At 43.3% G+C, this 576,716-nt stretch overlaps 1 protein-coding gene, 1 long non-coding RNA gene and 1 pseudogene across 6 annotated transcripts; all 3 read left to right on the forward strand.

Annotated features, from left to right (window-relative positions):
* Positions 1-3,813: 3,813 nt before the first annotated feature.
* GLI3 (GLI family zinc finger 3) lies at positions 3,814-342,182 on the forward strand. 5 transcript variants are annotated; one of them, XM_077269180.1, is made up of 15 exons: positions 3,814-4,063; positions 32,109-32,271; positions 117,790-118,032; positions 176,262-176,367; positions 239,069-239,274; positions 243,867-244,019; positions 258,072-258,273; positions 284,691-284,907; positions 287,517-287,633; positions 290,471-290,611; positions 324,028-324,177; positions 325,595-325,759; positions 330,050-330,340; positions 336,470-336,800; positions 338,386-342,182. In XM_077269180.1, the coding sequence occupies exons 2-15, from the start codon at positions 32,148-32,150 to the stop codon at positions 340,506-340,508; spliced, it is 4,569 nt and encodes a 1,522-aa protein (XP_077125295.1). In that variant the 5' UTR covers positions 3,814-4,063; positions 32,109-32,147; the 3' UTR covers positions 340,509-342,182. The 5 variants fall into 5 exon arrangements, with proteins under 5 accessions (XP_077125295.1, XP_077125296.1, XP_077125297.1 ...); XM_077269181.1 differs by having other exon boundaries at positions 336,473-336,800; XM_077269182.1 differs by having other exon boundaries at positions 287,520-287,633.
* Positions 342,183-344,316: 2,134 nt separating this feature from the next.
* On the forward strand, positions 344,317-481,971 carry LOC143783527 (uncharacterized). The gene is made up of 3 exons (XR_013217234.1): positions 344,317-344,408; positions 386,927-386,993; positions 481,705-481,971. It is a non-coding gene; the product is annotated as an uncharacterized LOC143783527 (long non-coding RNA).
* LOC143782078 (polymerase delta-interacting protein 3 pseudogene) lies at positions 407,270-407,942 on the forward strand (annotated as a pseudogene).
* Positions 481,972-576,716: the final 94,745 nt, after the last annotated feature.

The raw sequence follows: 576,716 nt of genomic DNA on the forward strand, positions 1-576,716 counted from the left end.
CTGTCAGGATTCAGCTCTGCAGGTTCCAACATTCATCACATGGCTGCATCACTCATGCGATTTTCATACTTACTTCACGTGACAACAAGCTTCTCTTCCTGCTCCTCCTGCTTCTCTATTTTTCACTGAACATTGAACTAGAAAGAGCTTCTCGTCAGGCACATTGCTCCGGGTACAAGAAAACCTAGATACACCTCTGCTGCGCCAGAATGCAGATGTCAGCTGTTGGCCTCTGATTGGCTGGTGGTTTGCATTGGTATTACTGTGCAGAGTCTCTGCGCGACAATACATTTCAATAGAATGTGCATCCAAGGGCACATATTCTACTGAAATAAAGTGTTGCTGGCATGAAAATGTCCTTCAAAGAATGCGGCCCCCCCAAATTCAAATTTTTTCTATATGTGGCACATATACCCAACTGAGTTTGAGACCCCTGCTCTACGGTGAGCACTTACATCAGGGTTTTCATCTAAATCCACAGATGACATGATTCAGATGAAACCGCCGAGGGATCCTTTCACTATAATGAGGCAGCAGAGTTATTCTGGACTCCGTCTGGCCTTTTTTTTTTTTTTTTAGCAAAGTTTGGAATTTTTTTTCACCACTTAGATAAAAAATAACCTAGTCATGTTAGGTGTCTATGAACTCGTACTGACCTGGAGAATCATAATGGCAGGTCAGTTTTAGCATTTAGTGAACCTAGCATAAAAGCCAAACAAAAAACAAGTGTGGGACTGCACTTTTTTTGCAATTTCACTGCACTTGGAATTTTTTTCCCATTTTCTAGTACATGACATGGTAAAACCAATGATGTCGTTCAAAAGTACAACTTGTCCCGCAAAAAATAAGCCCTCACATGGCCAAATTGACAGAAAAATAAAAAAGTTATGGCTCTGGGAAGGAGGGGAGCGAAAAACGAACACGGAAAAACGGAAAATCCCAAGGTCATGAAGGGGTTAAAGGGAACCTGTCACCCCCAAAATCGAAGATGAGCTAAGCCCACCAGCATCAGGGGCTTATCTACAGCATTCTGTAATGCTGTAGATAAGCCCCCGATGTATCCTGAAAGATGAGAAAAAGAGGTTAGATTATACTCACCCAAGGGTGGTCCCGCTGCGGTGCGATGGGTGTCGCGGTCCGGGGCCTCTTATCTTCTTACGATGACGTCCTCTTCTTGTCTTCACGTTGCGGCTCTGGTGCAGGCATACTTTGTCTGCCCTGTTAAGGGCAGAGCAAAGTACTGCAGTGCGCAGGCGCCGGGAAAGGTCAGAGAGGCCCAACACCTGCGCACTGCAGTACTTTGCTCTGCCCTCAACAGGGCAAAGTACGCCTGCGCCGGGGCCTCAGCGTGAAAACAAGAAGAGGATGTCATCCTATGAAGATGGGAGGCCCCAGACCAGACCGCGACGCCCATCGGATAGGACAGCCCACCCAGGTGAGTATAATCTAACCTCTTTTTCTCATCTTTCAGGATACATCAGGGGCTTTTCTACAGCATTACAGAATGCTGTAGATAAGCCCCTGATGCTAGATGGGCTTAGCTCATCTTCGATTTTGGGGGTGACAGGTTCCCTTTAACTTTTCTATTCCTCCACTGATGGGGCTCTATGATAGCACCTCCCCAGGAGCACTGTTCAAGGTGCTCACCACACATCTAGATAAGCTCCTTGCTGGGTCTGGTTTTCAAAACGGGGTAAATTGTGGGGTTTCCACAGTTTCGGCACATATGGGGCTCTCCAAATGCAACTAGGTATCCGCTAATGATTCCAGCAAATTTCTCATTCAAAAAGTCAAATGGCTCTCATTCCCTTCTGAGCTTTGCCATGCACACAAACAGTGATTGTCCCCCACATGTGGGGTATCGTCATGCACAAGATAAATTGTACAACAAAGTTTGGCATTTATTTTCTCATGTTACCCTTGACAAAATAAACAAATTGTGTCTAAATTAAAATTTTTGTGAAAAAAGTTAAATGTTCATATTTTTCCTTCCACATTGCTTCAGTTCCTGTGAAACACCTGAAGAGTTAATAAACTTCTTGAATGTGGTTTTGAGCACCTTGAGGAGTGAAGTTTTTAGAATTGTGTCACTTTTGAGTATTTTCTGTTATATAGACACCTCAAAGTCACTTCAAATGTGAGGTGATCCCTAAAAAATGGTTTTGTAAATTTTGTTGGAAAAATGAAGAATCACTGGTCAACTAATAACCCCTATAACTTCTTAACAAAAATGATTCAAAAATTGTGCTGATGTAAAATAGACATGTGGGAAATGTTATTTATTAACCATTTTGTGTGATATGACTCTCTCATTTAAGGGCATAAGAATTCAAAGTTTAAAAATTGCAACATTTTCTAAAAATTCTGAGGATCAAAGGAAATTTACCACTATCATGAAGTACAATATGTCATGAAAAAAACAAATCTAAGAATCAGTGGGATCCGTTAAAGCGTTCCAGAGTTATTACCCCATAAAGTGACAGTGTTCATTCAGAACTGTAAAATTTGGCCTGGTCATGAAGGTGCAAACAGGCTGGGAGTGAATGGGTTAAGCAATGTGATTCCAGGCATGTGCTGACTCTAGCACTTATGGGCCAATGATGGGTTGCCAGAGCAGTCAGGGGCTTGTTGAAGGCCCCATCACAGCCATCTTTCTGCTCCTGTGAAGCCTATCCCGTTGCTTGATAGGGGATAAATTCAATATCCACTTCAATACTTATCACAGGTAAAGTAAAAAAAATATTTAAAAAAGTACAGTTTAATAAAATATAAAAAATAGAAACATACAAATCTGAATTGCCCCCTTTCGCCTAGATCAACATAAAAAATGAAAGAACTAAAGATACTCATTGTCGCCATATCCGCAAAATCCAATCTATCAACATATAAAATTATGTAACCAATATTGTAAACAATGAAAAGCGAATAAAATCTAAATCCCAGGATTGGCATTTTTCGCTCGGCAAACCTTCATCTCCGACAAGAATCTGCATTAAAAGAAACAATTAAAAAACATCTTCAGTTCCACAAAATGACCCAGATTACCTGCGCAAAGTACAGCAAAAAACAACCCAATCAACAGGAAACTATAAAAAGTTACCGGTCTCCGAAAATGGCGACACAGTGTTATTCTCCTACAAATTTCAGAATTTTTTTTTAACCACTAAAAATAGTAAAATAAAAAATCCTTCCGAAGTTTGGTATCTGTGGAATCGTTCTGACCCGAGGAATCATTTTTATCGCACGTCGAACACTGTAACTTGTGGGGTTTTTCACTATTTCGCCGCACACACGTATTTCCCCCCATATTACATTATATTCTCATTGAAATCTACAATTCACCCTATAGCAATGGAAGAATGGGAAAAAAAAGTTGTGACTCTAAAAAAGTGCAAAAATGAAAATAGCCTGCAGCCAGAAAGGGTTAAAAATGGCAGCTGTTGGGCCCTCGCTGTTTTAACCCCCGTGTGCCCGGCTGGCAGAGCCGCAGCTCATGTGCCTCGTCCACATTGCACTGTGCTGTGGCCGCCTGTAACAGCTCGCTGCTTCTGTGCTTTCCCTCCTTCCCGCTTCATCCCTCCCCGCCTGGCTGCGGTGGGAGGGTCCGCTCCGAGGTTGAACACTGAGTGGGAGCTGGAATGCCCGGGAGGAGAGGGGTGGTACCACACGTGTGTGTGTGTGTCTCCCCCCTGCTCCGAGCCGTGCAGTCACTCTCTCCTCTCTGTCTTCTCCAACTTATGCCACTCCCTCCTGTATCTCCTCCGCTGGATTCATTATTAAGGAGATGGAGGGGGGAAAATAAACGAAGCGGGGGGGAAAATGTCCTAAATCCCACAAACTCCTTCCTAGTGCAAAGCCCTGCAAGGCTCCCCAGTGCATAGTGTGTGAGAGCAGCGCCGGGCTGCGGTGCAACTGCTGGACAAGTTGGGAGAGAAGCAACATCTGTAAAACTTGGCCACCGGCAGGAGGAGGGAAAGCAGAAGAGGAGGACGGGGAGGAAGAAGGAGGAAAATGCCAGTGTGAGAGGCGGCGAGCCCCGCACACTAACTTGGAGCCCCCGCATGTGAGTATGCCTGCATGTGCTGCCCAGCATGCACACGGTGAGACCAGGGAGAGAGGCAGGGAAGGATCACGTTACCAGAGCCCTCAGGCTGAGGAGAAGTGCTCGTGAGGGGCTGCCAGGGGGCACCTCTCCGCCTCACACTGGGGGCACCTCTCCGCCTCACACTGGGGGCACTTTTCTGCCTCACACTGGGGGCACCTTTCTGCCTCACACTGGGGGCACCTCTCCGCCTCACACTGGGGGCACCTCTCCGCCTCACACTGGGGGCACTTTTCTGCCTCACACTGGGGGCACCTTTCTGCCTCACACTGGGGGCACCTCTCCGCCTCACACTGGGGGCACTTTTCTGCCTCACACTGGGGGCACCTTTCTGCCTCACACTGGGGGCACCTATCTGCCTCACACGGGGGCTTGGGCAGCAGAGCTAGGGGGAGGAAAGCTCGGCTGGAAGGTGTGTTGTGTGACTGTGGGGAAGGGAAGGAGGGGAGATATATGGGATTCTTGGACTTGGTGAGGAGTTGTAGGAAGTTCCTAAACTTTGAGGAGTTTCTGGGAGCAGAGAGGAGTTGCCCCTGACAATTACACCATGTAGGTTGGTTTCTCCATACAGTACTAGCCATGGGGGCAGACACTATTTGGGACTTCCTGTCATCCCATTGATCAGTCCAATAGTCTGGTTCTAGAGCTTTAATAGGCTGAGCAATGGCTTGTCTGTCATGTAGATAACTATGTAATATTACATGTTTACCTTCATTGGTGGTAAAGTATTAAGTGCATTCCCATAAGGGTTTACGGGATACCACATTGTGAGCTAGGACTCAGGGCGCGAAGATATCATTTTGAAGAACATTGTATCGTTCCTCACCCCCTCCCCTTTTTCTTTGGACAGTGCTGAGCTTAACTTCCACACTGCATTTCTTGGCTGGGGTCCAAATTGTCCCGAGTCCTAAAGTTGAGCCTCATGCCAGCCTTCTTCTGCTGGCTGTAACTTTGTAACACAGCGCGCTCACATCTGGACGCAGAGGGAGGGAACGCACATGCACCGCTGCTCCGAGCCCAGGGCTTACAATTCTTCATATAATATTAGTCCAGATTCCAGCTGGATAGTTGACGTGATTGAAAATGAACACAAAGAACTTTGAAACTTGAGTTATAAGTTCTTACTTTAAAGATCAGGACTGCATTAAGTTGCTCAAGTGCTGCGGACATGGCAAAGAATTGAGTATATGTATATATATATATAATATGTATTTTTGTAAATTAGATAAGTACAAGAAGTTTCAACTTTTGAGCTACATTAAGATCTTGTTACGTTCGGTTTCCCAAAATGTGTAGAATTTTTTTTCCACTGAAGTATATGTATATTTTTTGCTGTTGTGGTTTTACGATTCTAAAAATTGCACGTCCCGTTCGGAATAGTTTAATTCTGTGGCTGGAGGGCCAGATTCTATGCAGAAGGGGCAAACAAGGACTCTGGTCAAAGTGAATCATGCCAGACACTCACTTTCTCCAGGATCGGAGAGAAAGGGAAGAGTAAGAGGTAAAGTAAATAGACAGAACACCACAAACCAGACTGGATTAACTGATCTACACCTTTTAAATAAATAGCTGTGAGAGACAGAAAAGGAGTCGAGCGGATGCTGAGGTTTTTGGTGGCGTATGTACTTACTTTGTTTACTAACATGCTCTTTTCAGACTTCAGAGGAGAACAAATGCAGTTCAACGTGGAAACTAAAAGTTCACACAAGAGGCATGAAGTTTAGCAGCCTTTGTCAGGGGAGGATCAGCATTATTGTGGGAGCGTAGGATTAGTGAATCCAGACCAGATAAACTTAATTGAGTCATATCTTTAAAAAAAAATAAAATAAAACATTTATCTTTTGCAATGTTACTACATACAGCTTTGTTTTCTAAACCTTAGGAATCTAAGTTATGCGTTAAACCCAAGTATGACACATCTTATGGGTATGTAACAATGGCCTATGAGGAAACATGTACTAAGATGGTAACAAAAACTTTTGGGATAAGATATCACTTAAACCTTTTCTTATTCATAATAAGCTTATTCCCGCCGTTGTGCCCTAAAAGGTTTAAAAAAGTGAAAAACATTAAAGAGGATGCAGTTTTCTAATGATTCCTTTCTATAGTCAGGCTTGAAATTGGAAAACTGCTTATTTGGACATTAATAATTGGGTATTAAAAAAAATTCAAAACAACATTCCACAGACACATAATTCTCATTTCCAGATTTCCTTAAGATACCGGTAATTGCTTTATAATTCAGAAAAGTGCCACGTTGATTGATTCTATAATTATTTCAGTTAGGTGCTTTATTAAAAATTAACAGTGGCCTTTCAAGTTTTAAATGAGAGTTGTCCAGGTTATTTTATTGGAGGCGATGGGTATTCTGAAAACCCTGAAAACATTTCCCCCAAAAATGCCCTTAAAAACATTTTTTTTTAATAATAAAAAACTGCGCTCTGTGTGGTACAGTTATATGTCAAACCTTGACTGGTATCTGCTAGAGACAACTATTGGATAATATTATCAGTGTTACATATTTATTTTAATTTTAAATAAGCAGTTTTATAATTAATTATCAGAGTATGTAATCTTTAAATCGTATATATTATGGAAAAGTAACAGCTGTAACTATAGGACAGTGCAAATATTACAGAAAATATTGGTCTTTTTATATGTATCTTTCTATTTTGTGTTTATTGTTTTCTTTCACACTGCACCATTTTAAAATGTTAACATAAGAGTAAAACAAATGGACCGAAGTCTCTTATTTCAGTCTTCATGATAGATTTCCATTACGCTCCAGTCACATGGGAAGCTATAAAGCTAATAACAGGCAGGGCACAATGTAATTTTTTATAAAGAAACATATGTTCTATGCGGTCGGTAACTTTCGTGGTCTGGCCTCTTTTTCTGATTTTATTGGCAGTTTCCAGGCATGTTGGTGAGGGGTCAAGCAGTAGTTAAGTAGTGAAAAATAAATATCCTTATGTTTTTCGGTTCGTGCTGCTGTGCATTTTTCGTGTAGTTTTACCATTGAACTCCATTAAACTTGTGAAATGTTTGGGAGAGATGTCTTGTAAAGAGAAATGGTGCTCTTTTAAATCCGGATTAAGTAGAGAACGCCAGTTGTACCCACTCTGTATTGACATATGGAGCTGATGATGTCCTGTTCAGCAGCAGAGGGGTTAAATGTGTCCATTCTTTGGACTGTCAACCTCTCCCTTATACTACAGTGTTATATACATGACAGGATGGCTAATCCCAGGCCATGTTTAAAGCAGATGAAGTAATGTGTTTGCGGGGGACCTGCAGTACAGTTGGGTTTGATCAGGTCGCATGTTGAAAGCAAAGAGAAACTTCAATGTTTTTGGAACCCCTGCAGCACTAAAGAGGTTAATCAGGCGGAGAGGTCCTTTGCTGACTCACCCCCCTGCTGTCAAGGCCCACAAGACATCACCCAAGAGCCTTAACACTTCCTCATGCCCTTTAAGGCTCTAAAATCTGAAAGAAAGCTACACAACAATCCCCTTTACCCTCCATGCATGAGAATGAGCTTGCTGTGCTTTACACCTATAGACAATAGGCAAGGGGGGAAAAGCATAAACCAACAGGGTGCCCAATATAAACTTTCCAACTACTTCCAACAGTCCTATCATCTCTCAACTTTCTCCAGGTATTTGAATGGGTCTAAGGAAGGAAAAAAGTGTTATGTAGCCAAGCAAGGACTTTCAATGAAATTTCACACTTTGATGATTCCTCCCCCTTTCTTCTTTTCCTGCTTCTAACTTTGATATATTGACAGCAAAAGGAGCTTGCAAAGCTTTTATATAGCCTGAGCGGCAATGCTAAGCAGCAGTCAAATGTCTCCATGCATTTGTGTTTAAGTGCAGAAGAAATAGCATGTCTGTGGGCAGCTGAGGTTCTTATCAACTCCCTAATCCCAAGTCCCTGAAAACCTTGAGGGCATGCCTTAGATCTCGGTGAAATCATTGTAGACTTGCACAGTTTGCAGATTAAATATGCTATGTGTTCCTGGCCCCAACAACAGTTTTATGAGCCCACTAAGCTTCCGACTTTAAGATCCCTTTCTGAAGCCGCTATAGGCAGTGATGTCTGCAATAAGTGGCCTCTGTTAATTTCAGACGCTTTGGATAGATCACTCCTGACAGAGAGGGACCTGACAAAGTAGAAGTTTTCAAATTGGATGTCTTATTATGCAAAGGCAAACATAAAACACAAAGCCTTGATGGATTTGATGCCTCTATTACAAGTTTGTAGAGGAATTTCGCCGCACCATGTGCTCTTGTTCACAGATGATTACTGTTACTATCAGTTTAAAAATTAAAGAACCCCCAAGAGGAGATATCACAACTTTATAGTATAGGACATTTCTATAGCCTGTGAAGAAAACTTCAGCCTCTGGAATCCCTTTGTTTTACCATATGTCTAGGGAATATAGCAGTCCTGGAGCTGATGACAATGAATCATATGAAGCTGTGACATTACATTTAAACTTTCGCATTACAATCTACTGGAGTTTAGTCACTGGCAGATACATTTCGGTTGTTAGGAAAGGCGAGAAAATGTCTCGCTGTAGAAAAGAATTTCCAATATTCTTTAAATATAAATAAACATTTACATTTATGACATTGAAATCCATTAGGCTCAGTTCACACTGGTGTCACAACTTCTGTTTAGTCTCAAGTTATGACAGCTATGCCAGATCTATTATCAAACAGGTCCAGACAAATCCAGATGCTAATAACAATAAGAGTAAAGCAGCAGAATACTCTGTGACTGTCAAAAATGACGGAAAACGTGACACAGAAGGTACGTGTGAACAGAGCCGCATGTGGATGTATGTTTATGTTAGTAATACAGCTAATATTAGGCACTCCGGTTTGATAAAAGAACAGGGTTGCCGGATTAAAATGAATGCATTTAGATAGAAAATCTACATGTTTGTTCATTCATTCAGCTATTTGCCCTCCGTTGCCTTTTCCTTGGAGTATCATTGGAAGGCATTGTATAGACGGATCAAAGTTAGTAAGTTAATCACATTCAGTATGACTGCTCCAGGTCAGTATATCAGAGGAGAACCAGATTTTTAGAATGTCATGCTAAATAAGCCTTCCTAGCATAGGAGGAAACATTTGCCTTCAGTGTGTTGAGTTTTACATGGCTGACAATATAATCTAGCATCATCATGTGAATTCTTTTTTGGGGGCATTATTGTTAATTGATCACATTGTATGTATTTTAGGAGATCTGAAATCTGCATACGTTTTTCTGTCATGTAAACGCTTTCGGCATGGTACTGCTATGAATGCCTAAAATACAACTATAGAAAATGCACTCTAAGCATCAATAATTCTAGTAAATGCGACTAAGTTGATTTACTCCTATCCCAGGAAAAAGAGCGGAAGCCTCTTAATCACCCTCAAGTAAATTATCTTAGTAAATCTACCCCCTTGTCTAATCACAGGATAATCATGCTGGTGCTTGACATGTCAGCCCCTCCTCTTATAAATGTGGTGTGAGTCCATTAATTAGAAGCGAGAAAAAAAGTCATATCCTATTTCTAAACAATAACATGTGTCAGCTCATTACCCACGAGACCCAGGCCAATATTGTGCTCAAAGGTTGTTTAATGAATGGAAATGTGAAAGTCCATTTGTCAAGGTAGTGCAAGGTTCCTGTTAGTTTTCAACCCCCAAATTCATTGTCTGCACGGCCTAGTCATTAGTCATCTCTGTATTAGTACTGCCCTCGGGCAGTCCAGCCCCGCTCTACTTCACACCAGCATGACTTTGAAAGCGTACTGTACCGACTTGTAGAATTACTGCTGTTATTTCCGCCTAACTGGGTCCTAGGTAAGTCCCATCCCCACATTATCACTCAACTTAATCCTTCTTTTCTATTTAGTTGCTCCCTATGACTTTAAGAGTCCTTTCATCCGTATCCCATGCACCAAGTCAGGCATTGTGGCAGTAATACTAAAACTCCTTAAAATAATGCGACACAAATGAATATTAGATTAAGTATGTAACACCACTTGACTAGTGTCTATTTCAAAATACGTCCTAGAATTGATGCCGAAGGAGTTAACCTAGAGTGGACAGCTATGGAATTGCTTTTCGTTTTCTCCTATGTAAAATGTGCCTGTGCATCTTACGTAACGTGTTCTGTAGTTCAAGAAACAGACAATTTGTTATCATGTGTATTACATCCTTGTTTGGCTCCTCTTGAAGTGCTACGAGGGGTGGAGGTAACTTAAAAAACATATGGCGAGAGACATTTGACAGTCTTCAACCACTAATGTTTATAAATGGCATTTTTTGGATAAGAGTGTACAGATGGGGGATATTTTATGTACTGAAAGTATGAATGGCCATTTACCTCTACTTCACGATCTGTACATGCTGGTGTCTTTTCCATTCACTGCTTTGGTAATAATGTCCAGCGTAGCTGAAAAGCCACCGGTAATATTTTGTACTTATGGTTTTAGTGTTTTAAAGGCAAATCTGTCTTATCGGACCAACATCACACCCAGCCATATTCAGTAGAATGCAATAGACGTTGGATAATAAGGCCTGTGTCTCTATTGTAGCTTAGTCGATATCAGGAAATTGGGGCATTGGTCACAAATATTATTATTTATTATTATTCATTTATATAGCACCATTAATTCCATGGTGCGGTACATGAGAAAGGGGTTACATGCAGAGTTATAGATATCGTTTACAGTAAACAAGTTTACAATGACAGACTGGTACAGAGGGGAGAGGACCCTGTCCTTGCGGACTTACAGTACATTCGAATATCTAGACTTAATGGCTACCTAACTACTGAGATCGACCCCAATGTGCTATAGGTGTATTTTATATGTTCCATTTTGGTTGGGGTTAGGCTTAATTAATTGGCTTGTCTTAAAAGTACTAGTAGCACAATAATAATTATGTGGCAAATCCGTCCATAGCCAATCTGTAGCAGAAACTCAAGGGTCATCTAGGGTTTTTGTGGCGAATTATTCTTGTATATCCGCAAGAGATATGTACACCTGAAAATCTGACATATGAGCCTTAAAGGGGTTTTCCCACAAAAAAATAATAATTTCCACAATTTAGTGTGTTTAAAAAAAGTGTTCCTGTGCTGAGATAATCTTATAAATGTGCCCCTGCTGTGTACTGTGTAATGGCTGTGTCTGTACTTGGTCTGATTGTACCACAGCTCCTGGGCACTGGAGGAAGCAAAAGAGAGTATACAAACAGGACAGCATGGGATCACAGCTGATTCTTTTTGTGAGGTAAAACATTTCCCTGCCTGTTTTTAAAAAATGTTTTATTTCAAAGAAGGAATTATTTGCGATCCCCAGCTGTAATGTCTGTGTACTCTTATGCGTCCTCCCCTGCCCAGGAGCTGTGGTATGATCAGACCATGTTCCTACATGGTCAGACACCACCATTACACAGTACACAGCCGGGGCACATTGTTGCGAGCCACATCCAGCTCCTGTCCCCCCTCACAATAGTGGCAACCAAAGTACCCATTATGGGTATAATGACAACCAAAGCTTTTCCACACAAATCACCCTGAAGCAGTATACCAAGATCCAGGGGATCCCACCAAACCCCTAATCAGCATTCTCCCATCACGCACTCCCAACATAGTCACATCCAGCTTCAAACACCTCCTCTGACCGGTAGTATCATCCTGTCTCCAGCGTACCATACTTAAATTATCACTAAACTCCCAAGGCCAGTAGATGTGTACCCAGATCTGCTCTTCTCTGCAAGTCTACTCACAAAGTTCACCATTTTGAGATGTGCTCTTCATACCAGTTTACTAAATCTGGAACTAATGCACCAAGCTGGCAGACAGCCGCGAGCCACAATTCATGGGACCGCGAGCTACATGTGGCTCCTGAGTTACAGGTTGGGTATCCCTGCTCTAACATCTGGACGCTGCGGTCTGGATGCAGCGGATGTACGCAGCGTTCATCCCGCAGTGTTTACTGACCATGGGAACATACCGTTAAAGGCTGTTAAGCACAATACATGGCTTTCAGGCCAAACCATCGTTTGGTGGGCAGCAATTCTGGCCAGATCTCCCACACACGAGTGTCATTTAGCTGAGCGCTCCTGTGCTCACTATGAGGCAGCAATCACTAGATTGTCTGATAATGGCTTATATCTGGGAGAACAAAGCAATGGGTAGTCCGGAATCGCAAATGCCCGATTGGCATCTTACCTGAGAATCAGTTCTCCATGGCCCCTGTACACATTACTATCAGCCAAACTCATGGATATCGGCGAGGTTGGACGACATTAGCCTAAGGGTACCGTCTCACAGTGGCACTTTGGTCGCTACGACGGCACGATCCGTGACGTTCCAGCGATATACATACGATCTCGCTGTGTCTGACACGCTACTGCGATCAGGGACCCCGCTGAGAATCGTACGTCGTAGCAGATCGTTTGTAACTTTATTTAGTCGCTGGATCACCCGCTGTCTTCGCTGGATCAGTGTGTGTGACACCGATCCAGCGATGTGTTCGCTTGTAACCAGGGTAAATATCGGGTTACCATTGTAAATGTAAAAAAACCAAAAACACTACATACTCACATTCCGGTGACTGTCACGTCCCTCGCCGTCAGCTTCCCGCACTGACTGAGCGCCGGCCGTAAAGTAAAAGCAGAGCACAGCGGTGACGTCACCGCTGTGCTGTGCTTTACGGCCGGCACTGACACAGTCAGTGCGGGAAGCTGACGGCGAGGGACGTAACAGACACCGGAATGTGAGTATGTACTGTTTTTTTTTTTTTTACATTTACAATGGTAACCAGGGTAAACATCAGGTTACTAAGCGCGGCCCTGCGCTTAGTAACCCGATGTTTACCCTGGTTACCCGGGGACTTCGGCATCGTTGGTCGCTGGAGAGCTGTCTGTGTGACAGCTCTCCAGCGACCACACAACGACTTACCAATGATCACAGCCAGGTCGTATCGCTGGTCGTGATCGTTGGTAAATCGTTTAGTGTAACGGTACCGTAACTTGTAAGGGGGCTTTAGAATAAGATTGTCCATAAACTGTAAACTAATCTTGGACAAACCTGATGATTCACCAGCTGACCATCGAGTTTCCACGTAAGTGTCCTGTCTTTTCCCCAACAATGATAGAGAAAGAAAAGACTGGGGCATGTTAAATCTCAACATGTCCATTTCTTTTTATTCTTATGGGAGATAAGCTGCCACCAGAGGTGTTTAGCCTCAGATCATTTCCTTCTTCTAGTCTTTTTGTCTCAAAAGTTAATAAAGTAAGTTGTGCAATATTTGCCAGTGTAACAGAGTTGTATGTTACAGAATACTGACAATAGCGACACAGCACCGACCTTTACAGACTTTAATTTTATATTAGGGGCACATGAAATGTTGACAGCAGTTTAGTTTAAAGATGTTACAAAAGTGATAAAAATGTTTCCTACCTACTTAAAAACTAAATCCCCTAATAGGGACTGTGTGTTATTTATTAAATGTTTTTCTCACACCCACTGTGCATTTCATTCCAAGGAGGCTTACTCACTGGCCTGAATCGTGAGCCAAATTCTGCGACTTCATAAGGACAAGCCCTTGGAAACAAAACTGTTTGAATTTGAATGTTTTGTTCCAAGACAAAGTCACATCATTGGTCGGAGCCGAGTTATGTAAAGATGGAGGATGATTTACTGATTGTGGAATGTGACGCTCATGTTATCATACATACAAGCATGCAGAACATATATTGTTGCTGTATATGTAGTGCTCTCCTCCACGGCTTACTTACATTGCATAGATCTCAGCTGTTGTGTCACAGATATATGATAGCTCCTTATTTGTACTATATTCCATAAACAGAGACAACATATTTTAATGTACATTATTGCTCAAATGCCTCAGTTTGCCAATAGAAGAATTAAATGATTCATTACTCATCTTCAGCGATCCCCTGCCGGTCCAGTTTAGACACTTACCAGATCTGTGCTTGTCTCTGCTTCTTGTCTCATTCTCAACATACCGGAAATGGCAGAGATGCCCACTCTGCCAATTATGAGGTCGTCATTTTTGTGAGTAATGATTGATTACATAGTTACATACTTATATAGGTTGAAAAAGACTTTGGTCCATCAAGTTCAGCCTTTCTCTGCCAGTTATACATTTTCTTTCACTAGATTATTTATATCCTACAATGCTACTTGTTGTGAGAAAATCATTCTGCCCCTTTTTTGAAAGCTGTTGTAGTGTCTGACATTACCTCTTTTGGCAGGGTATTCCACACTCTGACTGCTCTACCTGGTAAGAAACCTTTCCTATTTAGCTGCTGGAATCACATTTATTCCATACGTGATGAATGTCCCCTAGTCCTTAGTATGGCCTTTGGAAAAAATAAGTCATGTACCAGTCCTTTGTACTGACCACATGTGTATTTATACTTATCATTGAGAGCTATTAGACATCTTTTTTCTAAGCTAAAGAAGGTCAACATTTCTAACATCCCATAGGAGAAACCTTCCATCCCATGTAATAATCTAGTTGTCCACCTTTGAGCTGATTCTATCTTCCCAATATCCTTTTCAAAAGGTTGAACAGCCATTTATGTTGTGTTAAATACAGGATGAGGAACAGTAGGCCTCCAGGGGTAGGGTGAGCAGATATCAGACGATGGGCATTATTTCCTTTTTTTAAACAACATGCAACATTTAAAGCATCACTTCAGTGTTTGTTTTTTTTTCAGCGCCGGAGTGGCGCATTAAATGTAAGCCCCCAGCCCTTGTTCTTATACTAACATTCCAGTGTCTTCACCTTTTACTGACGCCTTTCCCCATGGCAACATCTTATGCCCATAACTTTTGACAGGTCGAAAGTCAGAAGTTACATCACAAGAGCTCAATGCAAGTTTATGAGAGCCAGGCTATCATAGATTTGTATTTGAAAGTGATTTCCAACACGCTCCAGCAGACACTTGAGCATGATGAGAGGTCACCAGAGACGGACCAGAGAAACCCTGGAAGAGAATGGAGGGGGCGATTGGTAAGTATTAGACAGGCAGGGGAAGGGGACTTACACTTAAAGCACCACTCCAGCGCTGCAAAAAAAACAAAACGCTGGAGTCTTTCTTTATGCAATAATTTATATTCCCTTTAAAGGCTTTGATGGCTGTATCCACCCATCAAGACACAGTAGATCAAGCTTTGGATGATTTGGTTGCATGCCAGCCTACTTTTGTCTTGTAGCTACTTTTCCCCAAAAATAGAGAGCAACTCCATGAAAGAAGTATACAGTGGCTTACAAAAGTATTCACCCTCCTTGGCTTTTCACCTATTTTTTAGCATTACAACCTGTGTTTAAATATATTTATAATCCGTTTTGTGTGAGGTGCATCAACACTAAATAGTTGAAGTTGGTGAAGTGAGGAAATACAGGCAAAAATTTAATATATGGGATAAAATAACTGAAAATTGGCATGTGCATATGTAAAAATCTCTGATGCAAGCAATTACCTTCATAAGTCACATGCTTATTGAAAGGAAGTCCACCTGTGTGCAATCTAAAGGCCCCGTCTCCCTTAGCGACGCTAAAGCGATCCCGACAACGATACGACCTGTCAGGGATCGTTGCTGCATCGCTATGTGGTCGCTGGTGAGATGTCAAACAGTGAGATCTTCCCAACGATCGCTGCTGCGATCTCACTGTTTGACATCTCACCAGCGACCTGTAGCGACCTGTACAATGATGTCACATGGGAGCTATTATGACGATTCAGTGTCTGAGTCGTCAACGAGGTCGTTGGTATGGTGTCAAACACAGCGATATGTGCTACCCAGCGGGACCTCAACGATCAAAAAAAGGTCCAGGCCATTCCGACACGACCAGCGATCTCACAGCAGGGGCCTGGTCGCTGCTACGTGTCACACATAGCGAGATCGCTACTGAGGTCGCTGTTGCGTCACAAAACTTGTGACTCAGCAGCGATCTCGCTAGCGATCTCGCTTAGTGAGACGGGGGCTTTAGTGTTACATTTTCTTTCAGTATATACACACCTTTTCTGAAAGGCCACAGTGGCTGCAACACCATTGAACAAGAGGCACCACTAACCAAACAACACCATGAAGACCAAGGAGATCTCCAAACAAGTCAGGGACAACGTTGTTGAGAAGAACAAGTCAGGGCTGGGTTATAAAAAAATATCCCAATCTCTGATGATCCCATAGAGCACCATCAAATCCATTATCATCAAATGGAAGGAACATGGTACCGCAACAAGCCTGCCCAGAGAAGGCCGCCCACCAAAACTCTCAGTCTGGCAGGGGCAGGGAGCGCATTAATCAGAGAGGCAGCACAGTGACCAAAGGAAACCCTGAAAGAGCTGCAGATATCCCAAGCAGAGACTGGAGTATCTATCTTTACAACAACAATAAGCTTTACACTCTATAGTGGCCTTTATGGAAGAGCAGGCAGAAAAAAAACTTTACTTACAAAAATTATAGGGCTTATTTTCAGTTTGTGAAAAGACGTGGGCTGAAGATGCTGTAGTCAGACAAGTCCACTATTGAACTTGACAAAATATGGAAAGCTCATAGAGACTTATGCAAAGTCACTTTGAGCTGTAATTGCTGCAAAAGGAGGCTCTACAAAATACTGACTTTAGGGGGTGAATAGTTATGCACACTGAAGTTTTGAGTTATTTTGTCTTATTTGTTATTTGCTTTACAATAAAAAGAAAACCAAATGTTCCCAGTTGTAGGTACCATATGTCATTTTCATGAACTGATGAACACCCTCAAAAAACCCAGTGAAGTTCTAGTTTGTGAGGTAGCAAAACACGAAAAATGCCAAGGGGGTGAATACTTTCTCAAGCCACTGCATAAGGATAACATCAGAGGAAGAGTCGGATTCATTTGGTTACTCTAATCTGTATTTTCTGATTACATTTCAGACATTTAAAATGGAATTGTGCAAGTAGATTTCTCAACGGTGTGAGGCTCAGAGCTAAAGATGGGTTTTTGTGAGGATTGCTAATATCTTGTAACCTCATTTCCTTCATCCGATGTAGTGATATTAGTATATAGTATTCTTTACCACTGGGATTCATAGAACATAATCCTACTCTGATTAACTGAAACTTTTCTCACATATGCTTAAAGACAATCTGTTGCCGCCAGATCCATTTTAATTAGGGTGTTAATTAGATGGATGCTGTAACAATGGTAAGCTAGCTGATGGAAAAAGTTAGTGAGGCGCCGCTCATCTATGTATGTGATCTCACACGGCAGCTAGGTGGCATTGTGTCCCATAAAGCAGGTGACCTGGACTGGAAATTTGGTGGGTCTTTTGTTGGTTTTATGTAATTTTTGGGATGAAGCTTCATAGTGGGTAATATATAAGGTCGGTCTTACAACCATATTTCCATGTGATCTGTTCATTGTATTCAGGACCGGTAATGAAGTGGCTACTGAGAAGAGCCTCTAATGACCGTGTACTAGTACTGCGAGCTGATCCGACTTTTTGTTTAATGAATACAAGTATATGTAAATCTGTTCCTCGGTGTGCGGAGGGATGATATTGATTACCGTGAATTGATGGATAGATGTATTTCTAAAAATTACCAGGAATAGTGATTGCCACTGAGGGACGCTTATTGAGCAAAGCTGAATATTAACAAAATTATTCATCATGACTAGTCAGATTCAATGGCACTTACAATGGTCTGGTTTATTATGCCATGTACATACGATATGTTGAGATAAGCACATCTGTACATACAAAATGAAAAAATCTCAATAAAGTGTATTTATTACTATGGGATTATATTTGGATATTGTAATTGAAAAAATGTAAAAATGATAATATTTTTGTCCCCTTCCCGACATGTGACGGTATAGTACGTCACATGTCGGGACCCCCGCTTTGATGTGCGCTCCGGCGGTGAGCGCACATCAAAGCCGGGACATGTCAGCTGTTTTGAACAGCTGACATGTGCCCGCAATAGGCGCGAGCAGAATCGCGATCTGCGCACGCCTATTAACTAGTTAAATGCCGCTGTCAAACGCAGACAGCGGCATTTAACTACCGCATCCGGCCGTGCGGCCGGATATGAGCGCATCGCCGACCCCCGTCACATGATCGGGGGTCGGCGATGCTCCTCCATTGTAACCATAGAGGTCCTTGAGACCTCTATGGTTACTGATTGCCGGTGGCTGTGAGCGCCCCCCTGTGGTCGGCGCTCACAGCACACCTGCAAATCTGCTGTGTAGCAGCGATCTTATGATCACTGCTGCATAGCAGAGCCGATCGCATACCTCCCAACCGTCCCGGATCCCGTGGGACTGTCCTGATTTTGACAGCCAGCCCCGGGATCCCGGGCGGGACACTAATGTCCCGTGCCTAGGGCAGGGACAATGCAGGGGGCGGCACCTGAGTAGCTTAGGTTTGTGGCTGTTTTTTTTCTTATACATGCTGGGTCTCCTCCCGACCGATCCCGCCCCCTGTGTGTGCGGCGCTGCCACGCTGAGGAAGAGAGCCAGCAGCGATCAAGATGAGAGGTCAGCGACTCACTTCCTCCTGTGTGTGCACGGAGCTCTGGCGTCTCCTGCTCTTAGCTGCTATCCTGGCAGAGAAGGAGAGACGGGGGAGGTGCCGGGACAGTGCAGAGCTGTGAGCAGCCGGAGAAACTGAAGAGCTGTAGTGCACATGGACAGATCAGCCGCCCCTGCACCACAGAGGAGATTGTGTGTGTGTGATATGTGTGTGAGATGTGTGATGCTGCATTTGTGTGTGTGTCATGTGTGTATGAGGTATCTGGTGTGTGTGATGGCTGGGTGTGTGTGTGTGATGGCTGGGTGTGTGTGTGTGATGGCTGGGTGTGTGTGTGTGTGTGTGATGGCTGGGTTTGTGTGTGTGATGGCTGTGTGGGTGTGTGTGATGGCTGCGTGTGTGTGTGTGTGATGGCTGCATGTGTGTGATGGCTGCATGTGTGTGATGGCTGCGTGTGTGTGTGTGTGTGATGGCTGCGTGTGTGTGTGTGATGGCTGCGTGTGTGTGTGATGGCTGCATGTGTGTGATGGCTGCGTGTGTGTGTGATGGCTGCATGTGTGTGATGGCTGCGTGTGTGTGTGTGATGGCTGCATGTGTGTGTGTGATGGCTGCATGTGTGTGTGTGATGGCTGCGTGTGTGTGATGGCTGCGTGTGTGTGTGTGTGATGGCTGCGTGTGTGTGTGATGGCTGCGTGTGTGTGATGACTGCGTGTGTGTGTGTGATGACTGCGTGTGTGTGTGATGACTGCGTGTGTGATGATTGCGTGTGTGTGTGATGGCTGCGTGTGTGTGTGATGACTGCGTGTGTGTGATGGCTGTGTGTGTGTGTGATGGCTGCATGTGTGATGCATTTGTGTCAAAGCTGCATGTGTTTGTGAGCTGCGTGTGTATGTGTGATACTGTGTGTGTGATGCTGCATGTGTGTGAGCTGCGTGCCTGTATGTCATTATACAGTATGGAGAACTGTGGCCATAATACAGTATGGAGCATCATGTGCAGTCATTATACAGTATGGAGCATCATGTGCGGTCATTATACAATATGGAGCATCATGTGCAGCCAGTATACAGTATGGAGCATCATGTGTGGTCATTATACAATATGGAGCATCATGTGCAGCCAGTATACAGTATGGAGCATCATGTGCGGTCATTATACAATATGGAGCATCATGTGCGGTCATTATACAGAATGGAGCATCATGTGTGGTCATTATACAGTATGGAGCATCATGTGCAGCCAGTATACAGTATGGAGCATCATGTGCGGTCATTATACAATATGGAGCATCATGTGCGGTCATTATACAGAATGGAGCATCATGTGCGGTCATTATACAGTATGGAGCATCATGTGCGGCCATTATACAGTATGGAGCATCATGTGCAGTCATTATACAGTATGGAGCATCATGTGCAGTCATTATACAGTATGGAGCATCATGTGCGGCCAGTATACAGTATGGAGCATCATGTGCGGTCATTATACAGTATGGAGCATCATGTGCGGTCATTATACAATATGGAGCATCATGTGTGGCCATTATACAGTATGGAGCATCATGTGTGTTCATTATACAGTATGGAGCATCATGTGTGGCCATTATACAGTATGGAGCATCATGTGCGGTCATTATACAATATGGAGCATCATGTGCGGCCATTATACAGTATGCATGCGGTCATTATACAGTATGGAGCATCATGTGTGTTCATTATACAGTATGGAGCGTCATGTGTGGCCATTATACAGTATGGGGCATCATGTGTGGTCATTATACAGTATGGAGCACTGTGTGGCCATATTTTTTTGTTTATAACTATTGTATATGAAACAGTGTGATCAGCAGTGCTAAATGGGTGTGCTTGGGACGTGGATATGGGTGTGACTAATTATGAATGGGTGTGGTCAGAGGCGTGGCCTAAAATTTGCCGCGGCGCGCTTCGCGCGCCGTAAACTTTGTCCCTCTTTCCCATCTTCAAAAGTTGGGAGGTATGCGATCGGGCTGTGCCTGCTTCTAGCCTCCCATGGAGGCTATAGAAGCAAAGCATGGCAAAAGTAAAAAAAAAAAGTTTTAAAAATGTGAAAAAAATAAAAAAAATATAAAAGTTTAAATCACCCCCCTTTCGCCCCAATCAAAATAAATCAATTGAAAAAAACCCCAACCTACACATATTTGGTATCGCCGCGTTCAGAATCGCCCGATCTATCAATAAAAAAAAGCATTAACCTGATCGCTAAATTGCGTAATGAGAAAAAAATTCGAAACGCCAGATTTACGTTTTTTTGGTCGCCACGACATTGCATTAAAATGCAATAACGGGCGATCAAAAGAACGTATCTGCACCAAAATGCTATCATTAAAAACGCCAGCTCGGCACGCAAAAAATAAGCCCTCACCTGACCCCAGATCACGAAAAATGGAGACGCTACGAGTATCGGAAAATGGCGCAATTTTGTTTTGTTTTGTTTTTTGCAAAGTTTGGAATTTTTTTTCACCACTTAGGTGAAAAATAACCTAGTCATGTTAGGTGTCTATGAACTCGTAGTGACCTGGAGAATCATAATGGCAGGTCAGTTTTAGCATTTAGTGAACCTAGCAAAATAGGCAAGCAAAAAACAAGTGTGGGATTGCACTTTTTTTGCAATTTCACTGCACTTGGAATTTTTTTCCCGTTTTCTAGTACACGACATGCTAAAACCAATGATGTCATTCAAAAGTACAACTCGTCCCGCAAAAAATAAGCCCTCACATGGCCAAATTGACGGAAAAATAAAAAAGTTATGGCTCTGGGAAGGAGGGGAGCGAAAAACGAAAACGGAAAAAGCTCCGGGGGTGAAGGGGTTAAGAGATCAATTTGATTAAACAATTCCATGGCTTTTATGAGATGCTTAAATAGCAAATGTTTCATAGGTATAGTTCTAACATTTTACTGAACTGTGATTATGTAAGCATTTACTATCTAGTAAAGTGACAATATATGATCACAGGTGATTTAGTGGGAATTTTACTGACTGGTCATCTGCTTCTTCTAAAACAATGCCCACCTGTCTGTCACTTCACAGCATGGGGGTGATTTTCTCAAGTGTAACATTTAACATGGTCTTCTATGTTTGTTTCTTTAAGCAGTTCACTCTTCATTATAAAATGGAAAATGTTACCTTGACTCACGCCTCTCTTATATTTACTTCTTTTTGTTTTTAGAAAGTAGTACAAATCCATTATAATAAAAGAAAGTGTTTTTTAGAGTGCAACCAACAAAAGTCTGTTGTGGAAAAAAAATGCTTTCTTAAAGAGAACCTGTCACCAGGTGAAAAATAACCAGTTTTGCACTTACGGTATTTTATTATTTCTCCTGAGTATTTTTTTATTTTCTTTTTTTTTTTAAATTTAAATATGCCATATGGTTCCAGAGATATGGGCCTTTTTTACTTTGTGCTAATTTCTATCGTTTTTGCCAAATGGGGCATTGCTTTAGGATGTTCTGCATAATTAGCCTATGAGCTATACCTTTTTGGTAAAGAGCATAAAAATTAGCACCAAATAAAAAGACCCAAGTTTCTGCAGGCATAGCCTTAATAAAATATCAGTGAAATTGAACACTTTTGACCTCGTGACTGGTCCTCTTTAAGGTACTTTTTATGGTTCACTGGGGCTAATGTTATATGGCACACATATTGGTTGTATGACATGCTATGTCTTGCTGAGGTTGGTTAAAGGGAACCTGTCACCCCCAAAATCGATGATGAGGTAAGCTCACCGTCATCAGGGGCTTATCTACAGCATTCTGTAATGCTGTAGATAAGCCCCCGATGTTACCTGAAAGAGGAGAAAAAGGTTATAATATACTCACCCGGGCGGTCCCGCTGCGGTCCGCGGTCAAATGGGTGTCTCAGGTCCGCTGCGGCGCCTCCTATCCATTCCATGACGTCCCCATGACGCCGGAAAGGTCAGAGAGGCCCGGCGCCTGCGCACTGAAGTACTTTGCTCTGCCCTCAACAGGGCAGACAAAGTATGCCTGCGCCGGAGCCGCGACGTGAAGACCAGAAGAGGACATCATGGAATGAAAATGGGAGGCGCTGTACCGGACCTGAGACACCCATCGGAGCGGTACCGCCCCTGGGTGAGTATAATCTAACGTCTTTTTCTCCTCTTTCAGGTAACATCGGCGGCTTATCTACAGCATTACAGAATGCTGTAGATAAGCCCTTGATGACGGTGAGCTTACCTCTCCATCGATTTTGGGGGTGACAGGTTCCCTCTAAATATCTAAATGCATGTATGGGCAGAGTATATATATATATATATATATATATATATATATATATATATATATATATATATACACATATATATATATATATATATATATTGTAAAGCTGTAGTAGCATCGTATGCAGTGAAGAAGCAGTGACCCACAAATTCAAACACAAAAGTCTCTTTTAGGCCGGTTTCACACGTCAGTGGCTCCGGTACGTGAGGTGACAGTTTCCTCACGTACCGGAGACACTGACACACGTAGACCCATTAAAATCAATGCATCTGTGCAGATGTCATTGATTTTTTGCGGACCGTGTCTCTGTGTGCCAAACACGGAGACATGTCAGTGTTCGTGGGAGCGCACGTATTACACGGACCCATTAAAGTCAATGGGTCCGTGTAAAACACGGACCACACACGGACCTTCTCCGTGTGCAGTCCGTGTGGCGTGCAGGAGACAGCGCTACAGTAAGCGCTGTCCCCCCCACATGGTGCTGAAGCCGCGATTCATATCTTCTGTGCAGCAGCGTTTGCTGCATAGAAGATATGAATAATAGTGTTTAAAAGAAAGATCTATCTGTCCGCCGCCCTCCCACCCCCTGTGCCCCCCCCCCGCTGTTCTGAAAATACTCACCCGCTTCCCTCGTTGGCTGTCGCTGCTTCCTGCTACTGTATGCGGTCACGTGGGGCCGCCGATTAGAGTCATGAATATGTGGCTCCACCTCCCATAGGGGTGGAGCCGCCTATTCATGACTGTAAATGAGCGGCCCCACGTGACCGCATACAGTAGAAGGAGCGGCCAGACCAGGAAGCAGCGACAGCCAACGAGGGAAGCGGGTATTTTCAGAACAGCGGGGGGGGGGGGGGCACAGGGGGTGGGAGGGCGGGGGACAGATAGATCTTTCTTTTAAACACTATTATTCATATCTTCTATGCAGCAAACACTGCTGCACAGAAGATATGAATCACAGATTCAGCACCAGATGCTGGTACGTGTGGTACCCAGCACGGTGCGTGTGGTACCCAGTGGGCACACGGGCAGCACACGTGTGCCGCAAGTGTGCCACACTGATGTACACCAGAAACGTAGGGGCACATGGACACGGATAATTCCGGTACCGATTGTTTCCGGTACCGGAATTATCTGGACGTGTGGGACAGCCCTTAATGTGTTTCTTCACAGCATTAAAGTCCAGTTCACATAAATGCATATAACTTCAGTGATCAGTTTACACCAGTTTAATGCAATACATTTCACATGGCTTTAGATTTGCGGTCCCTAAACAGGCCAGACTTCCCTTGTCCAGTTTCCCTGGGCGACCGCACGCCATCTCAGACTCTGTACGTCTCTATACACACAGCCTCATATGTTGCAGACACTACTCACGCCAGCCCTCCTCTGACTAGTTCCCGTGGGTGTCCTGCATCGCTGTATCACAGTCTCTGTACTCACTCAGCGCATTGCCCTCTTTATCCTCTGGAGTGCAGCCGGGTACAAATAAGACAAAGTCTCTTACAGACGCTTTACTCACACAGTCGTACACAGTTCAGGATATCCTCCGGATAGCAGCCGGGCACCATATCCACCTGTTTGCAATCATTGCACATGCTAGTCCTCTTTCGGGCACAGGACATCCACCTCCGGGCACAGAACATCCACCTCCGGGCACAGGTCTGTCCACATCCGACTCCTACGGGCACAGGACAACCACCTCCGGGCACAGGACTGTCAACCTCCGGGCACAGGACTGTCCTCATCCGAGACCAGTACCATGGACGACTTGCATCTCTGTGTACGCTGCGGGTGCCAGGCTATTCAGCTGCCCTGGGTGCTGGCTCTGCTGGCCTCCATGCACTCTGCAGACCAGCACACACCAGACTGACACTGACGTGCACCAGGCCTGCACGGCCTGACACACCCATACCCCTTACTGCAGGGCTTTTAAACACACACAAACCTGTGGCCTTCAGTCACCTGGAAAACCCGGACCGGAAATCCATGACTCTCATGCACACCTATGGACTTCATCCGTCTGCATGCACATTCTGGGGGAACAAACAGCGCCCCCTAGCTGTATCAGAGGCCACAGCCTCACAATATATATACACACAGTGTGGGCGGAAAGTATTCAGACCCCTTTACGTTTTTCACTCTTTGTTTAATTGCATACATTTGGTAAATTCAAAAAAGTTCATTTTTTTCTTATTAATGTACAGTTTTGCTATGGTGTTTATATCTATTGGTTATATAAGGTTTAAATATTACAAAGGAAACGCAATTACTTTTCTTTTTGTTTGGGGTTTATAACCTAATTGTCTGAATTTTATGGAGGCTCAGGAGTTAGCTTTCTGGTTTTGGGTTAAAATCCCACCAAGGACAAAATCTGCATGGAGTCTGTATGTTCTCTGCATGTTTGCCTGGGTTTTCTCCGGATTCTCCGGTTTCCTCCCAAACTCCAAAGGATGTTGATAGAAAATTTAGATTGTGAGCCCCAACATGGACAATGATGATAAAGTGCTGTGGAATATGTTGGTACTGTATATGAACAAGCATAATAATAATTTTACTAACAGGTTTACGTATAGCACCTCCTTAGTAGTCAGGTGAAATAAATGTACTTGATTGCTCCCAAGATGGCTGCATTGTTGAGAACTGCAATTAAAAGGCTGTGGGTGGAAAAAGAAGAGCCCTGGAGCATTAAGAGGACGGCTACTATGACTGATAGGAATGTTTTTCTCCTGCACTTTGAGTGTTATACCAATGGTTTTCTTGTAGTTGGGGGGGAGGAGGAGGTGTTCTTAAAAACAAAAGTTTAGTGTTCCTTTGCATTGGGATTGAGATACAGTTGATATAAGTGTGAGCAATTTGTTTTTGCTTCAGGGAAACTTGGAGTTTGTAGTATGAGACTTTGTGATGTATGGCTGTGTTTTTATCTTTTCTGAGTTTTTATTTTTTAAAGATCTATTTTCATTGAAATTGGTGTTTTAATTCTGCAGACAGTTTTAGAATTTAAAAGTTTGATTAAAATTGAGTATGGTAAAATTGTGTTACAGTACAAGTTCCCTTGTTCTTTGGTTCATTTTTAATTTTTTCCCCCTCAAAACTAGAGATGAGTAAGGCTATGTGCACACGTTGCGGATTTTGCTGCGGATCCGCAGCGGATCTGCAGCTGCGGGTCCGCAGCAGCTTTCCATGCGTTTACAGTACAATGTAAACCTATGGAAAACGCAATCCGCAGTGCCCATCTTGTGGAAAAAACCACGCGGAAGCGCTGCGGGTTACTTTCCGCAGCATGTCAATTCTTTGTGCAGATTCCGCAGCGGTTTACACCTGCTCCATAATAGGAATCCACAGGTGTAAAACCGCAGGTAGAATCCGCACAAAAAACGCATAAAATCCACCATAAATCTGCAGTAAATCCGCAGGTAAAACGCAGTGCCTTTTACCTGCAGATTTCTCAAATCCGCTGCGGAAAAATCCGCAGAGCTCAAAACTACGTGTGCACATACCTTAAAAAGATTTGCAGGACCCTGGTCCAGTGGCCATGTCAGTCAGAGCCGTGCTAAAATCCTCCAATCTGTCAGAAACCCCTGCACCTCTTTGGTTAATAAGTCCGGTGCTCCATCATTGTTGCAGTGTGGCGCAAACTATTAAGTTATGCCTACTAATCAGAAGAGGTGCTGGGATTGATGGCATGTAGGAGTAGGTTTGATGGGTTCTGGTTCATGGTAACACAATACCCATTAACAATATAATAAATACACAAGACACAAATGTACGGAGAACAATGGCCACGGTGTTTATTTAGGGTAACTGAAATAACCTTATATAACATTTGAATAAATAAATAACCATAAAACCAATAAATTGCACATATAAATACTCCAATTCACCCAGAAAAGACTGGGCATTTTTTCCCTCAAATAAACAGCATGGCATAAATCAAAGAATAAAAAAGGGGGAGGGAGAGGATCTTCGCTCTTTTGACATGATGTGAAGAATAACTGACAGCATGGCATTTATTTATACACTTTTTCTTCTCACTTTTTCTTGAAATTGTCCAATCAGGAATGTGGTAAAGAGCACCAAGAACAACCAGATCAAGTAGGTGCTGCTGGAGAAAATAGCACAAAGAGGGTCTTATCCAAAATACAATTGGCTTAAAACAATCAAATTGCACTCACCGGATTGAGCTATATATTAAAGGGAACCTGTCGCCCCCAAAATCGAAGGTGAGCTAAGCCCATCGGCATCAGGGGCTAATCTACACCTTTCTGGAATGCTGTAGATAAGCCCCCGATGTATCCTGAAAGATGAGAAAAAGAGGTTAGATTATACTCACCCAGGGGCAGTCCCGGTCCGGTTCTGGTCTGATGGGCGCCACGGTCCAGTCCGGGTCCTCCCATCTTACGATGACGTCCTCTTCTTTTCTTCACGCTGCGGCTCTGGCGCAGGTGTACTTTGCCCTGTTGAGGGCAGAGCAAAGCACTGCAGTGCGCAGGCGCCGGGAAATGTAAGAGAGGCCCTGCGCCTGCGCACTGCAGTACTTTGCTCTGCCCTCAACAGGGCAGACAAAGCACACCGGAGCCGGAGAGTGAAGGCAAGAAGAGGACGTCATCGTAAGAAGATGGGAGGCCCCGGACCGCGACACCCATCGGATCGGACCGCCCGCCCAGGTGAGTATAATCTAACCTCTTTTTCTCATCTTTCAGGTTACATTGGGGGCTTATCTACAGCATTCTAGAATGCTGTAGACAAGCCCCTGATGCTGGTGGGTTTAACTCACCTTCCATTTTGGGGGTGACAGGTTCCCTTTAACCCCTTTCTGACATCGGACGTACTATCCCGTCAAGGTGGGGTGGGCCCGTATGACCACCGACGGGATAGTACGTCCAGTGTGATCGGCCGCGCTCACGGGGGGAGCGCGGCTGATCGTGGCCAGGTGTCAGCTGACTATCTCAGCTGACATCCGGCACTATGTGCCAGGAGTGGTCACGGACCGCCCCCGGCACATTAACCCCCGGCACACTGCGATCAAACATGATCGCAGTGTTCCGGTGGTATAGGGAAGCATCGCGCAGGGAGGGGGTTCCCTGCGGGCTTCCCTGAGACCCCCGGAGCAACGCGATGTGATCGCGTTGCTCCGAGCGTCTCTTACCTCCTATCCCTGCAGGCCCCGGATCCAAAATGGCCGCGGGGCTGCATCCGGGTCCTGCAGGGACTACCGGGTCCAGAGCAAGCGCTGGTAAGCCTGCAGCGCTGTAAGTCAGATCACTGATCTGACAGAGTGCTGTGCAAACAGTCAGATCAGCGATCTGTGATGTCCCCCCCTGGGACAAAGTAAAAAAGTAAAAAAAAAAAAATGCACATGTGTAAAAAAAATAAAAACAAATTCCTAAATAAAGAAAAAAATATATTATTCCCATAAATACATTTCTTTATCTAAATAAAAAAACAAAACAATAAAGTACACATATTTAGTATCGCCGTGTCCGTAACGACCCAACCTATAAAACTGTCCCACTAGTTAACCCCTTCAGTGAACACCTTAAGAAAAAAAAAACGAGACAAAAAACAACGCTTTATTATCATACCGCCAAACAAAAAGTGGAATAACATGCGATCAAATAGACAGATATAAATAACCATGGTACCGCTGAAAACGTCATCTTGTCACGCAAACAACTAGCCGCAATACAGCATCATGAGCAAAAAATAAAAAAGTTATAGTCCTCAGAATAAAGCGATGCCAAAATAATTATTTTTTCTATAAAATAGCTTTTATCGCATAAAAGCGCCAAAACATAAAAAATGATATAAATGAGATATCACTGTAATCGTACTGACCCGAAGAATAAAACTGCTTTATCAATTTTACCAAACGTGGAACGGTATAAACGCCTCCCCCAAAAGAAATTCATGAATAGCTGTTTTTTGGTCATTCCTCACAAAAATCGGAATAAAAAGCGATCAAAAACTGTCACGTGTACGAAAATGTTACCAATAAAAACGTCAACTCGTCCCGCAAAAAACAAGACCTCACATGACTCTGTGGACCAAAATATGGAAAAATTATAGGTCTCAAAATGTGGAGACGCAAAAACTTTTTTGCTATAAAAAGCGTCTTTTAGTGTGTGACAGCTGCCAATCATAAAAATCCGCTATAAAAAACGCTATAAAAGTAAATCAAACCCCCCTTCATCACCCCCTTAGGGAAAAATAATAAAATTAAAAAAATGTATTTCCATTTTCCCATTAGGGCTAGGGTTAGGGCTAGGGTTAGGGCTAGGATTAGGGCTAGGGTTAGGGCTAGGGTTATGGCTAGGGTTAGGGTAAGGGCTAGGGTTAGGGCTAGGGTTAGGGTTGGAGCTAAAGTTAGGGTTGGGGCTAAAGTTAGGGTTTGGGTTGGGGCTAAAGTTAGGGTTAGGGTTGGGGCTAAAGTTAGGGGTAGGGTTTGGATTACATTTACGGTTGGGATTAGGGTTGGGATTAGAGTTAGGGGTGTGTCAGGGTTAGGGGTGTGGTTAGGGTTACCGTTGGGATTAGGGTTAGGGGTGTGTTTGCATTAGGGTTTCAGGTAGAATTGGGGAGTTTCCACTGTTCAGGCACATCAGGGGCTATCCAAACGCGACAAGGCGTCCGATCTCAATTCCAGCCAATTCTGCGTTGAAAAAGTAAAACAGTGCTCCTTCCCTTCCGAGCTCTCCCGTGCGCCCAAACAGGGGTTTACCCCAACATATGGGGTATCAGCGTACTCGGGACAAATTGGACAACAACTTTTGGGGTCTAAGTTCTCTTGTTATCATTGGGAAAATAAAAATTTGGGGGGCTAAAAATCATTTTTGTGGGAAAAAAAAGGATTTTTTATTTTCACGGCTCTGCGTTGTAAACTGTAGATAAGTAGATAAGTTACTTGGGAGGACTAGTTTCCAATATGGGGTCACTTGTGGGGGGTTTCTACTGTTTGGGTACATCAGGGGCTCTGCAAACGCAACGTGACGCCTACAGAACAATCCATCTAAGTCTGCATTCCAAATGGCGCTCCTTCCCTTCCAAGCTCTGCCATGCGCCCAAACAGTGGTTCCCCCCACATGTGGGGTATCAGCGTACTCAGGGCAAATTGGACAACAACTATGCGGGTGCAATTTATCCTGTTACCCTTGTGAAAATACAAAACTGGGGGCTAAAATATCATTTTTGTGAAAAAAAAAATGTATTTTCACGGCTCTGCGTTATAAACTGTAGTGAAACACTTGGGGGTTCAAAGCTCTCAAAACACATCTAGATAAGTTCCTTAGGGTGTCTACTTTCCAAAATGATGTCACTTGTGGGGGGTTTTAATGTTTAGGCACATCAGGGGCTCTCCAAACGCGACATGGACATCTCAATTCCAGTCAATTTTGCATAGAATTTTGCATTGAAAATTCAAACGGAGCTCCCTCCCTTCCGAGCTCTGCCATGCGCCCAAACAGTCGTTTACTCCCACATATGGGGTATCAGCGTACTCAGGACAAATTGCACAACGACTTTTGGGGTCCAATTTCTTCTCTTACCCTTGGGAAAATAAAAAATTGGGGGCGAAAAGATCATTTTTGTGAAAAAATATGATTTTTTATTTTTACGGCTCTGCATTATAAACTTCTGTGAAGCACTTGTTGGGTCAAAGTGCTCACCACACATCTAGACAAGTTCCTTAAGGGGTCTACTTTCCAAAATGGTGTCACTTGTGGGGGGTTTTAATGTTTAGGCACATCAGGGGCTCTCCAAACGCAACATGGCGTCCCATCTCAATTACAGTCAATTTTGCATTGAAAAGTAAGATGGCGCTGCTTTCCTTCCGAGCTCTGCCATGCACCCAAACAGTGGTTTACCCCCACATATGGGTTATCAGCGTACTCAGAACAAATTGTACAACAACTTTTGGGGTCCATTTTCTCCTGTTACCCTTGGTAAAATAAAACAAATTGGAGCTGAAATAAATTTTGTGTGAAAAAAAGTTAAATGTTCATTTTTATTTAAACATTCTAAAAATTCCTGTGAAACACCTGAAGGGTTAATAAACTTCTTAAATGTGGTTTTGAGCACCTCGAGGGGTGCAGTTTTTAGAATGGTGTCACACTTGGTTATTTTCTATCATATAGACCCCTCAAAATGACTTCAAATGAGATGTGGTCCCTAAAAAAAAATGGTGTTGTAAAAATGAGAAATTTCTGGTCAACTTTTAACCCTTATATCTCCCTAACAAAAAAAAATTTTGGTTCCAAAATTGTGCTCATGTAAAGTAGACATGTGGGAAATGTTACTTATAAAGTACTGTATTTTCTGGCGTATAAGACTACTTTTTAACCCCTGAAAATCTTCTTAAAAGTCGGGGGTCGTCTTATACGCCGGGTGCCGTCTTGTACGCCGAGTGCAGACACCAATGTATTTTGCGTGACATATCTCTGTGATTTAAGGGCATAAAAATTCAAAGTTGGAAAACTGTGAAATGTTCAAAATTTTCGCCAAATTTCCATTTTTTTCACAAATAAACGCAGGTAATATCAAAGAAATGTTACCACTATCATGAAGTACAATATGTCAGTGTCATAATCACCGGGATCCGTTGAAGCGTTCCAGAGTTATAACCTCATAAAGGGACAGTGGTCAGAATTGTAAAAATTGGCCTGGTCATTAACGTGCAAACCGCCCTTGGGGGTAAAGGGGTTAAGCTTATAGGAGATATTCGCTGCAGCAGATCCACAGGTCCAATAATGGCCACCAGATAAATAGAAATTGGGAAAAAAACATGGACTTATTCTGCGCTGCTGAATAACTGAAGATCTGAGTATATTAAATAAAATGTGGTTTATTGAACCCGTTTCAAAGTACTGAGACTTCTTCATCAGGAAATACCACAAATGTCATTTTACGTGTTGCTCCCTCTTGTCTGCCAAAGGGTTACGCTCTTCATGGGCAATGATCTCCTTATAAGAATTTTTTTTTACATGTAAATATGTCAAAGCTGTTTACTAGAGTGTCTCATACAAAGTCCAGGGTTGCTGCACAGAACTTTGCTCTATAGTAGTATGTAATATATTACATTGTGTCCCATAATACTGATGACACATGTTGCACTATACTGCAGTGACCAGTAGGTAATAGTTTCCACTTTGGTTTAACAACACACACAACGTTTTGTCATTTTCAGCGCTCTAAACTCGGATGTTGAAAGTTATGAGAAGACAACATGGAGACACAGTCTCACAACACTACAATGAGTGAAAAGAAAAAAGTAGAGAACTCCATATTGAAAGCTCACACTAGGACAGACGTGAGTGAGAAGGCAGTTGCTTCCAGTACAACCTCCAATGGTAAGTGGAACATGCAAAGTTTTGGCGCCTTTAACACTCTGAGCTGTTCAGATTAACGTGTGTATTGCTAGGAAGCAAATTCAGTTCTACAATTATAATTTTGAGGTTGTGACCATTTCTTGCTTTTGACTAACATTTTTTTAATACCTGCCCCCTTTTTAATGCATTTTCCCAAAGGAAAAAAATATGCATATTCCACTGAAATGGAGTATAACGGTCCATCTATAGTTATCTATTTATGTTTGTGTCAACTTTAGCTAAGAAGCTAGCAGTGGTATGAATCTAGGATCGTGTGGATAGATGATACCTTGACAGTTGGAAATCAACATTTCAGCTTGTGTCTGTTACAACTAAGGATGCCTTCCTACTTATTCTGCTGTGATTACGAATGTAAAATAATCTGCCATTGCTGAACATTTGGCAGGTGCCCACACGCATGAGATAGATGCTGACAGTGGGTTTTACTAACTTAGAGTTTCCCCAATATTCACACAACCAGCTTTTAAGAGAGTCCAGCCGGCTGCTCCATGGTGATTAATTTGTACAAGCCTCACCAGCATATGCAGTGAATATGAGGAATATATCCAGATCTCTACCATAGTATAGAGACCAGAATGTGTCACCTGTTGGCTGCAGCGTACATTGTGAACCAGCTGATAAATATTATACCTGTAAATGAGCTATATTGTTTATCCATATACAACCCCAATTCCCAAAAAAATTGCACACTGCATAAAATGTAATTAAAAACAAGAATGCAATGATTTAGAAATCACTTTTTATTCACAAGAGAACATAGGACACAGACCAGAAGATAAAAGTCAGACATTTTTCCATTCCATTTGAAGAAGGTAACTGATTTAGAAACAGATAGCAGCAACACACTTAAAAAAAAGATGAGACATTTTTGTTAACAAAAGGCTGGAAAAGTAAGTGGTGCTAATGAAAAACAGCTAGAGGGTCAATCTTCAATTAAGTCATATGACTATGTACAAAAAGAATGTTTTAGAGAGGCAGAGTCTCAGGAACAAATATGGTCAGAGGTTCACCAATCTGAACAACTGGGTTTAAAAATTGTGTAGCAGTTTATGAATGTAAAATGTTTAATGTTTAAATATTGGATTCTTGTGATAGGCGACCTCTTAGATGGTACTGCACTATAAACAGGCATGATTTGATGGTGCATATCGCAGCATAGGCTTAGGAATACTTCCAGAAATCATTGTGAACATAGCCCGCTGGGCAATTCAGAAATGCAAGTTAAAGCTCTATCTTTCTCTGGGCCAAAGCTCATGTACAATGGACTGAAGTAAAATGGAAAACTGTTCTGTAGTCAGATGAATCAAAATGTGAAATTCTTTATGCTGTGTTCTGTGGACTCAGGAGGACCATCCAGCTTGTTAGCAGCACACAGTTCAAAAACCTGCATCTTTTATGGAATTGTGTTACATTAGTACCTATGGCGTTGGTCATACATCAGAGAGAAGGCCTTGCATATTCAGCAAGACAATGCTAAACCACATACTGCATCCATCATAATAGTATGGCTTCTCAGAAGAAGAGTTCGGGTAATGGACTGGCCACCTGTAGTCCGTACCTTTCACCAATAGAAAACATTTGGAGCATTTTGAAATGAAAAATGCAACCAAGAAGATCCAGTACTGTTGAGCATCGATAATCCTACATCAGACAAGAATAGGACAAAATTCCTTTGCTAAAACTCCAGAAATTGGTCTTCTCACTTCCCAGGCGTTTTCATACTGTTGTGGGAAGAAGTGGGACTACTACAAAATGGTAGACATGGCCATGTCCCAACTTTTCTTCAGTGTGTTAGGCCGGTTTCACATTAGCGTTTGGAGGAGCTGCAGAGGGCTGCGGACTTCCTCCGTGAAGCCCCGCCCTTGGCCACACCTCTGCCTCTAGCTCCACCTACTTCTGCATGCGGCCGGCATGCGGCCTGCGTAACTATCTTTAACATTAGGTACGCAGGTCGTGCCGCTGTATGCGGATGCTTCCGCATGTATCGTTTTGACGATGCGGCGACCAGCGTAGGATGCAGCTTGTAGCAATTTCTTCCGCATACAGTGGCACGACCTGCGTACCTAATGTTAAATAATGTTAAAGATAGGTACGCAGGCCGCAGCTCCTCAAAACGCTAGTGTGAAACTAGGATTATTGCCATCAATATTTTAATTTGTTAATTTTTTCAAAAATGAAATGGAATATGTCTAAGTCTCAATTTCTGATCTGTGTTCTGTAATTAATAAAATATGGCTATAAGAGATTTCCAAATCATTGCATTCTTGTTTCCTTTACATTTTACTCAGCATTCAAACTTTTTCAGATATGGGTTTTACATTATTTGATTTGTTTTAAAATAAATCAGACATTTATGGTATAATTTAAATACTAGTATGATTGTCCTCATGCCCATTGGTTTTAAAGGGTTATTCTCATGGATGACGTTTTTTTTCGCTTCTGCGTGAATAATAGTTCTGCACTTTAAAAACACTTGCAAATTTTAAAGCACAATTTAATGGTGTCTTTAAACACACACTGGCCATGAGCTTTCATGAAATAACATCCACTTTGTTAGAAAGGTCAGGCTATGTTCCCATGATGAGTTTTTAGTGAGTTTTTGACGCAGATTTTCTGCATTTGTTATTTAAATGTGGTTAGTTTTGATTTTTCATTGTGGTTTTTTTAACATTGCTTTTACCACGTTTTTGACGCTGCATTTTATAGTCTCTTTTTGGTATGTTATGCTTTAAATAAAGCTGATTTGTATTTGATATGTCTTGTATTTGGCTTTGATAAAAGTTTTATTAATATATTTAGGTGTGGATTACATGCGCATGTGCAATTTTTACCTGTGGATCTTCCACATCTAATGCAAGTCTATGGGAAAATCCACACAGAAAGCTCTGCGTACCCGCAAGAGAAATTGACATATTGCGGATTTGAAACACACAGCAGGTCAGTTTACGCTGAGAAAAAAAAGCACAGTGGGCATGAGATCTCTATAAATCCCATCCACTTTGCTGGAACTGTAAGGCTACTTTCACAGTTCCGTCTTCCAGATCTGCACTGGATCCGTCAAAACGTTGAAATGACGGATCCTGTGCAGATTGTGGAAAACATGTGCACTGGGCCCGTCTTTCTGACAGACCCGTCGAGGCTATGTGCACCTGTTGTGTATGTGTTTTCGCAGCGGTTTTCCGCTGCGAAAACGCATACACCACACAAACCAGCTTAAAAAAGCAGAAAATCGCAGTATTCTCACCTACCGGCGTTCCCGTGCAGTGATGCTCACGGCAGCTAGCATTCCTATTACTACATTGCGAAATCTCGCGAGAAGTCGCGTTCTCGCGAGTCTGCAACTTCTCACGAGATTTCGCAATGTATTACTAGGAAGTAACGCTAGCTGCCGGGAGCATCGGTGACGCTGCGCGGGAACGCCAGTAGGTGAGAATATTGCGATTTTTAATTTTTAAAATTATTTTTAACATTATATCTTGTTACTATTGATGCTGCATAGGCACAACGGGTGCAGCGGATGCATTTTTCCAGCGCATCCGCTGCCCCATTGTGAGGTGCAGGGAAGTGCGGGGAGGTGGGGGCGGAGTTCCGGCCACGCATGCGCGGTCGGAAAAAACGGACTGTCGGGAGCAAAAAACGTTACATGTAACGTTTTTTGGTCCTGACGGTCCGCCACAGCACGGCGCAACCGTCACACGACGGTTGCGACGTGTGGCAATGCGTCGCAAATGCGTCGCTAATGTTAGTCAATGCTGAAAAAACGCATCCTGCAAGCACTTTTGCAGGATGTGTTTTTTCGGCAAAACGACGCATTTGCGACGTAATGCAGTTAACGCTAGTGTGAAAGTAGCCTTAGACGCCGTCTTTTTGACTCGGGAAAATATCCAGCATCAAAAATGGACCAAAAGCTCAGGCTGCGAACGTAGTGGATTTTCTGCATAAAATAACAATGTAGCGGAAAAAGACACGGCGTTTATGCTATGTGGGAACATGGCCCTACAATAATAAGATGAAATAAAGTGTGTTTTTTCTATAGAATATACAGTGATACTTTCAAGGATGTAAAGAATCTACTGAGTTTCTAATCAACACAGTTTATTGAAAGAAAAGCAGGAATAGATTTAATCCTTCCCTATAGCCTACAAAATTGAAGAAGGGAATTAGGATAACACCTTAGGGTAATATCCTAATGTATTCCAGGTCTTGTATAGAAATTGTGATATAAGTTTGACTTGCGGCATACCTGCGTATATTAAATATCACCTTGACCATTCAGCCGTGGAAAGAAAGAAAGTGGAGTTTTCAGGCATTTCATTTTCGGCCATTTCTTTGAGATCCAGGTGTGCCTCTTTGTCTGCCTTTCCACCTAACTTTGTGGAATTGTAACTCAATATTTCTCATATTTCATACATCACTGCCATTATAATGCATCCATTATAATGATTTGACTGCTGGAATCTGTCTGCATGAAGTCATGGCAGGCAACCTAATATCAGCACTGTCATTTTCTTGGTGGATTATGGTGTAGTTTTGTGGAACTTACGTTTGTTTTTTTGAAGAGTGGTTCATATTCTGTGCACAGGAACCTTTTCTTCCTCTTGTCACTGATTAACGGATTTCACCCCATCCACATTTCGGATAAGTGCACACATTAACTATTTGGTGCAAAACTTTCTGCATCTCTTGGCAGGAAATACGCAATGTTAAATTGGTGCATTTTTTACAAGCGTTTTTGTTGTAGCTTTTCCCCCATTCATTTGTATGGGTGAAATCTGCATCAAACACGCTCAAAGAATTTACATGTTGCATTTAAATCTGTAAGAAAAAAAATAAGCAAACGTTTGCATGAGAATTCAGGATTCTCGTTCACTTTGCTGGCATCAGGAAGCTTTACATTTTTTTGACAAATCTGCCTGAAAAAAATGCAACAAAAACGGGACAAATGTGCACAAGCCCTAATTAGGAAAAAGCTGTAAATCTGCATTAGGGGGAGTCCACAGCTCATGAATATGCCAGACTCCTAGCTTCCAGCATTCTGGAATTATTCATTGCTTCATTCTACAATGAATAAACTGTAAGTTTCGCAAAGCTATGACATATTTACATATAGAGGGCACACGTGATCGCCCGGTTGGCTACTGTGTCCGCTATTAAAGATCAATGAATATTCACTGCTCTCCACTACGATAGTCTCGGCATGGAGAGCAGTGAGTATTCCGGCAGATGTCCTCTGCTTGTAGGCAGCACATGACGTCACTGCCATGCTCTGCTTACTAGCATAAATCAGCATCTGGATTCAGAACAAGATGCTGCGAGGGAGCGCAGGGAAGGTAAGTATAATGGTTTATTTTTTTTAATGTTTTTCTGATGTGGGCCATGCATACCACGATAGGGATGAGGAGGTCATGTATACTAGGATAGGGATGAGGGTGTCATGCATACCAGGATAGGGATGAGGGGGCCATATATACTAGGATAGGGATGAGGGTGTCATGCATACCAGGATAGGGATGAGGGTGTCATGCATACCAAGATGGGGATGAGGAGACCATGCATACCAGGATAGGGGATGAGGGGGCCATGCATACCAGGATGGGAATGAGGGGGCCATGCATGCCAGGATGGGGATGAGGGGGCCATGCATGCCAGGATGGGGATGAGGGGACCATGCATGCCGGGATGGGGATGAGGGGACCATGCATACCAGGATGGGGATGGGCGCCATGCATACCAGGATAGGGATGGGTATGGGCACCATGCATATCAGGATAGGAATGGGGATGGGCGACATGCATACGAGGATAGGGATGAGGGAGCCATGTATACCAGGTAAGGGATGAGGGGGTCATGCATACCAGAATAGGTATGAGGGGACCATGTATACCTGAATTGAGGACATATATTTACCAGGATGGGGGATATTAGTGCAGAATTGACCATACTTTTTTTTCTATTTTCCTCCGCTAAAATCTAGGGACATGGGGACATGACTACAATGTGGGGACCAGGATGGGGACATTATCTACAATATGAGAACCTGAATAGTGACATAACTACACTATGGGGACCTGGATGGGGACATATCTACAATATGAGGACAAAAATGCAATATGAGGACTTGGATGGGGACATAACTACAATATAGGGACATAGCTACAATTTGGGGACCTGATATGGGGACATGACTACAATATGAGAACCTGGATGGGGACATACCTACAATATGGGGACCTGGATGGGGACATAACTACAATATGGGGACCTGGATAGGGACATAGCTACAATATGGGGACCTGGATTGGGGGACATAGCGACAATATGGGGACATAACTACAATATGAGAACCTGGATGGGGACATAACTACAATATGGGGACCTGGATAGGGGGACATAGCTACAATGTGGGAACATCTACTATATAATTGTCTAAGGGTCACTTCCGTCTGTCTGTCTGTAACGGATATTCATTGGTCGCGGCCTCTGTCAAGGAATCCAAGTCGCTGATTGGTCTCGCCAGCTGCCTGTCATGGCTGCCGCGACCAATCAGCGACGGCCACAGTCCGATTAGTCCCTCCCTACTCCCCTGCAGTCAGTGCCCTGCGCCCGCATACTCCCCTCCGGTCATACACACACACACACACCCCCTGCAGTGTGCGCTGGGCCTAGCACTGTATGCCCTGTGCGCCACGGTCTCCCCCCGCAGACCCCGGCAGTGCCAGTCTCCTGCCCGCACACAGCTCAGGTGGTGGGCTCCACACTCCCACCAGCCTGGCACACCGCCCTCAGCCTCCCAGGCCCTTCCCCTGCTTACCGTCACCCCCTACTTGAGAGCGATGCCCTGCAGGGTATCCCCGGGGCTGGCCAGGTGCTCTATGTACCTCTCGGCCCAGGGTGCCGTCACGCTGGCCGTGCTCCCGTACGAGCGTGTTTTGGTCCAGGCCAGGCTCAGAGACATCTCCACTTCAGATTCGCACTCCGAGCTCGGAAACATGGTGTATCCGAGCCGGCTCCCCGCATCCCGCCATCTTCTGCGGACGAATACACGCTCCGGTAACGGTAAGAGCACTACATGTACTGAACTGGAGCCTCCACTGCCAGCATCACCGCCAGCCTCCGGCAGGGGGCGCTCCTCTGATCCAGCACGGGGAAGCGCGGCCGTGTTATCCCAGGACCCCCGGTGTGGAGCACGTGTCCGGGAACGCTCCTCCCCTGGCGGCATCTCCAGGCTGCACAGTGTGCACGGCGGACATGCTGCGACCTCAGGACACATTAGTAACATTCGTCTTATTTACTCTATCAGTGCTGTTAGTATTACTCTTAAGTTATTTTGTGTTATACTTACTGCTATTATTTATTGTACTGTTATTAGTATGCGTTATATCTTCTATATATATAATTGTCTAAGGGGTACTTCCGTCTTACTGCGTGGCCACTGTTATATATAGCGTGGCCTGTCACTGGGCAATATACTACGTGACTGGGCAATATACTACGTGACTGGGCAATATACTACGTCACTGGGCAATATACTACATCACTGGGCAATATACTACGTGACTGGGCAATATACTACATGGCTGGGCAATATACTACGTGACTGGGCAATATACTACGTGACTGGGCAATATACTATGTGACTGGGCTATATACTACGTGACTGGGCAATATACTACGTGGCTCTGTGCTGTATACTATGTGACTGGGCAATATACTACGTGACTGGGCTATATGCTACGTGACTGGGCAATATACTACATGGCTCTGTGCTGTATACTACGTGGCTGGGCAATATACTACGTGACTGGGCAATATACTACGTGGCTGTGCAATATACTACGTGGGCTGTGCAATATACTACGTGGACATGCATATTCTAGAATACCAGATGCGTTAGAATTGGGCCACCATCTAGTAACTACAATATGAGTGCACATTTGTTATCACCACATTCATAACCACCCAAGCTCTAAAAAAAGAAAGAAAAAAAAAACACGGAAAAAATGTTCAAAAGGTGTACAGAAAAAATGGTATAACTTAAAATGAGATACTGATTTGGCTTTTATCCTAAGTCATATTGCATGACTCGTTAAAGGGTTGATTGTGACTTGTAGGATTGCTACTTCCAATAGGTGGCGCTATAGAGTTAAGTCCTCTCTTTTTCAGCAGAGGCAATTTGCATAACTTAAAATGTCACTTTATCCTTCAAAGAATGCACCCCCCCAATTCAGATTTTTTCTATATGCGGCCCACATACCCCGCCGAGTTTGAGACCCCTGCTCTACAGCATCATTGCGTCTGTAACTTCCTGGATCTGAGAAGCTATTCCTAGATTCTAGTCTTGCTCCAATATAACAAATATGGCTCAGTGGGAGGCTTTCTTTATTTTACTGCCTTTCTTGCAAGCAAACTTGTTTTGAGAAGACATAGTAATGCATTTCAGACTTCTCTCCAGTCATTGGCTGCAGGATGTCATCCTTTCATGGTATCCCCGGGTGTATTGTGGTATACATGCTTTATTATCTCCAATCAGTGTTGTGTACAGACATTTCCTGCAAAAGAAAATTCCTTCACACTGCAGCCTCCCCCAAGACACTACTACTAAAAGAGCAGCGAACAACTGAATTCCTATGTTCTGAAGATAAAATAATAGTCATAAATAATAATGCAAAATAAATCATCAGTAATGAGTTTCTAAAATGATAGACATTCTTAAAGAACCCCTTAGTTGTCTTAAATATCCGCAATACGAGGCCCATAGAAACCGATAGGCTTATACTGTGCCTGTGTGTGTGATTACATACTGTACAGAGGCATCCAAACATGTTGCGTTTTTGCAGCTTTTTTTAAAGCGTTTTTTCAGCTGCGTTTTATAGTACCAGCAAAGTCTGTGACATTTCAGAAATCTCATGCACGCAGCTTGTTTTTTTTTGGCCTCGGTATTTTGTGCAAAACTTTGGTTTTGCAGCGTGTCACTACTTTCAGCATTTTTTCAGCGTTTTTCACCCATTGAAAGCAATGGATGGTGCAAAAAAATGTTGCAAAAATGCTGAATCAGTTATCAGGTATCAGTTTTTGCTGCGTTTTTTGTGCCAAAACCTGATGAAGTAGAATCAGATTTTTTTCATGCACTAAACTTTATCAGCATGTGCAAGAGGCAAGTGTACTATGATAAAAAGGCAGCAAAAAAAAGCGCACCAAAAATGGAGCAAGAAAAGCAACAAAAACTAAGCAAAACCTGCTTTTTTGAGGCAAGTTTCCTACTTCCAAGAGAGCAGCAAAAATGCAACGTGTGCAGTGATGACAGAGCTATGCGGAGACTCCCCTATAGATACATAGATAAGGAGTGCACACACAATTGTTGTGTTCATGAGACCTAATGGTTTTAGATGGATAATGTTAGTGAATGGGAATGTGTCATTTCTCACCCTTACATTGACGTTTTTTAGACTATTTGCTTTTCCTTTTTTTAGACAACATATTTAGCATGAGCATGTTATGGCATTTTTTCAGAATGATGTAAGGGAAATTACATCATATACATATTAAGGTTTCTGTTTTGCTGTTGCATTATAGGAACAGAAGAATAGAATTCAATGGAATCAATCACAAAATGGACATCAAGGGTTTCCGTCACTGTGTCTGTCCTTTTACTAGAAAAAAAATAGATCTAATTTTTCTAGGCCATTTATGAAGGAATCTCTGACAAAGCCTCCAATGCACATTTTAGCCCACCCAATAAGAAACATTATTATTATTTATTATTATAGCGCTTTACATGTATTTTTTCGTGTTTTTATAATTTTTTTTTTTGCATGGTAACTTGTTGAAGAATCGTCATATTTTTACCCAGTGGCCTTATATTTACAGTCATGTACTGTACTGTGTGTAGTTTGTAAAGAGGCACTGCATCCTCATTTTAACTTCTACAAGTGAGGCTTTAAAGGAGAAACCTATAGCTAAGAGTCTCCTGCAATACCATCTTAGTGTTTAGTGTATGAAATTGGAGGTATTTGTGTATCAGCCTTTGTAAGTCTCTTGATTTAGTAGTATCTGAATTTTCTGTATTTCCTTGCTCTGAGCCTGCATCTTTTGAGACCCCAAACAGCTGCGACCTTTGAGGGGGATGCGACCTATGACGTACCTACATGCCATAGGTCGTACAGGTGTTAATTTTTTTGCATGAATTTAGCATATGCCAACGCTATTAACTAATTAAGGCTAAGTTCACATTAGCGTTTGAGACCGCAGCGTGGTGCTGCGAACATCTTTCCTTAAGCTCCGCCTACTTCCGCATGTGTCCTGTGTACCTATCTTTAACATTGGGTACACAGGGACATGCATTGTATGCGGATGCGTCCGCGTGCATTGTTTTGACGTGCCTTCCAAACGCAAGAAAATGCAACATGTTGCGTTCGCCGGGCACGTCAAAATGACGCAAGCGGACGTATCCGCATACAACACATGTCCCTGCATACCCAATGTTAAAGATAGGTACGCAGGACGCATGCAGAAGTAGGCGGAGCTTAAGGAAAGAAGTCCGCAGCACCACGCTGCGGACTCAAACGCTAGTGTGAACTTAGCCTTAGAACATTGCATTAAATATATGCAAATTGCTTCTTCAGAGAGTTCTTAAGAGAACTAGAACTCTAGTGCCACCTATTGGAAGTAGCAATCCTAAAAGTCAATATCGACCCTTTAACGAGCCTTGCGATTTGACTTAGGATAAAAGCCAAATCAGAATCTCAATTTTCAGACACGGTGTTTCGGGGTATTACCCTGGTCAGTACAAAGTATGAGATCTGATTTGGCTAGGTGAGAGGTTTAAGACTGTGATCTAAGGAGTAACATTTCTCCTTGTGGAGAGTAACAAGCCAGGCCTAGCATGTCAGAGTGAGGAGACTTATATGCCATGCATGCTCCTCTGTGAAATTAAATATGCAAATTACCTCTTCAGAGAGAAAGAGGGCTAGTACTCTACTGCCACCTATTAGAAGTAACAATCCTAAAAGTCAATATCGACCTTTTGCGAGCCTTGCCATTTGACTTAGGGCAAAAGCAAAACGAGAATCTCAATTTTCAGGCACAGTATTGCCCCTCGTCAGTGCAAAGTTAAGATCTGATTTGACTATTTAGATTCTTAAGGCTCGAATCAAAGGTGCCTGGCTTGTCACTCTCCACAAGGAGAAACGTTACCCGTTAGATCCCAGTATTAAGCCTCTCACCTAGCCAAATCAGATCTCATACTTTGCACTGACGATGGGCAATAACCCAAAACATCATGTCTGCAAATTGAGATTCTGGTTAGGCTTTTATTCCAAATCAACTGGGAAGGCTCGTTAAAGGGTTGATATTGACTTTTAGAATTTCTACTTCCAATAAGTGGCGCTAGAGTTCTAATCCTCTTCCTCTCTGAAGAGGCAGTTTGCATATGTTGCATAAGTCTCCTCACTCTGGCATGCCACTCTCCACAAGAAGAAACGTTACCACCTTACAGGTACAGCTATTTTTCCTCTACCTGAATATAATGTTGCTGTCTTTCTCTCTTTGTTGTATATAATGGGAGCGAAGAGTAGTGATAAAACATATTCTTAATAATTTTGCAGATGATGTGACATCATTTTTTGCAGTTTACTTTCTTGCTTACATGGTAAAGCTATGCCCATTGTCTCCCATATGCTCTGTATATATACATCTCCACCATCATAGTTTACCGGAAAATAATTACCTGTTAGATGACATGATGTATTGTTTGAGGAAAACTCTATGAAATGTCCTAGATTTATCATTTACGATTTTGTAATTAAAGACAGATTCCATAACGAGAGTAGATGGACAACTCATTTTGCACACGTTAATCACATTACTTTTAATGAGTTGCAGACCATTATGCACAGGAATGAAAATACATTCAGTTCCAGGGTAATTTTAGCAATAGCCTTGTAAATTATTGTGTACTGTATATAGCATTTAATTTAAGGATGAAATAAGGATCATTGCTTTTTTTATAGCTGCAAATCTTTGGATCATTGGTGCGAATAGTCCGTGCTTTGTTTTCCCCGCAAAGCTCTAAATGACAACTAAAACGGTCGCTCGCTAGTATGAGCTAAAAATAATCGGCACCTACATTTTTAATTTTAAGAATTTAAGCCGGTGTTGTGCTGCTGAGAATGTGTAGTCTGTGTGTGGACAAGCCATGGTAGTAACAATCGTTTGTCCCCATACAATTTGCACATACAGCTGATTGCCACATGTTAATGAAATTATAATGAGCGCCACTCTACCAGCTAGGTTATCGATCAGCACACGTTACATGATTATGTGCTTGTGTGATAGGGTCCTTACTTGTAGGCCCCCTTATACTGGCCAATTACCCAGACAAATTCCTTGTTTTTGGGCCACTATAATTGCCAGTGTGAGTGAAATTAAAAGATGCCTTAAAAATGAGTCTGTGCCTTGATCGCTACATGTAAATGCCACACATTTGCATTTATAATAGACAGTGATGCTGCTCAGACAGTATCTGCCTGATAATAATGACCTTCGGATCATCCCCATGGATTGTTGAAAAATAACTATTATTTCTAATTGCATGTTAAAAGCATTTAACTGAAAACTGTGGACTTCAAATAAATAGTCTAGATTTTAAGTTCATTATACAACATAAGGTTTTTGTCCTGAAGAAGGGGTCCTGTGTGACCCTGAGACGTGTTGACTGCTAAACCTGTTCAGAATAAATGATTTTAAAGAATTAAGCCGACATCCTGGATCTTTCAGCAGCGCAGGTTTGACACTTGTTGAATAAGTTCATTATATGAATCAGAAAAAGATTAATCACTAGCAGATTTAATATAAAAGAGGGTGTCCAAACTCTCTACCAATTTAAAATGTGGAGAGGGAGAAGCATAGGGCATATTTTGATTTCAACATGGCTGATCCTTCTCCCCTCAGCCAAACCACCAAACCAAGTGTATATATGTGGGGTAGGGGGAGCGGGAAGAGGAGGAGTTGTTAAAAAGTAATAAGTAATCATTGTTTGCTCATAATCTACTTTGTATGGTTTTAGCCCAATAGCTCCCAGTACATTTGCTCTTAAGAAATGTAAGATTCATGATACCTAGCAGCAGCTCGTCTCTCTCTTACTGTTGAAACTAACACAAGTTGGAGGAAGCCTTTTTTATTCATTAGTGCTTTCCAATTTGTAGAATAAAAATTCTTTTAACCACTTTCCAACATATTTACATCATATATCTGATCCCCTTCTTTATTGCAGGCTCAGTCACTGAGCTTGCTTCATTGCCGACAGATACTAACTGTATTATTCAGCCATTTTGTGTCTGACAACAGAGGTTGGAGCTGAGCTCCGCCAACTGCTTTAAACCCTTTAGCAATATTTAAAGGACTATTCTCATCTCCAAGATCCTATTCCAATATGTATAGATGTAGTAATAATAATAATAATAATAATAATAATAATATTATCAAATACATGATACATACAAAAAACATGAGGAAAGAGAGATCGCGAATAAAAACTACTATTCTACATTTCTAATTTGAGATATTTGCTAATATAATTATTATTCTACATATTGGGATAGGATCTTGGAGATGGGAATGCCCCTTTAATGTGCGCGGTCTGAGGTGTGCGGCATTCTACGCGACCATCAACTTTAACCATGATGCGATCGCTGGGTGCCACTGGATTACTTTGGCAGCCAGAGGTCTGCTGAAGACCACCACCATGCCTGCCATTATACAGTAGTATTACAGTATAATAGTATAAATTATCGAGGGATCGCAGATTCAAGTACCAAAAAAGAGAGAAGAGAAAAAGTTTTTTGCAAATATAACTAAAAAAAAATCAGACTCCTTTTTCCCCCTGTCAAAATAAAGACATAATAAAAATAATATAAAAAAAAATGCATTATTGCTGTTTTTGTAAATGTCTGATCTATCAAGAAATATAATTATTTTTCACGGACCTGTAACTGCCATGAAGAGAGAAAAAAAAATGACAGCATTTTTTTGGATCACTGTAACAAAATGCAATAAGAAGCGATCAAAATGTATCTAAGGCTAAGTTCACATTAGCGTATCTGTGCGCAGCATATCATCTGCATCTGCAAACGCATGCCAAAACGCATGCAGACACATGCTTACGCTGCGTCTTTACTCCGCATCATCTTACACATGACACAAAAAAACCCCGTGGTGTGTGCATGCGTTTAAATGCGTTTGCCATGCGTTTGTGTTGTTTATGCGTATGGTGGAGGTGGTGACATACTTTCCTGGACATGCGCAGTCTGAAGTAAACATGCATATTGAACGCATGTGTACACATGTCCTAGCCTTCCAATGCGTTCCCATAGACAGTAATGTGTTATTTTGCCCCACTCATCCGCATGCGCAAGCCTGCACATATTTGACGCCTCAAAAATGCAACATGTTGCGTTTGCCGCACACCATGAAACGACGCAGGCGAACGCAAACGCATGCGAACTGATGCAAACGCATGTCCCTGCGTACACAATGTTAAATATATTTACGCAAGATGCATACGGAACGGTACGCACGTATACGCTGCGCACACATACGCTAATGTGAGCCCGGCCTAACCCAAAACCGCAAAAACAAGCCGACTTACAGCTCCATTTACAGGAAAATCTCCCAGGAGATGGCGATGTAAGCAAAATTTTTTATGAATTTAGTTTTCACCAATTAAAAAATATACATGTTTGATATCGCTATAATTATACTGAACTGGAGAATTATGTTGCCAGGTCGTTTTTACTGCACAATGACTGCCTTGAAAACAAAAGCCAAAAAACAATTGCAGAATTGCATTTGTTTGTGCAATTTTACTGCATTTGTATTTTTTTTCCTGTTTTTCAGTACATTGAATGGTAAAATGAATGTTGTCATTCAAAATCCTTATATAGCTATGTAAATTGAAAAATACAAAGTTATAAAAGGACGAAAAAAATGAAAACACACAAATAGAAAATTGCCTTGTTGAGAAACGGTGGCTCAGTGGTTAGCAGGAGTTTAAATCCCACCAAGGAAAACATCTGCAGGGAGTTTTTATGTTCTCCCCGTGTTTGTTCACACACTCCAAAGACATACAGATAGGGAATCTAGATTGTGAACCCCAATGGGGTCAGTGCTGATAATGTCTGAAAAGTGCTGTGGAATTAATGGTGCTATATAAGTGAGTAAAATGAATAAACTGTCCGCCAAGTCTGCATGCATACTGTGGGATCAATATCCTATTGTCAAGCCGAATTCACGTAAGATGGTGAATATTTTATGTTCATAAATTCATCTATTGATACATTTGACAATTTCAGAAACATTTGTCTCAGTGGAGTTTATTATGCTTGTTTATATAGCCCCTTCATCAGTATCCTTATTGGAACTAACAATCTTAATTCCCTATCAATATGTCTTTGGAGTGTGGGATGAAACCCACACAAACACAAGGAGAGCATACAAACCCATTGCAGATGTTGTCCTTATTGGGATTTGAACCCAGGAGCCCAGTGTTGCAAGACATCGCCCTGACCATGTTTGTAGAGTTGCTCATATGTTCAAAATTCTCCTTTGAATTCGATGTTTCCATCTTTCCCACTGATATAATCATAAATGTGTTACCCTATATTTGTACAGCGTGTTCATGGAAGAACTTTGTATTGTGTGTAATTTTTTTTGTAGTTTCCTAATGAAACAATATATCTGATTGATAGCTGAAAATACCAACAGTCTAAACAACCCCCATACCCTTATCGTTACAATTACAAACACAGAGGCATAGCTGTAGGACTGAGATACAGAATAGAAGAAAAAAGCAGAAAGATAACACTTGTAATAGGTTGATGCAGAAGAACTTACGGTATGTCTAGCAAACAGTAACATGGAGAAGTTCATATATTAGGCTTACTATGTAGCTATTGATTAGTTATTATTGGTATCGTTTAGATCACCTATAGCATGCTAACCAGACCTAAATGTATCCATTGTACTTTATGTGGTGCTGGATATTGCCAAGACGTCTTCCAAAGGCCTGATACAATTTTCTTAAGACATGGAAAAGTTAAGTTCGAGTCCAATTATGAAATCTTTGGAGACCATTCCCACATGGTTGTGTAAATGGTAGCTTCATCCTGTGTTCTTTCATCTCTTTCCCTGCTCTCCTGGCTTGACAGTTGAAAAGCTCTGACTGTGCCACACAATGGTTTGATTGGTTTCTCTGGGGGAGGCTTTTCCCTGCCTCATCATTCGCCAGGCAGGTGGACCAGAAAGTCTCTTGATTCTTTTGTTGCTTCTCAAAGTCCGGGGGTCTTTGACTGAATAAATCCGCCGTCATGGGATAATTTGCTAAAAGGAGACTGAAAGATTTGAGAGAAAAGCCTCACTACTTGGGTGCTGAATTAATGAAATAACTTGGGCCCTGGAGTTTGCAATTGAAAAATCACTAGGAATGCAATGAGGGGTGGAGACCGACTTCAGAATGCAAGTCTTTTATTCCCCATAATAAGCTATACAGGCTTTCTGTGATGTAGCTAAGTAAGTTGGCTTGTCTGGCCTCTGGTTATTTGCATTTTAACACCGTAGGAAGGGAAGCCCTTTTGCGAGAATAAAAGCCGCTCGCATGCAGCGTCTACTTAGTCATTAGATTATTGCAAGTGGATAGAAAGAATCACACATGACAGAACTTAAGGCTGAGTTAACCCTGGATGAAAAGTAATTTACAGATAGTCTGTCCTTAGCCATATTTGTAGCCCCGATAAGGTTTCATTTCAGAATGGATAGGCGACATTTCCCCTACCGGACCCATTCTGCGACACCTGTGATAACAGCTCTCAGATCCTAATTGAAATTGGTTTCAAAATGGATTTTCACTTTCCTCTGTCTGAGAAAAATATTGAATGGGCTCCAAGCTGCCACAGAGAATCTTAGACCTTGGCGTTAGGAGCAGGAAGCCGGGATCATCTTTCAAAACAGTGTCGATGACATGTCAGTGCGGTTATAGGTCTTATTAATGAACTCATTGATCATAAGATGAGGGCGATAATACACAGGATCCTTCCGCTTTTTCAAAATTAGGTCTCCGCAAACAGTTTAAGTGGACTGCAAGAAAAAACGGACAGAACCTTGTAATGAGGGGAACAGCTCCTTATAAAACTGAAAAGTGATTTCAAGATAATGATGAAGGTAATGACTGTTATTATTATTATCATTATCATCGTCATATAATTAGCTCACAAACTCTTTCTTGTCCCTAAGTTCCGGAATGTGGCTTTTTTTTCAGGTAGGGATAGGTTTTCATAGGGTTTTCATAAGGGAAATGTTACGGGCTTCTCATATTTCACTTTGAATTGTCTCTTAGGTGTTTCGCCATTCTCTGTGCTAGCGTGGGTCAATTCATCCCCTATTCAGTGCTTGAAAGAAGATCTGTGATCAAAGGCTTTAGTGATGTCACTGATCTCTGGTGATTGATTGGGAACAGAAGTTTTGCAGCATTTCGCATGTCTCCTTTCTTATCACATCAAATCCATTAGCATCTCATTTTCGAGCTCTCCCAAATTTAAGTTACATGTTTCATTTTTTCGTCTTTTAATGTTAAAGTCAACTACAAATACAAGGGCTTAAGAGGATTTATCTCATTTATCTCATTCAGCTTTTCACAAAACATAATTTATTAGCTTTCACATTTGTTGATGACACACACATATATACAGTTGATGATATAAATGTATATTATATTTTTTATACACATATACTATATCTATTAATATCATTCAGTTTTATTGAAATCCTAGATATACTAGTGGTTACTATACCTGTATATCCCTTCCCATCATGCTTTATATATTTTTTGTATATTTCTGGTTAAGGCCTTTTATCTGTATTACATTTATTTTTTAGATTAGTACCTCTTATTGAATTTGCCATATATGAATAATATTTATCATATAATAGACAAATCCATAATGGCATTAAATGGTACTATAGTGAGACAACGCTAGTTGGGTACAGTACCCGCCCTGCTCCAGTTGATTGACAGGTCTCTCCCTGTGTTCACACATTGGAGAGACTGCAGTTTCTTTTTAATAAATTATAACCTCTATCTCGGTAGACATTCAGGTACACAATTCATTTGTTTTGCTTAGCTGAGGAGGGTTTTTGAATTTAGTGGTTATTACCCACCAAAAGTGATCAAATGTTGGACAGCCAGCAAGTTCAACTGGGAATTCTAGTCCTTCTGCTCCAACAGTACAGAACACAATGGGCTGACATTTTCATAGCAATCCACTACCAAGAGGACCATTAATGGGCATGTGAGCATCAGAACTGGAGCATGGAGCTATGTGGTATAAGGAGGCATGATTTCCGTCACTTTTTTATATGGGTTAGCCAAGTGAAAGAGAGATGGTACCAGAATTCACAATGAGAAGGAAGTAAACCATCAAAAGCAAAGTTATGATCTAGTCAATGTTCTGCTGGGAAACCTTGGGTCCTGGAATTTTTATGAATATTACTGTGACATATACCACCCACCTTTACATTGTTGCACACCAACTATACTCCTTCATGGCAACATTATTCTCTAATGGCAGTGGTCTCTTTCAGCAGGATAATACATCCTGCCATACTGCAATAAATATTCAGAAATGGTTTGAGGTACATGACATAAAGTTCAAGGTGTCTTTATAGTTAGTGACACTTCACTTTTTAGTACAAAATAACATTGACAGAATATCATATTCTTTTAGTAAATATCATTCAGTGGGAATCCTAGGCACTCAGATAGAGGTGAGAATAAGACATGGACTCCCCTGGGTGCCACCCTCAGCTAGTGGTTATTCTTCAGACTTTATATAATTTATAAGATCAAATGTAAGAGCTATTGAACTGAGTACGGTATATTAGATACTAAGTAATACAGTGAGATCACCATGAAGGATATAGTATGGACTGGTTCAAGCAAATTACGCAGTCCCCAGAAACGGTGCTCAGGATAGTATTCTGTTTACCGGTAGTGATATTATTAGTAATTGTTTTGATTTTTTTTAAAGGAGAAATATTGTTTAATTCCACAGCATGAGACATAAAATGTAACAAAAATATTATTCAGAGCGGCAAAAAGTGTCAATAAAGAAAAAGTTTCTTTATATTAATGACTCCAAGGTAGCAAAGCTTGAAAATGGCATTTGAGTTGATTTGATTGTTGCATAAATGGTGGGAAAGCAAGGTAAAAATGTATTGCCCTCAAGTTATTGGTAATAAATCTGTAATGAACATAAGAACAACTATTTGTTGCACTTTTATGATATTTATGTTGTTTGTTAATTTAAAGATACAATATGAGCCTACGTTAAAGGGAACCTATCACCCCGTTTTTTAAAGATTAGATAAAAATAGTGTGAAATAGGGGCAGAGCTGGGCTTTACATTAGTGCCTTTTTGGTGCCTTTACACCCCCGTTAGGCTGCCGAAATACCTTTGTGAAGTGGCCGTTTTGTCCTGTCACTCAAGTTGGTCAGGTCGGATGGGCGTGGTCACAGCGCTGTTTCTCCCCCAGATCCTGCTCATCATTACGTTGGTGGCGTAGTGGTGTGCGCATGTCCAAGGTCCCGAATCCTGCACAGGGGTGTGAAAATAGCAGCGATGTCCGTTATTTCATTGGTGGTCGGTGGGCGCGGCCTTCTTGCTTTGGCCGCGCGTGCGCAGAAGCGGCGCTCTGCTGGCCGCGGCTTCAGGAAAATGGCCGCGGGCATCCGCGCGTGCGCAGATGGCTATCGCGGCGGCCATTTTCGTGAAGCCGAGATGCGAACTCTGCTTCACGAAAATGGCCGCCGCGATAGCCATCTGCGCACGCGCGGATGCCCGCGGCCATTTTCCTGAAGCCGCGGCCAGCAGAGCGCCGCTTCTGCGCACGCGCGGCCAAAGCAAGAAGGCCGCGCCCACCGACCACCAATGAAATAACGGACATCGCTGCTATTTTCACACCCCTGTGCAGGATTCGGGACCTTGGACATGCGCACACCACTACGCCACCAACGTAATGATGAGCCTGATCTGGGGGAGAAACAGCGCTGTGACCACGCCCATCCGACCTGACCAACTTGAGTGACAGGACAAAACGGCCACTTCACAAAGGTATTTCGGCAGCCTAACGGGGGTGTAAAGGCACCAAAAAGGCAGTAATGTAAAGCCCAGCTCTGCCCCTATTTCACACTATTTTTATCTAATCTTTAAAAAACGGGGTGATAGGTTCCCTTTAAGCATTTGCCAAGCTAAATAATTTTTGGAGTGTGAAGTTAAATGGGAAACTAATGTTAAGTTTTTGTTAGAAAATATTTAACAAATAAATCATGTCTTCCATCATCACATATTCTTATATATATGTATGTATGTATACATATTTACAATAATTAGCCATTGGTAATCATATTTTATAAAGCAAGGCCAGAATGCAGATTTACAGAATCGCAATAACACAGTCAGGAGGCGGGAGCGATTTTTTATGCTCACCATGAATTCAGCATATAAATTGAATCAGATACACCTTAGAATAGTGTGGAGTGATTGCATCTTGAATGGAAAATGAGAACATCTGCAGAATTCCAGCTCGATGGAACAGGAGCTGTAGAAGGAAAAGTTTGATGCAAACCAGAGCAGAACTATTAATCATGAGCAGAGTTACTTCCTAAGGGCTGCCACTGACTGTCAAAGGAGATTGCCGCAGGCTTGTTTATTGCTGATTCCCTCTAGAGAAAACTTCAATTTGTGGGCTGGTCTCTGAATGGGATTGATAACTCTGTTTATGGACCGGGATGAGCATCTATAGATAACAGATAATGCAAATTAGTCTACAGCCTGCGATAAGCCTGTAAAGTAATTATTGTTGGAGATTTGATTGAATGATTTTGGAGTGATACTTTTTGGGTGCTGCTTTGGAGGACACATAGTCACAATTTAGAGGCTGCGGAAGTATGTACATTGAATAATCTCTTTTTACTTGCTCACTAATTTCTTTTTGGAGAATGCATTTATGCTGTATGCTTATGCCATTCTTTTCTTACTATGCATGTCTTTATAATTGGATTTACATAGAGCAGATATCGAATAAAGTATATATCAGAAACTCGTAGTGAAGTGTAAAGTATTGCCCTCATTTTGCAGCACATATTTGTTCACCTTGTGACCTCATAATGAATTATAATAATTAGATGATTTGACAAAAGAACTAAAAAGACATTGACAGCAAAAAGTGTTAATAGCGAAAATTGTGATAGGAGAGGAATTGGTTTTTATCAATGCTCATAGACCAAGGTTTTCATGTCCCTCATTTCTAATTCCACAAGTAATTTGTGTTCTTGTGTTTTTCTCTGAGAACAATCTAAATTAGTGCCCGATTCATCAGTGTCTTCATGCCTATTTTTTGTCTAGTTTTGCTGCTTTTTTGTTCATTATTCTGTTTGAGTCTTTTTTAAGGTCGCACTCACACATTCAGCATTTAGTCAGTATTTTACATCAGTATTTGTAAGTCAAAATCAGGAGTGGATAATAAATTTAGAAGTGGTGACGTGTTTCTATTATGCTTTTCCTCTGATTGTTCTACTCCTGTTCTTGGCTTACAAATACTGATGTTAAAATCTCACCAAATACTGACCGTGTGAACGTGGCCTAAGTCTACTTTACATGCTCCCGTCTGTTGTTATTTTTTTTTTGCATTATGGTCGGAGTTTAGGAATTCTACATGCCTTTGCCTCATTCATCAATTGCAACTTTTTAAAAGTCACATTATTTGGTGCAATGCCATTCCAGTCCCCCTAAGAGTGTTTTTGAATACACCAGTGTTTTGGCGCACATTTTTAAAAACGTGTAACTTTTGGTGCCAGTGAGTCGCAAATATAGTTCAAGAAAGAAAGACCATTTTTGACCAATTTGATCATTTGCGTTTTTTTAAAAGTTACTTATCTCTCTTGGGGAGTGAGTTGCCATTATTGGCTCCAAATTCTTCAAAATGGTGCACGATTCATGAATTTTGTTCAAAGTCAATCTGTCTTGTTAATCTTTCTTGAGTTTTTACAACTGCTGGGTGCCAAAAGTCACACGTTTCATAAAATGGTGAAAAATTTGCATCAAAATACACCAGTGGAGGACTGGAGCGGAGTTGCACCAAATTTCGTGAGTTTTTGAAAACTAAAATCTAGCCACAGAGCTGAAAACAAAACAAAACAAAAAAAAACAGGCGAGCACATATAAAATAGACTTAAAAAAAGTTGCCAGTAGAATAATGAATTGGGTGCAAATAAAAGAAAGGCGTTAAGCACACAAAGCTAGGCAAAAAAAGGTGAAAAAGCAAAAATGAGTCGGGGCATATGTTATCCGATATTTTAAGGGTTTCTAGTTATCTTCTTTCTTGAAAATTAAGTAGTGCACATGTGTTACTTAAGATGCAAGCCCACACTTTGAGACCAATGTAACAGAGAGACAGGAACTTCAAGCTTTACTTTTGAGGACAGTTTTTTGTAGCCTTTATGTTTTACTGTTTATTGCTGGTTAAAGAAAACGTTCACTGAAAATCTGTCAGTGAGCTCATTGTGACTATCTGATGGGGAGTTTATAACTCTTTTGCTGTGTTTTTCTGAGCTCAGCTTATTTATGACTACAAACCACATCAAAGTTAAATGCACAGCGAACCAAAAAAGATTGTAAAAGTCAAGTGGTACAAAATTCTTACCAAAACCCAATTGCAACAATGATTGCCCCTAATACAGTTGTGGCCAAAAGTATTGACACCCCTGCAATTCTGTCAGATAATACTCAGTTTCTTCCTGAAAATGATTGCAATCACAAATTCTTTGGTATTATTATCTTCATTTAAAGGGCCACTGTCACCCCCTCCAGCCGTTATAAACTAAAAGAGCCACCTTGTGCAGCAGTAATGCTGCATTCTAACAAGGTGGCTCTTTTAGTTTTAGGTGCATGTATTACCAAAATAAAGGGTTTTATATTTTCGCCAAAATACCTTTCTTTAGCCAGGGAGGCAGGTCCTCACCCCCCTGCTTGTAACGCCACATTGCCGTCACTCAAATGTTCAGGGGTGCCGGGTACCACCCCCTCAGCGCTGTTTACCCGTGAAATCCGGCGCCTGCGCTGTGTATCGCTCTTTGGTGCAGGCGCAGAGAGCTCTGGCCGTCTGACGTCACAGCCAGGCTTGCGGCCGCCCTGCTTGTGAATCCCAGCTCCGCACTCTGCATAATGCATAACACACTGCGAGGCCGGGATTACCAAGGTGGGTGGCCGCACTGCCCGCACAGGCGCAGTCTGCAAGCCTGGCTGGGACATCAGACGGCCAGAGCTCTCTGGGCCTGCACCAAACAGCGATACACAGCGCAGGCGCCGGATTTCATGAGTAAACAGCGCTGAGGGGGCGGTGCCCGGCACCCCTGAACATTTGAGTGATGGCAATGTGGCGTTACAAGCAGGGGGGTGAGGACCTGCCTCCCTGGCTAAAGAAAGGTTTTTTGGTGAAACTATAAAACCCTTTATTTTGGTAATACATGCACCTAAAACTAAAAGAGCCACCTTGTTAGAATGCAGCATTACTGCTGCACAAGGTGGCTCTTTTAGTTTATAACGGCTGGAGGGGGTGACAGTGGCCCTTTAATTTGTCTTAAATGAAAAAACACAAAAAGAATTGTCCTAAAGCCCAATTGGATATAATTCCACACCAAACATAAAAAAGGGGGTGGACAAAAGTATTGGCACTGTTCGAAAAATCATGTGATGCTTCTCTAATTTGTGTAATTAACAGCACCTGTAACTTACCTGTGGCACATAACAGGTGTTGGAAATAACTAAATCACACTTGCAGCCAGTTGACATGGATTAAAGTTGACTAAACCTCTGTCCGGTATCCTTGTGTGTACCACACTGAGCATGGAGAAAAGAAAGAAGACCAAAGAACTGTCTGAGGACTTGAGAAACCAAATTGTGAGGAAGCATGAGCAATCTCAAGGCTACAAGTCCATCTCTAAAGACCTGGATGTTCCTGTGTCTACCGTGCGCATTATCATCAAGAAGTTTAAAGCCCATGGCACTGTGGCTAACCTCCCTAGATATAAACGGAAAAGAAAAATTGACAAGAGATTTCAACGCAAGATTTTGCGGATGTTGCATAAAGAACCTCGACTAACATCCAAACAAGTTCAAGCTGCCCTGCAGTCCGAGGGTACAACAGTGTCAACCCGTACTATCTGTCGGCGTCTGAATAAAAAGGGACTGTATGGTAAGAGACCCAGGAAGACCCCACTTCTTACCCCGAGACATAAGAAAGCCAGGCTGGAGTTTGCCAAAACTTACCTGAAAAAGCCTAAAACGTTTTGGAAGAATGTTCTCTGGTCAGATGAGACAAAAGTAGAGCTTTTTGGGCAAAGGCATCAACATAGAGTTTACATGAGAAAAAAAGAGGCATTCAAAGAAAAGAACACGGTCCCTACAGTCAAACATGGCGGAGGTTCCCTGATGTTTTGGGGTTGCTTTGCTGCCTCTGGCACTGGACTGCTTGACCGTGTGCATGGCATTATGAAGTCTTAAGACTACCAACAAATTTTGCAGCATAATGTAGGGCCCAGTGTGAGAAAGCTGGGTCTCCCTCAGAGGTCATGGGTCTTCCAGCAGGACAATGACCCAAAACACACTTCAAAAAGCACTAGAAAATGGTTTGAGAGAAAGCACTGGACACTTCTAAGGTGGCCAGCAATGAGTCCAGACCTGAATCCCATAGAAGACCTGTGGAGAGATCTAAAAATGGCAGTTTGGAGAAGGCACCCTTCAAATATCAGGGACCTGGAGCAATTTGCCAAAGAAGAATGGTCTAAAGTTCCAGCAGAGCATTGTAAGAAACTCATTGATGGTTACCGGAAGCGGTTGATCGCAGTTATTTTGGCTAAAGGTTGTGCAACCAAGTATTAGGCTGAGGGTGCCAATACTTTTGTCTGGCCCATTTTTGGAGTTTTGTGTGAAATGATCAATGTTTTGCTTTTTGCTTCATTCTCTTTTGTGTTTTTTCATTTAAGACAAATTAAATGAAGATAATAATACCAAAGAATTTGTGATTGCAATCATTTTTAGGAAGAAACTGAGTATTATCAAACAGAATTGCAGGGGTGTCAATACTTTTGGCCACAATTGTACATGAATTTCAGTAAAGAAAATTTTTCGACAAAGGTGTCCCCTTTAATCAATATGATAGTTTATGAAAAATAAGAGTTCAGAATGTTGTAAAAATTATGAAAGGGTTGTTCCCTACTTTAAAAGTTGTTTGGCAGGCTTACTGGAACAGTGGCTATGAGGGGAAAGTGAAGTTATATTCTCCCAGCAGCCGCTCCTTCAGTCATTAAGACGATGCAGGCAGCAGATGCAGTCACCGGACCAGTGACTGCACTGTAATCACTTGTTGATTGACTGCCTGCTCCATAGGCAGTATGTTTGCGCAGAGCAGGCTGTCAGTCAACTTTTTCATGTCACTGTAGATTGCACACAGGTGGATTCCTTTCACTAAGCATGTGCCTTATGAAGTTAATAGCTTGCATCAGAAATTTTTAGGGCCTTCATAGCAAAAGGGGTGAATACATATGCACATGTCACGTTTTAGTTATTTGATCCCATAAATTTAATTCAAGCCTATATTTTTCTCTCTTAACTTCACCAACTTAAGGTACCGTCACACTCAGCGATACTGCAGCGATATAGACAACGACCCAATCGCTGCAGCGTCGCTGTTTAGGTCGCTGTAGAGACGTCAAACACAGCAGCTCCAGAACGATGCAGGAGCGATCCTGTGACGTAACGGCGACTCACTTCTCGTTCTCACAGGTCGTTAGCTCCATGTAAAACATTGCTGACATCGTTGCTTTTGCTGTCAAACACGACAATACATGCCGATCTGACGACCAAATAAAGTTCTGGACTTCTAGCTCCGACCAGCGATGGCACAGCGGGATCCAGATCGCTGCTGCGTGTCAAACTCAACGAGATCGCTAACCAGGATGCTGCAACGTCACGGATCGTTGTCGTTCTTGTTGTAAAGGTGCTGAGTGTGAAGGTACCTTTAGACTATTTAGCGCTGATGCATCACACACAAATCGGATTACAAAAATATTTAAACACAGGTAAAAATCCAAGGCGGTGAATGCTTTCACAATCCACTGTAAATACTGTTTCTGGAGGTGACATATTCCCTTTAAAGTGGTAATTTCAAGTTGTCTTTTGAGAAGCTGATAACTCTGCAGTCTCCATGCTTCCTGGTTTCTGGCATGACGGGTATTTCTCTATGAGTGACATCTCTGGTGAATACTATAACTGTAGCATTAGTAGAACACAATCAGCTATTAGTGGTTTGTTCTGAAGTGTACTCTGCTCTGCTGATCAAACATTGAAACAAGCACACTGCTTGGGACAGTGAGAGCTGTGATGCTAGATGTCAGAGATGGGATTGATAGTGATTACACAAGACTGAAAAGAGCAGCTGGTCAGGAACTGAGAGAGAAAAAACTACTGCACTTACATTGCCAGCCACTAGGTAGGTTCTGGTGGTTCGATCTCCTTGGAATCTAACTGTACACTCTCTCAGATAAAAGCTCTTACAGCAGGAGAATGAAAGCAAATAGAAAAAGTAAGTTAATTACCCGAGATTCGCATATGTGCACTGCATCCAACACACACTGCTCCGGCTGGGGGGAGGGGGCCCAGCTCTTGTAGGGAGTGGTGTGACAGTTGGAGGGAAAGTTGTGAGGAGTTGTCATGGAAACTAGAGGGAGGAGATATTCAGTCAGTGTTTAGTTTTGTGAGGAGTTGATGAGAGCAAATGTGAAGGAAGGAGCTCCTGAGAGAAGGGGTCCTAGGGTCCAGGGAAGTGAGGAATCCTCCCGTGGCACCCGAATCCACGCTGACCGTAGTCGGGTGGAAGGACCAGGTCACAGTGGGGGACCGGCCCCTGATTAGTGGAGGAACTGCAAGTCTCAGTTAGCAAACCAGAGGCTGTGGCATCTGTATGTGCCATAGCCAAATCCACACACATTCACTGAAAAGGCAGCCGTATAGAGTCGTGGGGACCAGGAGAATGTCGCCCGACAGGACCCGACGAGGCTCCTGGCTTGGGACACTGTGTGTGAGGCGCAGGGCAGGAGGGCGAAGCCAGCGCGGAGAGACGGCCAGGGAAGGTACACAAGAAAAGGGAGTCTCGGAAAAGTGCACCCAAATTATCTGAGAGCTGGCTGGACCACAGACTCCGGGGACACAGCACCTGGCTGGAGAATGTAACCATCGGATTGAGAGTAAAGTGTGAAAACTGCACCCTGTTGTGTCCTCAGAATTATTACTGTGTCACCTGCCCTGCACTACAACAGTTCATAATTGACTTTAACACTTTAACTGCCCTGGGGCTTAGCTCTACCCGTGGAGAGCTTTAACATCTCTGCTGCGTCACCAACTGCCCCAGTGGACCTGAACCGCAGCGCCGGCCATTTCCTTATTGCCGAACACCATTGGTGGCGTCTCGAACTAATCCCCTATAAACCTTATTCCCCTTCATTATAATTTCATTGGACGCCCAAGGCCACGGACCGGGTCACTGCTCCCGTGACAACCCCACAAGAACAGTCGGACCCGGCCCGAGTACCCAACAACCCTAGTCGGGCGCGCCATTTGTATGTAGTCTTTGTATTTTCTATGATTCCCTGTGCTATACAGAGCCAATGATTGTATTCAGCATGGCTTGTACATCAGTAACTACTGGACCACATTTGAATAATGTCACTGCAGTGAAGAACAATAACGTTTATCTTGACAATTCTTAAGTGAACTGTAACAATGACGCAGATTTTACTAAATGTTTTTCAGTCTCACAAGTGTAAATAGGGCATCTTTGTGTTATAGCTCAGCTAGACTATTCAAATTGACATTGAAATGCAAGGATTGTCCTAATTCTTGTGTTGTCATTTGGCAATTAATGTTTTAAAGTCATATACATATAAATAGGTGGGTGATCTCCTCTCCTTTAGCCTTTTTTCTTCCTATTTTGTATCTAACTAAGCCTTTGTGCCTGGCCAATCAATTAACTCTTCCTGCTGGTAAATCTTAGAATAACTTTCAACCCCCATCCTCCTATGTTGCTTTTTTCTTTTGTAAAATCCATTTGATTCTCCAGCTTTGGGCCAGTTTTCACAGTGAACTATACAATGATTATCTGGGCAAGTTGAACATTTTTTTTTCTTAATGGTAACAACAGCTTCATGTTTACATATAGGGCTCCTTATCTGCGCTAGTAAAACTATCTACAGGGTAGGTCATCAATAGCAGATCCATTTAGTTCCGACACCAGGTGCTCCAAATAATTGTCTGCTGTTTACTCTAGTGACCGCCATATGTACGGTAAACACTTTAAATGGAGCTCCTGGGCACAATTCCATTCAAAGTGTAGCAGCGACTGCTGGCCGTGGTCGGCTATATTCTATTACATTCTGGCCGTTGCCGGCTATATTCTGCTCTATTCTGACCGTTGCTGGCTATATTCTGCTATATTCTGGCCATTGCCAGCTATATTCTGTTACATTCTGGTTGTTGCCGGCTATGTTCTGCTATATTTTGGCCGTTGCCGTAAATATTCTGCTATATTCTGGCCGTTGTCGGCTATATTCTGCTATTTTCTGGCCATTGTCGGCTGTATTCTGCTAAATTCTGGCCGTTACTGGATATATTCTGCTATATTCTGGCCGTTGTCAGCTATATTCTGCTATATTCTGGCCGTTGCTTGGCTATAGTCTGCTATATTCTGGCCGTTGTCGGTTATATTCTGCTACATTCTGCTATATTGGGGCTGTTGTCGGCTATATTCTGCCCGTTGTCCGCTATATTCTGTTATATTCCGTCCGTTGTCGGCTATATTCTGCTGTATTTTGACCGTTGTCGGCTATATTCTGCTATATTCTGCTCTGTTCTGGCCATTGTTGGTTATATTCTGCTATATTCTGGCTGTTGAGGGCTGTATTCTGTTATATTCTTGCCATTGTCGGCTATATTCTGCTATGTTCTGGCCGTTGTCGGCTATATTCTGCTATATTCTGGCAATTGTCGGCTATATTCTGCTATATTCTGGCCGTTGTCGGCTATATTCTGCCATATTCTGCTCTATTCTGGCCGCTGTCGGCTATATTCTGCTATATTCTGGCCGTTGTCGGCTATATTCTGCCATATTCTGCTAAATTCTGGCCGTTGTCGGCTATATTCTGCTAAATTCTGGCCGTTGTTGCCTATGTCCTGCTATATTCTGCTCTATTCTGGCCGTTGTCGGCTATATTGTGCTCTATTCTGGCCGTTGTTGGCTATGTTCTGCTATATTCTGGTCCGTTGTCGGTTATATTCTGCTATATTCTGGCTGTTGTCGGCTATAATCTGCTATATTCTGGCCGTTGTTGGTTATATTCTGCTATATTCTGGCCGTTGTCGGCTGTATTCTGTTATATTCTGGCCGTTGTCGGCTATATTCTGCTATATTCTGGCTGTTGTCGGCTATATTCTGGCTGTTGTCGGCTATATTCTGCTATATTCTGGCCATTGTTGGTTATATTCTGCTATATTCTGGCCGTTGTCAGCTATATTCTGCTATATTCTGGCCGTTGTCGGCTATATTCTGCTATATTCTGGCTGTTGTTGGCTGTATTTTGTTATATTCTGGCCGTTGTCGGCTATATTCTGCTATATTCTGGCCGTTGTCGGCTGTATTCTGCTATATTCTGGCCGTTGTCGGCTATATTCTGCTATATTCTAGCCGTTGTCGGTTATATTCTGCTATATTCTGGCCGTTGTCGGCTGTATTCTGCTATATTCTGGCCGTTGTCGGCTATATTCTGTTCTATTCTGGCCATTGTCGGTTATATTCTGCTATATTCTGGCCGTTGTCAGCTATATTCTGCTAAATTCTGGCCGTTGTCGGCTATATTCTGCTATATTCTGGCCGTTGTTGGCTGTATTTTGTTATATTCTGGCCGTTGTCGGCTATATTCTGCTATATTCTGGCCGTTGCCGGCTGTATTCTGCTATATTCTGGCCGTTGTCGGCTATATTCTGCTATATTCTGGCCGTTGTCAGTTATATTCTGCTATATTCTGGCCGTTGTCGGCTATATTCTGCTAAATTCTGGCCGTTGTCGGCTATATTCTGCTATATTCTGGCCGTTGTCGGCTATATTCTGTTCTATTCTGGCCATTGTCGGCTATATTCTGCTATATTCTGGCTGTTGTCGGCTATAATCTGCTATATTCTGGCCGTTGTTGGTTATATTCTGTTATATTCTGGCCGTTGTCGGCTATATTCTGCTATATTCTGGCTGTTGTTGGCTATATTCTGTCTGTTGTCGGCTATATTCTGCTATATTCTGGCCATTGTCGGTTATATTCTGCTATATTCTGGCTGTTGTCAGCTATATTCTGCTATATTCTGGCCGTTGTCGGCTATATTCTGCTATATTCTGGCTGTTGTCGGCTGTATTTTGTTATATTCTGGCCGTTGTCGGCTATATTCTGCTATATTCTGTATATTCTGGCCGTTGTCGGCTATATTCTGCTATATTCTGGCCGTTGTCGGCTGTATTCTGCTATATTCTGGCCGTTGTCGGCTATATTCTGCTATATTCTGGCCGTTGTCGGTTATATTCTGCTATATTCTGGCCGTTGTCGGCTATATTCTGCTAAATTCTGGCCGTTGTCGGCTATATTCTGGCCGTTGTCGGCTATATTCTGTTCTATTCTGGCCATTGTCGGCTATATTCTGCTATATTCTGGCCGTTGTCGGCTATATTCTGCTATATTCTGGCTGTTGTCGGCTGTATTTTGTTATATTCTGGCCGTTGTCGGCTATATTCTGCTATATTCTGGCCGTTGTCGGCTGTATTCTGCTATATTCTGGCTGTTGTCGGCTATATTCTGCTATATTCTGGCCGTTGTCGGTTATATTCTGCTATATTCTGGCCATTGTCGGCTATATTCTGCTATATTCTGGCCGTTGTCAGCTATATTCTGTTCTATTCTGGCCATTGTCGGCTGTATTCTGCTATATTCTGGCCGTTGTCGGCTATATTCTGCTATATTCTGGCTGTTGTCGGCTGTATTTTGTTATATTCTGGCCGTTGTCGGCTATATTCTGCTATATTCTGGCCGTTGTCGGCTGTATTCTGCTATATTCTGGCCGTTGTCGGCTATATTCTGCTATATTCTGGCCGTTGTCGGTTATATTCTGCTATATTCTGGCCATTGTCAGCTATATTCTGTTCTATTCTGGCCATTGTCGGCTATATTCTGCTATATTCTGGCCGTTGTCGGCTATATTCTGTTCTATTCTGGCCATTGTCGGCTATATTCTGCTATATTCTGGCCGTTGTCAGCTATATTCTGTTCTATTCTGGCCATTGTCGGCTATATTCTGCTATATTCTGGCCGTTGTCGGCTATATTCTGCTATATTCTAGCCGTTGTCAGCTATATTCTGTTCTATTCTGGCCATTGTCGGCTATATTCTGCTATATTCTGGCCGTTGTCGGCTATATTCTGCTATATTCTGGCCGTTGTCGGCTATATTCTGCTATATTCTGGCTGTTGTCGGCTATATTCTGCTATATTCTGGCCGTTGTCGGCTATATTCTGCTATATTTTGGCCGTTGTCGGCTATATTCTGGCCGTTGTCGGCTATATTCTGCTATATTCTGGCCGTTGTCGGTTATATTCTGCTATATTCTGGCCGTTGTCGGCTATATTCTGCTAAATTCTGGCCGTTGTCGGCTATATTCTGCTATATTCTGGCCGTTGTCGGCTATATTCTGTTCTATTCTGGCCATTGTCGGCTATATTCTGCTATATTCTGGCCGTTGTCGGCTGTATTCTGTTATATTCTGGCCGTTGTCGGCTATATTCTGGCCGTTGTCGGCTATATTCTGCTATATTCTGGCCGTTGTCGGCTTTATTCTGTTCTATTCTGGCCGTTGTCGGCTATATATTGAATAGAAGCCGTACTGCGATATCTAGGAGCGGCTGCTACTCTTTGAACAGAACACTGCTCAGCAGCTCTGCTTAAAATGTTTACATATGGCCACCACCAGAGCAAAAAGCAGCTGATTGGTGGGGTCGCCCAGTGTCGGATCCTCACTTATCTGCCGTTGATGACCTATACAGTAGATAGGTTATCAAGTACTTATACCTTAATTCATGTTAAAGGGAACCTGTCACCCCCAAAATGGAAGTTGAGCTAAGCCCACCGGCATCAGGGGCTTGTCTACAGCATTCTGTAATGCTGTAGATAAGCCCCCGATGTAACCTGAAAGATGATAAAAAGAGGTTAGATTATACTCATTCAGGGGCGATCCCGCTGCAGTGGGCATCGCGGTCCGGTCCGGGGCCTCCCATCTTCTTACAATCATGTCCTCTTCTTGTCTTCACGCCGCAGCTCGGGAAAGGTCAGAGAGGCCCGGCGCATGCGCACTGCAGTACTTTGCTCTGCCCTCAACAGGGCCGACAAAGTACACCTGTGCCGGAGCCGCAGCGTGAAGACAAGAAGAGGACGTCATTGTAAGAATATGGGAGGCCCCGGACCGGACCGCAGCGGGAACGCCCCTGGGTGAGTATAATAGAACCTCTTTTTCTCATCTTTCAGGATATATTGGGGGCTTATCTACAGCATTACAGAATGCTGTAGATAAGCCCCTGATGCTGGTGGGCTTAGCTCAACTTCCATTTTGGGGGTGACAGGTTCCCTTTAATCTTTGTCCATCCTCAGTCTTTCATGTTTAACACAGCTGTACACCTCCCCCCTTTTCTTTAATTTGTCCTAGTATAATGTAATATAAAAAATATATATTTGCCTGCAGATCCCCCACCACTACTCCATAGAGTTGTTGGGTTTCACTGCCTATTTCCTTGAATTCTCTTCCAGTAGGGGCTGTACATAAATACAGTTGTCATGTGCCATCTCTGCTGGAATGCTAAAATAGGAGACTGGATGGCAGGGCCAGCTCCAGGTTTTTGTGGGCCCCGTGCGAAAGAGTCTCAGTGGGCCTCTTTAACACATGCCACGATTGATGTGCAGATACAGTAGAGAAATATAGGTATAGTACAATGCAAAAGATTTCACTTCTTACATTACATGAGAGACATCTATTGTAAATTCTACAATAGCTCAGAAACCGGCGAATCCCCGCAGCGCACAGTGCGTGCACTGGGGTCGTTCAAAAGTCTGCAGCCAGAGTGACTTCTGATTTTTCATTTTAGACGAGAGTATAGCCCTCCATACAGTATTATGGGCACCACATAGTCCTCCATACAGTATTATGGACACGTCATAGTCCTCCATGCAGTATTATGAACACCACATAGTCAGTATTATGGGCCCCACATAGTCATCCATACAGTATTATGGGCACCACAGAGTCCTCCATACAGTATAATGGACCCCATATATTGCCAGTGTGTGCCCTGGGGGAATTTAAAAGTCTGCAGAGTTTTCATTTTAGTCCTCCATACAGTTTTATGGGCACCACCGAGTCTTCCATACCGTATAGGGGATCCAATATATTGCTCCGTACAGTATAATGATCCCCATATATTGTGCCACACAGTATAATGAGCCCCATATATTTCTCCATACAGAAAAAAGGCGCCATATAGCACCAAAAGTGTCAATGTGCCAACACACGTCAGAGTCGTCTCATTAATATGTGTGCATGTAGAAGTCTTCAATATGTATTTGTATACAGCGTACAAACCTTTTGTGGGATTATTAAGGGGAATATTATCAAGTATAGGGATAAAAGTTACAAAAAAAAAGTGCATTATCTTTGCAGCCATAATAGCCATTTGCAGGAGTTAAACCTGCTGACAATATGCACTTTATTATTATTATTATAATTATTATTTATTTATATAGCACCATTGATTCCATGGTGCTGTACATGAGAAATGGGTTACATCAAAATACAATGACAGACTGGTACAGAGGGAAGAGGACCCTGCCCTCGCGGGCTTACATTCTACTTAACCTTAATCCTTCATCAACCTTTAATGTTTAACATTGTACCATTCTCAGCCTTTCATATGTAAAGCGCATCTGTCAATAGATTTGACACAGCAAACAATCGATCACTTAGAATTGATGATGCTGGTGTGTTCACGTTGAAATTTTATGCCAGAATGGTAAGGTAATCTTGAGAGTGAATTAAGCATTTAATGAGTCCAGATTCTCTGCTATCTTTATATAGTGAAACTTTCAAAGAAGATTATACAGCCATTCTGATGTACATTTTTTTTAAATGAGTACACCAGCCTCATAAGGTCTAAGACATTTGTTTAATAATTTATTCAGTTTGCACAGTCAAATCTGTTGACTGATCTACTTTAATCGTGATCAGTCATATGCATAACCTTCTGCCATCATCCTCTCTATATTTAACCTTGCACTATTTCAATTTTTTATGTTGAATCTTGCTCCCTCGAGGGGCAACACTTTATGCTTAACCTTCTAGAATCCATATTTCTTTACTTTTAACCTTGTGCGCTCCTCAACCTCTCATGTATAACCCCGTAACATCCTTTCATGTCTAAAAAGTCCCATCGTGAACCAGAGATGAAGGTGAGTATGCAAGTACCATGTAAATTCTGCTCCAACAATAGCAATATACTACCTCTTTAAAGTCGACATAAATCAAACCTTTCACCTATGCCTTTTCTAAAGTGAATGTGTGAGGATGCTTTTGTGCCGCACTTTATTGTGTCTTGCCATTTAAATGTAGATTCTTTTTTCCCCCCTTTTTCCCTGATATGCTGCGAATCTTCTGCAAAGAAATGTTAATCAGACTGTCTATTGTAGCGGCGTGCTTGTGAGATAAAATATTTATTGCTGTTGTAAGACATAGTTTGTGTTCTGGTAATAGGTTGGTAGATGCTGTACATAAAAGATTGTCTACGTATTATTTTCATGTAGCAGGGAAGTGGTGTGAAAAAAAATGTTGTTTTTCTTAAAGGTGTGGAGGGGAATGTGTGCTCTTTAAAAGTAATCTAACCAGGTGGGTTAAGCAAATCTTTCTATAAGAATTTTCAGATGTATGAATGTAAGGCAATGGAGTAACACCACAGCACACAATTTCTGGAAACAATTTATTGAAGTTGGCATTACCAAAATTTGATGAATGCAAGGCTCTGTGCAGAACACGTTTTATATTTCCATTTGGCACATACAGTAACATCTTCGATGTAAGCGCTGAATGTAAACCCCGCTAACATACAGAATACATTCATAATCAGAAAGGGCCTTAAAGCAGCACACCAGCGTTTTTTTTTTTATTTCACAGCTGTAGTGGTACCACTCATGTAAAGTCCCAGCAATATCAGCCCACAACTGTCTGTTTCACCTTTGCTGGTTAGTAAAAATTGAGGTACCCCACATCCTTTTTTGGGGGGGTTACCCTTTTTAGTGACCAGTAAAGGATACGCAGATGGCTGTGAGCTGGTATTAATACGCTGGGAACGTTAATGGCTATGGCCCCTTCCCACAATATTAACAACAGCCCCCAGCTGTGTGTTTTCCCTCAGCTAGTTAGGAAAGCCATTTTTTTTAAATTAATTAATTTATTAATTTATTTAATGCACGCAATCCAGAAATGGGAGATACTGACAAAAACTGTCATCAGCGTCGCCTGGTAAGCTACATATATATATTAACATTAATTGCGAATAGACTAACCTTAGAAAAGTACTAACAAGGTGTGAATGATGGGACCCTAACCATTTCTATCAGACATGCCTTGCCTGGGCCAAAACCTTTAAAATTTAAAGGGAAAGAGGGATAAAGTAATAATTAATAACAGCTTTAGGCTATGTGCACACAACACCTTTTTAAAGGAAATCTGTCAGCAGGATTGTGCACAGTCACCTACAGACAGTGTCAGGTCGGCTCCGTTATACTGATTACAATGATACCCGGGGTGATGAAATCTGTCTTGTGGTTGTTGTTTAATCTTTATTTTCAATTTTGAGTTAATGATATGCTCGTGCTCTGGGGCGGCCTGTGGGGAGTCTGCATGTAGTGCTCTGATTAGGTATTCATACTGAAGACTGCTGAAAGGTCTCTGATCCCTCATTGACCTGCCCCCTAGTTTACAAAATAAATATTAGATATACATACTAGAAAAAAAAACCTTTGCAGGCAGGTGCCAGCCGTGGTACCTGCACTGCATCATAATCGCATATGTAATGTGCTTATAATTATTATGGTTGAGGTTATTCTGATGTTTAAAAAAAAAATCCATTTCAAAATGGCGCCCGCGTGCCTGCGCAGTAGCAGCTATCGGTGTATATAGAGGTGATCCGATAGCTGCTACTGCGCATTCCAGGAGTTGAACTTACAAGAAGGGTATGTCTGATAGAAATGGTTAGGGTCCCATCAAAGAAAGGTCGCCTTTGTCAGGACTAGTGGACACATACGAATTGGCTAATTTTTCGGCAAGTACTTCAATTTTGATAATTATAGTCTACTTGTCATTTAGACCATTAAAATAATTAACATTTTCAATATTTGCAAATACCTTTGCGTAGTAGTGCTGCTGCACCGTATGTATCTAAAATTATATATAATTATATATAATATATATAACTACATATAATTATATATTTATATATATATATATACAGAATTATATCTAATTTTTATATATAGTTTCTTTATTGTATATTTTTCCCACTGTAAGGACTCATTCAGACGTCAGTTTTTGTTGTGGGAAAACCACGGATAGAACTCCTATCCATTATAGTCTACAGAGCTGTTCACATGTCGGTGCTTTTTTGCAAACTGAGTGGTCCGCACAGAATCATGGAGACATGTCCAATTTTCATCAAAGTCTCAAATCAAACTCGCCAACACAAGACTATTAGTCCGTGAAAAAAGCACTCGGAAACCATCTGTGTGCTGTCCACTTTTATGTACTGTTTGTTTTCAGAAATTTGAGCATTTTCCATCATTTTGTTTTCAGCCTACAGAAAGTGATGAAACTCTGATGATAAGAACTGACATACTGACCAAACTCTGATGAAACGTAAACAATACTTCTAAAATTGAGATTGTTTTTTTGTATAGAAAAATAACTAACATTTGAATAAGTCTTAACTGGGTCTCCCATGTCAGTGACAGAGCTGATCTAGGGGTGCTAAGACCCAGCAACTCTAATATACATGGCAGACACCTTGTGATCAAGTGATCACAAAGGTCCTACATAAGCATCGGCAGGGCGACGTTTGCTTCTTTCTGACTTGTTATTATGGTGATTATTATGGTGATTATTTTATTTTTAATTGACCTGTATGAATTCAAAAGAAGATTATCATTAATCTTCGTAGATCACAATTTTTATAATCTGTGGTATTTTGATAAATGTAAGTACAGCAGTTATATAAGAACAGGGAAGGTTGGACACCTATGAATCAAACTGTGATGGCCTACCTGATTAAAGGGGTTGTCTAGGATTTTCTTCGAAGCCTGGAATGTGATAATGTAAATAAAACTCACCTGGTAGTTTCCCTCCAAGGCCTTGTATTAAGATAGCAGCCCTGACATTGGCTGTTACAGCAGTGTATTGGCTCCCCGCAATTGCATTGCAGGGGGCTGATGATGTGACAGAGTGGCCCTCTCCCCCTGTCTAACCATTTTGATACCACTGTCTGCTGTGATATACAGTATAACTGATACCCGCTGTCGATGTGGCCGGCTCAGCTCCTGAGCCGACATCATCATAATGAAATCCAAATGCATTAGTTTGTGCAAACCCCTTGGTAACAGCATATCCGATTTACATTGTCAAAAGGTTACATTGATTTCCACAAGAAGGATACTTGGTAGCTTATATTAAGATGTAATTTATGAGTGGACGACCTCTTGGACCATAGTGATCTGCAGGATGAGCAATCACTTTGATGGGGTTGACATTGGCTGTAAGGCACAACCCCTTGTACGGATGTCTTGATGTTCCTGGCTAAACACTGATGAAAACATAAGCATAAATTTAATTAAAGAGGTGGTCCCATAAACGAAGTACACTTTAATCAATAGTGATCCTGTGCTGTCCTGTCAGTATACTCTCTTTTGCTTCCTCCCCTGCCCAGGAGCTGTGGTATGCTCAGACCATGTTCCTGCACGGTCAGACGCTGCCATTACACAGTACACAGCAGGGGCACATTTATAAGATTATCTCAGCACAGGAACATTTTATTTAACACATCCAGTTGTGGAACTTATTATTATTCAAAGATCTATTAATTGAAATGTAATTTATTTTAGTGGGGAAGCCCCTTTAGCTTTTATACTTGAGAATATATGGTAGTGAAAATCTTGTGTATACACTCATACATACTCATGTAAAATGGCTATTTATATGACTGAAATTTTTTCCGTTAAGTACTAATCTAAGCAAGCAAGTTAAAATGAGTAATCAATGGATAATGAAATTTGGTCAGGGGCATAGCGCGAAGGGGCGTACGGTATGCCATATAAGCATATACCATTATTACTGGGAGGTACGCATTTTATGCAGTATATAGTAACATTCTCAGATAATGAAGTTGTTTATATAGAGGCTGTTGAATGTTAGAGTGATGCACTAACTCATTCTCATAAAATAAATTGCAATCATGTATAAATCTAGCAGTTCTGATATAATTTAGCTCGGTGGTACGCACAGACTTGATAGATGTTACTGCCTTAAATTGTCTAATTGCTTTTTAGAGCATAATAAAAAAACAAAGCTCCTTAACTTGTCAAATTGGCAATCTCCATAACTGAGATATAACAGGTGTCGCAGCCTTCACCCACAATTGCTCTGGGCTCTTCCGGCAAAAATATGGGAAGAAAATCGTCTTCATGCTCAAAGATTTAATAAATAAGCAGCTTGCTGGCACATGCCAAGCATCTGTGCCAACACGCACATGTTACAGCTGTTCATACATAGGATGGTTGGTTACAGATGCAGGAAGGAGTGCTTGATTTAGGGCTCGTTACATGTATTACAGATTACGGTGCCTATGGTGTTTACACTCTGCCTATCTAAATCGGCATATATATAATACTTCCATTGTACTCAATCTGCTCGTAGCCTCCATTATACAGATGTAGGTACTTATAGCACATACATTAAGCATTTTCTAAGGTGTTTGGGCCAAGTTCTGAAGTTGTAATCTATCATTTGGATAAGGAATAACTTCCTGACTTATGGAGGTCTGGCCTCTGGGACCTCCACCTATCCCAAGAATGGGATCTATCTCCGTCAGTCCCATAGAAAGTAATAGGAGCAGTGGTGGCATGCTCAACTCTCGCTTCCTGCACGTTGAGATCTTGAATGTCAATATAAATTATAATGGATACATGTTCTATCCAGGATAAAAAAAGGATAGAACACGGATGTCTGAATGAGGGTAAGGTAGTGAAGTTTGGAATACATACTGGACATATTTAATTAGGTGTTGGGATTGCTGGGGGTCCGGGAATTAGACCCCCAGCGATCAATAAGTAATCCCTTATCCTTTCAATTGGGGATAACTTATTAACTTGGTGGAAACCCTCTCAATGTCCATTTACTTGGCCCAACCAACAGCATGATATGGCCCCTAATCGGTAGAGCAAGCGATGCATACTGAGTGATTTCTATGAGATCTCCCAGTGCGTATAGGCTGCCTTGATGCACTTCCAAGAGCAATGATCTTTTGTGCTGAACAAAAGATCATTTCACCCAATGATCAAACGATTTGCTCGTTCATCGGAAGATCAGCAGCCTGTTTACCTAGCAAGATAATTGTGAAACATGCGTTTTTAGCAATGCTCGTTCAAGATTATCTTTTTCAGTATAAATGCCCCTTAACTCTGCCATAAGAGCTTTTAAAGGGAATCTGTCATCAGGTTTTTTCTATTCCATCTGGAAGCAGCATGATGTAGGGGCAGAGACTCCGATCCCAGTGATGTGTCACTTACTGGGCTGGCTGCTTGCTGTCATTTTTATAAAAACACTGTATTTATCTGCAGTTCACTAAATGCTGAGCTCTGTATAACCCACACCATTGATTGGCAGCTTTTTGTCCAAGTATAGTGTACACAGAAAGTTGCCAATCAGTGGTGGGGGCTGGTTATACAGAGCTCATGAATATGCTTGACTACCTAACAGCAGGTTTACTGGTCCTCTAGTGATGATCTGCTGATAAAACAATGATGTTATCAAACTACACTAAGCAGCTTAGTAAGTGACACATCACTGGAATCATGATCTCTGCATTATTCTTTTCTCAGATTGGGTGGCAGAAACCTGATAACAGATTATCTTTAAAAGCCTACAATTGTTCCAAGGCATCAGACTACAGTCGGCACCTGTGACACCTAAATCAAATTATCGCAGCAGACCTAGAAAGTGGGGGCAGCACGGTGGCTCAGTGGATAGCACAGCAGCCTTGCAGCGCTAGAGTCCTGGGTTCAAACCCAACCAAGGACAACATCTGCAAAGAGTTTGTATGTTCTCTCACAGGTGCCGACTGTAGTCTGATGCCTTGGAACAATTGTAGGCTTTTAAAGATAATCTGTTATCAGGTTTTTGCAACCTAATCTGAGAAAAGAATAATGCAGATATCTTGATTCCAGTGATGTGTCACTTACTAAGCTGCTTAGTGTAGTTTGATAACATCATTGTTTTATCAGCAGATCATCACTAGAGGACCAGTAAACCTGCTGTTAGGTAGTCAAGCATATTCATGAGCTCTGTATAACCAGCCCCCACCACTGATTGGCAACTTTCTGTGTACACTATACTTGGACAAAAAGCTGCCAATCAGTGGTGTGGGTTATACAGAGCTCAGCATTTAGTGAACTGCAGATAAATACAGTGTTTTTATAAAAATGACAGCAAGCAGCCAGCCCAGTAAGTGACACATCACTGGGATCGGAGTCTCTGCCCCGACATCATGCTGTTTCCAGATGGAATAGAAAAAACCTGATGACAGATTCCCTTTAAAAGCTCTTATGGCAGAGTTAAGGGGCATTTATACTGAAAAAGATAATCTTGAATGAGCATTGCTAAAAACGCATGTTTCACAATTATTTTGCTAGGTAAACAGCCTGTTGACTGACTTCTGGCAGCATTTACACCAGACTGTGGCCTGACTGAGAAGTTTGCATTTTATGTTAAACCTACTAATAGCATCGCATGCAGCAGGCATGATGCTTCTAGATGTGGCTGCAGGCTACTCAGTGTTAGGCAACTTTGTCTATACAGCAGGGCTCTGGTTACAAAAAAAATTACCTGGACTCCATTGGCTTTCAAGTTTAAATATTTTAGAGCAAAAATAATGTACAGTAATTGGTTGCTTTGACTATTTTAATTGTTAACCTGGAGCCTCTTGGGGGGATATGTGTACTGTTATGAATAAGGAACATTTAAAGGGAACCTGTCACCCCGAAAATGGAAGGTGAGCTAAGCCCACCGGCATCAGGGGCTTATCTACAGCATTCTGTAATACTATAGATAAGCCCCCGATGTATCCTGAAAGATGAGAAAAAGAGGTTAGATCAGGGGTCCCCAAACTTTTTACACAGGGGGCCAGTTCACTGTCCCTCAGACCGTTGGAGGGCCGGAGTATAAAAAAAACTGTGAAAATCCATATGTACACTACACATATCTCATTTTAAAGTAAAAAAACATACAGGGAACAAATACAATATTCAAAATAAAGAACTAGTAAATTTAAATCAACAAACTCACCATTATTTCAATGGGAACTATGGGCCTGCTTTTGACTGATCCCATATAATCCTGCATAAAGGGTAATAATGGCCCCATAAGATGCTCCATAGAGATATTTGCCCTATATAGTGCTGCACAAGCGTTATGGCCCCATAAGATGCTCCGTACAGTTACTGCTCCTTATAATGCTGCACAAGTGTTATGGCCCCATAAGATGCTCCGCACAGCCACTTGCCTCTTATAGTGCTGCACAAGTGTTATGGCCCCATAAGATGCTCCGCACAGCCACTTGCCCCTTATAGTGCTGCACAGATGTTACGGCCCCATAAGATGCTCCGCACAGCCACTTGCCTCTTATAGTGCTGCACAAGTGTTATGGCCCCATAAGACGCTCCGCACAGCCACTTGCCCCTTATAGTGCTGCACAAGTGTTATGGCCCCATAAGATGCTCCGCACAGCCACTTGCCCCTTATAGTGCTGCACAAGTGTTATGGCCCCATAAGATGCTCCGCACAGCCACTTGCCCCTTATAGTGCTGCACAAGTGTTATGGCCCCATAAGATGCTCCGCACAGCCACTTGCCCCTTATAGTGCTGCACAAGTGTTATGGCCCCATAAGATGCTCCGCACAGCCACTTGCCCCTTATAGTGCTGCACAAGTGTTATGGCCCCATAAGATGCTCCGCACAGCCACTTGCCCCTTATAGTGCTGCACAAGTGTTACGGCCCCATAAGATGCTCCGCACAGCCACTTGCCTCTTATAGTGCTGTACAAGTGTTATGGCCCCATAAGATGCTCCGCACAGACACTTGCCCCATATAGTGCTGCACAAATGTTATGGCCCCATAAGATGCTCCGCACAGCCACTTGCCCCTTATAGTGCTGCACAAGTGTTATGGCCCCATAAGATGCTCCGCACAGCCACTTGCCCCTTATAGTGCTGCACAAGTGTTATGGCCCCATAAGATGCTCCGTATAGTACTATAGTCACTTGCCCCATATGCTTTTGCTGCCATAAAAAAAAAAAAATCACATACTCACCTCTCTTCGCTCAGGACCCCCGGCACTTTCAATATTTACCTGCTCCTCGTGCGGCTCCATCTTTGGCACTGACGTTCAGCAGAGGGCGCGCACGGACTACATCACCGTGCCCTCTGACCTGAACGTCACTGCCAGAGGACGCTGATGACAGAGCGGCACCAGAACGAGGAGAGGTGAATATTGCGCCGCGCTGCGCTCCCCCTTCCCGTATACTCACCTGCTCCTGGCTCTGCGTCCCTGCTTCTTCCACCGCTGCATCTTCTTCCTGTATTCTTCCGAACTTTCGCTTCTGCATAGCGCCGGGCGCTCAGAAGCGAGAGGAACATGTGAATTGCGGCGGGGGCCGGGTAAAAGGCCTCCAGGGGCCGGATGCGGCCCGCGGGCCGTAGTTTGGGGACCCCTGGGTTAGATTATACTCACCCAGGGGCGGCCCCGGTCCGGTTCTGGTCCGATGGGTGTCGCAGTCCGGTCCGGCGCCTCCTATCTTCATCAGATGACGTCCTCTTCTGGTCTTCACGCTGCGGCTCCGGCCCTGTTGAGGGCAGAGCAAAGTACTGCAGTGCGCAGGCGCCGGGCCTCTCTGACCTTTCCCGTCGCCTGCACACTGCAGTACTTTGCTCTGTCCTCAACAGGGCAGACAAAGTACGCCTGCGCCGGAGCCGCAGCGTGAAGACCAGAAGAGGACTTCATCTGATGAAGATAGGAGGCCCCTGACCGCGATGCCCATCGGACAAGAACCGGACCGAGACCGCCCCCTGGGTGAGTATAATCTAACCTCTTTTTCTCATCTTTTAGGATACATCGGGGGCTTATCTACAGCATTCCAGAATACTGTAGATAAGCCCCTGATGCCGGTGGGCTTAGCTCATCCTCCATTTTGGGGGTGACAGGTTCCCTTTAAGATACCTTCCTTTGTATCCAATGTTATTTTTCCAACAAATATGATCCTCCCCTAGTAATTACATATCTGACAGTTAAGCTTCTACATAGCTGTCTGTCATTGGAAGCCTGTGTAGGTCTGACATATGATATAGTGGCAAGGTTGCACTAAACAAAACTGAAGCGCGTCCAAAAGACCCAAGTACATTTTAGCAGCCTGCCCTACCCTACCCGCCAGAGATTTGTCTTCTCCCACCGGTACTGGATCCGCTCAACACCAGACTTGGCGCACACTTGCATTTATGGATTTGTGGCCACAGAATAGTGGCATGCAGTATGAGCCAGGTTATTGTATGATGTCCAAGTGTTATTAATTACCGAGGCACAGACAGATAATAGTATAATAGTAATTGTATTATGTAAGAGCAAATATAGTGAAGGAAAGTCTCCTGTGAGACAGACGTGCTCAGTCCTGTCCTTCCTGGATGAATAAGTTAAGCATTGGCATCATGGATCATGTTGCGTGTGTGAGCTAGAATTTCATTGTGAAGAGCTCTGCTTATCCCAAATTTTGCCCTGAAATATTTGTTAATACGTCATTCTTAGTTGGCTTCACTGCAGCTTTTGTACTCTCTTACATTATATAGTATACAGCGGGCTAGTAACTAAGGCTGGGCCACAGGCATATAAGCTGTCTTCTATCTATAAGCCCTTGTAGAATACACAATAGTTCTTTCTTCTACATATAACACCTTATGTGCTGTAGTCACAATTGGGCCTTTGAATACCTTATCCTTCGTAACAGAAGTGGAGAACATATTTATGCAAACAGGCCCTTAATGCCCAGTAGTCCCTGACAATTATCCTGGTGTGAATGCCAGCCATGCCAAGAATCATAGGTGGCAACAATGCATGACCAGAATTGTATACTCTGTGCATAGGACACAGAACTTCAAAACTGCTATCTATGATCTAAATCAGACGTGGTCTACTGGTCTGTATTACTAGGTTTCATCTTGAGTCATTTTAATGCACTCTATTATAAAGGCCATTCCTAAGTTGTAAGGAACATGGGTGTGATATACCAGGAGGACCTTTTTCTTCAAGCAGCCAATTGTAGCAGAGAGGTGCATGCTAGACATCTGCTGCTTTCATTGTCTATGTTACTGCCGAAGAAAGGCAAATAAGTAACTGTGGGTTTGAGCGCTGGGATCCCCAGTTATCCCAAGAACAAGACTCTGGAACCTGAGAACTGCCATAGAAACCACTGGACTCTTCTGTCTCCAATAGTCTCACTGACAATGTGAGGAACAGAGGTCGAGCATTTACACATTCATTCCATTCAAATCACTGTTTTGCAGATCACTGGGGAATCTCTGTTGGACCCAAGCGATTAACAACTTTCACCTATCCTAATGAATGGGGATAACTTACAATCTTGGGGATAACCCTTTAATTGTAAGACATTATAAAGTTACAGTGGGGAAAATAAGTATTTGATACTCTGCCCTTTTTTCAAATTTACCCACCTACAAAGAATGGTGAGGTCTGTAATTTTTATTGTAGGTACACTTCAACTGTGAGAGACAGAATCTAAAAACAAACAAAGCAGAAAATCACATTGTATGATTTTTACATCATTAATTTGCATGTAATAAGTATTTGATGCAAAAGAAAAACAACTTAATATTCGGTACAGAATCATTTGTTTGAAATTACAAAGGTCAGACGTTTCCTATATTTATTGACCAAGTTTTCACACACTGCTGCATGCATTTTGGCCCACTCTTCCATACAGGTGATCTCCAGATCTTTCAGGTTTCGGGGCTGTCACTGGGCAACATTGAGTTTCAACTCTCTCCAAAGTCGGGCTGCGGAGTCGGAGTCGGTGTCCATTTTTCAAGAGTCGGAGTTAGTATAAAATGGACCTACTCTGACTCCTAAAATATTTAATAAATTGTTATAGTAGTTCAATGCAGTGCTGTAAATGATTTCATAAGAATTTTTGAAAGTTATGAAATGTCCTATAAGTGTCTATTCTATTCCTGATCTAAGGATCTAAACTTTTAGTTGAGATGAATCTGTGCTGCACATTATGTACATGCGCTAGTGAGGCAGTGTTGTGGAGTCAGAAGTCAGGGAAATTAAGTAATCAGAGGTTTGGCTTACTGACTCCACAGCCCTGCTCCAAGATTTTCTATTGGGTTCAGGTCTGGAGACTGGCTAGGTTACTCCAGGTCCTTGAAATGCTTCTTATGGAGCCACTCCTTACTTGCCCTGGCTGTGTGTTTCGGGTCATTGTCATGATGGAAGACCCAGCCACAACCCATCTTCAATGCTTTTAATGAGGGAAGGAGGTTGTTGGCCAAAATTGTGCGATACATAATCCCATCCATGCTCCCTTCAATACATTACAGCCGTCCTGTCCCCTTTGCAGAAAAGTACCTCCAAGGTATGATGTTTCCACCATTATGCTTCACCGTTGGTACAGTGTTCTTGGGGTTCTACTCATCCTTCTTCCTCCAAACATGGTGAGTGGAGTTGATATCAAAAAGTTCTATGTTGATCTCTTCTGACCAAATGACCTTCTCCCATGCCTTTCCTGGAGCAGCCAGATGGTCATTGGCAAACTTCAAACGGGCCTGGACATGTGCTGGCTTGAGCAGAAGGACCTTGTGTGTCCTGCAGGATTTTAATCCATGCCGGCATAGTGTGTTGTCAGTGGTAATGTTTGAGACTGTTGTTCCACTCTCTTCAGGTCATTGACCAGGTCCTCCCATCTAGCTCTGGTCTGATTCCTGACCTTTGTCAGAATCCTCCTTACCCCACAAGGTGAGATCTTACATTGATCCCCAGACTGATTAAGATTGACAGTCATTTTGTGATTCTTCCATTTTCTAATAATTATGCCAACATGTACCATCTACCATGCTGCTTGCCTATTGTCCTGTAGCCCATCCCAGCCTTGTGCAGGTCTCCAATGTTGTCACAGTTGTCCTTAGGCTACTTTCACACTAGTGTTTTTTTGCATACGTCGCAATGCGTCGTTTTGGCGAAAAAACGCATCCTGCAAAGTCGTCTGCAGGATGCGTTTTTTTCCCCATAGACTAACATTAGTGACGCATTACGACGTATTGACACACGTCGCAACCGTCGTGGCGGACCGCCGGCAGCAAAAAACGTTACATGTAACTTTTTTTTGTGCCGACGATCCTCCATTTCCGACCGCGCATGCGCGGCCGGAACTCCACCCCCACCTCCCCGCACCTCACAATGGGGCAGCGGATGCGTGGAAAAACAGCATCCGCTGCCCCCGTTGTGCGGCGCTTGCACAGTATGTGTCGGTACATCAGGCCGACGCTAGTGTGAAAGTAGCCTTAGACAGCTCTTTGGTCTTGGCCATAGTGGAGGTGTTGGAGTGTAATTAATTGTGTGGACAGGTGTCTTTTATGCAGGTAACGAGTTCAAACAGGTGCAATTAATACAGGTAATGAGTGCAAAGACGGAGGGCTAAAGAAAAACTAACAATTCTGTGAGAGACAGAATTCTTGCTGGTTGGTAGGTGATCAAATACTTATTTTGTGCAATAAAATGCAATCTAATTATGTAAAAATCATACAATGTGATTTTGAGTTTTTTTATTTTCAGATTCTGTTTCTCAGTTTAAGTGTACCTATGATAAAAATTACAGATCTTTCCATTTTTTGTAGCTGTTAAAAACTTGCAAGATCGACAGTGTATCAAATACTAATGTTCCCCACTGTACATTCACACAATGTTTTACTCATGTGGAATTTCGAAATCCTTCAGCATGCCACTCTTATTTGTATTACATGAGAAATCCACTTTTCCATTTATACGGCTGCTGATATTTCTGCAAGTGAAAAACACTTCAGTAATAGATAGGACACTTATTAAAAGTAAAATAAACTGTGTGATCTTACTCCAAGTGATCTTTTTAAATGAAAATCTGATTCAGAGCAAATGGTATAGAGCACCAAGTGTAACAACAGTTGTCAAGTCATGGGAAGGTTACTTATCCATCTTTTGTGTTGTTAGTGATCATTTGAATAAAACAATTTGCATACAAAATATTCTATAATGCATCATTTTCCTCTTAAGATAAGGACTGAAAAAATTGAATATAATGACATATTTACAACTTTCCAGTGGTCAAGTCGCACATAATTTTTCCGAGATGAACCAATATTCTGTATTTAAAAGGGTTTTCACGCTTGACTGTTGTAGTTAAACTGCTTATTTCAGAGCTAATTATCGGGTTTAAGCAGCTTGAGCAGGTTTTAGTCCTAGGTAAAAAAAAAAAAAAAAAATTCAACAGCCTCCCTTGTGTTAACCCTTTTTGAGCCACAGTGGTTATTTCCTTACTTTCAGATAGTTAGACCCAGAAGGGCTTATACTTATCCATTTTCCCCATAGGTTTGAAATACCCTATGTGATGAGTCTTACTGTTACTCCGTGATAAGAACAACTGTATGGATAAGAATGCCATGTTGTAAACCCTGCGGGACATATTTCTTTCTTCTTATGTTATTTATTTATACTTTGGATATCTCCCTTTTGATGTGGTTAATTAACTGCTGGAAATAAATGGTGACTAGTAGTCTTAATGGAAGCTCTGTGAAATTCTTATACAAAGCTCCCATGTAAACTGATGAAAAAAGAGAAAAAAGGACACCTACAAGACACATCATACAGCTGTCCAGAAATGAAGACCTCCTGTTAGGTATCATCATATTCATGTAAATCTTCAGGATGTCAGATAAAGTGCTGCAGAACATGTGCAAGCTCACTTTTTATTTCTGTAAGACCTTAGTCAGAAATCTGTAATGTAAGCATATTTTAGCATCTGTGTTATGGCCAAAATTCCTGTCGTACCCATGTGTTTATGACCCATGTTAATTATATGGATCTATGATGATGCTTTTTGGGTCAATAGACTATCATTCAAGCTAAGGCTGCTTTCACACATCAGTTTTTTGCCTTCAGGCACAATCTGTCGAATGTTGAAAAAAATGGATCCATCGCAGATTGTGAAAAACTGATGTGACGAATCCGTTTTTTTTACGGATCCGACTAGCTGATCCAGCTAATTGGATCCTAAAAAAATCGGCACATGCTCAGTTTAAGAAAACGGAATCTGTCGCCGGATTCCGTCATTTGACAGATCCGGCGCCATAGGGTTCCATTCTAGCTAATGACGGATCCGGCCCTGTCCGTTTTTTCGACGGGCACAAAAAACGTTACTATGTCTGTTTTCTCCAGCCGCCGGAAAAATAATTTTCGACGGATCCGACGAAAAAAGGATGAAACATGAGGCCATCCGTTGCAATCCGTTGCTTATACAAGTCTATGAGAAAAAAAAGATCAGGCGGCAACTTTTGCCAGATCTGTTTTTTTCAAAATTCACCGGATTGTGCCTGAAGGCAAAAAACTGATGTGTGAAAGCAGCCTACGACTTGGGGCCATAATACAGATAACATGCTTTCACATTATTGTAGCTACTGAGTACCTTGATATATAAATTCTCCATGAGATGTAGTCCTAGCTATGTATTCCTTAGGTATATTTTGTATATTATGACTGGAACCTTCAATTTCTTTGGTTTGTTCCCATAGTTCACTTATAAATACACCTGTCAACACTGCAATTTCAAAACCAAGAAGGAAATATTGTAAAATTATGGAAACCACATGATGGATAAACAAGTTAGTGATATGCAAATGATGAAAAAATGGAAACAAAATTTTCAAATTGTATTCTTTTTATTCAGTCTCAAGTATGAGCACCACAGGACAAAAATCTCATAGAATCATAGAATGTTAGAGTTGGAAGAGACCTCCAGGGTCATTGTATAACTTTTTTTCTAATATTTAATCTGTATCTTCTCCCTTTCAGGTTCATGACATTGCTTCTTGTGTTTCATGTGCAAATGAGAATAAGAGTGATCCCTTTTTTTTTTTTTTTATTATTATTATTATTATTATTATACATTTTTATAGCACCATTTATTCCATGGTGCTTTACATGTGAACGGGGCAAATATAGACAAGTACAATAAACATGAGTAAAACAAGGCACACACAAGTACAGGAGAAGAGAGGACCCTGTCCACGAGGGCTCACAGTCTACAGGGGATGGGTGAGGATACACTAGGAGAGGGTAGAGCTGGTCATGCGGCGGTTCAGTAGACTGGGGATCACTGCAGGTTGTAGGCTTGTCGGAAGAGGTGGGTCTTCAGGTTCCTTTTGAAGGTTTCCGTGGTAGGCGAGAGCCTGATGTGTTGGGGTAGAGAGTTCCAGAGTATAGGGGAAGCACGGGAGAAGTCTTGGATGGAGTTGTGGGAGGAAGAGATGAGAGAGGAGTAGAGAAGGAGATCATGATACGATCGAAGTTTGCGTGTAGGTAGGTACCATGTCACAGAGGAGACCATGTCACAGATGTATGGAGGAGTCAGGTTGTGAATGGCTTTATATGTCACTGTTAGTGTTTTGAACTGGAGCCTCTGGACAATAGGAAGCCAGTGTAGGGCCTGGCAGAGAGGAGAGGCTGGGGAGTAACGGGGAGACAGGTGGATTAGTCGGGCAGCAGATGGATTGGAGTGGTGCCAGAGTGCTAGAGGGGAGGCCAGAGAGTAGGAGGTTGCAGTAGTCGAGGCGGGATATGATAAGGGCATGTACTAGTGCAGTGTTTCGCAACTCCAGTCCTCAAGAGCCCACAACAGGTTATGTTTTCAGGATTTCCTTAGTATTGCATAGGCGATGGAATTAATGCTTGAGCAGGTGATGAAATTATCACCTGTGCAATACTAAGGAAATCCTGAAAACATGACCTGTTGTGGGGTCTTGAGGACTGGAGTTGAGAAACACTGTACTAGTGTTTTTGTGGTTTCATGGTCAAGGAATGCATGGATCCGGGAAATGTTTTTGAGTTCGAATCGGCAAGAGGAGGCAAGGGCTTGGATATGTGGCTTGAAAGAGAGGGTAGAGTCAAGGATCACCCCGAGGCACCGAGCATGCGGGACCGGGGAAAGTGAGCAGCCATTGACATTGATGGATAGGTCGGGTGGAGGGGTAGAGTGAGGTGGGGAAAAGATGATGAATTCTGTTTTGTCCATGTTAAGTTTTAGAAAACGAGCAGAAAAGGATGAAATAGCAGACAGACATTGTGGGATTTTCGTCAGTAAGGAAGTGAGGTCGGGTCCAGATAGGTAGATCTGCGTGTCATCAGTGTAGAGATGATATTGTAAACCATGGGATTCTATGAGCTGTCCCAGGCTGAAGGTGTAGATGGAGAAGAGTAGGGGTCCTAGAACTGAGCCTTGGGGAACACCGACAGACAGGGGGCGAGATGAGGAGGTGGTGTGGGAGAGGGAGACACTGAATATCCGGTCTGTTAGATATGATGAGATCCAGGATAGGGCCAATCTGTGATGCCAAGAGATGAGAGAATCTGTAACAGGAGGGAGTGGTCCACAGTGTCGAAGGCAGAAGACAGGTCCAGGAGGAGGAGAACAGAGTAGTGTTGCTTGCTCTTGGCGGTTAGTAGGTCATTGGTGACTTTAGTTAGGGCAGTTTCAGTTGAGTGATGTGGTCGGAAGTCAGATTGTAACCGGTCAAAGAGAGAGCAGGAGGAGAGGCGGGAGGACAGTTCAAGATGGACATGCTGTTCCAGTAGTTTTGAGGCATAAGGGAGAAGGGATATCGAGCGATAGCTGGACACAGAGGATGGGTTGAGGGAGGGTTTTTTGAGGATAGGTGTGATTGATGCGTGTTTGAAGGATGAGGGGAAGACACTGTTTGGAAGTGAGAGGTTGGAGAGTTGTGTTAGGGTTGGGATGAAGACTTTTGCGAGGTTAGGGTTGAGGTGGGACAGGAGTGGGTCAAGGGTGTAAGTGGTGAGATGTGATACTGACAGAAAGATGGAGAGCTGATCGTCTGTCATGGTGGAGAAGCTGGCTTTGGAACAGGGCTGAGAAGTCAAGAGGAGGGGCATTGGGGGCTGCGGGCTAAAGCTTTGTCTATTGTTATCGATCTTCTGCTTAAAGAAAGAGGCAAATTCTTCAGTAGAAATGAGAGGTGAGGGAGGAGATGCTGGGGGACGGAGTAGAGAATTGAAAGTGTTGAAGAGCTGTTTAGGGTTGTGAGTCGGGGAGGATATGAGAGATGAGAAGTAAGTTTGTTTTGCGGCAGTGAGCATGGACTTGAAGCTGGCGAGGGACTGCTTGTATGCAGTGAAGTGCTCAGCAGAACGAGATCGCTTCCATCTCTGTTCAGCGACCCTGGAAGCCCATATCAGTTCTTTGGTCAGGCTGGTTAGCCAGGGCTGCCTGTTGATTCTACGAGTTTTGTTATGCATGAGCGGGGCTGCCGAATCGAGTGTTGCTGTTATTGTGGTGTTATAAAAAGTGGTAGCAGCATCTGTGTCATGGAAGGAAGCTATGTCTGTAAGAGGGAGAAGGGACTCAGAGAGTGAGTGTAGATTGAGGTGTTTGAGATTTCTGCAAGGGTGTGTGAGTGAGTTTTTGGAGTGGAGGTTGCACACTAGGAGGGGAGAGGGAAGAAAATGTCAGTAGGTTGTGGTCAGACAGGGGGAGGGGTGAGTTAGTGAGATTAGTAAGGGAACAGAGGCTGGTGAAGATGAGGTCCAATGTGTGGCCATCTTTATGGGTGGCTGGGGATGTCCATTGAGTGAGACCAAAGGAGGCAGTGAGTGATAAAAGTTTACAGGTGGCTGAGATGGAAGTGTCAATGGGGATATTGAAGTGTCATTCCTTCAGATATTTGTAGACAGCTATGATATCTCCTCTTTGCCTTTTTTAAAAGCTAAACATTGCCAGATTCTTTAATTGTTCCTCATAAGACATACTTTGCAGTCCGCTCACCATCCTGGTACCTCTTCTCTGAACCTGCTCCAGTTTTTCAATGTTTTTTTAAATATGGTGCCCAGAACTGAACACAGTAGTAGAGATGAGGCCTGACCAAGGAGAAGTAGAGGGGGATAATTGCTTCACGTGACCTAGACTATATGCTTCTCGATACATCCTAGAACTGTTTGCCTTTTTTTGCTGCGGCATCACACTGTTGACTCATGTGCAGTCTGTGATCTATTAGTATATCCAAGTCTTTTTCACACATGCTGTTGCTTAGTTCTATTCCTCCCATTCTGTAGATGTCATATTCATTTTTCTTGCCCAGAAGTAGAATCTTGCATTTCTCTCTGCTAAATACCATTTTATTAGTCGCTGCCCATTGTTCAAGCTTCTCAATCCTTTCACTGTCTTCTCTAATGTTTGCTATCCCTCCTAGCTTTGCATCTTCTGCAAATTTGATATACACACATCTTGACATACTTTCAATGAGGTTATTAATGGTTGTCTGCCATTCTGAATGCAAATCATCAAGTTTTGATACTAGAAGCTCACATCTCAGCTGCAGACCAATGACGTCTCAGATGTGCTCGATGGGAGACAAGTCCATAAACTCTGCAGGCCATGGTAGAACATTTAGGCCACACAGGATTCACAGGATTCAAATGGCTGTACCACTGGTTCCACCATTAAATCAATGTAACACTATGATATTAGTTTACCTGGAATGAAGCTTAACCCCTTCCCGACCTTTGACGCCACATAGGCGTCATGAAAACCTGTGCCAATCCGACCCATGACGCCTATGTGGCGTCATGGAATGATCGCGTCCCTGCAGAGCGGGTGAAAGGGTTAACTTCCATTTCACCCGATCTGCAGGGACAGGGGGAGTGGTACTTCAGCCCAGGGTGGGTGGCTTCACCCCCCCGTGGCTACGATCGCTCTGATTGGCTGTTGAAAGTGAAACTGCCAATCAGAGCGATTTGTAATATTTCACCTAAAAAACTGGCCGCAATATGCTGCTGCAATATCATCGGCCATGGCTGGAAACACTGAGGTGACCCCCCACCCCACCGATCGCCCCCCCCAAGCCACCGATCTGTGGTCCGCTCCCCTCCGTCTTGTGCTCCGCTCCCCCGTCCTCCTGTCCGCTCCCCCGTGCTCCTATGCCATCCCCCGTGCTCCGACGCCCCCCCCCGTGCCCCGATCTCCACCCCCTTATACTTACCGAGGCTCCCGGTGTCCATCCGTCTTCTCCATGGACGCCGCCATCTTCCAAAATGGCGGGCGCATTCGCAGTGCGCCCGCCGAATCTGCCGGCCGGCAGATTCGTTCCAGGTATATATTGATCACTGAGATATAACCTATCACAGTGATCAAAATAAAAAAAATAGTAAATGACCCCCCCCCCTTTATCACCCCCATAGGTAGGGACAATAATAAAAAAAAGAAAATATATTTTTTTCTTTTTCCACTAGGGTTAGGGTTAGAACTAGGGTTAGAACTAGGGGTAGGGTTAGGGTTAGGGGTAGGGTTAGGGTTAGGGGTAGGGTTAGGGGTAGGGTTAGGGTTAGGGCATGGGCACACAGTGCGGATTTGGCTGCGGATCCGCAGCGGATTGGCCGCGGATCCGCAGCGGATTGGCAACGGATCCGCAGCGGATTGGCCGCGGATCCGCAGCGAATTGGCCGTGGATCCGCAGCGGATTGGCCACTGCGAATTCGTAGCAGTTTTCCATCAGGTTTACAGTACCATGTACACCTATGGAAAACCAAATCCGCTGTGCCCATGGTGCGGAAAATTCCGTGCGGAAACTCTGCGTTGTATTTTCCGCAGCATGTCAATTCTTTGTGCGGATTCCGCAGCGTTTTACACCTGTTCCTCAATTGGAATACGCAGGTGAAATCCGCACAAAAAAACACTGGAAATCCACTGTAAATCTGCAGGTAAAACGCAGTGCCTTTTACCTGCAGATTTTTCAAAAATCGTGCGGAAAAATCTCACACGAATCCGCAACGTGGGCACATAGCCTTAGGGTTAGGGTTGGAAATAGAGTTAGGGTTGGAATTAGGGCTAGTGTTATGGTTCTCAATGGCAAGAGAACATAGCCCAGCATACATATGAACTAGCTCTTGGAAGGATGGAAACTTAAACTGACCATGAACTAAACCTGCCGCACAACTAACAGTAGCCGGGTAGCGTAGCCTGCGTTTTATCCCTAGACGCTCAGCGCCAGCCGGAGGACTAACTAATCCTGGCAGAGGAAAATACAGTCCTGGCTCACCTCTAGAGAAATTTCCCCGAAAGGCAGACAGAGGCCCCCACATATATTGGCGGTGATTTTAGATGAAAATGACAAACGTAGTATGAAAATAGGTTTAGCAAAATCGAGGTCCGCTTACTAGATAGCAGGAAGACAGAAAGGGCACTTTCATGGTCAGCTGAAAACCCTATCAAAATACCATCCTGAAATTACTTTAAGACTCTAGTATTAACTCATAACATCAGAGTGGCAATTTCAGATCACAAGAGCTTTCCAGACACAGAAACGAAACTGCAGCTGTGAACTGGAACAAAATGCAAAAAACAAACAAGGACAAAAGTCCGACTTAGCTGGGAGTTGTCTAGAAGCAGGAACATGCACAGAAAGGCTTCTGATTACAATGTTGACCGGCATGGAAGTGACAGAGGAGCAAGGTTAAATAGCGACTCCCACATCCTGATGGGAACAGGTGAACAGAGGGGATGATGCACACAAGTTCAATTCCACCAGTGGCCACCGGGGGAGCCCAAAATCCAATTTCACAACAGTACCCCCCCCTCAAGGAGGGGGCACCGAACCCTCACCAGAACCACCAGGGCGATCAGGATGAGCCCTATGAAAGGCACGGACCAGATCGGAGGCATGAACATCAGAGGCAGTCACCCAAGAATTATCCTCCTGACCGTATCCCTTCCATTTGACCAGATACTGGAGTTTCCGTCTGGAAACACGAGAGTCCAAGATTTTTTCCACAACGTACTCCAACTCGCCCTCAACCAACACCGGAGCAGGAGGCTCAACGGAAGGCACAACCGGTACCTCATACCTGCGCAATAATGACCGATGAAAAACATTATGAATAGAAAAAGATGCAGGGAGGTCCAAACGGAAGGACACAGGGTTAAGAATCTCCAATATCTTGTACGGGCCGATGAACCGAGGCTTAAACTTAGGAGAAGAAACCCTCATAGGGACAAAACGAGAAGACAACCACACCAAGTCCCCGACACAAAGCCGAGGACCAACCCGACGCCGGCGGTTGGCAAAAAGCTGAGTCTTCTCCTGGGACAACTTCAAATTGTCCACTACCTGCCCCCAAATCTGATGCAACCTCTCCACCACAGCATCCACTCCAGGACAATCCGAAGATTCCACCTGACCGGAGGAAAATCGAGGATGAAACCCCGAATTACAGAAAAAAGGAGACACCAAGGTGGCAGAACTGGCCCGATTATTGAGGGCAAACTCCGCTAAAGGCAAAAAAGCAACCCAATCATCCTGATCTGCAGACACAAAACACCTCAAATATGTCTCCAAAGTCTGATTCGTCCGCTCGGTCTGGCCATTAGTCTGAGGATGGAAAGCAGACGAGAAAGACAAATCTATGCCCATCCTAGCACAGAATGCCCGCCAAAATCTAGACACGAATTGGGTTCCTCTGTCAGAAACGATATTCTCCGGAATACCATGCAAACGAACCACATTTTGAAAAAACAGAGGAACCAACTCGGAAGAAGAAGGCAACTTAGGCAGGGGAACCAAATGGACCATCTTAGAGAAACGGTCACACACCACCCAGATGACAGACATCTTCTGAGAAACAGGAAGATCCGAAATAAAATCCATCGAGATGTGCATCCAAGGCCTCTTCGGGATAGGCAAGGGCAACAACAATCCACTAGCCCGAGAACAACAAGGCTTGGCCCGAGCACAAACGCCACAAGACTGCACAAAGCCTCGTACATCTCGTGACAGGGAAGGCCACCAGAAGGACCTTGCCACCAAATCCCTGGTACCAAAGATTCCAGGATGACCTGCCAACGCAGAAGAATGAACCTCAGAAATGACTTTACTGGTCCAATCATCAGGAACAAACAGTCTACCAGGTGGGCAACGATCAGGTGTATCCGCCTGAAACTCCTGCAAGGCCTGCCGCAGGTCTGGAGAAACGGCAGACAATATCACTCCATCCTTAAGGATACCTGTAGGTTCAGAATTACCAGGGGAGTCAGGCTCAAAACTCCTAGAAAGGGCATCCGCCTTAACATTCTTAGAACCCGGTAGGTATGACACCACAAAATTAAACCGAGAGAAAAACAACGACCAGCGCGCCTGTCTAGGATTCAGGCGTCTGGCGGACTCAAGATAAATTAAATTTTTGTGGTCGGTCAATACCACCACCTGATGTCTAGCCCCCTCAAGCCAATGACGCCACTCCTCAAAAGCCCACTTCATGGCCAAAAGCTCCCGATTCCCAATATCATAATTCCGCTCGGCGGGCGAAAATTTACGAGAAAAAAAAAGCACAAGGTTTCATCACGGAGCAGTCGGAACTTCTCTGCGACAAAACCGCCCCAGCTCCGATTTCAGAAGCGTCGACCTCAACCTGAAAAGGAAGAGCAACATCAGGCTGACGCAACACAGGGGCGGAAGAAAAGCGGCGCTTAAGCTCCCGAAAGGCCTCCACAGCAGCAGGGGACCAATCAGCAACATCAGCACCCTTCTTAGTCAAATCAGTCAATGGTTTAACAACATCAGAAAAACCAGCAATAAATCGACGATAAAAGTTAGCAAAGCCCAAAAATTTCTGAAGACTCTTAAGAGAAGAGGGTTGCGTCCAATCACAAATAGCCTGAACCTTGACAGGATCCATCTCGATGGAAGAGGGGGAAAAAATGTATCCCAAGAAGGAAATCTTTTGAACCCCAAAAACGCACTTAGAACCCTTCACACACAAGGAATTAGACCGCAAAACCTGAAAAACCCTCCTGACCTGCTGGACATGAGAGTCCCAGTCATCCGAAAAAATCAGAATATCATCCAGATACACAATCATAAATTTATCCAAATAATCACGGAAAATGTCATGCATAAAGGACTGAAAGACTGAAGGGGCATTTGAAAGGCCAAAAGGCATCACCAAATACTCAAAGTGGCCCTCGGGCGTATTAAATGCGGTTTTCCACTCATCCCCCTGCTTAATTCGCACCAAATTATACGCCCCACGGAGATCTATCTTAGAGAACCACTTGGCCCCCTTTATGCGAGCAAACAAATCAGTCAGCAGTGGCAACGGATATTGATATTTAACCGTGATTTTATTCAAAAGCCGATAATCAATACACGGCCTCAAAGAGCCATCTTTCTTAGACACAAAGAAAAAACCGGCTCCTAAGGGAGATGACGAAGGACGAATATGTCCCTTTTCCAAGGACTCCTTTATATATTCTCGCATGGCAGCATGTTCAGGCACAGACAGATTAAATAAACGACCCTTAGGGTATTTACTACCCGGAATCAAATCTATGGCACAATCGCACTCCCGGTGCGGAGGTAATGAACCAAGCTTAGGTTCTTCAAAAACGTCACGATAGTCAGACAAGAATTCAGGAATCTCAGAGGGAATAGATGATGAAATGGAAACCAAAGGTACATCCCCATGCATCCCCTTACATCCCCAGCTTAACACAGACATAGCTTTCCAGTCGAGGACTGGGTTATGAGATTGCAGCCATGGCAATCCAAGCACCAACACATCATGTAGATTAAACAGCACAAGAAAGCGAATAATCTCCTGATGATCCGGATTAATTCGCATAGTTACTTGTGTCCAGTATTGTGGTTTATTACTAGCCAATGGGGTGGAGTCAATCCCCTTCAGAGGTATAGGAGTTTCAAGAGGCTCTAAATCATACCCACAGCGTTTGGCAAAGGACCAATCCATAAGACTCAAAGCGGCGCCAGAGTCGACATAGGCGTCCGCGGTAATAGATGATAAAGAACAAATCAGGGTCACAGATAGAATAAACTTAGACTGAAAAGTGCCAATTGAAACTGACTTATCAAGCTTCTTAGTGCGCTTAGAGCATGCTGATATAACATGAGTAGTGTTGAGCGATACCGTCCGATACTTGAAAGTATCGGTATCGGAAAGTATCGGCCGATACCGGCAAAGTATCGGATCCAATCCGATACCGATACCCGATACCAATACAAGTCAATGGGACTCAGGTATCGGACGGTATTCCTGATGGTTCCCAGGGTCTGAAGGAGAGGAAACTCTCCTTCAGGCCCTGGGAACCATATAAATGTGTAAAAGAAAGAATTAAAATAAAAAATATCGCTATACTCACCTGTCCGACGCAGCCGGGACTTCAGCGAGGGAACCGGCAGCGTTGTTTGTTTAAAATTCGCGCTATTACTTGGTTACGTGAATTCCCGGCTTGTGATTGGTCAGGTCGGCCATGTTGCCGGGACGCGGACCAATCACAGCAAGCCGTGACGAAATTACGTCACGGCTTGCTGTGATTGGTCCGCGTCCCGGCAATATGGCCGCCCTGACCAATCACAAGCCGTGACGTCACGGGAGGCTGGACACGCGCTTATTTTAAAATGGGCGCGTGTCCAGCCTCCCGTGACGTCACGGCTTGTGATTGGTTGCGCCGCGGTCAACCAATCACAAGCCGGGAGGCTGGACGCGCTCATTTTAAAATGGGCGCGTGTCCAGCCTCCCGTGACGTCACGGCTTGTGATTGGTTGCGCCGCGGTCAACCAATCACAAGCCGGGAGGCTGGACGCGCTCATTTTAAAATGGGCGCGTGTCCAGCCTCCCGTGACGTCACGGCTTGTGATTGGTCAGGGCGGCCATATTGCCGGGACGCGGACCAATCACAGCAAGCCGTGACGTAATTTCGTCACGGCTTGCTGTGATTGGTCCGCGTCCCGGCAACATGGCCGACCTGACCAATCACAAGCCGGGAATTCACGTAACCAAGTAATAGCGCGAATTTTAAACAAACAACGCTGCCGGTTCCCTCGCTGAAGTCCCGGCTGCGTCGGACAGGTGAGTATAGCGATATTTTTTATTTTAATTCTCTCTTTTACACATTTTAACATTAATGTTGTTGCGATACCCGATATCCGATACCACAAGAGTATCGGAATCCCGGTATCGGAATTCCGATACAGCAAGTATCGGCCGATACCCGATACTTGCAGCATCGGAATGCTCAACACTAAACATGAGTTGAATCACCACAATAAAAGCACAACCCATTTTTTCGTCTAAAATTCTGCCGTTCGCTTCTGGACAGAATTCTATCACATTGCATATTCTCTGGCGTCTTCTCAGTAGACACCGCCAAATGGTGCACAGGTTTGCGCTCCCGCAGACGTCTATCGATCTGGATAGCCATTGTCATGGACTCATTCAGACCCGCAGGCACAGGGAACCCCACCATAACATCCTTAATGGCATCAGAGAGACCCTCTCTGAAATTCGCCGCCAGGGCGCACTCATTCCACTGAGTAAGCACAGACCATTTACGGAATTTTTGGCAGTATATTTCAACTTCATCTTGCCCCTGAGATAGGGACATCAAGGCTTTTTCCGCCTGAAGCTCTAAATGAGGTTCCTCATAAAGCAACCCCAAGGCCAGAAAAAACGCATCCACATTGAGCAACGCAGGATCCCCTGGAGCCAATGCAAAAGCCCAATCTTGAGGGTCGCCCCGGAGCAAGGAAATCACAATCCTGACCTGCTGTGCAGGATCTCCAGCAGAGCGAGATTTCAGGGACAAAAACAACTTGCAATTATTTTTGAAATTTTGAAAGCAAGATCTATTCCCCGAGAAAAATTCAGGCAAAGGAATTCTAGGTTCAGATATAGGAACATGAACAACAAAATCTTGTAAATTTTGAACCTTCGTGGTGAGATTATTCAAACCTGCAGCTAAACTCTGAATATCCATTTTAAACAGGTGAACACAGAGCCATTCCAGGATTAGAAGGAGAGAGAGAGAGGAAGGCTGCAATATAGGCAGACTTGCAAGTGATTCAATTGAAAGCACACTCAGAACTGAAGGAAAAAAAAAAAAAAAAATTTTCAGCAGACTTCTTTTTTCTCTCCTTTCTCTGCCAATTAATTTAACCCTTTGTAGGCCGGTCAAACTGTTATGGTTCTCAATGGCAAGAGAACATAGCCCAGCATACATATGAACTAGCTCTTGGAAGGATGGAAACTTAAACTGACCATGAACTAAACCTGCCGCACAACTAACAGTAGCCGGGTAGCGTAGCCTGCGTTTTATCCCTAGACGCTCAGCGCCAGCCGGAGGACTAACTAATCCTGGCAGAGGAAAATACAGTCCTGGCTCACCTCTAGAGAAATTTCCCCGAAAGGCAGACAGAGGCCCCCACATATATTGGCGGTGATTTTAGATGAAAATGACAAACGTAGTATGAAAATAGGTTTAGCAAAATCGAGGTCCGCTTACTAGATAGCAGGAAGACAGAAAGGGCACTTTCATGGTCAGCTGAAAACCCTATCAAAATACCATCCTGAAATTACTTTAAGACTCTAGTATTAACTCATAACATCAGAGTGGCAATTTCAGATCACAAGAGCTTTCCAGACACAGAAACGAAACTGCAGCTGTGAACTGGAACAAAATGCAAAAAACAAACAAGGACAAAAGTCCGACTTAGCTGGGAGTTGTCTAGAAGCAGGAACATGCACAGAAAGGCTTCTGATTACAATGTTGACCGGCATGGAAGTGACAGAGGAGCAAGGTTAAATAGCGACTCCCACATCCTGATGGGAACAGGTGAACAGAGGGGATGATGCACACAAGTTCAATTCCACCAGTGGCCACCGGGGGAGCCCAAAATCCAATTTCACAACAGGCTAGGGTTGGAAATAGGGTTAAGATTAGGCTTGTGGTTAGGGTTACGGATAGGGTTAGGAGTGTGTTGGGGTTACAGTTGTGGTTAGGGTTGGGATTAGTGTTAGGGTTGGGATTAGGGTTAGGATTAGGGTTAGGGTTGGGATTAGGGTTACGGGTGTGTTGGGGTTAGGGTTGTGGTTAGGGGTGTGTTGGGGTTAGGGTTGTGATTAGGGTTATGGCTACAGTTGGGATTAGGGTTAGGGGTGTGTTGGGGTTAGTTTTGAAGTTAGAATTGAGGGGTTTCCACTGTTTGGGCACATCAGGGGTCTCCAAACGCAACATGGCACCATCATTGATTCCAGCCAATCTTGCGTTCAAAAAGTCAAATGGTGCTCCCTCCCTTCCAAGCCCCGACGTGCGCCCAAACAGTGGTATACCCCCACATATGGGGTACCAGCATACTCAGGACCAACTGGGGAACAACTGTTGGGGTCCAATTTCCCCTGTTACCCTTGCAAAAATAAAAAAATGCTTGCTAAAACATAATTTTTGAGGAAAGAACAATTATTTTTTATTTTCACGGCTCTGCGTTATAAACTTCTGTGAAGCACTTGGGGGTTGAAAGTGCTCACCACACATCTAGATAAGTTCCTTGAGGGGTCTAGTTTCCAAAATGGGGTCACTTGTGGGGAGTTTCTACTGTTTAGGCACATCAGGGGCTCTGCAAATGCAACGTGACGCCCGCAGACCATTCCATCAAAGTCTGCATTTCAAATGTCACTACTTCCCTTCCGAGCCCTGACGTGCGCCCAAACAGTGGTTTACCCCCACATATGGGGTATCAGCGTACTCACAACAAACTGGACAACAACTTTTGGGGTCCAATTTCTCCTGTTACCCTTGTGAAAATAAAAAATTGCTTGCTAAAACATCTTTTTTTAGGAAAGAAAAATGATTTTTTTATTTTCACGGCTCTGCGTTGTAAACTTCTGTGAAGCACTTGGGGGTTTAACGTGCTCACCACACATCTAGATAAGTTCCTTGGGGGGTCTAGTTTCCAAAATGGGGGTCACTTGTGGGGGGTTTCTACTGTTTAGGCACATCAGGGGCTCTGCAAATGCAACGTGACGCCCGCAGACCATTCCATCAAAGTCTGCATTTCAAATGTCACTACTTCCCTTCCGAGCCCTGACGTGCGCCCAAACAGTGGTGTACCCCCACATATGGGGTATCAGCGTACTCACAACAAACTGTACAACAACTTTTGGGGTCCAATTTCTCCTGTTACCCTTGTGAAAATAAAAAATTGCTTGCTAAAACATCTTTTTTGAGGAAAGAAAAATGATTTTTTTATTTTCACGGCTCTGCGTTGTAAACTTCTGTGAAGCACTTGGGGGTTGAACGTGCTCACCACACATCTAGATAAGTTCCTTGGGGGGTCTAGTTTCCAAAATGGGGTCCCTTGTGGGGGGTTTCTACTGTTTAGGCACATCAGGGGCTCTGCAAACGTAACATGATGCCCGCAGACCATTCCATCAAAGTCTGCATTCCAAAACGTCACTACTTCCCTTCCGAGCCCCGGCATGTGCCCAAGCAGTGGTTTACCCCCACATATGGGGTATCAGCATACTCAGGACAAACTGGACAACAACATTTGGGGTCCAATTTCTCCTATTACCCTTGGGAAAATAAAAAATTCAGGGCCAAAAATAATTTTTGAGGAAAGAAAAATTATTTTTTTATTTTCACGGCTCTGCGTTATAAACTTCTGTGAAGCACCTGGGGGTTTTAAGTGCTCATTATGCATCTAGATAAGTTCCTTGGGGGGTCTAGTTTCCAAAATGGGGTCACTTGTAGGGGAGCTCCAATGTTTAGGCACACAGGGGCTCTCCAAACGCGACATGGTGTCCGCTAACGATTGGAGCTAATTTTCCATTCAAAAAGTCAAATGGCGCGCCTCCCCTTCCGAGCCTTGCAGTGCACCCAAACAGTGGTTTACCCCCACATATGAGGTATCGGCGTACTCAGGAGAAATTGCCCAACAAGTTTTAGGATCCATTTTATCCTGTTGCCCATGTGAAACTGAAAAAAATTGAGGCTAAAGGAAATTTTGTGTGAAAAAAAAGTACTTTTTCATTTTTACGGATCAATTTGTGAAGCACCTGAGAGTTTAAAGTGCTCACTATGCTTCTAGATAAGTTCCTTGGGGGGTTTAGTTTCCAAAATGGGGTCACTTGTGGGGGAGCTCCAATGTTTAGGCGCACAGGGGCTCTCCAAACGTGACATGGTGTCCGCTAGCGATGGAGATAATTTTTCATTCAAAAAGTCAAATGGCGCTCCTTCCCTTCCAAGCCTTACCATGTGCCCAAACAGTGGTTTACCCCCACATGTGAGGTATCGGTGTACTCAGGAGAAATTGTCCAACAAATTTTAGGATCCATTTTATCCTGTTGCCCATGTGAAAATGAAAAAATTGAGGCTAAAATAATTTTTTTGTGAAAAAAAAGTACTGTTTCATTTTTACGGATCAATTTGTGAAGCACCTGGGGGTTTAAAGTGCTCACTATGCTTCTAGATAAGATCCTTGGGGGGTCTAGTTTCCAAAATGGGGTCACTTGTGGGGGAGCTCCAATGTTTAGGCACACGGGGGCTCTCCAAACGCGACATGGTGACCGCTAAAGATTGGAGCCAATTTTTCATTCAAAAAGTCAAATGGCGCTCCTTCCCTTCCGAGCCCTGCCGTGCGCCCAAACAGTGGTTTACCCCCACATATGAGATATTAGCGTACTCAGGACAAATTGGACAACAATGGTCGTCGTCCAGTTTCTCCTTTTACCCTTGGGAAAATAAAAAAATTGTTGCTAAAAGATCATTTTTGTGACTAAAAAGTTAAATGTTCATTTTTTACTTCCATGTTGCTTCTGCTGCTGTGAAACACCTGAAGGGTTAATAAACTTCTTGAATGTGGTTTTGAGCACCTTGAGGGGTTCAGGTTTTAGAATGGTGTCACTTTTGGGTATTTTCAGCCATATAGAACCCTCAAAATGACTTCAAATGTGAGGTGGTCCCTAAAAAAAATGGTTTTGTAAATTTTGTTGTAAAAATGAGAAATCACTGGTCAAATTTTAACCCTTATAACTTCCTAGCAAAAAAAAAATTTGTTTCCAAAATTGTGCTGATGTAAAGTAGACATGTGGGTAATGTTATTTATTAACTGTTTTGTGTCACATAACTCTCTCGTTTAACAGAATAAAAATTAAAAATGTGAAAATTGCGAAAGTTTCAAAATTTTCGCCAAATTTCCATTTTTTTCACAAATAAACTCAGAAATTATCGACCTAAATTTACCTCTAACATGAAGCCCAATATGTCACGAAAAAACAGTCTCAGAATCGCTAGGATCCGTTGAAGCGTTCCTGAGTTATTACCTCATAAAGGTACACTGGTCAGAATTGCAAAAAACGGCCAGGTCATTAAGGCCAAAATAGGCTGGGTCATGAAAGGGTTAAAGAGTCTGGCTACCATACATTATGACACTACACACCATAATACCTTGGGTGGGGCTGATGTGATGTCCCTCGTGAAGGCATTTGATGACGTTGCCCATTTAATCTCTTCAGCAATGAGTGCTGATTTTGTCTTGGATGCAGTGATATCCAGAGATTGGTCATAATGTCACAATTTTTCTTTCCCGGTGTTGCAATTTCAACGTCAAGGAGTGTATATTATGGCCCTGATTCCTGAAGACTTCTTGTGTGCATGTTAGTCAAAGAGTGTGCTTGAATGAGATACGGCTAATTCTTTAAGAGACCACACCGCCTCCTGCAAAGCTCTGCCCACTTTGCATGTTGCAGATATTTTATCCAACTTCTACATTTCAGTTTTAATAGTTTGTTACATATAAAAACAAGGGTAGATTCACTTGTGGCAAATTGTGCTGCAAAAACTTCTTTGACTAAAAATCCATACATCTGAATTTGGTTGATTTGGTGAAAAGCACATTAATTTCTACAAGTTTCATTCAGATGAATGGAATAATGGCAAAATGCAACAGAATCTGGATAAAGGTAAACTTGGATTTCCAGTATGGGGGCTCATTCAAATGAGTGTATTATACAGTAGAAATTAGTCGGCACTCTGACCAACGTAATTTAATTTTGCTCTTCAGATGATAGTTATTTTTATACAGACATTCAGTCCTTGTGCGAAAAATCATGTAGTAGTCTCTTTCGTATCCCGTCTGACACCATACACGTTTATGAATGCGCAAAACAGTTGGATACCATACAGTTCATCTGTGTAGCGGTTTTTATGGATACATTGCCATTATTAACCGAGGAAACTATTTGATCATGTACATTTTAAAATGTTGATGTATAAATACAGATGTCACAAGGATATAAAATACAGACACATGGAACGCTTGTCTGACCCCAGCCTAATGGTGATGGCAAGTGAACATTGGAATACATGAAGAGTAGTAAACTTTTAATTTATGGAGTTGATTATTACAGGTACAAGATCGTTTTTATAATAGTAATGTATAAAGTTTCAGCTAACACTTTTATGCAATTATATTCTATTTAAAAAAAAATTGGATATGTTTTATACTTGTCTCAGATAGTGCACTGAATTAGATCCAAAATAGAATCACTTTAGTGTTATCAGTTGAAGAAATCATGACATGGAAAAACCTGAGATGTTTATGCCCAGAGCTTATGGAAGCCAGATGTTAGCGCAGGAAGAACTGCCACTTTCAGAAAGAACAGATGGGTGTGTTGATAAATGTAAAAATACAATAATGAAAACAAAACCTTATTCACTAAAGATTCTCTTTTAAAAATGTTGTTCTTACCTTTAACAGATGTCATATGGTAACGGGAAAATCTTTAGCCTTTAACCTTTTTAATGTGATTTTGCATCTGAAATGTTAGTCTTACATCATTTAAATCAATTTAACATGTAATATGGTATTTAAAGCCAGGTTCAAAGTGAATGTTTCTTTATAAGACATTGATACTTGTAGGTTTTAAGATGTCTCACGATTGCTTTTTTTTTTTTTTTCACAAACAAGAACACACTGAAGATACGCTAAAGATTAAAATTGCAAATAAAATATATACCATATCTCTTGGAGAAAGCGACTGACCCATTAACCCTAGAACGCATGACGTTAAAAATATACATATTAAGGTATTAGGCCCCCATGCACATAATGTAGAAAAGCACACTTAAATAACTTTCACAAGTTTATTTCAAAATTGCTCAATAAAATATGAATAGTGGACAAAATTTTAATTATAATTTTTCACAGAAAACAGCAAAAAATCTTTTTTTTCCCAAATTTCACACAAAGACAAGAAAACACACAAAAACGCATAGAAATCTATAGCAAACTAACTGCAGCTACATTTTTATTCTAACTTTCTTTTCTATTATATTAGTCTTCCAAACAATTCTGACATGTTATTTTTTCAGAAGTGTGTTCTTTGCAAACAGTTTCCTTACAAGTGGAACAATATCGCTCAGTTTTCCTCTCTATGTTTCTTGGACACATGAAACAACGCTTTCGTTTTCTTTCACCTGGCTCTGGAATAATCTGAAACTGTAGGCCACACCGTTTCATTGCTTCTTTAGTTTGCTTTGGCAAGCATTTCAAGTCGCTTCGCTCTATCATGTGAGGCATTACAAGTTCATGACAAAGGTCCTTCAAGAATATGCGTCTCCTGTCCTTCCTCTGTGCATGAAATTCATGATGAGTTTCTGTATAAATAATGAATGAATTTAGGGCTGCTACATCAAGCATATTTGAAAATAGTACTACAGGCCATCGTTTTGTTTGCCTCTTACACAAATATTCTCCCACCATCTCATCCATTTTATCTACACCTCCTTTTGTTGTATTGTAATGCAGGATGATTTCTGGTTTCAATTTTTTGTCATTGCTGTCAACACTGCAATCGTGATGCATGGTACTGACTAAAATTACAGATTTCTCCTTCGCCTTGTAAGATACCAAAGTCGCTTTGTTATTGAATCCAAAGACACTCTCATAAATTGCTCGCTGACGACTGTGTTGAGTGCTGCTGGAATTTCTCGTCTGTTTTGCTTTATAGTACCAACAAGTGTAATAGCTTTTGCAAGCAGAAAATTGCCTAGTTCAACATTGGTGAAATAATTGTCCATGGTAATGTTTCTACCTGAATTGAATATTGGAACAGCAAGAGTTTTGACTATTTCAGACCCCAGATCCCAGATCCCACTATTTCAGACCCCAGACAGCTCATTACTGTGTTCCGAAGGACCTGAGGTGATCATGGCCTTATCACTCCCTCCAAAAATCACATGACATCCTCACATGTTATCCACACCCTGGCCCCTTCACCAGCATTACTGAGTACAAATAAAGTCACTTGAGACACAAACACTACTGAGAACATGATAAACATCATCATCTGCCCTGTTGAGGGCAGAGCAAAGTACTGCAGGCGCCGGGAGAGGACTGGGTGACAGGTTCCCTTTAAATTGTATGTAAAGTAATGTGGTCCTTTTTAATGTGTTCTGCTCAGTAAAGCATTACAACTTTATCTTAATAATAGGATATGAGTAAAGTTGCAAAATGTAGTATTCTTGAACTTCACTTTGGGTTGCATGAGATTTTCCAATTAGTGAAAAAAAATATGTATACCGTATATGTCCCTTTTGGTCCTGCGCTTAACAAGAATGAGAGCTTCTTGTGTCCACCAGTCATCAATGCACTGTCTGAAGTGGGCTGGCTGAGTGCTCTTTTAATTAACTAGATTAATTAATAAACCAACTGTATCGGCCAGTGCATAGACAAAGAAAAGCTGACATAGCTATTGACATGAGACCGTCACCCAGCCCCCTTGACACACAGTACTAGTCACCTGTCCACACAGGAAATGCTCTTGTCTGTTGGGCACATGGCTGAGAGTGGAGCTGCCTAACCCAAGACAGGAGGGGAAGGGGATATGCAAACTGGGAACCTGTAATAAAGCACATTAGTAAGTTGTATACCTTCTGGTGCTGGTGTACCAGGAACTGCTATAGAGAAATATCTTAGTATGAAAGCACTTGTTGACATGTCCTTCAGTCTGTAGGAGTGGATAAGCTCCTGCTGTCAATCAGGATGAGAGGGGTGGTAAAAGATCATTGCTTAATGCATCGTCTCCCCAGTCCCTGGACATGGTAAAAATAATGAACAGCACTTGTTGCTGTCCACATTGATTCTTGATTTGAAAAATATATTGCTATAACATGTCTAGTAGACAAAATGTTTCTTTCAGTTGTATAAAACTTTGAGACAGAATAATTAGGTTGATATCCATCTATAACGATATTTCCAAGCACCTAAGCACACAATGCTTAGAGGTAGATATTTCTGCTCCCATTTGCAGTGTCATACCTGCGGTGGTTGCATTGGCAAGCATTGGCAAGCTGCTAGTTTTCTGGGATAGACTCATACACTGACTTCAGTGGTTGTGATTTAATGATGGAGACAAGTTTCCTTAGTAAACCAAATTTAGAGTACTGGAATGCTTATCTTATATCCAGACCCTGAACATAAAAGGCATTTTATACCAGCAATTGTTCATTTAATGAGCAATTGCAGAGTACAGGACGGCTAAGGGATTGAGCTACACGCACCATTATTGCAAGAAGTATTTCGAAATACCAGAAATAGGACGTAAGCTCTGATCAGGGAGAGTGTGAGCACAATTACCTTCTTTTCAAATCCTTCTGTGACACTGCGGGAGGAAAAAGGACTTTGAAACTTGAAAGGAAAGAGCTTGCTTTCAACCTCAAAAGCTAGGAGGAAAGGGCTCTGAAATTTGCTCAGTATTCCCAATTCACCATTAGCCTGTTTCTTCCTTTAGCCTCAAGGCATTCTCCGCTTTTTGAAAAGATGTTAAGAAATTCAGTCACAATAGAGAGCCTAGTTTTGAACATGTTTCACTCGGTCCATTGAGGTCTGGTCTTCAGCCTTTGTGTGGGGTGAATTGAGCTGAGCAGCTCTCTGGCTGGGGAGAGGTGAATGAGCAGTCTCTGTGCAGTCGCAAATTTGGCAAAGAATAGATTCCCCTACCTCTGTATGATAATATGCATTCCTATACAGACCCTCTACCGGCAGGGTATGCATGCAACGCGAGCTAAGGTAATGTCAAAATGTTGCTTCATTGCAACAATTGTCAAGTTTGCCTTGTAGTTGAAGTTGCTGTTGACCCTTCATCAAAATGTTGCTGTTGACCTCTTACAGAATAATGCAATAAAAAGGACACAAAGCCATTATTGAGTTAACATAAGCCAAAATAATAAACCTTGCTCTAGCCAAGCCATTAAAACTGAAGGGCACTAGTTTGATTTAACGATAGCCGACTGACCCAAAAAATAAGGTAGAATTGTTGAAGAGGGAGAGTTCACTAGCGGGAACTCCCCAAGAATACTAATGAGCTTGTTAAATTTAGCATGGTACCAATCTCTTAATTCATCTAATGGGGCAGAGGGAGAAAGAGGGGTAGAGCCTGAGAAAGCACTGCATATCTGCACAAGTAGGACATGTCTTTGAAAGAATTAACCCGTACAGAGAGCCACGCTGATTTTCCCTGTGATTGTGAGTATTCTCTAGGCTTTACAAGTTTCCAACTGTTGTAATAATAATATTAGGAGCCACAGGTATTGACATTAACCAGTAGAATGCCTATGTTATATACATTAATAATAATAATATTATTATTATTATGTGTTTATTACACCTTTACTATAACTGTAATGTTAGCTAATTGGTATTGCTTTGATGCTGCTTTAAGGAAATTTAAGGGTGTGCCAAGGATCAGTAAAGTTTTATGTATGAAGATTATTATTAGTAACTTTTGACTTAACTTTATGTGTAGTTTATTATGCTTGTTTTAGTTGTTTTTATGTTTTAAAAGTTTGCAAAACACTTGAAAAATTCAAAAATTCAGGTAAATTAAATTAAGAAAAGTGATAATTTCTTTCTGAAATTTGGTTTGAGAAAGAAGCGAGAAAACCTAATTCATCATATACTGTGCTTCTGAGAGTTTCACAATGTATTCATTCCAAAAAGCACGTGTGTGCAAATGTGAGTAGGAAAGTAGGAAATATGCTGAAGGAAAAAAAAGGAATGTCTTTCTTGAACTGTGAGGCATTCATCTGGGAAGAACATTTTAGCTGATCGGATGTTGCCTTTGCCTCTAAATCTGTCTGCTGAAAAACCTGGACAAGCAGTAACAGTTGTCTTGTGTTTGGCTGTCGAAATCTTTTGGCACTTACTGCTGGAGAAGTGGGCTGTTTGCTTACATTTTTGCAATAGACTCCCACTTGTTACCATGGCGGACAGTATGTTTCTGTCAATAATTTGGCTTGGCGCAGCCTGTCTACACATCCTCTTAAAAATCTTATTGAACAATTCAGTTCAGCAGAACAAGATTAGGCAGCTTTCGTCTTTGGCCAGCTGAAGTGCCTGCTATACTTACAGCCTGCAGAATTATTGCTGGGGAAGTTTCTTCTCACTGCTACCACAGAGAGAAAAAAAGGCTTGCAAATCCCTCAGCTATTTGTATTCTGGAGTGCGTGCACTGTCAAGTTTCTATCTTCCTCTTTCAAAGGCAACTGTGTGATGTGGGGCACGAGGTAAACTCTTAACATAATGTTTGCCTGATGGAATTCCATGTCAGCTTGAAGAAGTCTGCAAGAACAGGGAAGCTAAGCAAATCCTCCTCAACATTACTAGGTGGTTATCAAGACTGCATCATCTGGATATTATATGACTAGACAGTAAAAGACATTCCTTTGTCTTCTTTTTTTCCAGTTGGTTTGGGAAATTGTTGGAATTATTTTGTGTTTTTTTCTTTAAAGTTTGTGGAGTTTAGTGATGGCTCATGAAGTACCTGTGATTAATTGGTGAACATTTAACAAATTGCAGTAATTATGTTAAATATTACATTTTGCTAAAGCTTAGAATAAATTAATATATCTATTCATTTTTTTTATCTACCATTTATGTATTTTCTAGAGTGATGAACAATCTTGCCTGGCAAGTTATGTGCCAGAAAAATGGTGCACGTTATGGATTGCACATTTGCCCCAGACGATCCATGCTGTTAATATCGCAGTGGTTTTACAAGCAGGCTTTTCATTATATGTTATAATTATTAGATATCGTAATCTTTAAGTTATCTGCTTCTTTGCCATACCAATAAAGTCTCTTATATCCTGAGGATTCTGCATGCATGCAGCTCATTCTGGCTGTGTTACACAGCTGCAATGTACCTCCAACAGCAGTGAACTGAGCTAGCTCCAATTGCTGTTGTTTTGTCTCTGAGCTTTTTAATTGAACAGTTGCATGTACTCCTACTGACCCCCTTATGACACGATTGTGGGATGCCATTGGGTTACCAGTAGACCATGATTTACACTGTATAATACAATATTGTGATATTGCAGTATACAGTACAAGCAATCAAAGGATGGCAGGTTCAAGTTCCCAAAGGGGACTAAAGAAATAAAGTAAAATATATATATCTATATAAAAAAAAGTAAATAAATAAAAAGAAGTATACCAGTTTGAAGCACCTCACTCCCCCCATAAAAATTAAAGAAATAAAAAAATTACATAATTGGTTTTATTGCATTTGTGAAAGTCTGGTAAACGCTGTAAAGAGTGATAAAAATCAAGCATTGTATCTACTCCAAATTATTATTAAAGCTGTCAGCTCCCAATTCAAAACCTTTACACATCTCCCTCAGTGAAAAAATGAAATGTTAAAAAAAAGTCTTGCAATATGGAAACAAACAAAAAATATATATTTTATTATGAATTTCTTAACCACTTACAAAAATCCTTTGTAAGTTTGAAATCACCATAATCATACAGACTTGGATAAAAATATTTCCAGGTCATTTTTAATACACAATGAGTATAGTAAAATCATAATTCAGACAAAAACTTGGAAATTGCACACTTTGCACCAATTTTGTTCCCACTTTTCAGTGTTTTAAATGGTAAAATAAACGGTAACATTCAAAACTACATCTCATCGTCCAAAAAAACAAGCCTTCAAACAGCTATGTCGAAGGAAACGTTCTGGCTCTTGGAAGAATAGGAGGAAAAAATGAATGATCAAAGATTAAAAAAAAAATGCCCCGGAAGAAGGGGGTTAATCAGATTGCATGGTAATGAACAAATTGCAAAGTAATTGAAAACAATGGATTATACGTGCACAAAATTGGCCATTTTGGAACATGCCAAAGACTCTAAATATAATTAGATTGATTTCACCGTGTTGCCTAAAGTTGTTGGTCCCTGAAAGAAGGGACTGATGTCACAATTGAGCTCACATGGACCTGTAGTTCTGCAAACAGCTACATAGCCCTTTTCAGGGTTGTATTGTCTTGCAGAGTGGCTACAAGGAGCCATAGCGCTAAGTATTGATGGAGGCCAGTTGAACCCCTACCAATTAGGAAGTGATGGCAAATTCTAAAGCTACGCTCAACCTCTAATTCATTCAGAAAACCCAGACCATGTTTTTCTCACTTGACATCAGTGTGCAATCCATATACAATTATGCAATCTGTTTTTTTTTTACAGCAGCTATTAATAATTTATAAGACCATTTATAGTTTACAGAATTGCAATTTATCCGTCAAAATCAGATGCTATAAAGTTCTCCATATGGCATCCAATTTATTTTGCACACCCATAGACTTGGATTTGTTAGCCTCATCCAATTTTACGGAGGAAACTACAGTGGTTTGCAAAAGTATTCACCCCTCTTGACATTTTTTCCTGTTTTGCCACCTCAGTTTTTATTTAGGCTTTGCATCAGTTCATGTAAAGAACATGCCTACAACTGTGAACATTTTTTTGTGTGAAGCAAACAACAAATAAAACAAAATAACTGAAAATTTCAGTGTGCATAACTATTCACTTCCCATAAAAGTCAGTATCTTGTAGAGCCTCCTTTTGCAGCAATTACAGCTCAAAGTCGCTTTGGATTAGTCTCTATGAGCTTTCCACATTTTGGCACTGGGATTTTTCCAATTCCTCAAGGTAAAACTGCTCCAGCTCCTTCAAGTTAGATGGCTTCCTCTGATGAACAGCAATCTCCCAGTATGACCACAGATTCTCAATTGTATTAAGGTCTGGACTTTAACTATGCCAATCCAAAACATTTACACGAGTGCTTTAACAGTATGCTTTGGGTGAACCTCTGTCCTAGTCTCAAATCACTGACAGACTGAAACAGGTTTTTTTCAAGCATATCTCTGTATTTTGCACCATCCATCTTCCCCTCGACTCGGACCATTTTCGTTGTCCCTGCTGCCAAAAAACATCCCCACAGCATGATGCTGCCACCGCTATGTTTCACAGTGGGCAAGTTGTTTTCTTGGGGTGATGATCTGAGTTGGTTTGGTGCCAGACATAGTGTTTAGCTTGGTGGGCAAAAAAGTTTAATTTTTGTCTCATCTGACCACAACAACTTCTACTCTACATTTGGGGAGTCTCCCACATGTCTTTTGGCAAACTCCAAACTAGCCGTGCATAGTTTTGTGTAAGTAAAGACTTTGTTCTGCCTACTCTTCCATAAAAGGCTACCTCTATGGAGTGTACAGCTTATTGTGGTTGTATGGACAGATACTCCATCCTCTGCTTGGAAACTCCGTAGCTCCGTTAGGATTACCTTTGGTCTCTGTGCTGCCTCTTTGATTAATGCCCTCCTTGCCTGGGCAGAGAGTTTGGTGGGCATCCCACTTTTGGCAGGTTTGTTGTACCATGTTCTTTCCATTTGATGATAATGGATTTGTTGATGCTTCGAGGGATGATTAGATTGGGATATTTGTTATAACCCAACCCTGTCTGGTACATATCAACAACTTTGTCCTTGACTTTTGTTTGGAAAACTCTTTGCTCTGCATGGTGTTGTTTGATTAGTGGTGACTCTTGTTTAATAGTGTTGCAGCCTTTCTGGCCTTTCATAAAAGATGAATATATACTGACAGACCATGTGACACTTAGACTGCACACAGGTGGACCTCCTTTCACTTAGCATGAGACTTGTGAAGGTAATTGCTTGCTCCAGAAATTTTTGGCAGCTTCATCGCAAAGGGGGTAAATACATATGCACATGCAAATTTTTAGTGATTTGATCTCATAAATTTAATTTATGCCTATATTTTTCTCACTTAATTTCACAAACTTAGACTATTTAGTTCTGATGCATCACACACAAATGGGATTACAATAATATTTAAACACAAGTTATAAGGTAATAAAATATTTTAAAAGCCAAGGAGAGTGAATACTTTTACCAGCCATTGTGCTACATACTGCGAGCAGATTCTGTCAGGGAAAAATATTGCATATCTGCACTGCCCCATTGTACAGTGGGTACGGAAAGTATTCAGACCCCTTTAAATTTTTCACTCTGTTTTATTGCAGCCATTTGGTAAATTCAAAAAAGTTCATTTTTTTCTCATTAATGTACACTGCAGCCCATCTTGACTGAAAAAAAACAAAAATGTAGAAATTTTTGTTAATTTTAAAAAAAGGAAAAACTGAAATATCACATGGTCATAAGTATACAGACCCTTTGCTCAGTATTGAGTAGAAGCACCTTTAGAGCTAGTACAGCCATGAGTCTTCTTGGGAATGATGCAACAAGTTTTTCACACTAGGATTTGGGGATTCTCTGCCATTCTTCCTTGAAGATCCCCTCCAGTTCCGTCAGGTTGGATGGTGAACATTGGTGGACAGCCATTTTTAGGTCTCTCCAGAGATTTTTAATTGAGTTTAGGTCAGGGCTCTATCTGGGCCAGTTAAGAATGTCACAGAGTTGTTCTGAAGCCACTCCTTTGTTAATTTAGCTGTGTGCTTAGGGACATTGTCTTGTTGGAAGGTGAACCTTCGGCCAAGTCTCAGGTCCAGAGCACTCTGGAAGAGGTTTTGATCCATGATATCTTGGTACTTGGCCACATTCATGTTTCCTTCAATTGCAACCAGTCATCCTGTCCCTGCATCTGAAAAACACCCCCATAGCATGATGCTGCCACCACCATATTTCACTGTTGGGATTATATTGGGCAGGTGATGAGCAGTGCCTGGTTTTCTCCACACATACCGCTTAGAATTATCACCAAAAAGTTCTATCTTCGTCTCATCAGACCAGAGAATCTTATTTCTCATAGTCTGGGAGTGCTTCATGTGTTTTTTTTAGCAAACTATGTGGGCTTTCATATGTCTTGCACTGAGGAGAGGCTTCCGTCGGGCCACTCTTCCATAAAGGCCCGACTGGTGGAGGGCTGCATTGGTAGTTGACTTTGTGGTACTTTCTCCCATCTCCCTACTGCATCTGTGGAGCTCAGCCACAGTGATCTTGGGGTTCTTCTTTACCTCTCTCACTAAGGCTCTTCTCCCACGATTGCTCAGTTTGGCTGGATGGCTAGGTCTAGGAAGACTTCTGGCGGTCCCAAACTTCTTCCATTTAAGGATTATGGAGGCCACTGTTAACTTAGGAACTTTGAGTACTGCAGAAATTCTTTTATAACCTTGGCCAGATGTGTGCCTTGCCACCATTCTGTCTCTGAGCTCATTGGCCAGTTCCTTTGACCTCATGATTCTCATTTGATCTGACTTGCACTGTGAGCTGTGAGGTATTATATAGACAGGTGTGTGCCTTTACAAATCATGTCCTATCAGTTTAATTTAACACAGCTGCGCTCCATTGAATGAGTAGAACCATCTCAAGGAGGATCACAATGAAATGGACAGCATGTGACTTAATAGGAGTGTCTGAGCAAAGGGTCTGAATACATATGACCATGTGATAGTTCTGTTTTTCTGTTTAATAAATTTGCAAACATTTCTACATTTTTGTTTTTTTTCAGTCAAGATGGGGTGCAGAGTGTACATTAATGAGAAAAGAAATGAACTTTTTTCAATTTACCAAATGGCTGCACAAAGAGTGAAAAATTTAATGAGGTCTGAATACTTTCCATACCCACTGTAAAACATTGGTCTGAGTGCTGCCTGTGTGTTGTTCGTTTTTTCATGGACAGCACTCAGACCGAAAGTACGGTCATGTGAACCTGCTCTAACAGATTCACTCAAGATTTTTATTTAGCTGTTTTGGTTTTGTAGTTTTGAGACCATTTCTGGATAAAAGGTTTTGCCAAATATTTTATTCTATTGAAAGCAATCAGCTCTTAGCTTGAGGCTTCCTCCTAGTTACTGAGCCTTATTGGGCCCCATTCTTCAATACTGTGTAGCAGTAAAAGTGTTGCCACAGCAGCCAATCGATCCTTCACTTTCCTTTTTCCGTAACTGTTTTAAAAACAAAAGCTGAACTCAGATTGGTTGCTTTGGACAATAAAGACAGTTTTACTATTAATGAATGAACCACATGGAGTTCCATCTTGACAACAACTGATACAAGTGCCAGAGAACAGAGTAGTGCCATCATCAGGAAACATTTATCTTCTTCTCCTTTGCCTGGTACACTGACGTTTACCAAATCACTTATGATGCAGGTCACATAACAATTTTACATAAAATTTAAAAGCATTAAACTTTATGTATACAATTTATTGACGGTGCAATAGTGCTAGGTTACAGTATATCTGGTATCACAGAGGGTTCGCCAGTTGTGGACTTAAGGTACCGTCACACTCAGCAACGCTGCGGCGATATAGACAACGAGCCGACCTAAACTAGATCGCTGGAGCGTCGCTGTTTAGGTCGCTGTAGAGACGTCAAACACAGCAACTCCAGAACGATGCAGGAGCGATCCAGTGACGTAACGGCGACTCACTTCTCTTTCTCGCTGGTTGTTAGCTCCAAGTCAAACAGCCGGAGTGTACCGACTGGCTAGAAGGAGACGCTGCGACGCCCCCTATGCTCATTGCTGGCGTTGTTGCTTTTGATGTCAAACATGACGATACACGCCAATCTGGCGACGAAATAAAGTTCTGGACTTCTAGCTTCGACCAGCGATGGCACAGCGGGATCCAGATCGCTGCTGCGTGTCAAACACAACGAGATCGCTATCCTGGACGCTGCAACGTCACGGATTGTTGTCGTTTTCTTTGCAAAGTTGCTGAGTGTGACGGTACCTTTAGTGCAGTTTACAATTAAAAAACAAAATGTTTTACTGTTCCTGCAAATCTGAGACTTTTTTCCTTGCAGATTTGAAGCAGGTTCATATCTGCATTATGTCAATGTGGGATCCTATAATTCTCCACATTTATAGTCAAATTGTAGGGTTAGCCTGATCCAAGACTAATGTTTGATATAATTTGGCAAATCAATGATAGCAAATAAAAGGGAAGTTTTTGGAGTATGCATGGGATATCGCATTTCATAAAAACGACTATAAACTTTTTAAAGTGTTGTAATGCATAGACACAAAGTTTAAACTGCCATCAAAAAGGTTCAGTCTCCAAAAATCTGTCTATATTTCATCCTCATTAACTGTGAACTGTTGCTCACGTAATCTAATTTTTCATCATATACACATCTCCTTAAACATTACCAAGTTAATCCTGGCCATTTTGGGGGGATAATAAAATGATTTCACTATTTGAAAACATGTGTTAGCATTGTAAGTCTTATTTAAGAGAAGTTTAGCGCAGCCAAATACATCAAGATAATTGCTAAAATGAGTCCAAGTATAGCTGTTAATTTCAGAAGAAACCTGGATTTCATTTCCATGATTTCAGCCACAATTAAGGGATGTTATTTGTGATGTTATGATAAAACAGAACAGGACTTAATTACATCTTTCAATCAATGCGCTCAACATGAATTAATCACAGTTTATTGAATCATGGTTTTTAGCAAAAACAGCCTTGAAAGAGGTTAAGGCTGTAGGATATAAAAAGCAGAACCACCACAATCATCAAATAAAAACGTCTCCACTATATGTTAGGAAATGTGGAAAGCATTTTCACACAAGACCTAGAGCTTTTCTACTCCAGTGTCCCTATAATAACACTTCCTGCCCAGAACAGCAATGTCATACATGAACCATCTCTATCAATGCTCATAGGGTAACTAGCTTAAATAACAGTAAGTATTCAAGCTCCTCTTAAGGTAGGATAAATCTGCCAATATCGACAGGATTGGCTTAAATTGATTGTATGTATGTATATAACTGAAATGTTAGGGCAGAGGAGAATCCGGCATGATGAATTTCAAGCTGGTCTTTCTTCCTTGATGGAGAGAAGCCACTGCCAGAGGAGTATGGCGGCAGCTTTCTCATAAAGGACACAGGAGTGCTGCCTGGCCAAGAGTTCCTCTGTATGGTGCAGTCAAGAAAGAAACCTGTCGGCCGCATGATTGTTTGCTCAACACCTAACTAATGTGTATGACGGCCTTTAGAGTGTAGTTTGAACACAAAATCTATTGAGGCAGATAGAAATATGGAATCGTGTTTATGAAGGTTCTGTGCCTATACTACAGACACATGCAGGACTTCAGAGTTGCACCAAGAACGACTTATTTAGTCTTGATTCATTTGTAGCCAGAAGGAGTAAGAAAACACAGAAAATATCTCATGTCCATTGATAAATCTGCAGCATGCTGCATATTACAGTCCTTTTGTAACACTACAGTGTCACTGCACAGAACAGGAAGTTTGGGCACGGAGTAATCAAAAAGTTGCAGTCCATGACCGCGATTGTATTTGTAGCTTTTTATTACATGTGTGTATGACATTATATAGAAGTCATGGAGCTTAATTAAAACTGTTAGCAAGTTTTGACCCATGGAGAACTGAAGTAAGATATGACCCTTAAATAGTGATGAGCGAATATACTCGTTACTCGAGATTTCTCGAGCAAGCTCGGGGGTCCTCCGAGTATTTTTTAGTGCTCGGAGATTTAGTTTTCATCAAGGCAGCTGAATGATTTACATCTGTTAGCCAGCATAAGTACATGTGGGGGTTGCCTGGTTGCTAGGGAATCCCCACATGTAATCAAGCTGGCTAAGAGATGTAAATAATTCAGCTGAGGTGAGGAAAACTAAATCTCCGAGCACTAAAAAATACTCGGTGGACCCCCGAGCATGCTCAGGAAATCTCGAGTAACGAGTATATTCGCTCATCACTACTCTTAAATCACCAGTCTGGCATTTTTGCCAATTTCAGCACTGGAGTGGTGGCACTAATGTAAGTTCCCCAGTAATATACTTACCAGCCGCTGTCTTCTGCTCTTCCTGGTGCTGGGACGGTCACCATCTTGTGACCACAACTTCTGACTGACCGGAAGCAACAGGTAACAGTTACAAGCTCTCAGTGTGAGGGTTCGCTCACACTAGCGTATAAATTAGATGAGTGCAATGTGAGAAAAGAAGGCTCAACTAATGTTTTTCAATGAGGCAGTGCTGATCTGTGCCTTTTCCCTCAGTTGTTATTGGCATGAGAAAAAAAATTTCAGCGCGGTGTGATTTTGCTCCGTAATCTGATGTCATATGCACAATCGGTATGGCATCCGATTTGTACGGATATATTAGAATCTTGTAAGAAGGGAAACTGTATATGGTCTTGTAAATGATGAATAACTACTGAGTCAAGAAATAGATTGCCCACAGAGACAAGTGAGAAAAAAATAAGCCCACAAAAATAATTCCACTCTCCTGGATGAGAAAGGGACTGATTTTTTATATACGGTACGTTAGTGTGAGCGAACCCTAAGCCTATAAGAGCCTCATTCTAGTCAGGTTCTGGATCTCATAGACTTACATCGAGTAGGGACTTGCGGCTCGCCAAGCAAACACAAGATTGAAACAACCTGGAGATGACTGGAGAAGACCGACCAAAGCGGCACCAATAACAGAAGATGGTGGCTCTTAAGTATGATACTAGGTTCAGGGAACTTCATTTAGTGGCACAACTCTTGTGCTGAAATAAAGAAAAAATGGCAGTGTGGTGCTTTAATGAATTTGGCACATTTTTCAGCTGCCATGTACCAGTCACAGAAATTACTGGAATATTTTTCTGACTTTACTAATGCCACTTGTATGGCATGTAATATGACAAATTTGTTTGTCTGCATTCAGCCATGCCACCAGCCACTCCGCTACAGTAACTTTTTAAAATGTTGTCAGAGTCGGGGTAAAACTACATAAGTTGCACGGTTTCAAAGCTACGAGTTGCACAAAAATGTTGACACATCTGAAACTTTTTTTTGCGCAAACTGTTTGATGAATTGGCCCCAAAGTTCTTTTTCTTAGCTGCAATGCTGAGGTCTGGTCATTAAACTATAAGTGGGAAAAGGTTTACTGCAAGAGTCAGCGCTGAGACTTTCTGAAGATTGTCTGTCTTTACTCACTGCTCTTGTATCTGATATGTATACATCTAGTCTCCTTTATAGAACTGAAATGAGAAATAAGTCAGTACCTACGTGTAAAAGTTCCCTGTGATTTATCCTTTCCCTCGCATTCTGATGTCACAGCTGTTAATACTTACTGTTTACAGTGACATCTCCTGGGAATTCTCTGTTCTTTTTCTGCCAGAGGTATAAACTATTTACATAACGCTGAGCACCAAAGTACAGATTTATCCTTTCAGATGCTGTCTATGTGCTCTCCATACTCAATATTTCAGATGTTGCTCTAGACTGGTATGTATCCTGCAGTTTATTTTGTTTTGTGATAAAGGAAAAGTTAGTAGTCTATTGTATTGTGACAACGTTTCTGGGGAACGATGTAGTAGTTTGCTGCTTGTCTGATAGACTGATAGAGGCTTCTTTTATTTTGCCATGTACCGTATATACTCGAGTATAAGCCGACCCAAGTATAAGCCGACCCCCCTAATTTTGCAACAAAAAACTGGGAAAACTTATTGACTCGAGTATAAGCCTAGGGTGGAAAATGCAGCAGCTACCGGTATATGTCAAAAATAAAAATAGATACCGATAAAAGTAAAATTAATTGAGACATCAGTAGGTTAAGTGTCTTTGAATATCCATATTGAATCAGGAGCCGCATATAATGCTCCATGCAGTTCTTTATGTCCCCATAGATGCCCCATATAATGCTCCATGCAGTTCTGGCCCCATAGATGCCCCATATAATGCTTCATGCAGTTCTGGCTCCATAGATGCCCCATATAATGCTCCATGCAGTTCTTTATGGCCCCACAGACGCTCCATACAGCATTGTGCCACATGTAATGCTGCTGCTGCAATAAAAATAAAAAAATACATACTGACCTCTCGTCGCTGCCCGCTGCTCCTCAGCGTCCCGTCTCTCCGCACTGACTGTTCAGGCAGAGGGCGGCGCGCACACTCATACGTCACTGCGCCCTCTGACCTGCACAGTCACAGCAAGAGGACGGGAAGACGGAGCGGCGCCCGGCGGATGGAACGCGGACAGGTGACTATGAAATACTAAAAGCAAAAAAAAGGGGGAAGCCAGCACTGCTTATGGTCAGAATGCAATACATAAGGTGCACATGCACATACTAATTTCTAACTGTATTTCAAAATGAGACATTTAGCAAACAATTGATCAATTCTTTGAGCCACCCCGCCACTTCACGGCATTCTCATAATGGGGCAGTCCCAAATACTCACCTGGTTCCGGCGCTCCTGACGCTGTCCCTGCCTGTCCCATGGTACCGCAGCTTCTTCCTGTAATGAGCGGTCACCGGTACCGCTCATTACAGTAATGAATATGCGGCTCCGCCCCTATGGGAGTGGAGTCCATATTCATTACTTTAATGAGCGGTACCACGTGACTGCTGAATAGAGGAAGAGCTGCAGCGAGGGAGACCATGGGACAGGCTGGAACAGCGTTAGGAGCGCCAGGAGCAGGTGAGTATGCGACAGTCCTCTCACCCCCTCACCCGCCGACCTCGCCACTGAACATGACTAGAGTATAAAAAAAATAATAAAAAATTTGGGCTGAAAAAGCTCGGCTTATACTCGAGTATATACGGTATATTTCCAGCAAGGATAGCCTGACATGAACCAATACCAGCTGATGCTGGCCCAGGATGCACTCACTTCTGAATTTCAGCCATGAAAATGCAGAGACCCATTGTATGATTTTCTGATAATGCAACATCTGCATCATATTTATTGGGTAGTGGATTATATTACCGATTTTTTAAAGAGGACCTGTCACCACTTCTGTCAAGTACTTTTTGAAAGTATTTGTATTCCCTGTGAATAGGAATTCTGTAGCATCTTTTCTTATAACTCTGTGTCATGCTGTTCTTCTATCATTCTACCCCAAAAATGTTATGAATAAATTGACAACTGGGTGTTACCATTTTCCCCCAATGTTTACACAATCTGGCTCTATGAGCAATGATTGGACAATATCACAGCAAGCAGAGACACCCCCACAACCACTAACAGCCTGTGGTGAGTTTATAGTCATTTGACAAACAAAAGCTCCAACTTTGTGGTACCCATTCTGGCCATGTAGTACTTTGACTTTCATTTTAATGGTTAGCATGTAAGACTCCATTTTTACCACTGCAGGGGAGATGTATATCCAGTAGTGATGAGCGAACGTGCTCCGATAACGTCTTATCCAAGCATGCTCGGGTGTTATCAGAGTATCTCGGGTGTGCTCATATATTTGGGTCCCTGCAGCTGCATGATTTGCAGCTGTTAGCATCAACACATGTGGGGACTCCCTAACAAACAGGCAATCCCTCCATGTGTTGAGGCTGTTTAACAGCTAATAATATATAATAAATGAGCAGGCCCAAGATCCTCTGATAATACCGAGCATGTTTGGATAAAATTATGTCGGAGCATGTTCGCTCATCACTAATATCCAACTCAAAGTTGACCACACATATAAACTATTTACATGGGCAGGTTGGACCCAGAATGATCAGTTAAACTCCAGGATGGCTTCATTAAAAACATGATTGATGATACAACTCCCTTTAAAGCGGCACTTCAGCGTTTGTTTCACTTTACCGCTGGATTGGTATCACTAGACTAAGTTCACTACTCCTAGTAATATAGTTACCAGCTGCCGTCTTCATCCGTTATCAGTGCCGCATCGGTTAGTCTTCTGCTGGATGTGACCTTCCAGATCCCTCCAGTGTTTGCTACTATTCATTGAAAGTCTATGAAAGCCAGAACAAATAACAAAAATACAAAAATAATTCCACTCTCCTGGATGAGAAAGGGACTGATTTTTTGGGCTGCATTGGTCCCTGTCCAGTCTATCTGCCTGTTGCTCCACGGACTTCTCCTGTCTGGTAATATTCCATCTTAGCATTGTCTGGCAGCTATTTTATCTGTGCCGACTTTTTGGGCTCTGGGGCGTTATTTTGTAGCTGGTTTTTCCAGACTCATACCAGTGTTCCATGAGCCACATATGTGTTCAGGCAGGTGTTAGGTTCTCCAACCTTATATTGGATAGCTTTGTGTCTTTCTTGCTTACCTTATATGGTTTTCACTCAGGCTTGGGTGCAGGCAGACTTTAAATTATTGTTAATCATTACATGTACTTTAGGTCATATGTACCATTGTATTGTGTTTATATGATATCTACATGGATAGGGCCCTTTGCTTACAGTTTTTAAGTATGTTTTATTGTGGTGTGTTAATAAACTCCTGTGTTTTTCCATATACTATGTTCTCATTTTTTGCGTGGTGTGCATTTCTGGAGTGATACTTGTCTTTCTGCTGGCACTACTTGGTTATTTTATCACTCGCTTGCACCCCGTATTACATTTGTTTTTGATAGAGTCGCTTGTATTTTAGCGGTGCGCCTCGTTTTATAATTTGTCTCTGAAAGCCAGAACAAGACCAGAATGAGGCTCTCATAGACTTACATTGAAAGCTTGTGAACGCTAACTATGACTTCCGGTCAGAAGTTGCGGTCACAAGATGGTGGCGCAGGACCGAAGTAGCACCGTAAATAGTTGGACACAGTATAATACTAGGGTCAGGGAACTTAGTGACACCACTCCAGCGCTGAAGTAAAAAAAATGCTGGAGTGGAGCTTTAAGACATCTTTGAACAGTAGTTTTAATGCAACTTGTTTATACCCCGCTCGTCTACACAGATCATTTTATCACTACACTGATGCTGAGTCATTTTTTCTTTCATCCAAGTATGGAGATTACATATGAGCCATGCCAGATGTTGTATTCGTGTGGTGTATCGCCATTACCTTTACATATGCCCAATGTGTACCTCAGTTTGAGAAAACACCTAATAGTAAAAGCATTTGTTATGTTCGTCTTTTAATGGGAAGTGCTTGGTATAATCTGTTGTTGACTGTAACACTTTCTCTTCTATACAAAAGAGTTCTCCGTTTTCTAGCATTAGTTGGCCACTTTCGATTATCACACTACAGCAAAAAAAAAAATGCCAGGACATGTATTGGCAGTTTGTAATAACACAAGTGTGAAGTTTTACAGAGCGAGACTGGTTCATCTGGCAGTTAAGAGTGGCTGCTAAGCTAGAACAGTGCCCATCACTCGCTGTCTGTTTTAATGAAGCATTTTAGAGTGTATATGTTTTTTTAGCCTTTTGATTAAGTTGTTATTTACTTTAGTGCAGTTTCAATGATTAGCAATTTGGCTAATCTGGATGGATGGCGATATACAGTATAATGAAATAAGATGCGTAACATGATGGCACTGCTGTTTGGTAGGATACCCATAGCAAATCCACCCAGGTTTCCTATTTGCTATGGGAATATACAGTAGCAGACAAATATATGGTACTTATACACGGTCAAAGTCATAATTTGTGTTCCTTTTTTGTGATTCTTATGATGGTGTAGGTTGCACAGAGCATTTTACGTTACTGTGTATTTGCCATCATAAGGACTTGATGGGAATTTTTTACCTCTGTTTATTTGTGATAATTTTTTACACAGTTTAATGATTCATACTTTGCTTTACAGAGGATGAAAGCCCTGGACAGACATTTCACAGGGAACGTAGGAACGCCATTGCCATGCAGCCACAAGGAGGACAAAGCCTTGGTAAAATCAGTGAGGAGCCCTCTACATCGAGCGAGGAGAGGACCTCTTTAATAAAGAAAGAGATTCATGGATCTATTACACACCTGCCGGAACCCTCTGTTCCTTACCGGGGCACCGTATTTGCAATGGACCCCCGAAATGGTTACCTTGATCCACATTATCGTAAGTACTGCATAGATTCATGTAAAAGGGCAATGTATAAGTCATGTAAAAGGTTTGTAACATTTTGACATTGTTGCTGTCTGTGCAGCTTTCCAGTTGATCTGAAAAGGATCAGGGATCTTCATCTTATAAAGGGTTAATGGTAAAATGGAATTCATTCCATACCTCTGCAAATGCCATGGCTATATCACATACATTACTACTTACAGAGCAATCCATTAGTCACAGAGTCCAATTTATCGCATCTTGTCAGCTAAAACCCACATTCCATTTTGGAGTCTATTGTATAGTAATTTCTTAAAAGTAGGCCAGGTTCACATGAGCACATAAAAAATCTGTTTCATCCAAAAAACTAAAAAAAAAATGTCTTACTTGTCATCTTAATTCAAAATGTGTTTTTACTGCAGCAATTATGAATCATTTAGAAGACCATTTACAATTTCCTATTAAAGAATTGCAATGTATCTGTAAAAATAAATATTTCTGGAGAGACAACATATTAGGATGGGAGTTGTTCTTTGAGCAAAAGTAAGGAAAAATATACCGTAATACAATCTCTCCACCAAGAAATACAGGGCAACTCTTTATAATGACTCTTAGTGGTTTCTGTATCAGAGCAGGTGACCTCCATCTATGTCTTTCATTTTCCCTTATAAAACATGTGATTAACCCCTTTTAATGTTGTTAATTTATAGGCCCAATATAGAATTATCTTCATGTAAATGTGGCCAAATTAAGCTTGAATCTGCTCTTACTTAACAGCCCAATGCAATGAAGGGTAAGGCTATGTGCAGATTTTTTCGCACTGTTTTTGCAAAATCAGCAGGTAACCCGCACTGCGGATTACCCACAGATTTGCCACAGATTTACAGCAGTTATTGTGCATTTTTTGTGCGGATTCCACCTGCGGTTTTACACTTGTGGAATCCTATTGAGGAGTAGGTGTAAACCGCTGCGGAATCCGCACAAAGAATTGACATGCTGCGGAAAATACAACGCTGCGTTTCCGCGCGTTTTTTTCACAGCATCTGCACTGTGGATTTTGTTTTCCATATGTTTACATGGTACTGTACAACGCATGGAAAACTACTGCAGATCCGCAGCGTCAAATCCGCTGTGGATCCGCAGCAAAATCCACAACGTGTGCACATAGCCTTAGGATTAGAGTTGCCAACTGTCCAGAAATTCCTGGACAATCCGTAAGAATAAGGTACTTTTTTCCCTCTGTAAAAATACAATTTGTTGTGTCCTTGATTATTTTTGAAGCTCGAGAAACATGTTCTTAATACTGGATTTATCACCCTTTTACAGTTCACAGTGAATGTAGCCAATGCCTTTATATATGATTTACAGTCTGTAGACACGTTTCACTTATAATTTTAATGATTTATTACGGTCATCTAATATGTCTTAAAAAAGTGTCCATCATTTTTTGAGAAATTGTCCTTAAAAAATAAAATTAGCAAAGGATATGGTGTGTGCTGCCTTCTTCAGAGCCTTCAAGGGGTATTCCAAAAATGACAAATCATCACCTATCCATGACATAGCTGATAACTGCTAGACTGAACAAGAAATGGCCAGCCAGTAATCACAGAACAAGTGTTTATAGGATTGCTCATTTGCCAACAATTGACCCATTTAAAGCGGCCTGCAAAAACATCATTTGTTGGGTATAATAATTTTAATGCATGCAGAAAAATCATTGGTAGCAGCGGTACATTGTCCCATCTATTCAGAATAACATGATATAGTATAGGGAGGGGCCGAAGGGTCATATTAGTGATTGTTCTGTCCGCATCACTGTTTTGTCAGCTTGTAAACGACCACTTGTCTAAACTGTGTCTGATTGGTGGTCATTTAATGGCCTGGATCGACTTGCCTAAATGGGTGATTGGTATTGGCTCTCTCATAGAGATTGAATGCAGCGAGATTGCTACATATGATCACCTGGTTTTGGCAATCTGTGGGGTTCTCAGCGGTCAGACCCCTATTTCTCTTGGAATGGATAGCTGATGGTCACTGGTATTCCCTTTAAAGAATTCATCTTTTGTAGACACTCATGGCCTCAGAGGCACATTTTACTTGTAAATGTCCGGTATTGAATAGCTGTTGTATCTACAAGTGTGTAGAACCACAATTTAGATTCAGGAGCATGGCTCAGGGTTTTTTTTTTTTACATCCAATAAAAACATTTCCATAGAAAATAAAAGACACAATATGTTTTTTCAATACACGTTAATGTGGGAACCAGAATCAGATTAAAAACAAACAATTCTTTGGTAATAAAGTGCCTCTCGAGGTGTCGGAGCTTGCGCCTTCCTACTACAGATTTATCACCCAGGCAGGATATGACTTTGCTGTTTAACCTTTTGGTCTCCAAATCCAGATGACACTTGGCGACCTATGAAATGGGCCCCAGTCTGTTCCCTCAGCCTCAATAGTATTCACCAGAGTTTAAGGTTTATGTTAAAAGGTCATTGACCAGATGACTGATTAGCAGGGACAGCTGATTAGTGCACAGGTTCTGCTGGAAGAGAAGTGGCAAGGATAAAAGCTAGCCTTATCCCTTCATTAGTTGGTAAGCAGCATAAAACAAGAAATGCTCACTCATTGGGGAGCAGATCAAAGTGCTTCACAACTTTAATAATTTTCACCAGCAAGCCTTTATTTTTCAGCGGTTTACAATAATGAGACAACACATGTGTTTTTTACTTAGAACCCCCATCCTAAAAGTTATTTATGAGCGACAGGCAGCTTTAATGTTTTTTGAAGAATCCAGTCAATGTAATTTTTGTAAGATGTTGTACCCTGGTGTGAATTAGGAACCATTTAATATAAACGTAAGCATGGATTTATACTGTATAGCATTTTCCAGAAAATGACGTGCAAGAAGAAGCAAAAAAGTTATTAAAGTAATTAAAAGTGATGCACTTATAACCTCGAAAGTAGTCTCGAAAGCTTTCAATTTGTTACCATCTTTTCAGATAGCCATTAAAAGGTATCAACCACTGAGGACTCTCTATTCTAAATATTTTTCTATCTACTGGCTAACACGGTACCAAGATATATATCTTTCCTGCACTTATAACCTGCATTTATAGGAAAAAAAGGCCTTCAGTAATAGATCATGCAGGAATATAACTCTGGATACCCCAGACTGAGCATACTGCAATGCTCTGCAAGTGGCACAGCTCTGTACATTGGGTAGTGGGCATTATTGATACTGCAAGTGAACAGGAGAGCACTTGCAGTACTATTGCTAGCCACTACACCTTGGATGGAGTTGGTGTGTATTGAATTGCAGCTTCCATTCCATTGGTCACGGCAGTGGTCTTTGTTACTGGACGGGAGCTGGAGGCTCGCCTCTTACATTAAGGCATCCACAGCTCTTTGGTAGCCGATCTGATGTGATGTCACATGTGGGTTGATGTGGTAGTTGGAATTGTCAGTATTGCCAACTAGACCTATATGTAGGAGTGTTGCTGTTAGTATTTTGCAGTGTTCATACACAGAGTAATAAATATTTCATTGAACCAAAATTGAAAAACACACCAAAATCAACTGTAAAAGCTGCATGTTTTACATGTGAATTTTGATGCTGATATTTCTTACTTTTGTAATTGGTAAAATCTATATTAGGCTGTGTGCCCATTATGAGCTTTTGGTAAGTTTTTGATGTTGCTGATTTTCTGCATCTATTGGTTAAATCAAGTTATATGCATTTTTTTCATCACATCTTAGCTTTAGCTTTATTTTTACGTGTGTTTTATTGCTTTTTCAATGCTGCAGATTTACGGTAGTCTCTTTTTGATTTGTCAGGGTTTAAATTAATCTGCTTTGTTTTCGATACTATTTACTTTGTCAAAACTCTAGTGTGTTTTACATGTGTTTTTATTTTATTTTTGATGCTGCATTTTTTGTCTCCTTTTGGTTTTTGACATTTTAAATAAAGCTGCTTTGTTTTGATACTGGTTCTTGGCTTCGACTAAACTTTATTGATTCAGTTATTTGAGGATTGCATGTGTTTTTTTAGTGCATTTCTGCAGCAGAAATGCATTCAAAATGTATTTTCCACATCTAAATCAAGTCTATGGGGAAAATCTACATATAAAACTCAGCGGTGCCCCAAGAGAAATTGACATTTAGCAGCTTTAAAAAATGCACTGCAGGTCAGTTTATTGTGCGGAAAAATAAACACGGCTTTAAAAATACAAATGACACCAAAATGATATACCGGTACATAAACTTAGGCCGTGGACTGGAAAACATTTGTTACATTTGCAACTTTTTGAATGATTGCAAATGATAATACCTGGAAATCCTAAAATCCGCATTAAATGGTGAATATAAAAAACAGGCTAACACATATAAAATTGACTTTAAAAAAGGGCAAATGAGAATAAGACACAAATTAAAACCATGCTAAAAACACGGAAAGCTAGACCAAAGACAGGGGCTAATGCAATAATGAATCTGGCCCAGAACTGCAGTGTGTGAAGAACTGTTGTTTAAAGGAACCTTGTTCTTTGGCATGATCGTTATTGGATTCAAAAATAAATTCCTTAAAACCAAACAATTCTAATATTTCTAAAATTCCAGTGTTCCCCATGTATACCTACAACAGATGGCAGTGATATGTACCACTGTATAGTTATATAAAATAGTATATTGGCATCAGTGTTTCAAAAAATTGTGCAGTGCACTTATTTTTCAGGATGCCTCAAAATTAGAAAACACTCTGCACTTTCCCATTCAAAAATGTAAAAAAAATGTACACTGAGGAGTACCTGCCTGATGCAGATCAGAAGGACACAGTCTTAGGCTCTGTTGCAGTAATGAGCCTATAGCTAGGTGTTGGGACCTTTCCGCAGTGTGAACAGAGATTTGCATTTTAGAGGATCACAATCAGTGGAGTCTTATTTAGTAGAAAAAAAGACCCAGGTTGGTAAACTGTGTGAAAAACTCCAATCCACCACAAACCCAATGTGAAGTTGCCTAGCGTGAACTATCAACTTCTCCACTTTGCTTAACCACCACCACCAGTTTTACCTGTGAAAATGCAGGATTCAGTATAACCACCCTCTTGAGGTCCTAGAAAGTTCTACTTTTTTGGGAATTGCTATATAACACAGGATATTAATTTACATTTGTGGCTTTTGGGATGTTAGTTAAAGGTTTCACGAAGTCGAAATGAAGTGAAAAATTGGCCATATTTCAGAGTTTACTATTTGCCTTTATGCGTGAAAAAAACTGTGGAAAGTGATGAAGCTGAAGACTGTAGGTGTTAGTTGGGTTCATTTAAAGCTGATGAGATCACTTCGACTGCTTTTCATTAACCTATAAAATTCTAGACTGAGGCGCTTACATTCCACAGTATTTTCAGAGAGCCATGGGGGTTTATACAAGCAAATGATCTAATTTCAGAGCTCTGCAGCTGAATGTGCAAAGAAAACAAGGGTGATGACAAATGCCACTTTGACCCCCTCCACCTCAGCCCTAAATGTCACCTCTTAAATGTGTCACAGGTGCCAGTGATAGCATTTGGTATAATGCAGAGTCGGCAGAGAACTTTCTCAGTATCCCCAAAGGGTCAGGCTTCTGTGTCCACTGTAGTCATTGCTAAAAAACAACAAAAAGTAACCGCACCTGGACTGTGCAGCACCTGGCAGGGCTGATATAGTACATGCCATGCTTTCTGTCTGGGTTGGTGACATGCAGAGATTTACTCTGGCTCTAAGATAAAACCATGGAGTTAAAGTCACTACATCTTTGTTCTAAGTTTCTAACTTTTATTTGCTTTTGAAATAAATGTTCACGTTCTGTTTGTCAGTCTTTAGTGTAGTGTAGGAAAGTGGAACTTACCTTGGGATCATTGATTAGTGTGGTTTCTTATTGTTTTCCCATGACACATTTAATGTTCATCACAGCGAAATATGTTTTTTTTTTACATATTTTAGGTCAATAATTACAATCACAATACTCCATGAGTATCTGATGAGTCTTTGATGTGGAATTCACATTTAAAGTGGGAACACTCCACACTGCATCCAGATTGTGCTATGTTTTGGATAATTTGCCTGCTTGGTTGGTAATGGGTATTCCATGGCTGCATATTCACAATCCTGTTATTGATTGGTGTCAGAAAAATATTGTTGAGTGGAGCCCCAACTGTTTAAGAGATGTGTTAGTTCTGTACAAATTTGTTTTGCAAGTCTGGAGGTCTACCGGGGTACCTGAAAGACTTTGGAGACGTGTACTCAGAAAAAGAGGCAGAGATATTACCTCCCCATTGCCCATATGACTGCACTATTAATCTTATCCCTAATGCCAAATTACCTAAGGCTCACTTGTATAATTTACCAGGTCCTGTAAATACAGCCATGTAAACGAAGGTTTATGAAAGTTTCATATCGGTCCTTCTTCTCCTATATAGTAGCCGCTGGGTTTTTCTTTGTTAAACTGAAAGATGGGGGTCTCCATCCTTGCCTCGATATTCCTGAGTTAACCAAAATTACGGCTAAAAATACTCACTTTCATTCATCCCCGAGCTATATAATCAGCTTATGGGAATCAAATGGTTTGCTAAACTAAGTTTTAGGGGGGCTCTTATTTTGCTATGAATCCAGAAGGGTGGTGAGTGGAAAACAGCGTTTTTAACATTTAAGCGTCTATTTGAAAATCTTGTCATGCCTTTTGGGTTAACCAATGCATCAGCAGTTTTTCAAAACTTTATGAATTATGTCTTTTCTGATTGCAATGGATGGTTTAATGTCTTATACTGTACCTTGGTGACATTATAATGTTCTCCATTTGTCCATTTTGTTTTACAAAAGCTTAGGAAAATTTATTTCCATAATTGGAGAAATGTACTTTTTCTCTTCAAGAAAAGGGTTTAAGATGGATACTGGGAGAGTGCAGGTTATAATGGATTGGGTTCAGCTATGTGACCTTAAAGAATTGCAACGTTTTCTAGGATTCGCCAATTACTACAGAAAGTTTATTAGGAGTTTTTTGAAGATCGTTAAACCTTTTACTGATCTCACACGTAAGGGGGCTTGGTCTTAAAGTTTGGTCATCGGATGCTATTGGTGCCTTTAATAAATTGAAAGAGTGTTTCATGTCCTCTCCAGTTTTAATGCAACCAGATCTCCAGAAACTATTAGTTGTAGAGGTGGATGCTTCAGAGGTCAGGTTAGGGGGCTGTATTATCTCAAGGTTCCAAAACTCTAACCAACTTGTGGCCCTGTGCATTTTTCTTGGAAATTTTCATCCGCTGAAAGAAATTATGATGTTGGGAATAGCAAGCTTCTGTCTGTCAAATTAGCTTTTGAAGAATGGAGACTTTTTTTGGAGGAAGCTATTTATCTGGTCACTATGGTGATGGATCATATTGAATCGGCTAAACGGTTAATCCCGAAACAGGCCAGATGGTCCTTATTTTTTTCTAGATTCAGTTTTTCTATCACATTCAGGCCATCATAATGCCTTATCACGTAGCCTTAATTCAGTTTGTCCCCCAGAACGTCCATCCTCCCTTTTCCCTAAGGGTATTGTGGTTTCTATTGTATTTTTAGAGTTGGAAGACGAGATCTGTAGAGTTTAGTCTTGTCTCCTTCTGCTACTCCAGGGTCCAAATTATTTGTGCTTGTGTACTTAAGATTACGTTTGTTTCAGGGGTTTCATGATTCTGTCTTAAGTGGTCATCCTGAGATTACTGCTACACAGAAAGCTATTGCTAGACTGTTTTGGTGGCCATCCTTGCTTAATGATATTAAAGATTTTGTGTATATTTGTGAAGTTTGCACACAAACGCTAAAGTCTGTCATAAACGGCTGGCTGTGGAATTGGCTCCATTGCCAATTCCAGAAAGACCGTGGACTCTTTTTTAATTTTACTGGAACCTCAACTTTTTTTTGCAATTATGGTTTTCCTCCCCATTTTTGTAAATTTTCTAGGATGAATTCTGGATGTCCTGGAGTAGAGGTTGCCATACAGAAACTTGGGGATGTGTGGAGGGATATTCAGAAGAATATTGGGGTGGCTCAGCTTTGTCAAAAACGGAAGGCCAAAAATAAAACAACAGGTCCCATCTTCAATGTAGGTGATAAGGTTTCATTATCATCCAAAAACATTAAGATGAAAGTACCATCAGCGAAGTTGGGTCCTAAATTTATTGGCCCGTATGAGATTTTGGAGGTGGTTAATCCAGTGGCCATTAGATGAACACTTCCTTTGATGCCTCATATCTCAAATGTGTGCCACAAATCCTTGCTAAAGGAGTTTGTCCTTTCAATGTTGTCTTCCTCATCTCCGCCTCTTCTGGTTCCTGTTGATTGAGGTTTGGAGTATGAGATGCAGAAGATCATGGATGCTCAAAGGGTCCAGAATATTGTCCAATATCTCGATCAGTGGAGGGGATACGGATCTGATGAAAGATCTTCGGTTCCGGCTCATTTTGTGAAGGTTTATAGTCTGGTTAGGGCCTTCCTTTGTAGGTTTCCTGGAAAACCCAGGGGTCTGGTGGCACTCTAGAAGAAGTGGTACTGTCACAATTTCACATATCAGTATGTTTGGACACAATGCATGATAGTTCTGTTGTCCAATCTAGGACAGGGCCATGCTGAGATGTCAGGATGGTGATGGACAGCTCAGACATCATATCGGATGCTACGGTGGGCTGAGCTGTGAGTGTCTTGAGTGACAGTCTAACCATCCATTCAGGACTAGGGTGTGCTGGGGCTTCATCCATGTGTCTGCTGTTCGGAGTATTTACATGGCTATTTAACCAGCTCTCTGCTATAGATTACTCCCAAACTTACCTTTGCTCCAGAGGTGTGTGTGTGCTCTGTTTCTAGTCTTGTATTCTAATCTTTATTGTTCAATCTTGGATTTGCCTTTGACCTTCCGTTTGTCTACCTTTTTTTCAAGACCCACCACCTTCTTGGAATTCTGACCCAAGACTGTGACCTGACTACTCCTCTGTCTCACCCCTCTGTCTATGGTGTACCCTCCTGGCTTTTGACCTCTAATCTTATGACTATCCAGCCTCGTGGCTTGTCCGTGCCTTTTTTCTATGAATAGTGACTGGCGTCACGCACAGTAGGCGTAAGACTCCTATAAATACCATTCACTTTGCTGGAACTTAAGTACACTGTGTTTTTGACACAAAAATACACAGTGTCAAAAACTCACCAAAAATGTATTGTCGGAACTTAACCTCGGAGACTGCCTTGCCTACACCAATGGAATGCATAATAACTGAAGTTACACAGATCCCCTGTGTAAAGTAGTTGCAGATTATCAGGGGTGGCACACATCTGCAGTTTTTCTAGTTTACTTTTTGGTTCATTCAGTCCAGTTGTGGCCTTTTGTTGGCATCATGACTAGTTTGTGCTAAATTGCAAAACAAAAAGTGAGGTTTTCTTCAAGTGGTAAAAGTTATTATAGACTTACTAGAGTATCGGGTAAATGACTAATGGCTTACAAGAAAAGTACCCACTAAAAATTAACTTTTAATAATTTATTTAAAACTTATACAATTATGAAAAGAAAACCTCAATCTTGAGGTAATTAACCCAGTGTTTATTAAGATAAGTATTATACATTTTATCCCACATAAAACAGATAAATAATGTATGTCCCAAAGACAATAATATATAAATTATTTCTATATCTCCCTACATGTCCCTAAAGAAATAGCAAAAACTAAAAATGTGTGGACCCCTTACATAAAACTTTTAATAGGAAGTTTAAAACAAATGATTTTGTGGGTTCATGTTGAGCGGATACATGTCAATAATACAAAACATAGATAAAAGAAAGGGTCTACAGAAAAAGGGGCAATAAACCACAATGTGTGTAGGCTAATCTGCACTAAAATGCCTTAGTAAATACCCTGCCTGCCAGTGGAGGTTGGCACCCTACGTGTCTGCAGTATGACGTCCCCACTCGTCGGCGGCTATCCCTTGAAGACCCTAATAAACCCTGAACATAACACATAGAGCAAACAAAATCTCATAAGCTAATATGGTTATGTGTGGGAAATTGATACAGAGCAAGTGAGAGAAGAATCTGACAAAGGGGGCAAAATCTAATTAATAAGGTTACCACACCAGCTAAATATCCTATACCAATGTAGACCAATTATGGTACCAGCCCAAATAGCCATTGACGAGTGGGGGTGCTATACTGCAGAAATGTAGGGTGCCAACCTCCACTGGCAAGAAAGGTATTTACAATGGCATTGTAGATTTGATTAGTCACATTGTTTTTTTTACCCTTTTTCTGTGGATCCTTTACTTTATCTATGTTTTGTATAACTGACATATATCCGCTTAACATGAACCCGCGAGTTTATTTGTTTTAAACTTCCTATTAAAAGTTATATTTTAGGGATTCACACATTTTCCTTTTTTTTGTTCTTGTTTGGGGCCTCGTCCTCATAATTCTTTTTTGGTTTTCCCTAAAGAAATAACTCTACCTAGCCGCAAAACTGGCGATCTCGCTCACCGTAGGCTGACCCTAGTAGGTCCTAACATATAGTGGCTTTTTGCTCTGTTGCTGTTAGTTGATTTTTATTTTTTATGCCTTTTAGACCATGTTAAGCAGGTGTCATAGATGATTGTGTCTTTTGAATAGAATATCCTGCAGTGTTGTTTCTTTTGAGTTCCATTTGGCTATTTTTGTGGTATACAGCCGCTATATAATTATTATCTGGTATGATGCTTTTAAGCATGTCGGGCCTTGTTTGAGTTGCATTGAATTAGACCAGTAAATAATAGGACCTATTAGGTCAGCCGACTGTGAGCAGGGGCGCCATTTGCGTTTATTGTAGGGTGCCATCCTCTGTGGCTTGGTAGGCATACCGTATATACTCGAATATAAGCCGACCTGAGTATAAGCCGCGGCACCTACTTTTGCCATGGAAAACTGGGTAAGTTTATTGACTCGAGTATAAGCCGGGTATGCATTGTCCCCTCATCCCTGTCCTGTTATGCATGGCTCCCACTGTCCTGTTCTAGTATGCGGCTGCGGCTCCCCCCATCCTGTCCTGGTATGTGGCTCCCCCTGTCCTGGTATGTGGCTCCCCATGTCCTCTCTTGGTATGTGGGGCTCCCCCTGTTGTATGCATGGATCCCCCTGTCCTGCATTGCTCAGCTCCCCCGGTCCCGCATTGCTCAGCTTGCTCAGCTCCCCCAGTCCTGCATTGCTCAGCTCCCTCGGTCCCGCATTGCTCAGCTTTTCCGGACCCGCATTGCTCAGCTTGCTCAGCTTCCCCGGTCCCGCATTGCTCAGCTCCCCCATTGCTCAGCTCCCCCGCTCCCGCATTGCTCAGCTCGCCCATCCCGCATGGCTCGGCTCCCCCCGCCCCCCATGACTCGGCTCCCCCTTCCCCGGTTGTACGCATGCCTCACTTTTCCCCCCCTCCCCATCATACTCACACTCCTCGCGCCTGCATCTCCGTCCCTGCATCTCCATTGTCCCGGCTGCTCTCCTCTCCTCACCTCGGCAGTCACGTGGTACCGCTCATTAAGGTATTGAATATGCTCCTCTACGCCTATGGGAGTGAAGACGTGTCTATATTCATTACTTTAATGAGCGGTACCACGTGACGTCTCAGCACAGGAGAGCAGAACCGCTGGGACAGTGGAGATGCAGGGACGGAGGGTGAGTATAATGTCTTCTGTTAGCCAGTGGCTGCAGCTGTCACTGTGTTCCTGCCGCTGCTACGCCGCTCCCCCTAACCAGCGTTCTGGACAATTGACTCGTATATAAACCGAGGGGGGCATTTTCAGCACAAAAAATTGTGCTAAAAATCTCGGCTTATACACGAGTATAGACGGTATTTCTTTAGGTACATGTAGGGAGAGATAGAAATACACTATATGTTATTGTCCGTGGGGCATACATTATTTTTCGTATCTGTTTTCTGTGGTATAAATTGTATAATAATTATCTTAAAGTGAACCTGTCAGCAGGATTTTGCTAAGTAATCTACAGGAATTGTCAGTTTGTTGCTGTTATACTGTTATAAAATGATACTTGGGGTGAAGAAGTCCGTCTTGTGGTTCTTCTGTAATCAGTGTTAGAAGTTTTCAGCTAATGATATGCCCATTTAGTTCCTTTTTTCATGTGTTTTACACTTAAAAAGTAAAAAAATATATTGAACTTTATTGAAAACTAGCTGTACTACCCGGCTTCGCCCGGGTTAATGACTGCTGTTAGCAAAATAGAATGTGTTAACAAAAATTTATTCTGCACACAAAAACCACAAAACAAATAGATAGAAATGTAATTATTAAAAGGCAAAAACTAAGCTAATAGAAGAATTTCACAACATATATTAGCTTTGTTATACTGAGAATGTCTTTGTTGCCTATATTAACCAATCAGAGCTCAGGTTAATTAACTGTAGCAAAATAGAAGCTGAGCTGTGATTGGTTGCTATTGGCAGCCTGATAAATCCCCAGCCAACAGGAAGCCCTCCCCCCTGGCAGTATATATTAGCTCACACATACACATAATAGACAGGCCATGTGACTGACAGCTGCCGTATTTCCTATATGGTACATTTGTTGCTCTTGTAGTTTGTCTGCTTATTAATCAGATTTTTATTTTTGAAGGACAATACCAGACTTGTGTGTGTTTTAGGGTGAGTTTCATGTGTCAAGTTGTGTGTGTTGAGTTGCGTGTGGCGACATGCATGTAGCGACTTTTGTGAGATGAGTTTTGTGTGGTGACATGCGTGTAGCAACATTTTGTGTGTCGAGTTGCATGTGACAGGTTAGTGTAGCAAGTTGTGTGCAGCAAGATTTGTGCATGGCGAGTTTTGCGCGTGGCGAGTTTTATGTGTGGTGCGTTTTGAGTATGTGCAAGTTTTATGTGAGGCAACTTTTGCATGTGGTGCAACTTTTGTACATGTGGCAATTTTTCTGTGTGTGCAAGTTTTGCATGAGGTGAGTTTTCCATGAGGTGAGTTTTGCACGTGTGGCGAGTTTTGCGTGAGCCTAGTTTTGCATATGGCGAGTTTTGCATGTAGCGAGTTTTGCGCGTTGCGAGTTTTGAGTGGTGACTTTTGTGTTTCGACTTTTATGTGGCGAGGTTGGTGTGTGTGTGGTGAAATGTGTGCTGAGGGTGGTATATGTGTTCAAGCACGTGGTAGTGTGTGGCGCATTTTGTGTTTGTGTTCACATCCCAGTGTGTGGTGAGTATCCCATGTCGGGGCCCCACCTTAGCAACTGTACGGTATATACTCTTTGGCACCATCGCTCTCATTCTTTAAGTCCTCATTGTTCACATCTGGCAGCTGTCAATTTTCCTCCAACACTTTTCCCTTCACTTTTTCCCCATTATGTAGATAGGGGCAAAATTGTTTGGTGAATTGGAATGCGCGGGGTTAAAATTTCACCTCACAACATAGCCTATGACGCTCTCGGGGTCCAGACGTGTGACTGTGCAAAATTTTGTGGCTGTAGCTGCGACGGTGCAGATGCCAATCCCGGACATACACACATACATACATACACACATTCAGCTTTATATATTAGATATACCTGTATGTAATCTCCTGTATATAGTATATACCTGTGTGTCATCTCACCTATATATAGTATATATCTGTGTGTCATCTCCTTCTGTATATAGTATATACCTGTATGTCATCTCCTATACATAGCATATACCTGTATGTCATCTCCTCCTGTATATACTATATACCTGTAGGTAATCTGCTCCTGTATATAGTATATACCTGTGTGTCATCTCCTCCTGTATATAGTATATACCTGTATGTCATCTCCTCCTGTATGTAGTATGTACCTGTATGTCATCTCCTCCTCTATATAGTATATACCTGTGTGTCATCTCTCCTGTATATAGTATATATCTGTGTGTCATCTCCTCCTGTATATAGCATATACCTGTGTGTCATCTCCCCTGTAAATAGTATATACCTGTGTGTCATCTCCTCCTGTATATAGTATATAACTGTATGTCATCTCCTCCTGTATTAGCCCTCGTTCACACGTTATTTGGTCAGTATTTTTACCTCAGTATTTGTAAGCTAAAATGGCAGCCTGATAAATCCCCAGCCAACAGTAAGCCCTCCCCCTGGCAGTATATATTAGCTCACACATACACATAATAGACTGGTCATGTGACTGACAGCTGCCGGATTCCTATATGGTACATTTGTTGCTCTTGTAGTTTGTCTGCTTATTAATCAGATTTTTATTTTTGAAGGATAATACCAGACTTGTGTGTGTTTTAGGGCGAGTTTCGTGTGTCAAGTTGTGTGTGTTGAGTTGCGTGTGGCGACATGCATGTAGGGACTTTTGTGAGATGAGTTTTGTGTGGCGACATGTGTGTAGCAACTTTTTGTGTGTCGAGTTGCATGTGACAGGTTAGTGTAGCAAGTTGTGTGCAGCAAGTTTTGCGCATGGCGAGTTTTGCGCGTGGCGAGTTTTATGTGTGGTGCCTTTTGAGTATGTGCAAGTTTTGTGTGAGGCAACTTTTGCATGTGTTGCAACTTTTGTGTATGTGGCAATTTTTCTGCGTGTGGCAATTTTTCTGCGTGTGCAAGTTTTGCGTGTGGCGAGTTTTCCATGAGGTGAGTTTTGCACGTGTGGCGAATTTTGCATGTGGAGATTTTTGCGCGTGGCGAGTTTTGAGCGGCGACTTTTGTGTTTCTACTTTTATGTGGTGAGGTTGGTGTATGTGTGGTGAAATGTGCGCTGAGGGTGGTATATGTGTTCGAGCACGTGGTAGTGTGTGGCGCATTTTGTGTGTGTGTTCATATCCCCGTGGTGGTGTGGTGATTATCCCATGTCGGGGCCCCACCTTAGCAACTGTACAGTATATACTCTTTGGCGCCATCACTCTCATTCTTTAAGTCCCCCTTGTTCACATCTGGCAGCTGTTAATTTGCCTCCAACACTTTTCCTTTCATATTTTCCCCATTATGTAGATAGGGGCAAAAATGTTTGGTGAATTGGAAAGCGCGGGGTTAAAATTTCACCTCACAACATAGCCTATGACGCTCTCGGGGTCCAGACGTGTGACTGTGCAAATTTTTGTGCCTGTAGCTGCGACGCCTCCAACACTTTTCCTTTCACTTTTTCCCCATTATGTAGATAGGGGCAAAATTGTTTGGTGAATTGGAAAGCGCGGGGTTAAAATTTCACCTCACAACATAGCCTATGACGCTCTCGGGGTCCAGACGTGTGACTGTGCAAAATTTTGTGGCTGTAGCTGCGACGGTTCAGATGCCAATCCCGGACATACATACATACATACATACACACACACACACATTCAGCTTTATATATTAGATGTACTTTCTGCTTAAATCTATGTATGATACTACTTGTAAGAAGGATGTAAAGTACAGAAGATAAATGTTAAAAGTTTGCTTCTATGCTAAAATACATTCCATGGTTATTTGATTTTTGGGAATTGTGAAGAACAGAACCTCAGAACATTCGTTTGTGGTGGAAAATGTCTTAATTTGCACTACTTTCTGTAAAAAAGAGAGTTGGCAGAAAGTTAAATAGTCTAGGAATGGCTGTCATTGTTCAGCCAGGCAGGATGGACATGGGTCATAAAAAAGGAGCTACAAGCTTTGCAGAGCTGAGTCATATATAATGGACCCAAAGATGAATGTTTTTGATTTTGTAAAAGGAACCTGACAGGAGATTGATGTTGCCCAAACCATGCTGCCCTGTATGTTTTACTCTGAAACACTATGACATTTCAGAAAAAAATTACATTGAATATCCGGTCAGGAAGCAAATGTCAGATGATTAAACCAAGGCAGGTCTACAGTGGCTTCTCCACTCTTCTACCTTAGACTGACAGGTCTCTCACAGTACACACACATATTGTGATATCTGTCAATCATTTCAGAGTAAGAGATCATTCACTCATCTGTTTTTTGCGTAAGGGTCCTATCTTTGTTTTTCATACCTATAATAGTGAATGGGGTCATTCACATGTCCGTGATTTTTTGAGGACCGAGTAGTCCTAGCAAAATCAGAGACTTGTCACGTTTTGTTCCTAGTGTTGGATCAAAATCAGGACTGCAAGCAAAACTTGGCCTGAACTCCAACCAATCTCTGATAAAACTTGGATGAAACACTGGTGAAAGATAGTTTTCCTGATAAGTGAAAAAAACTGACATTTGAATGAGGCCCAAAGCATACACAGCTGCAATAATGCAACTAGCATCTGATTCATGCTGCCCATGCATCAGGCTGTATGAGTGTTCTGTTAGGTTCCTTTTAAATGATAGTCTAGGAGAAAGAAGGGATAATGCACATAGTTTTAGTGATATGATTTCTAGTTACAAAAGTACTTTGCTAACATTAAAACTAAATAAGAACCTTTTATACCTATACAAATACCGTATGTCATTTTAGGGCAACCAGTCAGATTAATTGTTTAGCAGCCCTGGAACAAGGTAACATGGATTCTATTTATGGAAAACAATGGCACCTTTGTCACTTTAATTTTCGTGAATTTGTATGAACCAATCAGAGTCCAGATGTGCTTGGCAGAAAAACTCCTTGAAAGATAAAAGATAGTAGGTATCATCTGTTGTTTGCTCTAGCAGCAGCTGGATGGAAATACTTTGCACAGAACTGTTGAGTTCAGCTCCAGTAAAAGTGTAGCGACCATTGCTGGCTACTTTAGTTCAGGTTTCATTCAAAAGAAAATGGAAGCCCCCCCCCTACTTTACGTAGGGAATATAGGGGGGGTCACATGGCCACACAGCCTCTGATATTTATTGGCTAATGCTGGTTGCTAGCCAAAGTGGTATTTTTGGTAATCATATTTTAAGTTTGGATTGGTTAAATCTGGCTCCAATCAGCCGTTTTGGTGGTTTTTTAACGGCTGGCTATTGGTGGTCAGTGCGTTGCGTTGTGGTCACTGGGTTATTTATGGCCAGGTATTGGCAGATTTCAACCAGTGTGAGGTACCGCATGAAGAAAGAAGACCCCACGTATAGATGGAGAACTTACTTCAGCAGGTCCTTGCGAGAGCAGCTGAAGAGGACGGCGCAGAATGGCTTAAGGGTTGCCTCACATCAAAGTCTTCTTCCTCGGTTCCGGTAGTCGTCTCTCACCTTCAGGATTCCGGCTCCGCATCGCAGCCCCTGCATCTGCCTCCGGCGTCTCCTCAGAACCTCCGCGGCAGCTCCAGGAAGAGGAAGCCCAGGACATCCTATTCCCCGTCGCCGGCATCTCCCTCTCGCAATCACCCTCCTACAGCGAGCAGCAGGAAGTCCCGCCTCCCTACAGTGCGAAGGTCCCGGAGTCCATCTCGCGATGCTCGCCGACGTCGTGAGGAGACGCCGCCCGCGTCATCAGGCGCCGCCGGAACATCAGGAAGCGGTCGCGGCCGGAAGATTCTGCCGGCGAGAGCGCCAAATTCAAATACCGGCTCTCCTCTCTCGGCGGCTGCAGGATTTACCTTTCCTTCGGTTTCCAGGATGATGCCAGCACACACCCACGATCCGGATTTACTGCCTACCCCATCCACGCAGGTGCGCTCGCCTAACATGGAGGGCTTGAGCGCAGGCTGCGCAACTGAGACACCAGCTGAAGACAGGAACTCTGGAAGGGGTGAGATTCTTGATCCTCTGTTGTCTTTCCTTAACTGTGATTTAAAGCGAGTTGTTCAAAATGCACTTTCTGAGGCCTTAAGCGGCGCTCTCCCCTCTGGTCCCCCTTCCACTCCTCCTATAGATCTAACTGCATCTGTCCCTAAGAATGTCTTTAAGGAGGCATTAACCTGTGAATTGTCTCCGTTAGGATTCCATTTGAGCTCCTCTACCAAGGAGCTGATTTGGAATAATCATTTTGTGGACTTGTTTTCTTTGCTTCCTCGTAGGGAACAGCCGAGTAAGTTAGACAAGAAGGATGACAAGCCAGATTCTGATGAGTCCAAACGTACATTTAAATCGTTTAACAATTGGTTGCAGGCTTTCTCTATTTACTCGGCTGTCCTCGGCGAGAAGTCACCACATCTTTGTAGCAAGTTGTTCCAACATATAGATATTATTCTTGAGGCTTATCGGAATTTCGGCGGAGTTGCTTGGCTTCACTATGATGAGGCTTTCCGCCAAAAGCTGGCGGTTCATCCCGAAGTCCACTGGGGTAGTAAGGATGTGGGTTTATGGTTGAATTTGATGCTTCCCCAGAGACATTTCTCTTCCAGATCATCTTCTGCTCCTGCTACTAAGAAAGGCTTCTGTTATGCCTTCAATGAATCTAATTGTAAATGGAGCTCCAATTGCCGTTTTCGCCATGAGTGTTCCTTTTGTGGGAACCCACACCCCGCTTTCAAGTGCTTTAAAAAGCAGTCAGCTCAATCCGCGTCAAAAGATTCTAACGGAAAGAGCTCGGACACCGGTGAAAGTGGAAAATATGGTGGCATGGCTAAATCGATACCCAGACCAAATGAGCAGTAGCTTGCTTTTTAAAGGCTTTTCGTTTGGCTTCTTCATTCCCCCCTATAAGGGGACTGGATGCCAAGTGGTTGAAAATTTGCATTCGGTTTCTTTATATCCTGAAGTAGTAGAAGAAAAAATTAGGAGTGAATTAGATCTTGGCAGGGTAGCTGGTCCTTTTTCTTCTCCGCCATTCATAAATTTTAGGATTTCCCCATTGGGTATCGTGCCGAAAAGGGACCCTGGTTCTTTTCGGCTCATTCATCATTTATCTTTTCCTGCGGGTTCCTCTTTAAATGATGAAGTTGACAGTTCATCCTGTTCTGTGTCCTACTCTTCTTTCGATAAAGCAATTGACATATTACAGCATTTTGGTCAGAACGCTTTATTGGCGAAAGCCGACATTAAATCCGCTTTCCGGCTTCTTCCTGTTCATCCTGATGGTTTTTCCTCCTTAGGCTTTCATTTCCAGGATTGTTTTTTCTTTGATAAATGTCTTCCGATGGGTTTTTCTTTGTCTTGTTTTTACTTTGAAAGTTTTTCTTCTTTTTTGCATTGGGTTTTAGATCAAAATTCTTCGGGAGCAGGAATTTTACATTATCTAGACGACTTCCTTTTTGTAGGTCCCGCTTCTTCCCCTGAGTGTCTCAATACGTTGAACTCTTTTGTTCAGCTTTGTGGTCATTTTGGTGTGCCTCTCGCTCATGAGAAGACCGTTTTGCCCTCTACAGCTATTGAATTTTTGGGCATAATCCTTGACTCCTCTAGGATGGAGTGTAGACTTCCTGATGATAAAATAGCCAAACTGCGTTCTGCTCTGTTCAAATTTATTTCCAAACCAAAATCTACCCTTAAAGATTTGCAATCCTTATTGGGCCTCCTGAATTTTGCCACTAGAATTATTCCAATTGGCAGAGCCTTTTCCCGCCGGCTTTATGATGCTACAAGAGGCTTTTCTACTCCTAATGCGCATATACGTATCGTATCTGCTTTGAAGGAAGACGCCAGGGTCTGGCTGTCATTCCTTTCTGATTATAATGGTAGGTCTTGCTGGCAGACGCCCTTCATTTCTGCAGACTCTTTGCCTTTTGTGTTCTCCGTACGGGCCCCATCGGGCTGTGGCCTTTTATTTTCATCACATTGGTTAGCTCACGATTGGCCACAGACGTGGATCTCTTCTGGTGTTACCAGTAACTTGATGGTCTTAGAACTCTTTGCTATTTTCTTAGGTATCTTCACTTGGGGTCAATTGTTCCAAAACTCAAGAATTGTCATTCTGTCTTTGGACCCTGGTGTCATTTTTTCTATCAATACTTTGTCATCTAGAAACAAATGGGCAGCTTCTATTTTGAGACATCTGGTTTTGGCTTGTCTCAAGCAGAACATTTGGCTTAAGGCGAGCTCAGGCAGAAGTAAATTTCATTCAGCAACTGATGCCTTATGTGCTCATGATTGGTCAACTTTTCGTTTGCAGGTTCCAGAGGCGGATGTGGAAGTGACTCCTTGCTCTCATTTAATCTGGGATGTGATCTCGGTGTGATCCCGCATTTTATTAAGGAATCATTATCCACTAGATCATGGGCCAGCTATTCGGCCGCATGGTTCGCTTGGGTAAAATTTTGTAATTTACATTCTTTTAATACTAAAGTGGCCGATGCCATGGCCAGCTTAAAATTTTCTGAATCGTTAGTGCTTCAAGGTCTATCTTTCTCTGCAGTATCTAAATATTTATCGGGGGTTTCCTTTTTTCTTAAGCTTTTCGGGGAACCGCCTTTAACCTCATTTTTTCCAGTTAAACAATTCTTAAAGGGTCTTAAGAAGAGTACTTTTCACCCTGACACAAGACGACCTATTTCTTTACCTCTACTCAAAGATTTATGCTCGGCTTTAAGCCAGGTTTGTTTGAACTTGGATGAAACATTATTGTTCCACACAGCCTTTTGTTTAGCATTTTTTGGGGCACTTAGAATAGGCGAGTTGGTCTCTGCTAATAAATCTCATCCGTCTGGTCTTATGTTGTCCGATGTAAGATTATTTGATGGTTTTGTTACACTTTTTATTAGGAAGTCTAAGACAGATCAGCTAGCTAGGGGGACTTCTATCAAAATTGTCTCTTTTCCTGATCCACTTATTTGCCCTGTTTTTCACATAGGGCGTTGGCTGCATGCCAGAGCAGTTGGTCATGGACCGTTGTTTATTCATAAAGACGGTTCACCTGCTACGATCTTCCAGTTTAACTTTATTTTGAAAAAATGCCTTAAGGCCATTGGTAAAGGTCATCTCAGAATCTCTTCTCACTCATTTCGGATTGGCGCTGCGACGGAAGCTTCTAGGGCTGGCCTCTGTGATTCACAAATTAAGCAAATTGGGAGATGGGAGTCTGGAAGTTTTAAGCTTTATGTCCGTCATAATTTATATGAATACTAATTTTTGATTCTTTTCAGGTCCTGTAATAGTTTGGATAATCGGTCATTCTTTTATTTTCTGGGCACAGAGACGAGCTTCCCAAAGGTGTTATACGGAGAATCTGTCCTTCGACCCGTCTTCGGTACAAATTTTTTGGCACGGTGTCCGCGGACTGAGTTGGTATAGTGTAAATTTTGAGTTTCAAAAATGCATTGCTTTGTTTCCGTTTCCTGATTTGGTAATATTTCACATAGGCGGTAATGATCTCGGAAAGTCCAGAACCCTGGATTTGCTCGCTAAAATACGAGCTGATATGGTTAATCTAAGGCTATCCTTTCCACTGCCTGGTTTCGTATTTTCCGAGATCATACCTAGGTTGTTATGGCATTCTCCTGAATTCAAATTTATGGATAGAATTCGCAAAAGGGTTAATAAAAACATGGAAAAATTTTTTCCTTTAATTAATGGTTTTTCTTACAGGCACCTTGATCTTGAAGGTTTTTTGTCGGGTCTTTTTAAACAAGATTCAGTTCATTTATCTGACGTTGGTGTTGACATCTTTAACCTTGATATGCAAAACATAGTGGAAAAGTGGCTGTGCGGTGTGGGGGGGGCCTCGTCTCTTTGAGCCGAGGCTCTTGGGAAAATCGCCCAGTCTCTGGGTGGATGGTTTGGTGGTTTATTGAATATTGGTCAATTACTTGATTATTTATTTGGGTTTGTTTGTTATGACATTTCTACGAGTTACCCAAAATAAACATCACGGCCTTATTTTTCCACTATGAAATCTTTGTCGTGTTTTTATTTAAGAATGAATGAGGCTTGTGTTGCCATGGAAGCCCCCCCCCTACTTTACGTAGGGAATATAGGGGGGGTCACATGGCCACACAGCCTCTGATATTTATTGGCTAATGCTGGTTGCTAGCCAAAGTGGTATTTTTGGTAATCATATTTTAAGTTTGGATTGGTTAAATCTGGCTCCAATCAGCCGTTTTGGCGGTTTTTTAACGGCTGGCTATTGGTGGTCAGTGCGTTGCGTTGTGGTCACTGGGTTATTTATGGCCAGGTATTGGCAGATTTCAACCAGTGTGAGGTACCGCATGAAGAAAGAAGACCCCACCCTCCCTCCCTTTAAAATGCCTTTTTGTCGTGATGTTTATGTTGTGGGAAAATCGCCCAGTCTCTGGGTGGATGGTTTGGTGGTTTATTGAATATTGGTCAATTACTTGATTATTTATTTGGGTTTGTTTGTTATGACATTTCTACGAGTTACCCAAAATAAACATCACGGCCTTATTTTTCCACTATGAAATCTTTGTCGTGTTTTTATTTAAGAATGAATGAGGCTTGTGTTGCCATGAGCTGTACTGCAGTAGCTGGCAGCGACCACTACACTTCAAATACAGCTATGCCTGGTTCATCAAAGCTTTTACTCTAGTATGCTAGCGTAAAATACTTTGAAAAGTTGCAATTTTGATGCAACTGAAGTTGCAATTTTGATGCAACTGGTGGCTGAGCTACAATTCTGTGACTTTTGGCATTATTGCTTCATTTTTGCACAGCTTTGATAAAGACAGCAGAGCTGGGGCAGGACGGGGCATGGTGACCGATGCTTGTCAAGTTCATGACGAGCGATGGCATTTGCTATGCCACAAATCTTACTCCAGCAAGAACTGGAGTATGATTTGTGGCAAGGGGCACACAGAGGTGTACAGCATTCATCCGGCTCTCGTAATTAATAAAGAGGTGTACACCTCTTCATGAATCAGGAGTATCTGACTCCAGCACATCCCCTCATCAAGACTGGCTTTACCATGCCCCGTCTTGACGTATGGGGCCCAAAGTGTTTACATACAGCTCCGGCAAAAATTAAGAGACCACTGCAAAATGTTCAGTTTGTCTGATTTTTCTCTTTATAGGTATATTTTTGAGTAAAATGTAAATTGTTATTTTATTCTATAAACTACTGACAACATGTCACCGAATTTCCAAGCAATAAATTTTGTATTTATATTCTGAAAATGAGAAATGGTCAAATAACAAAAAAAAAGCATTGCTCAAATAATGAAAAAAAAAAACAAGTTCATAATCATTTAGAAACAACAATACTAATGTTTAACTCAGGAAGAGTTCAGAAATCAATATTTTGTGGAATAAGCATGATTTTTAATCACAGCTTTCATGCTTGGCATGCTTTCCACCAGTCTTTCACACTGCTTTTGGGTGACCTTATGTTTTTCCAGACATGAACCCCATTGAAAACCTCTGGAATGTAATCAAGAGGAAGATGGATAGTCACAAGCCATCAAATAAAGAAGAGCTGCTTACATTTTTGTACCAGGATTGGCATAAGGTCACCCAAAAGCAGTGTGATAGACTGGTGGAAAGCATACCAAGACGCATGAAAGCTGTCATTAAAGGGAATCTGTCACCTCATTTTGCCGCTATAAGCTGAGCCACTGCCATTAGGGGCTTATCTACAGCATTCTGTAATGCTGTAGATAAGCCCCCGATGTAACCTGAAAGATAAGAAAAACAAGCTAGGTTATAGTCACCCAGGGGCGGTCGCGGTTCCGGTCCGATGGGCGTCGCAGGTCCGGTGCGTCCCATCTTCATGCGATGACGTCCTCTTCCTTGCTTCTGTCGCGGCTCCTGTGCAGGCGTACTGATTTGTCCTGTTGAGGGCAGCGTTAAGTACTGCATTGCTCAGGCGCCGGGCCTCTCTGAGCTTTCTCGGTGCCTGCGCACTGCAGTACTTTGCTCTGTCCTCAACAGGGCTGAGAATTACGCTTGCGCAGGAGCCGCGACAGAAGCAAGAAAGAGGATGTCATCGCATGAAGAGGGGAGGAGCCGGACCCGGACCTGCGACGCCCATCGGACTCGGACCGCCCCGTGGTGAGTATAATCGAACTTGTTTTTCTTATCTTTCAGGTTACATCAGGTGGGGAAGGGGGGCTTATCTACAGCATTGCAGTATGCCATAGATAAGCCCCTAATGGCGGTGGCCGCAGTTTATATCGGCAAAATGAGGTGACAGATTCCCTTTAAAAATCATGGTTATTCAACAAAATATTGATTTCTGAGCTCTTTCTGAGTTAAAACATTAGTATTGTTGTTTCTAAATGATTATGAACTTTTTTTAATGTATTTATTTTATTATTTTTATTATTAACATCAATATGTTAGGGCATGTTAGGCTATGGGTTGAACTAGATGGACTTAAAGTCTTCCTTCAACCTTAATAACTATGTTACTATGTTACTATTATTTGAGGTCTGCAAGCAATGTATTTTTTTTGTTATTTTGACCATTTCTCATTTTTAGAAAATAAATACAAAATTTATTGCTTGGAACTTCGGAGACATGTTGTCAGTAGTTTATAGAATAAAAGAACAATTTACATTTTACTCAAAAATAGACCTATAAAGAGAAAAATCAGACAAACTGAACATTTTGCAGTGCTCTCTCAATTTTTGCCAGAGCTGTATATCTGCCCCTGAACAAAAAAACAACTGAGGTGTTAGATCTCAACTGAGGTGTTAGATCTCTATAGATCTGGTAATGATGACCTATCCTATAGATAGATCATTAACAACCTATGCCCGGACGACCCCTTTGAAAGAGCAACCTGATTGTCTGTTTTGTTCAACTCCTTCACCTTTTTGCTCAGTTTTGTTAAAATCTTCCCAATTATGGTTTCATATTTATTTGTAATGTTGTTTCTATTGCTGCATTGTATCTTGTCTCCGCAGCCTTTCAACATCTTTATTTTTAATCCTAAAATTCCTCCTGACTGCTCGGTATTTGGAGGCTCACCCCCTCTTGTCCGGCTCAGGTCACTGTCTGCAAACATGAATTCTCATAGCGCTCAAATTGTGTAGTACGAGAAATGAGAGCTGGAGTAATGTATTCTTTAAGGTTAGCAGTTATGATTTATGAATGTTTTGTGTTCCATAGAAAAAGGGTCAGCTTCCTGAAGCACAAAAGAGAAGAAAATGATTTTTGAAAGGCATGTGTATGCTTCTCATTGTGAAAAATGCTGCCGTGGTGATGATTTTTTTTTTTTACTAAAAAGAGTGTGCCTGTGGAATGTCGTGTTCTCTTAGGGAGTTCCACTTATCAGGCAGAACTGAAAGACTTTCATTGCAGACGGATGGTAACTATTACTTCAAACATCTATAACATATGTGTGGAATAAAAACATGGCAGGGGGGATGTGCTCCCTTGCTGAGAGTAGCTCGGGGATGAGCTCGAGCCCGTCTGGATTTCTGAATAAACATAACTTAAACCCCATGACAACCCTACTAAATATTTGTGATAGTGGTTTAGTACCATCACAAAAATAAGTGAATATGAGCCAACATGTGCTGCCCATGAGTTGCCCAAAAGGATGTTTAAAGTGCCACTCCATAGTTTTTGCTATACTACTATCTGTTCACTACCATTAATATATGTTCAGTGTGTGCATTCACAGACTTACCGGTCGCTGTCTTCTGCTGTTTCCAGCACAGCTCTGGTCCCTTACTGCATCATGTGGCTGCAGCATTTGCTGCGTGACCGGAAGTCACTTTCTCCATGTAAGTCTATGAAAATCAGAACAAGGCTCTCGTAGACCAATGTATAAGAAAAGATCAGCTCACCCAGATACGAAGAATCAGAGCAGGGAAACTTGCTGTGCCGCAAGAGAATCGAGTCGAAAAGGAAAGGTATTCCACCATGAGAATCTTCAATAAAAACACTCTTTATTACAAAAATAGAACACTAAAGTCACAATTCCAAAGCCGTCTATGGCTGCAAACGCGTTTCAGACAGATGTCTTTAGTCACTGCATATAAAACTGTGAACAGGTAAACAATTTATGTCATATCCTATGGCGCACATGATCCCTCAAAACCAATCCCAGAGAATAAAGGTCACAATGGATAAACAATAAGAAATAAGTCAAAAAAGGCAAAATTCAAGAAACAGCCAACATAAAAATATAGGTATGTAATGAGCATGTGTAGAAGAACAAACCAGGAAAAATGACTTGATAGTGGTAAATGATAACTTGTTGAATAATCAAACCTGCAGGAAACCTGCAGAATATGACATAAGATGCTTATCTGTTCACACTTTTATGTGTAGCGTTTTTATCCAAAGCTCTCATAGACTTACATTAAAATACCTAGCAATTGTCCACGGTGAGATCCGGTAAGAAAGAGCTGTGGTCACAAGATGGAGGCGAGGGACAGGAATCTGTATGTATACCTGTTTAGATTGTTTTCAGCGCTATTTGAGCAAACTGTTAAATAGTGGCAGTTATGATATGGCTTGAGGCCTTAAAGGGGTAGTCCACCTTTTGGATAAGAACTACAAAAAAGTTCTACAATTGGATTACATTACGAATTTTCCACCGTTTGCATCTTATAACCTTTGTGTTGCACTGCCTTTTGTTGGCTATGGATTGAATAAACTGAGAATCTTGTCAGTGAGCTCATTCTGAGAGTCTGATGGGAGAGTTCGTAATCCTTTTATCTGTCTTATTTTGACCTGCTGGTCGCTTTATGGCCACAGACCATATCAAAGTTGAATAAACAGGGAAACAAAAGAGCCTGTAAAAACTAACTGGTGCAGAATGTTTAATCAAACCCAATTGCAAAAATGATGTTTAGCTACAAATTCATGCATTGAAATAAAAAAATTACTAAAAAGTGGACAACCTTTTTAAACATGGCTGCCTCTTATTGTTATGATTGTCATCCATTTTTAGTCCGTCAAATGGAATGTTCATAATAGATTTACTTTGCGTCATCTTAGTATATTTCTGAAATAATACATCTCATGAGTGTGCGCAAAGTTTTCCTATGAATCTCCCAGGTCAATGACATATCACGTCAGGCATTTAGATTGCCTGTGAGTGTCCATAGCAGTCTGTGTTCTGTCAACAGACTGCTCATAGAGACTGTTGGTGATGGGTGTTCTAATAACCCATGTCTGCAGCAGTTTGACAGAATGCAGACTGTTGTAAGTGAAGCTTGTTTTATGCTCTCAGTCCTTCATTAAGGGTATTGTCTGGGAATTTAAATTGCTTGCAATCCAGTTTGGTTATTATTGGATTAATTTCTCTCACACTGGGAAAAATTGGATAAAAAAATTGGGGAAAATACGGTGCAAGCCACTCCAGGAAATGTATTGGTGCACCATTCAGATGGTGATCTAGTATTAATGAATATCTTCTATTATTTTGGCTTGTTACATATTCACAAAGTGGATTCAGTCTTTAAAATAGGCATGTTCTGTGTTATTTGACAGAGAGCTGCTGACTTAATGTAATCTGAAAGTAGGATCAACCCTCCTAAGATGTCTATATGGACATGCAAGTCATAGGAAGGTGAATAACATGATACCTTGATATCTGTGATCCAATGTCTTATTCCAGAGAAATCCATTTTTTCTTAATATGCCAATGAGCTGTTAAGACCTATGTGCCAGATATAAATCTCCCGGAGAATCTGCCTCTAGATTTTAGTTTTAAATAAAAGTGGGCATTATCAGTGTGAGACATGTAATAACTTACAGTCTGCTCTTTACATGTCTCACACTGGTAAGGCTCCTTTTCGAAAAAATAAAATCTGGAGGCGGATTCTCAGGGAGATCTATGTCCGGCCATAGATCTTATCAGTTCATTTACATATTTATAAAAACATGGATATCTCTGGAATAAGACATTGAATCGTAGATCTCAAGGTATCATTTTATACAGCTTCCTATGACTTACATACTCATACTGTATAGACGGCCTTAGGAGAATTCAACCTACTGACAGATTCCCTTTAAGCTACATGGTAGAAGTATCTTGCCACAAGCCTTCTGCTTTGGTGGGATGTACAGAGACCCTCCCCTTAGGCATTCTAATTTAACACATTAGAGACATCATGTTGAAGCCCTTATTTTATGACAGGTGCACTTTAAGAGCAGAAGAGGAAAACCTAATTCTGTTCATCATAAATATTGGGAAAGGGGCTCCTGCTGTTATGGAAGGTAGCAAAATGCCTACCGCATGCAGTTTACAATCTACATTATCGCCACACTTCCACATGATTAAAGAAAGTTAGAAAGCCTGTAAGAAAAAGCAAACTCTGAAAACACACATTGAGATTTATGCTTTGAAAAAGGTTAAAAAGGACATTTCTCTAGTGGTTGAACCACAAAGCTGAGAATGAGAGTTGTGTAAAATCTGCTCTTATCTGTGTCAAAACATATGTAAGATTTAATTGAAAAGTCAGGGTAATGTTAATATTTATTATCTTGCCTTCCCTTTTTTTCTTTTTTCTCTTTTTTGAAATGTCACTCAGGTTTCAAGCAGGCCATACAGCCCCAAAGGCGGCTGCAGGCACATTATGTTCATGAATTATTAGCGCAGTAGAAAAGCATTGTTATCCATAGCCGGCTAAGAAAAAGGCAACTTATTGCTTCTAAGGAACAAAATAGCAAGTCTACAAGAGACTGTAAAAGATCTTTCTTTGAGTTATTATTCAAAGTGGGGGTTACCCTTCTTCCTTTACTTTATTTCCCAAAGTGCACTCCTACACACAGCACTGGTGATTAATTAACATTTTATGATCAAGAGGCTACACTCTAACACAAAGCATGGCTTTTATATCAGCAGCACTCCAATATTACACAGGGATGCTGCAGAAGCTCTGGGAACTTTCAGTGGTGTAGACTTCTATTAGTCCACATATGGGCATACTATGCTACCTATTATACAGATGTAGCACCTGCCTACTTGACATCTGTGGCGTTATGTCCAATTCTGGACAACCTGTTAATAATGGCCCTCCAGTGCTGGAAATATAAAAAAAGCCCACTTTCCCCCCAGAGTGGTGTCACTCCTCTCTTTGAGCCCTTTGAGTTCAGCAGTGCTCTTGTGACATAGAATCATAGAATGTTAGAGTTGGAAGGACCTCCAGGGTAATCGTGTCCAACCCCCTGCTCAATGCATGATCCACTAAACCATCTCAGACATGTCTGTCCAGCCTCTGTTTGAAGACTTCCATTGAAGGAGAACTCACCACCTCTCCTGGCAGCCTGTTCCACTCATTGATCACCCTCACTGTCAAAAAGTTTTTTTCTAATCTAATCTGTATCTTCTCCCTTTCAGTTTCATTCCATTGCTTCTTTTGTTTCCTTATGCAAATAAGCATAAGGATGACACCCCTTAAGATATTTAAGGACAGCTATTAGGTCTCCTCTTAAGCTTCTTTTTTGCAAGCTAAACCTTCCCAGATCTTATAACCGTTCCTTGTAGGACATAGTTTGCAGTCCGCTCAACATCCTGGTAGGTCTTCTCTGAAGTTGCTCCAGTTTTTCAACGTCTTTTTTAAAATGTGGTACCTAGAACTGGACACATTTTTCCAGATGAAGCCTGACCAAGGAGGAATAGAGGGGGATAATTACTTCATGTGATCTAGTCTCTATGCTTCATAAACAATCAGTAGCCACTAATATTTTGCAGTCTTCACAATTCCATATGAGAGAAAGAATAACCACTTTGTTAAAATAAATATGTCACATGATAATTTCAAAGCTGCGGCCCTAACTGATCTTTGGGGAAACTATATAGCAAGTGTTAAATTCTCCTGTAGCTCTATAATAAGTGAAATGTGAGAACTACTTGGTTCCTATTAAAATAAATGGGTTGTACATGTAAAGCACAAATGTGCCAAGGTCCTTCATTGGGAGAGAACATTGCTCTGGATAAGATGATGGCTCTAAAGAGGCATTCCGTTTTAATAACCCAAAACTCCTTAAAACAGCATTTGGGTCTTCTAAACCACACAAGCCATTTAAGATCATTATTGGCAACAGCTTTAAAATATTTTTTTGTAATTTTCACATGACAAGTTTAAAGTGTGGGCCTACTTCTGGTATCCTTAGCAAAACCTCTAGTTTTGCTGTGGAAACTGTGGCCAGCCAAGCCCTGTATGAAAAATGTAGTGTTACACAGAATCGGATGAATTCCCTCTAATAATTAATTTCTCAACATAGAAATTGTGAAACCAAGACAAAAAAGCTGTGTAATTATGGCAATCACAGGATGGATAGACATGTTAGTGATATGCAAATTATGGGAACATCGAAGTAAAATTTTAAAGACCTCCGACTTTTTTCAGTATTGAGTATGAGCACCATGTGCAGAAATATATGCACTTACATGCCTTGGCATGTTATAAATGAGACTATTAATGGTTGACCGACGAATGGTCTGCCACACAGAATGGTTTTGGTGACACAATTGATCAAGATCCGCTGTTGGCAGCTGCCTCTGACATCATCGACCAAAGATGTCCCAGATGTTCTTAATGGTAGACATGACCAGAGACGCTGCAAGCCGTGGTAGCACGTTTAGGCCATTCAGGCTGATTACAGAATCACAAGCAAACTATGGCCTAGCATTGTTGTGCTGAAAAAAATTAAACATCACATACCAAGTCTAAGGCATCAAGCATTATCTACACAAGCTATCAGCTGACGCTTACATGATATTGAGCTATAAGCCAGTCGTCCAGGTACAGATGCTCCATTCACCTTATTCCACCACTCTCAAAGGCTTTGGTGCAGCTCAAGATGGCAAGGGAGACTGGAATAGAGGCCTATTCTCTACAGCGATGAGTCCCGTTTTTGTCTTGGATGCAGTGGGAGCTGAAGATTGGTCTAGAGACCACCTAGCCATCGCCAGTGAGGAGACTTTTAAAAGGGACATCACACCGATCCTAATCCTGAAATTATGATGTGGAGTGGCATAATGTACAGTAGCCATACCCCTCTAGTTTTCATTACAGGTACATTAACAACTCAACGTAATTTTGGTTTAGTTGTGGATCCAGTGGTACGGACATTTCTTCAAAGCGTCCCAGGATCCATTTTCATTACAGGCCGTATGTTGCTGGTGCTATCGAGAGCAGCCAGCATGGCCTGAACTTGTTACGATGGCTTGCAGCATCATTGGACTTGTCTTCCAATCCAACACATCCTGGACATCGCTGTTCAGCAATTGCAAAGAGAGCTGCCAGCAGCGGATTTTGAAGATTTGCATGTCCAAGTGCATTCAGCGTGGCAGAACATTCCTTAGACTTCATTGAATTGATAGGAGTCAAGGTATGTAAGTGTATTTCTGTACATGGATCTTATGCTTGATATTGAATAAATCAAGATGTTTTTAAAATTTTGTTTCCATTTTTCATCATTTGCTTATCATAACACATTAAGCCTGTGATTTCCAAGACTTTTCCTTCCTGGTATTGTAACTTTAAGGTAGAGGAGTATATAAGAGTGACTAAAGCTTACAAGAACAGTAACATCTCATACTATCAGTTCTGCCTCATAGATGGAAGGTCCCGCGTGGGGGCACCATATTTATGAGCTTCATATGCAATATCGAGAATATGGACATGAGTTGTCTTCATGAGAGAGCCCCTTTAATATATGTTGCCCGCTATACATACTACTTATTCTTGTTACATCCATGGAATTCTGAGATCTTGTGTGAAAGCTTTGTGTCTCGTCATATATTCTTTTAGGCTAATAGACTTCTAGCTGTACAGAACACATATACTGTCCCATAAATGTGTACACAGATACATTGATATGTCATGCATTTTACTGCCAAATAGGCTATATGTACAAACCTTGTATTATTGAGACGTGTATCATTCCGCAAGGAACTGGCAGATGTTATTCAAGGTTACTGTTTTTAAAAGGAATAGCATTTTTCCCATGCGATTTTCCATGTTTTCCCCGTCTTGCTTTATACGTGTTTATTGTTGGGCTTTACACTGTTAAGCTATCTCTGATATGCAGCTTTCATATTCTGGCTTTCAGTTAATAGGACTCTGCTTGCAAAGCCTCTTCTCACAGCAGACATCTAGTACTAACTTGAAAATAAGAGGCTTGTCTCGTGAGGACAGCCACCATATTGTGGGGTGGAGTATAATCTAATCCTCGGCATTGTTTTTTTCCTGTCTCTTATTTCCAAATAGCTGGGGACAAAATGAGTCAAGAGGGAGAACATTCTTTGTTTCATGTACTGTGCATTGCAAGGGTAAAAATGTAACTGAGCCGAAAATGAAGAAAGACATAAAAGGATCCCAGCTCAAGGAGGTCAGATCCATCACAGGCTTAGCATTGCCTTCAAAGATGCCGGGACAGGTGGCAGTTCAAGACAATCAGAGGAGAAGCATCCGCTTGCTCTGAGATAAGGGATTCGTGCAGATTCCTGCTATCAGGTCCCAGTTTGCTTTGATGTATAGTATGCCAGGCAACACTACTGGGAGCAGGTTGTAGACTCCCTCAGTGATGAGCTTCTGATTTTTTACTTTTAAAGGTTTGATTGCAGCGGTCCTTAAGGATTAATTCTTGTTTGAGGTTTACACAGAGGTATTACCGTGCCAGAGACCTTGGCACCACCTATACTAATCTCTTTTGGACAAATATGGATTTGACACCATTTTATTTTCTCATTTTTTGTCTGTCTCACTGTGTAGCAAAGTGGTAAAAGGAATGTTTGTGGCATAACCAGTCTCACTGTGTTGGTTGGAGATACAATTGCAAAAAATATAGGAATGATGATGGGTTTACTTAGGGTTAGATTTAAAATGTAATACCTGTTTTGTATATAAGAAATGTTCACTGCTATATTTTGCGTACATGGGTAAGCCGTTCTCCAGGGATAACCTACTGATCAGTGGGGATCTGAGAGCTGGGACTTACACCGATCGGCAGAACATGAACTTTTAATCCTCGTTAGAGTGGAGTGGCAGGGTGCATATCTGACTGGCATTTCATTTATTCTCTATGGGGCTGATGGAAAAGCCAGACACAGCCCCTTAGGGAACTAATATTACATACTAATGGTGATAAAAGTGACCTGGACGGCCAGTCGGTGCAGGTCCCATAGGTTGGAATTGCACCAGTCAATAAGTTATCAGCTTTCATATAGATAGGTTATAATAACTTGTTTACAGTGGACAAGCACATTAAGGCTGTATGCACACGTTGCTGATTTTTCGCGTTTTTTTTCGCGATAAAACGCTATAAAGCCGCAAAAAAACAACATAAATATGCATCCCATCATTTAGAATGAATTCCGCAATTTTTGTGCACATGATGCATTTTTTCCGCAGAAAAAACGCATCGCGGTAAAAAACGCAGCATGTTCATTAATTTTGCAGTTTTTTTTGCGGATTTCCCACTATAAAATGCATTGGGAAATGTCCAGAAAAAAAACGCACCAAAAACGCGGTAAAAACGCACAAAAAACGCATGCAGATTTCTTGCAGAAAATTTCAGGTTTTTCTCAGGAATTTTCTGCAAGAAATTCTGAACGTGTGCACATAGCCTAAAGGGAGGGCAGTTGTTAATGGGTATTGTTAATATGCTAGGACTATGCCGCAATGTTATAGCAATTGTACAGGAGCTGGGGTGCAAAAAAAGCACAATAGGGTCATATCCAGTATAAAATTAGATTTATTTAAAAGGATATGCTAACCTGATGCGATTGTGTGAACACAACAGTTCAAGGAATAGGTATTCAGCTGCTGCAGATCCACAGGTCTCCAGACCAGATAGGAGTGATAGAGGAAAAAACGTGGACTTTTCCACGCTGCTGGTGAACTGATGATTTGGTCCAGGGTTCACAGAATTGTATTGAATGCGGTTTTATTATTGAGACGTTTCGAAGTTGACACGTCTTCTTCAGCATATTTCCACAACCACAGCTCAGTAGCATTTAGTGGATTGTGCCATGTACCAAGGCAAAGCTGCTAAGATCACTGATTGGCTGCAGCCACTGTTCACATAACGCCAATGCTGCAGACAATACCACACTGGGAGCAGCAGTGGAGACTCAGCACTGGAACTGGGGAAGATGGATAAGTTAAAGTTTATTTTTTTAACAAATTGCAACCAGGAGACGGAGGGAACCTAGACTTTGCCTCTTTTTTGGAGGTTTTACTATGATTTTCTTTATGTGTTAGGCTGTGTTCGCACCATGAGCTTTTGGTAAGTTTTTGATGTTGCACCATTTCTGCACCCATTAATTAAAATAGGTTACTTGCATTTGTTTAAAAAATATGATATGTGCATGTGTTAAGTATTTGGTGAGTTTGTTATCTCAGTATTTGTAAGCCAAAATCAGGAGTGGAACAAAGAGTTGTGGCTTGCAAATATTGAGGTAAAATAATGACCAAATACTCAATGTGTGAATGTGTCCTTAGACTACAACCAAATTACTGTCCTCTGGGCTCAGCTATCAGTGTGAACAGGAAGAGAGTCCAGTGTGTTCTTATTCCTTCATTTACCTTCAGAAAGATATTTTTTCATCATAAAGTTAATTGTCATCGTAAGTTTAAAGTTAATACCTATTGTACATCTAAAATTAATGTTCACACCGAAAAGTGCATTTACGATTACATAAATCATTTCACAATACTAATTTTCCTTCCCCAGTTAGACATTTTTACTCAGTTGTCCAAACCAGTTTCAGCACAAAGGGTATGCTGCTGTACAGCTTTTTCAGATTCAGCCAACTGGAGTTGCTGTATGGCTCTTCACATCTGGTGCCTCAGGCCACACCTTTAATGAAGAGGGTTAACGGTAAAGCTCCAGGGTTTAAAGGTTAATGGGTGTGATTTTAGCAGGAATTAGAAGATTATGACAGAGGGAGTCGGCGATAGGAGGAGGGGTTTGTCATAAGTAAACTGAGGGTCTCCAGACTGACACCTGGCACTGTGAGGATCTCATGTCTGGTTGATATTGGAATGCAGCATTATTTGAATATCCCTATTTACTATATAGAAGGCTGGACCTTACACCACAAGGACTTTTTTACCTTTTCTGTCCCCTTATTTCTTCATAGAGCTTGCGAGTGGGGCCCTCACTCTTTGTAATTGTTGAAATATGTGTTACTCTATAAAATCTGTTACTGTCTGTACATGTAACCTATGAATTGTAAAGTGCTGCTGAATATGTTGGTGATTTGTAAATAAAGATTATTATTATTATTATTATTATTATTGGCAGAAAGGATAAATAATGTGGCTATCCACACTGGTTATAGGAACAACGGTCAATTTATAGTGGCAAACATGATCAATCATAAAATTTCCCTTTTATATACTTCCTTTTGTATTTTAACATCTCTAAAATTTTTACTTGATTCACTTTTTTTATTCTGAGAATTTCCTCAAGAACTGAAAAGTATTTATTAATATTTGAAAATTTGCCGCTGAAACGTCTGTTACAAATATCTCTGACAGCTACACATTCAGCACATCAAACAAAACACAGAAACCTCCACTTCAAAGAAGCCATAAATCAATTTTTCAGAAAAAAAAAGTCTGTTTTCAGGGAAGAGCTGAGAGTAACGTATTTTAAATTTTTCCTAATTTTAAGCCATGGTGTTGATGTCTATAACTGTGGCTGCAGTCTAGTTACATAGCAGTTTCAAAGTCTTGTTCATTTCGCTTTTTTTCCTTATACGATTACTAGGGCATAAAAGGGTAGCATGTCCTTTTTTATCATAGAAAGAAAAGCTTACATCATTTCAAAGCTTTGTCACTTATGGAAACCAAATTTATATTTTGATTATGCATGATCTACAGTTCCATTTACAGCATTGTGTCACTTTTTTTGTGGTACAAGATGAAATCATATGTACTGGCTTATCCAACTTTCAAACATATTAAAGGAGTTGTCCAGTCTGTTGGTGAGAGTTTGCAGCCACTTTATGTGACTGCAGACTTCTGAATCCTCACAGTGTGTGCACTGCATGCTGTCAGGATTCTCCAGTACCAATGCCAAGACGGGCCAGTCACGTGACTGCAAGTATGCGATTTCCATTCATGCGGTCACGTGTCAACAGAAGTATACAAATCGCATATTTGCAATCATGTGACTGCCCGTCTCGGCCGCAACACCAGAGAATCCTGACAGCATACAGGGCAGGTGCTACGAGGATTCAGAAGTCTGCAGTCACATAGAATGACTGCAGACTTTCACCACAAAACTGGACAACTCTTTTGAGAAATAGTTACAACTGATGTAAGATAGCAAAATAGACAATAGTAGACTCTTCTGTTGCCCGCAGATCCAGCACTGATTCCATGGTGGTCCCCTGTTTCCTTGTTTACAATGCATCAGCATGTGGACGCTGTAATCAATCACATCTTTGTAATAGGCATGTGCCATGCAACCAGTATCATCATTCCTGTCCCATCACTAGGAGGCAGAGGTGTAGCTAGGGTTTTGGTTCAGGAGTGGCGAACCTTCTGAGTGGATCCCTAACCAGGTAACCCTGATTGCAACTATGGTGGCGCACCCTAATTGTGGATGTAGGAGGACCTCAGCAGATTGCCAAAATGTTACTAATAAAAAATCTCTATACAAAGACCAACACTGATATTACAGCCATATGGTGACCATATAGTGGTAGATATCAGTCCTGCAGAACATATAGGAGATTACAGCACAGTTATATATATTAACTTACAGATGACGTTCTTTCTGATGGAATCGCTCACTTTTCCCGTCTTTTTCATCTGGTCATAACCGACATGACTACTTCTCCAGTCGGGACTTGGCTCTGCATAGATTACAACAAAGACACATCTGGCTTCTCACATTTCCAAAACGACCCATCTATGCCCATCCTACACAACCTCCTAATCCTGCTGATAGCCCAATGCTGAGCGGCTGCTGCCCTATGTGTCCCTATTACTGAACCTGCTTAAGTTCACTAATGGGTAACAAACCGGTTTATTCTATAATAAGTAACATTTTATGTGGCTTATTTTTATCTAAAGCGGCATGTACAATTCTCCAATCTTCAAATCTCAAGTTTCCCATTATCCCCTGCACGTAAACAAAGTTACTAAAAACTAACCAATTGTAATATATAGTATATTAAATTTGGTGGAACTCTGAACTTGGGCAATATATTTGCAAACTTTCTCAACTTCGCTCCAAAATTGTGTTGGGGTGGTGGTGCCTTTTGAAAGACTTATTCATATAGTGAACCTGAAAATCTGGAGCTTTGAAATATCTGTTGCATTTGAATATAAGCTATACATTATTTTAGATCAGGGGTGCACAACCTGCAGCCCAGTGACCAAATGCGGACTATGCTGCCATTCTGTGCGGCCCCTGCCATCATTGATTCATCTGCATTGAACAACTCTCATAAACTGTGGGCATAGCTGCGTTCATTGAATGGTTATCTTGACATCTTTTTCAGGAATGCTAAAATGAGGAGCAGAGAACCCTTTTTGTCTATTATAGTAGAATGAAAGACTTATTACCGAATGCCAAGCTGGAAAGCTCAAGCATGGGACTGCTACTGAACAGAAAGAAGACATAGATATTGACTACTGCCAGGTACAACCGGGACACGTTTGAGATGGACAGCGACGAACTGGAAGTTGTAAAGGACTTCAACCAACTCTGATCGATGATCACTCAAGATGCAGCGAAGACCCCAGAAGTCAATAGGAAAATAGCTATGCACAAATCAATAATGAAGTCATCACACAAGGTCTTCAAATCGAGGAACATTTCACTTGCGGCAAAGACATGGCTCGTACATAGTTTGGTCTTTTCTGTGGTAACATACGGATGTGGAACCTGGACGATAAGGAAACAAGACAGAAGAAGAATCGACACCTTCGAAATGTGGTGCTGGAGAATGATGTTATCAATGCCATGGATGGCAAGAAGAACAAACAAATCAATTTTGGAACAAATCAAGCCAGACATGTTACTCAAAGCAAGGATCACCAATCTACGACTTGCCTACTTTGGACACTCATGCCAAGAAAGCAATCCCTGGAGAAGGCTATCATGGTTGGAAGAATAGAATAAACAAGATGAAGAGAAAAAACAGCAATTCGATTGCTTGATACAATTAAAATTACTTAGGAGAAAACCCTGGTGGACCTATCTAGGCTTGCACAAGATCGATCCTCGTACCGATCATTCATCCATCAAATTGACATGGCTTGGGGTTGAGCTGAAGGCCATTAAAAAAACAAAAAAATTGTGAAAACTTCAGAAATAAAACTCCCATTTATTAGATTCTGACATATATAGTACTGTCAATTTATACCTTCGATTAGATTTCCTTTAAATTTTATGATGACATTGGGAGTAGCACAATCACAAAATTAGGCACTCATAGCCAAAAAGGTTGTGCACCTCTGTTTTAGATGACATACTAATTCATGCTGTTCCCTGCCTTAAAATGTACTTCGTAGTTATGGTACACCCTTGCCTGATGGGAATCCTTTGCCATACGGTTGGAGACCTTAGTACTAGTGATGAGCAAGTGTACTCGTTGCTCGGGTTTTCCCGAGCACGCTCGGGTGACCTCCGAGTATTTGTTAGTGTTTGGATGATTTAGTTTTCATCGCGGCAGCTGAATGATTTACAGCTATTAGGCAGGCTGAGTACATGTGGGGGTTGCCTGGTTGCTAGGGAATCCCCACATGTAATCAAGCTGGCTAATAGCTGTAAATCATGCTACTGAGGCGATAAAAACTTAATCTCCGAGCAGTCATAAATACTCGTAGACCACCCGAGCGTGCTCGGGAAAACCCGAGCAACGAGTACACTCGCTCATCACTACTTAGTACCCCAAAGTAAGGCTTCTCATGATTGATATTTGTAATATGTTAGAGAAATGCATTATTTTTTGCTTCCTTTTTAAACTTATTTGTTATACGGTACAGTACATAATGAAGCACTTTGCTCTCAGCATCTATAGCCTAGAAATAGAATAACCCGTTTGGTGTTTGGTAGGAAATCATGATGTACCCCGCTGACATTTTGAAATATGCAAATTTATTGGGTTTGGTACAAGAATGTAAATACATTCAGATACATGATAGTTTTTGAAGGGGGTAAAGCTTATAAATCTTTGCGTAAACTTATCCCAGCTGGGAACTAGCTTCTGCATTCTAGAGTTGGAGCTTTGTTCTTATGTTTGACTGTCTGCAATAATTCAGGCACATATTAGATAGATTGCTGGTCCCAGAAGTCATAATGAAATAACCTTCATTCCCAGCCGTAGGGAAATAAGCGCACAATCAAGGGTTTGGGCAGATCTCTCGATTAAACAAAGGACTAACTGTGTGCAAATTGCTCCATAACAATTTGTAAAGAGCCCACTTTATATAGATGCAGATGTAATAGCTGATATTTTTAATCACAGCAGCAGGACTGTAAATGCCTTCAGCACACGGCCCTGGCTGTGTAATTAGCTGCTACAAACTATTTTGATTTGAAATTGCCTTGATAAGTGTTCCCTGGACTAATTGGCATGGGACGGTGTTAAAAATCAACTTGCGCGCATTACTTTTTTTTTTTTTTTTCACCAGACACAATGTATATGATGAAATTCTCCAGTGACAACGAATTCTGGAGAAAAAAATGTTTAAAAAAATAAATATGATTTTTTTAAACTTCAGGTGATACCTATAACACTCCTTAGGTGTTAGCTGCACTGGATGAAATATTCTTGGAGATATTTAGCAGCTTGATTGTTCAGGAAGGACACTTAAGGCAGGCAGAGTGCTCCATGTACTGATGAGCTAATGCATTGATGGGGTAAGGGACCCATTACTCTGTAAGGTGGAAGAAATGATAGTTGAGCTTTACATTTTCCAAAAATGTAGAAACCAGATCTGCCATGAAAGAATTACCATAAAGTACATAAAGAATATGCAGAACTGTGATTAACTTGTGAGCCTGTAGCACAGAGGTGTATGACTACCTGACCTTCAGACAAAAACTGTAAATCGTTCAGAGTTTCATCCAAAAAACTCGGGTCATTTTTTTCTCACTTGTTATCCGTGTGCAGTCCGCTTTAATACGGCCGTGTGAATGAGCCCTTAGGCTGTGTTCCCATAAGGAGTTTTTGACACTGCTAGACAAAAAATGCAGCTTCTTACAGTTCCATTGAAGGGGATGGGATTTATAGACTTCTTTGCCCACTGTGCGAAGTGTTTTTGAAATCTGCAGCATGTCAATTCTTCTTGCATTAATTATGAGTTTCATTTGATCATTTGCTGATTTTCTCCATTAGCTTAGTTAAGATGAGGAAAATCCGCAGAAATAAAGTGCATATGCTTTTTTAGTTCATTCCCGTTGTACGTAACACATGTAATCCACTCATCACTCTCATCAATGAAATGAAATAAATTTTATCAATCAAGACTAAGTAACAGCAATTTTAAAAAACTAAGTAGCAAAGTAGTTATATTTGTAAATTTCATATCAAAAAGAGAAAAAAAGCAGCAGAAAAAACTATTAAATGCACATGTAAAAAGACTCACTCAAAATACAACAAAGAAACATAAATAGCCATAGGCTACTTTCTCACAATGAGATTTTGGTGAGTTTTTAGGCTATGTGCACACATTTAGGATTTTTTGTGTTTTTTTTCACTATAAAAACACTAAAAAAAGCTTACATTAAGCATCCTATTTATTAAAATGCAATCCGCAATTTTTGTGCACATGCCGCGTTTTTTTCCGCGGCGGAATTGCATTCTGGAAAATAACGCAGAATGTTTATTCTTAGTGCGGAATCGCAGGGATTCCGCACACATAGGTATGCATTGATCGGCTTACTTCCCGCATGGGGCTATGCCCACCATGTGGGAAGTTGGTACCCAGGGTGGAGGGGAGGAGACTCTCCTCCAGGCCCTGGTAACCATATAATTGTTAAAAAAATAGAATTAAAATAAAAAAAAATCGTGATATTCTCACCTTCCGGCGGCCCCGGCAGCCTTCCCACTCCTCGTGATGCTCCCGTTCCCAGTAATGCCTTGCGAAAATGACCTGTGATGACTCGTGCGAGTTTCTCACATCACAGTCCCAAGTGTGACGCCAGCCTTAGGGGCATACTCTCAATCAGTATTTTGTGTCGTTCTTGACAAAAATTACAGCCAATTCCAATGTGTTTTCAATGGCTCTAACTTTCGTCAGTAAAACACACTGGAAAACCTTTGCACATGACTAAAATACAACTAGAATGCATCTGTGGCAGTTTTTGATGCAATTTTTTGAGCATAAGCTTGATGTGGATCCAGCTATAAGAAGCTATAAGTTTTTAATTTCCATTCCTTTTCAATCGACGTCTGGCTTTGGCAAAAACAACTGGGTGAAATACTGCCAAAAATGACGTGTGGCTCCCACCTTGCTGTTTTGTATGGGATTAGAATGAGGGGATGCTTTTTTAGGTAACCCTTTACCCTTGTCCTTGTGAATACGATTTGATTGCAGTATTAGACACATCCTAAAGACATAAATACTTGTAGGAGGCATCTTCACATATTGCAAAAATGAGGTCTTCTTCATGTTAATGGGGTCAGTACAGGTCTGCAAACATTATATTTAATGGACATCTCAAAATATCACCAACAGACAACTTTTATTTACAGACAAATTAAATGACCGTAATAAATCATAATGATTATAAGTGATACATGTCTACAGACCATAAATCCTTCATGAAGGCATTAGCTGCATTCAATGACAACTGTAAAGGGTGATAAATACAGTCATAAAAATCTGTACCAGACTCTACAGTTTCAAAAAAATCATGGACACATCAAATTTTCTTCTCCGGATGGGAAAAAAATACCTTATTTTATGGATTGACCAGGAATTTCTGGACGAATAATAACCCGAGGTCAGTGATAGACCTGACGTATAAAGAAGGAAACCATTATAAATTGTAAAAACGGCCATTTAGTCTCATTCAGCTGTAACTTGTTCTCCTGACAGGTGAGGGTGCAAGAGGAACTCCCAAGCCGGCATATATTTTTGCCACAGTTTGTGGTTTTGGGCCACTTTGAAAATGATATTTGATTTTGGCTTGCACAGTAAAGTTCCTAGTATTGTAGCAGGTCTTCATTTATAGGCTGCCGTCACACTAGCAGTATTTGGTCAGTATTTTACATCAGTATTTGTAAGCCAAAACCAGGAGTGGAACAAATAGAGGAAAAGTATAATAGAAACATATGCACCACTTCTGCATTTATCACCCACTCCTGGTTTTGGCTTACAGATACTGATGTAAAATACTGACCAAATACTGCTAGTGTGACGGCAGCCATAATGTCTCCATAATTGCGAGAATAAATTTAGGTATATGCAGAAACCCCATCATATTGGCGTGAAAGTTACAGTGAAACTTTGCTTAAAGGGAACCTGTCACCCCGTTTTTTGAAGATGAGCTAAAAATAGCGTTAAATAGGGGCAGAGCTGGGCGTTACATTAGTGTCTTTGTGTGCCTTTATTACCCACCTATGCTGCCGAAATACCTTTGTAAAGTCGCCGTTTTCTGCTGTCACTCACGCTGGTCTGGTCCTATGGGCGTGGTGACAGCGCTGTTTCTCCCCCAGAATCCTGCTCATCATTACGTTGGTGGCGTAGTGGTGTGCGCATGTCCAAAAGACGAATCCACTGCCCAGGTGATGAAAAACAGCGCGATCTGCGCTATTCAGCCATTTACCGGTGGGCGCGGCCATCTTTCTTGTGCCCGCACGTGCGCAGATGGAGCGCTCTGCTGCCCGGGACTTCAGGAAAATGGCCGCGGGATTCCGCGTGTGCGCAGATGGAGATCGCTGCGGCCATTTTCCTGAAGCCCCGGGCAGCAGAGAGCTCCATCTGCGCACGCACGGCCACAGGAAAGATGGCCGCGCCCACCGGTAAACGGCTGAACAGCGCAGATCGCGCTGTTTTTCATCACCTGGGCAGTGGATTCGCCTTTTGGACATGCGCACACCACTACGCCACCAACGTAATGATGAGCAGGATTCTGGGGGAGAAACAGCGCTGTCACCACGCCCATAGGACCAGACCAGCGTGAGTGACAGCAGAAAACGGCAACTTTACAAAGGTATTTCGGCAGCATAGGTGGGTAATAAAGGCACACAAAGACACTAATGTAACGCCCAGCTCTGCCCCTATTTAACGCTATTTTTAGCTCATCTTCAAAAAACGGGGTGACAGGTTCCCTTTAAGGGGAACCTGTCATGTCCTTTTTAGCCTGTAAACTGTCCCCAGTGCATTGTTAGTGATGTAATGTGCAACACTAGCACATTTTTTTCATTAAAAACGGCGCTGTAATCATGTGCAAAAAGCACTTTATATAGTTAGATTGTACCTCGTCATTTAGTCATAGGGGTGTGCTTCATCTTGTTCAGTTACAGTTGTCATCGCTCACGCAATTTGAATGATGCTTCCGGGGTTACGCCGACGTCTCTCGAATCTGCTTTGAAAAATCACGTGCCTGCTCAGTGTGTCATGGAGCCACGCTTGCGCAGTGTCGATATTGGATACGTGCTTGCGTCGTGACGAGCCGCTCTGGCCGCACACAGTGAAGCTGGGTACTACACACATTTTCAGTGGGCACGTGCAGGAGCCGCTTGTCAGGATGCATATGCGGCTCCCCGATCGACACTGTGAAAGCGCGGCTCTATGACACACAAGGGATTTTTCAAAGCGGATTTGAGTGACATCAGTAGCAACCGTGACTGAAGAAAATGAAACACACCCCTCTGACTAAATGAGCAGATGCGACACAACTATATAGAGTACTTTTTGCACATGATTAGACTGCTGTTTTTAATGAAAAAAACATGTTAGTGATGCACATTGCATCAGTAACAACGTACTGGGGACAGTTTACATGCCAAAAAGGGCTAAAAAGGATATGACAGGTTCCATTTAAAAGGCACAACATCAGGCATTCAGTATTTGTGTAAGGACTCATGCAGACGTCATTTAGTTTTTCGCATACGAGTTCTATCTGTGCTTTTCACTTATAGAAATCATACCCATTATAGCCTATGGGGCTCTTCACATGTACAGGTATTTTTGCAGACTGAGTTGTCCATCCAAAATCATGGATAGATATCCGATGTCTCGACTCAATCTCACCAATGAAAGTCTATGAATTTGTGAAAATGTCAGAGAGCACTCGGATGCCATCCATGTGCTGTCCTTTTTTATGGATTATTTGATATGAGAAGGTTGAGAAATCTTCATAATTTTGGTTCATCTGAGAAAAACTGATGAAACTCTGGAGAAAATGTGATTATAAAAACTGACACACTAATCAAACGCCTTATAAATCATCTAGTGACAGAGAATATATAATTGGGGGTGAAAAGCTGTACTGTACGTCTTCTTTACAGCCAATTTAATAATATAACTTTGATGAAATTTTGATAAAAAACACTGTTTAAACTTGGACCGATTTTTGGCATACGTTAAAAATCACTGACGTGTGAATGAGCCCTGACTGTGCACACTACATGAACTTGGGAGAAATGGAGGAATTAGCACTAATTATAAGATCCCCAGCATTGCGCTGCACATTGTACTACTCTTTGTCGGCACAGTGGAGGGTATGTATAAAACACTGACGGACAGATCTCTTTACGTCTGTCACTTTTGTATGTATCCTGCTCTCTATCAAGGACTGCACACACAACTGGATTCAGATTCTTCCAGCAATTACTCCCCCACTCAGCGGTATTACTGGAAATGGATTGGCCTGAGGGGCCAAGTTGTCAAATTATGCCCAGTATGGACAGCCTTATTTTAGGATTCAGCCGTCCAAATTATAGGATTATCCCGTGCAGATAAGGGGAGGATTAAGCTGCCTGATGAAAGTGTTTGCATTGCTCAATGCAGCATAGCAATACTCTTCAGACAATTAGTAGGGAGTCAATAAACAATTGTTCTCATATTATGGCATAGCTTGTAGCAAGCGAGTGTATTTTGGATGGATGGAGGAAACAGGAGCATACTCCAAATTAACATTGTTTATTCAGGTTTCTGCATATTTTAGCAAGGTTAGGAAAAGGCGTATGTGAGGTTCCAGTGTGTCCTACATGCTCAGGGCTTGATCTTAGGAAAAGACTTCTACCATCCCCTTCAGATGAACTTCAATGGTATAAATTGGACGTCTATTGTAAATGAACATGCATGAGCTGTGAGATCATAGGCTGCTAATGTAACCTGGCAGCTACGAGCCAGTAACATCATTTCTTCCATTCAGCAGCAGAACCAGACCCCGAGCAATATAAAACAAGTCAAAACCCTTATGCCATCCTTGTTTGTGTCTCCAGTTGCCCTGCGTGCAGTAACTATTACTTTTCCAGCTGAACTAATGGAGCAACCAGTGCTTGTATCAAAGGGACGGGCAGGGTAGCAGCCAGAGACTGGGTAACTGCGGAGACTGAATAGTCTGCATCAGTGTTCATTTCAGGCACTTGTCAGAGGGAAGCCTTCCTCTTTACACTGATACATTAAAGCTTCCATACTCTCTGCGTCTATGAAAATGCCAGCTGGAGGAATGGATCCAAAAGATTTTTGCATTGCCATTGATACAAGAAGCTGAGATAAAAGGGAACTTACGCATGAGCTCGGCTTCACGCAAAGACATAATATGTCTACTTTTTTTTAAATCTGAGGCAGTCTCATCCATGCCATGAATCTGCAGCCTTTGGATATTCTTCTGAAAAACCATGGTGGCTTTCATTTCATGTTTCATGTGATAAATTGCTGTGCGGTCTGTTTCTCTAATGTTTAATTTATTTCTTTTCAGTTTGTGTTTACCTGATATCGGAAACTTTTCCCTTCCAATAGATGTATGGCTGGCAAATCCTAATCCTAATCCAAAATATAATGCAGCCTGAGTTGGAGTCATGCATGGACTGACTCCTTCCAAAGTGGGCTTCGTATTCTCTGCTCTTTAGCTTGAGCAGATCCGAGTCACGTCAGACAATATGAGTGTCTAAGGCCTTTCCAAGAAGTTGTCAGGCCACACGTCCATAATGATCGTTCCCCTAAATTACTCAGATGTTCAGCTGTAGGCCATTTCTGTGTATTAGTAGAAAAAAAATCCACAGCGATACTCTTGACTTTCAGTTAAAGCAACTAAAGGCCCCCATGTACGTTAGATTAAAGTCTGTTGCTGGTTGAATGATAGTTTGAATGGAACCCGTCAGCTGATTCATATTACCTGAGCCATAGGCAGCATGAATGAGAGCCTGGCCTAACGATTGAGACGAGTCGAGTCCAGCACCACCCCGGACGACTTTTCCCAGTGCCACTCCAGATGATTGACCTGTCAATCACCTCTGTGAGCACTTTAAAGAGCCGGTTTGGGGCACCAACTGACTAGTTTCATTCCTGGCTATGGATTTTGGATGGTTCTGGTTCCTAAAAGTTCTTTGAACCACTGCCGTATTTCAAACAAAAGTATACCTGGCTTCAATGATGTAGTCAGACTCTAATTCATGCTGCCCGATAGAACAGGTTCACTTACATGAATAACTATAATTTTAGTCGCTCATCCTGGCCATACATGTTCAGTGAAACTGGACAAGGGACAAACAGTCATTCTTTAAATGAAAGATTGTCCATAATTGAAACAATCTTTCTTTGAATGAAAGCTCTTTCTTCCAACTTTCAGTAAAAAAAATCCTACGTGGCCGACTTTATTTTGAACAACTGAAATGACAGAAAAAAGACTCGCACATCCAAACTAGTGTGAATAGGTGCATACCAGGAGCAGCTACCTCCATACATAAATATACAAAACTATATGAACAACGTCATCAGTCAGCTGATACTATGGTTTGTGCTGAAGATTTTACCTGAAGAAAGATGGTTTTGGTAGAAATCATTCATTTTCCTCATCCTTCTAATGTGTATGAAGCGTTTAGGATAAGTTATGAGTGAAGCGCCTTATCAGGACCAAAGCAGCTTACTCTTTCTAACTGCATTAATGACCCTATAATAAAAGTTTTTTTTCTCTTCTCTTCAAGATCGCACCACTCCTCTGCCTCCATGGGAAGGACAACTTGCTCTTGGTGAGGCACAGTTCAGAGGTGGTCGGTAACTAGGCAACGAGCAGTAACCTATAGAATTAAAAACACCTCCTTACTAGAGAACGGAGAGGATTTTTCCTATGAAGTAAATTGCAAAGATACTTGTTTTTACAAACACTTTGCAATGTTACCCTTTGCAATGAGAAAGTTCTTTTAAATAACTTTTTATGGCCATAATTAACATTTTATATTTATCCTTGCTTATATAGTGCTATCATGTTGCACAGCCCTTTACAGACTGACTGTCCCCATTGGGACTCACAGCCTAAATTTCCTATCATTATGTGTTAGAGCAGAAGCTTCTGTTAAGCTGTGAACATGTTGAATATTTTAATATATTACAATTGATACCACTAATCAATATAGAAGCATTACAATTTTTGTTTTCAGGGGCACATACCAAAGTTTGACATATTCCAGATAATAATGTTAAAAGGACAATCTGTTTGATGTAATTCTTGGGCCTGACCTTAAAACAGGCATCTTACCTTTATCATATGTGACCCACACAAGCATTAGTAAGTGCCCGGACAGGCCCCCTCTAATCCTTAAGCTGTAAGAAAGGGATATAAATCTTTTCAATTGAATTGAAAGCCTAGATTTAACAATTGATCTATGTGCACAACACATGGATGTGCAATAAAAAAACACGTATTAGTCAGGATGGTACTACAAGCAGCAAGGCAAATATCAAAGAGCTAAAAGTGTAGAAATGTGATAAATCCTGCTTAGGAATGCAGATTGCAGGGGTTCTCACCTTCAACTCCATTTATATTTCAGATATATGGGAAAATACCACATACTTGCGTTGTGTATGCCCTTAACTCAGGCTAGGGATTTCTTATAAAATGTGCAGCTTCCTTACTCCCCACATTTGCTTCTGATATTTATAGCAGCAAAGATAGGCAGAATGGATTTCCATATGTATTACATTTATATAATTTGTAATAGAAAGACCTTCCTGTGTCTCCATATCCGCTGATGTACCGATCCTAAATACTTATACTATTGCCTTGGGTACTGCTTGTATCATTCATGACTCCAATTCTCACCATTTATGGTGCCACAGTTTCTCAAATGTATTACGAGTCTTAACAGGGTTGTCCTTTTTTAGAAAACATTCCTTCATATGCTGATAAAGTTCTAAAGAAAAACCAAACTACCGTAAGTATTATTTACCCTGTCTGGATCCAGCGCCGGTTTTTCACTTCTGCCACTATCTCTCTTTTCGTCCGAAGTGGTGGCGTCTTGTTGATAGTGCTGCAGCTAATCACTGAGCTCAGAGGGTTGTACCTCCTACACATGTAGAGCCACTAGCTCAGTGTTTGGCTGCAGGATTGTTCTCGTGATAACAACACTATAGCCATCGAAAAAAGTTTTCTAAAAGAGGATGACCCCTGTAAGGACACGTATAGTGAAAATGGCTGTTTAGTATAGAAATATGTAAAACTAATGTTAAAGGGGTTGTGCACTAATAGGACAACCCTTTCTTGATCCAAATGTTTGGCCCCAATAAAATAATAAAGCTTATACTCACCTTCCGTGTCGGAGCCGTTCCCGCGATGTCAGCAATTCGCAGTCTTGGGGCTCTGGTGCTGCTGTTGTGACACATGATGCCAGCACCCAATCAGCGCTCGCATCACTGTCCCCGCCTTCGGACAAATTGAACACGAGGAGGAAGTGCGGGCTGCAGCTGATCTCGGACTTCCTTTTCAGACTCCATTTGACAGGAGGCGGAGACACCAGATCTGATTGGGTGCCGGTGTCACGTGTCACAACAACCACAAGGGAGCCCCGGGAGATGGAGTACAGATAATGTGGGAACGGCGTCAGCACAGGAGGCGAGTATAAGCTTTATTATTTTATGGGGGCCAAATAAGGGGTATGAGAAGAAGTAGACAAATTAACTGAGTGGCATGTTTAATAAAGGTAAAGCTCCATGAGGTTCCATTGTTTGTCCTTAGATATCCCTTTTTTGTAAAATGTATTTTATTTGGTCATAAAATAAAGAACAGCTTCTCCCTTACAACAAAGGAACATATCATGGACATCCCTCTTAACATACTTTTGGAGACATTGTTGCTCTTTTGTGAAGACCCTACTGTTTTATTTTTTATCTGTGTCATGCCAATAAGTTTATGGATAGAGAAACCTCAATATATCATGGGTGAGGTATTAGTTCTCTAAGGCGAGGTATCTTAAATGCTGACTAGTTGAATAATGGAATTTAGACCTATTGAAATTAATAGGGCAAAATTGTTAGTTTCTACCTATGGATGGTAATTGTCAGTTCATTTGCACATAGTATTAAGCTATGTGCCATAACAAGAGACAATTTGACCTTTTGACAATAGTCCAACTTGGGATAATGTGGATCCACTGGACTAAGCTTAACATAGGATAAACTGGGGGATCTGGTTTTGCCAACGTCAAAATCGTTTCTGTTAGCAACAGCGTCTGTGACAACGGACTGGGGTCAGCAATTCACATTCCCAAGACTGCAATCGGAAAATGCAGTGAGACATGTCAGCAGAGTTCATTCTCAATGGTAGACAGTCAGATAGTCAAGACAGACACAAATTGGTATATTCACATAACGATACAGAACAGAGCTCTCAACAACTGGACCTTCCTGCTCATAGTTCCATATAAACAGCAAAGCATCGCAAAGCAGGAGGAGACCACAGGCCACATTAAAAAAAAAAGCTGTAGTGGTCTGTTGGATGTGTTCTAACTACTGGACTTGGTGACTTCTACGTTTACTTAAAGGGGTGGTCTGGTCAAAAAAGAAAATTCTGAATCCCCCCAGCAATTGCACTTTGCACTACAAGGATTCGCCGGTTTCTGAGCCGGGAACGGCGGTGATATAGGCAATATGCATACTCCCTGGCTGAAGCCATCTAGTGGCACCGGCCTCCCTCCATGCAAATGTGTAGAGCGAGGCTGCACCCACTAGATGGTCACGCTGGCTGGATTATGGGTAGCTGGCATATCATGGCAATACTCATAGTATGAATTGTATTTGAAGGTACTCTTGCACGATTTTAATGTACTGCATGTGTCATTGCTAATGTTGAACTTAACAAATCAAAATATTTTTGTGGGATCCTCACAATAATACATTTTTTGTCACCTTATTTATTAGTTGTCTTTTTTAGTTTCTGTGAGTTGATTCTTTCATTATGGTTGGTGGTGCCCACTTTTTCCTGCTACCTAGTGGCTAGGAGAAGAACTCAGACCAGCAGAAGAGAAGCTTTACACCTTTATTGTTAGTCTAGCTATAAGAACTACTGTAAATAATAGAAGAAAAAATGGGGTGGGTTTGTTACATCCTCAGTTTACAATAAATTGAAAGGTTGTATAGAGTCTTGAAGGCATCTAAAATGAAAGGTAACATATGGCAATGAAGACACACATTTTATACTGTCATAGAACACATATTAACATAGTATATAAAGATTATTTACACCACTTAGTGTTACAAACGTGATGATAAATGTTAGTAAAGGGATTGGACCAGGGAGAGAAATACTTGTCTACTACCACCTTAGCCCCTTTAACTTCAATATACCAGACACAACCCATTGTCAAGACCATACTGTTGGGAAGAAAGCAGCCATGTTTGTCTAAATCTAGACAGTCCACTAAATTAATCATTTTGGGGAACTAATAGAAATAAAAGCATGCAATTCCATCCCAGTTGTTGGATGGAAAATATTGCTGGATTTTTGGCCTTCAGTTTTGGATAATTTTTGGGCAACAGTGGATGATTTTCTGTTTTACATATGGAAGCTATTCCTTGTGTTGCAGAACCATTTTGAGTTCTCTCTTCCCTTTTAGCTATAAAGTAATCAAACTTAAAAGTCAATTATAAGAGGAAACCGGGTCTGATAACCTTAGCGGATTATCATTATGTCACATGTTGGGGCCAACTGGAGTGTAAGCAAACAGACCTTTGAAGAACGCTTTAACATGTTTGGTGTGGGGCGCTAAGGACTGAAGACTGTTTACACAGCACAAAAGGCTTCCCTGCCTGCCTCCCTCTTCTAAAGCGCTCGTATTCTGCTGCTTGCCGTTTGCCTTCCTAATGACACCAAGCTGTTTGTTTGAAATATGTCGCAGAGCATATATAAAGAGCGTATATAAAGAGCGTCCACTTTAAACATTGATCTCATTCAAATAAACCATGTGCCTGAGCGTGAGAAGTGGAGGAAAGCTTCTGGCCCAGCCTTACCTTCCGAGAGTGGATGCACAGGACCAAAACCAGAGCATGCCATATCAATTGCTTTATGTGTACCTTGCAATTACACCATTAGGCCTCTCTAGGTAAATCATAGGTAACATTTTTAGGTTAAGCCAATACTTTAGTCTTTCTTGCATTTAAAGGCGCACGTATTCACTGCACATACCTTTATTTTCACATCTTCGTATTGTTAGAAGAGTGAAAAATCCCTTATTTAAGTAGAACCCTGACAAGTATTTTACTCTGAAGAAGAAAAAAAAAGAAATGTATAAAGAATGCAGAGGCTGGGATCTGCTTAATGTCCTGTCAGATAGGGGATTAAGAATATGAAGGAAGGAATTTATCCTGAAAGAATAGAGGGAGTTTGAGGTGCAGCTGCCAAGAAGAAAGTTGTGTGAGAAAGATGGAAGAAAGTACAACAATTAACTATTTAATTGCCATAAGACACGGGAAAGAACATTTTTCAAGAGCGTCTTTACCCATAGAACTTGCAAGTACTGCTCCCGCTAAAGCGAAAAGTAACAGTTTTGAAAAGCATGGGCGGCACGCGACCAATCACAAGCCGTGACGTAATTTTCAAATCCTGAATGCCTAGAATTAGGCATTCAGGACCTGAAAATTATGTCACGGCTTGTTGTGATTGGTCGCGTCGCGGTCACATGGGCGGCACACGACCAATCACAAGCCGTGACGTCACGGAAGGCAGTAAACGCGCGCATTTTAAGCAAAGAAGGCTGCCGGTTCCCTCGGTAAGGTGCAGGCTGCGTCGGAGAGGTGCGTATATCCCTATTTTTTATTTTAATTCTTTCTTTTACACATTGATATTAATCCCGATACCGATTCCCGATATCACAAAAGTATCGGATCTCGGTATCGGAATTCCGATACCCGCAAGTATCAGCCGATACCCGATACTTGCGGTATCGGAATGCTCAACACTAATAGTCACATAAATACTACAAGATCAGGTGAAAGTACCCCAATCAATACCAAGTGATCCCTGGAAATGCACAGTTGGTGGAAGAAGGTTGAACTTGATGGACCTAGGGCTTTTTTCAACCTATGTAACTATGAATGTACCTATAACAATCAGCTAACTGCTAGGATAGCCAGTTCTTGGAAGGAGGTTACCCTGATGATATCACATCCTTAAATATAGCCCACTTTAAAAAAATACTTGTAATATCTGCCTGTGACCAACAATGGGTCCAGACTCAACACAGCTGTATACGGTCATCTTGACTTTAGATGAAAGACAGTAAAGTCACATGTAGACTATGCGTGTGGGGGAAAAACTTGTAATCCGTGAAATGGAGAACTACAGAAGCGCCAACTCTTAATGTTTGTTTAATTTCAATAACAACTCCAATTTCTCAGCATACCAACAAAACAGTCTACAGACAGATCATTTCACTGCCATTGGCTAGATACATGGCATACATTGTTAATCTCCCAACACAGTATCGCAAAATTGTTTTTTTCAGATCTGGATATCTCAAGGTATGTCGAAGAAAGGGAAAGGACACATCTTGTGTAGTTTTATAAGGTAGAGAAAATTCTACAAACCATTTATATTGCACTTTCTAAAAAAATAAATAAATAAATAAATACATTTGCAGGTCTACTTTTTAAGCACTGGTTTTCCATGTTTTTATGCTTTGGGCCATTTGACAGAGTAAATTAATATTTTCTCGTTGATTAATGTAACATGTATACATTTAGCTAGGGACTGTAAAAGATAAAGGAATCCCCAAAATAAGTAAATTACTAGTTAGCATTCAGCTTGTATCAGACCCTTACAAATTTAATACACGTCCCGGATATCCCATTTAACATCTTGGAAAAGTAAAGCAAAAACAAGATTAAGATTATTTACAGACCTATGTGTTCATATATTTGCAGCCAGGATACAGTTTATGTGATTTTTTTTCCCGAATGACCCTAAAACTCTTTGTATTTCCTACGCTGCTTCTGAGAATATTCTACCTGGCATGAGGGGGAAAGCTGTGCATTGGATTACCGGTGGCTGTCCGTGCGCCGGCTTCTTACCGTACATTATGCAGTGCTTAGCAGCTGTTTTTTGGAACATCAGTCAGGAAATTGTATGATAAATTGGAGGTAGCCGGGTCCGCAGGCACTTCACTCTGCTTCAGCAGTTTTAGCTTGACTTTAGAGAGGCTGTCGTGTGATATTCTGTCAAGGGGGTAACATCAGGAGATTGATCACATACACTAACATTTTTCACATGTATTTGAGATATGACGGGCAGCAGCTGTTCTATTCATGTGTAAATAATAAGCCATGAGCAGGATAATTGTATCAGATGCCCAATGTTTTATGCAGCAGTGAATTAGGCCTGCAGAGATAGCGGCTTCTGAATGATTAACACACTTTCTGCAAATACTAACACAACTAGTATTGTATATCTGTAGAAGCAGAACTTTTAGAGACTTGTAACCCTGCCCACTCAAGTGGAATCATTTCTTATCAATGACTCAATATTGATTAAATAAAGGAAAGCAGATATAAGGAGATAAATTACTCCAAGTCACTAGTGACGTAACTTGAAGTCTGTGGGCCCCAATGTAGAATTGCCCACAGGGCCCCCCAACTATCAGACGTCCATAAAGATAACATGACATTTACCCCTAGAAGGTTTTAGAAGCTCTTTATCCGCCTCCTATTGCCCTTTTTAATATCCTTAAATGCTAAATGAATATGTCTAAGCCCTTCACCCACGGGTTATTTTTTCATTTTGGCTTTTTCCTCCCCATCTTCCAAGAGCCATAACTTTTTTTCATATTTTTGTCAGCATAGCCGTATGAGGACTTGCTTTTTGCAAAACAATTCAATCACAATGGTTTGCCACAAATAACTCAACCCATGTCTCAAAGGGTTAATGTACCACACTAAACAATTAATCACATTAATGGAAACCACTGAGTGAAAAGAAGGGTCCCCAAAACTGGTACTTTATCGAATAAAAAATATATCTTTATTTATATAAACAATAAAAACATAACAAAGAGAACGCCTCCCGTAGAAGCAGAGCGAAACGCCGGGGCAGAGGGACGCCCAGGAACCTCCAACTACCCATCACCTGGTATGTAAGGCCATGTTCACACTTTGCGGGTTTTACCGCGGATCCGCGGCGATTTTGATGCTGCGGGTCCGCAGCAGTTTCCATTGCGTTTACATTTACATGGAAACCCTATGGAAACCGCAAACCGCTGTGCACATGCTGCGGGAAAAACCGCGCAGAAACGCCACAACCCACAGCATGTCACTTCTTTGTGCAGAATCGCTGCGATTCTGCACACATGGGAATGCATTGAACCGCTTACTTCCCGCATGAGGCTGTGCCCACGTTGCGGGAAGTAAGCGGATAATGTGCAGATGGTACCCGGGGTGGTGGATAGGAGACTCTCCTCCAGGCCCTGGGGACAATGTTTGTGTGTAAAAAAAAGAATTAAAATAAAAAATAATGATATACTCACCTCTCAGCGCTGCACGCGGCCGTCTGGTCTGGGTTGCTGTGCGAGCAGGGCCTGAGATGATGTCGCGGTCACATGACCGTGATGTCACGAAGGTCCTTCTCAGCACAGCATCTTTGGAACCGGACCGCCGCGTGCAGCGCCGAGGAGATCGGGACATCAGAGGGTGAGTATATAACCAATTTTTATTATTTTTACCATTACTATTGATGCTGCATATTGCTGCATATGCAGCATCAATAGTATAGGAGTAAACCCGCAGCGGAAACCGCAAAACAAACCGCGATAAATCTGCAGTTATAACCGCAGCGGTTTTGCCCTGCAGATTTATTAAATCCGCTGCAGGAGAACCCACAGAGGACGCCGCAAAGTGTGCACATAGCCTAAAACCCGCTCATCCACAGCAGCTATGAAACCACAGCAATTTCTAGCAGCCATGTGTGTAATAACCTACATTTGGGACATTTTCTTTGCATGTACTTATACATATGCCTAAGCTGGCAATTTTTATTTGGAGAGTTCATATTGTTCCATTGTTATGACATCCTATTTCTTGGTTGCTTAGTAATTTCTATTGCATATTGCTAATATAAGTATCTTAGTACACCGCGCAGTGGGTTAAAGCTTACTAATTAGGGTTATATTGCATCAGTAGGTTTGTTTGTAGGAGATCCTAGGGTATTGAAGTCCTGCTTCTTTTTTGGATCTAGCACCTTCTCTTTATTATGTTTTTATTGTTTATATAAATAAAGATATATTTTTTATTCGATAAAATACCAGTGTTGGGGACTCTTCTTTTTACTCAGTGGTTTCCATTAATGTGATTTCTTGCAAAACAAGTTGTACTTTTACCATACAGTGTACTGGAAAATAGGAAATAAATTCCAAGCGTGGTGAAAAAGTGCAATTCCAAAATAGTTTTTTTGGTTTCCTTTATTTACCATGTTCACTATTTGATAAAACTGACCTGGTAATATGATTCCCTGGTCTGTACGAGTTCTTAGATACCAAACTTGTATACCGAAGTTTATTTTTTATTTAATCAATGAAAAAAAATCCAAAATTTGAAAGAAAAAAAAGTTTTGCGTTTGTCGACATTTTCACAGACGCATAGCATTTCCATTTTTCGAGATTTGGGGCTGTGTGAGCCCACATCAAAGGCAGGGGCATGACATATGACATAAATATACGTCATATGTCGTGAAGGGGTTAAAAGGCAGGTGTAGACGAACATATGTTCACTCCGAGTGCGATCCAACAAATCATCATCGCACGCGGACCAATTGTTAGTCTATGACGCCATGCACATGTCAGAATTTTCCCTCAGGCAGTGCACTCCGACGAACAACTTGCTTGAGTTTGATCCGATATTCAGATTGCACTCAGCCATGCAAGTCAATGAGTCCGTGGAAACCATCGGACTGCAAGCGAATGACATCTGAGTGCCGTCCGATTTCCACAGACTCACAGAATGGAGAAGATGGAGACTTTTTTTCAATCTTCCCCCTCATCCGAGAGTATTGAACCACCCCATGATCATACTCTGATCAAACTATGATCAGAGTTTCATTTGCATAATTGGCCTTATTCTCACAGATGAGAGAATACACGCTTGTCTGCTCCTGCCGTATAGAGAACCAGTCAGCAAAATTTTGTAATGTAGAGAAAAGGCATGGCTGTAATGACACTGTGACACTGATTACTTTAGCTAAGAATTCCAGCTTTGTTGTTCTGTAATCAGCATTTGAAGTTTTCTACTGCTTAGGTCTTCTCCTCCCGGTCTGTGATTCCCGGTCCTTCTGCCTGCCTCCTGCCTTTGAAGGACCGGTCACAGCTGAGATTTCAAACAGGAGGTAGGTCACTCACAGACTGGAGGCTGATGGAGGGGCTGGAGAATCACAGAACGGAGAAAGGTGTAGGGGCCGGGGATTCACAGACTGGAGGCTGGCGGAGGGGCTAGGGAATCACAGACCAGACACAGGCGGAGGAGCCGAGGAATCACAGATTGGAGGCTGGCGGAGACGCTGGGGAATCACAGAACGGAGAAAGGTGTAGGGGCCGGGGAATCACAGACCGTTACGAAGGCGAAGGGGCTGGAGAATCACAGACCGGAGGCTGGCGAAGGGGCTGGGGAATCACAGACCGGACTCAGGCGGAGGAGCTGAGGAATCACAGACTGGAGGCAGGCGGAGGGGCCAGGGACTCACAGACTGGAGGCAGGTGGAGGGGCTGGGGAATCACAGACTGGAGGCAGGTGGAGGGGCCGGGGAATCACAGACTGGAGGCAGGCGGAGGGGCTGGGGAATTAAAGACTGGAGGCAGGCGGAGGGGCCGGGGAATCACAGACCAAAGGAAGGCAAAAGGGCTGAAGAATCACAGACTGGAGGCTCATGGAGGGCTGAGGAATCACAGACCGGAGGCAGGTGGAGGAGATGAGGAATCACAGACTGGAGGCTGGCGGAGGGGCTGGGAAATCACGGACAGGGAGCAGAAGACCCAGCTTACAGTCCGGCCCCTGGCATCGAAATCTAATTAGCAGAAAACTTATGGTAATTGAAGAAGAACCACATAGTGTATTTCTTTACCAAAGGTAACAATGTAATTAGTATTACAGCCTCATTGTCTTTACAAAGTCATACTGACAGGTTCTCTTTAAAAACAATGACTAATCATCCATGCCCTACCTGCCTGCGGGCAGCCGACTTGTCCAAGACCGCTATTGATCCATTTGGGGCATGCCCACAGCAGTGTGACTGACATCCCAGCACATGCAGCAAGAGCAGGGAGGAGGAGGAAAAGAGACCATCACACACATAAGCACACATACTGTAGCATTTAGGGATAATACAGACATAATGAAGGCCTCTTTCAGATGTTTGTCCAGTGTGTCAGGTTTTACCTTCAGTATTTCATCAGTGATTTTCACTTATAAAAAAATAAAGAAAAACAAAATGCAAAGCTTCTATTCATTGCAATTTTATTCATAGACAGCACCAGTGTGCTATCCGTACGATGTGTATGATTTTCACAGATCCATAGACTTCTTTGGTTGCTTTTAATTCGTGATGCCGATAGAAAATGAGCATGTCTCTGATTTTTGTTTGCTGACACATGGTCCACAAGAAAAGCACATATCTGTGTATATCACCATAGACTATAATAAGTACGTGTTCCGTCCATGAATACCCTGGATAGACCCTTTTGGTTGACAGAAATAAGTTTATATTGTACTTTGCAGCACATGGGCAACCAGTGCAATGAGTGGCACAAGGTAAAGTCATCAGTGTAGCTGCTGGACAGAAATATGAGCCTTTCTGTAGCATTCAGAATGGGGGGAGAGAATAGTCGGGGAAGACAATTTGGTACTGTATTATAGATTAACTGAGCACTTGCTTTTCACACAGTTTGCAACTGATGTGGGGGGTTCTAGTAGCTGCTGTAATGCCTGCAGGTGGCGCATGTGGTTCTTGGACCTCATGTGCCACAGGACCTGCCTAGTAAAGGGCTTATTTAAGCAGCAACCTGATGTTCGCTGGAGCTCATGATGGTGGAGACAGACTGGGCAGATGAAAAGATATCACACAAGGAATTAATTTTTTTTGCCCATTCAAGGTCTGTCATTATATTTGTCTTTAAATCATATTTTTATTTGATTTCAACATAGCTGATATTATGTTTTCTTCTTTATAGATCCTCCTCATCTGTTCCCTGCTTTTCACCCCCCTGTACCAATTGATGCAAGACATCATGAAGGACGTTATCACTATGAACCTTCTCCTATTCCCCCACTACACGTGTAAGTACATTCACAATGACATTACTATGTAACTATGCGTATTTTAACATGTATTCTTCAGGTGACAGGCAGTCTTCTGATGACCAACTTCTGTACCTGTGATCATTCCCATTCTGGTAAAGGCTGTAATACAAGCATTTGTGTTATTTACAAGCATCGGCAGATACAGTCTTACAATCTAACAGAGCACTAGGACCCAGTTGCTCTTGACTCTCATCAGTAATTTCAATTAAAATAGGACTTGCCTTTAAACCTAATGTACATTTACTTTGCAGCATCTCCCTTATTATTTATTATGCATTTCTTATATAGCGCTATCTTATTCTGCAGCCCTTCCAACATTATCATCACTGTCCCCGATGGGGCTCACAATCTAAATTCCCTATCAGGATGTCTTTGGAATGTGGGAGGAAACCGGAGAACCCGAAGGAAACCCACGTAAACACGGGAAGAACATACACACTTCTTGCAGATGCTGTCCTTGGTGGGATTTGAACCCAGGACCCCATCACTGTAAGGCTGCAATGCTAACCACTGAGCCACCGTGCTGCCTGTGCTCCCTTAAATGCCTTCAATCTTGAAGTCTAATCTGTACTTGGAGCAGCATGGTGGTTTAGTGGCTACTGCTGCTGTCTGGCATTGGGGTCCCATGTATGGAATCTTCATATTCTCCCCCATGTTGGTGTGGGTTTCCTCCCACACTTCAAATAAATATAGATAGAAAATACAGATTATGAGCCCCAATGGGGACCATGATGACAATGTGACGACTTTCAGTAAAAAACAGACTTGAAGAGGTTTAGATATATTACTTGCTATTATTTTGATAGCGCTTTACAGACATCATCACTGTCCCCATTGGGTCTCACATTCTGAACCCCCATCAGTATGTCTTTGGAGTGTGGAAGGAAACCAAACATCTCGCTGATGGTGTTCATGGTGGAAGTTAAACCCAGAACCTCAGTGCTGCAAGACTTCAGTGCTCACCACTGAGCCACCATGCTACCCAGCTGACCAACACATAAAAAATAACCAATTAAGTCAACTATTGATTACATCTAATGAACGAGAGCACATTTCTGCAGCCGATCTCCCCCTCTGCAGCAGCTCTTCCCCACGGTCCTTATGTTTTATATAAAATCATGGGAATGGGCTGCTCTGAAGACTGGCAAAGACTAGTGTTGAGCGATACCGTCCGATACTTGAAAGTATCGGTATCGGAAAGTATCGGCCGATACCGGCAAAGTATCGGATCCAATCCGATACCGATACCCGATACCAATACAAGTCAATGGGACTCAGGTATCGGACGGTATTCCTGATGGTTCCCAGGGTCTGAAGGAGAGGAAACTCTCCTTCAGGCCCTGGGAACCATATTAATGTGTAAAAGAAAGAATTAAAATAAAAAATATTGCTATACTCACCTGTCCGACGCAGCCGGGACCTCAGCGAGGGAACCGGCAGCGTTGTTTGTTTAAAATTCGCGCTTTTACTTGGTTACGTGAGGTCCCGGCTTGTGATTGGTCAGGGCGGCCATGTTGCCGGGACGCGGACCAATCACAGCAAGCCGTGACGAAATTACGTCACGGCTTGCTGTGATTGGTCCGCGTCCCGGCAACATGGCCGCCATTAACCAATCACAAGCCGTGACGTCACGGGAGGCTGGACATGCGCGTATTTTGAAAAGCGCGCGTGTCCAGCCTCCAGTGACGTCCCGGCTTATGATTGGTCACGGCGCCATGTTGCCGGGACGCGGACCAATCACAGCAAGCCGTGACGAAATTACGTCACGGCTTGCTGTGATTGGTCCGCGTCCCGGCAACATGGCCGCCATTAACCAATCACAAGCCGTGACGTCACGGGAGGCTGGACACGCGCGTATTTTAAAAAGCGCGCATGTCCAGCCTCCAGTGACGTCCCGGCTTGTGATTGGTTAATGGCGGCCATGTTGCCGGGACGTCACTGGAGGCTGGACACGCGCGCTTTTCAAAATACGCGCATGTCCAGCCTCCCGTGACGTCCCGGCTTGTGATTGGTTAATGGCGGCCATGTTGCCGGGACGTCACTGGAGGCTGGACACGCGCGCTTTTCAAAATACGCGCATGTCCAGCCTCCCGTGACGTCACGGCTTGTGATTGGTTAATGGCGGCCATGTTGCCGGGACTCGGACCAATCACAGCAAGCCGTGACGTAATTTCGTCACGGCTTGCTGTGATTGGTCCGCGTCCCGGCAACATGGCCGCCCTGACCAATCACAAGCCGGGACTTCACGTAACCAAGTAAAAGCGCGAAATTTAAACAAACAACGCTGCCGGTTCCCTCGCTGAGGTCCCGGCTGCGTCGGACAGGTGAGTATAGCGATATTTTTTATTTTAATTCTCTTTTTTACACATTATTACATTAATGTTGTTGCGATACCCGATACCCGATACCACAAAAGTATCGGATCTCGGTATCGGAAATTCCGATACAGCAAGTATCGGCCGATACCCGATACTTGCAGTATCGGAATGCTCAACACTAGCAAAGACCCAAGGACTACTTGTATCCTAATGGAGTTTATAGACAGAATTTGCTCAGTTATGAAATATTCTAAATGTAAATATTTATTGATTATTCTTCAGCTTATTTTACAAGGAGTTAGTAAAAGTTGTGCATCTATTGATATCAACAGTAATATCCCCCCAGTCATTTCTTACTTACACATGGCTAGCGGGCTCCGGGGATTTGTTCTTGTTGTTGTATTCCATCTTTGCAGCCTTTACTCACTCTGTAATTATGTCTGCGAAGAAGATGAATGAGGTTTTTTCTAAACAAGTTCTCCTCTGTGAGTAGAATTAATTGATATTAACACTCCTAACTACCGCTGAAGTACACATCTAATGATGTTTGCTCTAGTCTAGCCATCTCCAGGCTGCACTAGCGGAGCAAATTTGCCAGAAGGAAAGTAATAGATCTGTGTCATAATTTACTTTTTATTGTGTTCTCTACACAGTGTGTAAGGTATATCTCGAAAGGTATTATATATAGAAACAAGCGTAACTCGGTGACGATTTATATAAATTGTTCTGTAAACCTGTGAAAAATTTGATTGATATTTCATAACTGATACATGATGATTAGTGTTGAGAATAGAAAAAAAATATTTAAAATCTCACTAAATGCAGAGATTGATGTATTTAAACGGGTTGTCTTCTAGTAAGACAATCCCTTCTCGATCTGAATGTTTTGGTGCCAATAAAATAAAACTCCTATACTCACGTCAGCCCAATCAGCGCTGATGTCACTGTTCCTACATTTGGACATATTGAACATCAACAGCCAGGGCTGAGACTGCTCTGTGAATTCCTCTTAGGCCGGAGTCACACTAGACCGTAATACGGATGAGTGCTAAGCGATAAAAAATCGCCTAGCACTCGGACCAATGTTAATCTATGGGGCAGGTCACATGATCAGTTTTTTTCTCGGCTGTATTATACGTGCGAGAAAAATCGCAGCATTCTATGATTTGCACCATATATCGGCCGAGAATCACCAATGAAAGTCTATGGGTGCGAGAAAAACCCGCACACCACACGGACCATCAGTGTGACTAGCGAGAAATGCGCAGCGATGTCCTTTAGAAAAGGAAAGATTCAGTGCGGTGTACAGTTAAATCACACTGACAGGTTAGAATAGAATAGATATGTACACATAGTATACTGTAGGTATATACGTATATATCTTTATATTTCATAGAGATCTAGATAGCACAATAGCCGATAATTCAATTGTCGGGTTCTGTATAATCATTGCAGAACCCGACAGGATATGAGACATGGTCATACAGTAAACCATTGCATATCCATTAGATTTTTATATGTCCCTCACTAATAAAGTTAGTAGTGTGTGTGTGTAGAATTTAGGAGCTGTAGGCATTAAAGGGTTAATTCACAGAAAAAACTGGCGTGGGCTCCTGCGCAATTTTCTCCGCCAGAGTGGGAAAGCCAGTAAATGAGGGCAGATATTAAGAGCCTAGAGAGGGACCATGGTTATTGCCCCCCCCCGGCTAAAAACATCTGCCCCCAGCCACCCCAGAAAAGGCTATTCCATCACTTAAGGTACTGTCACACTCAGCAACTTTGCAACGAGAACGACAACAGTCCGTGACGTTGCAGCATCCTGGATAGCGATCTCGTTGTGTTTGACACGCAGCAGCGATCTGGATCCCGCTGTGACATCGCTGGTCAGAGCTAGAAGTCCAGAACTTTATTTCGTCGCCAGGTCGGCGTGTATCGTCGTGTTTGACATCAAAAGCAACGACGCCAGCAGTGTTTGACATGGAGCTAACAACCAGCGAGAACGAGAAGTGAGTCGCCGTTACGTCACTGGATCGCTCCTGCATCGTTCTGGAGTTGCTGTGTTTGACGTCTCTACAGCGACCTAACAGCGACGCTCCAGCGATCTAGTTTAGGTCGGCTCGTTGTCTATATCGCCGCAGCGTCGCTGAGTGTGACGGTACCTTTAGCGTCTCTCTTCCCATTGTCCTGGAGCATTGGCATATGGGGTAATAAGGGGTTAATGTCACCTTGCTATTGTAAGAAGACACTAAGCCTGGTTAATAATGGAGAGCTGTCAATAAGACACCTATCCATTATTAATTCAATAGTCTGAAAGGGTTAAAAATACACACGTTAAGAATAAAGTATTTTAATGAAAGAATGAAACACACAGGTTTAATATGTTTATTGCACGCTCAATCCAAGCGAAGCCCTCGTTCTTCTGTAGAAAAATAAAAAATAAAAAAGCAACAATATCCCAAAAGCGTGGGAAAATCAGCTGGCATTTTCCCAAGCTGAAGAGTTCGTTTGAGTTTATGCCGCCAGGGGGCGCAGCTTCGGTGACAGCACCGCTAGTCACTGAAGCTCCATTCCCTGCATTTCATTCATTCCAAAGTCTTTTACAGCCGGGAGCGGCCGCATTAGCAGCTATCCCGGTTGTAAACTAATTACCGTATATACTCGAGAGTAAGCCAAGATTTTCAGCCCACTTTTTTGGGCTGAAAGTGCCCCTCTCGGCTTATACTCGAGTCGTTGTCCCAGGAGTTGGTGGAGGAAGGGGAGCGGCGGCTGTCACATACTCACCTGCTCCTGGCGCGGTCCCTGCATGTCCGATGGTCTCCGGGCAGCTCTTCCTGTGTTCAGCGGTCACGTGGTACTGCTCATTAAAGTAATGAATATGGACGCATATTCATTACTTTAATGAGCGGTACATGACCGCTGAGCATAGGAAGATGCCGCCGGCTCCCGGAGACCATCTGACAGTGAGACACTGCCAGGGACCGTGTCGGGAGCAGGTGAGTATGACGGGGGAGGTGAGCATTGCGCGATATTCACCTCTCCCCGTCCCACCGCTGCGCGCCCTCTGTCTTCCGTCCTCTGGCTGTGACTGTTCAGGTCAGAGGGCGCGATGACGTAGTTAGCGGCGTGCAGCGTTGGAACGGGGAGAGGTGTATATCGCGAGCGCCGGGGGCCTGAGCGAAGAGAGGTGAGTATGTGATTTTTGTTATTTTAATCGCAACATCATATGGGGCATAATATGTGGAGCATCTTATGGGGCATAATGTATGGAGCATCTTTTGGGGCATAATGGGTGGAGCATCTTATGGGGCATAATGTATGGAGCATATTATGGGGCATAATGTGTGGAGCATCTTATGGGGCATAATGTGTGGAGCATTTTATGGGGCATAATCTATGGAGCATTTTATGGGGCATAATGTATGGAGGATTTTATGGGGCATAATCTATGGAGCATCTTATGGGGCATAATCTATGGAGCATCTTATGGGGCCATCAACCTTTATGCAGCATTGTTTGGGGCAAATATTTCTATGGAGCATCTTATGGGGCCATTATTAACCTTTGTGCAGCATTATATGGGGCATATTTTAATATGGAGCATCTTATGGGGCGTATTTTGTATGGAACATCTTATGGGGCCCATCATGAACTGTATGGAGCATTATATGGGGCTCCTGATTCAATATGGATATTAAAAAACTGGTATCTATTTTCATTTTTGAAATTTACCAGTAGCTGCTGCATTTCCCACCCTAGGCTTATACTCGAGTCATTATGTTTTCCCAGTATTTTGTGGCAAAATTAGGGGGGTCGGCTTATACTCGGGTCGGCTTATACTCGAGTATATACGGTAACCCCTTGAGATGGATTACTGTGTGGGACTTGACTGTACGGCAGACAAGTATAGGATATTGTTGCTTTTTTGTTTTTGAATTTTTTACAGAAGAACGAGGGCTTTGCTTGGATTGAGCATATCTAATATATAATTGCCTAGAATACTACTTCCTGCAATTTGTGCCAACTTCCGTGGCTTTGTCCGGAGCTAATGTTCGGAGATAATGTTCGGAGCTAATGTCCGGAGATTAATTGCCTAGAATACTACTTCCTGCAATTTGTGCCAACTTCCGTGGCTTTGTCCGGAGCTAATGTCCGGAGCTAATGTCCGGAGCTAATGTCCGGAGATAAGTGACGTCACCAGTGTCCTACACCCAGGCAGAGCACAGGGGCCCCAGGCAGCATATGGGGCCCCAGGCAGAGCACAGTGGCCCCAGGCAGAGCACAGGGGCCCCAGGCAGCATATGGGGCCCCAGGCAGAGCACAGTGGTCCCAGGTAGAGCACAGGGGCCCCAGGCAGCCTATGGGGCCCCAGGCAGAGCACAGGGGCCCCAGGCAGCATATGGGGCCCCAGGCAGAGCACAGGGGCCCCAGGCAGCATATGGGGCCCCAGGCAGAGCACTGTGGCCCCAGGCAGAGCACAGGGGCCCCAGGCAGCATATGGGGCCCCAGACAGAGCACAGTGGTCCCAGGCAGAGCACAGGGGCCCCAGGCAGCCTATGGGGCCCCAGGCAGAGCACAGTGGCCCCAGGCAGAACATGGGGCCCCAGGCAGAGCACAGGGGCCCCAGGCAGAGCACAGGGGCCCCAGGCAGCATATGGGGCCCCAGGCAGAGCACAGGGGCCCCAGGCGGCATATGGGGCCCCAGGCAGAGCACAGTGGCCCCAGGCAGAGCACAGGGGCCCCAGGCAGAACATGGGGCCCCAGGCAGAGCACAGGCAGAGCACAGGGGCCCCAGGCAGCATATGGGGCCCCAGGCAGAGCACAGGGGCCCCAGGCAGCATATGGGGCCCCAGGCAGAGCACAGTGGCCCCAGGCAGAGCACAGGAGCCCCAGGCAGAACATGGGGCCCCAGGCAGAGCACAGGGGCCCCAGGCAGAGCACAGGGGCCCCAGGCAGCATATGGGGCCCCAGGCAGAGCACAGGGGCCCCAGGCAGCATATGGGGCCCCAGGCAGAGCACAGTGGCCCCAGGCAGAGCACAGGGGCCCCAGGCAGCATATGGGGCCCCAGGCAGAGCACAGTGGTCCCAGGCAGAGCACAGGGGCCCCAGGCAGCCTATGGGGCCCCAGGCAGAGCACAGTGGCCCCAGGCAGAACATGGGGCCCCAGGCAGAGCACAGGGGCCCCAGGCAGAGCACAGGGGCCCCAGGCAGCATATGGGGCCCCAGGCAGAGCACAGGGGCCCCAGGCAGCATATGGGGCCCCAGGCAGAGCACAGTGGCCCCAGGCAGAGCACAGGGGCCCCAGGCAGAACATGGGGCCCCAGGCAGAGCACAGGGGCCCCAGGCAGAGCACAGGGGCCCCAGGCAGCATATGGGGCCCCAGGCTGAGCACAGGGGCCCCAGGCAGCATATGGGGCCCCAGGCAGAGCACAGTGGCCCCAGGCAGAGCACAGGGGCCCCAGGCAGCATATGGGGCCCCAGGCAGAGCACAGAGGCCCCAGGCAGCATATGGGGCCCCAGGCAGAGCACAGTGGCCCCAGGCAGAGCACAGGGGCCCCAGGCAGCATATGGGGCCCCAGGCAGAGCACAGTGGTCCCAGGCAGAGCACAGGGGCCCCAGGCAGCATATGGGGCCCCAGGCAGAGCACAGGGGCCCTAGGCAGCATATGGGGCCCCAGGCAGAGCACAGTGGCCCCAGGCAGAGCACAGGGGCCCCAGGCAGCATATGGGGCCCCAGGCAGAGCACAGGGGCCCCAGGCAGCATATGGGGCCCCAGGCAGAGCACAGTGGCCCCAGGCAGAGCACAGGGGCCCCAGGCAGCATATGGGGCCCCAGGCAGAGCACAGTGGTCCCAGGCAGAGCACAGGGTCCCCAGGCAGCCTATGGGGCCCCAGGCAGAGCACAGTGGCCCCAGGCAGAACATGGGGCCCCAGGCAGAGCACAGGGGCCCCAGGCAGAGCACAGGGGCCCCAGGCAGCCTATGGGGCCCCAGGCAGAGCACAGTGGCCCCAGGCAGAACATGGGGCCCCAGGCAGAGCACAGGGGCCCCAGGCAGAGCACAGGGGCCCCAGGCAGCATATGGGGCCCCAGGCAGAGCACAGGGGCCCCAGGCAGCATATGGGGCCCCAGGCAGAGCACAGTGGCCCCAGGCAGAGCACAGGGGCCCCAGGCAGAACATGGGGCCCCAGGCAGAGCACAGGGGCCCCAGGCAGCATATGGGGCCCCAGGCAGAGCACAGTGGCCCCAGGCAGAGCACAGGGGCCCCAGGCAGAACATGGGGCCCCAGGCAGAGCACAGGGGCCCCAGGCAGCATATGGGGCCCCAGGCAGCATATGGGGCCCCAGGCAGAGCACAGTGGCCCCAGGCAGAGCACAGGGGCCCCAGGCAGCATATGGGGCCCCAGGCAGAGCACAGGGGCCCCAGGCAGCATATGGGGCCCCAGGCAGAGCACAGGGGCCCCAGGCAGCATATGGGGCCCCAGGCAGAGCACAGTGGCCCCAGGCAGAGCACAGGGGCCCCAGGCAGAACATGGGGCCCCAGGCAGAGCACAGGGGCCCCAGGCAGCATATGGGGCCCCAGGCAGAGCACAGGGGCCCCAGGCAGCATATGGGGCCCCAGGCAGAGCACAGTGGCCCCAGGCAGAGCACAGGGGCCCCAGGCAGCATATGGGGCCCCAGGCAGAGCACAGTGGTCCCAGGCAGAGCACAGGGGCCCCAGGCAGCATATGGGGCCCCAGGCAGAGCACAGGGGCCCCAGGGAGGATATGGGGCCCCAGGCAGAGCACAGTGGCCCCAGGCAGAGCACAGGGGCCCCAGGCAGCATATGGGGCCCCAGGCAGAGCACAGGGGCCCCAGGCAGCATATGGGGCCCCAGGCAGAGCACAGGGGCCCCAGGCAGAGCACAGGGGCCCCAGGCAGCATATGGGGCCCCAGGCAGAGCACAGTGGTCCCAGGTAGAGCACAGGGGCCCCAGGCAGCCTATGGTGCCCCAGGCAGAGCACAGTGGCCCCAGGCAGAACATGGGGCCCCAGGCAGAGCACAGGGGCCCCAGGCAGCATATGGGGCCCCAGGCAGAGCACAGGGGCCCCAGGCAGCATATGGGGCCCCAGGCAGAGCACAGTGGCCCCAGGCAGAGCACAGGGGCCCCAGGCAGCATATGGGGCCCCAGGCAGAGCACAGTGGTCCCAGGTAGAGCACAGGGGCCCCAGGCAGCCTATGGTGCCCCAGGCAGAGCACAGTGGCCCCAGGCAGAACATGGGGCCCCAGGCAGAGCACAGGGGCCCCAGGCAGCATATGGGGCCCCAGGCAGAGCACAGTGGCCCCAGGCAGAGCACAGGGGCCCCAGGCAGCATATGGGGCCCCAGGCAGAGCACAGTGGTCCCAGGCAGAGCACAGGGGCCCCAGGCAGCATATGGGGCCCCAGGCAGAGCACAGGGGCCCCAGGCAGCATATGGGGCCCCAGGCAGAGCACAGTGGCCCCAGGCAGAGCACAGGGGCCCCAGGCAGCATATGGGGCCCCAGGCAGAGCACAGGGGCCCCAGGCAGCATATGGGGCCCCAGGCAGAGCACAGTGGCCCCAGGCAGAGCACAGGGGCCCCAGGCAGCATATGGGGCCCCAGGCAGAGCACAGTGGTCCCAGGTAGAGCACAGGGGCCCCAGGCAGCCTATGGTGCCCCAGGCAGAGCACAGTGGCCCCAGGCAGAACATGGGGCCCCAGGCAGAGCACAGGGGCCCCAGGCAGCATATGGGGCCCCAGGCAGAGCACAGTGGCCCCAGGCAGAGCACAGGGGCCCCAGGCAGAGCACAGGGGCCCCAGGCAGCATATGGGGCCCCAGGCAGAGCACAGGGGCCCCAGGCAGCATATGGGGCCCCAGGCAGAGCAGAGCGATATTTTGGACCACTGTGCGGTGTTTCAGACCCCCTGTGTGATGTCTGGGGCCCTGTTCTTAAGTATATTAAAGATTAAAGTAACGTATATTAAAGTATATTATAGATCAAATTTGACACGTTTATGAGCACCATTGAGTGATATACTCAAGAATGACATAATTTTTCAACATTTTATGGTTTCAAACTGTAAACACTCAGAGTTTTTTTTACTTCAACCAGAAAACCTTAACGGTTCATAAAAAACTTGACTGTTCAGGATATGATACTTCACTTGCGGCAGGTGCGGCACATGTGGTTTCTGCAGTTTTCGCCACAAAATCTCCACTTACCAGTGTTTTTGTTGTGGCTGCATTTAATGCAATTGTCGAAGCCGCGTTTGCCGCATTTACTGCAAGTTAACTCCAAGCTTCATCTACATTGCATGGCACTTGCTGAAAGTGTGTTGTAGGTCAGTTCTTTGGTGCCAAGTGTGGAAGTTGTATTGTTTTTAACATTACTTCTGCAAATATCAGAAACATGCAGATGTGAAAGAGGTTTGAGTATTAAGAAATAGGAATCAGTTAGTTAGGACCCATCAGTTCAAAGGCTACCGTGACGTGGTTGATGGGCATGCTTATATTAGCCCATCGGTGTACTATGAACGTTGATTTCTTAAATTTTACACTTCTGTAATAATAAACACAAAAAATTTGGATACACAAAAAGGCTTTTATTTCTGTTGTACTTATTAGAATTATTTAAAATGAAGGCTTAGCTAAGCCCAAGAGATGATTAAAAACGTTTCATACCAACCCATCAGATGTAAAATTACTGTGAAAATACCTGATGGGCACACAAGTATGCGACAGTATGGGTACTAAGAGCTTTTCCACATAATAATGAAATATTTTAAAATGTCATAGAACATACCAATATACATAGTTATTGATACATATTATTTATTATTTACATTATTGTTCTTAAGCAAAGAACCGTTGTTGTGGCATTTGCCACAACACGCAAAGTTGTTGTCTGATGTCTTTCATCACTCCCCTCATAAGCATGTTCATGGATCCTGTGTAACTGTACCTTAAATAACAAGAATTGTCAAGAGCTGGTGAGTGCAGCCATTTTTTGTTCTTTCTTACTATTATTTATTAATTGTATTATTCTTACATTTGAATAAATAAAGTATATATGGATTCTAGACTCCCGATTCTTTAGAATCGGGCTGCCATCTAGTATATTTATATATATATCTAATATATAAAGCTGAATGTGTGTGTGTATGGGTGTATGTGTGTATGTCCGGGATTGGCATCTGCACCGTCACAGCTACAGCCACAAAATTTTGCACAGTCACACGTCTGGACCCTGAGAGCATCATAGGCTATGTTGTGAGGCGAAATTTTAACCCCACGCGTTCCAATTCACCAAACAATTTTTCCCCAATCTACATAATGGGGAAAAAGTGAAAGGAAATGTGTTGGAGGCAAATTGACAGCTGCCAGATGTGAACAAAGGGGACTTAAAGAGTGAGAGCGATGGCGCCAAAGAGTATATACCATACAGTTGCTAAGGTGGGGCCCCGACATGGGATACTCACCACACACGGGGATATGAACACACACAAAATGCGCCACACACTACCACGTGCTTGAACACATATATCACCCTCAGCACACATTTCACCATACATGCACCAACCTCGCCACATAAAAGTCGAAACACAAAATGTTGTGAATTTGGATTCTGGGCTCCCCCGGTGGCCGCTTGTGGAATTGGACTTGTCATCCTCTTTCCTGTTTCACCTGGTTCCATCAGTAGTGGGTGTCGCTATTTAAGCTCATTTCTCTGGTGGTTTCTTGCCGGTCAACAATGTTATCTGATGCCTCTCAGTGCTTGTTCCTGCTTCTAGACAACTACTAGATAAGTTGGACTTTTGTCCATGTTCTGTTTTGCCTATTTGTTCCAGTTCACAGCTGAAGTTTTGTTACTGTGTCTGGAAAGCTCTCGTTGATCAGGGATTGCTACTCTGGCGTTATGAGTTAATGCCAGAGTTTAAGGTAATCTCTGGATGGTGTTTTGTTAGTGTTTTTCTGCTGACCATGAAAGTATACTATCTGTCTTCTGCTATCTAGTAAGCGGACCTCAAATTTGCTAAGACTATTTTCCTGCTGCGTTTGTTGTTTCATCTGAACTCACCGTCATTATATGTGGGGGGCTACTTTCTTCTTTGGAATATTTCTCTAGAGGTGAGCCAGGTCTTATATTTCCCTCTGCTAGCTATTTAGGTCTTAGGCCAGAGCTGGGCATCTAGCGATAAATAGGAAATGCTACCTGGCTATTTCTAGTTGCGCGGCAGGCTTAGTTCATGGTCAGTATAGTTCCATCTTCCGAGAGCTTGTCCCTCTATAGGCTTGCTATGATCTCTGCCTGCAGAGATCATGACAGTTTGACCGGCCAATAAAGTGTTAAAGACCCAGGTTGAGAAAGGAGAGTTATAAGAAGTCTGCTGGAATTTTTTTTTTTTTTTTTCCTCCAGTCTGCCTTGCTGCAGTCTTTTTTCTCTCTCTCCTCCTAATCTCTGTATGCTCTGTGTGCACCTGACAATAATGGATCTCCAGAGTGTAACTGCGGGTTTGAATAATCTCATCACGAAAGTACAAAATTTACAAGATTTTGTGGTACATGCTCCGGTATCTGAGCCGAGAATTCCTTTGCCGGAGTTCTTCACAGGGAATAGAGCTAGCTTCCAGAATTTCCGAAATAATTGTAAGCTTTATTTGTCCCTGAAGTCTCGTTCAGCTGGAGACCCTGCTCAGCAGGTTAGGATTGTGATTTCCTTGCTCAGGGGTGACCCTCAAGATTGGGCCTTCTCATTGCCAGCAGGGGATCCTGCGTTACGCGATGTGGATGCGTTTTTTCTGGCCTTGGGCTTGCTTTATGAGGAACCTCATTTGGAACTTCAGGCAGAAAAAACTTTGATGGCACTATCTCAGGGGCAAGACGAAGCTGAAGTTTTCTGCCAAAAATTCCGTAAATGGTCTGTGCTTACTCAGTGGAATGAGTGCGCCTTGGCGGCAACTTTCAGAGAAGGTCTCTCTGATGCCGTTAAGGATGTTATGGTGGGGTTCCCTTTGCCTGCAGGTCTGAATGAGTCCATGACAATGGCTATTCAGATTGATAGGCGTCTGCGGGAGCGCAAACCGGTGCACCATCTGGCGGTGTCTATGGAAAAGACGCCAGAAAGTATGCAGTGTGATAGAATTCTGTCCAGGAGCGAGCGACAGAATTTTAGACGGAAGAATGGATTGTGTTTCTATTGTGGGGATTCTACTCATGTTATATCAGCATGCTCTAGGCGTACAAAGAAGCTTGATAAGTCTGTTTCCATTGGCACCATTCAGTCTAAGTTTATTTTGTCTGTAACCCTGATTTGCTCTTTGTCATCCATTGCCACGGACGCCTATGTTGACTCTGGCGCCGCTCTGAGTCTTATGGATTGGTCCTTTGCCAATCGTTGTGGTTTTGATTTAGAGCCTTTGGAGACTCTTATTCCTCTGAAGGGGATTGACTCCACCCCATTGGCTAATAATAAACCACAATACTGGACACAAGTAACCATGCGTATCAATCCGGATCACCAGGAGATTATTCGTTTCCTGGTGCTGTATAATTTACATGACGATTTGGTACTGGGATTGCCATGGTTGCAGTCTCACAACCCAGTCTTGGACTGGAGAGCAATGTCTGTGTTGAGCTGGGGATGTAAGGGTATTCATGGGGACGTACCTTTGGTTTCTATTTCGTCGTCCATTCCCTCTGAAGTCCCTGAGTTCCTCTCTGATTATCAAGACGTCTTTGACGAACCCAAGCTTGGGTCGTTACCTCCGCACCGTGAGTGCGATTGTGCCATAGATTTGATACCGGGTTGTAAATATCCAAAGGGTCGTTTGTTTAATTTGTCTGTGCCGGAACATGCTGCTATGCGGGAATATATAAAGGAGTCTTTGGAAAAGGGACATATTCGTCCATCTTCTTCTCCCTTGGGAGCTGGGTTTTTCTTTGTCTCAAAAAAAGACGGCTCTTTGAGACCATGTATTGATTATCGGCTTCTGAATAAGATCACTGTTAAGTATCAATACCCATTGCCATTGCTTACTGATTTGTTTGCTCGTATAGAGGGTGCTAAGTGGTTCTCTAAAATTGATCTTCGTGGGGCGTATAATTTGGTGCGGATCAGGCAGGGGGATGAGTGGAAGACCGCATTTAATACGCCCGAGGGCCACTTTGAGTATTTGGTCATGCCTTTTGGTCTTTCTAATGCCCCTTCAGTTTTCCAGTCTTTTATGCATGATATTTTCCGCGATTTTCTGGATAAATTTATGATAATATATCTGGATGATATTCTGATTTTTTCTGATGACTGGGACTCTCATGTCCAGCAGGTCAGGAGAGTTTTTCAGGTTCTGCGGTCTAATTCTTTATGTGTGAAGGGGTCTAAGTGCGTTTTTGGGGTCCAGAAAATTTCCTTTTTGGGGTATATTTTTTCTCCCTCTTCCATTGAGATGGATCCCGTCAAGGTGCAAGCTATTTGTGACTGGACTCAGCCCTCCTCTCTTAAGGGTCTTCAGAGATTTTTGGGCTTTGCCAACTTTTACCGCCGATTTATTGCTGGTTTTTCGGATGTCGTTAAACCACTGACTGATTTGACCAGACAAGGCGCTGATGTTGCTAATTGGTCCCCTCATGCTGTAGAGGCCTTTCAGGAGCTTAAGCGCCGTTTTGCCTCTGCCCCTGTGTTGCGTCAGCCTGATGTGAATCTGCCTTTTCAGGTTGAGGTTGACGCTTCGGAGATCGGAGCTGGGGCAGTGTTGTCGCAGAAAGGTTCCGACTGCTCCGTCATTAGGCCTTGTGCCTTCTTTTCTCGCAAATTTTCGCCCGCAGAGCGGAATTATGATGTTGGTAATCGGGAGCTTTTGGCCATGAAGTGGGCGTTTGAGGAGTGGCGCCATTGGCTCGAGGGGGCTAGGCATCAGGTGGTGGTATTGACTGACCACAAAAATTTGATTTATCTTGAGACTGCCAGACGCCTGAATCCTAGACAGGCGCGCTGGTCTTTATTTTTTTCTCGTTTTAATTTTGTGGTGTCATACCTACCGGGTTCTAAGAATGTTAAGGCAGATGCCCTTTCTAGGAGTTTTGACCCGGACTCTCCTGGTAATTCTGAACCCACAGGTATCCTTAGGGAGGGAGTAATTTTGTCGGCCGTTTCTCCTGATCTGCGGCGGTCCTTGCAAGAGTTTCAGGCGGATAGACCGGATCGTTGTCCGCCTGATAGACTGTTTGTTCCGGATGATTGGACCAGCAGAGTCATCTCTGAGGTACATTCTTCTGCATTGGCAGGTCATCCCGGAATTTTTGGTACCAGGGATTTGGTGGCAAGATCCTTCTGGTGGCCTTCCCTGTCACGAGATGTGCGAGTCTTTGTGCAGTCATGTGACGTTTGTGCTCGGGCCAAGTCTTGTAGTTCTCGGGCTAGCGGACTGCTGTTGCCCTTGCCTATTCCTAAGAGGCCTTGGACACACATCTCGATGGATTTTATTTCAGATCTGCCTGTTTCCCAGAAGATGTCTGTCATCTGGGTGGTCTGTGACCGTTTCTCTAAAATGGTCCATTTGGTTCCTCTGCCCAAGTTGCCTTCTTCTTCTGAGTTGGTTCCTCTGTTTTTTCAGAATGTTGTCCGATTGCACGGTATTCCTGAGAATATTGTTTCTGACAGAGGTACCCAATTTGTGTCTAGATTTTGGCGGGCATTCTGTGCTAGGATGGGCATAGATTTGTCTTTTTCATCTGCTTTTCACCCTCAGACTAATGGCCAGACCGAGCGGACTAATCAGACCCTTGAGACATATCTGAGGTGTTTTGTCTCTGCTGACCAGGATGATTGGGTTGCTTTTTTGCCATTGGCAGAGTTCGCCCTCAATAATCGGGCCAGTTCTTCCACCTTGGTGTCCCCGTTTTTCTGTAATTCGGGGTTTCACCCTCGATTTTCCTCCGGTCAGGTGGAATCCTCGGATTGTCCTGGAGTGGATGCGGTGGTGGAGAGATTGCATCACATCTGGGGGCAGGTTATGGACAATTTGAAGTTGTCCCAGGAGAAGACTCAGCGTTTTGCCAACCGTCATCGTCGTGTTGGTTCTCGGCTTTGTGTTGGAGATTTAGTGTGGTTGTCTTCTCGTTTTGTCCCTATGAGGGTCTCTTCTCCTAAGTTTAAACCTCGGTTCATCGGCCCTTATAGAATATTGGAGATTCTTAATCCTGTTTCTTTCCGTTTGGACCTCCCTGCGTCCTTTTCCATTCATAACGTTTTTCATCGGTCGTTATTGCGCAGGTATGAGGTACCTGTTGTACCTTCAGTTGAGCCTCCTGCTCCGGTATTGGTTGAGGGTGAGTTGGAGTACGTTGTGGAGAAAATTTTGGACTCTCGTGTTTCCAGACGGAAACTCCAGTATCTGGTCAACTGGAAGGGTTACGGCCAGGAGGATAATTCTTGGGTCAATGCATCTGATGTTCATGCTTCTGATCTTGTTCGTGCCTTCCATAGGGCTCATCCTGGTCGCCCTGGTGGATCTGGTGAGGGTTCGGTGCCCCCTCCTTGAGGGGGGGGTACTGTTGTGAATTTGGATTCTGGGCTCCCCCGGTGGCCGCTTGTGGAATTGGACTTGTCATCCTCTTTCCTGTTTCACCTGGTTCCATCAGTAGTGGGTGTCGCTATTTAAGCTCATTTCTCTGGTGGTTTCTTGCCGGTCAACAATGTTATCTGATGCCTCTCAGTGCTTGTTCCTGCTTCTAGACAACTACTAGATAAGTTGGACTTTTGTCCATGTTCTGTTTTGCCTATTTGTTCCAGTTCACAGCTGAAGTTTTGTTACTGTGTCTGGAAAGCTCTCGTTGATCAGGGATTGCTACTCTGGCGTTATGAGTTAATGCCAGAGTTTAAGGTAATCTCTGGATGGTGTTTTGTTAGTGTTTTTCTGCTGACCATGAAAGTATACTATCTGTCTTCTGCTATCTAGTAAGCGGACCTCAAATTTGCTAAGACTATTTTCCTGCTGCGTTTGTTGTTTCATCTGAACTCACCGTCATTATATGTGGGGGGCTACTTTCTTCTTTGGAATATTTCTCTAGAGGTGAGCCAGGTCTTATATTTCCCTCTGCTAGCTATTTAGGTCTTAGGCCAGAGCTGGGCATCTAGCGATAAATAGGAAATGCTACCTGGCTATTTCTAGTTGCGCGGCAGGCTTAGTTCATGGTCAGTATAGTTCCATCTTCCGAGAGCTTGTCCCTCTATAGGCTTGCTATGATCTCTGCCTGCAGAGATCATGACAACAAAAGTCGCCGCTCAAAACTTGCCATGCGCAAAACTCGCCACATGCAAAACTAGGCTCACACAAAACTCGCCACACGTGCAAAACTCACTTCATGGAAAACTCGCCACACGCAAAACTTGCACACGCGGAAAAATTGCCACATGCACAAAAGTTGCAACACATGCAAAAGTTGCCTCACACAAAACTTGCACATACTCAAAACGCACCACACATAACTTGCCACGCGCAAAACTCGCCATGCGCAAAACTTGCTGCACACAACTTGATATACTAACCTGTCACATGCAACTCGACACAAAAAGTTGCTACACGCATGTCGCCACACAAAACTCAACACACACAACTTGACACATGAAACTCACCCTAAAACACACACAAGTCTGGTATTATCCTTCAAAAATAAAAATCTGATTAATAAGCAAACTACAAGAGCAACAAATGTACCATATAGGAAATACGGCAGCTGTCAGTCACATGACCTGTCTATTATGTGTATGTGTGAGCTAATATATACTGCCAGGGGGGAGGGCTTCCTGTTGTCTGGGGATTTATCAGGCTGCCAATTTAGCTTACAAATACTGAGGTAAAAATACTGAGCAAATAACGTGTGAATGAGGTCTAATACAGGAGGAGATGACATACAGATATATACTATATACAGGAGGAGATGACACACAGGTATATACTATATACAGGGGAGATGACACACACATACTATATACAGGGGAGATGACACACAGGTATATACTATATACAGGAGGAGATGACATACAGGTATATACTATATGTAGGAGGAGATGACACACACACACATATATACTATATACAGGGGAGATGACACACAGGTATGTACTATATACAGGAGGAGATGACACACTGGTATATACTATATACAGGGGAGATGACATACAGGCACACAGGTATATACTATATACAGGGGAGATGACACACAGGTATATACTATATACAGGGGAGATGACACACAGGTATATACTATATACAGGAGGAGATGACACAGGTATATACTATATACAGGAGGAGATGACATACAGGTACATACTATATACAGGAGGAGATGACATACAGGTACATACTATATACAGGGGAGATGACACACAGATATATACTATATACAGGAGGAGATGACACACAGGTATATACTATATACAGGAGGAGATGACACAGGTATATACTATGTACAGGGGAGATGACACATATACTATATACAGGAGGAGATGACACAGATATATACTATACACAGGAGCAGATGACACACAGGTATATACTATATACAGGAGGAGATGACGCACAGGTATATACTATATACAGGAGGAGATGACATACAGGTACATACTATATACAGGGGAGATGACACAGATATATACTATATACAGGAGCAGATGACACACAGGTATATACTATATACAAGAGGAGATGACACACAGGTATATACTATATACAGGAGGAGATGACATACAGGTACATACTATATACAGGAGGAGATGACACACAGGTATATACTATATACAGGAGGAGATGACTTACAGGTATATACTATATACAGGAGATGACACACATATATACTATATACAGGAGGAGATGACATACAGGTATATACTATATAAAAGAGGAGATGACACATAGGTATATAGAGGAGGAGATGACATACAGCAGGTACAGTTAAGTCCATATGTATTTGGACAGAGACAACATTTTTCAAATTTTGGTTGCAGACATTACCACAATGAATTTTAAACAAAACAATTCAGATGCAGTTGAAGCTCAGACTTTCAGCTTTCATTTGAGGGTATCCACATTAAAATTGGATGAAGGGTTTAGGAGTTTCAGCTCCTTAACATGTGCCACCCTCATTGTGGTAATGTCTATAACCAAAATTAGAAAAATGTTATCTCTGTCCAAATATATATGGACTTAACTGTATATACTATATACAGGGGAGATGACATACAGGTATATACTATATACAGGAGATGACATACAGGTATATACTATATATAGAAGAAGATGACATACAGGTATATAGTATATACAGAAGAGATGACATACAGGTATATACTATATACAGGAGGAGATGTGTTGTGAATTCTGCTCTTGGGCTCCCTCCGGTGGTTATAAGTGGTAGTGCTGCTGTCTCTGGATCGCAGCATTCATCAGGTGTGTCAAGTTTTTGCAATCCTAACTGGGCTATTTAGTCTTGCTTGACCCTTTAGTCAGTGCCAGTTGTCCATTTTTCTTGGAGGATTCACATCCCTGCCTGGTCTCTCCTGCTTTTCTGTTCATTTCAACAAAGATAAGTTCTGGCCTTGATTTTTGCAGTCCACATGCTGCGGGCCTTATTGTTCAGTTCTTTTCCATGTTTTGTCTTGTCCAGCTTGGTCTGTATAAGGATTTGTTTAGCCAAGCTGGTATCTCTGGAGATGCAGATATACCCTCCATATCTTTAGTTAGATGTGGAGATTTTGTATTTTCTGTGGTGGATATTTTCTAGTGTTTTAATACTGACCGCATAGTACTCTGTCCTATCCTTTCTATTTAGCTAGAAGTGGCCTCCTTTGCTAAATTCTGATTTCAGTCTGCGTATGTTATTTCCCTCTCCTCTCACAGTCAATATATGTGGGGGGCTGTCTATCCTTTGGGGATTTTCTCTGAGGCAAGATAGTTTTCCCTTTTCTATCTCTAGGGGTAATTAGTCCTCCAGCTCTGTCGAGATGTCCAGGGAGTGTTAGGTACATTCCATGGCTACTTCTAGTTGCGGTGTTAAGTTCAGGGTCTGCGGTCAGTACAGGTACCACCTTCTCCAGAGTACGTCCCATGCTGCTCCTAGGCCACCAGATCATAACAGAGATGACACATAGGTATATACAATATACAGAAGGAGATGACATACAGCAGGTATATACTATTTACAGGGGAAATGACATACAGGTATATACTATATACAGGAGATGACATACAGGTGTATACTATATATAAGGGAGATGACAAACCTGTATATTCTGAGGGGAAAATGAGAGGTGTGCGGTGAAAATGAGGGGAGTGAGGTGAAAATGAAAAGGTGTGAGTGCAAAATGAGAGGAGTGAGGGAAAATAGTGGAGTGATCGGAAAATGACAGATGTGAGGTCGAAATGACAAGTGTTAGGGGGGAGTGAGGGGGGAATGAGAGGAGTGAGGGGGAAAATAAGAGGAGTGAGGGGGAAAATGAGAGGTGTAAGGGAGAAAATTAGAGATGTGAGGGGGAAAATGAGAGGCGTGATGGGAAAATAAGAGAAGTGAGGTGCTATAACTAACCACAGATATTTACTATGCTCAGGCAACGCCGGGCTCTTCAGCTAGTATATACACTCACCGGCCACTTTATTAGGTACACCATGCTAGTAACGGGTTGGACACCCTTTTGCCTTCAGAACTGCCTCAATTCTTCGTGGCATAGATTCAACAAGGTGCTGGAAGCATTCCTCAGAGATTTTGGTCCATATTGACATGATGGCATCACACAGTTGCCGCAGATTTGTCGGCTGCACATCCCAAAGATGCTCCATACAAGGCAGGATGGATCCATGTTTTCATGTTGTTTACGCCAAATTCTGACCCTACCATCCGAATGTCGCAGCAGAAATCGAGACTCATCAGACCAAGCAACGTTTTTCCAATCTTCTACTGTCCAATTTCGATGAGCTTGTACAAATTGTAGCCTCAGTTTCCTGTTCTTAGCTGAAAGGAGTGGTACCCGGTGTGGTCTTCTGCTGCTGTAGCCCATCTGCCTCAAAGTTCGATGCACTGTGCGTTCAGAGATGCTCTTAGGCCTACCTTGGTTGTAACGGGTGGCGATTTGAGTCACTGTTGCCTTTCTATCAGCTCGAACCAGTCTGCCCATTCTCCTCTGACCTCTGGCATCAACAAGGCATTTCCGCCCACAGAACTGCCGCTCACTGGATTTTTTTTCTTTTTTGGACCATTCTCTGTAAACCCTAGAGATGGTTGTGCGTGAAAATCCCAGTAGATCAGCAGTTTCTGAAATACTCAGACCAGCCCTTCTGGCACCAACAACCATGCCACGTTCAAAGGCACTCAAATCACCTTTCTTCCCCATACTGATGCTCGGTTTGAACTGCAGGAGATTGTCTTGACCATGTCTACATGCCTAAATGCACTGAGTTGCCGCCATGTGATTGGCTGATTAGAAATTAAGTGTTAACAAGAAGTTGGACAGGTGTACCTAATAAAGTGGCCGGTGAGTGTGTATATATATATATATATATATATATATATATATATATATATATATATATATATATACACAGTATATATATATACACAGTATATATATATATATCAGACTGTGTATATGTTTTCAAGAATATTTGAGGTCATGGATCCATTATATGTCCATTTTGCAAGCCGGCGAGAAAATCTCAGCATACGGATGACATATGAATGACATACGGTTATTTTTTGAGAAAAAATTGCATCCTCGCACTGCACACGGATAACATACGGATCACTGTTGGGGAACATTTCTGCGATTCTCAACCGTGTAAAATGGACCGATTTGTTATACGTTGTGTGAGACTCCAGCCTTAAAGTGCGAAATGTTTGTAGGCTGGACAATGACACCAGCGTGATTGGGCACAGTGCTGACGTGTCATAGCAACATCACGAGAGCCTCGGGAACGTGAGTGCTGATGCTGCTGGAACAGCGCCGGCATAAAAGATGAGTATAGGGGTTTTATTTTATCACCGCCAAACATTTAGATCCAGAAGGTGTTGTTCTAGTAGTGAACAACCCTTTTAAACTCTTTTATACTTTGGTATACATTTAAATGGAACCTGTCTCATAATTCATGCTGCCAAAACCACGGGAAGCATAAATAACAGACCAGCTCCCTCATTAGGAATATTTATGTTCTACCCTGAAACTCTGAGGCGCTTCATAGAAAAACATAGTTGAAAACACGATGAGGAAACTATTCCCCTTAGTGACCAAGCAAAATTTTTGAAATCTGACCAGTATCACTTTATGTGGTAATGACTCTGGAACGGTTCAACATATCTCTTTGATTTTGAGATTGTTTTTTTTCGTGACACATTGTACTTCATGATAGTGGTAAATTTATGTTGATTTTTTTTTATTTATAAAAATATTAGAAATTTTACAAAAATTTCAAAAACTTAGCAATGTTCAAACTTTGAATGACTATTCGTTTAATCCAGATAGTCATACCACACAAAATATTAATAAATAACATTTCCCTCATGTCTGCTTTACATCATCACCATTTGTAAAATGTTTTTTATTTTGTTAGCATTTTAGAAGATTTAAAAATGTAGCAGTAATTTTTCACAAGAAAATTTACAAAATGTATTTTTTAGGGACCTATTAAATATTGAAGTGACTTTGGGGGTCCTATATATTGAAAACTGTCAAATGTGACACCATTTATAAATAGCACCCAATGTATTCAAAATTGCTTTGCTTTCACATACCCGTATTTTTCGGACTATAAGACGCACCGGACTATAAGGCGCACCCAGGTTTTAGAGGTGGAACATAGGGAAAAAAATATTTGAAGCAAAAAAATGTGGTAAAATATTTAATAACATACTATTATATGTGGTGTTATTATACATAATAGTATGTTATTATGTTGGAAGCTGCGGGACCAGTGTGGTGTCTGTGAAGTACTATATGAAGATGCTGGAGGGTGAGTATAAGAATGGGGGCACAGGGCTTATATTGAAAGCACCACTCCACTGCAAAATAACACTGGAGTGCTGCTTTAAAATCCCATGGGAGTTACAGTTCACTAAAGGAGTGGCAGAGTGCTTTATTGTGTTTTGGAAAGACTAACCTCTTAATTGTGGCAGCCAGCCACACTGTGGTGAGGTAAAAGCATCCCATGACTGCACACACAGAGCCCTCCCTCTTGTTGCCTTTCCACAGCACAGGTAATGGAAGCCAGCAGATTCTAGTGTTGGAGTCTGAAGGACCTGTGATGATGTCAAGAAAAGGGAGGGCTCTGTGCTGCCATGTGATGTTCCAGCCCGCCCACTTCTGACATCATGACAGGTCCTCCTTGTGCACACTGCACAGCACTCAGCTCCAGCCCAGGAAGGTACCAGCGATCTCCTCTCCCCCAGACCCTGCTGCTGCTGCCTCCTCCTCCCCCGGACACACGGATCTCCCCAGCTGCTGCAGGAATCAGCGCTGAGGAAACCATGTGTGTCCCTGCTTAAGTGCAGTATTCATTTGCTGCTCCCGGCTCACCGCTCAGCTGATAGGTGGGCGGGGAGTAGCTAATGAATATTCACTGCACTTAATCATCGGGACCACATGGTTTCCCCAGTGCTGATTCCCGGCAGTGGGGACATTTTTCTGCCTCCTGAAGTGGGATAACAGTGCGATTCCGCTGCTGCCCCCCTCCCCACATGCTACATCCCTACCATAAGACGCATCCACACTTTCCTCCCAAATTTGGAGGAAAAAAAGTGCGTCTTATGGTCAGAAAAATACGGTAATTCATTAACCCTGCAGGTGCTTTTTATGAATTATAGCAGTGGCATGACAGTAATGAAAACATTTATTTTTACCAGCGAAATGTTGATAAATTCTGAACAGGTCGCTGTAGCTGGCAGACTCTAAGGCCATTATTTGGCCATGAATTGTCATGGCAAACATCAGGACCACACAATCATGATCTCAGGGTGCCGATGGGGATAAAGAGGAAGCCCCCACACTCTGTTAACCATCTAGGTGCTGTAGTCATTATTGACAGCAGCATTTAAGGGGTTAAACGACTATAGTCGGTACCAACACTGATCATGGCTGATGCAGCAAGTTGTCAGCTATAGTGTTCAGCTGACAGCTTCAGGATTGTCACTCATGGAGGGATGCTAGTCTCTTATAACGCAGGTCAGTAAAAAGACGTGTTGATGGTCACTAAGGGGCTAGTTACAGAGGTAGGTCCCTACCGGCTTTTCCCGCCCACTCAGCTAGACTGACAGGTCTCTCTATATTTGTGTGTTTATGGTGGCTTGTCAATCTAACTGAATGGGTGGTGAAATGCTGTCGGTGGTGTTCCTTTGTGTTGTGACTAGATACCTTGAGCCTGACACCATTTTCAACTGTACTTTTCTCAAAAATGCCAATGACCCATTCATGTTTGTATTAAGGTAGCTGGTATATGATTCATGCTGCCTGTAATTCGAGCATCGGGAATCATGTGACAGGCTTCCTTTAAGATGGTTGTCTCAACCTCTTTGTAAAATGAAGCCAGCTACTGATCTGATATGATGGACACCTAAAACCCTTTAGCAGTTGTCATCGAGGGAAGTTATAAGTGGCAGTAAAAACTGTGTCCTCCATTTTTTCATAAGTAGGATGCTGCCATGTAGTCCTCCATATTTATGAGCTCTATGTAACGCCACCCTCACTCCTGATTGGCAATTTTCTGCCTATGCACAGTGTACACTGAAAGCTGGCAATCAGTGGTGTGGGCGGGGTTATACAGAGCTCGGCATTCAGAGAACTGGTAGATCTGGAACAAGCAAGAGCAAACAATGATTTGATTAAAACTGCAGCAAGTAACCTAGTAAGTGACACATCACTGGAATCGGGTCTCTGCGATTATATCGTGCTGATCTCAGATGGGTTAGCAAAAACCTGATGACAGTTTCCCTATAGTAGCAGCTATATAACTATTTATACACAGTATCATTTTTTAATACTTCCAGTAAGCAAAGATTTATTGGACAATGGTTGAAATATCAATGTTACTGCATACTGTATCTTGCACAGCTATGAACGGAGAACTTTCCTAGTCAAATCCAGATTGATTTGAGTATTGTGAAGAATGGCGATTTCTCATTTGTTTTTCGTTATTAAGTTCTTCCTGCATGATGCGGCTGCGCTCCAACTGCCGCTCTTACACTACCAAGCACGTATTAAGACTTCATCACAAAAGAGTAGATTAAATTAAAATCTCATAACATGAAATATGCTCCACATTAACTGGATGACAACTCATTTGCTTCTGAATGTGCAGGAAAGTCACAAATTAACCTGCCTTTGTTTTCCAGCCGTAGTAGTTGAATAGTCTGATCGTTTCAATTATACAGATGATAATAAGCACTAATCCATAGAAATGTAGAATGTGACATAGGAATAAAAGGGAAGCAAGATGATTTTTGTAGCGCAGTTTGCTCTGGAATGCCAATGACTCTATAGTTGGTGGATCTAGCCTGTAAGGTATCATGGCTTATGTGTTACTAGAGCACATTTATGCATTTTACTAGCAGTTACCTGACACTTGATGAGCATGGTGGTAAAATGCATGGAAATATGCTGGTGAATGATCATCTGCTGAACCTCCTGCATTTTCTACCATTTTGGCTGCTATATCTCTGGCACCTGTCTGAAATGTTTTGCGGCACTGACCAAAGGACAAACCGTCTTTCTAGGAATTCTCTTTTCAAGGTGTTCTACCTCTTATTGCAAATATTAGATTAAATCTCCCTATTTGTCATCAGATTTACTTTACCTTGATGTCTTGAGGTAAAATTCAAATGAAAAAAAGCCTAACCCTTACTTAAAGGAGATATCTGGGACTTTACAAGAAACAAAAAATGTACCTAAGCACTAGCAGGTGGGTAATTGCAAATTACCTGCCTCTTGTGTTCGGCGCCGCTCCTGCCAGGGATTCAGACGCCTCTTCTGATGTCACGTCTACAAAGCAGAGGCTTCTTCTCCGCTCTGGTCTGTCAACGCTGCGGGACTTCTGATATAATTCTGATTGACAGCCGGATCCCCACTGTCTAACTGGGGCAGTCAGCTGTCAGTCACAATCACTTCAGAAGTCCCGCCCCATTGCGTCAGCAGAGGCAGCCGAATCCCTGGCAGGAGCGGTCTGTGGCCACTCTGTACTGGGGAAGAATCGCGCCGTGCACAATAAGCAGGTGTGTTGCAATTACCTGCCTGTTAGTGCTTAGATACATTTTTTGTTTTTTGTAAAGTCCCGGACATACCTGTCATGTTCTCAATGGCAAGAGAACATAGCATCAGCATATATAGGAACTAGCTCTTGGAAGATGGGAACTGAGCTGACCATGAACTAAACCTAACGCACAACTAGCAGTGGCCGGGTAGCATGCCTACGTTGATTCTAGATGCCCAGCACCAGCCGGAGGACTAAATAATGCTAGCAGAGGAAAATATTAGTCCTAGCTCACCTCTAGAGAAATACCCCGAAAGGAGACAGAGGCCCCCCACATGTATTGGCGGTGAATTAAGATGAAATAACAAACGTAGTATGAAAATAGGTTTAGCAAATTTGAGGTCCACTTACTACATAGCAGAAGACAGAAAGGACACTTTCATGGTCAGCTGAAAACCCTATCAAAACACCATCCAGAAATTACTTTAAAACTCTGGCATTAACTCATAACACCAGAGTGGCAATTCCTGTTCACAAGAGCTTTCCAGACACAGTAACAAAACTACAGCTGTGAACTGGAACAAAAATGCAAAAACAAACATGGACAAGAGTCCAACTTATCTAGTAGTTGTCTAGGAGCAGGAACAAGCACAGAGAGGCTTCTGATAACATTGTTGACCGGCAAGCAACTAACAGAGCAGCAAGGTTATATAGCGACTCCCACATCTTGATGGGAACAGGTGAACAGAGAAGATGAAGACACCAGTTCAATTCCACCAGAAGCCACCGGGGGAGCCCAGAATCCAAATTCACAACAGTACCCCCCCCTCAAGGAGGGGGCACCGAACCCTCACCAGAACCACCAGGGCGATCAGGATGGGCCCTATGAAAGGCACGAACCAAATCAGAGGCATGAACATCAGATGCATTCACCCAAGAATTATCCTCCTGGCCGTATCCCTTCCACTTGACCAGATACTGGAGTCTCCGTCTGGAAACACGAGAGTCTAAGATTTTCTCCACAACGTACTCCAACTCACCCTCAACCAACACCGGAGCAGGAGGCTCAACGGAAGGCACAACCGGTACCTCATACCTGCGCAATAATGACCGATGAAAAACGTTATGAATAGAAAAGGATGCAGGGAGGTCCAAACGGAAGGAAACAGGGTTAAGAATCTCCAATATCTTATACGGGCCGATGAACCGAGGCTTAAACTTAGGAGAAGAGACCCTCATAGGGACAAAACGAGAAGACAACCACACCAAATCCCCAACACAAAGCCGAGGACCAACACGACGGTGGCGGTTGGCAAAAAGCTGAGTCTTCTCCTGGGACAACCTCAAATTGTCCACCACCTGCCCCCAGATCTGATGCAATCTCTCCACCACAGCATCCACTCCAGGACAATCCGAAGATTCCACCTGACCAGAGGAAAATCGAGGATGAAACCCCGAATTACAGAAAAACGGGGACACCAAAGTGGCAGAGCTGGCCCGATTATTGAGAGCGAACTCTGCCAATGGCAAAAAAGCAACCCAATCATCCTGGTCAGCAGACACAAAACACCTCAGATATGTCTCCAGGGTCTGATTAGTCCGCTCGGTCTGGCCATTCGTCTGAGGATGGAAAGCGGACGAAAAAGATAAATCTATGCCCATCCTAGCACAGAATGCCCGCCAAAATCTAGACACGAATTGGGTCCCTCTGTCAGAAATGATATTCTCAGGAATACCATGCAAACGAACAACATTTTGAAAAAACAGAGGAACCAACTCGGAAGAAGAAGGCAACTTGGGCAGAGGAACCAAATGGACCATCTTAGAGAAACGGTCACACACCACCCAGATGACAGACATCTTCTGAGAAACAGGCAGATCTGAAATAAAATCCATCGAGATGTGCGTCCAAGGCCTCTTAGGAATAGGCAAGGGCAACAATAATCCACTAGCCCGAGAACAACAAGGCTTGGCCCGAGCACAAACGTCACAAGACTGCACAAAGCCTCGCACATCTCGTGACAGGGAAGGCCACCAGAAGGACCTTGCCACCAAATCCCTGGTACCAAAAATGCCAGGATGACCTGCCAACGCAGAAGAATGAACCTCAGAGATGACTCTACTGGTCCAATCATCAGGAACAAACAGTTTATCAGGTGGGCAACGATCCGGTCTATCCGCCTGAAACTCCTGCAAGGCCCGCCGCAGGTCTGGAGAAACGGCTGACAATACCACTCCATCCTTAAGGATACCTGTGGGCTCAGAGTTACCAGGCGAGTCAGGCTCAAAACTCCTAGAAAGGGCATCCGCCTTAACATTCTTAGAACCCGGAAGGTATGACACCACAAAATTAAACCGAGAGAAAAATAATGACCAGCGCGCCTGTCTAGGATTCAGGCGCCTGGCGGTCTCAAGATAAATCAAATTTTTGTGGTCAGTCAATACCACCACCTGATGTCTGGCCCCCTCAAGCCAATGGCGCCACTCCTCAAAAGCCCACTTCATGGCCAAAAGCTCCCGATTCCCAACATCATAATTCCGCTCAGCGGGCGAAAATTTACGGGAAAAGAAGGCACAAGGCCTCATCACGGAGCAGTCAGAACTTTTCTGCGACAACACTGCCCCAGCTCCGATCTCAGAAGCGTCGACCTCAACCTGAAAAGGTAGAGCAACATCAGGCTGACGCAACACAGGGGCAGAGGAAAAACGGCGCTTAAGCTCCCGAAAGGCCTCCACAGCGTCAGGGGACCAATCAGCAACATCAGCACCCTTCTTAGTCAAATCGGTCAATGGCTTAGCAATATCCGAAAAACCAGCAATAAATCGACGATAAAAGTTAGCAAAGCCCAAAAATTTCTGAAGACTCTTAAGAGAAGAGGGCTGCGTCCAATCACAAATAGCTTGAACCTTGACAGGATCCATTTCAATGGAAGAGGGAGAAAAAATATATCCCAAAAAGGAAATCCTCTGTACCCCAAAAACACACTTAGAACCCTTCACACACAAAGAATTAGACCGCAAAACCTGGAAAACCCTCCTGACTTGCTGGACATGAGAGTCCCAGTCATCCGAAAAAATCAGAATATCATCCAGATACACAATCATAAATTTATCCAAATAATCGCGAAAAATATCATGCATAAAGGACTGGAAAACTGACGGAGCATTTGAAAGACCAAAAGGCATCACTAAATACTCAAAGTGGCCCTCGGGCGTATTAAATGCGGTTTTCCACTCATCCCCCTGCCTGATTCGCACCAAATTATACGCCCCACGAAGGTCAATCTTAGAGAACCACTTGGCCCCCTTTATGCGAGCAAACAAATCAGTCAGCAACGACAATGGGTATTGATATTTAACAGTGATTTTGTTCAAAAGCCGATAATCGATACATGGTCTCAAAGAGCCGTCTTTTTTTGACACAAAGAAAAAACCGGCTCCTAAGGGAGATGACGATGGACGAATATGTCCCTTTTCCAAGGACTCCTTTATATATTCTCGCATAGCAGCATGTTCAGGCACAGACAGATTAAACAAACGACCCTTTGGGTATTTACTACCCGGGATTAAATCTATGGCACAATCGCACTCTCGGTGCGGAGGTAACGAACCAAGCTTGGATTCTTCAAAGACGTCACGATAGTCAGACAGGAACTCAGGAATTTCAGAGGGAATAGATGATGAAATGGAAACCACAGGTACATCCCCATGAGCCCCCTTACATCCCCAGCTCAACACAGACATAGCTCTCCAGTCGAGGACTGGGTTGTGAGATTGCAGCCAAGGCAATCCTAGCACCAAATCATCATGTAGATTATACAGCACCAGAAAGTGAATAATCTCCTGGTGATCCGGATTAATACGCATAGTTACTTGTGTCCAGTATTGTGGTTTATTATTAGCCAATGGGGTGGAGTCAATCCCCTTCAGAGGAATAGGAGTCTCCAAAGGCTCTAAATCATACCCACAGCGTTTGGCAAAGGACCAATCCATAAGACTCAAAGCGGCGCCAGAGTCGACATAGGCGTCCGTGGTAATAGATGACAAAGAGCAAATCAGGGTCACAGATAGAATAAACTTAGACGGTAAGGTGCAAATGGAAACAGATTTATCAAGCTTTTTAGTGCGCTTAGAGCATGCTGATATAACATGAGTAGAATCACCACAATAGAAACACAACCCATTTTTCCGTCTAAAATTCTGCCGCTCGCTTCGGGACAGAATTCTATCACACTGCATACTCTCTGGCGACTTCTCAGTGGACACCGCCAGATGGTGCACTGGTTTGCGCTCCCGCAAACGCCTATCGATCTGAATAGCCATTGTCATGGACTCATTCAGACCCGCAGGCACAGGGAACCCCACCATAACATCCTTAATGGCATCAGAGAGACCCTCTCTGAAAGTCGCCGCCAGGGCGCACTCATTCCACTGAGTAAGCACAGACCATTTACGGAATCTTTGGCAGTAAATTTCCGCTTCATCTTGCCCCTGAGATAGGGACATCAAAGTTTTTTCTGCCTGAAGCTCCAAATGAGGTTCGTCATAAAGCAACCCCAAGGCCAGAAAAAACGCATCCACATTGAGCAACGCAGGATCCCCTGGTGTCAATGAAAAAGCCCAGTCTTGAGGGTCGCCCCGGAGCAAGGAAATCACAATCCTGACCTGCTGTGCAGGGTCTCCGGCAGAGCGAAATTTCAGGGACAAAAATAATTTGCAATTATTTCGAAAATTCTGAAACCCAGATCTATTCCCCGAGAAAAATTCCGGCAAAGGAATTCTCGGCTCAGATACAGGTGCATGACAAACAAAGTCTTGCAAATTTTGTACCTTCGTGGCGAGATTATTCAAACCTGCAGTTACACTCTGAAGATCCATTACAAACAGGTGGACACAGAGCCATTCAAAGATTAGAAGGAGAAAAAAAAAAAAAATCTCAGCAGACTTCTTATTTCTCTCCTTTCTCAGCCAAGGATTTTAACCCTTTAGGTGGCCGGTCAAACTGTCATGTTCTCAATGGCAAGAGAACATAGCATCAGCATATATAGGAACTAGCTCTTGGAAGATGGGAACTGAGCTGACCATGAACTAAACCTAACGCACAACTAGCAGTGGCCGGGTAGCATGCCTACGTTGATTCTAGATGCCCAGCACCAGCCGGAGGACTAAATAATGCTAGCAGAGGAAAATATTAGTCCTAGCTCACCTCTAGAGAAATACCCCGAAAGGAGACAGAGGCCCACCACATGTATTGGCGGTGAATTAAGATGAAATAACAAACGTAGTATGAAAATAGGTTTAGCAAATTTGAGGTCCACTTACTACATAGCAGAAGACAGAAAGGACACTTTCATGGTCAGCTGAAAACCCTATCAAAACACCATCCAGAAATTACTTTAAAACTCTGGCATTAACTCATAACACCAGAGTGGCAATTCCTGTTCACAAGAGCTTTCCAGACACAGTAACGAAACTACAGCTGTGAACTGGAACAAAAATGCAAAAACAAACATGGACAAGAGTCCAACTTATCTAGTAGTTGTCTAGGAGCAGGAACAAGCACAGAGAGGCTTCTGATAACATTGTTGACCGGCAAGCAACTAACAGAGCAGCAAGGTTATATAGCGACTCCCACATCTTGATGGGAACAGGTGAACAGAGAAGATGAAGACACCAGTTCAATTCCACCAGAAGCCACCGGGGGAGCCCAGAATCCAAATTCACAACACATACCCTTTACGAAGAGTCTGCCACCACACAATGACTGTTCATACCAAGCACAACACTGTGTAAGAGACGTAGCCCTATCAATAATCATTCCTATAGTGTCCTAACTCAGTCTTATTTGCCAGAAATTGTTCTTTCTTCAAATATGCTAATGAGACACTTGGTGAACCCTGGACTTGGCCAAGTAGTTCAGGGCACTTTCCCAACAATTTATTCATATATCTACATCGCGCTCTTTCATGCCTGACAGGTTTCAATATGATCACGGATCTTCAGTGTCAATATTGTCCCCCTGTTTCCAATCTCCTGGTTACCTTGTCTCCTTAGGACTCGGCAGCGCCTATAAACACAGCATTGACTTTCCAGACGCCAGATCAAAGCTTCACAGACCTCCTCTGCCATGCCAAGGATGCACTGATCACCTGATTAGCAGATTTGAGCAATGAACAATTTCTGTCAAACACAGTGGATTTGGACTCAAAAGGTTGCCATTCTTATTAGGGCTATATATCGTATACAAGACACTGTACTTGCTTTGAACAGTCAGTTTGGACTGACAAACTTCCTTTAAAAGGGCGACCTCATCAGAACATCCTTTTCTCAAAAGTAAGACAATACAGTAAAACAAGTGACCAACTGCTTACAGCTGCCATACATGCAGAAGTGTAATGCATGGCTTTGCCAAATCTGCCACTTTCTGCAGCAGCTTTAACCTTCTCTCTTTATATTTTGCTGGAGACAGATCCAGAGCTCACCCACCATGACTACTTGTACCCTAACAGCATATAGACAAAATTTGATAGGTTACAACATCCTATGAATGTGATAATTATTCATCAACATATTCATTTTATAATTTTAGAAATATTATGGTTTTACAAGGAATCAGTAAATAATATGCATTCATTGACATTGGCAAATTGTCTCTTCAGGAGGAGGAGAACTGTTGTGAATTCTGCTCTTGGGCTCCCTCCGGTGGTTGTTGGTGGTAGTGCAGTTGTCTTGGGGTTGTAATCCAGGGCAGGTATTTCTGCTGATTGCAGCTCTATTAGGTATTTAGGTGTGCAGGATCCATGATTCCTGGCCAGTTGTCCATTGTTCCTGGAGGGATTGCATCTCTCTCTCGCTCCTCATGCCCTGCTGCCAATTCAGCTAAGATAAGTGTCTGGTTTTTTGTCTCTGTGCACACATGCAGTGTGCTTTGCAATTCAGTGCAATTCATTGTGTTTTTTTCCAGCTTAGACTTTGTTTGGATTTTTCAGTCATGCTGGATTCTCAGGAGATGCAGATATACTTTCTATGTCTTTAGTTAGATGTAGTATATTGGTATTATCTGCTGTGGATCTTTTTAGGATTTTAATACTGACCGCTTAGAATTCTGTCCTATCCTTTTCTATTTAGCTAGAAGTGCCTCTTTTGCTAAATCCTTTTTTTCTGCCTGCGTGTGTTTTTCCTCTTATACTCACAGTTAATATTTGTGGGGGGCTGCCTATCCTTTGGGGTTCTGCTCTGAGGCAAGATAGAATTCCCATTTCCATCTATAGGGGTATTTAGTCCTCCGGCTGTGTCGAGGTGTCTAGGACGTGTTAGGTACATCTCACGGCTACTTCTAGTTGCGGTGTTAGTTTAGGGTTTGCGGTCAGTACAGGTACCACCTACTCCTGAGAGTCTCTCATGCGGCTCCAAGGTCACCGGATCATAACAGTACAGCTGGCCAACAATGAGTTAAATGCATCTCAGAAGAAGGGAAGAAAGAGCCATTTTTTTTTCTGTAGCCTGCTTTGTCTTTTCTTCCCTCTTTTCCTCTGGGTTACTGAGGAGTCTTGTGCTAGAATGGATGTTCAGGGATTAGTTTCTCGTATAAACCAGCTTGCTGCTAGGGTACAGGGTATTTCTGATTATATTGTTCAGACTCCGCTTTTAGAGCCTAGGATTCCTACTCCTGATTTGTTTTTTGGGGACAGGTCCAAATTTTTGAGTTTTAAAAACAATTGTAAACTGTTTTTTGCTCTGAAGCCTCGTTCCTCTGGTGATCCCATTCAGCAGGTTAAAATTGTCATCTCCCTGCTGCGTGGCGACCCTCAGGATTGGGCATTTTCCCTGGAATCTGGGAATCCGGCCTTGCTTAATGTAGAGGCCTTTTTTCAGGCTCTAGGATTATTATATGATGAACCAAATTCTGTGGATCAAGCAGAGAAGACCTTGTTGGCCCTGTCTCAGGGTCAAGAAATGGCAGAATTGTATTGTCAGAAATTTAGAAAATGGTCTGTGCTGACTAAATGGAATGAGGATGCTTTGGCGGCAATTTTCAGAAAGGGTCTTTCTGAATCTGTTAAAGATGTTATGGTGGGGTTTCCCACGCCTGTTGGTCTAAGTGATTCTATGTCTCTGGCCATTCAGATTGATCGGCGCTTGCGGGAGCGTAGAACTGTGCGCGCTGTGGCGTTGTCCTCAGAGCAGATGCCTGAGCCTATGCAGTGTGATAGGATTCTGTCTAGAACGGAACAACAAGGATTCAGACGTCAGAATAGGTTGTGTTTTTATTGTGGCGACGCTTCTCATGTCATTTCAGTCTGCCCAAAGCGTACAAAGAGAATCGCTAGTTCAGTTACCATCGGAACTGTACAACCTAAATTTCTGTTATCTGTGACCTTGATCTGCTCATTGTCGTCATTTTCTGTCATGGCGTTTGTGGATTCAGGCGCCTCTTTGAACTTAATGGACTTTGAATTTGCCAGGCGTTGTGGTTCCCCCTTGCAGTCTTTGCAGAACCTTATTCCTTTAAGGGGCATTGATGCTACACCTTTGGCTAAAAATAAACCCCAGTTTTGGACACAGGTGACCATGTGCATGGCGCCAGCCCATCAGGAAGATTGTCGTTTTCTGATGTTGCATAATTTGCATGATGCTATTGTGCTGGGTTTTCCATGGTTGCAGATACATAATCCTGTGTTGGATTGGAAGTCTATGTCTGTGACTAGTTGGGGTTGTCAGGGGGTTCATAATGACGTTCCTGTGATGTCAATCTCCTCTTCCTCCTCTTCTGAAGTTCCAGAGTTTTTGTCTGATTTTCAGGATGTATTCGATGAGCCCGAGTCCAGTTCCCTTCCACCGCATAGGGACTGTGATTGTGCTATTGACTTGATTCCAGGCTGTAAGTTTCCTAAGGGCCAACTTTTCAACCTGTCTGTGCCGGAACATAACCGCCATGCGGAGTTATGTTAAGGAGTCTTTGGAGAAAGGGCATATTCGGCCATCTTCTTCACCGTTGGGAGCGGGATTTTTTTTTGTTGCTAAGAAGGATGGCTCCTTGAGACCCTGTACTGATTATCGCCTCTTGAATAAGATCACGGTCAAGTTTCAATACCCTTTACCTTTGCTTTCGGATTTGTTTGCCAGGATTAAGGGGGCTAGTTGGTTTACTAAAATTGACCTTCGGGGGGGCATATAATCTTGTTCGTATTAAGCAGGGTGACGAATGGAAAACTGCGTTTAATACGCCCGAAGGCCATTTTGAATACCTTGTGATGCCATTCGGGCTCTCTAATGCTCCATCTGTTTTTCAGTCCTTCATGCATGTTATCTTCCGGAATTATCTTGATAAATTCATGATTGTATATTTGGATTACATCTTAATTTTTTCCGATGATTGGGAGTCTCATGTGAAACAGGTCAGGATGGTATTTCAGATCCTTCGTGATAATGCCTTGTTTGTGAAGGGGTCTAAGTGTCTCTTTGGAGTGCAGAAGGTTTCTTTTTTATGCTTCATTTTTTCTCCCTCATCTATAGAGATGGATCCGGTTAAGGTTCAGGCCATTCATGATTGGATTCAGCCCACATCTGTGAAGAGCCTTCAGAAATTTTTGGGCTTTGCTAATTTTTATCGCCGTTTCATTGCTAACTTCTCCAGTGTGGTTAAACCCCTGACCGATTTGACGAAGAAAGGCGTTGATGTAACGAATTGGTCCCCTGTGGCTGTCTCTGCCTTTCAGGAGCTTAAACGCCGATTTACTTCTGCCCCGGTGTTGCGTCAGCCAGATGTTTCTCTTCGTTTCAGGTTGAGGTTGACGCTTCTGAGATTGGGGCAGGGGCCGTTTTGTCTCAGAGGAATTCTGATGGTTCCTTGATGAAACCGTGTGCCTTCTTTTCCCGTAAGTTTTCGCCTGCTGAACGCAATTATGATGTCGGCAATCGGGAGTTGTTGGCTATGAAGTGGGCGTTTGAGGAATGGCGACATTGGCTTGAGGGAGCCAAGCACCGTATTGTGGTCTTGACCGATCATAAAAATCTGATTTACCTCGAATCTGCCAAACGGCTGAATCCTAGACAGGCTCGATGGTCCCTGTTTTTCTCCCGTTTTGATTTCGTGGTCTCGTATCTTCCAGGTTCTAAGAATGTTAAGGCTGATGCCCTCTCTAGGAGTTTTTTGCCTGATTCTCCTGAGGTATTTGAGCCGGTCGGTATTCTGAAGGAAGGGGTGGTCCTTTCTGCCATTTCCCCTGATTTGCGACGGGTTCTGCAGGAATTTCAGGCTGACAAACCTGACCGCTGTCCAGTGGGGAAACTGTTTGTTCCTGATAGATGGACTAGTAGAGTGATTTCTGAGGTTCATTGTTCTGTGTTGGCTGGCCATCCTGGTATTTTTGGTACCAGAGATTTGGTTGGTAGGTCCTTTTGGTGGCCTTCTTTGTCGCGTGATGTGCGTTCTTTTGTGCAGTCCTGTGGGACTTGTGCGCGGGCTAAGCCTTGTTGTTCCCGTGCTAGTGGGTTGCTTTTGCCTTTGCCGGTCCCTGAGAGGCCCTGGACGCATATTTCTATGGATTTTATTTCAGATCTTCCGGTTTCCCAGAGGATGTCGGTTATCTGGGTGGTTTGTGACCGGTTTTCTAAGATGGTTCATTTGGTGCCTTTGCCTAAATTGCCTTCCTCTTCTGATTTGGTTCCGTTGTTTTTTCAGCATGTGGTTCGTTTGCACGGTATTCCGGAGAATATTGTGTCCGACAGAGGTTCCCAGTTTTTTTCTAGGTTTTGGCGGGCCTTTTGTGCTAGGCTGGGCATTGATTTGTCTTTTTCTTCCGCATTTCATCCTCAGACAAATGGCCAGACCGAGAGAACTAATCAGACTTTGGAAACTTATTTGAGATGCTTTGTGTCTGCTGATCAGGATGATTGGGTGGCTTTCTTGCCATTTGACAAGTTTGCCCTTAATAATCGGGCTAGTTCGGCTACCTTGGTTTCGCCCTTCTTTTGTAATTTTGGTTTTCATCCTTGTTTTTCTTCGGGGCAAGTTTAACCTTCTGATTGTCCTGGTGTGGTTTCTGTGGTTGACAGGTTGCAGCAGATTTGGGCTCATGTGGTGGACAATTTGGTGTTGTCTCAGGAGGAGGCTCAGCGTTTTGCTAACCGTCGTCGGTGTGTTGGTTCCCGGCTTCGGGTTGGGGATTTGGTCTGGTTGTCTTCCCGTCATGTTCCTATGAAGGTTTCTTCCCCTAAGTTTAAGCCTCGGTTTATTGGTCCTTATAGGATTTCTGAGATTATCAATCCGGTGTCTTTTCGTTTGGCCCTTCCGGCCTCTTTTGCCATCCATAATGTTTTCCATAGATCTTTATTGCGGAAATATGTGGTGCCCGTTGTTCCCTCAGTTGATCCTCCTGCTCCTGTGTTGGTTGATGGGGAGTTGGAGTATGTGGTTGAGAAGATTTTGGATTCTCGCTTTTCGAGGTGGAGGCTTCAGTACCTTGTCAAATGGAAGGGTTATGGCCAGGAGGATAATTCTTGGGTTTTTGCCTCTGATGTCCATGCTGCTGATTTGGTCCATGCCTTTCATCTGGCTCGTCCTGATCGGCCTGGGGGCTCTGGTGAGGGTTCGGTGACCCCTCTTTAAGGGGGGGGGTACTGTTGTGAATTCTGCTCTTGGGCTCCCTCCGGTGGTTGTTGGTGGTAGTGCAGTTGTCTTGGGGTTGTAATCCAGGGCAGGTGTTTCTGGTGATTGCAGCTCTATTAGGTATTTAGGTGTGCAGGATCCATGATTCCTGGCCAGTTGTCCATTGTTCCTGGAGGGATTGCATCTCTCTCTGGCTCCTCATGCCCTGCTGCCAATTCAGCTAAGATAAGTGTCTGGTTTTTTGTATATGTGCACACATGCAGTGTGCTTTGCAATTCAGTGCAATTCATTGTGTTTTTTTCCAGCTTAGACTTTGTTTGGATTTTTCAGTCATGCTGGATTCTCAGGAGATGCAGATATACTTTCTATGTCTTTAGTTAGATGTAGTATATTGGTATTATCTGCTGTGGATCTTTTTAGGATTTTAATACTGACCGCTTAGAATTCTGTCCTATCCTTTTCTATTTAGCTAGAAGTGCCTCTTTTGCTAAATCCTGTTTTTCTGCCTGCGTGTGTTTTTCCTCTTATACTCACAGTCAATATTTGTGGGGGGTTGCCTATCCTTTGGGGTTCTGCTCTGAGGCAAGATAGAATTCCCATTTCCATTTATATGGGTATTTAGTCTTCCGGCTGTGTCGAGGTGTCTAGGACGTGTTAGGTACATCCCACGGCTACTTCTAGTTGCGGTGTTAGTTTAGGGTTTGCGGTCAGTACAGGTACCACCTACTCCTGAGAAAGTCTCTCATGCGGCTCCAAGGTCACCGGATCATAACAGAGAACTTGAACTCTAGTGCTACCTATTGGAAGTAGCAATCCCAAAAGTTACTATCAACCCAGAACAATTTGAAAACATAATTTCCCAGAGCTGAGGAGCATTGCAAGGCTTATGTCATGTCACTCTCCACAAGGAAATTATCTCTTCAGAGCGGAAGAGGACCAGAACTCTAGCACTACCAATTGTAGGAAGTAGCAATCCTAAAAGTCAATATCGGCTTTCTAACGAACCTTTTCACTTGACTTAGGATAAAAGCCAAAACCAAAATTTAAATTTTCAGACACTGTGTGTTTCAGGGTACTGCCCCTCATCAGTGCAAGGTGTGAGATCTGGTTTGGCTGGGTGAGAGGTGTCTGACTGGGATCCAAGAAGTACTGTTCCTCCTTGCGAAGAGCGACACGTCAAGCCTTACATGTCGAGATGAAGAGACTTTTAAGCCGCAATGCTCCTCTGGAAAATATGCAAATTGTCTCTTCAGAGAGGAAGCGGACTAGAACTGTAGTGCCACCTATAGGAAGTAGCAATCCTAGCAGTCAATAGTGATTCTCTAATGAGCCTTGTCATGTGGCTTAGGATAAAAGCCAAAACCAAAATCTAAATTTGCAGACACTGTGTTTCAGGGTACTTCCCCTCGTCAGTGCAAAGTGTGAGATCTGGCTTGGCTGGGTGAGAGGTGTCTGACCGGGATCCAAGGGGTAACGTTCCTCCTTGCAGGGAGCGACATGTCAAGCCTGACTTTTAAGCCACATTGTTCCTCTGTTTGACGTGTTGCTATCCTCAAGGAGGAACGTTACCACTTGAATCTCAACTAGCAGAAATGTTATACCCTAGATTGGCATTAGCATTAATTTCTTGGCAAAAGATTTTTTTCAACCAAAGATATTTCATGTAACTATTGGACAAAAAACTCTTAACTAAACTGACTTGATTCAGACAATGATAGTGTGCCATCAGTCAGCTAAAACGATCATAGGTTGCTCTATTTCACCCAAGAAATATTTATTTTCATAGATTCATCATTCAATGTTTATGGGCACCATAAGTTTTCCTAAAAATAGGTTATTAGCCTTAGACAATGACTTATTCTTAGATGGCTCACGAGCTTATAACTGGATGTTCTGTTATCTCGGGTCGTGGAAAAGTTGTAAAAAGTGGGGAAAAGCATCAGGACTACAATTTCCCTACCGCACCACCGTAGGGTACATAATGCATTACAGAGTCCTATAGCGATCACTGGGGAGTCTGTGTAATGCAAGAGACACTATTTGTGGCCGATCTGGCTGATACATGAGGGTTCTAGAATAGCGCCCTCTGCTACTAAATGACACAACCTCAAGAAATCATTTAGAATCTTCAATTGCAGTTGTTGAAGAAAACCTGGCTTTAAATCTACTGAATCTGATAAAACCACATGCCATAATGTATGTTTTAAGGATAATAATTCATTTGTGAAAAACTGCTGAAATTGTTCTGAGATGTCTAATTAATCATAATAAATGCAGAATGCCAGCTCTTGATATTAATGTACATTGGGGGTTTTGCTCCGAACGCCTGGTAAAAAAAAGTCTGTGTTCTTTGTGCAGCAGTCAGCAGTATTAGAAATGAACTCATGTATTCACAAGCAGTGAACCTGAAGCAGGCTGCTTCTATAGACGCCTGTCAAACCTGTTGCAATGGCCGATGATGCACTGAACTGTAACAAAGTTTTCCCCAACACAAAGATGCCTCTCATGAACAGTCCGCCTCTAACTGAAAAGCATTCATACTGTACTTTATATCATATTATAGCCTACTCTACCTCCTACCATGCTTTATATGTAGTCATACCATGTCATACTTCATACTAAATTCATTACATGTACAATTACTACATTGTGGTCATATTACATTCTACTACTGTAGATACAGATTGGGATAATTCAGGTAAATTTCTGCGCTGCTGAATCACTAGAATTCCAGAATTATTAGTACATGTGGCTTTATTATTCCATGCGTTTCAGAGTTCAAGACTCCTTCATCAGGAAACACCACAGGAACATGTCAATACAGTTTACACCATTCTTTAAATAGACAAACAGTTCAAATAATAGCGCTCTTTCCGTCAACAGTTTTCATAGGAATTCTACTACTGTGTAATCATTCAGTACTTAAAGGAAATCTGTCAGCAGGTTTTTGATATTTAATCTGAGTTTAACAAAATGTAGGGACAGATACCCTTATTCTGGTGATGTGTCATTTATTAGGCTGTGTGCTGTAGTTTCAATACCAACACACCTTATTCATTATGTGCTTTATTCTATATTTCATACTGTATTCATTCTATAGTCAAGCTTTATTAGACCTATTCCTGTATTTATACTTTTCGTCACACTGTATACACAGGGGCGTAACTACCGCGGTCGCAGCAGTCGCCATTGCGACCGGGCCCGGCGGGTCAGGGGCCCGGCAGGTCAGAGCAGTGGCGTATCCGGGGCATGTGCAGCGGGCCGCCTGATGATGCGGCGGTCCAAGGAGGGGGTTAGCAGGGCCAGGGAGCGGGGGGCTGTCTAATTATACTCACCTACTCCTGGCGCGGTCCCTGCAGGACCCTGGCTGCCCGGCGCCCCAGCTTCTTCCTGTACAGAGCGGTCACATGGTACCGCTCATTACAGTACTGAATATGCGGCTCCACCTCCCATAAGGGTGGAGCCGCATATTCATTAATGTAATGTGCGGTAACGGTGACCGCTAAGTACAGGAAGAAGCAGCAGCGCCGGGGAAGCAGGGACTGCACCGCGCCGGGAGCAGGTGAGTATAATGGGGAGGGGATGGGAGGGGAGCGCTGCGCGATATTCACCTCTCCTCGTTCCAGCCGCCACTCTGTCTTCTGCAGTGACGCTGAGGTCAGAGGGCGCGGTGACGTAGTTAGTGCGTGCCTCTGCCTGAGCGTCAGTGCGGAGGAGGCTGAAGATGGAGCGGCCAGCGGCAGCTGGAACGAGGAGCGGTGAATATTGAAAGTGCCGGGGGCCTGAGCGACGGAGAGGTGAGTATGTGTTTTTTTTTTTTTTTTTAATCGCAGCAACAGCATATGGGGCCATAACGTTTGTGCAGCATTATATGGGGGCCATAATGTTTGTGCAGCACTATATGGGGGCCATAATGTTTGTGCAGCACTATATGGGGGCCATAATGTTTGTGCAGCACTATATGGGGGCCATAATGTTTGAGCAGCACTATATGGGGCCATAACGTTTGTGCAGCACTATATGGGGGCCATAACATTTGTGCAGCACTATAATGGGGCAAGTGTCTGTATGGAGCATCTATGGGGCCATAACATTTGTGCAGCACTATATGGGGCAAGTGTCCGTATGGAGCATCTTATGGGGCCATAATCAACATTTGTGCAGCATTATATTGGGCAAATGTGTCTATGGAGCATCTTATGGGGCCATTATTAACCTTTATGCAGCATTATATGGGGCATATTTTAATATGGAGCATCTTATGGGCCCATCATGAACTGTATGGAGCATTATATGGGGCTCCTGATTCAATATGGATATTCAAAAACACTTAACCTACTGATGTCTCAATTAATTTTACTTTTATTGGTATCTATTTTAACATTATGGAGATTCAGGAATGTACCTTGGCTTGGTCATACAGTTTCAATAGAGTTAAGGCTCAAATGGGGGAGGTTTTTTTTTGGGGGGGGGCATTTGAAAGTTCGCACCGGAGCCCATAACTTTGTAGTTGCGCCACTGTACTTCATTCTACAGTCATACTTTACTAGACTTCATCCTATATTTATACTTTACGTCCTACTGTATTCCTACTGTGCTTTATTCTATATTCATACTTTATACTGTATTCATTCTGTACTTCATACTATGTTCATAATTTACTGTAATTCATACTCCATTCTGTACTTCATTCTGAAGTCACACTTTACTATACTTCATACTGTATTAATTATGTACTTTATATTATATTCGCACTTTACTGTACATTATACTGTAATTGTTCTTTACATCATCCTGTATTCATACTGTACTTCATTCTATATTCATACTTTACTACACTTCATAGTGTATTTATACTTTATGTCCTACTGTATTCATTCTGTACCTTTATTATATATTCACACTTTACTGTAATTCACACTCTTTTCATTCTGTACTTCATTCTCTATTGACACTTTACTATACTTCATACTGCATTCATTCAGTGCTTCATTCTACAGTCATATTTTACTAGACTTTATCTTGTAATTATACTTTACATCCTACTGTATTCGTACTGTCCTTTATTTTATATTCACACTTTACTTTATACTATATTCATACTGTACTTCATTCTACAGTCATACTTTACTATACTTCATACTGTATTTATACTTTACGTCCTACTGTATTCATACTGTACTTTTATTCTATATTCACACTTTACTGTAATTCATACTCTTCATTCTGTACTTCAATCTCTATTGACACTTTACTACACTTCATACTGTATTCATTCAGTACTTTTATTCTATATTCACACTTTGCTGTAATTATACTCTTTTCATTCTGTACTTCAATCTCTATTGACACTTTACTATACTTCATACTGTATTCATTCAGTACTTCATTCTATAGTCATATTTCACTAGACTTCATCCTGTATTTATACTTTTCGTCATACTGTATTCATACTGTACATAATTTTATATTCATATTTTAGAATACTTCATATTTATACTTTACATCATCTTTTATTCAAACTGTTATTCATTATGAATGCACACTTTTCTCCATACTGTATTTTTACTTTGCATCATACTGTATTCATACTGTACTTCATTCTATAGTCATACTTAACTAGCCCTCATCCTGTATTTATAGTTTATGTAATATTGTATTCATACTGTACATCATTCTATATTTATACTTTGCTATACTTCATACTGTTTTAATTTGATACTTCATTTTATAGACATACGTTACTAGATTTCATCTTGTATTTATATTTTTGTCTTACTGTATTCATACTGTAAATCATTTTATACTGATACTTTACTTCATATTGTGTTTGTACGGTACTTTATTTTAAATTCACACTTTACTTTATACTGTATTCATTCTGTACCTCATTCTGTATTCATATTTTACTATACTCAATACTGTATATATTCTTTACGTCATACTGTATTCATACTGTGCTTCATTTTATATTCACACTTTACTGTGCATCATACTGTATTTGTACTTGACATCATCCTGTATTCATACTGTACTTCATTCTTTAGTGATACTTTACTAGACCTCATCCTGTATTTATAGTTTACGTCATACTGTATTCATACTGTACATCATTTTATATTCATACTTTAGTATAATTCATACTGTATTCTTACTTTAGATCATACTGTATTCATACAGGACTTAATTTTCTATTAATACTGTACTATACTTACGTCATACTGCTTTTATACTTTATTTCATAATGCATTTAATATTTTCTTCATACTTAATCATGCTGCACTCTGATCAGGTTGTATAACTAGATGCACCCAATCACTGGATTACGTATCAGTAGCTTCCATTTTATGATATTATTTGAGGTCAGGAATAGCTTATATTATACAATATAATATGCCGTTCTAGCAATCTGTTGACTTAACGTTTTGGGTTATTTTCTACTGTGAAATATAACTGTTCCTATTGCTTACCTTAAAAAAATAGCAATAATTGCATATATTAATAATGTTCTAAAATGTTAATGACTGTGTGTCATAATGCATTATGGGCTATTCTGAAATATTTATAAATCAGGGCCAATACTTCGGTAGTCCAAGAAATGAGTGTAGGAGTAAGTTAGAGATAAAGAGGACAGGGTTGGACATTGCTGTCTTGAAGAAAATTTACTTCTGTGAAGGGTGTCCTTTGTTTAGGCTTTTGTGAACTGTGCTCACAGTAAAGTTCCAGTGCACTCAAGTGTTTGGAGGGCTATTGTTAAAGGGGTCTTTGTTTCCTTTGTAAAAATGTTTATTTTGTCTTTCTTCCCATAGGGATCCCTGGTCTCTTTCTTCTAACATCCCCCCTCCTTTCCATCTGATTTTCTGCTTGAATGACATTCCTTTAAGCGCCAACCCCAAAGTTCTTGTAAAGGGATTGATTTCTGAATCTTTTTAATAGTCCCCACTTACAGCTGCCCTGGACTAGTAAACTGTTTTTGAAGTACTCCCAGTGTATGGCTCATACTCTATTACTAACTTTTGTAGACCATCTGAATGAGTTCCGCAAGGTTACTATTATCTTTCGCATTGGGTACAAAAAAGTAAAGTTCGGTCAATGAAAATGATCATCGAACATGTGCAAGAAGCGTAAAGCATATGTGTAATTTAAAAATAGCAAATATGTTTGTTTATAAAGTCTTAGGGTTCATTTCCTCGAGCAGATAATCATTTAAATGATGAATGATGCGATTGTAACTCACAGCAAGTAAGTGATGTCACCCAAGCGTTTATACAGGATATATTGTAACATGTAACATCGTGAATGTGATCACACCGACAGATAACCTTAGGCTGCTTTCACAGATCAGTCTTTTGTTGGCAGGCACAATCCGGCGAATTTTGAAAAAACGGATCCATCGGAAATTGTGAAAAACTGATGCAACACATCCGGTCTGATGCAACGTTTTTTCGCCGGATCCTAGTTTGTGGATCTGTTGGCTATTTTGGATTCTGGGGAGGAGAGAGAGAGAGACACTCCATTTGACCTCACGTTTCACCCGTTTTTCGCCGGATCTATCTCTGTCCGTTTTTTCGGCGGACAAAAAAAAGTTCCTATGTCCGTTTTCTCTGGCCGCCGGAAAATGGATTTCCAATGGATCCGGCAAAAAACAGATGAAACGTGAGGCCATCCATCGCTAATACAAGTATATGAGAAAAAAACGGATCCGTTTTTTTCAAAATTCGCCAGATTGTGCCTGACGTCAAAAAACTGATGTGTGAAAGCAGCCTAAGTTAATATACTTGTGTTTACAGTTTAAACCCCATAAGTTATACTATTTATCTTGAATACATGAACTCATAACTTCATGCTCGAATATTTCCATTGATCCTGTACAAAGAAATTGTAATCAAATTAATTTCATGATTTTATATATGAACAGTAGCATTTTCATTTATTAACATGACACGAATATGTGTTCGCTGCAATGCTCCACCTGCTACTGAACATTTATCTCCGAACACCATCAACCAATCTCTGAGAGTAGTCCATATTTAGGACTTGAGTTTCCACTCTTACTATTTGCCTATCTAATTTTTGAACAAGTGAAGATAACTCTCTTCTCGACCCTCTACAATCCGATTTCCGCTCTTTACACTCTGCTGAAACTGCCCTTACTAAAGTCTCTAATGATCTACTAACATCTAAATCTAATGATCACTGCTCCCTTCTAATTCTCTTGGATCTCTCTGCAGCATTCAACACCGTAGATCATCAGCTCCTCCTCACCATGCTCCGCTCCATCGGCCTCAAGGACACCGTTCTTTCCTGGTTCTCCTCCTACCTCTCTGACCACTCCTTTACTGTATCTTTTGCTGGCTCCTCCTCTCATCTTCCCCTTATTGTTGTAGTTCCTCAAGGATTGGTTCTAGGCCCCCTCCTCTTCTCTTTGTATACTGCCCCTTTTGGACAAACAGCCAGTAGATTTGGTTTCCAGTACCATCTCTATGCTGATGACACCCAATTATACACCTCTACTCCTGATATCATGCCTGCCTTGTTAGAAATTACTAGTGATCGTCTTACTGCTGTCTCTAACATCATGTCCCCCCTCTATCTGAAACCGAACCTGTCAAAAACTGAACTCCTTGTGTTTCCTCCCTCTACTAATGTGCCTATGTCTGACATTGCCATTTCCATGTGTGGTTCCTCAATTACTCCTCAGCAACACGCCCGCTGTCTTGGGGTCATACTTGATTCCGAGCTTTCATTCACCCCCAACATCCAATCACTGGCTTGCTCTAGTTATCTGCAGCTCAAAAACATTTCTAGAATTCCACCCTTTCTTACTTTTGACTCTGCAAAAACTCTCACTGTTTCTCTTATTCATTCTCGTCTGGACTGTTTTAACTCTCTACTAATCGGCCTCCCTCTTACCAAACTCTCCCCTCTCCAATCTGTCTTGAATGCTGCAGCCAGGATCATATCCCTCACCAATCGTTACACCGATGCCTCTACCTTGTGCCAGTCATTACACTGGTTATCCATCCACTCCAGAATCCAGTACAAACTTATTACCCTCACCCACAAAGCACTCCATGGCTCAGCACCACCCTAGATCTCCTCCCTCGTCTCAATCTACCACCCTACCTGTGCCCTTCGTTCTGCTAATGAATTGAGGTTAGCATCCTCAATAATCAGAACCTCCCACTCCTGTCTCCAAGACTTTTCACATGTTGTGCCAATTCTTAGGAATGCACTACCCAGGTTAATACGATTAATCCCCAATCCACACAGTTTTAAGCGTGCCCTAAAAATACATTTGTTCAGACTGGCTTACCATCTCAACACATTAACCTAACTATCCCTGTGTTGTCTATTCAACATTTTTACCATAACCAGGTTCCTCGCATCATGTTCTCACAAGCTTTATGCATTTCATAGACCTCTGTGTCTGTACTGTTGCATACTTAGGCTGATAACCGGTTAACGCAGCATTACATGAAAATCCGATTCTTACACTATGGCTGGTCCGAACAACGAAAGCAATTATTGCCATCCTCCTTTCGTGTCTCCCTTTTCCTCATAGACTGTAAGCTTGCGAGCAGGGCCCTCATTCCTCTTAGTATCTGTTTTGATCTATGTGCTTATTGTTATGCTGTAATATCTACTGTATTGTATGTACAAGTTCCCTCTAAAATGTAAAGTGCTGCGGAATATGTCAACGCTATAGAAATAAAATTATTATTATTATTATTATTAACAGTCTCTGTTTACAATTTTTCAAGGATAATTGAGAATTTTTTCGCTGGCATAAACAATTTTGTGTTCGATCAGCGAGCATTTATAGGACACGTGCAGTCACTCAACCCAGTCACACTATATGATTGTTGTAAGCAATGGATCGTTAATGTTGGAATCTGAAGGATTTTTCTTATTAGCTTTAGTCTGGTCACTTACAGAAGAAGCTTTAACTAGGCCTCAAATGCCCTCTTACTGACAATAAAAAAAGATAAATATCTTTAAAAGTCTTTAATGTAAAAGACTTTACACGTGCTGCGCCGATTCTCTGGAATGCACTACCTAGGTTAATACGATTAATCCCCAATCCCCACAGTTTTAAGCGTGCCCTAAAAACTCTTTTGTTCAGATTGGCCTACCGCCTCAACGCATTAACCTAACGATCCCTGTGTGGCCTATCATAAAAAAAAACAAACCATAATCAGGTTCCTCGCATCATGTTCTCATACACTTTATGCAGTTAATAGCGCTCTGTGTCTGTACTGCTACATACTTAGGCAGTTAACTGGTTCATGCAGCTTTACATGAACACCCGAGCCTTACACTATGGCTGGTCCAAATAACTAAAGCAATTGTTACCATCCACCTCTCGTGTCTCCCCTTTTCCTCATAGTTTGTAAGCTTACGAGCAGGGCCCTCATTCCTCCTGGTATCTGTTTTGAACTGTGATTTCTGTTATGCTGTAATGTCTATTGTCTGTACAAGTCCCCTCTATAATTTGTAAAGCGCTGTGGAATATGTTGGCGCTATATAAATACAATTATTATTAAATTATTATTAAATGTAAAAAATTACAATTACATACATTAGTAATATCATAAATTGATTTTTTTTTAATTCTCTGTAAGGTATTAAACAATTGTTTCAACACTTTTCTTTTTCAGAGTGCACGTTACACCGCTAAAGCTGACTAGTTTTGCCAATATAAGTCAATCTTTTTTTTTAAAAAAATGGGTCTGGGATCAGCTAATAGGTAATGCATAAGCAAATAGAGTCATCCATCCTAAGATAGCCATTCCTGGCCACCTTCTTTATTTTTACTGATTATACTACCCACCACTGATAGATACTGCGGCCACTCTCCGACTGGTCCAGAATCATTAGGAGGTTATCGGACTGCGGAGCGACTGTCCAACTCTTCCTCAATGGAGAAAAATAATCAGAGGTTATGAGGTTAAGGATAGAGATGGAGAAGAAAAAGAAAAAAGTGCAGGTTACATGCAATGTTTGCCTGGCGTCTACAGCCATACTAAGCACATCCACTCTGTGGCTGAGACTTCATGATTAATGGTGTTTATTCTTGACAGAAGCCTCCTCTATTTATCTGCTATACAGTTTAGTGATTTTATCAGTCACCTGAATGAGAAATATTCAGTCATACCAATATTGCAGTGTAAATTGAGTAGAGTCACTTTTTATTATATCTCACAGCCTTATCATCCTCACAGTAATTTTCTCGCAGTGGTTTGATACGGAAAGGCTGGATTTAGCTGTACTTGACACAAAGCCTCTTCAATTCCACTGAAAGTTCAGACTGCTCTTAGAAATGCAAAAGAAAAAAAATACCTCACTCTTATCCAAGCAATTTCAGGATTTGAAAGAATACAGATAAAGAAGCTGAGACCTGGATGGGGAAAACGATGTAAATGTGGAATCGTCTAATAGCAGTAAAGTGACTTGTGAAAAGGTCCTTCAGTATTAGAACTTTGAGGCTCAGTTTAAAGCATTTTGCCTTGATATGTAGCTCTGTTTGTTCTAATCAGTGACGACCGGGCTTTGGTCCGAGGGAGACCCGATCTTCATCTAACTGATTACAGACTCTTGGAAATTTCCATGCAGTATTTAGAGCTTTATGAAATGAACCTCAAAGGAAAGTGCACATGTTTAATCATACAAGCTTTCCACTAATATCCTTGGGAATATTTGAAAAGCATAATGGCCTAACAAAAGATACTACCCTAAAGATACAATACCTGGCTCTTCAGCTGGATTTGTAAAGAAAGTTGTTTGTCAGCTTTTCATAGTACTCTAAGGCTGTGTTCACACGTTGCAGATTATTCGCGGTTTTTTCGCGGTTTTTCCCTATAAAAACGCTATAAAACCGCAAATAATCTGCTTATATTATGCATCCTATCATTTTTAATGAATTCTGCACTTTTTGTACACATGATGCGTTTTTTTCCGCGGTAAAAACGCATCGCGGTAAAAAACGCAGCATGTTCATTCATTTTGCGTTTTTTTTGCGGATTTCCCACTTAAAATGCATTGGGAAGTGTCCGGAAAAAACCGCGGCAAAAACGTGTCAAAACCGCGGCAAAAACGCGTCAAAACCGCGGCAAAATCGCGGCAAAAACCCATGCGGTTTTCTTGCGGATTTCTTGCAGAAAATGTCCTGAATTCTCCAGAATTTTCTGCAAGAAATCCTGAACGTGTGCACATAGCCTTAGGGTATGTGCACACATTGCGGATTTCTTGCAGAAATTTCCTGAAGAAAACCGGAAATTTTCTGCAAGAAATCCGCATTTTTTTTTTTGCGTTTTTTTTCCGTTTTTTTTGCGTTTTTTTAGCATTCTGCAAGCGTAATTAGCTTGCAGAATGCTAAAGTTTTCCAAGCGATCTGTATCATCGCTTGGAAAACTGACTGACAGGTTGGTCACACTTGTCAAACATAGCGTTTGACAAGTGTGACCAACTTGTTACTATAGATGCAGCTTATGCAGCATCTATAGTAAAAGATAGAACGTTTAAAAATAATAAAAAAAATAAAAAAAATGCTTATACTCACCCGCAGACATCAGATCTCCTCACCGGCGTCCGTTCCGTATAGCTGATGTGTGCGCGCAGGACCTTCCATGACGTCACGGTCACGTGAGCGGTCTCGGCCAATCACAGGACAGTGACGTCATTCGGCAAGGTCCTTCACCGCACACCAGCTACAGGAACCGAAGCCAGCGTGCAGCACAGAGGCGGGAACACTTCGGGGGCCATCAGAGGGTGAGTATAGGACTATTTTTTATTTTAATTCTTATTTTTTGACCACTTATATGGTGCCCAGTGCGTGGAGGAGAGTCTCCTCTCCTCCACCCTGGGTACCAACCGCACATAATCTGCTTACTTCCCGCATCGTGGGCACAGCCCCGTGCGGGAAGTAAGCAGATCAATGGACTCCTAGGTGTGCGGAATCCCCTGCAATTCCGCATTTTAATGAACATGTTGCTTTTTTTTCCGCGATGCGATTTTTTCGCGGAAAAAAAGGCTACATTTGCACAAAAAATGCGGAATACACTGAAAATAATGGGAGGCATATGTAAGCGTTTTTTTCGCGTTTTTATCACGTTTTTATAGCGAAAAAACGCGAAAAAAACGCGAAAAATACTGAACGTGTGCACATGGCCTTAAGGTTTTGGTTTTTTTTTCATTTTAAAATATTCTAATTAAGGTATAAGGATTATCTCACAATAAAAACCTTTTTTTTTTAATGATCTATAAAGATACTTGGGCATCATAAAAGGGGCATCACCTCAGGTGGCTGTTTATAAAATAGCAAGATGCATGAATGAAATGACAGATAGTCCTTGTTATAGTGGTTGTTTCCATCTTTTGAGCCACTAGGCTCAGTGACATATATAATATCAAACTTAGCTTTTCTTACCAGACCTGGGTCTAGCACTGCCTCACCGCCACTGCTTGATCTCCATTAATTGGCTTCATGCCAACAGCGCAGCAGCCAATCACTCGGGTCAGCAGGAGCCCCTGAGGTTTAAGTCAAAGCCTCAGTTGATCAGGAGCAACGGCGAGGAGGTAGCGTCTATTTCCGGGGTGGGAGAAGTAATTGATGGTCAGTTTGTTACCTTACACATGACTGATGCTGTGGGCTGAAAATATTTCAAACGCATTTATACGTCCTGTTTTCAATTATGTGTTTGTTCCATCTTTTTAGCGGAAAGAACATGTACACATTATAATCTATGGAGTTGTTAACACATCCATTTTTTTTTGATTGTGTGTGATTTTTCTTCCGAGTCAGGGATCAAAATTATTGATACTAGTATGTGGGTTTGTGAAAAACCAATGCCAGCTGACATTGACACCCGTGGGGTCAAAATCCATTTTTGGATCTGTGAAAGATTTGGCGTTTCATATTAAAACTTTTCTCCTTTCAAGCCATCGGGGGTTAATGTCTGTCCCTAGCCCCCGGTGGCTGCTGGTGTAATTACATTGCTGCCTAGACTGCTAATGTGGTTGGTGACCACTCCCACCATCCTTCAAAAGGTCACCTAATGCATCAGCTAACTGTTGGTTATACAGGTCCTTTTGGATACCAACCGTGCTGAAGACTGGAGGTTGCTGGTTCAGTGGTGCTTCAGTTGAATGCAGTAATTTGGTGCCTTACTCTTCTGTGCAGAGCTTTTCAGCAGTGAAAAGCTAAGTGTTTTGTGTTTCCTTTTCCCTGTGGTGTTTGTCTTACCTTACCTTGTGTTGCCTTAGTGCAGCAGTGGGACCAGTGTTCTCACTTGCCAATTCCCTACTTAGCGATAGGAGCAGGGCAAGTGAGGGATTAGGTATCCTGCTCGGCGGCAGGGTGGAAGAACACATATAGGGATGCTAGTAAGAGCAGGGCACATCTTCAGGTGAGTGCAGGAGGTGTCCACTCCCACTTCCCTACCGACAGGGCCCACCGTTGTTAAAGTGTCCCTGGTGTACCCTTTTGTGTTTCGCCATTTTGTGACTGTCCACTCGTTGGGTCGTGCCATGCTAGGACAGTCACTTCGTGACACATGTGCAATCCATGTGTTTTTCTGTGATTATCATTACAATGTACAGGAACTGACACACTGACCCAACAATGATGAAAACACTGCTGAAAAAAAAATTACTGATATCTGGAGGAGGCCTTAATTATAATTAATATTCTGCCCAATGAATAGTGATAATGAGAGCATAAAGTGTAGTCAAGCCTACAGTAAAGTGAAATAGTAAGTTAACTGTGTGTTTGGCATCGCTTTCATCATACTGAACTATGCAATCATGTTACCTGGTTATTTTTACTGCACAATTAACGAAACCCAAAAAACGAAACCCCAAAAATGATATCGGAATGGCATTTTTATTTCACCATTCCACCTCACTTGGAATTTTTTTTATATATGTTTTCAGTACATTTATATGGTAAAATGAATGCTTTCAATCAAAACTACGACTCATCTCACAAAAGACAAGCCTCTATATAGCATTTTGGAAAAGGGAAGGAGAAAACAAGAGTAAAAACAAAAATTGTCTGCATCTTTAAAGGAGTTATTTGGGGCTACTTTACTTTTTTTTCTCATGGGGTTGACGTGCAGATAGTTGCTAACTACCTGCTTGTTTTGCCAGTGCCATCTGTGTTATGATCCGGTGACCTTGGAGCCGCATGAGACTTTCTCAGGAGTAGGTGGAACCTGTACTGACCGCAAACCCTAAACTGCCACCGCAACTAGAAGTAGCCGTAGGGTGTGCCTAACACATCCTAGACACCTCGACACAGCCGGAGGACTAAATACCCCTATAGATGGAAATGGGAATTCTATCTTGCCTCAGAGCAGAACCCCAAAGGATAGGCAGCCCCCCACAAATATTGACTGTGAGTATTAGAGGAAAGACACACGCAAGCAGAAATCAGGATTTAGCAAAAGAGGTCACACTAGCTAAATAGAAAAGGATAGGACAGAATACTAAGCGGTCAGTATTAAAACCCTAAAAATATCCACAGCAGATAATACAAAAATTCCACCATCTAACTAAAGACATGGAATATATATCTGCATCTCCTGAGAATCCAACTTGACTGAAATATCCAAACACAGTCTAAAGGTACCTTCACACGAAGCGACGCTGCAGCGATAGCGACAACGATGCCGATCGCTGCAGCGTCGCTGTTTGGTCGCTGGAGAGCTGTCACACAGACCGCTCTCCAGCGACCAACGATGCCGAGGTCCCCGGGTAACCAGGGTAAATATCGGGTTGCTAAGCGCTGGGCCGCGCTTAGTAACCCGATGTTTACCCTGGTTACCAGCGTAAAATGTGAAAAAAACAAACAGTACATACTTACACGCGTCCCCCGGCGTCCGCTTCCTGCACTGTGTGAGCGCCGGCAGTAGCAGGGCACAGCGGTGACGTCACCGCTGTACTGTGCTTTCACTTTCACTTTGCGGCGCTCAGTCAGTGTGGGAAGCGGACGCCGGGGGACGCATGTAAGTATGTACTGTTTGTTTTTTTTACATTTTACGCTGGTAACCAGGGTAAACATCGGGTTACTAAGCGCGACCCTGCGCTTAGTAACCCGATGTTTACCCTGGTTACCAGTGTAAAATATCGCTGGTATCGTTGCTTTTGCTGTCAAACACAACGATACACGGCGATCGGACGACCAAATAAAGTTCTGAACTTTATTCAGCGACCAGCGACATCACAGCAGGATCCTGATCGCTGCTGCCTGTCAAACTAAACGATATCGCTAGCCAGGACGCCGCAACGTCACGGATCGCTAGCGATATCGTTACAAAGTCGTTTCGTGTGAAGGTACCTTAAGCTGGACAAGAAAAAACATTGAATAGTACTGAATTGTAAAGCTGTAGAAACAAAAGCAGACACTTATCTTTGCTGATTTGGCAGCAGGGCAGGAGGAACCAGACAGAGATGCAAAACCTCCAAGAACAATGGACAACTGGCAAGGGCTAATGAATCCTGCACACCTAAATATCCCAGTCAGAGCTGCAATCAGCAGGGACACCTGCCCAGGATTGCAACCCAGGGACAACTGCATTACTACCAACAACCACCGGAGGGAACCCAAGAGCAGAATTCACAACACATCTGAAAACAGTCACAAACTGCTGCTGCTTCAAGTCAACAGATCAGCTCTTCCGGGCGGCTTTGTCCATGGGGCGTGACTGCTGATGTCATGCTGATTGACAGCCTGTTCCCCACAGATTGTGCAGTGGAAGCCAGCTGTCAATCAGCATGACAACGGCAATGACGCCTCATCAACAGAAGAGAGTGGAAGACAAACAGTAGCTTTGTCGACGTTACAATACCGGAAGCAGCAGAATTTAACTCCCCAGATTACTAAGCGAAGGGGACACATAACTATATGAGGGGGACCCTCAACTACTGCAGTTTTTATTATCTATATTTATATTGATTGTATTAGGATGGGTGTTTCCCCTTTTAGAAAAAGGAGTCTTTTTGTGTGCCTGTTTTTTTTATTACTGTTACTTTCACCTACCAGAAGAGATGGCAGAAGCATTTCCCTCCCAACCTCCCCCTTTTTCTTTGTTTTACTGTGCAATTCTATATTTGATATTTTACTTACTGGTTACCCTGTTTAGGTTAACTTTATGTATTATTGCATCCTTTATCTGTGACCTTCCTACCTACATGTTATCATCTGCAGTGCCTTTCGAAAGTATTCGCCCTCCTGGAACTTTTCAACCTTTTCCCACATATCATGCTTCAAACATAAAGATGCAAAATGTAAATTTTTGGTGAAGAATCAACAACAAGAGGAACACAATTGTGAAGTTGAACAAAATGTATTGGTTATTTTAAATTTTTGTGGAAATTCAAAAACTGAAAATGGGCATGCAATATTATTTGGCCCCTTTAACTTAATACTTTGTTGCGCCACCTTTTGCTGTGATTACAGCTGATAGTCTCTTGGGGTATGTCTCTATCAGTTTTGTACATCGAGAGAATGAAATTCTTGCCCATTCTTCCTTGGCAAACAGCTCGAGCTAAGTGAAGTTTGATGGAGATCGTTTGTGAACAGCAGTTTTCAGCTCTTTCCACAGATTCTCGATTGGTTTGAGGTCTGGACTTGGCCATTCTAACACCTGGATACATTTATTTGTGAACCATTCCATTGTAGATTTTGCTTTATGTTTGGGATCATTGTCTTGTTGGAAGACAAATCTCCATCCCAGTCTCAGGTCTTTTGCAGACTCCAACAGGTTTTCTTCAAGAATGGTCCTGTATTTGGCTCCATCCATCTTCCCATCAATTTTAACCATCTTCCCTGTCCCTGCTGAAGAAAAGCAAGCCATGATGCTGCCACCACCTTGTTTGACAGTAGGGATGGTGTGTTCAGGGTGATGAGCTGTGTTGCCTTTACGCCAAACATATCGTTTGGCATTGTTGCCAAAAAGTTCGATTTTGGTCTCATCTGACCAGAGCACCTTCTTCCACATGTTTGGTGTGTCTCCCAGGTGGCTTGTTGCAAACTTTAAACAACACTTTTTATGGATATCTTTGAGAAATGGCTTTCTTCTTGCCACTCTTCCATAAAGGCCAGATTTGTGCAGTGTATGACTGATTGTTGTGCTATGGACAGACTGTCCCACCTCAGCTGTAGATCTCTGCAGTTCATCCAGAGTGATCATGGGCCTCTCGGCTGCATCTCTGATCAGTCTTCTCCTTGTTTGAAATGAAAGTTTAGAGGGACGGCCGGGTCTTGGTAGATTTGCAGTGGTATGATACTCCTTCCATTTCAATATGATCGCTTGCACAGTGCTCCTTGGGATGTTTAAAGTTTTGGAAATCATTTTGTATCCAAATCCGGCTTTAAACTTCTCCACAACAGTATCACACACCTGCTTGTTGTGTTCCTTGGTCTTCATGATGCTCTCTGTGCTTCAAACAGAACCCTGAGACTATCACAGAGCAGGTGCATTTAAACGGAGACTTGATTACACACAAGTAGATTATATTTATCATCATTAGGCATTTAGGACAATGCATCATTCAGAGAAAATGAACTTCTGGAATGAGTTTTCTGCACTGAAAGTAAAGGGGCTGAATAATATTGCATGCCCTACTTTTCAGTTTTGAATTTCCCCAAAAATTTAAAATAACCAATAAATTTCGTTCAACTTCACAATTGTGTTCCACTTGTTGATTCTTCACCAAAAATTTACATTTCATATCTTTATGTTTGTAGCATGATATGTGGGAAAAGGCTGAAAAGTTCCAGGGGGCAGAATACTTTCGCAAGGCACTGTAATTAAAAAAAGAAAACGTTTTGATTGACATTTTTGGCATTACCCTTCTAAGCTCAACGGTGGACAATCATTCATTTATAGTTCCCTAGAGGTTCCCTCCACAAGGTGAGGTTCCTGTCTTGAGCAAAGATGACTCTTCATGAATTGGGAGTTAAGTGTCTTTTTATAGATTTTGCCTTTTTTTAGCAGGCTGAGAAACTTGATTCCGCCACGAGCATTCTTGGATAACACCTTATCTGAGCATGTTTCTTCGTTGCTAGTAGAGATCGGTGCCTGGTACAGTAGTAAGGTAGTCAGCAACTATGGTACCTGCTTATAAGTTCTTAGGCCAATAAGAAAAAGGAAACTAGTCCTGGATAACCCATTTAGGGAGCTAAACAGAATTCCCTCCAACAATAACATACATGCAAATTCAATATTGGCTGCTTTGTTGTGTTATATCCCATGCTTTTTCTGCAATTGTTTGGTGGTAGTACAACCATATGCGTGCCAGTTATCTATTTGGATTTACTATTGATTTGGAGACACTGACTCTGTATCTAAGGCTGGGTTCACAGGACCGCTTTTCTATCATCTGAGAAAATTCTCTCCATTTATGCTAATTACACTCTGATCAAAGTTTGATCAAAGTGTGATCAGAGTGTGATCCGATTTTTTCAGAGGTAGATGGAAAAAAAAGTTTCTCCACCTTTGCTGTATTGTCAGTCTGTGAAAATCAGACCCGGCTTAAATGTCAGATGAATGTGGTCCGATATTTTCCATGGACCCATAAAGTTGAGTGGGCGAGTGCCATCAGATTTTCAGGACAAAACGTGCATGCTGCAATTTTTTCCTCCGGCCGGCTCGGTCTAAGAAAAAAATCGGATATGTGCATAGTACCACAGAATAACATGGGGACGAGTGCTATCCGTCAAAATGAACGATGATTTTTAAATAGATTTTTCACTTTCAGGAAGATGGACACCAAATGCTCTAAAATATCAAACATAGCTGGCACTTACCTTCCCCTGGTTCTGTGGGAACTCTCCGCCATTGCTCAGGTTTTGTGGCTTTGACAGTGTGCATCACTGCAGCTGCGCATACACAGCTGGGGGCGAGTGAGTACCTAATCTGTTGGTTATTTTAGGTATTTTACAATGTTTAGGGTCTACTTTAATAAATATGGAAAACCCCTTTAAGCAATCTTAAAAATTATTTCACTTAATTAACGAACATTTGCTCTTTCATCAGGTGATTCGCAGCCTGATTCCTCTGGCCAATTATCCTAAGAATGCTCATTTTCTGGTAATCAACTAGTATAAATGCACTGTTAGGACTCATTCATTAAGACATTAATTTTTCGTGCATGAGTGCTACCGTGTTTGTTCACGAATAGCACTTGTACCTATGATAGTGTATAGGGCTGTCCACATGGCCATCATTTTTTGTGGCCCATGCAAATTGTGGAGACGTGGCCGATATTGATCTGAATGTAGGATGAAACTCAGGAATGCAAGTCTTTAGGTCCACAAAAAAATCTCACCCATAAACTTGTATCCAAGTGGCATCCCAGTGCTGTCTGTTTTCCACGGATTGCTACTGTGGACAGTGCATGCGGTAGAACCTTTTTTTTTTTTCTCATCTGAGAAAAACTGCTGAAGCTTGGACCAAACTGATAAAAACACTGATGAAATTTGGTCCATTTTTCTTGTATGTGAAAAAAATGGATATCTCAGGGAGCACTTACCGTACTCATCTGTTTTTTGTATAAATATCTGGATAGTCCCAGTTTATCAGCGTAGATCATCTCCCTTGTGTTGTACACTGATCCTAAGCTAAGTTGCTCCATTTGGTCATTATGGAGCAGGAAGCACCGTTAAGTTTGCGGTAGTATGGATTTATAAGACTGCAGGTGTGAGATTCCCAACGGCTGTTTGACAAATTAATTGCTTCCTGAGCTGTGTGCTCTCACACGACATGCCCTCTTTTTTGAATAGCCCAGATTCTTCAGAGCATTGCAGTATCTGGTACTAATGTAGCTAGAGACACTGAAGTGCATTCTCCTAATAGCCTTACTATTTCATTATCACATTATTAGATAATTGAAAACAGACTGTTCATATACTATTTCTGTAAAGAAGCCCGATGTGTTATTTTTAAAATATATATTACCATATAATTAAATAATGTTAACTATAGTTTTATCTTATAAAAACTAAAAGATCAATGTCTGATCCTCATCTGATAGTCATGTTAAGATATAAAACTGCTCCAATAGTGTCTCCAAAGTTCCTCCCAAGTAACATGAGCATTGTATTTTTACACAGTTGTGCTACACTATTAGGGCTCATGTCATGATTGTGGATTACAGTCAATATCAGATTGCAACACACAACCTGACTGTCAGCCTCCGAAGCTTGACAGCCTCATAGAAATATATGAAGCTGTCACAATTGGGGCGGGAGAGCCTCTGCCCATCCGTGCTTTAGTGGTCCATGCTCGGACCGATTGCCACTGATGTCCAAATAATAATAACAATAATTTCTTTATTTATATAGCGCCAACATACTCCACAGCACTTTACAGACATTATCATCGCTGTCCCCGATGGGGCTCACAATCTAAATTCCCTATCAGTATGTCTTTGAAATGTGGGAGGAAACTGGAGAACCTGGAGGAAACCCACGCAAACACGGGGAGAACATGCAAACTCCTTACAGATGTTGTCCTTGGTGGGATTTGAACCCAGGACCCCAGTGCTGCAAGGCTGCAGTCCTAACCACTGAGCCACTGTGCTGCCAAATGAGCCCTTAGAAAGAATAGGTGGGCATATCTAACAACCAGCATATGTCGACACGAGCAGTCGACCATCTAATGTGTATCAGTACTCCTGATTCTCCCTGACAGATGAGTTTGCTCAAGAGAAATCGCAAGCAATTTATAATTACAGAAAGTGTGTCATCAGAAAATGACCTATTATTGAAATCAGGTTTTTGTGTTGTTATTTACTTTTTTATTCTGCAGTGTTTTTTTTCCCGATATCACAATTTTCAATTTAGAAATCTTACAATTTCCACACCCAATCTTTCTATTAAAGACCCTAATGAGCATGTGTAAAGGTGATTGTGAAGGAAAAGGAGGAGCAGAGTTAGTAGTGGCAGTTAGCCATGATGGTACAAATGTGTCCAATCTTACCGTTTAATCTAATTTGGTTCAGAACTTCATTTTCTCATTCAACAAATGTAATACACTATCACTAGGCTGCAATTCACAACCACGCATAGACACATGCATCAGAATCATCTCGTGACACAGTATTGGGAAATCATCTTATTTTTTCTAATTTTCAAAGTTGGTCATCTCTTGACACACATCCCAGAATATGATCAGTGATCAGCCACAAGCAAAGGTGAAAGAAGACCAGATCTGTAGGACTTTTTTCTTTTTTTAGGGGAAGTGGGCAAAATGACAACAACCACTGCGTTGGGCATCCACAGATCTGCTTTAAATGAAATAGCAATTGTGCACTTATAACAGGATGCAGTTACAAAAGGAAAAAAATCTGTTTTGAGGTAGAGATTTGGTTTGACCAAATTTTTATGTTAGTATGACCCACTCCAGTAGACAGAACGGAGGAGCTTGCTAATTTACTTTACACCATGTGGTTTCCTTTTCAATTCTGAGAGACCATATTTTATCCAAGTAGGTTTGAAACAGAGGATAAGTGGGAAGAGACGAAGGTCTAAGGATGAACAGTACTGTCTGCCCATCTGTGTTAGATGCATATTACCGTACCTCTTTTACTAACAGACAAATCCTCTTTTTATACTGTTATAACTGGTTCACAAATAAAAGAAGGACCAGAGATCACACTCTAACATTTTTTAATGATTAAGTAAATATTTTCACAGCATTTTTATTTGTATAGCTAAGAGGTCTTTGATGCTTCTGCCCACCTCTTTCTCTGCCGTTGATCTTTCTTGTTTGACTATTTGCCATCAACTGTTGCCCTTTAAGAAAATCTTGTGAGATGGCATTAATTTCTAAGAGCAAAGAAATATGAAGGCGAATAGTTTCTATTATAGTGTCTTATAATATACATGACACAGTAGCATCATTTGCACGCAACACATCACTAACCAAACAGTAAGCTGGTCTTCCAGTCTAGAGTGTTATTCTGTAGGCTAATGTGAAGGAACTTAGTCATGGCTGTCTTCATCAAGTCTGATGGACTTTTCAGGACATTGCGTAATGCGTCATCAATCTCATGACAAAATGCATATGCCAATGGTGCAGAATGATTGGCACTCACCTCGCAGCTTTTTATTACTGGACCTCATGACGTAAACAATTTTGGAAATAATGGTGCTCTGCAAAGTATTCTGTATTACGGAGCCTCAGTGACCTCATGTGCTGCTCTACTGAAGGTTGTAGGTAGGAGATATTTTTTTCCTAAGATGAAATACATTTGCTGGGCTGTAGGGTAGTAATAAAAGTATGCCGGATGAACCATACCCCAAAAAAAATTCTGTCGGATACCACTAAAGGCTTGTAAGCCTTCAAGCAAAAATATTGGCCCAAAAAGGAAGGACAATTTTCATATATTTGCCTTTTTTTTTTAAGGGGGGGGGGGGGAGGTTGCTGGTTTTTTTTTACCAGTGCTGAATAGAAAGTGCTGAATTTTTTCTTAAGTCTGCATATTTTAGTTTGCAGCGATTTTAATTTCTGCTGAGGATAGGACAAAGTTTTCCAAGTTCCAGATGCTGAAGATAATAGAGGAATGAGGGAGAAGAGACAAGTATCACATCCACCATAGTTTGTTTCATTGGCTCTGGAGCTCTCCCGGGAATTGCTTTGATCTGTGATTAAGATATCTTTCTGTCTAGCCTGGAAGACATGGCAGAACTGCCTCTAACATTAGATTACAGTCTGCTTTGGTGACATCTGCCAATAGCAGCTCTCGCCATTATCACAACACATCTTCTTCTGTATTCAGGAGCCCTCTGTCTTCGCTACATGTTACTTAATTAGACTCTCTGTCTTTCGTCTTCTTCAAGAGTTTTTCTCTGTTTTGGTTAGGTGATAAAAAAGTATTAATAATGTACATAAAAGATACCACCTTTAACAAAGTACAGCATATTTTCATAATTTTTCGCATTTGTAGGTGGCCCTCACAAAACATTTTAGATAGATCGATAAAATGTCAGTAAATGGAATTGGAGTGAAAATGAGGTACAGTATGGTTTTCTCTCCTGCAAACAGTGCCACTCTTGTTTGTGGGCAGTGTTTGGTATTGCAGCTCAGCATCTTACCCTTGAATGAACAAGAACAGCACTGTTTGTAGAAGAAAAAAAAACAGACTTTGCTTTCTAATCATGTATAACCTTGGTTAAGGCTTGGAATTACTGTAAAGTCAAGTGGCAATGTGTGTTTGATGTGAGGCTATATATTGATATAGAAATTGCTGAAATGTCTGCTGCTTTTCTTGAACACTGACAACGTGGACCGCGTTTCCCAGATCCCCTGCTTATGCCAAGTTAGTGAAGCACTGGGTAATACCGTTCTAAAGAAGAAAGCAAAATGTATGGACAGGGTCATGGTTGTTGTCAGATGATTCACAGCCTTAGCTACTATACATTCCAGCAATGTCTGGACTAGAAATGTAGACCTTGCTTTAATATCAAAGTTGAGTCCCTTGGTTCACAAATTAAGTTTTCAAACTACCCATTGTTTTTCTTTTCCAGGCCTTCTGCATTAGCAAGCAGCCCAACATATCCAGATCTTCCATTCATACGGATATCACCACACAGGAACCCTGCAACCGCTTCGGACTCCCCTTTTAGCCCTCCTCATCCGTACATCAATCCCTACATGGACTATATCAGATCTTTGCACAGTAGCCCCTCACTTTCCATGATCTCGGCAGCTCGGGGGCTCAGCCCCACTGATGGTGAGTATGTATGGCGATTAGTTGGAAAGGTACTCGCAGGTAGTGTTATAATGTGTGTGGTCATTGCTGCAGCTTTGTCCCCCCTACTTTACCAGATGGCTTTGAGTAATAAAATAAAATTATCCCTATCACTTTCCTTTTGCTAACTTTCATACAGTAAAATGATATGTAATTTACTCCTCACAAGTCTTCAGAAAAAGACCAAACCTGAACTAGAGAACCTTGGATTTTAGCTGTTGCTAACTTAATCATAGTCACTGTCAGTTTGATCAGATTGTAATCCTAGCTGAATGTTAAGATTTCACATTGGAACCGCTTGGATTTTAGATGACTATCAAATACATAGACTCAGTCTCAGTGCCAGGTATGATAGGTATGATCAACATTGTGTAAAATGAGGCACTATTAAACGCAAATCCATTCCTGTTCAGCATGTGAAAGGCATCCTCAGCCATTTCTGCGCTGACTGCAGGACAGCAAAGGACATGTCTTATCTATTAGACACCTTAATAAATTATAGAAGATAAGGCGGGATGGTAGGAAATTGCTAACATTTCCTCTTTCACTAAACATCTTGCTTTCTGTCCTCTCGCACCAAATACTGCTGTTGACGAGAGCCTGAAGTGCAAGCAAGAAATGTTCTTTTCTGCCTAAATGTGTGAATAGGATCAGTAATTCAGAAATATAACTATATAAACGTTTTTTCATCATCTTTGACAGCTGCAGTAGCATGAAAGAGGGCCTGTCTACAGTCAAAAAGTGGACAGTTTTTTTTATCTTAATTTATTTCCACTGCTTTACTGAATATTTGTTTTTTGTTTTCTGAAATTCAAAATATAATTCTAGAAATATGGGCTTTTTTTTATTTTATGCAGTTTCTTATAGTCTTTACAAAGGGATGTTGCTCATAGGGTAATAATACAGAGGAGCCTATACTTCCGCCCCCAAGGAATCTTGTGCCACACCCTGTTGGTAATGACCATACAAATTAGTACTAAATAAAAAGATCTATATCTCTTTATAGCAGAGTTAAAAAAGAAAAAAAAGCGGAATACTTAAGTGAGCAGTGGGAATAAAAAAAAGAGCAAAATCTGGTCACTTGTGACCTGATGACAGGTCCTCTTTAAAGAAAGATCAAGTGATTGACAGCAGGATATATATACTTCTAACAAAGATGACAGATTTTCAGCCAGGAAAATAAGATCGTCATAAGATCTGGCATCTATTTATTCCCCAATGGATAAATATTATATGGTATAGATCATACAAATTTGTACAAAATTTACTTTGAAGACTAGAGAAGCTTCAGAAACAGGACTGCACAGATTAGATCTGCCTCTCAGCTGCAAGAAGTGTAACACTAGGTCTGTGGAATTTTCAGCATCTAAATGTGACAAATCTAGATGTAATCCTTCCCATTCACTGACAGCAAGTAGAGATATTTAAAAAGTCAGGAATTAAAAGCTCAAGCATGTGAGAAAATAGCATTTTTATTCTACTGAAATTAAGTGGTGAGGATGATGCCATGAAGACAAATATGCTTTGCAAATTAGCTTTCCTTCAACAATAGGAAAATATTTCTCCATAGATAGCTGTAAGTCAATGACCAACCCATTATAAAGTTATTATTATTAGAAGTATCAGCCAAACTAGAATGGGACCCTTATGTAGACCACTGATGTAGTTTTTGGACGATATTGATTCCTCTAGTGGCAATGTAGCCTGGCTTAGGGAGACTTATAGGCAATGCTTCTTGGGGTAAATTGCAAATTAGTTTTCCTCTGTTAATAAGAAAATGATTTCTCTATTGCCACCAAGTAGTTGCCATTTAAATCAATGAAATTTAAAAGGAATCTGTCACCCCCAAATATCGTATATATGAGCTAAGGCCATCGGCATCAGGGGCTTATCTGCAGCATTCTGTAATTCTGTAGATAAGCCCCCGATTTAACCTGAAAGGTAAGAGAAACAGGTTGTATTATACTCACCCAGGGGCGGCCCCGATGTGGTTCGGGTCCGATGGGCTTCGTGGTCCGGGTCCAGCGCCTCCCATCTTCATACGATTCCGTCCTTTTCTTGTCTTCTGCTGCTGCTCCGGTGCAGGCGTACTTTGTCTGCCCTGTTGAGGGCAGAGCAAAGTACTGCAGTGCGCAGATGCCAGGAAAGGTCAGAGAGGCCCGGCGCCTGCGCACTGCAGTACTTTATGCTGCCCTCAACAGGGCAAATCAGTACGCCTGTGCAGAAGCCGCGACACGAAGCATGGAGGATGACATCATCGCATGAAGATGGGAGGCGCCAGACCTGGACCCATCGGAGCGGACCTCACTGGTCCGCCCCTGGGTGAGTATAATCTAACTTGTTTTTCTTACCTTTCAGGTTACATTGGGGGCTTATCTACAGAATTACAGAATGCTGTAGATAAGCCCCTGATGCCGGTGGCCTTAGCTCATATACGATTTTTGGGGTGACAGATTTCCTTTAAACCTAAATATATCAGTCAAGCCAGAGTGACACCATTCTGCAGACCTCTGTTTCAGAGTTTTTGCTCTTCATCAGTATAGATTAGGATACTTGTTGGCTGAGTAAGATGTCTTTGCAGAAATCAAGTCTCATTTAATGAGTCTTAAAGGTTCTGCTTATATAGAAAAAGTATGCAAGTTAACACTATTCCAGAAGGAAGAAAACTGTGTCTCTAGTGCCATCTGCAAATTCTCTTTAAAAAAGCTAAGTGAACACTTACATTACACATTGGATCTTGATGAACAGAAAATTTATCTATCTAGATTGTGTAATTAGTTGAGAACAAAATGATGCCTCTATCAACCATTTGAAAATCAAAAGTAAAAACATGACATCAAAGTTGGATACAATGTGTGTGAATTTCATCATGGAAACTCATAATGCAAGTAGTGTGTATGGCCCCAACATGCCTCTATGTCCTCCCAACAGTATTTGAGAAGGAAAAAACTGGAAGGAGACAAAGCGCAAAATAGGGTCTTATCTGTGCAACAATATTAACAGAAATGCACAAATTGTGCTCACCTGGTTGTGTTGTGTGCACACAACCACTGATAGTTCTTTAGGTTGATGCAGACCCACAAGGAAATAAATACATGAAAAGTGAGAGCAAATGGGATGTTTTGTGCTGCCGTGAAATAATGGAAGATGCCAATCCAGTAGTATCGTGGTTGTCCTGATAAAGAAACGCGTTGACAAATAAACCACATACTACTGGATTGGCATCTTGCATTCTTTCACTTCAGTGCAGAACAACCCATTTGCTCTCTCTTTTTATGTATTTAACCCAACAATATTTGGGCATACTCCCAATGAAATGGCAGATGGTGTCCTGGAAATCTCCTTCCAGACCTGGATCAGACCTGGAGCTCCTAAACAATCTGTTTCACTAGTTGACAGCATAGCATGCATTAATACATAATGTCTTAGAGATTTTCAGTTAGATTCAGCTCTGAAGAATGTGAGAACCAGCCATAGCAACAGTGCCTGCTTCGTCTAGTAACTGCCTACACACTCTGGCCATATGAGGCTTGGCACCTTCTGCATTAGGAGGAATGCAGGGCCCATTGCACCAGCATAAGGTCTGAGAATGGCTCTGAGAATTTCACCTTGTACAACAGCAGTCATGTTATTGTTGTCTGTGCGACCCTCGAAAAATATGCTTCCCTAGACCGTCACTGACTCACAACCCAAACAGTCATGCTGGATAATATTGTAGATAACATAATGTTCACCATGGTATCTTCTTTCATACCTGTCACATGTGCTCAGTGTATACCTGCATCTGTGAAGAAAATAGGGAACAATAGTGGACTCGTCAATTTTGGTGTTGTTTGGCGGATGTCAATCCATCTGCATGCAGCTGGACTGCGAAGAGCCTGATACCATGGACATCGGGCCCAGTGTCCATTTGGCCCTTAGACAGAATATTGTTGCTCTCATGCCTCCTCAAAGAGCCTGGTCAGAAACTTACAACACAAGTAACCTACTGAAGGCCATTTTGTAGTGTTTTGGCAGTGCTCCTTCTATTCCTCCTCAAACAAAGGAGTAGATACTGAGCCTGTCCAGCTCACTTCATGTAACAGCCTGGCTACTGGTTACTTGTCCATGTTTTTGATACTGCACTGGGAGATACAGGAAACCTTCTTGAGATAGAACATATTGATGTGCCATGGTATAGGATCTAGGCTACCTGTTCAGCCTGAATGGGCTGCAGGTTCCACTTCATGCTACTATTTCTAAACTAACAAAAGGCAAAACTTTGGAAGAATCAGTCAGGAAGGTTAGGGAGAGAGTGGTAGTCCACCACCAAAACCAGCAAAGCTATTAATTGTTTAGGCGTTTTCATACTGTTGCCTCTCCACTGCATCTGATGTCGCTTTCATTAGCACGATTTCTGGTAATTCCTAACCAGATAGATTGGTATCCCTGAAGTTTAATTGTCTTGGTGTTATATTATGATGTGCTAGTGTTCCTCTATTTTTTTTCATCTGTCTAGGTATCATGCTTAAAAAACATCTTGACGCTTGCGACGTAAAACTTGTGGTCATGCACCTGTCTATTGTATTTTGCAGTTCCACATGCCAGTGTGAGCCCTGCTGAATATTACCAACATATGGCCCTGCTTACAGGACAGCGTAGTCCGTATGCTGATATCATCACTTCCCCAGCAACTCCAGGTGTTGGAGCTGCAGCCCTTCATATGGAGTATCTTCATGCTATGGAAAGTAAGTAATGCAGTAGTTCCATCCTTGAATTTTGTTTTTCGGATGCATAATATTTCACACCATAATGTAATGTAAAATATGTAGTTTAATGCCCAGTGTATTGTGTGCACTATTGTGCTTCTGGGGAAGAATATGGTTGGAAAAATGACATTCAGTGTAGCATGCTGTAGATACAGCCATATGAAAATATGGTATTATGTGATCTCTAAAAAGGCCAAACTCAGAATCTGACATGGATCCCATGACATGACTTTTAGTAGGATATTTTTAATTTAACTCCAATGTTTTTTTTCTCTTGTGTGGTATTAAAATAGAGATATAAAGTCATCGCAAACTTTTACTATAAATGTGCCGAGATATTTTCTGGGATTATGTCCAAAGGCAAACAAGTTCTTGAGTGGACCTTGTAAGAACATCAAAGACCGACTGGAAATTTTCAAAAACGCTTTCTTGTGCTCCTCTTTGTAGACATTTCCAGCTAAGAAATTTATCTTGTAGCACTGGCAAGCACAGGAAAATGTTGTGTTCAATCTTAAATTCTTTTGGCTCGAACAAATATCAGTCTGGCACAGATACCGTTACCGTATGTACTGCACTAGGAAATATGTGTAATTTTTATACTTCCATTGGTCTACGGAGGAGCAAACATATATAAATTAGATACATAACAAATCCTCAACGTTTTAGTTTATAGACTGGTTTAGAACACAAAAGAATACAGGTAACATAATGTGTCCAGAGAACAAAAGAGCAGAGAGTGAAAAATAATTGAGGAAAAACATGAAAGAAACTATTATGTATTATGCTATTCACATTTATAATAACAATCTTAAATTAATCAAATTTTAATTCATGTTTTATATTATTGACCTACAAATAAAATGCATGATTTACTAAAAGATTTTGTTATATTCTGTATAAGCAGCCAGTAGAGTTTTAGATATATATAAAGACATGTTGTACATGTACCATACGGATTGTTTCATTTCTTTTACTCCAAATTAGTGCAACTTTCCCTATAAACAGTAGAGTTCATGTATGGCCACTATTTCCCTCTAATGCTTACAGTTAATGGGTCAACTTTCGAGGAAGCTCATTAAAGAAGGGATTATTGAATAAATGTTAGACTAAACTACTCAACAAAGCAGACAAAGATTGCCAGACTGGAGCAGACAGGAATCAAATGTCCAGCCAAAAAAGCATTTTTTTCTCTTTCCCTCCCGCTTGTTGAACTAATATTGTATTATATGATGACAAAATGTGGGTTTTACCAAATGTACATGCTTATTTCTGAAGAGAGTTTAGCAATACTGGAATCCCTAGTTATGACTGTAATGAGATACTTGCAATCCATAAATAGTGGTATAGAGGAACCACCCTAACATAGTAAACTTTTGATTTCCATGACTTACACGTAATACCAATTTAATTTTTTTTTCTTCTCAATCTAATCCAGCATTTTCAGATTTTTAATTATGTACAATCCACAAATAATAGCAAAAATGGAGTAAGGTCTAGAGATGAGCGAACCCGAACTTAAAAGTTCAGTTAGTGTCCAGAACTAAATGCTGAACATGGGCTTTTCCCATAAGTCCGTTGTGGTATTCGGAGTTCCGGGGAAAGTCTGTTGCAGAGAGAGAGATTGATTTTTTTCTTAGATACAAAGTTCAGCTTGTCATTGTTTTCAATGGGGTTTGGCTCCTGGTTCAAGTTTGGGTACAGTTCTTTGGACTAAATTTCGGGTTGGGTACCAATACCCGAACTTCCATGGGTTCACTCATCCCTAATATGATCATATAATGGGCAGCACTGTAGCCTTGCAGTGTTGAAATCCCAACAAGGACATCTTTAAGGAATTAATATGTTCTCCATGTTTGCATGGGTTTCCACATTTCAAAAGCATACTGATTAGTGATGAGGGAATAGCATTGTTGCTCGGGTCTTCCCGAGCATGCTCGGGTGATCTCCTAGTATTTCTTAGTGCTCGGAGATTTAGTTTTCCTTGCCTCAGCTGCATGACTTACGGCTGCTGGACAGCCTGAATACATGTGGGAATTCCCTAACAAACAGGCATTCCTCACATTTATTCAGCCTGTCGAGCAGCCGTAAATCATGCAGCTGAGGGATGAAAATTAAATCTCCGAGCACTAACAAATACTCGGAGATCACCCGAGCGTGCTCCGGGAGACCCGAGCAACAATGCTATTCGCTCATCACTAATACTAATAGGAAATTTGAATTGTGAGTCCCAATGAGGGCAGATGCTGTTGTCTGTAAAGAGCTGAGGAATATGATAGCGCTACACAAGTAAGCACAAAAAATAATATAATAGTACAATTGTACAACAATGTTCCTGTAGAGCTGAAACTCAATATACTGCCATACTGTCTGCTATGAAAATGTTTTCCCCAAAAACATTGCTTCTAGGGTAGAATAACTTACATTATCTAATAAATCATTTTCTCTCTGTGCAGTATTTGTCAGAGAATACATTTCAAGCTGATATAAAGGTGACTATATACGTTACATGGACATTGGCCAAACTGGCCAATTTTCGACAGTACCCGTTGACCATATAAACCAACAGTCCAGTGTTTTCTTGGTGCAGTGCTGGAGTGGTGCTACTGATGTAAGGCCCCTGCACTTAGTCTTATACTTACCATCATAATAATAATAATCTTTATAATAATAATCTTTATTTTTATATAGCGCTAACATATTCTGCAGCGCTTTACAGGTTGCACACATTATCATCGCCGTCCCCGTTGGGTCTCACAATCTAAATTCCCTATCAGTATGTCTTTGGAATGTGGGAGGAAACCGGAGAACCCGGAGGAAACTCACGCAAACACGGAGATAACATACAAACTCTTTGCAGATGTTGTCCTTGGTGGGGTTTGAACCCAGGACTCCAGCGCTGCAAGGCTGCTGTGCTAACCACTGCGCCACCGTGCTGCCCATCTTCACCTTTTATTCGTGCCGCTTTGGGGTGGTCTCCTGCAGTTTGGGATCATTGCAATGTTTGCTAGGGCAAGCCCTGTAATTACTCTCATAGACTTGCATTGTGACCGTTATCTCTGACAGAAGTTACGGTCCAAAGATGGTGGCGCAGGACCTAATGGGCGCCAGCAAGAGCTGAAGACAACGGGTGGGGAGTATAGCATTAGGTGCAGGGAACTTACTTTAGTAGCACCAATCCAGCACTGAAATAAGAACAACTGCTGGAGTGGTGCTTTTTTTTGTGTAGCAGTATACTGACTTTCTGTCCATGGCCCATAAGGAGGGGAGAGGAGAATGGGTTAAGTTGCAGTTGTGAATCTTTATTCTCATGAGAGATAAGCAGTCACTAGAGGAATCTACCGGCAACCTATGCCACAATTCTTAGTGAAAGTACCGCATCCTATTATAATAATACTTGACACAGCTGACCATACTTTTGTATGCACTTAGAAAACGGGCCATTTTTATATTAAGGCTTCTTTTACACTAGCGTCGGGCTCGGTCCGTCGCGGTGAGTCGGGCCGAGGTTCCCGACGCTAGCGTTGTCTCCGCCGGACAACGGGGGCAGCGGATGCATTTTTCCAGCGCATCCGCTGCCCCATTGTGAGGTGCGGGGAAGTGCGGGGAGGTGGGGGCGGAGTTCCGGCCGCGCATGCGCGGTCGGAAAAAGCGGACCGTCGGGAGCAAAAAACGTTACATGTAGCGCTTTTTGCTCCCGACGGTCCGCCACTGCACGACGCATCCGTCGCACGATGGGTGCGACGTGTGGCAATCTGTCACAATGCGTCGCTTAATGTTAATCAATGGTGAAAAAACGCATCCTGCAAACACTTTTGCAGGATGCGTTTTTTCGGCAAAACGACGCATTGTGATGGAATGCAGTTAACGCTAGTGTGATAGTAGCCTTATTTAGAGGGATTATTTAAGTAAATGCAAAAAGGTTGAAAAATTTAAATGAGTTAGAAAATTAAACCTATACAAACTTGTTTCATATAACATTTTCACTGCTTGAATTTCACAAAGTGTTGAATTTGTAGAAAAAAGTAGTATGGATGAATGTGCCCTGTACACTACTGTACTAAAAAGTCATTAATTACATTTAGTGCTTTCCATTTTAACGATGCTGCTTAGTAACTCTCTTTTGTGACTTATTAATATTTATTTTTTTAATTTGTTATCTTTTTTCCTGGTTTGTATTGTGTAACTGTACCGCACTCAATCTCCACTAATGCTAATTACTTGCCGGAACTGTGCTAATGACTAGAAAGACAAATTAAGTTGAAACGCTAAGAAAAACAAAGGCGGTTGACACAGTCCCCTTTTCTTTACATGACGGGTATGTGTGTAGTCAGGTAATGGATGATGGGTGTTTTTATTTAGACAAAGGCTAGTGGGAAAACCAATTAAAATAATTTCCCTGGTCTGTAAATTAATTGTCATTAAGGTGGGCTTTGAATGTCCTATCATTTATCACTTGAGGAAATGAAACCTTTTCCAGTCAGACTTAAAGATCACAGTTGACCTCAATAATACAGGCGATTACAAATAACTTATTTGTGTACCTAGCGTTCATGGACAGATAGTACAGGAAAGCACTGGTCATTTTAAAAACAGACCTAGACAACTGGAATGACAAGGGCACATAACAAAGGAGTTCTGTATATTCAATATCTGCAGAATATATTATTACACTAGCAATACAAATTTGAATAGCACTGCATGATGTCAGTAAATATGATATGCTGTATTTTTCGGACTATAGGATGCACCCCAGGATTAGACTGCAGAAGTTAAGGAAAACATTTCCTACTAATTAAAACTTCCCTGGTTCTATTGGGCACAAAGGTATAACATCAAATTAACAGTTCTTTCGGCTGACACATATATGTCAGTGTGGGCTCCCTGAACACATTACAGTCCTCTCCCTGTCATTTTCTGGCTGAGACTGCCAACACCAGAGGTCATATCTTCCTCTCAGACACAATAAGGTAACATATACAGTCCGTTCTCCTAGAGCAAACTTTACACAAAGAAGAGGTATGATCCTACTAGTGTCGGTATCACCTTCAGCCTGAGCTCCAGCAGTTTCCAGCCCCAAACATAAGTATTCAACTCCATGCTCAGCTAACATTAAACAGGCTGCAGCTTCCATACTACTCTGCAGCTCCAACACACAGACTGTTCAGCTTTCCTGGCTGACCCATGCAGTCTCCATTCTGAGAGACTATAAACATAAGGATGAATGACCTCGGGGAGATCAAAACATCCAACACTGTGGAGACACCATCACGTGTTTCTCAACGCAGTGATCCAGAACACTGCCCCCATCCCTTAAGGGAAATATGCAAATGCATGTAGAAAAGCCGCGGAGACACTATCACGTGTTTCTCAACGCAAGCAATGAATAGCCAGGTCCTTCACCGGGAAGGAACAACCACGGGAAGGGCAGCATCCAATAAAGAAAAACCACCTATGCCAAAACATGGTATCCATCCACAGACAGATGGGGGCAGTGTTCTGGATCACTGCGTTGAGAAACACGTGATGGTGTCTCCGCGGTGTTGGATGTTTTGATCTCCCCAAGGTCATTCATCCTTATGTTTATAGTCTTTTCACTAGGCACTGCTCCTAATAGCCAGTTTCCTACTCCACACTGATGATGGGCAAATACCCCAAAACAGCTGTCTGTGGATGGATACCATGTTTTGGCATAGGTGGTTTTCCTTTATTGGATGCTGCCCTTCCCGTGGTTGTTCCTTCCCGGTTAAAGACCTGGCTATTCATTGCTTGCGTTGAGAAACATGTGATGGTGTCACCGCGGCTTTTCTACATGCATTTCCATTCTGAGAGAGACTCTGGCTTATCTCTCTCCCAGCTACCACTGACATTTTGGCTGGTCACTCGCCAGCTTCAACACACTTTACTCTTCTCAACATCCCTAGCAGACTGAGAGCTTCCAGGTGATCACATGCCCTGGTTCGTAGTCAAAGCTAGCCATGTGCATCAAATTAAGAATCTGCAGTGCTGGGATTTAAGCGTAGCCTACCTGTCTCTGATTCTTCAATTATTCATAAGTACTTTAACTCAGCTACACACACAGTTCTGCTATATGCACACAAGCAACTCTGCTATGTATGTACACACAACGACCTTGCTACGTTAATTCACACACACACAAAAACACACATACTTCTGTTGCACATTGTAAAAAAGAGGACCAGTCACAAAATTTTTCATGTTGAACTGGACACACGATATAACAGTGGCTGCAGAGCATTATACAGCATTTTTTTATTTTTGTTTTTTATTTTGTTTTTGTCATGATCCGTTCCAGGGTTTATTCCTGTCTGCCCTTTCTCTGGGTGGATCATGTTAAGGGTTAACTTTGCTCTGCCTCATTCTGGGTTCAGGTTTGCTATTTAGCTCCCATGAATGTTGCTGGCAGTGTCAGCTATAGTTCTGCCTTCGGCGTGTGAACCTGACTCTGGTAACTCTTGATTTATCTTGCTGTGATCCCTGATTTGCCCCGTGTCTGATGTCTTCCTCTGTCTGCCCTTTTCCCAGCGTCTCTCTGTTTCTTGGTTATATTTTCTGGTTTCTGACTCGGCCTGTATTCGGACTTGTTTCTGCTTTCTGTCTTTGCCTTATCCGCTTTCGATCATTGCTAAACCCTCTGGCTTGCTCCTGACCACGTATACTTCTTACTCCTTTTTGTACTTTGCATCTGAACGGTTTCTGACTTGGCTTGTTTGACCACTCTCTCGCCATCTGATGGCGCCTGTGCGGCTGCTCTGTGGAGTTCTCTGTGTACGCAGTTTCACCTCCCTCTCAAGCTCCCTCTAGTGGAGGTTGCATAACACTGCACTGCAGCAGCGTGACAGTCAGTTACTGAGATATTAGCAATCAAAGTATTTAGCACCTAATGAGTTAACCTTGTTTTTAAGTCCAAGTGGGCGTTATCATATAGCAACTCATATGGGGAGAAGAAGTGCGCACCCCTAAAGTTAACTGTTTAGGTGCCAAATATTTTCATAGCTAATATGTAATGGAGAGACGACATAAGCAAACAAAAGAACAAAATGTTTTATTCTGCTCTGCAGCCACTATTATATCCTGCTTCCTGTTCAACGTGAAAAATGTGGTAAAAGATCCTCTTTAAAGTTCATTTCAGGTATTTCACTGATCATTTGGCCTGAAAGGTCCTTCAGCTAGCTAGTCAGAATCTGCAGGTAGATTTCTATTCTGCCCAGCTCTGATCGGACTCATCAGTGTCATGCTGGAGGAGAGAGGACGGTGCCGCTACATAATTCTCTGAGGGATCAGAAAGTCTCAGCATTCTCCTCCATCATAGGAAGTTGCCTCTGGGCTATAAGGTTACATGCCCACGATCAGGAATACCAGCGTTTTGGATGCAGGTCACCTGCGCTGTGTACAAAACACTGCGTTCTACATTACAAGCACAGTGGATGGGATTTATTTCTATTTACTGCTGCGTAACTCACACGTGGTGTGGGTTACGAGCCACAGTATGTCAATTATCTGCCGCGGAGACTCTTGCCTCCTCTGTGTAGTCTCACCCATAGTCATTCACTAGATGTGGTAAATCTGCATGGTTGACTGAACACATGCGGATATACAGTAACTGCGTGATTAGAATTCAGCGTTTCGGACGTAGTGAAAATACTTTCCATCCAAAACACTGCTATTTTCTCACCGTAGGCACATAGCCTAAGATGTACACTTTTAATTTAGTTTTAACATACATAAGTCATGCTTCCTATTATTGCTACTTTTAGGCTCTTTGCACACAAAGTTTTTTCTTGGAGACGATCAAAAACTACAAGTTTTCTAGTAAAAATCACTTAAGGAAATGTTTTTTCTTTGGGGAGTTTTTGGAGGAGTTCTTCATTTCCTGAAGAGGTTTTGAAGAGTTTTTGAAGTATTTTTGATTTTTTTTCTCCTGAAGTGATGTTTGCAGTCTTTTGATTGAACAGTATTTAATTTGCAGCAGATTCTATCAAGTGATGCTTGAAAGATGTGACATGCATTTTTTTTTACCCACCAGGCAGAAGCGTAGCTAGGGTTTTGGTTCAGGGGGGGTGAAGCTTCTGAGTGGACCCCGAACCAGGTAACCTTGATTACAATTCGGTGACACGCCCTAATAGTGGAGGAGTGGAGGAGAACCTAACATAGATATTACCACCATACGGTCAGTGGTAAATACAGTCCTACAGAACATATAAGAGATCACAGCACAGTTACAGATAATGTCTTACTGCTTATGTTTTCTGATGGAGTTGTTCACTTTTCCCGTCTTTTCCATCTGGCCCAGACCGACATGACAACTTCTTCCAGCCAGGACTCGTCTGCAGAGAAAACAACAAAGACACATTTCACTTCTCACATTCCATCCCCATCATCATCTATTCCCAACCTGCACAAACTCCTCATCCTGCTGATACCCCAATACTGAGCCACTGCTGCCGTATGTGTCCCTATTACTACACCTGTTGTTCCAATACTGAGCCGTTGCTGCCGTATGTGTCTCTATTACTGCACCTGATACCCCGATACTGAGCCGCTGCTGCCGTATGTGTCCCTATTACTGCACCTGATATCCCAATACTGAGCCTTTTCTGCTGTATGTGTCCCTATTACTGCACCTGATACCCGAATACTGAGCCGCTGCTGCCGTATGTGTCCCTATTACTGCACCTGCTGTGTAAATTCTAAAACACCCCCTCTATAATATAGTAATGTCAGGTGCAAGTGCCCTAGAAAACACTGCCCATATTTTGCTCCCTAGAAAGTAATATTGCCCTGTGTGGCCCTTTGATAGTCACAGTAACCCAAGTTCCCCTATAACAATACGTGCCCACTTTAAATTTAATAATGTCCCGAGTCCCCCCCTGTACAGCTCCCCTATACACAGCATGATGCTCTCTTATACACAGTATAATGCTCCCTCACTGTATATTACCACCCACACAGTATACCGACCCCTTAGTAGACTTCAAACTGTTTGATGGCTCCAACACTGTATGATGGCCCCATAGATAACCTCCATATAGTATAATATGCCAGATAGTCCTCAATATAGTACAAGACAGTACCCCTATAGGCAGACCCTGTAGTATAAGGCAGTACCCCTATAGGCAGACCCTGTGGTATAAGGCAGCACCCCCATAGTCAGATCCTGTAGTGTATAAGGCAGCCCCCCATAGACAGATCATATAGTGTATAAGGCAGCAGCCCCCCCCCATAGGCAGATCCTGTAGTGTATAAGGCAGCCCCCCATAGGCAGATTCTGTAGTGTATAAGGCAGCAGTCCCCCCATAGGCAGATCCTGTAGTGTATAAGGCAGCCCCCCCATAGGCAGATCCTGTAGTGTATAAGGCAGCAGTCCCCGCCATAGGCAGATCCTGTAGTGTATAAGGCAGCAGCCCCCCCATAGTCAGATCCTGTAGTGCATTAGGCAACAGCCCCCCCATAGGCAGATCCTGTAGTATGAGGCAGCAGCCCCCCCATAGTCAGATCCTGTAATGCATTAGGCAGCAGCCCCCCCATAGTCAGATCCTGTAGTGCACTCGGCAGCAGCCCCCCACAGTCAGATCCTGTAGTGCATTAGGCAGCCCCCCCATAGGCAGATCCTATAGTGCATTAGGCAGCAGCCACCCCATAGGCAGATCCTGTAGCATAAGGCAGCACCCCCCATTTTCAGATCCTGTAGTGTATTAGGCAGCAGCCCCCCCATAGTCAGATCCTGTAGTATATTAGGCAGCGGCAGCCCCCCCATAGTCAGATCCTGTAGTGTATAAGGCAGCCCCTATAACAAAAAAAACACAATGCTCACCTATCTTCCTCCTTGTTCCAGCGCTGCTCGCTGCTCCCTGCTCTCGCTCTTGTCCTGACAGCGGTCGCAGGGCGGTGATGTCCCCGCGCCCACTGTCAGTGTCGGCGTCTGCGAGTGACGTCAGATGCTGACAGGGGGATGATGGGGGAAGGAGCGCAGCGCTCCTGCCCTCATCAGTGCGGTGAGCTGTAATGGCTAGATGCCGATACAGCTCACCATGCGATGACGGCGGGGGGCCCACTGCTGGTACCGGGCCCCCCCGCCTGCTCAGGGGCCCATAGCGGCAGAGCAGGGAGATTAATTCTCCCTGCTCTGCCACAGAATGTAACTGCATCGGCGCGCCGCGCGCCGATGCAGTTACAGTAGCGTAGCTCCGGGTGGGCCCCCTCAGAGCGCGGGGCCTGGGGCGATGGCCCCCTCTGCCCCCCGGTAGCTATGCTACTGCCACCAGGTATTTTTCAAAACCCAAAATGGAAAAAATAAATATCGAAAGACTAAGCCTATGACCAACAAAGTGGCTTTAAAATACAATTGAATTTTTTAGAGTCTTTTAATAATTATTAAGGTATTTTTTTCAGGCATGTTTTAAATCAGACTTTCTCCAAGAAATTCTTTAAAAAGTTCTGTGGGCACGTATCCTGATGCGTTACATGAGCCTGTCATATGGGCCCAATGAAGTGGTGTGGATCCTTTCCATCTGGCAGGATATTGCACTTACATTCCTACCTGTATGAGCCTAGCATGAAATATTCATTTAGGCAGTACCACAGTTTTTCCATACTGCAATTCCACAATTGTTTTTTTTTTTTTTTTTACAATATCCACCATATGGTAAAACTGACCTGACAATAAGATTCACCAGGTCAGTATGACTACGCAGATACCAAACATGTATAGGTTATTTTTTATTAATGTGGTGAAAAAAGTTCAGAAATTTGTAAGAAACTGTTTTTGCATATGTCGCCATTTTCCGAGACCCTTAACGTTTTTATTTTTTTTGAGATGTGAGGGCTTATTTTTTTAACCCTGAGTTTATATTTTTATTAATACCATTTTGGGGTAGATAAAATGCTTTGATCACCTCATTGCATTTTATTGCAGTGTAGTGGCCTGCAAAAAAACGTAATTCTGGCATTTTGATTTTTTTCTTTTTATGCCATTTACTGATCAAATTAATTTATTTTATAGTTTGACAGATTGAACTTTTATTAATGCAGCAATACCAAATATGTGTATTTATAATTTTCATTTAATTGTTTTATTTTTAATAGGGCAAAAGGAGGGTTGTCTAAATATACGAAGCAGTGCTTCAGCTGTGTGACTGCACTTCTGACCGGCCAAATCGCACAGTGGTTGCTGTGTGAAGTAGAGGTCATTTTTTTTAAATCTTCTCAATGCAAGCCTGTGGAAATTCAGAATGATGCTCTGCAGCCCGGTTCTGAGTCCCATTGACTTGTATTCAGAAAAGTGACTTCTGAAACACACAGTGATCCAGCGGCGTACCAAAGTCGGATCCAGTACACATCAACAGTACGGCATCTGATTTTTATGGATAAATTGTAATTCTTAAAATAGGAAACTATATTTGGTGTTGTATATTTTTCTTTTACTGCTGAGGTATAAAAATAATACAGATTTAAAAACTGACATATGGATGATATACCGATCAAATACCATTGTTTTTTTAATGAACTTGGCCTAAAGGTAAAAATGTCTCGATTTTGTATTCACTTCTGTTTCTGTGTCTCAAAAAAATGACATCAACAGCTGAATCTACGATTCCAACCTGGAAGGGCAATGCTATTCTGTAGCAAAAAAGTTAATAATTCAATGGTAGAATTGCTGAAAACGCAGCAGAAGAGGCACGCGATCTGATTCCTCTTACCTACTGCAGTGGGTCTAACTGGAAAAACATTTAGAGTGGATAATTATCTCTGGGCATAAAATAAATCCTCCCGTGTTTGTGTTTATAATGAGAGCCAAAGGCTTTATTTAAACAGCAGATAAATTGTATTCACGGTGGATAACTTATGTTAATCTCCTCCGTAGCAGGAAGATGTTAATAGGGTTACATGCCATGAGTCGATGGAAACTGATGCTGCCCTGTCATGTCATCCTCTCTTTAACAAGACATAGTTACAGCTTGGACACTTGGTTTTGCAAAAACTGAATTAAGTTATGTAGACATGTAGTGTTATTTAGAACTCATGGTATCGAACATATCCAAGGTCCCTAACACCTACAATTTTGGAGTCTTTGAGTCAGTAAAAAGAAAAGAAAATTATTGGCTACTAGTATGGTCTAATTGTAGTCTAAGCTTTAAAAAGGGAAGCCGTCTCCAGACCATCACCTTTAATGCCTCATTTACAACAGTCTAGCAAGCTGTATATAAATGCACAACCCCTCTTCAGATTCCATAAAATATCCCCCCATACGGTCCTATCCGGTCTGATGGGCATTGCTGATCTTGCTTCTTCGCCTCCTCTCTCCCCCCAATTGCTGTCCTCCTGCTTGCTTCATGTGAATGACACATCCAACATCATCCACGCAGTGGCCAGCAATCCCGCTCCTGCACAGATGCACTTCACTCTGTGGGCAGAGCAATGTACTGTAAAGTGCATGTACTAGGAGAGGCCAAAGAGTGCCGATGACCCAGAGGTAAAGCCGGCGCATGCGCAATACAGTACTTTGCTATATACAGCTTACTAGACTTCTGTAAAAAATGCATTAAGTGTGAAGGCCATAGTTCATATTGAGAAAACCAGGTGACATATTCCCTTCAAAACAAATCTGTCAGCAGGTTCTTGCTATTTAGTCTGAGAGCAGCTGCCCCTGATGTAGAGGCAGATGCCCTGATTCAAGCGATGTGTCACTTAAAGGTGTTGTCCCACCAACAAAGTACATTTTCACTAATAGATCTTGGTGTAAAAATAAGTTTCACAACTGGATGTTTGAAAAAAATGTTCCCGTGCTGAGATAATCTTAGAAATGTGCAGGGGAGGAAGCAAAAGGGAGTATACAGACAGGAAGCATGGCATCACAGCTGATTCTTTCTGTGAGGTAAAACATTACCCTGCCTGTTTAAAAACCATGTTTTGTCTTAGAGAAAAAAAGGTTTACCTCACAGAAAATATTATCTTAGCACAGGAACATTTTTTAATCCATTTGTGGAACTTACCATTATTACAATATCTCTTGATTAAAATGTTCTTTATTTGTGAGACAACACCTTTTATTGGCTGAGTTTTTCTGTTTCAGTAAAATAAGTGTTTTACCTGGAGGAGATTGTAGACTGTGTGTTGACAGAAAGCTGCTAATCAGTGTTGTGGGCGGGTTACAGAGAGCTCAATATTCGAGCTCTGCTACATCTGCAATAGAGAAAACTGTGATTATATCACAACTGCTGCACCCAGTAAACTAAGTCATACATCACTGGAATCAGGGTCTCTGATGCTGACAAATTCCCTTCAAAATCTATAATATTTTGTCCATTGTTGAGCTTATAGTGCAGTGCATATACTTTTTATCAAACTACTATACTATTTTTAACATATTAATTTTTACTACAATCCTATGTGTTTGCATCATATTGATAAGTAATATACCTCAATGGGATCCTCGCTTTATATTCAGCACTTATAAAAAAAAGGTGCGTGTTGTTAGCAGCTCAGACCCAAGCAGCAGCGGCAGCATCTCATCGCTTGTGGAGAATTAATGAATGGAATGTCGTCGCAGCCGTCAGATTCATAAATCACCAGAAATGAGAGGGCTAATACAGAGAAGTCTTATCCTTTTGTTTAGCAATTTATCATGCGCTTGCACATTAATAAACAACGCTCCCTTGAGGGAAGCTTTGGGAAGATACATTTTTCTTCCTAATTTTCCTCAATTGTAGCCAGTAGATCACAGGTGGAAAGTGAAGGCGCTTGTCAAAACTACTCGCTGTTTCGACCCACAAAAGGGTCTGCACCGTAATAATGCTATCATGTATTTACACATCACCCCTTACATCTGGGCTTGAAGGGGAAATAGATCCGCACGACACAGTTTTTTTTTACTGTAACACATTTGGTTCAATGCTTGAGACAAAAATGTACAAAATTACTTTGACTATCCGTTACATGCTGAATGCATCAGACTGAAATAATGCTCAGCCATACTAAGGCATAGTCAGTTGTAACTTCTTCTCTTCCTTTCAGGTTCGAGGTTTCCCAGCCCCAGGCTTGCTGCCCGACCGAGCAGGAAACGGACATTGCCAATATCCCCACTCTCCGATCACAGCTTTGACCTTCAGACTATGATCAGAACATCTCCAAACTCTCTAGTTACCATTCTCAACAACTCACGGAGCAGCTCTTCAGCCAGTGGCTCTTACGGACATTTATCAGCAAGTGCACTAAGGTAACTTTTCTCTTTTCAGAACTTCCTTTTATTAAAGTTATTATAAATCCCATATGAACCATATTTTATGTAAATGATTTTAGGTGGAGAGCCTTTTAACTGCGACTGTAAAGCTCAAGCTTAAAAATAGTGCTACTTATAAAAATAATTTTAGGTATACCATATATACTCGAGCATAAGCTGACCCAAGTATAAGCTGACCCCCCTAATTTTGCCACAAAAAAACTAGGAAAACTTAATGACTCGAGTATAAGCCTGGGGTAGGAAATGCAGCAGATACCTGTAAATGTCAAAATTAAAAATAGATACCAATAAAAGTAAAATTAATTGAGACATCAGTAGGTTAAGTGTTTTTGAATATACATATTGAATCAGGAGCCCCATATAATGCTCCATAAAGTTTATGATGGCTCCATAAGATGCTCCATATTAAAATGTGCCCCATATAATCCAGCACAAAGGTTAATAATGGCCCCATAAGATGCTCCATAGACACATTTTCCCAATATAATGCTGCACAAATGTTGATTATGGCCCCATAAGATGCTTCATAAAGATATTTGCCCCATACAATGCTGCACAAACGTTATGGAACCATAAGATACTCCATGCAGACATTTGCCCTATATAATGCTGCACAAACGTTAATTATGGCCCCATAAGATGCTCCATAAAGATATTTGCCCCATATAGTGCTGCACAAACGTTGATTATGGCCCCATACGATGCTCCATACAGACACTTGCCCCATATAGTGCTGCACAAACGTTGATTATGGCCCCATACAGACACTTGCCCCATATAGTGCTGTACAAACATTATGGCCCCATAAGATGCTCCATAAAGGTATTTGCGCCATATAGTGCTGAACAAAGGTTATGGCCCCCATAATATGCTCCATACAGACACTTGCCCCATATAGTACTGCACAAACGTTGATTATGGCCCCATAAGATGCTCCATACAGACACTTGACCCATATAGTACTGCACAAACGTTGATTATGGCCCCATAAGATGGTCCATACAGACATTTGCCTCATATAATGCTGCACAAACGTTGATTATGGCCCCATAAGATGCTCCATACAGACACTTGCCCCATATAGTGCTGCACAAACGTTATGGCCCCATAAGATGCTCCATAAAGGTATTTGCGCCATATAGTGCTGAACAAATGTTATGGCCCCATAAGATGCTCCATACAGACACTTGCCCCATTTGCTGTTGCTGCAATAAAAAAAATCACATACTCACCTCTCCGTCGCTCAGGCCCCCGGCACTTTCAGTATTCACCTGCTCCACGTTCCAGGGCCGCTCCGTCTTCAGCGTCTTCTGCACTGACTTTCAGGCAGAGGGCGCGCACTAACCACGTCATCGCACCCTCTGACCTGAGCGTCACTGCAGAAGATGCTGAAGACGAAGCGGCGGCTGGAACGAGGAGCAGGTGAATATCGCGCAGCGCAGTGCTCCACCTCCCCGTTATACTCACCTGCTCCTGGCGCGGGGCAGTCCCTGCTTCCCGGCGCTGCTGCTTCTTCCTGTACTGAGCGGTCACCCTTACCGCTCATTACAGTAATGAATATGCGGCTCTACCCCTATGGTAGGTGGAGCAGCATATTCATTACTGTAATGAGCGGTACCATGTGACCGCTCAGTACAGGAAGAAGCAGCAGCGCCATGGTGCCAGGGACGTGCAGGGACTGCGCCAAGAGCAGGTGAGTATAATTAGACAGCCCCGCTCCCCCTCCCCTGCCGACCCCTGGGTATGACTCGAGTATAAGCCGAGAGGGGGACTTTCAGCCCCAAAAAATGGGCTGAAAATCTCGGCTTATACTCGAGTATATACGGTAATTCAGTTTTTAAAGATGTGCACATACTGTATATAAAAATGGCATGGCTTAATAGAAGTTGGCATTTTAGCAATGGTTTTGTTAGGTTACCAATTGATCGTGCATGTATTGCATTACTGTAAAACTATATAACAGTTTAACAGAGGTGTTAAAAAGTGTCTATTTTTACATGTTTTTGCATCTAATTCTTTCTCTTTATGAAACTATATATTTACCTGACTATGCACAAATATATAGGGGTCATGCTAGTTTTCAGGTCTATAAAAGTCAGAAATCTTTGCACAGCCTTTAGTTGGGCAAAAATGTCACGATTTTTTATTTTTAGCCATCCTCAAACCTTTTTTATTGTTAAAAGTGAGTTGGGCTTTACTCGTGGAGGCATGGCCAACCATGGTCTAATTGACTAACTATAGTTTGCACAAGAAATTGGTATAAAGTTTAGCGGAAACTTATTCCAACTCAAAGCTAGTGTAGATATTTGTGTGTGGTGCAACGCAAAGCCAAAGATGCACCAAATTTATTAATAAATTCAGGGCGTCTTACTCCAGTGGGATTTGATCAAATGTACCAGTCATGATGAATTTTCCCAAAAATCTTTAAATGGTCATTTAATCTAAAGAAAAAAACACATTTGAAAAAAATGCATGTACCGTAAGTGTCTTAGAAAACCCTGCGTTTCCCAAGTAATTTGCCAAACTTTAGCTACATTTATGTAGGAATCTACTGAACTAGAGTACAGGTGATGGCAGTGAAATGGGCCACTCAGTACCTGTGTGCCACTAACTCTGGGGATAAGCTACTGCAGGAGACCATTCAGATAAGCACAACACTTAGGGTTCCTTTCCACTTGCGAGAGAAAAAACGGTCCGTAATCTGGACCGAAAAAACGGATGTAACGTATGCGATTGTCATGCGAGTGTCATGCGAGTGCAATGCGATTTTTAATCGCATCATCCGTATGACATCTGTATTACTGTCCAATTTGTACGCACCGGTGTCCTTTGAAAAGCCGGCAAATCAGTGCTGCGTACAGTAAAATCACACTGACAGGTTAGAATAGAGTAGATATATACACATAGAGTAGGTATATATACATATATATATGTCAGTGAGACACCTATATATGTATATTTATATTTAATGCAGCGCTAGATAGCATAAAAGCCGCTAATTCAATTGCCGGCTTTTGCTCTCTCCTTCCCAAACCCGACAGGATATGAGACATGGTTTACTGTTGTGAATTTGGTTTTTGGGCTCCCCCGGTGGTCGCTGGTGGTACTGGACTTGTGTGCTTCACTTTCTCTGTTCACCTGTTTCCATCAGGATGTGGGAGTATCCTATTTAGCCTTGCTGCTCAGTTATTCTAGTGCCGGCCATCAATGTAACCAGAGCCTTTCTGTTGCATGTTCCTGCTTCTAGACTACTATCAGCTAAGTTGGACTCTTAGTCCTAAGTTTGTTTGCATTTTTGTTCCAGTTCACAGTTATGTTATGTTTCTGTAGCTGGAAGCTCTTGTGGGCCGAAATTACCACTCCGGTGTCATGAGTTGACACATGAGTCTTAAAGTAATTTCTGGATGGTATTTTAATAGGGTTTTCAGCTGACCGTGAAGTTCCCTATTGTATCTTCTTACTATCTAGTAAGCGGACCTCGCTTTGCTGAACCTACCTTCATACTGCGTATGTCTTTTCCTCTGAACTCACCGTCAATATATGTGGGGGGCTTCTGTCTCCTTTTTGGGGGAATTTCCCTAGAGGTAAGCCAGGTCTGTTTTTTCCTCTATTAGGGTTAGTTAGTTCTCCGGCTGGCGCTGGGCGTCTAGGGATAAAACGTAGGTACGTCACCCGGCAACTGTTAGTTGTGTGGTAGGTTTAGCTCACGGTCAGCTCGAGATTCCATCACCCAAGAGCTAGTCTGTTATTTAAGTTCTCTCACGTTCCCTTGCCATTGGGAACCAAGACAGTATGGCCGGCCAAGGGTTAAAACCGTTGGCAGAAGAAAGGAGAGAAAAAGAAGTCTGCAGATTTTTTTTTTTTTTTTTTTTTCTTCTGAGCTTGCTCTATAGTTTACTCAGTTGCATTTCTGCTCTAATTGCAGCCTTTGCCTCTCTCTCTCCTTCTAATCCTTGAATGGCTCTGATCTCACCTGATTAAAATGGATCCTCAGAGTTTGGCTACAGGTTTGAATAATCTTGCTACGAAGGTTCAAAATTTACAGGATTTTGTTATTCATGCTCCTATATCTGAACCTAGAATTCCTATACCAGAATTTTTCTCCGGGGATAGATCTCGTTTCCTGAATTTCAAATATAATTGTAAATTATTTCTTTCCCTGAGATCTCGCTCCGCTGGAGATCCCGCACAGCAGGTTAGGATAGTAATTTCCTTGCTGCGGGGTGACCCTCAAGACTGGGCATTTGCATTGGCACCCGGGGATCCTGCGTTGCTCAATGTGGATGCGTTTTTTCTGGCTTTGGGGTTGCTTTATGAGGAACCTAATTTAGAGATTCAGGCTGAAAAAACCTTGATGGCCCTATCTCAAGGGCAAGATGAAGCTGAAATATACTGCCAAAAATTTCGTAAATGGTCTGTGCTTACTCAGTGGAATGAGTGCGCCCTGGCGGCGAATTTCAGAGAGGGTCTCTCTGATGCCATTAAAGATGTTATGGTGGGGTTCCCTGCACCTACAGGTCTGAATGAGTCCATGACAATGGCTATTCAGATTGATCGGCGTTTGCGGGAGCGCAAACCTGTGCACCATTTGGCGGTGTCTTCTGAGAAGGCTCCAGAAAATATGCAATGTGATAGAATTCTGTCCAGAAGCGAACGGCAGAATTTTAGGCGAAAAAATGGGTTGTGCTTCTATTGTGGTGATTCAACTCATGTTATATCAGCATGCTCTAAACGTACAAAAAAGGTTGATAAGTCTATTTCAATTGGCACTTTACAGTCTAAGTTTATTTTGTCTGTGACCTTGATTTGTTCATTATCGTCAATTACCGCGGATGCCTATGTCGACTCTGGCGCCGCTTTGAGTCTCATGGATTGGTCCTTTGCCAGGCGCTGTGGGTTTGATCTAGAGCCTCTGGAAGTTCCTATACCTCTGAAGGGTATTGACTCTACACCATTGGCTAGTAATAAACCACAATACTGGACACAAGTGACTATGCGTATGAATCCAGACCATCAGGACACGATTCGCTTCCTTGTGTTGTACAATCTACATGATGTTTTGGTGCTCGGATTGCCATGGTTACAATCTCATAACCCAGTTCTTGACTGGAAAGCAATGTCTGTGTTAAGCTGGGGATGTCAGGGGGCTCATGAGGACGTACCTTTGGTTTCCATTTCGTCATCTATTCCCTCTGAGATTCCGGAATTTTTATCTGATTATCGTGATGTTTTTGAGGAGCCTAAGCTTGGTTCACTACCTCCTCACAGAGATTGCGATTGTACCATAGATCTGATTCCGGGCAGTAAATTTCCAAAGGGTCGTTTATTTAATCTATCTGTACCTGAACATGCTGCTATGCGAGAATATATTAAGGAGTCCCTGGAAAAGGGACATATTCGTCCTTCTTCATCTCCCTTAGGAGCCGGTTTTTTCTTTGTATTTAAAAAAGATGGCTCTTTGAGGCCGTGTATTGATTATCGACTCTTGAATAAAATTACAGTCAGATATCAGTATCCTCTGCCACTGCTGACTGATTTGTTTGCTCGAATAAAAGGGGCTAAGTGGTTCTCTAAGATTGATCTCCGTGGGGCGTATAATTTGGTGCGAATTAAGCAGGGGGATGAGTGGAAAACCGCATTTAATACGCCCGAGGGCCATTTTGAGTATTTAGTGTATTATGCCTTTTGGTCTTTCAAATGCCCCTTCAGTCTTTCAGTCCTTTATGCATGACATTTTCCGGGAATATTTGGATAAATTCATGATCGTGTATCTGGATGATATTTTGATTTTTTCGGATGACTGGGATTCTCATGTCCAACATGTCAGGAGGGTTTTTCAGGTTTTGCGGGCTAGTTCCTTGTGTGTGAAGGGTTCTAAGTGTATTTTTGGGGTTCAAAAGATTTCTTTTTTGGGGTACATTTTTTCCCCCTCTTCCATTGAGATGGATCCTGTCAAGGTTCGGGCTATTTGTGATTGGACGCAACCTTCTTCGCTTAAGAGCCTTCAGAAATTTTTGGGCTTTGCTAATTTTTATCGGCGATTTATAACTGGTTTTTCTGATGTTGCTAAACCTTTGACTGATTTGACCAAAAAGGGTGCTGATGTTGCTGATTGGTCCCCTGCTGCTGTGGAGGCCTTTCGGGAGCTTAAGCGCCGCTTTTCTTCCGCCCCTGTGTTGCGTCAGCCTGATGTTACTCTTCCTTTTCAGGTTGAGGTCGATGCTTCCGAGATCGGAGCTGGGGCGGTCTTGTCGCAGAAAAGTTCCGATTGCTCCGTGATGAGACCTTGTGCGTTCTTTTCTCGAAAATTTTCGCCCGCCGAGCGAAATTATGATTTTGGTAATCGGGAGCTTTTGGCTATGAAGTGGGCTTTTGAGGAGTGGCGTCATTGGCTTGAGGGGGCTAGACATCAGGTGGTGGTATTGACCGATCACAAGAATTTGATTTATCTTGAGTCTGGCCAGGCGCCTGAATCCTAGACAGGCGCGCTGGTCGTTGTTTTTCTCTCGGTTTAATTTTGTGGTCTCATACTTACCAGGTTCTAAAAATGTGAAGGCGGATGCCCTTTCTAGGAGTTTTGAGCCTGATTTCCCTGGTGATTCTGAACCTACAGGTATCCTTAAGGATGGGGTGATATTATCTGCTGTTTCCCCAGACCTGCGACGGGCTTTGCAGGAGTTTCAGGCGGATAGACCTGATCGTTGCCCGCCTGGTAGACTGTTTGTTCCTGATGATTGGACCAGTAGAGTCATCTCGGAGGTTCATTCTTCTGCGTTGGCAGGTCATCCCGGGATCTTTGGTACCAGGGATTTGGTGGCTAGGTCCTTCTGGTGGCCTTCTCTGTCTCGAGATGTACGAGTTTTTGTGCAGTCTTGTGATGTTTGTGCTCGGGCCAAACCTTGTTGTTCTCGGGCTAGCGGATTGTTGTTATCTTTGCCTATTCCAAAGAGGCCTTGGACTCACATCTCTATGGATTTTATTTCTGATCTCCCTGTTTCTCAGAAAATGTCTGTCATCTGGGTGGTGTGTGACCGTTTTTCAAAGATGGTTCATTTGGTGCCCTTGCCTAAGTTGCCGTCCTCTTCCGAGTTGGTTCCTCTGTTTTTTCAAAATGTGGTTCGCTTGCATGGTATTCCGGCGAATATCGTTTCTGACAGGGGGACCCAGTTCGTGTCTAGATTTTGGCGGGCGTTCTGTGCTAGGATGGGCATTGATTTGTCTTTTTCGTCTGCGTTCCATCCTCAGACTAATGGCCAGACTGAGCGAACTAATCAGACCTTGGAGACTTATTTGAGGTGTTTTGTGTCTGCGGATCAGGATGACTGGGTTGCCTTTTTGCCGTTGGCGGAGTTTGCCCTCAATAATCGGGCTAGTTCTGCCACTTTGGTTTCTCCTTTTTTTTGCAATTCGGGGTTTCATCCTCGCTTTTCTTCTGGTCAGGTGGAGTCTTCGGATTGTCCTGGAGTGGATACTGTGGTGGATAGGTTGCATCGGATTTGGGGACAGGTGGTGGACAATTTGGAGTTGTCCCAGGAGAAGACTCGGCATTTTGCTAACCGCCGTCGTCGTGTTGGTCCTCGTCTTCATGTTGGGGACTTGGTGTGGTTGTCTTCTCGTTTTGTCCCTATGAGGGTTTCTTCTCCTAAGTTTAAGCCTCAGTTCATCGGCCCGTATAAGATTTTGGAGATTCTTAACCCTGTGTCCTTTCGATTGGACCTCCCGGCATCTTTTTCTATCCATAATGTCTTCCATCGGTCATTATTGCGCAGGTATGAGGTACCGGTTGTGCCTTCCGTTGAGCCTCCCGCTCCGGTGTTGGTTGAGGGTGAATTGGAGTACGTTGTGGAGAAGATCTTGGACTGCCGTGTTTCCAGACGGAAACTTCAGTATCTGGTCAAGTGGAAGGGCTACGGTCAGGAGGATAATTCTTGGGTGACAGCCTCTGATGTCCATGCCTCTGATTTGGTCCGTGCCTTTCATAGGTCTCATCCTGATCGCCCTGGTGGTTCTTGTGAGGGTTCGGTGCCCCCTCCTTGAGGGGGGGGGTACTGTTGTGAATTTGGTTTTTGGGCTCCCCCGGTGGTCGCTGGTGGTACTGGACTTGTGTGCTTCATTTTCTCTGTTCACCTGTTTCCATCAGGATGTGGGAGTATCCTATTTAGCCTTGCTGCTCAGTTATTCTAGTGCCGGCCATCAATGTAACCAGAGCCTTTCTGTTGCATGTTCCTGCTTCTAGACTACTATCAGCTAAGTTGGACTCTTAGTCCTAAGTTTGTTTGCATTTTTGTTCCAGTTCACAGTTATGTTATGTTTCTGTAGCTGGAAGCTCTTGTGGGCCGAAATTACCACTCCGGTGTCATGAGTTGACACATGAGTCTTAAAGTAATTTCTGGATGGTATTTTAATAGGGTTTTCAGCTGACCGTGAAGTTCCCTATTGTATCTTCTTACTATCTAGTAAGCGGACCTCGCTTTGCTGAACCTACCTTCATACTGTGTATGTCTTTTCCTCTGAACTCACCGTCAATATATGTGGGGGGCTTCTGTCTCCTTTTTGGGGGAATTTCCCTAGAGGTAAGCCAGGTCTGTTTTTTCCTCTATTAGGGTTAGTTAGTTCTCCGGCTGGCGCTGGGCGTCTAGGGATAAAACGTAGGTACGTCACCCGGCCACTGTTAGTTGTGTGGTAGGTTTAGCTCACGGTCAGCTCGAGATTCCATTACCCAAGAGCTAGTCTGTTATTTAAGTTCTCTCACGTTCCCTTGCCATTGGGAACCATGACAGTTTACATACAGTAAACCATCTCATATCCCTTTTTTTTTTGCATACTCCACACTACTAATGTTAGTAGTGTGTATGTGCAAAATTTGGGCGCTGTAGCTGCTAAAATAAAGGGTTAAATGGCGGAAAAAATTGGCGTGGGCTCCCGCGCAATTTTCTCCGCCAGAGTGGTAAAGCCAGTGACTGAGTGCAGATATTAATAGGCTAGAGAGGGTCCATGGTTATTGGCCCCCCCCTGGCTAAAAACATCTGCCCCCAGCCACCCCAGAAAAGGCACATCTGGAAGATGCGCCTATTCTGGCACTTGGCCACTCTCTTCCCACTCCCGTGTAGCGGTGGGATATGGGGTAATGAAGGGTTAATGTCACCTTTCTATTGTAAGGTGACATTAAGCCAGGTTAATAATGGAGAGGCGTCAATTATGACACCTATCCATTATTAATCCAATTGTATGAAATGTTTAAAAAAAAACACACACAATATTGCAAAGTATTTTAATGAAATAAACACACAGGTTGTTGTAATATTTTATTGCTCTCTCAATCCACCTGAAGACCATCGTTCTGTAACAAATTAAAAATAATAAACCAACAATATACATACCTTTCGTAGATCTGTAACGTCCCACGATGTAAATCCATCTGAAGGGGTTAAAATATTTTACAGGCAGGAGCTCTGCTATAATGCAGCTGTGCTCCTGCCTGTAAACCCCGGCGAATGAAGGTAATGTAGGTCAATGACCTGTAGTTACCTTCATTCGCGGTGATGCGCCCTCTGCTGGATGTCCTCATGAACTAGAGCCTGGGAAAAGTTCCCACGCTCGAGTTCATATGAGGACATCCAGCAGAGGGCGCCTCACCGCAACTCAAGGTAACTACAGGTCACCCTGCATTTCATTCATTCGCCGGGGTTTTTACACACAGGAGCACAATTGCATTAGCACAGCTCCTGGGTGTAAAATGATTTAACCCCTTCAGATGGATTTACTTCGTGGGACTGACTGAACGACGGAAGGTATGGGATATCGTTTATTTTTACTTTGTTACAGAACGAGGGTCTTCAGCTGGATTAAGAGAATAATAAAATATTACAACAACCTGTGTCTTTATTTCATTAAAGGACTTTGTAATAATGTGTGTGTGTTTTCTTAACCATTTCGTACTATTGGATTAATAATGGATAGGTGACATAATTGACGCCTCTCCATTATTAAGCTGGCTTAATGTCACCTTACAATAGCAAGGTGACATTAACCCTTCATTACCCCATATCCCACCGCTACACAGGAGTGGGAAGAGAGAGGCCAAGTGCCAGAATAGGCGCATCTTCCAGATGTGCCTTTTCTGGGGTGGCTGGGGGCAGATGTTTTTAGCCAGGGGGTGCCAATAACCATGGACCCTCTCTAGGTTATTAATATCTGCCCTCAGTCACTGGCTTTACCACTCTAGCGGAGAAAATTGCGCGGGAGCCCACGCCAATTTTTTCCGCCATTTAACCCTTTATTTTACAAGCTACAGCTCCTAAATTTTGCACATACACACTACTAACATTAGTAGTGTGGAATATGCAAAAAAATAAGGGATATGAGATGGTTTACTGTATGTAAACCATGTCTCATATCATGTCGGGTTTGGGAAGGAGAGAGCAAAAGCCGGCAATTGAATTAGCGGCTTTTATGCTATCTAGCGCTGCATTAAATATACATATATAGGTGGGAATAGAGAAGAACGCGGCCACACTCACCGGACCTGTGATACAGACTTTTCCTTTTATTGAAGCGATTGTGAACACATCTTCACGGCACGGGGAGACAAGGAGCAAAGAGGTGAGCGGGGAGCGGGAAGAGGCAGGCTTTGACCATTTAACTGCCATCATCTGTACTCCAAGTGAGTAAGCTCTGATACCAATGCAGCTGATAGAGTGGGGAAAAGCAGGGGTTTGGAAGCCTCTAACATGCTATCTTTATACACGGATGAAGGCAAATCTCATAATAAAAGTGCCTTACAAAGTTTCATAACTTTTCATGCTAGATAGCCTTATTTAAAAAAAGTTTAGTTACTCTTTAATCTTGAGTTTAGGATTAAAAAAATAAAGCTTGTTCTAAGGTAAAGGTTTAAGGTGGACATGTCACCATAATTTGCTGCCTTATTTAAGGTCAGCGTATAGGTACAGGTCAATTTTCTTTAGCCCAATACTGCACAAAAATACTGTGTAGCAGACACAGAATACAGTGGACTCATTGTTTTTGGTGTTTATACTAAGGGCACATTTCCATGAGAAACAAATATTTGGACTCCTGAATTTCTTCATCATTTTAGTGTGTTGACATAAAAACACAAGTTGCATGAGCCCCAAAATTCACTAACGAAATCCTGAGAATGATGGTAAGTTTGGCCCCAGCTGTTTCTGGGTAAATTCCTCAGCTGTGACCGGTATCACAATTGCCACAAGGTTTGGTTTTCATTACGAGGTCTGTAATGTTTTGTTTTATTATTTTTCTAAGTTAGTTAAGCTAGCTATTCGAGACTCCACATCCTAATAAAATTACAATGCAGTTCATTGACCCACATGAAAAAAATCTTTCCAGAAGTGCATATCAGAGTCTCGAATGTTTCACGCACAAAAGACTTGTGTCTTTGTCTTGTTCCCTGCATGCAGCGATATTCTTTTCTGTTGCATATTTCTCATGTACATACAACTAATCCTCTTCCCCCGGACCTAATAAGGAATAGAGCTATGACTCATTTTATATCACACCGGCAATAAAACTCTATACAAGGCAAATAGCAGATTGACAGCGCTTGAGACTTCCAGGCGGCCTGGTCTGCCAAATATAGGAAGAAACTACTGTCTTTGTTGAAATGTACACCAAGAAAAAAATGTATTACCTAACTCTGAGACTGAGGCTGCGGAAGTAATATTATGGCATCTCTATAATACATAAAAGGTGTTTTGTATGTAAGAAAGCTTCAGCATGTATATGAGAAGATATAGCATTCAGAATGGGCATCATAGTTTTCATAATACTGTGTGAGACTTAAATATAACGCTCCAGAATGCTATCACATAATGCACCTAAAACAAAACACATGTGCCTGTGAAATCTATAGATCTTAGATACTTCTTATACCTATCGCAACCATGCTGTCATCAAAAGTAAAATGAAAAGTTGTCTAAGAACAATATTGATAAATAACAAGCAGACTAGTGACCTTTAAAGATTGGAAGTTATAACTTCACAATTGATGGGAGTTAGACCGCTGGGACCGCTACCGATGCTAAAAACCAGGCCTCTGAAGAGCACAGTATGAAAAAAGCAATGGTCGACCATGCGCTCTGCCACTACTGTCTGGCTGATCTTCGTCATTCTTTTTAGATTGAATGGAGCGGCAGTGTTCCCTATTGACCACTGCTTCACTTACACAGGACTATTCAGAGCCGCGATTCTTGGGATCATTGGAGGCTCCAGCAGTCTAATCTGGATTAATCTGGAAGGTATCCCCTATTCCATGGTTGTAGACACTGCCTCATGCTACTCTACCTCTAGGGGTGAGAATATTTACACTTCTGAGCATCAGTTTCTTGTCTTGAGGCGTTTCCACTGAAGTTGGATCAGTCTGTAATTTGATTTTCCACGTTGATTTTGAGTATTATTCCAAATCAAGACCTCCGTGTGATATTAATTTTTATTTACATTGATCATTTTTATGTTTACTTGTTCTCAACACATTCCATTATGTAATGGATACAGATTTGCAACTGGAATATTTCATTCTGTGATATCTAGAATGTGGGATTTTAGTGTTCCCTTTATTTTTTTGAGCAGTTTATATGAACCGTACATGGACAATAATTACTAGAATAGGAACAATTTTCCTATCTTTGCAGATATCTTTTAGCGACTGTATTCCATAGTATAAAACCCCCCCATACAGAAAAGATAGCTGTTGGATGAATGACAATTTTTTGGCCGACTGCTGTCTCTCTGTACTCCCCTATACATAGGATCGCTCAGTTCAGCTGAGCGCTCCTGTGCTGTCTGTCAGAGAACCGCTGGCAGTGACATAGTTCAGGGAGAACAAAAGGATCAGAATTCCAATAATGGACATGCTGGATCCTTCTCTCACAGACCGATGATCATCTGCTGGGGAAGTATCATGATAACCCTCATAATTATTAGAATGTTGATCGATCTCAACAAGAGCTCCGATTCTCACAAAATCTCCTTATCAACTCCCGTCTTATCGTCTCTTCCCACAATCGCATGCAAGACATTTCCCTTACACCCCCCACTTGGGAACTCTCTACCCCAACATATCAGATTCTCACCTACCATGGAAACCTTCAAAAGGACCCTGAAGACCTACCTCTTCCGCTACATGACCAGCTCTACTCTCACCTACCGTATCCTCACCCATTCCTTGTAGATTGTGAGCCCTTATGGTCAGGGTCCTCTCTCCTCCTGTTTTGTTCAAGATTATTGTACTTGTTTTTTGTTATGTTCACACCTTTTCACATGTAAAGCGCCATGGAATAAATGGCGCCATAATAATACATAGTAATAATATGGAGAGACCTATCAGTCTATGGGATTAGTCACCTTAGACATATTCTTTCTGACCAGCTTTTCAGAGCATGTTTTCTCTGATACACTAAAATACTAAAACATACGGCTCCAATAACGCGCCCGTTGTTTTTTTTGAAGGACACTGATTCCAATGTTTATTGTATCAGTTTATCATATCACTCCATTATATCTCTTGTTCTGTGAAATGGCAGAACATTTTACGACAGCTAATATACAGTTAGGTCCATATATATTTGGACAGAGACAACATTTTTCTTATTTTGGTTATAGACATTACCACAATGAATTTTAAACAAAACAATTCAGATGCAGTTGAAGTTCAGACTTTCAGCTTTCATTTGAGGGTATCCACATTAAAATTGGATGAAGGGTTTAGGAGTTTCAGCTCCTTAACATGTGCCACCCTGTTTTTAAAGGGACCAAAAGTATTTGGACAATTGACTCCAAGGCTATTTCATGGACAGGTGTGGGTAATCCCTTCGTTATGTCATTCTCAATTAAGCAGATAAAAGGTCTGGAGTTGATTTGAAGTGTGGTGCTTGCATTTGGAAGGTTTTGCTGTGAAGTAAACATGCGGTCAAAGAGGCTCTCCATGCAGGTGAAACAAGCCATCCTTAAGCTGCGAAAACAGAAAAAACCCATCCGAGAAATTGCTACAATATTAGGAGTGGCAAAATATACAGTTTGGTACATCTTGAGAAAGAAAGAAAGCACTGGTGAACTCATCAATGCAAAAAGACCTGGGCGCCCACGGAAGACAACAGTGGTGGATGATCGCAGAATAATCTCCATGGTGAAGAGAAACCCCTTCACAACAGCCAACCAAGTGAACAACACTCTCCAGGAGGTCGGCGTATCAATATCCAAATCTATCATAAAGAGAAGACTGCATGAAAGTAAATACAGAGGGTTCACTGCACGGTGCAAGCCACTCATAAGCATCAAGAATAAAAAGGCTGAAAAACATCTAAAAAAGCCAGCACAGTTCTGGAAGAACATTCTTTGGACAGATTAAACCAAGATCAACCTCTACCAGAATGATGGACAGAGAAAAGTATGGCGAAGGCGTGGTACAGCTCATGATCCAAAGCATACCACATCATCTGTAAAACACTACAGAGGCAATGTGATGGCTTGGGCATGCATGGCTGCCAGTGGCACTGGGTCACTAGTGTTTATTGATGATGTGACACAGGACAGAAGCAGCCGAATGAATTCTGAGGTATTCAGAGCCATACTGTGTGCTCAGATCCAGCCAAATGCAGCCAAACTGATTGGTCGTCGTTTCATACTACAGATGGACAATGACCCAAAACATAAAGCCAAAGAAACCCAGGAGTTTATTAAAGCAAAGAAGTGGAATATTCCTGAATGGCCAAGTCAGTCACCTGATCTCAACCCAATTGAGCATGCATTTCACTTGTTAAAGACTAAACTTCAGACAGAAAGGCCCACAAACAAACAGCAACTGAAAACCACTGCAGTGAAGGCCTGGCAGAGCATCAAAAAGGAGGAAACACAGAGTCTGGTGATGTCCATGAGTTCAAGACTTCAGGCAGTCATTGCCAACAAAGGGTTTTCAACCAAGCACTAAAAATAAACATTTTATTTAAAATTATTGAATCTGTCCAATTACTTTTGGTCCCTTTAAAAACAGGGTGGCACATGTTAAGAAGCTGAAACTTCTAAACCCTTCATCCAATTTTAATGTGGATACCCTTAAATGAAAGCTGAAAGTCTGATCTTCAACTGCATCTGAATTGTTTTGTTTAAAATTCATTGTGGTAATGTCTATAACCAAAATAAGAAAAATGTTGTCTCTGTCCAAATATATATGGACCTAACTGTATATGCAACTAACTTATATATTTAATACATAATGACTGTTTGTATAAGTTGCTTAATCAGAGTTGTGGTTGGTTCAGGGGTAAATTGGTTCTTATACCATTAGATTTAGATTATACGGGTAACAATGTCTTCACAATACTTCACACAGCTGCAAATACAAATCAGAATTTCAACATTATACAAAACAATGTCAGGTTTTTATGAACTTTAGTGGTGTTTTCCTTTCACATTAGTGGTATATATTAGTCTCTGTCCATTTATATTGTAACTTAGAATAGCAAAAATTTTATTTAAATGTGTAAAGAGGGTTAATAGCCGCAGAGTACGACATAGCAGAAGTGTAAATTGTGTCTTGTTATTACAGAGGGAAATTTTGTATAGAAGTAGATTGAGATGATATATTTTCCCCATCTGTAGGTGTCAGGAGGAGCGGAATGAGCTGCCGTGATTGTATCTGTACAGAAGCTTGGTTAGGCTTACCTCCTTCTCATGTTTCTTCTCTTTCTCCCGTATAAGTATGTACCTTTCCTTTATGGAACTAAAGACTAACAAAAGCAGCTATCCAATGTTCTTCTGCTAACATTTTCGGATAGGTTTAGAAATCCATATTTCAACCTGAAAACACGTCAACACTGCCAACATTGTTCTGTGAGGCATACTCTGAAAACTAGCATAGTCTTAATCATAGTCAAAATCATTTTTGGACAGTTACTGTAGTGATTCTGGGTACATTATCTGGCCAAAAGAGGGTATGCCTATTTGGGAATACCATACAGCAAAGTTTAGGTAGGTGGTATGTGTTAGGGGTCACTCACACGACCGTATAACATGGCTGAGTGCTATCCCATGTTTTATGGGATAGCACTCGGACCAATGTTATTCTATGGGGCACTGCATTCTATGTTATTCTATGGGGCAGTGGCGACCAGCGCTTTATTTCTCATAATTGTATTGCATGTTATCTGACTGTATTCCAATTACCACTGACAGAGACAATAGAGAAAATGGAGAAGTTCTCCTTCTCCACAAAAAAATCCTAAATAAATAATAAAATAAAATATTGTTCCAATAAATACATTCCATTATCTAAATTAAAAAAAAACAATAAAAGTACACATATTTAGTATCGCCGCGTCCGTAACGACCCGACCTATAAAACTGTCCCACTAGTTAACCCCTTCAGTGAACACCGTAAAAAAAATACGGTGAAAAAAATAAAAAAAAATTTAAAAATGTTTTTAAAAAAAATGAGGCAAAAAACAACCCTTTATTATCATACCACCGAACAAAAAGTGGAATAGCACGCGATCAAAAAGACAGATATAAATAACCATGGTACCGCTGAAAACGTCATCTTGTTCCACAAAAAACGACCCGCTATACAGCGTCATCAGTGAAAAAATAAAAAGTTATAGTCCTCAGAGTAAAGCGATGCAAAAATAATTCTCTATCCTATAAAATAGTTTTTATTGTATAAAAGAGCCAAAACATAACAAAATCTAAATGAGGTATCGTTGTAGTCGTACTGACCCGATGAATAAAACTGCTTTATCCATTTTACCAAACGCGGAACGATATAAACCCCCCCCCCCCAAAAAAAAAAAAAAAGAATTTCATGAATAGCTGGTTTTTGGTCATACTGCCTCACAAAAATCGGAATAAAAAGCGATCAAAAAATGTCACGTGCCCGAAAATGTTACCAATAAAAACGTAAACTCGTCCTGCAAAAAACAAGACCTCACATGACTTTGTGGACCAAAATATGGAAAAATTATAGCTCTCAAAATGTGGTAACGCAAAAATATATTTTTTGCAATAAAAAGCGTCTTTTAGTGTGTGACAGCTGCCAATCATAAAAATCCGCTAAAAAAAACCACTATAAAAGAAAATCAAATCCCCCTTCATCACCCCCTTAGTTAGGGAAAAATGAAAAAAATTTAAAAAATGTATTTATTTCCATTTTCCCATTAGGGTTAGGGCTAGGGTTAGGGTTAGGGTTATGGCTAGGGTTAGAGTTGGGGCTAGGGTTAGGGTTTGGATTACATTTAGGGTTGGGATTAGAGTTAGGGGTGTGTTGGAGTTAGGGGTGTGGTTAGGGTTGGGGTTAGGGGTGTGGTTGGGATTAGGGGTGTGTTTGGGTTAGGGTTTCAGTTAGAATTAGGGGTTTCCATTGTTTAGGCACATCAGGGGCTCTCCAAACGCGACATGGCGTCCGATTTCAATTCCAGCCAATTCTGTGTTGAAAAAGTAAAACACTGCTACTTCCCTTCCGAGCTCTCCCGTGCGCCCAAACAGGGGTTTACCCCAACATATGGGGTATCAGCGTACTCAGGACAAATTGGACAACAACTTCTGGGGTCCAATGTCTCTTGTTACCCTTGGGAAAATAAAAATTTGGGGGGCTAAAAAAACATTTTTGTGGGACAAAAATTATTTTTTATTTTCACGGCTCTGCGTTATAAACTGTAGTGAAATACTTGGGGGTTCAAAGTTCTCACAACACATCTAGATAAGTTCCTTGGGGGGGTCTAGGTTCCAATATGGGGTCACTTGTGGGGGGTTTCTACTGTTTAGGTACATCAGGGGCTCTGCAAATGCAACGTGACGCCTGCCGACCAATCCATCTAAGTCTGCATTCCAAATGGCGCTCCTTCCCTTTCAAGCTCTGCCATGCGTGCGCCCAAACGGTGGTTCCCCCCAACATATGGGGTATCAGCGTACTCAGGACAAATTGGACAACTTTTGGGGTCCAATTTCTCGTTACCTTTGGGAAAATAAAAATTTGGGGGCTAAAAAAACATTTTTGTAGTAAAAAATAATTTTTTATTTTCACGGCTCTGCATTATAAACTGTAGTGAAATACTTCGGGATTCAGAGCTCTCACAACACATCTAGATAAGTTCCTTGGGGTCTCTAGGTTCCAATATGGGGTCACTTGTGGGGGGTTTCTACTGTTTAGGTACATCAGGGGCTCTGCAAATGCAACATGACACCTGCCGACCAATCCATCTAAGTCTGCATTCCAAATGGCGCTCCTTCACTTCCGAGCTCTGCCATGCGCCCAAACGGTGGTTCCCCCCACATATGGGGTATCAGCGTACTCAGGACAAATTGGACAACAACTTTTGGTGACCAATTTCTCCTGCTACCCTTGGGAAAATACAAAACTGGGTGTTAAAGATAATTTTTGTGGAAAAAAATAATTTTTTATTTTCACGGCTCTGCGTTATTAACTGTAGTGAAACACTTGGGGGTTCCAAGTTCTCACAACACATCTAGATAAGTTCCTTGGGGGGTCTAGTTTCTAATATGGGGTCATTTGTGAGGGGTTTCTACTGTTTAGGTACATTAGGGGCTCTGCAAACGCAATGTGATGCCTGCAGACCATTCCATCTATGTCTGCATTCCAAATGGCGCTCCTTCCCTTCCGAGCTCTGCCATGCGCCCAAACGGTGGTTACCCCCCACATATGGGGTATCAGCGTACTCAGGACAAATTGCACAACAAATTTTGAGGTCCAATTTCTCCTGTTACCCTTGGGAAAATACAAAACTGGGGGCTAAAAAATAATTTTTGTGGAAAAATAAATTAATTTTTATTTTCACGGCTTTGCGTCATAAACTGTAGTGAAACACTTGGGGGTTCAAAGCTCTCACAACACATCTAGATAAGATCCTTAGGGGGTCTTCTTTCCAAAATGGTGTCACTTCAATGTTTAGGCACTTCAGGGGCTCTCCAAATGCAGTATGGCGTCCCATCTTAATTCCAGCCAATTTTGCATTGAAAAGTTAAACGGCGCTCCTTCCCTTCCGAGCTCTGCCATGCACCCAAACAGTGGTTTACCCCCACATATGGGGTATCAGCGTACTCAGGACAAATTGTACAACAACGTTTGGGGTACAAATTCTTCTGGTAACCTTGGGAAAATAAAAAATTCATTTTTGTGAAAAAAATATTTTTTATTTTTACGGCTCTACATTATAAACTTCTGTGAAGCACTTGTTGGGTCAAAGTGCTCACCACATGTCTAGATAAGTTCCTTAGGGGGTCTACTTTCCAAAATGGTGTCACTTGTGGGGGGTTTCAATGTTTAGGCACATTAGTGGCTCTCCAAAAGCAACCTGGCGTCCCATCTCAATTCCAGGCAATTTTGCATTGAAAAGTAAAATGGCGCTCTTTCCCTTCTGAGCTCTGCCATGCGCCCAAACAGTGGTTTACCCCCACATATGGAGTATCGGAAGACTCAGGACAAATTGTACAACAACTTTTGGGGTCCTTTTTCTCCTGTTACCCTTTGTAAAATAAAACAAATTGGAGCTGAAGTAAAAATTTTTGTGAAAAAAAATTAAATGTTCATTTTTTTTTTAAACATTCCAAAAATTCAAGTGAAGCACCAGGAGGGTTAATAAACTTCTTGAATGTGGTTTTGAGCACCCTGAGGGGTGCAGTTTTTAGAATGGTGTCACACTTGGTTATTTTCTATCATATAGACCCCTCAAAATGACTTCAAATGTGATGTGGTCCCTAAAAAAAAATGGTGTTGTAAAAATGAGAAATTGCTGGTCAAATTTTAACCCTTATAACTCCCTAACAAAAAAAAATTTGTTTCCAAAATTGTGCTGATGTAAAGTAGACATGTGGGAAGTGTTACTTATTAAGTATTTTGTGTGACATATCTCTGTGATTTAAGGGCATAAAAATTCAAAGTTGGAAAATTGCGAAATTTTCACCAAATTTCCAATTTTTTTCACATATAAACGCAGGTAATGTCAAAGAAATTTTACCGCTATCATTAAGTACAATATGTCTCGAGAAAACCATGTCAGAATCACCGGAATCCGTTGAAGCGTTCCAGAGTTATAACCTCATAAAGGGACAGTGGTCAGAATTGTAAAAATTAGCCCGGTCATTAACGTGCAAACCACCCTCGGGGCTTAAGGGGTTAATGATACCATTTTGGTGCAGATAGGTTCTTTTGATCGCCCATTATTACATTTTAATGCAATGTCATGGCGACCAAAAAAAATGTAATTCTGGTGTTTCAATTTTTTTTTCTCGCTACGCCGTTTGGCAATCATGTTAATCCTTTTTTTATTGATAGATCGGGCGATTGTGAACGCGGCGATACCAAATATGTGTAGGTTTGATTTTTTTATTGTTTTATTTTGAATGGTGCAAAAGGGGAGTGATTTAACTTTTATATTTTTTTTATATTTTAAAAGCATTTTTTTTTTTACTTTTGAAATGCTTCAATAGCCTCCATGGGAGGCTAGAAGCTGGCACAACTTGATCGGCTCTGCTACATAGGAGCGGTCCTCAAATCGCTCCTGTGTAGTAGATTTACTGCATTGCTATGAACGCCGACCACAGGGTGGCGCTCACAGCAATCCGGCATCAACAACCATAGATGCATCGCTGACCCGCGATCATATGACAGGGTCGGCGATGCGCTCATTTCCGGCCAGATGGCCGGAAGCAGTAGTTAAATGCCGCTGTCAGCATTTGACTGCAGTATTTAACTAGTTAATAACTGCGGGTGAATCGCGATTCCACCCACCGCTATTGCGGGCACATGTCAGCTGTTCAAAACAGCTGACATGTCCCGGCTTTGGTGCGGGCTCACCGCCGGAGCCTGCATTAAAGCAGGGGATCTGACCTCCGCAGTACTAGTACAGCGGAGGTTGGTAAGGGGTTAAAGATATGAAGGAAAATCCCTTAATAAATTGATTTGTAACATTTCATAACTTTCCATACTGGACACAATTTTTGATAAGTAATGAAACTTTATTTACTCTTGAAGTATTATAGTTTTATATAACTTTTACACCTACCCCAAGGCATTTTTATGCTGTTCCTCCTGGTCTCAGTGACTGGATAGAGAATGACTGCACATGAATTAATTATCTGCTCAGGACTGAATAACCACAGAATACAGAGCAGAAGGTTATTGGGGAAAAAAACTGTAATTGATAGCATTCAAGTCTACCCAAAATGGCAATGAATTGTTGAGTTAGCTGGATTATTTATGGTAAATTGGGAAAGTGAAATATTCTGGAAATAAATACTAAGCTGTACTGTTTCAGTGAAGGACTCAGTATTTTTCGGCGTACAGTCATTCTCTATCAATGCAGAATGATCTTCTAAATCCACACATGACATTGTTTTCCTGCGTTTTAATGAACAGAACAGGGTAGTTACACTTTGTAATATATGTTCACTGAAAGGAAGAGGGAGCATTAAATCATTGTGCCGTGTGATGAATGGTTTGCACTGTACATTGAAGAATAAATTGAACAAACTGGCAGAGAAGTCAGTGAACATGAAATCAGCTATTAGAAGGGAGCTTGTGAACAAATTCTGAAGCTGATATGCATCTTTTGATTAATGCCCTATCAATCATCCGTAGTGGTTACCTTAGCAAAGTCAGCCTGTAATCATTCATAGTTCCTTTCAGGAACACTGGCAGGGACTATGGGCTTGTAATAACTGAACATTATTACTGATTTCCTTCTGACTCTTGCAGAGAACAATTACCGTGTTCCCCATGTTTGGGCTTTGCATTATGAAGAAGAAAAAAAAGAGCGCAGAATAAAATGAAAAGAGTTCTCTCCGAATCCTGCCAACATTCTCTTAGGGTATTTCTAATGATATTCTGTCCTAAACGGCAAAAAGCTCCTGCAAGTCATAATAATAGCAATATAATTACTGGGAATAAGTCCTGTTTTGGGCTGTGCTTTATCAAGGAGGCATAATAATGAAAATCATTGGGATTATTTGCTTTAATGAGTTAATTTGCCTGTAATTATAAGATGTGTGTTTTTTAATCTAATGTGGCTGAATGTGAGATGTGTTCATTTATCATGAAAGTAGCAGCTAATCTGGAGGAGAAAAGCAAAGCATTTCAATGTCAGGGCGCTGTACTGTACCATTCACTATTTTGTATACCAGGCAGGAAAGAAGCAGGTCATATTTCACTGTCAATTTCCTAATGCCTTCTTAAAGTATGAATGTATCAGTTACGGTATATTTTATTGACTAAAAACAAATAATTGTACATATTCTTAATTCTTTTTAGTTTATATGATTATGAGGCTAGCCATCTTGCTGGAGTTTCTTTTATCAGCATTTAGGCATACACTTCACACCAGCCTTGTCTACTGTAGAATGTCATAGTCTTTGGAGTGGTGCCACTAACGTAAGGTCCCTGACTCAACCATTAGACTTATCAGTCACCGTCTTTAGCTGTTCCCGACTTTGCTCCGATCGCACACAGCCATCTTGTGACCACAGGTTCTTACTGACCAGAGGTCGGAGGTAACGGTCACAAACTCTCAATGCAAGTCTATGAGGTCCACGTTCTGGCCACATTCTTGCTATCATAGACTTATATTGACTTGTAACTTTAGGCTCGCCCAGCAAACACTGGAGCGATCTCGCAGGTCACAACCCGCTGGAGACTGACTGGAACAGCACCAAGAACAGATGAAGATGGGGCTGATAAATAAGAGACTAGATTCAGGGAACTTAGATTAGTAGCACCACTCCAGCATAAAAATAAAAAAAAAACTGCTAAAGTGGTGCCTTTATTGACTTCTATGGGAGAGTTTTCAAAGCATGTTCTGTTATCTGTGCAAAAGTAATTGTGAAGGGAGGGGCATGTAAACTGTGATCATTACCTACAAAGAATGGTGGATCCCATATTACCCATATACTGTATACAGTGATTGTATTTCTGACTGTAATGATAATGAAACGACTGCTGAAATTGTCGCCTACAAAACAGATGTGTCAAGCTAATATTCAAAGGGTTTTTAGTATTACCACATTGATGACATATGCTAGAAAGGTTAATGATATCAGATCAATTTTCTGATCTGCCGTTACCGGGAGTTGGCACTAAACACTCCATAGTTGTGGTATTGTGCATCAAACACTGTTTACATCTGCTCGCTGCCGAACGTGGTATCAGCTGTTTGGTAGGGGTTCTGGGTGTCGGACCCAATCCAACTGACGACCCTCGATCTTCTGAAAAAAAAGGAAAAATAAAAAACAACAATATCCCATACCTGTCCGGCGTACAGTCATGCCCCACGATGTAAATCCATCTGAAGGGGTTAAATAATTTTACAACCAGGAGCCTGCTAATGCAGCTGCCCCTGGCTGTAAAAACTGGGGAATGAATGGAATGCAGTTTCGTTGACTTGCGGTACTGCCCCCCCTGGTGGCATAAACTCATATGAACTCTATCGTGGGAATTTTTCGGAATATTTTCTCACGCTAGAGTTAATATGAGTTTATGCCACCAGGGGGAGCAGCACCGCAAGTCAACGAAGCTGCATTCCATTAATTCCCAAGTTTTTACAGCCAGGGGCAACTGCATTAGCAGGCTCCTGGTTGTAAAATTATTTAACCCCTTCAGATGGTTTTACATCGTGGGACATGACTGTACGGCGGACAGGTATGGGATATTGTTGTTTTTTATTTTTCCCTTTTTTTCAGAAGATCGAGGGTCGTCAGTTGGATTGAGCGTACAATAAAGATATTAAAACCCCATGTGTTTTATTTACTTCATTAAAATACTTTATGCATAACGGGTGTGTGTTTTTTTTAACCCTTTATTACTATTGGATTAATAATGGATAGGTGTGTTATTGACATCTCTCCATTATTAACCTGGCTTAATGTCATCTTACATTAGCAAGGTGACATTAACCCTTCATTACCCCATATCCCACCGCTACAGGGGAGTGGGAAGAGAGAGGCTAAGTGCCAGAACAGGCGCATCTTAAGCTACTTTCACACTAGCGTTAACTGCAATACGTCGCAAATGCGTCGTTTTGCCGAAAATACGCATCCAGCAAAAGTTCTTGCTGGATACGTTTTTTCGTCATAGACTAACATTAGCGACGCATTTGCGACGCATTGCAAAACGTCGCGTCCGTTTTGCGACGCTTGGGCGTGTGGTAGCGGACCGTCGGGAGAAAAAAACGTTACATGTAACGTTTTTTGCTCCCGATGGTCCGCTTTTTCCGACCGCGCATGCGCGGCCGGAACTCTGCCCCCACCTCCCCGCACTTCCCCGCACCTCACAATGGGGCAGCGGATGCGTGGGTAAAATGCATCCGCTGCCCCCGTTGTGCGGCGGAGACCACGCTAGCGTCGGGAACCTCGGCCCGACGCACAGCGACGGGTTGTTCCCGACGCTAGTGTGAAAGTAGCCTTACAGATGTACCTTTTCTGGGGTGGCTGGGGGCAGATGTTCTTAGCCGGGGAGGGGGGCAATAACCATGGTCCCTCTCTAGGCTATTGATACCTGCCCTCAGTCACTGGCTTTCCCACTCTGGCGGAGAAAATTGTGCGGGAGCCCACACCAGTTTTTTCCGTGATTTAACCCCTTATTTTAACACCTAGAGCTCCCAAATTTTACACACAGACACTTATAACATTATTAATGAGGAATATGAAATGGTTTACTGTATGTAAACCATGTCTCATATCCTGTCGGGTTTGATAAGGAGATAGCAAAAGCCGGCAATTGAATTACCGGCTTTTAAGCTATCCAGCTCTGTATTAAATATAAATATATATATATATGTGTGTCTCACTGATATATATATAGAGAGAGAGAGACTGTATATATGTTTTCATGAATATTTGAGCCCATGGATCCATCCTATGTCCATTTTGCAAGCCGGCGAGATAATCTCGCCGTACGGATGCCATACGGATGACACACGGATAATTTTTGGAGAAAAAATTGCATCCTCGCATTGAATACGGATCACTGTTCAGGAAATTTTCTGCGTATCTCGGCCGTAAAAAACAGACCGTATTTTCCTACGCTAGGTGTGACCCCGGCCTTATAGTAGGAGACAACTCTTTTAAGATCAACGGCCAATAGGAAAGCTGCAAGCTTTCAGGATTTTTTTTTTTACAAATGGAAAAACATTTTTCAAATTGAGAAAAACAAACAAAATATATATAAGTTCGAAAGTAGAACTTGATTTAAGAAATTGGTCATTTTGTAATGACACATGACTACCGTTCTTGTGGACCACAACTATGTAGTAGAGTGTAACACTGTGTTTTATTTCTCTATAGTAAATATGAATACTTTTTATACTTCACAAACTGTTTCTTACTTGATTGCAGCCTTAAATCACGTTCTTACCCAAAGACAATTAAAATAAATATCCTAGAAGAAAAATAAAAGGCTGAGCTTTGTGAAATTTTCCAACCCCCTATATGTAATTATTCACGCTTTCATGAAGACTCATTAATCAAGAAAACTTTCCAAAGTGACCATGTGAACAGTACAAAGAAATACAAAAAATTTCACATACAAATATGTGAAATCTTTTTTTAGGTAAAGAGGTCACTTATGGAAGGAGCAATACAAATCATCCAGATGCAGACATCCAGTAAGAAAGCTAAGTTGTATAAAAAAAAGAAAAAGCGAGAATTAAAAATAGCTTTCCCTTATCGTCCATTAACGATTGGAGTGTATCACTGGGAACAATTTACTTGAGGAGCATGCAATAAAGAGTGGTTTGGCAATGCCTTCTTGCAGAGTGAAGTCTTTATGCTGTAATATAATTTTCCTCCGAATTGAACCGTAGGCTCAGGAACACAGAGGAGTAATGAAGTGATGACAGGTATTAGCATGCATAATGGGCTTTAATAGACATTTAATGATGTTAAACTGAAAGAGAGAGACGGGATCTCCCATCGGAATATCCCCACACTGAAACGCATTGATCAGAAGTCTTACAGCAGATTTTAATGCGAGCTGCACTGACGGAAATTCTTTTTAGGTGACATTCTGGCTGAGCAGAACCTTCCATCGCTTTTTTCTGAATGACTGATATGACAAGCGCTGTGTGCAAGACACATTTACCAATTGATTTTCTTTCCTGATAATGTGATTTGAAGACTTATGTTGCAGTTTTCACCTTTTAAGATTTAAGATCTAAAGGATCTCTCATTACACAAGAAGCCTTAGAAAATCCTGTGACATATTTTTTCTGCTCCATACAACATTTTAATAGTTCACATTGTTTTCAATCTTTTCAAGTATTGCACGTAGTGATAATCATAGATGATAAGTACATATGTAAAATTGTTCATGAATAAGTTCCTGTTTTTTTGGTAAAATTCTTTTTGTTTTCTTTTGTTTGCAGCCCGGCCCTGAGCTTTACGTATCCACCAACTCCTGTATCTTTGCAGCAGATGCATCAGCATATAATAAATCGCCAGCATGGTATAGGCTCAGCATTTGGACACAGCCCCCCACTTATACACCCAGCACCCACATTTCCCAGCCAGAGAGCCATTCCAGGAATTCCCAGTGTCTTGAATCCCATCCAGGTCAGCGTGGGTCCATCAGAGATCACACAGGTGAGATGTTTTCCATAACGCATCCTTTTATGTTATGACATATGTGGTATATACTATAAATACAATATTCTACCTGTTTTTCTCTTCGGATAAGAATTTTTTTTAAGTACCGGTATACTTATACTTCCACAAATTCTTGTTAAAAATGGTAGATGGAGCCTTTCTCATACGTTAGGTAAATGCATACCCAAAGGCAATCATATTCCTTTCCACGTACAAAAATCCAAATAAAAATCACAGGTTTTTTTTCTTGTTCTTATGGAGACCAGTGTACCACATAAAAAAATCCTATGTATGAATATGCCATGAATTCAAATATGATCTGGGTTATACATATTTAATGGATAATAGAATACTTGTTCGGTTGGATTTGCAGATTTACCTTCTGGAAGATGTTTTAAAGCAAAGTTTCTGAAATATTTGTTATGGTTACACATCAATGGATTTTTTTTTTAATATGAAAATGTGTTTGCACTCATGTATCAAAGTCATTTTGCCTGTCCATTGTAGGCTATCACTTCAAAGCACTAGGATGGATTGTAGAGGAGTTATGTGGAGCATACATTATACTCCCATATATCATTCCTGTCTGGCCTATTGTTTTTCTTGTATATTTTCCCATGTCCTGTACGTCTTACATTATGCACATCATTATATTAACATGTGATTCAACTGGGCTCCTAATTAACTGTCAATGTAGCCTTCTGCGTCTTGTCTTCATTTGTAATGAACATCTGTAGGCACCAATGGCATCTCTGAGCATACTAGTCAGCGTGATGTATTTCCAGGGGAGGCACTTCTTCTTACAAATGTAGACATATATACACCTCTCATCCCACCCTGCAGCCCCCAGTTTCTAGGCACCATCAAAAATAATAAGGACATTATACCAAGTATAAACCCTGTAGACCAGCAACACACCGTAAAGAATTGCTTATCTAACTTTGAAGACAAAAAGCAAAAATAGAGGCAGCAATCATGGGGTCCAAGTGAAAAAAGTGTGAAGTTTTAATCACCCATCAATGGTGACTTTGAAGACAGTAGTATAGATAAGATTGTGGGCCACAATAGATATGGATACCTTGGTTGATATAGCATTTCCATTCTTTAATGTTCAAACCTGATTGGTTCAAAAATTAAAATGGCAACCCTGACATAGCCAACAATTGCAAAGTGGAAATTCTAGGAGTCGAATTACTGCGATGAACAATGTTTTCTTTGTTCCCCCTTGCAATTGGTGTTTGAGGTGTCCATGCATAAACATAGACCATACAGTACTTTTATATGGTCTTTAAAGGAATGCCCACTTTTGCAATTGATATTGCTCCAGTGCATCTGAAATAAAAATATGAGGCACCTTTCTAATACGACTCGATTAAACATCTACTTTTTATGTACACAGCTCCCCTGCAGACCTATGTGTATCCACTGATGCAGATGACAGGTAACCCCTGTGTAGTCTGATTATGCAGTCATTTGTCCTTCCATCCATGCTTTACATAAATTAAATGTACATCCAGTAGATTGACAAGAAGACCGGTGGAGTTTAGAAATGACAATTTCATTTTTCAGCAGGTCACAGTTTGCCTAGGGCAATATTTCGGGGTTGATTCTTCTCTAGGCCTTATAAAGTTGGTGTGTAAATGTATGCAAATTAGTTTTCACACTTTTATGTTTGTTCATGTTTTTTAAGCTAGTTTTAAATAGAAAAAAATGGTTTGTATAATGTGTCAATTTCATTCCTATAGGATACAAACTGATGCTAAAATGTAGAGATGGAGCAAATCTATTCCAGGACCTAGTCCACCGGCCACGTCACTATTATGTGGCTACTGGACAGGAGCCCTAAGGACTGCTTCTTACCTGACCACATCCCTGTTTCCTCTTTTGATAAGCCTACTTGTCAAGATGTCATCACTGTGGCGAGTTGCACATGTGACGTCATACCAGGCTGGCTAATCAAAAGAAGGGTTCTGGATGATGTCAAGAAAGAGACGGTTCCCAGGGCTTTTGGTCATTGGCCACAGGTTACAGACATGGCCGCTGGACCAGTTTCTATGAATCGGTTTGCCACATCTTCACAAAAAATGTATACCATAGGTTTGGATAATATAAAGATACCAATTTCATCATAACCCATAATATACCCTTCAGACTGAGTAACACTAAATCAATGACATCAGCTCCAGTTTATTTCAAGGTTGTACAAATCACAGGAGCCAATGCGCCTAGAATTTTTGGCCTCACTTTTAGCTTTCTGGGTTGTTCTCACATGGCTATAAAAAAAAAAAAAAAAATATGCCCTGAAGTTGTACACTTGGATCATTTCTGTTTCTCAAGGGCTCAGTTTTTTTTATTCAGTAGAAAGCAAAGCAAACTGGAATTTTGTCTTCAGTTGTCCTTAATTCTTAGATCTGTTATGGGCAGCACGGTGGCTCAGTGGTTAGCACTACAGCATCGCAGCAAAGGGATCCCACCAGGGACAACATCTGCAAGGAGTTTGTATGCTCTCCCCTTGTTTGCGTAGGGAATATAATAACCCTTTTAGGCAAAAAGTGTATATATGTTTTGCCTAAATTTTACAAACGTTTATTATCTTGTTTGCTCAGCAGAACAAGCCAACGAGTGAGTCTGCAGTGAGCAGCACAGGGGATCCAATGCACAATAAGCGGTCCAAAATCAAGCCGGAGGACGAGCTGCCAAGTCCTATTGCAGGGAGCATACAGGTAACATCTCTACTTTTCTTTATAATCTTCATGTTTCAAGATCCATAACTTTTCTGTCTTTCCTTTTTCTGTAACTAAGCTCCAAATATCCAGTGTATCCCCACATAGTCATGTGGCCCCTGTAGCCCCCAACCATCTAAACATGGTAATGATGGCATATGTGTGGCTGCTTATATATAGATTCTGTGCCAGTGAAGTGTAGGAACAGGGAGCAGCGCAACTCTGGGTCCCCGATTCATCAGGAGAATCAGACGTTTATCGCATACCCTATTAATATGATATAAATGACAGAGACCCCTTTTACCTTTATTGTGTTCTTAAAAACCAGTTCAATATGACAGTTTGGCCGTCAGACTAGAAACAGTTTTGCACCCCTGCCATAGTGGCATCTAATGGCAGCCAGAATCTCCGCATGAAGATAGCAAGAGTACTCTGTAGAAAAAAATAATAAAGTGATTGCTCTTCAGGAGTGCACCACTCCTCTGCTTTTTGGATGCCGGGGGCAGGGTGCTCTTGAAGACTGACAGTTCAGACCAGCAGCATGATCACGGTGCTGTAGTGAACTGAGCGCTCTCCAAGGCTGCTAGCCAAGGCATGGGAAAAGGCAAGGGAAATGAAGCTGGCCCCCTCCAGCGACCTGGTCACCTTCAGAGTGGCACGGGCTCCTTTCCTATGTAACCAGCTGCTCTGAGAGGGCAGTATGCTCAGTAGCCTTGGTTTAACATTAAAAAAACCCCCATACTTGAGAGAGGTAAATTACAAAGTTGCTTGTTTTAGCACTTTGCAATTTTAACTGTTTAAGAGCAACCTATTGGAAGTAGCAATCCTAACAGTCAATGTCGACCATTTAACGAGCATTGAGATTCTGGTTTGGCTATTATCCTAAGTCATGTGACAAGGCTCGTTAAAGGGTCGACATTGACTGTTAGGATTGCTACTTCCAATACGTGGCACTAGAGTTCTAGTCCTCTTCCTCTCTGAAGAGACAATTTGCATATTTCCCAGAGGAGCATTGCGGCTTTAAGTCTCCTCACCTCAACATGCTTAACATGTCACTCTCCACAAGGAGAAACGATACTTCTTGGACAACTGTTTAACCTCTTTCTGACCTCGGACGGGATAGTACGTCCGAGGTCAGATACCGCGCTTTGATGCAGGGCTCCGGCGGTGGGCCCGCATCAAAGCCGGGACATGTCAGCTGTTTTGAACAGCTGACATGTGCCCGCAATAACGGCGGGTGAAATCACGATTCACCCACCGCTATTAACTAGCTAAATGCCGCTGTCAAACGCAGACAGCGGCATTAGCTGGCACTTCCGGCCGGGCGGCCGGAAATGAGTGCATCCCTGCCCCCCGTCACATGATCGGGGGTCAGCGATGCTTCTGCAGTGTAACCATAGAGGTCCTTGAGAACTCTATGGTTACTGATCGCCGGCAGCTGTGAGCGCCACCCTGTGGTCGGCGCTCACAGCACACCTGCATTTCTGCTGCATAGCAACGATCTGATGATCGCTGCTATGTAGCAGAGCCGATCGCGTTGTGCCAGCTTCTAGCCTCCCATGGAGGCTATAGAAGCATGGCAAAAGTTAAAAAAAAAAGTAAAAAAAAATGTGAAAAAAAAAGAATATATAAAAGTTTAAATCACCCCCCTTTCGCCCCAATCAAAATAAATCAATAAAAAGAAAATCAAACCTGCACATATTTGGTATCGCCGCGTTCAGAATCGCCCGATCTATCAATAAAAAAAAAGCATTAACCTGATCGCTAAACGGCGTAGCGAGAAAAAAATTAGAAACGCCAGAATTACATGGTCTCCGCGACATTGCATTAAAATGCAATAACGGGCGATCAAAAGAACATATCTGCACCAAAATGGTATCATTAAAAACGCCAGCTCGGCACGCAAAAAATAAGCCCTCAACCGACCCCAGATCATGAAAAATGAAGACGCTACGAGTATCGGAAAATGGCACAATTTTATTTTTTTTTAGCAAAGTTTGGAATTTTTTTTCACCACTTAAAAAATGACCTAGTCATGTTAGGTGTCTATGAACTCGTACTGACCTGGAGAATCATTATGGCAGGTCAGTTTTAGCATTTAGTGAACCTAGCAAAAAAGCCAAAGTGTGGGACTGCACTTTTTTTGCAATTTCACCGCACTTGGAATTTTTTTCCCGTTTTCTAGTACACGACATAGTAAAACCAATGATGTCGTTCAAAAGTACAACTCGTCCCACAAAAAATAAGCCCTCACATGGCCAAATTGACGGAAAAATAAAAAAGTTATGGCTCTGGGAAGGAGGGGAGCGAAAAACGAACACGGAAAAATGGAAAATCCCAAGGTCATGAAGGGGTTAAGAGAAAACACTTTTAAGGTTAATGACCAGCTGAAGACTATTGTGGATGTCCTGTCCCATAGGCTAATAGGTTTGTCTATTGTTTTCTCCCTATTGTTACATTCATACTATCATTATTATTATTATAGCGCCATTTATTCCATGGCGCTTTACATCTGAGGAGGGGTATACATAATAAATACATGTACAGTAATCTTAAACAATACAAGTCACGACTGGTACAGGAGGAGAGAGGACCCTGCCCGCGAGGGCTCACAATCATAAATATATTGTACCAAAAAGGTCTACGTGTATGTTTCTTGTGATAAACTAGAGTTTCCTGCCAGTAATACCATGTCTATGAATATAAGTAAATGCTGTATCTAGATCTCTACTGGCTAGCTTAAGTCAGCGAGTATTTAGAGCAATTAGGCAGATCTCTGTCTTTCCATCTCACCCCCCTCGTAATTTAACATTCCCATCTTTTAACTCTGTGTCTAGGATCAGCCAGATGGAATGACTCTGGTGAAAGAAGAAGGGGACAAAGATGAAAGTAAGCAAGAGCCTGAAGTAGTCTACGAGACAAACTGCCATTGGGAAGCCTGCTCCAGAGAGTTTGACACACAAGAACAGCTAGTGCATGTAAGTTAATGGAATTCAGGAACTGGGGTTTGAAAGCTATGTGACCTTTCTCCACAGAGGTCAGGGTCTTTGACCCCGCGTTGAGTCAAGTTTCTTAGCCAGCAGCATTGCATGCCGGAGAGGACTTTATGAGTTTCAAAGAATAAAGGGAAGTCTTAGCTGTGGTGCTTGACCTGTTCAGTCAGCTAAAGCTTACTGCAAAATTCAATAAAGTCTTCAGCAGAGAGTGTAATGGCTCTGATCTTGTAAGCCAGCAAACATTATTTTTTTCTGTAGGAGACTTTGATATTTATTGAGTAATAGTAAGCTGAACATGAATTAATACTAACCTGAAGCCAGGACTCCTTCTATAAACCAAAGCGTCTTTTTTTCTTCACAAATGTAATACGTTATTAGTTTTGTTAAAAGAAGACTGTGCGCTTCAGGCTGAAAATGATTGTTGACCCTCACATCCTTTGGACCACCGCTCAGCTCAATGCCGGAGAGTCTTCTTCATCCTCCAGCACAGGGGAGGGAGATGTACCTCTAATATTCATTGGGAAATTATGCAAAGGAAGAACTGGAGGCGTTTAGTGCAGAAATGCAAACATATTACATAGAATATTTAGCTTAGTGCTGCATGTGATGATGAGAATAATATAATGGTAGTTATTACAACGTTTAAGTAAAGGGAATCTCACACCAGGATAGGATTTTACCACCTAATCTGACAGCAGTGTAATGTAGAGAGATGGAGACTCTGATTGCAGAGATTTGTCATTTGCTGGGCTACTTGCTGTAGTTTTGATAAAAATCCTATCTGTTAGCAAAATATTTAGAATTGAAAGTCCTCAGTGGTTGATATATATCTTATCTGTATCTATTAGCAAGAGATTATAAGTAAAAGACTAGTAAGCCTTCTTCCATGTAGTCCTCCATATTTATGAGCTCTATATAACCACAACCCCATTACTAATTCATAGATTTCTGCCTATACACAGTGTACACAGAAAGCTGCCAATCATCGATGGTATTATACGGAGCTCAGCATTCAGAGAACTGCTAGATCTGCAGCAGATAAAACAGTGATTTTTTCAAACTGCAACAAGCAGCCCAATAAGGCTACGTTCACATTAGCGTCTTTGGGCGCAGCGTCGTCGACGGATACCGACGCATGCGTCATGCGCCCCTATCTTTAACATGGGGGGCGCATGGACATGTGCCGGTATGCGTTGTCAAGCGTTTAAGGACGCATGCGTCATTTGGGCGCACCAGACAGGGCGCGGCCGACACTACATGTTGCATTTTTCCTGCGCCAAATTTCCGGTAAACAACGCATGCAACGCACTTGCATCGTAAATGCGCCAAAAAACCACATTACTGTCTATGTGCAACGCATAGGGCGCAGGTGCCTGGGTTGACCCGCATTGTTCGACGCATGCGCCATTTGAGTAAAAAACAAGTGATGAAGTGTCTAGACAGTGACAAGACCACCCCATAGATATAAAAAAAAGGGTGATTGCATTGTATTTGACTTGCCTGCACGTCTGGAAACAGAGAGTACACGAGACACAGCTCTGCCTTCAAGAGATGTAAGTATATAATTTCTCTGCCCATTTTTTTTTTATTCTTTGCAATGTTTGTTGTTTGTTTGTTTTTTTTATGTGTGTGACATTTTTTTTTTCTTGCAATTTATGGTGGTTTATTTAATTTTTATTGGATTGTTCTGCGTTGACCGCATGCGTCAAAAAACGCTGCGTTGTGTATTGCGTTTTGGGTTGCGTCGACGATGCTGCGCCCAAAGACGCTAATGTGAACGTAGCCTAAGTGATACATCGCTGGACTCAGGATTTCTGCCCAAATATCATGCTGCTTTAAGATGGGATAGTAAAATCTTTGTGACAAATTCCTTTTAAAAGGGTTGTTCAAACTTTTATTTTCAAAGAGCAAGAAAAGTAATTTAATAATAAAGCAAGACATACTCACCAGCTCTGACACAGGCGGCTCCATTATTCTTCAACAGGATATGAGGCGATGATGTCTCATTCCAAGGTTACCTCACAGACGAGGCCTGTGATTGACCCCAGCGGTCAGGTGACTGGAATAAGATATCATCAGATGTGCCTCAGAGTTTGATTTTAAAACAATACTCCAGCAGTTTCTATACTGTGCCGCTAGAGTGGTGCTTTAAAAGTAATTCACCTGCCCTTAGTCATATACTCACCTTATGGTGTTTTCATCTATTTTCGCCACCGCTCCGGTCCGTGTCCAACGAAAAGTGACCCACCTGCAGCTCCAGTGTTTCACTTTTCAGTACAAGTCAATGAGAGCCTTGTCCTGGCTATCACAGACTTACATCGAGATGGCACAGCAGGACCGGAGCGGCACCAAAAAATTGTGAAGACGCCAGAGGGTGAGTATATGACTGGGGGCAGGGGCTTACATTTAAAGCGCCACTTCAGCGCTGCATAAAATCATATCGCTGGAGTGGTTCTTTAAATATGAATTATCGCAGGTCAAATGTGGGTAGTTCTTGCTCATATTTTATTCCTTCGTCTCCCCTTAGTATAATTTTTTTTATTTCTCTTTATATCCGCCATACAGTTTCAGGGTCTTTATCAAGGGGTCATAGCTTACAAGATTCTCATGGGCTTGTATTTAAGCTGCTCTGCATTATTGCCCTGTGAGCCATGCATATTGCTAAAGACCATAAATATTAATAATATCAATAATAATAATAATTAATAAATTAATTAATTTGAAGCTTCAAATAAAAAGGTCCATATCTCTGGACCCATATGGGATGGATTAGAAAAAAAAGCAGAACAAAACAGAGCAGCAGGAATAAAATAAGAACGAAAAACTGCCCATTTTTGACTTGGAAACAGGTCCTTTTTAAAAAGATTTCCAGTTTTCCTCGAAAACAATATTGTCTATTTTTCCAGAAATTATGTCACTCCTGTCTATGGGCAGTGTGTGATATTGCAGCTCAGCCTTATGGCTATAGTGACTTTGGACAGGTGAGTTGCGGTTTCTAGATACACAAAACTTTTTTTTTAAGTTCAGAACAATCTTTAATGTGGATGTAATGCAAGGACGTGTATCATTATTGTATGTGTGGATCACTTCTTCTCACCATGTAATGAGATAAAGACCCTTAGCAATTCCACCATCATAAATTCAGATCTGAGTGTCGGAATTAATAGTATGGTTATGTCACTTAGTGTGACCAAGGGAACCTTGTTTAATACTGCAGGTTGGGTATCGACATGCTATTTTTATAGAAGCCACTTTACGAAGGGAGATCTGTGACCAAAATTGAAAAATACCTTTCAACTGTTAATATAGCGAAGCTTTCATGATACATTTATCGGTAGACAAGATGTTTTAAACCATCCTTACTCCCTGTCTTATTTACAGCGCCTATCCATCGTCACCACCACATCCAGTTAATAGCAGGATTCATGGTTCTCCATGGTTGTCTATCTAGTGTGTGACAGTACAGGCTTCCTACTATACAAGTCACTATCTATAATTGATATCCTTCCATGGAATGGGGCAGCAGAGTTTTACTGAGCAGTTTTAAATCCTGCCTCTTGTCCTGACTTGGATGTGAAACGAGAAGCAGGAATCAGAAGCTTCTTTTTATTAACCTGGTGAAGACACAAACTGTTTAATATAACAACCAAGGAAAAGGCATTGTGCAAATACATGACAGACAATGCAGGAGCGGACACAGACAGGAGAGGGCCCTTGTGCAAAATTGTAGTCCAATATTTCATCATACTGCACCCCTTTAATTGTCTCTGACAGAAGCTGCTAGAGCTGCAGAAGTGGCAGTGAGCCCCTTTACCTGTCGGGCACCTTAACGAATGGTATGTCCATCTTAGACAAAACTTAAACAATTTACTACCCTCCTATCTACCAATACGTGCCATTTCTCAGTAATCTCTTCAGAGAAAAGAGTACTTAAAGGGAACTTGTCAGCATGATTGTTCACAGTAACCTACAGACAGTGTCTGGTCGGCGCCATTATACTGATTAAAATGATACCTTGGGTGATGAAATCCATCTTGTGGTTGTTGTTTAATCTTTATTTTCAGTTTTCTGTTAATGAGATTCTCGTGCTCCAGGGAGGCCTGTGTGGGGCTTCATGTGGTGCTTTACTTACATATTCATACTTATAGGCATATGACAGCTCACCGATCCTTCCGTGATCGGCCTCCTATTTACATACTGCACATAATATTGTGGGGTTAGAAAAAAAAATGTAAGTAAGCAAAGCACCACATGAAGATCCCCCCACAGGCCGCCCCCGGAGCACAACAATCTCATTAACTGAAAACTGCAAATAAAAATTAAACAACAACCACGAGACGGATTTCATCAAGGTATCATTTTAATTAGTATAACAGTGCCAACCTGACAGTTTTTGTAGTTTACTTAACACGATCCGGCTGACAGGTTCACTTTAAACGCTAGTGCCAGCTATTTAGGATTGCTACTTCCAGTAGGTGGCACAAGAGTTCTAGTCCTCTTCCTCTCTGAAGACACAATTTACATATTTAATTTCCCAGAGAAGCATTTATTGATTTTATTATATGGAAGGAATTATTTAATGATACGAAAAATATATACCGGTAGATGAGAATAATCCTGGCTGATTACGTTATTAAAACCTTCACTTAGTGGACATACGAGTGAATGACTAAGGAAGCAGTAAAAAGCCCCTAATCAGAAAGGCGGTGTTGTGTGTAGTCTTACTGAAGACTCTCCAGATATTTGTTACCATTCCTGTAGCATTTAATTTATGGAGTGTTGGTCATACATTGACTTCTCACTGGCTTTGAAACAAGGTCAAAAGACAGTTGGGCTCCATTAATCTTCCTCTTGTTTTCTGGACAGGTTTAGTGTGTTGCGTTAATTCAGTGTCCTACTTGTTACATAGAATTGTTATTCGCCGTTTTCTTCACTGAGCGGACCTGTACGTAATTATCGAAAGTCATCTGTAAAAGTTTATGTTCTTAGGCAGTTGCCGCATGTTAGCCCCAATATTCCTCTTACTTTTTTTTTACTAGGAAGGAAGCAGAATGTTTCCACTGCTCAATCTTCTTTTTTTAAGAGATTTCTCTGTTTTAAAAGCAAAGCCCTCTAATGTGAGCACAATATCAGTTACAGAGCTGGGGTGCATGAGGCGATTACCTCTGTTTGCCTAATTCATATTGAAGTTTAAAGACTAAGGGTTTTTTATGTGGGATTCTATACAGATATAAAAAAAAAACGTGGAAAGCTTGAACATGCTCCATATGTACAGAGGTCACATTTCTTAGAAGCACTGTTTAAGTGAGATTGGGGGTGATTCATTAAGGTGCTTACATCACAAATCTGGAGTAAACACCTCAGGAAGTTGCAATACTTTTGTGCAACTCGACAGTTGCAGAAAAATATTGTGACTTTTGGTGTTCCCACACCAGTTATGGCCGACTACGTCAACATGGGCATAAAAAGAACGTGACATGATCATGCCCGCCCATCAAATTCATCATCCGTTTATACTGTCAGTTTGGGCTGATGGACCCCCTTTAACAATTTAACTGGTCATTATTAGGGAATAGTCAAACAGACGTATAACTTGGATTAGGGGGAATACCAACCTAATGCTCGGACAGGCAGTAGGACTTCCCAATTTGAGCATGACAGCAAGTATTTCTATGCAGCTATCATAATCAGGCCGGGAAAGCTGCCGGCCAGTCCAAGCATTGTGTTATGTTCCTTGTCCCAAGTTACACAGACGTCTGACTCTTCCCTTGAGTCCGGGGTCACACTTGTGTGTACAGTGCGAGGAACTTGCATGAGTCTCTGGCATCAATACCCGGCACTGCCGCCGGCACTCGGGACTGGAGCATAAAAATACATGCAGCCGCACACTCCGGTCCCGAGTGCCGGTTGCAGTGCCGGGTATTGATGCCAGAGACTCGTGCGAGTTTCTCGCATTGCACACGCAAGTGGGACACCGGCGTAAGGTAGATTACATGGTTTTGGTGCCTTCAGAGAACCTTTCTTCCTTGGAGAATTATTAGAATGCTCTATCAGTAACATTGCCGTGTAGAAGCAGTGCGGCCAAGAAACACTTCATAAAACTGTAAAAACCTATGATAAAACATGGGGGCCAACAAGGCAATGTAAAGGCACCCTTAATAACTCTTTTTCCGGGATAGAAAAGTAGAGCTCTGTAGACTACCTCTGTGTATTTCTAATTATTTGCGCCTGGTGCAGCTATTTGTACACTGGTCAGGTGTCTGCGTGTCTGATCCGCACAATATAGGGTCAGTGTCTGCATTTTCCGTCATATAGTCAGCTGTGGTGTAGGTATGGGACGAGCGTATCACCAGGCCTAGACGTTGCAGTTCTTAAAGAAAGATAAGTATTCAAGCTGAAAATGAAACAAAGCTCTGACTGTATTCCTCCTTGTGTTTAGCAGAGATAAACTTCACTGGAGTCTCAGTGCTGCTCCTGGCAGAAGCTTTAATTGGTAAAATGCAGATTTTTTTTTTGATCAGGAGAGGATTACTCTTCTTATCAGTATAAAGCATCTTATTTGAAGATGAAAAGGCTTCTCTGAATCACAGATGCCAACATTGTTGCAAGGCGCTGTGGCGACTGACATCTCAAATGAAACAGTGATTTATTAGTCTGTATTGGCCAGCCTAGCCTAAGTAATCTAGTAAAGGTCCTGCTGATTTGCAAATTTTTCTAAGTGAAATGCTTTTTATATACAATTCCTTGGTAATATTTCCTAAACTGCCAGCATTTAGAATAAATAATACGCAGAGAATTGAACAGTGTACCAAGAATTGCTAAGCAGATTTTTAGGATGTGAGCGCTAGTCAGTGCTTCTTCAAATCTATCTTGGTGGTTCTTTTTCGGCGTTGTCTGATAAGCTGGCGAAGGAAAGATTAATAACAGTGCCTTGTTGCTATCAGTAGCGTCTTGTCGATTCCCTGTAAGAGGCCTGTCTGCTCAGCATGGAAATTATTGATTAAATAAGAAGTGTCATTAGGTTGTGAGTAGATCCATAATCACAAAAAGCAGCGGACAGTAAGATGCGGTGCCATGAATCAAACCTTCTGCCCAGCTCATTTATATTGCTGTGACATCCACACCTATTAGGGACATTCATTTCGTATATACGTGCCAGCCAAGGAAGAACAACACTCAAACTAAGCAGCAATATATGACAGAGACAAAGCCACATCCGGGGAGAAGGACAGAGGGTGGCAGTAATTTGTTTGGAGGATTGCCCACTAAGAACGGACTATATTGATCACAGAGGAAACTAGATAGCTCTGACTCTTCTAGTCCTTTTTTTAATTGGTCTCACTTCACTTGTGATGGGGAGGAGAACACATATCATCTTTTGTAAGGAAATCATGTTGCGGTATTTGTGAGCATGCTCGGGTCAGGGTTCCAGCTGAGCATTTTATCTCAGCATGTAAATTGGAATGCAGGATTTATAAATAACTAAAAAATGTTGCTAAGAAAAAGTGTTGGATGCCGTGTAATAGAACCCTGACTGGGAAGTTTAGCAATAGATGGTATGACATGTCTCATAACTTCAGCTGAAAGCCCCATCTACAAATTGTCTCCATTGCTGAAAACCATCATGAATCTCCACTTTTACATATAGCCAGTGGAGATGAAAAGCATTGTCGATAACCCATAATGCAGCTTTTGTTGTGGGTAGGCCAGTGTCTTATTTCCTCTCAATATTACGGAAATAGGATGCGACTCTGATGATGAGATGTTGTACAGCAGGAGTGCACAACCTTTCCGATCCAAGGGCCACATTGTCATATTGAACGACTTCCAAGGGCTGCAGTAAATAGGAATATCACCTTTTCAGATATTTACGGCCTATCAAAAGAATATGCCATAATGTCTAAGAGAAGCAGGTTCAACTACCAGGGCTCCTACATATCTGGGGAATGAGGGTGCCCTTTTCCCCCAATCAGTACTCTGGAGAGGAGGACACCCTGCACACATGTAATGAAGACTGTGGGTGTTGTAGTAGCTGGCCGCATTTCACAGTTCTCTTAAAGTGATTAAAGTCTTCTGAATTCTTACAGTTTGTGCATCTCATGATGTTAGGATTCCTAAGTGTTGCTGGTGGGAGCTTAAAGTCATGTGCCCGCAAGTATGTGATTTGCATACATCCAGTCACATACCAACTAGACTAATACAAGTGAAATGACTGAGCCCAAGCACGTCTAGTCGAAATGTGGCAGAAGAATGCAAATCATATAGTTGCAGTCATGTGACCGACCTCTCTCACCTGCACCTCTGGAGAATCCTGACAGCATGTGGTGTAAGAATTCAGAAGTCTAAAATCACATAGAGCGACTTCAGACTTTCATCGGAAGACCTGCATCCCCTTTAAAATTGAATAGTAAGAGCTGCACGCTTTATCTAACCTATGCCTTTTTGGAGTGCTAAACAGGGGTCAAGGAACCCTTGTCTCCTGATGTATGGGGACCCATGTATGGTTACACAATGCTCTATTCATACTTGGCCATTAATTCTCCTGAGCAATCTGCTATTCTTCTTTCCTCAGACATGGAAACAACTTTATACAGAAGGTTGAGAGTCGCACTAAATGGCATGGTGGGCTGCATGTCACCCCTTGGCCGCATGCTGTGCACCCCTACGTTAACGCCTGCAGTAAATGGTTAGAGCCCTTTATGAGCCACAAATACTTGTGCCAATTGGTGTCTTAACTACTCGATCATGAAGTCTTCCCCCTTCTGGTAAGAAATAGCAGAAACCCTCTTAAAATATAGATAATCAGCCAGTTGGAGCCGCCAATTCAATGTGGCTCCTAATGACAATCCTGAGAGGAGCAAAAATGTCATTTTTAATTATTCCCTTCAAACTTCTCGTATATCTTGACAATGACCTGATGGGATCAAGGAGCCGCAGATACAGATTTCTGAGCTATCACACCGGGCCTGTATAGACTTCACTCTTAGCTTCTGTTGCGTACTAAAGCACTTTAGAAGGGTATTCTGAGATACTGAATGTTCTTACACACAGACTTATAAAGATATTTCACAATGTAGTGACCTGGATTACAAAAATTTACTTCTAAAAATGTGATTTTTAAAAAAAAAATTGATGTTTTTATCTGATTAACAGACCTCATTAAAGGGCTGCGATGAGCAGTCGGGTCTTTTTACTTTTACGATTGGCATAGACTATATTGTTGACTGAATACAAGGAAATATAACTTCCAAAAAGCTTTCAGCAGTTAATCCTAGTTTGTTACTGGTCATCAGGCTGTTTGGATGTTTGGCAGCAGATGACACAAGCTACATGGAGAACTGTAGTTAGACATGCTTCACATGTCAGAAGGGGATACAATGGTGTGAGCAAAACGTAAGAAGGGAGTTCAAACAAAGGTCCATCCAAAAAAGAAAAAATACAGCTTAAAGGGAATGTGTCATCTGAAAATGGCCTAAATCAGGTTTTCACATTAACTGCATTTTTAAAATTGCTTTGATATAGTTTTTTTTCTACACATTAGAACTCTGACCTCCAGGTCTTATACTAAATCCTGATTTGTACAGATGTTTTTCACCAGTCTCATTATCAGCCAAGACAGGATGATGGAAGGTAACTCCTCTGTATGTCTATATACAATAATTAAAAATATATCCACCATTTACAATAGATGATCTCACAGCTCACCTCCTCCCCTCTCTTTATAATGACCTTTGTCCAGATTAGAGCATGCTCAGATAAATCTTCTACACAAAAAAAGGGTCCAAGTCAGTCTAATTCTGCTAATGTCCATGTAGCTGCTGAGACTAACATTAGGCCTAGTATTTATTTAGTCAGATAAACCTGATTCAAACAATTATTATTATTAATTATTATAGCGCCATTTATTCCATGGCGCTTTACATGTGAGGAGGGGTATACATAATAAAAACAAGTACAATAATCTTGAACAATACAAGTCAACTGGTACAGGAGGAGAGAGAACCCTGCCCGCGAGGGCTCACAATCTACAAGGGATGGGTGAGGATACAGTAGGTGAGGATAGAGCTGGTTGTGCAGTGGTTTGGTCGATCGGTGGTTATTGCAGGTTATAGGCTTGCCGGAAGAGGTGGGTCTTCAGGTTATTTTTGAAGGTTTCGATGGTAGGTGAGAGTCTGATATGTTGCGGTAGAGAGTTCCAGAGTAGGGGTGATGCGCGAGAGAAATCTTGTATGCGATTGTGGGAAGAGGAGATAAGAGGGGAGTAGGGAAGGAGATCTTGTAATGATCGGAGGTTGCGTGCAGTAAAGTACCGGGAGACGAGGTCACAGATGTATGGAGGAGACAGGTTGTGGATGGCTTTGTATGTCATGGTTAGGCTTTTGTACTGGAGTCTCTGGCTAGTGGGGAGCCAGTGAAGGGATTTACAAAGGGGAGAGGCCGGGGAATAGCAGGGGGACAGGTGGATTAGTTGGGCAGCTGAGTTTAGAATAGATTGGAGGGGTGCGAGAGCGTTAGAGGGGAGGCCACAGAGCAGGAGGTTACAGTTGTCGTGGCGGGAGATGATGAGGGCATCGACTAGGGTTTTTGCAGATTCTTGGTTTAGGAATGTACGGATCCGTGAAATATTTTTGAGTTGAAGGCGGCAGGAAGTGGAAAGGGCTTGGATATGTGGTTTGAAGGAGAGATCAGTGTCAAGGATTACCCCGAGGCAGCGAGCTTGTGGGACTGGGGAGAGTGGGCAGCCGTTTACTGTAATGGATAGGTTCGTTGGGGGGGTCGCGGGAGATGGAGAAAGACGATGAATTCTGTTTTGTCCATGTTAAGTTTTAGAAATCTAGTGGAGAAGAAGGATGAAATATCAGATAGAAATTGAGGTATTCTGGTTAGTAGGGTGGTGATATCTGGTCCAGAGATGTACATATGTGTGTCGTCAGCATAGAGGTGATACTGAAAACCATGAGATTCTATAAGCTGTCCCAGGCCAAAAGTGTAAATGGAGAAGAGCAGGGGCCCTAGAATCTGACTCTGACAGATAGGTGGCGAGGTGAGGAGGTGGTGTATGAGTGGGAGACGCTGAATGTCCGGTCAGTTAGGTATCACTAGATGATCCAGGATAGGGCCAAGTCTGTGATGCCAAGGGATGAGAGGGTACGCAGCAACAGGGAATGGTCCACTGTGTCAAAGGCAGAGGACAGGTCCAGGAGGAGGAGGATAGAGTAGTGTCGCTTGCTCTTGGCGGTTAATAGGTCATTAGTGACCTTAGTTAGGGCAGTTTCAGTGGAGTGGTGTGACTGGAAGCCTGATTGTAAGCGGTCGAAGACGGATCAGGAAGATAGATGGGAGGACAGTTCAAGATGGACAATGTAACATTTTGGTGAAAATCTCCTTTATGATAGTTTTTATTTACTTGTCAAAGAAATCGTAAATTAAAGCACACAGTCTTATTCATACCCACAGCAATATTAATAAACTAAGATTTTTTTTCAACTTGTCATATGTATGTTCACATGGCATTACCATTATGGCTGCAGCACCGTGATGCAACATTAGTGTAGTAGGTGCAAATCTAGAGATCTCCTCTGGGTACTAGTCCTTCTGTCTCTAGGTAATTAAGTGGTATCCTTTTCAATTACTATACATTAATGATGAATTTGCAGTGTCATTTGTAAAAAGATTCTCTTCAATAAAATGCCCCTGAAAACATAATAAATGTGATAACTTTATACTTTTTTTTTCACCTTAAGAGTAGGGTCAGACAACCGTTTTCTCCACATCTGAGAAAAATGGTCCGATTATTCTGATCAGACTTTGATCAGAGTTTGACCAGAGTGGCATCAGTTTTTCTTGGACATGGAGAGGAAAAAAAGTTTCTCCATCTTCTCCATTCTGTCAGTCTTTGAAAATCGGACCACACTTGGATGTTATCCGAATGCAGTCTGAAGTTTTTCACGGACTCAAAGACTTGTGTTGCCGATTTTGATCCCACACTCAGATCAAAATATCTTCCAAGGAGAAAAATTAGACATTTTCACAGCCCCATAGAATATCATTGGTAGAAATGCTATTCGTGAAAACCAGTCAGAAAATCCGTCGTGTGCATGAGCCCTAAGACAAATACATTTTCTCCAATCCCACATTCTTTCCATTCAGCACATTTCCATAAACATATCTATTTCTTTCTTCTGTTCCTCTCCTGTTGTCATGTTGTCCCCGTGCTTGCCTAAAAACCGTTATGATTTCATCCGCATCCCAGACTCATTATCCATGGCTTATCACTTACAAAGCATTTCAAGAAATTATTACTTTGTGACTTAAGATGTTTCCAAGATTATAATCCACTCACTCGTCACATCTCAGCTAGATGTGGCTGCTTCTGCCAAACTGGCATCATATTAAGCTGTCTGTCCCGTCTCCAATCCACTAAAAATGGGATTGCAAGATGTGCCCAATTCAGTCAGCATACTTCATAGTGCTCTCTAGAGTAAAGGTTTCTCCGGTGTTTTATTTCCATACAAGCGCAAGGAACCATTTACAAATAGAATATGTCGTTATGGCATCTTTATGCAGTTAGTATTTCGGATAATTTAACTGCATGAATTGTGGTTTTAAAAGTAGATTTTTTTTACCATATTAAAGTGCCATATTTTTTCATTTTGAATATATTTTAATAGATAATATCATAAAATACAGTAGGGGTGGCAAAGTTCTTTAACACATCTTCCATAATCTTTCTGTGAAATTTTTGTGCTAGCAAATTTTCCATACTTTTTCTGTGATTTTTTTTTCTAGCACTAAAGCATCATTAGAAGCTAGCTGGATCCAGATGTCTTCAAAGCCTTTGTGCTTCTCCAATGCTACAGAGGCAACGTTACCTCTGCTTGCAGCATAGAAGAGTGTACAATTTTGGGACAACAGCCCAGTAATGCTGCTGATTTGAACTGTCAGTCTTTGAATAAGGCCGGGATCACACTTGCGAGTGCAATGCGAAAAATTTGCGCGCGTCTCTCGCATCAATACCGGCACTTGGGACCGAAGCGTTCAGATGCATGTATTTCTATGCAGCCTCACGCTCCGGTGCCGGTGGCAGTGCCGGGTATTGATGCGAGAGCCTCGCGCAAGTTTCTCGTGTCACACTCGCAAGTGTGACCCTGGCCTAATGAAAAGAGAAAGACCCTTTAATCCGGTGGTGGAGTAGGGTGGTGGCCCTGTGTCTGAAGGCTTATAACATGCAAAGCAAAGTGTTTGTTTAGTTTTTAAATAAAATATTTATTTTTTCCTTCTTTAAACTCCAAACCATAAAGTAGGCAGCTTCAAAATTAACTACAGCATAGAAAATCTTCTCAGACGTCGGTTTTTCTAACGTCCTATAAAAACTGGACAATTATTTTGATCAGAGTGTGGTCCAAGCATCATCCATTTTTCTTGCACGTGAAAAAAAAAATTCTCCACGCTCTCCTTTCAGACAGTCTGCGAAAATCGGACCACACTTGAATGTCATCAGAGTGCGGTCTGGTTTTTTTTAACGGACCCATTGACTTACATTGCTGATTTTAATCCAACCCTGCAATAAAAATTGGACATGTCCCCGATATTTTCTGCGGACTGCTTGGTTTGTGAAAACCATCGACATGTGAATGGCCCCATAGAGTATTACAGGTACGAGTGCAATCTGTGAAAGCCAAGGTACAAGAATATCGGATGTCTGAATGAGGCCATAGAGTTAGTTAGAACATGTGCACACTTCCAAGTATTTTCTGTGTTTTTGGTGCACACAGTTATGCCACAAAAACGTAAGGATTTCCTAGTGCCAGCAAAGTGAATGGGAGTTCTGAAACCTCATGCACATGTTGCTTTTTTTTCCTTGTGGATTTGGAGCAGTTCAAATCTGCAGTTAGTCAGTTCTTTCAGTGTTTTTCCAGTGTTTTTCACCCACTCTAATGACTGGGGTAAAAACACATAAAAAATGCAAGCCAAAAAACTCAGCAAACATGAGTGTATTTTACACACTGTTTTCCTGCCAAATGACTTGTTGGTGGAGCAAAAATGTCTGCAGAAAATATTTACCGTAACATGTGCACATAACGTTACTGATGTAACCAAAACTATCAAGCATTTAACTGGTTGGTGCTTGATTTCCATTTCAGTGAAATTCTCTTCTTGTACAAACATTTCTTGCTTCCCCTGTAGTATGTCAGCCCTTATCTTTTTTCCCCTTACTGATGACTGACACCTCTTCTTCATACTCATCGCCTCCACACCCTGTACTCCCACAGTAAATATCTGCTATACCCATGTACACACTTGCCAGCTTATTTAGGCTCCATGTTATAAAACAAACAGCCCGCATACTGGCCCCAGCATTGTATATGGGATTGGTTTATGGGAATGACTTTCTTTGAGCCAGTATTGATCAGTGAATATGGAAAGGTCTTAAGGTGCTGAGTTTCTGGTAAGACAGATTCACTCATAATACTAATCACCTGGAAGTATTGGTGTAGGAGATATTGGCATTTTAAGCTTTTTTACGCCTTCCAAAACTACTGAACGAAGATCCTCTTTTTATTTCTTCTACTCTTTATTTGGTTAAACCTCCATGTACTAATGTGCTACTTCCAGGATCTTGCTGGAAAAGTAAAGCATCTAAGGCTCATGTGGAGATGCTGGCGTTGTAAAAAAAGACGAAAGTTTAGCAGCGGCTGAAAAAAGATCATGGTTACAGATGTTTTTTGTTTGTTCAGCTTCGTGTCCTTTTTTTCCTGCCCGGGACTTGTCGTTTTAAGTGATGATAGCTATTTTGTCGCATGTTGGTGACATTAGACGTTGCCTCACTTGGAGTTGGAGGACTGTAATTACCATCAATTATCTCCTACTTTCCATAGTAACAATTAAATGTCGTTGGATTCTTGCTTCTTGTGAAATGTAATTTCCAATGCTGACCTGTGCAGTTTCCGTTATTTATGGTGCAGTCTGATGTAGTTTATTAGCATGACTAAATGAATCCTGGACTTCACGGCAGAGAAAGAACATAGATAGTCTGCCAAGTGAAGATGGTGCCAAGTTGATGAGACTCTACAGACCAGCTCTTTTGATTCCTATAATAATTTTAGTGAATTCCTCCATGTTGGAAATGAGCAATAAAAACCCACAATGTGCTACGTGTCTAATAGCAGAGCTAGGTAAACCTGTTCTAGACCTGGCCGATCTCCCTAACGGTGTCCTGTCTGCCTTCTCGACAGGAAACGGGTTCCTTCAAGGCTTAGGTGGCCAGAAGTCAGGTTGGGATTCATCGCCACGTGTACCTTTCTTTACTTGCATAATATAAAATGTGACATTAACAGCAATTTTAATGCACCATTTAAAATAGTTTAACACTTTGTTAACCTATTTTTTCCTTTTATTTCCTGTAGATAAAGGGAATCTGTCATTGGGTTTTTGCTGTGTGATGGGGCAGAGAGCCTGATTACAGAGAATATCACATACTGGACTGCGTGGTGCAGTGTTCAAAATTAGAATCCCTGTCTTCTCTGCTGTAGATGTAGCAATGCCATGAATTCTGAGCTGTGTATAATCCCACCCACACCCCTGATTGGCGGTTTCCTGTGTACGTTGTCAGCAAGCTGCCAATCGTTGCTGGTTGTGGGGTTACACAGAATAGCTGGACTGTTTTGCACGTAACATCTTGTCCTGTAGTAATAATCTCCTGCTGATAAAACACTGATTGTATTGAAACTTCAGCCCACAGCCTAGCAAGTGACACATCCCTAGAAACAGGCTCTCTGCCCCTACATTATGCTGCTCAGATTAAATAGCAAAAGCTGCTGCCAGATTCCCTTTAAGATTTTATTTTTCAAAGGATCTTATTCCAATCTTTCCTAACATCTGTCTTTCACAACAAACCTCATTTGTTTGCATCTCTCATACATGTTAGCGTCAGGAACGCTTTCCCTTTTCTGATATAATTTGATCAGTGTGAATGACTATTGTCCAGCAGAGGACCTCCGGTTACCCTAATGTGAGGGTTTAGCATGCAATTAAAATAAGAGCTGTAGAATAGAGAATGTGTTCCCCAGTTACTTTCTTTCTCCTGTAAATTCCTATATTTTGTGTGACAAAACATCTTTGAAATGATTCGGGTATAGATGATTTACCATATTAAACAGTCATGACAAGCTTGGGCAGAATACTAAAAGAAGAAGCAAATCGAAATAAGAGTAGGCAATGTAAAATAAAAAAGTATATTTCATATACTGGTAATTTGTATTTTATCCCTATCAGTTCCTGCACTTTTTGGGCTTAGAAGTCCAAGGGGTGGTCCTACTCTCCGAACTTCATATGTTACCTTATACAAATCAGGCTGTCAGTCACTGATTAGGACCACCCACTTGAATGACAGGCGTAGAATAAGCAAGAATTTCATTAAAAAATGCATTTTATACAGATTTTTTTCCCCACAAGTCTATATATGAATCTGCTCAACTCCTGCTCTGTAACCTGGTGCCCATAGATTATTCAGTATTACTAAGATGGCTTGTTCCCTTTAACAGAAGAGGAATCCCTAAGGACAGGAGCAGGGCCGGCGTCAGCACCCGGCGTACCCAGGCAAGTGCCGGGGCCCTGGCGAGACATGGGGGCCCATTCAGGGCCGGCGTTAGGGGCAGGCAGCTGCCTAGGGCCCCCACTCCCCCAGGGGCCCTCAGCTAGCGGCACATCACGTAGCCGCTATGGGGTCTCTGTGAGGCAGGGGGGCCTGCCTGTCGCCAGTGCCAACTTCCCCGCCGCCGCATTGAACTATACCGGCTTCTGCCGATAAAGTTCAAAGCAAATGAAGGAGGAGAGAGCATCACCTGACTCTCCCTCTCCCATCATTCCCTACTCTGCCACTGACACTGCCGCTGCGGGTGCGCGATTATGTAATCGCGCACTCGCTGTGTGTCAGGCAGTGCAGCGGCAGCCGCCGAGACCGGAGCAGGGAGTAGCACGGGCACGTTGAGAGGTGAGGAGTGTTTTTTTTTGTAACTATAACAGTGAGTACTGGACTATGGGGCCATTCTTGGTCTGTATATATAGCTGTGCTATATACTACATGTCTGTGCTATATACTACATGGCTGTGTTATATACTATGTGGGCTGTGCTATATACTATATGGGCTGTTATATACTATGTGGCTGTGCTATATACTATATGGGCTGTTATATGCTATGTGAGCTGTGCTATATACTACATGGCTGTTCTATGTACTACGTGGGCCGTGTTATATACTAAGTGGGCTGCTATATGCTATGTGGGCTGTTCTATATACTACGTGGGCTGTGTTATATAATATATGGCTGTGCTATATACTATATGGGCTGTTATATGCTACGTGGGCTGTTAAATACTACATGGCTGTGTTATATACTACGTGGGCTGTGTTATATGCGATCATGAATCGTGGTATGTGTTAAAGGGGGGGCCCACCGAGACTTTCGCCTGAGGCCCTCAAAAACCTGGAGCCGGCCCTGGACAGGAGCATAGTTACAAAGGGTGCAAAGGAAGCAGTCACACCTTGTCAAATGCGAAGGCCTCCTTACCACATAGAAAAATAAACAGTATTTTAGATGTCACCTGGTGTATAACTGGACCTGTTAAACATTTTGTATTGGAATCCAAGCTTTAAAGATTTTGCACAGGATTGCTGGGTTCACATAACATCCAAGCAGTCCGTTAGACGGACTGTGTTACACCGTGGCATAACGCGGTGTAACGCAGTCCGTTATCGCTGCCATTAATCTCTATTTCGGGCACATCGCTAGCGCACGTCCAAAATGGGCGTGCGCTAGTGATGTGCAGTCATTTAGTGATGGACCCTCGGACGCGGGCTGCAGCGTTTCCGGGTCCGTCACCGCTAGCGCAGATAGAGCATCTGCTAGCTCTATCTGCGCTAGCGCGATGGCATGTCGGCACTTGCGTTAACGCAGCCTGTTTAACGCATGTGTTGAACAGGCTGCTGTTAACGCAATGTTAGAGTTTTTTCTATAAACTCGCCATACCTGTCTATGGCCATTTGTATAAAACAGTCTTCCAGTTCCCAACAGACTCCGAAATGATGACAATCTGAATACTACATTTCTTTTTCTGTTCGTAATTGATCATTTGATGTCCTATGAGATCGGCGGGCTCTGACGCCTGGCACCTTCACCAATCAGCCAAAGTCTGCTCTAGCAGTGGTCAGATAGAAGCGATGTACAGGGAGGTACTCTGCTATCCCTTACATTGCTTAGTGGCTGCTCCCAGGTGCTGCATTTTATCTCCCTTTTCCTTGATTTGTAGATGAATAGCAGTACTTGGCAGCGGCCACTGAGCTCTGTATAGGGCGGCTGTCTTCCACCTCGTACATTGCTTATATCTGGCTGACGCTGCAGGGGATCTCTGCTGATAAGTGGGGGTGTCGGATACCCTCAAACCTAATAATGATGACCTTTCTTATGTGAAGGTCATGAAATGTTACGTCCTAGACCATTGAAATTCCATGCCTCTCAAGCTCTTATAGCGCTCTGGTCTACCAATTCGTCTTAATTAAGTTTTAACCTCAGCCCTGACTTACTATTCATACTGAGGTCACTATTGCTGACAGCAATTGGTGTTCCAGCATGGGGACAGTGTTAAATCCATACGGTAAGTATATTATTGTTTCTTTTTTTTCAGCCATATGAAGGCTACAATAAGCTTAGATGTCCCATCGTCACTCTGAATTTCAGTTTGTATTCAAGAATCCTAAGGAACAGATTACCGCAATCAGAATCAAAGGTAGAAAGCTTTCTCATCTCAAAAGACTACATTAAAGGGATTATCCAGGACTATTTAATTGTATTACTGTGGGCCACAGAGCCATCACAGGCCACTCCTGCCGGCGATACATTGGCTTCTGCTGACGTTACATTAACAGAGCAGCGGCTTCTCTTCTGCTCTGCTCTGTTGTCCTGGGGGAATAACTGCCAATGTCATGCTGTTTGACAGCTGGATCCCCGCTGCCTAACTGCGGGGAGCCAGCTGACAAGTAGCATATTGTAAGCAGTCACGCCCTGTCAACAGAGCAGCCTGGAGAGGAAGAGCTGCTCTGTTCACTTGGAGTAGCTGAATTGCCAGCAGAAGCTGTATGTGACCGCTCTGAACCAGAGTCGAGTAGAACAGGCAAATAGTTACCTCTGTTAAAAATAATAGTCCTGGACAACCCCTTTAACCTTTTGATAAGCCCAACAGTGGTTACAGAAAAAAAGTCTTGAATCATAAAATTTGTCTCCCAATTTCGACGTTCTTGCCATAAATATGTGAAAACAATAAATTGGCATTAGAATTTCATAATGTGTGAAAATAATTACGCTCGCCTTGGACCAATGCAAATGCTTTATAAAAATGTCAGCACTGTGTGGAAGAGACTGGCAAGGCTCAGCCTGTGAGCCGGTCTGGAGGTGTTACAGAAGAAGGGTTTTCTTTCCACAACACCAGAGTGAACCATATTAAGCTATTAACTTTCCAGCTATCAATACCTGAATTAAGCCGGAATTTATTTTTAATACATTATGAGAAAATTCATAGCCCACATAAAAATGTGATTCTCACAAATAGAAAAAATATGTCAAATGTCTCTCTATTAAAGCTGCATATTTCTTTCCTTCTCTTGATCCTAAAATTACCTTACATTTATATGGAAAAAAAGGCAATATTTTCCTGCGCCGTGTATTTACCCAGTAAAACCAACGCAGACTGTATATAAGGTAATTTGGTGCCGGTCCTTTTTGGTAGAGATTTCATTATTTTGCCTATATTATGTATTGTGTAGCCTTGCAGATGTGTGCTTGGAAAACACCTGACGTTGGAATGAAACACTTCCCTTCATCCCGTTTTCTTTGCTGAGATGTTTAATAGGAAACTGAAGCTCACTGAGCAATAAACCGTCTGCACCAAGGTAACACTTATTTAATGAGTGAACACAGGAGGGAATTGTATCAGCATGACGCTGCGCTACCATATGGGTGCGATAGAAATATAGCCGGCAAGAGTGATCAGAAAGCCGCTGTAGAACAGTGACAAAGCTCTTTTCATTAAGGCAACCATGTGGCCATATTTAAAGGGGTAAAGGGGTTGTTCAGGTTTAGTAAAAAAAAAAAAGGTCTGTCTTTCTCTACATGCAATTCCACGCTTGTCCATGGGTATTGCAACTAATATTTACATTACCAGACACAACCGATACATGAGTGGTGTATTTGCTGGAAAAAAACTATTTTTTTTAACCTTGACAACCTTGTTGAAGAAAAGTTGAAGAAATATATACAATAATGAAGCTGACTTAAAGAGGTTGTCCACTACTTTTACATTGATGGCCTACCTTTGGGATAGGTTCTCAATGTTTGATTGGCCAGGGTCTGGCACCCCTGCCAATCAGCTGTTATCGGTGGCGGTGGTGGACGCCGGCTGGAAGTACTTACTTGGAGAGCTGATTGTCTACTTGTAGTGTTTGGGGCTTGTTACTGTACATCTGCCTCCTATTGATTTGTATAGGAGGTGGATATGTAGTACCCTGTGGCGGCCACTACAAGTAGACGTCCAGCTCCGCTGCCGCCACTGGTAACAGTTGATAGGCGGTGGTGTCGGGTGCATTACCTCGGCCGATCAGACATTGATGACCTATCCTAAGGATAGGCTATCAATGTAAAAGTAGTGGACAACCTCTATAATGTGTAGCTACAGCTTAGAGCCACACTTGTCACCAGTTATTAGGGAATTTATTGTGCTATATGATATCATTGAGCTACAGGGTCATAAATTCCTTGTATTTGCTCATTACGGGGTGCAGGCCTCATTTAATGATAGCTCCTATTCAAACAGTTGGTCAGTGACTGTATTAAAGTGTAAGTAAAATTTAAAAAAAACCAAAAAACTTTTGAAATCCCATAAAGTTGTGTTCAAAATTTGCTCAGTAGGGATCCAGGTCCGATGACCCAAATTGCTCATTAAAATGAAGGAACTGAACAGCAGACAGATTCAATACGTAGGTTAGAAGGAGGGCTGCGCCAGCGACAGAGGAGAACAGCACTAGAAAGAGCACTTCTCCTTTAAGTTAGCAATTGGTGAGGGCTAGGGATCAAAATTTCCGATATGTCTGTATAAGTCAAAAGTTTCTTAAAGGGGTTGTGCAGCCTTAGGTTACATGACTACAGTTACGCTATTTAACTTGTGAATCCTCACAGTGCACGCACTTTTCTCTATGAGGAGTCGGACTTTCTGGTTCCGAGAGTAGGCAGTCATGTGACAACAGGTATGCGATTTGTATACTTCCAGCCACATTCCGACTAGACGTGTTCGGCCTCACTCAGTTCACTTGCATTGTGGGCTGTCATGCACGTCTAGTCATCACCCCACCGCATGTTTGCAAATAGAATAATTGTGGTCACATGACCACCCACTCCCGACACTGGAGAATCCTCACAGTGCATAGTTTTTGACTGTAGACTTGTACTCTAAGGCCGGACAACACCTTTAAGTGTCTAGATGTTCATATTTTCCATTATATCAGTACAGTTTATTCAAGATTTGTAAAAAGCTATTTTTTATAACAAATGTGAAGTATAATTCTCAAGGAGAATTGCATTTACAATATCTTCAATGAGCAAATTCATCTTGGCTGGTAGTTTAGCAAGATATCCCTCCAGTACTAATGCAACCACAGTCCTCTATTTATAAAGAAAAAACGAAACACATCATTCAGAGCTGCTCTCCTGTCCACGGAGACTACCTGGGCCAACAAAGTGCAGATCTCAAGGGAAGAATGTCACATCATAAATACCACCTCCTTAACTAGCTTCCTGTTGGATTCCATTTCTCCAGGCAGAGCACAGGATGGTCATGGAACGTGAAACAGCATCACATTGCTACAGGCTTCCACCGCCGTGTTGACAGAGTCTAAAAGACAAACCCAGCAACACCGCTATGAAAGCAAGCACTGTAAATGCAAGACTCAGAGTACTGTTAACCACTAACTTGCTTAAGAAGAATGCACATTGCTGCATCACTCATTTTTTATGAATTAGAAAAGAAATGCTAGAACATTCCTCAGACAACCATTAATATCATCATTGATAGCAGCCAAAGCTTGTAAGTGTGTGCATTTCTGCGTGTGGCACTCATACTCAATGATGAATAAATTGAATAAATCGAGATGGTTTGAAAAATTTTGTTTCAAATTTTGTTATTTTCACAATTCCGCGTCTTTTCCTCCTTTCTTTTTGTTGCTCCAATATAAATCTTGAGAAATGTAGGAATGTATAAATATATATACCATATATGATGAAAATCTTGAAGCAAAACTTTTGAAATATCTCAATTTATTCACTATCAAGCATGAATGCTATGCACAGAAGTACACACAGTCACACACATTGGCAGTCTATCAAGATGTGTAGTAGAGGGGTGACAAGGACACTAAACTTCAGGAGGGCAAATTTCCAACGGATGAGAGAGGATCTTGGTGCAATTAACTGGGACGATATCCTGAGACATAAAAATACACAAAGAAAATGGGAGATATTTATTAGCATCCTGGATAGGACCTGTGCACAGTATATACCGTATGGGAATAAACATACTAGAAATAGGAGGAAACCAATATGGCTAAATAGAGCTGTAAGGGGCGCAATAAGTGACAAAAAGAAAGCATTTAGAGAATTAAAGGAAGTAGGTAGTGATGAGGCATTAAATAAATACAGAAAATTAAATAAATTCTGTAAAAAGCAAATCAAGGCAGCAAAAATTGAGACAGAGAGACTCATTGCCAGAGAGAGTAAAAATAATCCCAAAATATTCTTTAACTACATAAATAGTAAGAAACTAAAAAATGAAAGTGTTGGCCCCCTTAAAAATAGTCTGGGGGAAATGGTGGATGAGGATAAGGAAAAAGCCAATATGCTAAATGACTTTTTTTCATCAGTATTTACACAAGAAAATCCCATGGCAGACAATATGATCAGTGATAACAAAAATTCCCCATTAAGTGTCACCTGCTTAACCCAGCAGGAAGTACAGTGGCGTCTAAAAATCACTAAAATTGACAAATCTCCAGGCCCGGATGGGATACACCCCCGAGTACTGCAGGAATTAAGTACAGTCATTGATAGACCATTATTTTTAATCTTTAAAGAGTCCATAATAACAGGGTCTGTACCACAGGACTGGCTTATAGCAAATGTGGTGCCAATATTCAAAAAGGGGACAAAAACTGAACTCGGAAATTATAGGCCAGTAAGCTTAACCTCTACTGTGGGTAAAATCCTGGAGGGCATTCTAAGGGATGCTATACTGGAGTATCTGAAGAGGAATAACCTCATGACCCAGTATCAGCATGGGTTTACTAGGGACCGTTCATGTCAGACTAATTTGATCAGCTTCTATGAAGAGGTAAGTTCCGGACTGGACCAAGGGAATCCAGTAGATGTAGTGTATATGGACTTTTCAAAAGCTTTTGATACGGTGCCACACAAAAGGTTGATACATAAAATGAGAATAATGGGGATAGGGGAAAATATGTGCAAGTGGGTTGAGAGCTGGCTCAGGGAAAGGAAACAAAGGGTGGTTATTAATGGAGCACACTCAGACTGGGTCGCGGTTAGTAGTGGGGTACCACAGGGGTCAGTATTGGGCCCTCTTCTTTTTAACATATTTATTAATGACCTTGTAGGGGGCATTCAGAGTAGAATTTCAATATTTGCAGATGACACTAAACTCTGCAGGGTAATCAATACAGGGGAGGACAATTTTATATTATAGGATGATTTATGTAAACTAGAAGCTTGGGCTGATAAATGGCAAATGAGCTTTAATGAGGATAAATGTAAGGTCATGCACTTGGGTAGAAGTAATAGGATGTATAACTATGTGCTTAATTCTAAAACTCTGGGCAAAACCGTCAATGAAAAAGACCTGGGTGTATGGGTGGATGACAAACTCATATTCAGTGGCCAGTGTCAGGCAGCTGCTACAAAGGCAAATAAAATAATGGGATGCATTAAAAGAGGCATAGATGCTCATTAGGGGGTCATAATTTTACCTCTATACAAGTCACTAGTTTGACCACACTTAGAATACTGTGCACAGTTCTGGTCTCCGGTGTATAAGAAATACATAGCTGAACTAGAGCGGGTGCAGAGAAGAGCGACCAAGGTTATTAGAGGACTGGGGGGTCTGCAATACCAAGATAGGTTATTACACTTGGGGCTGTTTAGTTTGGAAAAACGAAGACTAAGGGGCGATCTTATTTTAATGTATAAATATATGAGGGGACAGTACAAAGACCTTTCTGATGATCTTTTTAATCATAGACCTGAGAAAGGGACAAGGGGGCATCCTCTACGTCTGGAGGAAAGAAGGGTTAAGCATAATAACAGACGCAGATTCTTTACTGTAAGAGCAGTGAGACTATGGAACTCTCTGCCGTATGATGTTGTAATGAGTGATTCATTACTTAAATTTAAGAGGGGACTGGATACCTTTCTTGAAAAGTATAATGTTACAGGGTATATACACTAGATTCCTTGATAGGGCGTTGATCCAGGGAACTAGTCTGACTGCCGTATGTGGAGTCGGGAAGGAATTTTTTCCCCAATGTGGAGCTTACTATTTGCCACATGGGGTTTTTTTGCCTTCGTCTGGATCAACATGTTAGGGCATGTTAGGTTAGGCTATGGGTTGAACTAGATGGACTTAAAGTCTTCCTTCAACCTTAATAACTATGTAACTATGTAACAAGGTTATTAATGGTTGTCTGAGGAATGTTCTTTTACACTAAATGCACTTGGACACAAAAATCATCAAGATCCACTGTTGTACAAATGACTCGACTCAGAGAAAGATGCATGATCAGCATCAATGTATATATTAATCAAGTAAACATTATGACATGTCCATCATGCAGATATTTACAAGGACTAGAATGGACCATTCGTCATGAGATACGTGTGGAAAGCAAGAAAGCAACGCTTATAATAGTCCAAAGTGGTATTCAAAAAATGCAAAATGTATTTATTGAATAAAACACTTCCAGGACAGAGGAAATAGCAGGCAAGCACATGTGTGTGGAAACTGTGATAAAGGGGCACACAAGATAGGAACAATTACAGTTGTATGTAAATATATCTTATACCTCATATCACAAATGACGTGTAATAGTATTACTATATTGTTCCAAAAATCCTGCCAGTGTCCCAATAAATGTGGTGTCAAAGCTACATATAAAGTTGTTAATATATGCCTAGGAAAAATGTACCAGGCAATACAGGGTAAATATGCTTGTAAATTAACTTGACCACCAATAAATGCAGGAGCTCCCAATACTTGTGCATCCGCCCCGACGCGTGTTTCGGACCAGCCTTCGTCAGGGGGTCCACTGTTGGCAGGTCTCTTTGCAATTGTCGACCAATGACAATCCAAATGTGCGCCATGTAGACAAGTTCAGAGACCCTTTAGACCATAGTAGCACGTTTAGTCCACAGGCTGTTCACAGTAGCACAAGCAAGATGTGGCCTGGCATTGTTGTTTTGAAAAATGGCTCCTTTAAGACTAGAAGGGTCTGACTACCATACATCATGCCACCCTGTACCATAATCTTGGGAGTAGTACTTCAGAGCGTTCCCTCATAAAGGCCTCTTAATGCTCAACTGTGGTGCCAGCACTTGCTCCCCTGTCCCTTGGCCACCTCCTTTTTGCAGTAGTCCACGTCAGGTTTCTTAGGTCACTCCTAACAAACTCTTCAGACATCATTATCCTGGGCTTTTAATGCCAGCTCAGTCAGAGGTCAGGTGCTTGGGTATTAAAGGTATTAAGTGACATTGTTCACAGTTGCCTCAAGTTTGTCATAGAATTTCATCTACTTGACTTGATTCAGCTCCGCTACTTCTAGGTGTGTACATCTGTCTCTGCTACTCCTGACTTCCATGCTACAGGCAGAGTTATTTCCCAGGTCAGTCCAGCTCACTAGGTCTTGTCCACACAACCCACTCCTCAAAACTGTTATTGGTCCTATTCACACCTGGCTTTTGTAATCAAGGTAAGGAATCTTTTCAGGGGAATCTCCAGGTTGACTATGCTTTACTGTTTTCCTGCGGTAAACCATTTTCTTGCTACAAGTCCCAGTTAGCATACATCTTTGTTATTAACCATTTCCCAGCTGGAAGATACTAGACTGTACTGGTATCTTGATACTGCATTTACTCCTGTGTTTAACAATTCCCCTGCTGAAAGATTCCAGACTACATTCCTTTGAGTAACTGTTTCCCTGCTGAAAAATAACAGTTTCATATACAGTCTGCATACCTGGTTCTGATTGATCTGTGTACCTGCTCTGCTTGTTTCTCTGCCTTTCTATATAGCCTGCTGTCCTTGTTTTTGCTGATCCACATGTTGTCCTTCAAGACCCACTCCATTGCACCATTGCTTCCTGTTTGTGTTTGTGCTGCTTTCCTAGACCTATAGCTTAGAAAATCCACCTCACCAGGTGAGCCCATAACAAAAGGGAATCATATTCATGCTTTCTGAACTTCAAGCAGTATGAATCAGAGTCGAGCTGGGTAATTGTTGCAAGGTATGTTTTAGTCTGAAATTCTGCAGCATTTCTTAGTAAGCATACTTTGAGAAGCCAGCAGAGGACTATGTGTCTGAGAATACTAGTCTGATGTGGTCTCTGACCAGCTTCTCTCCTACCTCCTTCCCGTGACTATGTACACACATAGGAAGATGCCTGTCAGTCAAGCCAAGCCACAAAGTCCCTGGCCAACTTTTCAATGTATGTTTACTCTGAAATGGTACAGTGTTTCAGAGTAGACCATACCTGGCTGCAATCACACAGCCAGTGCCTGGTTCACGCTGTCAGTGGTTCAAGCATCATGAATCTGATCACAGGTTCCCTTTAAACTACCTGTCTTATAATGTTTAGGTCCCCCTTGTGCAATTCTGAACTTTAGAGGCATGGTCTCTGCAAAGTCTCCATAGTGCCCTCTGGTCCCTGACACTTAGCAGCAGATGCTCCCCAAGGCCCAAATTCATGTAACTGCAGAATTCTAGTGTACATCTATTTAAATAGTTATAATATTTTTACTTTCTAGAAAGTAGGCGGAACTAAGCAGTGGTGGGTAAGACAAAGCATGGCCCACCAGTTCATTATCATAAATGACACAAAAGTCCCTGACTGGAGAACATTTTTCTTACTCTGATGCTTGGCAGCCTAAAGATGGATCAATTTCTGTAAGAGGCCCTGGCCAACTTTCTCCAGCAGTCTCTTCAAAAAGACAGTTTTGATGAATTAGGGCCTACGTGCAAAGCAAGCTCTCTCAATAGCTTCAAGATTTACTTATGAAGCCGCAAGCCCACATCCACAGATCACTGGCTTCAGTTGCTCCATGGTCCAGTTTTGATGCTGACCTGCCAATGATAGCTGCGTTGGCAGCTGGAAAGGGGACAAGACGGGCGCCCTAGAGGCATGGGCATGGAGCTGCATAACAAGCAAGCTGTGATTCACTACATGCTCTAATATGCTGGCGCATGTCTCCAATATCATTAAGATTTTTCACTAATTTATGCTTCTGTAGTTCTGTTGTGGATCAGAGCAGACAGACTAATTCATACTTCCCACGTGCATAAATGAGCTTGGCTGCTTTATTTTGGGAATCTTCCTACCTTGCAAGTTAATTCTTGTCTAGAGACTACTGACCTTCCTGTAATCCTGAATGTTTTATAATTATCAAACTTGCTTTATAGTAGTAATAATAATAATAACTGATAATTAAAATGAAATTAATTAAAAGTAAGTAATAATTGACAATTAAACTTACTTGATAATCAAGTTATTAAAGCGAGAATTTTCCTGTATTTTCATAAGTTGATTTTCTTTACTTCAGAATTCAATGCTTATAAAAGAATATACAACATTTAACAGCTTGTTATTTTTCTGTTTGCATAAATATAACTACGAAAACAAAAATAAGAAGAATGGAACAGCCATGTATTTCTGTCTTGCTGTTCCTCCTTGACAGCCCATTTCTATAAGGTTAGTTCAGGACTGACGAATAGGACCATTTTGATAATTTATTCCGTCAGTTTAATCTGTATAATATTAGTAGTTCAGTGATCTGTACAAGCCTTAAGAGCATGTTGGCGCTGTGTTTCTTGGCCAATGTAAAATTCATTGGAACCGTCTTTTCATTGTTCACGTTGCACAATTGTAATATTGAATGTCTTGCTGGAGCGAGAAGGGGAGCCTTGCATTATGGATAAGTGTATTTTTGTGAATACATACCTTCTGAACAAGTCCCTGCGGGGGCATATCTTCTTCTTGGGGTCAGGAATGTTATAAGGTAGATTTGACTTCTCCAGGATATTGTGTCTGTCTCTGTACATTTAAATTGCCACAGAAAGCTCTTTGGAGCAAAGTACTATGTTTTCTTTGTACAAGAACCAGGGATTTTCTTCCCTTTTGGGAATTCTCAGTCTCGTATTTAAACATACAAACGGAGCATGCTTAACCTATTGACTGTTATGTGCGGGCAGCTGCAAAACCACTGGATAAAAATGAAAGTCAAGCTATATTATGAAATGAGGGCAGGAGTATAAACTACCCTGGTAACACAGCTACACTTTATCTCAGGGATTCCGAAGGTTGACAGGTAGAATGATAGGAGACCTTGCAAAATCTGACAATACGCACAATTGTATCTTCTTCCAATAACTCTTTTTTCCAGTCTTTACCAGTTATTTTCAGATTCCTCCTCCTTTGCCCTTATTATACACCACTGTCCTGGGTGCACAGGACTTTATACTGTATGATATGATTGGCACATTTCATGTCCATCGATATTGTGCAGCATGATGGGGTGTACTATTCAGTTCTACCCTATGGTGGGGTGTGATTACTCATGTCAGTTGTGTACCCTTCGTTCGTGGTTAATTGGCACACATACAGGAGTTAGGAGGATACTAGTGATTTTATTAGCACTACTACACATTGCTTGTGTAGCTTGAAGTAATTTCTAGTTTATGATTAGGCTTCTTAATAGACTCTATCTCTTTTAAGAGCATTTGCTTTTCCAACTTAGGTTGAATATGTTTAATAGTTCAAGTTCTGGAAATGGAAGAGGAACGAAATTGTTCCTGAACTACTTACCGGGGGCAGTGCTGGTCTCTGAATGCTGGGTATTCTGACCCCGGTCTGTTGCCGGCTCGTTACTGCTGATCTGAGCTGACAACAGAGTGCGCTGTCATTGTGCACAGTGCACAGCGCCCAGGACTAGCCCAGCCCCTGAAAGGAGCGTCACTAATGATGCATTGTTTCGGGGAGGGGGCAGAAGCTGCGGCAGTGACTGCAGCATTTGCCTCCTAATAATGCCTCATTGAAATATCCCATCATGCACTGGTATACTCAAACAAAGTGTCATCAGAAAGGAAGTGGAAAAAAATAGATTAGCAGTTAGATAGTATAGTTAGGGAAGGGTAGGGAATTATAACTGCAAGTATATTAGAAAATAGTTTAGATTATGGCACTAAATACTGTAGATGAAAATTACTTTGAATTTGGACTGCCCCTTTAAGCCTCAGCCAGGGAGAGTGCATCATTGGATTTTTCTCCGATGGCGTTCTCTTTTAGTCACCTGACCTCTGCAGCCAGTTACCGACTGCAGCGGTGCTGGGTGTTGTGAATTCTGTTCTCGAGCTCCCTCCTGTGGTTATGAATGGTACTTCGGCGAGTTCTGTTCATGGACTCCCTCTGGTGGCTGTGAGTGGAGCTGCTGGTTCTGAGATTCCTTCTCCAGGTGATCTCGTTTAGGTCTTGGCTGGCTGCTCTATTTAACTCCACTCAGATCGTTACTTGATGCCAGCTGTCAATGTCCTTGTACTGGTTCAGTTCTCTTGGATCTTTCAGATGACCTGTCTACTTCAGCAAAAGATAAGTCCCTGCTAGTTTATTTGTTACCACTGTGTTTTTGTCCAGCTTGCTATTATGATTTAATCTTGTTAGCTGGAAGCTCTGGGATGCAGAGTGGCACCACCGCGCCGTGAGTCGGTGCGGTGGTTTCTTTTGCACACTCTGCGTGGTTTTTTGTTAGTTTTTATGCTGACCGCAAAGATACCTTTTCTATCCTCAGTCTGTTTAGTTAAGTCTGGCCTCCTATGCTGAAACCTATTTCATTCCTGTGTTTGTGACTTCCATCTTAACTCACAGTCAATATATGTGGGGGCTGCCTATTTTTTTGGGGAATTTCTCTGAGGCAAGGTAGGCTGTATTTTCTATCTTTAGGGGTAGTTAGCTCTTAGGCTGTGAAGAGGCGTCTAGGCCGAGTCAGGAACGCTCCACGGCTATTTCTAGTTGTTGTGATAGGCTCAACAGAGCTCCCACTTCCCAGAGCTCGTCCTGTATTGCTAGTTTGCTCATCTGGTCATTTCTAGTGCTCCTAACCACCAGCCCAACATAACAGCTGGGACTTCCATACGGGACAGATAATTGTTTCCAGAGCCAGCAGAACAAGTTGCGTATGCCTTTGTTTATTATTTTTAAACATTCCATAGTTAAAAAACAATGCAGTTTACTTTTGCACAACCCCTTTAACAGTTAGCTGTAGTTAATAAAGTTGCACTAAGTTTCTGTCTGCAAACTTTGCTCCTTCGTTTTGAGACCCCAATATGCAGTCTGAATCTGAGGAGTGTCCCACCCTGTAATATAGGCTGAATGTGAGCTCTGCAGAGCTGCAGTCTTAATGTGCTTTCATGTATCAAAATATATACTGTATTAAAGGGGCGGTGACATCAGGGCAACCTTTGCCATAATGTCCTATGTGGGGGATCCTAAACCCACTTTTTAGAGTCATAGTGATGAGTCGCTGAGGAGGAGGGAGTGAGGCCATTTATGTCCAGTCATTAATCAGTGAAAAAGCTACATCTCCCCTCATCATATAGACGATATCTGTAATGAGAGTTCGTGTTTTGTTTATTTGAAAAAACCCCATTGTAATGCAGTGATGTGCTGAAACGCCATTGACCTGTCACGCAGCACAGCGATTCTGCTGTCAATCTGCCCATCTGACATGGCCCCGAGTCAGCTAGCTGCTAGACAATGTATTAAAACATTAATTACCAACCAGGTGAATGTTACTCCAGGTAAAAAAAAAAAAATCAGATGCTTCATTTCATAGAAAGCCTTGGGCCGATTTTGAACTTGTGTTACAAGTGTTGTATTATGTGCCTGTCTTTGTTTTAAAGAGCTCTTTGAGTTTTGATTTTACAGGATATGTACCCCAGGCAGCAGTCAAATTAAAATATTATACTTATCCCTGTCAAGGTTTTGATTTCATGTAATTAGTGTTTTTGCAACATGTGAATGTGTCTGTACAAAGTAAAGTCACTCCGGGCAAAATATTGTATGTATATTGTTATGGGAATAGGGGAAACCCTCTGTGTTGTTATGGAACATATTGGTGCAGTGCTCCACCTACAGGTAATCTGGAGGAATTACTACTACTTACATTTGCAGAAATGTCTTGCTAACGATAGTTTAAGCTTTTAAAGGGAATCTGTCACCAGATTTTTTGCCACCTAATCTGAGAGCAGCATAATGTAAAGGAAGAGACCCGAATTACAGCAATGTATCACTTACTAGGCTGCTCATTGTAGTTTTCATTAAAATCTTTTTTTTATCAGCTGGAGATTATCACACGAGAACTAGTAAACCTCCTGCCCTGTAGTCCTCCATTTTTATAAGCTCTGTATAACCTTGCCCTCAACACTGATTGGCAGTTGTCTGCCTATGCACAGTGTGCACAGAAAGCAGCCAATGAGTTATACCGAGCTCAGCAGTCATAAAACTGCTAGATCTTCAGCAAAGAAGACAGTAACTTTATCAAAACTGCAGCACCCAGCCCAGTAAGTGATTAATTCTTGGAATCAGGGTCTCTGCCCCGATATTTTGCTGCTGTCAGATGGGGTAGCAAAAACCTGATGACCGATTTCCTGTAACTATATACATACCAAGACCCTATTATTATTTTCAGAATATTTGTGTATCTCTGCTAGGTTGATGCTTAAGAAAAAAAGACTGTGTCATAGTCAATTATAGGTTTTATTTTTTTTCATAATTGATCTGTAGCATAATATTTTAAAACAGTTTGACAAATTAATGCTGCATTTTAATAGGCGTATATTGTAAATCTTTAATATTACACCCATAGCCTGCTTTGGTCTTATACTCCTTATTATGGAGGTATTATCTCCATAAAACATTGCTGAGATACATAAACGGACCTTATGGCACAAATGGTGCGGGTCCATAAATAGACCTGTAGGTACTCTGTGTCACATATGAGAAAATGTTAATCTTATCCTGCAGTCAATCTCTAAATTTACATAAAAAAACTTTATTAATCAATTAAAAAGATAATGTCCGAAAAACACACAAGTTTAAAAACAGGACATCCTGAGAATAAATCCTATGCATGCATTTCGAACCTGAAAATAAAACTGTTCTTTATCAAGGTTCCGACTCCCATCTACATGATTTCTACAGATAATAGAGAGCTCAAAGTTCCTTTCAGTCGAGAAAAGTCCTAATTGATAAAACAAAAGGATTTCCTTGGGCAAATCTACTCATTCAGTGAGTGTTTACCGGCAGTAAATGTGCCCAGCTTGGTTTAGTATGTGAAGTGCCTTCTTAACCTGTGCCGAGGTTGCGTCTGCTGAAAGCTTCGGACTTTGCAATAGTCCCTTTAGGCTTTTCTGAAATGTCATCAACTCTAATTGCTGCTTGACCCATTCCTCTCTCGCAAGGAAACAAGGTTTATGTGTCTTTGTCTGTACAGCGCCTGCTGTCATTTCACCGGAATCAGTACAGCTGGAATTGTTACAAAGATTAGTCCCTGTGGCTTTCTAAACATAACGCTGCCTGACAACCCTGACCTAAACGGTTTTTGACACAGTTATACTAGTTTAGAGGTTTACTGTGTCTTGTAGGAAGGTGCGAGATGAAATGCAGGAACCACAATGGTGAATGGAGAGCGACCATTATACAGTATGGATGGCAGTCAATAATGATATTTTATTACGGCACTGTGAAAAGGGTTTTATAAAAAGTCACTGTGACTACACAGTCCCCAAAAGCTCTTCCATGGAATGAACAGAGTTCATAAATACTTCTGTAAAAAATTAGTCTGAAATTAAGAATACAGCTTGTACTAAATAATAATTTGATCAAACATTTTGTGTAAGATCACACACATTTTTACTTTTTTTATTTTTACTTTTTTTTCGACTTTTTAATATTTGATAGTTTGGTTAGATTTTTGTAATTATTATTGTTCTTTTTTTCATGATTTTGTTTTATCTCATTTACAGCATATAAACAATGATCACATACATGGAGAAAAAAAAGAATTTGTTTGCCGATGGTTGGACTGTTCGAGAGAGCAGAAGCCATTCAAGGCTCAGTACATGTTGGTGGTCCACATGAGGCGACACACAGGGGAGAAGCCCCACAAATGCACTGTAAGTAATAGTGATATCTCACACTGATACACATTTATCAAGTTGCCTAATAAGAAAGATTTTCACTAAATGATTTTTCACCAAAAGTCTCAAATTAAATGTATCTTTAAAAAAATCCAATTACCGTAATAATGGATCCTGAATTGAAGAAAAAGGAGGCTAATGAGTCTTGACAGATCTTAACCCTGTTATTTTTCTAGTTCTCTGTAATATTGACATATCTACCTTTTTGTTGGGAGATATGAATATGCAATACTGTTGATACCACTGAATTAGCCACAGAAAAAAAAGTGGCCTCCTGAAAGTTGCCCTTCACACGTCCATATAATACCAATACCAGAAAAACTGGTCATCATTGTGCCATCAGTGTACCATCCGTTTTTTTTCCGGTTTGGCTTAAGAAAAATTACTTTCAAAGCATCTCCTATTATTTTCAATGTTTAACACGTACAGCACACGGATGACACACATATGCCATCAGTGTGCTGTACGCATTTTACATAGGCCCATAGACTTGTTTGGCCCTCGTCATCTGTGCGGCAGGAAAAATCAGACATGTCTCCATGTAATTCACACAGACATACGATCCATGTGAAGATCACCATAGGTTTTAATAGATATGTGTATATACCTGTCTCCGGCACGTGTGAAAACTGATGCCACACGTATCGGAAACACATTCGGTACTTGTGAATGGGGCCGAAGGTAAACTAACAAAGACCATTACTTACTATATATTAAAATTGATGCTATCTAATAGCACATGTGATTCTGCCCACCAGTTTGATAAATGCTAATCAACAATGAGGCCTCATTTAGAGAAGAAATTGACAAGATAGTACAGCCACCTTTAACCAATTCAGGACATGGACATTTTACTCCTTCCCTAAAAGGCACATTTTCAATTTTTTTTCTGGTGGGCATTATTTTTATTGCTGATTTCACCTGTAACTGAGGCAGATATATTAGCCCCAGTTGCAGAGGAAATTCAGCCCTCTATCTGCATAGTAGAGCTTACTAGGTCACCTAGAATCTAACAGCTCTGCTCTCTCCCTATACCCATCGATTACATGATGTCGAGACCTGGATGGGTAACTACTGACAGCGCTTCCTATACTGTGTACACATCGCTTGTTTAGTGTTGTATATACAGTGATCAGGATGGCTGAGATGGTACCGAACCATCTCGTAAGTCTTATCATCTCTGCTTTCTCTATGGGAAGTCTGGAATCTGCAGTTGCTCGACCACGTGTAAGCAGCTTACTTTGCAATGGCGTTATAGAATCCAGATATTTAAAATCTGTGGGTGTTCTGGAACTGGTTAGTAATATTTTGGTAAATATATATTCAAATGGAAAACCTCTTATGAAATATTTACAGTACTTACAAAACGATGATAAACTTTCTTGTCTTGTAGTTTGAAGGGTGTTCAAAGGCTTACTCCAGATTAGAAAACTTGAAAACGCACTTGCGATCTCACACTGGAGAGAAACCATATGTCTGTGAGCATGAAGGCTGCAACAAGGCTTTCTCCAATGCATCGGACAGAGCGAAGCACCAAAACCGCACTCATTCTAATGAGGTAAGTGCCAACAGCCAAAACATTTACAGCCCATTTAGATGGGCAGATTTCTGCACATAAGCAAATACCAATCGACTAATATACAAGTCGGTCAGCACTTGTTTATGGTCTCGTTAACAATCTCAGATGATTGTTAATGGAATGATCTGTTGACATACAGTGTTCTTGTTGTCCGTTCATCCCCTGTTTACATGGGGTGATGTGTTGCTGACAAAATAACTTAAGGGTACCGTTACACAAACGATTTACCAACGATCACGACCAGCGATACGACCTGGCCGTGATCGTTGGTAAGTCGTTGTGTGGTCGCTGGGGAGCTGTCACACAGACAGCTCTCCAGCGACCAACGATGCCGAAGTCCCCGGGTAACCAGGGTAAACATCGGGTTACTAAGCGCAGGGCTGTGCTTAGTAACCCGATGTTTACCCTGGTTACCAGTGTAAAAGTAAAAAAAAACAAACCGTACATACTCACATTCCGGTGTCCGTCAGGTCCCTAGCCGTCTGCTTCCCGCACTGACTGAGTGCCGGCCGTAAAGTGAAAGCAGAGCACAGCGGTGACGTCACCGCTGTGCTGTGCTTTTACTTTCCGGCCGGCAGTCAGTCAGTGCGGGAAGCAGACGGCTAGGGACCTGACGGACACCGGAATGTGAGTATGTACGGTTTGTTTTTTTTTACATTTACGATGGTAACCAGGGTAAACATCGGGTTACTAAGCGCGGCCCTGCGCTTAGTAACACGATGTTTACCCTGGTTACAAGCGAACGCATCGCTGGATCGGTGTCACACACACCGATCCAGCGATGACAGCGGGAGATCCAGCGACGAAATAAAGTTCCAAACGATCTGCTACAACGTACGATTCTCAGCAGGGTCCCTGATCGCTGCTGCGTGTCAGACACAGCGATATCGTATGGATATCGTTGGAACGTCATGGATCGTACCGTCATAGCGAGAAAAGTGCCACTGTGAGACGGTACCCTAATGGTTGGCGTTAAAGTTGCAATCAGCAGATAAAACACTGTTTTTGCTTGTTCGTAAGTTGATCACCTGCGTGTTTGTACAGGCTGAGAATTGAAGCATTCTTTTAAAAGATTGTTTGCCAGTAAATGTACCTTGATGCATCATACTATATCTTGACTATGTTTTAAACACACAACACAATCAGTGAATTTATTCCATGAGCCTCCACCTTTATATTGTGGACTACCATTGAATATATGCAAGTGCTAATGGCAAATTCACCAGGATAATCTTTGAATTGTGTACGGTAATTTCTTACCTTCAAACATTGCTATGAATGTGCCATATTAGGGTCAACTCCCCAGTTCTTCTTGGATTCTGGAATTTTAAGTTCTCATTACTATACTGTACAATATTGAAAGTTTAAATAAATATAATTCTTCATATTGTTAGATGTTTATATTTTCTTACTTATCAAACAGTTTTAAACTTACTGTAAGAAGTTTTTGTCCATGAAGTAGAAATCATAGCAACACTAATATGTGCTCAAGAATGGTCTTCCTCTGCTAGTCTGCTACTTGTGCCTCAGAGCTGTACTTCCTACTGTAATTAATGACAAGAAGGAGCATTTGGAAGATTGAAATAACAAACTGCATCCTACTGTCAGTAATGTGTTATCATTCTCATGTGCAATTTTTGCATGCTCGGTGAAAAACTCATCAAAGAATAACCACTCTTTAATTTTTTTCATAAATGGATAGTACATGTGAAAATAAGAAACTTTATAATAAGATTCTAAGCTGATTATTCATTCTCAAAATTCTCAACTCACTGGTGAAATCTATCTTCATTAAGTATAGATTTTTTCATTACTTAGATAAGGTATGACAGTTAGTGCTCATAAAGTTTTGTTGAGAATTTTTACTGTCATTTCAATACAATTTCCAGCAGAAGATCGGTGTCAGCCTCCGTCTCCTTCCCCTCTATGCTATATAGAATTTTAAAAGCACCAATTGTCATCTATCTCAGTTATGATAAAATTATACAGACACAGATTATACCTGTGAATTGAGAGTAAAAGATCAATACAGTGGCATGTATTTCTTTCCCTGCATGAAGTTGACCAATCATAAGCAGGCAGCGTCATGCAGAGAAGAAAAGATCATGCCCTCCTCATGATCTATGCAGCTACAGTGTAGAGATACAACAGATTTGAGTTATGTTTCATTAGAAACCCTTACAGATCTAATCCTACCCCACACTAACTGCCATGAGATGAGATCTGGAAGTGTTTGTAATCATATGTAACTCAGCTTTGTGTTAATTCCTTATACAGTAGCTGCAGAGGAAGATGCAACCTCATGCAGTGGAAAAAGTATATGCCCCAAAGCCAAATCTCTGGTAACACCCAGTTGAACAATAACATAAATTATACACTAAACTTTTCAAGTTAAAACCTCTGCAAGAAGGAGGAGAAAAATAAAAACAAAGTTTTACTCTGCATCCAGTATTCCCTTATATGGCCAGTATGTCATATGATGAAAGGTGCACATTTAATTAGGATTTATAAATGAAAGCTGCTTGTTTTGGATTTTGAATTTATTTCAATTGAAGGATCAAAGATCAAGAATGATCTGTTGGCATGCAAATTTATTGTAAGAAACAGAGTTATGTAATGGTGAGCCCTGATTATTGTGAGAACCTTTTGTTGGAGTTCTTCTAGAAGTGTAGAATACATATAGTTTTTTATGAAAGTAGTCAGAACAGAATTACAGGAACACTAGATAATATAATTAATGAAGTCATCCCACTAAGTTTTTCATTTGTAAAATACGTGTGCACTGTATGTGCATGTAATGTAGTGTAGAATGGGGAAAATAAGTTTTTGATACACTGCCGATTCAAAGTTTTTCCACCTACAAAAAATGGAGAGGTCTGTAATTTTTATTGTAGGTACACTTCAATTGTGAGAGACAGAATCGAAAAATAAAAAAAACAGAAAATCACATTGTATGATTTTTAAAAAAATAAATTGAATTTTATTGCATGAAATGAGTATTTGATCACCTACCAACCAGCAAGAATTGTGGCTCTCACAGACCTAACGCCCTCCTACTCTGCACTCATTACCTGTATTAATTGCACCTGTTTGAATTTGTTACCTGTGTAAAAGACTAAAAGACACCTATCATCACATTCAATCAATCACACTCCAACCTCTTCACCATGGCCAAGACCAAAGAACTGTGTAAGGACACCAAGGACAAAATTGTAGACCTGCACAAGGTTGGGATGGGCTACATGACAATAGGCAAGCACCTTGGTGAGAAGGAAAAAACTGTTGGCACACTTATTAGAAAATAAAAGAAACACAAGATGACTGTTAATCTTCCTCGTTCTGGGCTCCATGCAAGATCTTGCCTCATGGGGTAAGGATGGCCATACAGCCAGATGAATGCTGGCTGTATGGCCACAGTTAAGTCAGCGTGCCACGCTCCCCGGAGGAAGGCAAGCATCAAAACGCACGTAGGGGAATGCAGGACACATCTACACTCTGGTAATGAATACTACTATTTCCCGCTTTACTTCTTTCCATTGCACATGCGCTTTACTGCTGACTTAACTATGGCCATATAGCCAGCATTCATCTGGCATTTTCAGACCAACAGCAACTTATAAATCCCTTATTGCATTTTGCACTTTATTACACAGTATGATCGCTGTTTAGGTTTGAATGGGAATACATCTTACCCTGCCTTTTAAATAGATTGGTATATTGCATACTACTTTGTTCAGGGTACTTACATCCCCAACTCCATATTTATGCGCCATAAATACTACCATGTGATTATTTGCCCATGTTTCAGTTTGTGTCCTGTTTTTTTTTGGTTCAGTCTGTGTGTTTTTTAACTTTTCAATACTAATTATTGATCAGTTATTGTTTAAATAAAATGTATACATTTTTAATCTATTTTCCTTTTATGGTCTTTTGTGCACCAATCCTTTATATGACCCACTATTGAGATTACGTAGGCTCAAGGCAAACGAATGTGTTGTACTGTTAGTTAGTTGTTCCTGTTAGCATCCTTGAACATATCGCCATCTAGTGATACAGACACATAATGCATCAGTTATACCACACTATTGCCTATGTTGTGTATGTTCTACAGATATAATTTGCAGGTATACATTACATGTATTTACTTAGAGATTGAGGGTTGAATTAAAATAATGGCACCATAATGTGCGTCTGCAAACTTTACAGGACTACCGTACATCATTCTATAGAGCAATCAGTAAAATAATTTTCCATTCTTTTTCCATGAAGAAACCATATGTGTGCAAGATTCCTGGCTGCACTAAACGTTACACAGATCCCAGCTCTCTGAGAAAACATGTAAAAACAGTACATGGTCCTGAGGCACACGTAACGAAGAAACAGCGAGGAGACATCCACCCAAGACCTCCTCCACCCCGGGAACCTGGAAGCCATTCACAGTCCCGATCACCAGGTCACCCCATTCAGGGTGCACATGGCGAGCACAAGGACCTCAATAACACTACCTCAAAGCATGAAGAATGCCTCCACGTAAAATCAGTAAAGACTGAAAAGCCAATGGTATGTAGACACCAGTTTACATTGTCTTTCTCTGCCCCTTCCATGTCGTTTAAAGAACATATTGAGGAACTTACATTTTTAATTCAGTTTTCAGAAATGGGCAAAAATCTTTATCTAACATTAGGGACATATGTTCTCAGCCATGAACCCGTAACTTTCATATTATAGTCTTTTCACACCGCTCTAAATAATATAATACAACCACTTCTGCTGAGGTTTGACACACGTCGGGGTGTCACATGTCATCTTGGGGTCCTTCACTCTTCTGATTTTAAGCATTTCCTAATGCAGGGCCTGAGGGGGGCACTAAGAATTACCTAGTGTTATTTTACGCCCATGCAGTAGGTATAATCTTGCCCAGAATTTGTCTGTAAATGCACATGTAATAATGCTTCATCTTTTTCAGGAAATGATTTTGTAGGATGTGCTTAGCTTCGTGCAAGTGATAAGACATGAGCTGTGCCTTCTCACATTCTGTACAGTATCTAAGCTTGAGACATGATTTCACAATGTAATTTATGAGGCTGACTTGCCATGACCAAACTTGCATTTATAAAATCACAAAGAAACTCTTTAAATATTTGCAACAGGTTTTTCTGCACCAAAAACTAGAGTATTGGCAGGAAAAACCCTGCGTAAAACACGTGCATTTTTACTTGTGTTTTTTTCCCCATTCATTTAAATTGGTGAAAAATACTGAAATGATGCTGAAAAAATTCACATGCTTTAGCGATAAAAAAAATAATGCTTTGATGGTTCAAATTCACAAGGAGAAAATAAGCAGCAGATGCATGAAATTTCAGAAATCTCATTCACTTTGCTATTACTGTACTTTGTATTGTAAAGTGCAGTGGGTTTTTTCTTTCTTGAAAAACGCAAGGAAAAAAGACGGCAAAAATGCAAAGTGTGAAGAAGCCCTAAAAGGCAATTAGAACAATATTAATATAAAACATGTAATCAGTTGGCAACAGATACAAAGCTTCAGGCAAAGTTCCCACAATGGTCTGTTATCTCATTTTTGATGCTGTGTGTTTTCCATTCATCAAAAATGCTGCATCTTACAGTTCCAGCAAAGTGGATGGGATTTATAGAAATCTCATGTACAATGTGCGTCTTATTTACGTTGTGGAAACTTACCTGCCGTGCGGGTTTGAAATCCTCAGCATGTTAATTTCTCTTGTTTGTACACTGAGGTTTACAGTGCCTACAAGTAGTATTCAACCCCCTGCAGATTTAGCAGGTTTCCACATTTGGAATTAACTTGGCATTGTGACATTTGGACTGTAGATCAGCCTGGAAGTGTGAAATGCACTGCAGCAAAAAAGAATGTTATTTCTTTGTTTATTTTTTTTTTAAATTGGGAAAAGTTTTTTCAGAGGGTCATTTATTATTCAACCCCTCAACCCACCAGAATTCTGTTTGGTTCCCCTAAAGTATTAAGAAGTAGTTCAGGCAAAAAGAACAATGAGCTTCACATGTTTGGATTAATTATCTCTTTTTCCAGCCTTTTCTGACTATTTAAGACCCTCCCCAAACTTGTGAACAGCACTCATACATGGTCAACATGGGGAAGACAAAGGAGCATTCCAAGGCCATCAGAGACAAGATCATGGAGGGTCACAAGGCTGGCAAGGGGTACAAAACCCTTTCCAAGGAGTTGGGCCTACTTGTCTCCACTGTTGGGAGCATCATCCGGAAGTGGAATGCTTATGGAACTACTGTTAGCCTTCCACGGCCTGGACAGCCTTTGAAAGTTTCCTCCCGTGTCGAGGCCAGGCTTGTCCGAAGAGTCAAGGCTAACCCAAGGACAACAAGGAAGGAGCTCCGGGAAGATCTCATGGCAGTGGGGACATTGGTTTCAGTCAATAACATAAGTAACGTACTCCACCGCAATGGTCTCCGTTCCAGATGAGCCCGTAAGGTACCTTTACTTTCAAAGCGTCATGTCAAGGCTCGTCTACAGTTTGCTCATGATCACTTGGAGGACTCAGACTGACTGGTTCAAGGTTCTCTGGTCTGATGAGACCAAGATCGAGATCTTTGGTGCCAACCACACACGTGACATTTGGAGACTGGATGGCACTGCATACGACCCCAAGAATACCATCCCTACAGTCAAGCATGGTGGTGGCAGCATCATGCTGTGGGGCTGTTTCTCAGCCAAGGGGCCTGGCCATCTGGTCCGCATCCATGGGAAGATGGATAGCACGGCCTACCTGGAGATTTTGGCCAAGAACCTCCACTCCTCCATCAAGGATCTTAAGATGGGTCGTCATTTCATCTTCCAACAAGACAACGACCCAAAGCACACAGCCAAGAAAACCAAGGCCTGGTTCAAGAGGCAAAAAATCAAGGTGTTGCAGTGGCCTAGTCAGTCTCCTGACCTTAACCCAATTGAAAACTTGTGGAAGGAGCTCAAGATTAAAGTCCACATGAGACACCCAAAGAACCTAGATAACTTGGAGAAGATCTGCATGGAAGAGTGGGCCAAGATAACTCCAGAGACCTGTGCCGGCCTGATCAGGTCTTATAAAAGACGAATATTAGCTGTAATTGCAAACAAAGGTTATTCCACAAAATATTAAACTTAGGGGTTGAATAATAATTGACCCACACTTTTATGTTTAAAATTTATAAAAATTTAACTGAGCAACAAAACTTTTTGGTTTGTAAGATTTATGCATCTGTTAATAAATCCTGCTCTTGTTTGAAGTTTGAAGGCTCTAACTTATTTGCATCTTATTAAACCTGCTAAATCTGCAGGGGGTTGAATACTACTTGTAGGCACTGTATGTGCAGATTTTCCCCATAGACTTACATTAGATGCGGAAAATGCCGCAAACTTTTTTAATGCGTTTCCGCTGTGGAGCGCTTCAAAAAAGCATGTAGTCCGCACCTAAGTATATATAAATAGAGTTCAGTGACATCAAAATACCAGGCCCTGGCTGCAACCGCCCCGGCTGAAAACTATGAATGAGGAGATGCTGCGAGCGGAGCTTCAGTGACTAGCGGTGACATCACTGAAGCTGCGCTCCCTCACAGCCTGAACTGCGGTAAACTCTGGACTGTGGGAAAATGATTTTAAATTAAAAGGAGACATCCAGTTGAGTTTTTTGTACTTACAAAATGAAATGTGTTTAGGACTTACTGCAAATTTGCATTATTTTCTTTCTGGCTGCATTTCATATGGTCTAACCTAAATCCTTTAGATAATGCATGCAAAGTACAAAGATGACATCTTGTGATTACTAAGATGTAACAATGTTGTAGATTGAATTTACTAATTTAATGTTTTTTTCTGTTTGATGTTATTAAATGTCTTTCTCAAACTTTCTAAGGACAGTGGGTAATAAGGTGAGGGCTGATACTCTTTTCTATATATTTGGATCAGTAATACCATTTCCTCATCATCACGGTTTTAATTAGAATAGTTTTGAAACATGATTTGTCTAATTTCCTTCAGAATAGATTTTATTTTATTTTTTTATATATTTATGCAGTGGGGGAAATAAGTATTTGATACTTTCCTGATTTTGTAAGTTTGCCCACTGACAAAGACATGAACAGTCTATAATTTTAATTTAACATTGAGAGATAGAATATCAAAAATAAAATTCAGAAAATCACATTGTATAAATTATATAAATTTATTTGCATTTTGCAGTGAGAAATAAGTATTTGATCCCTCTGGCAAACAAGACTTAATACTTGGTGGCAAAACCTTTGTTGGCAAGCACAGCAGTCAGACTTTTTTTGTAGTTGATTATGAAGTTTGCGCACATGTCAGGAGGAATTTTGGTCCACTCTTTGCAGATCATCTCTAAATCATTAAGATTTTGAGGCTGTTGCTTGGCAACTCAGAGCTTCAATTCAATAAGTTTTCTATGGGATTAAGGTCTGGAGACTGGCTAGGCCACTCCATGACCTTAATGTGCTTTTTTTGAGCCACCCCTTTGTTGCCTTGGCTGTATGTTTTTAGGTCATTGTCTTGCTGGAAGACCCAGCCACAACCCGTTTTTAATGTCCTGGCGGAGGGAAGGAGGTGGTCACTCAGGATTTTACTGTACATGGTGTTAGGGCTAGCGAAACGCACCGAGTATAGGAAGGAAACAACAAGGTGCGTTCGCAGCCCGGGGTCCACCGTGCGGAGATATCTGCTGCAAAGTAATTGGCAGCACTATATGGCGGTATAAGCAAACTCTGTTAACTTCACAGAACCGCAAAGATAGGAAAAAGCTGTGCCCTGTTAACCTCACAGAGGATCACAGCTACCTAACTGAGCAAAGCAAAGAGTGTTTATGCAGACAGCATAGCACACAAACAACTCCTCACCGGAGGTGCCGGTATTCTAGCGGCTTATTTCAGCCAGGCCCTGAATCCAAGCATACAAACTCCTCACCGGAGGTGCCGGTATTCTAAGGGCTTATTTCAGCCAACCGTGACCACATGCAGACATGACCACCAAGTAGCAAAGCTCATAACATAGGTTGATACTAGCGCATGGCCGTGCGGCCATGTGAACCTTATATAGCTTCAGCAGACAAGGACCTTCCTAGTGGTCCAATTGGAGCTGCTACAGGACCTGAGCATGTGACTCCCAACCTCCAATGAGAGGTCCTCCCGTGGGCATGCTCAGTGTGTACAAAGCAGGACTTAGTCCCAGAAAAGCCTGCTTGCCGCTGACCAGTGCTGACTACAAAAGCAGAGCCTGGAAAGGCAGCAGTAACCCTTTGCACAGTATCAGGCTGAGCGAGATGCTGGGACCAACGTCTCCGCTGAGCAGGCTCCACTGCAGCTGATGCAGAATGGGAGACCGCAGCAGACATGGCTCGAGATTCCACCTGTGCAGCGGCGGGAACGCGACCCCTAACACATGACTCCATCCATTCTCACATTGATGTGGTGAAGTAGTCCTGTGCCCTTAGCAGAGAAACACCCCAAAACATAATGTTTCCACTTCCATGCTTGACAGTGGGGACGGTGTTCTTTGGGTCATAGGCAGCATTTCTCTTCCTCCAAACACAGCGAGTTGAGTTAATGCCAAAGACCTCAATTTCTGTCTTATCTGACCACAGCACCTTCTCCCAATCACTCACAGAATCATCCAGGTGTTCATTGGCAAACGTGAGATGGGCCTGCACATGTACCATCTTGAGCAGGGGGACTTTGCAGGCACTGCAGGATTTTAAACCTTTACAACGTAATGTGTTACCAATGGTTTTCTTGATGACTGTGGTTCCAGCTGCCTTGATATCATTAACAAGTTTCCCCCATGTAGTTTTAGGCTGATCTCTCACCTTCCTCATGATCAAGGATACCCCACGAGGTGAGATTTTGCATGGTGCCCCAGATCGATGTCGATTGACAGTCATTTGTATTTCTTCCATTTTCTTACTATTTCACCAACAGTTGTCTCCGTCTCACCCAGTGTCTTACTTATGGTTTTGTAGCCCATTCCAGCTTCATGCAGGTCTATGATCTTGTCCATGACAACCTCTTTGTTCTTGCCCAGGTTGTAGAGGTTAGAGTCTGTCTGATTACCTGAGTCTGTGGACAGGAGTCTTTTATAAAGGTGACTATGTAAGACAGCTGTCTTTAATGCAAGTAACAAGTTGATTAGGAGTGTCTAACTGGTCTGTAGGAGCCAGAACTCTTAATGGTTTGTAGGGGATCAAATACTTATTTCTCAATGCAAAATACAAATAAATTTATATAATTTATACAATGTGATTTTCTGGATTTTATTTTTGATATTCTTTCTCTCAATATTAAAATTAACCTACTTTTAAAATTATAGACTGTTCATGCCTTTGTCAGTGGGCAAACTTACAAAATCAGCAAGGGATCAAATATTTATTTCCCCCACTGTAGTTTACCTTTGTTTTGTGTTGTTTGCATTGTATGTTTCAGTGCTTGTTAGTCATGTACTATCATGTATGTTTTTACTGTTTTTGTTCTAAAAATGATCAAAGTGTGTAAATATGAAGAATATTTACAGTTCAAATGCAAAAAGATAAAAAGCATGTAAGTTGCTTGTATTATATCTATGGCCAATACATCATGCCTTTAGACCACTCTGTGCATGTTCTTTAAATGTTGTTAACTTATTCATATTTTTTTTATGTCAAGCAGACATCTCAGCCAAGCCCTGGTGGTAAGTCTTCATGCAGCAGCGAGCAGTCCCCCATCAGCAACTATACCAACAGTGGGATCGAGCTTACTGTGAACAATGGAGGCAGCATAGGAGACCTCAGCACCCTGGACGATACCCCAATCATGGACTCTACCATTTCCACAGCAACCACAGGACTTGGTTTACAAGGCAGGAGGATCATGACAGGAACCAAATGGATGGAACAAGTCAAAGTAGAAAGAATAAAGCAGATTAATGGAGTGCTTCCAAGACTGAACCCAGTTCCACCTTCAAGAACACCATCTCTACCACCAATCACTGGAAATGGTAAAGTATTATTTTTTTTTCACTTATTAATAACCAAATGGATGAAGGGCGCCCTGGAGTAATATGCGCCACATTCGTTAAGATCTGTACATCTCTCGATGAATTTCATGTATCTTTCAGCTGCTTTGTGACACTGCAAAAAATTTACTCCCAAGACATTTGTGGTGAAAATGATGATGATTTTGTTGGCCATGCTCAGCCATGGCCCGACCTAGTAAAGCACCACCCACTTTAGAAGAAGTTGGTGGGACTGGCGTAAGAATGCTAAAAGTCTCAACATTTTATAACAGTTTATGCCAGAATAAATTGAGACAAGAACTTGGGAGTCAATTTAAGGTGCAAATTAGAGTTCTTTCTTAGAAAATGCAATTCACATCAAAGTATTACATAGAATCATAGAATGTTAGAGTTGGAAGGGACCTCAAGCATCATCCTGTCCAACCCCCTGCTCAATGTAGGATTCAATAAACCATCTCAGAAAGATGTCTGTCCAGCCTCTGTTTGAAGACTTCCTTTGAAGGAGAACTCACCACCTCTCGTGGGACCCTGTTCCACTCAATGATCACCCTCACTGTCAAAAAGTTTTTTCTAATATCTAATCTGTAACTCCTCCCTTTCAGTTTCTTTCCATTGGTTCTCGGGTTTCCATGTGCAAATTAGAATAAGGATGATCCCTCTACATACTGTGTCCCCTTCAGATATTTGTAGACCGCTATTAAGTCTTAGCCTTCTTTTTTGCAAGCTAAACATTCCCAGGTCCTTTTACCGTTCCTTGTAGGACATACTTTGCAGTCCGCTTACCATACTGGTAGCTCTTCTCTGAACTTGCTCCAGTTTTTCAATGTATTTTTTAAAATGTGGTGCCCAGAACTGGACACATTATTCCAGATGAGGCCTGACCAAGGAGGAGTAGAGGGGAAAATAACAAACAATTGCAAACTTATTATTTTTCTGTGAGTCTCCCAAGTCTTGAGCCCATGACCTTAACATTACTGAGAGGTGCTATAAGCTGCTTAACCACAAGCTCTAGATTTCTGTCAAGTCTCTGACCTTCATCAGATTCATGGATTGCAGAGAAATTTGGTGAAAATATCATTAGAGAAAAGCAGAGTGTGTAAAGCGGAGAATCCACTGTGAGGATAGCGCCAGTGTAATGTGTCAGTGTGGGTCCATTCTCGCAGTGTGTCTCTGCTTCACACAGAGCATTTTTCTCTAAAAATATTTTCACAATATTCACCAAGTTCCTATGCATTTTGTGTATCTGATGAAGGTGAGATACTTGACTGAAACTTAACATTTTGATGTGAATTGTGGTTATTAATAAAGACCTCTAGTTTTCATCTTAAATTGAGTGCCACGTTCTTTGCAGAATTCTGCATAATAAGGGTTAGGACCCTACTTGAATACCATCCTTTGAGAAGTGCCATTCTACTTGAGAATTCTGGAAAATATGTTTGATGAATTGGGCCCAAAAACTCAATGCTTACTTATTTGTATTCCTTGCAATGCTCTATACTGTGTTCACGTTCCTTTAAAAAGCAAAAAAAACAAGGTGAAACTTATCATGTACCTTCATTGCTTCTAGGTTTACAGTTGGGCTGCAACATAAATTTGGGAGGATCCGTGGCTGCACTTCCAAACAGAAATGAACTTTCTAGCACGGACATCACAGTATTGAATATTTTGAACAACAGGAGGGACAGCAATACGAGCACAATTAGTTCTGCATACTTAAGTAGTCGAAGGTCTTCTGGAATCTCACCGTGCTTTTCTAGCCGAAGATCCAGTGAAGCTTCCCAGGCAGAAGGAAGACTACAGAATATAAGTGTTGCAGATTCCTATGATCCCATATCAACTGATGCCTCAAGGAGATCTAGTGAATCCAGCCAGTGTGATGGGTTACCAAGCCTCCTCAGTCTCACTCCCGCACAGCAATATAGGTTAAAAGCAAAATACGCTGCTGCTACAGGTGGTCCTCCACCAACACCACTGCCAAACATGGACATGATAAGTCTGAAGACTAGAATGGCATTACTAGGAGATACTAGAGATAGTAGAATATCTCCTCTTTCTTCATCAAATGTTCCTAGAAGGTGTAGTGATGGTGGGGTAGGCACTTTTGGAAGAAGACATTTTATTTCCAATGAGCTACAGGGGAATGCTATGCGCAGGGCAAGTGACCCCATTAAAATGGTTTCTGCTAATTTGTCTACTGGTAGAGTTCAGCGTTTCAACAGCCTAAACAGCATCAGCACTCACGATGTGGCTCCGCCTATGGAAAGGCGCAATTTAGCCCTGCAAAACTATACCCGCAGTGTGTATTCTCCATGTCCTCCCAGCATAAGTGAAAATGTTGCCTTGGAGGCCATGATCATGGAAGCAGAAGGGAATTTGGATGATGAAGATTTCTTACCAGATGATATGGTTCAATATCTTAACTTGCGAAACCAAAGCCTGTATGAAAATTCACAAAATAATGAGTTGGACAAGCCGCAAAACAGTGCTGCAAGAAATAACTATGACCAATCTCAAATTAATAATAACTCGTATAATCAAACCTTCCAAAATGTTGAGCAGACAGACCAAGTAATTAATAAGAATGACCTTCCTATACAATGGAATGAAGTTACCTCAGGTAGTGCCGAGCACTCCCCTTCCAGAGTTAGGTATGGACATCGCCTAAATGCACAACCGAATAGAGCTTTTGGAACGTACAATAATATGATGGTCCAGCAGCAAATCATGTCAAAAAGTGGCCAATCACAGCAAAGAGGATACCAAGGTATGCCGATCAATCCTCAAGCATTACAGCAAAACCTTAACCTGTACAATAGTTCACTGTCTGTAAAAGATCAACAGTATCCAGTAACAGGCAGTTCCTATAATCCAGCCATTCGGGGGCAGAAATTTACAGGCAACAATCAAAGTATGACTGTTCAACAGAATATTATACCATCAATGCACTGCACCGAGCAGTCACCTAATGCGGCTGACATTGTCCAGAATCAGAACCTCCTAAACCAGGAATATCTACAGCAATTTGCAACTGAACATATGATTCATGGCATGTATTTCCTAGAAGTGAATCGGCCTAATCCGGCACCTGGAGGTCAAAACAATCACAGTATGGAAGGTACACAGACCTTCCTGCCAACCTCACAGCCCAGCGTTAATCAACAGGTCCGAAATTACCAGTCATGTGCAAACAACCAACAAATTTATAAAGCAAATGTCATTAAATTAGAAATGCAGCCACAGCAACATTGTTCCAATCTGCAGAATTATTCAGGTCAGTTCTATGACCAGACTTTGGGATACATTCAACAGCGGGTCAAATCAGGCTCTCACACAGAAGCCAACTGTCTCCTAGAAGATAGCTGTAATACCAATGCATCTGAGCTTCTTTCACCAGGAGCTAATCAAGTGACCAGCACAGTAAATAATATTGAAGCCAGTAGCCTAGAAGGGGTCCAAATTGATTTCGATGCCATTATAGATGATGGGGATCATGCCAGCCTAATTTCAGGAGCTCTTAGCCCTAGCATCATCCAAAATCTGTCACGGAATTCGTCACGTCTTACCACACCTCGAGCGTCTCTTACATTTCCAACCATGCCAGTGAGCACCAGTAACATGGCAATTGGGGACATGAGTTCTTTGCTAACATCACTTGCAGAAGAAAGCAAGTTTCTTGCTGTTATGCAATAGACTGTAGACTAGAACAAACTTATATCAACAAAAAAGAGCAACTCATTTTATATGTATGTAGTTATTTTAGCAATTTTATCCCAAATAAATGGGATGCATTCCAAGTATGTTCCATTTATGGAATAAAGACTCAAACCCTAAAGTATTGTAGGGAGAAATAGTCTTCCACTTCAAGTTTGGATCAGTATTGCCAACACAAAACCTTGTTTGTTTTTTTTGTTTGTTTTTTACTTTTTTAATTATTTTTCTCCAAATGGGTCTATGTACACTTTTTCCTTAGTGTACGACAACATAAAGTAATGTCTGCATGTATGACATGTGAAAAAAGACTTAATTATGTTGAATTGTTCTGTTTAGTAAATTAGAAAAATTGGTATTGTGTAAAGTATATTGTGTTTGGAAAATCACAACCTAGTTGCTGTCAAGCTCATCCTTATCAATGGTGACTATATTGCCCGCATATTGCATACTGTATGTCCTCACCTACTTACTAAAGTTAAATCTTCTCATTCTACACTGCTCCTATGAAAGTCAACTCTTGTGTGAGTATTTTCGGAGGTTGCATGGAAAACGTATATATGGACAACACATCCCAGACGCTTTTTGTAATATGTTGATTTCTGTTTATTTTGTATGACATGTATTTTTTAACTGATATTTTAACCCAGAAATTAACCATTTTCAATAGTTAGAGAAGGACGTTCCTTTATGTTAATCAGTATGTCTTGTCATGCCAGTTTTTAATTGGGTTATAGTTATGATTTTTTTGTCATACTTGATACAGGGCACACTCCTTTACCAATATGAACCTGATATTTGTGCTTACGCCTTGAATCGTGAAGAAGCAATCTTTTTGTAGAAAGGGAAGTATCCACTTTTAATTAGTAGAATTGTTGTTACGTACATAAATATTGTATTCTTGCATATGGTGGAACGGTACTTGACTTCAAGTAGCACTGTTGACTTTATTTCCCAAAGAGACTTGGTTTGCGTTTTATTAGTGCTTTTTAAAAGGTACTACATTTCCTTTCACGTTATTTTATATTATTTTGTATTTTGCCTATAGCATATTATGTTGTCCGTAACATATCAGCATTTTAGTACATTCTTGAAATGTATGTGCCTTAAGTTTGTTTTTTGCTATTGCTATTTTTCTTTTTTTTTTATGGGGACCAAGAACATTGCCAAACTTGTCATCCTACTACAGTTTTCAGTCAATAGCATGCCAGTCTTTTCATATTCAAATCTTTTTCTTTTCATGACTGCTTATTGAGACTTTATAGAATGGCCTTTGTACGGTGCATCCTGAAAATAATGTATGATAGAAATAAGTACTTTTTATTTGTCACCTTTTCCTTTTTTTTTTACAAATGTTTTTGTATTGAAATGTGTACTCTTTTTTTTTCCTTATTTTCTTCTTTTTTTTACTGTGTAAATATATGAAAAAATGCTTTAGAGATAGGAGTATGAATTTATAGGCCCGCTAGCCATAGTTCAATACAGACATTCAACATCTCTGGATCCAATAGTCTCAAGCCTTGGACCAGTTGGATGGATCTGTAGCACTATGTACACAATAAATGTACTTTTTGCTGTCAGAACCACTTAGCTTTTTTGTAACAAAAATAAAAAATGAAGCAAAAAAAAATTCTTACATTAATAAAAAGAACTTTGTAATTATCCATGATTTTCACTGTCTCTTTTCTAATGCTATACACATAATATACATGTGGATGTGGTTAAGAGTATTTGTTAAACATAACAAGCACTAGAACCTACAAAACTAAGTTCTCTTACATTTAGGTTTAAAGGGAATCTGTCACCCCATTTTAGGCCTATAAGCTAAGGCCACTGCCATCAGGGGCTTATCTACAGCATTATAGATGCCGATGTAACCTGAAAGATATGAAAAACAAGTTAGATTATACTCACCCAGGGGCGGTCCCGTTGTGGTCCGGTGCCTCCCATCTTCATTCGATGATGTCCTCTTCTTTGCTTCCTGTTGCGGCTCCTGCGCAGGCTTACTTTGTCTGCCCTGTTGAGGGCCTGGCGCCTGCGCACTGCAGTACTTTGTTCTGCTCTCAACAGGGCAGACAAAGTATGCCTGCGTAGGAGCCACGACAGGAAGCAAAGAAGAGGACATCATCGAATGAAGATGGGAGGCGCTGGACCCTGACCGTGACGCCCATCGGATCTGACTGCATCGGGACCGCACCTGGGTAAGTATAATCTAACTTGTTTTTTCTTATCTTTCAGGTTACATCGGGGGCTTATCTACAGCATTATAGAATGCTGTACATAAGCCCCTGATGGTGGTGGCCTTAGCTTATATGCCTAAAATGGGGCTTTAAATGATCCTCAACTGATTACCAGAATCTTACTTTCTTACCAGTCAAATCATATTACCTTAGAAAAAGTTTGAAAGAAAGTCTTATAAGTCTTATTGTCTCTTCACTTAGCTGTCTCTCAATGGCTAGGAAATCCATAAATATCCTAGTATTCAAATACCAGACCAACAATACATGACACCCATCCAACGTATTCCTCATGTCACAAGTGGGTCACGTCCTCCTGGAATATCTGGAGTTAGAAGATCACTATGTATTGTGAATTGCAGATCTTCCATTTAGCCTTTGTGTTTGTGCTGAAGAGGTTAACGACCCTTTTTATGCTGGTTAGAAACTTGCAGCTGTTCCTGACTTAGTCATTTCATCTCACTATAAAATCTTGCCAGACCTTCTCTTCCTTGTCAGTGAAAGTATTACTTCCTTTTATTCACTAGCATATCTGTCCCAGTTCCCCTGGGGAAGGGGGTAGGGAACAGCTTAAGATTCGATTAACAGGACATAACATTAAGGCTGGTGGCCCAAACCTCCTCACCTTCAGAGGTACCTTTGATAGCAGGGATAGATGGGGACGATTCAGGGCTCCTTTCCCGAATCACATACAGTCACAGCGTGACACCTCATCTGTATATGGCTTCTACTTGGTTTATTGGATTCGGTTAAGGTTTCTGTCATTTACTATGGCAACAATAGTCCAGCATGCAAGAAAATCCATTGTAACGTCTGTAGCCAGAGGGAAAAAAACACTTAGCCTAATAAATCACACAAAATCTATTTGGATTTGTAAGTAACTAAGCTATCAAAACTATTATAATAATATTCTCCACAACCCCAGGAAACCAGCCAAGATGGCCAAAATGTACATTAATGATTGCAAGGTTGTTGTCTCTTTAAATCCTTCTTCTTAACACTTCACATTATTTACCCTAAGGGTCTGTTAACACCCATTTTTTAATATCAAAATCTTTGTAAAAATCTGCATGCGTTACATTGGGATTTGTCACATATTTTGATTCAGAGTTGCTAGGGAATTTTAATTCTTGACCAAAATACGTGAAATCTGGAGTAAAAACATCAACATATATTTGCATGCTGTGGATTTAAAATCTACGTCAATTTCCGTGGCAGATTTTTTTTTGCATTGTGTGGAATAGGTTTGGTAAATTCAGTTTATGAAGCCTCATCAATCCAAACCTTTTTTGACAATAGGAATATGCTAGCTCATCAGGAATTGCTTGGCATTTCGTATTAATAAATGACAGTGGTTAAACCAGTTAACAGTACACAAAGTAATGAACTTGCTGAGCCACAACTGATACGGAAAAAAGGCAAACAATATGGACATCCATATCTATATGTAAGCAGCATACAAATGTCCAACTGGTCTAATGATTAATTATGAGTAGAGATACATGATCTTGTGGCACATGGTTTTATGGTATGTTGTCATACAAAGGTCAGAGAGATGTTATAAGAATAAAGCTCCAGTCTGGCTACGTGGAATATCTAAGACCTCAAAGCTCACTATGGGTACCTTCTTTCAGCATGCCAAAAGGTCAGTTCCAAAATATAAATATATAATTATGTGTCCTCTGCTGAGTCTTAGAGCTAACATAGAGGGGAGACTATCTGGTGAATCTTGTGTAGTTTTCAGGGGACATAATACTATCTATGCAATAATTTGTATCCTGCTGTTTACTGGCAATCCAGGATTTGTGGGTAAATATATCCGTACAAGGTTTATCTAATTTTTCCACTAATATCAACATGGGTTTACTAGGGACCGTTCCTGTCAGACTAATCTGATCAATTTCTATGAAGAGGTGAGTTCCGGACTGGACCAAGGGAACCCAGTGGACGTAGTGTATATGGACTTTTCAAAAGCTTTTGATACGGTGCCACACAAAAGGTTGATACATAAAATGAGAATAATGGGGATAGGGGAAAATATGTGTAAGTAGGTTAAGAGCTGGCTCAGGGATAGGAAACAAAGGGTGGTTATTAATGGAGCACACTCAGACTGGGTCGCGGCTTGCAGTGGGGTACCACAGGGGTCAGTATTGGGCCCTCTTCTTTTTACATATTTATTAATGATCGTGTAGGGGGCATACAGAGCAGAATTTCAATATTTGCAGGTGACACTAAACTCTGCAGGGTACTCAATACAGAGGAGGACAATTTTATATTACAGGATGATTTATGTAAACTAGAAGCTTGGGCTGATAAATGGCAAATGAGCTTTAATGGGGATAAATGTAAGGTCATGCACTTGGGTAGAATGTTATGAACTGGTGGTTTAGGAGCAACATGGGACGTGCTCTGGAGGAGGTGGTACCTGTACTGACCGCAGTTCCTGAGCTTAACACAACACTAGAAGTAGCCGTGGGATGTTCCTGTCACTCCCTAGACACCTCGTCACAGCCGGAGGACTAACTACCCCTAAAGATAGAAACAGGAAAGGTATCTTGCCTCAGAGAAAATTCCCAAAGGACAGACAGCCCCCCACAAATATTGACTGTGAGTGGAGAGGGAAATGACATACACAGAATGAAACCAGGATGTAGCAAAGGAGGCCAATCTAGCTAGACAGATAGTACAGGACAGAATACTGTGCGGTCAATATTAAAAACTAGAAAAATCCACCACAGAGTTTGCAAAAATCTCCACACCTGACTAAAGGTGCGGAGGGTAAATCTGCTTTCCAGAGCTTCCAGCTTAACTGAAAAAACATACTGACAAGCTGGACTAGAAAAAACAGAATGTGCTGAACGATTAAGTCCACAACAAGTGAACTGCAAAAGAACAAAGCAAGGACTTATCTTTGGTGAACTGGACAGAATATCAGGGAAATCCAAGAGAGATGTAAATCCAACCAGGAACCATTGACAACTGGCACAGGCTGAAGGACAAAGCCAGGATAAATAGCCGAGCCAGAATAGACGATCAGTGGAAGCAGCTGCTGAATGCTAAATCCAAGAAGCAGCAGTTCCACTTAAATCCACCGGAGGGAGCCCAAGAGCAGAACTCACAAAAGTGCCACCTACAACCACTGGAGGGAGCCAAAGAGCGGAATTCACAACAGTACCCCCCCCTTGAGGAGGGGTCACCGAACCCTCACCAGAGCCCCCAGGCCGATCAGGACGAGCCAAGTGAAAGGCACGAACCAAATCGGCGGCATGGACATCGGAGGCAACAACCCAAGAATTATCCTCCTGGCCATAACCCTTCCACTTGACAAGATACTGAAGCCTCCGCCTCGAAAAACGAAAATCCAAAATTTTCTCCACATATTCCAACTCCCCCTCAACCAACACCGGGGCAGGAGGATCAACCGAGGGAGCAACGGGCACCACATATCTCCGCAACAAGGATCTATGGAAAACATTATGGATGGCAAAAGAGGCTGGAAGGGCCAAACGAAAAGACACCGGATTGATAATCTCAGAAATCTTATAAGGACCAATAAACCGAGGCTTGAACTTAGGGGAAGAAACCTTCATAGGAACATGACGAGAAGATAACCAGACTAAATCCCCCACCCGAAGCCGGGGACCAACACACCGACGGCGGTTAGCAAAACGTTGAGCCTTTTCCTGAGACAACGTCAAATTGTCTACCACATGAGTCCAAATCTGCTATAACCTGTCCACCACAGAATCCACACCAGGACAATCAGAAGGCTCAACCTGCCCCGAAGAAAAACGAGGATGAAAACCAAAATTACGAAAGAAAGGCGATACCAAAGTAGCCGAACTAGCCCGATTATTAAGGGCAAACTCGGCCAACGGCAAGAAAGCCACCCAATCATCCTGATCAGCAGACACAAAGCATCTCAAATAGGTTTCCAAGGTCTGATTAGTTCGCTCAGTTTGGCCATTAGTCTGAGGATGGAACGCCGAAGAAAAAGACAAATCAATGCCCATCCTAGCACAAAAGGCCCGCCAAAACCTAGAAACAAACTGGGAACCTCTGTCAGACACAATATTCTCCGGAATGCCATGCAAACAAACCACATGCTGAAAAAACAATGGAACCAAATCAGAGGATGAAGGCAATTTAGGCAAAGGTACCAAATGGACCATTTTAGAGAACCGGTCACCAACCACCCAGATAACAGACATCTTCTGGGAAACAGGAAGATCCAAAATAAAATCCATGGAAATATGCGTCCAGGGCCTCTCAGGGACCGGCAAAGGCAAAAGCAACCCACTAGCGCGGGAACAGCAAGGCTTGGCCCGGGCACAAGTCCCACAGGACTGCACAAAAGAACGCACATCCTGTGACAAGGAAGGCCACCAAAAGGACCTAGCAACCAAATCTCTGGTACCAAAAATCCCAGGATGACCAGCCAACACTGAATAATGAACCTCAGAAATTACCTTACTAGTCCATCTATCAGGAACAAACAGCTTCCCCACAGGACAGCGGTCAGGTTTATCAGCCTGAAATTCCTGAAGCACCCGCTGCAAATCAGGGGAGATGGCAGAAAGAATCACCCCTTCTTTAAGAATGCCAACCACCTCAAGGACTCCGGGAGAATCAGGCAAAAAACTCCTAGAGAGGGCATCAGCCTTAACATTCTTAGATCCCGGAAGATACGAGACCACAAAATCAAAACGGGAGAAAAACAGGGACCATCGAGCCTGTCTAGGGTTCAGCCGCTTGGCCAACTCGAGGTAAATCAGATTCTTATGATCGGTCAAGACCACAACGCGGTGCTTGGCTCCCTCAAGCCAATGTCGCCACTCCTCAAATGCCCACTTCATAGCCAACAACTCCCGATTTCCAACGTCATAATTGCGCTCCGCAGGCGAAAACTTTCTGGAAAAAAAAGCACACGGTTTCATCAAAGAACCATCAGAATTCCTCTGAGACAAAACGGCCCCTGCCCCAATCTCAGAAGCGTCAACCTCAACCTGAAAAGGAAGAGAAACATCCGGCTGACGCAACACAGGGGCAGATGTAAATCGGCGTTTAAGCTCCTGAAAGGCCTCAACAGCCGCAGAGGACCAATTCGTCACATCAGCGCCTTTCTTCGTCAAATCGGTCAGGGGCTTAACCACACTGGAAAAGTTGGCTATGAAACGACGATAAAAATTAGCAAAGCCCAAAAATTTCTGAAGGCTCTTCACCGATGTGGGTTGAATGGCTTGGACCTTAACAGGATCCATTTCTATAGACGAGGGAAAAAAAATAAAACCCAAAAAAGAGACCTTCTGAACTCCAAATAAGCACTTCACAACAGTAGAAGTAATAAGATGTATAACTTTGTGCTTAGTTCTAAAACTCTGGGCAAAACCGTCAATGAAAAAGACCTGGGAGTATGGGTGGATGACAAACTCACATTTAGTGGCCAGTGTCAAGCAGCTGCTACAAAGGCAAATAAAATAATGGGATGCATTAAAAGAAGCATAGATGCTCATGAGGAGAACATAATTTTACCTCTATACAAGTCACTAGTTCGACCACACTTAGAATACTGTGTACAGTTCTGGTCTCCGGTGTATAAGAAAGACATAGCTGAACTAGAGCGGGTGCAGAGAAGAGTGACCAAGGTTATTAGAGGACTGGGGGGTCTGCAATACCAAGATAGATTATTACACTTGGGGCTATTTAGTTTGGAAAAACGAAGGCTAAGGGGTGATCTTATGTTAATGTATAAATATATGAGGGGACAGTACAAAGACCTTTCTGATGATCTTTTTAATCATAGACCTGAGACCGGGACAAGGGGGCATCCTCTACGTCTGGAGGAAAGAAGGTTTAAGCATAATAACAGAAGCGGATTCTTTACTGTAAGAGCAATGAGACTATGGAACTCTCTGCCATATGATGTTGTAATGAGTGATTCATTACTTAAATTTAAGAGGGGACTGGATTTCTTTTCTTGAAAAGTATAATGTTACAGGTTATATACACTAGATTCCTTGATAGGGTGTTGATCCAGGGAACTAGTCTGATTGCCGTATGTGGAGTCAGGAAGGATTTGTTTTCCCCAATGTGGAGCTTACTCTTTGCCACATGGTTTTTTTTTGCCTTCCTCTGGATCAATATGTTAGGGCATGTTAGGTTAGGCTATGGGTTGAACTAGATGGACTTAAAGTCTTCTAGTCCATGAGCCAAGAACCAAATTTGACGATATCGGTACCAAGCGGAGTGACTAATTCTCTTTGGTATTTTTAGGTAGATGCATGTCTGTAGTTTATTTTTTGATATGATAGCCCTTACATATACGTAGCTTATTAACCCCTTCAGCCCTAGGCCTATTTGTACCCAAGTGCCTAAGCCAATCTGACCTGTGCCACTTCATGGGCTAATAACTTTGGAACGCTTTCACCTATCCAAGCCATTCTGAGATTGTTTTCTCGTGACATATTGTACTTCACGTCAGTGCTAAATGGGAGTCAATATATTTTACCTTTCTATATAAAAAAATGCTAAATATTCGGAAATTTTGGAAAAATCGGCAATTTTTTAACTTTGAAATTCTCTGCTTTTTACAAAAATACTGATACCCCCCATAATAGTTATTAATTTACACTCCCCACATGTTTACTTCATATTGGCATCATTTTGAAAATGAAACCTTATTGTTTTACGACGTAATAGGGCTTATAGTTTTATGCGCAATTTTTCACATTTACAGCAAAACCCACTTTTCAAAGGACCAAGTCACTTCTGAAGTCACTTTAAGGGGCTTACATAACAGAAACCACCCATAAATTACCCCATTTTGCAAACTACACCCCTCAAGCTGTTCAAAACTCATTTTTAAAAACTGTTAACCCTTTAGGTGTTCCACAGGAATTTTAGCATGAGCCAAGAACCAAATATGACGATATCGGTACCACCCGGAGTGACTAGATGTAGTATTTGTAACAAAATTTAATCCAAGTTATGTAAATACACACTGAACATGTCATGTGCATATATATATATATATATATATATATATATATATATATATATATATATATATATATATGTTACTCCATAATATCTTCAACATCGGACTCTGAATCTGACTGTTGTTCTACTGGCTCGTCTTCAGTACCCTTGTTCTGGCATGTCTGTAATCTGCACATGTCTGTGCACTTCAGGCCATTGCTGAGGCAAGTACACTGAGGAAGTTCACATGACCGCACACACTTGCAGGACAGTAGCTGTATAATAGCTTCTGGTGCTGGTGCCCCTTGCATCCACTTGACAACAAGCTTTCCGTCGTTATCTATCATCCAACCGCAGTCTGTTGGGTTTGCAACCCATGGCTGGCTCTGCAGACTTCTCCTCCAGATCGCAGCCTGGTAGTTTGCACGCAGTGCATGCATGAAAAGGCAGTCCTGGCAAGGAGGGAGTTGACTTGACTCTACCACTCCACGTCTGGCACAGAACAGCTGATAACGGAGCCTGTTTACCTCAGTTGTTTGGGTAGTTGGCAGGTACATGTGGCAGGTGATTTCCTGTAACTTCTCAAAAAGTTCGGTAGACACTTCCCATGAACGACCAACTTCCTGAAAGGCATCCTGGTATGTCTTGTTCATCTTCAACTGCTTGAGTGTCGTCATCTTCCCACGGCCAGCGAATGCACTGACGGTGTCACAGCCTGTAAATGCATGCATACCAATCAATGAATCACATACGCTGCCTCCCAATGTTCGGCTCAGAGTGGTGATATCCAGGAATCTTGTCCGGTTCTGTGTACCGCATTTCTGGAACAGGTGGGATGGGATTTTGTGGCACATGCCCAGACACAGGACCATGACATCAGTATCCTCCGAAGTGATGATGACCGACTTGTAACCAGATTCTGCTGCATGAAGAGCATGGAGAAGGAGGCGTGTGTCTGCTTCTTCTTGATTTGACTTAAGGTCAGCAGCCTCTTCCCACTGTTCTTTGGTGATCTTAAAGCAGAGCTGCTCACATGTGACATACAGCTCCTTCTCCTCAAGCTTCTCCCTGTGGTGTTTCGCCTTCCATTCTTCTACCAGAAACTTTATGAGACTTGCCTTGTTGGAGGAACTACTTAGAAGCTTTTTCCACTGCTGGATGTTGTGCCCATGTTGAATGTTCTTGAAATGGATCCCTGTGCCTTCATATCTGTTGACTCTTTCTGTATCTTTGATGGATGTCTCCTTGTAGACGTCAAAGACAATATCAATGCGCTTGCTCTTAGCACCCTCATGGATAGCGCGACTCATTGCTGTGCCTGCTAGCTGGCCAAATGTTGCATTGTTTCCCTTCAGTTTCTGAACCAGGCTCATCCCATCAATGATGGTTGCAGAGGGCTCGGGGATCACTTCTGCAGGACGAGCATTCCTCTCCAACTCCCTTGCGAGGGCAGCCTTGTTGGTCTTGCGGATAGACCCATCACCATTGGCAAGTGCCCATGGCAATGGACCCAGGGGATGAGTCAAGACATCACTCATTTGTAGCTTTCTGTTCTCAGCTACAAGTATCATCTGGCCAAATAGGTTTCTGTCAGCCTTCAAAATTACCTCCTTGCCAAGACCTTGTCTGCGTGTCTTCATTTGGATGTTAGAGAACGTTTTAAGTTTGTTCTTCGTCATCTTGTCATGAAACAATGTAGTTGGCTTATCGGTACCCAAACGCTCATCCTTGAATGTTTGATATGCATCCTCTCCTATACTGTATGCCCCTTGAAGGTCTTTGGCTACATCTGGTGGTGCTACAGTCGCTGTTGACAAACTGATAAGTTCACCATTATGCTCTTTGTTGAAGGGGTTCACCCAACCTGTCTCCAGCAGTTGAACGAAAGATTGGACATCGGCTTCATCTCTTCTAATCCTAGACACCTGTAGGTCTGAATGGCTGAAGTCAGTATATTGTTGGCCTACCAGGGCCCTCAGCTGCCTCAAGTACATACTGCGGTACTCTGATGTCAGGTAGAACCTGGAAACAGCTCCAACTTTGAGGCTGAAGCCTTTTGTGCCCCCTGGTGTCTGGGTGTCTTTGTTGATTGTCTCTTCAATGGTCTGGTCCACAGGAATTCGTCCAAAAGGATTCTTGCTACCGATCTGGACCGAAAAGCCACCTTGCATGAAGTATTCATGGACCTCTGGGTGTTCTATGGGCAGCCGAGACATTGTGGCATAGTAATAGGTTATGTGTCAGTGTGTGTGCGTGTGTTGGGGCACCTCAGGGTGTCTTCAAATGTGACATAGCCCCCTAGATTTCTTCCAGTAAAATTTGCACTCCAAAAGTCATTTGGCGCTCCTTCCCTTCCGAGGCCTGCCGTTCCCCAATACTGCAGTGTACGACAACATATCGGGTGTTGTTGTGTTCGGGAGAGATTGGTGAACAAATAGTGGGGTGCATTTTTTGCTGGTACACCTCTTAAAAATAAAAAAATGAGCCTAAAATGACACCTTCATGTAAAAAATGCACTTTTTCCATTTTCTCAACCAAGTGTTTCCAACTACTGTGAAACACTGGTTGGGTCAAAGTGGTCACTATACCCCCTAAAAGATTCCTTGGGGGTGTAGTTTCCAAAATAGGGTCACTTTTTGGGGTTTCCACTGTGGGGGTACCTCAGGCAGCCTTCAAATGTGACATGGCCCCCTAGATTTCTTCCAGTGAATCCGCCACCCAAAAACCACATAGCGCTCCTTCCGTGTTGAGCTGTGCTGTGTGCCCATACTTTAGTTTACGAGTACATGTGGGGTGTTTCTATAAACTGCAGAATTAGGGTAACCAAGTTTGGGTTTGCCGTTAACCCTTGCTAGGTTGCAGGTAAAATTGGATTACAATGTAATATCTGGAAAAAAAATGAAATTTTGAAATTTCGCCTTCATTCTGCTAAAATTCCTGTGGAACACCTAAAGGGTTAACAGTTTTTAAAAATGAGTTTTGAACAGCTTGAGGGGTGTAGTTTGCAAAATGGGGTAATTTATGGGTGGTTTCTGTTATGTAAGCCCCTTAAAGTGACTTCAGAAGTGACTTGGTCCTTTGAAAAGTGGGTTTTGCTGTAAATGTGAAAAATTGCGCATAAAACTATAAGCCCTATTACGTCGTAAAACAATAAGGTTTCATTTTCAAAATGATGCCAATATGAAGTAAACATGTGGGGAGTGTAAATTAATAACTATTATGGGGGGTATCAGTATTTTTGTAAAAAGCAGAGAATTTCAAAGTTAAAAAATTGCCGATTTTTCCAAAATTTCCGAATATTTAGCATTTTTTTATATAGAAAGGTAAAATATATTGACTCCCATTTAGCACTGACGTGAAGTACAATATGTCACGAGAAAACAATCTCAGAATGGCTTGGATAGGTGAAAGCGTTCCAAAGTTATTAGCCCATGAAGTGGCACAGGTCAGATTGGCTTAGGCACTTGGGTACAAATAGGCCTAGGGCTGAAGGGGTTAATAAGCTACGTATATGTAAGGGCTATCATATCAAAAAATAAACTACAGACATGCATCTACCTAAAAATACCAAAGAAAATTAGTCACTCCGGGTGGTACCGATATCTGGCCCGGCTCATGGACTATTCCTTCAACTTTAACCCTGCTGTTCTGTTCGTTTCCACTATACACTTGTACTGCTCCGGTCATTTTTGACCGGACCTATTAAAATGCTGTTTTAGCTACTTAAAAATAATTTTTTGAATACCTGTTGCACTATTATACTGTATGTGAACATGGTTGGTCATTATAAAAAAAAAAAAAAAAAAAAAATATGTAAAAAAACTCAATTTTTTTAAATTTATTTTGTGTTTATAAAGGTTACAAGGGCTTACTGAATTCTGCAAAGAAATTACAAATTTGAGCTTAACTAACTTACTAAAACCACTACTACTACTACTACTATAACTACTAAAATTAACTATAGTATAAAATTTAACTGCGTGCAAACATTTTGAAAAAAAAAATAGAAAAAATAATAAAAAAAATAAAAAAAATCATTTTTTTTTTCAGAAAATCTTCACATTATTCTATTGTTTACATTCAGGACAACAATGATACACATGTCTGCCTAGTCCATTATCATGTCCGGCTTTCTATCTTCTCGATTGCTTATTGCATCATCATTGTGCTCATAAGTATCACTTGTTTATGTTTTTTTGGAACATAAGAAACTACTGTTGTGTCTTGAGTGAAATAAAACATGAAACTATGTACACCTCTTTTGCTGAGAATACCTTGTGGAAGCTCAGGCTTGTTTTTTCTTACCGTTCCCAGCATTGTCATTTCTCTTTTTTGCAATATCTGCCCAAGTTGGTACGATCTTTTCTTTTACAATATGCAATCTTGACAACTGAATTTATTTATTTTTAGAGGAAAAGCAGGGTAAATAACATACAGAGAAAAAAAATTGCACAGAACTGTACTGAAAGCCAATGCGTATGGTTTGTACTGAAAGCATGTGTAAATCTGCACCTAAAGCAACTTTTTACTTCATAAACAATAGTAGATGCAATAAGTAACTATAGTAAAAAAGAGAACACACGCGCTACCTCACACAAGCTAAGTATGTAAGTGCTCCTCAGCTGCAGGAATCAGGACAGGTAGGTGCCACTGCTGTCAGATGTGGAAATAGTGAGTGATAATGCAGCTGATTCTGCGCTCAACGGGTGACAAAGTGCAAACAACATGGTATGACCACTTAAATGAAACCTCCCATCAAATGCCTGTGCTAAGCACTGATGCAGAAGAAGCAGTAGGACCGCAAGGGGTTAACAAAGCCTATGCTGCTGGTGCCCTGCAAATGGAACAACCGTCTTGTGTGGGCTGCAGCTAGCGTAGTGTCACATGGAATGTCAGCACAAATAGTACCGCGCCAGGCGGGAACTCACCAGGAGGCAGGTGTAGCAGTGTGTGACGAAGTCCAGTCCGTCCGGCTCTGTGGTGGAAAATCCGGCGTGTCAGAGATGGGCCAGAGAGCAGGCAGGCAGAGTTAATCGACCGCGGCACAGCGATGAAACAGGGAAGCTACGCAGAGCCAGGGAAAGCCCCGGCCGGTGTCGTCCCTGGATACGAGCGGGGAAGGAAAGGGAAAAAAATGGCTGACGCATGGTACAGCGTGTGACGTCACGAGAACCACGGGGCGGCACAGAGACCAGAAAGGTGACCGATGCGTTTCGAAGGAGTGGCGTCCTTCATCAGGGTTACCGGTCTCTGAGTGCGCCCAGACATTTAAGTACCGCCTGCCCGCTTAACCCATTGCTGCACTACCCAAAATGGTGATCGTGGGTTTAAAGCCAAAGGGGCCCAGAGGTCACAATGTGGACATATAGGACAAATCCCTCAGTCTCCCCTTTCCCCCCCTCCCCCTTTTTTGTCTATATCCTTTCAGGCCACTAGGGGGGGATGATGAGCCCATTTTATGCATAATTATTTTTATCTATTTTAGTGTTATTTATTTGTTTTTATCTTCATGTTTCATTATTCTGGCCCCGTGGTTTTATGTACCACGTCCCGAGTCTCTTTTTCGGGCCAGGCACAGAGCCCACATATGGGTTCTGCGATTAAGTTACCCGCACATATTTATGAATACGAGCATTCGTGTACTTTTACTGGTGCGGGCTCCACTACTAGTGCTTGTAACTTTCCAGTTTGTAGTCCTTTAGTGTATGGGTTTTTAGGTACGTATTTATTATCTTTTAACTGGTCACTGATTAAAGGTTAATTTTTAAATTTTTTATTGTTATTTTGGAATTTCTCAATTCGATCTATAGGCCACCAGTCTGCCTCTATCTATAAAAGTTTATCGAACAGAGTGTACAGGTATATTTATATTGAGCTTTACACGTCATTTCAGTGTAATGTTATCATACCCCTGTATTTCATTTATCCTATTCTATGGGTCACGTCCTATATGTCCACATTGCGACCTCTGGGCCCCTTTGGCTTTGAACCCACGATCACCATTTTGGGTAGTGCAGCAATGGGTTAAGCGGGCAGGCGGTACTTAAATGTCTGGGCGCACTCAGAGACCGGTAACCCTGATGAAGAAGGATGCCACTCCTTCGAAACGCGTCAGTCACCTTTCTGGTCTCTGTGCCGCCCCGTGGTTCTCGTGACATCACACGCTGTGCCACGCACCAGCCATTTTTTTCCCTTTCCTTCCCCACTCGTATCCAGGGACGCCACCGGCCGGGGCTTTCCCTGGCTCTGCGTAGCTTCCCTGTTTCATCGCTGTGCCGCGGTCAATTAGCTCTGCCTGCCTGCTCTCTGGCCCATCTCTGACACGCCGGATCTTCCACCACAGATCCGGATGGACTGCACTTCGTCACACACTGCTACACCTGCCTCCTGGTGAGTTCCCGCCTGGCGCGGTACTATTTGTGCTGACATTCCATGTGTCACTACGCTAGCTGCAGCCCACACAAGACGGTCGTTCCATTTGCAGGGCACCAGCAGCACAGGCTTTGTTAACCCCTTGCGGTCCTACTGCTTCTTCTGCATCAGTGCCCAGCACAGGCATTTGATGGGAGGTTTCATTTACGTGGTCATACCATGTTGTTTGCACTTTCCTTGTGTTTTGTCACCCCTTGAGCGCGGAATCAGCTGCATTATCACTCAGATGCAATAAGTAGTCTCAAAAGAAATTATAACTCATTTGTTTTACTCAAAAATGGCTGACATAGCATAAAATGCTATTCGGTCATTTTTGACCGGGAACAGTACAAGTGCAAAATAAAATGTGGCACAAAAACTAAACCCAAAAAAATGGTACCCTTAGAAAGAACCCCTCTAATTAGGAAAATAGAAGTAACCATAAGTTTCAGAACCGCATAATGAATTTTTAAAAAAATATCAAAGTTCAAAAACGGTCATTTTCGAACAGAACAGCAGGGTTAACAACTATGTTACTAGGTCGGAAAAATGGTTTCAAATTCTAACTCTGGCATATTAGTAAAAAGTAAAATCCTGATCATGAGAAACCCACTGTAAGAACGCTCACATGGAGTCAGGAGACCTAATGAAATGTAAGGCAAACAGGCATAATCCCCAACTTAGGGTGCTTTCACATTTCATTCTGTGTCCCCGTTGAGGCATATGTCCGAAGTCCCCCCGCAAAATGGGGTCTGGACGTATGTGCCAGCGGGGCCATTTATAATATAATCGGAGATGTGTCCTTCTGTCTGAAGCCTCCATGACTGCACAGTCTGGTGCCGGAGTCAGCGCATGTGCATACCATACTACAGTGCCATTTTATTGAAGAGTTTGTTCAATAAAATGGCGCCGTAGTGTGGGCACCGCTGACACCAGCCCCTACTTCAGCTGGATGTGCATCCTCGGATGCACATGCAGCTGAAGTGTATTGCAGCGCACAAACTTGTCTTGTCCATGTGCCGCAATACACGTTGCCAGCCGATCAGAGGCCAACAGCTGATATCAGTGTGTACATGACTGGGCACATGGCAATGACATCATGCTTGGACGTTGAAGCCAGCTGCTGGGTTCAGAAGACGACGAGCTGCAGGGGAAAGATGAGTAGGAGTGTTTTTTGTTTTTTTCTCTATGTATTGGACAACAGCAGCTCAGGCAGGATGGGGGATCATATACCAGGTTGGGGGACATATGCCAGCATGGAGGGGGCATATACCAGGATGGGGGGAGCATATACCAGGATAAAGGAGCATAGGCCAGGATAGGGTTATATACAAAGATGGTGGACCATATACCAGGATGAAGGAGCATATACCAGGATGGAGAAGCATATACCAGGATGGAGGAGCATATACCAGAATGGGGACATATACAAGAATGGAGACATATTTACAAAAATGGGGGACTATATACCAGGATGGAGGGACATATATCAGTATGGAGGGACATATACCTGGATGAGGGAGCATATACTAGGATGGAGGAGCATATACCAGGAAGGAAGGGCACATACCAGGATGGGGACATATACAAAAATGGGGCACCATATGCGAGGTTAAGGGGCATATACCAGGATGGAGGGACATGTATCAGAATGGATGGACATATATCAGGATGGGGGAGCATATACTAGGATGGAGGAGCATATATCATGATGGGATAGCATATACCAGGATGGAGGAGAACATACCAGGATGGGGGCATATACCAGGATGGAGGCACATATATCACAATGGAGGGACATATACCAGGATGGAGGAGCATATACCAGGATGGGGGAGCATATACCATGATGGCGACCTATACAAATATGGGGGACCATTTACCACGATGGGGGACATATAAGAGGATGGAGGGATGTATACTAGGATGGTGGAGAATATATCAGGATGGTGGAGTATATACCAGGATGGGGGAGCATATACCATGATGGGGACATATACAAATATGGGGGACCATTTACCACGATGGGGGACATATAAGAGGATGGGGGGATGTATACTAGGATGGTGGAGAATATACCAGGATGGGGGAGCATATATATCAGGATGGGGGAGCATATTCCTTTATATCTGCAGTCCGGTAGCCCTGCTTCTGTCTGTGGCTACACTTTGTTGCCTCTGCCTGCTCTTTGTTGCCCAGGCCTACTCTGCTGCCCCCGCCTGCTCTCTGTATGAGATTTTTTTTCTAAACTAAAACCTCAGTATTTAGGTTAAATTGCAGTGTTGGCACTTTGAGATAAATAATTGGGTTTTGGGTTGCAGTTTGGGCACTCGGTCTCTAAAAGGTGCGCCATCACTGTTGTAAAACATTACTTCAATAAAAAGGCGCTGAAGTCAGCGAGCATGCATTTCACGATCTTTGGCACCATTTTATTGAAAATGCTATACGCAAATTCAAAGACACAAATGCCTTCAAAAATTGCATAAAATTAAAAGTGTACAATTAAAAATGCTTGCCACCCCGGCATAGAACCGGTTCAATAGTTAGTATACTGTAATGGTGACAGCAGAGCGAACGTGTGCTCTGACATGCACCATTTTCAGAACTGTACACCTACAGAAGGTGGACACTCAGATATAGTAGACTGCCTCTGAATGTCCACCTCCTGTAGTCATACACTCCCCAAATAAAGCACACAGCAGAGCTCACGTTCACTTTGCTGTCACCCTTACAGTCTTTTGGCCCAATCAACACTTGAGTCCGGACCCTGTTTTGTGGATGATTTCGGACGTATGCCCCGACGGGGAACAGAACGGAATGTGAAAGCACCTTAACTCACAAACTACTAAACCTAGAAATTTCTAGCATTGCTTTCAAGAGGTCATTTAGGAAGGGTTTTGTCTTAAACAAAACTGTTAAGTAAGAGGGTTAAATATACTCCTTTATGTTGTATAAGCATTGAGGATAAATATGAGTCAGGCTATATAATGGCATTAGTTAGGCTAGATTCACAATTTATAATCCGGTAAAAATTCTTAAAAACATATAGTATTATCCCTGTTTCTCCTTGTCCTACTGTTCAGACTGAGTTATGCATTGAATACAGCAATCACATTAAGTGAAACATTTAACCCTTTCACTCCACAAGGCTTTTTGCACCTTCATGATCAGGCCAAATTTTACAATTTTGACCACTGTCACTTTATGAGGTAATAACTCTGGAACACTTCAATAGATCCCACTGATTCTAAGTGATTTTTCATGACATATTGTACTTCACGACAGTGGTAACATTTATTCGATATGACTTGAAAAAAATGGTAATTAGGCAAAAATGTAAAAATGTTGAAATTTTCAAACTTTTAATTTTTCTGCCCTTAAATCAGCGAGTTATGTCACACAAAATAGTTAATAAATAACATTTCCCACATGTTTACTTTATATAAGCACAATGCTTGAAACATATTTTTTTTTGTTACGAAGTTATAAGGGTTAAAAGTTGACCAGCAATTTCTCATTTTTTCAACAAAATTTACAAAACCATTTTATTTTGGGACCACCTCACATTTGAAGTGAGTTTGAGGTTTTAATATGACAGAAAATACCCAAGAATGACAGCATTCTAAAAATTGCACCCCTCAAAGTTCTCAAAACCACATTCAAGAAGTTTTTTTGTGACATATTATACTTCATGTCTGTGGTAAAATTTCCTTGATATGACTTGCATTTATTTATGGAACAAGAAGTAAATTTGGCAAAAATTTGGCAAATTTTGCAATTTTCAAACTTAATTTTTGTGCCCTTAAATCAGAGAGATTTGTCACACAAAATCTATATATATAAGAGGCATCGTGATTACTCGCTAATCCCGCCCCCTGTACAGTAGCTCCGCCCCCACCACATCACCACACATAATCCTGCCCCCCACCCCATTACCACACACAATCCTGCCTGACCACATCACCACACACAATCCTGCCCCCCACCAGATTACCACACACAATCCGCACCACATCACCACACACAATCCCGCTCCCAACCACATCACCACACATAATCCCGCCCCCCCACATCACCACACATAATCCCGCCCCTTCAACACATCACCACACATAATCCCGCCCCCCAACACATCACCACACAATCCCACCCCCCAACACATCACCATACATTATCCCACCCCCCACCCCATTACCACACACAATACTGCCCCCCACCCCATTACCACACACAATCCCGCCCCCCACCACATAACCACACATAATCCCGCCCCCCACCACATTACCACAGATAACCCCGCCCCCCACCACATTACCACACACAATCCCGCCCCCCCACCACATTACCACAGATAATCCCACCCCACCACATTACCACACATAATCCTGCCCCCTACCACATTACCACAGATAATCCCGCCCACCACCACATTACCACACATAATCCCGCCCCCACCACATTACCACACATAATCCCACCCCCCCACCACATTACCACACATAATCCTGCCCCCCACCACACTACCACACATAATCCCGCTCGCCACCACATCACCACACAATCCCGCCCCCACCACATTACCACACGTAATCCTGCCCCCCACCCCATTACCACACATAATCCCGCCCCCCCACCACATCACCACACATAATCCCGCCCCCACCACATTACTACACATAATCCCGCCCGCCCACCACATTACCACACATAATCCTGCCCCCACCACATTACCACACACAATCCCGCCCCCCACCACATTACCAGACATAATCCCGCCCCCCCACCACATTACCACAGATAATCCCGCCCCCACCACATTACCACAGATAATCCCGCACCCCACCACATTACCAAACACAATCCCGCCCCCCCACCACATTACCGCACATAATCCCGCCCCTACCCCATTACCACACATAATCCCGCCCCCCCACCACATCACCACACATAATCCCGCCCCACCACATTACCACACACAATCCTGCCCCCCACCACATTACCACAGATAATCCCACCCCCACCACATTACCACATATAATCCCACTCCCCACCACATTACCATACACAATCCTGTCCCCCACCACATTACCACAGATAATCCCACCCCCACCACATTACCACAGATAATCCCACCCCCCACCACATGACCACACACAATCCTGCCCCCCACCACATTACCACACATATTCATGCCCCCCACCACATTACCACACATAATCCCGCTCCCCCACCACATCACCACACGTAATTCCGCCCCCCCACCACATTACCACACACAATCCTGCCCCCCACCCATTACCACACACAATCCCGCCCCCCACCACATCACCACACATAATCCCGCCCCCACCACATTACCACACATAATCCTGCCCCCCACTACATTACCACAGATAATCCCACCCCCCACCACATTACCACAGATAATACCGCCCCCCCACCACATTACCACACATAATCCCGCCCCCCACCACATCACCACACATAATCCCGCCCCCCACCACATTACCACACATAATCCCACCCCCCACCACATTACCACACATAATCCCGCCCCCACCTCATTATCACACATAACCCCGCCCCCACCACATTACCACACATAATCCCACCCCCCCACCACATTACCACACATAATCCCGCCCCCCCACCACATTACCACAGATAATCCCACCCCCCACCACATTACCACACATAATCCCGCCCCCCACCACATTACCACACATAATCCCACCCCCCCACCACATTACCACAGATAATCCCGCCCCCCACCACATTACCACAGATAACCCCGCCCCCCACCACATTACCACACACAATCCCGCCCCCCCACCACATTACCACAGATAATCCCACCCCACCACATTACCACACATAATCCTGCCCCCTACCACATTACCACAGATAATCCCGCCCACCACCACATTACCACACATAATCCCGCCCCCCACCACATTACCACACATAATCCCACCCTCCCACCACATTACCACACATAATCCTGCCCCCCACCACATCACCACACATAATCCCGCCCCCCACCACATTACCACACATAATCTTGCTCGCCACCACATCACCACACATAATCCCGCCCCCACCACATTACCACACATAATCCTGCCCCCCACCCCATTACCACACATAATCCCGCCCCCCCACCACATCACCACACATAATCCCGCCCCCACCACATTACTACACATAATCCCTCCCCCCACCACATTACCACACATAATCCTGCCCCAACCACATTACCACACATGATCCCGCCCCCCACCACATTACCAGACATAATCCCGCACCCCACCACATTACCACAGATAATCCCACCCCCACCACATTACCACAGATAATCCCGCACCCCACCACATTACCAACAATCCCGCCCCCCCGCCACATTACCGCACATAATCCCGCCCCCCACCCCATTACCACACATAATCCCGCCCCCCCACCACATCACCACACATAATCCCGCCCCCCCACCACATCACCACACATAATCCCGCCCCCACCACATTACCACACACAATCCTGCCCCCACCACATTACCACAGATAATCCCACCCCCACCACATTACCACATATAATCCCGCCCCCCCACATCACCACACATAATCCCGCCCCCCCACATCACCACACATAATCCCGCCCCTTCAACACATCACCACACATAATCCCGCCCCCCAACACATCACCACACAATCCCGCCCCCCCAACACATCACCATACATTATCCCACCCCATTACCACACACAATACTGCCCCCCACCCCATTACCACACACAATCCCGCCCCCCACCACATAACCACACATAATCCCGCCCCCCACCACATTACCACACATAATCCTGCCCCCCACTACATTACCACAGATAATCGCACCCCCCACCACATTACCACAGATAATCCCGCCCCCCCACCACATTACCACACATAATCCCGCCCCCCACCACATCACCACACATAATCCCGCCCCCACCACATTACCACACATAATCCCACCCCCCACCACATTACCACACATAATCCCGCCCCCCACCACATTACCACACATAATCCCGCCCCCCACCACATTACCACACATAATCCCACCCCCCCACCACATTACCACACATAATCCCACCCCCCACCACATTACCACAGATAATCCCGCCCCCCACCACATTACCACACATAATCCCGCCCCCCACCACATTACCACACATAATCCCACCCCCCACCACATTACCACAGATAATCCCGCCCCCCACCACATTACCACAGATAACCCCGCCCCCACCACATTACCACACACAATCCCACCCCCAACCACATTACCACAGATAATCCCACCCCACATTACCACAGATAATCCCGCCCCCACCACATTACCACACATAATCCCGCCCCCCACCACATTACCACACATAATCCCACCCCCCCACCACATTACCACACATAATCCCGACCCCACCACATCACCACACATAATCCCGCCCCCCACCACACTACCACACATAATCCCGCTCGCCACCACATCACCACACAATCCCGCCCCCACCACATTACCACACGTAATCCTGCCCCCCACCCCATTACCACACATAATCCCGCCCCCCCACCACATCACCACACATAATCCCGCCCCCACCACATTACTACACATAATCCCGCCCCCCCACCACATTACCACACATAATCCCGCCCCCCCACCACATTACCAGACATAATCCCGCCACCCACCACATTACCACAGATAATCCCGCCCCCACCACATTACCACAGATAATCCCGCACCCCACCACATTACCAAACACAATCCCGCCCCCCCACCACATTACCGCACATAATCCCGCCCCCACCCCATTACCACACATAATCCCGCCCCCCCAACACATCACCACACATAATCCCGCCCCACCACATTACCACACACAATCCTGCCCCCCACCACATTACCACAGATAATCCCACCCCCACCACATTACCACATATAATCCCACTCCCCACCACATTACCATACACAATCCTGCCCCCCACCACATTACCACAGATAATCCCACCCCCACCACATTAACACAGATAATCCCACCCCCCACCACATTACCACACACAATCCTGCCCCCCACCACATTACCACACATATTCATGCCCCCCACCACATTACCACACATAATCCCGCTCCCCCACCACATCACCACACGTAATTCCGCCCCCCCACCACATTACCACACACAATCCTGCCCCCCACCCATTACCACACACAATCCCGCCCCCCACCACATCACCACACATAATCCCGCCCCCCACCACATCACCACACATAATCCCGCCCCCCACCACATTACCACACATAATCCCACCCCCCCACCACATTACCACACATAATCCCACCCCCCACCACATTACCACACATAATCCCGCCCCCACCACATTGCCACACATAACCCCGCCCCCCACCACATTACCACACATAATCCCACCCCCCCACCACATTACCACACATAATCCCGCCCCCCACCACATTACCACAGATAAACCCACCCCCCACCACATTACCACACATAATCCCGCCCCCCACCACATTACCACACATAATCCCACCCCCCCACACATTACCACAGATAATCCCGCCCCCCACCACATTACCACAGATAACCCCGCCCCCCACCACATTACCACACACAATCCCGCCCCCCCACCACATTACCACAGATAATCCCACCCCACCACATTACCACACATAATCCTGCCCCCTACCACATTACCACAGATAATCCCGCCCACCACCACATTACCACACATAATCCCGCCCCCCACCACATTACCACACATAATCCCACCCCCCCCACCACATTACCACACATAATCCTGCCCCCCACCACATCACCACACATAATCCCGCCCCCCACCACATTACCACACATAATCCCGCTCGCCACCACATCACCACACATAATCCCACCCCCACCACATTACCACACATAATCCTGCCCCCCACCCCATTACCACACATAATCCCGCCCCCCCACCACATCACCACACACAATCCCGCCCCCACCACATTACTACACATAATCCCTCCCCCCACCACATTACCACACATAATCCTGCCCCAACCACATTACCACACATGATCCCGCCCCCCACCACATTACCAGACATAATCCCGCACCCCACCACATTACCACAGATAATCCCACCTCCACCACATTACCACAGATAATCCCGCACCCCACCACATTACCAACAATCCCGCCCCCCCGCCACATTACCGCACATAATCCCGCCCCCCACCCCATTACCACACATAATCCCGCCCCCCCACCACATCACCACACATAATCCCGCCCCCACCACATTACCACACACAATCCTGCCCCCACCACATTACCACAGATAATCCCACCCCCACCACATTACCACATATAATCCCGCCCCCCCACATCACCACACATAATCCCGCCCCCCCACATCACCACACATAATCCCGCCCCTTCAACACATCACCACACATAATCCCGCCCCCCAACACATCACCACACAATCCCGCCCCCCCAACACATCACCATACATTATCCCACCCCCCACCCCATTACCACACACAATACTGCCCCCCACCCCATTACCACACACAATCCCGCCCCCACCACATAACCACACATAATCCCGCCCCCCACCACATTACCACACATAATCCTGCCCCCCCACTACATTACCACAGATAATCGCACCCCCCACCACATTACCACAGATAATCCCGCCCCCCCACCACATTACCACACATAATCCCGCCCCCCACCACATCACCACACATAATCCCGCCCCCACCACATTACCACACATAATCCCACCCCCCACCACATTACCACACATAATCCCACCCCCCCACCACATTACCACACATAATCCCACCCCCCACCACATTACCACAGATAATCCCGCCCCCCACCACATTACCACACATAATCCCGCCCCCCACCACATTACCACACATAATCCCACCCCCCACCACATTACCACAGATAATCCCGCCCCCCACCACATTACCACAGATAACCCCGCCCCCACCACATTACCACACACAATCCCACCCCCAACCACATTACCACAGATAATCCCACCCCACATTACCACAGATAATCCCGCCCCCACCACATTACCACACATAATCCCGCCCCCCACCACATTACCACACATAATCCCACCCCCCCACCACATTACCACACATAATCCCGACCCCACCACATCACCACACATAATCCCGCCCCCCACCACACTACCACACATAATCCCGCTCGCCACCACATCACCACACAATCCCGCCCCCACCACATTACCACACGTAATCCTGCCCCCCACCCCATTACCACCCCCACCACATTACCACATATAATCCCACTCCCCACCACATTACCATACACAATCCTGCCCCCCACCACATTACCACAGATAATCCCACCCCCACCACATTACCACAGATAATCCCACCCCCCACCACATTACCACACACAATCCTGCCCCCCACCACATTACCACACATATTCATGCCCCCCACCACATTACCACACATAATCCCGCTCCCCCACCACATCACCACACGTAATTCCGCCCCCCCACCACATTACCACACACAATCCTGCCCCCCACCCATTACCACACACAATCCCGCCCCCCACCACATCACCACACATAATCCCGCTCCCACCACATTACCACACATAATCCTGCCCCCCACTACATTACCACAGATAATCCCACCCCCCACCACATTACCACAGATAATCCCGCCCCCCCACCACATTACCACACATAATCACGCCCCCCACCACATCACCACACATAATCCCGCCCCCCACCACATTGCCACACATAATCCCACCCCCCCACCATATTACCACACATAATCCCACCCCCCACCACATTACCACACATAATCCCGCCCCCACCACATTACCACACATAACCCCGCCCCCCACCACATTACCACACATAATCCCACCCCCCCACCACATTACCACACATAATCCCACCCCCCCACCACATTACCACACATAATCCCGCCCCCCACCACATTACCACAGATAATCCCACCCCCCACCACATTACCACACATAATCCCGCCCCCCACCACATTACCACACATAATCCCACCCCCCCACCACATTACCACAAATAATCCCGCCCCCCACCACATTACCACAGATAACCCCGCCCCCACCACATTACCACACACAATCCCGCCCCCCCACCACATTACCACAGATAATCCCACCCCACCACATTACCACACATAATCCTGCCCCCTACCACATTACCACAGATAATCCCGCCCACCACCACATTACCACACATAATCCCGCCCCCCACCACATTACCACACATAATCCCACCCCCCCACCACATTACCACACATAATCCTGCCCCCCACCACATCACCACACATAATCCCGCCCCCCACCACATTACCACACATAATCCCGCTCGCCACCACATCACCACACATAATCCCGCCCCCACCACATTACCACACATAATCCTGCCCCCCACCCCATTACCACACATAATCCCGCCCCCCCACCACATCACCACACATAATCCCGCCCCCACCACATTACTACACATAATCCCTCCCCCCACCACATTACCACACATAATCCTGCCCCAACCACATTACCACACATGATCCCGCCCCCCACCACATTACCAGACATAATCCCGCACCCCACCACATTACCACAGATAATCCCACCCCCACCACATTACCACAGATAATCCCGCACCCCACCACATTACCAACAATCCCGCCCCCCCGCCACATTACCGCACATAATCCCGCCCCCCCACCCCATTACCACACATAATCCCGCCCCCCACCCCATTACCACACATAATCCCGCCCCCCCACCACATCACCACACATAATCCCGCCCCCACCACATTACCACACACAATCCTGCCCCCACCACATTACCACAGATAATCCCACCCCCACCACATTACCACATATAATCCCACCCCCCACCACATTACCATACACAATCCTGCCCCCCACCACATTACCACAGATAATCCCACCCCCACCACATTACCACATATAATCCCGCCCCCAACACATTACCACACATAATCATGCCCCCCACCACATTACCACACATAATCCCGCTCCCTTACCACATCACCACACATAATTCTGCCCCCCACCACATTACCACACATAATTCCGCCCCCCACCACATCACCACACATAATCCCGCCCCCCCACCACATTACCACACATAATCCCACCCCCCACCCCATTACCACACATAATCCCGTTCCCCCACCCCATTACCACACATAATCCCACCGCCCACCACATCACCACACATAATCCCGCCCCACCACATTGCTACACATAATCCTGCCTGCCCACCACATTACCACACATAATCCCGTTCCCCCACCACCTTACCACACATAATCCCGTTCCCCTACCACCTTACCACACATAATCCTGCCCCCCACCACATTACCACACATAATCCTGCCCCCCACCACATTACCACACATAATCCCTCCCCCCACCACATTACCACAGATAATCCCACCCCCCACCACATTACCACAGATAATCCCGCCCCCCCACCACATTACCACACATAATCCCGCCCCCCACCACATTACCACAGATAATCCCGCCCCCACCACATTACCACACACAATCCCGCCCCCTACCACATTACCACACATAATCCCGCCCCCCACCACATTACCACACATAATCCCGCCCCCCACCACATTACCACACATAATCCTGCCCCCCACCACATATAATCCCACCACACCACCACACATAATCCCGCCCCTCCACCACATCACCACACATAATCCCACCCCCCAACACATCACCACACATAATTACCATTACCACACATAATCACACCCCCTCACCACATTACCACAGATAATCCCGCCCCCCACCACATTACCACACATAATCCCACCCCCCACCACATTACCATACATAATCCCTCCCCCCACCACAATACCACCCATAATCCCATCTCCCACCACATTACTACAGATAATCCCACCCCCTCACCACATTACCACACAAAATCCCACCCAGTGAGCATGCCGAGCACCATTTGACTTTTTGAATGTGAAATTTACTGGAACTGCCATGTCACATTTGGATAGCCCCTGATGTGCCTAAACAGTGGAAACCCCCAACAAGTGACACCATTTTGGAAACTAGACATTTTGAGGACTTATCTAGATGTGTATTGAACACCTTGAACCCAGGTGTTTCACAGAAATTTATAACGTAGAGCCGTGAAAATTAAAAAAATCAGATTTTTCCTGCAAAAATCTTTTTTAGCTCCAAATGTTGTATTTTCACAAGGGTAACGGGAGAAAATGGATGCCAAAAATAGTTTTGCAATTTCTACTGAGTTCACTGATACCCCATATGTGGGCAAAAACTACTTTTGAGACACAGTGCAAAGCTCAGAAGGGATGTAGCACTATATTACAGTGCAGATTTTTCTGCACTGGTTTGAGGGTGTCATGTCACATTGGCAGAGCCCCTGAGGTGCCAAAACAGCAGAACCCCCGATAAGTGACCCCATTTAACAAACTATAAACCTCTTAATGAATTCAAAATGGCACCAAAATTTGACCCACAATTTCTGCTAAATGTAGAAATACCCCATATGTGGCTGTAGAGTACTGCTTAGCCATACGGAGAGACTTGGGAGGGATGAAGTGCTATTTGCCTCCTGGAGCGCAGATTTTCCTAGAATAGTTTGTGGACTCCATATACAGAGACCCTAAGTGCTAGGAAATCAGAATCCCCTCTCAAGTGTCCCCATTTTGGAAATTATAACCCTTTGGGAATTTATCTACTTGTATAGTAACGATTTTGACTCCATGTGTGTTTTCCAGTAACTATCAGCAGTGGATGTTACTGAGTGGAAATTGCAAACTGTTGTTGTAGTGACCAGTACGTTGCAGTCACCAGTACATTATGCCAGCCCCTGCTTCTGGAGGCATGCACCCGTAAGTTAGGTAGGCTGTCATCACTATAGCAAAGCCAAATATGTGGGGCACTAAATGTGGTTTAGGCTCACTGGGGCTTAGAAGGGAGGGGGGCATTTGGATTTGGGAGTCGAGAATTTGCTGAATTTCTTTTGGGGGTGAGTAGCTATTTAGCTTTTGTGCTACCAGTAACGTGGATGCCCCTATATTTCTGATAACAGATGACAGACCTGAGTGGGTGATTGCTTTTTTGTGGATTGAGTTGAAGCTTTTATTGGGAACATTTTACATAACATTTATCACATTTATCCATTGCTCTACTCTGAGCACTTACATAGGGGTTTCCATCTAAATCTCAAAATGACGTGACAGATGAAACCCCAGATGGATCCATTCACTATAAGGAAGCAGCAGAGTTACTCTGGACTCCGTCTGGCCTCTGTTCAGCAGTGTCCTTCTTTTCAGAAGTGCACAAAACTGGCCAACGGCACTTTTATGCAATCCTAAAAAGACAGACTCTGCCAGATCACAGGTCCTATGGCATCCACAGTGCCTCCATCTGCCTCATTATAGGGAATCTTCCACCAGAGGTTCCTTCTGAATCATGTATTTCCGAGATTTACATGGAAACCCCAGTGTGAGTGCTCAGTGTGCAGGATTAATGTACACCGAGCCTTTCTGCGATCTTTGGGAGGTAGAATTAAAAAAATCAACAGCATGTGAAAAATTGTTTTATCGGCGGTATGATGATAAATCATTGTTTTTTTCCTCGTTATTTATTTTTTTGTACAGTGTTTACTGAAGGAGTTAACAGTTTTAGGGTATGTTCACACGATCCTGATTTCAATCCTTTTTTTTTCAGGACAAAAACCGCAGCTCTTGGCAGAAAACGCAGGTGCGTTTTTGGTGCGTTTTTGGTGCGTTTTTGGTGCGTTTTTGGTGCGGTTTTTAGTGCGGTTTTTTGTGCGGTTTTTTATGCAGTTTTCTCTGCAAATTGTCTGTGTTTGACACAAATAAAGCTTTAACTGCAGTGGGGGAAAAAAAAAAAAAGAAATGATGTAATTTCCTTGTCCAACCCTTTTCTTCTTCCATCCTCCATTTTGGGACTAAACACCAAAATGAGTGGACGTGTTTTGAATGACAGCGCTCCGCGTTTTGCGCCGCATGCGTCACTGCAGCGCACGCATCCGGGCGCAGAGGACGCAGCAAGTTGCATTTTTGCTGCGTCCAAAATCAATCAAAAAAAGGACGCATGCGGCACAAAACGCAGCGTTGTGCATGCGTTTTGCTGCGTTTTACTTTGCGTTGTGTGTTGCGGCGCCGACGCTGCGGCGCACAACGCAAATGTGAACATAGCCTAAGTGCCACGTGCCACGTATTTCAGTGCCACGTATTTCAGTGCCACGTATTTAAGTGCCACGTGCCACGTATTTCAGTGCCACGTATTTCAGTGCCACGTATTTCAGTGCCACGTGCCACGTATTTAAGTGCCACGTATTTCAGTGCCACGTGCCACGTATTTAAGTGCCACGTGCCACATATTTAAGTGCCACGTGCCACGTATTTCAGTGCCACGTGCCACGTATTTAAGTGCCACGTGCCACGTATTTCAGTGCCACGTATTTAAGTGCCACGTGCCACGTATTTCAGTGCCACGTATTTCAGTGCCACGTGCAACGTATTTAAGTGACACGTATCACGTATAAGTGACACGTGTCACGTAGTTAAGTGCCACGTATCCCACGAAGATTTTCCATGGAGAACAGACACATCCAGCGATATGTCTGCTCTCCACGGATGCAGCAACACACTGACAGGAGCCATAGTTCCTGTCGGTGTGTCACTGCGCATGCGCGAGCGAGTTTACCGGCGGTCATTGACCCCGGCACTCTCGCTTAACGGCAGTGCTGCGTGGGAAAGTTCAACGCAGCTGTACTGCCGTTAACCGAGACGCCGGAGCCATTGAGCTCCGGGACAGTACGCGATACACTGCTAGGAGCTTCGCTCCTGGCAGTGTATCGCCGGAGAGCAGCCGATCGGCGTGGGACACTCGTTTTATGGATTCTGCGGACAGGGAGTATGGATTTGGTTTATTATTTTGTGATTTTTTCCTGGAGGATCGAGGGCTTCGCCTACAAGTGTGCTGTTGGTGAGTATATACTCTATGTTATGTGTTGTATGTACTGTACTGTGTGTCATGTATGTGTATTGTGTGTAGGTGTTTGGTGTAACTTTACCATTGTGCTAAGTCGCCGGACACAGGGACAACTCTCCCATCCTAATACCGGATGGGAGTAGTAGTCCCATACGGCGACTTAGCACAATGGTGGCACTAGCGTCGCATGGGGACACGCACACACACACGCATACACACACACACACACACAGACACACACACATACACACACACACAGACACATACACACACACAGGCACACATACCAAATCAATCAAACGGCCGACACGATCCCCATGCGCCGGTATGCCTCCATGTCTCTCCGCCCAAGCACTTCCGGCCCCGCACTTCCGCCGGCTTCCCCGCACTTCCGGCTGCAGCGGTTCTGCACAACAAACCGCAGTAAAACCCGCAGATATATTTTTGATCTGCGGGTTTTACTGCGATTTTGACCTCACAATGGAGGTCTATGAGTACAGAACCGCTGCGGTTTAGGAAAAAGAAGTGACATGCTCCTTCTTTTTTCCCGCACCGATTCACCGCGGCTTTTTAAGGGAAATTCAGGACCGTGTGCACAGCGGTTCCTGTTTTCCATAGGGGTACATTGTAATGTACCCTGCATGGAAAACAGCTGCGGAACTGCAGTAAAAAACGCACTGTGTGAACATGGCCTTAAAGAGTGGATCATTACGGACACTTCGATACCAAATATGTGTACGTTTATTTTTTATTTATATAAATAAATGTATTTATTGGATAAATATTTGATTTTTTTTATTTATTTGTGGATTTAAAAAAATATATTTTTACACTTTAATATTTTTTTTTAACTTTTTTACATTGTCCCATACTGGGACATCACTGTTTTACATCAGATCACTGATCTGATGTTCTGCAATGCATATGCACTGCAGAACATTGAAGCAGCAACTGACAGGCAGGGAAGGATGTATCTCAAGTCCTGCTCTCTGCAGGCACTGGGAAGCCACCTTCCCTGCAGGACCCAGTGAACATCTTGGGGCTGGGTGTCTCCATGGAGGCCATGAGAACAACGCAATCGCAGTGTGTTGTCCTGATGGAAGTGTGCAGGGAATAATTAATTCCCTGCACGATGCTCATCTATGCTGCTGTCACTACTGACAGCGGTATCAGATGGTTTAAATTAGGATGTATTGATGCGGCCGAAACCATATAATCCCATTAGTTAATTCCCCATGAACATACTAACTAGCTACTAAAACAAGCTCCTAAGCCTCCCCAACATGTTTCACCAGTTAGACTGGCTTCATTAGGGGAGTGAAACTATAATTGAGGCTATAATAAAAAGATAATTTTTGTGGTCTTTAGATAGGGTTTATTTGCCTTTGGCAATTTGTTAATAAATTAAACATAATTGGCATGAGCTGTCCAGTTACCATTTCCAGAAATACATTTTCCGGAGTGCAGTGTGTTTTTTAGTAGTCTGGGAAATAAATAATTGGCATCAGCCATCTAGTTGCCATTTCTGGGACAAATAAATAATTATTCAGGACCACTGTGTGTGAGAACACTGACTCAAATTGTCCATAACATAAGGCTGAAGGTGGGGTCTTTTCATTATGAAGTAATCCCTTGTTATGTCCTGAAGTGTCTCCACACTCCAATGATTCTGGGTTTGCCCTGGTTGGTGAAGCATAATGTAACTGTGGATTGGCAATCCAGAGAGATTGTAAAGTGGGGAGATTACTGTCATGGTAACTGCCTAAACGTTTCCCCTTTTGCTGTATATACAGGGCCCTTACCGGCATTTTTGTCTGACTTTGAGGACCCTGCCCCAATGGGGTAGGCGTATCGGCCTTGTTCACTGACCGGGAGGGTGAGGTGTTGGTGGCTCAGGGGGAAGCCCCTGCCTCCTGCCCTTCGGGGAGGTTATTTTTGCCATCCAAATTGCATCACAAAGTAACTGGAGAGTTTCATAACTGCACTTGCTGGTCACCCGGGTGATAAGGCAACTGCGGACCTCCTTTCTCATAATTTTTGATGGCCGGGGTTGCATCAGGATGTGGTTGAACAGGTGTCTTCCTGCAACATTTGCGCACATTCTAAAGTCCCATCCATCTGGTCCTGTTTCACCACTACCTGTTCCTAACAGGGTCAAGGGAGACAGGTATAAACATATGACTGTCAGTAACCGCATGCCAGGTCCAGACCTGAATATGAATGACTGTGTGGTTGTCTACCAGGAATTTCAGGTTGAGGGTTCCTTCCTGGAAGTTGGGAGCTAGATTCATTGGTCCCTATAAGATAACCACCGTAATTGGTCCAGCAGCTTTTCGTGAGGAGCTACCTCAGGCTGTTAAGGTCCACAATGTTTTTAACAGGTATTTGCTCAAGAGATATGTGGAACCCTTTGAGCCCTCACCCCTACTGCCTTCCCCAATAATGGTTGATGGAAACATAGAGTTTCATATTTCAAGGATTGTAGATTCTCACCTCCGACGTCATTTCCTACAATACTTGGTGCATTGGTGGGGTTATGGTCCAGAGGAAAAGATGTGGTTTCTGCATCACAGGTGAACACCCCCACACTGGTTTGTTCATTCCACACCTCTTAACCTGAGAAACCTGGTCCTGAGTGTCCGGAGGCCACTTGTAGAAGGGGGGTACTGTCACGGATGTGTCAGCAGCTGCAGACCATTGGACTGCATCTGGCTGCAGAGGGTCTCAACAGTTTGCTTAGCAGACTTTTGCTTGGTTCTTCTGATGACAGAACCCAGTGACCACATCTCCCATCTCTAATGGTGTCACCTGGATCTGGGTGTTTATAACTCCCGACTTCCTGTTGGGAGTTGCAGGTGATATTCTCTATTTGCACTTCTCTGTTGAGGCTTGGAGTTGTAGCAGTCTGTTAGCGTCCTCTTTGGAGTTTAGAGGGCTCTCTCTGAGTCTACTCAAACCAAGTGTCTCCGTTGTTTCATTTATCCTAGCTGTCTTTAGCGTTAGTTGGGGTTCGACCATCGTATACCCCTTCCTTTCCTAAGCAGGGCTTTCTGCTAGGGTCTCGCAGTGATTAGGTATCCTGCTCGGCGATAGGTGCGGAACCTATTTAGGGTCTCTTATATCAGACAGGGTGACGTTAGATCTTCCTAGGGGTCTCCACTCCCCACTTCCCCAGTGTTGAGCCCATCCTTCCCCTCATCCATTTGTGTTGCAGTTAGTCTGTCCTACACTGTGTGTGAAATTTGTTCTGGAATTATCTGAGTATCTTGGGTGTGCTTCAGTAATATGCGAGGATAAATGCGGGGATTGTCTAACAAACAGGCAATCCCCACAGGTGTTGCGGCTGTCTAACAGCTATGAATCATACAGCCGCAGAGACTCAAACATATTACTGGAGCACACCCAAGCATGCTCGCTCATCACTAATGTTGACCTATATGCCTAGTGTAAACGTGCTATTATGAGATTGTCTCCCACTGAGCACATCTGAAATGTCATTGGCAGCAGATCTTGATGATTTGTGTGCCCAACTGCATTCAGCCTGGCCGAACATTCCTCAGACGACCATTAATAACTTAATTAAAAGCATGACAAAATGTGTACGTAAGTGCGTGTATTTCTGTGTGTGACACTCATGCTGCTTGATGCTGAATAAATTGAGATGTTTTAAACATTTTGTTTACATTTTTTCATCGTTTGCATATAATTAACATGTCTATCCATCCTGTGATTTCAACAGTTCAAAGACTAGCCCCCACATAGCCTACTATTAAAATATGAGCTCCACATAGACCCTTATAAAAAGTTTGAGCCCTCACATAGCCTCTCTATATACAGCATGAACCCCCCATAGCGTCTCTATACACAGTATGTCCCTTCTATATACAGTATGAACCCCCATATAGACCCATTATACAGTATGAGCCTCCATATCACCTCCTAAATACAGTTTAAGCCTCCACATAGCCCCCTAAATACAATATGAGCCCCAACATAGCCTTCTAAATACAGTATGAGCAGACATATATGAAAAAAACACATACTCGACTCGCTCCCATTCCCCAGGAGCTCTGCTCCTGTCTCTGGAGCAAAGGCTCTCTGCACAGTAGATGAGATGAAGTGACATCATCACATCTGCATTCTTACATGGTGATTGATCAAAGAAGGAGTTGGCATCTATGTGTTCCATCAATGTATTCACCGCTGTCTGCATCCTGACAATTCAGATAGCTGTGGCAGTGGGCGAGGGCATGGTTCAGCCCTTGGGACACTTTTTTCAGCCTTTCAGCTATCTCAGTTCCCGAGCCAGAATGGAACAGCCAGAGGGCCGGATCTGGCCCATGAAATGCACTTTGCCCAGCTCTGACTAAGGGCTCATTCAGTTGTAATGGATTTTTCATCAGCATTTGTATGCCAAAACCAGGAGTGTCTTCAAAACACAGAACAGGTGTCAATCTTTCAATTATAGTTTTTCTCTGTATGTTCCACTACTGGTTTGCCATACAAACACTGATGCAAAACCACTTACGTCTGAATGGGCCCTTAGAGCAGGGATGAAGGCATAAATACTGGGAAAACAAATGGATTATTGTGCACTGCCATAGAAGAAAGGATGAAGGTTACAAATGCAAGTGGTTTATTCGTCAGTGCCTTTCGAAGTATACAACTTCTTCATCATGGCAACCAAGATAGATATACAATCAGCATGGGCAGAAAATAAATAGACAAAATATTTGAAAAAAGGCGTGTGAAAAAAGAGGGGATCACTAGGATCATGTGACAGCAGAGCGACATTTCACTAGAGGTCAGCAATTGCATATCACATGTTACAGCTTAAACAGACATTATTTAAAAATCATAACAGTATGAAATATGTTGAAAAAGTTGTCCGAATGTGTAATATTAAGCAGGAAGTATAAAATGTAAAAATTATGTAGGAATATACAGCAAATAAAATGCATGAAATCGAACCTGACTTTGCATGTTCTTTAGTGGTAAAAGAATGTGTGCTTGTCCATATACTGTATGTCGCACTATAAGTTGGGGTTTTAGATTGTAAACCACTACTCAAGCAGGTGCAAATATGTGTACAAGCTGCTATTATAAATACATATATACATATAATCAGATGAGATGATATGTGTATCTGTAAGGTAAAGCACTGATCATTAAAATATGCATAATAAAGAACAGGACAATTCCAGATAATATCACAAAATATAAATTACATCGAGATGCAGCAAAACACAGAGAGATGAAAGATAATGTCAACATAAGTACAATGGTGCTGTGGGACTCCTACCAGATACCCTAATACCATGCAGTTAGTTATCAAAAATATTTACTTTTCTTATATATATATATATATATATATATATATATATATATATATATATATATATATATATATATATATATATATATATATATATATATATATATATATATATATATATATATACAGTATATATAATGTGCACACAATGTTATTAGAAAATATAATTATGTAATGGTAAAACAGGGTTTAGGACACCTACTCACAATGTGGCAAAAAACTGCTAAAGGCGAGTGATACTGAAGTGATGTGTTACAGCCAAGTCTATATAGGGAAAGGAAATCCCCAGGTCGAATGAGTTTACTACCGTGGGGACCTAATTATTATGTGTGGGTCATCGCAGAGGAAGGTTGTTGGCACTGACTAGATGTTGGTTCAGCATTCAGCAGCCTGATAACTAGGTGGGAGACGAAGCCCGATTCTGAGATTAGTGATTTGATAGATCTAGTACCGTAGTATAAAATCATAGATCTATACAGAAGATAATGTCTTGCGAAAAAAACTGCTGGGTAAGAACTAAAGCGGTGAAGTATCATATATCAGGTTCCAATAAAAGGTTAAAAAAAATGAAAAAACCATGTAAGATAGGATCCTAGGCAACCAAAAGAACCATGAAAACAAAGGGTCTCTAGAATATAACTTTTAATAGATAAAGTCTAAAAAACGTTCCAAATTGGAGACAAAGCAGCAAATATTAAAAATATTAATAATATAAAAGGTAACCATAGGGAAGTGGATATATACCAATAATGTATCCTAATGCACCCTGCAGGTCCACTACACTGACTCCTGCCTGGCAGTGGAGGTTAGCACCCTAAGTTTCAGCGGTAGGCGCCCCACTCAGCGGCGGCTCGCCCTGTTCTCCCTACAAGGCTTGTTTCATCTTTATGGCCAGTATCCCGTGATGAACCCCCGCTATTCCCATGGGGGGGAAACGCGTCGGGCACTGCTCAGGGATGTCGCTTCTGGATAGACCCCGACTGATGGCTCAGTGTGGATGATGATCTCCACCTCTTTGAATTGATGCATCACAGCTCAGATGAGTACATGGTCATTGCACTACACTCTGTACAATCAGACACCATTGCAACTTTTTACTGCATGTATTGTAATTATACATAGCTCTATTATGGATGATCTATGGCAAGAGAGCTGTTGATTGCGGAGCTCTGTCCCTTTGCTATTATGCATTAGGACAATGAGACAAGTATATAATTACTGCATCCTATTTGCCCACACTTTATATTGGTCTACATAGACTATGGTTAACAAAGGGATGTTGATATTGTCTACATCTATAGTGGCTATCAATTGTCTAGTATTATAACCTTAATATCAAGGATAAAAATATCCCCTTGACTTGATTTTTTTTTTCATTTTTTCTATTTCCTTTTTTTAATTTTTTTGTGTTTTTTTCCAATAAAAGGTTACAACTAAAGTCTAATGAAAAAATTATTATAAAAGTGGAAAAATGCTATAAAGGTAACCAAAAATAAATTATTGAAAGAATGTAAATTGTTAAAACAATATTTGTGGTTAAAAATAATAATAATAATAATAATAATAATAATAATAATAATAATAATCTTTATTTATATAGCGCCAACATATTCCCCAACGCTTTACAGTTTAACAGTTTCAAACAACAATCATAGGTAACAATGTTAAAAATACAAAAATAAAGCAAAATAAGTCGACCCTGCTCGTGAGAGCTTACAATCTACAATGAGGTGGGGGAGATACAAAGTACAGGTGTGTATTTACAATGATGTATTTACAATGATGGTCCAGCCATCTTCAGGGGGTGGGGGATAGATGGAGATAGTGAATGGGCTACACAGACACAAACATAAAATGACCTTGATTAGTTAATGTGGTAGGCAGCTCTGAATAAATGTGCTTTGAGGGAGCGCCTAAAAATAAATGATTACTAATCAATATAATAATAAAACAAACACACACATACAGTTGTGGCCAAAAGTATTGACACCCCTGCAATTCTGTCAGATAATACTCAGTTTCTTCCTGAAAATGATTGCAAACACAAACTCTATGGTATTATTATCTTCATTTAGTTTTTCTTAAATAAAAAAACACAAAAATAATTGTCCTAAAGCCAAATTGGATATAATTCCACACCAAACATAAAAAGGGGGTGGACAAAAGTATTGGCACTGTTCGAAAAATCATGTGATGCTTCTCTAATTTGTGTCATTAACAGCACCTGTAACTTACCTGTGGCACCTAACAGGTGTTGGCAATAACTAAATCACACTTGCAGCCAGTTGACATGGATTAAAGTTGACTCAACCTCTGTCCTGTGTCCTTGTGTGTACCACATTGAGCATGGAGAAAAGAAAAGACCAAAGAACTGTCTGGGGACTTGAGAAACCAAATTGTGAGGAAGCATGAGCAATCTCAAGGCTACAAGTCCATCTCCAAAGACCGGAATGTTCCTGTGTCTACCGTGCGCAGTGTCATCAAGAAGTTTAAAGCCCATGGCACTGTGGCTAACCTCCCTAGATGTGGACGGAAAAGAAAAATTGACAAGAGATTTCAACACAAGATCCAAACAAGTTCAAGCTGCCCTGCAGTCCGAAGGTACAACCGTACTATCCGGCGGCGTCTCAATGAAAAGGGACTGTATGGTAGGAGACCCAGAAAGACCCCACTTCTTACCCCGAGACATAAAAAAGCCAGGCTGGAGTTTGCCAAAACTTACCTGAAAAAGCCTAAAACGTTTTTGAAGAATGTTCTCTGGTCAGATGAGACAAAAGTAGAGCTTTTTGGGCAAAGGCATCAACATAGAGTTTACAGGAGAAAAAAAGAGGCATTCAAAGAAAAGAACACTGTCCCTACAGTCAAACATGGCGGAGGTTCCCTGATGTTTTGGGGTTACTTTGCTGCCTCTGGCACTGGACTGCTTGACCGTGTGCATAGCATTATGAAGTCTGAAGACTACCAACAAATTTTGCAGCATAATGTAGGGCCCAGTGTGAGAAAGCTGGGTCTCCCTCAGAGGTCATGGGTCTTCCAGCAGGACAATGTCCCAAAACACACTTCAAAAAGCACTAGAAAATGGTTTGAGAGAAAGCACTGGAGACTTCTAAGGTGGCCAGCAATGAGCCAGACCTGAATCCCATAGAACACCTGTGGAGAGATCTAAAAATGGCAGTTTGGAGAAGGCACCCTTCAAATATCCGGGACCTGGAGCAGTTTGCCAAAGACGAATGGTCTAAAATTCCAGCAGAGCATTGTAAGAAACTCATTCATGGTTAACAGAAGCGGTTGGTCGCAGTTATTTTGGCTAAAGGTTGTGCAACCAAGTAATAGGCTGTGGGTGCCAATACTTTTGTCTGGCCCATTTTTGGAGTTTTGTGTGAAATGATCAATGTTTTGCTTTTTGCTTCATTCTCTTTTGTGTTTTTTCATTTAAGACAAACTAAATGAAGATAATAATACCAAAGAATTTGTGATTGCAATCATTTTCAGGAAGAAACTGAGTATTATCTGACAGAATTGCAGGGGTGTCAATACTTTTGGCCACAACTGTACATATACATATAAAATAAAATGAATAAATAAATATAAAAAATATATACAGGTGCTTCTCATTAAAATTGGAATATCATCAAAAATGTAAGTTCTTCAATACAAAAAGTGTATCTCATATATTATATGGAGTCATTACAACAAAATGATCTATTTCAGGTGTTTATTTCTGTTAATGTTGATGATTATGGCTTACAGCCAATGAAAACCTAAAAGTCATTAACTCAGTAAATTAGAATACTTTATAACACCAGCTTTAAAAATTATTTTAAAATCCAAATTGTTGGCCTACTGAAATGTATGTTCAGTAAATGCAATACTTGATCGAGGCTCCATTTGCATCAATTACTGCATCAATGCGGTGTTGCATGGAGGCAATCAGCCTGTGGCACTGCTGAGGTGTTATGGAAGCCCAGGTTACTTTGATAGCAGCCTTCAGCTTGTCTGCACTGTTGGATCTGGTGTCTTTCATCTTCCTCTTGACAATACCCCATAGATTCTCCATGGGGTTAGGGTCAGGCGAGATTGCTGTCCAATCAAGCACAGTCATACTGTTGTTTTTAAATCAGGTATTGGTACTTTTGGCAGTGTGGACAAGTGCCAAGTCCTGCTGGAGAATGAAATTTCCATAAAGCTTGTTGGCAGAAAGAAGCATGAAGTGCTCTAAAATTTCCTGGTAGACTGCTGCTCTGACTTTGGTCTTGATAAAACACAATGGACTTACCTAACAGATGATGTGGCTCCCCAAACCATCACACTAGACCTCAAGGAGCTTGGATTGTATGCCTCTCCACTCTTCCTCCAGATTCTGAGACCTTGATTACCAAATGAAATGCTAATTTTGCTTTCATCTGAAAACAACACCTTGGACCACTGAGCAACAGTCCAATTCTTTTTCTCCTTGTCCAAGGTAAGATGCTTTTGGCATTGTCTATTGGTCATGAGTGGCTTAACACAAGCAATGCAACACTTGTAGCCCATGTCCTGGATACGTCTGTGTGTGTGGTGGCTCTTGAAGCAATGACTGCAGCAGCAGTCCACTCCTTGTGAATCTCCCAAAAATTTTAGAATGGCCCTTTCTTAATAATCCTTTCAAGGCTGTGGTTATCCCTGTTGCATTTGTACCTTTTTCTACCACACTTTTCCCTTCCACTCAACCTTCCATTAATATGTTTGGATACAGCACTCTGTGAATAGCCAGCTTCTTCAGCAATGACCTTTTGTGGCTTACCCTCCTTGTGGGGTGTGTCAATGACTTCCTTCTGGACATATGTCAAGTCACCAGTCTTCCCCATGATTGTGGAGCCTACTGAAACAGACTAAGGGATATTTTTAAATGCTTAGGAAGCCATTGCAAGTGGTTTTTTTTGTTAATTATTCTAATTTACTGAGATAATGACTTTTGGGTTTTCATTGGCTGTAAGCCATAATCATCAACATTAACGAAAATAAACACTTGATATAGATCATTTTGTTTGTAATGACTCTATATAACATATGAGTTTCACTTTTTGTATTGAAGAACTTAAATAAATTAACTTTTTGATGATATTCTAATTATGTGAGAAGCACCTGGATGTAGATACTAATGCAAAGTATTCATATATATATTTTTATATTAATTAAAAAAAATATCTGTAAATTCACTCAGGCAATGGGGTTTCAGAGCATTGAGCTAGTGAATTTAAAATTCCTCTTTCCTATCCAACTAATCTCTACAATTAGGAGTTTCAGGAGATATACACAACAACGTGTCCCGCAAAAAAACAAGCCGTGACATGACTATGTCGGCCGAAATATAGAAACATTATAGCTCCCAAAATATGGTGATGCAACAGCTAGTTTTTGCAAAAAAAGCATCTTTTAGTGTTACAGCAGCCAAACAGAAAAACCAGATATAAATCTGGTATTGCTGTAATCGCACCGAACTGAAGAATAAAGTAGTCTAATCAGTTGTACCGCATGACAAACGGCATAAAAAATAAATTAAGCCAATTCTTCACCTGCTGTTGATTTGTTCATTCTGCCTCTCAAAGATCGCAGTAAGGCTTGGCGCAAATTTATACTGCACTCTTCGCTGAGCGCTTGCATCGTGGTTTCCATGTAAATCTCTGAAATACGTGATTCAGATGGAACCCCTGGCAGATAATTCCCTATAAGGAGGCAGATGGGGACCCTGTGGACAATGTTTAGCCTATGATCTAAAGGTTTCTGTCTATATAGGCGTGCATAGAAGCATAGTCTGCCACAGTTTTGTGCACTTTGGAAAAAAGTACATAGCTGAACAGAGTTAACTCTGCTGCCTCATTATAGTGAATGGATTCTTCGGGTGTTTCATCTGAGTGACATCACTCAAAGATTTAGAAGGAAATCTCAAAGTAAGTGCTCAGTGTAGAGCACAAGATAAATGCAGTCCCAAACATCATGTTAAAATGTTCTAAAAAAAATTCAGCAAATTTTGCGCTCCCAAATCCAAATGTCCTTCTCCCTTCTGAGCCCCACAGTGTGTCTAAACCACATTTTTGGCATTTCTGTAGCGATGACAGCCCTCCTAATTTACTGGTGTGTGTCTCCAAAGCCATGAGCTGGGCATGATGTACTGGTCACTACATCATACTGGTCTGTACAATAGACTGGTCACTACAAAGGCAGTTTGCAATTTTCACTCAGCAGCATCCACTGCTGCTTGTTTCTGGAAAACACACATGCAGTCAAAATCATCACTTCACCTGTAAATAAATTCTCAAAGAGGTATAATTTCCAAACTGGGGTCACATGATGTGTGATTCTGCTCTTCTAGCACTTAGGGGCTCTGTATATGAAGTCCACAAACAAAAGCGCTCCATCCCTCAAATGTTTCGCAGTACGGCTAAAGTACTACTGTACAGCCATATATAGGGCATTTCTACATTCAGCCGAAATTGTGGGGTCCCTTTTGGTGCCATTTTTTACCGAATTCCCAGTGTGAAAGTGTAAAATCCGGAGCTAAAGTTAAATTTTAGTGGTAAAAATTTAATAATTTTTTTCTTCACTGTCCAATGGTATAAAATAGTATAAAATTCTGTGACCCACCTGTGGTGTCAATATGATTACTGCACTCCTAGATGAATTCGTTGAGAGGTGTAGTTTTTAAAATGGTGCCTCTTATGGGGATTCTGCTGTTCTGGCACCTCAGGGGCACTGCCAATGTGACATGGCACCAGTCCAGCAAAATCTGAACTCCAATATGGCACTTCTTCCTTTCTGAGCTTTGCACTGTGCCTCAAAAGTAGTTTTCAACCACATATGGGGTATCCTGGTACACAGGAGAAATTGCACAACAAATTTTGTTGTCCTGTTACCCTTGTGAAAATAAAAAAAAGTTCCCTGAGGGGTCTAGTTTACAAAATGTGGTCCCTTGTTTTTTTTTAACTTTTTATGCACATCGGGGGCTCGCCAACTGCAACATGACATCTGCAGACCATTCCATCAAAATCTAAGTTCCAAAACATCCCTCCTTCCTTTCTAAGCCCTGCCGTGTACCAAATCAGTAGTTTTTCACCCCATATGTGGTATCTGCGTACTCAGGAGAAAATGCACAACAATTTTTGGGGTCCATTTTCTCCTGGTACAAAAATAAATAAAACATTTGAGAATAAAAGAAATTTTTTTGTGGGAAAAAATATGATTTTTGTATTTTCACGGCTCTATGTTATAAACTTCTGTGAAGTACCTGGGGGTTCAAGATGCTCAGCACACAACTGGATAAGTTCCCTGAGCAGTCTAGTTTACAAAATGGTGTCACTTGTGGGAAGTTTCCACTGTTTAGGCACATAAGGGGCTCTCCAAACATGACATGGCATCCGCTAATTATTCCAGCAAGTTTTGCATTCAAAAAGTCAAATGGCGCTTCTTTCCTTCTGAGCCCTGCATGCACCCCAACAGTAGTTTTTCCTTACATATAGGGTAGCGGCATACTCGGGAGAAATTGCAGAACAAAATGTATGAAGATAAGGATAATTTGTGGATATCTCCTGCTCTGCTGTGGACAGAAGACGTCAAATCTCAGTGATTCATTTAAGTGGTTTTTATTCAATGAGTTCCAAAGTATCAAGTGCTTCTTCTTCAGGAAATGACCACATACAAATATCAGACATACAAGGTAGTTTTTGAAGGAATGATTTTCAAATAAAGGCACTAAACCAACACATGACAGTGTGTGCGTGCTATGTTCACCAGGTCATCACGTGGTAAAATCCAATAATGCTAAAAATATGCACTAAAAATGTGGAATAAAATAATAATCTTTATTTTTATATAGCACTAACATATTCCGCAGCGCTTTACAGTTTGCACACATTATCATCACTGCCCCAATTGGGCTCACAATCTAAATTTCCTATCAGTATGTCTTTGGAATGTAGGAGGAAACCGGAGTACCTGGAGGAAACACACGCAAACACGGGGAGAAAGTGCAAACTCCTTATAGATGTTGTCCCTGGTGGGTTGTGAACCCAGGACTTCCAGGGCTGCAAGGCTGCTGTGCTAACCACTGAGCCACTGTGCATATTAAGGACATGTAAAAAAATTACATTTATTTTAATAAAAATGCATTATAGCAAAAATAAATTAAGACAAAAAAACTGGACTAGAACTAAGGTTATATTGGGGCGAACGATAAGATTCACTATTCTTTAGGCTGTTGTGAATATGTGCAGTTTTTCAATAATATATGTATAAATTCAAAACTGTAATGGTCTCTGATCTGTTTCATATCCCTGTCTTTTTAAAACTATTTCTATAGCGCAATTTCTCCTGTTACCCTTGTGAAAATTCAAAATTTGGGGCTAAAAAACATTTTTGTAGGAAAGTTGTGATTTTTTTTATTTTCACGGCTCAATGTTATACATTTTGGGGTCCATTGTCTCCTGTTACCCTTGAGAAAATTTTTAAAAAATGAGTCTAAGGTAAAATGTTTGTTAAAAAAGTTAAATGTTCATTTTTTTCTTCCACATTCTAAAAATTCCTGTGAAGCACCTGAAGGGTTAATAAACTTCTTGAATGTGGTTTTGAGCACTTTGAGGGATGCAGTGTTTAGATTGGTGCCACTTTTGGGTATTTTGTGTCATATAGGCCCCTCAAAGTCACTTTTAATGGTCCCTAAAAATAGTTTTGTAAATTTGTTGAAATCATGAGAAATCGCTTGTCAACTTTCAACCTTTATAACTTCCTAGCAAAAAAATTATGTTTCAAAAATTGTGCTGATGTAAAGTGGGAAATATCATTTATTAACTATTTTGTGTGACATATCTCTCTTATTTAAGGGCATAAAAATTTAAAGTTTGGAAATTGCTACATTTTCGCGAACTTTCCTCTCTTTTTCACAAATAAACACAAGTGATAACAAAGAAATTTTACTACTATCATGAAGTACAATATGTCAAGAAAAAACAGCCTCAGAATCAGTGAGATCCGTTTAAGCGTTCCACAGTTATTACCTCATAAACAGACTGGTCAGAATTGTAAAATTTGGCCTGGTCATGAAGGTGAAAACAGGCTTGGGGGCTGAAGGGGTTAATATAACATGTCCAGATAACAACGTTTCAACGTATTTCATGCTATTATGATTTTTATATAATGTTTGTTTAAGCTGTCACTCCACGGTCATATGATCCTCCTGACCCCCTCTTTTTTCAAATGTTATGTCTATTTATATTTGTCCATTCTGTTTGTATCTTTATCATAGAGATCCTGATGAAGAAGTTGTATACTTCAAAATGCATTGACGAATAAACCACCTGCATTTTGGATTGGTATCCTTCATCCTTTCTTCTAGGAAAGGGCAGAATAACACATTTGTTTTTCCATTATTTATTCTGTTAGCTCATCGTTGGTCTGCAGCATGCTTAAGTCTTACCCAGATAAGTCCATATTTTGCTCTTTGTCTTTCTCTGGTTTCTCTGTCTTAGAGCAGCGATGTCAAATTCAATAACACAGAGGGACAAAATGAAAAGATTGGACAAAGTCCAACCTTGATATTTATTAAAAAAAAGTCTACAATTGATTAAGTTTTTCCTTATCATCAAATATAAGGATGAATCTGTATATGAAACAAACTTAAAAGGGTTGTCCCAAGAGCAAAGTACAAGTTAATTAATAGGTTTTAAGAGTCAGATCACATGACCGAAGCATTGTGTATTTCCTCGCGGGCAGGTGCATACATAGAAGTCATGTGGTCCCATAGCAGAAATTCTAATTGTCCACACTCAAAGAAAAACCTTAATATTCGATAGGGTCACAGAAGAAAATATCTCAAAGCTTTGCAAACCAACAAAGTAATTGTCCTCCTATTGAAGACCCTAGATTGACTTTTCATTGTCCAGATGAAGTATGATGCCAACAAAAGTGCCCCCAAACAGAGTATGATATCCCCATGGTAAATTCACCTACAGTACCCTCTACAAGCACACGATATGATGACCCTACTGTACCCCACCCCAGCCATTCCGGTAAAGTATTGACACAGTATGAAGCCCCACCTATGATCCTGTCAGGAATCTGACCTGTTGTGAATCTGCTTTTGGGCTCCTTCTGGTGGTGGCTAGTGGTACTGGTGACTCGGGTGTGTTTTCTTTCTCAGTTCACCTGTTTTCATCAGTAGTGGGGAGTTCCTATTTATTCCTGCTCTTCAGTCATTGCCTTGCCGGCCATCAATGTAACCAGAGCCTTTCTGTTGCATGTTCCTGCTCCTAGACTACTGATCAGCTAAGTTGGACTCTTAGTCCTAAGTTTGTTTGCATTTTTTGTTCCAGTTTACAGTTATATCATTCTCTGTAGCTGGAAGCTCTTGTGGGCTGAAATTACCACTCCGGTGTCATGAGTTGACACATGAGTCTTAAAGTAATTTCAGGATGGTATTTTCAAAGGGTTTTCAGCTGACCGTGCAGTTCCCTTTTGTATCTTTCTACTATCTAGTAAGCGGACCTCGCTTTGCTGAACCTACCTTCATTCTGCGTATGTCTTTTCCTCTGAACTCACCGTCAATATATGTGGGGGGCTTCTGTCTCCTTTTCGGGGGAATTTCCCTAGAGGTAAGCCAGGTCTGTTTTTTCCTCTACTAGGGTTAGTTAGTCCTCCGGCTGGCGAGAGACGTCTAGGGATAAAACGTAGGCACGCCCCCCGGCCACTATTAGTTGTGTGGTAGGTTTAGCTCACGGTCAGCTCGAGATTCCATCACCCAAGAGCTCGTCTGTTATTTATGTGTCCTGACGTTCCCCTGCCATTGGGAACCATGACACTGACCATTTTGTATTACCTTTTGTGCATTACTGCCCTTTTCCAAGATGGCGTCTTTGGTCTCCTGTGCACTGTGTCTTCCTGCTATAAAACTCCACCCCAGCCTTCAGTCTGTGCTAGAGTATTCTTCCTTGCATCCAGCTCCTGACCTCTGATTACTCCCTTGCTATATACCTGCTCCTGTGAACCTGTGTAGTGATCCTGCTACTCTGCTCTGAGTTCCTGCTGCATACACCAGTTCCAGTAATCCTCCTTCATCTGCTGCTCGTGTTTACTTCCATCTGCATTTGCTGGACATGTAAGCATTTGCTGCTCTGCAAAAACCTGAGACTATTAACCAGGCCTCCCTGTTTGAGCTAAGATATTATTTGAACTGCCTTATAAGCTTATCTATCTGTGTTTGGACTAAGACAAGGATTTATTCGTGTCAAGTATCCTCAAGAATAACTGTGCTTCATAGACTTTCTGCGTGATTGCATTTTCCTCTGAAGTTTCCTATAGACTGCTAAGCTGCATTTATTATTTGCACCAAGTGTTGTGGACTTGAATTTCTCTCTGCACCTGTTTGAATCACCGTGTGATAATATAGACTTTACCACTTATAAAACTGTGTCCTGTAGTTGTCTTGTTCCACGCAAAGAGTCTCCTGAGTTATCCCCTATAATTATTACAGGATACTCTAGCCATAAAAAAAGGAGACTGCTGGAACAATGACTGCAGAAAGCAGACTAGAGCAGGTGTTTTCCATAATTAGATCACTGCAGAAAGATGTGGAAGGTCTGCAAAAGAAGTTTGGAAGCTTTGAACTCAATCAACAAGTGTTTGGACAGACTTTGCAGGACTTAAGCAACCGCATGGCAGCCCAGGAAAACAATCTTGCTGGCATAGAGTCCCAGTATGGATGGGCTTTTCAGGACATAAGCACGCAAATAGCTGCATAAGTAACTTTACCCTCTGGGCAACCGCCACCAGCTAGCCCACCTAAGTTGCCCCCATTCAGATTTAATGGTGATCACGACAAATTTTGTGGCTTTGTGAATCAATGTATGTTATATTTTGATGTGCATGCTGACCGTTTTCCTACTAATAGATCCAAAGTATTGTGTGTAATAATGCTACTGACCTCACGAGCACTCGCCTGGGCAAATCCGATGATTGAGTCTCGTGACCCATGGTTAAATAACTTGGATGATTTCTTGGCCGCTATGGCATCAATGTTTGATGACCCTAATCGCCGTGCAACCACTGAATCTGCTTTGTTGTCTTTATGCCAGGCTAAACGTTCTGTTATTGAGTATGCCACTGAATTCAGGAGATTAGTGGTAGATACTAATTGGGATAGTTATGCACAATTGCCTATTTTTAAAAGGGGTCTGTCTAGTATTATAAAAGATGAACTAGCACGCTCTGAGTCACCACAAGAGCTAGAGACATTTATACAGCATTGTGTGCGCATAGACATTCGCCTTACTGAGAGTAGGAAGGAGAAATTTGCTGCATATAACCGTATTTCTAACTTTTCCCTTAGTTCCAAAGAGCCTGCAGGTAAAACCTCTCGGGAGGTGGAGGAGGTGCCCGTGCAAATTGATTCCGTTCAGAGGCGCGAGATCAATGAGCGCCTGGAGCATCGCCTTCGTGAAAGTCTATGTTTCTACTGCGGTCAGTCTGACCACTTCTTGATCAATTGTCCTAAGTGTCCTAGACGGCCTAACAAGGTGCTAGCAGCAGTAGGGGAGTATGACAACTGTGATGATGAATCTGACATCTCTGAATGTAGCCTGCCTTTAAACGCTGTATTCCATTCACTTTCTATGACTTCACCCCCCAAGGAGCTTAAGGAAAGGAACTCTCACTGTTCTCTCCCTATTAAGATCCTGTGTTCAGGACAGTGGATTTCCAGTGCAGCTATGATTGACTCTGGTGCAGGTGGCAATTTCATGGATATCGCATTTGCCAAGGAACATGTTATTGAAATTCAGCAAAGAGCCTCTCCAATTACCATGGAAACAGTGGATGGGTCACCTTTAATCTCTGGGCCTGTGGATCAGGAGACCGCACCCCTTGAAATTTTGTTGGAGCCTAATCATCAGGAGCAACTTTCTTTCTTGCTAATTTCTTCTCCTCATTTTCCAGTGATTTTTGGCATTCCTTGGTTGCGTTCTCAGAACCCAATTATCAACTGGGAGACCAAGGAGATTATCTTTCCAACAAGGAGTGACTCAGCGTTAACAGAAGCTGTCCCTGAGTCCACGGCTACGGAACCACATGTACAGGTATTTTCTTTACCTCCAGCATATAAAGAGTTCTCTGACATCTGTGACAAGAAGAATGCAGATCAGCTTCCTCCACACAGGCATTATGACTGTCCCATTGAGTTGCTTCCTGGGGCAGCTATTCCTTTTGGTAACGTATACCCTTTGGGGGCACCTGAGCTTCAAGCCTTATAGGAGTATATTGATGAAAATCTGGCCAAAGGCTTCATACGTCCTTCTTCCTCACCAGCAGGGGCACCTATCTTATTTGTAAAGAAGAAGGATGGGACCCTGAGACCCTGTGTTGACTATCGGGAACTCAATAAGGTAACCGTACGAAACCGTTACCCTTTGCCTCTAATTCCTGAATTACTGGAAAGAGTCCGCCATGCTAAAGTGTTCTCTAAACTGGATCTTCATGGGGCTTATAATTTGGTGCGTATTCGTCCAAGGGATGAGTGGAAGACAGCATTCAGATGCCGGTATGGACACTTTGAATCTCTTGTGATGCCCTTCGGGCTTTGTAACGCCCCTGCAACGTTTCAACACCTTGCTAATGACATTTTCAGAGATTTGTTGGACTAGTTTGTAGTGATCTATTTGGACGATATACTAATCTTTTCTGACTCTCTACAGGAACATGAAGAACATGTCAAAACTGTTTTAAGACATCTGAAAGAGAACCATCTGTATATTAAGCCGGAGAAATGCGAGTTCCATCGTTCTGAGATACAGTTCTTAGGTTATATCATCTATCCCCAGGGGCTGAACATGGAATCTGGTAAGATTCAGGCTATCCTTGACTGGCCGGTACCTAAGAACGTTAAGGAGGTCCAACTTTTTATTGGTTTTGCAAATTTCTACAGACGCTTCATTTGAAATTTTTCTGATATTGTCCGTCCCATTACTTCCTTGACAAAGAAGGAAAAGCCCTTTAAGTGGTCATCACAAGCTCAAGAAGCTTTTGATCGGCTTAAGATCTGTTTCACATCAGCACCGCTGTTGATACACCCAGACCCAACACTTTCTTTCATTGTGGAGGTGGACGCTTCTGATAATGCTTTGGGGGCTATTCTCTCCCAAAGAACTGGAGAGAAGGGTCTGCTACATCCTTGTGCTTTCTTTTACCGTAGACTAACCTCAGCAGAGAAGAATTACGACGTGGGAGACAAGGAATTGCTGGCTATTATTGCGGCTTTCAAAGAATGGAGGCATCATCCTCAAGAAGCTGCACAACAGATCATAGTGCTAACTGACCATCAAAATTTAGAGTTCATTAGATCCGCTAGATGTCTTTCTCCTCGTCAGGCTCGTTGGAACTTATTTTTAAATCAATTTAACTTTGTTATCTCGTACCGTCCAGGTTCTCGTAATGGGAAGGCTGATGCTTTATCCCGAATCCATGCTATGGAATCCATACCTGGAGCCCCATCCAAGACCATTCTATCTGATGCCAATTTCATCGGAGTTATCCACGATCAGGACTTGTGGAAGGAGTTCAGGGAGGCCTATGACGGTGTTGTATTTCTGGCCAACCCACCTGTGGATATTAATCTTGTCTTTAAGGGTGGCATGTGGTTCAGAGATCGACGTATCTACGTCCCTGAGGTCATCCGTCTGCAGATTCTCAAGTTGGTACATGACTCCAAGTTGGCTGGTCACAGGGGGGTACAGAAGACACAAGAGTTCCTGAGCCGATTCTTCTGGTGGCCTACTTGCCTGAAGGATACCAAGGACTATGTTCTCTCTTGCAAGGTATGTGCTCATTACAAGACTCCTCATGTGGCACCTACGGGTCTTCTACAACCATTACCTGTTCCGTCCCGCCCTTGGGGGTCTATATCAATGGACTTTATTGTGGAGCTGCCTACATCAGGGGGCATGAATACAATCATGGTGGTAGTTGATCGCCTTACTAAAGCTGCTCATTTTGTTCCGTGCACCGGCCTCCCCTCAGCTAAAGATACAGTGAACTTGGTTATACAGAATGTCTTTTGGTTGCATGGGGTTCCGGATGAGATCATCTCTGATCGTGGAGTGCAGTTCACTTCAAGATTCTGGAAGGGGTTTTGCTCTGCACTCAATATTAATGTCTGTGTCTCTTCCGCTTACCATCCCCAGACAAATGGTCAGACTGAGCGTACCAACCAGACGCTGGAACAATATCTAAGGTGCTATGTCAGCCATCTCCAGGATGATTGGTTGGAGTTGCTGCCGTTAGCCGAATTTTCATATAACAATTCTCAGAGCGCCTCCACTAAATTTACACCTTTCTTTGCCAATCTGGGTTATCATCCGTGTATATTACCTAGGTCTCCAATTAGTTCTCCGGTGCCGGTAGTGGAGGAAAGGCTGACTGCGATGAGGCAAAATCTGGAGGTTCTGAAGGAATCCCTGACCACAGCTCAAGAACATTATAAGAGATCGGCTGATAGATTCCGTAAACCTGCACCCATGTTCAAGGTAGGAGATTCCGTGTGGTTATCAACTAAGAATCTGAAGTTAAACGTTCCTTCACAAAAACTTGGACAGAAATTCATTGGCCCTTTCAAGATCAATGGTATTGTGAGCTCTGTGGCCTGTTGGCTGAAGCTGCCTAGGACTATGAAGGTACAACCAGTTTTTCATGTATCTTTACTAAAGCCTGTATCTCCTAATACCTTCCAGGGACGTGTTGTGCCACCTCCGCAACCTGTGGTGATTGATGGGCAAGAACAATTTGTGGTGGAGGAAATTGTTGATTCCAGGATTCGCAGGAATCGGCTCCAATATCTGATAAGATGGAAGGGATATCCCCCTGAGGAAGACTCTTGGGAACCTGTGGAAAACATCAATGCCCACAGAAGATTTCTCGTTTTCATCAGAGATTCCCTGAGAAACCAGGTCCAGGATCATCCTGAGGCCGCTTCTAAGGAGAGAGTAATGTCAGGACTCTGAACATTTTTTATTACCTTTTGTGCATTACTGCCCTTTTCCAAGATGGCATCTTTGGTCTCATGTGCACTGTGTCTTCCTGCTATAAAACTCCACCCCAGCCTTCAGTCTGTGCTAGAGTATTCTGCCTTGCATCCAGCTCCTGACCTCTGGTGACTCCCTGGCTATATACCTGCTCCTGTGAACCTGTGGGGTTATCCTGCTACTCTGCTCTGAGTTCCTGCTGAATACACCAGTTCCAGTAATCCTCCTTCATCTGCTGCTCATGTTTGCTTCCATCTGCATTTGCTGGACATGTAACCTGCTTCTGCTCTGCAAGAACCTGAGACTATTACCCAGGCCTCCCTGGTTGAGCTAAGATATTATTTGAACTGCCTTATAAGCATATCTATATGTGTTTTGGACTAAGCAAGGACTTATTCGTGTCAAGTATCCTTAAGAATAATTGTGCTTCATAGACTTTCTGCATGATTGCATTTTCCTCTGAAATTTCCTATAGACTGCTGAGCTGCATTTGATATTTGCACCAAGTGTTGTGGACTTGAGTTTCTCTCTGCACCTATTTGAATCACCGTGTGATAATATAGACTTTACCACTTATAAAACTGTGTCCTGTAGTTGTCTTGTTCCACGCAAAGAGTCTCCTGAGTTATCCCCTATAATTATTACAGTTATATACTACATGGGCTGCATTATATACTGCATGGGCTGTTCTATATACTACGTGTGCTGTGTTATATACTATGTGGGCTGTGTTATATACTATGTGGGCTGTGCTATACTGCGTGGGCTGTGCTATATACTATGTGGACTGTGCTATATACTACGTGGGCTGTTATATACTACATGGGCTGTGTTATATACTACGTGGGCTGTGGTATATACTACGTGGGCTGTGTTATATACTACATGGGCTGTGCTATATACTGCATGGGCTGTGCTATATACTATGTGGGCTGTGCTATATACTACGTGGGCTGTGTTATATACTTCGTGGGCTGTTCTATATGTTATGTGGGCTGTGCTATATGCTACATGGGCTGTGTTATATACTACATGGGCTGTGTTATATACTGCATGGGCTTTGCTATATACTACATGGGCTCTGATATATACTATGTGGGCTGTGCTATATACTATGTGGCTGTGCAATATACTATGTGGCTGTGCAATATTCTATGTGGCTGTGCTTTATACTACGTGGCTGTGTTATATACTACATGGCTGTGCTATATACTACGTGGCTGTGCTATATACTACGTGGGCTGTGTTATATGCTACATGGCTGTTATATACTATGCGGGCTGTGTTATACACTATGTGGCTGTGTTATATACTACATGGCTGTGCTATATACTACGTGGCTGTGTTACATACTACGTGGCTGTGCTATATGCTACGTAGGCTGTGTTATATGCTACGTGGGCTGTGCAATATTCTACGTGGCTGTGTTATATGCTATGTGGCTGTGTTAAATGCTACGTGGCTGTGCTATAAACTACGTGGATTGTGCTATTTACTACGTGGGCTGTGTTATATGCTATGTGGCTGTGCTATATGCTATGTGGGCTGTGTTATATACTACGTGGGCTGTGTTATATGCTACGTGGCTGTCCTATTTTTCTCTGCTGTATCTGTGCATTATGAATCATGGTATGTGTTAAAGGGGGGCCCACTGAGACTCTTTCACCCGGGGCCCTCAAAAACCTGGAGCCGGCCCTGGCTTCACCGGCTGGGCATGACCAATCAGCGACCGGCGCAGTCCGGCCGCGAATTGGCGCGGTATTTGAACCACGCTGGGATGATTGGTCGCGCCCGACTGGCCGAATCCTGTGTATTCATTGCATTATTCTTAAATCTTCATAAATAAACTACATGCATATTCTAGAATACCTGATGCATTATGCCACCATCTAGTCAAATATAACAATTAACTTTTTTATATGGAAACAAACTTAAAGGAGTTGTCCCATGAACAAAGAACATTTTAATGAATAGATCTTAGAATAAAATATTGCAATAATATAATATGCTATGTAAGAGCAGTAAAAAGCATATGACCCAATGTCCTAATTTAAATATGTAATAACAAAAGATAAAAAAAACTTGATTCAAGATAGTAAACAATAATATTAACAAGAATGCCCCCAAACACAGTAAGATATCCCCACAGTGAATTTGTCTATATGTACGGTATGATGATCACACTGTACCCTCGTGAATCCCCCTTGACAAAGAATGTTGACCACAGCCCTTCTTACAGTATAATGGCCAGAAAAAGTGCTCCTTACAGTATAAAGGGCACCACATAGTCTTCCATACAGTATAACGGGGCCCTGCATTGCCTTCCATACAGTATAATAAGCCTCTCATACTGCTCCATACAGTATAATGGCCCCACATAGTGCTCCATACAGTATAATGACCTCACATAGCGCTCCATACAGTATAATGGCCTCACATAGTGCTCCATACAGTATAAGAACCCTACGTTAAGTTGCATACAGTATAATGGTGCCACATAGAGCTCCATACAGACTAAAGGGCCCCACATAGTGCTCTCCATACAGAATAATTGCCACACATAGTGCTTCATACAGTATAATGACATCACACAGTGCTCCATACAGTATAATTGCCCCACATAGAGCTCCATACAGTTTAATGGCCTCACATAGTGCTCCATACAGTATAATGACCCCTTGTAGTGTTGCATACAGTATAAAGCCCCCACATAATGCTCCATACAGGATAAAGGGCCCCACATTGTGCTCCATACAGTATAATGGTCACACATAGTGCTCCATACAGTTTAAAGACCTTACATAGGGTTCCATACAGTATAATGGCCTCACAACTTACTTACAGCCAAAGCTAACAGACAATTCTCTATACTCCTCCTTCTAGATCCGTCCTCTGTTTTCGACACAGTTGACCACTGCCTCCTACTGCAGACCATCTCTTCCTTTGGCATCAAAGACCTTGCCCTATCCTGGATCTCCCAATACCTTACCAACTGCACATTTAGGGTTTCCTACTCCCACACTACCGCTTCATCTCGCCCTCGCTCTGTTGGTGTCCCTCAAGGCTCTGTCCTAAGACCCCTACTCTTCTCCATCTATAGCCTTGGCCTGGGACAACTCATAAAGTCCTATGGCTTCCAGTACCATCTACAGTATATTCTGATGATACTCAGATCTACCTCTCTGGCCCAGATGTCACCTCTCTGCTGTCCAGAACTCTATAGTGTCTACCAGCCATATATTTTCTTCTTCCCTAGCTTATCTTTCTATCAATCACAATAAATGACATCACACTTTCCCCTGTATCAGAAATCTGCGGTCTCAGAGTAACCCTTGACTGCCCTGTCCTTCAAACCACACATCCAAGCTCTCGCCATCTCCAGTCACCTAGAGCTCAAAAATATTTCCAGAATTCTTCCTTTCCTCAACCCTCAATCTAATAAAATGCTTGTACATGCCCTAATCATCTCCCAGCTCAACTACTGCAATATTCTCCTCTGTGGCCTACCATCTAACACTCTCGCACTTGTCCAGTCTGCCCTGAACTCTGCTGCTCAACTAATTAATCTCTTTCCTTGTTACACTCCTGCTTCCCCCCTTTGCAAAACCCTTCACTAGCTCCCAATTTCCCAGCGTATCCAGTTCAAACTACTAACACTGACCTACAAAGCCATCCATAACCTTTCTTCTCTGTATATTTCCAAACTAATCTCCCGATATCTTCCCTCACATAATCTCTGGTCCTTCCAAGACCTCCTTCTCTATTCCACACTGAATCGCACCTCAGTCAATCGCCTTCAAGACTCGAAAATCCCCCATCCTCTGGAATTTTGTGCCCCAACACATCAGATTAGCTATGACATTCGGATCCTTCAGACGGAACCTGAAAACCCATCTCTTCATGTAAGCTTGCAACCTGCAATGACCACGCTGCCACAACACCATTGGAGCTACTGCAGCCCTCAACCTACTGTCTCTTTTTCCATAGTTCCTGTAGAATGTAAGCCTGCAAGGGCATGGTTCTCTTTCCTCTGTACCAGTCTACCATTGTTAGTTTGTTTACTATAAGTGATATTTTTATTTTGATGTATCCCCTTCTCATGTACAGCACCATGGAATCAATGGTGCTATATAAATTATTATTATTATTATTATTATTATTATTAACATAGTGCTCCATACAGTATAAAGTCTACACATAGTGCTCCATATAGGATAAAGGGCCCCACATAGTGCTCCATACAGTATAATAGCCTCACATAGTGCTCCATACAGGATAAAGGGCCCCACATAGTGCTCCATACAATATAATGGCCACACATAGTGTTCCATAAAGTATAATGAGCCCCACATAGTGCACCATACAGTTTGATGGGCACCACAACTTATCACCTCTGTCCGTCAGCCTGTTGCTCTATGCTCATCATGGTGTCTTCAGATCCTCCGCATATGTCGATACAGTTGCCGTGTTGTAATGATATCACGGTGTCTGCTGTGCTAAGACATCAGAGGCAGAGGGAATGATGTGACAGTGAGTGTCAGCTGACGCTCTTTCTCCATTATTTCTTTCAACCTTATCAGTGTCCAGGATGCCGATACAGTATAGTTGAAAGTGCAATGCTGAATGAAAGTGTGACGTCAGTGTAAGGCTACTTTCACACTAGCGTTAACTGCAATCCGTCACAATGCGTCGTTTTGCAGAAAAAACGCATCCTGCAAAAGTGCTTGCAGGATGCGTTTTTTCTCCATTGGCTTACATTATGCGACGCATTGCGACGGATTGCCACACGTCGCAACCGTTGCGCGACAGTTGTGCCGTGTTGTGGCGGACCGTCGGCCGCAAAAAACGTTACATGTAACGTTTTTTGCAGCCGACGGTCCGCTATTTCCGACCGCGCATGCGCGGCCCGAACTCCGCCCCCACCTCCCCGCACCTCACAATGGGGCAGCGGATGCGCTGAAAAGCAGCATCCGCTGCACCCGTTGTGCGGCGGAGACAATGCTAGCGTCGGTAACCTCGGCCCGACGCACTGCGACGGGCCGAGCCCGACACTAGTGTGAAAGTAGCCTAACAGGTCCAAGTCCAGACTGTACCCAGGGTTAAAGTGGCCTAGGCCATTTCATACAACCTCATTCTAGATCAGCAGCGTTGAGTGATATACATAGGAATTACTTAATTTTTCAACATCTTATTAGGGGTTCAGGTTTGTCAGGTAAGTTATGTGAGAAGATAACCGGCCTTAAATCTTAAAGTTCTAAACACATAGACTTTTATTACTCGAAACAGAAAAACTTCAGTCTGTAAAAATATTAGATTTCCACAAAGATATGAGGTAAAGAATCCTAGAGCACTTCTCAGTAGTGTTGAGCATTCCGATACCGCAAGTATCGGGTATCGGCCGATACTTGCGGTATCGGAATTCCGATACCGAGATCCGATACTTTTGTGGTATCGGGAATCGGAATTGGAAGTTTCCAGTGTATGGTTCCCAGGGTCTGAAGGGGAGGAAACTCTCCTTCAGGCCCTGGGATCCATATGAATGTGTAAAATAAAGAATTAAAATAAAAAATATTGATATACTCACCTGTCCGGAGGCCCCTGGACATCACCGCTGGTAACCGGCAGCCTTCTTTGTTTAAAATGAGCGCGTTCAGCACCTTCCATGACATCACGGCTTCTGATTGGTCACGTGCCGCTCATGTGACCGCCACGCGACCAATCACAAACCGCGACGTCATCCCTCAGGTCCTAAATTCCCTTCTAGGAATTTAGGACCTGAGGGATGACGTCACGGCTTGTGATTGGTCGCGTGAGCGGTCACATGGGCGGCCGCGACCAATCACAAGCCGTGACGTCATCTAAGGCCCTGAACGTGCTCATTCTTAAGAAGGAAGGCTGCCGGAAAGAAGCAGGGCGCGTCCGAGGGTGAGTATATACCTAATAGGAATATACTCACCCTCGGCTTCTTTCTGGCAGCCTTCCTTCCTAAGAATGAGCGCGTTCAGGGCCTTAGGTGACGTCACGGCTTGTGATTGGTCGCGGCCGCCCATGTGACCGCCACGCGACCAATCACAAGCCGTGACGTAATTCTCAGGTCCTAAATTCCTAGAATTAGGAATTTAGGACCTGAGAATTACGTCACGGCTTGTGATTGGTCGCGTGGCGGTCACATGGGCGGCCGCGACCAATCAGAAGCCGTGACGTCATGGAAGGCCCTGAACGCGCTCATTTTAAGCAAAGAAGGCTGCCGGTTACCAGCGGTAAGGTCCAGGCTGCGTCGGAGAGGTGAGTATATCAATATTTTTTATTTTAATTCTTTATTTTACACATTAATATGGATCCCAGGGCCTGAAGGAGAGTTTCCTCTCCTTCAGACCCTGGGAACCATCAGGATACCTTCCGATACTTGAGTCCTATTGACTTGTATTGGTATCGGGTATCGGTATCGGATCAGATCCGATACTTTGCCGGTATCGGCTGATACTTTCCGATACCGATACTTTCAAGTATCGGACGGTATCGCTCAACACTACTTCTCAGTAGTTACACATGAAAAGCAGCTGTGTGTCTGAGGAGGATAGAAAGGTGAAAAACCAGTGAAGTGATAAGATCATGTTACAATTGCATTAAGGTACCGTTACACTAAATGACTTACCAACGATCACGACCAGCGATACGACCTGGCCATGATCGTTGGTAAGTCGTTGTGTGGTCGCTGGGGAGCTCTCACACAGACAGCTCTCTCCAGCGACCAACGATCAGGGGAACGACTTCGGCATCATTGAAACTGTCTTCAACGATGCTGAAGTCCCCCTGCAGCACCCGGGTAACCAGGGCAAACATCGGGTTACTAAGTGCAGGGCCGTGCTTAATAACCCGATATTTACCCTGGTTACCATTGTAAAAGTTAAAAAAAAAAAACAGTACATACTCACATTCTGATGTCTGTCACGTCCCCCGGCGTCCACAGGGTTACGCGCTGCTGCTCAGAACTTCCTGCACTGAATGTGTCAGCGCCGGCAGTAGCAGAGCACAGCGGTGACGTCACCGCTGTGCTCTGCTTTACGGCCGGCACTGACACAGTCAGTGCAGGAAGCTCTGAGCAGCAGCGCGTAACCCTGTGGACGCCGGGGGACGTGGCAGACATCAGAATGTGAGTATGTACTTTTTTTTAAACTTTTACAATGGTAACCAGGGTAAATATCGGGTTACTAAGCGCGGCCCTGCACTTAGTAACCCGATATTTACCCTGGTTACAAGTGAACACATCGCTGGATCGGCGTCACACACGCCGATCCAGCGATGACAGCGGGTGATCAGAGACGAAATAAAGTTCTGGACTTCTAGCTCCGACCAGCGATATCACAGCGGGATCCAGATCGCTGCTGCGTGTCAAACACAACGAGATCGCTATCCAGGATGCTGCAACGTCACGGATCGTCGTCATTCTCGCTGCAAAGTCGCTTAGTGTGACGGTACCTTTAGGTAAAAGCCCTTATCTGATCGGACAACAGTGTAATCTCAGATGTAATGCCTGTTGTCTGTTACCAGTCACATTGTATTGTAAGATCAATCTTCATCGTGTGATTAACAACACAAATTCCTTCCCACTACGTGTAAGTTCGTTTTAAGTTCTTAAAAAATGGCATCTAAAATCTATCTCATTTACAAGGGCTCATAAAATAGAGGGGTATTCTGTAGCCTGGAGGGGCATAGTTTGACCTAGGCTATTTTATACCCCCAGGTATAGTTTGGCCTAAGCCACTTTATTCCCCGGGGGTATATTGTATAAAGTTTGGCATAGGCTATTTTACAGCCCTTGGTATAGTTCGGCCTAGGGCAGTTTATCCGCCTGTGCCAAACTATACCCAGGTTCAATCTGGACAAGGGTTAATATGGCCTGTTCCCCGACCAGCATTGCTGGCCAAATATACCCACCCTGTGGACCAGATTTGGCCTGCGGGCCAGGGTTTGACATATGTACCTTAGAGGAATCTAGAAGGAACGACAATTGCATGTAGAATATAACAAAACAAGAAAAAGCACACAATCCTGATGTATATTTTGTGCGGAATAATGATGGATCATCTTATTTTACACTTCTGAGCTGTTTCCTTTTTTTAAATTATTATTTTTATTTTGTTTGTGTCATTTTGTAACTACAGTGTATATATACTGAAAAAGAATGCGACTCTTCAAAACTAAGGCAACTGCACCATCTGGTGGTAAAAGTGTAAAATGCGTGATTAATCAAGTAGCAATTGACAGAAAGGCTGTGGGAAATTTATTAAGAAAAGTCTACAATAATTTATTTGGCTGAGAGCATTTATAAAGATAGCATGCAGTAATAATTTAGTGAAAAATATCAGCATAAAGTAGGCTTGCCAAGACTTGACCGAAAAGTGTCTGGAAAATCAATTATATTAATTATACAGCATGTTGCGCTATCATAAACTTTTCTGCCGCTTTTATCTATTTTTATGATGTCTAATAACACAATAATATTAAATCTACTCCAGTAGATTTACTCATATGTAGCAATGAAGGGATTTTTATATCAACAATCAACAATGCAAGTCAATGGATCAAATGGAGCTGGTCGACGGAAGAAAGAATTGAAAGTACTGAATAACTGTTTAGGGTTCTGAGACAAGTATGATATGAGGGATGAGAAGTCGATTTGTTTTGCTGTAGTGAGCAATTGCACAGCATTTTTACAACTTCTGTTACTGGACAGCTACTCCCTTTCTTTGGCAGCTGCACAGTGGTATGCTTTGTAGATGAGGGCCAGAAAGAGCATGTGCTCCAGTAGATGGCAAGCGCTGTATCAAGTTGCCCCTGCTCCTCTTCCTCCACCTTGACATCACACACAGTACAGTCCTCCAAGGTGGAAACCCAATTACCCTTGCTTTCACCCACGTCACAACTCTCCAACAGCCCAACTGACTGTTGGGAACTACAGATGGCAGAGTCTGCAGATCTGTTCACACATTCTATGCCATGGGTAACAGAAGTATAGTCCAAAGATTCAGAGTCAAGAGGAGGAAATCAACTGCACCGATGCCCAAATTTTTTTCAGATTGATTCAGGGCTGGACAAAGTAGGGTCCAAGCAGAATCCAAACCCTCATCAGCAGACATTAACCCTAGTGGATGGAGGTGATCCATTTGTGATGAGACTCAGATACTTAGGCTCCAGCGGACTGTAATGTGTTGTCAGGGCAGGAAAAGGAGGAGGGCGATTCTTAGAGTGAGGAATAGGAGAACAGAGTGGATGATGATGAGGTAGTAGATCACGCTTGGTGTAAACCCAGAGGCATGCAGCTGAGTAGTTCAGCAGAGGAGGAGGAGGAAGACAAGGAGGTTATGTTGCGGCTTCCCTCAGACACAGAGTTCTGCAACCACGACAGGCAATGCACTCTGAGCTCCAACTCTGGCAGTGGCCAGCAGCGTTCACGGGTCTGCAGTAGCGTAGCTTGGGTCTTTTTTTAGACATGCAAAAGTGTAAAAAATCAAGTTATCTGCCAACTTTGTTAAAAATGACAGAGTAGAGTTAAAAAAAATTCAATAATTTGATGACTACATACATGAACTGGCACATGTGTGACTAACGTGTTATTCTGGGAACCTCATTGTGCTAAAATGCAGACTTGTGGGCCTCGCCAATCACCGTACACCCCAAGTGTTGTCACACAGGTCTGCAGCTGCAGAACCTCCACTTGTTTATCCTCTAGAGTTGAAGTGACTGAGAGCCTGTCAGCTGATACGGAAGTGGCATGCCTGCTGTTTTTGACTGATCTTAGATACCAAGCACACCCCATCTTTCTCAATCCACCGTAACATCTCTGCCTGCATCTCACTCACAGTCCAGCAACTTGTCGTGTTCACCCTACTGCAAACTGTGTCAGCACAGCAGCGAGCCCTCGTTTGTGCGGTTGTGCTCACATAAATTATTGTTTCCTCCTACACATGGCAAAGCTAAGAGCTTGAACTTCACCATCTTCAATCTACTAATAATAACTAGCACTAAAATGCTCGGGTGCTCATTGCTTGGGTCAAGCAATTTGTAATACTCAGGTACTCGACCAGACAACCAGAGCAATGAGCCCAATGTAAGTCTATGGGAACCCCGAGCATTTTTACCGCTATCCTCCCGGGGGTTCTTTTAAGGTCTAAAAACATCTGAAAATGATGGAAACAGTGCTCTAATTACATGTGAACATCATGGGGAATGTCCCTGGAAGCATTTCTGACTCCCAGGTCACAGCTGTGAGCAATGTTGTCAATGTTGTCAGAGTCTTATGCCATTTTTACAGGTGCACCCAAAAACATACTAAAACGAAACCAAAATGGATTTTCCTGGGAGATATGTTAAAAACATCCTTTCCAGGGTAATGACTATTATAGAAGGCAAAATAATTAACCCAAAACAAAAATGTTCCTCCACCACTTGGGCTATGATTACACGTAGCGTTTTTGATGCGTTTTTCAACTTTAGCATTGCTTTCAACCAATACAAATGCATTCACTGGGAAATGTCATTGTAACATTTAACAACCTTAGCTGGTCTTATGGTGTGTGACACAACATCAGACACATCTTGTTTCATTTATGAAGGAGGGACTATTAAAGTCACAAAGCCTATTTTTATAGGGCCATCAGGCGGCATTAATATTCTTAACCCCTTCATGACCGTGGGATTTTCCGTTTTTCCGTATTCGTTTTTCACTCCCCTCCTTCCCAGAGCCATAACTTTTTTATTTTTCCGTCAATTTGGCCATGTGAGGGCTTATTTTTTGCGGGACGAGTTGTACTTTTGAACGACATCATTGGTTTTACCATGTCGTGTACTAGAAAAAGGGAAACAAATTCCAAGTGCGGTGAAATTGCAAAAAAAGTGCAATCCCACACTTGTTTTTTGTTTGGCTTTTTTGCTAGGTTCACTAAATGCTAAAACTGACCTGCCATTGTGATTCTCCAGGTCATTACGAGTTCATAGACACCTAACATGACTAGGTTGTTTTTTACCTAAGTGGTGAAAAAAAATTCCAAACTTTGCAAAAAAATAAATAAATAAAATTGCGCCATTTTCCGATACCCGTAGCGTCTCCATTTTTCGTGATCTGGGGTCGGGTGAGGGCTTATTTTTTGCGTGCCAAGCTGGCATTTTTAATGATAGCATTTTGGTGCAGATACGTTCTTTTGATCGCCCGTTATTGCATTTTAATGCAATGTCGTGGCGACCAAAAAAACGTAAATCTGGCGTTTCGATTTTTTTTTTCATTACGCCGTTTAGCGATCAGGTTAATGCTTTTTTTTTATTGATAGATCGGGCGATTCTGAACGCGGCGATACCAAATATGTGTAGGTTGGGTTTTTTTTTTTATTGATTTATTTTGATTGGGGCGAAAGGGGGGTGATTTAAACTTTTATATTTTTTTTATTTTTTTCACATATAGGCTAGAAGCAGGCACAGCACGATCGCCTCTGCTACATAACAGCGATCATCAGATCGCTGTTATGTAGCTAAAATGCAGGTGTGCTGTGAGCGCCGACCACAGGGGGGCGCTCACAGCCACCGGCGATCAGTAACCATAGAGGTCTCCAGGACCTCTATGGTTACCTTCCTGACGCATCGCCGACCCCCGATCATGTGACGGGGGTCGGCGATGCGCTCATATCCGGCCGCACGGCCGGATGCGGTAGTTAAATGCCGCTGTCTGAGTTTGACAGCGGCATTTAACTAGTTAATAGCGGCGGGTGATCGCGATTTCACCCGCCGCTATTGCGCGCACATGTCAGCTGTAAAAAACAGCTGACATGTCGCGACTTTGATGTGCGCTCACCGCCGGAGCGCACATCAAAGCGGGGGTCCCGACATGTGACGTACTATCCCGTCACATGTCGGGAAGGGGTTAAAGGGCCATTATTAAACAGTGGGTCTCCTATACTGTTATTGCCTATGCAGTGAGTGGCTTGGCTGCCAAAAATTACGATGCACCCCCAATACCCCTTTCACGAGGCGTACAGGAGGGCATTCTGAAAAATGTTCCCATTATAAAAAAGTGGGTCTCCCATAGTGTTTGCCTATGTATTGAATGCAAGGCCTGCCCTGCCCCAAAGTTACACGCACCCCACTAACCCTTTCGACAGACATACTTGAGGACCTCACAACAATGTTCCCATTAGAATAAAGTGTGTCTTCCATACAGTTTGACTATGCAGTGAATTGCAGTGTTAAGCCTGAAGAACCTGCATTTTTGAATTGCAGTGGTGAGCCTGAAGAACTTGTAGTGGAGAATTGCATTGTTGATTCTGAAGAACCTGCATTGGTGAAATGCAGTGTTGAGGCTGAAGAACCTGTATTGATGAATTGCAGTGGTGAGCCTGAAGAACCTGTAGTGGAGAATTGCAGTGTTGAGGCTAAAGAATACCTGGCAGTGGAGAATTGCATTGTTGAAGCAGCCGACCAATCCCTACAGTTCCCATTATAAGAAAGTGTGTCTCCCATACTGTTTGCTTATGCATTGAATGAAAGGCCTGCCCTGCCCCAAAGTAACACACACCCCAATAAGCCTTTGAGCCCACATACTGGATGGCCACAGGAAAACCAAGTTCACATTATTCTTTTTGTACTGCCATACTGTTAGCCTATGCATTGAATGCAAGGCCCGCCTTGCCACAAAGTTACAAGCACCCCAATAACCCTTTGAAATGACGTATTGGATGGCCATATGAAACGAAATTTCCCATTATTATTATTTTTTTAATACCATAAAATTTGCCCATGAAGTGAATGCAAGGCCTGGCACAAATTTGCACACACCCCAATCCCCCTTGGAAGAAACATGGAGGAGGGCCTCATAAAAATATTTTCCTATTACAAAGGAGCAGGTCTCCTACACTTGGAATGCACTAAGTGTATGGGCTGACAAACATTTCCCCCTGGGGGGTACACATCAACATACTGTAGTGTGTAAATATTTTTTTTTACGGGCATCATAAACACCCTGGAAAATAGTAACGTGTTTTCCTACACAGTTTCTGCTGGAAAGGTGCAGGTTTTTAGCAAAAATATGGCGGACTAGTCATTGGATGAAGTGATCAGGAAAAGGGGCTTGGTGACGGCAGGAATGGGAACGTACAGGATTAATAACAGCGGTGGCTATGGGAGGTATGAGATCCAGGATACAGCCTACAATGATTAGTTGTTTAGCCACCACCAATTACCAGAATGCGTTTCATGCCCGTCAGAAGACTGGTGTAACAGATGTGCATCTGAAGCTCGACATAAAAGATGCCCGTAAGAAATATGTTGCCAAAGACATACGTGTCTGTATATAGGGCAAAGTGCAACATGCTCGTGAGATGCTGAATACTAGAAAGAAGATCAATGTTGGAGGAAAACCAAACAAACTGATGGATGCTCGTGAAAAACTAAGCTTAAAGAGGAGTGCAGCGGCCGTAACTATCAACACACCCATGGCACAAGGTTCTTCATCTTCACCCATACATATTACCAATAATATCCAAATGTCACAGCCGAAAACTATTTGTTCCAGAGTAACGAACACTGTTAAAGGAATGCCAATAAACGTAGTTAAGCATGAACCTGGGAAACAACAGATTTCCTCTTCACAAGATATGAACGATGATTGTATTGATGATGACTTGGAACTTTACCACAACTCCACCAAGAAGATGAAGATCACAGCTGCAAATAATGTGCAAAAAAGGCAGTGAATGTCTGGAAACTCATTTTCACTTGGGCAAACTTTACCTCTTACTAAAGTGTTACAGAATGATGCATAAACAGCTCCCATGTCTACACAGCATGACACTTCGCCAATCACCACCTTTATTGCACACAAAGGCTGTAACCAACGTGTCATGGACACTTGTCACAAAGGAGGCCAGCTCATCAGTAGGGCCCACTCATAAAGAGTCTGTCTTTAGCTCATTAGAAGGCACAAAAATGACCATTAATAATTTGCATCCAAGAGTCACAGAGGAAGATATTGTAGAGCTTTTCTGTGTATGCAGTGCCTTGAAGCGCACCTGCTTGTTGAGTTCAGGAGTTGCAGACGTTGTGTTTGTACGAAAAGAAGATGCAGTTGGTGCCTACAAAAAATACAACAACAGATACATAGACAGACAACCAATGAAATGCAATCTTCCTTTGAATGGTAGTGTGATAACATCAGACCAGCCCTTGCTTCTAAGATTAAGCGACACCTCATCAAAGAAGAAAGGTTAATGTCAAAGAAACACAAACTCCTCCTCCTCCAGTGTTGCTTAAAATCCTCCAGCTGAAGTTGATCCTGATACTATCTTAAAAGCACTCTTTAAATCCTTACGGTTGTCAGCAGTCCTCCAACCACCTGCATTTAAGATTAAGGTCTGATGACACCAACACAACTTGGATACTGTAATAACAGAGATTCACAATTCACATATGGGCCCAGAGATGCCTTAAAAAAAAAAAAAATCTTTTTGGGTTTTGTTTAATGCTGGTGATGAACACCAGCAGGTAGTTGATGTTTGAAGGAGTCTGGCATCAGACACTGGACAATTTATCCTGTTCACAGCATTGTTGTAGAGTTCACCTTTGTTGTGGGGCAGTTGCGTTATTGCATCAAGAATTTCTGTTCTCTACTTGCTCTATTATTGTTAAACAGCATGATTATGGTTCTACTGTTCTGTCAAGGGAGGATAAATAAATGTTGAATAACTTGTTTAAATTTCTTCAATAATCTGTTTCAACTTAAAAGATAATATTTGTTGTTTGGTAGCTTTAATATCTGGATTCCTACAAATGGATCTCAAGACCTTCATATTCCAGTAAATGGGGGGAGGGGGAATTACTTAGTGTCCACTGACTGTGTTCTAGAGAAATACTTTTTTTTATGACTAATTAATGTTTACACTGTAAAAATGTCATCCAGAACTGTTTAATCGTATGCCATACTCGTTGCCCTGCGGCTGAAGCATTTTGTGATATCTGTGATCTGAAGACAGAAAAATACTGAAGGGAAAGAGATCACGGTAATAGTGATCTAAATACTGAGATGTCTACACAGGAATGCTGGGAGAACATAGATTGTGGTTTTTTATAAACTTCAGCTGCATTTTAAAATTTTTATGTAATGCTGGTAATTAAAAAAAAAGGTACTCTACTGTTGACAGGGCACAGTGCCAGACCATGACTATCTATGCTCTTCCTGTACAACCCTATAATTTTTTAATAATTGATATTTATTTGTACTTCTCATTGGGAAGGGGGATACACAAGAAACGATAGGTGAACTCTGCTGAGACCAAAAACATCCGTTTGCATCACGGAACACGTTCACCCTGGTGTTCTAGTGGTGGTGTCTGAAGAGATGTGGAGGATGTGTGGTATCCCACTAAGAAGCCATTTCTATGGGATACCGTATATATTGTGTGTTTTCATATAAAAATGCTCGCTATTTTTATGTGGACTGGGCATTTTACATACATTGTGAGACCTGCTGACAGGCAGCACAAAAAAGGTTAATCTTCTCCCAGGCTTGATCAGTTGAACAAGCTCAGTTTTAATATGCATAAGGTATCAGGCCTCCATCGAATTTTTTGGGTTGTGTCTTAGCCTACTTATTCAAACAATTTTCCTGCCCCCCCCCAAAAAAAAATACAGGCAAGATATTTGAGAGTGGCCTGTTTCCTTCAGACACCACATCTCTCTGTGTGCTACAAATTGTGGCATTTGAGTCCTCCATTGAACTGTTTTTCCTGTCTCTTAAGGTACCTTCACACGAAGCGACGCTGCAGCGATAGCGACAACGATGCCGATCGCTGCAGCGTCGCTGTGTGGTCGCTGGAGAGCTGTCACACAGACCGCTCTCCAGCGACCAACGATGCCGAGGTCCCTGGGTAACCAGGGTAAACATCGGGTTGCTAAGCGCAGGGCCGCGCTTAGTAACTCGATGTTTACCCTGGTTACCAGCGTAAAAGTAAAAATAACAAACAGTACATGCTCACCTGCGCGTCCCCCGGCGTCCGCTTCCTGTACTGTGTGAGCGCCGGCCCTAACAGCACAGCGGTGACGTCACCGCTGTGCTGTGCTGTTACTTTCACTTTACGGCACTCAGTCAGAGCAGGAAGCGGGCGGCAGGGGACGCGCAGGTGAGTATGTACTGTTTGTTTTTTTTACTTTTACGCTGGTAACCAGGGTAAACATCGGGTTACTAAGCGCGGCCCTGCGCTTAGTAACCCGATATTTACCCTGGTTACCAGCGTAAAACATCGCTGGTATCGTTGCTTTTGGTGTCAAACCTGACGATACACGCCGGTCTGACGACCAAATAAAGTTCTGAACTTTATTCAACGACCAGCGATATCACAGCAGGATCCTGATCGCTGCTGCGTGTCAAACACAACGATATCGCTAGCCAGGACGCTGCAACGTCACGGATCGTTGTCGTTCTCGGTGTAAAGTCGTTTCGTGTGAAGGTACCTTTACTTACGTTATTGCCACCAGTGTGCCGAAAAATTTTTTTTACCTACAGGCCAGATATTTTAAACTGTGTGTTTCCCCACCCACAGATAACACATAAGATCGCTCCAAATTCGGGACGTGCATGGACATGCTAAGTGGACATGATGGTGCATGTGGAGCGCCCGCCAGGGCTGTGGGGTCCTCTGTACCGGGTCGGTACGTAAAGGCATGTGTCACGGCGGTGGTGACCCGGTCTGTGGCCCTGGGCACCCATGTTAGAGGGAAGTTCTTTAAAGGGATTTGTAAAATAATAAAAGTTTGTGACACCACCTGTGGTATTCAGTCAGGGGTGACCGACGCTGTTTAAAGGGGTCCACTGGGGTGATGTTATGGCAGCAGGGATGGTATGGCTTCCCACAGGTGAAGCTGGGTCCCCAGGGCTCCTGGTGTAGTAGATGGTGATAGATGGTGTAGTAAGAAATGGAGGACACAGGGTTGCAGTCTCTTTACCTCTTTACTGTATGATTCAAGCAGCCACAGTCCAGGGTACTAGATCACAGGTGCTGGTGGTGGTCTGGCTGGCTTGGAAGCATCTCAGGAATCCCTCTAACCAGGTGGAGTTGGAAGCCTTCCTTCTAGCGCTGTGTTGTTGTAATCCCTTGCTGCCTTAGGCCTCACACAAGGTCCTCATGTTCTCTCTTTGTCCCCCTTTAGGTAGGACACTAACCCGTACGACAGGTAACTCGATCCTTTTTACAGGATCTCTATCACGACCCGGGCTCTATGCGTTACTGTGTCCTCGGGTGTTAATGGTGGACAGGTAACTTGAAATCCATCTGTCTGCCGATTTCTGCCGTGGGGCATGAAGTTACCCCCACTGTTGTGGATTCTGTTGGTGGGCTCCCTCTGGTGGTTACTGCTGGTACTGGGTGACTTTGGTGGGTTGCGGCCTTTGGTTTCCACCTGTCCATCAGAGGCTGGGTGTTTCCTATTTGACCTGGCCTTTCTGTCATTTCCCTTGCCGGCTATCAATGTGTTCAGATGTGCTCTGTTTGGTTCCTGCCTACCTGCTCCCAGATCTTTCAGGATAAGCTAAGTGCTGATTTTCAGTTGTTTGGTTTTTGGTCCAGCTTGCTTAGAATGTCTCTATGCTAGCTGGTTGCTCTAGTGGACTGAGGTTCTCCCCATGTGCCATGAGTTGGCACATGGGTTCTTGTAATCTCAGGATGGTTTTTTTGATTAGGGTTTTTTGCTGACCGCTCAGTCCCCTTTTGTATCATTCTGCTTTCTAGTTTTTAGCGGGCCTCTATTTGCTAAAGCTATATACATCATCTCTATGTGTGTGCCTTCCTCTCATTTCACCGTCAATACATGTGGGGGGCAACTATACCTTTGGGGTTAATTCCTCTGGAGGCAAGTGAGGTCTTGTTTTCTCTGCAGTACTAGTTAGCTCTTAGGCTGGTGCGTGGCGTCTAGAACCAACGTAGGCACGCTCCCTGGCTATCTCTAGTTGCGTTTGTCAGGCGTAGGGCAGCGGTCAGCCCAGGTTCCATCACCCTAGAGCTCGTCCGATATTTTGTTATACTTTGCTTGTCCTGTGCTATCCCTAGCCATTGGGGATTCATGACAGTATAGCCGGCCCACAAAGTGTTAATTGTTTGGGCTGAAGCAGGAGGAAAAGAAGTGTTCTAGGAAAATTTTTTTTTTTTTTTTTTTCCTTCAGAGTTTTGCTGCCTAGCCCTTAATTGCTGTCTAGCTGCTTCTTACCTCCTCTTAACCCTTGAATGGCTCTGATCTTAGCTGTTTATCATGGATGTCCAGAGTTTGGCTTCCAGCCTGAGTAATCTCGCGGCAAAGGTTCAAAACATACAGGATTTCATTGTTCACACTCCCATGTCTGAACCTAGAATTCCTATTCCAGAGTTTTTTTCTGGAGATAGATCTACCTTCCTGAATTTCAGGAACAATTGTAAATTGTTTCTCTCTTTGAAATCTCGCTCCTCTGGAGACCCTGCTCAACAGGTCAAGATTGTTATATCGTTCCTACGGGGCGACCCTCAGAATTGGGCATTTGCATTGGCACCAGGGGATCCTGCGTTGCTCAGTGTGGATGCGTTTTTTCTGGCATTGGGATTGCTCTATGAGGAACCTAACCTAGAGATTCAGGCTGAAAAGGCTTTATTAGCCCTCTCTCAGGGGCATGATGAAGCGGAAATATATTGTCAGAAATTTCGGAAATGGTCGGTGCTTACTCAGTGGAATGAGTGCGCCCTGGCTGCAAACTTCAGAAATGGTCTTTCTGAGGCCATTAAGGATATTATGGTGGGGTTCCCTGCGCCTACAGGTCTGAATGAGTCTATGGCTATGGCCATTCAGATTGATCGGCGTTTACGGGAGCGCAAACCCGTGCACCAGTTGGCGGTGTCTTCTGAACAGGCACCTGAGACTATGCAATGTGATAGAATTCAGTCCAGAAGTGAACGGCAAAATTATAGGCGGAAAAATGGTTTGTGTTTTTATTGTGGTGATTCAGCTCATGTTATATCAGCATGCTCTAAACGCACAAAAAGGGTTGATAAATCTTTTGCCATTGATACTCTGCAGTCTAAGTTCATTTTGTCTGTGACTCTGATTTTTTCACTGTCTTCCATTTCCGTCGATGCCTATGTGGATTCAGGCGCTGCCCTGAGTCTTATGGATTGGTCATTTGCTAAACGCTGCGGTTTTAGTCTAGAGCCTCTGGAAGTTCCTATTCCTCTGAAGGGAATTGATTCTACACCATTGGCTATGAATAAACCGCAGTATTGGACACAAGTGACCATGCGCATGACTCCCGTTCATCAGGAGGTGATTCGCTTCCTTGTACTGTATAATTTACATGATGTACTAGTGCTTGGTCTGCCATGGTTACAAACTCATAATCCTGTCCTGGACTGGAAAACAATGTCTGTGCTAAGCTGGGGATGTCAGGGGGTTCATGATGATGCACCTCCGATTTCAATCGCTTCATCGACTCCTTCGGAGATCCCTGCGTTTTTGTCAGATTATAAGGATGTTTTTGAGGAGCCTAAGCTCAATTCGCTCCCTCCTCATAGAGAGTGTGACTGTGCTATAGAATTGATTCCTGGCAGTAAGTTCCCTAAGGGTCGTTTATTTAATCTGTCACTGCCAGAGCATACTGCTATGCGGAATTATATTAAGGAGTCCTTGGAAAAGGGACATATTCGTCCATCTTCGTCCCCTCTGGGAGCAGGTTTTTTTTTCGTGGCAAAAAAGATGGTTCCCTGAGGCCTTGTATAGATTATCGCCTTCTGAATAAGATTACAGTCAAATACCAGTATCCATTGCCATTATTTACTGATTTGTTTGCTCGCATTAAGGGGGCTAGGTGGTTCACTAAAATAGATCTTCGTGGTGCGTATAATCTGGTGCGGATAAAACAGGGTGATGAGTGGAAAACCGCATTTAATACGCCTGAGGGCCATTTTGAGTATTTGGTAATGCCTTTTGGACTCTCCAATGCTCCGTCAGTCTTTCAGTCCTTTATGCACAATATTTTCCGTGAATATCTGGATAAGTTTATGATTGTGTATTTGGATGATATTTTGGTGTTTTCTGATGACTGGGAGTCTCATGTTCTACAGGTCAGGAAGGTGTTTCAGGTTTTGCGGGCCAATTCTCTGTTTGTGAAGGGCTCAAAGTGTCTCTTCGGAGTCCAGAAGATTTCTTTTTTGGGGTACATTTTTTCTCCTTCTACTATTGAGATGGATCCCGTTAAGGTTCAGGCTATTTGTGACTGGACACAACCTACATCTGTTAAGAGCCTTCAGAAGTTCTTGGGGTTTGCTAATTTTTATCGTCGGTTCATTGCTAATTTTTCCAGTATTGTTAAACCTTTGACTGATTTGACTAAAAAGGGTGCTGATGTTGCTGATTGGTCTCCTGCGGCCGTGGAGGCCTTTCGGGAACTTAAGCGCCGGTTTTCTTCTGCTCCTGTGTTGTGTCAGCCAGATGTGTCACTTCCTTTTCAGGTGGAGGTTGATGCTTCCGAGATTGGAGCGGGGGCGGTTTTGTCACAGAGAAGTTCTAATGGCTCGGTGACGAAGCCATGTGCTTTCTTCTCTAGAAAATTCTCGCCCGCCGAGCGCAATTATGATGTGGGTGATCGGGAGCTTTTGGCCATGAAGTGGGCATTTGAGGAGTGGCGTCATTGGCTTGAGGGTGCTAAACATCGCGTGGTGGTCTTGACTGATCACAAGAATCTCATTTACCTTGAGTCTGCCAGGCGTTTGAATCCTAGACAGGCTCGTTGGTCATTATTTTTTTCTCGTTTCAATTTCGTGGTTTCATACCTGCCAGGTTCAAAGAATGTGAAGGCAGATGCTCTTTCCAGGAGTTTTGTGCCTGATTCTCCTGGAGACACTGGGCCTGCTGGTATCCTTAGGGATGGGGTAATATTGTCCGCCGTATCCCCAGACTTGCGACGCGCATTGCAGGAGTTTCAGGTGGATAAACCGGATCGATGTCCACCAGAAAGACTGTTTGTTCCGGATGATTGGACCAGTAGAGTCATCTCCGAGGTCCATTCTTCTGTGTTGGCTGGTCATCCTGGAATATTTGGTACAAGAGATTTGGTGGCCAGGTCTTTTTGGTGGCCTTCCTTGTCTAGGGATGTGCGTACCTTTGTGCAGTCTTGTGAAGTGTGTGCTCGAGCTAAGCCTTGCTGTTCACGGGCTAGTGGGTTGTTGTTATCTTTGCCCATCCCGAAGAGGCCTTGGACGCACATTTCCATGGATTTTATTTCTGATCTCCCGGTTTCACAGAAAATGTCCGTTATCTGAGTTGTGTGTGACCGCTTTTCTAAGATGGTTCATTTGGTGCCCTTGCCTAAGTTACCCTCCTCCTCTGAGTTGGTTCCTTTGTTTTTTCAGAACGTGGTTCGTTTGCATGGGATTCCGGAGAATATCGTTTCTGACAGGGGATCCCAGTTTGTGTCTAGATTTTGGCGGACGTTTTGTGCCAAGATGGGCATTGATTTGTCTTTCTCGTCTGCATTCCATCCTCAGACGAATGGCCAGACGGAGCGAACTAATCAGACCTTGGAAACTTATTTGAGGTGTTTTGTTTCTGCTGATCAGGATGACTGGGTTGCTTTTTTGCCACTGTCCGAATTTGCTCTTAATAATCGGGCTAGTTCTGCCACGTTGGTCTCTCCTTTTTTTTGTAATTCGGGGTTTCATCCTCGTTTTTCCTCTGGTCAGGGGGAATCTTCGGATTGTCCTGGAGTAGACGTGGTGGTGGACAGGCTACATCAGATTTGGAATCAGGTGGTGGACAATTTGAAGTTATCTCAGGAGAAGACTCAGCAGTTTGCTAATCGCCGTCGCCGCGTGGGTCCCCGACTTCTTGTTGGGGACTTGGTGTGGTTGTCTTCTCGTTTTGTCCCTATGAAGGTCTCTTCTCCTAAGTTCAAGCCTCGGTTCATCGGTCCTTATAGGATCTCGGAGATTCTTAACCCTGTATCTTTTCGTTTGGATCTCCCAGCATCGTTTGCTATTCATAATGTGTTCCATCGGTCGTTGTTGCGGAGGTATGAGGTGCCCGTTGTTCCTTCGGTCGAGCCTCCTGCTCCGGTGCTGGTGGAGGGAGAATTGGAGTATGTTGTTGAAAAGATCTTGGATTCTCGTGTTTCCAGACGCAAACTCCAGTATTTGGTTAAGTGGAAGGGTTATGGTCAGGAGGATAATTCCTGGGTGGTCGCCTCCGATGTTCACGCGACTGATTTGGTCCGCGCCTTCCATAGAGCTCACCCTGATTGCCCTGGGAGTTCTCGTGAGGGTTCGGTGACCCCTCCTCAAGGGGGGGTACTGTTGTGGATTCTGTTGGTGGGCTCCCTCTGGTGGTTACTGCTGGTACTGGGTGACTTTGGTGGGTTGCGGCCTTTGGTTTCCACCTGTCCATCAGAGGCTGGGTGTTTCCTATTTGACCTGGCCTTTCTGTCATTTCCCTTGCCGGCTATCAATGTGTTCAGATGTGCTCTGTTTGGTTCCTGCCTACCTGCTCCCAGATCTTTCAGGATAAGCTAAGTGCTGATTTTCAGTTGTTTGGTTTTTGGTCCAGCTTGCTTAGAATGTCTCTATGCTAGCTGGTTGCTCTAGTGGACTGAGGTTCTCCCCATGTGCCATGAGTTGGCACATGGGTTCTTGTAATCTCAGGATGGTTTTTTTGATTAGGGTTTTTTGCTGACCGCTCAGTCCCCTTTTGTATCATTCTGCTTTCTAGTTTTTAGCGGGCCTCTATTTGCTAAAGCTATATACATCATCTCTATGTGTGTGCCTTCCTCTCATTTCACCGTCAATACATGTGGGGGGCAACTATACCTTTGGGGTTAATTCCTCTGGAGGCAAGTGAGGTCTTGTTTTCTCTGCAGTACTAGTTAGCTCTTAGGCTGGTGCGTGGCATCTAGAACCAACGTAGGCACGCTCCCTGGCTATCTCTAGTTGCGTTTGTCAGGCGTAGGGCAGCGGTCAGCCCAGGTTCCATCACCCTAGAGCTCGTCCGATATTTTGTTATACTTTGCTTGTCCTGTGCTATCCCTAGCCATTGGGGATTCATGTCACCCCACAACCTCGGTCTACTGGTATATGCGCTCAGCGTGGAGGAAGTTCAGTCACAAGTTCTCTCTCCAGCTCTTCACTTCGCCTTTACGCCTTCCTCCTTTCAGTCTCTTTACAAGTTGCTCTGCTTTCTTTTTCCTTCCCAAGAGCTGCAGAATCATTCATCTGCATGGCCCCAGCTTTCCTTCCTCACTCCTTGCTCTCCTCTCACCAACTGCCACTCTCCAACTGCCTAGCAACTGACTCCTCCTCCCGACCAGAGAGAGAGCTGCTCCCCTGAAGTCGGTTGTAGAGCTCCCTCTTCTGGCCTGGAGTCAGAACGGTGTTGTATGTGCTGAATACCTGTTAAAGAGATCCTTCCTCATTTCCAAGCATGGCATCACTCTTCCCATGAGGAAAGCAATGCCACTGTAACAACTGGTTACCTGGGGTGTTACGCATGCAGGGGCTGAGACTGTGGGCTAGCTGAATTTGGGTCACAACGAACACCCACATCTTCTCGCTTGATCTTCCTGTCCCAATTACTAGGGGAACAAATCAGCACACCACGTCTTGATCCCAGAGTAGTGTCAAAAGGTTGTTGGTTGGATAGCTTTTAATGCTTCCAGCCACTTTGCCACTACCAGTCACTTTGCCACCACCACCACCATCACCCTGTCTTCCACATGGTCAAGTCTGGGTAGCCATGAGTCTGGACTGCATATTCCACACCATGATACTCCCACAATGCCTATTGCCTGTAGACAATTGATCCCACACCTGGACACTCTGAAGAGCTGTTCACTTTACCATTTATAGATTCGGGCCTCTCGCACGATACACTTTAAGCGGGGCAAAATGATATCGCATGTAGTGCTGCCCAAATATTTGAGCAGCCACGGTCACACAAAGGCGACGGTGGAAACATGTCACAAGAGGTGGACGATGATGAGACACAATTGCCAGAAAGTCAGGAGGAGGACCAGCGTGCGAAAGTGGAAGATGAGGTGGTGGATGATATTATTATTATTAGTCATTTTTATAGCGCCATTTATTACATTGCCCTTTACATGTGAAAAAGGGGCATACTTAGACAAGTACACTAAACATGAGCAATAAAAGGCACACGCAAGTACAGAAGGAGAAAGGACCCTTCCCACGAGGGCTCACAGTCTACAAGGAATGGGTGTGGATACACTAGGAGAGGGTAGAGCTGGTCATGCGGTTTTGTAGACTGAGGATCACTGCAGGTTGTAGGCTTTTGGAAGAGGTTGTTCTTCAGGTTCTTTTTGAATGTTTGCATGGTAGGCGGTAGTCTGATGTGTTGGGGTAGAGAGTTACAGAGTGTGGGTGAAGCACGGGAGAAGTCTTGTATGCGGTTGGGGGAAGAAGAGATAAGAGGGGAGTAGAGAAGAAGATGTTGAGAGGATCGAAGGTTGCGTGTAGGTAAGTCCAGGGAGACCAGGTCACAGATTTATGGTGGAGTCAGATTGTGGATGGCTTTGTATGTCATAGTTTTATGGTTTAGAGAGGAGAGTCTGGGGAATAACGGAGAGACAGGTGGATTAGTTGGGCAGCAGAGTTTAGGATAGATTGGAGTGGTCCAAGAGTGCTAGAGGGGAGGCCAGAGAGTAGAAGATTGCAATAGTCGAGGCGGGAGATGATGAGAGCATGCAAAATCATTTTTGCAGTTTCTTGGTTAAAGAATGTAAGGATCCAGGAAATGTTTTTCAGTTTGAGTCGGCAGGAGGAGGCAAGGGCTTGGATATGTGGCTTGAAAGAGAGGGCAGAGTCGAGGATCACCCCAAGTCACCGATCATGCGGGACCGGTGAAAGTGATCAGCCATTAACATATATGGATAGTTTTGGTGGAGGGGTACAGTGAGATGGTTGAAAGATCATGAATTCTGTTTTGCCATGTTCACTTTTAGAAAGCAAGCAGAAAAGAAGGATGAAATAGCGGACAGACATTATGTGATTTTGATCATTAAGGAGGTGATGTCAGGTCGCAATAGGTAGATCTGCGTGTCATCGGCGTAGAGATGATATTGCAAACTGTGGGATTCTATGAGCTGTCCCAGGCCGAAGGTGTAGATGGAAAAGAGTAGGGGTTCTAGAACTGAGCCTTGGGGAACACCGAAAGACAGGGGGCGAGGTGAGGAGGTGGTGTGGGAGAGGGAGACACTGAATGCCCCCTTAACACCAATACAACAGAAGTTGCCAGTACAACTGTTAGGTCTTCTCGAGTCTGGTTGTTTTTTAAAACTAAAAGCGGATAGGATCAGGCTCAACCACTGTTAGGGGTCAGGGGTAAAATGGTAAGACAATGCAAAAGATCTAACCCCGACACACTCCAAAAACATGAAGACAGAACTGTTGCTTTCAAAGTTTTTTAATTTATCTTGCGTAAAAGCTTTCGTCAGAAAGACAATCTGTTCATTCTTAATAACAAAAAATATATATTACAATCAAAATCATAAGAATGAGAATAGGAATGGGAGTCGTACTGCATATATCATCTAAAAACCCTCTCTCCATTAGGACTCAATAAAAAACTTGAAATCTGGTATTGAATTATATTGCTCTACTGTATTTTGTTGGCATTTGGAAATGTATGCTTTATATATTCTGCTCACGGTTATGTCCTAGAAATATATAGAACCACTATGTATACACAAAGCAATCGGGGCAGCACAGTGGCTCAGTGGTTAGCACTGAAGCCTTGCAGCGCTGGAGTCCTTGGTACAAATCTCACCAAAGACAACATCTGCAAGGAGTTTGTATGTTCTCCCTGTGTTTGCGTGGGTTTCCTCCCACATTCCAAAGATATGTTGATACGGAATTTAGATTGTGAGCCCCAATGGCGACAGCGATGATAATGTGTGCAAACTGTAAAGCACTGTGGAATATGTTAGTGCTATATAAAAATAAAGATTATTATTATTAAAGCAATGTTATTCTATGTTAAATGCAGCAGTATGAATTGGCACTAATCCCCCCCCCCCCCTTTTTTCTCTTTTTCAGGCAGGTCAAAGAATGTAGCACATTGTTTAAGTTAAGCTGCACCGATCCTTTCACTACCATCAGCACTCCTTCCTATGCACAAAACCACAATTTGTCTTGTATCTGCAGAGCGTCTGTGTTGCATAGCAACTAGTGTTGAGCATTCCGATACCACAAGTATCGGGTATCGGCCGATATTCGCGGTATCGGAATTCCGATACCGAGTTCCGATACTTTCAGTATATTGGATACCGGAATCGGAAGTTCCCATAATTCACAGAGCCAGAATTCAGCCAATGAGGACTAATTAGAAGTGTTGGCACATCCAGTTCTGCATGGTAGGCATGTAACTACTGGTATGGCTGTGATTGGCTGCTGAAATGATGTCATGATGCACTATAAAAGTCGCCGCTGCCATTTTGGGTTCACTCTGCTGTGAATTCAGTTAGGGACAGGATGCTGTGTTCTGACTGAGGGCCAGTTTAGAGATAGCGATTTGCTTCATTGTGCTTTACCCAGGCTAATATAGCAACTGCTGTGTGAGAACCTTTTTTTTGCCTTGCAGCGCTGTTCACGGCTGTCTGCAAGGTGTCTATGTGTGAGTGCAGCTCACTCTGCAGTCTGGTCTGCAGCCACCGCTGGTTGTAGTCAACTCAGGGTGCATCACTGCCTCATACCGTTCCATTGTCCGTTTTTCAAATAGTGCAGCCTGCAGCACATTTTTTTCAAATTTATCCTATTAGTGGCTTTCCATCCGTATCCTGCTAGATTGTGGAAAAACACTATATAGGATTACATAGAGGAGTTTTTTTTGGCCTTGCAGCGCCGTTTACAGCTGTCTGCACGGTCTCTGTGTGAGTGCAGCTCACTCTGTAGTCTGTTCTGCGACCACAGCCGGTTGTAGTCAGGTCAGGGTGCGTCACTGCCTCATACCGTTCCATTGTCCGTTTTTCAAATAGTGCAGCCTACTGCACATTTTTTCAAATTTATCCTATTAGTGGCTTTCCATCCGTATCCTGCTAGATTGTGGAAAAACACTATATAGGATTACATAGAGGAGTTTTTTTGGCCTTGCAGCGCCGTTTACGGCTGTCTGCATGGTCTCCGTGTGAATGCAGCTCACTCTGTAGTCTGTTCTGCCACCACAGCCGGTTGTAGTCAGCTCAGGGTGCATCACTGCCTCATACTGTTCCATTGCCCGTTTCTCAATTAGTGCAGCCTGCTGCACATTTTTTCAAATTTATCCTATTAGTGGCTTTCCATCTGTATCCTGCTAGATTGTGGAAAAACTCTATATAGGATTACATAGAGGAGCTTTTTTTGGCCTTGCAGCGCCGTTAACGGCTGTCTGCATGGTCTCTGTGTGAGTGCAGCTCACTCTGTCGTCTGTTCTGCGGAAAAAACAAACAGTTAATAAAGTTCACCAAACACTCCACTTTAGAGTTGTGTAGGCCACATTAGCTCATATTAAAGTCTAGTCCACACTTGATAAAGTTAGTGTTCCTTATACCTGTCAGCAGCTGTTCAGGAAAAAGCACACTAAGCCCTTAGTACTTTTCTTCCTATCTTTATCAGTCTACCAAGATGAAGAAGGCAGGGAGTAAGGCACGTGAAGGTGGAGCAGGGAGAGGACGTGGGGATTCTGTGCCTGCTGCGGGCACCGGTGACTCATCATCCCTCAGTTTTAGCAGGGAACAGTCCTTCATGCACAGCTTTGTAGGAGCTCGCTGTGCCCCGCTGCTGCGGGACGAACAAATTGAAGCCATTGTCGGATGGATGGCAGCTAATGCATCAACTTCAATTAGTGCCACATCCTCTCAGGCACAGAGCACTGAAGAGCACCAATCTGTCTCTTCACCACCTGCCAAATTGCCCAGGCAGTCAGAGAGCCCAGGACAGGAGCCATCTCTACTTCTGTTCTCTGAATTTCTTGGCTTGGAAAGAGGGGGCCAGCCAAGCAGCATTGGAGAAATGGAAGAAGAGGCAGTATGCAGTGATGCCCAACAGCTTTTTCCCTCTGACTCTGAAGAGACGGGTGGGCCAGTGACTCCGGTCAGCACACCTCAGTACGCATCTGATGATGAGACTCAGGTGCCACTTTCCGTTGCGTACTGTGCTGCCGAGACTACCGAGGAGAAGCAGTTGGTGGAAGAGGGTAGTGTAGATGATAAGGTCCTTGACCCATCATGGCGTGAGGTACAGGAGGGTAGTGGGAGCAGCTTTGAGGAAGAGATTCGCCAAACGGCCGAAAGAGGGAGAGGGAGGGGGAAGACTGTGGTGCCTGTAGCCTCCACTTCAGCACCCGTTAGGAGCATGCCTGTTTCAAAAGCCAAAACGGGCACTCCCAAGACTTGCAGTGCCTAGTCCTTTTTTGACACAGTTGCAGATGACATTTGCTTTTTCAAATGCAAGATGTGTCATCAGAAAGTCAAAAGAGGGAAAAGTGTCAGCAACCTCAATACCACAAATATGTGGAAACATGTGCGGACCAAGCACGCGGTGGAGTTACAAAAACACACTAAAGACCTAGGCCAACCTACAGCGTCACCTACCACCTCTTCAGCTCGTGTTGTTGCCTCTTCCTCCAGCTCACACACAGCTGGTTTGGCTTCCTCACAGGATCGCCATGGAAGAACCTCTGGCACTGTTGTCCAGAGACCCAGTGTAATTCCACCCACACCACCATGTTCCCAGTCATCCTCACACTCCCAGCCCAGTCTACAGCCATCGGTAGCACAGGCATGGGAGAAAAGGCTGCCATTCTCGGCAAACCACCCCCGAGCACAGGCTCTGAATGCTGGCATTGCAAAACTACTGTCTCTTGAAATGCTGTCATTCAGGCTGGTGGAGACTGACAGCTTCTGTAACTTGATGGCATTGGCAGTCCCACAATACAACGTGCCCAGCCGCTTTTATTTCAGCAGGCAAGCCATCCCTGCCCTGCAAAAGCATGTGGAGGGAAACATTAAACATGCACTACTAAACACCATCAGTAGCAAGGTCCACCTCACCACCGATGCGTGGACCAGTCACCAAGGACAGGGACGATACCTTTCCCTCACTGCCCATTGGGTAAATGTTGTGGAGCTGTGTACAGATCGTGAGAGTGGCGCTGTACGTGTTCTGCCAACTCCAAGGATTGCAGGAATCCAGTCTGTACACATTGACTCCTCCTCATACTCCAGTTCCTCAGAATCAGCACTGCAGGAGCCGTCACAGTCCACCTCCACATTGACCCGTGAATGCTTACCTGTTACGACCGATATGAGCACAGCTGTGGCCAAACGTCAACAGGACATTTTGAAATTAATTTCTTTGGGGAATTGAAGCCACACAGTGCAGGAGCTCTGGAATGCCATCAAGCAGGATAGCGACGTGTGGTTTGTGCCAGCGAATCTCCAGCCAGGCATGGTAGTGTGTGACAATGGCCGAAATCTGGTGGCAGCTCTGGCCCTAGGCAAACTCACTCACATCCCATGTCTGGCACATATGCTCAACTTGGTCGTTCAGAGTTTTTTGTGGGACTATCTGGATCTTGATGCACTGCTGCACAAGGTCCACCTAGAGTGTGCTCACTTGCGTCGTTCCAGCATGGCACGATTGCGCATTGCAGCTCTCCAGCGCCGATTCTGCCTTCCGGAACATCGCATCATATGTGACCTACCCACCAGTTGGAATTCCACGTTACATATGTTGGAGCGGTTGTGTGAGCAGCAGCCAGCAGTAATGGAGTACCAGCTGCATCAGGCGCAAAGAAGTCGCACTCCGCGCCGTTCAGACTTCACAACCACTGAGTGGGCCACTATGAAGGAAGTCTGCCAGGTTTTGCATGCCTTCGATGATTCCACGCGGATGGAGAGTGCAGATGATGCGCTAGTCAGCATTAGGGTTGAGCGACTTTCATTTTTTTAAGATCGAGTAGGGTTTTGGGAAACCCGATTTTGTCCAGAGTCGAGTCGAGTGCAGTCGGCCGATTATCGCTAAAAGTCGGGGATCGACCGAAACACGAAACCCAATGCAAGTCAATGGGGAAGCATAGTCGGCAGTGAGTGGAGGCCAGGAAAACACCTACAGTGCCCATTTTAATGCCAAAAACATCCATTCTTGTTTCTGAAGCTTGCCAATCTTAATTAACTGTATAATAATAGTTGGGCATAGGGAATTGGGGGAAAGTTGTGGGGGGAGTAGGGCTGGCTCAAGTTTTTCGTGGGCCCAGGAAATGCGGACTACGTCACGGCGGTGTTGCAGGGAAAGGTAAGTATTTAAAAGTTGCAAGTGCTGTGATCCTGAGCAAGCAGGGGGGGGGCCCACTCGTTCGCATTGCCACTGGCACAGGGCCCCTCAAAGTACGGCGGTGTGTTTGCATGGCGGGGGCGCCTCCCACCAGCAGCGACACTTTTGCGTACTCTGAGGGGCCCTGTGCCAGTGACGTCGCCAACGAGTATGCCCCCCCACCTGATGAAGGAACCTGCACTTTCATCTGCACCTTCCTCTTTGTCCCTGTGTAAGGTGGTATAACATGCGGGAAGGGGAACCTTACTTTCAGCAGGGACAGATTCTGGCTGTGTAGAGTACAAGGGGAATGTAGTGGTCTAGGTCAATGTACCAGCAGACTCATTTAGCAGTGGCTGGGCAATGGGCAGGATGAGGAGGAAACAGATATAGGGCCAAAGAATAAAGTAGGCTACATGCAGTTCAAAATTGGTAACAGGACTAAACAGGCGGCATTGCTTTGTTCAGTGGAGTAGCAAACCCAAGAGCAGCAGACACTGTTTCAAGGGCCTAACCACACTAGTAGGCCAAATGCAGTTTAATATCTGATAGTATAGGGCGAAAGCCAGAATGTGGAAGCTCAGCTTTGTTCAGTTGAGGACAACACCAGGGAGGGGCAGACACCTTTAGTAGGCCGGAAAAGCCTATTGCATTTTTTAAAATGGTAATTTGGAGCAGAAGGTTGAAGCTCAGCTTTATTTAGTTGAGGGCAACACCAGGCAGGGGCACACAGACAGACACCTTTAGTAGGCCGGAAAAGCCTATTGCATTTTTCAAAATGGTAATTTGGAGCAGAAGGTTGAAGCTCAGCTTTATTTAGTTGAGGGCAACACCAGGGAGGGGCAGAAGCCGTTAGTAGGCCCTAACCACCATTTTTTTTTTAAAACCACTTAATGAGAGCCGGAAGGTTGAAGCTCAGCTTTATTTAGTTGAGGACAACACCAGGGAGGGGCAGAAGCCGTTAGTAGGCCCTAACCACCATTTTTTTTTTTTAAAACCACTTAATGAGAGCCGGAAGGTTGAAGCTCAGCTTTATTTAGTTGAGGACAACACCAGGGAGGGGCAGAAGCCGTTAGTAGGCCCTAACCACCATTTTTTTTTTTAAAACCACATAATGAGAGCCGGAAGGTTGAAGCTCAGCTTTATTTAGTTGAGGACAACACCAGGGAGGGGCAGAAGCCGTTAGTAGGCCCTAACCACCATTTTTTTTTTTAAAACCACATAATGAGAGCCGGAAGGTTGAAGCTCAGCTTTATTTAGTTGAGGACAACACCAGGGAGGGGCACACAGACAGACACCTTTAGTAGGCCTGAAAAGCCTATTGCATTTTTCAAAATGGTAATTTGGAGCAGAAGGTTGAAGCTCAGCTTTATTTAGTTGAGGGCAACACCAGGGAGGGGCAGAAGCCGTTAGTAGGCCCTAACCACCATTTTTTTTTTTAAAACCACATAATGAGAGCCGGAAGGTTGAAGCTCAGCTTTATTTAGTTGAGGACAACACCAGGGAGGGGCAGAAGCCGTTAGTAGGCCCTAACCACCATTTTTTTTTTTAAAACCACATAATGAGAGCCGGAAGGTTGAAGCTCAGCTTTATTTAGTTGAGGACAACACCAGGGAGGGGCACACAGACAGACACCTTTAGTAGGCCTGAAAAGCCTATTGCATTTTTCAAAATGGTAATTTGGAGCAGAAGGTTGAAGCTCAGCTTTATTTAGTTGAGGGCAACACCAGGGAGGGGCAGAAGCCGTTAGTAGGCCCTAACCACCATTTTTTTTTTTAAAACCACATAATGAGAGCCGGAAGGTTGAAGCTCAGCTTTATTTAGTTGAGGACAACACCAGGGAGGGGCAGAAGCCGTTAGTAGGCCCTAACCACCATTTTTTTTTTTAAAACCACATAATGAGAGCCGGAAGGTTGAAGCTCAGCTTTATTTAGTTGAGGACAACACCAGGGAGGGGCACACAGACAGACACCTTTAGTAGGCCTGAAAAGCCTATTGCATTTTTCAAAATGGTAATTTGGAGCAGAAGGTTGAAGCTCAGCTTTATTTAGTTGAGGGCAACACCAGGGAGGGGCAGAAGCCGTTAGTAGGCCCTAACCACCATTTTTTTTTTTAAAACCACATAATGAGAGCCGGAAGGTTGAAGCTCAGCTTTATTTAGTTGAGGACAACACCAGGGAGGGGCACACAGACAGACACCTTTAGTAGGCCTGAAAAGCCTATTGCATTTTTCAAAATGGTAATTTGGAGCAGAAGGTTGAAGCTCAGCTTTATTTAGTTGAGGGCAACACCAGGGAGGGGCAGAAGCCGTTAGTAGGCCCTAACCACCATTTTTTTTTTTAAAACCACATAATGAGAGCCGGAAGGTTGAAGCTCAGCTTTATTTAGTTGAGGACAACACCAGGGAGGGGCACACAGACAGACACCTTTAGTAGGCCTGAAAAGCCTATTGCATTTTTCAAAATGGTAATTTGGAGCAGAAGGTTGAAGCTCAGCTTTATTTAGTTGAGGGCAACACCAGGGAGGGGCAGAAGCCGTTAGTAGGCCCTAACCACCATTTTTTTTTTTTAAAACCACTTAATGAGAGCCGGAAGGTTGAAGCTCAGCTTTATTTAGTTGAGGACAACACCAGGGAGGGGCAGAAGCCGTTAGTAGGCCCTAACCACCATTTTTTTTTTTAAAACCACATAATGAGAGCCGGAAGGTTGAAGCTCAGCTTTATTTAGTTGAGGACAACACCAGGGAGGGGCACACAGACAGACACCTTTAGTAGGCCTGAAAAGCCTATTGCATTTTTCAAAATGGCAATTTGGAGCAGAAGGTTGAAGCTCAGCTTTATTTAGTTGAGGGCAACACCAGGGAGGGGCAGAAGCCGTTAGTAGGCCCTAACCACCATTTTTTTTTTTAAAACCACTTAATGAGAGCCGGAAGGTTGAAGCTCAGCTTTATTTAGTTGAGGACAACACCAGGGAGGGGCAGAAGCCGTTAGTAGGCCCTAACCACCATTTTTTTTTTTTAAAACCACTTAATGAGAGCCGGAAGGTTGAAGCTCAGCTTTATTTAGTTGAGGACAACACCAGGGAGGGGCAGAAGCCGTTAGTAGGCCCTAACCACCATTTTTTTTTTTATAACCACATAATGAGAGCCGGAAGGTTGAAGCTCAGCTTTATTTAGTTGAGGACAACACCAGGGAGGGGCACACAGACAGACACCTTTAGTAGGCCTGAAAAGCCTATTGCATTTTTCAAAATGGTAATTTGGAGCAGAAGGTTGAAGCTCAGCTTTATTTAGTTGAGGGCAACACCAGGGAGGGGCAGAAGCCGTTAGTAGGCCCTAACCAAAGTTGAAGGCCAAATGCAGTTTAATTTCTGATACTATAGGCCGAAAGCCAGAAGGTGGAAGTTCCGATTTAGACAGTGGAGGACAATTTGAATTAGGGACTGCAGACAGACTTAGTAGGCTGTCCCCTGTGGACCATGCATCCACCACATTAACCCATTGCGCCGTAATGGACACGTAATCTTCCGTGGCCATGCCTACAGGTCCATGCGTCTGTTGTCAGGTGCACCTTTGTACTCACAGATTGCCAGAGTGCATGGACAATGCGGTCTTCTACATGCTGGTGGAGGGTTGGGATGGCTTTTCTCGCAAAAGAAGTGTCGACTGGTTAGCTTGTAGCGTGGTACAGCGTAGTCCATCATGGCCTTATTAATAGTAAATAAAATATATAACTAGGCTCTATGAACTTTTAAATAGGTTCCAGGGGTACACGGGCAGCATTGGTGTGGTCAGTGGAGGAGTATTGCAAGTAGGGGCTGCAGACAGGCTATCAAAGGCCTAAAATAACAAACAGTAGGCAGTCATGGCAGTTTTACATCGGTTACATGGATACACAGGCAGGCACTCCAGGCAGCATTGTGGTCAGTGGAGGAGTATTGCAAGTAGGGGCCGCAGACAGGCTATCAAAGGCCTAAAATAACAAACAATAGGCTCATGGCAGTTTTACAGCGGTTACATGGATACACGGGCAGGCAGCTTGGTGGTCAGTGGAGGAGTATTTAAAGTAGGGACCGCAGACAGGCTATCAAAGGCCTAAAATAACAAACAATAGGCTCATGGCAGTTTTACAGCGGTTACATGGATACACGGGCAGGCAGCTTGGTGGTCAGTGGAGGAGTATTTAAAGTAGGGACCGCAGACAGGCTTCAAAGGCCTAACATAAGAAAATGGGCTGGCTGTAGGCACTTTATAATTGGTTCCAGGGGTACACGGGCAGCAGTGGTCTGGTCAGTGGAGGAGTATTTAAAGTAGGGACCGCAGACAGGCTTCAAAGGCCTAACATAAGAAAATGGGCTGGCTGTAGGCACTTTATAATTGGTTCCAGGGGTACACGGGCAGCAGTGGTCTGGTCAGTGGAGGAGTATTTAAAGTAGGGACCGCAGACAGGCTATCAAAGGCCTAACATAACAAACAATAGGCTCATGGCAGTTTCACAGCGGTTACATGGATACACGGGCAGGCAGCTTGGTGGTCAGTGGAGGAGTATTTAAAGTAGGGACCGCAGACAGGCTATCAAAGGCCTAAAATAACAAACAATAGGCTCATGGCAGTTTTACAGCGGTTACATGGATACACGGGCAGGCAGCTTGGTGGTCAGTGGAGGAGTATTGCAAGTAGGGGCCGCAGACAGGCTATCAAAGGCCTAACATAACAAACAATAGGCTCATGGCAGTTTCACAGCGGTTACATGGATACACGGGCAGGCAGCTTGGTGGTCAGTGGAGGAGTATTTAAAGTAGGGACCGCAGACAGGCTTCAAAGGCCTAACATAAGAAAATGGGCTGGCTGTAGGCACTTTATAATTGGTTCCAGGGGTACACGGGCAGCAGTGGTCTGGTCAGTGGAGGAGTATTTAAAGTAGGGACCGCAGACAGGCTTCAAAGGCCTAACATAAGAAAATGGGCTGGCTGTAGGCACTTTATAATTGGTTCCAGGGGTACACGGGCAGCAGTGGTCTGGTCAGTGGAGGAGTATTTAAAGTAGGGACCGCAGACAGGCTATCAAAGGCCTAACATAACAAACAATAGGCTCATGGCAGTTTCACAGCGGTTACATGGATACACGGGCAGGCAGCTTGGTGGTCAGTGGAGGAGTATTTAAAGTAGGGACCGCAGACAGGCTATCAAAGGCCTAAAATAACAAACAATAGGCTCATGGCAGTTTTACAGCGGTTACATGGATACACGGGCAGGCAGCTTGGTGGTCAGTGGAGGAGTATTGCAAGTAGGGGTCGCAGACAGGCTATCAAAGGCCTAACATAACAAACAATAGGCTCATGGCAGTTTCACAGCGGTTACATGGATACACGGGCAGGCAGCTTGGTGGTGGTGAGTGGAGGAGTATTTAAAGTAGGGACCGCAGACAGGCTTCAAAGGCCTAACATAAGAAAATGGGCTGGCTGTAGGCACTTTATAATTGGTTCCAGGGGTACACGGGCAGCAGTGGTCTGGTCAGTGGAGGAGTATTTAAAGTAGGGACCGCAGACAGGCTTCAAAGGCCTAACATAAGAAAATGGGCTGGCTGTAGGCACTTTATAATTGGTTCCAGGGGTACACGGGCAGCAGTGGTCTGGTCAGTGGAGGAGTATTTAAAGTAGGGACCGCAGACAGGCTATCAAAGGCCTAACATAACAAACAATAGGCTCATGGCAGTTTCACAGCGGTTACATGGATACACGGGCAGGCAGCTTGGTGGTCAGTGGAGGAGTATTTAAAGTAGGGACCGCAGACAGGCTATCAAAGGCCTAAAATAACAAACAATAGGCTCATGGCAGTTTTACAGCGGTTACATGGATACACGGGCAGGCAGCTTGGTGGTCAGTGGAGGAGTATTTAAAGTAGGGACCGCAGACAGGCTTCAAGGCCTAACATAAGAAAATGGGCTGGCTGTAGGCACTTTATAATTGGTTCCAGGGGTACACGGGCAGCAGTGGTCTGGTCAGTGGAGGAGTATTTAAAGTAGGGACCGCAGACAGGCTTCAAAGGCCTAACATAAGAAAATGGGCTGGCTGTAGGCACTTTATAATTGGTTCCAGGGGTACACGGGCAGCAGTGGTCTGGTCAGTGGAGGAGTATTTAAAGTAGGGACCGCAGACAGGCTATCAAAGGCCTAACATAACAAACAATAGGCTCATGGCAGTTTTACAGCGGTTACATGGATACACGGGCAGGCAGCTTGGTGGTCAGTGGAGGAGTATTTAAAGTAGGGACCGCAGACAGGCTTCAAAGGCCTAACATAAGAAAATGGGCTGGCTGTAGGCACTTTATAATTGGTTCCAGGGGTACACGGGCAGCAGTGGTCTGGTCAGTGGAGGAGTATTTAAAGTAGGGACCGCAGACAGGCTTCAAAGGCCTAACATAAGAAAATGGGCTGGCTGTAGGCACTTTATAATTGGTTCCAGGGGTACACGGGCAGCAGTGGTCTGGTCAGTGGAGGAGTATTTAAAGTAGGGACCGCAGACAGGCTATCAAAGGCCTAACATAACAAACAATAGGCTCATGGCAGTTTCACAGCGGTTACATGGATACACGGGCAGGCAGCTTGGTGGTCAGTGGAGGAGTATTTAAAGTAGGGACCGCAGACAGGCTATCAAAGGCCTAAAATAACAAACAATAGGCTCATGGCAGTTTTACAGCGGTTACATGGATACACGGGCAGGCAGCTTGGTGGTCAGTGGAGGAGTATTTAAAGTAGGGACCGCAGACAGGCTTCAAAGGCCTAACATAAGAAAATGGGCTGGCTGTAGGCACTTTATAATTGGTTCCAGGGGTACACGGGCAGCAGTGGTCTGGTCAGTGGAGGAGTATTTAAAGTAGGGACCGCAGACAGGCTATCAAAGGCCTAACATAACAAACAATAGGCTCATGGCAGTTTCACAGCGGTTACATGGATACACGGGCAGGCAGCTTGGTGGTCAGTGGAGGAGTATTTAAAGTAGGGACCGCAGACAGGCTATCAAAGGCCTAACATAACAAACAATAGGCTCATGGCAGTTTCACAGCGGTTACATGGATACACGGGCAGGCAGCTTGGTGGTCAGTGGAGGAGTATTTAAAGTAGGGACCGCAGACAGGCTATCAAAGGCCTAAAATAACAAACAATAGGCTCATGGCAGTTTTACAGCGGTTACATGGATACACGGGCAGGCAGCTTGGTGGTCAGTGGAGGAGTATTGCAAGTAGGGGCCGCAGACAGGCTATCAAAGGCCTAAAATAACAAACAATAGGCTCATGGCAGTTTTACAGCGGTTACATGGATACACAGGCAGCTTGGTGGTGAGTGGAGGAGTAGTGCAAGGAGTGTCTGTCCCAGTACTCCCAAAATATAAATAGATGTTAATGTCTCGCAAAACAACCAAAACAAAAAAAAAAGGTGGCATACTTAGGTACAGGGGTGGGCTCATCTACTGAGTTTCTGACATAGTAATTTGGCAGTAACTATTTAATGGTGCCAATATAGGACACAGACACAGACTACTTTAAGTTGCATCATAGATGTCTACAAATTTGTATTGTCAGTGCCAGACATTGAATGATGTCAGCGAATAGACTAAAGATTGGTGGAGCTGTGCGACATAATTTTGCACATGGTAGAGCACATTTTGAGCTGGGGTAGGGGGGAACTCTCTTGAGGCCGGCGGGACCGCCCCAGGGCCCCTCATGTTACAACGGTGTGTCTGACGTTGGGTGCGCACCACCACCGCCAGAGACACTACATTGTACTATGAGGGACCCAGTAGCAATGCCGTCAACCAAAAGCGAGCACACCCACCTCTTCAGACAAACAGCAGTCTCACGGGTGCTTGCGCCAAGTCGCGATACCACGGCCCCGTGTGGGGAGTTTTGCCATTTAGGGAGGTGTAAACATGTCGTATGCTGTACAATCAGCTGCAGCAAATTAGACATTAGAAAAGTAATTCACAGGCAAGAGCTTTTCATAGGAAAGCTAGGTGTCGGCCGGGCAAGGTGGGGCAAAAGATTTCGAAATCCAGTTGTGGTTCATTTTAATGAATGTTAGATCGTCAACATTTTGGGTAGCCAGACGAGTCCTTTTTTCGGTTAATATTGAACCTGCAGCACTGAATACTCTTTCTGATAGGACACTTGCTGCCGGGCAAGCAAGCTCCTGCAATGCATATTCTGCCAATTCTGGCCAGGTGTCTAATTTGGAGGCCCAGTAATCAAATGGGAATGACGGTTGAGGGAGAACATCGATAAGGGATGAAAAATAGTTAGTAACCATACTGGACAAATGTTGTCTCCTGTCACTTTCAATTGATGCAGCAGTACCTGTCCTGTCTGCGGTCATAGCAAAATCACTCCACAACCTGGTCAGAAAACCCCTCTGTCCAACGCCACTTCTGATGTGTGCACCCCTAACACTCCTAGTCTGCTGCCCCCTGGAGCTCGTGTGAGAACGATCACGTGCGCTGTGTGCTGGGAATGCCTGAAGCAAACGGTCAACAAGAGTTGATTGTTTGGTTGCTAATATTAGTTCCAAGTTCTCATGTGGCATAATATTTTGCAATTTGCCTTTATAGCGTGGATCAAGGAGGCAGGCCAACCAGTAATCGTCATCGTTCATCATTTTCGTAATGCGTGTGTCCCTTTTTAGGATACGTAAGGCATAATCCGCCATGTGGGCCAAAGTTCCAGTTGTCAAATCTCCGGTTGTGATTGGTTGAGGGGCAGTTGCAGGCAAATCTACGTCACTTGTGTCCCTCAAAAAACCAGAACCCGGCCGTGACACGCAACCAAATTCCTGTGCCCCCGGGAAAGGTTCGGCATTAAAAATATACTCATCCCCATCATCCTCCTCGTCCTCCACCTCCTCTTCGCCCGCTACCTCGTCCTGTACACTGCCCTGACCAGACAATGGCTGACTGTCATCAAGGCTTTCCTCTTCCTCTGGTGCAGACGCCTGCTCCTTTATGTGCGTCAAACTTTGCATCAGCAGACGCATTAGGGGGATGCTCATGCTTATTACGGCGTTGTCTGCACTAACCAGCCGTGTGCATTCCTCAAAGCACTGAAGGACTTGACACATGTCTTGTATCTTAGACCACTGCACACCTGACAACTCCATGTCTGCCATCCTACTGCCTGCCCGTGTATCCTCCCACAAATAAATAACAGCACGCCTCTGTTCGCACAGTCTCTGAAGCATGTGCAGTGTTGAGTTCCACCTTGTTGCAACGTCTATGATTAGGCGATGCTGGGGAAGGTTCAAAGACCGCTGATAGGTCTGCATACGGCTGGCGTGTACAGGCGAACGTCGGATATGTGAGCAAAGTGCACGCACTTTGAGGAGCAGGTCGGAGAACCCAGGATAAGTTTTCAATAAGCACTGCACCACCAGGTTTAAGGTGTGAGCCAGGCAAGGAATGTGTTTCAGTTGGGAAAGGGAGATGGCAGCCATGAAATTCCTTCCGTTATCACTCACTACCTTGCCTGCCTCAAGATCTACTGTGCCCAGCCACGACTGCGTTTCTTGTTGCAAGAACTCGGACAGAACTTCCGCGGTGTGTCTATTGTCGCCCAAGCACTTCATAGCCAATACAGCCTGCTGACGCTTGGCAGTAGCTGGCCCATAATGGGACAACTGGTGTGCAACAGTGTCATCTGCCGATGGAGTGGTTGGCAGACTGCGTTCTGTGGAAGAGCTGTAGCTTCTGCAGGAGGACGAGGAGGAGGAGGAGGAGGGGGTGCGAACGCCTACAGCCAACTGTTTCCTAGACCGTGGGCTAGGCACAACTGTCCCTAAATTGATGTCGCCTGTGGACCCTGCATCCACCACATTCACCCAGTGTGCCGTGATGGACACATAACGTCCCTGGCCATGCCTACTGGTCCATGCATCTGTAGTCAGGTGCACCTTTGTACTCACAGATTGCCTGAGTGCATGGACGATGCGCTGTTTAACATGCTGGTGCAGGGCTGGGATGGCTTTTCTGGAAAAAAAGTGTCGACTGGGTAGCTCGTATCGTGGTTCAGCGTACTCCATCAGGGCTTTGAAAGCTTCGCTTTCAACTAACCGGTAGGGCATCATCTCTAACGAGATTAGTCTAGCTATGTGGGCGTTAAAACCCTGTGTACGCGGATGCGAGGATAAGTACTTCCTTTTTCTAACCAGAGTCTCATGTAGGGTGAGCTGGACTGGAGAGCTGGAGATCGTGGAACTTTCGGGTGTGCCGGTGTACATGGCAGACTGAGAGACGGTTGGAGACGGTATTGTTTCCGCCGGTGCCCTAGATGCAATATTTCCTCCTACAAAACTGGTGATTCCCTGACCCTGACTGCTTTTGGCTGGCAAAGAAACCTGCACAGATACTGCCGGTGGTGCGGAAAATGGTGGCCTTACAGTGACGGAAGGGATGTTGCGTTGCTGACTAGCTTCATTGGCCGAGGGTGCTACAACCTTGAGGGACGTTTGGTAGTTAGTCCAGGCTTGAAAATGCATGGTGGTTAAGTGTCTATGCATGCAACTAGTATTTAGACTTTTCAGATTCTGACCTCTGCTTAAGCTAGTTGAACATTTTTGACAGATGACTTTGCGCTGATCAGTTGGATGTTGTTTAAAAAAATGCCAGACTGCACTCTTCCTAGACTCGGATCCCTTTTCAGGGATTGCAGACTGAGCTTTAACCGGATGGCAACGCTGTGCTCCAACAGGTTTTGGCTTTGACACGCGTTTTGGTCCAGATACGGGCCCGGCAGATGGCACCTGTTGCGATGTTGATGCCTGCTGCGGCCCCTCCTCCACCTCCGCTTCTGAACTACTGCCGCCTGCACCCTGTTCCCCCAATGGCTGCCAATCGGGGTCAATAACTGGGTCATCTATTACCTCCTCTTCGAGCTCGTGTGCAACTTCGTCTGTGTCACTGTGTCGGTCGGTGGTATAGCGTTCGTGGCGGGGCAACATAGTCTCATCAGGGTCTGATTGTGGATCTGTACCCTGAGAGGGCAATGTGGTGGTCTGAGTCAAAGGAGCAGCATAGTACTCTGGCTGTGGCTGTGCATCAGTGCACTCCATGTCAGAATATACTTGTAATGGGCATGGCCTGTTAAATGTTTCACTTTCTAAGCCAGGGACGGTATGTGTAAAGAGCTCCATGGAGTGACCCGTTGTGTCGCCTGCTGCATCCTTCTCTCTTGTTGTAGTTTTTGCTGAGGAGGACAAGGAAGCGACTTGTCCCTGACCGTGAACATCCACAAGCGACGCGCTGCTTTTACATTTACCAGTTTCGGAAGAGGAGGCAAAAGAGCTAGAGGCTGAGTCTGCAATGTAAGCCAAAACTTGCTGTTGCTGCTCCGCCTTTAAAAGCGGTTTTCCTACTCCCAGAAAAGAGAGCGTTCGAGGCCTTGTGTAGCCTGACGACGAAACTGGCTCCACAGCTCCAGACTTAGGTGGAATATTTTTATCCCCACGACCACCTGATGCTCCACTACCACTACCATCATTACCAGCTGACAATGAACGCCCACGACGACCTCTTGCACCAGACTTCCTCATTGTTTTAAAATCTTAACCAAAGTAACTTTATTTGTTGCTGTCAAACAACTTACACGGTGAGCTATAACTTCAGTATGATTTCAATATCCCTTAACAGGTTGGTGAGACCACAAGGAAAATCAGGCACAATGTTACACACTCTGTTTTCTGTGGCACAAAATCACAGAGATGACACACACGCAGGACTGTCACTCAAGCACTAATGTCAATATTAATCTCCCACCTAATTTATTTTTTTTTTTTTCTCAGGGAGACTTTAGAAACCAAATAATATTAAAAAAAAAAAAAAAAAAAGGCTTTCTATGGCCCACAATTAGAGAGAGAGAGGTGGCACAACCAGGAGTCAAGACTGGCGCACAAGCTGAAAGGGCAATATTACTCTCCCACTGTTTTTTATGTTTTTTTTGTTTTTTTCAGGGAGACTTTAGAAACCAAATAATATTAAAAAAACCAAAAAAAAAAAAGGCTTTCTATGGCCCACTGAATGAGAGGGAGAGAGGTGGCACACCCAGGAGTCAAGACTGGCACACAAGCTGAAAGGGCAATATTACTCTCCCACTGTTTTTTTAGGTTTTTTTTTTTTTTTCAGGGAGACTTTAGAAACCAAATAATATTAAAAAAAAAAAAAAAAAAAAAAAAATAGGCTTGCTATAGCCCACTGAATGAGAGATAGCACACACAGCAGTGGCACACAAGCCCTGACTGAGGCCAATATTTTTCTCCCACTGATTGATGTAGTGTTTTTGTGTTGAGGTAGAATTTAGAACACAAATCACGGAAAAAATAAATAGGCTTTCTATGGCCCACTGAATGAAAGGGAGAGAGGTGGCACACCCAGGAGTCAAGACTGGCACACAAGCTGAAAGGGCAATATTACTCTCCCACTGTTTTTTTATGTATTTTTTGTTTTTTCAGGGAGACTTTAGAAACCCAATAATATTTAAAAAAAAAAATAAATAGGCTTTCTATGGCCCACTGAATGAGAGGGAGAGAGGTGGCACACCCAGGAGTCAAGACTGGCACACAAGCTGAAAGGGCAATATTATTCTCCCACTGTTTTTTTAGGTTTTTTTTTTTTTTTTCAGGGAGAATTAGAAACCAAATAATATTAAAAAAAAAAAATAAATAGGCTTTCTATGGCCCACTGAATGAGAGGGAGAGAGGTGGCACACCCAGGAGTCAAGACTGGCACACAAGCTGAAAGGGCAATATTACTCTCCCACTGTTTTTTTAGGTTTTTTTTTTTTTTTCAGGGAGACTTTAGAAACCAAATAATATTAAAAAAAAAAAAAAAAAAAAAAAAAAATAGGCTTGCTATAGCCCACTGAATGAGAGATAGCACACACAGCAGTGGCACACAAGCCCTGACTGAGGCCAATATTTTTCTCCCACTGATTGATGTAGTGTTTTTGTGTTGAGGTAGAATTTAGAACACAAATCACGGAAAAAATAAATAGGCTTTCTATGGCCCACTGAATGAAAGGGAGAGAGGTGGCACACCCAGGAGTCAAGACTGGCACACAAGCTGAAAGGGCAATATTACTCTCCCACTGTTTTTTTATGTATTTTTTGTTTTTTCAGGGAGACTTTAGAAACCAAATAATATTTAAAAAAATAAATAAATAGGCTTTCTATGGCCCACTGAATGAGAGGGAGAGAGGTGGCACACCCAGGAGTCAAGACTGGCACACAAGCTGAAAGGGCAATATTATTCTCCCACTGTTTTTTTAGGTTTTTTTTTTTTTTTTCAGGGAGAATTAGAAACCAAATAATATTAAAAAAAAAAAATAAATAGGCTTTCTATGGCCCACTGAATGAGAGGGAGAGAGGTGGCACACCCAGGAGTCAAGACTGGCACACAAGCTGAAAGGGCAATATTACTCTCCCACTGTTTTTTTAGGTTTTTTTTTTTTTTTCAGGGAGACTTTAGAAACCAAATAATATTAAAAAAAAAAAAAAAAAAAAAAAAATAGGCTTGCTATAGCCCACTGAATGAGAGATAGCACACACAGCAGTGGCACACAAGCCCTGACTGAGGCCAATATTTTTCTCCCACTGATTGATGTAGTGTTTTTGTGTTGAGGTAGAATTTAGAACACAAATCACGGAAAAAATAAATAGGCTTTCTATGGCCCACTGAATGAAAGGGAGAGAGGTGGCACACCCAGGAGTCAAGACTGGCACACAAGCTGAAAGGGCAATATTACTCTCCCACTGTTTTTTTATGTATTTTTTGTTTTTTCAGGGAGACTTTAGAAACCCAATAATATTTAAAAAAAAAAATAAATAGGCTTTCTATGGCCCACTGAATGAGAGGGAGAGAGGTGGCACACCCAGGAGTCAAGACTGGCACACAAGCTGAAAGGGCAATATTATTCTCCCACTGTTTTTTTAGGTTTTTTTTTTTTTTTTCAGGGAGAATTAGAAACCAAATAATATTAAAAAAAATAAATAAATAGGCTTTCTATGGCCCACTGAATGAGAGGGAGAGAGGTGGCACACCCAGGAGTCAAGACTGGCACACAAGCTGAAAGGGCAATATTACTCTCCCACTGTTTTTTTAGGTTTTTTTTTTTTTTTCAGGGAGACTTTAGAAACCAAATAATATTAAAAAAAAAAAAAAAAAAAAAAATAGGCTTGCTATAGCCCACTGAATGAGAGATAGCACACACAGCAGTGGCACACAAGCCCTGACTGAGGCCAATATTTTTCTCCCACTGATTGATGTAGTGTTTTTGTGTTGAGGTAGAATTTAGAACACAAATCACGGAAAAAATAAATAGGCTTTCTATGGCCCACTGAATGAAAGGGAGAGAGGTGGCACACCCAGGAGTCAAGACTGGCACACAAGCTGAAAGGGCAATATTACTCTCCCACTGTTTTTTTAGGTTTTTTTTTTTTTTTCAGGGAGACTTTAGAAACCAAATAATATTAAAAAAAAAAAAAAAAAAAAAAATAGGCTTGCTATAGCCCACTGAATGAGAGATAGCACACACAGCAGTGGCACACAAGCCCTGACTGAGGCCAATATTTTTCTCCCACTGATTGATGTAGTGTTTTTGTGTTGAGGTAGAATTTAGAACACAAATCACGGAAAAAATAAATAGGCTTTCTATGGCCCACTGAATGAAAGGGAGAGAGGTGGCACACCCAGGAGTCAAGACTGGCACACAAGCTGAAAGGGCAATATTACTCTCCCACTGTTTTTTTATGTATTTTTTGTTTTTTCAGGGAGACTTTAGAAACCCAATAATATTTAAAAAAAAAAATAAATAGGCTTTCTATGGCCCACTGAATGAGAGGGAGAGAGGTGGCACACCCAGGAGTCAAGACTGGCACACAAGCTGAAAGGGCAATATTATTCTCCCACTGTTTTTTTAGGTTTTTTTTTTTTTTTTCAGGGAGAATTAGAAACCAAATAATATTAAAAAAAATAAATAAATAGGCTTTCTATGGCCCACTGAATGAGAGGGAGAGAGGTGGCACACCCAGGAGTCAAGACTGGCACACAAGCTGAAAGGGCAATATTACTCTCCCACTGTTTTTTTAGGTTTTTTTTTTTTTTTCAGGGAGACTTTAGAAACCAAATAATATTAAAAAAAAAAAAAAAAAATAGGCTTGCTATAGCCCACTGAATGAGAGATAGCACACACAGCAGTGGCACACAAGCCCTGACTGAGGCCAATATTTTTCTCCCACTGATTGATGTAGTGTTTTTGTGTTGAGGTAGAATTTAGAACACAAATCACGGAAAAAATAAATAGGCTTTCTATGGCCCACTGAATGAAAGGGAGAGAGGTGGCACACCCAGGAGTCAAGACTGGCACACAAGCTGAAAGGGCAATATTACTCTCCCACTGTTTTTTTATGTATTTTTTGTTTTTTCAGGGAGTCTTTAGAAACCAAATAATATTTAAAAAAAAAAATAAATAGGCTTTCTATGGCCCACTGAATGAGAGGGAGAGAGGTGGCACACCCAGGAGTCAAGACTGGCACACAAGCTGAAAGGGCAATATTATTCTCCCACTGTTTTTTTAGGTTTTTTTTTTTTTTTTCAGGGAGAATTAGAAACCAAATAATATTAAAAAAAAAAAATAAATAGGCTTTCTATGGCCCACTGAATGAGAGGGAGAGAGGTGGCACACCCAGGAGTCAAGACTGGCACACAAGCTGAAAGGGCAATATTACTCTCCCACTGTTTTTTTAGGTTTTTTTTTTTTTTTCAGGGAGACTTTAGAAACCAAATAATATTAAAAAAAAAAAAAAAAAATAGGCTTGCTATAGCCCACTGAATGAGAGATAGCACACACAGCAGTGGCACACAAGCCCTGACTGAGGCCAATATTTTTCTCCCACTGATTGATGTAGTGTTTTTGTGTTGAGGTAGAATTTAGAACACAAATCACGGAAAAAATAAATAGGCTTTCTATGGCCCACTGAATGAAAGGGAGAGAGGTGGCACACCCAGGAGTCAAGACTGGCACACAAGCTGAAAGGGCAATATTACTCTCCCACTGTTTTTTTATGTATTTTTTGTTTTTTCAGGGAGACTTTAGAAACCAAATAATATTAAAAAAAAAAAAAAAAAATAGGCTTGCTATAGCCCACTGAATGAGAGATAGCACACACAGCAGTGGCACACAAGCCCTGACTGAGGCCAATATTTTTCTCCCACTGATTGATGTAGTGTTTTTGTGTTGAGGTAGATTTTAGAACACAAATCACGGAAAAAATAAATAGGCTTTCTATGGCCCACTCAGTGAGAGATGGCACACACAGGGATGGCACTGTAGCAGAAATGCCAATCTTAATCTCCCACAAAAAAAAAACAAAAAAAAAAAAAAAACTGTCCTACAATTACTATCTCCCTGCAGTAATGTAAGCCAGGTATGGCAGGCAGCAATAGGAGTGGACTGATGCACAAATTAAATAAAAAGTGTGGACAAACAAAAAAGATAGCTGTGCAGAAAGGAAGGAACAAGAGGATATGTGCTTTGAAAAAAGCAGTTGGTTTCCACAGTGGCGTACACACAGCAATACAGCTATCACGGAGCCTTCTAGGGCAGCCCAATGAGCTACAGCGCTGAGGGGAAAAAAAAAAAAAAATAGCTTCCACAGTCCCTGCACACCGAAGGTGGTGTTGGACAGTGGAAATCGCTGCAGCACAAGCGGTTTGGTGGTTAGTGGACCCTGCCTAACGCTCTCCCTGCTTCTGACGAAGCGGCAGCAACCTGTCCCTAAGCTCAGATCAGCAGCAGTAAGATGGCGGTCGGCGGGAACGCCCCTTTATAGCCCCTGTGACGCCGCAGACAGCAAGCCAATCACTGCAATGCCCTTCTCTAAGATGGTGGGGACCAGGATCTATGTCATCACGCTGCCCACACTCTGCGTTCACCTTCATTGGCTGAGAAATGGCGCTTTTCGCGTCATTGAAACGCGACTTTGGCGCGAAAGTCGCGTACCGCATGGCCGACAAGCACAGGGGTCGGATCGGGTTTCATGAGACGCCGACTTAGCCAAAAGTCGGCGACTTTTGAAAATGATCGACCCGTTTCGCTCAACCCTAGTCAGCATGACTGTCCCCCTTATCTGCCTGCTTGAAAGAACACTGCAAGCACTAAGCGATGATGTTGTGGAAGAGGTGGAGGATGAGGAGTCACCAATTCCATCTGCTTCTGGACAGTCAGTGCAACGTGGTTCCTCACAAAGGCCTAGGCTGGGGACACTTTGTGAGGAGGATGAGGAGGAGTCAATGGAGGAGGAAGACATCTGTCCAGAGGAGGGAGTTACACAATTCTCCAGTAGTCAGTGTGTAGAGCGAGGGTGGGGCGATGCAGAGCAGGCAGAGATCACGCCTCAAGCAGGGGACAGCGTTTCTTGGCCACTTGGCAGTCTGCAGCACATGGTTGATTTCATGCTGCAGTGCCTGAGAAACGACCGCCGCATCGCCCACATTCTCAACACGGCTGATTATTGGGTGTACATCCTCCTAGATCCCTGCTACCAAGATACCTTACAAAGCCTCATAACACCGTTGAACCAGAAGCATAAAATGCGGGAGTACCAAGACACACTGGTGAATTCCATCATCTTCCCCAGTCCAACTGAAAGCAGTGCTGCTAGTGCTTTACAAAGCAGCTCAGTGCGTCGAGGCAGTGGAGGAAGCTCTGCACAAAGAGGGAGCAGAAGCAGTGCCTCAGCACAAGGCAAGACCAGTATGGCCCAACTGTGGCACAGTTTTGTGAGCCTGCCACAAATGTCTACACCATCACAGACGGCTCCAGTCAGCAGGAGGCAACATTTCCGTCAGATGGTGACAGACTACATGTCTTGCCCTCTCAGTGTACTCCCAGATGGCTCTTCCCCCTTCAAGTTTTGGGTCTCTAAGCTGGATACATGGCCAGAGCTTAGCCAGTATGCATTGGAGGTGCTGGCTTGCCCTGCTGCTAGTGTATTATCGGAACGCGTCTTTAGTGCCGCAGGTGGTGTACTAACAGACCGTCGCATGCGACTATCCTCCGATAATGTTCACCGGCTTACTTTTCTGAAAATGAACAAGGCCTGGATCTCGCAGGAATTTGTCAGTCCTCTTCCAGATTAAATAATAGGTTGGCTACAGTATCCAGGTCTCCTGTTGTGTTCATGTTTCTACCACCTGAACTGTGATCCCTGGGCACCAATACCGCCAGTTGCTGCTCAGAAGTGCCGTCTGCACAGTCAACACATGACCCAGTGTTATTGGGTTTCAGTAATGTCAGCTGATCCCCAGCTGTGTATCTGGCAATGTGTCCTGCTGCCTCCACGCTGACACTACAACTGAAATTTAAGGGAACCTGTCACCCCCTGGCATTTGTTACTGAACGAGCCACTTGTGCAGCAGTAATGCTGCACAAGGAAAAGGTGGCTCTTTTAGTTATGCTCCTTGCACCCGCTGAACTTAACACTTATAAAATGTGTCCCCTCATAACATGAAACCATCCCGGAGGTGGGACTTTCCTTCGTAATGAGACGCAACACAGCCGTCATTCCTACCCCCTTGGCGCCATGAGCCGACTCCTCAGCGTTGTTTTAATCTGTCCTGTAGCCTGCACTGTTATGTTAAACCTTGGTCATGCGCAGTTAGCGCTGCCCGTCTTCTGACATCATTTGTTGTCAGGCTGACTGCGCCTGTGCGGCTCGCTGACCAAGATCCCGCCTCGCAGTGTCTTCTGATTTATTCACACTGCGGGGCTGGGATTCATGGCCTTGCGCAGTGCATATCTTCACCTCAGGCTCTCACTCATCTCCCTCCGCCTTCTTCAAACTGTGTGCCGTCAGCTGATCCCTAATCGAATGCCACGGCCATGATGACGCACAGTCTGAAGAAGCCGGAAGGAGATGAATGAGAGGCGAAGATATGCACTGCGCATGACCATGAATCCCAGGCGTGCAGTATGATTAAATCAGAAGACACTGCGAGGCGGGATCTCGGGCAGCGCTGCCGCACAGGCACAGTCAGCCTGACACCAAATGATGCCAGAAGACGGGCAACGCTAACTGCGCATGCCCAAGTTTTAACATAACAGCGCAGGCTACTGGACAGATTCAAACAACGCTGAGGAGGCGGTGTACGGCGCCAAGGGGGTAGGCATGATGGCTGTGTTGCGTCTCATTACAAAGGAAAATCCCACCTCCTGGACGGTTTCACGGTATCAGGGGACACATTTTATAAGTGTTTAGTTCTGCGTTTGCAAGGAGCATAAATAAAAGAGCCGCCTTTTCTTTGTGCGGCATTAGTGCTGCACAAGGTGGCTCTTTCAGTTACAAACAACTGGGGGGGTTAAAGGTTCCCTTTCAACTTGCTCCAAGTAGGCCTCGGCCTACACTCTGCTTCTCCTGCATTCCCTGGGCTCCAACACTGCCAGTTGCTGCTCGGAAGTGCTGTCTGCACAGTCAACACTTGCTGCCGTGTTATTGGGGTTCAGTAACGCCAGCTGCTCCCCTGCAGTGTGTACGGCAATACCTCTAGTATGTTCCTCCTGCATTCCCTGGGCTCCAACACCGCCAGTTGCTGCCCGGAAGTGCCATCTGCACAGAGAAAAACACGCGCTCCTGTGTTAGTGGGGTTCAGTAACGCCAGCTGCTCCCCTGCTGTGTGCTTGGCAATTGCTCCTGCTACCTCCACAGTCAAATTACATCACATATTAAACTTGCTCCAATTAGGCCTCGGCCTACAGCCTGATTGACCCTGGGCTCCAACACCGCCAGTTGCTGCCCGGAAGTGCCGTCTGCACAGAGAAAAACACTCGCTCCTGTGTTATTGGGGTTCAGTAACGTCAGCTGATCCCCAGCTGTGTATCCATCAATGTGTCCTGCGACCGCCACGCAAACACTACAACAGATATTAAACTGCCTCGAGTGCAGGCCTCGGCCTACACTCTGCTCCTCCTGCTGTCCCTGGGCTCCAACACCACCAGTTGGTGCCCGGAAGTGCTGTCTGCACAGTCAACAGTTGCTCCTCTGTTAATGGGTTTCAGTAACGTCAGCTGATCCCCAGCTGTGTATCCGGCAATGTGTCCTGCGACCGCCACGCAGACACTACAACAGATATTAAACTGCCTCGAGTGCAGGCCTCGGCCTACACTCTGCTCCTCCTGCTGTCCCTGGGCTCCAACACCGCCAGTTGCTGCCCGGAAGGGCTGTCTGCACAGTCAACAGTTGCTCCTCTGTTATTGGGGTTCAGTAACGCCAGCTGCTCCCCTGCTGTGTGCGGCAATCACTCTAGTCTGCTCCTCCTGCTGTCCCTGGGCTCCAACACCACCAGTTGCTGCTCGGAAGTGCTGTCTGCACAGTCAACAGTTGCTCCTCTGTTATTGGGGTTCAGTAACGCCAGCTTCTCCCCTGCTGTGTGTGTGGCAATCACTCTAGTCTGCTCCTCCTGCTGTCCCTGGGCTCCCACACCGCCAGTTGCTGCTCGGAAGTGATGTCTGCACAGAGAAAAACACTAGCTCCTGTGTTAGTGGGTTCAGTAATGCCAGCTGCTCCCCTGCTGTGTGTGCGGCAATCACTCTAGTCTGCTCCTCCTGCTGTCCCTGGGCTCCAACACCGCCAGTTGCTGCTCGGAAGTGCTGTCTGCACAGTCAACAGTTGCTCCTCTGTTATTGGGGTTCAGTAACGCCAGCTACTCCACTGCTGTGTGTGCGGCAATCACTCTACTGTGCTCCTCCTGCTGTCCCTGGGCTCCAACACTGCCAGTTGCTGCTCGGAAGTGCTGTCTGCACAGAGAAAAACACTAGCTCCTGTGTTAGTGGGGTTCAGTAACTCCAGCTGCTCCCCTGCTGTGTGTGTGGCAATCACTCTACTGTGCTCCTCCTGCTGTCCCTGGGCTCCAACACTGCCAGTTGCTGCTCGGAAGTGCTGTCTGCACAGAGAAAAACACTAGCTCCTGTGTTAGTGGGGTTCAGTAACTCCAGCTGCTCCCCTGCTGTGTGTGCGGCAATTGCTCCTGCTCCCTCCAAGCTCACACAACTTCAGAAATTAAACTTGCTCCAATTAGGCTTCGGCCTACACTCTTTTTTTCTGTAATCCCTGGGCTTCAACACCGCCAGTTGCTGCTCGGAAGTGCTGTCTGCACAGAGAAAAACACAAGCTCCAGTGTTAGTGGTGTTCAGTAATGCCAGCTGCTCCCCTGCTGTGTGTGCGGCAATCACTCAAGTCTGCTCCTCCTGCAGTCCCTGGGCTCCAACACCGCCAGTTGCTGCCCAGAAGTGCCGTTTGCACAGTCAACACTTGCTGCCGTGTTATTGGGTTTCAGTAACGTCAGCTGATCCCCAGCTGTGTATCTTGCAATGTGTCCTGCAACCTCCACACTGACACAACAACAGAAATTAAAGGGAACCTGTCCGCCCAGGCGTTTGTAACTAGAAGAGCCACTTGTGCAGCACTAATGCTGCATTTGGACAAGGTGGCTCTTTTAGTTATTCTCCTTGCACACGCTGAAGTTAACACTTATAAAATGTGTCCCCTTTTACCTTCAAACCGTCCCGGAGGTGGGACTTTCCTTCTTAATGAGATGCAGCTCAGCCGTCATTCCTCCCCCCTTGGCACCATTCGCCGCATCCTCAGCGTTGTTTGAATCTGTCCCGGAGCCTGCACTGTTATGTTATCCCTTGGCCATGCGCAGTTAGCGCTGCCCGTCTTCTGACATCATTTGGTGTCAGGCTGGCTGCGCCTGTGCGGCCGCCCTGCCCGAGATCTCGACCCCCAGTGTCTTATTTATTCACACTGCGGGCTGGGATTCATGGGCATGCACAGTGCATATCTTCGCCTCTCACTCATCTCCTTCCGTCTTCTTCAGACTGTGCGGCGTCACGGCCGTGGCATATGATTAGGGATCAGCTGACGCCGCACAGTCTGAAGAAGGCAGAAGGAGATAAGTTAGAGAGGCGAAGATCTGCACTGCAAAAGGCCATGAATCCCAGCTTTGGCCATGAATCCCAGCCCCGCAGTGTGAATAAATCAGAAGACACTGCGGGGCCTGATCTCTTGCAGCGCGACCGCACAGGCGCAGTCAGGCTGACATCAAGTGATGTCAGAAGATGGGCAGCGCTAACTGCGCATGGCCAAGGGATAACATAAAAGCGCAGACACCGGTACACAAACAAACAACGCTCAGGAGGCTGCGCCCGGTGTCAAGGGGGTATGATTGACAGCTGTGCTGCGTCTCATTAAGAAGGAAAGTCCCACCTCTGGGACAGTTTCACGGTATGAAGGGCCTAATTTTCTAAGTGTTTCGTTCAGCGTGTGCAAGGAGCATAATTAAAAGAGCCACCTTTTCCTTGTGCAGCATTACTGCTGCACAAGATGGCTCTTCTAGTTGCTAACACCTGGAGGGTTAAAGGTTCCCTTTCAACTTGCTCCAATTAGGCCTCAGCCTACACTCTGCTTCTCCTTTATTCCCTGGGCTCCAACACTGCCAGTTGCTGCTCAGAAGTGTCTTTGGCACGGGTACTCCCTCCTGCCCAGCCCGGTTCCAGCACGCCAGCTGTTTCTGGGTAGTGTCAAGGACGCTTTGCCTCCAATACATTGTCCTGTCGTGTTGCGGTCGGGTTAGCCGACTCTATGGTGCCTGCAGTTTAGGTGCTTCCTATGTGGGCTGCAGGAACTGGCAATCAAGGCTGGTTCCGTAGTGCCAATAGGACAAGGTCCCCCTGTAGGACTGTGGATTTTCTGTGACTACGGCCGTCTCGCGGCCTAGCAACTTTTGTTTTAACTGTGGACCTTCTGCTGCCTATCTGAGTTCCAGCACCATTACCTGGTTCTTAGGAAGACAATCTTGAATAGGTCCCCCTGGTTCCAGTTCCGTCAGCTGGTTCCGGGCAGAGCCTTTGGCTTAGGTGCCTCCTTCTGGGTATCCGAGTTCCACCAATGTCATGTGGTCCTTGGTAGTGCTTTCTGGCATGGGTACCTCCTGCTTAGTAACCGGGTTCCAGTAACGTCAGCTGGTCCTAGGTTATTCCATTGGCTCTTGTACCTTCTGCTACCCATCCGGGTTCCAGTACCATCAGCTGGTTCTCAACAGTGTCTTTTGCTCTTGTACCTTCTGCTCTCCATCCTGGTTCCAGTACCGTCAGCTGGTTCCGGGCAGAGCCTTTGACTTAGGTGCCTGCTTCTGGGTATCCGAGTTCCACCAACATCAGGTGGTACTTGGTAGTGCTTTCTGGCAGGGTACCTACTGCTTAGTAACCGGGTTCCAGTAACATCAACTGGTCTTTGGTAATTCCATTGGCTCTTGTACCTTCGGCTACCTATCCGGGTTCCAGTACTGTCAGCTGGTTCACAGCAATGTCTTTGGCTCTTGTACCTTCTGCTCCCCATCCTGGTTCCAGTACCGTCAGCTGGTTCCAGGCAGAGCCTTTGGCTTAGGTGCCTCCTACTGGGTATCCAAGTTCCACCAAGGCCAGGTGGTCCTTGGTAGTGCTTTCTGGCATGGGTACCTCCTGCTTAGTAACCAGGTTCCAGTACCATCAGCTGGTCCTTGGTAGTTCCATTGGCTCTTGGATCTTCGGGTAGCCATCTGGGTTCCAGTACCGTCAGCTGGCTCTCAGCATTTCCTCAGCCTTCTTGTACCTTCTGCTACATTTCCAAGTTCAAGACCCTAAAGAAGACGACCCTGAAGACCACCCCTAAGATGACGACAACCCCAGAGATGACGACCCCTGAGACGACGACCCTGAAGACCACCCGAAGACGACGATGACCCCGGAGACGACAACCCTGGAGATGACGACCCTGGAGATGACGACCCTGAAGACCGAGAAGCAGAAGAACAAGAAGCTGCAGAACAAAGAGCAGAAGAACATTAAGCATAAGACTAAACATCAGAGCAAAAGATGTTATCTAAATTATAAGCAGAAGACTAAGCAGTGTATGGGGGGTGAGTCCGTTCCTCCTCGTGGTGCCCCTGGAAAAAGCCTGCTGCTGCAGGCCAAACTGAACATGGACAAATCCTGTTGTAACTCTTTTGTGACAGGCAGAACGGAAGGTGTAATCTTCAAACTTTTATAGATAACAACTACAGGAATGCCTGTCACAAATAAGAATATGATGAAGAAGTAGAATATGAGGAAGAATAATAGTTTAATAAAAATACTATGAAGAATGTAACAAAAAAGAATAATAGGAAGAAGGTGAAGAAGAAGATGAATAAGGTGAAGAAGAAGTTGATGTAAAAGATGCTGCTGCTGAGGATGATGAAGAAGAAAGTGTCGGAGAAGTAAAAAAGAAGGTGAAGAGCATGGAACTAATGAAACATCAATATCTGACAAAATATAAAAAATCTTAACATAGTCAATATCTTTGTAACTCCGAATGTCTTAAAAAAAATGTAATTCCTGCTATTCCATTTGATTGGGCTAAACCTCTATGCCTTTAATGTCTCCTCCACGTCCCCCAATACATCCTACATTATTCTTAGTTGTTTTCCTTCATGTAGAATGAACCTACAAGGAAAGAAAGGGTTTATTTTAATTCCGATATTTTGGTCCCATTGACTTGCATTGGTATCGGGTATCGGTATCGGCGATATCCAATATTTTTTGAATATCGGCCGATCCAATCCGATACCGATACTTTTCAATATCGGAAGGTATCGCTCAACACTAATAGCAACTTGTCTCCACAACAGACAAGCAGCAAAAGGCCTACTCCGACCAACCCCTCCCACACCAGAACACCAGTGCTCACTAGGGTTGAGCGACTTTCATTTTTTTAAGATCGAGTAGGGTTTTGGGAAACCCGATTTTGTCCAGAGTCGAGTCGAGTGCAGTCGGCCGATTATCGCTAAAAGTCGGGGATCGACCGAAACACGAAACCCAATGCAAGTCAATGGGGAAGCATAGTCGGCAGTGAGTGGAGGCCAGGAAAACACCTACAGTGCCCATTTTAATGCCAAAAACATCCATTCTTGTTTCTGAAGCTTGCCAATCTTAATTAACTGTATAATAATAGTTGGGCATAGGGAATTGGGGGAAAGTTGTGGGGGGAGTAGGGCTGGCTCAAGTTTTTCGTGGGCCCAGGAAATGCGGACTACGTCACGGCGGTGTTGCAGGGAAAGGTAAGTATTTAAAAGTTGCAAGTGCTGTGATCCTGAGCAAGCAGGGGGGGGGCCCACTCGTTCGCATTGCCACTGGCACAGGGCCCCTCAAAGTACGGCGGTGTGTTTGCATGGCGGGGGCGCCTCCCACCAGCAGCGACACTTTTGCGTACTCTGAGGGGCCCTGTGCCAGTGACGTCGCCAACGAGTATGCCCCCCCACCTGATGAAGGAACCTGCACTTTCATCTGCACCTTCCTCTTTGTCCCTGTGTAAGGTGGTATAACATGCGGGAAGGGGAACCTTACTTTCAGCAGGGACAGATTCTGGCTGTGTAGAGTACAAGGGGAATGTAGTGGTCTAGGTCAATGTACCAGCAGACTCATTTAGCAGTGGCTGGGCAATGGGCAGGATGAGGAGGAAACAGATATAGGGCCAAAGAATAAAGTAGGCTACATGCAGTTCAAAATTGGTAACAGGACTAAACAGGCGGCATTGCTTTGTTCAGTGGAGTAGCAAACCCAAGAGCAGCAGACACTGTTTCAAGGGCCTAACCACACTAGTAGGCCAAATGCAGTTTAATATCTGATAGTATAGGGCGAAAGCCAGAATGTGGAAGCTCAGCTTTGTTCAGTTGAGGACAACACCAGGGAGGGGCAGACACCTTTAGTAGGCCGGAAAAGCCTATTGCATTTTTTAAAATGGTAATTTGGAGCAGAAGGTTGAAGCTCAGCTTTATTTAGTTGAGGGCAACACCAGGCAGGGGCACACAGACAGACACCTTTAGTAGGCCGGAAAAGCCTATTGCATTTTTCAAAATGGTAATTTGGAGCAGAAGGTTGAAGCTCAGCTTTATTTAGTTGAGGGCAACACCAGGGAGGGGCAGAAGCCGTTAGTAGGCCCTAACCACCATTTTTTTTTTAAAACCACTTAATGAGAGCCGGAAGGTTGAAGCTCAGCTTTATTTAGTTGAGGACAACACCAGGGAGGGGCAGAAGCCGTTAGTAGGCCCTAACCACCATTTTTTTTTTTTAAAACCACTTAATGAGAGCCGGAAGGTTGAAGCTCAGCTTTATTTAGTTGAGGACAACACCAGGGAGGGGCAGAAGCCGTTAGTAGGCCCTAACCACCATTTTTTTTTTTAAAACCACATAATGAGAGCCGGAAGGTTGAAGCTCAGCTTTATTTAGTTGAGGACAACACCAGGGAGGGGCAGAAGCCGTTAGTAGGCCCTAACCACCATTTTTTTTTTTAAAACCACATAATGAGAGCCGGAAGGTTGAAGCTCAGCTTTATTTAGTTGAGGACAACACCAGGGAGGGGCACACAGACAGACACCTTTAGTAGGCCTGAAAAGCCTATTGCATTTTTCAAAATGGTAATTTGGAGCAGAAGGTTGAAGCTCAGCTTTATTTAGTTGAGGGCAACACCAGGGAGGGGCAGAAGCCGTTAGTAGGCCCTAACCACCATTTTTTTTTTTAAAACCACATAATGAGAGCCGGAAGGTTGAAGCTCAGCTTTATTTAGTTGAGGACAACACCAGGGAGGGGCAGAAGCCGTTAGTAGGCCCTAACCACCATTTTTTTTTTTAAAACCACATAATGAGAGCCGGAAGGTTGAAGCTCAGCTTTATTTAGTTGAGGACAACACCAGGGAGGGGCACACAGACAGACACCTTTAGTAGGCCTGAAAAGCCTATTGCATTTTTCAAAATGGTAATTTGGAGCAGAAGGTTGAAGCTCAGCTTTATTTAGTTGAGGGCAACACCAGGGAGGGGCAGAAGCCGTTAGTAGGCCCTAACCACCATTTTTTTTTTTAAAACCACATAATGAGAGCCGGAAGGTTGAAGCTCAGCTTTATTTAGTTGAGGACAACACCAGGGAGGGGCAGAAGCCGTTAGTAGGCCCTAACCACCATTTTTTTTTTTAAAACCACATAATGAGAGCCGGAAGGTTGAAGCTCAGCTTTATTTAGTTGAGGACAACACCAGGGAGGGGCACACAGACAGACACCTTTAGTAGGCCTGAAAAGCCTATTGCATTTTTCAAAATGGTAATTTGGAGCAGAAGGTTGAAGCTCAGCTTTATTTAGTTGAGGGCAACACCAGGGAGGGGCAGAAGCCGTTAGTAGGCCCTAACCACCATTTTTTTTTTTAAAACCACATAATGAGAGCCGGAAGGTTGAAGCTCAGCTTTATTTAGTTGAGGACAACACCAGGGAGGGGCACACAGACAGACACCTTTAGTAGGCCTGAAAAGCCTATTGCATTTTTCAAAATGGTAATTTGGAGCAGAAGGTTGAAGCTCAGCTTTATTTAGTTGAGGGCAACACCAGGGAGGGGCAGAAGCCGTTAGTAGGCCCTAACCACCATTTTTTTTTTTAAAACCACATAATGAGAGCCGGAAGGTTGAAGCTCAGCTTTATTTAGTTGAGGACAACACCAGGGAGGGGCACACAGACAGACACCTTTAGTAGGCCTGAAAAGCCTATTGCATTTTTCAAAATGGTAATTTGGAGCAGAAGGTTGAAGCTCAGCTTTATTTAGTTGAGGGCAACACCAGGGAGGGGCAGAAGCCGTTAGTAGGCCCTAACCACCATTTTTTTTTTTTAAAACCACTTAATGAGAGCCGGAAGGTTGAAGCTCAGCTTTATTTAGTTGAGGACAACACCAGGGAGGGGCAGAAGCCGTTAGTAGGCCCTAACCACCATTTTTTTTTTTAAAACCACATAATGAGAGCCGGAAGGTTGAAGCTCAGCTTTATTTAGTTGAGGACAACACCAGGGAGGGGCACACAGACAGACACCTTTAGTAGGCCTGAAAAGCCTATTGCATTTTTCAAAATGGTAATTTGGAGCAGAAGGTTGAAGCTCAGCTTTATTTAGTTGAGGGCAACACCAGGGAGGGGCAGAAGCCGTTAGTAGGCCCTAACCACCATTTTTTTTTTAAAACCACTTAATGAGAGCCGGAAGGTTGAAGCTCAGCTTTATTTAGTTGAGGACAACACCAGGGAGGGGCAGAAGCCGTTAGTAGGCCCTAACCACCATTTTTTTTTTTTAAAACCACTTAATGAGAGCCGGAAGGTTGAAGCTCAGCTTTATTTAGTTGAGGACAACACCAGGGAGGGGCAGAAGCCGTTAGTAGGCCCTAACCACCATTTTTTTTTTTAAAACCACATAATGAGAGCCGGAAGGTTGAAGCTCAGCTTTATTTAGTTGAGGACAACACCAGGGAGGGGCACACAGACAGACACCTTTAGTAGGCCTGAAAAGCCTATTGCATTTTTCAAAATGGTAATTTGGAGCAGAAGGTTGAAGCTCAGCTTTATTTAGTTGAGGGCAACACCAGGGAGGGGCAGAAGCCGTTAGTAGGCCCTAACCAAAGTTGAAGGCCAAATGCAGTTTAATTTCTGATACTATAGGCCGAAAGCCAGAAGGTGGAAGTTCCGATTTAGACAGTGGAGGACAATTTGAATTAGGGACTGCAGACAGACTTAGTAGGCTGTCCCCTGTGGACCATGCATCCACCACATTAACCCATTGCGCCGTAATGGACACGTAATCTTCCGTGGCCATGCCTACAGGTCCATGCGTCTGTTGTCAGGTGCACCTTTGTACTCACAGATTGCCAGAGTGCATGGACAATGCGGTCTTCTACATGCTGGTGGAGGGTTGGGATGGCTTTTCTCGCAAAAGAAGTGTCGACTGGTTAGCTTGTAGCGTGGTACAGCGTAGTCCATCATGGCCTTATTAATAGTAAATAAAATATATAACTAGGCTCTATGAACTTTTAAATAGGTTCCAGGGGTACACGGGCAGCATTGGTGTGGTCAGTGGAGGAGTATTGCAAGTAGGGGCTGCAGACAGGCTATCAAAGGCCTAAAATAACAAACAGTAGGCAGTCATGGCAGTTTTACATCGGTTACATGGATACACAGGCAGGCACTCCAGGCAGCATTGTGGTCAGTGGAGGAGTATTGCAAGTAGGGGCCGCAGACAGGCTATCAAAGGCCTAAAATAACAAACAATAGGCTCATGGCAGTTTTACAGCGGTTACATGGATACACGGGCAGGCAGCTTGGTGGTCAGTGGAGGAGTATTTAAAGTAGGGACCGCAGACAGGCTATCAAAGGCCTAAAATAACAAACAATAGGCTCATGGCAGTTTTACAGCGGTTACATGGATACACGGGCAGGCAGCTTGGTGGTCAGTGGAGGAGTATTTAAAGTAGGGACCGCAGACAGGCTTCAAAGGCCTAACATAAGAAAATGGGCTGGCTGTAGGCACTTTATAATTGGTTCCAGGGGTACACGGGCAGCAGTGGTCTGGTCAGTGGAGGAGTATTTAAAGTAGGGACCGCAGACAGGCTTCAAAGGCCTAACATAAGAAAATGGGCTGGCTGTAGGCACTTTATAATTGGTTCCAGGGGTACACGGGCAGCAGTGGTCTGGTCAGTGGAGGAGTATTTAAAGTAGGGACCGCAGACAGGCTATCAAAGGCCTAACATAACAAACAATAGGCTCATGGCAGTTTCACAGCGGTTACATGGATACACGGGCAGGCAGCTTGGTGGTCAGTGGAGGAGTATTTAAAGTAGGGACCGCAGACAGGCTATCAAAGGCCTAAAATAACAAACAATAGGCTCATGGCAGTTTTACAGCGGTTACATGGATACACGGGCAGGCAGCTTGGTGGTCAGTGGAGGAGTATTGCAAGTAGGGGCCGCAGACAGGCTATCAAAGGCCTAACATAACAAACAATAGGCTCATGGCAGTTTCACAGCGGTTACATGGATACACGGGCAGGCAGCTTGGTGGTCAGTGGAGGAGTATTTAAAGTAGGGACCGCAGACAGGCTTCAAAGGCCTAACATAAGAAAATGGGCTGGCTGTAGGCACTTTATAATTGGTTCCAGGGGTACACGGGCAGCAGTGGTCTGGTCAGTGGAGGAGTATTTAAAGTAGGGACCGCAGACAGGCTTCAAAGGCCTAACATAAGAAAATGGGCTGGCTGTAGGCACTTTATAATTGGTTCCAGGGGTACACGGGCAGCAGTGGTCTGGTCAGTGGAGGAGTATTTAAAGTAGGGACCGCAGACAGGCTATCAAAGGCCTAACATAACAAACAATAGGCTCATGGCAGTTTCACAGCGGTTACATGGATACACGGGCAGGCAGCTTGGTGGTCAGTGGAGGAGTATTTAAAGTAGGGACCGCAGACAGGCTATCAAAGGCCTAAAATAACAAACAATAGGCTCATGGCAGTTTTACAGCGGTTACATGGATACACGGGCAGGCAGCTTGGTGGTCAGTGGAGGAGTATTGCAAGTAGGGGTCGCAGACAGGCTATCAAAGGCCTAACATAACAAACAATAGGCTCATGGCAGTTTCACAGCGGTTACATGGATACACGGGCAGGCAGCTTGGTGGTGGTGAGTGGAGGAGTATTTAAAGTAGGGACCGCAGACAGGCTTCAAAGGCCTAACATAAGAAAATGGGCTGGCTGTAGGCACTTTATAATTGGTTCCAGGGGTACACGGGCAGCAGTGGTCTGGTCAGTGGAGGAGTATTTAAAGTAGGGACCGCAGACAGGCTTCAAAGGCCTAACATAAGAAAATGGGCTGGCTGTAGGCACTTTATAATTGGTTCCAGGGGTACACGGGCAGCAGTGGTCTGGTCAGTGGAGGAGTATTTAAAGTAGGGACCGCAGACAGGCTATCAAAGGCCTAACATAACAAACAATAGGCTCATGGCAGTTTCACAGCGGTTACATGGATACACGGGCAGGCAGCTTGGTGGTCAGTGGAGGAGTATTTAAAGTAGGGACCGCAGACAGGCTATCAAAGGCCTAAAATAACAAACAATAGGCTCATGGCAGTTTTACAGCGGTTACATGGATACACGGGCAGGCAGCTTGGTGGTCAGTGGAGGAGTATTTAAAGTAGGGACCGCAGACAGGCTTCAAAGGCCTAACATAAGAAAATGGGCTGGCTGTAGGCACTTTATAATTGGTTCCAGGGGTACACGGGCAGCAGTGGTCTGGTCAGTGGAGGAGTATTTAAAGTAGGGACCGCAGACAGGCTTCAAAGGCCTAACATAAGAAAATGGGCTGGCTGTAGGCACTTTATAATTGGTTCCAGGGGTACACGGGCAGCAGTGGTCTGGTCAGTGGAGGAGTATTTAAAGTAGGGACCGCAGACAGGCTATAAAAGGCCTAACATAACAAACAATAGGCTCATGGCAGTTTTACAGCGGTTACATGGATACACGGGCAGGCAGCTTGGTGGTCAGTGGAGGAGTATTTAAAGTAGGGACCGCAGACAGGCTTCAAAGGCCTAACATAAGAAAATGGGCTGGCTGTAGGCACTTTATAATTGGTTCCAGGGGTACACGGGCAGCAGTGGTCTGGTCAGTGGAGGAGTATTTAAAGTAGGGACCGCAGACAGGCTTCAAAGGCCTAACATAAGAAAATGGGCTGGCTGTAGGCACTTTATAATTGGTTCCAGGGGTACACGGGCAGCAGTGGTCTGGTCAGTGGAGGAGTATTTAAAGTAGGGACCGCAGACAGGCTATCAAAGGCCTAACATAACAAACAATAGGCTCATGGCAGTTTCACAGCGGTTACATGGATACACGGGCAGGCAGCTTGGTGGTCAGTGGAGGAGTATTTAAAGTAGGGACCGCAGACAGGCTATCAAAGGCCTAAAATAACAAACAATAGGCTCATGGCAGTTTTACAGCGGTTACATGGATACACGGGCAGGCAGCTTGGTGGTCAGTGGAGGAGTATTTAAAGTAGGGACCGCAGACAGGCTTCAAAGGCCTAACATAAGAAAATGGGCTGGCTGTAGGCACTTTATAATTGGTTCCAGGGGTACACGGGCAGCAGTGGTCTGGTCAGTGGAGGAGTATTTAAAGTAGGGACCGCAGACAGGCTATCAAAGGCCTAACATAACAAACAATAGGCTCATGGCAGTTTCACAGCGGTTACATGGATACACGGGCAGGCAGCTTGGTGGTCAGTGGAGGAGTATTTAAAGTAGGGACCGCAGACAGGCTATCAAAGGCCTAACATAACAAACAATAGGCTCATGGCAGTTTCACAGCGGTTACATGGATACACGGGCAGGCAGCTTGGTGGTCAGTGGAGGAGTATTTAAAGTAGGGACCGCAGACAGGCTATCAAAGGCCTAAAATAACAAACAATAGGCTCATGGCAGTTTTACAGCGGTTACATGGATACACGGGCAGGCAGCTTGGTGGTCAGTGGAGGAGTATTGCAAGTAGGGGCCGCAGACAGGCTATCAAAGGCCTAAAATAACAAACAATAGGCTCATGGCAGTTTTACAGCGGTTACATGGATACACAGGCAGCTTGGTGGTGAGTGGAGGAGTAGTGCAAGGAGTGTCTGTCCCAGTACTCCCAAAATATAAATAGATGTTAATGTCTCGCAAAACAACCAAAACAAAAAAAAAAGGTGGCATACTTAGGTACAGGGGTGGGCTCATCTACTGAGTTTCTGACATAGTAATTTGGCAGTAACTATTTAATGGTGCCAATATAGGACACAGACACAGACTACTTTAAGTTGCATCATAGATGTCTACAAATTTGTATTGTCAGTGCCAGACATTGAATGATGTCAGCGAATAGACTAAAGATTGGTGGAGCTGTGCGACATAATTTTGCACATGGTAGAGCACATTTTGAGCTGGGGTAGGGGGGAACTCTCTTGAGGCCGGCGGGACCGCCCCAGGGCCCCTCATGTTACAACGGTGTGTCTGACGTTGGGTGCGCACCACCACCGCCAGAGACACTACATTGTACTATGAGGGACCCAGTAGCAATGCCGTCAACCAAAAGCGAGCACACCCACCTCTTCAGACAAACAGCAGTCTCACGGGTGCTTGCGCCAAGTCGCGATACCACGGCCCCGTGTGGGGAGTTTTGCCATTTAGGGAGGTGTAAACATGTCGTATGCTGTACAATCAGCTGCAGCAAATTAGACATTAGAAAAGTAATTCACAGGCAAGAGCTTTTCATAGGAAAGCTAGGTGTCGGCCGGGCAAGGTGGGGCAAAAGATTTCGAAATCCAGTTGTGGTTCATTTTAATGAATGTTAGATCGTCAACATTTTGGGTAGCCAGACGAGTCCTTTTTTCGGTTAATATTGAACCTGCAGCACTGAATACTCTTTCTGATAGGACACTTGCTGCCGGGCAAGCAAGCTCCTGCAATGCATATTCTGCCAATTCTGGCCAGGTGTCTAATTTGGAGGCCCAGTAATCAAATGGGAATGACGGTTGAGGGAGAACATCGATAAGGGATGAAAAATAGTTAGTAACCATACTGGACAAATGTTGTCTCCTGTCACTTTCAATTGATGCAGCAGTACCTGTCCTGTCTGCGGTCATAGCAAAATCACTCCACAACCTGGTCAGAAAACCCCTCTGTCCAACGCCACTTCTGATGTGTGCACCCCTAACACTCCTAGTCTGCTGCCCCCTGGAGCTCGTGTGAGAACGATCACGTGCGCTGTGTGCTGGGAATGCCTGAAGCAAACGGTCAACAAGAGTTGATTGTTTGGTTGCTAATATTAGTTCCAAGTTCTCATGTGGCATAATATTTTGCAATTTGCCTTTATAGCGTGGATCAAGGAGGCAGGCCAACCAGTAATCGTCATCGTTCATCATTTTCGTAATGCGTGTGTCCCTTTTTAGGATACGTAAGGCATAATCCGCCATGTGGGCCAAAGTTCCAGTTGTCAAATCTCCGGTTGTGATTGGTTGAGGGGCAGTTGCAGGCAAATCTACGTCACTTGTGTCCCTCAAAAAACCAGAACCCGGCCGTGACACGCAACCAAATTCCTGTGCCCCCGGGAAAGGTTCGGCATTAAAAATATACTCATCCCCATCATCCTCCTCGTCCTCCACCTCCTCTTCGCCCGCTACCTCGTCCTGTACACTGCCCTGACCAGACAATGGCTGACTGTCATCAAGGCTTTCCTCTTCCTCTGGTGCAGACGCCTGCTCCTTTATGTGCGTCAAACTTTGCATCAGCAGATGCATTAGGGGGATGCTCATGCTTATTACGGCGTTGTCTGCACTAACCAGCCGTGTGCATTCCTCAAAGCACTGAAGGACTTGACACATGTCTTGTATCTTAGACCACTGCACACCTGACAACTCCATGTCTGCCATCCTACTGCCTGCCCGTGTATCCTCCCACAAATAAATAACAGCACGCCTCTGTTCGCACAGTCTCTGAAGCATGTGCAGTGTTGAGTTCCACCTTGTTGCAACGTCTATGATTAGGCGATGCTGGGGAAGGTTCAAAGACCGCTGATAGGTCTGCATACGGCTGGCGTGTACAGGCGAACGTCGGATATGTGAGCAAAGTGCACGCACTTTGAGGAGCAGGTCGGAGAACCCAGGATAAGTTTTCAATAAGCACTGCACCACCAGGTTTAAGGTGTGAGCCAGGCAAGGAATGTGTTTCAGTTGGGAAAGGGAGATGGCAGCCATGAAATTCCTTCCGTTATCACTCACTACCTTGCCTGCCTCAAGATCTACTGTGCCCAGCCACGACTGCGTTTCTTGTTGCAAGAACTCGGACAGAACTTCCGCGGTGTGTCTATTGTCGCCCAAGCACTTCATAGCCAATACAGCCTGCTGACGCTTGGCAGTAGCTGGCCCATAATGGGACAACTGGTGTGCAACAGTGTCATCTGCCGATGGAGTGGTTGGCAGACTGCATTCTGTGGAAGAGCTGTAGCTTCTGCAGAAGGACGAGGAGGAGGAGGAGGAGGGGGTGCGAACGCCTACAGCCAACTGTTTCCTAGACCGTGGGCTAGGCACAACTGTCCCTAAATTGATGTCGCCTGTGGACCCTGCATCCACCACATTCACCCAGTGTGCCGTGATGGACACATAACGTCCCTGGCCATGCCTACTGGTCCATGCATCTGTAGTCAGGTGCACCTTTGTACTCACAGATTGCCTGAGTGCATGGACGATGCGCTGTTTAACATGCTGGTGCAGGGCTGGGATGGCTTTTCTGGAAAAAAAGTGTCGACTGGGTAGCTCGTATCGTGGTTCAGCGTACTCCATCAGGGCTTTGAAAGCTTCGCTTTCAACTAACCGGTAGGGCATCATCTCTAACGAGATTAGTCTAGCTATGTGGGCGTTAAAACCCTGTGTACGCGGATGCGAGGATAAGTACTTCCTTTTTCTAACCAGAGTCTCATGTAGGGTGAGCTGGACTGGAGAGCTGGAGATCGTGGAACTTTCGGGTGTGCCGGTGTACATGGCAGACTGAGAGACGGTTGGAGACGGTATTGTTTCCGCCGGTGCCCTAGATGCAATATTTCCTCCTACAAAACTGGTGATTCCCTGACCCTGACTGCTTTTGGCTGGCAAAGAAACCTGCACAGATACTGCCGGTGGTGCGGAAAATGGTGGCCTTACAGTGACGGAAGGGATGTTGCGTTGCTGACTAGCTTCATTGGCCGAGGGTGCTACAACCTTGAGGGACGTTTGGTAGTTAGTCCAGGCTTGAAAATGCATGGTGGTTAAGTGTCTATGCATGCAACTAGTATTTAGACTTTTCAGATTCTGACCTCTGCTTAAGCTAGTTGAACATTTTTGACAGATGACTTTGCGCTGATCAGTTGGATGTTGTTTAAAAAAATGCCAGACTGCACTCTTCCTAGACTCGGATCCCTTTTCAGGGATTGCAGACTGAGCTTTAACCGGATGGCAACGCTGTGCTCCAACAGGTTTTGGCTTTGACACGCGTTTTGGTCCAGATACGGGCCCGGCAGATGGAACCTGTTGCGATGTTGATGCCTGCTGCGGCCCCTCCTCCACCTCCGCTTCTGAACTACTGCCGCCTGCACCCTGTTCCCCCAATGGCTGCCAATCGGGGTCAATAACTGGGTCATCTATTACCTCCTCTTCGAGCTCGTGTGCAACTTCGTCTGTGTCACTGTGTCGGTCGGTGGTATAGCGTTCGTGGCGGGGCAACATAGTCTCATCAGGGTCTGATTGTGGATCTGTACCCTGAGAGGGCAATGTGGTGGTCTGAGTCAAAGGAGCAGCATAGTACTCTGGCTGTGGCTGTGCATCAGTGCACTCCATGTCAGAATATACTTGTAATGGGCATGGCCTGTTAAATGTTTCACTTTCTAAGCCAGGGACGGTATGTGTAAAGAGCTCCATGGAGTGACCCGTTGTGTCGCCTGCTGCATCCTTCTCTCTTGTTGTAGTTTTTGCTGAGGAGGACAAGGAAGCGACTTGTCCCTGACCGTGAACATCCACAAGCGACGCGCTGCTTTTACATTTACCAGTTTCGGAAGAGGAGGCAAAAGAGCTAGAGGCTGAGTCTGCAATGTAAGCCAAAACTTGCTGTTGCTGCTCCGCCTTTAAAAGCGGTTTTCCTACTCCCAGAAAAGAGAGCGTTCGAGGCCTTGTGTAGCCTGACGACGAAACTGGCTCCACAGCTCCAGACTTAGGTGGAATATTTTTATCCCCACGACCACCTGATGCTCCACTACCACTACCATCATTACCAGCTGACAATGAACGCCCATGACGACCTCTTGCACCAGACTTCCTCATTGTTTTAAAATCTTAACCAAAGTAACTTTATTTGTTGCTGTCAAACAACTTACACGGTGAGCTATAACTTCAGTATGATTTCAATATCCCTTAACAGGTTGGTGAGACCACAAGGAAAATCAGGCACAATGTTACACACTCTGTTTTCTGTGGCACAAAATCACAGAGATGACACACACGCAGGACTGTCACTCAAGCACTAATGTCAATATTAATCTCCCACCTAATTTATTTATTTTTTTTTCTCAGGGAGACTTTAGAAACCAAATAATATTAAAAAAAAAAAAAAAAAAAGGCTTTCTATGGCCCACAATTAGAGAGAGAGAGGTGGCACAACCAGGAGTCAAGACTGGCGCACAAGCTGAAAGGGCAATATTACTCTCCCACTGTTTTTTATGTTTTTTTTGTTTTTTTCAGGGAGACTTTAGAAACCAAATAATATTAAAAAAACCAAAAAAAAAAAAGGCTTTCTATGGCCCACTGAATGAGAGGGAGAGAGGTGGCACACCCAGGAGTCAAGACTGGCACACAAGCTGAAAGGGCAATATTACTCTCCCACTGTTTTTTTAGGTTTTTTTTTTTTTTTCAGGGAGACTTTAGAAACCAAATAATATTAAAAAAAAAAAAAAAAAAAAAAAATAGGCTTGCTATAGCCCACTGAATGAGAGATAGCACACACAGCAGTGGCACACAAGCCCTGACTGAGGCCAATATTTTTCTCCCACTGATTGATGTAGTGTTTTTGTGTTGAGGTAGAATTTAGAACACAAATCACGGAAAAAATAAATAGGCTTTCTATGGCCCACTGAATGAAAGGGAGAGAGGTGGCACACCCAGGAGTCAAGACTGGCACACAAGCTGAAAGGGCAATATTACTCTCCCACTGTTTTTTTATGTATTTTTTGTTTTTTCAGGGAGACTTTAGAAACCCAATAATATTTAAAAAAATAAATAAATAGGCTTTCTATGGCCCACTGAATGAGAGGGAGAGAGGTGGCACACCCAGGAGTCAAGACTGGCACACAAGCTGAAAGGGCAATATTATTCTCCCACTGTTTTTTTAGGTTTTTTTTTTTTTTTTCAGGGAGAATTAGAAACCAAATAATATTAAAAAAAAAAAATAAATAGGCTTTCTATGGCCCACTGAATGAGAGGGAGAGAGGTGGCACACCCAGGAGTCAAGACTGGCACACAAGCTGAAAGGGCAATATTACTCTCCCACTGTTTTTTTAGGTTTTTTTTTTTTTTCAGGGAGACTTTAGAAACCAAATAATATTAAAAAAAAAAAAAAAAAAAAAAAATAGGCTTGCTATAGCCCACTGAATGAGAGATAGCACACACAGCAGTGGCACACAAGCCCTGACTGAGGCCAATATTTTTCTCCCACTGATTGATGTAGTGTTTTTGTGTTGAGGTAGAATTTAGAACACAAATCACGGAAAAAATAAATAGGCTTTCTATGGCCCACTGAATGAAAGGGAGAGAGGTGGCACACCCAGGAGTCAAGACTGGCACACAAGCTGAAAGGGCAATATTACTCTCCCACTGTTTTTTTATGTATTTTTTGTTTTTTCAGGGAGACTTTAGAAACCAAATAATATTTAAAAAAAAAAATAAATAGGCTTTCTATGGCCCACTGAATGAGAGGGAGAGAGGTGGCACACCCAGGAGTCAAGACTGGCACACAAGCTGAAAGGGCAATATTATTCTCCCACTGTTTTTTTAGGTTTTTTTTTTTTTTTTCAGGGAGAATTAGAAACCAAATAATATTAAAAAAAAAAAATAAATAGGCTTTCTATGGCCCACTGAATGAGAGGGAGAGAGGTGGCACACCCAGGAGTCAAGACTGGCACACAAGCTGAAAGGGCAATATTACTCTCCCACTGTTTTTTTAGGTTTTTTTTTTTTTTTCAGGGAGACTTTAGAAACCAAATAATATTAAAAAAAAAAAAAAAAAAAAAAAAAAAAATAGGCTTGCTATAGCCCACTGAATGAGAGATAGCACACACAGCAGTGGCACACAAGCCCTGACTGAGGCCAATATTTTTCTCCCACTGATTGATGTAGTGTTTTTGTGTTGAGGTAGAATTTAGAACACAAATCACGGAAAAAATAAATAGGCTTTCTATGGCCCACTGAATGAAAGGGAGAGAGGTGGCACACCCAGGAGTCAAGACTGGCACACAAGCTGAAAGGGCAATATTACTCTCCCACTGTTTTTTTATGTATTTTTTGTTTTTTCAGGGAGACTTTAGAAACCCAATAATATTTAAAAAAAAAAATAAATAGGCTTTCTATGGCCCACTGAATGAGAGGGAGAGAGGTGGCACACCCAGGAGTCAAGACTGGCACACAAGCTGAAAGGGCAATATTATTCTCCCACTGTTTTTTTAGGTTTTTTTTTTTTTTTTCAGGGAGAATTAGAAACCAAATAATATTAAAAAAAATAAATAAATAGGCTTTCTATGGCCCACTGAATGAGAGGGAGAGAGGTGGCACACCCAGGAGTCAAGACTGGCACACAAGCTGAAAGGGCAATATTACTCTCCCACTGTTTTTTTAGGTTTTTTTTTTTTTTTCAGGGAGACTTTAGAAACCAAATAATATTAAAAAAAAAAAAAAAAAAAAAAAAAAAATAGGCTTGCTATAGCCCACTGAATGAGAGATAGCACACACAGCAGTGGCACACAAGCCCTGACTGAGGCCAATATTTTTCTCCCACTGATTGATGTAGTGTTTTTGTGTTGAGGTAGAATTTAGAACACAAATCACGGAAAAAATAAATAGGCTTTCTATGGCCCACTGAATGAAAGGGAGAGAGGTGGCACACCCAGGAGTCAAGACTGGCACACAAGCTGAAAGGGCAATATTACTCTCCCACTGTTTTTTTATGTATTTTTTGTTTTTTCAGGGAGACTTTAGAAACCCAATAATATTTAAAAAAAAAATAAATAGGCTTTCTATGGCCCACTGAATGAGAGGGAGAGAGGTGGCACACCCAGGAGTCAAGACTGGCACACAAGCTGAAAGGGCAATATTACTCTCCCACTGTTTTTTTAGGTTTTTTTTTTTTTTTCAGGGAGACTTTAGAAACCAAATAATATTAAAAAAAAAAAAAAAAAAAAAAAAATAGGCTTGCTATAGCCCACTGAATGAGAGATAGCACACACAGCAGTGGCACACAAGCCCTGACTGAGGCCAATATTTTTCTCCCACTGATTGATGTAGTGTTTTTGTGTTGAGGTAGAATTTAGAACACAAATCACGGAAAAAATAAATAGGCTTTCTATGGCCCACTGAATGAAAGGGAGAGAGGTGGCACACCCAGGAGTCAAGACTGGCACACAAGCTGAAAGGGCAATATTACTCTCCCACTGTTTTTTTATGTATTTTTTGTTTTTTCAGGGAGACTTTAGAAACCAAATAATATTTAAAAAAAAAAATAAATAGGCTTTCTATGGCCCACTGAATGAGAGGGAGAGAGGTGGCACACCCAGGAGTCAAGACTGGCACACAAGCTGAAAGGGCAATATTATTCTCCCACTGTTTTTTTAGGTTTTTTTTTTTTTTTTCAGGGAGAATTAGAAACCAAATAATATTAAAAAAAAAAAATAAATAGGCTTTCTATGGCCCACTGAATGAGAGGGAGAGAGGTGGCACACCCAGGAGTCAAGACTGGCACACAAGCTGAAAGGGCAATATTACTCTCCCACTGTGTTTTTAGGTTTTTTTTTTTTTTTCAGGGAGACTTTAGAAACCAAATAATATTAAAAAAAAAAAAAAAAAATAGGCTTGCTATAGCCCACTGAATGAGAGATAGCACACACAGCAGTGGCACACAAGCCCTGACTGAGGCCAATATTTTTCTCCCACTGATTGATGTAGTGTTTTTGTGTTGAGGTAGAATTTAGAACACAAATCACGGAAAAAATAAATAGGCTTTCTATGGCCCACTGAATGAAAGGGAGAGAGGTGGCACACCCAGGAGTCAAGACTGGCACACAAGCTGAAAGGGCAATATTACTCTCCCACTGTTTTTTTATGTATTTTTTGTTTTTTCAGGGAGACTTTAGAAACCAAATAATATTAAAAAAAAAAAAAAAAAATAGGCTTGCTATAGCCCACTGAATGAGAGATAGCACACACAGCAGTGGCACACAAGCCCTGACTGAGGCCAATATTTTTCTCCCACTGATTGATGTAGTGTTTTTGTGTTGAGGTAGATTTTAGAACACAAATCACGGAAAAAATAAATAGGCTTTCTATGGCCCACTCAGTGAGAGATGGCACACACAGGGATGGCACTGTAGCAGAAATGCCAATCTTAATCTCCCACAAAAAAAAAACAAAAAAAAAAAAAAAACTGTCCTACAATTACTATCTCCCTGCAGTAATGTAAGCCAGGTATGGCAGGCAGCAATAGGAGTGGACTGATGCACAAATTAAATAAAAAGTGTGGACAAACAAAAAAGATAGCTGTGCAGAAAGGAAGGAACAAGAGGATATGTGCTTTGAAAAAAGCAGTTGGTTTCCACAGTGGCGTACACACAGCAATACAGCTATCACGGAGCCTTCTAGGGCAGCCCAATGAGCTACAGCGCTGAGGGGAAAAAAAAAAAAAAATAGCTTCCACAGTCCCTGCACACCGAAGGTGGTGTTGGACAGTGGAAATCGCTGCAGCACAAGCGGTTTGGTGGTTAGTGGACCCTGCCTAACGCTCTCCCTGCTTCTGACGAAGCGGCAGCAACCTGTCCCTAAGCTCAGATCAGCAGCAGTAAGATGGCGGTCGGCGGGAACGCCCCTTTATAGCCCCTGTGACGCCGCAGACAGCAAGCCAATCACTGCAATGCCCTTCTCTAAGATGGTGGGGACCAGGATCTATGTCATCACGCTGCCCACACTCTGCGTTCACCTTCATTGGCTGAGAAATGGCGCTTTTCGCGTCATTGAAACGCGACTTTGGCGCGAAAGTCGCGTACCGCATGGCCGACAAGCACAGGGGTCGGATCGGGTTTCATGAGACGCCGACTTAGCCAAAAGTCGGCGACTTTTGAAAATGATCGACCCGTTTCGCTCAACCCTAGTGCTCACACTATATACAATGGGGATTCTCTGCCCCAGGCAAGATGGCTGCACCGCCCACCCACTGATTCACTTCTGGTATCGGATGACACACTTCCTGTGACGCAAGTGGTGCTGTCCATTCAGGAAGTATCACCCACTATAAATAGATGCTACGGCCAGCACACAGTGCTCCTTGCCTCCACACTGAAGCGGTCTGTCAGTATTCCGGGATTTCCAAATCACCTTGTGAATGATCTTGCCCTTTGTTAAGATGGAGTTTGCTGTTTTTGTCTGCCCTACTTCCTGTTCGTTTGTTTAAAACCGGGTTCAGGTGTCAGCTTCCTTGCTGGAGTATTCTGCTTCTGTTCCCCTTCAGCTCAGCTGCTTGTTCTGTGTGTGCCTCTATGGCCAGGATCACACATACGCGAGATATGGCCGAGTCTCGCAGGTGAAATCCCTCCTGTGGCGCCGGCACTCCGGAGCGGAGCGTGCAGCTGCACAGCAACACATGGAGCTGCACGCTCCGCTCCCAAGTGCCGGCGTCAGAGGAGGGATTTCACCTGCGAGACTCGGCCGTATCTCGCATATGTGTGATCCTGGCCTACCTCTGGCTCTGGACATTCTCAGCATATGTAAGCTACACTCTCCATGTTATCATTAGTCTGTTGACTTTGGAACTTAACCCTTGGTTCACTCCCCCTGGTAAGAACTGTGTTTTTGAGCTATGTTTTTTGGACTATGTTTCTTGACTGTGTGTTGCTATTCAATCCTTCATTTACTCCCCCCGGTGGGAGCCGTTGGAAACAACACCAGTATAATACTTTATTGTGAACCTGTTTCTGGACTTACTCGTGTTTATGCCACATGTGGGATCAACTTGTGAACTAGTTTCTGGACTTACCCGTGTTCATGCCACACCTGGGATTAACTTGTGGACTTGTTCTGGACTTCCCTGTGTTTACTTCATACCTGGATTTGACTCTTTCTGCACCGACAGTGTTTTGGATCTGCACCACGTCACCTGTCACACTCACCTTTTGATCACTTGGCTGAGGACTCTGCCTTAAGAACTCTGCCAATTTGCTGTATATGTTTCAAGGACTTGTTTCATTGCAGGTCACTGCGGGTTATCAGCATATTGTTTTGGGTGTTATTGCTGTTGTACAAATACACTATTTGCACTAAAGAAACCTGTCTCTGTCTGTTCATTGCCCCACGCTATCAGAATCCTCGAGTTCCTACAATAGTATTACACTGTCACTAACAATGACACAGATACTGTCTACCTTCACTTAAAGGGTTTGTCCACTACTTTCAATTAACCCCTCAATGTATCCCCCCGGGGCCCCTAATGAATTTTATGAATACCTTCTGTTGCCCTTTTTGCCTGTGAGCGGCGCTATGCCGGTGGCTGAGTCCGGGTCATGTGACCCCCAGGCTGCAGACGCCGCTAATTTCCGCCGACATCACGTCAATTTCCAGACTCTGGAAATTGTGCTGTTCTCTTCCTGCCCTTTCTTAAAGTACATACCGGCTGCAGCATGTCCCTATAATTTGGACGCTCATGACCGCTTACAGAGCACCCCTTCACATCCAGGTACACCATTATTCAGTGACCCCCAGTCAAAAGTTTTCCTTAATTTTTTTGCCAGAGTACCTCTCAGGGGCCCATGCTGGGCACTAGGACACGGATCTCATCTACACCATCTAGGTTAGCGCTGTTACCATAGGTCTTATGATGAGTCTCACGTTTGTTTTCCTCCTATACAGCATAATGGACACTAGGGTTGAGCGACTTTCATTTTTTTAAGATCGAGTAGGGTTTTGGGAAACCCGATTTTGTCCAGAGTCGAGTCGAGTGCAGTCGGCCGATTATCGCTAAAAATCGGGGATCGACCGAAACACGAAACCCAATGCAAGTCAATGGGGAAGCATAGTCGGCAGTGAGTGGAGGCCAGGAAAACACCTACAGTGCCCATTTTAATGCCAAAAACATCCATTCTTGTTTCTGAAGCTTGCCAATCTTAATTAACTGTATAATAATAGTTGGGCATAGGGAATTGGGGGAAAGTTGTGGGGGGAGTAGGGCTGGCTCAAGTTTTTCGTGGGCCCAGGAAATGCGGACTACGTCACGGCGGTGTTGCAGGGAAAGGTAAGTATTTAAAAGTTGCAAGTGCTGTGATCCTGAGCAAGCAGGGGGGGCCCACTCGTTCGCATTGCCACTGGCACAGGGCCCCTCAAAGTACGGCGGTGTGTTTGCATGGCGGGGGCGCCTCCCACCAGCAGCGACACTTTTGCGTACTCTGAGGGGCCCTGTGCCAGTGACGTCGCCAACGAGTATGCCCCCCCACCTGATGAAGGAACCTGCACTTTCATCTGCACCTTCCTCTTTGTCCCTGTGTAAGGTGGTATAACATGCGGGAAGGGGAACCTTACTTTCAGCAGGGACAGATTCTGGCTGTGTAGAGTACAAGGGGAATGTAGTGGTCTAGGTCAATGTACCAGCAGACTCATTTAGCAGTGGCTGGGCAATGGGCAGGATGAGGAGGAAACAGATATAGGGCCAAAGAATAAAGTAGGCTACATGCAGTTCAAAATTGGTAACAGGACTAAACAGGCGGCATTGCTTTGTTCAGTGGAGTAGCAAACCCAAGAGCAGCAGACACTGTTTCAAGGGCCTAACCACACTAGTAGGCCAAATGCAGTTTAATATCTGATAGTATAGGGCGAAAGCCAGAATGTGGAAGCTCAGCTTTGTTCAGTTGAGGACAACACCAGGGAGGGGCAGACACCTTTAGTAGGCCGGAAAAGCCTATTGCATTTTTTAAAATGGTAATTTGGAGCAGAAGGTTGAAGCTCAGCTTTATTTAGTTGAGGGCAACACCAGGGAGGGGCAGAAGCCGTTAGTAGGCCCTAACCACCATTTTTTTTTTTTTTAAAACCACTTAATGAGAGCCGGAAGGTTGAAGCTCAGCTTTATTTAGTTGAGGACAACACCAGGGAGGGGCAGAAGCCGTTAGTAGGCCCTAACCACCATTTTTTTTTTAAAACCACTTAATGAGAGCCGGAAGGTTGAAGCTCAGCTTTATTTAGTTGAGGACAACACCAGGGAGGGGCAGAAGCCGTTAGTAGGCCCTAACCACCATTTTTTTTTTTTTTAAAACCACTTAATGAGAGCCGGAAGGTTGAAGCTCAGCTTTATTTAGTTGAGGACAACACCAGGGAGGGGCAGAAGCCGTTAGTAGGCCCTAACCACCATTTTTTTTTTAAAACCACTTAATGAGAGCCGGAAGGTTGAAGCTCAGCTTTATTTAGTTGAGGACAACACCAGGGAGGGGCAGAAGCCGTTAGTAGGCCCTAACCACCATTTTTTTTTTTTTTAAAACCACTTAATGAGAGCCGGAAGGTTGAAGCTCAGCTTTATTTAGTTGAGGACAACACCAGGGAGGGGCAGAAGCCGTTAGTAGGCCCTAACCACCATTTTTTTTTTAAAACCACTTAATGAGAGCCGGAAGGTTGAAGCTCAGCTTTATTTAGTTGAGGACAACACCAGGGAGGGGCAGAAGCCGTTAGTAGGCCCTAACCACCATTTTTTTTTTTTAAACCACATAATGAGAGCCGGAAGGTTGAAGCTCAGCTTTATTTAGTTGAGGACAACACCAGGGAGGGGCAGAAGCCGTTAGTAGGCCCTAACCACCATTTTTTTTTTTTTTAAAACCACTTAATGAGAGCCGGAAGGTTGAAGCTCAGCTTTATTTAGTTGAGGACAACACCAGGGAGGGGCAGAAGCCGTTAGTAGGCCCTAACCACCATTTTTTTTTTTTTTAAAACCACTTAATGATAGCCGGAAGGTTGAAGCTCAGCTTTATTTAGTTGAGGACAACACCAGGGAGGGGCAGAAGCCGTTAGTAGGCCCTAACCACCATTTTTTTTTTAAAACCACTTAATGAGAGCCGGAAGGTTGAAGCTCAGCTTTATTTAGTTGAGGACAACACCAGGGAGGGGCAGAAGCCGTTAGTAGGCCCTAACCACCATTTTTTTTTTTAAAACCACATAATGAGAGCCGGAAGGTTGAAGCTCAGCTTTATTTAGTTGAGGACAACACCAGGGAGGGGCAGAAGCCGTTAGTAGGCCCTAACCACCATTTTTTTTTTAAAACCACTTAATGAGAGCCGGAAGGTTGAAGCTCAGCTTTATTTAGTTGAGGACAACACCAGGGAGGGGCAGAAGCCGTTAGTAGGCCCTAACCACCATTTTTTTTTTTTAAACCACATAATGAGAGCCGGAAGGTTGAAGCTCAGCTTTATTTAGTTGAGGACAACACCAGGGAGGGGCAGAAGCCGTTAGTAGGCCCTAACCACCATTTTTTTTTTAAAACCACTTAATGAGAGCCGGAAGGTTGAAGCTCAGCTTTATTTAGTTGAGGACAACACCAGGGAGGGGCAGAAGCCGTTAGTAGGCCCTAACCACCATTTTTTTTTTTTAAACCATATAATGAGAGCCGGAAGGTTGAAGCTCAGCTTTATTTAGTTGAGGACAACACCAGGGAGGGGCAGAAGCCGTTAGTAGGCCCTAACCACCATTTTTTTTTTTAAAACCACATAATGAGAGCCGGAAGGTTGAAGCTCAGCTTTATTTAGTTGAGGGCAACACCAGGGAGGGGCAGAAGCCGTTAGTAGGCCCTAACCAAAGTTGAAGGCCAAATGCAGTTTAATTTCTGATACTATAGGCCGAAAGCCAGAAGGTGGAAGTTCCGATTTAGACAGTGGAGGACAATTTGAATTAGGGACTGCAGACAGACTTAGTAGGCTGTCCCCTGTGGACCATGCATCCACCACATTAACCCATTGCGCCGTAATGGACACGTAATCTTCCGTGGCCATGCCTACAGGTCCATGCGTCTGTTGTCAGGTGCACCTTTGTACTCACAGATTGCCAGAGTGCATGGACAATGCGGTCTTCTACATGCTGGTGGAGGGTTGGGATGGCTTTTCTCGCAAAAGAAGTGTCGACTGGTTAGCTTGTAGCGTGGTACAGCGTAGTCCATCATGGCCTTATTAATAGTAAATAAAATATATAACTAGGCTCTATGAACTTTTAAATAGGTTCCAGGGGTACACGGGCAGCATTGGTGTGGTCAGTGGAGGAGTATTGCAAGTAGGGGCTGCAGACAGGCTATCAAAGGCCTAAAATAACAAACAGTAGGCAGTCATGGCAGTTTTACATCGGTTACATGGATACACAGGCAGGCACTCCAGGCAGCATTGTGCTCAGTGGAGGAGTATTGCAAGTAGGGGCCGCAGACAGGCTATCAAAGGCCTAAAATAACAAACAGTAGGCAGTCATGGCAGTTTTACATCGGTTACATGGATACACAGGCAGGCACTCCAGGCAGCATTGTGGTCAGTGGAGGAGTATTGCAAGTAGGGGCCGCAGACAGGCTATCAAAGGCCTAAAATAACAAACAGTAGGCAGTCATGGCAGTTTTACATCGGTTACATGGATACACAGGCAGCTAGGTGGTGAGTGGAGGAGTATTTAAAGTAAGGACCGCAGACAGGCTATCAAAGGCCTAACATAACAAACAATAGGCTCATGGCAGTTTTACAGCGGTTACATGGATACACGGGCAGGCAGCTTGGTGGTGAGTGGAGGAGTATTTAAAGTATGGACCGCAGACAGGCTTCGAAGGCCTAACACAATAAAATGGGCTGGCTGTAGGCACTTTAAAATTGGTTCCAGGGGTACACGGGCAGCAGTGGTCTGGTCAGTGGAGGCCTAGTGGAAGTATGGACCGCAGACAGGCTTCGAAGGCCTAACACAATAAAATGGGCTGGCTGTAGGCACTTTAAAATTGGTTCCAGGGGTACACGGGCAGCAGTGGTCTGGTCAGTGGAGGCCTAGTGGAAGTATGGACCGCAGACAGGCTTCGAAGGCCTAACACAATAAAATGGGCTGGCTGTAGGCACTTTAAAATTGGTTCCAGGGGTACACGGGCAGCAGTGGTCTGGTCAGTGGAGGACTAGTGGAAGTATGGACCGCAGACAGGCTTCGAAGGCCTAACACAATAAAATGGGCTGGCTGTAGGCACTTTAAAATTGGTTCCAGGGGTACACGGGCAGCAGTGGTCTGGTCAGTGGAGGCCTAGTGGAAGTATGGACCGCAGACAGGCTTCGAAGGCCTAACACAATAAAATGGGCTGACTGTAGGCACTTTAAAATTGGTTCCAGGGGTACACGGGCAGCAGTGGTCTGGTCAGTGGAGGACTAGTGGAAGTATGGACCGCAGACAGGCTTCGAAGGCCTAACACAATAAAATGGGCTGGCTGTAGGCACTTTAAAATTGGTTCCAGGGGTACACGGGCAGCAGTGGTCTGGTCAGTGGAGGACTAGTGGAAGGAGGGAGCGCAGAAAGGCTTCAAAGGCCTAACATAACAAACAATAGGCTCATGGCAGTTTTACAGCGGTTACATGGATACACGGGCAGGCAGCTTGGTGGTGGTGAGTGGAGGAGTATTTAAAGTAGGGACCGCAGACAGGCTATCAAAGGCCTAACATAAAAAAACAATAGGCTCATGGCAGTTTCACAGCGGTTACATGGATACACGGGCAGGCAGCTTGGTGGTGGTGAGTGGAGGAGTATTTAAAGTAGGGACCGCAGACAGGCTATCAAAGGCCTAACATAACAAACAATAGGCTCATGGCAGTTTTACAGCGGTTACATGGATACACGGGCAGGCAGCTTGGTGCTGAGTGGAGGAGTATTTAAAGTATGGACCGCAGACAGGCTTCGAAGGCCTAACACAATAAAATGGGCTGGCTGTAGGCACTTTAAAATTGGTTCCAGGGGTACACGGGCAGCAGTGGTCTGGTCAGTGGAGGCCTAGTGGAAGGAGGGACCGCAGACAGGCTTCGAAGGCCTAACACAATAAAATGGGCTGGCTGTAGGCACTTTAAAATTGGTTCCAGGGGTACACGGGCAGCAGTGGTCTGGTCAGTGGAGGCCTAGTGGAAGTATGGACCGCAGACAGGCTTCGAAGGCCTAACACAATAAAATGGGCTGGCTGTAGGCACTTTAAAATTGGTTCCAGGGGTACACGGGCAGCAGTGGTCTGGTCAGTGGAGGACTAGTGGAAGTATGGACCGCAGACAGGCTTCGAAGGCCTAACACAATAAAATGGGCTGGCTGTAGGCACTTTAAAATTGGTTCCAGGGGTACACGGGCAGCAGTGGTCTGGTCAGTGGAGGCCTAGTGGAAGGAGGGACCGCAGACAGGCTTCGAAGGCCTAACACAATAAAATGGGCTGGCTGTAGGCACTTTAAAATTGGTTCCAGGGGTACACGGGCAGCAGTGGTCTGGTCAGTGGAGGACTAGTGGAAGGAGGGAGCGCAGAAAGGCTTCAAAGGCCTAAAATAACAAACAATAGGCTCATGGCAGTTTTACAGCGGTTACATGGATACACGGGCAGGCAGCTTGGTGGTCAGTGGAGGAGTAGGGACCGCAGACAGGCTATCAAAGGCCTAAAATAACAAACAATAGGCTCATGGCAGTTTTACAGCGGTTACATGGATACACGGGCAGGCAGCTTGGTGCTGAGTGGAGGAGTAGTGCAAGGAGTGTCTGTCCCAGTACTCCCAAAATATAAATAGATGTTAATGTCTCGCAAAACAACCAAAACAAAAAAAAAGATGGCATACTTAGGTACAGGGGTGGGCTCATCTGCTGTGTTTCTGACATAGTAATTTGGCAGTAACTATTTAATGGTGCCAATATAGGACACAGACACAGACTACTTTAAGTTGCATCATAGATGTCTACAAATTTGTATTGTCAGTGCCAGACATTGAATGATGTCAGCGAATAGACTAAAGATTGGTGGAGCTGTGCGACATAATTTTGCACGTAGTAGAGCCCAGTTTGAGCTGGGGTAGGGGGGAACTCTCTTGAGGCCGGCGGGACCGCCCCAGGGCCACTCATGTTACAACGGTGTGTCTGACGTTGGGTGCGCACCACCACCGCCAGAGACACTACATTGTACTATGAGGGACCCAGTAGCAATGCCGTCAACCAAAAGCGAGCACACCCACCTCTTCAGACAAACAGCAGTCTCACGGGTGCTTGCGCCAAGTCGCGATACCACGGCCCCGTGTGGGGAGTTTGGCCATTTAGGGAGGTGTAAACATGTCGTATGCTGTACAATCTGCAGCAGCAAATTAGACATTAGAAAAGTAATTCACAGGCAAGAGCTTTTCATAGGAAAGCTAGGTGTCGGCCGGGCAAGGTGGGGCAAAAGATTTTGAAATCCAGTTGTGGTTCATTTTAATGAATGTTAGATCGTCAACATTTTGGGTAGCCAGACGAGTCCTTTTTTCGGTTAATATTGACCCTGCAGCACTGAATACTCTTTCTGATAGGACACTTGCTGCCGGGCAAGCAAGCTCCTGCAATGCATATTCTGCCAATTCTGGCCAGGTGTCTAATTTGGAGGCCCAGTAATCAAATGGGAATGACGGTTGAGGGAGAACATCGATAAGGGATGAAAAATAGTTAGTAACCATACTGGACAAATGTTGTCTCCTGTCACTTTCAATTGATGCAGCAGTACCTGTCCTGTCTGCGGTCATAGCAAAATCACTCCACAACCTGGTCAGAAAACCCCTCTGTCCAACGCCACTTCTGATGTGTGCACCCCTAACACTCCTAGTCTGCTGCCCCCTGGAGCTCGTGTGAGAACGATCACGTGCGCTGTGTGCTGGGAATGCCTGAAGCAAACGGTCAACAAGAGTTGATTGTTTGGTTGCTAATATTAGTTCCAAGTTCTCATGTGGCATAATATTTTGCAATTTGCCTTTATAGCGTGGATCAAGGAGGCAGGCCAACCAGTAATCGTCATCGTTCATCATTTTCGTAATGCGTGTGTCCCTTTGTAGGATACGTAAGGCATAATCCGCCATGTGGGCCAAAGTTCCACTTGTCAAATCTCCGGTTGTGATTGGTTGAGGGGCAGTTGCAGGCAAATCTACGTCACTTGTGTCCCTCAAAAAACCAGAACCCGGCCGTGACACGCAACCAATTTCCTGTGCCCCCGTGAAAGTTTCCGCATTAAAAATATACTCATCCCCATCATCCTCCTCGTCCTCCACCTCCTCTTCGCCCGCTACCTCGTCCTGTACACTGCCCTGACCAGACAATGGCTGACTGTCATCAAGGCTTCCCTCTTCCTCTGGTGCAGACGCCTGCTCCTTTATGTGCGTCAAACTTTGCATCAGCAGACGCATTAGGGGGATGCTCATGCTTATTACGGCGTTGTCTGCACTAACCAGCCGTGTGCATTCCTCAAAACACTGAAGGACTTGACACATGTCTTGTATCTTCGACCACTGCACACCTGACAACTCCATGTCTGCCATCCTACTGCCTGCCCGTGTATCCTCCCACAAATAAATAACAGCACGCCTCTGTTCGCACAGTCTCTGAAGCATGTGCAGTGTTGAGTTCCACCTTGTTGCAACGTCTATGATTAGGCGATGCTGGGGAAGGTTCAAAGACCGCTGATAGGTCTGCATACGGCTGGCGTGTACAGGCGAACGTCGGATATGTGAGCAAAGTGCACGCACTTTGAGGAGCAGGTCGGAGAACCCAGGATAAGTTTTCAATAAGCACTGCACCACCAGGTTTAAGGTGTGAGCCAGGCAAGGAATGTGTTTCAGTTGGGAAAGGGAGATGGCAGCCATGAAATTCCTTCCGTTATCACTCACTACCTTGCCTGCCTCAAGATCTACTGTGCCCAGCCACGACTGCGTTTCTTGTTGCAAGAACTCGGACAGAACTTCCGCGGTGTGTCTGTTGTCGCCCAAACACTTCATAGCCAATACAGCCTGCTGACGCTTGGCAGTAGCTGGCCCATAATGGGACAACTGGTGTGCAACAGTGTCATCTGCCGATGGAGTGGTTGGCCGACTGCGTTCTGTGGAAGAGCTGTAGCTTCTGCAGGAGGACGAGGAGGAGGAGGAGGGGGTGCGAACGCCTACAGCCAACTGTTTCCTAGACCGTGGGCTAGGCACAACTGTCCCTAAATTGATGTCGCCTGTGGACCCTGCATCCACCACATTCACCCAGTGTGCCGTGATGGACACATAACGTCCCTGGCCATGCCTACTGGTCCATGCATCTGTAGTCAGGTGCACCTTTGTACTCACAGATTGCCTGAGTGCATGGACGATGCGCTGTTTAACATGCTGGTGCAGGGCTGGGATGGCTTTTCTGGAAAAAAAGTGTCGACTGGGTAGCTCGTATCGTGGTTCAGCGTACTCCATCAGGGCTTTGAAAGCTTCGCTTTCAACTAACCGGTAGGGCATCATCTCTAACGAGATTAGTCTAGCTATGTGGGCGTTAAAACCCTGTGTACGCGGATGCGAGGATAAGTACTTCCTTTTTCTAACCAGAGTCTCATGTAGGGTGAGCTGGACTGGAGAGCTGTAGATCGTGGAACTTTCGGGTGTGCCGGTGGACATGGCAGACTGAGAGACGGTTGGAGACGGTATTGTTTCCGCCGGTGCCCTACATGCAATATTTCCTCCTACAAAACTGGTGATTCCCTGACCCTGACTGCTTTTGGCTGGCAAAGAAACCTGCACAGATACTGCCGGTGGTGCGGAAAATGGTGGCCTTACAGTGACGGAAGGGATGTTGCGTTGCTGACTAGCTTCATTGGCCGAGGGTGCTACAACCTTGAGGGACGTTTGGTAGTTAGTCCAGGCTTGAGAATGCATGGTGGTTAAGTGTCTATGCATGCAACTAGTATTTAGACTTTTCAGATTCTGACCTCTGCTTAAGCTAGTTGAACATTTTTGACAGATGACTTTGCGCTGATCAGTTGGATGTTGTTTAAAAAAATGCCAGACTGCACTCTTCCTAGACTCTGATCCCTTTTCAGGGATTGCAGACTGAGCTTTAACCGGATGGCAACGCTGTGCTCCAACAGGTTTTGGCTTTGACACGCGTTTTGGTCCAGATACGGGCCCGGCAGATGGAACCTGTTGCGATGTTGATGCCTGCTGCGGCCCCTCCTCCACCTCCGCTTCTGAACTACTGCCGCCTGCACCCTGTTCCCCCAATGGCTGCCAATCGGGGTCAATAACTGGGTCATCTATTACCTCCTCTTCGAGCTCGTGTGCAACTTCGTCTGTGTCACTGTGTCGGTCGGTGGTATAGCGTTCGTGGCGGGGCAACATAGTCTCATCAGGGTCTGATTGTGGATCTGTACCCTGAGAGGGCAATGTGGTGGTCTGAGTCAAAGGAGCAGCATAGTACTCTGGCTGTGGCTGTGCATCAGTGCACTCCATGTCAGAATATACTTGTAATGGGCATGGCCTGTTAAATGTTTCACTTTCTAAGCCAGGGACGGTATGTGTAAAGAGCTCCATGGAGTGACCCGTTGTGTCGCCTGCTGCATCCTTCTCTCTTGTTGTAGTTTTTGCTGAGGAGGACAAGGAAGCGACTTGTCCCTGACCGTGAACATCCACAAGCGACGCGCTGCTTTTACATTTACCAGTTTCGGAAGAGGAGGCAAAAGAGCTAGAGGCTGAGTCTGCAATGTAAGCCAAAACTTGCTGTTGCTGCTCCGCCTTTAAAAGCGGTTTTCCTACTCCCAGAAAAGAGAGCGTTCGAGGCCTTGTGTAGCCTGACGACGAAACTGGCTCCACAGCTCCAGACTTAGGTGGAATATTTTTATCCCCACGACCACCTGATGCTCCACTACCACTACCATCATTACCAGCTGACAATGAACGCCCACGACGACCTCTTGCACCAGACTTCCTCATTGTTTTAAAATCTTAACCAAAGTAACTTTATTTGTTGCTATCAAACAACTTACACGGTGAGCTATAACTTCAGTATGATTTCAATATCCCTTAACAGGTTGGTGAGACCACAAGGAAAATCAGGCACAATGTTACACACTCTGTTTTCTGTGGCACAAAATCACAGAGATGACACACACGCAGGACTGTCACTCAAGCACTAATGTCAATATTAATCTCCCACCTAATTTATTTATTTTTTTTTCTCAGGGAGACTTTAGAAACCAAATAATATTAAAAAAAAAAAAAAAAAAGGCTTTCTATGGCCCACAATTAGAGAGAGAGAGGTGGCACAACCAGGAGTCAAGACTGGCGCACAAGCTGAAAGGGCAATATTACTCTCCCACTGTTTTTTATGTTTTTTTTGTTTTTTTCAGGGAGACTTTAGAAACCAAATAATATTAAAAAAACCAAAAAAAAAAAAGGCTTTCTATGGCCCACTGAATGAGAGGGAGAGAGGTGGCACACCCAGGAGTCAAGACTGGCACACAAGCTGAAAGGGCAATATTACTCTCCCACTGTTTTTTTATGTATTTTTTGTTTTTTCAGGGAGACTTTAGAAACCCAATAATATTTAAAAAAAAAAAAAAGGCTTTCTATGGCCCACAATTAGAGAGAGAGAGGTGGCACAACCAGGAGTCAAGACTGGCGCACAAGCTGAAAGGGCAATATTACTCTCCCACTGTTTTTTATGTTTTTTTTGTTTTTTTCAGGGAGACTTTAGAAACCAAATAATATTAAAAAAACCAAAAAAAAAAAAGGCTTTCTATGGCCCACTGAATGAGAGGGAGAGAGGTGGCACACCCAGGAGTCAAGACTGGCACACAAGCTGAAAGGGCAATATTACTCTCCCACTGTTTTTTTAGGTTTTTTTTTTTTTTTCAGGGAGAATTAGAAACCAAATAATATTAAAAAAAAAAAAAATAGGCTTTCTATGGCCCACTGAATGAAAGGGAGAGAGGTGGCACACCCAGGAGTCAAGACTGGCACACAAGCTGAAAGGGCAATATTACTCTCCCACTGTTTTTTTATGTATTTTTTGTTTTTTCAGGGAGACTTTAGAAACCCAATAATATTTAAAAAAAAAAATAAATAGGCTTTCTATGGCCCACTGAATGAGAGGGAGAGAGGTGGCACACCCAGGAGTCAAGACTGGCACACAAGCTGAAAGGGCAATATTACTCTCCCACTGTTTTTTTAGGTTTTTTTTGTTTTTTCAGGGAGACTTTAGAAACCCAATAATATTTAAAAAAAAAAATAAATAGGCTTTCTATGGCCCACTGAATGAAAGGGAGAGAGGTGGCACACCCAGGAGTCAAGACTGGCACACAAGCTGAAAGGGCAATATTACTCTCCCACTGTTTTTTTATGTATTTTTTGTTTTTTTCAGGGAGACTTTAGAAACCCAATAATATTTTAAAAAAAAAATAAATAGGCTTTCTATGGCCCACTGAATGAGAGGGAGAGAGGTGGCACACCCAGGAGTCAAGACTGGCACACAAGCTGAAAGGGCAATATTACTCTCCCACTGTTTTTTTAGGTTTTTTTTTTTTTTTCAGGGAGAATTAGAAACCAAATAATATTAAAAAAAAAAAAAATAGGCTTTCTATGGCCCACTGAATGAAAGGGAGAGAGGTGGCACACCCAGGAGTCAAGACTGGCACACAAGCTGAAAGGGCAATATTACTCTCCCACTGTTTTTTTATGTATTTTTTGTTTTTTCAGGGAGACTTTAGAAACCCAATAATATTTAAAAAAAAAAATAAATAGGCTTTCTATGGCCCACTGAATGAGAGGGAGAGAGGTGGCACACCCAGGAGTCAAGACTGGCACACAAGCTGAAAGGGCAATATTACTCTCCCACTGTTTTTTTAGGTTTTTTTTTTTTTTCAGGGAGACTTTAGAAACCAAATAATATTAAAAAAAAAAAAAAAAAAAAAAAAATAGGCTTGCTATAGCCCACTGAATGAGAGATAGCACACACAGCAGTGGCACACAAGCCCTGACTGAGGCCAATATTTTTCTCCCACTGATTGATGTAGTGTTTTTGTGTTGAGGTAGAATTTAGAACACAAATCACGGAAAAAATAAATAGGCTTTCTATGGCCCACTGAATGAAAGGGAGAGAGGTGGCACACCCAGGAGTCAAGACTGGCACACAAGCTGAAAGGGCAATATTACTCTCCCACTGTTTTTTTATGTATTTTTTGTTTTTTCAGGGAGACTTTAGAAACCCAATAATATTTTAAAAAAAAAAAAAGGCTTTCTATGGCCCACAATTAGAGAGAGAGAGGTGGCACAACCAGGAGTCAAGACTGGCGCACAAGCTGAAAGGGCAATATTACTCTCCCACTGTTTTTTATGTTTTTTTTGTTTTTTTCAGGGAGACTTTAGAAACCAAATAATATTAAAAAAAGCAAAAAAAAAAAAGGCTTTCTATGGCCCACTGAATGAGAGGGAGAGAGGTGGCACACCCAGGAGTCAAGACTGGCACACAAGCTGAAAGGGCAATATTACTCTCCCACTGTTTTTTTATGTATTTTTTGTTTTTTTCAGGGAGACTTTAGAAACCCAATAATATTTAAAAAAAAAAATAAATAGGCTTTCTATGGCCCACTGAATGAGAGGGAGAGAGGTGGCACACCCAGGAGTCAAGACTGGCACACAAGCTGAAAGGGCAATATTACTCTCCCACTGTTTTTTTAGGTTTTTTTTTTTTTTCAGGGAGACTTTTGAAACCAAATAATATTAAAAAAAAAAAAAAAAAAAAAATATAGGCTTGCTATAGCCCACTGAATGAGAGATAGCGCACACACAGCAGTGGCACACAAGCCCTGACTGAGGCCAATATTTTTCTCCCACTGATTGATGTAGTGTTTCTGTGTTGAGGTAGATTTTAGAACACAAATCACGGAAAAAATAAATAGGCTTTCTATGGCCCACTCAGTGAGAGATGGCACACACAGGGATGGCACTGTAGCAGAAATGCCAATCTTAATCTCCCACAAAAAAAAAACAAAAAAAAAAAAAAAACTGTCCTACAATTACTATCTCCCTGCAGTAATGTAAGCCAGGTATGGCAGGCAGCAATAGGAGTGGACTGATGCACAAATTAAATAAAAAGTGTGGACAAACAAAAAAGATAGCTGTGCAGAAAGGAAGGAACAAGAGGATATGTGCTTTGAAAAAAGCAGTTGGTTTCCACAGTGGCGTACACACAGCAATACAGCTATCACGGAGCCTTCTAGGGCAGCCCAATGAGCTACAGCGCTGAGGGGAAAAAAAAAAAAAAATAGCTTCCACTGTTCCTGCACACCGAAGGTGGTGTTGGACAGTGGAAATCGCTGCAGCACAAGCGGTTTGGTGGTTAGTGGACCCTGCCTAACGCTCTCCCTGCTTCTGATGAAGCGGCAGCAACCTGTCCCTAAGCTCAGATCAGCAGCAGTAAGATGGCGGTCGGCGGGAACGCCCCTTTATAGCCCCTGTGACGCCGCAGACAGCAAGCCAATCACTGCAATGCCCTTCTCTAAGATGGTGGGGACCAGGATCTATGTCATCACGCTGCCCACACTCTGCGTTCACCTTCATTGGCTGAGAAATGGCGCTTTTCGCGTCATTGAAACGCGACTTTGGCGCGAAAGTCGCGTACCGCATGGCCGACAAGCACAGGGGTCGGATCGGGTTTCATGAGACGCCGACTTAGCCAAAAGTCGGCGACTTTTGAAAATGATCGACCCGTTTCGCTCAACCCTAATGGACACCTTTATGCACTGTTATTTATGCTAAATCGTATTTTTTAGGTATTCACCTCACAGCCTTAACACTCCGCTGTATAGACTCACGCGTCTTCAAGCACTCTGAAAATCTTGCTCGTATTATGTGAGAAACGGTGTATCCTTTATTGTACCGCAACATCACTAGTACACCCACAAGTGTACACTCTTATGTTGGTATCACAGTAACCGTTTTCCCTTAACGACTAAGAATAGTATGGATCGCACCTCCACTGGAATCGCCCACAGCTCATGGAGCACCACTGGATAGCATTTCTCCTGTCGTGCTGTTCACCTTTACCCTCAGCTATTTGGAACAAGATCACCACCGATGTATGACAATTTGTAACTGTGCTATTATGCATCATGTGACTAAAGTTTCTTTATTTTGTGTATACTTTTAGTTCATGTTAAAGAAAGTTCTGATGAAGGTCCTGTGACGGACCGAAAACGTTCATAACCATTATTGTCTGGATGCACAAATAAAAGGAAGCTCTTTTTTGTTCAAGTACTGAGTTCCAAGTTTATTATTATATTTTACAGCATACTCACAATCAGAAAAATAAGTAAACAAGTCCTTCGGTACAAAGCCGGGAGAAAAAAAACCAGTTCACAATCCGTTACCTTGAACGTATTACACCACCGTGTACGCTGGGGTTCAGGCTTTTTAGACTCTGCCTGGCCTATGTTGCCCTACATGGAAAGAGCTCCGCATAAGCCTCCTGCTAGGTCTGATTCCCAGACCAATACTGACACACCCCAACTCTCTTGCAGGGTTTTTGTTTCTTTCTTCCAGAGTTTGTGGCCAAGGGCCACTTATAAGATCTGGGCTGGAGGAAACGGACTGGCCCCACTACCTTCCTGCAGTCCGTTTAAAAAATAAAAGCCCATACCTGGTTTTCCTTAATTACACTGGCCAACAGTGAAAATGTTTCTGAAATGAAAATAGCTGGTTTGTAATAATTTTAGCATCCTAAAAACGAATATGTTACTTAAAAATCATTATTAGCTCTTGTTGCTGAGATACAGGTCATTTAAGATTATTATGCAGGAAAATAGGGAAATTTTGAATTTTCAACAAATGTGTATTGGTAAACCTGATTACAGACCTGTTGAACCAATGTCAGCCATTTTATAAATTGTGTCTGCATAGTTTGTACTAATTGAAGTCTCTTTCTCTTGTTGCAGTAATTTTGTGGAGAGAATTTACACTTTGAAAATGCCTCGTAAATGTGCAAATATTGTTAACAATTTTTGTTACGTGTGTGGTTATGTGACATTTGCCAACCAAAGAAGACCAATTACTCCACTTGTGAAGACTGCTTACCATCATTACTTTGCTTATACGTGGCACTTAAATACGTGGCACTTATACGTGGCACTTAAATACGTGGCACTTATATACGTGGCATTTTGAGACCTATAATTTTTCCACATTTTGGTCCACAGAGTCATGTGAGGTCTTGTTTTTTGCGGGACGAGTTGACGTTTTTATTGGTAACATTTTCGGACACGTGACCATTTTTTATCACTTTTTATTCCGTTTTTTGTGAGGCAGAATAACCAAAAACCAGCTATTCATGAATTTCTTTATACCGTTCTGCGTTTGGTAAAATTGATAAAGCAGTTTTATTCGTCGGGTCAGTACGATTACAGCGATACCTCATTTATATCATTTTTTAATGTTTTGGCGCTTTTATACGATAAAAACTATTTTATAGAAAAAATAATTATTTTGGCATCGCTTTATTCTGAGGACTATAACTTTTTTATTTTTTTGCTGATGATGCTGTATGGCGGCTTGTTTTTTGCGGGACAAGATGACGTTTTCAGCGGTACCATGGTTATTTATATCCATCTTTTTGATCGCGTGTTATTCCACTTTTTGTTCGGCGGTATGGTAATAAAGCGTTGTTTTTTGCCTCGTTTTTTTTTTTTTTTTCTTACGGTGTTTACTGAAGGGGTTAACTAGTGGGACAGTTTTATAGGTTGGGTCGTTACGGACGCGGCGATACTAAATATGTGTACTGTACTGTGCAATTTATACTCTTGTAATGAATTCTTCTCGCTACCTACAGCACATACTTCCATGGCGTGTATCTAAAAAACGAGAGCTAATTAAACAATTCTGTGGGTATATTTGAGTTTCTCGACCCAAAATTAGTAATATTTGCCTATTTTCATCAAAGAAACATAAAAAAAGTTGTTTTTTGTTGGCCTGTGTTATTTCTGAGTCAAATAACTTGACCAAGTTCACACACTCCCTTTTATTCTGCCTTGTGGCTCACAGGCAACCTGCTGTGAGCACAGGGCACTCCAGCAGATCTAATAAGCTTCTGAGCACATCCTGGGGGACACGTAGCGACCCTCACATATGACATCGGTCACTGCCTCACAATACCTATAAAGAGACAAATCAGACAAACTGAACATTTTGCAGTGGTTTCTTAATTTTTACCAGAGCTGTACTATTTCTACTCTGGGGAATCTGATGGCACTTTAGTGGTGTGTGCCAATCATTTTTTGAAATATTGAGACTCCAAGTTTGGTCTCCATCTGGTGGGTTGCCCGTAGTTGAAGGGATGTCAGAGCCCCATTATTCTATTTCTACTCTGGGAAAATTGATGCCACTTTAGTAATGTGTGCCAATATTTTTTGAAATGTGGAGACTGCAAGTTGGGTCTCTATCTGGTGGGTTGCCTGCAGTGGAAGTGCCCCAGGCCTGCCCCTGTCACTTATCCACCTCTTAGTGATCAATTTGTAAGCTAGAAATGCTGGACCATCCCTGTCCCATCCATACATGCTGCGCTATTATAAAGTATTTACTGTGGGTCCTTCATGTGTGCTGCCTGAATTTGACAGGGTTCCCAGCACAACAACCCTTCAACTTAATATCAAAGCTGTATCAGACCCTGTCTTATGCATGGTCTATGCCTAACTTCTGTGCCATTGAAAGGAGGTGACGGAGAACCTCACGTGCCTCCATTCTTTTAGATGCTGTTCACACAGTCACCTGCGTCACCTCATTATTTATGAGTGTTTATGCACTGTAATGTCATGTACTGTTTACAGGCTTAGGGATAGAATAGGATCTTAGGTAGTATAGGACCATAGTGGGGTAGAACAGAGGGGGGCATTATAGAGTTAAGGACTAGAGATAGAGAGTATTATAGAATAGGTTAGGAGATAGGCAGCACAGAGCAAGGGGGTTTAGTCAGGATACTTCCTGGTTGTGTCAGATGCCTGGGCAGCTTGCCAAAGGGCAGGACGTGTGAGCAGAGTACTATAGGCCACGATGAAAAAGCTGTGGAACAGTAAGGGGCCCTCGGCTGAGAATAGTGTTAACGGGCACCAGTGGGACAAGATCAGCCTTAAACGGTATCCGGGTTTAGGACTAGGGTGGTAGAAGCTGAAATGACCAGGCACCTTTCCAAGATGGAACCGGACAGGGGGCTGACAAGGAACTGATGACAGCAGGGAGCAGGAGGGACACAGACTGTCCAAATGATATGGCCAGGATTGCTGGGCAGTGGGAGCTGCTAGAAGGATCAAGGGCAGGCCTGTCAGGGAAAGTGCAGGATGAGAGACTCTGAATGAAATTTGCTGCATATGAGATGTAGATGCTGGTACCCAGTAAAGTTAATACTGGGTGTTTGAAAAGACTTATGACTCTGGGATATTTTATGAAGCTTTAGTGGTGGGACCTGAGAAGAGCCTGGCAGTGACCGTAAGTGTTTTGTCACACACACAGCAGAAAGGACTTGTTGTTTCATTTGTGAGGCGCCAGGGTGTGGGAACAGTAAAATCCGTTGCCATGACTACCACCCTGGCCGCCTTACACCATTATAAAATTTCAAATGTGGGTCAATTGATGCCACTTTTCATTGTGTCTGACCCTAATTTTTGGAAATGTTTGGGTCTCTTTCATGTGTGTTGCCTGAATTTGGCAGAGCTCCCAGCACAGCAGGTCTATAGCTGTCACTCACCACCTCTTAATTTCAGCTTAATTTCAAAACTGTAAATGCTGGCCCAGACCATATCTCGTGCATGTTCCATGCCTGATTTCTGCATCATTACAAAATGTCTACTATGGGTCAATTGATGCCACTTTACATGGTGTCTGACCCTAATTTTTGGAAATGTTTGGACTCCAAGTTGGGTCTCCTTCATGTGTGTTGCCTGTAGCAGTAGGGCTCCCAGACTGGCAGGCCTATGAAGCTGATATTTGTGACAAATGAGTGTGGCTGAGCAGAAAAGCAGTTTGAGCGGTTGCATGAGGTATCAGGGCTCCTAGCACAGTAGGCCTAAATAGGTTCCTCACCCACCTCAAATTTGTACTGTAGATCAATTGATGCCACTTTTACTGGTGTCTGCCCCTAATTTTTGGAAATGTTTGGACTCCAAGTTCGGTCTCCTTCATGTGTGTTAGGACCCGTTGAAGTGTGCAAGATGCAAAACGGCCATAGTCGTCTTTTTCTGTATGTTCTGCTAACGTCCCTCCCTCATAACCTTCTCCACTCTGAGCAAATGAAATAAAGGACAAAGGTTTTTTTATTCCACGGAAGATTTGAGTTGTGCGGCTGTTTTCTTCTTATTATTGGATTACTTCACATGTGTTTTTCAGCAAGCACCTCCACATACCATGAATATACCGTGAAGGGTGTCGTTGATTTTGAGATCACCATCTCCACCAGTAAGTCGATTTTTTGTCTTTGTGCTATTCAATTTTCTCTTTTTTGTGATCTCCTTCATGTGTGTTGCCTAAATTTGGCAGGGCTCTCAGAGCACCAGGCCTACACCGGTCACTCATCCACCTGTTACTAATCAATGTTTAAGCTAGAAATGCTGGTCTAAGCCCTGCCCCAGGCCCTGTCACATAAATCCATGCTGCGGAATTATATTATTTGTACTCTGGTCAATTGATGCCATTTGTATTGGTGTCTGCCCTTATATTGAGTTGTTTTGGCACCTTTTGGGCCCCGTAAAAGTATTGGCTATGTGTTTGGTTTTGCCTCCCATTGAATTCAATGGGGGTCGGTTATGTTCGGCGAACTGTTCTTTGAACTTCGGGAAGTGCGTTGATTCAAGCAGAACCAAACCTTAAAAGGTTCGCTCATCTCTAAAAAGGAATAAAAAATGCAGCAAAGATGCAATAAGCAGAGAAGATTTTTATTGTGCAGTTTGGTCTGGATACCTGCAGAAAACGAAAAGTACCAGGCAGTAGAAAAACAAAGCAGCTTTATTTAAAACATGACACTAAAAAGATACAAAACAGCAGCATAAAAAACGCAATAAAAACACAAAATAATAATAAAAAACGCAAGTAACCTAGTTTACCTACCATATATACTCGAGTATAAGTCGACTTGTGTATAAGCTGAGGCACCAAATTTTGCCACGAAAAACTGGGTAAGCTATTATCGAGTATAAGCCGGGTATGCATTGTCCCCTCACCGCTGTCCTGCTATGTGTGGGTCCCCCAATTGCTGTCCTGGTATGTGGCTCCCTGTTTTGTCCTGGTATGTGTGGCTCCCTCATCCTGTCCTGCTATGTGTGGCTCCCCCGTCCTGTCCTGGTATGTGTGGTTCCCGCCCATCCTGTCCAGGTATGTGTGGCTCCCCCTGTTGTATGCATGGCTCCCCCGGTCCCGCATGGCTCACCCCCATCCCATCGTTGTATGCATGGCTCACTTCCCCTGTCCTACTCGCCCTCCTCGCGCTGTCACTACATCACTGTTGTCCCAACACAGCAGCTCTCCTGTGCTGAGCGGTCACAAGGTACCGCTCATTAAGGTAATGAATATGCGCTCCACGCCTATGGGAGGGGGAGACGCATGCATATTCATTACCTTAATGAGCTGTACCATGTCACCGCTCAGCACAGGAAGAGCCGCCGGTATGGAGATGTAGAGACAGAGATGCAGCAACGGCGGGAGGAGGGAGAGTATGATGTCTTCTGTTAGCCGGCTCCTGCCGCTGCTCCGCCGCTCCCCCTCCCCCGACTGCTTTCTGGACAATAACTCGTGTATAAAAATGTGCTGAAGATCTTGGCTTATACACAAGTATATATGGTAATAGAAAAGTGCAGAAAATCCACAACATCAAGAACTCACCAAATACTCGTGTGGGAACTTATTCTTATTTGTGCAGTAAAGGAAAACTGTAAACTTTAAAATATCAAAAAACAACATTAGAATTGTTTTTTTTTCTCATAAAGAGTTAATAAAAGTTAGCCATTAGTAATTGTACTCCAAAAAAAATTCCCCTGATAAAAATAACACATCCTAAATCAACAAGCTCACTCATAGCCATGTCTAAAAAAATAACTAAAAAAGTGGTGCACCCAATTGGGTACATTTTGTTGCGGTGGGACAGCTTTATGCTTTTTTTGATCAAAAACAATGTTTACTATGTACCCTATGTTAATTATTTAATGCACTTGCTTTTTTACTTATTTATTTCCATTAGGGTATATGCACATATTGTCTTTTCTTTGGTTTTCTCCCGTATAACTAAAAAAGTGGTGATAAATGGAATGTGACAATGAAAATATGAAAAAAAAGTCTTGTCATTAAGGCCAAATTAGTCGTGACCTTTAAGAGGTTAAATTGTAGGTATAAAGATCAATTATGCTTTAAATTAGGATTTTTTTTAAATTAAAATTATACACAAGTATATAGTTTATTTGTTTATGCCAAAAGCGAGTGACTACTTTGTTTATAGGCATTGTAAATGCATTACAGAACAATTTGTACACATAAGGATAAAACACAGGACCTAGAATACTTTACAATACAGCTGTGTAAAGGAAAAAAAGCCTTGTTATTCAGAATGAAAATGATTTAAGAAAATGTCAACAATGTTATGGTCCTGTGGGTTAACACTATTGTGTTTGTGAAGGGGTTAAAACCTTCCTTTTCCTGATGTGCCTGGAATTTAATTTATTGATTTCTACAATAAAATGACTTAAGTTATTGCCTGTTACCAAGGATAGACCATTTGTTCTTTTCCATTTTTTTCCCATGTGCTCCAATAATAAAAACATGTTTATTGAAGAGCGTGTGCAGAGGAACTGTAATTAACAAGGGTTGTATAAGTTATTGCAATTACGAAACCTTTGCCTATAACAGGACATACTTCAGCTTGACCAATGCAAACTAAAATTTAACAAGCATGACCAATTTGAGTTAAAATTCCCCTGTTGTACTGTCCTGGATGTCATCCATTACATTACATGGTTGATACACGGGCTGTCACTGGCAGGTTATGTGATTTCCTGTAACATATGAGTAATTGTACTAGCAGAAAATGAATATCTGTTCTTGCTGTCCTTACACAACCGTTTGCATTTTAATATTTTGTGAACTGTCCATGCAAAATGGAGCTATAGTTGTCCTATTAGCTGTGATTTGTGGACAATTCTCTGGAGCTGCGTGCCCCGGATGGTGCCTTGTTACTTCATTGACCAGCGGTCCTTACTTTTACTCTGTAGAATGAATCACACAAATGAAACATCTGCAAAAAATGTTATAAACCTGAATAAATGTTTGGTGGTATTTTCCTACATCTAGAAGCTCAGAACAGATTAACAGTTTTTTTCCTGTATTTTAAAGGGTGTGAAAAGCTATGATTACCTATCCCCAGCTGTACATTACATGACTTCGAGCGTTGGGTGTTGAGGTGATTGAAGCCATGAGACCACAGGTGCACGAAGGGTCTCCCAACCGATATGGGTCTGAGCAAGCTATAGAAATATGTCCGTGTAAGCAAGTGTTGGAAATCTCACACGTCTTATTGATTTAAAACTTCCAATGTGTGGAAAATGCAACTGGGGTCATATCATGTTCGTGGGGGTTCTGTTTACAGCAACATATGCATTTGTTAGCCAGAGGCTTCTAATATAACATGATACTCCATAATAAGAATAGAAGTTGTTATTTATGTTGTGGAAATGAGGCCAAAAGTTCATATTCTGTATATTATATATATATATATATATATATATATATATATATATATATATATAATGTAGGAGATATTGGCTTATTAGAATCTTACAAGCATTAGTTTTTGAGAAATCAGTTTGGTTATCCGAAGAGAGTAAGTAGGGGCACATAGGATGTCATGGGTTGGAGTTATGCCAATAGAAACTTGCAAGTAGACACAAATACACATTGACACATATGCAGGCAGTTATGAAAGATTCACAAATACTAACGACATATTTAATCCTGCGAAAAAATTGGAGTCCGGCTCAAAAGGACTGTATTTTCAATTTATTTTTATTTTTCAAAAGAATATATGAGTCATGAGTAAGACTGCCTAGTGCAGTCTAAACGCGTCGACTGGGTCATGTCGACCATGTAAATTTTTCTTTTGTATGCACCATATTTTCTTTTGAAAAATAAAAAGAAAAGGAAAATCCAGTCCTGTTGAGCCGGACTACAATTTTTTTCTATTTTTCTTGATGTGAGGCCAGGGCGAGGCCGTGTCTGAGCCCCAGGTGGATGAGCATAGAGCAACTGGGTGAGCTGGAATCAAGTTTTTATAAATGTTTAATCCTTGCTATAAATTATCCAATCACACAAAAACAATGTCACAAAACTACAACCACAAATGTGTCAACTTTCTGAAAATTTTCCACAATACAAATTCAAAATAGTCACAAAATTCTTGACTGGCTGTAATTTACATGAGAAAAACTAGGTGCTCAGCCGTAGACACATATAGCATAATCAAAATCCGAGTAATGTAAAGTAATGTAATTACAATTTTTTTTTAAAGCTGGAATTTTTGCAACTCTCACCTTTGGATAATGTTGAGCTAAGAGGAAAGGTAACAAAGGACACATCTGTAAATAATGCTTACTGCTCAGCAGGGCCATATTTGCCACTAGGCACGTGAGGGCACATGCCTAGGGTGGGGACAATGCAGGGGGCGGGACCTGAGCAAGGTTTGGTTGTTTTTTTTTTTTTTAAAGCTGGGTCACCTCCCGCCCGATGCGCATATTCATGACCTTAATGAGCGGTATCACCTGACTACTCACGCAGGAAGAAGGTGCAGCGCTGGGAGTTGGGACAGCCAGAGGGACATAGCGGCCGCACTGTGAGGAACAGGTGAGTATGAGTGATTTAGTCCACAAGTAGAATTGGCCGTGTACACTCACTATAATAGACCCATTATGCACAAGGATCCATTCTATGCTTGTCTGAAAGAGCCCTTTGCCTGACAGGCGGCCAATGTATCCCCATCTCCAGCAGGATCGTACAGGCTATAGCATATGTCAGACCTGTATGGGGGGACAGGGGAGGGGGGAAGAAGGAAGACAGTAAGCCGCGCCATTCAAGATTGGGGGGTGGTGGAGAGATGAGCGATGCATACAGGGGGGTGGAATATGAGCCATGCATAGGGGGGGTGAATATGAGCCATGCATACAGGGGGGTGAATATGAGCCATGCAGGGGGGGTGAATATGAGCCATGCATATAGGGGGGGTGGAATATGAGCCATGCATACAGGGGGGGAATATGAGCCATGCATACAGGAGGGGGGTCATTATACAGTATGGAGAACTGTGTGGCCATTATACAGTATTGAGCATCATGTGTGGCTGTTATACAGTATTGAGCATCATGTGTGGCTGTTATACAGTATGGAGCATCATGTGTGGCCATTATACAGTATGGAGCATCATGTGTGGTCATAATACAGTATGGAGCATCATATGTGGCCAATGGCCATTATACAGTATGGAGCATCATGTGTGGCCGTTATACCGTATGGAGCATCATGTGTGGCCATAATACAGTATGGAGCATCATGTGTGGCCAGTGGCCATTATACAGTATGGAGCATCATGTGTGGCTGTTATACAGTATGGAGCATCATGTGTGGCCAATGGCCATTATACAGTATGGAGCATCATGTGTGGCCGTTATACAGTATGGAGCATCATGTGCGGCCATAATACAGTATGGAGCATCATGTGTGGCCAATGGCCATTATACAGTATGGCGCATCATGTGTGGCCGTTATACAGTATGGAGCATCATGTGTGGCCAATCGCCATTATACAGTATGGAGCATCATGTGTGGCCATTATACAGTATGGAGCATCATGTGTGGCCGTTATACAGGATGGAGCATCATGTGTGGCCATTATACAGTATGGAGCATCATGTGTGGCCGTTATACAGTATGGAGCATCATGTGTGGCCAATGGCCATTATATAGTATGGAGCATCATGTGTGGCCATTATACAGTATTGAGCATCATGTGTGGCTATTATACAGTATGGAGCATCATGTGTGGCCGTTATACAGTATGGAGCATCATGTGTGGCCATTATACAGTATGGAGCACTGTGGCCATATTTTTTCGTTTATAATTATTGTATATAAAACAGTGTGATCAGCAGTGCTAAATGGCTGTGGTTGGGACGTGGATATGGGTGTGACTAGTTGTGAAATGGGTGTGGTCAGAGGTGTGGCCTAAAATTTGCCGCGGCGCACTACGCGCGACGCAAACTTTATACCTCCTTCCCTTCTTCAAAAGTTGGGAGGTATGATACCGCATTTGCCAGATCATGGCAAGTGCCGCAAATCCCATAGGGAATGAATGAGGCCGAACGCAATGTTGCTGTAAGTGATCCCTTACGCGGCACATGCAGAAAAACTGCCGGATCTGCTGCAAAAGGCGACTTTCACATCAGCGATTCTTGCCAAAGTCACTGCCGATAGTGTCATACCCACCAAAGGGGGAGGCAGCGCTAAAAGTGCCTAGGGCAGCAGAAACTCTAAATACGGCCCTGCTGCTCAGTTAAATAAAGTCACTATATTGGACATCTTAAACCTTGTGGAATAACTAAGCAATATCCTTAAATTCCACAGCTAAACTATTTCCATACTATGCAAGTTAAAATAATTCCATTTGGTGCACCAAAATGTGTTAACAAACAAATTACACTCAGGCATACAAAATGCAATTACTCTTTTTTCACTCCACGTTATATAGGTTTCCACATAAGCGCTTTCACCACATATACACATAAACTTGCAGTTACACACCTTGGCTGCTATTATTGAGATTATTAATAGTTGTTTGATGAATGTGCTCCCTTGCTGAATGCACTTCAGCCCACAAATCATTAAGATCAACTGCTTGCAGCTAGCTTTGCAATTGCCAAAGTGTGTAAGTGTGTGTATTTCTACACATGGTGCTCATGCTTAAAGGGCCACTGTCACCCCCCCCCAGCCGTTATAAACTAAAAGAGCCACCTTGTGCAGCAGTAATGCTGTAGTCTAACAAGGTGGCTCTTTTAGTTTTTGATTCATTTATTACCTCAAAAAAGCGTTTTAAAAATTGGCCACACATACCAGATATTGTCCCAGGAGGCGGTCCGAAGCGTCCTGTATGAAGCTCCCAACTGCCGTCACTCTTCTCTTCAGGGCCGATGGTACCCGCCCCCTGAGCGCTGTTATCTTCTGAAATCCGGCGCCTGCGCTGTGCGTGCCTGCCTGGGGCCTGCGCAGTGTTCATTGTCAGTGCGGCCACACTGTTGCTGAATCCCCCGCCCCGCACTGTTATTCATTATGCACAGTGCGGGGCTGGGGTTCCTGGGCATGCGCACTGCGCTGTTAAGACGCTTCCCAGCTCCGACGCTCCCCAGCTCCCCCGCCTTCCCAGGAACCCCAGCCCCGCACTGTGCATAATGAATAACAGTGCGGGGCGGGGAATTCAGCAACAGTGTGGCCGCACTGACAATGAACACTGCGCAGGCCCCAGGCAGGCACGCACAGCGCAGGCGCCGGATTTCAGAAGATAACAGCGCTCAGGGAGCGGGTACCATCGGCCCTGAAGAGAAGAGTGACGGCAGTTGGGAGCTTCATACAGGACGCTTCGGACCGCCTCCTGGGACAATATCTGGTATGTGTGGCCAATTTTTAAAACGCTTTTTTGAGGTAATAAATGAATCAAAAACTAAAAGAGCCACCTTGTTAGACTGCAGCATTACTGCTGCACAAGTTGGCTCTTTTAGTTTATAACGGCTGGGGGGGGTGACAGTGGCCCTTTAATATAGGATAAATCAAGATGTTTTGAAAAATGTTGTTACATTTTTTCATCATTTTCATGATTTGGATATCAATTACATGTCTATTGATCCTGTGAGTTCCAAAAATAAAAAAATGTTCCTTCTTGGTGCTGTAAATTCAATTGAGAAGGAGTGTATGAATGCTGAGTAGTGTTGAGCGATACCTTCCAATATCCAGAAGTATCGGTATCGGATTGGATCGGCCGATATTCAAAAAATATCGGATATCGCCGATACCGATACCCGATACCAATGCAAGTCAATGGGACAAAAATAGCGGAATTAAAATAAACCCTTTCTTTCCTTGTAGGTTAATTCTACATGAAGGAAAACAACTAAGAATAATGTAGGATGTATTGGGGGAGGTGGAGGAAACATTAACCCCTTCCTGACATCGGACGTACTATCCCGTCGAGGTGGGGTGGGCCCGTATGACCGCCGACGGGATAGTACGTCCAGCGCGATCGGCGGCGCTCACGGGGGGAGCGCGGCCGATCGCGGCCGGGTGTCAGCTGCATATCGCAGCTGACATCCGGCACTATGTGCCAGGAGCGGTCACGGACCGCCCCCGGCACATTAACCCCCGGCACACCGCGATCAAACATGATCGCGATGTGCCGGCGGTGCAGGGAAGCATCGCGCAGGGAGGGGGCTCCCTGCGGGCTTCCCTGAGCCCCCCGCAGCAACGCGATGTGATCGCATTGCTGCGAGGGTCTTACCTCCCTCCCTGCCTGCTCCAGACCCGGATCCAAGATGGCCGCGGATCCGGGTCCTGCAGGGAGGGAGGTGGCTTCACAGAAGCCTGCTCAGAGCAGGCACTGTGAAGCAGCCTGCACTTCTCGCAGATCGATGATCTGTCAGAGTGCTATGCAAACTGACAGATCACCGATCTGTATTGTCCCCCCCTGGGGCAAAGTAAAAAAGTAAAAAAAAAAAATTTCAAATGTGTAAAAAAAAAAAAAAAAAAAAAAAAAATTCCAAAATAATGAAAAAAAATATATATATTATTCCCATAAATACATTTCTTTATCTAAATAAAATAAAAAAACAATAAAAGTACACATATTTAGTATTGCCGCGTCCGTAACGACCCGACCTATAAAACTGGCCCACTAGTTAACCCCTTCAGTAAACACCGTAAGAAAAAAAAAAAAAACGAGGCAAAAAACAACGCTTTATTATCATACCGCCGAACAAAAAGTGGAATAACACGCGATCAAAAAGACTGATATAAATAACCATGGTAACGCTGAAAACGTCATCTTGTCGCAAAAAACGAGCCGCCATACAGCATCATCAGCAAAAAAATAAAAAAGTTATAGTCCTGAGAATAAAGCAATACCAAAATAATTATTTTTTCTATAAAATAGTTTTTATCGTATAAAAGCGCCAAAACATAAAAAAAAGATATAAATGAGATATCGCTGTAATCGTACTGACCCGACGAATAAAACTGCTTTATCAATTTTACCAAACGTGGAACGGTATAAACGCCTCCCCAAAAAGAAATTCATGAATAGCTGGTTTTTGATCACTCTGCCTCACAAAAATCGGAATAAAAAGCGATCAAAATATGTCACGTGTCCGAAAGATCTCACATGACTCTGTGGACTCAAATATGGAAAAATTACAGCTCTCAAAATGTGGTAACGCAAAAAATATTTTTTGCAATGAAAAGCGTCTTTCAGTGTGTGACGGCTGCCAATCATAAAAATCCGCTAAAAAACCCGCTATAAAAGTAAATCAAACCCCCCTTCATCACCCCCTCAGTTAGGGAAAAATAAAAAAATTAAAAAATGTATTTATTTCCATTTTCCCATTAGGGTTAGGGTTAGGGCTAGAGTTAGGACTAGAGTTAGGGCTAGGGTTATTGCTAGGGTTAGGGCTAGGGTTGGGGCTAGGGTTGGGGCTACAGTTAGGGTTGGGGCTAAAGATAGGGTTAGGGTTTGGATTACATTTACGGTTGGGAATAGGATTGGGTGTGTCTGGGTTAGAGGAGTGGTTAGGGTTACTGTTGGGATTAGGGTAAGGGGTGTGTTTGGATTAGGGTTTCAGTTATAATTGGGGGGTTTCCACTGTTCGGGCACATCAGGGGCTTTCCAAACGGGATATGGCATCCGATCTGAATTCCAGCCAATTCTGCGTTGAAAAAGGAAAACAGTGCTCCTTCCCTTCCGAGCTCTCCCGTGTGCCCAAACAGGGGTTTACCCCAACATATGGGGTATCAGCGTACTCAGGACAAATTGGACATCATCTTTTGGGGTCCAATTTCTCCTGCTACCCTTGTGAAAATACAAAACTGGGGGCCAAAAAATAAGTTTTGTGGGAAAAAAAAGATTTTTTTTTTTCACGGCTCTGCGTTGTAAACTGTAGTGAAACACTTGGGGGTTCAAAGTTCTCACAACACATCTAGATAAGTTCCTTGGGGGGTCTAGTTTCCGATATGGGGTCACTTGTGGGGGGTTTGTACTGTTTGCGTACATCAGGGGCTCTGCAAATGCAACGTGACGCCTGCAGACCAATCCATTTAAGTCTGCATTCCAAATGGCGCTCCTTCCCTTCCGAGCTCTGTCATGCGCCCAAACAGTGGTTGCCCCCACATATGGGGTATCAGCATACTCAGGACAAATTGGACAACAACTTTTTGGGTCCAATTTATCCTGATACCCTTGTGAAAATACAAAACTGGGGGCTAAAAAAATCATTTTTGTGAAAAAAAAAAGAATTTTTATTTTCACGGCTCTGCGTTATAAACTGTAGTGAAACACTTGGGGGTTCAAAGTTCTCACAACACATCTAGATAAGTTCCTTGGGGGGTCTAGTTTCCAATATGGGGTCACTTGTGGGGGGTTTGTACTGTTTGGGTACATCAGGGGCTCTGCAAATGCAACGTGACGCCTGCAGACCAATCCATTTAAGTCTGCATTCCAAATGGCGCTCCTTCCCTTCCGAGCTCTGTCATGCGCCCAAACAGTGGTTCCCCCCCACATATGGGGTATCAGCATACTCAGGACAAATTGGACAACAACTTTTGAGGTCCAATTTATCCTGATACCCTTGTGAAAATACAAAACTGGGGGCTAAAAAATCATTTTTGTGAAAAAAAAAAGAATTTTTATTTTCACGGCTCTGCGTTATAAACTGTAGTGAAACGCTTGGGGGTTCAAAGCTCTCAAAACACATCTAGATAAGTTCCTTAGGGGGTCTACTTTCCAAAATGGTGTCAGTTGTGGGGGTTTTTAATGTTTAGGCACATCAGGGGCTCTGCAAACGCAACATGGCATCCCATCTTAATTCCAGTCAATTTTGCATTGAAAAGTAAAATAGCGCTCCTTCCCTTCCGAGCTCTGCTATGCGCCCAAACAGTGGTTTACCCCCACATATGGGGTATCGTCGTACTCAGAACAAATTGCACAACAACTTTTGTGCTCTAATTTCTTCTCTTACCCTTGGGGAAATAAAAAAATGGGGGCGAAAAGATCATTTTTGTGAAAAAATATGATTTTTTATTTTTACGGCTCTGCATTATAAACTTCTGTGAAGCACTTGTTGGGTCAAAGTGCTCACCACACATCTATATAAGTTCCTTAGGGGGTCTACTTTCCAAAATGGTGTCACTTGTGGGGGGTTTCAATGTTTAGGCACATCAGGAGCTCTCCAAACGCAACATGACGTCCCATCTCAATTCCAGTCAATTTTGCATTGAAAAGTCAAATGGCGCTCCTTCCCTTCCGAGCTCTGCCCTGCGCCCAAACAATGGTTTACACCCACATATGGGGTATCAGCGTACTCAGGACAAATTGCACAACAATTTTTGGGGTCCAATTTCTTCTCTTACCCTTGGGAAAATAAAAAATTGGGGGCGAAAAGATCATTTTTGTGAAAAAATATGATTTTTTATTTTTACGGCTCTGCATTATAAACTTCTGTGAAGCACTTGTTGGGTCAAAGTGCTCACCACACATCTAGATAAGTTCCTTAGGGGGTCTACTTTCCAAAATGGTGTCACTTGTGGGGGGTTTCAATGTTTAGGCACATCAGGGGCTCTCCAAATGCAACATGGCGTCCCATCTCAATTCCAGTCAATTTTGCATTGAAAAGTCAAATGGCGCTCCTTCCCTTCCGAGCTCTGCCCTGCGCCCAAACAATGGTTTACACCCACATATGGGGTATCAGCGTACTCAGGACAAATTGCACAACAATTTTTGGGGTCCAATTTCTTCTCTTACCCTTGGGAAAATAAAAAATTGGGGGCGAAAAGATCATTTTTGTGAAAAAATATGATTTTTTATTTTTACGGCTCTGCATTATAAACTTCTGTGAAGCACTTGTTGGGTCAAAGTGCTCACCACACATCTAGATAAGTTCCTTAGGGGGTCTACTTTCCAAAATGGTGTCACTTGTGGGGGGTTTCAATGTTTAGGCACATCAGGGGCTCTCCAAATGCAACATGGCGTCCCATCTCAATTCCAGTCAATTTTGCATTGAAAAGTCAAATGGCGCTCCTTTCCTTCCGAGCTCTGCCATGCGCCCAAACAGTGGATTACCCCCACATATGGGGTATCAGCGTACTCAGGACAAATTGTACAACAAATTTCGGGGTCTATTTTCTCCTGTTACCCTTGGTAAAATAAAACAAATTGGATCTGAAATAAATTTTGTGTGAAAAAAAGTTAAATGTTCATTTTTATTTAAACATTCCAAAAATTCCTGTGAAACACCTGAAGGGTTAATAAACTTCTTGAAAGTGGTTTTGAGTACCTTGAGGGGTGCAGTTTTTAGAATGGTGTCACACTTGGGTATTTTCTATCATATAGACCCCTCAAAATGACTTCAAATGAGATGTGGTCCCTAAAAAAAAATGGTGTTGTAAAAATGAGAAATTGCTGGTCAACTTTTAACCCTTATAACTCCGTCACAAAAAAAAATTTTGGTTCCAAAATTGTGCTGATGTAAAGTAGACATGTGGGAAATGTTACTTATTAAGTATTTTGCGTGACATATGTCTGTAATTTAAGGGCATAAAAATTAAAAGTTGGAAAATTGCGAAATTTTCAAAATTTTCGCCAAATATTCGTTTTTTTCACAAATAAACGCAACTTATATCGAAGAAATTTTACCACTATCATGAAGTACAATATGTCACGAGAAAACAATGTCAGAATCGCCAAGATCCGTTGAAGCGTTCCAGAGTTATAACCTCATAAAGGGACAGTGGTCAGAATTGTAAAAATTGGCCCGGTCATTAACGTGCAAACCACCCTTGGGGGTGAAGGGGTTAAAGGCATACAGAGACACAGAGACCGTGCAGACAGCCGTGAACGGTGCTGCAAGGCCAAAAAAAGCTCCTCTATGTAATCCTTTATAGTATTTTTCCACAATCTAGCAGGATACAGATGGAAAGCCACTAATAGGATAAATTTGAAAAAATGTGCAGCAGGCTGCACTAATTGAAAAAAGGACAATGGAACAGTATGAGGCAGTGACTAGTGTTGAGCGATACCGTCCGATACTTGAAAGTATCGGTATCGGAAAGTATCGGCCGATACCGGCAAAGTATCGGATCTAATCCGATACCGATACCCGATACCAATACAAGTCAATGGAACTCAAGTATCGGACGGTATCCCTGATGGTTCCCAGGGTCTGAAGGAGAGGAAACTCTCCTTCAGGCCCTGGGATCCATATTAATGTGTAAAAGAAAGAATTAAAATAAAAAATATTGCTATACTCACCTCTCCGACGCAGCCTGGACCTTACCGAGGGAACCGGCAGCGTTCTTTGCTTAAAATGCGCGCGTTTACTGCCTTCTGTGACGTCACGGCTTGTGATTGGTCGCGTGCCGCCCATGTGGCCGCGACGCGACCAATCACAGCAAGCCGTGACGTAATTTTCAGGTCCTGAATGCCTAATTCTAGGCATTCAGGATTTGAAAATTACGTTACGGCTTGTGATTGGTCGCGTCGCGGTCACATGGGCGACGCGACCAATCACAAGCCGTGACGTCACGGGAGGCAGGAAGCGCGCGCATTTTAAAATTACGTCATGGCTTGTGATTGGTTGCGTGCCGCCCATGTGACCGCGACGCGACCAATCACAGCAAGCCGTGACGTAATTTCAGGTCCTGAATGCCTAATTCTGCATTCAGGACCTGAAAATTACGTCACGGCTTGCTGTGATTGGTCGCGTCGCGGTCACATGGACGGCACGCAACCAATCACAAGCCGTGACGTAATTTTAAAATGCACGCGTTTCCTGCCTCCCGTGACGTCACGGCTTGTGATTGGTCTCGTCGCCCATGTGACCGCGACGCGACCAATCACAAGCCGTAACGTAATTTTCAAATCCTGAATGCTTAGAATTAGGCATTCAGGACCTGAAAATTACGTCACGGCTTGCTGTGATTGGTCGCGTCGCGGCCACATGGGCGGCACACGACCAATCACAAGCCGTGACGTCACGGAAGGCAGTAAACGCGCGCATTTTAAGCAAAGAACGCTGCCGGTTCCCTCGGTAAGGTCCAGGCTGCGTCGGAGAGGTGAGTATAGCAATATTTTTTATTTTAATTCTTTCTTTTACACATTAATGTTGTTTCGATACCGATACCCGATACCACGAAAGTATCGGATCTCGGTATTGGAATTCCGATACCCGCAAGTATCGGCCGATACCCGATACTTGCGGTATCGGAATGCTCAACACTAGCAGTGACGCACCCTGAGCTGACTACAACCAGCGGTGGCTGCAGACCAGACTACAGAGTGAGCTGCACTCACACACAGACCTTGCAGACAGCCGTGAACAGCTCTGCAAGGCAAAAACAAGGTTCTCACACAGCGGTTGCTAAATTATCCCGGGTAAAGCACAATGAAGCAAATCGCTATCTCCAAACTGGCCCTCAGTCAGAACACAGCATCCTGTCCCTAACTGAATTCACAGCAGAGTGAACCGAAAATGGCGGCGGTGACTTTTATAGTGCATCATGACATCATTTCAGCAGCCAATGACAGCCATGCCAGTAGTTACATGCCTAACGTGCAGAACAGGATGTGCCCACACTTCTAATGATTCATCATTGGCTGAATTCTGGCTCTTTGAATTATGGAACTTCTGATTCGGTATCCGATATACTGAAAGTATCGGAACTCAGTATCAGAATTCCTATACTGCAAATATCGGCCAATACCCGATACTTGCGGTATCGGAATGCTCAACACTAATGCTGAGTGTTATGCTAGAGAAGCAACTCACTACAGATTAAAGGTAAAGCTAAAAAACTGCAACTGACCCTGTTGATTCCTGTACAGACTAGAGTTCCTGACCCCACAGCAGGGCCGGATTGGCCATCTGGCAATTCTGGCAAATACCAGAAGGGCCTGTCTGGTTGTGGGCTGCATTGTCTGCAATGTTGTTAGCATAATCTGTAAACTCAAGATACCCATACTGTTAAAGAGTTGTGATGGAGCACAAAGTCGCTGACTCCGTCACTTACCCCAACAGGCCACGGGTATCATTAGAAATATTGGTCATATCGAAAATCTTGCTTTCCTCCATCCAGGGTAATATTAGTAATATATCCCATCTGGTGCTTGACAGGGATGGCATGGGCCTGTGTGATTTCAAATGCCAGGGCTGAATTTCAGCCCCAGTCCGTACCTGCCCCACAGTCCCTAGTGGTTCCTGTGTGAGCTGAGATAGCCCTAACCACAAACTTGAAGATGGCAACTCTGACCTACGTTGCCTGAAAGGATGTCAAACACTTCACATTCCTCCTAAAGAACTGGAGGGTAGAGCAGAGTATCAATTACCTACAAAAAGGAAAGTGTGTGTCACAATTCCACCCCTCAGTGTGTCTGGGATGCATTTACTGATGACTCAACCATCCAATCTGGTACAGGAGCATGCTGAAAATGTCAGTACTTTGACTGACAGCTTGGTCTAACAATCTGAAACTGGGATGTGCTGGCTGTCTCCAGGTGCTCATTGACCCATGTGATTTCCAGGCTACTTAACTGGGCTGTTAGTCCCAGACCTCTGTTAGATGTACATTCAGCTGTTGTGTTGTTTGTCTCTCTGTGCCTTGTGTTCTGGTTGTTGATCTTTCATTGCCTGATCTAGGACCTCATTCTGACCATGAGTCTGTTTAGCCTCTTTACTGTGATATGATATCCTCCTGATATTTTGACCTCGGACCGTTACCTGACTATGCCTTTGTCTATTCATTCTTTTTATGACGTACTCTCCTGGCTTTTGACCTTGGACACCTTTTGACCTCACGCTCACATAGTGTCATTCATGACTCTTAACCCTGGATCCTGTTAGCAGTGGCCACAGATAAAAGTCAGCAATGGGCACTGACAATTATGGTGTGTGAGTGTGGCTGCAGTCAGGGCAGAAGTGCAGAGCTACTGAAAGAGTTCACCACTGTCAATCAAGATATGACAATCAGATGTCCTTCAGCTCTGCACAGACAATGTAGCTGGGCTCACATATAGATATTGCCATCTGTCATTGCCTGCTCCTGTCTGTGGCTGCCGCTTGATACTGTACTGTAGACAGGAACCGGAAGGGCGGACTGGTCGTGGGCCACCTTGTCTGCTACATTGTTAAGAGAATCAGTGTTGTCAAGACACCCATACTGTTAAGAGTTGTGACGGAGGTTTTATTAGAAATATTGGTCTTGTAGTAAATCTTGCTTTCCTCCATGCAGGGTATTATTAGTAATATATCCCATCTGGTTCAAGGGGAAGGGGACAACATGGGCCTGTGTGATTTCAAATGCCAGGGCTGAATTTCAGCCCCAGTTCGTAGCTAGGAACCGGTGTTGAGGTCCCGCAATGACACTATGAGAGCTTGGCTGCAGTGTTCATTCAGAGCTCAGTCAATCAAGATACAAAAGTACTCAGTATGCTAATTGAAGGGCCATAATGGTGCACTGAGCCAATTATATCCACACAACCTACTGGACACATCTTCCAAATTAGACAACTTCTTAAACTAAGCTGTGTTTACAAATAGACTATAACCTTTTGGAAGTCAGTACAAACAATATTTGTACCTTAAAAAAATGCAGACCTTAATTTATGTTTAGCTGTCAAATGGACATGAACATGTTTTATTATTTGCAAGAAATAAAATACAGAGCTGCTATTGTTACATTTTGAATCGATACAGCAGAATGTTAAATTTCTATTGTACACGCCATATTTCTAGAGTTAACAAGGCATTGGTCTAAGGGCATTTAGGGAAACAGCTTAATGTATTGTATAGGAAGTATTATCAAATAAATCCAGCTGTCCAAACCACATGGTAACAACGTGTAAAATAAATTATTATTAGCTATATCGCCAGAAGGGTGATACAAAACCATTGGATCTGCACAGCTGTCCCATCGTAAAGAGCAGGTGGGATTTGACATTTGCCTCATATCACCCCTTAAGGGTAGTTTTTTTTTGTTGCAAAGCTTCAAGTAAATAAATCTAATGCCCACATTATATGTGTATACATACATGTAGACACTTGTTTGTGATAAATTCTGGAGTTAAGATAGATCTGGTATGTATGAATACGTATGATATTGTCATATGTTATCTGACGGTCTGTTTCTTTCTACACCTATCTATCTATCTATCTATCTATCTATCTATCTATCTATCTATCTATCGATCGATCGATCGATCGATCTATCTATCTATCTATCTATCGATCTATCTATCCATTTATAAAAATAGAAAAGAAAAAGGTTTTTTACCTTTTACAGCAATATTGGAGTTCATGTATTCATTGGTTGCAGTGTGCTGACTCATCGTGTATATCTTTGTATATTAACTACATAGCGTATTTGTGCACCTGTACATTAATTTAACATTAAAGGTGCATGGGACCTATTTTTTTAACTACATGTTAGGGGGTGTGATCCCCTCCAGGGCTCAGCATGTTTATCCACCAAATACACCCATCTTTCCCACACAAGGGTTAATTTGTGAGCTACACCTGTTTTCCTTTTCGCTCCCCATATAGTGCTTAGGGACTATCCTTATTTAAAGTACATTTGGACGTGGTTGGATGACTGTTGCACTTGTTGATCAAAAACCACTAAGCACCTTACGTTTTTAACAATTTAGCAATATTGGAATTTGTGCATTCACTAATCTCGGAGTGCAGACGTGTTGTACATGTACATGTTTATAAAAATGAGAGGCAGAACTGCCAAAATTACTCCACAAAGAATGGGCTCTTCATTTGCTCAATGTACAGAGACAATTCAGTGGTTACTTGGATTTTTCTCAACATTGCTGGACCTTTGGTAAATAGTCTTTTTTTTTGCACAATCATTTTTGAAGTTCTCTCTCTTTCCATTTTTATCTTTAAAGGAAAACAGATTGTGACCTATCTACCTATCCGTCTGTCTCTTTGTCTGTCTGTCTATCTATCTATCTATCTATCTATCTATCTGTCTGTCTGTCTGTCTGTCTGTCTGTCTGTCTGTCTATCTATCTATCTGACTGTGTGTGCATGTATCTATCACTTTTTATTTTTCCATCTATTTGTGTCTTATTGTCTGTCTATGCATCTATTTATCTATATCTTTCTATCTATCTATCTATCTATCTATCTATCTATCTATCTATCTATCTATCATCTATTTATTATCTATCTATCTATCTATCTATCTATCTATCTGTCTGTCTGTCTGTCTGTCTGTCTGTCTATCCAGTTATATACCAATCAATTATTGATCAAGCATCTATTTAATATCTATTTATTATCTATTTTTCAGTAGAGTAAGTCAGCCTATTTGTTACAATGCTGATTCCCACCACAACGGAAACATTTGGGGTAGTCCTATAGAGCACACCAGACTTTAATAGTTACAGGATCAAATGTCAAAATAAAGTCAGGCTAGAGTTGCTGGGAAACCCTGAATTACAACAGAAGATAATTCAACTCCATCAACCCTGAATATCTTTCCCAAAGTTATCCTAGTTAAACCATTTGATAAGCAACGAATGTAGAGCGTAGCTTTGGTACGGGGCCACTGCACCTGCTGGACAGGGTTGTAAGGGTTCACAAATGCATACCATATTTTACACACTGCCTGAAGCTGTTGATCAATTGCTTCCTGCATGACAAGGGAATGTGAAAATTATGCTTTGAGAGACGCATAAAATCTGTGAAGTGTTCAGCTGTTCTTCTGTCAAACTAAGAAATATTCTTGTAAGGTCACCGCCAGGGAACATCTTGCCAGAGCATCAGCTGAAACAGGAGGCTTTTCCATGACTCTCTGCAACAACACAAAGCTGTGCATATCTATGGAAATAAATAGAAGAAACCCAGGCAGATGTTGCATGAAACCCGATTACTAGAACCTTGGCCAATTAGCTTACTTCCTTCATTAGACATTATTGGAAAGCAATCATAAATCATTTGGGAGAGTTATGACATGGCAATTTTCTTTTTAACATGTAAACTACATAAACTGATCTCACATTAACATTTATCATGTGTTACATCTATCAATAGTAATAATAAAGGGCAGAAAACTACAAAAGTCTGAATGTCGGACTGTATAATTCATATAGTATGTTTATTTTGGGCTGTTAAAGCTCAAAGAGTGGAAGACATCTGTAAGAAGGTGCCTCACTGTTCAAATGATGATGAAGCTCTTTCCTTAGAATAGCTCATCAATATCAGATTGGTGGGGTCCAGCTCACACCACCACCGATCAGTTGTTAATAGCTCAATCGGCAGCTGGATATAAACATTGATGGAGCTGCACTTCACAGCTTCATTCAGTGTATAGCGGTCAAAAGAATATGAGCTGATCTGCAGTATGTGGCAGTAGCCACTACACTTTGAACTGATCTGTGCAGTGTAGTTTTGTTCAATTTTTATGTGACACCCACTAGGGCTGCGGGGTACTCGGTCTGGGTCGGGCAGTTCTTCAGGAGGTTGTCATGGCAGCAGTGACCCGGACCGTAGCCCTGGGCGTGCAATAAAATAATGAGAGAAAGTTTATAGGGGATTGATTCGTGATGCCACCTGTGGATGGCCGATGCTGCTTAAGGGGACCGCTGGGGCCGATGGTGACGCAGCTCAGATGGTTCTGCTCCCCACAAGTGGAGCGGGGCCAAAGGGCTACCGGTACTGTTGTAAGAGATCGTGGACGTTGGGGTGCAGTACTGAGGGTGCGAGAAATTACTGGAGGACTCAAGGGCTGTTGTTTTCTTTACCTTTACTCGATGTCTGAAGGTGCAGTCTGGGGCACCGGTAACAGATGGTAATGGAGACTCAGGCAACCTGGAAGCAATTTAGGATCCACCTAGCCAGGTGGGTTTGGAGGTCTTCCTACTGTGCTGTCCTATTAGATCCTTGCTGCTTTAAGCTCTGCTCAAGTTTCTTTCATGGACTGACAGTTAGAATAAAACATTACCCACATGGCAGGCCGCTTGAGCCTATTACAGGTGTCGCTCCTTCGTGGTGACTCTGGGCTCTGGTATGCTGCTGTGCCACTGGGTGTTAGATGGGTCAGGAGACCTGCATTCTTCTGTCCTCTGGATTTAGCTGCCGAGACTTCAGTACCCATGCAATCACAGACTTCAGTTTCCGGTTTCTAGAGCTCAGCTCTGTGGTGAGCTTGGCTACAGCTCCACTCCTCAGGTTCTCCTCGACTTCTCTCCTCTCACTCTCTCCCTCAGACTAACTAACTTCGCTTCTAGGCCAGAACCTATAGGGAAGCTCCCCTGAAACCTGGTGTTAGAGCTCCCCCTTCTTGTCTGAAGAAAAGAATAAGTGTTGGATGCTGGTGTTACCTGGTAAGGGGACCCCTACTTGCTTCCAGGCATGACATTACCCCCTGTGAGGGAGGCAATGCTACTGTGGCAACCGGACTCCTGGGGTTTCACATTCCCCCCTAGTGAAATTCAGTACTCCCGGACTGAGGAAACATAAACATTTAAAAAAGTGAACAATCATAACTACTTACAAGATTTCAGAAATAAAAATTACAAAAACCAAAGCTCAAAAATAGTCCTAGCGATGATTAGTCCATTCTTCATTGTCCATTGTTCATTCTTGCGCTAAGTTGGTAACTATATACAAGTATTGTCCTGGTCACAACGAGTTCAGTGTCCCAATCGTCCATTAAATCAAGTAAAATATTATTGCTCCAAAAGTTCTTACAGAGTCTCTGTAGGCTCATATGTAGGCTCATATGCTTGACGGTTACGTATTTACACTTCTTATTTACACAATCTACTTACATGCAGAACCTTATGGGGGTCTGACCTAAGGTACTACGGGCAGACCTTTGTAGCACTGGTACTGGTAGTGACCTAACCGTATTCACTATGTTTGCTACCACTGGTGTAGGGGGCTCTCTATTGGCTACCCTACGGGTGACTATGTAGCACAGGTATACCTGATTTTCTAGGACAACTCTTGCTCACCATGGGCATGACAGTTTCACCATTGGCAGGGGGTGGATTCTCTTGCTCCACTGCTGGTCTGGCATCTGCTGCTTGAGCCCACTGGTCTTCAGGCTGGTCTTGAGTCGCATCTCTTTCTGGCACTGCTAGCTGGGGAAAGGTCAAAATGGGTATGACTATGGCACTTTGCGGTATTGCTGCTGCCGCTCTGTATTCCAGTCTGCAACTGGTAATGTCGTTTCATTTGTTAAGACTCCCATGTCCAAGTCAATGGGTAACTTGCCAGGTCTCGCTTTCATCAGGTAGGCCGGAGTGCAGTTGGTGGAGTTCACTAGATCTACCAAGTCCGGCAACTTCTCTGGCCACTGGTTTCACTCTTCCAGGGGCAAGGTCTTCAACAGGTCAATTACCACCTGGTTCATTTTCTCGCACATTCCATTATTCTGCGGATGGTACGGCATCGTCCCGATTTTCTTGCAGCCGTACAGGTTACAGAACTCCTGGAAAACTTCTGCCTCAAAGGCTGTGCCTTGGTCGGTGAGCAGTTGTTCAGGGTAACCGTGCGGTTGACAAAAATGTGTTCTTGGAACACTTTGGCTGCCGTCTTCGCTGTTTGGTCTTTGACAGGCACGATTACCAGGAACCTTGCATAATGGTCCACTATGGTGAGGGTGTAGACACAGCCTGAACAGTTTGGGGCTAGCTTCACATGGTCCAAGGCTACAAGTTCAAGCAGCTGCTTCGTGATGATCGGCTGTAATGGGTCTTGTTGGCTGTTATGGTCTTTCCTGTGCAGGTTGCATGGGCCACACTCTCGGCACCACCTCTCAATGGCTTTCCTCATGCCAATCCAGTAGAATCTCTCACGAAGTTGGACCTCCAGCTTCTCCCACCCGAAGTGTCCTGCTCCATTGTGGTATGCCTCTAAGATCATTGGCTCATCCTGCTTTGGGACTATCACTTGCCAGACCAGTTCGTGAGTGCGTGAGTTGATGTTTCTCCGACACAGCTTACCCTCATAGATGAACAGCCTGTCCTTCTCCTTCCACAACTGTTGCGATTCCTGTGGAGCATCTGGGCCAGGGTGTGAGTCAGCTTGTGCCAGCAACTCCTTTACTAGGTGAACTGCCGGGCCACTATCCTGCGTCTCTGCCCATCCATGGTGGGGCAACGGGTTAAACATGGCCTCTTGCACGACATAGCACTTGTTCCTCACACAATGGGAGCACTGGGGCGCCTCGTGGCAGTAGAAGGCTGGTAACTCGATTTCTCCTAGCTCTTCCGGGTCTTCTCCCCAGTCTGGTAAATTGGGCATCCTGGACAGTGAATCAGCATTAGCTTTCTTATGCCCCGCTCAGTACTCGGTACAGCCAGGCCATCCATCACTGTTCCAATGCACCTAGCCTTGTGGTTTTCAAGTGAGTCAGCGGATTATTGTCCGTGAAGAAGGTAAACTTCGCTGAAGCCAGGTAATGTTTGAATCGATCGGTCACAGCCCAGACTATGGCGAGAAACTCCAATCTGAAGGAACTATAGTTGTCGGGGTTTCTTTCAGTGGGACAAAGCTTCCTGCTGGCATAGGCAATCACACTCTTTCTATGATTGGTTGGTCATAGTCAGGATAGGCCAGGACTTCATCTCCCATGAGAGCCAACTTCAACCGAGTGAAGGATTCTTCTATCCTGTTGTTCCACTCGAATGGAGGATTCTTGTTCTTTGCCTTATTGGATTGGTCCACTAGAAGGTCTTGCAGGGGTGCCGCTATCTTGGTGAAGCCCATGATGAATCTCCGGTAATAGCCTACCAACCCAAGGAACTGCCGTACTTCATGAATGGTGTTGGGTTTTGGCCAGTCCCTGATAATAGTTACATTGTCAGGATCTGGTGCCATGCCTTCCGTGCTTACTACATGGCCTAGGTACTGCACCTTGGGCTTCAACAGGTGGCATTTGGATGGCTTCACTTTCAGGCCAAAGTTGGTCAGGGCTTCGAACACCTTGGCCAGGTGCTACAAATGGTCTTCATTAGGGTTGAGCGAAACGGGTCGGCCATTTTCAGAAGTCGCCGACTTTTGGCTGTGACTGTGTGGGGTCGGCCATGAGGTCGGCGATCTTCTGAATCTGGTATCGGAATTCCGATACCGAGTTCCGATATGTTAGCGAAATCGGAACTCGGTATCGGAATCCACATTTAAGTGTAAATTAAAGAATTAAAAAAAAAAATATTGATATACTCACCTCTCCGACGCAGCCTGGACATCGCCGCTGGTAACCGGCATCTTCCGTTCCTAAGAATGGCGCTTGAAAGACCTTTCGATGACGTCACGGCTTGTGATTGGTCGTGGCGGCCCACGTGACTGCTGAGCGACCAATCACAACAAGCCGTGACGTAATTCTCAGGTCCTAAATTCCTCATTCTAGGAATTTAGGCCATGAGAATTACGTCACGGCTTGTGATTGGTCGCTGAGCGGTCACGTGGGCCGCCGCGACCAATCACAAGCCGTGACGTCATCGAAAGGTCCTTCACGCGCTGATTCTTAAGAAGGAAGGCTGCCGGAAAGAAGCAGGGTGCGTCCGAGGGTGAGTATATACCTAATAGGAATATACTCACCCTCGGCTTCTTTCCGGCAGCCTTCCTTCTTAAGAATGAGCGCGTGAAGGACCTTTTGATGACGTCACGGCTTGTGATTGGTCGCGGCGGCCCACGTGACCGCTCAGCGACCAATCACAAGCCGTGACGTAATTCTCATGGCCTAAATTCCTAGAATGAGGAATTTAGGACCTGAGAATTACGTCACGGCTTGTTGTGATTGGTCGCTCAGCGGTCACGTGGGCCGCCGCGACCAATCACAAGCCGTGACGTCATCGAAAGGTCTTTCAAGCGCCATTCTTAGGAACGGAAGATGCCAATTACTACCAGGGCGCGTCAGAGGGTGAGTATATCAATATTTTTTATTTTAATTCTTTATTTTACACTTAAATATGGATCCCAGGGCCTGAAGGAGAGTCTTCTCTCCTTCAGACCCTGGGAACCATAGTATCCCATTGCCCTGCATTGGGTTTCGCGTTTCGGCCGACCCCGACTTTTTGATAGGATCGGCCGATTTCACTCGACCCGACTTTTGAGAAAGTCGGGTTTCGTGAAACCCGACCCGATCCTATAAAAATAAAAGTCACTCAACCCTAGTCTTCATAGGTTTTGGAGAAGACAATGACATCATCCAGGTACAACAGAACTGTTTTTAAGTTTTTATATCCTAGGCAGCATTCCATTTACCTCTGGAACGTTTCCGGTGCATTGTAGAGCCCGAATGGCATGCAGTTGCACTCGCAGAGGCCCATTGGTGTTGTAAACGCTGTCTTCTCTATCCGCCTCTGCCACTGGAACCTGCAAATACCCACTGGTGCGAGCTAAGGGGGAGAAATATTTAGTGGATTTAAGTACAGCTAATGATTCCTCCATTCTGGGTAATGGGTAGGCATCCTTATGTGTAATGCAGTTAATCTGCCTGTAGTCAACACACATCCTCATTGTACCATCTTTCTTTCTAACAAGGACTAACGGAGCTGCCCAGGGGCTACAACTGTCTCTCATCACCCCAGCTTACTTCATCTCCAGTAATATACCCTTGGCACATTGATAGTGAGCTGGAGGTACAGGCCAGTACCTCTCTTTAATGGCCAGATGATCTCTGTTGGGGATATGGTGTTGGACCCCTTTTACCTGCCCAAAGTCTAGAGGGTGTTTGCTAAAGACCCGCTCATATTCATGGACCACCCGGTAAGCCCCATGCTTTTGGTGCATAGGGGTGTAGTCAATGCTTATGTACAGCTTCTGACACCAATCCTACAGCTGTTCTGCAGAGCCATTGTCCTCCACCTGGTCGAACGGGACCAAGGGTTCTACTGCCTGTATTGCGTTGCTGCTGACAGTGATGTTGTTGCGGATCGGGGTAGTTTGACCTCTTTCTCTCCACAATTTAAGATGCATACAGGTACCCTTCCCTTGCAGACATCTACTACCACTCTGGCTATCAGTATGGTGGGCCTACTTTCAGAGTACACAGATTCTACAAGGGTCTGGTAGTCTTGACCCCCGAGGCCTATTGCTGCTCGATTCCAGATTAACATTTCACTCCTAGGGGGTATTGCAATGGCGATTGGGTCACTCACTCTGACACTGCTGACTTCTCCACCAGACAGCTATCCCTGTTGTCTCTGCATCAGGGCTTTGATCTCTTTTTGCAGGACACGCTGCTCACCGAAACTGGCAGCTTCGACTACCTGCTACAATAAAACAATAACCTCTCCAAGACAATTTTCTATCACATTGGTCCCTAGGGTCATCATTGGGTTACATTCTCACCGGTCAATATCTACAATTATCAGACCTTGGGCTTTCAACTCTACTCGCCTTACCTTAATAGTCACCTTCTTATACCCCACTTGTGACAAAGGCTGACCATTGCTGGCGACTATTGTTAGATCATTATTTGGGCCACCGGTAATATCAGAGTCAGCCCAGTACTGCTTGTAAAGAATATATGGCATAGTTGTCACCTGGGAGCCGGTGTCCAATAAAGCGTTCATCGGGATGCCATCAATCACGACGGCCAGGCCCGGCTGTCCTCCCACGTACTTGTCTCCCCAGCTTTGTGAGCCTGGTCATCCTACTCCTTGGGGTTGGCCCTCTGTCACAGGGGTTGCTCGTTTAAATTGCAGAATCTTGCGATGTGTCCCACCTTGTTGCAGCGGCAACAGATGGGCTGTCCGTCCTCGTCATAGCAATTGCTGTCTCTCCCTCTGGTCAGTGGAATTCTCTTCTGCTGTTCCCACGGGACATCATCTGGACTGGAGGCCAGCTGGATCTTCTCCTTTGGGGACACTTGCATGGACCGCACTTTTTGGTTAGTGCAGCCACACTTTTGGTCAGTTCCTGGACCTGGAGACATAGGTCTGCAGAGCAGTTATTATCTAGGGTCTGCGCATCGGCCTCAACGAGGGTCTGGGGAAAGGATGCCGCCTCCTGTTGGCATGTAATTGCTGGGTGCTTAGGTGGCGCGATGCTGCTGGAATTTGGTTCACAGAGCACCCAGATGGCCCTATCTTTAAAGTATGCAAAGTCCAGGTCAGGGTTTTGTAGGGCCATGATGCGCAGCTGTGTCCTGTGGTTGTTGGACAGGAGTCCCGCAATAAACTGCTCTTTTAGCAATCTATCCTCATCTTGCACGCTGTCGGGGTCAACCTGCTTTATGGCCCTCAGCGCCTCCAGAAGATTAAGGGCATAGTCTGGTATACTGTCCTGCACCCTTTGTTTGCACCCAAAGAATCTCATTTTTTTTATCTCTGCCGCAGTGCGGGTGTCAAAGGGGTCCTTCAGCCTGGCCAAGATTTTCTTGACAGCTCTATTATCAGTGTCCAGCCAGGACTTTACCTCCCTCTGGGCCACACCAGTTAACTGGCCAGTAAGGATGCAGACTTTTTGACTCTCAGAGGGTACACTTCAAACAAACTACATAGTCTCTCCTTGAAATCACTCAGGGTGTGCGACTCCCCTGAGTACTGCAGTAACCAGGCCATTCCCGGTGGTGGCATTGATAGTGGCATTATGGGGGCTGTGGCTTTGGCCGCCTCTGGATCTCCACCCAGGTTGGATATTTTCCTCCCCCCAGTAAAGTTCAGCCATGCTCTGGGTATTGTTACCGTAGTAAGCGGCTGTTCCACAGGCGGGATGGATTGAGCTCTTGAGGGTGTCCAAGTCAGGGCCTCCTGCCCTCCGCCTGCTGACGTCAGAGAGTGGGGCAGGGCTTCTCTTCATGCCCTTTCTTGGGCTCTGCCGACGACAACACACCCCTTCTGGTTCTCGAATGCCACACGGCGTGATAATGGCAGTTACCCAACAGTTCAATAAAGTGTATGACACACAGGACCCGATGGTATCGGGTTACGAAATCCTATTTGTGATGTCAAGTAGCGACGACTGCTCGGGATGCGGGGTACTCGATCTCAGTCGGGCAGTTCTTCAGGGGGTTGTCACGGCAGCAGTGACCCGTCCGAGGCCCTGGGCACGCAATAAAATAATTAGGGAAAGTTTATAGGGAATAGATTTATGACCTGCAGTCTCCTGCCCTCTGGATTTTGCTGCCAGGACTTCAGTACTCGTGCAACCATGGACTCCGGTGTCCGGTTTCTAGCGCTCAGCTCTGGGGTGAGCTTGGTTACAGCTCCACTCCCCAGGTTCTCCTCAACTTCTCTCCTCTCACTCTCTCCCTCAGACTGACTAACTCTGCCTCCAGGCCAGAAATTTTTTGGTGATGCAAAGGACACACCGAGCACCTTTGCTTGGTTTGGAGAAGTAATTTTGTGCTGTAGCACTCCCTTTAGAGTTGATGTGGTCCATTGGAATTGCCTAATATGCGTTTGAAAACATACTGTATGTACCTGTTTATATGAACTTAGTTATACTACAACGAATGGAGAGTCACATTCATTATTTAGTCAATCTCCAAAACGGAAATAATGCCTATTTGAGGACAAGATACACATAAGATAAATTAAGGTTGAATTAACCAATTTAGGTGGGATGGGATTGTCTGAATGTCATTTAGAATTTTCTAAGTTTTCTGCTGCATACAAATCAAGATACTTAGGCTTCTTTCACACTAGCGTCGGCCTGACGTGCCGACGCGCGTTGTGAAAATAATGCCCGACGTGGGCAGTGGAAGCAGTCTTACGACGCTTCCGCTGCCCCATTGTAATGTCTGGGGGGGAGGGGGTGGAGTTTTGGCCGCGCATGCGCGGTCCAAAATGGCGGACACGACGCACAAAAAAAGTTACATGTAACGTTTTTTGTGCCGACGGTCCGCCAAAACATGACGCAACCGTCGCACAACGGTTGCGATGTGTGGCCATACATAGCAATGCGTTGCTAATAGTGTTGAGTATTCCGATACCGCAAGTATCGGGTATCGGCCGATACTTGCGGGTATCGGAATTCCGATACCGAGATCCGATACTTTTGTGGTATCGGGTATCGGTATCGGTATCGAAACATTAATGTGTAAAATAAAGAATTCAAATAAAAAATATTGCTATACTCACCTCTCCGACGCAGCCTGGACCTCACCGAGGGAACCGGCAGCATTCTTTGCTTAAAATGCGCGCGTTTACTTCCTTCCGTGACGTCACGGCTTGTGATTGGTCGCGTGCCGCCCATGTGGCCGCGACGCAACCAATCACAAGCCGTGACGTAATTTTAAAATGCGCGCGTTTCCTGCCTCCCGTGACGTCACGGCTTGTGATTGGTCGCGTCGCCCATGTGACCGCGACGCGACCAATCACAAGCCGGATCGTAATTTTAAAATCATGAATGCCTAGAATTAGGCATTGAGGACCTGAAAATTACGTCACGGCTTGCTGTGATTGGTCGCGTCGCGGCCACATGGGCGGCACGTGACCAATCACAAGCCGTGACGTCACGGAAGGAAGTAAACGCGCGCATTTTTAGCAAAGAACGCTGCCGGTTCCCTCGGTGAGGTCCAGGCTGCATCGGAGAGGTGAGTATATCAATATTTTTTATTTTAATTCTTTCTTTTACACATTAATATGGATCCCAGGGCCTGAAGGAGAGTTTCCTCTCCTTCAGACCCTGGGAACCATCAGGGATACCTTCCGATACTTGAGTCCCATTGACTTGTATTGGTATCGGGTATCGGTATCGGATTAGATCCGATACTTTGCCGGTATTGGCCGATACTTTCCGATACCGATACTTTCAAGTATCGGACGGTATCGCTCAACACTAGTCGCTAATGAAAGTCTATGGGTAAAAAACGCATTCCTGCAGACTAGGGTTGAGCGACTTTCATTTTTTTAAGATCGAGTAGGGTTTTGGGAAACCCGATTTTGTCCAGAGTCGAGTCGAGTGCAGTCGGCCGATTATCGCTAAAAGTCGGGGATCGACCGAAACACGAAACCCAATGCAAGTCAATGGGGAAGCATAGTCGGCAGTGAGTGGAGGCCAGGAAAACACCTACAGTGCCCATTTTAATGCCAAAAACATCCATTCTTGTTTCTGAAGCTTGCCAATCTTAATTAACTGTATAATAATAGTTGGGCATAGGGAATTGGGGGAAAGTTGTGGGGGGAGTAGGGCTGGCTCAAGTTTTTCGTGGGCCCAGGAAATGCGGACTACGTCACGGCGGTGTTGCAGGGAAAGGTAAGTATTTAAACGTTGCAAGTGCTGTGATCCTGAGCAAGCAGGGGGGGGCCCACTCGTTCGCATTGCCACTGGCACAGGGCCTCTCAAAGTACGGCGGTGTGTTTGCATGGCGGGGGCGCCTCCCACCAGCAGCGACACTTTTGCGTACTCTGAGGGGCCCTGTGCCAGTGACGTCGCCAACGAGTATGCCCCCCCACCTGATGAAGGAACCTGCACTTTCATCTGCACCTTCCTCTTTGTCCCTGTGTAAGGTGGTATAACATGCGGGAAGGGGAACCTTACTTTCAGCAGGGTCAGATTCTGGCTGTGTAGAGTACAAGGGGAATGTAGTGGTCTAGGTCAATGTACCAGCAGACTCATTTAGCAGTGGCTGGGCAATGGGCAGGATGAGGAGGAAACAGATATAGGGCCAAAGAATAAAGTAGGCTACATGCAGTTCAAAATTGGTAACAGGACTAAACAGGCGGCATTGCTTTGTTCAGTGGAGTAGCAAACCCAAGAGCAGCAGACACTGTTTCAAGGGCCTAACCACACTAGTAGGCCAAATGCAGTTTAATATCTGATAGTATAGGGCGAAAGCCAGAATGTGGAAGCTCAGCTTTGTTCAGTTGAGGACAACACCAGGGAGGGGCAGACACCTTTAGTAGGCCGGAAAAGCCTATTGCATTTTTTAAAATGGTAATTTGGAGCAGAAGGTTGAAGCTCAGCTTTATTTAGTTGAGGACAACACCAGGCAGGGGCACACAGACAGACACCTTTAGTAGGCCGGAAAAGCCTATTGCATTTTTTAAAATGGTAATTTGGAGCAGAAGGTTGAAGCTCAGCTTTATTTAGTTGAGGACAACACCAGGGAGGGGCAGAAGCCGTTAGTAGGCCCTAACCACCATTTTTTTTTTTTAAAACCACTTAATGAGAGCCGGAAGGTTGAAGCTCAGCTTTATTTAGTTGAGGACAACACCAGGCAGGGGCACACAGACAGACACCTTTAGTAGGCCGGAAAAGCCTATTGCATTTTTGAAAATGGTAATTTGGAGCAGAAGGTTGAAGCTCAGCTTTATTTAGTTGAGGACAACACCAGGCAGGGGCACACAGACAGACACCTTTAGTAGGCCGGAAAAGCCTATTGCATTTTTTAAAATGGTAATTTGGAGCAGAAGGTTGAAGCTCAGCTTTATTTAGTTGAGGACAACACCAGGGAGGGGCAGAAGCCGTTAGTAGGCCCTAACCAAAGTTGAAGGCCAAATGCAGTTTAATTTCTGATACTATAGGCCGAAAGCCAGAAGGTGGAAGCTCCGATTTAGACAGTGGAGGACAATTTGAATTAGGGACTGCAGACAGACTTAGTAGGCTGTCCCCTGTGGACCATGCATCCACCACATTAACCCATTGCGCCGTAATGGACACGTAATCTTCCGTGGCCATGCCTACAGGTCCATGCGTCTGTTGTCAGGTGCACCTTTGTACTCACAGATTGCCAGAGTGCATGGACAATGCGGTCTTCTACATGCTGGTGGAGGGTTGGGATGGCTTTTCTCGCAAAAGAAGTGTCGACTGGTTAGCTTGTAGCGTGGTACAGCGTAGTCCATCATGGCCTTATTAATAGTAAATAAAATATATAACTAGGCTCTATGAACTTTTAAATAGGTTCCAGGGGTACACGGGCAGCATTGGTGTGGTCAGTGGAGGAGTATTGCAAGTAGGGGCTGCAGACAGGCTATCAAAGGCCTAAAATAACAAACAGTAGGCAGTCATGGCAGTTTTACATCGGTTACGTGGATACACAGGCAGGCACTCCAGGCAGCATTGTGGTCAGTGGAGGAGTATTGCAAGTAGGGGCCGCAGACAGGCTATCAAAGGCCTAAAATAACAAACAATAGGCTCATTGCAGTTTTACAGCGGTTACATGGATAGACGGGCAGGCAGCTTGGTGGTGAGTGGAGGAGTATTTAAAGTAGGGACCGCAGACAGGCTATCAAAGGCCTAACATAACAAACAATAGGCTCATGGCAGTTTTACAGCGGTTACATGGATACACGGGCAGGCAGCTTGGTGGTCAGTGGAGGAGTATTTAAAGTAGGGACCGCAGACAGGCTTCAAAGGCCTAACATAAGAAAATGGGCTGGCTGTAGGCACTTTATAATTGGTTCCAGGGGTACACGGGCAGCAGTGGTCTGGCCAGTGGAGGACTAGTGGAAGGAGGGACCGCAGACAGGCTTCAAAGGCCTAACATAAAAAAATGGGCTGGCTGTAGGCACTTTATAATTGGTTCCAGGGGTACACGGGCAGCAGTGGTCTGGCCAGTGGAGGACTAGTGGAAGGAGGGACCGCAGACAGGCTTCAAAGGCCTAACATAAAAAAATGGGCTGGCTGTAGGCACTTTATAATTGGTTCCAGGGGTACACGGGCAGCAGTGGTCTGGCCAGTGGAGGACTAGTGGAAGGAGGGACCGCAGACAGGCTTCAAAGGCCTAACATAAAAAAATGGGCTGGCTGTAGGCACTTTATAATTGGTTCCAGGGGTACACGGGCAGCAGTGGTCTGGCCAGTGGAGGACTAGTGGAAGGAGGGACCGCAGACAGGCTTCAAAGGCCTAACATAAAAAAATGGGCTGGCTGTAGGCACTTTATAATTGGTTCCAGGGGTACACGGGCAGCAGTGGTCTGGCCAGTGGAGGACTAGTGGAAGGAGGGACCGCAGACAGGCTTCAAAGGCCTAACATAAAAAAATGGGCTGGCTGTAGGCACTTTATAATTGGTTCCAGGGGTACACGGGCAGCAGTGGTCTGGCCAGTGGAGGACTAGTGGAAGGAGGGACCGCAGACAGGCTTCAAAGGCCTAACATAAAAAAATGGGCTGGCTGTAGGCACTTTATAATTGGTTCCAGGGGTACACGGGCAGCAGTGGTCTGGCCAGTGGAGGACTAGTGGAAGGAGGGACCGCAGACAGGCTTCAAAGGCCTAACATAAAAAAATGGGCTGGCTGTAGGCACTTTATAATTGGTTCCAGGGGTACACGGGCAGCAGTGGTCTGGCCAGTGGAGGACTAGTGGAAGGAGGGACCGCAGACAGGCTTCAAAGGCCTAACATAAAAAAATGGGCTGGCTGTAGGCACTTTATAATTGGTTCCAGGGGTACACGGGCAGCAGTGGTCTGGCCAGTGGAGGACTAGTGGAAGGAGGGACCGCAGACAGGCTTCAAAGGCCTAACATAAAAAATGGGCTGGCTGTAGGCACTTTATAATTGGTTCCAGGGGTACACGGGCAGCAGTGGTCTGGTCAGTGGAGGACTAGTGGAAGGAGGGACCGCAGACAGGCTTCAAAGGCCTAACATAAAAAAATGGGCTGGCTGTAGGCACTTTATAATTGGTTCCAGGGGTACACGGGCAGCAGTGGTCTGGTCAGTGGAGGACTAGTGGAAGGAGGGACCGCAGACAGGCTTCAAAGGCCTAACATAAAAAAATGGGCTGGCTGTAGGCACTTTATAATTGGTTCCAGGGGTACTCGGGCAGCAGTGGTCTGGTCAGTGGAGGACTAGTGGAAGGAGGGACCGCAGACAGGCTTCAAAGGCCTAAAATAACAAACAATAGGCTCATGGCAGTTTTACAGCGGTTACATGGATACACGGGCAGCTTGGTGGTGAGTGGAGGAGTAGTGCAAGGAGTGTCTGTCCCAGTACTCCCAAAATATAAATAGATGTTAATGTCTCGCAAAACAACCAAAACAAAAAAAAAGGTGGCATACTTAGGTACAGGGGTGGGCTCATCTGCTGAGTTTCTGACATAGTAATTTGGCAGTAACTATTTAATGGTGCCAATATAGGACACAGACACAGACTACTTTAAGTTGCATCATAGATGTCTACAAATTTGTATTGTCAGTGCCAGACATTGAATGATGTCAGCGAATAGACTAAAGATTGGTGGAGCTGTGCGACATAATTTTGCATATGGTAGAGCACATTTTGAGCTGGGGTACGGGGGGAACTCTCTAGAGGCCGGCGGGACCGCCCCAGGGCCCCTCATGTTACAACGGTGTGTCTGACGTTGGGTGCGCACCACCACCGCCAGAGACACTACATTGTACTATGAGGGACCCAGTAGCAATGCCGTCAACCAAAAGCGAGCACACCCACCTCTTCAGACAAACAGCAGTCTCACGGGTGCTTGCGCCAAGTCGCGATACCACGGCCCCGTGTGGGGAGTTTGGCCATTTAGGGAGGTGTAAACATGTCGTATGCTGTACAATCAGCTGCAGCAAATTAGACATTAGAAAAGTAATTCACAGGCAAGAGCCTTTCATAGGAAAGCTAGGTGTCGGCCGGGCAAGGTGGGGCAAAAGATTTCGAAATCCAGTTGTGGTTCATTTTAATGAATGTTAGATCGTCAACATTTTGGGTAGCCAGACGAGTCCTTTTTTCGGTTAATATTGAACCTGCAGCACTGAATACTCTTTCTGATAGGACACTTGCTGCCGGGCAAGCAAGCTCCTGCAATGCATATTCTGCCAATTCTGGCCAGGTGTCTAATTTGGAGGCCCAGTAATCAAATGGGAATGACGGTTGAGGGAGAACATCGATAAGGGATGAAAAATAGTTAGTAACCATACTGGACAAATGTTGTCTCCTGTCACTTTCAATTGATGCAGCAGTACCTGTCCTGTCTGCGGTCATAGCAAAATCACTCCACAACCTGGTCAGAAAACCCCTCTGTCCAACGCCACTTCTGATGTGTGCACCCCTAACACTCCTAGTCTGCTGCCCCCTGGAGCTCGTGTGAGAACGATCACGTGCGCTGTGTGCTGGGAATGCCTGAAGCAAACGGTCAACAAGAGTTGATTGTTTGGTTGCTAATATTAGTTCCAAGTTCTCATGTGGCATAATATTTTGCAATTTGCCTTTATAGCGTGGATCAAGGAGGCAGGCCAACCAGTAATCGTCATCGTTCATCATTTTCGTAATGCGTGTGTCCCTTTTTAGGATACGTAAGGCATAATCCGCCATGTGGGCCAAAGTTCCAGTTGTCAAATCTCCGGTTGTGATTAGTTGAGGGGCAGTTGCAGGCAAATCTACGTCACTTGTGTCCCTCAAAAAAACAGAACCCGGCCGTGACACGCAACCAATTTCCTGTGCCCCCGGGAAAGGTTCGGCATTAAAAATATACTCATCCCCATCATCCTCCTCGTCCTCCACCTCCTCTTCGCCCGCTACCTCGTCCTGTACACTGCCCTGACCAGACAATGGCTGACTGTCATCAAGGCTTTCCTCTTCCTCTGGTGCAGACGCCTGCTCCTTTATGTGCGTCAAACTTTGCATCAGCAGACGCATTAGGGGGATGCTCATGCTTATTACGGCGTTGTCTGCACTAACCAGCCGTGTGCATTCCTCAAAACACTGAAGGACTTGACACATGTCTTGTATCTTAGACCACTGCACACCTGACAACTCCATGTCTGCCATCCTACTGCCTGCCCGTGTATCCTCCCACAAATAAATAACAGCACGCCTCTGTTCGCACAGTCTCTGAAGCATGTGCAGTGTTGAGTTCCACCTTGTTGCAACGTCTATGATTAGGCGATGCTGGGGAAGGTTCAAAGACCGCTGATAGGTCTGCATATGGCTGGCGTGTACAGGCGAACGTCGGATATGTGAGCAAAGTGCACGCACTTTGAGGAGCAGGTCGGAGAACCCAGGATAAGTTTTCAATAAGCACTGCACCACCAGGTTTAAGGTGTGAGCCAGGCAAGGAATGTGTTTCAGTTGGGAAAGGGAGATGGCAGCCATGAAATTCCTTCCGTTATCACTCACTACCTTGCCTGCCTCAAGATCTACTGTGCCCAGCCACGACTGCGTTTCTTGTTGCAAGAACTCGGACAGAACTTCCGCGGTGTGTCTGTTGTCGCCCAAGCACTTCATAGCCAATACAGCCTGCTGACGCTTGGCAGTAGCTGGCCCATAATGGGACAACTGGTGTGCAACAGTGTCATCTGCCGATGGAGTGGTTGGCAGACTGCGTTCTGTGGAAGAGCTGTAGCTTCTGCAGGAGGATGAGGAGGAGGAGGAGGAGGGGGTGCGAACGCCTACAGCCAACTGTTTCCTAGACCGTGGGCTAGGCACAACTGTCCCTAAATTGATGTCGCCTGTGGACCCTGCATCCACCACATTCACCCAGTGTGCCGTGATGGACACATAACGTCCCTGGCCATGCCTACTGGTCCATGAATCTGTAGTCAGGTGCACCTTTGTACTCACAGATTGCCTGAGTGCATGGACGATGCGCTGTTTAACATGCTGGTGCAGGGCTGGGATGGCTTTTCTGGAAAAAAAGTGTCGACTGGGTAGCTCGTATCGTGGTTCAGCGTACTCCATCAGGGCTTTGAAAGCTTCGCTTTCAACTAACCGGTAGGGCATCATCTCTAACGAGATTAGTCTAGCTATGTGGGCGTTAAAACACTGTGTACGCGGATGCGAGGATAAGTACTTCCTTTTTCTAACCAGAGTCTCATGTAGGGTGAGCTGGACTGGAGAGCTGGAGATCGTGGAACTTTCAGGTGTGCCGGTGTACATGGCAGACTGAGAGACGGTTGGAGACGGTATTGTTTCCGCCGGTGCCCTAGATGCAATATTTCCTCCTACAAAACTGGTGATTCCCTGACCCTGACTGCTTTTGGCTGGCAAAGAAACCTGCACAGATACTGCCGGTGGTGCGGAAAATGGTGGCCTTACAGTGACGGAAGGGATGTTGCGTTGCTGACTAGCTTCATTGGCCGAGGGTAGTGTTGAGCATTCCGATGCTGCAAGTATCGGGTATCGGCCGATACTTGCTGTATCGGAATTCCGATACCGGGATTCCGATACTCTTGTGGTATCGGGTATCGGGTATCGGAACAACATTAATGTTAAAATGTGTAAAATAGAGAATTAAAATAAAAAATATCGCTATACTCACCTGTCCGACGCAGCCGGGACCTCAGCGCAGGAACCGGCAGCGTTGTTTGTTTAAAATTCCCGCTTTTACATGGTTACGCGAAGTCCCGGCTTGTGATTGGTCAGGGCGGCCATGTTGCCGGGCCGCGGACCAATCACAGCAAGCCGTGACGAAAATACGTCACGGCTTGCTGTGATTGGTCCGCGTCCCGGCAACATGGCCGCCATTAACCAATCACAAGCCGTGACGTCACGGGAGGCTGGAAACGCGCTCATTTTAAAAAGGGCGCGTGTCCAGCCTCCCGTGACGTCACGGCTTGTGATTGGTTGCGTCGCGGTCAACCAATCACAAGCCGGGAGGCTGGACACGCGCCCATTTCAAAATGAGCGCGTCCAGCCTCCCGGCTTGTGATTGGTTGATCGCGGCGCAACCAATCACAAGCCGTGACGTCACGGGAGGCTGGACACGCGCCCATTTCAAAATGAGCGCGTCCAGCCTCCCGGCTTGTGATTGGTTGATCGCGGCGCAACCAATCACAAGCCGTGACGTCACGGGAGGCTGGACACGCGCCCATTTTAAAATGAGCGCGTGTCCAGCCTCCCGTGACGTCCCGGCTTGTGATTGGTCAGGGCGGCCATATTGCCGGGACGCGGACCAATCACAGCAAGCCGTGACGTAATTTCGTCACGGCTTGCTGTGATTGGTCCGCGTCCCGGCAACATGGCCGACCTGACCAATCACAAGCCGGGAATTCACGTAACCAAGTAATAGCGCGATTTTTAAACAAACAACGCTGCCGGTTCCCTCGCTGAAGTCCCGGCTGCGTCGGACAGGTGAGTATAGCAATATTTTTTATTTTAATTCTTTCTTTTACACATTTATATGGTTCCCAGGGCCTGAAGGAGAGTTTCCTCTCCTTCAGACCCTGGGAACCATCAGGGATACCGTCCGATACTTGAGTCCCATTGACTTGTATTGGTATCGGGTATCGGTATCGGATTGGATCCGATACTTTGCCGGTATCGGCCGATACTTTCCGATACCGATACTTTCAAGTATCGGACGGTATCGCTCAACACTAGCCGAGGGTGCTACAACCTTGAGGGACGTTTGGTAGTTAGTCCAGGCTTGAAAATGCATGGTGGTTAAGTGTCTATGCATGCAACTAGTATTTAGACTTTTCAGATTCTGACCTCTGCTTAAGCTAGTTGAACATTTTTGACAGATGACTTTGCGCTGATCAGTTGGATGTTGTTTAAAAAAATGCCAGACTGCACTCTTCCTAGACTCGGATCCCTTTTCAGGGATTGCAGACTGAGCTTTAACCGGATGGCAACGCTGTGCTCCAACAGGTTTTGGCTTTGACACGCGTTTTGGGCCAGATACGGGCCCGGCAGATGGAACCTGTTGCGATGTTGATGCCTGCTGCGGCCCCTCCTCCACCTCCGCTTCTGAACTACTGCCGCCTGCACCCTGTTCCCCCAATGGCTGCCAATCGGGGTCAATAACTGGGTCATCTATTACCTCCTCTTCGAGCTCGTGTGCAACTTCGTCTGTGTCACTGTGTCGGTCGGTGGTATAGCGTTCGTGGCGGGGCAACATAGTCTCATCAGGGTCTGATTGTGGATCTGTACCCTGAGAGGGCAATGTGGTGGTCTGAGTCAAAGGAGCAGCATAGTACTCTGGCTGTGGCTGTGCATCAGTGCACTCCATGTCAGAATATACTTGTAATGGGCATGGCCTGTTAAATGTTTCACTTTCTAAGCCAGGGACGGTATGTGTAAAGAGCTCCATGGAGTGACCCGTTGTGTCGCCTGCTGCATCCTTCTCTCTTGTTGTAGTTTTTGCTGAGGAGGACAAGGAAGCGACTTGTCCCTGACCGTGAACATCCACAAGCGACGCGCTGCTTTTACATTTACCAGTTTCGGAAGAGGAGGCAAAAGAGCTAGAGGCTGAGTCTGCAATGTAAGCCAAAACTTGCTGTTGCTGCTCCGCCTTTAAAAGCGGTTTTCCTACTCCCAGAAAAGAGAGCGTTCGAGGCCTTGTGTAGCCTGACGACGAAACTGGCTCCACAGCTCCAGACTTAGGTGGAATATTTTTATCCCCACGACCACCTGATGCTCCACTACCACTACCATCATTACCAGCTGACAATGAACGCCCACGACGACCTCTTGCACCAGACTTCCTCATTGTTTTAAAATCTTAACCAAGGTAACTTTATTTGTTGCTGTCAAACAACTTACACGGTGAGCTATAACTTCAGTATGATTTCAATATCCCTTAACAGGTTGGTGAGACCACAAGGAAAATCAGGCACAATGTTACACACTCTGTTTTCTGTGGCACAAAATCACAGAGATGACACACACGCAGGACTGTCACTCAAGCACTAATGTCAATATTAATCTCCCACCTAATTTATTTTTATTTTTTTCTCAGGGAGACTTTAGAAACCAAATAATATTAAAAAAAAAAAAAAAAAAAAGGCTTTCTATGGCCCACAATTAGAGAGAGAGAGGTGGCACACCCAGGAGTCAAGACTGGCGCACAAGCTGAAAGGGCAATATTACTCTCCCACTGTTTTTTTAAGTTTTTTTTTTATTTCAGGGAGACTTTAGAAACCAAATAATATTAAAAAAAAAAAATATAAAAATAGGCTTTCTATAGCCCACTGAATGAGAGAGAGAGGTGGCACACCCAGGAGTCAAGACTGGCACACAAGCTGAAAGGGCAATATTACTCTCCCACTGTTTTTTTATGTATTTTTTGTTTTTTAAGGGAGACTTTAGAAACCCAATAATATTTAAAAAAAAAAATAAATAGGCTTTCTATGGCCCACTGAATGAGAGGGAGAGAGGTGGCACACCCAGGAGTCAAGACTGGCACACAAGCTGAAAGGGCAATATTACTCTCCCACTGTTTTTTTATGTTTTTGTTTTTTTTCAGGGAGACTATAGAAACCAAATAATATTAAAAAAACCAAAAAAAAAATAGCCTTTCTATGGCCCACTGAATGAGAGAGAGAGGTGGCACACCCAGGAGTCAAGCCTGGCACACAAGCTGAAAGGGCAATATTACTCTCCCACTGTTTTTTTATGTATTTTTTGTTTTTTAAGGGAGACTTTAGAAACCCAATAATATTTAAAAAAAATAATAAATAGGCTTTCTATGGCCCACTGAATGAGAGGGAGAGAGGTGGCACACCCAGGAGTCAAGACTGGCACACAAGCTGAAAGGGCAATATTACTCTCCCACTGTTTTTTTATGTTTTTTTTTTTTTTTCAGGGAGACTTTAGAAACCAAATAATATTAAAAAAACCCAAAAAAAAAATAGCCTTTCTATGGCCCACTGAATGAGAGAGAGAGGTGGCACACCCAGGAGTCAAGACTGGCACACAAGCTGAAAGGGCAATATTACTCTCCCACTGTTTTTTTATGTATTTTTTGTTTTTTAAGGGAGACTTTAGAAACCCAATAATATTTAAAAAAAAAAAAAATAGGCTTTCTATGGCCCACTGAATGAGAGGGAGAGAGGTGGCACACCCAGGAGTCAAGACTGGCACACAAGCTGAAAGGGCAATATTACTCTCCCACTGTTTTTTTATGTATTTTTTGTTTTTTAAGGGAGACTTTAGAAACCCAATAATATTTAAAAAAAAAATAAATAGGCTTTCTATGGCCCACTGAATGAGAGGGAGAGAGGTGGCACACCCAGGAGTCAAGCCTGGCACACAAGCTGAAAGGGCAATATTACTCTCCCACTGTTTTTTTATGTATTTTTTGTTTTTTAAGGGAGACTTTAGAAACCCAATAATATTTAAAAAAATAAATAAATAGGCTTTCTATGGCCCACTGAATGAGAGGGAGAGAGGTGGCACACCCAGGAGTCAAGACTGGCACACAAGCTGAAAGGGCAATATTACTCTCCCACTGTTTTTTTATGTATTTTTTGTTTTTTAAGGGAGACTTTAGAAACCCAATAATATTAAAAAAAAAAAAAAAAAAAAGGCTTTCTATGGCCCACAATTAGAGAGAGAGAGGTGGCACACCCAGGAGTCAAGACTGGCGCACAAGCTGAAAGGGCAATATTACTCTCCCACTGTTTTTTTAAGTTTTTTTTTTATTTCAGGGAGACTTTAGAAACCCAATAATATTTTAAAAAAAAATAAATAGGCTTTCTATGGCCCACTGAATGAGAGGGAGAGAGGTGGCACACCCAGGAGTCAAGACTGGCACACAAGCTGAAAGGGCAATATTACTCTCCCACTGTTTTTTTATGTATTTTTTGTTTTTTAAGGGAGACTTTAGAAACCCAATAATATTTTTAAAAAAAAATAAATAGGCTTTCTATGGCTCACTGAATGAGAGGGAGAGAGGTGGCACACCCAGGAGTCAAGACTGGCACACAAGCTGAAAGGGCAATATTACTCTCCCACTGTTTTTTTATGTTTTTTTTTTTCAGGGAGACTTTAGAAACCAAATAATATTAAAAAAACAAAAAAAAAAATAGCCTTTCTATGGCCCACTGAATGAGAGAGAGAGGTGGCACACCCAGGAGTCAAGACTGGCACACAAGCTGAAAGGGCAATATTACTCTCCCACTGTTTTTTTATGTATTTTTTGTTTTTTAAGGGAGACTTTAGAAACCCAATAATATTTTAAAAAAAAAAAATAGGCTTTCTATGGCCCACTGAATGAGAGGGAGAGAGGTGGCACACCCAGGAGTCAAGACTGGCACACAAGCTGAAAGGGCAATATTACTCTCCCACTGTTTTTTAATGTATTTTTTGTTTTTTAAGGGAGACTTTAGAAACCCAATAATATTTAAAAAAAAAATAAATAGGCTTTCTATGGCCCACTGAATGAGAGGGAGAGAGGTGGCACACCCAGGAGTCAAGCCTGGCACACAAGCTGAAAGGGCAATATTACTCTCCCACTGTTTTTTTATGTATTTTTTGTTTTTTAAGGGAGACTTTAGAAACCCAATAATATTTAAAAAAAAAAAAAAATAGGCTTTCTATGGCCCACTGAATGAGAGGGAGAGAGGTGGCACACCCAGGAGTCAAGACTGGCACACAAGCTGAAAGGGCAATATTACTCTCCCACTGTTTTTTTATGTATTTTTTGTTTTTTAAGGGAGACTTTAGAAACCAAATAATATTAAAAAAAAAAAATATAAAAATAGGCTTTCTATAGCCCACTGAATGAGAGAGAGAGGTGGCACACCCAGGAGTCAAGACTGGCACACAAGCTGAAAGGGCAATATTACTCTCCCACTGTTTTTTTATGTATTTTTTGTTTTTTAAGGGAGACTTTAGAAACCCAATAATATTTAAAAAAAAAAATAAATAGGCTTTCTATGGCCCACTGAATGAGAGGGAGAGAGGTGGCACACCCAGGAGTCAAGACTGGCACACAAGCTGAAAGGGCAATATTACTCTCCCACTGTTTTTTTATGTTTTTGTTTTTTTTCAGGGAGACTATAGAAACCAAATAATATTAAAAAAACCAAAAAAAAAATAGCCTTTCTATGGCCCACTGAATGAGAGAGAGAGGTGGCACACCCAGGAGTCAAGCCTGGCACACAAGCTGAAAGGGCAATATTACTCTCCCACTGTTTTTTTATGTATTTTTTGTTTTTTAAGGGAGACTTTAGAAACCCAATAATATTTAAAAAAAATAATAAATAGGCTTTCTATGGCCCACTGAATGAGAGGGAGAGAGGTGGCACACCCAGGAGTCAAGACTGGCACACAAGCTGAAAGGGCAATATTACTCTCCCACTGTTTTTTTATGTTTTTTTTTTTTTTTCAGGGAGACTTTAGAAACCAAATAATATTAAAAAAACCCAAAAAAAAAATAGCCTTTCTATGGCCCACTGAATGAGAGAGAGAGGTGGCACACCCAGGAGTCAAGACTGGCACACAAGCTGAAAGGGCAATATTACTCTCCCACTGTTTTTTTATGTATTTTTTGTTTTTTAAGGGAGACTTTAGAAACCCAATAATATTTAAAAAAAAAAAAATAGGCTTTCTATGGCCCACTGAATGAGAGGGAGAGAGGTGGCACACCCAGGAGTCAAGACTGGCACACAAGCTGAAAGGGCAATATTACTCTCCCACTGTTTTTTTATGTATTTTTTGTTTTTTAAGGGAGACTTTAGAAACCCAATAATATTTAAAAAAAAAATAAATAGGCTTTCTATGGCCCACTGAATGAGAGGGAGAGAGGTGGCACACCCAGGAGTCAAGCCTGGCACACAAGCTGAAAGGGCAATATTACTCTCCCACTGTTTTTTTATGTATTTTTTGTTTTTTAAGGGAGACTTTAGAAACCCAATAATATTTTAAAAAATAAATAAATAGGCTTTCTATGGCCCACTGAATGAGAGGGAGAGAGGTGGCACACCCAGGAGTCAAGACTGGCACACAAGCTGAAAGGGCAATATTACTCTCCCACTGTTTTTTTATGTATTTTTTGTTTTTTAAGGGAGACTTTAGAAACCCAATAATATTAAAAAAAAAAAAAAAAAAAAGGCTTTCTATGGCCCACAATTAGAGAGAGAGAGGTGGCACACCCAGGAGTCAAGACTGGCGCACAAGCTGAAAGGGCAATATTACTCTCCCACTGTTTTTTTAAGTTTTTTTTTTATTTCAGGGAGACTTTAGAAACCCAATAATATTTTAAAAAAAAATAAATAGGCTTTCTATGGCCCACTGAATGAGAGGGAGAGAGGTGGCACACCCAGGAGTCAAGACTGGCACACAAGCTGAAAGGGCAATATTACTCTCCCACTGTTTTTTTATGTATTTTTTGTTTTTTAAGGGAGACTTTAGAAACCCAATAATATTTTAAAAAAAAAATAAATAGGCTTTCTATGGCTCACTGAATGAGAGGGAGAGAGGTGGCACACCCAGGAGTCAAGACTGGCACACAAGCTGAAAGGGCAATATTACTCTCCCACTGTTTTTTTATGTTTTTTTTTTTCAGGGAGACTTTAGAAACCAAATAATATTAAAAAAACAAAAAAAAAAATAGCCTTTCTATGGCCCACTGAATGAGAGAGAGAGGTGGCACACCCAGGAGTCAAGACTGGCACACAAGCTGAAAGGGCAATATTACTCTCCCACTGTTTTTTTATGTATTTTTTGTTTTTTAAGGGAGACTTTAGAAACCCAATAATATTTAAAAAAAAAAAAAATAGGCTTTCTATGGCCCACTGAATGAGAGGGAGAGAGGTGGCACACCCAGGAGTCAAGACTGGCACACAAGCTGAAAGGGCAATATTACTCTCCCACTGTTTTTTTATGTATTTTTTGTTTTTTAAGGGAGACTTTAGAAACCCAATAATATTTAAAAAAAAAATAAATAGGCTTTCTATGGCCCACTGAATGAGAGGGAGAGAGGTGGCACACCCAGGAGTCAAGCCTGGCACACAAGCTGAAAGGGCAATATTACTCTCCCACTGTTTTTTTATGTATTTTTTGTTTTTTAAGGGAGACTTTAGAAACCCAATAATATTTAAAAAAAAAAATAAATAGGCTTTCTATGGCCCACTGAATGAGAGGGAGAGAGGTGGCACACCCAGGAGTCAAGACTGGCACACAAGCTGAAAGGGCAATATTACTCTCCCACTGTTTTTTTATGTATTTTTTGTTTTTTAAGGGAGACTTTAGAAACCCAATAATATTTAAAAAAAAAAAAATAGGCTTTCTATAGCCCACTGAATGAGAGATAGCACACACAGCAGTGGCACACAAGCCCTGACTGAGGCCAATATTTTTCTCCCACTGATTGATGTAGTGTTTTTGTGTTGAGGTAGAATTTAGAACACAAATCACGGAAAAAATAAATAGGCTTTCTATGGCCCACTCAGTGAGAGATGGCACACACAGGGATGGCACTGTAGCAGAAATGCAAATCTTAATCTCCCACAAAAAAAAACAAAAAAAAAACAGGGACTGTCCTACAATTACTATCTCCCTGCAGTAATCTAAGCCAGGTATGGCAGGCAGCAATAGGAGTGGACTGATGCACAAATTAAATAAAAAGTGTGGACAAACAAAAAAGATAGCTGTGCAGAAAGGAAGGAACAAGAGGATATGTGCTTTGAAAAAAGCAGTTGGTTTCCACAGTGGCGTACACACAGCAATACAGCTATCACGGAGCCTTCTAGGGCAGCCCAATGAGCTACAGCGCTGAGGGGAAAAAAAAAAAAAATAGCTTCCACAGTCCCTGCACACCGAAGGTGGTGTTGGACAGTGGAAATCGCTGCAGCACAAGCGGTTTGGTGGTTAGTGGACCCTGCCTAACGCTCTCCCTGCTTCTGACGAAGCGGCAGCAACCTGTCCCTAAGCTCAGATCAGCAGCAGTAAGATGGCGGTCGGCGGGAACGCCCCTTTATAGCCCCTGTGACGCCGCAGACAGCAAGCCAATCACTGCAATGCCCTTCTCTAAGATGGTGGGGACCAGGATCTATGTCATCACGCTGCCCACACTCTGCGTTCACCTTCATTGGCTGAGAAATGGCGCTTTTCGCGTCATTGAAACGCGACTTTGGCGCGAAAGTCGCGTACCGCATGGCCGACAAGCACAGGGGTCGGATCGGGTTTCATGAGACGCCGACTTAGCCAAAAGTCGGCGACTTTTGAAAATGATCGACCCGTTTCGCTCAACCCTACTGCAGACAACTTTGCAGGATGCGTTTTTTCTCATAAACGACGCATTGCGACGTATTACAAACGACGCTAGTGTGAAAGTAGCCTTACAGTCATATTCCTGCAAGACCAGCAAATGCTGTATGCATTGGATTCCTTAGTTAAAAAAAATGTTTAGGCTCTTTTCTGGTGCAGGGTTACAGTGCTCATAGGGAAGGTAGGTTGGGCTGGTCTAAGCCTGACCTCTGTTCTTGAAGATCTAACAGCCCCATAAACTCTGTGTTACATATACCCATGTCTACATTAGAACTCATTTATTTATCATTCAGTTAAAAATTTTAGTAGAGTTGCCTTGAAGATTGAATGTGGTTAAATGAAGAACATGTGTAATATGTATGTTATGTATGTAATATTAAACAATCAAAGGAACACTCCTGATAATTTTTGTATTTGGTAAATCTGTCTAAATACTGTACATGTGTTGTGTAATGTAAGAGCAGGGGTGCTCTGACTGACTGAATCAGAGGTGTCTATGCAGCATGCTGTGCTTGGCCATGCCCTGTCACAGAGCAGCTGCTTGAAGGGGATTCCGGGTTTTAGGGTATGTTCCCACAGTCAGGAACCGGCAACGCTTTGGACGCAGCACATGTCCGCTCCGTCCAAAGCGCTGCTGGCTTTTGAATGCAGGTGATTCTGCATGTGTTTACTGAACCGTACAGAATCACCGTGCCCAATACATTGGACGGGAAATTTTTCTTGCAGAGACTGGGCGGCAAGTATGCCGCCAAGTATTATGTGTGATCTATAAGATGGTATTATATGTGATCTGTATGATGGTATTATGTTTAATCAGTATGGTGGAATAATGTAAAAAATATATGACTGTATTATATGATAACTATATTGTGGGATTATGTGTGATCTATGTGGCATTATTATGTGAGAAATATATGGTGGTTTTATGTGTGATCTACATGGTGTTGGGTGTGATCTATATGACGGTATTATGTGTGATCTATATGGTGGTATTATGTGAGAACTATATGGTGCCATTATGTGTGATCTATATGGCGGTATCATGTGAGAACTGTATGATGTTTATAGCCTAGGAAGGGGTTAATACCCATGGATCTTCCCAGGCTACGAATATCAGCCCGCATCTGTATATTTAGCCTTTACTGGCTATTAAAATAGGGGGACCCCAAAAAAACGACGTGGGGTTGCCCTATAATTAACAACCAGAAAAGGCTATGCAGACAGCTGCAGGCTGATATTAGCAGGAAAACCATGTGAAATAATGAACGAAACGCGGCATCACTTACCGAGTGAGACGGAGGATATAGTGAGCAGAGAGGGACGACGGCCGTTTCACGCTACAACCAGCGCTTCTACGGGTTCATGCTGAAAGGAAGTGGTGTCCGGGGAGAAAAGTGGAAAACCACCGCCCCCTCCAGCACCAGATCCAATCAACATGCAAGAAGTGACAGGTGCATTTTAAAACATAATTAAAAACAAACATGTCTGTAGACATCTCTATACCTGACCAACAATGATAAAGGAGATAAACTGTCATTGATGTTAAACAGTGACAACAGAACTGTAAGAGCAATTCCAAACTAGTATCCGTTTTTTCTTTTTGTCTTTTAACACTATAGCATATTACTTGAATTACCTCCTCCATTAATCGGGCGAACAGCTAAATAAAAAATTCCTATAGATCAATATGAACAGAAAACAATCAGTGTAACAACAAAAAAATAAATAAAAAAATAACCAAATTAACCAAAAAGAAGGAGAAAGCAAAAACAATGCATAAGCGTACAAAAATCGTACAAAATAACAAATTAGTACGACATATAAATTGCCAAAAATCCTTAATCCAACAGCTAATAAACCTCTTCCAAATTGTCGCAAAGAACATAGAAGAGACGCAACAATATAAAAATACAGAAAAAAACAGAAAAAGAAACAAGCTCGAATTACTATTATTTTAACCGATATTTACGTAGCACATTATTTAATATCAAACGAATCTTGACATATTAAAGGGTTCTCTTACCAGAGATGTACAAATTTATTCAATCCTCTTCCAAAGGGAACACATATATTTCTCATGAGCGCTTGCACTATCTCATTCATAAAAAGACCGACATATCGATTCTATCGTTAAGACCTGCTGGTCCTGTTGCTCGTGTTTTCATAATCCACCTAGCTTCCTGTTGTAACAAAAATTTATGCAAATCCCCTCCTTGTCTGCGTGACATAACTCTCTCAATACCTGCAAAAGTAAGTATATCTGGGTTACCTTCATGGTGTTCTATGACGTGCTGAATCAACCGTGGAACTCCTTTTCCGGAGGTAATGGATTTATAATGCTCTCTAAAGCGCATGTACTTGTACAGTTTTCGTATAGTTTTTCCGATATAAATCTTTTGCAAGGGCAAAAGACAACATATACCACGTATTCAGTTTTCCACGTAATAAGTTATTGCACAATATGAGTTATAGGACCAATATTCAAAACCCGATCTTGGATGTTATGATCTGGTGGATTGGCATGAGACGTACTCTGGAGAATGTGGTAACTGTACTGACCGCAGACCCTGGACTTAACACTAGCAACTAGAAGTAGCCGTGGGATGTACCTACCAATCCTAGACACCTCGACACAGCCGGAGGACTAATTAACCCTATAGATAGAAAAGGGAAAACTATCTTGCCTCAGGGAAAATTCCCAAAGGATAGGCAGCCCCCCACAAATATTGACTGTGAGAGGAGAGGAAAAAACATACACAGGCTGAAAACAGAATTTAGCAAAGGAGGCCAATCTAGCTAAAATAGGAAAGATAGGACAGAGAACTATGCGGTCAGTATTAAAATACTATGAAATGTCCACCACAGATAATACAAAAACTCCACATCTAACTAAAGACATGGCCGACCTGACCAATCACAAGCCGGGAATTCACGTAACCAAGTAATAGCGCGATTTTTAAACAAACAACGCTGCCGGTTCCCTCGCTGAAGTCCCGGCTGCGTCGGACAGGTGAGTATAGCAATATTTTTTATTTTAATTCTTTCTTTTACACATTTATATGGTTCCCAGGGCCTGAAGGAGAGTTTCCTCTCCTTCAGACCCTGGGAACCATCAGGGATACCGTCCGATACTTGAGTCCCATTGACTTGTATTGGTATCGGGTATCGGTATCGGATTGGATCCGATACTTTGCCGGTATCGGCCGATACTTTCCGATACCGATACTTTCAAGTATCGGACGGTATCGCTCAACACTAGCCGAGGGTGCTACAACCTTGAGGGACGTTTGGTAGTTAGTCCAGGCTTGAAAATGCATGGTGGTTAAGTGTCTATGCATGCAACTAGTATTTAGACTTTTCAGATTCTGACCTCTGCTTAAGCTAGTTGAACATTTTTGACAGATGACTTTGCGCTGATCAGTTGGATGTTGTTTAAAAAAATGCCAGACTGCACTCTTCCTAGACTCGGATCCCTTTTCAGGGATTGCAGACTGAGCTTTAACCGGATGGCAACGCTGTGCTCCAACAGGTTTTGGCTTTGACACGCGTTTTGGGCCAGATACGGGCCCGGCAGATGGAACCTGTTGCGATGTTGATGCCTGCTGCGGCCCCTCCTCCACCTCCGCTTCTGAACTACTGCCGCCTGCACCCTGTTCCCCCAATGGCTGCCAATCGGGGTCAATAACTGGGTCATCTATTACCTCCTCTTCGAGCTCGTGTGCAACTTCGTCTGTGTCACTGTGTCGGTCGGTGGTATAGCGTTCGTGGCGGGGCAACATAGTCTCATCAGGGTCTGATTGTGGATCTGTACCCTGAGAGGGCAATGTGGTGGTCTGAGTCAAAGGAGCAGCATAGTACTCTGGCTGTGGCTGTGCATCAGTGCACTCCATGTCAGAATATACTTGTAATGGGCATGGCCTGTTAAATGTTTCACTTTCTAAGCCAGGGACGGTATGTGTAAAGAGCTCCATGGAGTGACCCGTTGTGTCGCCTGCTGCATCCTTCTCTCTTGTTGTAGTTTTTGCTGAGGAGGACAAGGAAGCGACTTGTCCCTGACCGTGAACATCCACAAGCGACGCGCTGCTTTTACATTTACCAGTTTCGGAAGAGGAGGCAAAAGAGCTAGAGGCTGAGTCTGCAATGTAAGCCAAAACTTGCTGTTGCTGCTCCGCCTTTAAAAGCGGTTTTCCTACTCCCAGAAAAGAGAGCGTTCGAGGCCTTGTGTAGCCTGACGACGAAACTGGCTCCACAGCTCCAGACTTAGGTGGAATATTTTTATCCCCACGACCACCTGATGCTCCACTACCACTACCATCATTACCAGCTGACAATGAACGCCCACGACGACCTCTTGCACCAGACTTCCTCATTGTTTTAAAATCTTAACCAAAGTAACTTTATTTGTTGCTGTCAAACAACTTACACGGTGAGCTATAACTTCAGTATGATTTCAATATCCCTTAACAGGTTGGTGAGACCACAAGGAAAATCAGGCACAATGTTACACACTCTGTTTTCTGTGGCACAAAATCACAGAGATGACACACACGCAGGACTGTCACTCAAGCACTAATGTCAATATTAATCTCCCACCTAATTTATTTTTATTTTTTTCTCAGGGAGACTTTAGAAACCAAATAATATTAAAAAAAAAAAAAAAAAAAAGGCTTTCTATGGCCCACAATTAGAGAGAGAGAGGTGGCACACCCAGGAGTCAAGACTGGCGCACAAGCTGAAAGGGCAATATTACTCTCCCACTGTTTTTTTAAGTTTTTTTTTTATTTCAGGGAGACTTTAGAAACCAAATAATATTAAAAAAAAAAAATATAAAAATAGGCTTTCTATAGCCCACTGAATGAGAGAGAGAGGTGGCACACCCAGGAGTCAAGACTGGCACACAAGCTGAAAGGGCAATATTACTCTCCCACTGTTTTTTTATGTATTTTTTGTTTTTTAAGGGAGACTTTAGAAACCCAATAATATTTTAAAAAAAAAATAAATAGGCTTTCTATGGCCCACTGAATGAGAGGGAGAGAGGTGGCACACCCAGGAGTCAAGACTGGCACACAAGCTGAAAGGGCAATATTACTCTCCCACTGTTTTTTTATGTTTTTTTTTTTTTTCAGGGAGACTATAGAAACCAAATAATATTAAAAAAACCAAAAAAAAAATAGCCTTTCTATGGCCCACTGAATGAGAGAGAGAGGTGGCACACCCAGGAGTCAAGCCTGGCACACAAGCTGAAAGGGCAATATTACTCTCCCACTGTTTTTTTATGTATTTTTTGTTTTTTAAGGGAGACTTTAGAAACCCAATAATATTTAAAAAAAATAATAAATAGGCTTTCTATGGCCCACTGAATGAGAGGGAGAGAGGTGGCACACCCAGGAGTCAAGACTGGCACACAAGCTGAAAGGGCAATATTACTCTCCCACTGTTTTTTTATGTTTTTTTTTTTTTTTCAGGGAGACTTTAGAAACCAAATAATATTAAAAAAAACCAAAAAAAAAAATAGCCTTTCTATGGCCCACTGAATGAGAGAGAGAGGTGGCACACCCAGGAGTCAAGACTGGCACACAAGCTGAAAGGGCAATATTACTCTCCCACTGTTTTTTTATGTATTTTTTGTTTTTTAAGGGAGACTTTAGAAACCCAATAATATTTAAAAAAAAAAAAATAGGCTTTCTATGGCCCACTGAATGAGAGGGAGAGAGGTGGCACACCCAGGAGTCAAGACTGGCACACAAGCTGAAAGGGCAATATTACTCTCCCACTGTTTTTTTATGTATTTTTTGTTTTTTAAGGGAGACTTTAGAAACCCAATAATATTTAAAAAAAAAATAAATAGGCTTTCTATGGCCCACTGAATGAGAGGGAGAGAGGTGGCACACCCAGGAGTCAAGCCTGGCACACAAGCTGAAAGGGCAATATTACTCTCCCACTGTTTTTTTATGTATTTTTTGTTTTTTAAGGGAGACTTTAGAAACCCAATAATATTTAAAAAAATAAATAAATAGGCTTTCTATGGCCCACTGAATGAGAGGGAGAGAGGTGGCACACCCAGGAGTCAAGACTGGCACACAAGCTGAAAGGGCAATATTACTCTCCCACTGTTTTTTTATGTATTTTTTGTTTTTTAAGGGAGACTTTAGAAACCCAATAATATTAAAAAAAAAAAAAAAAAAAAGGCTTTCTATGGCCCACAATTAGAGAGAGAGAGGTGGCACACCCAGGAGTCAAGACTGGCGCACAAGCTGAAAGGGCAATATTACTCTCCCACTGTTTTTTTAAGTTTTTTTTTTATTTCAGGGAGACTTTAGAAACCCAATAATATTTAAAAAAAAAAATAAATAGGCTTTCTATGGCCCACTGAATGAGAGGGAGAGAGGTGGCACACCCAGGAGTCAAGACTGGCACACAAGCTGAAAGGGCAATATTACTCTCCCACTGTTTTTTTATGTATTTTTTGTTTTTTAAGGGAGACTTTAGAAACCCAATAATATTTTAAAAAAAAATAAATAGGCTTTCTATGGCTCACTGAATGAGAGGGAGAGAGGTGGCACACCCAGGAGTCAAGACTGGCACACAAGCTGAAAGGGCAATATTACTCTCCCACTGTTTTTTTATGTTTTTTTTTTTTCAGGGAGACTTTAGAAACCAAATAATATTAAAAAAAACAAAAAAAAAAATAGCCTTTCTATGGCCCACTGAATGAGAGAGAGAGGTGGCACACCCAGGAGTCAAGACTGGCACACAAGCTGAAAGGGCAATATTACTCTCCCACTGTTTTTTTATGTATTTTTTGTTTTTTAAGGGATACTTTAGAAACCCAATAATATTTAAAAAAAAAAAAAAATAGGCTTTCTATGGCCCACTGAATGAGAGGGAGAGAGGTGGCACACCCAGGAGTCAAGACTGGCACACAAGCTGAAAGGGCAATATTACTCTCCCACTGTTTTTTTATGTATTTTTTGTTTTTTAAGGGAGACTTTAGAAACCCAATAATATTTAAAAAAATAAATAAATAGGCTTTCTATGGCCCACTGAATGAGAGGGAGAGAGGTGGCACACCCAGGAGTCAAGCCTGGCACACAAGCTGAAAGGGCAATATTACTCTCCCACTGTTTTTTTATGTATTTTTTGTTTTTTAAGGGAGACTTTAGAAACCCAATAATATTTAAAAAAAAAAATAAATAGGCTTTCTATGGCCCACTGAATGAGAGGGAGAGAGGTGGCACACCCAGGAGTCAAGACTGGCACACAAGCTGAAAGGGCAATATTACTCTCCCACTGTTTTTTTATGTATTTTTTGTTTTTTAAGGGAGACTTTAGAAACCCAATAATATTTAAAAAAAAAATAAATAGGCTTTCTATGGCCCACTGAATGAGAGGGAGAGAGGTGGCACACCCAGGAGTCAAGACTGGCACACAAGCTGAAAGGGCAATATTACTCTCCCACTGTTTTTTTATGTTTTTTTTTTTTTTTCAGGGAGACTTTAGAAACCAAATAATATTAAAAAAACCAAAAAAAAAAATAGCCTTTCTATGGCCCACTGAATGAGAGAGAGAGGTGGCACACCCAGGAGTCAAGCCTGGCACACAAGCTGAAAGGGCAATATTACTCTCCCACTGTTTTTTTATGTATTTTTTGTTTTTTAAGGGAGACTTTAGAAACCCAATAATATTTAAAAAAATAAATAAATAGGCTTTCTATAGCCCACTGAATGAGAGATAGCACACACAGCAGTGGCACACAAGCCCTGACTGAGGCCAATATTTTTCTCCCACTGATTGATGTAGTGTTTTTGTGTTGAGGTAGAATTTAGAACACAAATCACGGAAAAAATAAATAGGCTTTCTATGGCCCACTCAGTGAGAGATGGCACACACAGGGATGGCACTGTAGCAGAAATGCAAATCTTAATCTCCCACAAAAAAAACAAAAAAAAAAACAGGGACTGTCCTACAATTACTATCTCCCTGCAGTAATCTAAGCCAGGTATGGCAGGCAGCAATAGGAGTGGACTGATGCACAAATTAAATAAAAAGTGTGGACAAACAAAAAAGATAGCTGTGCAGAAAGGAAGGAACAAGAGGATATGTGCTTTGAAAAAAGCAGTTGGTTTCCACAGTGGCGTACACACAGCAATACAGCTATCACGGAGCCTTCTAGGGCAGCCCAATGAGCTACAGCGCTGAGGGGAAAAAAAAAAAAAAATAGCTTCCACAGTCCCTGCACACCGAAGGTGGTGTTGGACAGTGGAAATCGCTGCAGCACAAGCGGTTTGGTGGTTAGTGGACCCTGCCTAACGCTCTCCCTGCTTCTGACGAAGCGGCAGCAACCTGTCCCTAAGCTCAGATCAGCAGCAGTAAGATGGCGGTCGGCGGGAACGCCCCTTTATAGCCCCTGTGACGCCGCAGACAGCAAGCCAATCACTGCAATGCCCTTCTCTAAGATGGTGGGGACCAGGATCTATGTCATCACGCTGCCCACACTCTGCGTTCACCTTCATTGGCTGAGAAATGGCGCTTTTCGCGTCATTGAAACGCGACTTTGGCGCGAAAGTCGCGTACCGCATGGCCGACAAGCACAGGGGTCGGATCGGGTTTCATGAGACGCCGACTTAGCCAAAAGTCGGCGACTTTTGAAAATGATCGACCCGTTTCGCTCAACCCTACTGCAGACAACTTTGCAGGATGCGTTTTTTCTCATAAACGATGCATTGCGACGTATTACAAACGACGCTAGTGTGAAAGTAGCCTTACAGTCATATTCCTGCAAGACCAGCAAATGCTGTATGCATTGGATTCCTTAGTTAAAAAAAATGTTTAGGCTCTTTTCTGGTGCAGGGTTACAGTGCTCATAGGGAAGGTAGGTTGGGCTGGTCTAAGCCTGACCTCTGTTCTTGAAGATCTAACAGCCCCATAAACTCTGTGTTACATATACCCATGTCTACATTAGAACTCATTTATTTATCATTCAGTTAAAAATTTTAGTAGAGTTGCCTTGAAGATTGAATGTGGTTAAATGAAGAACATGTGTAATATGTATGTTATGTATGTATTATTAAACAATCAAAGGAACACTCCTGATAATTTTTGTATTTGGTAAATCTGTCTAAATACTGTACATGTGTTGTGTAATGTAAGAGCAGGGGTGCTCTGACTGACTGAATCAGAGGTGTCTATGCAGCATGCTGTGCTTGGCCATGCCCTGTCACAGAGCAGCTGCTTGAAGGGGATTCCGGGTTTTAGGGTATGTTCCCACAGTCAGGAACCGGCAACGCTTTGGACGCAGCACATGTCCGCTCCGTCCAAAGCGCTGCTGGCTTTTGAATGCAGGTGATTCTGCATGTGTTTACTGAACCGTACAGAATCACCGTGCCCAATACATTGGACGGGAAATTTTTCTTGCAGAGACTGGGCGGCAAGTATGCCGCCAAGTATTATGTGTGATCTATAAGATGGTATTATATGTGATCTGTATGATGGTATTATGTTTGATCAGTATGGTGGAATAATGTAAAAAATATATGACTGTATTATATGATAACTATATTGTGGGATTATGTGTGATCTATGTGGCATTATTATGTGAGAAATATATGGTGGTTTTATGTGTGATCTACATGGTGTTGGGTGTGATCTATATGACGGTATTATGTGTGATCTATATGGTGGTATTATGTGAGAACTATATGGTGCCATTATGTGTGATCTATATGGCGGTATCATGTGAGAACTGTATGATGTTTATAGCCTAGGAAGGGGTTAATACCCATGGATCTTCCCAGGCTACGAATATCAGCCCGCATCTGTATATTTAGCCTTTACTGGCTATTAAAATAGGGGGACCCCAAAAAAACGACGTGGGGTTGCCCTATAATTAACAACCAGAAAAGGCTATGCAGACAGCTGCAGGCTGATATTAGCAGGAAAACCATGTGAAATAATGAACGAAACGCGGCATCACTTACCGAGTGAGACGGAGGATATAGTGAGCAGAGAGGGACGACGGCCGTTTCACGCTACAACCAGCGCTTCTACGGGTTCATGCTGAAAGGAAGTGGTGTCCGGGGAGAAAAGTGGAAAACCACCGCCCCCTCCAGCACCAGATCCAATCAACATGCAAGAAGTGACAGGTGCATTTTAAAACATAATTAAAAACAAACATGTCTGTAGACATCTCTATACCTGACCAACAATGATAAAGGAGATAAACTGTCATTGATGTTAAACAGTGACAACAGAACTGTAAGAGCAATTCCAAACTAGTATCCGTTTTTTCTTTTTGTCTTTTAACACTATAGCATATTACTTGAATTACCTCCTCCATTAATCGGGCGAACAGCTAAATAAAAAATTCCTATAGATCAATATGAACAGAAAACAATCAGTGTAACAACAAAAAAATAAATAAAAAAATAACCAAATTAACCAAAAAGAAGGAGAAAGCAAAAACAATGCATAAGCGTACAAAAATCGTACAAAATAACAAATTAGTACGACATATAAATTGCCAAAAATCCTTAATCCAACAGCTAATAAACCTCTTCCAAATTGTCGCAAAGAACATAGAAGAGACGCAACAATATAAAAATACAGAAAAAAACAGAAAAAGAAACAAGCTCGAATTACTATTATTTTAACCGATATTTACGTAGCACATTATTTAATATCAAACGAATCTTGACATATTAAAGGGTTCTCTTACCAGAGATGTACAAATTTATTCAATCCTCTTCCAAAGGGAACACATATATTTCTCATGAGCGCTTGCACTATCTCATTCATAAAAAGACCGACATATCGATTCTATCGTTAAGACCTGCTGGTCCTGTTGCTCGTGTTTTCATAATCCACCTAGCTTCCTGTTGTAACAAAAATTTATGCAAATCCCCTCCTTGTCTGCGTGACATAACTCTCTCAATACCTGCAAAAGTAAGTATATCTGGGTTACCTTCATGGTGTTCTATGACGTGCTGAATCAACCGTGGAACTCCTTTTCCGGAGGTAATGGATTTATAATGCTCTCTAAAGCGCATGTACTTGTACAGTTTTCGTATAGTTTTTCCGATATAAATCTTTTGCAAGGGCAAAAGACAACATATACCACGTATTCAGTTTTCCACGTAATAAGTTATTGCACAATATGAGTTATAGGACCAATATTCAAAACCCGATCTTGGATGTTATGATCTGGTGGATTGGCATGAGACGTACTCTGGAGAATGTGGTAACTGTACTGACCGCAGACCCTGGACTTAACACTAGCAACTAGAAGTAGCCGTGGGATGTACCTACCAATCCTAGACACCTCGACACAGCCGGAGGACTAATTAACCCTATAGATAGAAAAGGGAAAACTATCTTGCCTCAGGGAAAATTCCCAAAGGATAGGCAGCCCCCCACAAATATTGACTGTGAGAGGAGAGGAAAAAACATACACAGGCTGAAAACAGAATTTAGCAAAGGAGGCCAATCTAGCTAAAATAGGAAAGATAGGACAGAGAACTATGCGGTCAGTATTAAAATACTATGAAATGTCCACCACAGATAATACAAAAACTCCACATCTAACTAAAGACATGGAGGGTAAATCTGCCTCTCCAGAGATTCCAGCTTGGCTGCATAAATCCTTACACAGATAAAGCTGGACAAGAAAAAACATGCAATGCACTGAACAATGAGGCCCATAACATGTGGACAGAAAAACAAGCAGAACTTATCTTGTAGAAATGAACTGCAAGCAGGAGCGACCAGGAAGGGATGTGAATCCTCCAGAAACAATGAACAACTGGCACTCACTAAAGGGTGAAGCCAGACTAAATAGCCCCGTCCGAAGTGGACGCACCTGATGACTGCTGTGAAGGACAAACAGCAGCACTACCACTTATAACCACCGGAGGGAGCCCAAGAGCAGAACCCACAACAGAATTCACAACAGTACCCCCCCTTGAGGAGGGGTCACCGAACCCTCACCAGAGCCCCCAGGACGATCAGGATGAGCCAAATGGAAAGCACGAACCAAATCGTCAGCATGAACATCAGAGGCAACAACCCAAGAATTATCCTCCTGGCCATAACCCTTCCACTTGACAAGATACTGAAGCCTCCATCTCGAAAAACGAAAATCCAAGATCTTCTCCACAACATACTCCAACTCCCCATCAATCAACACCGGGGCAGGAGGATCAACAGAGGGAACCACAGGCACCACATATTTCCGCAACAAAGATCTATGAAAAACATTATGGATGGAAAAAGAGGCTGGAAGGGCCAAACGAAAAGACACTGGATTGATAATCTCAGAAATCCTATAAGGACCAATAAACCGAGGCTTGAACTTCGGGGAAGAAACCTTCATAGGAACATGACGAGAAGACAACCAGACCAAATCCCCAACCCGAAGCCGGAAACCCACACGCCGACGACGGTTGGCAAAACGCTGAGCCTCCTCCTGAGACAACACCAAATTGTCCACAACATGAGCCCAAATTTGCTGCAACCTGTCAACCACAGAGTCCCCCCCTGGACAATCAGAAGACTCAACCTGCACTGAAGAAAAACGAGGATGAAACCCAGAATTACAAAAGAATGGTGAAACCAAGGTAGCAGAACTAGCCCGATTATTAAGGGCAAACTCGGCCAATGGCAAGAAAGCCACCCAATCATCCTGATCGGCAGACACAAAGCATCTCAAATAAGTTTCCAAAGTCTCGTTAGTTCGCTCGGTTTGGCCATTTGTCTGAGGATGAAATGCGGAAGAAAAAGACAAATCAATGCCCAGCTTAGCACAAAAGGACCGCCAAAATCTTGAAACAAACTGGGAACACAATATTCTCCGGAATGCCATGCAAACGAACCACATGCTGAAAAAACAACAGAACCAACTCAGAAGAGGAAGGCAATTTAGGCAAAGGTACCAAATGAACCATCTTAGAAAACCGGTCACAGACCACCCAGATAACCGACATCCTCTGGGAAACAGGAAGATCCGAAATAAAATCCATAGAAATATGCGTCCAAGGCCTCTCAGGGACCGGCAAAGGCAAAAGCAACCCACTGGTGCGGGAGCAGCAAGGTTTGGCCTGCGCACAAGTCCCACAGGACTGCACAAAAGAACGCACATCCCGTGACAAAGAAGGCCACCAAAAGGACCTACTAACCAAATCTCTGCTACCAAAAATCCCAGGATGGCCAGCCAACACAGAACAGTGAACCTCAGAAATCACTTTACTAGTCCATCTGTGAGGAACAAACAGTTTCCCCGCTGGACAGCGATCAGGTTTATCAGCCTGAAACTCCTGAAGAACCCATCGTAAATCAGGGGAGATGGCAGAAAGAATCACCCCCTCCTTCAGAATACCAACCGGCTCAAGAACCCCAGGGTAATCAGGCAAAAAACTCCTAGAGAGGGCATCAGCCTTAGCATTCTTAGAACCCGGAAGATACGAGACAACAAAATCAAAACGGGAGAAAAACAGGGACCATCGGGCCTGTCTAGGATTCAGCTGTTTGGCAGACTCGAGGTAAATCAGATTCTTATGATCGGTCAAGACCACAATACGGTGCTTGGCCCCCTCAAGCCAATGTCGCTACTCCTCAAATGCCCACTTCATAGCCAACAACTCACGATTGCCGACATCATAATTGCGTTCCGCAGGTGAAAACTTTCGAGAAAAGAAGGCACACGGTTTCATCAAGGAACCATCAGAATTTCTCTGAGACAAAACTGTTGTGAATTCCGTTCTCGGGCTCCCTCCTGTGGTCATGAGTGGTACTGTGTGAGTTTGTTCTTGGGCTCCCTCTGGTGGCCTTTAGCGATATGGCTGGTCTGTGGCTGGGTTCAGCTGCTTCATTTCCTGCTTTGCTGTTCCTATTTAACTCACTTGGACCTTCACTTGTTGCCTGCTGTCGTATTCAGTCCTGATTCTGATCACTCCTGGATCTTCCTTGTGACTAGTGTTGAGCAATACCGTCCGATACTTGAAAGTATCGGTATCGGAAAGTATCGGCCGATACCGGCAAAGTATCGGATCTAATCCGATACCGATACCCGATATCAATACAAGTCAATGGGACTCAAGTATCGGACGGTATCCCTGATGGTTCGCAGGGTCTGAAGGAGAGGAAACTCTCCTTCAGGCCCTGGGATCCATATTAATGTGTAAAAGAAAGAATTAAAATAAAAAATATTGCTATACTCACCTCTCCGACGCAGCCTGGACCTTACCGAGGGAACCGGCAGCGTTCTTTGCTTAAAATGCACGCGTTTACTGCCTTCCGTGACGTCACGGCTTGTGATTGGTCGCGTGCCGCCCATGTGGCCGCGACGCGACCAATCACAGCAAGCCGTGACGTAATTTTCAGGTCCTGAATGCCTAATTCTAGGCATTCAGGATTTGAAAATTACGTTATGGCTTGTGATTGGTCGCGTCGCGGTCACATGGGCGACGCGACCAATCACAAGCCGTGACGTCACGGGAGGCAGGAAACGCGCGCATTTTACATTCTAATTCTGCATTCAGGACCTGAAAATTACGTCACGGCTTGCTGTGATTGGTCGCGTCGTGGTCACATGGGCGGCACGCAACCAATCACAAGCCGTGACGTAATTTTAAAATGCGCGTGTTTCCTGCCTCCCGTGACGTCACGGCTTGTGATTGGTCGCGTCGCCCATGTGACCGCGACGCGACCAATCACAAGCCGTAACGTAATTTTCAAATCCTGAATGCCTAGAATTAGGCATTCAGGACCTGAAAATTACGTCACGGCTTGCTGTGATTGGTCGCGTCGTGGCCACATGGGCGGCACGCGACCAATCACAAGCCGTGATGTCACGGAAGGCAGTAAACGCGCGCATTTTAAGCAAAGAACACTGCCGGTTCCCTCGGTAAGGTCCAGGCTGCGTCGGAGAGGTGAGTATAGCAATATTTTTTATTTTAATTCTTTCTTTTACACATTACTGTTGTTTCGATACCGATACCACAAAAGTATCGGATCTCGGTATCGGAATTCCGATACCCGCAAGTATCGGCCGATACCCGATACTTGCGGTATCGGAATGCTCAACACTACTTGTGACCTGTCTCCTACTGGAGAAGCTAAGTCTTGCTTGTTCATTTTGCTCATTATTTCCTTGAAAACGTTTCTCAGTATATGATGAGTTCAGTCCAGCTTGCTTTAATGTGATTTTTCGCTTGCTGGTTAGTTCTGGGGTGCAGAGTGCGCCCCTCACATCGTGAGTCGGTGTGGGGGTTCTTGTATTCTCTGCGTGGCTTGTTTTTGATAGTTTTTGTACTGACCGCACAGATTCCTAGCTATCTTCAGTCTGTCTAGTGTTAGCGGGCCTCATTTGCTAAACCTGTTTCATTTTTACGTTTGTATTTTCCCCTTATCTCACCGTTATTATTTGTGGGGGGCTGTCTAAAACTTTGGGGTTATTTCTCTGAGGCAAGTGAGGTCTTTGCTTTCTCTCTAGGGGTAGCCAGTTTCTCAGGCTGTGAAGAGGCGTCTAGGTTTTTAGGTAACGCTCCACGGCTGCCTTTAGTGTGTGTGGATAGGATCAGGATTGCGGTCAGTATAGCTTCCACATCCCCAGAACTTGTCCTAATATTCTGGTTTACAGCTCAGGTCAGTTTTGTGATCCTACCACCGGATCATAACACAAAACGGCCCCTGCCCCAATCTCAGAAGCGTCAACCTCAACCTGAAAAGGAAGAGAAACATCCGTCTGACACAACACAGGGGCAGAAGTAAATCGGCGCTTAAGCTCCTGAAAGGCAGAAACAGCCTCAGAGGACCAATTCGTTACATCAGCGCCCTTCCTTGTCAAATCGGTCAGGGGTTTAACCACACTGGAGAAGTTGGCAATGAAACGGCGATAAAAATTAGCAAAGCCTAAAAATTTCTGAAGGCTCTTCACGGATGTGGGCTGGATCCAATCATGAATGGCCTGAACCTTAACCGGATCCATTTCTATAGATGATGGAGAAAAAATGAAGCCCAAAAAAGAAACCTTCTGTACTCCAAAGAGGCACTTAGACCCCTTCACAAACAAGGCATTATCACGAAGGACCTGAAATACCATAATGACTTGTTTCACATGAGACTCCCAATCATCTGAAAAAATTAAAATATCATCCAAATATACAATCATGAATTTATCAAGAAAATTCCGAAAAATATCATGCATGAAGGACTGAAACACAGATGGGGCATTAGAGAGTCCGAATGGCATCACAAGATATTCAAAATGGCCCTCGGGCATATTAAACGCAGTTTTCCATTCGTCACCCTGCTTAATACGAACAAGATTATATGCCCCTTGAAGGTCAATCTTAGTAAACCAACTAGCCCCCTTAATCCTGGCAAACAAATCAGAAAGCAAAGGCAAAGGGTATTGGAATTTGACCGTGATCTTATTCAAGAGGCGATAATCAATACAGGGTCTCAAGGAGCCATCCTTCTTGGCAACAAGAAAAAAACCTGCTCCCAATGGAGAAGAAGATGGCCGAATATGCCCCTTCTCCAAAGACTCCTTAACATAACTCCACATGGCGGCATGTTCAGGCACAGACAGGTTGAAAAGTCGGCCCTTAGGGAACTTACAGCCTGGAATCAAATCAATAGCACAATCACAGTACCTATGCGGTGGAAGGGAACTGGACTTGGGCTCATCGAAAACATCCTGGAAATCTGACAGAAACTCAGGAATTTCAGAAGAGGGGGAGGAGGAAATTGACATCAGAGGAACATCATCATGAACCCCCTGACAACCCCAACTAGTCACAGACATAGATTTCCAATCCAACACCGGATTATGTACCTGTAACCATGGAAACCCCAGCACAATAGCATCATGCAAATTATGCAACACCAGGAAACGACAATCTTCCTGATGGGCTGGTGCCATGCACATGGTAAACTGTGTCCAAAACTGAGGTTTATTTTTAGCCAATGGTGTAGCATCAATGCCCCTCAAAGGGATAGGACTCCACAAAGGCTGTAAGGGAAAACCACAACGTCTGGCAAATTCTAAGTCCATTAAATTTAAAGCGGCGCCTGAATCCACAAATGCCATGACAGAAAATGACGATAATGAGCAGATCAGGGTCACAGATAACAGAAATTTAGGTTGTACAGTACTGATGGTAACGGAATTAGCGATTCTCTTGGCACGCTTAGGGCAATCAGAAATAACATGAGCATAATCGCCGCAGTAAAAGCACAACCTATTCTGACATCTGAATCCTTGGCGTTCAGCTCTAGACACAATCCTATCACACTGCATAGGCTCAGGACTCCGCTCGGAAGACAACGCCATAATGTGCACAACTGCGCTCACGCAAGCGCCGATCAATTTGAATGGCCAGAGACATAGAATCACTCAGACCTACAAGCGTGGGGAACCCCACCATAACATCTTTAACAAATTCAGAAAGACCCTTTCTGAAAATTGCCGCCAAAGCATCCTCATTCCACTTAGTAAGCACAGACCATTTTCTAAATTTCTGGCAATATGATTCTGCCGCTTCTTGACCCTGACACAGGGCCAATAAGGTTTTCTCAGCATGATCCACAGAATTAGGTTCATCATACAATAACCCAAGCGCCTGAAAAAAGGTGTCTACATTAAGCAAGGCCGGATTCCCAGATTCCAGGGAAAATGCCCAATCCTGAGGGTCGCCACGCAACAGAGATATGACAATTTTTACCTGCTGGATGGGATCACCAGAGGAACGGGGCTTCAGAGCAAAAAACAGTTTACAGTTATTTTTAAAGCTCAAAAATTTGGACCTGTCCCCAAAAAACAGATCGGGGGTAGGAATTCTAGGCTCTAAAACAGGAGTCTGCACGATATAATCAGAAATACCCTGTACTCTAGCAGCAAGTTGATCCACACGAGAAGCAAGTCCCTGAACATCCATGTCAGCGCCTAACTCCTGAGCCACCCAGAGATAAAGAGGGAAAAAAAACACAACAGAGTACAGAAACAAAATGGCTCAGCACTTTCTTTCCCTTCTTTTGAGATGCGGTTAACTCATTGTTGGCCAGTTGTACTGTTATGATCTGGTGGCCTAGGAGCGGCATGAGACGTACTCTGGAGAATGTGGTAACTGTACTGACCGCAGACCCTGGACTTAACACCGCAACTAAAAGTAGCCGTGGGATGTACCTACCAATCCTAGACACCTCGACACAGCCGGAGGACTAATTAACCCTATAGATAGAAAAGGGAAAACTATCTTGCCTCAGAGAAAATTCCCAAAGGATAGGCAGCCCCCCACAAATATTGACTGTGAGAGGAGAGGAAAAAACATACACAGGCTGAAAACAGAATTTAGCAAAGGAAGCCAATCTAACTAAAATAGGAAAGATAGGACAGAGAACTATGCGGTCAGTATTAAAATACTATGAAATGTCCACCACAGATAATACAAAAACTCCACATCTAACTAAAGACATGGAGGGTAAATCTGCCTCACCAGAGATTCCAGCTTGGCTGCATAAATCCTTACACAGATAAAGCTGGACAAGAAAAAACATGCAATGCACTGAACAATGAGGCCCATAACATGTGGGCAGAAAAACAAGCAGAACTTATCTTGTAGAAATGAACTGCAAGCAGGAGCGACCAGGAAGGGATGTGAATCCTCCAGAAACAATGAACAACTGGCACTCACTAAAGGGTGAAGCCAGACTAAATAGCCCCGTCCGAAGTGGACGCACCTGATGACTGCTGTGAAGGACAAACAGCAGCACTACCACTTATAACCACTGGAGGGAGCCCAAGAGCAGAACCCACAACAGAATTCACAACACTTGGATATGGAAACGACAATATTGGCATTGCCCACAACGATGGTTCCCTTTAGAGGTACTTTGTTCCAACCAAGTGGATTTCTCCTTTACTATCCGATTCCGGACTAACGTATCCCTGACCCGTCTCCCTCGTCTATTAGAAATAAGTGGCCCTTCCGCTGCTTTCTTGGCTAAGTCCCTATCCCTCTCTAGTATATGCCAATGCTTTCTTATTATAGATCTAATCTCTCTGTCCATAGGACCGTATTGAAAACAAAAGGTAAACCGTTGTTGGGATGTATTAGTAGATTGTTCTATGTACGAATGGGACTGAAGATTAACACGTTCCATCGTCTGCGACAATAAATCATCAGGATAGCCTCTATCTCTCAATCGTTGACAAAGTTCTTTAGACTGCTCCTCAAAACCCTTTTGAGTATTGTTAACCCTTCTAGTTCTCAATAGTTGGCTATAGAGTAGAGATTTTTTAATATGGGGAGGATGAAAACTCTCATGATGTAAAAGTGAATTAACTGCAGAGGGTTTGCGGAAAATAGAAGTACAGATTTTCTCATCCTGAATTTCCACCAAAACATCCAGGAACTCAAGTTTTGTGTTCCCATATTTATGAGTGAAGGACATACCCATCGTATTCTTTTTATTCAAAAAATCGACAAAACACAAAAAATCATGTTTACTGCCATCCCAGATTACAAACACGTCATCAACATATCTTATCTAAAGCTTTATATGCTTCAAAAAAGAATTAAGGTTAGAATATATGTAAGTTTCTTCAAAAACTGCCATAAATAAATTGGCGAAAGTACATGCAGCCGGAGTCCCCATGGCAGTCCCATTGATCTGTTTGTACCATGTGTCAAGGAACATGAAGGTATTGTGGGTTAAAATAAAAATCAGACTATTACAAACAAAGTCAATGTAACTCATACTTTTTTCAGTTGTCTCCAAGATACATCTAATCGCCTCTACACCAACATCCTGTGGGATATTGGTTTAGAGGCTGACCACATCAATAGATGCCAATGAGAACCCGGGCTGCCAATCAAAATTCTGTATATGACTCAAGAAGGATTTTGTATCTCTTACATACGAGGGAATATCCTTCAAAAGGGGTCGCAAAAACCAATCAATATATTGGGATAGAGGTTCAGTAAGCGAGTCTACTCCGGAGACGATTGGTCTTCCAGGAGGGAGTGTCTCAGATTTATGGATTTTTGGGAGATAGTACCAATGAGGCTTTGTAGGAAATGAGGGAAGTAACCTGTCTGCTTTTCTTTGTGTAATGATTTTACCTTCCACTGCTTTTCTCAATAGGGTGCAGAGTTCTCCTTTAAATTTTTGTGTGGGATCCCCTTCTAACTTTACATAGGTATTAACATCCGACAACTGTCGGTTAGCTTCTGTTAAATATGCCTCTCTGCTCAATAACATCGTTTTCCCTCCTTTATCTGCTGGACGTATAATCGCACACGATGGAACGTGTTAATCTTCAGTCCCATTCGTACATAGAACAATCTACTAATACATCCCAACAACGGTTTACCTTTTGTTTTCAATACGGTCCTATGGACAGAGAGATTAGATCTATAATAAGAAAGCATTGGCATATACTAGAGAGGGATAGGGACTTAGCCAAGAAAGCAGCGGAAGGGCCACTTATTTCTAATAGACGAGGGAGACGGGTCAGGGATACGTTAGTCCGGAATCGGATAGTAAAGGAAAAATTCAATTGGTTGGAACAAAGTACCCCTAAAGGGAACCATCGTTGTGGGCAATGCCAATATTGTCGTTTCCATATCCAAGATCGGGTTTTGAATATTGGTCCTATAACTCATATTGTGCAACAACTTATTACGTGCAAAACTGAATACGTGGTATATGTTGTCTTTTGCCCTTGCAAAAGATTTTATATCAGAAAAACTATACGAAAACTGTATATGCGCTTTAGAGAGCATTATAAATCCATTACCTCCGGAAAAGGAGTTCCACAGTTGATTCATCACGTCAGAGAACACCATGAAGGTAACCCAGATATACTTACTTTTGCAGGTATTGAGAGGGTTATGTCACGCAGACAAGGAGGGGATTTGCATAAATTTTTGTTACAACAGGAAGCTAGGTGGATTATGAAAACACGAGCAACAGGACCAGCAGGTCTTAACGATAGAATCGATATGTCGGTCTTTTTATGAATGAGATAGTGCAAGCGCTCATGAGAAATATATGTGTTCCCTTTGGAAGAGGATTGAATAAATTTGTACATCTCTGGTAAGAGAACCCTTTAATATGTCAAGATTCGTTTGATATTAACCCCTTACTGACATCGCGATTCACCCGCCGCTATTAACTAGTTAAATGCCGCTGTCAAATGCAGACAGCGGCATTTAACTACCGCATCCGGCCGGTCGGCCGGAAATGACGGCATCGCCGACCCCCGTCACATGATCGGAGGTCGGCGATGCTTCTCCATTGTAACCATAGAGGTCCTTGAGACCTCTATGGTTACTGATCGCCGGTAGCTGTGAGCGCCACCCTGTAGACGGCGCTCACAGCACACCTGATTTTCTACTACATAGCAGCGAACAGCAGATCGCTGCTATGTAGCAGAGGTGATCGGGTTGTGCCTGCTTCTAGCCTACCATGGAGGCTATTGAAGCATGGCAAAAGTTAAAAAAAAGTAAAAAAAAATGTGAAAAAAATAAAAAATATATAAAAGTTTAAATCACCCCCCTTTCGCCCCAATCAAAATAAATCAATAAAAAAAAAATCAAATCTACACATATTTGGTATCGCCACGTTCAGAATTGCCCGATCTATCAATAAAAAAAAGCATTAACCTGATCACTAAACGGCGTAACGAGAAAAAAAATCGAAACGCCAGAATTACGTTTTTTTGGTCGCCACGATATTGCATTAAAATGCAATAACGGGCGATCAAAAGAATGTATCTACACTGAATTGGAATCATTAAAAACGACAGCTCGGCATGCAAAAAATAAGCCCTCAACTGACCCCAGATCATGAAAAATGGAGACACTACGAGTATCGGAAAATGGCGCAATTTTTTTTTTTATTTTTTTTTTTTAGCAAAGTTTGGAATTTTTTTTCACCACTTAGGTAAAAAATAAAGTAGTCATGTTAGGTGTCTATGAACTTGTAATGACCTGGAGAATCATAATGGCAGGTCAGTTTTAGCATTTAGTGAACCTAGCAAAAAAGCCAAGCAAAAAACAAGTGTGGGATTGCACTTTTTTTGCAACTTCACCGCACTTGGAATTTTTTTCCCGTTTTCTAGTACACGACATGGTAAAACCAATGATGTCGTTCAAAAGTACAACTCGTCCCGCAAAAAATAAGCCCTCACATGGCCAAATTGACGGAAAAATAAAAAAGTTATGGCTCTGGGAAGGAGGGGAGTGAAAAACGAACACGGAAAAATGAAAAATCCCACGGTCATGAAGGGGTTAAATAATGTGCTACGTAAATATCGGTTAAAAATAATAGTAATTCGAGCTTGTTTCTTTTTCTGATTTTTCTGTATTTTTATATTGTTGCGTCTTTTCTATGTTCTTTGCGACAATTTGGAAGATGTTTATTAGTTGTTGGATTAAGGATTTTTTGGCAATTTATATGTTGTAATAATTTGTTATTTTGTGCGATTTTTGTACGCTTATGCATTGTTTTTGCTTTCTCCTTCTTTTTGGTTAATTTGGTTATTTTTTTATTTATTTTTTTTGTTGTTACACTGATTGTTTTCTGTTCATATTGATATATAGGAATTTTTTATTTAGCTGTTCGCCCGATTAATGGAGGAGGTATTTCAAGTAATATGCTATAGTGTTAAAAGACAAAAAGAAAAAATGGATACTAGTTTGGAATTGCTCTTACAGTTCTGTTGTCACTGTTTAATATCAATGACAGTATATCTCCTTTATCATTGTTGGTCAGGTATAGAGATGTCTACAGACATGTTTGTTTTTAATTATGTTTTAAAATGCACCTGTCACTTCTTGCATGTTGATTGGATCTGGTGCTGGAGGGGGCGGTGGTTTTCCACTTTTCTCCCCGGACACCACTTCCTTTCAGCATGGACCCGTAGAAGCGCTGGTTGTAGCGTGAAACGGCCGTCGTCCCTCTCTGCTCACTATATCCTCCGTCTCACTCCCCCGTGCCGTGAAGATGCTGTACAATATGTTGCAATAAAGACAAGCTTTTATACACAGGATCGGTGAGTGTTGCCGCGTTTCGTTCATTATTTCACATGGTTTTCCTGTTTTTTCTACGCGAGCACCTCCCGATTACCATCGGGTTGCGGTTTACAGGACTGATTACAGATTTGGTCTCTGACACAGGCTGTGCTGCTTTGCTTTTCTTTGTTGGACGCTGATATTAGTAGCCTAAGAAGGGGCCATGGATATTGCCCCCCCTTCCCCGGCTACAAACACCAGCTCAAAGCCACCCCTGAAATGGCTCATCTCTAAGATGCACCAATTCCGGCACTTAGCCTCTCTCTTCCCACTGCCCTGTAGTGGTGTCATATGGGTAATATTTGTGGGGATGATGTCACCTTTGTATTGTATGGTGACATAAAGCCGGCTTAGTAATGGAGAGGCATCAATAAGACACCTATACATTACTAATTCTATAGTTGTTAAGGGGATAAATAAACACACAGCCAGAATAAAGTATTTTAATGAAATAAAATACCACAGTTTCCCATATTTATTGTTCTGCTAATCCATGCGATGCCCTCGATCCCCTGTAAAAAACTAAAATAATAAACCATCAGTATACTCCATTCCTGAACACACACATACACGCAGATGCACAGACACGCAAATATTCTCAGCTCACACAGTCTCTGCACACACTCTTCCTCCTCCCTATCTGCAGCATTTATCGCACGCAACTCCGCAGCAAAACCACAGATTTTTACACCTGCAGTTTTGCTGCGGATTTACCTAACTCAATGGTAGTCAATGGGTGTAGAAGCGCTGCAGATCTGCAAAAAGAATTGACATGCTTTTGAAACATAAAACCCTGCAATCCCATTGACTAACATTGGTGGTGCACTACACTGCGGATTTAATGCAATTCCGCTTCATCCAAAAACGCTGCGGAAAAGCATCAAAATCCACAACGTGTGCACATAGCCTAAGTGTCTCACGCCTGCTATTCCATGTGTATCTCTCTCCCCATCACGCTCCATGTGTCTCACCCCTGCTGTTCCATGTATATCTCTCTCCCCATCACGCTCCATGTGTCTCACTCCTGCTATTCCATGTGTATCTCTCTCCCCATCACACTCCAAGTGTCCCACCCCTGCTATTCCATGTGTATCTGTCTCCCCATCACACTCCATGTGTATCTCTCTCCCTATCACGCTCCATGTGTCTCACCCCTGCTATTCCATGTGTATCTCTCCCCAACATGCTCCTTATGTGTCTTACTCATCATACTACATGTCTCGCTCTCTCCCATCAGTCTCTCTCAGCCATACCAATGTATCTCTCCCCTCCCTCCACAATGCCTGGCTATTCACTGCAGACCTGGATCTCCTTATCTTACTGATGGATGAGTCACAGACCGCACTGCTCAGACAATGCTGCTCCACACACATCACATGTCTTCACTCTTTCTCCAGTCCACCATGCTGCTGAGCCCACTGTGTTCTGCTCCTCTGTAAACAAGCTGTGCCTCTGATGCAGTAACTGCTGGTGATAGTAGGTTACAGGGCAGTCACACACAAAATGGCGCTGCCCTGTGATGCTGCTCTTCATTCTGCCCTAGGGATATTAGACCACCCAAAAGGGGAGGGAAATGGTGATGTCAGCAGTTACTGCCCCAATTTTCCAGCTAACAGTAAAGCTGGTAAGTCTCACTATAGCTGCTTGAGGTCTAAAACGGAAAATGCTCCCCCTAGTGGTAAATATATATATATTTGTAAGAAAATATATAATATTTTTCATATAGAAATGTTTGCAAACAGTGCAAACATTGCATTAATACATTTTATTTACTATTTTAAGCTTAATTTCACAAAAAAACAAACTACAAGAAAACTGGTGGCACCTTCCCTTTAATAAAAACCAAATATATTCCCATCTTTATTTTCACCAAGTAAACCAATATCACTGCACAAAATTTAGAAATAAACATTTCTGACACGCAAAAACAAAACCCCCAAAAATTAGTGACCAATATAGCCACCTTTCTTTATGATGACACTCAACAACCTTCCATCCATAGATTCTGTCAGTTGCTTGATCTGTTTACGATCAACATTGCGTGCAGCAGCCACCACAGCCTCCCAGACACTGTTCCAAGAGGCGGACTGTCTTCCCTCCCTGTAGATCTCACATTTTATGAGGGACCACATGTTCTCTATGGAGTTCAGATCAGGTGAACAAGGGGGACATGTCATTACTTTTTCTTCTTTGAGACCTTTACTGGCCAGCCACGCTGTGGAGTAGTTGGAGGCATGTGACTGAAACTGGCAGTAGGTCTGGGAGCTGAGCTTCACTCCACCCTCAACCCGAAAAGGTCCCACAAGTTCATCTTTGATACCAGCCCATACCAGTACCCCACCTCCACCTTGCTAGCGTCTGAGTCGGAGTGGAGCTCTCTGACCTTTACTGATCCAGCCTCTGGCCCATCCATCTGGCTCATCAAGAGTCACCCTCATTTCATCAGTCCATAAAACCTTTGAAAAGTCAGTCTTAAAGGGAAGGTACCACGTTTGTAGATCATTAATAAATCACTGTATTGTAGCATAACATGCTGCTATAATCAAGTTTTAAATGCATGTGAAACAGATTTCGTGTGTTATATGAGTTTAACCCCTTACTAACATCGGACGGGATAGTACGTCCGATGTCAGCTCCCCTGCTTTGATGCAGGGCTCCGCGGTGAGCCCGCATCAAAGCCGGGACATGTCAGCTGTTTTGAACAGCTGACATGTGCCCGCAATAGCGGCGGGTGAAATCGCAATTCACCCGCCGCTATTAACTAGTTAAATGCCGCTGTCAAGCGCAGATAGCGGCATTTAACTACCGCATCCGGCCGGGCGGCCGGAAATGATGGTATCGCCGGCCCCCGTCACATGATCGGAGGTCGGCGATGCTTCTCCATTGTAACCATAGAGGTCCTTGAGACCTCTATGGTTACTGATCGCCGGTAGCTGTGAGCGCCACCCTGAAGACGGCACTCACAGCACACCTGATTTTCTACTACATAGCAGCGAACAGCAGATCGCTGCTATGTAGCAGAGGCAATCGTGCTGTGCCTGCTTCTAGCCTCCCATGGAGGCTATTGAAGCATGGCAAAAGTTAAAAAAAAGTGAAAAAAAAGTGAAAAAAATAAAAAAAATATAAAAGTTTAAATCACCCCCCTTTCGCCCCAATCAAAATAAATCAATAAAAAAAAATCAAATCTACACATATTTGGTATCGCCAAGTTCAGAATCGCCCGATCTATCAATAAAAAAAAGCATTAACCTGATCGCTAAATGGCGTAACGAGAAAAAAAATAGAAACGCCAGAATTACGTTTTTTTGGTCGCCGCGACATCGCATTAAAATGCAATAACGGGCGATCAAAAGAACGTATCTGCACCGAATTGGAATCATTAAAAACGCCAGCTCGGCACGCAAAAAATAAGCCCTCAACCGACCCCAGATCATGAAAAATGGAGACGCTACGAGTATCGGAAAATGGTGCAATTTTTTTTTTTTTTTAGCAAAGTTTGGAATTTTTTTTCACCACTTAGGTAAAAAATAACCTAGTCATGTTAGGTGTCTATGAACTCGTAATGACCTGGAGAATCAGTTTTAGCATTTAGTGAACCTAGCAAAAAAGCCAAGCAAAAAACAAGTGTGGGATTGCACTTTCTTTGTAATTTCACCGCACTTGGAATTTTTTTCCCGTTTTCTAGTACACGACATGGTAAAACCAATGATGTCATTCAAAAGTACAACTCGTCCTGCAAAAAAAAAGCCCTCACATGGCCAAAATGATGGAAAAATAAAAAAGTTATGGCTCTGGGAAGGAGGGGAGTGAAAAACGAACACGGAAAAACGAAAAATCCCACGTCATGAAGGGGTTAAAGAAGGCACTGGGGGCTGACATCTTGGTTTTACAGCAGTTCACGACACTAGCAGTGTCATATTACAGCACCCCATGGACATAGGAGATAATAGACCGGCGCTGACCCTATCTCTTAACATTGCAGCAGCATTAGCAGTTAGCTGGGCACGCCTCTGTGGGCTGCACAATTCACTGCTGTAGGTGTGACTAGCCGCCATTTTACTATAGCCCAGTGCTATCTGCCGAGCTCCACTTACTCTCTATTGCAGGAGAGAAGCTGCTCCATACATACACACCACATGTCTTCACTCTTCCTCCTGTCCACCATGCTGCTGAGCCCACTGTGTTCTGCTCTTTTGTAAACTCTATAGCTGTGTTTCTGATGCAGTAACTGCTGGTGATAGCAGATCACAGGGCAGTCACACACAAAATGGCTCTGCCCTGCGATGCTGCTCTTCATTCTGCCCCAGGGATATTAGACCACCCAAAAGGGGAGGGAAATGGTGATGTCAGCAGTTACTGCCCCAATTTTCCAGCTAACAATCTTACTATAGCTGCTTGAGGTCTAAAACGGAAAATGCTCCCCCTAGTGGTCAATATATATATTTGTAAGAAAATATATAATATTTTTCATATAGAAATGTTTGCAAACAGTGCAAACATTGCATTAATACATTTTATTTACTATTTTAAGCTTAATTTCACAAAAAAACAAACTACAAAAAAACTGGTGGCACCTTCCCTTTAAGATATTTCTTGGCCCAGTCTTGACGTTTTATTTTATGTTTCTTGTTCAAAGGTGGTTGTTTTTCAGCCTTCCTTACCTTGGTCATGTCTCTGAGTATCGCACACCTTGTGCTTTTTGTTACTCCAGTAACGCTGCAGATCTGAAATATGGCAAAACTGGTGGCAAATGGCATCTTGGCAGCTTCATTTTTGATTTTCTTCAATTCATGGGCAGTTATTTTGCTCCTTTTTTGCCCAACACGCTTCTTGCGACCCTGTTGGCTATTTGCTGTGAAACGCTTGATTGTTCGGTGATCACGCTTCAAAAGTTTGGCAATTTCAAGACTGCTGCATCCCTCTGCAAGACATCTCACAATTTTGGACTTTTCAGAGCCCGTCAAATCTCTCTTCTGACCCATTTTGCCAAAGGAAAGGAAGTTGCCTAATAATTAAGCACACCTTATATAGGGTTTTGATTTCATTAGACAACACCCCTCCTCATTACAGGGATACACATCACCTGATTTACTTAATTGGTAGTTGGCTCTCAAGCCTGAAAAGCTTGGAGTAGGACAACATGTATAAAAAGTATCATGTGATCCAAAAAACAACTTGCCTAATAATTCTGCACACAGTGTATAAATATATATATATATATATATATATATATATATATATATATATATACCCTCATCTAGGTGCCAGCTAATGCAGCGCATGAGTGGTGTAGTCAGCGCCATTAGGATCGGTGCTCCCCCGACGCCGTCATGGCAACGTGTATGTGTTGGGTAAATAAACCAGTGGCATCATATACACACGCGCATCGCACCATTGATGGCTGGGCAAGACCGTCATGTGTCAGAGCACAGAGGGCATGTGCATAGTCCTAGCCATTCCTGCAGTAGCGTAGCTACTGGGGGGGCAGAGGGGGCCATCGCCCCGGGCCCAGACACATGAAGGGGCCCACTGGGAGCCAGGGCAGGGCGACTTCTGTGAGGAGGCAGAACACCACATAGGAGGAGAGCAGTATGTCTGCTCCTGTCTGAGGGAGACTCTGCACGCAGGCTATTAGCACAGTGGCCGGCTGCAGTCTCCCCCCTGCAGTGAATGGTTTCGCCCCTCTGACCTGATCATGAAGCTTTTCCTGGCTGCAGTTTTCCTTCACTCTGTGCACGCTGGGATTGTCTCAGGCACGCTGGGTCCTAGTGCCTACAGCTTGCATTTCACTCACACTTCCTGGTCCTGCCTGCAGTGCAAACTTTATCAGTAAGTGCTGGGGATGGAACTTATTAGGTTTATTAAATTCAGGTATGTCACTGTGAGACCGTTGGGGTATTGTGGGGGAGGGGGGACAGGACACTGGGGGGTAAATGTGAGACCATTTGGGTGTTGTGAGGGCAGAAGGTGGGTGAGGTGGGACAGGCCACTGAGGGGTGGATGTGAGATGATGGGGGTATTGGGGCTGAAGTGGGGGAGGGGGACAGGTCACTGGGGGCTGAATATTATAATGTTTTGTTATGATATTATATGTACTCCATCATGTAATATCTGCTGGCTGGAGATGGGGGGATGGTAGGGGGCTTATACGTACCACCTGGGTCTTTTATGAGTATTAGTATAAGGAGCCCGCATACAGTAACCAGGAGCTGCATCACATTTTCAGCACCACTCCAGCATTATTTTTTATTTCATTGCTGGAGCGGTGCTGATAATCCAGGTCCCCTGCCTCCTGTCTGATACTCACCTTCTGGCGTTTTCATCTATTTTTGTCTCCGCTCGGCTCCGTCTCCTGCAGTTTGTGACCTGTCCAAGGCTCCAGTGTTTCATGGAGCAGCGCAGAGGTCACTAATCAGTGTGAGTCTATGGGAGCCTCGTTCTGGCCTCTTTCTCCCTCTCAGGCTATGTGCACACGGTGCGGATTATCCGCTGCGGATTCACAGCAGTTTTCCATCTGGTTTACAGTGCCATGTAAACCTATGGAAAACCAAATCCGCAGTGCACATGGTGCGGAAAATACCGCGCGGAAATGCTGCATTGTATTTTCCGCAGCATGTCAATTCCATTTGCGGATTCCGCAGCATTTTACACCTGCTCCTGTATAGGATTCCGCAGGTGGTAAAACGCAGGTGAAATCTGCACAAAAAACACAGGAAATCAGCGGTAAATCCGCACACGAATCTGCAACAAGTGCACATAGCCTCATAGTCTTACATTGAGCGCTTGTGACATAGCTTCTAACTTCTGGCCTGTCAGAAGCTGCGCTCACAAGTTTGAGCAGCGGCACTGCAGCAGTGCCACAAAATAGTGCTTACGCCGGAGGATGAGTAAATGACCGGGGCATCCAAATCATGACAGGGAGCTGTGAGTCCACCATACTGTGTATAAGGAAGCTGTGCACACATAATACTGTGTATATGGGAGCTGCGGGCCAATCATACTATGTATAAAGGAGCTGCGGGTCCATCATACTATGTATAAAGGAGCTGCAGGCCCATCATACTGTGTATACGGGAGCTGCGGGCCAATCATACTATGTATAAAGGAGCTGTGGGCCCATCATACTGTGTATAAGGGAGCTGCGGGACCATCATACTGTGTATAAGGGAGCTGCGGGACCATCATACTGTGTATAAGGGAGCTGCGGGACCATCATACTGTGTATAAGGGAGCTGCGGGACCATCATACTGTGTATAAGGGAGCTGCGGGACCATCATACTGTGTATAAGGGAGCTGCGGGACCATCATACTGTGTATAAGGGAGCTGCGGGACCATCATACTGTGTATAAGGGAGCTGCGGGACCATCATACTGTGTATAAGGGAGCTGCGGGACCATCATACTGTGTATAAGGGAGCTGCGGGACCATCATACTGTGTATAAGGGAGCTGCGGGACCATCATACTGTGTATAAGGGAGCTGCGGGACCATCATACTGTGTATAAGGGAGCTGCGGGACCATCATACTGTGTATAAGGGAGCTGCGGGACCATCATACTGTGTATAAGGGAGCTGCGGGACCATCATACTGTGTATAAGGGAGCTGCGGGACCATCATACTGTGTATAAGGGAGCTGCGGGACCATCACACTGTGTATAAGGAAGCTGCGGGCTCATCACACTGTGTATAAGGGAGCTGCGGGTCCATCATACTGTGTATACGGGAGCTGCGGGCCCATCATACTGTGTATACGGGAGCTGCGGGCCCATCATACTGTGTATACGGGAGCTGCGGGCCCATCATACTGTGTATACGGGAGCTGCGGGCCCATCATACTGTGTATACGGGAGCTGCGGGCCCATCATACTGTGTATACGGGAGCTGCGGGCCCATCATACTGTGTATACGGGAGCTGCGGGCCCATCATACTGTGTATACGGGAGCTGCGGGTCCATCATACTGTGTATAAGGGAGCTGCGGACCCATCATACTGTGTATACGGGAGCTGCGGGCCCATCATACTATGTATACGGGAGCTGCGGGACCATCATACTGTGTATAAGGGAGCTGTGGACCCATCATACTGTGTATAGGGAACTGTGAAGGCATATTGTGCATATGGGAGCTGTTGGCCCATTACACTGTATATAGGGGAGCTCTGGGGGCATTATACTTTCTATAGTGGAGTTCTGTCAGCATTATACTGTCTATAGGGGAGCAGTGGGAACATCATACGGTGTACAGGGGAGTTATAGAACCATCATAATGTGTGTAGGGGAGCTGTGGGAGCCTTAGGGCTTGTTCACACTTTGCGGAATTAGCTGCAGATTTTTCTGCTGCGGATTTGGAAAGACCGCAGTGCAAAACCGCTGCGGTTTTCACTGCGGATTTTCCTGCGGTTTCTTCTGCGGATTCCTCTGCGAGTTTTCAACAGCACTTTCCTATTGGTGCATGTTGAAAACCGCTGCAGAATCCGCAGAAAGAAGTGACATGCTCCTTCTTTTTTTCCGCAGCAATTCCGTGCGTTTTTTTAAGGGAATTTCCGCAATGTGGGGACAGCGGTTTTTGTTTTCCATAGGGTAACATTGTACTGTACCCTGCATGGGAAACTGCTGCGGATCCGCAGCGTCAAATCCGCTGCGGATCCGCAGCAAAAACCGCAAAGTGTGAACATAGCCTAAGACTGTGTATAGGGAAGCTTTAAGTTCACGATACTGTGTAAAATGGAGCAGTACATGGGGGAACTTAGGGGACATTATTATTGTGCATATGGTCCAATATGGCGGTAAAGTCAATGTTCGTTTTTGTATATAGATTTATATTCAATAACAGTAGTGTCACATTCTGAGGTTCCCCTATATTCACAATAAGTGCGCAACCGTAGCTGTAATCAGGGTTAGCTGGTTAGGGGCCCACTCAGATGTTTCGCCCCCCCTAAGTTGGAACCCTAGCTACGCCTCTGCATTCCTGGTAAAATCAGGGACAACATCTGACACAGGAACATTTTACAAAGTAAGCATATTATATGCTAAAGCTAATAACAGTATTTTTAACACCACAAGACCTCCTTTAACCTTAGAGAATTTAATTTTTAATACCGATATGTTGCTAGAATTGCAAAGGCATTAACAGAAGTAGGATCTGTGATTTTATAAAACATCGATTTTTTTTAACAAATTACATTGTTGCATTGCGAGTCCGTGCAGATATTATATACTGTGGGTAAATTTAACTGTGAATAAGAACAATTGGCGTAATGTTTTTTATGATAAAACAGGGAATAACAACATTATTGTAACAAAATGAAATTTGTTTAAATATGATATCTCCAGAGTAGTCAGTGTGTAAATATACTACGTGTGGGAATTTTCTTGTTTACTTCTATTACATGGGTTCATTACTGTAATACTCGAAAAAAAATTGTGTTATGTTAGTAGTATACTCTAGGTCACCAATATCACAAAAAATGCAAGCCAATAAAATTAATACAATCTTTTTTATTAAAAAAAAAGGGACATCACCGTTTTACGTTGGTGCTGTGTCATTGGAGCCATGTGTGTGTATATAACAGATTTTTTTGTTACATAATTTAATTTGGCTCTCTCGATTAGATGGTTTTTTTTTTTACTGCAATTACTATATTTACCTACATCACTCGCATGTACATTATATCCTACGTTGACTTACCTGTTTATACTATATAGTAAGCTACTTGTAGCAAATATACCCCTGTGGTTGTATTTATTATCCATCCAGCAAGGTTTCCACTATGGCCCTACTTTCACCATGGTAGTATCCCCCAGTTGTTTCACTGCCTGTGTTTTCCATTCTTTATTTATAATAGTTATGCGTTTGTTTTTTTTATATACTAATAATACAGATTGCATTGATTTTATTGACTTACATTTTTTTTGTATTGGTGTTCATTAGAGCTTTAACTATATGGATTGTGTATATAGGTGTTCATAAACTCTAGGTCAGTCAAAAACCAGCATTACGCTTACTATGGTAACTGATAGAGATGACCAAATAGTTAATTGCAATTGATTACTACTTGAATATTACAAAAATCCACTTTCTCCAAAATACTGATTTTTTTATTTAGTTTGGCCACCATTTTGCTGAATTGTAATAAAGGGCCACTTAAAGTTTAAAAAATCAAAAATATATATTTATGCTCACCTTGCCGCTGACCTGTATGACCACTCAGTTTTTCACCATCCTCAGTGCATGCTACTATCACAACCACCGAGTATTGCAATCTCAGGCCTCTTCACACTAGGCTGGGACTTCCAGCTCAAATGGGACCCGTAAAATTTCCAAGCACACACGAGCAAGGTCACACATAACAGCTTAGGCTTTGTAGGACTCATACATTGCATAATGTAAAATTATTTGCGGAGGGGCACATGAATGCCTTGCTGCTGGGACCGACATCTATGCTCAGCAGCGGCCGAAGCTGAATGGGAGACTGCAGACACAGATAAGGCTTGGGATCTGTCCCATTTAATGGGAGAATAACGACGCCTAACAATTGTTTAAAGGGAATATGTCACCCCAAAATTTGCCTATAAGCTAAGGCCACCGGCATCAGGGGCTTATCTACAGCATTCTGTAATGCTGTAGATAATCCCCCGATGTAACCTGAAAGATAAGAAAAGCAAGTTAGATAATACTCACCCAGGGGCAGTCCCGGTGCGATCCGGTCCGATGGGCGTTGAGGTCCGGGTCCAGCGCCTCCCATCTTCATACGATGACGTCCTCTTCTTTGCTTCCTGCTGCGGCTCCAGCACAGGCGCACTTTATCTGCCCTGTTGAGGGCAGAGCAAAGTACTGCAGTGTGCAGGTGCCGGGCCTCTGTGACCTTTCCCAGCACCTGCGCACTGCAGTACTTTGCTCTGCCCTCAACAGGGCAGATAAAGTATGCCTGCGCAGGAGCCGTGGCAGGAAGCAAAGAAGAGGACGTCATCGTATGAAGATGGGAGGCGCTGGACCCGGACCGCGACGCCCCTCAGACCAGACCGCCCTGGGTGAGTATAATCTAACTTGTCTTTCTTATCTTTCAGGTTATATCGGGGCTTATCTACAGCATTACAGAATGCTGTAGATAAGCCCCTGATGCTGGTGGCTTTAGCTCATAGGTGAATTTTGGGGTGACAAATTCCCTTTAAACACAGTCAGTGGAAATGTAAACAGTCTTGGCATTTTCATACAGTTGGGTACAAAAATTACAGTGCCTTGTGAATGTATTCGGCCCCCTGGAACTTTTCAACCTTTTCCCACATATCATGCTTCAAACATAAAGATACCAAATGTAAATTTTTGGTGAGAATCAAGAATCAAGTGGAACACAATTGTGAATTTGAACAAAATTTATTGGTTATTTTATATTTTTGTGGAGATTCAAAAACTGAAAAGTGGGGCTTGCAATATTATTCATCCCCTTTACTTTCAGTGCAGCAAACTCACTCCAGAAGTTCATTGTGGATGTCTGAATGATCCAATATTGTCCAAAACGCCTAATGATGATAAATATAATCCACCTGTGTGTAATCAAGTCTCCATATAAATGCACCTGCTCTGTGATAGTCTCAGGGTTCTATTTGAAGCACAGAGAGCATCATGAAGACCAAGGAACACAACAGGCAGGTCCGTGATACTGTTGTGGAGAAGTTTAAAGCCGGATTTGGATACAAAATGAACAAAATGATTTCCAAAACTTTAAACATTCCAAGGAGCACTGTGCAAGCAATCATATTGAAATGGAAGGAGTATCATATCACTGCAAATCTACCAAGACCCGGCCGTCCCTCTAAACTTTCATCTCAATCAAGGAGAAGACTGATCAGAGGCCAAGAGGCCCATGATCACTCTGGATGAACTGCAGAGATCTACAGCTGAGATGGGACAGTCTGTTCATTGGACAACAATCAGTCATACACTGCACAAATCTGGCCTTTATGGAAGAGTGGCAAGAAGAAAGCCATTTCTCAAAGATATCCATAAAAAGTGTTTAAGATTTGCAATAAGCCACCTGGGAGACACACCAAACATGTGGAAGAAGGTGCTCTGGTCAGATGAAACCAAAATTGAACTTTTTGACAACAATGCCAAACAATATGCTTGACGTAAAGGCAACACAGCTCATCACCCTGAACACACCATCCCCACTGTCAAGCATGGTGGTGGCAGCATCATGGTTTGGGCCTGCTTTTCTTCAGCAGGGAAGATGGTTACAATTGATAGGAAGATGGATGGAGCCAAATACAGGACCATTCTTGAAGAAAACCTGTTGGAGTTTGCAAAAGACCTGAGACTGGGACAGAGATTTGTCTTCCAACAAGACAATGATCCCAAACATAAAGCAAAATCTACAATGGAATGGTTCACAAATAAGCGTATCCAGGTGTTAGAATAGCCAAGTCAAAGTCCAGACCTCAATCCAATTGAGAATCTGTGGAAAGAGCTGAAAACTGCTGTTCACAAACAATCTCCATCAATCCTCACTGAGCTCGAGCTGTTTGCCAAAGAAGAATGGGCAAGAATTTCTGTCTCTCGATGTACAAAACTGATAGAGACATACCCCAAGCGACTTGCAGCTGTAATCGCAGCAAAAGGTGGCGCAACAACGTATTAAGTTAAAATGGGCTGAATAATATTGCATGCCCCACTTTTCAGTTTTTGAATTTCCACGAAAATTTAAAATAACCAATAAATTTTGTTCAACTTCACAATTGTGTTCCACTTGTTGATTCTTCACCAAAAATTTACGTTTGGTATCTTTATGTTTGAGCATGATATGTGGGAAAAGGTTGAAAAGTTTCAGGGGGCCGAATACTTTCACAAGGCACTGTATCTCAGTTTGGGGAGCATCAAGAGTTTTGCACTTTGCTAAGAAAAAAAAGCCATAAAAAATTATCCCTTTAATTACAGAGACAAACCATGGATACTGTTTTGAACGTGAAGACATTAAAGTTTCTCAGATAGCATTGAAAAATTATCCCTTCTTTGGGGTCCACAACAGGTTTGAAAACGACAAATCAGTCACATAACAGTTTTTTTTTTTGGCTTTCAAATTGTATGGCACATTGAGTGTTTCATCTTTTATGTTTTCTTAAAATCAGAAAACTGCACAAAAAAGTTTGCTAACCCCGTAACTTTGCCATATAAGGCCTCTTTCAGATGTCAGTGTACCTGGTACATGTGATGATAGTTTTCACACGTACCGGAGACACTTACCCACATTGACCCATTCAAGTGAATGCACCTGTGTATGTCAGTGTGCTTGCACGGACCATATGTTTGTGGAAAAAATATGCCGACATGTCCATTTTTTTAACAGCAGCACGTATATCAGTTCTCAGCCTCCCCAGAAAAGGAGCATCCATAATATGTGCTAAGTCTGGCACTTAGCCTCGCTCTTCCCACTTGTACTGGTGCAGTGGCTAGTGGGGTGATTGATATCAAGATCAGAAGTTAGTAATGGAGAGATGTCTATAAGAAGCCCCCATTACTAACTCTATTGTGATATTGTATAAAAAAAACACACACCCTGAATAAAGTCCTTTGTTTGAAATGACAGACTCCTTCAATAAATCTTCATTTACCAAAAACATGTATAGTCACCTCAACGCCCAATGCACTGAAGCCAATGTCTCCTGTAACAGAATTGCGTGATGAAACTATACAGTCTGTCGTCAAGCAGAGACTAGGACTAAGTTGTATCTATCTATCTATCTATCTATCTATCTATTGTGACAAAGTCACTGTAAGGTGCTGGAGGGGAGAAATGTATCACTGTGGTTATTGGCTTCAGTGATATAAAAACACAGAAGTGTTCCTCCAGCACTTTAAGTGCCGAAAGGGGTTAACAGCCAATAGTTTAAAAGTCTGGGTTTTTGTAGACAACCGCAGAGTGGTTGGGAGGTTGTATACCTTGTCTTCCAGCTGGAACTTAGACTGGAGATGCAAAAAGGTATAAAGACCAGATACAAAACTGATAGTGGCATGGAGGATATTAGTTATGAGGAAAAAAGAAGAATTATATTTATTTAGTTTTGAGAAGAGACAAATAACAGGGGGGGGACATGAGTCACTTATACAAGTACGTAAATGGCCCATATAAAAAGTATAGTCAAAAGCTATTTCATGTAAAATCCCCTCAAAAGACCAGAGGGCACTTCCTCCGCTAAATGAAAGAAAGGTTCATTCTCCAGAGGATACAGGACTTCTTTACCATAAAATCTAATCATCTCTTCCTGACATTGGATGTACAGGATTTTTACTATTTTGTAGTGTGTTTGCGCAAATTGATATACTAGTACATCCAGGTGACTATGGGAGGAAAGGAACTGTGCCCGCTCAACCACTACTGGGAGTTCAGCTTAACGGTTTCCCGACCCCTTTGTGCAGTGATGACATTTCTCTACATTCGACGGTCTTGCAGCACTCAGGACCGCCCAGGGTGCTGCAAGCGCTATGATTCTAGTGCAGGGAGGTAGCTCTGACAGGTGACATCATCAGGACCTGATTGGATCTGTTCCCAATGATGTTAACTCTTTGCTATCTTCTTGATGCTTTCACTGTGGCATTTAGAAGATAGTGAGAGAGAGAAAGAGCGAGCACTGTTTCACTCACCTCTCTGTCGCTCCCTATGATGAGATGCGATCACATCATGTGGGAGCCGAGGGTTGTCATAGCAGCCAGAGGTCACATGTTGACCTCTGGGTCTGCCAGCTATGATGGCCTGTTAGACTCAGTCAGCAGCTAAGTCTAACAGGCGATTGTCATGTCGGACGCTGTTCAGACCAGGTCGTTCGACAGACAGCGGTAATTCCGCTTTTGACCACTATGTGCTCATTGGCGTCGGCTAGATTTTATCTAGCTGATCCGGGGTTAATTTACCTGATGCTTGGATTGGAAGCTGGGCCATGCCCATTGCCTTTAAATAGTTCTCCTGAACATTGGGCATCGCCGATTATAGCTTCTGTCTTGTGCATTGTTATCTCGGTCTGCAGTGGTGAGCTAGTAGTTGGAGTATCGTTGCTGGTGGTGTATTTCCCTTTGTCTTATTTACTCCTTCCTATATTTGTATTTATTTTGCCCTGCGCATTTATAGGTATTCCTGAGTGACTGCGGCGTGGTGTGTATTTTCCGTTATCCTTGTCTGTGCTAACTGTGGGTATTGGTGTATTATCTTTTCACTGGGTGGTGGGCGGTGGTTTCAGCCTAGGGTTGAAACAGGAGACAGGGTGAGGGTTGAGGCCTAGACATGCACACCATCGGTGTAAACTCTAGGTAGAGGGTCAGTCAGGATTTCCCTAATCTGAGGGAAATTGCAGGGGCCCGGGTTATTAGCTCTTGCCCACCTAGTCTCCCCGTGACATTATAATCGGCCTTTAAAAAAAAAAGGGGTTCCTTTTTTTGTTTTGTCATGGATCCCATGACTTCCATAACGCGCCAGTTGGAGGCGCTGTCCCTACAGGTCACTGAGTTGAGGGGGGCAGTGCAGCAACAGGGACTAGCAGTATCTAATGTGCAAGCTGGAGCGACAGGTAGAGTTGCTGAGCCTAAGTTTCCTTTGCCTGAAAAATTTGCTGGGGAACGCAGTAAATCTGTTTCTTTTCGTGAAGCTTGCAAACTATATTTCCGTATGTGCCCGATCTCCTCAGGTAATGAGGCTCAGCGTGTGGGCCTGGTATAGTCGTTGTTAAGCGGGGATCCCCAAGCATGGGCGTTTTCTTTGCCATCTGATTCTGCTGCATTTGACTCTGTGGAGAGTTTTTTTTCCTTTCTTGGAAACATTTACGATGAGCCAGACAGAATGGCTCTAGCAGAATTTAAGATACGCACTATTCGCCAGGGGGAGCGAGTTGCAGATGATTACTGTTCTGAATTTCATCGCTGGGCGATCGATTCACAGTGGAATGATCCAGCACTGCGGAGTCAGCTTATTCATGGGGTTTCTGGAAGGGTTAAAAAAGCCCTTCTGATGTACGAGACTCCTACTTCTCTAGATTCCGCTATGAGTCTGGTTGTCCGCATTGATCGCCATTTGCGTCAGGGGGAGCATGAGACACCGCCTATGGGAGAGGGTTTAGGTTCATGTGAGGTTGCTGCAGGTGAGCCCACGGAGCCAATGCAAATCGCAGGGGTGTCACATGTGAAGCGTCGAGCCCCTGAGCTCAAGAAGCAGGGAGCCTGTTTTTACTGTGGTAAAACTGGTCATTTTATTAACATCTATCCTCTGCTGTCTAAGAAAAACGCAATGGCGGAAAACTTCTAAGCTCAGAGGGTGTGGAGGAGACCAATCTGAGCTTATGTATATCCTCCATGGTGGTTTCTCAATGCATGCTCCCTGCTAAGGTTATAATCGCTGGCAGTGAGCTGCCAATTACTGTTTTTGTGGATAGTGGTTCAGCCACAAATCTCATTGATGAGTAGTTTGCGCGCACAGCAGGTTTTAGGATTGAAAAACTGCCTCATCCTATCCACGTGGTCACCATCAATGCTGCTCCTCTCTCACAGGGGGAGATTACTGAATTTGTGGCTGAGGTGAAACTCCACATTGGGGTTCTACATTCCGAGCAGGTTACATGTAAGGTGCTAAGGAATCTTCCTGCTCAGGTGGTTTTGGGTTTTCCATGGTTGTCTATGCACAACCCGGTAATTGACTGGAAAACTCAGGACATAATTCAGTGGAGCGAATTCTGCCAGGAGAATTGCCTGGCCACATGTGTGTCTGCTGTGACTTCAAGCGTTCCGGAGTCACTTCTGGATTTTGTGGATGTGTTCTCTGAGAAGGGTTGTTCAGAGTTGCTGCCACATCGCCCCTATGACTGTACTATCAGGTTTAAACCAGGGGCCAAATTGCCTAAAGCAAGGATGTTTAACATCTCCGGTCCGGAGAGACAAGCATTAAAGGATCACATTGCTGAAAGTTTGAGCAAAGGGCACATCAGGCCTTCATCCTCACCTGTGGCAGCAGGGTTCTTCTTCATGAAGAAGAAAGATGGCGGATTACGCCCGTGATTGGATTTCAGGAAATTGAACCAGATTACGGTTCGTGATTCATACCCTATGCTACTAATACCAGATTTGTTCAACCAGGTGGCAGGTGCTAAGTGGTTTACCAAGCTTGACCTCAGGGGGGCGTACAACCTCATAAGAGTCCGTCAAGGTGATGAGTGGAAGACGGCTTTTAATACCCCTGAGGGTCATTTTGAAAATTTGGTGATGCCATTTGAGTTGACTAACGCACCTGCAGTGTTCCAACATTTCATTAATGATGTGTTTTCGCATGTTTTGGGGAAATTCGTTATCGTGTACCTAGATGACATTCTCATATATTCTTGTGACCGTGATATTCATTTAGATCATGTCAGGCAGGTGATACAACTTCTCAGAGAGAATAAGCTGTATGCTAAACTTGAGAAATGTGTATTTTCTGTTCAAGAGTTGCCTTTCTTGGGTTATATTGTGCCTGCTTCTGGTTTTAAAATGGACGCCGCTAAGGTGCAAGCGGTGCTGCATTGGGAAAGGCCTGATAACCTGAAAGCACTTCAGCGGTTCCTTGGGTTTTCTAACTACTATAGGAAATTTATCAAGGATTTTTCTATCATTGCTAAACCGCTAACTGACATGACTAAAAAGGGTACCAATTTCTCCATTTGGCCTGAGGCTGCTGTGCGCGCATTTGAATTTCTTAAGAACAGTTTTGTTTCAGCCCCCATTCTTGTGCAGCCAGACATATCAAAACCTTTTGTTGTGGAAGTCGATGCATCTGAGGTTGGTGTGGGGGCGGTACTATCACAAGGCTCATCTTTGAGTGATTTGCGTCCATGCGCCTATTTCTCCAAGAAACTGTCGTCCGCCGAACGTAACTACGATATCGGCAACAGGGAGTTGTTGGCAATCAAGTTGGCCTTTGAGGAATGGCGACACTTCTTGGAGGGGTCGGTACATCAGGTTACTGTTATTAACGATCATAAGAATCTGCTGTATTTGGAGTCAGCCAAGCGTCTGTCCCCCAGGCAGGCTCGCTGGGCATTGTTTTTCACGCGGTTCAATTTTGTTGTCACTTACAGACCGGGGTCTAAAAACACTAAGGCGGATGCTCTGTCCAGGTGTTTTCCGGGGGGAGAACCTCGGGAAGATCCAGTACCCATCCTCCAAAAGGGTGTTGTGGTTTCGGCTCTCACTACCGAGGTTGAGGCTGAGATTGCCGAGGCTCAGGAGGAGGTACCATCTGAGCTTCCCATCAACAAATCTTTTGTACCGCTTCATCTCTGCTTAAAGGTTTTGGCGGAGCATCATGATGCTGTCCTGGCTGGCCACCCAGGGATTAGAGGTACCTTGGAGTTGGTGTCACGTCGGTTTTGGTGGCCCAAGATCTGACAGAACGTGGTCTCATAGGTGTCAGCTTGTACCACGTGCGCTAGGGCTAAGACGCCCCGCTCCAGTCCTGTTGGCACACTACTTCCTCTTGAGGTACCTAGTAAGCCATGGATGGAAATCTCCATGGATTTCATCACTGATTTGCCCTCCTCAGCTGGGAACACGGTCATCTTGGTGATTGTTGATCGGTTTTCAAAAATGTCGCACTTTGTGTCTTTGCCTTCGTTGCCTAACGCTAAGATTCTGGCTCAGGTATTTGTGCAGGAGGTGGTCAGACTTCATGGGGTTCCGTCTGACATTGTGTCTGATAGGGGTACTCAGTTTGTGGCAAAATTTTGGAAAGCATTTTGCTCACGGCTAGGGATCAAGTTGTCTCATTCTTCGGCGTTTCATCCTCAGTCAAATGGTCAGACTGAGCGTATGAACAAAAATTTGGAACAGTACTTACGCTGCTTTGTCTCTGATAACCAGGAGGAGTGGTCTACCTTTCTTCCTTTGGCTGAGTTTGCCATCAATTATCACCGCCAGGAGTCATCTGGGGAGTCTCCGTTTATTTGTGTTTACGGGCTACATCCTCAATTTTGTACTTTGAGTAAGAGGGGCTCTTCCGGCGTTCCGGAGGAAGACCAGTTAGGAGCACAATTGTCATCAGTCTGGAGGAGAGTTAAACAGCGCCTGTTGAGTGTGGGTGCTAGGTACAAATGTGTGGCTGACAGTAGGCGTGTGCCAGGTCCGGACCTGAGTGTGGATGACTGGGTGTGGTTATCCACAAAAAAAATAAGACTCAAAATACCATCCCTTAAATTGGGTCCACGGTTTATTGGTCCATTTAGGGTCACCGCCGTCATTAACCCAGTAGCGTACCGATTGGAGCTTCCTACGGTGTATAAGATACACAACGTGTTCCACAGGTCTCTTTTAAAGAAGGTGGTGGGTTCTGTGGACGCGGCGCCTATGCCACCTCCAGTCTTGGTGGATGGTAATTTGGAATTTGAAGTCTCCAAGGTGGTTGACTCTCGTGTAGTGCGCCGCACTTTACAGTACTTGGTACACTGGCGTGGTTATGGGCCTGAGGAGAGGTCCTGGGTACCAGCCTCGGACATTCATGTGGATCGGCTGGTCAGGGTTTTTCACCGCCGCCATCCGGACAAGCCGGGTCCTATAAGCCGTGAGGGCCCTGGGGTCCCTCGTAGAAGGCGGGGTACTGTCATGTCAGATGCTGTTCAGACCAGGTCGTTCGACAGACAGCGGTAATTCCGCTTTTGACCACTATGTGCTCATTGGTGTCAGCTAGATTTTATCTAGCTGGTCCGGGGTTAATTTACCTGATGCTCGGATTGGAAGCTGGGCCATGCCCATTGCCTTTAAATAGTTCTCCTGAACATTGGGCGTCGCCGATTATAGCTTCTGTCTTGTGCGTTGTTATCTCGGTCTGGAGTGGTGAGCTAGTAGTTGGAGTATCGTTGCTGGTGGTGTATTTCCCTTTGTCTTATTTACTCCTTCCTATATTTGTATTTATTTTGCCCTGCGCATTTATAGGTATTCCTGAGTGACTGCGGCGTGGTGTGTATTTTCCGTTATCCTTGTCTGTGCTAACTGTGGGTATTGGTGTATTATCTTTTCACTGGGTGGTGGGCGGTTGTTTCAGCCTAGGGTTGAAACAGGAGACAGGGCGAGGGTCGAGGCCTAGACATGCACACCATCAGTGTAAACTCTAAGTAGAGGGTCAGTCAGGATTTCCCTAGTCTGAGGGAAATTGCAGGGGCCCAGGTTATTAGCTCTTGCCCACCTAGTCTCCCCATGACAGCGATCTGCCAGTGTAAAACTGACAAGTCTCATGGAATCAATGCAATCAATACATGTGACTAAGTAGTCAGAGGCGGCACGTGGACAGATTGAGATCTCGTTGGCCCTCAGTTTCAGGAAAATGCCCGCCCGAGGCCGCACATGCGCAGATTGAGATCTCGGTGGCCATTTTCCTGAAGTCAAAGGCTGCTGAGATCTCAGTCTGCGCACGTGCAGCCTCAGGAAGTTGGCCACCGAGAAACCAGTGATGCACTCGGCTCTGCTCGCCATGGACAACAGGCCACAGCGTCGGCACATTTCTGCCATTGGCATCCTGAGGAAGTGACCCTGCTCCATGCTCTGCCTCACTGCCGACACCGGACCCGCAGCATTGCCCCATTTCTGCCGCAACCAGCTTCCTGAGGAAGGGCCCATGCTTCCTGTGACCCCACTCTACCACCACCGGCCCTCAGGTAAGATACCTTAAATTCAGACAATAAGACGGACCCCCATCTTAAAAAAAACCTTTTTTCTGCTATTTCCTACCCCAAAATTTGGGGTGTGTCTTATGGTCTGGTGCGTCTTATAGTCTGAAAAATCTGGTATTTGGCATCGTCGCTCCCAGAAAAGCCTGACCTATAAAACTTTCACACTCGTTAACTCCTTTTGTGAATACCGTAAAAAAAGGAGTAAAAATCTATGCTTTTTCATCATACAGCTGAACAAAAAGTTGAATAAAACATGATCAAAAAGTCAAATGGACTGATGAAAATGTCATCTTGTCCCATAAAAAAGCTGCCATACAACTCCATCAGTTGAAAAATAAAAGTTATAGCTCTCAGAATAAAGCGATGCAAAACTATTATTTTTTCTATAAAATAGCTTTTTTTTGTGTAAAAGAGGCAAAAAACAGCAAACTATATAAAAGTGTAAACTTTATAATTGTACTGACCCAACGAATAAAGCTGTCTTATCAGTTTTACCACACATAGAACAGTAATAAAAAAAACCCCTTAAAAAACAAATCCTGAATTGGTGGATTTTGTTCATTCTGCCTCCCAAAAATCTGAATGGAAAGCGATCAAAAAATGTTGTGTGCTCGAAAATGATGCCAATAAAAATGCCATCTCATCCCATAAAAAACATGCCCTCACATGACTGTCAGCATAAATATGGAAAAAGCTCTCAAAATATGTCAATACTAACACTTGTTTTTTTTTTAAAAAAAGCATTTTTTAGTGTGTGACAGTAGTCAGACATAAAAACCCGATATAAATATAGTATCACTGTAATTGCACCGACCCGAAGAATAAAATTGTCTAATCGTTTATACTGCATGAGGAATGGCGTAAAAAATAAATAAGGCCAATTCTTCATTTGCTGTTGATTTTTTCATTCTGCCTCCCAAAGATCGCAGTAAGGCTCAGCTCACAGTTATCTTGTGCTCTGTGCTAAGCGTTGACACCGGGGATTCGTTGTAAATCCCTGAAATACATGATTCAGATGGACCCCCTGGTGGAAGATTCCCTATAATGAGGCAGATGGAGACACTGGTTGCTGTCTGACCTGTGATTCTGCGGTGACCATCTTTTTAGGCGTGCAAAAAGGCACTGTTGTCCACAGTTTTGTGCACTTTTGGAAAGAAGGACACCGCTGAACAGAGGACAGATGGAGTACAGAGTTACTCTCTAGCCGCATTATAGTGAATGGATCTGTCACATGGTTACCGCAACAGAGAGCAGCCAAAAGACTCTGGCTGAGCGTCTGATTGCTCCTACTTCTCCACTGAAAAGAAACACTTCACCTTCTTTTTAAATAGTGTTCATTTATTTTGGCAGAGCAGAGGTTAATCGGCCATGTTCGGAGCTCTGGGAACCTGAGCTCTGAGCTGTGCTCAGTTAGCCACTCCCATCCCCTTTAAAATATGGGTCCTGATTGAAACCCATGTCGGAGCCAGCTTTTGCTGCATGACTTGGAGGCGGGATGTTTATATGAGAAGGAGGTTGGAGGAGTTATCCGTGATGGTTGTGTGGTTTGTAAGTGTGATAATTCCCTTCCCACTGCCAATTTTGGTTTTGCCCAGTCCTCCACTCCCAGATGCATTCCTCTGTTATATATGAGTGAATATTTGTATGCCTGCTATTTTCAGTTATCCCTTGTTTGTGTAATCTTGTTTGTTGGGTGGGGGGAGAGAACAGGCGGAGGGCTGTTTCAGGATATAAGACAAGGGTGGCGGCCCCGGCATCTTCACCTTCAGAAGTATCTCAGGGAATAGGACAAGGTAGGGCATCCCTTAGAGACAGGGAAGGATCTCCTGGTTCCGGGTCACCCGATAACTGAGTCATGACAGGATCCCTTGAGCTTTGCATCTGAATCTCATCATTTGGAGATTTAGATGGAGGGACGGATAAATGTGATCCCAAACATTATGTAAAATGTTAACAAAGAAAACTTCATCTCAATCTCCAAAAAAAACTCCCACTCAGGCTTGTCATCTGTTAATGGAAATATAGCGGGCTTCCACATTACTGGTTGTACAAAGGCTCCGGAAAAGCGTAATGGCTGATCGCCTTTCAATCCAATTAATTCTGCGCTCCCAAATCCAAATGCTACTCTC

This window comes from Ranitomeya variabilis, chromosome 6, assembly GCF_051348905.1.
Source record: "Ranitomeya variabilis isolate aRanVar5 chromosome 6, aRanVar5.hap1, whole genome shotgun sequence".
NCBI classification, from domain to species: Eukaryota; Metazoa; Chordata; class Amphibia; order Anura; family Dendrobatidae; genus Ranitomeya; species Ranitomeya variabilis.

What these genes read in the sequence shown, in the direction of transcription:
- GLI3 (XM_077269180.1), top strand. Translation starts at nt 32,148, where the DNA reads ATGGAGACACAGTCTCACAACACTACAATGAGTGAAAAGAAAAAAGTA. An exon ending in TTCCAGTACAACCTCCAATG is followed by an intron (nt 32,272 to 117,789) that starts GTAAGTGGAACA and finishes TTTGCTTTACAG; the next exon opens with AGGATGAAAGCCCTGGACAG. An exon ending in ACCACCAATCACTGGAAATG is followed by an intron (nt 336,801 to 338,385) that starts GTAAAGTATTAT and finishes CATTGCTTCTAG; the next exon opens with GTTTACAGTTGGGCTGCAAC.